The sequence below is a fragment of the Condylostylus longicornis genome, unplaced genomic scaffold (genome assembly GCF_029603195.1).
Source record: "Condylostylus longicornis isolate FDR11 unplaced genomic scaffold, ASM2960319v2 ptg000030l, whole genome shotgun sequence".
In the NCBI taxonomy this organism is placed as follows: Eukaryota; Metazoa; Arthropoda; class Insecta; order Diptera; family Dolichopodidae; genus Condylostylus; species Condylostylus longicornis.
In genome coordinates, this window is record NW_026577999.1 from 6,567,054 (window position 1) to 7,143,769 (window position 576,716).

Consider the following 576,716-nt stretch of genomic DNA (forward strand, 5'->3'; position numbering starts at 1 on the left):
AAACAGTACATGAATTTAATTTTCGATTAAAATTTAGCCACTGTCAATCGATTTTGTCGTAATTTTAATTGCTACAATCGAACTAGAAATTTGAATATCTCAAATGTTAAACAAACTGAATCCAAATATTTCGATAGAATAATCCTTTTTCCTTTATTATTTTAGTTTATTAATAATTATTTTTCATATATAATTAAATTTTTTATAATGTTTAAAGATTATTTTCTTTTTCATTTTTAATTTAAATTATCATTTAACCAATTTTAAGGTTATAGAAAACTTGTTTTTTTTTTTATTTACAATTTTTTTTTTCATTTATTCTTTCTTTATTTTTCCACTAAGATTAAATTTTTTTTTTAATGTGCATATTTAAAAATATACACGTTTAATAATTTTGTATTTATAATATTTCTAAAGTTAAATTCTAATTTAATTCATAATATTTAATAATAATGATAATAATAATAATTTTAATAATAATAATAATAAGAATAACATTGAAGAGTAATTAATTCTACTAACTTAATTGATAATATTCGGGAACGAAATCATTTGCTAAACTACTTAAAAAATTAAAATCAGTTGCCGGTTCAACAGTTTCTGATGGATTTGGATTTGATGTCGTTGAATGCTGTTGATGATGATGATGATTGGGCCCATTTATAATATTTGAATTAGCAAGATAATGTGAACGATGTGCTGCGGCTGCTGCTGCAGCAGCTGCAGCTGAATTATATTGATTATTTTGAATATGATGATGCATATTATTTTCTGGTTGTGGTAAATGTTGTTCATCATAATAATTGATATATTCATTTGCATTACCTAAAAATAAAGGATATTATTAAACAACAATTTTTATTGCAGATTTTAAAATTTAGATTTTAATTGTATTCTACAACACTCAACAAATAAGCACATATTCCACTTAAAAAATAATTTATTGTATACCAGTTGTTAGTGTATACTTATTAGGCCGGCACTTTGTGAAAAAGCTCAAGCTTTCATTTTGTGTTAAAAAATTGAGGTATTCTACTAAAATTACAATTTAAGGAACAAAACCTGAAATATTAGAGCATTTGAAAGTAAGACTCAAATTCAAATATTAATCATCAGGTTCTTCCCTTAGCTCACAGTACTTGTGAACTTCAAATAGATTTTGCTAAGGATTTGAGGTCATCCTTTAAAATTAAAATATTTAAAAACATTTAATTTTGAACTAGTCTATATTATTTCTATTTCTCTATCTTATTATTGTCATTAGATTGACAATAATAAGATTTTCAGCTATATATGTACAATTCTTAATGTATTTAAGTATGTTTTTGCCTTTATCGCCATAGAGCTATTTTTTTATTCTAAAATTCAAGTAATCTTATTTTGAATTTAACGATTGTCATTCAATTAAGTAGCATCATAGTTAATTTATATAACGTCTGAGGTCATTATTGTCAAAATATATTTATATTTTTAGCAAAAGCACAAACCATGACATTTCACAATAAATAGTTCCATATTCTACTACAAAAATTACCGATTTTTCGGTTTTAGTACATTTAGTACATTTGTTTTTGGCTCTTAGCATTTTTAGTGTTTAAATAAATGGTTTGTGTCATTAATATTTTTTTAATACGTATGAACAGTAAGTAAAATAATTCCAAAAAGAATATTGGTGAAAAATATTCTTTTTGCCGTCAAAGTAGAAATAAATTAACGTGGTTTTGAAGAATCAAAATGAACTTTCATGGTGATTTAAGAGAAATTGATTTTTTTTCTTACCTATATATTCATTATTCATATTCTCATAATAATTATTTTGATAACAATTTCCACTTGCATCAGCAGCTATACCATCATAATAATTATTTTGATAACAATTTCCACCAACACCACTTTTATTAACTCCAGTTGCTGCATGTATTTGATTTTCATGATTATGATATAATTGGTTGTTGTATTGAATATTATTATTACAATTTGGTTCATGTGAATTTGGATAATAATTATTATTTGAATTTGGGCCATGATAATTTATTTGATATGATCTGGAATTAATATCACCAACTGTTGTATTACCAGTTGTTGATTTTGAATTATTAAATGTATATGACATTCCTAATTCTGATTTTGGAACTGGAACTGGAAATTCACATTGACCTTGATTATTATTTATTAATTTATAATAATGTGTTGGAGAAAATTCTGGTTCACGTTTATAATATTCATGTTGATGACTATTAAAATTATGTTTTGAATTTGGATAATAACCACCAGATGATGTTGTAAAATTTCCTTCAGTTGTATTTTGATGTTGTATTAAATCATTATTATTGTTGTTGTTATTTTTTATAAAATTATTTGTTGAATTTGAATTATTGGTCCTTTTGATATGGCATGTTGGTGAATTTGCTGAATTTTTATTTATTGTTGATGTTCCGACGGTTATCGGTAAAGAATTTTGTAAATGTGGTGTAGGAATTTTATTTGGTGGCGTTTGTGGTGGCATATCAACAAAATCTTTACGAAATACTTCATATTTTGTAAATGATGTTTTTGATGATGTTGAAACTACTTCGTTTTTCATTATCTAAAATAATTAAAAATTAGAAATATTTTTATCAGTTTAATGTTATTTAATATAGAAAAAATTATCGAAGGTGCATTGTAGTTATGAAAAAAACTTAAATGAAGTTGAAATTTTGAAAATATTGTGTATGAGAACTAAAATCGTAAAATTCTCCATTAACTGCACAATATTTCTGAAATATTGAGAAATCTTAGTGATAGCAAGTAATATTAGCCACTTGTTTAGTTTTTATTTAAATATGATTTGCATTTTAATCAATTTTGTTTTATCATCAATAAAATATGAAAATGCATTAGAATTTCGATGCACACGTGCATTTTTTTTAAACATTAATTGAATATTATTCAGAATTTCATTTATGGTAAATCACAATTACATATTGCAATCGCTTTTCAGTTGAAATAATTATTCTTATATTATAGAGGAATTCAGAGTAAATATGACTTTGAAATTTTTAGAAATAAAATAAAAAAAAATCTATAAAGAATTTAATGAATAAATTATTAACTTAATAGTGACACTAAGTTGTCATGTGGTAAAATTCAGGTGCAAAAAGTGATTACTTCTGAAAAGCTTTTAATACAAAAGCATCTAATTATCAAACAATCAAAGATTTTAGAACGTAAAAACCTACATGCCTTTTTAAATTGAAGTATAAATAAGAATTAATATTATTTTTTCTTAATAAGATTTAAAGAACTTCCTACAATGCTAAGTAAAATTTAATAATGTAATCGATATAAGAATTCAAATTCAATGTCACAAATTTAATGTTGAGTGCTTTTTATTACATAATATTGAATAAAAAATATAAGGTGCAATATTTGTAAAAAAATTTGACGAGTACAACCCTATATATGCACATAACCGCAAAATTTGTAAATAGAATAATTTAATTTTGCCAATGTTAAAGAAATTACAAGATTTCATTTTTACAGCTTCTTATAAGCTCATAGAACCCTTTAGCATTAAAAATTCAATTTTTTGATTTTTGGATAATAGAACCTTATAATTCTAAGCGAACGAAGTGTAAACTGCAACTTTACCTAAGCTCTAACCCTGACAAATAATTTTTATGTAATATAAGATGTGAAATATATTCGCTTGGATATTGCCAATCATATGTGTATTTGTATTAAAAGAAATTGCAATAGAAAATGCAGTATATGCATGGCAAGATGCAGTGTAAGTGAAAGCTTTTGAAGTTCAATATCGTTTAATTCTAATAAAACAACCTGCAAAATATGAAATTATGAATTCTTAAAGCTGTTAATTAATAAACAATATTTTATTGACTGATCAAAATTTATAAGCTTAAGAAAATTAATTTTAAATAATATTTTTAATTCCATCATACTGCTATTTAACATCTCAATGTTATTAAAATTGGTATGATGAAGCATAATTTTCGAAAAGCACATATGTATGTACATAAATATGACTGGCTATTAAAAAATATTTTTAATAAATTTTTTCAATATAATTTTTTTATGCTTGATCTACAACACAATGTCACGGATTTATCAATTTTCTAATAATAAAATAAAGATGTTTAAAATTGTGTCGAGTCATTTTAACTAAGCAGAGTATACACAAACACATGGGTGTCATATGCATTTTAAATTGAATATTAAAATGACACAATATAAAAATATTTAAATAATTCTGAGATCCCGGATCATCATTTAAATGCAAATTTTCAATGATTTTGTTTTTTAACATTATTGTTAATTGAAACAAATTAAATAAAAAATTCTGCTACAAGAAATTGCAAAAATCCAGTAGAACTATAAATATTTTAAAGAACCAGAAATATAAAATGACATTTTCTTATCGTTCATATTTGTAAGTCACGTAAAATCTTAGCCACCTACATAAATTGGATGTTTAAATTTTGTAACTAAAACATAACCTAATCTTTGGTTTTGTTACAAACGAAACCAAAATTCTTGGTCCGAAAAACTATTCGTTGACATTTTAATTGAAATCTGCCTCATATTCTCAAATTCATTACAATTATTCCTAACGTATTCTGTTGGTTACGCTTTATTAATCAGTTCTAAAAACAAAAATTTATTAATTTTATCTTCTTATTATTTTTTCAATAAGCAATTTATAAATTTAAAATTTTCCACTTTATATTTTTTTTGACACATTTTCAAAACAAAAAAAGAAAACTTACATTATTTTCATCCAAATCTTTTTCTTTTTCAGAAAACTTTTCATCTTCATCATCTAAACTGACACTAGATACCACACTTGAATCGGCAGTTATAATATTTGTTCCTGTACGACTAGTAGTACTTCCCAATTCTAAAGATGATGTAGGTGTTGCTGTATAGAAAAACAAAACAAAAAACAAAAAAAATGAGCAAAAGAAATTAATTTTTCTTCTTTTTTTCTTTTTAGTCATTTCGCTTAAAAATGATTGCCTTAATTTAATATTGAAATTTTTTTTTTGTACAGGGTGTCTTGTATAAATGACCAGATTAGCTTGAATATAAAATTACAAATTTATTGTTCTACCAATTTTAGTGAAATCAATTTCAGAATGGAAGTATTTAAATTCAGTATGGAGTAAATTTCGGCGACTTATTTATTTATAAACAAGTGTAGAACAAGTTAATGCAATTTCAATTATGTTGCACCGAATTAATTTTCTTATTAATTATTGTTGTTTATTTAGAATTGTAACTTGCCGTTTTGAATGAATTTTGAATGCACATATTAAGAAAATTATAGATAGATTCATAGATTGGTGGGGGTCAACCTTAGACTAGGTCACTGCAGTCCTAAAAACTTATTGTGACACCTCTTAAAAAGCGCCAGCCAGGCCTATAATCCTCATGTATTTAAAGATTCGTCCAAGTGTCACCTCCCACAAGTTCGAAGGCGTCACCACATATCCCCCAAGTGAACCAATCGGCTTTTGGCCAGTGCCTCAAAGAAACAGAGAATATGCTTAGCCGCCTGATCTTTATTATGGTAAAATCTATACAAACGGTCCCCAGGTTGTCCCAATTTGTGCAAGTGATAACCCAGTCTGCACTGTCCAGTGTATAATAGAAAATTTATAGAATATTTCTAAGGTATTCCGTCGTGACAAAATTATTTTTTTTTTCGGGTAAATTTGAAATTTTTCATGTTTTCTTGCAAATTACAATAAAATTGCATAAAAACTTTTGCTAATCGTTTCATTTATATAAAACATGCCACCCTGTAAAAAATTTTATACTAAAATAACGGTATTATTGAAAAATAATTATAAAATTATGGAGCTATATATATTTATATATAGATTTTTATTTGTATATTATATATGTGTGAATGTATGTATATGTATTTGTAACAAATATAATATAAAAAATTTACAATTTCTTGTACGCGGATTATTGTTAGCAGCACTTGGTGTATTGTTATTATGCCCACGAGAATTCGATGTTGAATCTGGTATATCATCCGATGGTAGTTCACATCCTTGGCAAGATTTTTTTGAATTTGAATCTATAAAAAATATAGAAAAAAAAAATAAAATTAGATAGAATAGAGAAAAAAAAAATTATGTATTAAAATCTGAATATCACAAAAAAAAAAGCAAGAACATTTTTTTTTTTGCTTTTGATCATTCTAGGTACAACAGAATAAAATAAGAACAAAAAATCAACTCATAGGCAACACAGATTGCATAAAAGAATATCTAATATGGGTGAGGAATAGGGGGAAATGATACTTTCACTCAAATCTGACAGTGATTGATATATTTTCTGTCTTCTACATTCTTGGCATAATATTATACATATATACTAAAAAAAAATTTATGACGTATGTGTGTGTGTGTTGGAGTATGTCTTATACACATATTAAAACAATAATAAAGTATTTTAATAGCAACGGTATTGAAAAAATTTTCATGGTAAAATGGGTAAAACATGCACCAAAACTGAATTTTTTTCTTAACAAAATGAAAAGCAAAACAGCAAGGAAAAATTTTCATATTATTGGGAAAAATATTTTAATTTTTTTGGGAAAATTTTAGAATTTTCTTTTATTTTATTATTTTTGTTATTTTTTTGATATTTTAGACTTACTGCTATCAGACGGATTGTTATCATCACCTTTTAAACTATCCTTGTTATCTTCATCATCAGTTTTCGATAATGTTTGTCGTTTGTGTTTCATTCGTCTATTTTGAAACCAAACTTTTACCTAAAAAGAAAATTAAAAAAAAAAAAATAATAATAAAATATACACAAAGAAAATGAGAGAATAAAGAAAGGAAGAGAAAAGAAAAAATTTATTTTTATAAAGAAAATTTAAAAACAAATTAATTTTTTTTTTCTGTATTTTTATTTATTTCACTTAAATTGGGAAATGACCTACTAAATTTAGAACAAAATTAATTACTAAATCATTGAATTTCGTTTACATACATATATAGATTAAAAAACCGTAATAGTATATAGATATATGGAAGGGATATTAAAAGAATAAATGGAAAAATTCGGAAATAATATTGGAAATTCTCATTTTTAATTATTTTAGGACATTATTTTAGAAGGGTGAGTGGTTGATGAGTGGAGCCTGTGAATGTGTTTTGTCCTAAGGATATATTCTACCGTATAAATGAAATGTTATAATTCAATTCAAATATATAATAGTTATTAGAGTGGATACAGTGATATTTGTCCACAATGAACAAGTAAAACGCAATTTAGTTCCAAAATTAGTAGCTACTTGCATACTCTATTGAGAAATACAAATACTGGAGACACACATTAATAGTCTAATCGTTTACGAACACATTAATATTCGAAAACTCGGAACTTCCAATGGAGAATTCAAAAAAATGTGCCAGAATTCCGGGTAGTTAATTATATAGTTTTTTGGGGCAAGACATTAAGAAATTTTCAATAATGTGTTAAGTTTTTCACATTTTAGGAAATCCTTAAAAAGGTCCGTAATCTATACGAAAGTCTATTTCTTTTCTAATTAATATGTCAAAAAATTTTTCATTCATATTCAACTACATACTAAATTCGACGGTATTATGTTAAATATTCAAAAATATTTGAGCTTGTATTACAAATCAAATAATTAAAAAATAAATAAATAAAAGAACGAAATGGTAAAGCAACTACAGAAGCAGGTTTTTCGTAAGATCAAATAATTTCACTTAAACCGAGTTAAATTACAGTATTATAAATTTAAGTAAATTATAAATTAATTTAAGTTTGAATTTTTTTAGATTAAACAATATACAATATAGCTATATACTTACTTGTCTTTCGGTAAGATCCAGACTGGCAGCTATTTCAATTCTTCTTGGTCTACATAAATATTTATTAAAATGGAATTCTTTTTCTAATTCAAGCAATTGTGTATTTGTATAAGCGGTTCGCAGTCTTCTAGGTAAACCATTTTCTTGAACAAATTCAGCTGAAATATACAAAAAAAAAAAAAAAACAAAAATTATTAAAATTAATAAAAAAATTTTTTTTTTATTCTAAGGAGGCAGGTAAAGACATCAGAATGAATGGAGAACAGAAGAAATGTTTTTATAATCAAGTTTCTGGTAAAATTCTTAAAGTGGTGCTTAGATTTTTGAAATTTATATTCATAAAGGTTGCATAACCGGCGGCGCTTTTTTTTGTCTATAATATATTGAATGATTAATATAACAGATGATTATAAGTTTAATTGCCAAAAAGCCATTAGTTGAAGAATTAAATATTTACAGAATGTGAATGACATGTAGGGTGTAAAACATGGGTATGAAAACATACTTATCTCTAATAATATTATGATCTTAAATTTTCCTACGATGGTAAACACCGTCGGCACGAAAATTTACTTTAAGAAATTAATTTCTTATAGCAGAAAAAATTATCAGGATTAAAATTGTCAGGATATTATCCAAAAACCTCATTTTTATCTTATGAAATCAATGGACCGCATTACATGTTATACCGCTAAGGAATGAATTTGAATAATAATTTCACTTGTTGAATACGATTTTAGTTTTACATAATTCCAATTTCCTCCGTTAAACGACTTATATGTCTCTATACATACACTTACATACATAATTTATAAAAATTTTCCAATTGTAATAACAAAAAAAAAATCACAAAAAAATATAGTATAGCTATTCTGATTATTAAGAAATTCCTAAACAATATTAAAGCTTCTTCATTTCAAAAAAAAGACTTCACCTTTAAATGTTACCAAATACAAAAACAAGAAAAAAAACAAACTGAAACCAAAGAATAAATGATGGAATTTAATTTATCTTCACAAAATTACACGCACATACACAAATATATTTCACGTGAAACTTATTAAATTCATCGAACATCCTGTCTACATACACGATATATTGAAAGAAAAAAATGCAACAACATAATATTATACATCTAAATAAAATAAGAAGGATTCTAGAAATTGAATGAAATCTCATCTCAAATTTATTTCTCAAGAAATGAAAATATATAGGAATCAATGGATTGTTTTGAGTAAAGTACGCTCAAAAATAATCTTAAAATTTTGTTCTTTTATACTTCTATTCGCATATAGCCTACATGTTGAGTTACAACCCATTTACTATAGGGAGTATACACAATATATATATGTACATGTATATATATACAAAACGAAAAATATTTTTTAACTTGAGATTTATATATTCGAAAACCCTACTGGAATATTATTTGATTGACAGGAGGTGGATACATTAAAGCAGAACTAAAGGGAGGATTTATGTATTCGCATTATTTTAATAAATGCTTATATACATATATACATACACAAAATTTTCTAAAAATACATTGTATATATAGTATTGTTACATATATGTACGTACAATTGAGCAAACAATTCACCACATCTTTAATATTTATTATTAAAGAATTTTTCTATAGAATGTCATATGTTCTAAGTTAAGATTTTCCCTAAGGAAAAAAAAACAAAAGAATGTGAAATTCGTTTCACATACACGAGAATTCACCAGACGAACACCTCCTTTTTTTTCCTTATACCTACATACAGTATATTTTGATCCGGTATCTTCTTATCCATTTATAGATATTTTAAAAAAGGAAATAAGATTTGATTTGAATGAAATGTGGTAAAAAAAAATATACAATAAGAAAAAACAAGAAGTAAAAACGTTTCAGTCAGTATAAACCGATTGAATTATACCCTGCACTTTTCATTTTTGTATAGAAATTACTCGAGCCTGTGAAACAATTCTATAGAAACTTCAGAAATGTCTGACTTGTAATTGGACACACGACTGCCATGTTTCATGAATTCATTTATTATTTTTCCGAATATAAAAAATTTGCTTTTGGAGTTGTATGGCAGCCACACGAACCTGTGAAGCTATCCCATTAAAATTTTTAGAAAATTTGTAGAATATAATTGGACACTTGTATATAAAATTTTATATTGATACTTTTACGAGTATTAATTTTTGAAATATTTAAAATAAACTCTTTGAGTTGTATGGCAGCTACCCGAACCCGTTGTCCGAATTACAATAGGGTTCATCCTTGGCACAAAAAGAAAACTTGTGAAAGTATGGTGTCGATTGCATTATTCGTTTTTGAGTTATCATGCGATCGGACGGACGGACGGGCGGACATGTCTAAATCGACGTAGAATTTGACGCTGAGCAAGAATATATATATATATGTCCATACCGGAGACCACTAATTCATGTAGTTACAAACTCCATACCAAAGTTAATATACCCTTCACGAAGTGCAGGGTATAAAAAGGCTCAACATTAACGTTTTCATATTAAATGAACAATTTTTAAAGGCAAAGTAATCGCAATTCTCATTTCTCAAACAAATCGAAAGGAAAAATGCATTGCTATACGCTTTGATTTTAAGAAAAATTGTTCAATAATAAGTATAAATCGATATTCCTGCATGTACTCCTGAATATTCTTATAAGCATATGTTCGGGTTCATGTGTATGCATTGCAATTTCTGCCCTTGAAATAACAAAATTTTCTTTTGGTTTTTTATTCTTAAGGCAAAATATTTGAATAGTTTTTATTTTGTTTTAGAAAAAGCTAAAAGAAGTTTTAAGAATTAAGAAATCTTAGTCAATTTATGGTAAATTTATAGATTTTTACAACTGAGGCAACAATGTACACAATAAAACACGAACTTCTTGACGAAAAAGTTTAGATATCCTTTAGAATACCCGTACCGTGTGAACGTACAATTTCAAACAAGAATCAATCCACAAACCAAATAACTTAAATTCTGAAGAATTAATTATATAAATGTTTAACTCGGATTTCACTAAGCCATTAACCATATATTTAGTTTTACTTGCGTTAAAAATGAGCTTTTGAATTAATTTATTCAGAATTAATTTTATTTTGTAATTGTTCTAATTGCTTCGAAAACCATGCATGTCTTTACAGTGTACAAACAAATATCAACAATATCACTTATATTTTGAATACCATCCATACAAAAGCTAAAAAGTGAAGAACATAGTATACTACCTTGACGAGTTAAGACCTACATTTTTGCTGTCAATATTTGTGTAAATTGTGCTCTATTTTCTAAATATGATTGAACAAATTTATAATGCGTGCCTTTTGACTCCAAATGCATATAATTTCCTTATCAATATAGCTTTCCATATAGGTCTATGAATACTAGCCTTCAGGTATCCTTTAAACTTTGAACGTTATTTATAACGTCCATTATCGAAACTTCAATGCATGATTTCAATGCATGATTTCTAAATTGATTGTGTACTATTTTTCTCAAAATTTTGGATACAACTGCACTTATGAAAATCGGCCATTTCACATTTAAATATTGGTACAATTTTTCCTTAGCCTTAGTGTTGTTTAGGACTACACCTTCGATTAATGATTTAATAATTGCTAATGTTCTCTTAAACTCGTTATTTCTCTCTTTTGCTTCTCTTTTTTTTTGTTCGAAAAATGCAGTTTTTTGAGTGAAAGGTTGAGTTCAAGTTTGCAGATCTTATGAAGTTCTACAAATGCAGTGCGTTTTTGTATTTATACTGCAAAAAGTAGCGCGTTTTTGCTTGTAGAACTTGAAAAGAACTTCAGCAGCATTTGCAGCATTAAATTTGTGCTGTCATTAATAAGAAAAAAATATAACCTTCAATTTTAATAGTATGAAATAAGACCGCTTAAATTTTTAATTTCTTTAAAAAAATTTAACTTTGTTCAAAAATTTTCAATAAATTTCAATAGTTTCTTCTAAAACAAAATTCAATAGTTTCTTCTAAAACTTGCAAATTTTCAAAATTGTATAATGTTTAAAACACTCGCGACTAGTGAGGACATGTAAGTACATATCTACATTATCAAAATTAAATTTTTCAATAAATTTGAAATGGTTTTCTTATTATGTAGATTTGAGGATGAAGAAAATAGCATAAAAAGATGGTACAGGGCAGAAACCAAACTCCTCACAACTGAAAGACTGAAATTAGAAAACGACTTCTGCTCGGGGCGAAGAAAGAGAAGTGAGATGTGGGGAGTAGTTTTAAACAACATTCTTGAAGTACATCCAGAGTTTCCTTATTCCAGAGAGCAAATAGCCAAAAAATTTGCTAATTTTCTAGCAACATTTAATAGAATAAAAAATAAAATAAAAAAACTGGTCAAAGTGCAACAATCTGGATATTTTATGAATTATTTGATGAAGTATATGGCACTTCATTTACCATCGTTTTGTTTTAAACAAAAATAAATTAATAATGTTAACATACCAACACCAAGGTTTAAAACTAAAATGACAAAATAAAATTAACATGTCAAAAACAGATGGTTGCAGTGGGACGTTTTTATTTTCAGAACTTTTTTTTTCAGTTTTTGAATTTTCTTTTGCAGAATAGCGCTGAAAACATAAGAACTACTTTTTAAGATCTGCAAACTTGATCTCAACCAAAGGCTTGAGCTCGCTTTGAGTATTGAGTTAAGAAGACTTCAATTAGTTTTCGCACATACAATTCATCAATTCTATAATATTGTATTCAACTATTTTTTATTTTTAACTTAAAAGTATTTAAAAAAAATGTATGCACTAAATGCAGGTACGTTGCGGGTAAAGTCTAAACCACACAAGTTGCTGATACGAGTATAAAGAGAAAGAGTTGGCATTTTACTTTCATGTTTTAAAATGTTTAATAAAATAGAATGATTAAAGTTTTCTAATTTTTATATAAAATTTAAATTTCAAACTTTTTAAAGCTGAATTTAATGAAAATCAAAATTTTACATTTCACATTCGTATAGAAGACAAAACCCACAGGATAATTTTCCATTTGAAATCCTTATCAATATTTTTTGTTCTTGGTTTTTATTATTTTTGATTTCTCTATTGTTTTGTTTGTTTTTCTTCTACATTTTATTTGCCTTTTTTTTTTTTTTGCTTAGAAGAGAAAGTCTAAAATAATATTTTTACAGATTCATTCAAGAAGAAAAATTGCAAAGTCATTTTGTAATCATCAATAGTTGAATATTTCAATCGACAATATACGGAATGGTCTTGGTGGTGATGATTTTATTATTTTGTATAATTTTGTTTTTTTTTTTTTCTTTTTTGTTTTTTTCATCTATCAAAACATGTATAAGATTAACTAACATTGAAATCGCAATGCAACGGAACATCAAATAATTGCTAAGTCATTGCATCTTTATGGCATGTACAGTAAACAAATTCATCTTTTTATATAGTTTTTCCTTTTTTTTTGCAAATATTTTTTGAAAGCTCATCATAAAATTGAAAAATATAAAAATTATTCACATTTAATAATTTCTATTTTATCTATTATTTTAATATTTTTATAGTTATTTTTAAAGAAATACTTATACACTTACTGTTTAGGTAAACAGAGGCTTTTCACAAGATGTTATCGAGTTAGAATTTGAAGCTGTGTTATTGTAGGTTGCTGATGATTTCAAACAATGATTTTCATTTAAGTTATTCATTGGTGTTTTGGGATTAGAAAAGGAAGAGTTGCTCTACCAAAGTTATCATCCAGCAGAAAACAAATAACAAGTTTCCCAACATGATACATTCTTTCTCGCACTTAATCCATTCAGCCACCCGCAAATATGTTCGGACTCTGAGCTCTGCCAAACCATTAAATTAATAGGCAGTGCATTGTTGAAATGACAACCACAGTACTGAGATCTTTCTTGTTTTATTCCAGGAAATCAAATGAATTCAAATGACTTATTTAAATTATTTCTTAAGCACAGTAAAAATTCAAAAACTTAAACTACTATAAATGCCTGCCGTTTGTATTAAATTAAAGAACTATGAATTACCACTATGTATTTATTTGAGCATTTACAATTTGCCTTCGTTACTTCTTATTCCCGATACAAGATACCACAAGAAAATTATTTTAGTCAAATGATATATAAAATTACGAGTGTATCAAGCGGCTTCATACTTAAAAAGCTTTAAAATCATAAAGAATTTTTGGACTATAATTATAATTGTAAATAACACAAGAATTCTCTCTCGTTATGTTTGTTCTCCTGATTGAATTTTTACATAATATCGGTTAATAGAAGGGTAACAACCTGTAAAATTAATTGGAATATAATAAATCAGACAATAAACAATATCTCGTATTATATTATTTATAGATACGTATACATATATACATATATAACATAAAATTATAAGTTTGTATGTGTGCATATTCATTACAAAGTCTTTTTTTTACGATCGACAAAGAAATAATGAATCTTTGTAAAATATGAGGAACGGTATGGAACTATATAATATAAGCTATTAAAAGTTGTAGGTATATTATTGTAAATGCTTAGATTTTAACAATATTATATTAACGCTAGGCAATTAATAAACAAATTTTTTAATTTGAAACTTATAAATTATATAAAAAGGTTAGAAATAAAGAGGAAGGGGTAAAATTTCAATAAAATTCGATTACAATTATAATCATAAATTAAACTTTATATTACGAGATTGGGTAACCTGGCCGTTAATCCGAATATTCAGTAGTCAACAAAATCTTCAATTCAAAGAGCTCACAATGCCAGTGGAGTTGGAATTCGTACATAAATTTTTTAAAAAATTTCAGGACCTCAACTAATTTTATTTATCGTTGATTTGAGGTGGTAGGCTTTGATTCTTTGAATTTGGTCTTGTATAAGAAACCTATTTTATATGATTTAAAAAGAAACTTCATAATTTCAAGAATTCTTACCTTTATCTCATAAAAACTTAATGATCAGGCTGGTGGCCTTATATACGTGCCATTACCTGCCGCAAACTTCTGGTTTGAAACGGAACTTAGAGCCTTGCCTATTGTCGTCAAATTGAAAATATGTTATTCTCTTCCTAACAATATGTCACCGTGTTCGTATGAGGTTTTGAAATTTTTGAAAAAATTTGCAACCGAAAATTAAATTAGGGAGCGCTCATTTGGACCCATTCTTGAAGGTCTTTACTATATTCCATTCTTTTTTATATTTTTTTGACACAAAACAAAATTTAAAAATTTTATTAAATTTAATTTAGAACAAATTCACTAAGTATACTACCGAAACGATATTATTAGCACAAATCATACTTTGTAGTTAATTATTTTAGCTAAATCATCAAGATTAAAATTAATATTATCATAAATTTCTTTATAAGTACACTCCTAAGTGGATTCTTTATTAAAAAATATTAGTTTTATTTAAACAACCCTTGAACATATTATGCATATAGAACGCAACCAAAAAAAAAAAAAAGCTTGAAGAATATTAATAACTTTCACTTTATCTTGACAATTTAACATGAGCTGTGACATTTATACAAAGGTATCTTTTTGGTTAGATTGCAAAATTATAAAATTTATAACGTATATAATGTTTTCTATTTACACACCTTAAATTCAAATTGCCATGATATACTATATTTTATAAAGTACCTGTTATAAATAATGGTGTCAAATTAACAAATTTTTACATACTCATTCAATTCTAACAAAATATATTATACTCATCATATGTAACATTGTCTTACGAGTATTTAAAAAGGTTCTAAAAAATTTTTCATTAATTAAACTATTCGAATGATTTTTAAGGCCAGATTTGTTAAAAATTTTCACTCGAAAATAACTGTTAGGGGAGAACTGTTAAGAGAACTTTTGATATGATAAATTGAAAAATTAAAAAATTTCTTTTAAACGGGCTGCTGTCCATACCTTTTGCCGGGTTGTTCATAAAATTTGCAACACCATTCTCTGTTGAGCATCGTTTGAATGCATTTTCCTGGTTCATTGCATCTTGATTTGCTTCATAAATGCAATAAAAGTGAAGTTTTTTTACGATTTTTTTTTTGTTCAAAAGCTTAATAAAATCCAAGCGTAAAGACCTACTATATCTACTATCTACTATAGATTGAAATCTACTCATACACTATTCCTACTAGTGTTGATTCGTCAAATCAATGACAATTACAGCCGATAGAAAACTTATTATATTTGTGGCGGCAACTAATATTTAAAGATAGATATTTTTGGCAGAAACTGTAATTCCGAAAAATGCTTTCGAAAAAATTGAAGGCATATGGAATAAAGTTTTCGATCAAATAAATTTCGAAATTAAAATTAATTGCAGTGCCCCAATAACATGAAACAAAAAAACGTTCTTAAAAACAAAAACAAATTTTATTTAAATTTTAATAACCAACCCCCTTGTGAGATGCTTGTGACTTTTAATATTTTTGTTATTACAAACTACAATAACGTAAAATTAAAAGTGTTCTTTTTTTGTAACATTTTCATATTTCATTCATTTATTATAAAACTAGATAAAATCTCTCTTCTTTTTTTTGAAAGAAAACACAAATTTTTTTTTTTTCTCTCTATAAGTTAATGAGCAAGTTGAGAAACACTTAAATAAGTGTTATATTTTTTTGCTACTCGCATATCATACTGCTATAACACATTAAACACAGCCATATGTACGCATTACTTTAGAATTTAAATATTATAAATTAAGTGAAAATTTTTACATATCTGCCCTGCTGTAATTCACACATTACTTCTACACTTGCGAGTGTTCTACGTATATAAAGTAAAAAATTCCCATATATATGAGTTTCTCACACCATTCTATCTCTCGCCTGTTATTATTGTTTTTTTGCTCTCATTCTCACTTTCGGATATTTACAAAGGATCCAATAAGAGAATAAATGGCAAACTCAAAGTTTTTATAAGGCAAAAATAAAAACAATTAATTAAGTATTTTTAACATCTTTATACGCACACGATATTATTCTTATATTTGTATTATGTAAGAGATAGAGAGAGGTGTATAGGGATGTAAATATTTATTAAACTTTCTAGTTCATATAAAAGAGAATTACATTATAAAAAATTAGGCATTTTTTTTTATTTTAAGATCGGATTTTATTCCAATATTTTTAGTAGGCTATTTTAGTCTTGTTCTAATTTTGGGTGATGGTAGAATTAAAATAACAAGAAAATATTTTATTTGCTTTTTAGTAGATTGTAGATTTTAAGGGAACCGAGTGGAACAGGAGTAACCCCCCAAGCCACCGCAGCCATTCTTGACTTATTGTAGCCTCCCCACGCTCCCGCCTATAATATCCCCGTCCCAACCACAAAACCAGAGATATCCCTAAGGGAGTTGGATAACAGTTCCCGAACACTTAGGGACCCATGTCCAAGACAATTGCAGCGCCGAACAGCCAGTCATCGCCACCCCCACAAAATCTACACAGGAGGGAGCCCGACTTCCCCAGCCTATGCAGTAGTACTTCACTGGGCAGTGCCCCGTGAAGAAATTCGCAATAGTGCGAACCCGGCTCCTGCTCAATCAAAAAAAAAAAAAAATTGCTTTTTAGTAAAAATATTTAAAATGAAAATTTGGAGGGAATTTTTGGAATGGAACGAAGTTTTGAGCTTCAAATTCAAGTCAACATTATAAGAGGTCTTTCTAAAGCATGATAAGAGAACTTGAAAATTTTCAAACCACCATTTAAAGAAAACGAAAAGCTTACTCTTACGGCTCGTCCAATTAAGGGTAACTATAAAAGTTTACCACTTTATTTAAGCAAGTACGTATGGAATTTAATTAATTACAATTATAGTTAGTATGTGAGTCTCAATTAGTTATAACTAAGCTCAATAATTTTGAGTGAATATTTCATTGGCAATTATAGTCATTTGATACTTACATGGCCGAAAATAAACAACTTTTTATTAATAAATTTTCTAAACAAGATTACCCGAAATTCAAACCAAAAATAAACGCAAATATTTTCTTTTTATTGTCTAATGTTAATGTCTACAAATTATTTAACCTTTATTGTTTAAAAATGAAAAGGAAAAATATGTACATATATAAAAAATAAAAGAAATACCTTAATATTAACCACGAAATCTTGTAAGAAATTAGCAAAGGATCTAAATGTATAGACTTGAAGAAAAAAACAAAGAAAATAAAACCCTCAATTGTGGTGTAAGTATCATACTGTTTTTAATAGAGGTATGCAATATTTTGATCTCATATATAGAATTATCCATGAAAATTATCATTTCAGTCAAGGATTCAACAATCACCATCGTATTAGATACATGTATGATATATATGTATATATGTAATGTGTGCAAACATTGTAGAAGGAATGATAAATGATTAAAATTTTAGTTCAGAACAACGCATATAAGGGTGTGTAAATGAGGAAATTAAGTTATTCTGATATCTACGTTACATGTACGTATATATGTGTGCTATTATATATGAGACGCTTACGTGTATAGAGTGTCCGAGATTCGATGTTTTTTCTGAAGGAGGATTATAATATGGGCTCGAATAAACAAATTTTCTTCTTTGCGCCATTATTTTAGATTTATTGAGCTCCAGGCTCATGACCTTCCTGAGAAGCATTCTCTTTGTGTATTTTTTTTTTTTTTGTAACGCAGGAATTTCATGAGACATAAGTTTTAAAAAATGGTCTCACTTTTAATTTTTTATGAATAATAGTATTAAAAATGTAAAAAGATGTCATTGTACGGGAAGTCAAATTTTGAGATAGCTCAATAAATTGAACAGATACGGATATACTGGTAGTGATTTTTGTTCATCCGAGACTGTTATTATTCTCCTTCAGAAATGTTATCAAGCCTTAAACACTTTGTATATTATTTCACATGTACTTACACATGTATTTTTTAATATTATTGCTAATTGTGCACAAAATTCCACTTTTTAAAGTTAAATTTTATCTAGTATAGAAATTGTATAATATACATAGATATGTGCACACACATTGTGTTAGGTTTTCGAAGTAGTCTTGTATTATAACAACAAAAATATTAAAGATAATTTATAAAAATAATTTTGAGATATTCTGACCGGTCTTTTGAATGGTGCACGCAATAGTGAACAATAGTGAATCCGGAGGATGCCATATTATTGAACCAAGCAACAGAAGACAGAAGAAATACTGGATCTGCATAGATTAATTGAAAGCTACGTAATAATACCATGTATTAAAATATTTTCGTTTAACTTTATTATAACTACGAAGTGATTTTTGATAATTTCATAAAAAATTCTAAAACAGAAGGTTAAACAATTTGTTTTCGATAATCATTTACCTAATCCTCTACGAGTTTGGTATAAAACTAAACATAATGATTAGAATTCAATAGTGAACAAAACCTGAGCCTACGACCCCCTTTAAGCCAAAAATTACTAAAATGCATTTCGACTTTGTTTGCAAATACAAACGTTTCGACCGCTGCTACAAATCTAATAAATATGTTAGAGTACTATAGATCAAACATCTGCATTAAATTAAATTTGTACTTTGCGTATTAAATATGTAATTTATAATAAATGTAAAATACACATATATAAACAATTCTTGTCCATTTAAGGAATTTAAAATGATAAATGATTTTTGAGTATAAAATAAAAACATAAGAAAAAACGCAAATCCTATATCCGAAATATTCCAAGTGCTGTACGAATTTGTAAAAAATTATGATGTTGAAAAGGATGAGATTTTCCTTAATAGAAGCTAAGACGTATAAAAAAAAAACTCAAACGTAAATGATACGTGCATGTATGTGGAAAAGTTTTATGTGACGATAGCAAAGCAGCAACATGCTTCTCTATAGCCTTTAAAACCTTTAAGATAAAATTGTATTTGTATATTTTTCATTTAATCTTCATGTAAGTAGGTACACTCGTAAAATTAGTTCTTGTTTGAATAAAATTATAACAAATTTTTATTATGTTAAGAAAAATCAAAGAAGAGCAGATTTGTAATAGGAAAATATTCGAAAATAATAATAATTTTAATAATTCCTTGTATAAAAATTATTAAGGATTTGCAAAAGAGGTTAACAGTTTTTAAAATTTTTCTATAATCTTATAATTTTCCTAGAGTTTACTCCATAACTTTATGATTTATCTATGCGGATGTCTTAAAAAAATGGTGGTGAAAGAAAAATTTTATTTAATAAAGTTTTTTGTGTTGCATTGCGACGAGTCACATGTAAAATAGTTTAAGTACTAATTGTTCAGCTAAGGATATAAAGAATGAGAGTTGGGAAAAGAGAAAGCAAAATATGAAAATGGCGTCAAAAAATAAGACACCAAAAGAAAAAAACGTTCTATATCAATAAAAATAGACAAAAGGCATACTCAGTGAACGATCAAGTTTTCAAGAAAGAAGTAGATCAAATTCTGCCTGATACAAACAGAGAACAGAAAATTTTGGAGCTATAAATCAAATAACGTAATAAATTCGAATGAGCATTGTTTAAAATGTCGAAACAATGTCACAAACATTTTAAACTTGTACGTTATTATACTAAAAGCAAGGTAGTTGCTTGGTTTAAGTAATGGTTACGATGATCACATATGTATATCAAATAAAGGTTAAAATAGATACCTACTGCAGACGAAAATTTTATTCAGCAGATTCATTAGCCGTACTGGCAGCCTTCATGCGCAGCAGTGCTCAAGAAAGGCTCAAATTATCTGAAGGTGCATTGCAACCAATACAAAACAATCAAGAAAAAACTCATGGACTTACCCAGCTCCACTGGCGATTTACTTTTAGGGATGGTATCGAAAAACTGAACATATAGGAAAGGAATTTCTTGCAAACGATGGACAATAGTTTTGGTAAATTTTTAATTTATTTCTTAAATACGAATCTCAAAGAATCCTAATTTTTCTCAAAAATAACTATATATTTATAGGTTCACATTATGTTTATTTATTAATTTGTATTTTTCAATAAAAAATTCTTTAATGAAAGCTATTATTTTCTAAATAAATGAACACGCTAAAACAACATTTAAAACAAATTAATTAAATGATTTGATCCTTATATTTTGTTATTAAACTTTTAAGAAATTCAAAATTACTTTAAGAAAAAAAAAATAAGATTAAATTTTATTTTTAATATTAAATTATTTATAGAACATTATACGCTCGTTAATGTTTAGTTCATGTTGGGTATCAATGGATTAAATACCGATTATAAGGATTAAATTAAGACCATATTTATAAAATAAAATTAAAATAGTTTTAAATTTCTGAATAAGCTTTTACCTCAATTAATATTGTTATACAATGACTTAAATGATTTTAGGATTTTACGTAAATTATTTAAAAATTATTAAAGTATTATTGAATTAGTTTGACATTTTTGTATAATGAACAAATTACACATGACTTTATGTCAATCACAAAATTTGAAAGATTTGAAATGAACTTATATTGAATTTTTCTCATTATTCTGACCGCGTTTCTAAGTAAACAATCAGACTTAAAAAAAAAATTATGAAAACATTTAAAAACAATCTGATGCAGACAGGACTAATGAACCGCAATGTTATTTGTCAAGTTTAGCGAAAGTATTTCACAAGATTTTGAAAATATCTTTTAAATATTATCCCCCTCCTTTCCTGTTCTCAAGGACTGGCATGTCCCGAAAATTTATATGATATAGCCAAGCTGAACTTATACATATAGTTTCATCAAACGTCAAAATTTCAGATAAACGCGTACACAGACTAGCAAACAGATATCTCGCTAAAATAATTTAATTATGCTTCCCTAATATGAAGAAGTACGTCTCCACCGAAAACTCATAGCAAAAGATTTTCTAATTATTCAACTCTCTCTCTCTCTCTCTCTTACTTTAAATTAATCAAATCTCTCTTATTTAACTTTATTGAAATAATTAAGCTCTTTACGTAGTTTCTTAATTTTCTCTTGGTATTTTAATTAATTAACCTCGTTCTTTTATTTTCTTTTTATATTAAAGAAAGCCCAGGCAAGACTCTTTATTATTTTTGATGAGCTTTCAAAAATTTGTGTATTCAATGCAAACTCTAATTTATTTTAAATAATTAAGTATCCATTTGTCAACAATTAGTGTGTAAATTAGGATTGCCTATAATATTGGTAAATGTACTATATTACAAATTTATAAACAATAAGTGGTTTGAGCTAAAATTTAGAAAGGCATTAAATTACATGTAAGGGATGAACTCTGAAATTTATTACAATTCACTTTTTCTTCAGTTCGAAATTTGCCGTTTTTAAATTACACTATAAGAACGTTCTAGGAAAGACTAATTTAATTTATTTTTTAGAAATATTGATTGAGACTTGAAAAATAATTAGAATAAATAATTTATAAAATCAAAATAATTATGTCTTAACCTCAATTTTGGAATAATCAAAACTTGTGGTAACACACGCATATGCAAAATAGATTTTTCTGTTATACAAAAGAAATTTTTTTTTAAAACCAGAGAAGGTTCAGTCAACGCGCTGCCATGAATAAAGAAATTTTAAGAGTTCTTGCTTTAAGAGCCACAGTGTTTTATTTACCTAAAGAACCTACTTAAAGAACCCAAAGAACTCTTAATTTTAAATTGCAAGTTTATAATATTAAATAAAATTTTAGTTACAGAAAAACAAAGAAGGCCTTGTTTAACAAAAATTATTAAAATTAAAAGGATTATGCCTTGGTGGTTTATTAAGAAATTCACTCACCTTCAACACGTGAGGACATCGAATCGAATCCCACCATGGCTGAAAAGAAAAAAAAAATTGTGAAGTGGGATTTTTACAATTTTTGAAGAGAAATGTTTAAAAAACAAAAGACCGCAAGAAATTGAAATAAAATAATAAAATTAGTTTATAATTAATTTGCATTTTTCGTAATTAATTAAAATTTTTTTTTTTTTAATTTGAAGAGAATTTGAAATATTAGTTTTCTAATGACCTGAAATTTTAAACATCGAGCTCTGATGTGAATAAGAATAATTCTGACTATGAGTTCTAACTTTTTGATTGCAAAATGTTATGTCATATACAATTATTGCATTTTCTAATTAAATTCAAAACTAAGAAAATTTCTTTCATTAGATTGCAATTTTCTGATTAAAAACACACTCAAACATATACACGAATTCAATTAATTCTATGTAATTAATGTTATAAAAAATCTGAAGATATGCAACATTTTTTTGTGTTGTTCTCAATTTAAACTTTATTTTCTATTATTAAAAAAAGTTTTTGAATTAAAATTAATATTAAGTTTTTTAATTAAATATACAACTGAATAGCATCCTAAATATACATACATACATACATACCTACATTACAATTTATAATATTAAAAATAATTTAAGCTAGTTATGGATTCAACTACAAAATGATATCATTAAAATAACAAATAACAAAATTACAGTTATAAAATATAAAATTAAAACAAAAAGAAATCGAAAAGAAAAAAAATTGTCAGGTGCTTCGCTATAAAAATTTCATTGAAGCCCGACATGAATTCCATTAATTTTGAGAAAATTAATTTAATTAAATGGGAAAAAATTACAATAATTTAATTGAATTCTTTCAAAACACCTCCTTATAACATATATATGTATGTGTACATATGTACATAATTAATTAATAAAAACATGGTTAATGCAATTTTGTTGCCTGTAAACCGTGTCCAATATTAGAAGCATGTCCAAAGTCATTACAAAACTACATAAAATGTAATAAAGAAGAAAATTCTGCAATCATTGATTATTTTCCACAATTACGAATGTGACTGGTATACATACATTGTATAATGTGAATGCAATTTATATTAAATATGGCGTCACATATTCACATGCCATTCAGTATGTATATATACGTATAATATGTGCATATATACGCGAGTAAATATAGTATACATAAACATGCAATTATAATTTTTATTTTTAATTTTAATATTCTTTGGTAGAGGAAAATGAATGTAAAATGTATAAAATGTTAATAATATACTGTCATGATATGTCATTTATTTTTGAAAGAAAAGCAAAAAAAAAAAAAACAAAAAAATAATGCCATGTTATTAAAAAATTTTTTTTTTAGTTTTTTCCACAACCCTTTTATTTAGGCCTTCAAAATGTCGCCTATTCTCTTTTGTCATTTATACACACTTAAAGTTTTATACACTAATAATAATAAGTTTGCCGCCTTATCTTGTAAAAAGAGAAATTATGTATGAACGTAGAATAAACAATATTTTCTCTAATTAATTAATTTTATACTGCATTTGACATTAATTTTATACAATTTATTGTACAAATTCTTATAAAAAAGCAAATAAAAAATCTGTCAATTAAAATTTGCTTTCTTTGTCAAATATCTGCAAAAAATATGCTTTCACAGCATTATTTAATTTAAGAGAATGTGGTATATAAGTCAATTACATTATATGTAGTACAAAATGTGTTATTTTCATTATCATTAATAATTGTGTGAATGAAATTTTTCTTATATTTATTGGTTTTCATCAAGTATTGCATAGACAATAATAGATTATTTTGATTATGAGCAATAAATTTGAGAATCCAAAAAGATAATTCTAAAGACAGAACTGATTCTTTTGATTTTCTGGAGCCAGCATTTTCAAGACCCAGGATGCTAGGAGAATTCGATACGTTTCGACAAGACAGTGTTTCGACAAGACATTTTATTGAGCATACTGACCTAATTCAAGCTCAATCATTTCCAGTTCTTCTGTTCATACTTTCCTAACAGCACTTTGGTTCGTCGAAGTGCATGAATACTATTTTAATGCTGTTTTTTTTCTTTGTCCTTCACGAGCAATATGAGTCACAATTCCGTTCATAGAGGGATAACAGTAAATGGTAAAAGAGAAAGGAACACTTCAGTTCCTCATTATGTTTACGCAGGTGGTCCAGCATGGAGTAAGCCAATCCAATTCATTGAGTTTTTCAAGACATCCCAACAATTCAATTCGCAGGGATATTAAAAACTAATTCAGCGTTCCAATAGCAATCTGACTATCCGAAATAGTCTTGAATCTTTACTATTTTAAATTTATTATAATATTCGAGTATTTCCTTAGGATGGTAACCTTCAGAATCTTTGTTTTTATAATAATAGTAGAATTTTAAGTGTTGTGTTGTTATGCTTTTTTAATTTCTTTTCATTCTTAAATCGTTTAAATACACACAAAATTTTTCATTTTTGTTTTAAATATAAAATTATATTTAATTTTCATATTTAAGAACGAGAAAAAAAAAGTACGATAAACTAAAATTATTTACCATATTAAATTATTCAGTTTCGTTATTCGATTCCATGTCATTAAATTGAATTTATAATGCTAGTTTTTCTTTCAATGCCTGTTAATTTTAATTTTTTTTTTTTTAACTTTATTTCTATATATGCGTAAACTTATGAATATTAATAATATTAAAGAATCAAAAAAGCTGGTTTATCGTATTCGAGGAGTTAAGGGGGATTATTATTGGCTGGACTGTAAGAATTTCTTTTGAAGTACTCAAACTAAAAATAATTACAATAAAAAATTTATGAAAAATGAACAATCGTTTGGGATTTACATCTTGATTTCTAATAATACATTTGGGTCTTTAAACATAACTTCTGTAGCTAAATATGTCATGTATGTTCTATGTTAATATTGTGCTTATATTTAAATGGGTATGTATGTATATATTTATATAAATTACACCCTTATGTTGCATGTCAAAATAAAATAATCTTAACATGAATTTTTTTTTTTTTACTTACATTTTTTTCTTATTTTTTATTATATTTTTATTATTATAAATTCGAATTTCATTAAAATCCAGTTGGAAATATTCGTAATGGTAAGACAAACATACATTCATAATAATATATGTACTATTTATACCGTATATACAAATATACATTCATACATACTAATATCCATGTAGAAAAATGTATAACTAGACCTTATACTAAAGTAATTGTAGCCATCTTCGTTCAAAAACGAAAAAACGAAAAAAAAAGGAAAAAAAAAACTACAAACTTAAATATTAAAAATAAATGGGATGAAAAAAAATTAAAAGAACTGTTCAAAGATATAATTTTAGTTTTTAACATGGCCGTCGTCATTGTAAATGTTGTGTTTTTTTTTTTTTTATTTTTTTATGTGGTTTGCTTTATTCCTCATAGCAAATATAATTTTTTTATTTAGTCGTTCATTTTAATTATATACTCGTATAGTAGCATGATTTATTCATTTTAGGCCGCGGGTTCCCGAAAGATTTGTTACGTTTATGAGGTTTCAAAATTTTATAGTGTTTTGATCCACGTATATGTGCATATGTACGTATTTCTGATTTGTTGATGTTTGGATGAATACATTTCAAGAGCATTGATAATTCTGATACACGGGGAAAGAGGCATAGACCCCTCTCACATCACCAAAATATCCATCGTCTAGAATTTTAAGAACACTGAGCATTTACGATTTCCGACTTACATCCTAGCCCTTTAGTCTGAACCACTTCCTCGAGACCTATATCCTGAAATAATTTTAATTTTTTTTGTAATTAGAGCCCAACATTATTACACTACACCGTATAATATTCAAATTTTTCTGTTAATCAAAGTTCCACGAAACCTCAGGTGCTCTTATTCGTTATGCAAGACTCCTATGGATACTCTACCAACTGGCAATGTAATGTCTCTACAAGAAATCCGACAGGCTTCTTACTTTGCTCTTCCCTATTGCAATAAATATATTGAGCCAGTTTTGGTTGTCGGGGAACAAAAAACCGCTCCTCACCATACCTCACTTTAAAAATTTCTCACCGTTCCAGTTCCAGAAATAGTGTGTCAACTGCCAGTCTTTTTTTCTGCTAGCACGTACGCGATTTCATAAATCTCCATGCATACTCGTATGTTTTTCGGAATCGAGTTCAATATAATGTTAGTAGTTCTTATTTTGCAACTTTTCTGATATCAGGGGTAAAAGTTGAACTTACGCGTTCCTGACTATTTTTAACAGCACTGCTATATCTAATGAATAACCTATGGTTGATATTATCAAACATTTTAATTTTCCTTTCTTGTTCTTTTATTTTTTTATTAAAAAAATTATTCAGAAACAATGTTGGAAAAACAAGCAAAAGAACAAAAATATCTGGATAAATTTTACTTCATGTAATTCTCTTGTATACAAACATTTGTGCTTCAGATATACTCATACACACATATATACGACATACGTACAATGGCGGATACAATTTATACATGCCTTGTAATTTCTGTGTTTTTTTTTTGAACAATAATTACATGATTGGTGTTCTTTCTTTTAATACTTGCAATGAAAAAATAAAATTAAAGAAAAAAATAAAACATGAAATTTTGTCCAAACCAATACTTATAGATTACCTATGTACATATACATACATACAAATACGAACTTACGTTTTTTTACAGAAATGAGTTGGAAACTGGAATATGAATGTACATATTTACATATACATATAGGTATAGATCTGCGTTTATTTTTGTGCACGCATCAGTTGATATGCGATTGTAGCTCATATTCAATTCCCATTCCAAAATGAAACTCCATATGTGCAACGCAAAATTGCTGCAACAGACTATAATATTCACTTTTTTCTATATATTTCGGCCGACATATTTAAATTTTCTGTTTTTTTTTCATTTTATATTTTATATTTTACCTTGCGGAGTTAAGCCTCAAGTTGTTTAAAAAAAAAAAACGAAATGGACATTCAATTCAACATTTTTTTGTATCAAGTAATTATTACGTTTCTGGGAAATAACAACATCAACTCGTACATTAGTATTCATAAACATAAAATACGCATATGTCGGGTCCGGCCTTATATGTACCTGCCATATTTTTTTCTACATTCAATTTCCTCAGGGAATTAGTTGTCTATAAGACTTACATACATTCCTTTAACCATAGGACAATAAAATTACTTTTAAATGTATTTGAATCGTCCTTATTGCTTTTGGGTTTTAAACTTTGTGCCTAAAAAAAATACAAGTAGTTTACCCAATAATTTAGAATAAAAATTATTGTAAATGGTAAAAGATTGGTGGTAAAAAATGCATGTAATCATTTGCATAATTTTTCGTCAAGAATGTTAGTTATTCATATAGGTATAGATTATGCAAAGCAATATAGAAGAAGTGGTGTGTTCCGAATTGTAATACACGCTTTAAATGTTTACAATTTATAATATTGTGATATGTTATATGATAGTTATATAAATGATGCAATATGTGTGTATATAAGCAATACATGTGAAATAATGTATAAACTTGAATTAATCTTATTACTTTCGAGAGCTATTTCCAGATCCAACAAGCATACCTCATTCATTTAAGTTTATAAACAGTTTGAACTTTATTCAAGTTTTTCAAAAGAATAAATTTATTATGGGAAGACTCTGTTACAATTGAAACCGAAAAGACACGCGAGTTTTGTCAACCTAATTTCAATCCCAATTTTTGGACTAATATACAGTATAATATAAAAATGTAAGACAAATTCAAGTAACTGCGTATAAGGATATATTAAATGAATTATTCAAGATAGAAAGCTAAGTAAGTAAATTTTACACAATTAACAATAATTAAAAGTGTTAATAATAATTTAAAAGTTAATGACAATCCAAAAAAAAAAAAGAAATAAATACTGCCGCCTGAACAAATGCCGCTAGTGGCACTTAAAGCACACGCTTTAGAGAGCTATTTTTCTCACAAAACTCGAATACTCGTACACGTTTCACTTATAATTTCTTAAATTTTGTTTTAGAAGTCATTTTGTTCCAACTTTTATGTGGAGACTATTTAAAGATTCTGCTTTTTCGTGTATTTCAAAGTAGTTCACACTCGCCAAAATATGCATTGAAATCTTCTACATTTTTCTGTATAATTTATTTAAATATATGCTCTCGTCATTCAAACCCAACTTCTTCAAGTGTTCACTGAGTCGACTTGATTGATTCTTGCGCTTCTTATAATTTAATTTCTTTTATAAAGTTTTAGATCGCAGGAGTCTCTCCGTTTACCCAGCTTAGGGCTATTCCTCCACATATTTAAATCATATTATATAATTGGATTAGAATAGTTTGCATTTTCAATAATTTTTGTTAATGTCTTTTATACACAGCTTTTATTACAAATTTTAACTTACATTATTTTAAAATATTAATTTCCCAATACCAACAAATTCAGAAATTTATCAAAAATTTTAAACCCTTATCTTTATTTATAAACTTACGCATATCCCATAAATGAATTTTTTTAATATTGATGAAAAATTCCACTTCCTTTTAATTTTAATTTTACGTTTTTCTTTTTCTAAATTAAAGGGTTTATAATGAAAGGGTTGTAATTCCCATTGAATGTCACAAGCCTATGTAGTATTCCCATTATAGAAAAACAAGATTATCATCAGAGAGTATAACTATATAGCCGTCAAAAAGAAGACAGATTGATTTTGTTTCAGAACATAATACATCTTAATTATTGAAAAACTTTATTTATCTCTATTTTGAAGGAGAAAAACGCTACCTATATACAGATACGCAAAAAAATGGAAATATTCTTACGTATACTTCTTCTCTGTAACTTAAATTGAATTAAAACTAATCCATAAAGCTATACAGATAACGATGGAAGGTTATTGCAGCCACAAACAAAAGCAGAAAAAAACTTCCTACAAATATTTAAAACAATAAAAAAATAAAGGAAATTGACTCAAGGATTCACTTGAGAACGAAAATAAGAAGGGGAAAAAACTAAACTATGCTGCTATTTTTTTTTCTCTTACCTTTTCTTTTTTTTTGTTAAGTTTTCAACTCCATAAATGTGTTATCACATCAGAAATAAGGAGCAAAAACAAAAGTGTTGTTAATTCATCTACAGTTTCCATATACATAAAAAATACCAAAAGTATACAAGAATAACGGAAAAAAAAAATACTCATTCATTATTTTGTGGACCAAGAGAACAAGTAACCTTTTTGACATTTTCGAAAACCACTTAACACACCGAATGTCCTTTATGTGAAAGGATTGACCACATGTTTAAAGCCTTTTGAGACGTTTTTATGTGACCATTTTCTCTATATATACATATGTACATGGTTGGTATAAGAAGATCTACCTATGTCTTTCTACTCTTTACTAATTTTTTTAATTTTTTTTTGTCTTATAATCTGTTATTCTTGATATGAATCTTAGCATATAATTTAATATAGTAAACGATTTGTGTATTAATGTGGTAAACTCTAAATACGTGTAATAAAGAACAGTGAAATCTCGAAATTTATTTTCTAAGCCAAAATTTAGTCATATATTGGACATGTTGTACAATTAGAACTTCTATGGCTCTTATGTTATCGTTTGATTAATGCACCTGTACCTTAGACACTCCCATATAAATAATTGTAATAATTATGCCAGGATAGACCTATGGAAAGATGTTAAAATCTAATAGATCTATTTAAAAGAACTTATAATCGACAACTAATCACTATATGTATTAATGTTGAAATCGAGTTACGGATTGTTTCGGCATATTTCTTCTCCTTCTTTTTTCTATTTCATTCCCTTTAGGAACAGAGTTTCCACAAAACTTCTTCAACGAACTCGGTTAGAAGCCATATTTTAACTTCTGCCCCTGTCATTTTGGCCGGGTCGATTTCTTCTTTTAATGATTGCTATCGTATATTCTTGGGTTGTGCAACACTTTTTATTCCCTGCAAGTTCTACTCCTTCCAATTGTCTAAGATGGCTGTCGTAATGTATAGTCGCAATATCTATACACATTTCCTCTTCCTTAATACCCTTGCGATTGGCTCTTTCTCGTTTAAGGAAAGGCCTGTGTTTCTTATTTTACTGAATCAAAGCCATTCAACCGGTTTCAAACATATCTCATAATTAATGGTATATCTATTAATTGTTAGTAATTAAAAAAAAAAAAGAACCCTAGTTCAAATCTGTTCAATGATTTATTCTTTTTTTTTTTTTTAATTAAACTGACACCTTTAAATTGGTAGAACAAATTTATGATTTTATTACAGATTCAATTTCATATATTTTCCAACAGTAAAAAGGACGCCTATGATTCGTAGCGACTTAGCGTACCAATTCCAAAGAAAGCAGAAGAACACAGCATGAGTTCCAGAAAATTAACAGTTCGAAATTGACCGCTTGCTAGAGTGATCAAGTAAGTATTAACTTTAATTTTGTTTTTATAGTTCCTTACAATTGTAGTCTACTGTAATTATGTGTTTAGCAAATTTACAGGATATGGTTAATGTAAATAGTAAGCCATTCAAGAAAATGGTCATTTACCAAACATTTTAGGATTTAGTTTTTGCATTTTTTGCAAAATGTTTGTCCCTTTTTTTTATCTTTATATTTTACGCCATATAAATTATCTTTTTGTGTCGGAAAGGAAGTTAGGATAAAAAGTGTTTCCCTTTAATATACTTCTGGTAACTGGAATGTATGAACACTTACTATACACTAAAGTGCATATAGAAGAACTTTTAAGGAAAAAGAAATTACTTATAATGTGGTTGATGTTAATATTTATGTATCTTAAAATAATTTTATGCATTCCTTAAATGATACTAAAAAGTTTTGTAAACTTTTGAAAAAGTAAACATACTAGGAAGACAGATTTTATATTTATGTTTTTATTACATGAATTATATTTGCTGCTCAAATATGCAAATAAAAAATTATAAAGAAAATTTATGACCTTTATAATTTTTTTGAAAGTATTGTATAAAAACTCTTGACCCGTAAGTTAACCAAAAAATCATTTGAGGTTATATCCTGGTTACAAGTTTCTTCTATGGAATTTTTTTCTTACTTATTAAATTAATTAAAAATAATATTCCTTATTAAATTACGTGAATTTTTTCTTGAAAAAAATTTCAAATTTCTTTCGTGTACAACATCTATTTTCTGCAGTTGCTTTTTTGATCAAGGTGCCGTTTTCACAATTAAGTGAGCTTTAGCAAATTCCAGAGCTTATATAACGTTGGGTGTAATAAATGAAAACCGTCTACTGAACTAACTATCATAAAATCATATAATTTTGTATTAATTTCGGAAAAATACTACTGGAACAATTTAAAAAAAAAATTTACACTAACAAAAGATTTCAATTATGTTTCTAGCATAAAACTATTATTTTTAGTATACGAACGATTTTTTTAAGGGGGGACTAATAACTCGGGAATGCTAATGAATTGTCGATGATACATGACTGGAAATCTCACGAGCCTATTCTTTCCTTCGATTACGTTATTCATCTGTTCTGCAGTTGTATGAAGAAATTTCCAGTCATCACGTTATAAAAAATAGTAGACAACTATGCGTTGTATTAGTAATTATAGTAATATTGTTGGTGTAATAGGCATAATACCTATTCTTATGTTCCTAAGTTCTTGTGACTGTGTGTTTCAAGTAGAAGACTGCATGTAGAATATCATGTAAGCTATACTTGGTGATCATGTGGATTACAGTATAAAGTAATGTGAAGAAGAATTTGCCGGCAATTTCTTTATACCTATGTAGCTCAGTTGATAGAGCGTCTAGCTATATTGCGGTTTGTTACGGGTTTGAGTCCATTTCGAGGGGAAACATTTTTTAATTTTTCTGCCTTTACTCGTTCCTATTTCTTACATTTCTAAAAATCATTTTCAAAAAACAAAAATCGTGTTGCCAAATTGCATAAACCATAAATTTATTGACATTTCCATTCTATATTTGCATTACCATATACGCACATGACCATTATATTTATACATATGTACTAATATTAAAAAATATAATGTCAGAACACGTTTTACGTCATTTAATAATGAATATTATTAGAAAAATTATAACTTTGACAACTTATAACTTATTATTTGTTTTTTATATAAAAAATCACAAATTTGTTTTAGTTTTTATATGAAAAGTGTAACATATTGAATTTGAACAAAAAAAATATGACAAAAACTTTTTGAAAAAAATTTTACTTTTTTTTTATTATTTAATTTATTCCGTGATTTATTATAAATATTTTCAATAATAATTGTGATCATAATGAAAATAAATTTGTTTATCCTTCAAATCTGTCCTAATTTCATTTAATCTATGCACATAAATAATATTATACGTATAACTATAATATATTGCATATTTTGCGGATGAAATTATGTATTTTATATTGATAACCAATAAATCTAAATTAATTTGAAATGAATTTTTAGTTTTCAACATAAGGCGTAAAATTTTCATATGCAGTAGATAATATAGAAACAAAAAAAAAATAACAAATTTCGCATAAAAACTTATCCACACCTCCTTAATTTTCAGTTCGCATATATACATTTTTTCTCTAACTTTAATAAAATATTGCAACACTACTTTGTTTTCTTGTCCTCCTTAAGATTATTCAAACACACAGTACCTTGTATTATACATATGAGAGTATGTCTCATTTTTTGATATTTGTTATACGAATACTTTTGTATAATAATCCATGTATGAAGCGTAAAAATATGGACAAACTTTTACGCTGTTTATAATATAAGTATGATACGAGTATAAACCTAGTGATTTACCTACATACATGCTATAAAAACTTATTTGAATGAAAATTATACGATATAATATGTATACGCAAATATTTATATAATAATAAACAATATACTGTTATATTGAGTAAATATGTTTCACAAGTGCTTAAACTTTAGTCATTTCTTTTATACATATTATGTATACGCACATATGGTAAGTCATTTATGCATAATTTTTCAATTTCATGCTGTGTGAAAGATGTTATTATAACATTTTTATGCATACTTGTTTGTATATAAGAGGGGCGGCTTAGTTCAAATGTTATAATATGTACATGAGCAGCTAATATTTTATGTATACGTTTTACTGAACTTTATTCATAAAATTTATTTTTATTTTATATATTATTACTAATATATATTTTTTTGTTTTGAATATTCAATAAAACTGCAATTTAAAGTTATTCAACATATTTTAGGACTTCATATAGAATATTCTATTTATATGTACGATAAGTGTTGTCAAACTGTATAAGAAAAATAAGAGTAGCCGGGTTTGAAAATAATTTGAAATTGTAATACAATTTCTTTTTCTTAGAATATAAAGAAAATAATGTTCTCAATGATATAACACGATATATAATTTGACTACAAGTAGTCATTAAGAAATAAGAATGTTTATTTAATAGCAAAAACTTGTCAGTTTTTAGAATTCTATCTTTAAGCTTATTTTGTATTCATCAGCTGTTCTACTACATATTTCGTACTGAAGCCATTGAATTATTGTAAATTGACGTCATTCAAATGAGAATTCAAATATTCCAGTGAAGAAGTTATAGCGTTTAATATGATGACTTTCAAAATTTTGTTCCTAAAATTAACAACTGGCTGCCACAATATGATGCGTGTTCACCCTGCCACGAGGTAACATTATATAACAGAAATTTAATGATTTTAATTTTAGTTATTCATTATGAAAATTTTTGTGTAAAGAGCCTATTGCAATATCTACTACATACATATTTAATAGTAGCTGGCAATACTGTGTTAACTTTATCTTCCTCTATTTTTCCATGATTTCTTCACTTTTCTGTATGTGATTCGTATACCATGTACTTGGTATATAAGTTTTATGTATTTTTATCTTATAAAAATAAAATTTTTCTTAAAAAGTTTCAAAAACTTTTAAGTCCCTGAAACTTTGTTTACAAAACCAAATAAAATACATGGTAAGCTCACAATATTTATTTAATTTATAAATTTTTTTGCAATAAAAGTTGAATTTTAAAAATTACACTAAAACCTTTGAAAACTCTCTAATTGGAAATTTTATGTAAAATATTTTAAAGATACCTAAATTTTATTTACAGAAAACAGGAGAAGAAATTTAATTATTTTTAATAATTGGTCGAAGCTATCCTAATTGAAATAAATTTTGAAATATTAATTTAAGTTTAGAAAAACTTGATTCTTGCTTATTTCTATAATGATTCTGCAACGCAACCCAGTACAGTTCCTCCATATTCCTGACCTTCCCTTTTTGCCTCTTTCCTGATATTCTCCCAGACATTTTGAAAATATTAGCTATATTAATGTGCATTTACGTTTATTGAAAACCGAAAACTGCTTTAAATTTTATTAAATATTTTTATATTGTAGCCTGATAAATTTAAATTGCATTCAAAATTCAATTATAGAATTACCATCATAAAATATTTTTTGTTTGCACGCCGAAAATCACGGTTTTGAAAAATATTTTAAATAACGAATGAAAATAATGACTATGCGAAAATTTTTTTCCAAAATTTCACCAAAAAAAAGAGAATTACTAAACATTCGCGTTACACACAATTTCGTAAATTGAAAAAAAAAATTATAAAAAGAACAAAATTAAAAAAAAAATCTACGAACCGCACTCACAAAATTACAATTTAATGTGAATATATTAATTTTTGTTACATCCTTTTTTAGGTAATCCTTAAAAAGCAAAAACCAACACACTGTTGCCTCAATGTGCTTAAAATCTAATTGTACAACATATCGCAAATCAAACAAACGCTTAAAAATTACCTCAAATAATATTTTTACCCACATTATTTTCATATGAATTCATAGGTTACCCGACCGACATTATACAAACAAACACACACAATTTACCAAAATTATTTTGTCGCTGCATATTTTCAACATTTTTTAACTTATTTTACCAAAAAACAAGAAGCATAACAGCAAAACAACACAAAAAATTTAACATAGAATTAAGAGTTAAAATTATAATATAATCGGCATGACGAATGCGATTTGCCTACTGTGTGCTTCTTTCTCTCTGAACAGAATTTTAGAAAAGCGAAAACAAAAAAAATAAAATATTAAAAATTTAAATATAATAAAAAGAAAGAAAGGAGTTGTAGATTGTGGAAACAAAAAAAAAACATTTGGTAACCACATTTGTCGTCGACGTCCTCGATGTTGTCTCTTTCATCGGTTTATTATTAATTATTTTAAAATTATCTTGAAAGAAAATTTTACCTAAAATAAATAATTTTAATAAGCAAATTCAAATAACACATTCATACATACATGCCTACGTAAATTACCTTCATATAAATATAGTGTCATTTAGTAAAATGCCTGACTCGGTAAGTTTTATCACAAGGATATGAGCTAAGTACACACGTTATATAGGAATTTTTTTCAAAAGTAAAAAATAATTTTTTTTATGAATTATTGCATTATGGGTTTATTTTAAAAACAAATTAAGGACTGAAATTATGGAAAAATTTTATAAATTTTTAATATTAATTGTATTAAAATATAAAGGAAGAATAATGAAACTGGGAATAACAAGGTATTTACTATTGTAGGAAGAAAAACTATCATAAAATATTTATTAGGTGCAAATATAACATTTTTAATGTTGAATCAAGTAAAAATTTTATTTATTTTGAAACCACGCGTATATTTTAAGTTATTTTTTAATGTTTTAAAAAATAAAACAGTTATACAATTAATTGGTTAATACTTGTACTAGGGGAAATAATCCATTCCGAAATACAGAATAGCAAAAACCCAGTAAGTGAAGCCGCCATAAATTAGATGATGAAAGTGGTTAGATTAGATTAGAAATAGGGTAGCAATACACCGATAGTGAAGAGATATCACATTTAAACCATTTCTTTTAGACCTATCTTTCTGATGAATTCGAGTATCTTGAAAAGATCGACTTCTTTCAATTCTCTTACTAAGAGGACGTATCCATGCAGTAGACTCCGTTGTACTGTGTATCAACGTTCCACATTCATCGAGATGGAGCATCAAAGTGTCGTCCATTCCAGTCCGAACAAAACCAGAAGGTACGTCTTCGAGCTCCAATTTCCTCACGTTTCCCTTGATTCAGCAGTATTTCGTTAAGAGACCAATGAACATTCCTACTTGGTTCCCATCCATTCAAAATATTTTCCTATATCACTTCTGGTTAAAATTGCTCAGAAGCTTTTTGGCCTGTTTGAGCACTAGAGTAACTATCCATAACTCCGATCTCGCCCTTTTTACCTTCTTACGCAAACACATATCAATTGCATGCACTCCCGCCTAAAAAATGCTTGGATACCTTCTCATTGATAGCTCCTGCGCCAGCCCCCAACGAGATTCTTGACCCATCAGTCTACCGCTTTATGGTGTACTATCCCATCGGGTGGTTCGGGCACTTACTTCTTCAGTCCCCCTTATTGCCTCCCTGTTACAGTAACATAAAATTTTCTATTCTTATCACTTTGATTTTTAACTATTAAAAACTTATGCTTAGAATTTTGATAGTTTGTGTTACGGAGCCGCGTTATGAAAGCAATTTCTTGTGCAAACTAGAATAATCTGAAAATTTGAAGAAATGTAGCACAATACTATAATATATTTATGCGACAGAGATTACAATTAAAAAAAACCTTTATTGTCTAATTATATTTAATGTCAATACTGACAGTATTTACGAACTTGTGCTGCCACTACTACTTACAACACATTAATAACACTTCAAATTTCTTTATAATATTTTTATTATTAAAAACGCGAATTCTCTGTTTTTATTAACAAAAAATTTATCACTTTAATATTAATAAAAAATTCATACAGGAATTTTTGTTATATAAGGATACGAAATGAATTCCTTTAATTGAATTTAACTTTATCCTAATTTTTCTCATCTCTTCACAATTTTTCTTAAACATATATATTTTTTATCCTTCTGTTTTCCACCCTAATTTTTTCTACGAAAAACTGATCTCATTTTGATGGAAAATGAATAAACGACGATTTCACTATATACTGTCAAAATTATATTGAAGATGGTTTTTTAAACTGAAGCCTAACTATGTATATTACTCAATATACTTTGATTTCCAAGGAGAAAAGAGAGGATGGTATTTTTTATTTTGCATTCAAAATACATTAAACGCAGTTGGTATTAAACTGTCATGCATTAAAATTCGAAAAAAAAAAATTTTTCTGCGATTTTGCCATTCTATCGTATCATTTTTCGATGAACTAAACTTAAACAATAATAATAAAACAAAAAAGAAAAAAACAACAAAACTCTGTGAAAAAAAATAGCGTTTCACCTTTAAATTTCAATAAAAAAAACAAAAGATAAAGAGAAAAATTCAAAAAATTATTTCTTAATGCAAATTTTTAGCCCCACATTTTTGTTTTATATATATTATGGATTTAGCCTTCTGGAAAACTGTGAAGATAAATTGAAAAAATTCGCTGCCAACAAACAGGTTATGGCAAAAATCTTTTTCAGTATTATATTTTTCTACATACATACTATATACATACATATACTTTCAAAGACACGTACAAGTAAACTGCGAAATAGAAATTGCCAATTTTTTTTTTGTACTAAAGCTATAAATATATGGGAAAATGCTTAACAAGCATGAAAATATGAGTACTTTTAAGTGTAGAAAAACGAGAAACGTTATTGATTTAAGGTTAGATGTGTATTTATAAGGAAATTTTGAAATGTTAAGGAAAATTTTATATTCATTGAATTTTTTTAATATTACAAAAGTGTAAAAAAGAAAAACAAGATAGTTTTCTATGCTTCATCTGCTTCATCGGTTAATAAATGAGAATACGTATAGGAGTTCGTCTTTGAAAATTAATTTTCCTCGTAATACACCAACTTTGTATATTACGTAACATTTAAGTTTTCTTCTGACATAATGAATATAAAACAGGTTTCTTAAATTTTCTATAATTTCATGAATTCTATAATAGATCCAATAATAGTTTTGTATGTTAAATAAAGTATAAAAAGAAATGTTGAAATTTTTCTCTTTATCTGTCATCAACTGAAGAATATACCTGAAATATTATGAAAAAATCAAAATTGTGTCACAAAAAAAAAATACTTTAAATTTTTTTAAAAAATTATAAAAGCTAATTGGGAAACAAGGAAAAATTAAATAAACCAGATGTTTAGAATTTTAAGTTAAAATAATTAGGTAATTATAGAAACTTATATACTATACGGCCCTTGAGTTTTTACTGGAGAGATACAAAAGCTTTAGAAAAGTGATATAAAAATTATAAAAGCCTGCCTACTCCCGTGTATTACGTTAAATATGATTTGTCAAGGGTCATCTCACATTTTACACAAATATTTTTTTTTCTCCAACTATCAAAATGAGTCAATTTGGCCTTTTTTGAGAATTTAAATGATTAGGCTCCTCTTGTCGCAATCAATGGCTACACAACCCTTTCTTTGTCTCAAGTTCGTGACAAGTCTGTATTTAAAAACTACGTCGTAGTTAGTTTTTTGTGTCCGCCTGGATTGCTGTTATGTTGTCACTTCCGCCCCGATAGCCCTGTTATGTTTTAGTTTTCTTATGGATGTTTTTATTTCACTAATATTTTGGGGAATCTTCAGAAATTCTTAAGTTTGTTTGTCTTCTGATTGAGTTACTATCACGTATTACTTCCATGGACACATACGATATGTTACTAATTGCTTGAAAGTGTTTCTCCCATATTTCCAGCTGAACCTTGGAATTTGTCACTAAGTTGCCATTTCGATATATGACAGGCCGTATTGTGATTACTTTTTGCCGATGAGGTTAATTATTTGGTGTATGCCGCGCATATTATTCTGTTTAACGTGTTGGTCTGCCTGGGACTAACATTTTCAAAATCATAATATTTACACAAATATATCATATATTTGCCCAATTCAGCGAATTCAGATTTTTGTAAAAGAGAGCTGCAAATAAAATGCTATCCAGTGTTAACACAAATATAAGTTTGCAATTTGATTATTCTTTTGGTTAGTGGATTAGTGGACGTATCAAAATTGTATAAGCAGCAAAATTGGCATCGCAACATACAAATATAAAAAAAGACAAAGTGCGTTATATTCGATAATACACAACCTGACATTTTAAATGAGAGTAATGTTATAAGTATGACATTAAATACAAGAATATTAACTTACCTTATATTCGAAAGAAATTCATACCCACCTAACAATTAAATGAAGGTGAAAATTCAACATATTGAATTTTTGTTTAATTGTATTCATACAAATGCATGTACATATACACATGAAAACAATTCATAAAAGTAAAAATGTATAATAAATATAAAAATTTGAAAATAATAACAATTAATAATTTATTTAAAAAAGTCAAGTGATGAAAGACGTAAAATAAAAAAAAAAATTTTTTTATTTAAATTTCAAAATAAAAAAAAAACAAATTTTAATAAAAGAAAACAAACAAAAGATCATATGCACCACAGGAGCATTGACATAAGCCTATGAGAGAGAGCAAAAAAAAATAAAAATAAAACTGTACTTACATGGTAGCAACGCATCACTCAAAAAGAATACAATTTTGACAGAAAAGAAGACAAAGCAAAAAAAAAGTCCAATTCTCCAGTCTCCAACATATCGGCAATTTTTGTGTTTTACCTCCATACTTCTTTTGTATACGCATAATACATTCACACACAACAATAATAATATGTGAAATGTCGGAAAAATCATTAATCATTGAGAAGAAAGTCACAACCAAAAAGTCTTAAGCCGTTCAAGAAAATTTTTATAATTTTTTTTATATTTGGTATGTGTTTCTTTTTTTTTTTTATTTTTAAATAAATAAAAAATGATTTTATTTGAATGGAGATTTAAAAAACATTAAAAAAAAAGCACCAAATAAGGCGATCTGCTTTATATTTTTTTTTCTTTTCTTTATTTCAGACTTAAAACTACATTGAAAGACCCAAAGGCAGAGGTAAAATACTTTTGATACTCCTTTTGTATCTTTTGTTATTGTTAAATAATTTTTTTTTCTTCTATGCATAAAAAGTTTTGGAGTCTTTTCTTTTTTCACTAACTTCTTGTTTACTCTGGATTTTATAGAGGAAAAAAAAAATCATTTTTCCAGATTTTTTTTTTTTTTAATTTTTGTTATGATAAAAATTTGAATAATAGTTAAATAGTAGATTTTTCTTTCTTATTTTTTTACATTGAATTTTTGTATATTTTGTTGTGTAATACAGATAAGAGAGTGAAAGAGTGAGTGAATCGGAATATTTATATGGAAAAAAATAACTGCGAAATTTTAATGCAATTTTAAATGGTCTAAATTCTAAAATGACCATGAAGAATTAACCCTAAATGGTTTCTATAATTTTTTACGTTATGTCACTGGAATATTAAAATAAAATATTCAAAATCCGATATTCCATATACAAAAGTTATCTTACGTAATACGTTTGTATGGGTAAGGGTAAGACTCAGTCTACAGCAATATTTCAAATCAAACCATATGGAGATATAAAAATATTTTTCTAAGAGTTGAAAAAACTATTTTATCCTAAGTTTTCTTGAGTCTTATTACCTTATTTATATGAATATAAAGTACGTATGTATACATATATATAAAAACAAAGTAGAGAGATGGTAATACACAAAATATTTGTCAATTTTACGATACAAATTGCACTTCTCAAATACTAGGCGAATACGCAAACCCCAGTAGTAGAAAATTAATTTTTGTACGTATTTTAAGAAATGACGTTTGACATTTGACAGATAATGTCATTTTTCAATCATTTTTGTTTTAGTGTGATTTACATTTCATTTGATCCGAAATACGTATTCGAAATTTTTTCCAATAGAAAACATTTATGTTACCAAAAATGCCTACCGAAATGAAGAGTCATTCGTTTAAATACTTTTCACTCTCTCGTGTGAACAGCTACGTTAATAAATTATATGATTAAAATTATAATTACAAAAATTATTAAAATAATGAAAATAAATTCTATACTAAAGAACAAAATTTTTCTAGTAATATCCCGTCACCTCAATTGATACGACTAACATAACACGGGTATAAATTAAAAAAAAACCTTATTAATTTTAAAAAAATAATTTCAATGATCTAAAGCCAATTTCAATTTGGATTAAATATTCATTTCATATTTCATTTCTGTACACACAGACATCTATGACTTTAAAATGTATAAATTATTTTTTTAATAAATTCAAAGAACTAATTTAACAGGAGTAATTAAAGTATGTTGCATTTAATTACTCTGAAATTACACTTAGTTACTTATTTTTAATTGTAATATAATTTGAGCAGTATACTCATAATTTGCAAAGCATACACATGTACATATATGTATATAAGCGTGACTTTTTAATCAATTAGAGCTATAAAAGCTATACAAATTGAATTAAAATTTGCCGCTGCACGAACTTGCATTTTTGTGTTTAATTTCACGCGCTAATTCCTTTTAACTTGAATTTAATTTAAATTGCCATTTTTATTTCAAAAAGTTTCCTTGGTTTTTTATACAGTTGATATTCGTTTTTATATACGAACAGAATTTTTGATATTTTTTGCAAATATATGCATAAATTTTAGTGTAATTAACTTACTCATTTGAGCTAAATTGCTTAGAGTACTGATTTAAAATATTTTGTTATAGTTCCTTATGGGCTTTTTTGTTAGAATTTGAAAAATTCTAATTCAAATATGTTTATTTACATAATTAAATATGCTAATAAGCTCCCTTATATTTTACAAGTTTACAAGAAACAAGTTACTTTTTTCTTTACACACTTTCTGTTTTTGTGCTTATAACCATGTTTGATTCAAACAAACTGTTATTAAAACTTTAAAACTTATAAAACTTTTTGTTTTTTTAGAAGACACAAAAAACACATCGTATATACACACTCTTTAAAAGAGTAATCATTAATAAAGTAAATCATAAAGTTTAGAGTAAACTCTAAAATAAACTGGACACCAAAAATACTTGCTCAATATACACAACACTTATTTATTTTTCGATCAAAAATTCAGTGGACACAGGAAAAAGTTCCTTGTTTTTTATTATTATTATGTTATTTTTCAAGTCCTAAAGGCTCGCAACATTTCTAAAGTACAAGGAGAAATAAAAGTTTTGGATAATATCTAAGATGCTTTTTGTTTCGTTTTCTATAAAGTTTTTTTTTTATCAATGATTTTGATCTGAAAAATTGAGAATGCTTTCCTTCTCGGTTATCTTCTTATTTAAACAGTCTGCTTAATATTTTGTTAAGATGGTTATTATTATTACAAGTTAAAAAGTTTTCCCGAAACTGGAAAGATATAAAATTTTATTAATTGACCATTTTGAATTGGAAATCAGGAAATAGAACTTTTACAAGCGTGGAGAAAAAAAAATATTTAAAACTCCTTTAGGGATTTTATTTTTTAATTTTACCAATACAGTGTTGTGGTAACTTATACGTAATATGCAATTTGCACCTATGCCTATACAGTAGTAGAGGATATTTTAAAATTAAGAAGTGCGAAAGCGTTTTTCAAATTTAAAACTTTAATTCAGAAACACAAGAAATTCGGGAATGCTATTTTACATATAGCTTAATATTAGTATCTACGTTAAACTTCAACAACTAGAAAAATTTCTGTTATTTAGTCAATACTAAAGATTTCAAGAACCTGTATGATTAATGGCACAGTTCTATGAGAATTAAAAAATTAAATTGTAAAATTAATTTTAACATAAATTCGGGTCCGAAACCAATTTTTTCTTATTTTTTTAAAAAATAAGAAATATGAAACTGTCCTTAAGGTATGAATTATTCAAGGTAAAGAAGAAGAAAAAAAAATATAAATGGCTATCAAAATTAATCTTCGTAACTTAATTGTTCTTAACCCCTTCTTTGTCTTTTTTGAATAATCCTCGAAGAAGATAAATAAAATCTAATTTATTTTTTTTCATAAATAGGTAAAAAATAAGATAAAGAAAAATTTTCGATATTTTGAAAAAAAGTTGTATTTGAGTGAAATTTAATGAAATTAAATAATTTTTTTGAGGAATAGTCATAAAATCAATGATAAAATATAGACGTAATTATCTATATACTTACAGCTCCAGGACGGTAAATTTTATAGATGGTTACTAAAAAGGAATATTTTTTTTCTCTATTTGTAGCTTTAAATTTTTGTTAAAAATTCACTTTTCCATTAATAAACTTCCAGCTTATGCGAATATTTCATCTTAATTTTCATGAATCATGTAGAAGGCTCCATAATAGAAATTTGATAAAAAATTTCAAGTGATTTTTTAAAAACCGATCATCATTATGTATCAATACTAATTGTGTTAGTAAGTACAATCAATTATTTTATAAATTTTTAGTTAGGTTAACACTTGTTGTTGAATTTTGTATTTTTCCCCAAATTTTCTATGAAAAAATACGGAACACCTGCCACAAAAAGGGAAATATCGAAAGATTACATGATTCAATTGAAGACCTGGGGGTTTGCTTTGATAATAAACAATCATTCGCCTATCACCACAACAATGTGAACAAACTCTGGTCAAAGTAGTTTAATGGTCCCTATATTTTGAAGTCGTGGAAATAATCATGGCAAATATTCATCATTGTCACAAAGGCAACTTTCGAACTTGATGTAAATAGTGTTTTAAAAATTCTTAAAAATATCTATAAGTAATAGCTCCTGTAATAGAATAAGTACAGATGAAAATTTTATGTTTTCAGGGTGTATGCAGTAGGCAAATGATACAGTATTATTGAGAGATTTAAGAGAAATATCGCATTCACTTTTGAAGAGGCGTGTTTGTGATCTACTCAGAAATGTTGTCTTGGCAAAACCGTGAACAAATACTCTCAATAATTAATATTCCGAATGTATTATCAATTACCTCGGCAGTATAATAACGACAACCCTAGAGAAAATAGGTTAAACCTGGCATAAGACGACATTTGGCAGATTTTTTACCATCTGGAAATCTTCACACTTACCCAGAAACACAAAACTAAGAATATTCGATACATATTGTGTGAAAATAGTTCTATTGTATGGCTCCAAAATACGGCTAGTGAAAAATGAATACAGAAACAAAATACAGGCATTTATAAATAGAAGTCTGAGAATCATCTGCCAAGTACTCTGGTCTAGACGAATAAGTAACACTGACTTCTGCAGTTTATAGCACACCAAGATCCTATTGCAAGAGCAATAAGAAAATAAAAGTAAGCGTAGATTGTCTGTACATTGCGACGGTCACCCGAAACAATTACAAGGTAGGTATTGGAATGCAACTCGCAAAGGGGAAGAAGCACTTGGCGAGCCAAGAATATAAGGCAAATATCAATAAAGTGGGGAACCTTGGATGCAAGAGTCTTGCGTAAAGTAGAGTACACTCTCTTCTATATTAAGTGTAGTATAAGAAGAGCAGAACGGAGAGATTTTATGGAAGCGGCATAAAGATAGGCTCAACACAAGAGAGCAGTCTAGATATTATAGTCTAGAATCTAGATATTTAAAATAAAAACGCTCTTTAACACATTTTAATAAAATTTCACCTTTCATTATTATATGGATTACATTTCGAACAAATTTTAACAAATAATCCAGTCAGAAACGTGCAAATCACCAATAACTTCTGTATGATGAGATACCATCGTTATTAAACGTATATTGTATGTATGAAGATGCAAACAAAAATACATGTAAGCCCATCCAATAACAATCATGAAACTTTTTTATTGCTTTTTACAAAATTATTTAATTAAGAAGCGAATTTTATATGAAGAACCACAGGAAGCTAATTCAAATCAATAAAAAAGAATATTTATGTATATTTGTATAAACAGAAAAAAAATTGCAAAAAAAAAGTTAATTCATATTTTTCGTGCAGACAAACAAATCCGGCTGCCAAAAGGTTTCAATTTCAAATTTTTACTAATTTTTAAATGTAAACAGTAAAAAAAAATATTTTTGTCTGAAATGACAAATAAACGGACGACACATAATTCCACTGACTTCCTTATAAAAAACATTAATACAATTAGCAGTAATAATAACAATATTAACGTATGCACACATATGTGTGTGTGCAGATAATTTAAAAAAATTTCACATACAATTTATAAGTTAAAATTAACAAATTTCGTTCTTCACAATTTTTTCTTCTTATTTTTTAAGCAATTAATTATAAAATATTTCTATACACACACATACAACCTTTTGTATCCATATAGGATTATGGTTAATTTGCCTGCTAAAGGTTATTTATTTATTAATCAACAGTAAAATTTATGAATTGTTGAAACAAAAAAAAAAATTAATTTTTTTATTATTGTTAAAAAATTATGTTACTGTCAAAATAGTTTGACAGCTCGCTATTGTTTAATATTTATAAAGAGATTTTGAAATGAAGCGATTAAATTGTTGTATTATAGGTGTGTCTAACTATTGATGATGATATTTTTTATGTGGGAGATGCAAAAAATCTGGGTTTCAATTTATATTTTTGTAAAAAAAAAATAATTGCTTAATAGACAATTATTATTAAGAATGAATTGTCCAATTTAGCATGATATTTTGTTTTGAAAATCTATGAGCTTAAAATTTAATAAAAATTATTTTCTTAAAGATATCTAAATTCATATTAGGCTTACGTGGTCCTCCGAAAGGTACACTTAGGTTAGGGCATTTATTCTGGTTGTGGTACCGCTAGATCTCTTCTTTTTAGAAGCCGGGTATGGCCGCTAGCGTCTGCATTCAGATAGTTGCCGACTGAAAGAAGTAGAATCAAGAAAATATCTACCATAACGCCGAACATAAGCATAATTGGTTGCTCCACATTTCTCCCCCCTCCTATTCGTCGGCAGCCTCTGCACAGATCGTTTGTCTTTCAACCTCCTCGAATGTTGGCCAATCAGACAGTGTTCATTAAAACGCCTATTACCGCGTTAATATCCTCCCGTCGAAGATATATCAGATTGAACGACACAATTCTAACTTTGGTTACAACTTTTTTTATCACGTTATATCTTGTTCAATTTGCCCCTACTGAGATTTATTCGCTCTTCCACTGCGAAGAATCTGAAAGGTTGTTTCATGTCTCTCAGAGCTTCCCCAATGGTTAACCTCTCACCTCACGCTGAAAGACACTGCAATCTATGAGATACAAATACCTTAATTCATCTTGTAACTAGAAAATAAAATATCAATTTTGTCTACATTGTGTGTGCATTTACAGCCAGCGATTCAATGCTAAATCTATTTAAATCGAATTTTGCGCATTTTCTAAAACCCCCAAACTTGCGAAAATCAAAAAAATCTAAATTATTAATTACTATATCCATGCCATATATAAACCGGAAAACAAAGCCCATTCATTAATTTTATCATGGACTATTTTCTTTCGCCAAGCATAAAACTTTTAATTTTACAAAGAATTCAAAATCTTAGGAAATGAGTTTTCAAATAATCCTTAATTTTTTTTTTTAATAATAGCAAAATTTTATTTACAATGTTACCTCCGACTGCGAATTCAGTGTGACCCGAAAGAACTCTCAAGGTATACAACATCATCATACAGTGATAAAGATAAAAAAAAATTGTGTTTCCGCTATTTAAGTACAAACTGTAATAGATCCCAAGAGTAGATTTCTTTTTTCTTCGATTATTTTTTTTTATAATTTTTCTTTTACATTTTTTTTTAACTTCAGATTCATTCATTTTTTTAAAAATCAGTGTGTGAATAGTAAAAAAAAAGGGGGACGAAAAAATTAACAGTGCATATCGTTGTGTTTATATAAAATAGGCCATGCTGCTATAATTTTCTTTAAAAATCAAAATACATTTTTCATATGTATATTTGGTCGTGTTTACAAATACAAACATATCAAGTGTGTTACGTAAATACTTACTGTCAAAATAAACATTCAAATGTATTTTTTTCTTTATAGTACTCTAATCATTTTATATACGTATGTATACTTGTTTTTTTATTATATAAAAATTTCTCAACTGTTACCCATCTGTACCTATATTGTAAAAAGAAAAAAATATTACCGGAGAATATTTTGCTCAAAAGATAAGAATAAAATTTGCTGTAATTCTTATTTTTCTAAATTAATTCATATACTTTTCATCTTTTGCTGGCGTACCAAAATCAATATGTGTACAAAAGGATGCTTAGCTTTTATGGGATAAATGTTTGGCATAATAAATTGCATCCTTACGGCAGAATATTGTTGCCGTACAACGTAACTTCTGTATTGCGGAGAGTCAATACCGAATTATTTATAACCACATACTGAATACAGTAGGGATGGGTTCAAAAACTATTAATGTTTTTTAATTGTGTCTTATCAATATTATGAAATTGAATTGAATCTTTAGTACTTCTACAGTTCAATTAAATAGAATTTTGATATTCGTTAAAATTTTTCCAAAATGCAAATTCCACATCCTTTACGCCTTTCGATGTGTACATTCGCAAATAATCCATATATTCCTTTTAATGAAATCTATAGTTAAAGGCTGAAATGTTAGTAAAATATGGGCAGGGAATTTTTATTAAAATAAATTTAAACATAGAAATTCTCCACCACTGATATAGAATTTCACCCAAATAATATTTCTACACTTACATATTATTATTGTAACATATTTATACATTCACTCACATACACAATACATAATATTTTCATATCCTTGTTGAATAAAATTCAAAAGTCATGTATCATTTTCTGTTAACGGAAACAATATTTACAGGGGTGAATCGCGCGGTTGACACGTGATTTCGCGACTATAAATTATGTCTTTGTTAAATAATAGAAAATTTGCTTAAAAAATAAAAAAAAAAAATATTTTTTTTATATTTCGGATACTTTTTTATTTTCTACATCTTTTTCTCTAATGCTGGTGCTATTGCTGCTGTTGCTTTGTTCATCCATACATAAATACATTATAGTATATTATATTCATGTTTGTACATATATGAATTAAGATTTTAAAAATCATTGCAAGAACATTAAATTTTCATACAACATAAAATTAAGGAATATTTAATGGAAGATGAAAAATAAAATGTTTTTTAAAGGATTTCTATTTTTTTTTTGCTTTTTTGTTACATGAATTCTTGTAATCGTGTACATATACTGGTACAACAATTTTAATATATTTACATAAAATATATTATGTATGTGCTCATATAATTATTTATATTTTTATGTAATATGATTGTAGATCTTTATCCTTTTGTTATACTATACCAAAATCACTTCAACAATTCATTCATAATAATTTATAATTTTAAGAAATGCGTTTAAATAATATGACTACTTTATTTTCCAGAAGAAGAAAATACGATATTACACTTTGGATTTTAAATAATTTGAATTTCAGTTCCAATAGTAATTGTTATATAAGAAAAATTATTTGAAATAAAGATGAATGGAGTGTTCAATTTTTATTATTAAAAAAGTATATACATGTTAAATTTCTCCATAAATTCTGTATTAAATGTATAACTCTTATGTTTAAGGATTTTAAATTTTATAACACTAATGTTAATGTGTGTTTAATTCAATTATTGAGTACATAAAATTAATGTAATAATCTGGAAGTGATATGTAAGAATATAAATTATATTAATTGAATATAAATAGTAAAATATTTAATACATTTAATACTTGATGAAATGAAAATAAAAGATTTTATAAAATTTTGAATTTCACACAATTAATAAATGTATTGATTTTGAAAATCAGAATTACTTCAGAAATAAGAAAACAGATGCAACCTGTTCGAAGACATATCAAACATGTATGAAAGAAAATTTTAATTTCATACAAGTTTGATATAATGAACAGTTTTGGGAAAGTTTCAATATAATTAATTTTAACACAATTTTTGTTTTAGACATAAAAAAGATATAACTTGTTCGGTAGCATATCAAACATTTGTTTCCGAACAGGTATGAAATAAAATTTTGATGTCACAGTTTACACATAGTGAAGGATTTTGCAAAAATAATTTAAAATGTTTTATACAATGAGTAAGACCTACTCCCATAGACTAAATAATTTAGTGTCAATTAAACCTAGCAGATCTGTGATAGTACTTTAAGTTGTTAAAACGTTGTCATATATCTGCTTAGCCCTTTCGGTCTAGTGTTTCGTTTAATATTTGTTTTTTAAGTTTATTAAGAATAAATTATAAATTATGTTATGCGTATTTGAATTATTTAAAGATTGTCTTTTCAATTTTAAATAAAGTCACCAGTAAAATATACAAACATATTCCAAATTCAATATAGAATAAAATATATCTCATATATCTTAATAATTTTAATTTCAATATCTTTTAATTGAATCTGTCTACTAATAATAATTAACTGAGATGACCTTCCATAATTTAAATTAGGATTATTTTAACAAACCTGTATACAAAAATATTTTTGAAGTTCATCACTATAATAATTAAGCTTATCTAATTATTAATACTATAGGGACACTATCAAATTATAGGAAGCTAAATTTCGATAATATCGTTTCATTTAAAGTAATTTATGTACAGATTCTATATGCTCGAACTGTTGTATAATCTACGATCTATGAAATTAGAATACTGTGTACTCTAACAATCTTACTCTTAATTAATAATTACAATATTAGGAATTTATTTTTGCTGATCTGCGTACAGCGATTATGCACAATTTTTGGTGTAAATTTTCCAAATTTTTGCATAATTCGGAATTTTATTTTGTCTCTAATCTTCATTTTCATATTCGAATTATTTAAATTTAGAAAGGTAATGTTACGAGTACATACTTCAGAACTGAAAAAAAATCTTTTAAAAATACGAGCTAATTACATTATTTGAACTTTCAATTTCAAAATCGTTTTTGAAAACCGAAAACAGAAACAAAATCAAAATTACTATTAAACTCACACCGCTGAACGAAAGAGTTTAAAATTTTTCTACTTGGTTTAGCCATAAAATTATTCTCCACATTATATACACACATTTTTCAATAGAAGTTTGTTTGTTTAATGATACTCAATTACTCATTTTTAATATTATAATATAACCTGTAATCAAATTCAATTATACGTATACCCCAATCTATATAAATGAGTATTTTAAGCCTAAGTAGATTATAAAGTACATCTACACATGTCTAACATGTGCACTTCATGTAAATAAAGTCATTTTGTTAAATTAGAACAGTATGAAAATTAATTTCATTTCATCGGTGGCAAGAGAAAATTTTTGGTTTTAAGGGAGTTTAAAAATATTAAAAAAAAATAAACTTTAATATTATATCATTATTATTATTAAAAAATAAATATTGTTATATCAAAAATAGTTTAATAATTTAGTTATTTACAAACAATGTCATTATAAAAATTTTTCAAATCATTATTATTATTGTTATTATACCTATTAGAGTTTCTGTATAACAGTTTTTACGCCAAGTTAAACATTATCGCTTATTCGTAATTTTCAACATATTTAATGTTTTTTTTTTCACTTATAGTTCACAAAGTTAAAAAATCATTAAGGAGTCGCTAATGAATATACACATAAACATGAAATAAATTTATATATATGTTTAAGAGTATATCAAATTTTGAATTAGATTAAATGTAGGAGTAATGAGATAGTTAAACATTGTGGTGGAATTTTAACTATTATATGATCAAAATTAGAAATAATTATTAATATTGGTTTAAAATGGAGACCTTGAACTTCAATAATATACAGACACTAATTTTCCACTCATCTGTTATAATAACATCCTTAATTACTATATTAAATAAATAGCAATTTATATTTGTGTTGAAGAGTTTACTCAAAGAAGAGCAAAAATTTTACTCATTCCATTTTATTAATGATGCTCTCAAATATAATAGTTTAAAAATCCGCCCATATCATAATTCCTTTCTATTCTATTTTATTAAATAATATGCAATTATTAATAATTTATTACGTTTGACAAATTATTTTAGTGTTAGATTATTTCAAATATCTTGCTTCAAATTTCTTATTGCAATTGTTATTTTAATTACGAAAATATCTTAAATAATGTACATTTAAGCAATTTCCTACTAAATTCCCATTTTCCTCCACGTTCAAAGTTTAAATATTAGTATGAACAACAATATATGTGTAATTGTGTATAAGTTGTAAATTTATAATAATATTAAGGAAGTACTCCAAACTCCGAATAATTAATTATATAATTACCTACATATATACAGTAAAATAAAAGTAACTAATTAAGTAATTCACATATAAATTCTCTTCCCTTTCAATTTTGCTCTATTGTTATAAGAATTCGCAAAGAAAGTCTAGTATGAGTATATAAAGAATAATTCCGGAAATAATTTGTGGGAAAATTGTGATAATAATAGTGTTAATCCAATTTTGAAGATTTTCATTATAAATTAAACATTAGGAGAATATTTTATATATGTATGTTTGAAAGCACAGGAAGAGAACAGTAAAATGCCTGTGTGTGAAACAATATATTTATTTTGTAACAGTTGGAATACCGATTTAGTATTAAGAACCGTATGTTAAATATTTGCGGGATGTTACAAGAAACATGGTCGGAATGTTTTAGAAATTATAGTTGAAAAAAACTAAGGTTAACGAAATAAGGTATAAGTAAGAAAACCATGTTTGAAAGAAGCTCACACATGTTATAAGAATTACTGTGAAAATTATCACAGCAATTAAAAAAATTCTGAAAAATTTATAATATTTAACAAGACTTGAGATGTACACGACTTTGGATGGACAATGGACAAACACGACTTTGGATCAGAAGTAAACTTAATTTTGGACACGGCTGTGAAGAACGGTTATTCTACTGAACGCATTAAAAAACTCATTAGGAAGAAAAAACGAAAAATTGACCAGAAGAATATGAGCACATTTTTTAAACAGAACAGGATATTGGAAAAACAAAGAACAACATGGGCATCTTTAAGTTATTATCATCACTGTACAAACTTGATAAATAAACAACACCACAGCAAACACAATATTCGGACTTCGGAAACCAATAGTAAATATCAACTTAGGAACTTGTTAAATTCGGCTAAGGATAAATTGAAGATACATGAAAGATGCGGTGTGTACAAAATCAATTGCAATAATTGCGATAAATTTTACATAGGACAAACTAACAAGCCCGTTACAACAAGACTTAAGGAACATTTAAGTGAAATAAAACGTGCAACGAGAGAAGAATTTAACAGGATTTTCGATTGTATGGTTGCAAAACACATTTATGAAACGGATCACACAATTACGGAAGATAACTTAAAGGTATTAAAAGAAGTAAAAGGAAAACACAGGAGAGAAGTTCATGAAAGCATGCAGATATACAAATCAAACAAGGACTGCCTACTGAACACGGACGAAGGTAACGCGGCTACTTGGCTCTTTAAATTAATTATTTGACCAGTTTTAAGGTATAAGTCATGTAGATATTAAGTCAGGTATAATATTCCTAATTTTAATAGATTTTAATTTTGATTGCTTGTTGTCTTAATTAGAAGAAAATCAGCTTTGATAAAGTGCGTATGTAGCGCACGAAATATATTAGCAAAAATAAAAAAATGTATTTTATTCCGAATAAAAGGAAGTTTTCTTTTCATACCAATAAAAAAAAAAAGATTTATGTTTTATCATTATGTTTTATCAACCATTGAAGAATTTTTTGAAGAAATCAGGGTATAGATTCGTTCAGGGTAGTTCACTGGGGTCATTTCTACGCAATTCCAGTGCTACATAAATGAAATCGACAACCTGCCTTCAGGTGTAAAAAAATATATATGTATGCAAATGATTTAGCTGTGGTATAGACTGATGATAAATGATATGGTACACACGACAAACACAAAGTAAATATAATAATAATGATATCAATCATCAATTAAACTTCCTACAAATTAAAAAAATATTACAAAAACACATCTTAGCAAATAGTTACTTTACACAAGGTACCCAGATTCATAGCTATGCAACACGAACTGCAACAAATTAAAGAGGAAGCAAGGATAGATCCAGTAAAATTTATAATGCTGCTGAATCAGAATACAAGAAAATTTCTACATAGATGAAAACTATACAAAATAAATCATTTAAATTTCATCTAGAATCATATCACGAATAACTCGTTCTTCATTACCAAAAAACATTACCAAATGGTTCCAAGTAAATAAGAACAATCAACAATTTAATGAAAACGTTTTGGACTAAAAAATCTTTCCCGTTTTAATTCTGTTACGAGTATTCTTCTTTCTCACGCGTAACATTCTTTCCACTGTGTTAATCCTGTATATATTAAAATCTGAAATATAATGATTGTACGTAAGTTTTACATACATACATATTGTATAACACTATACATTCCAAATATTTATTTATTGTACTTTAATTCTTTATTTATATAGTGTCCTCTCAAATATTATTAGACATTAAATACTATGTGTATATTCATAAATATTATTGGAGCCCTATGGGATTATTTTATTGATTATTATGAGATTTTTATTAAGTGTATTATTTACTTACATATTAATACATTGTGTAAAGTAATCATACTGTAGGAAGGAAAAAGAAAAGTAATGTAAACAATAATGTATGGCGCTTTCTAATAAATCCTTAAGAGGTCAAAATCAGAACCTAAGGGTATATTTAAATAAAAGGACATGATAGTATCTCTAAGAAAAATTTCTATTTATAAATAAGATGTATATAATAATTTGTGTAATATCAAGATAATATTCTTATTATGTACACAAAATGGATTACCTTATAATGTACGAATCCTTGTAGTGTCCTGTATTCTTACATAAATTTATATATAGAGTAAAGGTTAAGAAATTCACTAAATTTTTTTTTTATAATATATGTTATTGCTATTGTTACACTTGACAATTTAGACAAAGCATCACTGACAAATTACTTATGTATAAGTGATCCTTCATTTTAAGAGTAAATTTTGATTTTTTTCTCTTTTATTCTTATTGTTATTGTTTTTATTATGTAATTCTGTTATTGTCAGGAATATACCACTATAAGGTTGATTATATTATTTTTTATGATATCCGTAATGAAATCAAGGACCCTTTGATAAAAGTTCATAAGTTTTATACACCTATATAGAGTGAAAGGTAGGACAATTTCATTTTATGGCCTTTTTATAGGTTGGTTTAGGTATAAGAAAATAAATTATAACTATAATAAAAAAATTTTAAAAACCAGTTTTTTTTTTATAATCAAATCCATAATCCATCCATCAGTCAAGAAAATGGAATTTTGCGAACAGTTAAAGCAGAAAGCTGAAAATTTAATCTTCCGGTTTTACTTATTATATATACGACTATAATTTTTACTTATACTTTCTTAACTTACAATGAATAATCATTTCATCAACTATAAATATTACATACAAGACTTAACAAACGACAACGATTTCGACTAATCGGCCTCCCTTCCAAACAAAATAATGTATGAAATTATTTGCAAAAAAAAATATACAAAAAATGAAAAAAGTGAACGTAAAAAATCTAAAAATTCACTACTTGATGATGTATGAGCCAAGAAAAATGTAAAGATCGTTAAATATTACAAAATGTGTGCCATATAGGTAGATAGATAGTTATGTAACTTTTGTACAAGCTTATATTTAACTCGTAAAAAAATAACTAAAGTAAACTGGGAACTGAAAACAATAAATATGCGTACATCTTCATTTCAGGGATAAACGATTCCACTTTATAACGTGTAATACTTCACAATAAAAAACAAAAAAACAAACCATAAAAAAAAAAAACAATGTGAAAAAAGGTCAAGTCAAGAGTGATGAATGACATTACAAAGGGGATAGACTCAAACTATAGTAAAAAAAAAAAATTGTAGAAAAATTGAAACATGAGTCATGGGATAAACAGGACTATAAAATAAAACATTGTTGTCCTTATAAATAATATGTAATGTAAACGGTAACTTTCTATGTATGCAAACGCACATATGTACATACAGATTGCGTACTTGATCCCGAAATTCTACCATAATTTTGTGTTTTTAAGTTTTTGACATTAAAATTTAAATGTTTATTTATGTCAAAATGATTGTTTTATAAACGAAAATATTTTCTTGTTGTTTTTTTTTAAGAATTTTTATCAAACTCATTCGTTCACTTTCTTTCGATTTTTAGCTCATCAATGCTCATGTAGGAAATAAATTTCAGTTTTTGTAAATTTTACAATTTTTTGGTAAAATATAGCAACCAAAGGTAACCAATTAGTTACTAAAGAGTGTAATTTTAAGAAATAATTGTATTAAATGTCATATAAATATGAGATCGCCTAAAAATTAGTTGAGCAAAATTCAGTAGAATCAAGCAGCATCTAGACAGTTAGTTCAGCAATCCGGACTGTGCAACAATTTCAGAACCGTCTCAAATTTGGAATTTCTTGTCTTTTATATCTCTCAAGATTGTACTTGTATTAAAAATGTTCAGGTTTAGACCGGTTTGTGTCTAAACCTAAACACTTTTAATACGAGTGGTTAGTGATGAGAACCCACCGACACCTGATATTGGCACTCGCCAAATCTGAAATCCGCAAAAACGCTCTAAGGAATATCTATATCCTCCTATAAATATTTGTGTCGCCCGTTCGACGCAAATTTAACTTTTTCCATAAATCTTTGGTTGCGTTGCATGTTATTCAATTCACCTACTAATGGATAGTTTGCTCTATTGCCACATTAAGTAGCAACAGTTTATAAGTACATATAGGTGCGTTCTTGTTCCTACAGCAATTCTAAGCTTCGCGTGCTCGTTTAGCCTACAATTCCCTCGGATTCCACCAAATCACAGCAGGTTTATGTAGATGGATTTGTTTAATTCCAAATTTATTTGTAAAAAACTTTTCAAGAACCGGTCCAACATAACACTTCTTTAAATAACATGATTTTCATTAGTTCTAATTTGCTTATCAGTTTTAGATTGACGGATGTGTTCAGTGCAGCCAACCATAAGTAACTTCTAGCTTGTACATTTGCTCGAAAAATCAGTATTTAAGCTTAATTTTAATAAATTAATAACCACATAAACAATTTGCATATACCAGATATTATTATGTATGTAAGTATGTGCAAAATTTTAAATTACGTTTTTAAAAAGTAATTAATAATTTTCTTTTATGCATAATGGTGAGAGTGTGATAAAATTGGTCAAATAAAGAGCTAAAAAATGAAAATTTGTACGAGGGTTATAAAAATAATATTAAAATTTTTTTTAGATGTCATATTGTATAGACAATTGCGACATTATGTAATCAATCACAAAATTGACATTGAATTGATAAGCAAAAAAAAAAATAAATAAATAAAATTTTTTTTATGTGTTCATTTTTTATGAATTTTTTCAAATATTATATAAAAATAATAGAAATTTAATATGGAATTTCTTTGATAAAGAAATTTGTGCCAAATAAAGTATTTTGCACATCTAGTTAATTCATCAATTTAAAGACTCACGCAAGGTATTAAATGTCTAATTGATTTTCCGATTGTTGTATTGATCGACATAATACAGCTACATTGTAATACAACTGCGTAGCAAAATAAATTTCAAACGATTTTAGCCGGAAATGTGTAAAATAATGGAAAATACACGGAAAGGTAACAGAAACTAACGGCACTTGATGAGCATTTTTTGCATCAAAGGATGTAAAAATTAAGGTCTTATAGAAAATTTATCCTATACTCGTAGATTTATAATGTTCGCGTTCCAACAACTCCGCAAGCTCTGAACGGTTTTAAGTAGTTTGTAAATTTAAGTTGCTTTGTATTGCTATATTGTTATATAGCACTAGTAATTAACAAATCTACAATTATTTCTATTCAAATACTAAGAATATGGGGTTTATTTTGCATTAAAGCAGGTAAAACCTTCTACCGTAACATATTCACAGAACTTCTCAACTATTCCTTCATACATGCTGGTTTAGTTATATAGAAACGTCATATATCAGAAATTATCTATTTTAAAGTTTTGCATACTATCAAATGGAACACAAACCACAAAATTACAGTTATTGCTTAATTCTTTTTTATGTAATTAACATGCAAACAAATCTTATATACTAAAAACAATAGTAAACGAGCAATACAATTTTAAAATAACCACAATCAATGGTTAATTATTTTTAAAATCCTTTATAGCACTTTGGATTTAGGTTGTTAAATCCTCTCCAAAATGTAGAATGAAGTAGAAAATCAAAAGAATTCAATTTTAATCTTACAAAAATTCAATTGAAACAAAGAGAATTTTCTTTTTTTTTTATGTGATAAAAATTCATTATATTTGAAGTAGGCATGTGTAAAATCAATTCAATTTATTTCAATTTTAAATTATAGTCCTCAATTCCGAATATAATCAATTATTAATATTATCAGCAATAACCAATATACTGTTGGAATGTGATATGCATACTTTCATATTAACACTTGCACTCTACCATTACCGATTACCTTAAAGTACAATTGCTCATTTATAATACAACATTTTCTTAATAAAAGATTTTAAGTGCGTTAATAAATTGTAATGAGTACAAAATGTAATTGTCCTATTCTATACAATGTTTTACAAATATTTTCTTCAATATATAAAAGATGTATAAGCAGCAATAATTCATTTCAAATACACCAAAACATTAAAACATATATTATACATGTATATATGTATGCATACACAGTAATTGTATAATTTCACATAAATTTCCAAATAATAAACCATAATCAACAGAAAGTTACATATTATGTGACATAAAACTCAAGACAAACCCATAGAAACCACAATAAACAAAAAAAAAAAAAGAAAAAGTAATAAAATTTGTAGAAGAAAAAAAAAACAGGATGTACTAGAGTAGAGAATCTGAATATCATAGAGAGAAAAGGATATACCAAAACAAAAAAAGAAAAGAAGAAAATGTTAACATTTTTACAGCGTTATTAACATTTACCGGTGGTTATAAAGGCGTCCTATCTACAAGCATCTTCTCTATTTTAATAATATAAATACCATCAACTTAACCATCCGCCACTCTCTTCATCTCTCCCCAGAATCATATTTTCTTTTTGGAGTATCTTTCTTTTTTTATTATTTTTCCTTTTTCGTTATATTGTTAATTTGAATCAAACCAAAATTTATGGCATTTTCACACCATTTGCGAGAAAATAAATATCTCTAGGTAGATTTTTAAAGGTTATATAAGAACTGTTATAACAATGTTATAACAAGAGAAGGTAAACTCATTGTTATTATTATATTTTAGTGAATCAATTCTGAATATTTCTTTTTCTATCTAGTTAGTCTAAATATATGAAATATACGTATATAGCGCAGCTCTATAAAGAAAGTTTATTATAGTATATAGAGGCGAGAAAAATGCTTTTATGAATTTTAACCGGTATATACTATAAATACACGTGCGTGTAAACATACTTTTAATAGTACGCAAGCATTCGAAGCTTTCATTTCCTCTCTAGAAGAACTTCTTCTATAATCAAATTCAACAAATAAAAATTTTGTTCGATTATTATTTTCAAGTTTGATTGAATTTCTGTTATTGACTGTTAAAGTTTCTGCAAAAAAATGGAAATTTTATTTTAAATAATTCTGGGACACTTGGAAGTAATTTTTTTATTTGACTTCACAATTATTTACTTTATTACAACACTTAATGTCAATATTTTTCAGAGTTGCCATTGTTTTCAAAAAATTACAATCTGAGTTTCCATTGCTTACAAAGAAAATCAAATGTAAATTTGACTCTTATTTCATCTTTGAAAATTTCTTTGGCACACTTTTCACAATAATGGTAAGTCGGAAATATTCAATTCAGAGTATAAAATTTAAAATTTTCATTTTTTGCAGTGCTGCCGTTTTTTTTTTTTTTCAAAAAATTTATTTGTATGACAACTAAATTCTCAGTATGTTTACGTAAAGAAAATCAAAAATTTTCTTTCTCATTTCATTTTTAACCAATATTTTGACACACTCTGTATGTAAGTAAGTACAAAATTGCCATTACTATATATACCTATATCTATTTTTATTTATATAATAAGAATTTTAAAATGAGCTAAGGGATCATGTATTTTTCTAAGAGTACTTCCTTTTTGATTATTTTATGGTTTTTGAGATATGAATGACTATAAATAAGTTGAAATCTAGAATTTAATACAGTTCTAAATATTTAAGGTGTATGTTTTATACAACAAATATATAACAATATCTTTATATACAAAAATATGTATGTATGTACCTGTAAGAATAAATATATAAATGTATATATAAAATTATATACAAACGAACAATTCAAATACCATAAATATTTCATATAGAAATTTAAATTTATAGATAAGAAAAGAAAATTTAAAAAGCACCGAACAAAATAAATAATTTTTGTTTTTTTTGGTTGTAACATCCTGTATTCGGGATTCAATCTAATGAAAATGTATACACCTACATAATATTTAAATACATAAACGTGCAAATAAATTCGTTTCATCTTATAAATTCCAATAGAGTGTTGAATCCGTACTTCTTTCTTATAATATTGATAGGTTGTGTATGTATTCATTGGCTAACAAAAAAATGGCTCTTATGTTATATCGAAAAAAGGAATTTTCCGACCTTTAAATTAATGGTTATCGAATAGATATGAGCAAAAAAACAGTTTAGTTTAGGACTTTTCTATAATAAATTTTTTTTTGTTTTTCATCTTATACTTTTGTTTTTTTTTTTTTTTTGGCGCTGAGGTGGTACTCTTTGATTAGGAAAAGAGTATTGGAGTGTTTTTCCTTTCGAAGGAAAACATTATTTAGTTGGTATTTAATGAATGAGATAAGAAAAATTTTTGTTCACTTTATTTTTTTCTTTTTCCTGAGAAAATTTTTACAAAATAAAAGCTATAAATAGAATAAAGTGTCGATATTTTACAATGGTTTTTCTTTTCTTTTTCTCATATTCTTCAAATTATTTTTACTGCAATATAATGACAATACTCAATTGGATTTGGAAATGCAAAAAAACCTATTTAAAATATTGAAATATGAGTTCGAGAAAAAAAAAGAACAATAAAATTGTGCACTGATAAAAGAAAAAGGAATGAGACACTTAATTTTGTTTTTTGTTTTTTGCTGCTGCGGTGTAATTTTGTACAACTTAAATTACATTATAGTTGATTTAGTGCCACTTGAATTTATTTAAAATAGCAAAGGAAATAAATTTTAAATTATATAGAATAATGGTATAGGTAATTGTGAAAATTTGTTATAAAAAAGTGATTCAATTCCATTTTGGACAAAAATTGTGGTAAGGGTGCACTTGAAATTTCTTCCACATTTTGCGATATTTAAAATGTATTCCAGAAAGTTCATATAAAATGTTTTAATTAAAATAAGAAGCGTTCTTTATATTAAACTCAAAGTCCTAAAAATCGAATTAAATTTGAAATTTTTTAATATATTGCCCCTAAAATTATGCAAAATAAAATTGTGTATTGTACATACCCGGCTATGCAATCCAAAAATTTTTGAGAAATTTTAATTTTCCCTAGTTTGTTGTAGAATTTTTGTGGACAGTTCTCATACCATTTTTTTAATGAAAACGGCGACTATTTTTACAGAAGGGAAACCAGAAACGAAATCAATAGAATAGAAATTATTTTACTATCACCACCACAACAATTAAATAATTTAAAATTAACAAATTAAAGGAATAAAATTATTGTAGTAAATTTTGAATTTATTTTCAGTCAAAATAAAAAAAGAAAAACAATTCAAGCCCCAAATATTTTCAATTAATTCAAAAAATATTTTTAATTTTACAAAATTTTATGGCTGCAAATTCTTGTATGAGGTAAAAATTTTTTTTATATACAATTATAAAAATATGCAAAAAACAAAAATCAATTATCAGATCCTGCCGTTAACAATATCTTTTAACAGACCATTAAGGTTTTCTTTTAAAATTTATATTATAATTTGTAACCTTATAGAACAAAAATTATTACCGCCTTTAAAAACAAATAAAAACCAAACAGCAAAAAATATTTCGGAAATGTTTTCAAAAATAAATTGCACAAAATTTATGTTTTAAAATAAAAAAAAAAACAAAAATTAGTAGAAACCCCAAGTTACAATTATTTTTTTTATAAATAAAAAATTTTTATTATTATACACAATTGTACATATTATAAACATTAGTTAATACATATGTATATGCATATGTTTTTAAGAAAATTTTTTTGTATATTCATTCGCAATTTAGCTGCTATATATACAGAAAGAATTAAGAAAATAAAAAATGCAAGTCACCCTCAGACACTATAAATATCAATGGTGAAAATTTTCTTATTTAAAAATTTTTATTTTTTTGTTTTTCTCATTTCTTGTCACATTGCACACAATATATTCCTGAATACGCACTTCTCTACATCTCTTTAAATACAAAATCATATCATTAAAAATTCTTGAAAAAAAATTTCCTTCATGTTATTTTCAAAATATTTTTGCACTCGCTGTACCCAATTTCGACTTCGGATTGAAAATCAAATAATTCGTAGTTAAAATTACCTAATTGTTAACTAAAGTTGTATACTTCTTTTATTCACAAATACTAAAACCTGCATTTGGTTTTCAGGCACATGAAGGTAGTCTAATTTACAATGATGATACTTACATCGGCTTTCATCAGAAGTGTGGGTTTGGAATGGGTGCTCTAGACGGGAGACTGGGCGTTCGTAATGGGAAGCACAATAGAACTTTTGTGTCGCAGTGCATCTAATTAACATCGGATTCAATTTAAAATTGCATCTTGATTCCTTATTTTAAAACTATAAAATTGAAACACCCAAACTCTACATAATTTTTCACTAATGACACAGAAAAACAAACTCATAAAATATTTGTTTAATTCAAAAATTTCTCAGCAGTAGGACGGACAATAACAGTATAAGAAAATCATTCTTGAACGTCTTAAGGAAAAGGTTAAAAATAATTTTTTTAATATTTTCATTTCAAAATCTCATTTTTTATTTTTTAAATGAAATTTAAATTTAAGTTGCTCAATTCTTTTATTTTTTGTTGTTATTTTGTAAATTTTTCTTTTTTTCTACTTTATAGCACAATATATGCGGCCTTAAGCAAAGATTTCATTAAAATTTATATCAAAAACCGCGAAAACCAAAAATGAAAAAAAAAACATAGCAAAAATAAGAAAGAAAACAAAAACAAATAAATTCTTCACAAATTAGAGATAAAGGAAAAAATAGAAAAGCGAAAAAATATCAACTCCAAAAAAAAAAATATTCACTACTTCCGAATTACGACCGACAATTTTTATTCAACCGCTTTATTTTCTTAATATTCTTAATACCCCATTTGATTCCATTTTCATCTTTTTCTGAGATATTCATGTATACTTTACTTTAACTTGCCTTATACTTTCTCTCTCTTCTCTCATCTCTCATCTCTCTACACATAACTTACAAAGTCCTTCACGGTTATGTTTTTATTTTTTTTTTCTGCTCCTTTGTTGTATTCCACTTTTAGTATAAAAATAAAAATCCTTAAAAATATAACGATAATATCGTGCCAGCCAAGGGAGGAAGAAATAGTACAAGTTTCCTCCTACATTTTCTTTATCTGTATAAATTTAAAAAAAAGTAAAATAAAAAATTTATAAAACTGAAGAATAAAAAAAAAATTAAAAATAACATAGAAAAAAAGAAAAGTGGGAAAATATTTGTGGTGCAATGTTTTTCCACTAGATTTACTCACTTTACACCGTTCAAGGGAATATAAGAAATGTTTAGACAAAACAAGAAAATGAAAAAATTAAGAAAAAAGAGTGGAAAAAAATGCCAAACCTAAAGTTTTAAAAAGGCGAGGCAAGACCACGTTCCTTTGTTTTTTTTCTAGAATCCTATTTCATTTTTTTTTCTTTTCAGTTTTTAACCCTTGACCACCATAACCATATGAAAGAAATGCACTTATAATTTCCAAAAATTAATTCCTATTGTCCAAAATGTTTCAATTTAAATTCAATGAGCGCATGTTGTTAATTTTGTTGACTTTCTAATTTTTAAGTCAATAACTTGCAACGCCCTGCCTAGTGGCTCAGTGAATAAAATTGAATTCGTTAATTAAACTGTGACAAATAAATAACTTGAGGTCACAAACAATGCTTATTATTATAAAGTTAATTGCAAATTTTCGGAATTGAGCAATTTGGAGAATATTTATGAAAAATTTTTGAAGATTTTAAATAAAAATAAGCTTTTACGAAAAAATTAAGCAAATATTCTTGCATTTAAATCAGTTTTTAATTAACTCAGATACGAGCGCACAGTCGAAGTCAAATTTTTATACACCTGTTTTAAATTCATTAAAAAGGGTTTAACTGACTAACGCTTTAACATTCTTCCATATTTCTTTATAGCACACGCAATGTTGCTCCTTAAAATTTTTCCTATATACCTTTAAGTGTTGCTGTTGCACTCAGAGGTTAATTTTGAATTTATAATTTTTAATTTCATTATAATCTCACTTAAAAAAAATTTAGAGAAGAAAAAAAAACACAAAAATTTAATCACAAAACGTCTTAAATGACTATAAAAATCGATTTTTTTTATCAAACGATTTTTTAGGTTAGAAAAAAAAAATTTTTTTTTTACTATTTTTGGTTATTTTTATTAATGCGTTTTTTTTTTGTCGTAACACAACAATTCAAAAGGGCAACAAATAAAAACGAGAGATAAAATTTTAGAAAAGGACACTCTGAATCAGGATTGCCTTAGACAAATAAGGTTCTTTTTTTTTTAATAAAAAAAAAATTTCTAAAGTTTGTAAAGTCATGCAACCACAAAAATATGTTTTCTATTTATATGAACAGTAGTCCGACAATTAGGAAGCTTAAATTGGAATGAGATTTAAATAAATTAGAATGAGGATTTGATAAATTTATTTAAATGGGTGATGGTAAATTTCAATAGTAATTCTTTAAATTGATTATTTGGCTTCTTGATATAGACATTTTTGCTTCGCGAGTGACTATAAGGAAGTTGAGCAAATGATCGCTGGTTTAAAACAATATCTTCCTGATGCAATAATACGGTTTTATGTAATATCGAAAGTTACCACCAAATCAATAATCGTCTCAATATTTGAAAGCGGAAACAGGCAGGCTGCAATAATCAGGTACTAGCAATAATCAGGTTTAGTGGGCTGGCATCATGCTATAATTATATACTATAATATTAATTGAATATTGAGCTGCTCAGTCACATTAATTATTAGGATGCGAGAGGCCAATGAATAAGGTATAGTTAAAATAATATTTCAATTTTGATTATTTTTATAATGCATAATTTTCATTCCTAGTGTCATTCACCATAGGTAACGGGAAAAGATGTATCAGAATTACTACCAAAAATGCAGAGTAACTGGGTTACCAATAAAGCCGAATCCAAAAACCTTATTAGTAGTTTGTTTTCCCAACCTTATTTTATCAGATTAGGACGATGTTGCACGGCGATCTGAAATATCTATTGTGCACCGACGCCAATTCTACCAACCCCCTATAATACTCCCTAATGAACATTTCTTATAAATCCGAGCAACTTTTTCCCAAAACGACAATTCCGCCACCTCTTCTCTTATGGGTCAACGCTCCATACTCAATGTGAAGATGCATCGGCGTCTTATTCCCTTCCCTTGAGACCCTACAAAACACGTCAGTTTCTAACCTCAATTTGCTTAGATGTTTCTTAAGCCTGCATTGTCCCGTTATGAAACCCGTGAGAAATCTCTAACGAACCTTCGACATCCTTATGATCAGATTAAAGCACCTCTAATCATAATTTCCCAAAATTGCTTTTGCTTGCCCAAGCCCCGGACGCACCATTCATCGTTTCAGCCTTTTCTCCTCCACTTCGCTTCTTAGAAGTTCATAAATTTTATTTGGTCCAATCTCGCAAATGCCCCGATAAAGAGCCGCACATTTGCTTTCTCATTCCCTCTTACGAAAGAAAGCAATATTAACATCATAAGCCTAAATCGTTAAAGCGACATAAACGGCAACACTTTTTTATTCTATGATTAAATTAATTAATTAATAAGATATCCAAACTAAACCAACAAGGTAGATGGACAGTTTTTAAAATTATATTTTTGAATCATAATTTCTTTCTAAAAACTTTCTAAAATTTTTAAAATAATTGAAAGAAGCTGTCCAACAATTTATTAAGTTGAATGGAAATAATTTGCTTAAATAGATTTAGACACTTAATTGAATGGTCTTTATTGTAATCCACTTTTTATGTTTTTATTTGTTTGCATATTTCTTTTATTCCTCCTTTTTTTTATTGCATAGTTAAATATTATTCATCCGCGCTCATGATACTTCAATAATATTATATAAACATTTTTCCCAACTCCCTGTTGTTACATTGTTTGCGATTTAAAAAACAAAATAACAAATAAAAAAACTCGCGGTTATGTTTTTGGTCTTCTCTTTTTTTTGTATAACTAATTTATAAAAAGCTATATAACCACTTAAACCCACTTAAAAAAGAATCGTTTTAGAGAGAAAAAATAAGTAAAAATTTCCATTTTCACTATTCTATAATAAATATAGGATAATATTGGGATAATCTCCCTTTCTCCAACTGTTTTCAATACACTATCATTGTGTCCCACTGTTACTTTAGAAAAAAAACAATGAAAAAAATCTTTTATTTTTATGAAGGCAATTGAATTTTCTCATAAATTCGTAGTTCATTGACTAAAAACGAAAAAAAAATTAATTTTAAGGACTAAAATAACTTAATTGATCTTTTCTATTTTGGAGGATTTTCAAGACTATTAGCGTAATATAAAACCTTTTAGATTTATTTAAGTTAAAGCAATGGTATTAAAATTAAATTTGCAGTTCATAACCTTAATTAAATTTGAAAAATAAGAAAAAAAAAATAAAAAAATTTTTTTAAAATTTAAATGACCTAAATTTTTTAATTGCAAATTTAATAGGATTTTCAAAATAAACGCGAATATAAATATTTCGTCTGAAATTTATAAAATATTTTTACAGTTATTTCAGTGTGCAAATCATGACTGCAGAACGGTTATGATAGAATCATTATAAACTAAATAAGTGAACAAATTCAAATTTTTCTTTTAAATTACTCACTAAGTCGCATTCAATTGTAAGGAAAATTAAAGTTGATAATTGCATTACTTTACCCACCATCGGTCTAGTCATGTCAGTAAATTTATTAAAACATTCATTTGAAATCGGTAACAATGGCAGCCTTTTAGTGTAAACAAAACGATAGCAGTGCAAATGTGCAAACATCAACTTGTTGGAACGACCACCTTCCAGACAAACGTTGCAAAAGATCTCGGTAATGGAACTTTAAAAAAATTCAGGGAATATGGTCGTTTTTTTTTAATTTTTTCCAAAAACAACGATTGTGCTGAATGTAACTTGTGGCCAATATTTGAGATTTTGCCTTTCCAGTTCGTGGAAAGTGAAAGTAAGGTTAGGATTCCGAAAACTCGATTTTCCGAAAAAAATCTGAAACTCCTTTGTTTGTCAACCTTTCAATTGTGAACCCTGACAGATCAACATGAATTAATTATTAATAGTTTTCAATTAATTGGAGCGGAAACTTATGAGTTAAATATAAATTTGACAAAATTTCATAGTAATAAGACCCGCTTTCTTAAGTAAATTAAAGGAGAACCTGAGGAATAAAATGAAATTCTTTAAGTGATAAAAATAAAACAATAAAAACTATTTTATAATAAATAAAATATAATTATAAATATTCATATAAAATATTCGTCCTTTACAAATGCTATAAAAAGGAAGAAGTAAACATGAAAAGATTAAAATAGAAAATTTTTTTTTCTGAATTTCACAATATGCAAACTTCTTTTGTATTTGTGTTAAATCTTACGCATGGATAGAACCCTTTCTATTGTTTGCTTTATTCGTACGTCAAATGGACTACTTGTATTTACTCTCTCTAAAATACTATAAGTACTGTAAAAGACTGTGTTAACTAAGAGTAGTCTTTCGTTATTACATAATTTAAGAATATAAAAACAAATACAAAAAAAAAAGAATGGAAAATTAAAAAATTGCCAAAACTTTTTAGATAAAAATGGGAAAAATAATAAAAACCAAAAACAAAAATGAAAAAGAAATGAAAATCTTTAAAGAGACAACAATTATTAGCAGCCTGCGTTAAGTCATCGCATTAGCATATTGCAAAGGAGCAGTCTATACACATATATTAAAATTGTCTGATGTTGTATGAGTGTAACTGCTACGAGTGCCATGGATAAAGAGTACATTTTTTTTTATATACTTCATAAAATTTAATAATTTTTATGCCTTAAAAATGTTGAATTGAATTTTTTTCTATTTTTCGTTTTTGTTCGAAATTTAAGCTAATTAAAGAAAGTTTTTTACTAAGATAATTAACTTTTACTTAAGTAGAATAGGTTTTTTTTTTATCATTCGTAACTATATTTGTATAAATGGTTGTAACATTTAAGATCTCTTCTATTTTAATAAAGTTCTTTGGGAACTAAGTCAAGCAAAAGAGTCCTTCGAATTTAATAAAAAAATCAGGATCTTAAACATATGGTTTTGTTAAAAAAGTTATTGGGTGGTATTCGTGATTTTTTTCTATTTTTTGGTGTAATAATAATTAGCGATTGTAATCGGTTTGTAACTTTTCTTTAAGAATATGAGAAGATTATATTACGATAAAAATCTTAAGTTAAATTTTTACTCTTTAAAATAATGAAATGACTTAGGATTATGGTTTGAAGCAGATAATTCTCAAAAAATGAATTTTTATTGATTTAATAAATTATTAATAAAAGGAAGAGTTCTATTTCTTTTCACAAGTAAAAGGCGTTTGCAGGGCTGTGAACAATTAAAAAAACAAAATGAAAAAAAAAATCGAAAATTCCTACTTTCACCACCGTTAATGCATACGTATTATTTTTTTCAAAGGACAAACCTAGGAAGTTCATAAGAAGGAGCCAATAAATAAGCAAACTAGTTTGACAGATGATGAGAGTTAACAATTTTACAATAAATTTGAATTTTTTTTTTTATGTTGATGTAAATGCTATCTCTTTCTAGGTAGAAATGTTCACTAAATAAAATTTGGGCATTGCAATAGTGAAGAAATGCTGGTCGTACAAAAACAATTGGTAAATCAAAAGAATGCCAATTGTAGACACGCATTTGATATTGGATTGTGGGTCGACATATTCAGGATCTGCATTCTAATAAGAAAAAAATATTAATTTTATTTTACTTTCAAAGTACATGACAAAGAATCTAACAATAGTAAATCCGAGTAAAAATAGTAAATCCGAGTAAACATTTAAGGCAGATGGATAGAGATCGTTGAAGTATAGGCATATCTCGCAGGAAACATGTCAGTCGCCCCGTCACTGGAAATACAAAAACTTATCAAGCACTGCAAGCCTTATGCCATAGTAGCCATTATGCGTCAAATGTGACGTACATGAAGAAAAACCTAAAAATATTTAATGTAGAGAAAATTCTATCCTTTTTTACTAAGACTAAAAATCAAAACTACAAAATAATTCAGTTTAGTTTAAAGAATTGGTGGAAGATTAGGCATCCTTCAGAAAAAAACAAAAAGACTACGTCTTTTTACGTTGTCTAGTATACGGATACGATTAATATCTACATGTTAATTTTACACATGCCTCCTTCGATTTCAAAGCTTAAACATCTTATGAGAAAAGATCACAACCTTTTAAACAAAACAATAAGAAAAGGAACTTGGGAAGCATATAGAGAAAATTTTACCACGTACAAGAAATAAATCACCATAAAATTGCGCGTAGAAGCTTCTTCCGAGCATTCAAAAATTTTTCGAATTTACCATACAGACTAATCGAGCAGTTGATCTATACGTAGGTCATAGTTGACTGTTATTCAAATCAACAATCTATGCAATCTAAGTATCATAGGTAGGGTTTTTGCATTTAATTGCTTAGCAAAATTTTTGAGTTAAAAGTAAAATTAAAATATTCGGAATTAAATTTCGTCACTTTTGAAAATGAAAATCATATTAAATATCCAAATATAAAGTTGGAAAACTTTGAATAAATTGAAGGGCATATAATTAAAAATTCAAATGGGAACTTTAATATTTTCTACTCTTAAATTAAGAACTCAGATTAAAAAAAATCTGCGATTTTGTTTCTTTTAATTCACCAAAATATGCTTTGGTGTTAATAAACAATTTTTTTTCTTTATTTGTTTTTTTATTATATTTTTAAGTAGAGAAAATCAGTAAAGTTAAATTTTACGTATAGCACACATCATTAACTCAAAATGTTTTATTTAATGTGCGGCAGGTCGTTTTAATATTATTACTGTTGTTGTTGTTGCTTGTCTGAAAAAAGGAGCAAATTCATTTTTTAAACAAAATAAAAGTAAGGAGGAAAAAAACTTAAAAAAATTTTTTTTTTTTAAATTTTCTTGTGTACATCCTTTTTTCGTGCTTTATGGCCATTTTTCTCATTTTATTATTTTGATTACGTGTTGTTTTTCTCTTTTAATTCAGCTTTTCACGCAAAAACATTTTATGATATAGAATAAAAAAAAAAATAATAAAAAAAATCAGCATATTACATGTGGTTTTTAACTTTCTGTTAAAAGAGAGACTACTGCGATTACTTACGATATAAAGAAGTGAAAGTTAAACTCTTCAATCAACCAAAAAACAACAATAAAGGAAAACAAAATAAAAAACAAATTTTATATGTGTTCGCGACTATAAACAAATAAACACAAAATAGGGGGGTAAAACTGGCCATACTTTGAATATATAACATCGGTTCGGTATAATATTGAAGGAATAGAAAAAAATAGAAAAAAAAATTCTATTAAAATTATAAAAGAACTGTTAAGTCACTTTTGAATGATTTTTCTACTTTATTATCGAAACCCCTGATTCCTTTTTTACTTTATGTTCTTTTTTTTCAAATATCCCACATTAAACTTCAGTATTTTAAAAATTTTTAAATTTTGTAGACGCATTTGGTTTTTTGTTTTTTTTGTTTCATATACACACTCAGAACAAAATTATCTTTTAACACGGTTAAAAAATCCCCATCTGATATGGAAAACTATAAAACGTGCTCATTAATATTATAAGTATAGATAAATTTAAAATAGAATAGCGGATTCAATCTCATTGTATATGATTTACACTCGTCCTTTTCTCAGATATCCAAGTCAGTGTTCTATATACCATGAAAATGTAGATGAATATGAAGAAGATGACTTGGGAACGAGACAAACGGGGCAATGGAACTACATTTTGTATAATATTAATACAAATAATTAGAAAATAGGCAATGAAACAAGCCCCACTCTTGACAATAATAGACACCTGTCCATTACAGACTTATTGCAATCTTCAATCTCTGCTACTTATATAGTGCAAATCCCAAATATGTTACCATTGATAATACATTCATCAATGTATTCGATGTCAGTTCATCACTAATAACGCCTTTTCGCGGTCAACGCTGGAAAGTCACAGAGAATGTAAGAATGCAGTCTTGTTCCTGCATTACAGAAGAATATTCGTAAAAAACACATGCCAAGCTTTTAGAAATACTTCACTGAAATCTGCACTATAGGGAAGGAGTCTTTTAGTACAACGAAACTAATTTCAATCCATTTTCAATAACTCTGAGAAAAAGTTTTTGAAGATTCACTCTTCACTCTTCAAATGTGAAGAAGGAAACGATTTTCAATGATGACGCATCCTTTCGTAACATTCCAACTACAAGTCGGTTTTCTCTAGACAAGCAAGTCGTTAAATCTACCTTTATTAGTGAACGTCTCAACAGAGCGAGTCAATATCGCAATCTTTATTCAGAAATTTGGACCAATATAATTAAAGCTAAACGGTTTCTATGATATGAACTAATTACAGTTTCTACGGCTAATCCTTTAATCCTTGTGACTTAAGTTGAGTTCACAAACTGTTTACTATAATGCATTAATACTCTAAAGATATAAAAAAACTATAAACTTCTTATACATAAAATTTGTTATACGAACTCATTTATGGAACAAAAATCCAGGGCTGTACAATATTTTGGAAATATAGACAGGCGATTATTCAAAAGTACAATAAACGCATACATACATGTACACATTACAGACATACATAATATGTCCTTTTAAAAGGTATTAAGATACAAAACTAAAAATGATTCATTATAAGAATAAAAGGCAAAAAAAAAAGATAAAAAAAAAATAAAGCGGAATATTTTTAATAAAAATGCAAACAGTTTGATTAATGATTTTTACTTTTTTTTTTTGTCTTTTGTTCTTTTCTGTTCTCCTTATTTTTTTTTTTGCTATTTGTATAATGTGGGTATATAAAAATATTAAAAACGGAACTAAAAAATTTTCTAAAGCGTCAGTGTCCTTTAAAAATTTTTGTACTATATTCATATGCTTATAAGGATGTTTGTATGTGCACTGAAAATGAATAAAGCATTTAAGCATGTTTGTAAACATCACTTGTTCTTCATTTTCTTTTATATTATAATTTCCATTCATTGTACATAAATGATGATATTCAGGAAAATTTTTTAATAATTCAATAAAAAAAAATTTGTTTAAAATTTTACAAAAAACCTAAAATCTCTTTTATTACAATCTAATAGAAAATATTTAACGCTTTTATCATAAAAATTATGTTTTATCATTGTAGCACAAACACACGCATAACGTATACACGCCACATACTATTTTTCAATGTTTTCCCTATATTTATGAAAGAATTTTCATTCATATTTTCAAATATAATTTTCATTTACAAATTAATATTGAATATTTTAAAACAATTAATGCCCATATACAAATTGTGATTTTATAAAATTTTTCAAATGATTTTGCAAAAAATTTTTTGATTTTAAAAAAAAATTATCTTATTCTAAAATTTTGTAAAACAAAAATATTAAAACCATGACATTTTTTAACATAAAGGCAGTTTTGTATGACGAGTACGCTTATAAGCAGTGTGGCTTATTAACTTAACCATATCTTAAAAGTTTACAGCCCCCACAACTGAATGAGGGTATTTGAAATATGGAAGGCATTATGAGGGCATCATGAGGGCACTTTGAAAAATAGAAAACGTCTCATTGTGCATCTCATCCATTTATAATCGCCATAGGACAGAAGACATCAAGTGAGTATATTTGTAGATTGTAGATTGCAAAAAAGGGGTTACAATGAATCGAGACCAGAAAGTATGTAAAACTACTGTGCTACCAACCAGGTGTGGGACAAAGCCTCACAACCCTCCCTCGAGATCCACATTCCCGATAAACTCGAGCAACTTTGAATAAATTCCCGGCAGCCCTTAACTCCGCCGCAGTGATTACGTAGTTTCCCAGTTCCTCTCTTTTCGTGCAGGCAAGGGTCCCTCATTCCCTCAGAAGGTATGCCGAGGACTCCTCGTCCAGCCAACAAAAGCTTCAAACACCTTTACTTTCCAAGGCTTCTAAGATGACTTCCAAGTCTACAATGCCCGTCAAGGTACCGATAAGAATTTTTTAACTGATTCCTGCCAAACACTATTAAGTTCCTAAAGCACCCCTGTTCGTAATTGCCCAAAATCTCCTTAGCCCGTCGAAGCTCCGGACGCTGCCTCTGCATGTCCTGTCTTAATTCTCCTTGAATCGTATGTAATCGTAAGAAGAGGTGTGAATATAAAGTAATTGTCAAGTGAAGAATTTTTTCGTACATTGCGAACAAACCATATGAAATTAAATAAAATATTGTGAATTTTACTATATTTTATGTAGGAATTTTTTTATATGCAACAATAAATATTAGAAATTTGTAAATTTGAATTTTAACCATATTAAGGTAGTCCATTAAAGCAAAGAGTGGAACAATAAAAGTTGACTTATGGTTTACCTATGGTTTATTTTAAAATTCATACATAAAAATTACTTATTTTTTAATAAACCTAATTTAAAATTATTTAACTTTCATTATTATATTAACAGTTATAAAGGATATTCCCAAGTTTAAACAAAAATCTTTATATTCCCATTTGTATTTTTCTTATGTATTCTTAAATAAATGTGTGTTATGTCATATACAAATGACATATGAACAAACGCAAAATAGTCAAAATAATTGTAAATATGCGCTTAAACACATTTATATGCTTATACACATAATGGATACACATGAGAAATATCATTAATAAAATTATTTGAATAATATCACACATAAGTGAAATGTCATAACAATAACTGTTATACTATTAGATCTGCATAAATATATACAAAATATTTTACTAACATAAATGTTTCATGGATATTATTTTTATTTCGTGCAAATAAAGAGGGTTCTGTTAGTATATAGTTTCTTCATATCCATTGTCGTCGCACTCATCCTTCGGAGTTTATACATTTTATTTCTCAATTTGAAATGAAATTTCTTAAATTCTACAATTTGCATTTTTTACTCGCATAATGTTCTACATTTACGGTATTTTTGTATAAGAAGAATAATTCCCCTTTACAACAAAAAATCTTATTGTATGTGTTTGGTGTTTTAATCCAAATTGTTTAATGTTTGTAGTGCAAACATACCTACAAATATGCTCTTCAATATTACAAACATCATTATTTATTATCATCTTCTCAATAATTGGATCTTTTGCGCTGATGTATTGCTATATATACCTATATTCATATATATTGATGGACTGACTGCTTGATTTTATCAATTGTATTTAAAAACAAAAAAAACACATTGGACTAATATGCCTTTTTACGGTGTAAAGCAATTTCAAGCTGTGATAAAGACAAATGATCTTTTATTTTTGGAAAAACAAAAGCGTTAAAACACAAGTTGTTGAGGTAATAAAATAATTCCTTTTATAATATTCTCCGTTACATTATATAGAATGTTAAGTGTTAAGGATAATGTTTAGAAAATAAATTTTGGTATTTACCTTTAAAAACAGATTTTGTTATCATAAAGGACAAATTTTACAAATTTTCTTATGAATCTTAACTAAATGTTTAAATAAGTATTCAAATGAAATAAAAGATGTGAATATGAATTTAAATATATACGTATATATTATATATACTTATAAATTTATATGTTTGAGGAAGTTTATATGAAAAGCTTGCCGACAGGCAAAATAATTTTCAGCCAAATACAATGGTTGTTATATGATAACCAAATTTTTAATTGAGATTTTTTCAAGTTTGATTTAAGCGCAGAAATATGCAATTACTTCCTTGTAGTTATCATTTTTTAAATGTTATTCTGCAACTTCCCCTTAAAGTAGATATAAATTTAATATTACAGTCTTTAAATTAATCAAATTTTCAGGTGTCAACAAAAATTATTGAAACCTTAATTATTTTGTCAACTTGGTGCCCTGAGGACCTCGCGAACGGTAGCGTTTGAGATGATGCTAGGATTTGTTTCCTTGCATTTGCATGTTGGTATCGCTGCGGCGGCCAGGGCTGCAAGACTGAGGCTCTCACAATATATAGGGCGTGGCTTGACGGGCCACAACTCCATCCTGGAGGAAGTTGGATTGGATGGGAGCTCCTGGAGGCGTCAGACTTCTTAATCAAAACAATTAAATGCGAGAGGAATTTTCAAGTAATAACGTCTGAAAGGAAATCCGTCGAGGCAACTATAGCCTCCTTGCCGTTTCAGGCGTCCGTGTGGTAAACGGATGGCTCTAAAAGCGATCGCGGCACGGGTGCTGGCATATACCGCCGCAACTATTGGTTCTATGCGCATTTGGGCGAAGCTCCCTCCGTTTTTCAAGCGGTGGTCTTTGCCATCGAGGCATGTGTTATGCGGTGCTTGCGCGGGAGCTCGCGGAAATGTTCCATCTTTATGGCTTTACCAGCCAGGCTGCTTTTGCTGCACTGAAATCATTAACTTTTAACTCGAAGCTAGTCCGGAGTTGCTTCAACAATCTGGAAAAACTGACTGTGAATATCAAAGTCACTCCTATGTTTATACCTGGAAATAAGAGGAGGCCGATTATCTAGCGAAGTTGGGGACAAATGTCTCCTTCATCGGGCCTGATTTGGTCGATGGATCACGGGCATTCCTGACATCGTAAGGCGGAGCTGCTCTTCACTGATTGTTCTATCGTGGTTTGTCATTTGGTATGGGGCCTTTAACTCATATTTACTAAAAAATTGGCAGATCAAATACGCATCGATATATAGTTTCTGCGATTAGGGCAGGGAGGACTCCACTCATGTCCTATTTATTAGTGTGATGGCTTGGCCTGCTCTAGATAAAGATTGCCCGAGGCCTTGGACTTTGATTCTCATGAATCGTTGTGCATGGCACAAAAGACCTGTATGGTCGAGGTGCTGATTAAATTCGGCCCATACATAACTTACATACGTACAACATTTTTCACATATATATTCACTCTTTTTATGATCAGACGAGCCAGCTATCCTAAATTAAAATGATAAAATAATAAAAATTTTGAAAGAAATATATTTTCTATTTTGCAGATGAAAATTTCCAAAAAAAAGTTTTTATCAGGTAGATTTTTTGGGGTTTTCTTGGCTTAATTATTGGGCATTATGCCAATTATAACAAAAAAAAATATTATATTTTTTGTAAAATAAAGAAATGGAAAAGAACATTTGTTGTATTTAAGTGAAAAACTTTTATGGTTAATTTATTAATTTTTTCTTTTTTTTTATATGAAAATCAAATTTAATTGAAATGGGGATTTTGAATAAATTTTTAATTGTTTTCACCTGTGGTTTGTCTCTCACTAAATGAAACATATTTTTCAATTTTCATGCGATACTTTAATAATTTTGTTAATTGTTTTGCTTCAAAATTCTTTTCTGAAATTATTTTCAATTTTTTTTTTTCGCATTCGTTCCATTTTTTTTATTTTATTTAATTTTATGAATAAATTATTTTAACACTTTTTGTTAGAGAAATTTATTTGACTGAATGCATAATTGTGGAACTTGAGAAGAACTTTGTAAAATTTCTATTCAAATTAGGCGAAAATTCTAATGCAATTCTCCCGTATTATGATGAAAATTGCAATTTATGCATTTTGCTGTTTATAAAATAATTTAGTGTAATAATTTTAATTTTTCAAATACATAGAATCTATATAATTCAAAAATACGATTAAGAAAATTAAATAAATTCGTTTCGTTTCATGTATGCACATTAAGAATCTATGTAAATTTTTCTGTAATACATTTCGAATTCGCATTTTATTTTCTAAATATGTAATCAAATATTTTTCAGAACCTTCTAGTGCAAAACAAGATTTACACATGCCATCATACTTCAATTAAATAAATTACATCTTGTATACCCACATTAACCGTCTTATCACACTATAATTGTCTGATTCTCATACGAGAGCATCAACTTTTGCAATTATTGTGAATTATTTTTAATTTAATTTACAAATAATTCATTTACATTTGAATTTGCAATAAAAAATTGCAATTACATATTTCATTTAAATATGCTGTAAAATAATTTATAAAATTATTTTTTTGATTTTATTATCAATTTATTAATCATATTATCTTTATATGTAAAGCTTCCCATACTATTCACAATATGTTGAATCTCTATATATGAATGTGTTGTACGACAATACAAACTATATGCAATTTTGATTCAACTTAAAAAAAAGAAAAGGAAAACAAAAAAAAAACAAAAGTCAATCTGTCAAAAAATTTAAAAAAATTAATAAAAATTGAGTCCGTCATTTTGACAAATGAATCTAAATAACAGGTTGTAGTAATAATAATAAAATATAAATGAATATTATAAACTATAGTATGTAGGTATATTATAATGTGGGTATAACAAATGTATAGGGTATATTATGTGCATGTACATGTATAATTTAACAATATTATATTGAAACAAAAATTATATAATAAATGAATAAAAAATGCAACAGAATAAAATCATTTGTTCAACTAAAAAATAACAAACAAAATAAAAAAAAAAAATTATCATTTCAAAATTTATTGTGGGATTTTGTGTGTGCGTCTATATGGAAAACAAATGAATTTTAAGACGTCTGTCTATCAACGCTCTCTCACTTTTTTTAACTTAGTTTTCGTTTTTTTTCTTCTTTTTTTTAATTCTTATAAACAATTTTTATACCCGACCTTTATTGTATCAATTTGTATTAAACCTTATACGTATGCTATGTACATACACATACATTTGGGCATTCATACAATATGTGTAGTATAGGTTTGATTATATTGGGCATATGAAATGTCGGACTCTGAAATTATTTTAGAATGAAAAATTATTACAAATGATCGCAAATAATATATTTTTTGTTTAAGTAAAAATTTTCAAAGGAAGCCCGCTTTTTTTAAATTTTTTTTTTTTCATTTTTATTCCCTGGTCTTTTTTTCTTTTAATGTTTTGGTTTAATATGGTTAAATTTTTTTATTTTGTTATACATTATATGAATTATTGTATAACATATATAGCATTTAATAAATTATTACAAATTTTTTTGTTTTTATATAGTGGGTCTTTTCACAAACCAAATATTATTCTTATATATATATATGTATATATAAATATTAATAAATAAGAATAATAAGAAAAAAAAATATTACAATTATTGTTTTAAAGATTTTAACTGCTTGTATAATACAAGTACCCTAAACTTGCCTTTTGTATATATTTTTTTATACAAGTATATACATTTTGCTTGTTTTATTCATCAAAATTCAAAACTGTTATATTGTAAACTACGGTGTATATATTTTGTTTTAATACAAAATTGGTTATAAGTATAAAAGTACATGGAATCGAATAGAATGGTTGGTTTTAAGGCGCCACAAATATTTTTTTTTTCTTTTATACATTTTATTGTTTTATATTTGATTAATTACAAAAATAAATAATTATTTGGTCGAAATTATATAAAAGAAAAAATAAAAAGTAAAAAGTTTTTCTAATAATTTTCTATTATGAATTTTTGTTTTAGAATTTTTCGGGTATATAGAATGGTTAGAGAAGTTTCTTTTAAAGGAAATAGAAAATTATACGCACACCTTTTTAATATATAAAAAGAACATTTTACATTAATACAAATTTTGTAATCAAATGTCGACATGTACGTATGGATGTGTGTCGGTATTTGAGAGGTACACAAACTAAAAAATCAATTGTTGTTATATTTTTTTTTTGATTTTTGATTTTTGACGGAATGTCAATTTTCTTTTTTGTTATATTATTTTAATTTTATATTGTATGTATGGTATGTGCATATGGAACAATCGAGGACTGGCGCTCAACTTCCAAAACCTTTATCCATTAATTTTATTATGTAATATAAAAATAATAATTTTTTTTGTATGTCTAACATACTTACAAACTTTCTTATACAAATTTATAATAAATGAAAAATAAAATAAATTATTTTTTTCATTTTTATAAAATTTCCAAAATAATCCATTAATTTTTTTTCGTTTTTTTTTGGCAAACTTAAAAGGATTTTGTTTTTTTTGGTTTGGTTCTCATAAAAAAATAAAAACCGAAAACTAAATGATCTCAGGATATGGGCTGTGTTACATGTACAATGTAGGTAGGTATACCCACTTATTTTAATTTATTTATACGGTATAAAAATATTGATTAGATGGTTTAACATTGATTAATCACGTATAGTGAACATAAAATTTTTATACATTTAAAAAAAAATCCTCTGAAAATTAATATTTAAAATAAGATTTATATTTAATAAATATAAAAAAAAATCCGGATATCCTTTAGCAAAATGTTAAAATAATAAATTTAATTTTGAGAAATATTAAAATATTTTCTTTGTTCAAGAATTAACCGAAGAATGTTTCATTAAATCGAATCCTGCCCAAAGGAAACCAAAATTTTATGCAAAAAAAATATTAGTGATCCCTTAGGAGAGAATAAAAAATAGAATTAAAATCTCCTATAAAATAAAAATACTTAAAATCCGAGAAAAAGTGTAAGTGACTAAAAATCTACATGAAATATACTTAAAAATGTGAGCTTGTGTTACTATATATGTACTTGTTTTGAATAGATACTAATTGTGAGGCAGAAAACAGACATCGATTTACCAACTATATTTGTAAAATAACTTAACTAAGTCTTAGTTCTTTTGATAGGTTTGTTTATTGGAATTTTAATATATGAAGTTCTCGGCCAATATCCGAATTCTGTGGCATTTTTAATTTTCTACAACAAATTATTAGGGAACACTTATTATATTTGCTTTCATTATGTTTCCATTTTGAATATAAAAAAGTAGCTTTTTCTAATCGAAGAAGAGGCGACTCTATATCCAAATAAAGTTTGTGTAAGCAACAACATTAAAAACGTCCATATTTAAAACCTATATATTTTAAAAAAGCAAAATTTATAACAACGCTTAAGTTATCAACGCTTTTCTATTCAATATTATAGTTCTGATTTCGCATATATACGAAACATTAGCCTTTGCCATTCAAATTTCACTTTTCGCAAAAAAATTAATATAAAAACAAAAAAAAAAACAAATTTTAAAATTTCACTTACCTTGACTATTATTTTTTTTTGAAGTTTTCTTTTCTTTCATCCATGGATATTCTGGCACTGAATCTATATTATCCGTTGATATTGTAGATTGATATGCACCAGAATCTGAAATTTTTGAGCTAGCTGGACTTAAATGATCTAAAAATTCAGCCATCGATGGTTGTGAATTTATAAAACCACTTTCTGGTGCCATCCAATATGATGAAGTATCACTGATCGGTTTTTTATCACAGATTTTTCCACTAATTTTATTATTTTGTGAATTAACATTATTTACTGTTAATGGTGTATTTGGTGTTTGTTGTGATACAGCTTGTTGTTGTTGTTGTTGTGCTGCATGTATTGATAAATATGCAGCTTCAGATTTAATCTGTGGCCCAACAGCAATTGATTCGATACTATTACAAACTTCTTGCATATTGTTAAAATATATATGAAATTTTTTTTTAAAAATTTTATACGAATTTATAACATTAATGTATGTTTTTCACATATACATATACATGTATTGTTATATATATATATATAAATATATGTTTTTATTTTACGTATTTACGGATATGAATTTAATTTTTAAACGAAAAAAATTTATATTACAGAAGGAGTGTTTTCTTTTATATGCTTGTGTCGATTTATTTCAATTATATTGAATTTAATTATTATTAGATATATGGCTGTTAAATTAATGCTAAGTTCACCAATTCACATCATTGCGATTTATAATAAAATCTGGAAAACATAAAAGGATAAAATTTTAAATTAAGTAATATTATCATTCATAAATTTTGTACGTGATTAAAATTAAAATAAATTTTTAATTGTTTATTTGTTAAACACGCATTGTTTTTAAATATTCAAGCTTAAAATATGCAAAATAATTTATTTAAAAATGTAATCAACAAGCACAGGATATCAAAACAATAATTTTATAGTTTTTTAATTCGTTTAACACTATCGAAATAGAATACTATTTTTAAACAGGTCCTTATTGTGGGTTTACCCCTTCTCAGCTTACAAACTACTTGTTTACAATTAAAAGTAGTGTGTGATTTTATCTACGTGATGAGAATCGCAAATCTTCAGTAATTATTTTCGGAATTGTAAAATATGTCTTTTAAATTAATTGTTTGCGTATATTAAATTTTTATTTTCACATAATTAGAAATAGATTTTTAAACAGAATTGAATACTTTTGTACTACACTGGGTTTAATATTATATGCTCTTTAAATTTCTAAACATACCTAATTTATATTAGACACAGATGCGTTTATACGTTTTTTATATGTTATGATCTTTTTTATTTTACACACTAATTTCTAAGTTAATTTAATTATAAAGCAATCTAAATTCAAAACCAAATAACAATAATTAACTATTAAATAATTTTCTAAATTATAAATAAATTATGTTGACATTAGTTTCATGAAAAATAAAATGCAAATCTGGAACTACAAGTACACTATAAAACTAGAAAAAATGAAAATAGATATAGTTGACAATGATGGCACATCAACACAATTTTAGCTTAGTAGCTTCGACAGTTTCTGAGTTATGATTAAACAACTGATGAAATTATATGGCAGCTAACGCAAGCGGTCGAGAAATTAAAACGACTTTTATCAAACAAAACAGCCGAAGCAATATATTTGCTCTTGCAAATTTTCAAAAGTATGCCCTTAATACTTTTGGAGATATAACTTTTGAGGTTGTTTGACAGTTATCACAAGCATTCATGATATCTCAACAATTTTAACGAATATAGCTGCCGTTTTACCATATTTGTTTTTGCAAAATTTCAGTACTGTATAGGTTAAACAAGTTTTAAGATATAGTCAAATACATTTTGAGGTTGTATGGCAATTACCCGAACCAATACCTCGGTCACGTCCAATTTAAATAGCGTTCTGGAATTGACTACTGTAAATCATTTATAAAAATTTGGAAAGTTTAGCTAAATTAGAGTATTAGTTATTACTGGGACGGGCTGACGGATGGACAGACATGATTAAATCGACTCAGAATTCGACGCTGATCTATACCCAGAGTCAACATACGTCCGTGTAGGTATAATCATTAAGAAACCAGACCACTTTATAAATAAACCATACAACGTTATAAAATTTTTGCATATATTAGGGGGCAAAATATTAATATTAATTAGATGTAATGTTCGTTGTCTTTCAAACGGCTTGAAATACTTTATGGAAATAGTCTTGTAGCACATTTTGTTAAATGTTAAGTACGAGTTTTCAAAATATTATGCAATATTTTTAACAATATTTTTTTTACTCTATATACGCTCCCAAATTATTGTAATAAGACATCTTCCAACTACATGCTTTGCATAGTCTAACAAGTAAGCTTTTAGTTTTAGTAATAAGCTGTAATAATTATATTCAAAATAATTACAATAAAATTAATCAGATTAATTATAATATCCTCATATCTTCCTTTGAACTCTTGACATATAATATTAGCAAAAATTAATGTAAATCTATACTTGCCATAACAAATGTCACCTATGATTGAAATGACGTGATATTTGTTTAACCTTTTAAATATATACACTACGACGCTTTGATTAATTAAGAAAATTTTAAATTATGCATTATAACACGTCCATTTAAATTTAACGATGTTAAGGAGTCAAGTTCATATAAATATAGCAAAAGGTCAAAAAAAACATTTAATTTTTAAAATTTTCATTAAGAAAAAGTATTTTAAACACTTGTTTTTTCTATATAAATTGATCTTGTATTACAGTTGCAACCTGGAAGAATTTTTAATTTTGATTGAATATTCAATTTTAATAAAATAATTATTTTTACGAACTTTTATTACCTTTTTGAATTTTAATTAACCTTGACTTTTACAAGCGCATATTGAAAAAAAAAAAAAGCAAACTTCAACTTAAATTAAATGTAGCAAGAAGCAAAACTAATTCAAATTAAAAAAAAAAATTATTTTATAATTTTCTTGTAAACAACACAAAAGAAAAATTAGATCATTAACTGCGCGTTCAGGAAAAACAAAGTTAAATTGTGGTCAATGTCAGAATTTATGGCGACAACAATATTTTACGATGTTCAAAGCTTGTCATTAAAATAAATGACGCTATAATAAAAATGAAAAATATTTTTGTTTTCTAAACATCATTAACTCATAATAAATGCAAATTTTAAAGGAAACTGTAAAAGATAGAAAAAATTATGAAATTTTATATTTTGAATAAAATTATGTAAGTTTTCATGTAAAGTTAAGAAATGCAAGAAAGTTCGAGATGCTTTCATAATGAAAATTTAAAGGATTGAAAATTTTGGAAAATTATTAGGGAAAAAACATTTTCCTAATATTTTTTGCTTTATTATTCAGTGAGCGAAATGAGGGCGCTGATCAGATTTTAGATTCTTAGAACCACAAATTTGAATTGAAAACATTATAAAAGCATTTTAATGAATTTAAACAACTTGAAATTGTTGGTAAATTGAATAATTTACCAGTTACAACAATTACTTTAATTATATTAATAAATTATTTACATTAATTGCTTACTCACAAAGTACATTGTAAAATAATCTGTCATTAATATGTAGTTCAAGCTCATAACCTTTTTAAATTACATCTGACTTATGATAAGCTTTGATAACTTTATAATTGCATTTCCGTAATTTTCAATTGATGCAAATTATTTTTTTAATTAAAGCAAATATTATATTTTATAACTAATTTAATCAAAGTTACACTCTCTTGCGTGACGTAAAGTGTAACTGTTATATGCGAATGTTTATAATAAAAATTAAGATCAAATAATTGGCAAATGAATTTGTTGTTTGTCAGTTTAAAAAAATCATTGTAAATTTAAAAAATTTTTTACATAAAGAAATTTACTCATAGATCTGTTTCATAGTCTAAATTGACTAGAAATTGATTTTGGCAATTCAACTTATATATATGTTATATAGACAAGATATTTCATTATCCTGTTTCAAAAACTATAATTTTATATTGAAATCCTTCCGAATTCTGATTAAGTAGAATTTAAAAAATCTAAATCTTGAGCCCTCGTTACTTTTTCTTGATGTTACGCCTACACTGGAGATTCCATTCTAACGCTTGTTTGGCTATGGACTGATCTGGGCTCCTAAGTATGTGACCTACCTGTCCATATTTTTTTTTTTCTTATATTTGATTTTCCATCGGTCCCATAGGTCTTATAGTTTCCATTTTTCATAGGTCTCATAGGTTGCTGTTTCTCATTTTGTTGGGCCAGAATTTTCGGCATATGATGCCGAGGCATTATTTGAGAAGACCTGCATTCTGTTAATGTCTTATTTGTTCATGAGCCAGGTTTCACTGCCGTGCAACATTATTGATTGGCGCGGGCATCGAAGACTCAGCTTGACATTTCTGGACAGTTATGTGGATTTGCAGAGCTTCCACAATCTAGTGAATGGCGCCCTAGTTTTTCTGAGCTTGTCTTCCGTATCGACATTTGCCCGGCCATCTGAACTTACGATGCTCCCGAAATACGTTATGGTATTGACATCTTCTATGCCTTTGTCATGAATTTCAAATGCTTGGTATATTACAGTATTCATTCTGATAGTCTTTGTTTTCCTTGTATTTACTTGTATGTCAAGTGCTGCTCCACAGTTCTTCAACTTCTCTAATTTTTGCTTCATATTTTCACATGTGTGTGAGGAGGCATACTCAAAATTGTCCAGGGTGCTGAAAGCCTTCCAGTTAATTCCATTTCTTATTTAATTTGTTTTTCTCATAATTTCATCTGTACCAATGTTGAAGAGAACTGGCGAAAGGGAATAGCCCTGCCTAACTCCCCGCGTTGTTGTTATGGGCTGACTCAGTCTTCCCATGTGAAGAATTTGAGTCTCTGCATTTTCATACATCGCCTTGATAACTCTAATTATCTTGCTTACGATTCTCCTTAACTCTAGAGCTCTCCATATTGCGTTTCTATCTACAGAGTTGAAAGCAGTTTTGAAGTCTACGAAGGTGATTTAGAGCGTCAAGTTGAATTCTCTGAAAAAGACTGTTCTGCAATTATTCTTATTGTATTAGTATTTTCAGTAAAGTTTCTTCCTACTGAACTTGCCTTTTAATGAGAAGTTTCGATGTCAGAATTTTGTGTTGCACGCTGTATTGAAGCTCTTTCCTTAGATCCACACAGATTTTTTAACGCCTTATTTTTAATATGTGTAGTAAATTTATGCCTTTTTTAAAAGCGTTGTCAGCTCATATTTGAATAGAGCGCGCAAAATTCTATTATGAAGTAAGCTGAAAAATAGGCCTCTTTTTTTAATGAAATGGAACTCTTTTCGTAGCTTTCCTTAGGTGCGTATTTATCAGGACTGTCCACTTTAATTTATTATAAATTACCGCCAAGATAACTATAATCTTTAGCTATAATTTTTGGATAAGGATGTTTGATATCAACTTGTTGTTACTGACGCATAGGTCATAAATGTATAGGCCGAACTTATTTTGTTGTTTCCTTCCACTAAAGAAGACTAGCAAAACCCGTAATGCGACTTACATTGACGTTCTGTTTAACTATCAATTTGGGTGATTATTCATTTTGTCACTTGTTATCTATCCATTAGATCTCCTAAGGAGGATTATGTTTTCTTTTGCTCCTTCGATAAATGCCTTTTGTTGAAATGAACTTTGCATCTGACGTTTTTTTAATGTCCATTGACCTTTCCCCAATTTCTTCTTCACTTCTTTGACATTTATGTTAAAGTTTTTAAGTTTTTCATATATTGCTGTGACATTACACAAATCTTTCTTGACAATTGGTTTATTACAGTTGTTAGTATCTCTGTTTTTCCACATCTGCTGCTTCTAATTTGCTTAGATTAGGCAACACTTTAATTTTCTTCAGTAGTTTTTAGATTTCAGATCTGCTTAAGTTTATTTTGCCGATTCTTTTCTCTGTCACTTTTGCTCCTTACCAATTTCTCTCTACTTTTTTAGGTTGTTTGCAAATTTCTCCTTACCCTTGGATTTTTTGAATAATATTTTCTCGGATCCATTACCAAAGTCGTCTAAATGTTTCAGAATACGATTTAATGTTGTCATTTTGACAAGTTAAATCATTCTCTGTTTGCTGTTTTGCCATTTTGCAGTAGACTTTTGCAGTAGACTTAACATGCCTCCAATAAGTCAGACCTTTGTCATCGGACGTGATTGACAAAATAATTTCGTTCTACACTTTAAAGAACTGTACACATACAAAATAAATATCTAAATTTTTATTTCTGTTTTGATTTTCCCTTTATAGCTTTTAGAAAGTTTACCTACACTAAAATATTTTACCTATACTTTGAGATTTTTTCTAAATTTATTAAGTATGTGTAAATCAAGAGATATGATCTATGGTAAAAAAAAAATTAAGCCTCCAAAATTATTTTTTACCTTTGGAGTATAATTTGTTTCTTTTAAAGAAAAATTAAATTTTATTTTACAATTTATTTAATTTACAAAAAAAAAGGTATTTCTGAGTTATTCATCAAAATAAATTGCATTTATTGAAAATTTGCGAAAAAAGCAACAAAAAAATACGTGTGTATAGTCACTTATATTGTGCAAGTAAGCATATAAAACCACAGCAGACAGTAAAAATGCCAATTTATAACTTAATTCAAAAGAAGCATTAATCATTGAAGAAGAAAACACGATAAAAGAACCACAAAACCTGACAATTCAATAATGGAAACTAATTTTTTAAGAATTTTTCTATTATATTACAAAACATATTTCACTTATTAATTCGTGTTTTTGGTCAGCTTCATTTATTGAAATTGTTTATTGAGGAAAAAAAGAAGAAAAGAAAAAATATATAAAGGTGAACAGTAGAAATACAAATGTTGCAGGTGTAAAACAAGTAGTTAAAAATCAAAGCTTACAACATTTAATTTTTGAATAGATCACAGAAAAAAATAAATAAAACACAAAACCACAATTTTAAGAATAACTTTTAATTAATTATTGATGAAAAATTGAACTCGCTTGTCTTTTATCGAAAAGATTTTATGGTAAACCTTACGAAAGTGTACAATTTTCGAATATTATTATACTTTCACATGCATATCTCGTTAATTACATTTCTATTACATAAATATCATATTTTCATGTTAGTAACCACAATAAAGGGTACAATGTTGGAGCTTTGTTAATTTTTAAACATTTTATACAATAATATCAGAATGTAAAATGGATATGGACGTTTAAACTAAGCAAAATAGAGCGATACGATTAGTGTACTACAACATGAGTTTGATATCCTTCAGCATCTATTTAAAATCTTAACTCGATATAGAAAACAGAGAACAGAGCAAAAAGAAAGGTTTAGCTGAAAGCTCTGAAAGAACAGAAATAGTACAACGATCTGTATTTAGACGCAACGTTTGATACTTGATGTATCTACTAGTTTAGTAATATCAATACCTGAAAAGTACAGGAAACAGAAAAAGTACAAGCAATTTGGATGAACTATTGATAATCAGAACTCGCGGCAACTAAAACATAAATAATCATATATACTGCAAGTTTTTAGAAATATATTTAAAAATACAATATGTTCGCTCAGCCAGCATATCCATGGTTATGATAACATTATTATGATAGTATTATATTCATCTTGTTACATCTTTTTCCTGAGCTGTGAACAACAATAATACCAACAGGGCTTTCCCATTGAAACTAATAATACAGATATGAATGTAACTGTAGACATGGATTTGCAGCAGTGGTTACTAGAACAGTAAGAAGCCAGTTAAAAAAGCTAATACCCGACCTTTAAATTTGAGTTGAACGAATACGTGTGGATTTATTAACTAGTATATCACTAAATTTAAAGGAATTAAATTTTTTGAGAAAAAAAATGATGAATGCAGCATGAAACATAAGTTATTTTCCTGTAATATTTGGATAGTAGCAGAAGTTATATGACAGAAAAACCAGACAAACAAAATAATAAATACCGATATCTCTGTTGCCAATGACATCAAAAGTTTTTGAATAACTGTTGTTAAGAAGGCTGATGTCAATAATAAGAAAATAAGAATTTGATTCCAAGGCATCATATTAGTTTCAGAAAGAAGCATGCAACAATTGGTGAAGAACATAGAACAGCAAACATTGTTTACAAAAATGGTTTAAGAAAAAATATATATTCCACAATATTTGTGGACATGGTCCAGGCGTTTGATAAGGTTTTTTATTTAAACTTAAGAAATTGATACTTTTACAGTTCGTGGAGTTACTTAAATCATATTTAACTGACAGGCGTTTTCGAATTCAACAAAACGATGAGTGTTCTACGCTTACAGAAACTAGAATACATGTGCCTCAAGGCAATATTCTGTTTCTTAAATTATACCCATTTTATGTAAGTCACTTATCAGAGTTAGTTAATGTAACTGTAGCTAAATTTTCCGACGATACAGCAATGTTATTGGTATGTCAAAAAAATTGTAGAAACTAAGTAAAAGAATAGGTTTGACTGTTTGAATAGGTTAAGACTTTGGATATCAAACTCAGACGGAAAGAATATGTTAAGAAAAAACAATTAGAATCAGAAAACAAATAAAGAAAAAACTATTGGTTCCTATGCCATATAGGTAGGTCTAAATACAAACTTTCTAGAACAAGGTCCTTCGTAATATGGTAGGTGCTTTCTGGTACGTACGTTATAATGACATTCATAACAATTTCATTCACGCAATGTAGGCCCATAAACATGATAGAACAAAACAATAATTTACCGTAGCAATCTGGTGGTAATTTTATAAGTTCTTACAACACAAATTCTAAAAGCCAACAACAGGATCTCACTCGTGAAGTAGTTTAGATGAGGATTTATTCTACTGTCATATTTGTAAGCTCGACTTACAGAAGACGCGTTTTTCTGTTTATCACAGAATGATTGCAACAAAGTTTCTGCAAAAACTCACAAATACACACAAGTTTTTATTGTATAATATTGCATTCCTTTAACATAGCCGCAATAAATATTCAACGAAAAATATTAATAAATAAAAATTGTGTATGCTGTGATCTCATGATCTCAGAAGAATTTTCACATCCTCACAAAAAAAAAAAATTTTTTTGAAATATTTATTATAACTATGTTATAATGGTTAACATAGCCTTAACCATTTTATTTATTTAAAGTTATTTATCATTATTCCCGTCAAATCAAAAAGGTAAGCGGCGCTAGAATAAATTATTCAATAGCTCATCTCAAATATTGATCGTACGATAATTTTTTATATAAAATTTTTATTTTTTCTTTCTTGTTTTTAAATAACTTTGATTTAAAAAAAAATATTCTGATCAAATTTAAAACATTTGTTAAAAACGTTGTTATTGTACCAAAAGAAAGAAACTAAAAGATTAGGTCATCGTTTAAAGAAAAATTTTCTTTTGATCGCCGAATTCCCGCTGAGCTGTTAAGCGTTTTCACTCATTTCATAAAGATGCATTGGAAAGATAAGAAATGTAATTGATAAATGATAGTGAATTTTATTAAGTGTTATATAATAAGGCCTCATATGTTTGAAAGTATATAAATATTTTCATAATTAATTTTTTCGCATATTAATGATAAAATAACTTTTAGTAATTAATTAAATTTACATTTCCTACATTGAGTTCTTGTAATTACTTCAAGATGTGTGAAGAAACATGAGTAAGACTGAACGAAATAACTGAAAATGTATAAGAATTAACAGTATATAATGTTTTCAATGATAACAGTATATTAATGTTTTCTAATAGAAATCATATTTAACAGTAAGACCTATTAAACTCCGGTCAGATAAGTAACATTTGACTTAAAGTTAAAACGTTCTTGAATTCTTAAACAAGAAATATGTATCTAGCATACATGACACTTCCATAAATAATCCTTTCGAGGCATATGTCATTTTTAAATTTCAAAACACAACCCCCATTATAAATTTAATAGGTCTTTGAGAATATTGAAATAAAGATCAAATAGAGCAGCTTATACATCGGTCATTATTATAACTAAAAAAATAGTTACGTTCATCATAAAATCATATATTGCCGTAGCATTCCTACGAATATCAATATCTATATGCTAAATTCTTGTTATAAGATCAATTCCTCCCTCTTATTATTAGTGCAACAGTGAAGTATAGTGTAGTGTAAAGTACCCCAAGTTATATTAATATACAATATAATATTAAATATGAACATTACAATTAATTTTATAATTTAAACAATTGTGATAGTAAAAGGATCAATCTTTATAATCACCACACTTACATCAGTTTCTATTTAAAACCCACTAGACTGAAATAGACTTTAAATTTGTGCTCAAATAGTGCAATTAGGAAGAAAAGAATGTTCATTTCGAATGCAATTCTAGAAACCTTTAGTTCTAACAAAACGAACATTTGTATATCAGTTGCCCTCCTCGCTGGCAAACGTAGGTTGAAGTATGTTGTATATAATAAATGTATAAATTGGAACTAGTAACACACTAGTAATAGAACTAGTAATAGCAGTAACAGATCATTCGTCCTGATTTTGTCACGAGGAAGAACCACTACCTGTGCAATTATGAATAGTTGTGCTATGGGAACGGCTGAAATAAGAGGAATATATTTCCAAATCCACAGTTTAACCACTTTGATTCTACTATAAATCTTGATAGTCAGTCCAGTTTTTAACTAAAAATTACAGTAATATATATGGCTTCTGGTGTGTTTTCAGTGGCGTAACCCCGTTCATTTAATGTAAGTACAAATTTGTCATAAGACAGATCAGTTGATCTTCCGTATTGAAGATCAATTTAGTAGTGGTTATTTTTTTGTACAGCATTATTGTTAACTAAAAGACACTTTTAATGTTACTTGCAAAATATATGTAAAAATCAACAACTCTTAAATGATTTTACGAAATAATCAAAAATACTAACCTTTTATTTTTCTATATCTTATAATGTGACGACAATAAATTTCTTTTCCCATTTATTCATGATCTTATCCGAAGTAATTAAATTTACAATAATTACACATTATATATGAAATTTTTTAAATAATCTTTTTATCCGAAAATTATTTTAGTAAAATATTCTTTTACAATTACATAGAATTTATTAATTATTGTTAAAATGTCCAAATAATTAAGGATTAATTAGCAATTTTTTTTGTATATATATAAAATTTTTAATCCAGAGAATTACGAACATCGTTAACTACACATAATTATCATATTTCATTATACGCATTAGTATGTGACAAATTATTAATCGTATATAAACCATTTAATTAATTAATTTAATTAATTTTTCTCTTTTTAATTTCATTTTAATCTCAAATTTTTTATACATATTATTTTTTCTTTTAAATTTGGAAAATAATTTTTTATTATATTGCACTTAAAATATATAATTATTTTTTAATTGAACAAAAAAAAATCAGAGAAAAAAAATTAACAGTATTTAAAAAATAATTAAAAACAGTAAATTAATTCAATTTTTTTCATAATTATTGATATTGCATACTTTTAGGGACTAACAAATTTTAATTATTTTTCTCTTATATAACAATTTACATGGGTAGAACTGTTATTAGAATGATTTTATTTTTTTTTTGTTTTATTAAATTTTTTCACTTATTTAATTATTTTGGTGACAAAAAATTAAGCACTATTTTACCGTTAGACACACATCCTGTGTTTGGAAAGAGCAAGATAAAAAAAAAACTTTTTTAGTTTATATTTTTTTTCTTTTTGTTTTCCTTTTGTTTTTAAAATTTTTTGATCACGTTTTTTATTCTCTTTTTGTTTTGTATTGAAAGAAAATACACTGTTATATTGTACAGCAAATCAAATCACTTTTAGTTTGAAAACAAAAAAAAAAATAGTTTTCTTATTTTCTTTTATAAAGTACAGACATGCATACATGTATAATAAAAACAAACAAAATATAAATGAAAAATAATAAAAAAGAAAAAAAAAGCAATTCATAAATTTTTTACACAAAACTTATTTGTCAACATAACAACAACAGTGGTATATACGTAAAGCAACAAAATAATTGTAGAGGTCTCCACTATTCCATTTGAATATATATATAGTATAAAAATTTTCATTCATTTAATATTGTACTCTTATGGACTGGTCTACAGATATACAAGTAGAAAAAAAATAAGAACAAAACTATTATTGAGCATAACCCAGTTTGTATAAAAGAGTAACTCCTTCTTTTTTTTTTAATATATTATTTTTATTTATTTTTTTGCTCTTTTTTATAATAATTATTATAATGTTAGTTGTCTCTTTTTGTTTTAAAGAAATTGTAGAATATGTTTATTTATGTTTTATTGTTACAAATGTTTGTAAGGAAATGAGAATTGGAAAATATTATATATACGGTTTTATTATAAAGAGTATACAACAATATCACAACACAATAACAAATTGTATAGTGTTGCAAGTCGTACTTTATTTTTCTTAACTTATATATTGTTCACTACGTGTATAACACTATTAAATGAGTTCACAAGCAAACACATATTTATTATATTTTCAAACTTTTTAAATGTGAGAAATTATTTTAAATATGCTGAGAAATTAATTAATTGCTGAGAAAAATTATAATTTTCATACAAAGCTTACATATTATGTTTTTATTTTAGCACAGTTTTTAAAAAAATTTCATTTCTTTAAACTGAATTGAAAAAAATGTCACGTATATAAAATAAAACTAGGAATTAAAAAATTAAGAGAAAATTGATATGAAAATTATAAAAGCCACAATTTGAAAACAAAAAGAAATAAATCACAAATTCTTTTTTTAGGTTATGTTCAAACAGTGTTTTTCTTTTGTGTACATGCACTATACTGATGTTTAGTAATTTTTAAATATAATCCCGCCTTCAGTTTCATACAAAAATGTTATAACCATATAGAAAATAATCACATTTTAAATTTGTTGTGCATTCATTTCTTTCCTACTTCTATTTTGCATATCTTACATATATATTGCAACACTTATTATACTACAATTATGAAAAAAAACTTTTATTTAAATCTGGCAATACTTTATGATATTTTAATTATTTTAAAACAAATAATATTTTATTTTAATTTTAATTCATTTATATTATTTATTTATTAAAAATTCTATAAATTCAATTTATTTAAATTTTTTTATATTTTTCAATTTTTATATCAAATTAATTCTGTATTTTATTAAATTTCAATCAAATAAATTAATTTCCACACAATTCCAAAAAAAAAAAATAAAATTTTTATTTGAAATTTCCATTTTGTTTTTTTATAATTTACAAGATAATTAAATTTTTCATAATATTTTTATTAAACAGAGAATAATATTAGAATAAGTGCAACGTGAATAGCAATAACACTTCTACCGTGCTCAACAGTTTTAATCATACTATTTACAACTTCAATAACAGTTGTTTTTTTTTTTTGTTTTTGCTGTTGCAGCTTTTCTGTATGTTTGTTTGTTTATTATTCTTATTTTTATTTTAAAAATGAAAAATGAAATGGAAATTCAGTTACGTCTTTCGTATGATAACAAAAGAGTAAGCGAATAAATTCATTGTTTTTATTATTATTTTTGATTCTGTCTACTTTACTCATGCAATAATTCTAATAAGTTAAAACGAAAAAAAGAAACAAAAACAATTTGTTCATACCTTTATCTCTATGATAAGAAATTTTACAATATGGATGGAATATGCGCAAAAAGGTGGAGTCATAGTAAAAATTATTACCATGAATATTGAAAACTGAACACACACATTTTTTTTTTATAAAGCAAAACCAAAAAAATAACTCTCCACATTTTTAATTGGCTGCAAATGTTTATTATTTTGTAGGTATTGAAATTTTGTTTGTTTTTTTTTCGGAATTTGTTGGGTTTTTCAGTGTGGTACCCGAATGGACAAACAATCAAAAAAAATTTTTTTTTTCTGGTAGAATTTTTCATTCTTATTTTATTTTTATATTTACACACATTTATACATATAATATGTAAAATTATTTTGTTTACACACTAGTATTATAATGTTATACATATAAGTAAGTTGTTATATGGATAAATTTGTATACGTACACACCTGAACAAAACAAACATAGCCACTTGGATTGGTTTATGAATGTGCATATTGCGATGGTGAATTCTACATAAATATTATATATAGTGTGAGTGTAGGTATACGTAGGTATATAAAATATGTACAGACTTTTATACAAATTTAATACAGAAGTTTTACTGATATAAAACAAACTAAGGTAAAAAAAAAGTTGGTTGTTTTTGTTTTTTTTTTTTGAATATATAATTTCAATAGAAAAAAAATCACACAAAAAAAAAGTTAAAAGAATTTGTCGCTGAAATATTTCTTTTATTTTTCTTATTATTATTATGATTTTTTATTTTTTTTAACATAAATTTACATATAAAAATTGTATATAAATAAAATATATACACACAGTGGTGGCCCAAAAGAGTACACTCATATCTATAGAAAAAGAGAGACCAACTTTTAAATTCATAAACAAATAAAAGCAGACAAAATAGCACACTCACTAGTATGCACTACCGTTTCAACAGTAAATCACACATATGATTTTGATACACGAAGAAAAGAAAGAGAAAAAAATCTGTACAACACGGATACTAATTTGAGCGAAACGGTACTTATAGAAACTAAAAGATAATAATATAAAATGAAAATTCCTAATTGAGGATTGTTTACCAATAGAACAAAACTTCATTTTAAAACTTAGTTTGATTACAATGTCTTAAATAACTATTTCTGTTATATAATCTCAATCATTTTAGCCCTGCCAGAAGAAGAGCTCAAATAAAATGAATGCATTATTGCAATATTAAAGAAACATTATACAATTTGACCTACACCAGAACCGTTCAAGTTTCTCAATGTCTAATTAAAATTTTTTGAAAACGTTCTGCAACAAATTCAGAAGGTTTCAAGGCATATTAGTCCGAACTTCAGGAAATCTTGAAATCAGCAATTCTGAATTGTAAATTAAATTGCAAAAATAACTAACGGCAATAATTAACATTAAATTTTTCAATTTTCTTTAAATTTGGAATTAAAATAAATTGTTTTACCTTACAAAATTAAAAATATCGTTAGAGCTTTTTTCCAATTCATTTTTATATCTTGTAAATAAATAAGATATACGATATACGTGTATATCGTACGATATAAAGAGTATGTTTAAGATTTTTAATGAATTTATTAAATATTTGTAATGCACCTTTAGATTTTTTGAATTTGTGAACTAAAAAATTTCAATTACTATTTTTGATTTAAATTATTGGGAAAATACTACGACATCCGTTTACCACGGTATTCCTTGGTGGTATCGATATAATTTTAAAAATTTTTTGCTGCATATAAATTTTCTGTAGTATCTAGGTATATACATATATAAAATTATAACTGTGCGCATATACGATGAATTTTTTTTTTACAAAACTAATTTTTTTTTTTCTATTTTATAAGCGAATCCTGTCTTTTTTTTTTCTCTCTGTCTCTTGCAATATTTTTGTTGCAAAATTGCGAATTACACATTTCTTTTTTAAGATTCCATATAATAGTTGTTATTACTTCTATATTTTCAGCTTACACATCTGCATTCTATATTCCTAAATTTATGCAATCTCATCTAGTGATAGAAATACATATATACAACTTGCATGTATATGTATGTTTGTGTATTAATAAATTTAAAACTTAAGTTACATGTTGACTTCTTTTTCAATTACTTTCATATTTTTTTTTAATTTAAATTTTTTTTTTATATTTTTGAAAAGTTTTTTTTTTTTGGTTATAGAAAGCAAAATACTTAAATTTTGTGACGGTATATATGTTTTTTTTATATATGTATATTGGATATATAAGATGATTTGTTTTTAAACTGAAAGAGTTTTAAAAGATTTCGCAATATAAAAAATGCATGAAGAAAAAATTATTCAAAAAACCAAAATATTCCCTGGATGAGAAGACAGATGCACACAGAATTCTAAAATTTAAATAATGATATATATGAGTGCATGTGAGTGTATGTACGTGTGATATACATAAAATTTTTCCGAAACAATTTTATTAAAATTTTTCATATAATAGGTATGTATTGTATACATTGTGTATTACAAATCTAAACTGCTGAATAATATTAAATTTTTACAGTTGGGGATGATAACATATTTTAAACACCCTGTCGTTTTATTATCAAATTACATAATTTGTACGCACTATCGGTAAAATACCAGTTATAGTCTTTAAGTAAACCAGAATAATCTTGTAATTTCCTTGAAAGTTGCGTCTATAAATTAATCGTGCATCCCCCGTGCGGTTAAGAGGGCTCATATTTGATAGATTTTTTATTATTTTAGGATATGTTAAGATTAGGTACATCAGGTCAAATTTTTATTTTTAATTGTTTATCCAAAATCACGTATAAATAAAAATATTATTTAAGAGAATCTTCTTCTTAAATTATTTAAAAAGAATTTTTAAAAATACAAATGGAATTAAAGCTATTTTAATTTTATAAATAAAATTTTATTTGAGAACATATATACCAGCATATATACAAACATATATCTGCCTATTTAAGTAAAGTATGAATATTCAATAATTAAGTATACATTATAAATTAATTTTTTTACAAATAAACCATATAACATATATTGGTTCGTATGTATACAACATGTGTATGTAATCCAATATATACCATAACTGTTTATAATTATTAAATGTAGCTATATATAATTTTTTTAATTTTTTAAGAAATATATTTTATTTTATATTTTATACTTCAGAAGATATCACAATTAAAATTTTCACGTCACTCACATTCAATTGCTCCTATGTTTTTTTACAATACACAACATATACATATTCACGCTTGTTTATGTTAAATGGTAATGAACTTAAAAGGTAATCAAAAAAAAAACTAATTGTGAAAATGGTAATTGTAAAATTACCTTAATTTTATATACCTTATAAATAAGATATAAGATAATAAAGGTATACTTTTACTTTTCCTTTACTTTCAACTAAAAACTTATTTATAAAAGTGTCTATAATTAAAAATGAAGAGTGAACATGATAGTCCTAATCACCTAGATGTCATATGGGAGAAGGTTCTTTTAATTTATCACTAACAGCAATGATTTGGCGCTCACATTCTATAAATTTATTGTATATCAATTCAAATCTGTACATTCAATTTTCTATCTGTTTGTTGTTGAAATACTTTTTTCAGAATGGAGAACATTAAATCTCAGTACTGCCACTGAATAAAATTAGTTTGAAGTGAGTATGTTTTGAACAAGCAGTTCTATCCACAAGGTCTTGTTTTACGGTAGATACGCAGTACCATTTTGAAGGCCTTAAGGAGCTCTGCAAGGTTTGTTGAGTTTCAGGGAAAATTAAAAAAAAAATTATGAAAAAATCGGTTAAGCCACGCATCGGTAAAAATTTTTAAATGAAGTGTTCAAAATATGTTCACGACATAACATAATACCGTTTTTAGTATTATATACAAGTATTATAGTAGTATTATTAGTAGTATATAAGTATTATATCTCCAATAATGTTTGATCACTCATTTTCGTATATTATAAATATGTATTCTATAATACAAAACTAATATCGTATAAACTTACAAAACTATGTATATATCTGGATTTACTTTATTAATCCATTTAAGTGTTAGGTAACAAGTATAATCTTAAACTTTAAAGTATGTGGAAATAAATATTATGGTATGAGACCCCTAATATAAAATATAAAAGTCCTTATAATCCTATATATAATATCACGGTCTTTATGATTCATCAAGGACATTTTGTCCACAATTTTCTTCTAAACGTTAGAACAAAAATCCTGTGTTATCTTCAAAAATATGACGTCACAAAGTATGAAACCATTATTTGAAATCACCTATATTCGCTACGACAGCCTTCCATAAATTTGTAATATTGTACACGCAATAAAACACTACACAATACAAATAATTTTATATTGATAAGATACGTAAATTTATGAATGTATGCTATATCTATAGCAATGTATGTATGTACATATATAATGATGTTACATATATAACGTAACTTTAAATAAAGGAATAAAATTTAATTCGAAAGGAATAAATAAATATTTGATTTTTATTTTTCAATTCAAAATTGATTTAAATGGCACTTAAATTAAATATATTATGTATTTTATTTTATGAAATTTGTTGCTTGCCTCTTTTTATTAATAAAAAATGTTTTTTTTTTTTAAATTATTTCAATGAAATATGTAGGTCGGTATGCACATATGATTTGATATGATTTAAGTAAGAGTAAAAGAAAAGCTGAACACTATAATTACTGATATTGCATACTGTTAGGAGACAAAAAATTCAAAGAAGCTCTGAAAACCTAATTATAATGTAATAATTATGAATTTTACAGATATTTTTGTTATTTGTATGTAAAATTTGGATCTTCTATCTAAGGGTATACATGTGAATTTTAATACATATTTAAACAGGTTGGCCTTAATATACATACATTACATAATGGGATTATAAAACATTTATAACAAACTTACGGTAAAGTAAAAGTATATAGCCTAAAAATTAACATTATTATAGAAATCAATTAACAAATAAATTCAATCAATTTGTTAATATTTAATTCTTGACCTAATCTTATATATAAATAATTTTTCAAATTCAATTGAAATTTTTGATATTTTGCACGAAACACACGTATGAAATTTTCCAGCATTTACATTTTATACCGATTTTTTTTCCTATTCAAATCACACAAGTAAAAAATTATCATTCCTTTGTATATTGTAAATTTTTAGAAAAAAAAAGTTAAACTTTTGAATATTACGTTTGGAATTTTTTTTTATTAAGGCTAGAGAGTCCTTTTAGTTCTAAAATATAGAAAGAAAAACTGTTTTAATGCAACACATATGTTTGCCACCTTTCATAGGTATTTTGTAATAGCATAGAATATAATATACACGGTAATGTTTAAAAAAAATTATTATTATTTTTTTTTTTGTCTTTTCTATCATTTACCTTTACACAATTTTATATATATTAACAGATGTTACGTTAAAAAAATGTAACATGTCATAACGTTAAAACGTGACCAAAATATATAGAAGTTTAATATTTTTAAAAAACATTTTCTAGCATTACGGATATAATAAAGTGTACATAAAAAATATTTATTTCAAAAAAATTAATGGCAAAATTTAAAAATTACTCATAGTCTTGAATATCGAATCGTAATACATGAAAAAATTTTAAAGGAAGCATGTTAAATATTTGCAAGGAAACTAAAGAAAGAATGTAAAGTTTCCATTATAATTAATTCGAGGTATGAAGACAAAATTCTATTATACTACTACCAACCATTTTTGATTGTGTTTACACTGTACTCAAGCTACTTTGCATACAAGAATTTTATTTTAGTAAAAAAATTTACGTATACGATGTTCTTATATCACCGACAGTAATAAAATAAAAAATATTCAAAATGAATTTGAAAATATCAAAATTTTCAAAGTAAAACCATACTTGTAAATAAAAAATATTGATTTAAATAGAAAGGATTAACAATATCAAGTATGGCCAAAGCAAAAGAACAAAATGCTGTGATGCGCGACTAGATTTTCCGAAAAATCCCCATTCCAATTAAACATTTCTTCACCGATTTGATGTACATAAAAATCTTATTAATATTTTGAGATCTTATAAACAATTTATACGGCTAACTTACAATTTAGGTTTTATAGATTTATTGAAAATAAATTTATGTAAATTTTTATTCTCTTTAATTCAATTCGTCCGAGATTTCTTATTTCTGCCGCTAGATATCGCAAAATCAATTTAAAGAGATAAGTTTTATGGGATGTTTATTGACAACTATTCTCAGTCAAATAAATTGACTTTGATAACTCTATTATATAAATGTCAAAAAGCACGTTGAAATTAAATATAAACAAATAGAAAATCAGAAAGCCAAAAAAACTAAGTTCAGTTTTAAGAGATTCAGTCATGGGAAAGAAGAAAAACAATAACAAATATCAAAATAAAAGACGAAATAATATTGAAAAATTTTCCGTAAAGAAAGCTGAGTTTAAACAAAAAAATGAACAAGCCAAAAATCTTAAAAAAAGAGTTTCTGATCAAATTAAGTCTGAAAATCAAATGGACATTGAAGATCAAAAAACAAGTCATTTTGATGAAATAAAACAGGTTTGAAGATTCTATATGTACACATAATATGCACATATTATAATATCCTTTTTAAATTTATTTCATTAATTAGGCGATCAAAGATAACACATGCAAAGTGTTTAACAAGGAATTTAGAAAAGTTGTATCTCAAGCAGATATTTTGCTTGAAATTTTAGATGCAAGGTAAAAAATTGCTAAATAAATTTGCAATAAATTACAGAAAATTTCATTTTAGAGATCCATTAGGAACTCGCTGTAATGAAATTGAAAAAATTATTAATGAGAGTCCCGAACAAAAGCCAATTATTGTTGTGTTAAATAAAGCTGATTTAGTTCCAATAGAAAATTTAAGAAAATGGCTTAAATATTTCAAGACAATTCATCCAGCTATACCCTTTAAATCATCAACTCAAAAGCAGGCTCTGAATTATGGATCAAAAAGTTTTAAATCAGTTAAAGATGAAAAATGTTTACAAAATTCCGTAAGTTTCGGTACCGATCTTTTAATGTCAATGTTAGGAAAATATTTTAGACATAAAGGTGCTGGAGTTAAAATTACAGTTGGGGTAGTTGGAATACCTAATGTTGGTAAAAGTTCTATCATAAATTCATTAGCGAGAGGTAGACGTTGTGCTGTCGGTTGTAAGCCAGGTGTCACTAGGTAAAACTGTTAATTTAGGCTACTAAAAATTATAATGCTATTTTTGTATTTTAGATCCCTTCAAAAAATCCAAATTGACAAAAAGGTAATGTTAATCGACTCACCCGGAATAATATTTCCAAGTGCTCAATCTTTATGTAGTGTTTATCAAAATGGTCAAAATGTTAGTGATATTAAAGACCCTGTACGATTTGCAGAGAATATTTTGAAAAGAGCAACCAAACAGTACTTTTGTAACTTATATGGCATTTCTGACTATAATTCTTTTGAAGAATTTCTATCTAGAAAAGCTTTAAAAATGGGTAAACCTTAATATTTTATTAATTAGGTTTTTTATACTAAATTATTTTTGATGCTCTCAACTTTAGGAAAATTTTCTAATGGATCGCCAGATATAGAAGCAGCCGCTAGAGGATTACTCAATGATTGGAATTCCGGAAAGATTCGCTACAATACCGAACCACCAGAAGAATCATCTTGTCATGTATCGTCAAAAATTATAACGAATAACGAAACGGTTGATGTGAACATGGATTGCTTTGATGATGACATAGAACAAATTTTGAAATCATTTGAAGAAAAGCCGGTGGAAGTGGAAACTACCTTTAAAGTTCCTGAAGAGAGTATCTACAATATTGCTAATAATGCAGCAACTAATAATAAAGTTAAAGCAACTAAAAATTTAAAAATTGATCCTGAAGCTCTTCTACAAGGTACGTTATTACGTTATTTGATTAACAATCTGTTCTACTAATACATTTTAATTTTTTTTTAATTTTTCTTTTTTTAGGAAACAAGTCAATAAACAAAGAAATTAAAAGACTTCAAAAAAAGAAAAAGAAAATGGTCGCCAAAACTGAGCGTAGGATAGATCAAATGTCTGATGTGCTGGAAGGATTTAGCATTAAAAGTGAGGATTGCATGACTGATGATAAAATTTAAGATCTCTTGAATTTTTTTTATTAGGCTTGCTTTTTTATTTATTGAAATATGTACGTACTTGTACGTTATATATTAAAAAAAAATTAGAAAATACACTTGGATAACTAGTTTTATTATTTAATTTAGAAAAACATACAATTGAAATTTAGTTAAAATTTACGCGATAAGTGTTGTGTCGTACTCTTCCTCTTTGCCAGTTGGTTGTGTCATTACTTTTCGCAAAACTTTTACGACAACTTCATTCAGTGACTCGCGAGCACCAGCATCCATAATTTGTAAACAATTTTGAAATAATTCATCCCCTGATCTTAATCTTAGTATAGCAACTAAAGCAATTTCTGAATTACATTTAACGTAAACATTTTTTTCTTTAGTACCATTTACAAGCATTGGGATAATCACTTTAAGAATATCAAGTGGGATGCTTTCTGTTGATTTTGCTAAGAAACTACAAGTTTTAGCTACCAATTGTTTGATTTCATTACTTTCATGGTTCATTGCTCGTACAAAAGTTGTTAAAATACTTTGCGGAATTTGTTCATTTTTACTTAAACAATGCCTTGTCAAATAGGCAAAAGAACGAACACCATTACTTGAAATTGGTACTCTGTCGGAAGTTATACAACTTGCTATAACTTGTGTTATTTTATGCTGGAATGCGGAAATATAAATAGCATCGGGACTCTCTTTTAGCGCAACATACAATGCTATCGTCCTACCATGCTTCAGGGCAAAATCATCAGACTCAGATAATATATGATTTTTCAATGTTTCATCTACATCGTCAGGGGGCAGATACTTGCACAAAGCACCTAAGCATCCTCCAATTGCATTTCTTGTAGTTTCTTCATTGTGATTTAACATCGATATTAGGGTTGCGTGAATTTGTTTCCTTAATGTTTCTGACATTTTGTCTCCTCCAAACGTTATAACACCACGCAGTGCTTGTAACATTGTGTCTCGAACAGCTGGATCGTCGTAGTTTTTGATTCCATTATGTATTTCGATAAACAAAGGATCCGGCCTTAGATGAATATTAATTAGTTCAGCAAGAGCTTGTCCCGCTTTTAGTCTTACAGATCTGCTGTTGTCATGCAACGCTTTTAAAAAAGTTGTTTGTAACTGAGGGAGAAATTGTTTTAGCATAATGCCAACTTTTCTCAACAAAATAGCTAATGTTTCTAAGACTGCTGCTTTAACATCAGAGTTAAATCTATCACCCTATAATAAAAATGAATAATTTCAGTTAAATAGTATAATATAAATCGCTTACCAAAATTCTTATAAGTGGGCCTGTGATATGCACTACAGAAGGCTGAAGAGATTGTGGACTAGTCAGTGAAATAATTTCGCCTAAGCCTTGAGCCGCGCTCTCTTTTTCTTCTGGTAACCCGTTGAGAATAGCTTCTCTGAACACTGGAAGTAATGGAGTAATACCTTTAGGCAGACAAAATCCGGGCAGTTCAGCTCCATTTAATTCACTTGCTGCAAATCGTACTGCTTGACGCACATCCATAACATGAGTAATTTGTTCTGCTGGCTCTAAGTTCTTTATAACAGCATTTAACGCCTCCCAAGCTTTTTGCAAAATGTCGCGATCAGAATCAGCTAGAAGTCTTAATAATGTCCTTAGCAGTTGAGATACATATTGGGAATAATCACTTTGGGTGTAAATGCAAAATACGGAAAGGAGAGTTGCGGCCGATTTTTTCGTTTCAAATTTCTCATATTTAGTAAAATTAATTAAAGTGTCAACAATAATTCGAACTCCCGCCTCATCATTTACTGATAATATAACAGTTTGACAGTACTCCAACTGCGTACTTTCTTCTGAAGTTCCTTGAGCGTTAGCCAATGCATCTAACAAAGCTGGCAAAATTTTTGGTAAATATTTGGTAACAGCATCTCCAGCTACAGAAACCAAAATAGAAAGCGCTTTGATGTTTACAGGGGGTGCGGTCAATTGCGGAACTAAATATGGAAGAACAACTTTAGATTTAATAGACATAACTTGTCGCAATCCATCTAAAGTGTTGCTTGCAATCATAGGATCGGGATTTGAAAGATTTTCCAACATAAAAGGTAATATATCATCAAGTGCTTTTGATCCGACGGTTGCATGTAATGAATCAAAAGTTTTAGCCGCAGCACTTCTCACTTCAGGTAACGGATCCGAGAGTGCTTTTCTTACTGTGGGGACTAAGCTATCGACGAATGTCAAAACCATTTCTTTTGATGTAGAAGTCATTATTTCCGACAAACCAATACATACACCTTGTCTCTGATCAGATTGATCTGAATTTAGTCCACGTTCCAAAATTGGAATTATTTCCGGTAAAACCCGTTCACCTAATTTGCGAACTAAATCCCCTAAGGTTCGAGCAGCTGGGAGGTTGAAAAGAAAATCAATTGTAAAAATTTTGTTTCTTAAGCATATTTCATATTTTTACTTACCAACTTGACGTTTATCATAACTTGTACTGGCCAAACAACCTAAGAGCAAATTAAACAACGTGGGTAGAATTTCTCTTAAAGTTCTCGGAGTATTGGTGACAACAAGCTTCCATATATGCAAACTGCTCTGTCTAATAATACATATTAAAAAAATGCATTATTAAAAATGTTTAATAAAATACAACCTCGATTACCTCACAAGTAAAGATACGTCACTTCTTCCCATGTATAAACCAGCTAGCACTCTATTTCTTCGTTCTGGTCCTAAGAAGTGTATAATAGCCGAGTGAGATTGCTCTGTTCCAAAATTATCATCTTCACTAGCAGTTTCCGTTGTCATTTTTCCAGAAACACCAGAAATGCGATATAATAAATCTCCTAAGAGCTGAACGGAACTATATCGAATTCTCCAATTTTCATCAAAAAGCCCTTTTTCCAGCTCTGGTAAAAGTAAAGTAACAGCAGTTTCAGCGTACATGTTAACTATTCTCTGACCCGCTTTCAAAGCTGTTTCTCGAACGTACTCATTCTCATCAGCTAAAGCCTTCAAAATCGGATTGATTATCTGACCAATGTAAGGGGTAAACTCATCTTGAAAAGCTCCTGGCATATAAATAAACATCATTATATACCCATCCTTAACATGGGGCGCAATATCAGATCTTTCAGCGGTTGAAATAATTTCAGGCATCAACTTATGCATTTTTTCTACTCCTAATCCCGCAACAACTTCTGATAAACCTTGAGCAGCCCCACTTCGATCAACACTACTGGTTTCGGAAGTTAAAGTTTGCATTAACCATGGCAACAAATCGTCAAACGAGGATTCTCCCATTCCGCGGACCATAGCACCTAAAGCGCGAGCAGAAACAGCTCGAACCTCTGGTACGGGATCTAATAATGATGCTTTTAATCCAGGAATTATGCTTGGCAAATAAGGAGCCAAGTCTTTCTGATCGGTTAAAGAATACATATTACCAATAATCTGTGAAGCCATTTTTCTAGTTTCTGTAGAACGATCCAAAAATGCTCTTTGCACAACTGGCATTATTAGAGCTAGAGATGGAGCATCAATAAAGTGAACAAATTTTGTTTGCAACAAATTACATAAACAAACTGAAGTATTTTTGGATGGATCTTCTAAGGCTTTAAGCAATACTGGTACAATAGCTTGGATCTCTGGATTTTTAATAACCGATCCAATTACTTTCAAGGCATCAGCACCTGCCTCCTGCACCTTCGTATGTGAATCCCCTAAAACTTCTATAAGTTTCGGTACAATGCTTGGTAAACATGATGATAGTTGCTTCGGGGCGCAATAAGCCATAGCACCTAATAATTCTACGGATGCAGTCTTTGTTCTCCAAGAATCTTCATCAAGGGCTTTTAACAATGACGGTAAAATCAATTTTACACCATGCGCTGATAGTTTACCCATAACTACTTTTGCTGTCTCATCTGCAGCTTCACGAACGTACTGCGAAGAATCGCCAAAGCACTGAAGAAGATATGGTATTACGTGTACAATGTATGGTTCAAAAAGTCGGCCTAATGTAATACATAACATTTCAAATGCAAATAAAGCTCCTTCTCGGTATTTATAGTGCTTTTTTTCCTGTATATATGTTGTTAATTTTGGCATTATGTCATATTGTTTTAAGGACAAAATTCCTAAACCTTTAACCATGCCAGCTAAACCATATGCAGCACCTCGTCTTTCTGCAAACTTGTCAGATTTAACTAACTGCTGCAATAATTTCTTGATAATTGCAGGAGCTTCATCTTTAATGGAATACATTAAATGGGGTAAACAATTTGAAACCGACTCTTGGACTTGCTCTGAAGGGGTTGACAAAGCAGCAAGAAGTCGTTTAACAATTGGTTGAATTCTTTCATCATCCTTTTCTAAATGTCTCGCTAAAGATCCCATTAATATTACAACCGCTTGTCTTACATTGTCATAATCTGATGAATTTGGAGCTTGATCCAATAGTTTTTCGAAGACGGGTAACAGCTTATTTATTGTTTCTTTCCCATGGAAATCAACGATGCACAGGGCAGCAGCTAGCATTTGTTTGTGCACAATATCTTCGCGATCACTTAACCCATACGAAACCATGAAATTCATGGTGCAATCAACATCTTCTAAGGTTAAAAATTGTGCTATTTGAGAAATTGATAATGCAATTCCCCGTCTAGCTTCCCATTGATCTAAAAAAGAATATTCAGAATATATAACTTAGTAAACTAAAATAAAAAAAAGATATTTCAAAGCCGTTTAAAGCAAAATTACCTTTTGCTGGTTCGATTTCTCTATCAAATTGGTCCAAAATCGCTGGCAAAAACTCCAGCTTTTCATGATAATTTTCAAGTAACTGATTTAAAATTAACTTTGTTAAGGATGGATCCTCTTTTAACAAAGAAACATAGGCAGATGCCGCAGCTTTCTGAATACATAATTCAGGATGTAAAACATCAAAAATAAATTCTTTATAAATGTCTAAAGGAACATTAAATCCGGTCTTCTCCCACAATTCATCCGCTAAAATTTTGTTATCCTCAGATATATCGTGCTTTGCAATCCAGAAACGACGTATCAATTCTAGTTTAAACTCATCGTTTAATTCAATTGTTTTTAAGTTGTCTGACATTATTATTAAAGCTCTAAGCGAAACGTCACGAACTGCTTGAGAACTTTGTTGCAAAGCTCGCAAAAATAATTCAAATTCTTTTACGGACGCTTTCGAACAATATTCATGTCCAGAACTAATGTTTGCTACTTCAAGCAAAGCTGATACTGCTTGAGTTTGTATTCTACCTCGATATTTACTTATCAATTCGAGTAGTAAGTTAAACATTTCAAATCGAGGCATAAAATTCGGATGTTTTAAATCTGTTATTTCACCTGTTAAGGTTTCACCTTTAACTTGAGCATGGACTTCAATAAATTTAATGCCTGCAATCAATAATTCATCGCTTTTCGTTATCATAGGAGAAATTAAAGCTCTTTTTAATAGTTCAAAAGTATAGCAAAAGCAAGGCGCAGTAAAATGACAGTCTGTTAAACTATTTTCATCATCAAGACTTTGAAAATAGGAGTTTAATTTTACTAAAACACTAGATACATAATCATTTAAGTCCATTTTTAGCCATTCATCATCTAAATTACAGAACGGATTGCATAGTCTTATAATAGCAATACTGATATCTGTTCCCAAATCCTCCAAGTCATTAGAAAAGCAAAACTTTCGCAATTCATAAAATAAATTTTTACATGGTTCAGCTGCTAAAGGAGAAGACATAAGCTTTAAAACTGTAGTAAGTATTTTGGAGAAATATGCTGAGATAAATTTTGAACCTTTGCACGCAGATCTTAATAATGCTATGGAATTATGAAGCTTTTCGTTTAATAGTTTCAATCTTTGTCTGATCTGACTTTCCTTTTCAGTTTGAGTTTTAATTGCTTCTATTTGTTTAGGTGTTAATTTCACTGGTTTTATTTTTCCTTCCTTTTTGCGTTTTTCATCTAACTCTTTCCTCAATTGAAGTTCTTCCAATTGCTCTTTGTAACTGTAAACTTTATTTTCTCTTTTTAATCCTACATGACTATAAATGTCGGTACTATTAGGAATAACAGATTTATCATAAAGCTCGCCTTCAGGCATCAAAAATGTAAGGTATTCATCTTGTGTAACTTTTATTAAATTGAAATCACTGAAGTCGGTTACTACCTTATCAACTATTTTATGTAATGTTAATTGTGGGCAAACCCGGCAAATAGTTTCAATAGCGTTACAATACATATCTTCTGGTTTAAATTCATCTATTAAAATTGTTTGAATATATTTATAGTTGACTGCTATAAAATGCTTTGGTTCCACTTCAAAATTTTGAACTATTGTTTCCCAGAAGTTAATATTAGTTTTTACAACACTTGGATGATGTGCGCAAAGAATTGCCTGCAATCCAATAGTATATGCGTCTGTTATAGAGATTTCTTCAAATGTACACAATGCTTTTATAGCTTCTGCAAATACTTCACTTTGTAATCCATTCTCTTCAATGTTTTCGTTCTCGGAATGTACTTTAATTGATTGAATATATGATGTCAACAACTTTAATATTTCTTTGGAAAAATCAACTTTGAAATTATTAGTATTTTTTTTTATGTTCGAAAGTGATTTTAAGCAATAAGTTCTAACTTTTTTCAGAGAAGAAACTATACCATGCATTATAGCTTTGAATAGAGGCTCTAAACTTCCTTTAATTTTTTCATAATGATGAGTTAATAGTATTTCAGCCATTAATGTGATATTACACAAGGCTTCAGCAGGCGCTGTAGTGATGAATTTTTCAGATAAAAAAATATTTTTGTCTGTATCTAACATCAAATTCCAGAATAAATTATGACTTGACTCATTTAAATCAATTTTAATACGCAGTATTATACATGAGCAGCAAACACCTTCATATAAATTCGCTATTTGAGCATTAGGTTGTGTTGCTTTCTCAATATATGTTATTAATAGAGGCGTTACATCCGTGTCCTTTTTTAAACGACCATTTTCCAAACAAGCAATTAGCCACTGAAGATATGCAATTCTAATAGATTGAGTTGAATTTTTTGACTCCATTCCCTTTTTGAAAATCTTCATAATCTGATCGGGAAGTTCACCTTCAAAGAGAAGTGCCCATAAGCTGAACATTTCTAATGCTAAAATAGCAACTTTTTCTTGAATTTCTGTTTCTAAAGCTTTTTCAAATAATTCAGTTACTTCTGGAATAATTTTCACAATTTCTAATACCGGTGCTGCATTTATGCTAAGATTTCCGATAGCCTAGAATAAAAAATCTCATTTAAAACTTTTCTTTGGAAAACGAAAAACTTACTTTAAAAATGTTAATGCGATATTCAGCCACCGTAATTTTGTCGGATGATCTGTTCAAGGCCTCGAAACAACATTTTAATATATCTAGAATAGTTTCAATCTTAGAACATTTTACTGTAATACTACTCAAAGCTTCAAGTGAATCTTTTCTTGCACTTTCCTCTTTTGAATATAAATACGGTACAAGAGCCTTTGCTAAACTTGAGCAATAATCACTAATATCGAATTGAATTTCGGATATTATTGTAGAAATATTTTCTAAAATCAATTCCGGATTTCTTAACATCGATCTCTGTATAGCTGGCAAAATTGAATCCTTAAACTCCGATTCATTTAAATTGTTTAAAAACGATTTACAAACTTTCATAAATTTTTGTGGAGTTTTTTTCTTTGATGATATAAATCCTTTTAAAAAATAATCCAATACCTTATTACGATTGTTGTTCAATAAGCTAATGCTGTCAAATTTAAGTTTTTCACATTTAATTGTTAGCATGATAAACAGAGCTATGTTACTACTTGCTTCTTTTTCTAAAAGCAAATTCATTTGTGAATGAAGAATATCCTGATTTGTCCAACAATCAAAAAGCAACTGTTCTGCTTTGTCTACTGCTATTGTCATATTTCCCATTAGTATTATTTCATATAAAATTGACTGAACTTCAATTATTTTATATAAATCGCATTTTTCTATATCACTTTTTGCGTTCTTTAATAATATTACCGTCCAACCTAATGCAATTACGCTTGGTTTCAATCCTTTTGGTGTATTTTTTAATTCTTTATTTATTAAAGTATTTAAAACTTTTGTAAAATGATTAACTGTCCATGTTGGATGAACTCTCATTAATTCTGTTATTAAATTAGTGACATACCGTTGTGAATCAGGGTCTTTATATTTTAATAGTGTTGTCCCAATCACTTTGCAGATACCATTTACAATTGTAGTATTCATGTCTAATAATAAAATTTTATAAGACTTAAAATTAATTTAATATAACACAACATTAAAAATATAACCTGGATTTTCTAAAACTCCGGAAACATTTTTGAAAATTGTACTCCTCTCCTCGGGATTTGAATTTAATACCCGATTTGGTAAATCTTTCAAAGCACTAGCAATCTAAGAAAAAAACAATTAATTATTTTAATAATTTTTTGTGAAAAATTAACAACTAACCACTTGATTTTCCATTCTTCACAAAAAAAAAATTCAACGTGAATGCGAGTACAGCGCAATGCAATGAATAATGATTACTGCAACGTCAAATCATACTTGAATGTCAAATTAATAAAAGTTTAGTGTCATTTTGACATTTTATGAATATGCATGAGAACCTCTTCCAAAACTCAAACTCAAATTATGAACTTCATAAAATTTTGCAAAATGAATTGATAAATTTCTGAATCTGTAATTTCCAAAAATATATGTACATCAAAATGAAGAAAAAATTTGAATTCATTTCAAAAAAATGTTTTTAATTTAATGTAAACAGAATTTTAAAATAAATTTTATGAATTTTATTGAACTAAAATTTATAATTGACAAAATATTTTAATAGAATATTTATTTTCAAAGTTAATAATGAAAAATAATGGATAATTTTGCAATATTGTTTTATAAAATTTCGCTATAAATGTCGTCTTTATTTCAAATTTGTTTATGAAAACAATCCAATTAAAAATAATTTAAAGTTCTTTGTATATTAATTATAAATAATAAATAGTTCTAAAAAATAATGATAATTTATAAATCATATATATGTAGATATCCATATACACATCGTGCGTCATTATCTTTAGTTTATTTCAAATGAGTGAAAATTTTGAGTACTTTAATTATTTTCATATAGAAAGATCAGTATAATACTGCCATGATACTTGAATATGTAACTATTTAACATCATATCACAAATACATTCATAACATTAGTACACTACACAGCTTTAATTTGTATTTTAAAATCACGATCTAGTTTGAGCTAAAATTGAAATCTTAATTTTTACCTGTATTTTTTTTTCTTCAGTTTCATTTTAACTTTGAACGAATTCTAATTAAACGATGTGAGCGCCTCTATAAAAGTTTTTTTTGTTAAGAAATAAAAAAAATTAAAAAAATATATTCAATATTTTTAGCTATTATAAAATTTTAAAAACTAATAAAATTCATTAATTTTTATTTTATCTGTGTTTCTTTGTTTTTCAATAAAAGTGAATTAAAAATTAAATTTTAGTTTAAAATCAAAATACGAAGTTAAATTTTTGTAAAAACAAACAAAAGATTTCAACGCAACAATCATTAGCATAAGAAAAGGGGGAAAAAATAATAAAAAATAATAAAACTTGAAAAATATTTTTTTATATGAGTCATGACGCAATATTCAATTTTAATATGTTTAATTTTTTATTTTTCAATAGAAAAGGTGAGATATATGAGTAATTAATAAAATTCTTTAGAAAAATATAATTTATATATATATATATATATAAATATTTTTAAATAAATCAAAACTATTGAATTTGTACAAATATCTTATTGTACAATAATCAAACATTATAAGAGTAGCTTTATTATTATATTTTCAAAGCATTCCTATAAACTACATTCAAATACTTATATGGTAGTAAATTTTTGTTTATAAATTGTATAGCAATGATAGTAAATTTACTTGCATATTAGATATTGTGGCATATATTAATGTTAGATGTGTCAATGTATATGCATTTTAAATTATATATATTTATGTATGTAAAAATCTATATAGAAGAACGTTTATTATAAATTTATATAGGTAATTTTTGAACTATATATGTATGTATATGTACAAAACTATTACCACATATAATCAAGTTTTATCAATGAAAAAATTTATTTAGAAAAAAAAAATATAAGTAATCAAAGCAAACTTGAATACCTACTATTATATATATATATATATAAATGTGAACGTGTTAAAGTATCAATTCTCTATATATATATTATATTGTATTTAAAAATTTAAAAAACAAAAAAAAATAATAATAAAAACTTGCTGTCCTATATTTTTTCTAACAAAACAGGAATCTATGCTTATAAATTGCAAAACTGTTTCATGTGCTAGAAAAATAGTAATTGTACATAGTAATTGATAAAAATTTATGTATATGTACATACATACGTATAATAAATATTAATGCAATCTATATAATTATTTTGAAAAGTAGAACTCATTCTTTATTTCAAAAAAAAAAAAAGAAATTATTCATGTTTTAATTCTTTTTTTTTTGCTGGTTTTATGGAGACAAAATAGATAAAAAATTGTTACATATATTTTTGCATACATACTTACATATACATAGAGTTCAATTTGATTTTCGTTTACCTTCCCATCAACCCACCTTCATATTGAATTTATAATATTCTTTTATTTGCTTAAATTCAATAAGACAAGAAAAATATTTAAATCAATGTCAGAATGAGAGGGCGGGCGTATTTCCATATTAAAAAATATTATTTCTTTGCTTTTTTTTTTGCAAATATTTTATTTAAATTTATAAATAAGAAATATAAGAAAAATCGATTTGTTAAGAAATTTTACCTACATACATAATATGTAAATAAAAATTATTTATTTAAAATAACAATTTTAACAATTCAAAAGCAGCATAAAAGAATATACATAGTTATTCTAGTACCATTTCTATAAATAAATTGGCAAGTATTCAAAATGTAAACTAGGCTACACACAATATAATTTTCAATTACATATTATTTATTATTTTAAATACCTATATGTACAAATATATGTTAAGATAAATAATTTCCAGTTATTTAATTATTATATAAAACTCAATATATATATGTATATACATATTTGTAATACATTTTAACTTCATAATAATTTCAATTCAATTCGTAAGATTAAATTATGAAAAATAGTCTTAATATTATAAATTGCGAGATACTAAAATGAAAAAATGTAATCTCGTTTTAGAAAATTATTATATTGGCAAATAAATTATATATTATTTTTTTTTACCAAGAATTAATAATATATAGATTTAGTAAATTGATTCTCCAACATGTTCTACATTACGATATTTTTCACTAAAAAATCAATTTCAAATCAAATGAAAATCATTAATATTATTCATATATAGGAGGAATACTTGTTATTCATAGCAATTAGATAGTTTGCAAGGAGCTAATAAAATATATACGTATACATATATTGATAATTATATAACAAATTATAATATGTATTTATAATATTAACAAACAAGAGCAAAGAGATAAAATTGAATATATTGCTCCAACAATTAACGTATAAAAAATTTTGTATTAATCTTTTGTCTATTTATTTTTGTGCGCCCGTGATAAGTTTAAGCAAAAACAAAAATTAATGAAATTTCACTGGTTTTAGATATCAAGGAATAGGAAACATAAAAAACACTTAAATGTGTGTTTATAGGTAACCAATAAAGGAGTTTAAGGATTGCCCTTTTTAATATAGAATAAGGGTTTAAAAAAGTTATTCCTTGCCTGAAATGTGAGCGGACTCTGAAATTAAAAGAATAATAATATTTTACATATACACTTGTAGTTGATCTAAAAAAGACAACATCAAATGCATCCCTGACATCACAAAAAGTAGTAGATATGTGACATACTTATTAAATGAATAAAAATAATATTATTATTTTAATCACATCATATGAAAAAATTTAAATTATTTAATATGTATAAGTATGTGTATATGTATGTATATCAATAAATGCATCAGATATGAATGTATATATATATAGAGATGATTGAAATGTTATCCGGAAATTAAAAGAAATTGACGTAATTTTTACCTCATATAGAGAGATAGAAAATTTGATTTCCTCACTTGTTTAAGAGTATTATATTTTTTTTTATTAATAATATTTTCATATAAATTATTATCTAATAGAACATTATTACTGTACTGTTCATAATTATGTACATAATATACATAATTATTTATTATATATACCTATACATATTTATACAGTTTAATAATGTTGCTTTATGGTAACCCATAAATATCAGGTTTTTTTTTTACATTTTTTAACATAAAACTTGTTAATTTTAAAAATATTTCTTATTTAATTTTAAAAAAAAATGTTAATTTCAATAATACATACTTATGTACATACATACACATATATATAAAAAAGTTTCATAGTTGTTCAAAGTTCGTCTTCATTCATCTATGTATATGTATATGTTTGTCTATTTGATTGATTGATTGATTGATTGATTAATAAAATTAAAAAAAATTTAATACACAAGGTGTCGATGAGGTTCAATGGTCCACTTGATCCTATTTATAATTAAGAGCCTAAATTATAAAAACAATAACAAAAAAGCACATTGGCTTCCAAAATTTTTGTTGTTGAAAAAATTCCGATTATTTTTTAAAGATTCATTCTCATTTATTTAGTAAACCGTAATAGCTCAGCCAAAAATTGTAATATGTGTTACAAAGATAAAGAGAGCAAATCAGATTTTCTGAATATTGGAAAGTTTTGGACAGCTTGGTCATATTTATGTCACTGAAAAAAATACTGTTATTATATAACTGTATGGTATCTGAACTAAAACTGCTACGTAATTCGTTGTGCGCTAGTTAAATAGGTTATCATACAACCTTTCAAGTACAAGTCCAAAAGTATGTATCTGTATAACAAATACAATCAAAGTTGCAGCTTATTTCCAGCAAAGTCCGCCAAAAAACAAAAATTTTCTTTAAGAGCCCCTACCTCCAAAATCAGTTGCAACAGAAAGTTATTGTGGAACAATTTTTTTTACTACTAACGGTGATTTACACAATGCACCACTATAGCAACACCCTGTATATTGATGATTTGACAAAATTAATAGATTCAACCAACACAATATATATTTGAAAATGAAAATAAATTTAAGATTTATTAGGAAGAAAACCCGAAAACAAATTAAAAACACCTTCTATATACAAGTTAACAAATTCTATCTTAAAAAAGCGATATAAGAAAAGAAAAAGTAAATTTAAATAAAAAAAAAAAATAGTAAACAAAATTTTACTTTCTTTTAAAAATTTTAACATCCAAAATCATTCGTATGTGTACGTCACTATTGTATATACATATAAGTCCGATTATAGAAGTTACGGGTCTACCTTTACATTTACACATATTACATATTACACCTTACATAAATATAAAGGCTATAATATAGTAAAACAATAAAAATTGGTTAAATAAAATAAAAAAACACATGTTGAAAATTTTGAATAAATTATTGCCTCTCTATTATGTAATATGTAAGCATATACCCACATACTCGTATATGCACACAATATGCTTATGTGTGTTGCGTTACTATTGTATATAACACGATTATACTATTATTGCGCTATATATTCTTTTTGGAATATGAATAAATAATTATGACAATAAAAATTATATTCAAATTAATGGTAATCTATTGTATGTATATAGTATGTCGGTATATACATATATATAGTGTTTGTATAGCGTATAACAAATGTTTTTTGTTTATTAATAAAAATGTGCACGATTTAATTTTTAATGTTTAATTTTTTCTTTACACGTAATTACGATCTCCCTTATAGGTATAGTTTAAATTAATTAAGTATACATACATATGTATAATATTTATACATGTTAGATATATGAGTATATTTACGAACAAATATGAAAATGTTAGAATTGCAATTAAAAATAAAAGTTAGTAAAACAAAAAATTGAACAAAACACAGAAGGTATTTTTTTATTTTTTATAATTTAAATAATAAAATTTGTATGATTATGTTAAATGGCTATATGCATTCATAAGTATATATATGTATATTATGCTATGTGTGCGAAAAGTAAAAGGTATTTTAATTACAATTACTTACCTTTGCCTTTTTTTTTTGTTAAATCAAGCAATATTAATTACCAATTACCGTTTCAAATCAGCGTAAAATTGTTTATAAATTTCGTATATAACAAATAATTTTGTCTATTTTTATTTCATGCAATTGCATAAATTTATTTATGTAATTAAATTTTTTTACATAAAATTATTTAAAAATCAATTTTTCTATTACAAAAAAAATTTCAACAAATTCTACAATTCAAATAGAATTTGAACAAAATTTTTATTTATAGTATGTAACGTATGTAGCGTAATGATGAAACAAAATATAATATATGACTTTTAGGGCCTGATCCTCTATCTCGCTATTTTACTCGGAGAGTGAGAAGATAGTGAGTATAACTATGAAATACTTGTGAAATGTAATTTTCCAGTGAGAATTATGCACACAAAATTTATTCATTTTTTTTTTTGAAAGTGACACGTGCAGTTGATAATTTGAGAAAAAATGCAAACTTCTAATTAAAAAAAAATGAGTAATCTTATTGAAAAAGTGAAAAATCCATTAGAAAATACTGAGAATTCTATGATTTGAAAGTGAATAAAAAGCGAGTAAAAAAACGAAATACACGATCAAGCTGTTAATTATTTATTTCTAATTCTATGTATGAAATTCTAATTGAGCAACAAATTATTAAGAGCTTTGATAAAGTGAATTCGAAATTTTTGTTCGATTTTTAAGAGTTTCATGAAACTTATTCATACTTTCGACGAAGAATGTTATTCGGATACTAAAATCTATATTATATGTCACATATTATTTCTCAATAAATTAAAACATCTAGATACACTTGTAAGAACTTCAAAAAACTTAAAAAGAAGGGCTCAAAAAAGATTTAATTCTTTTTTTTTTTGGTAAGAAACAGTGACCATAATTTTAGATTAAAAACACAAAATCGCGAACTCGTTTTAGTTCTTTTATTATCATATAATATTGCATACATTTAAGATTAATTTAAAATAATAATTTTCAAAAATATTGTATCTAATTAATTTAAGGTTAAGGTAAATGGTTATTTTTTAAGGATAATAATAGCTTTTGATAAGAGTGCGATCACTGCTACATTTTTGGCTTTTACCAAAGTTCCATGTAGTGTTCAATGAAATAAAGGACCTGAAAATTGAAATTTTGTAAACTTTGAGTAATAATAACTCGAGAAGTGGATGAGGTACAAAAAAATTTTTTGTGTTAGCAAAATTTATTGCCCTCTATAAACTATTGGAATTCGACATTAATCTGATTCACCGTTTTGAAGCAAAAAATTGTAGTTTGAGAAAAACTTGATGAAAAATGGAAAACAGAAAAAGATTATTCGCTTATTCTTATACACACTTTTTACTAACATATATTTGCATTTTATTTAGGTTCAACTATATTTAAAGTATATTAATTAATTCTGCCTAAGTATTATGAAAAGCAAAAAAAATAAAATTTTAAAAATCCATTCTGCAATAAACCATAATTTACATAAATAACTTTTGATCAAACAACCATATAGCTGTAATATTTTTTTAAACTTACAATAAATTGATTTTCTCTGGTACACCTTTTCAACTATATCAAATATTTTTAATTTTTTAATTACGTTTGTACAGCATAAAGAATACTAGCTCTAATTAATAACACGATTTATTAAAAAATTCGTAAAATGTTGGTTTGTAGATATATTTTTCCAAAAAAAAAGAAAAATTACGGAAATTTAAAATTAAATAAAATTTTTTTATGAATATTGCAGTAAGTTTACTATTAATTTATGATATAACAAGCAGTGAATGCAATCCAAACAAGTATCACTACTATAATACATAAATACGAGTATTCCAAAATCATACTGGTTTTATAAGAATATAAGAAATTAAATTGAATGAGAAGAGACTCTATCTCTTGGCTGCTCTGACTCTGTAGGATACTTGTATAGGAGTACGAGTTCTCTATATGAAAGTTATATGCCAGTTTACAAAAAGTTCTCATATACAGTTCCTGTTTGCATTTTAGTAGACTTTTAGACCTCATTATAGGATTTCTGCTTTACAAATGTTCTTAGATGTAAAATTATTTTGTTTTGATTACTTTAAATTTTGATTTTGATAACTAATCACTTCAAAAACAAAAATTCGAATCGAGTGAGCGATCTTACATCTTTTCGAAACAAAAGTTTCGGTTTAACATTAATATTCAAACAGCTTCAGTTTGCAAAAATTATAAATTTAATTGAGTATATTGAAATACGATTTTTTTGAAGTGGGATTAAAAATTTTGCCTCTGAAATTTATATATAGCGGATTAATACATACATACATTCATTTTCAATAAGTTGATTGATCATGAATTTTACTAAACAGATATTATACATATTTTATTAATTATATTGTTAAATAACTAAAGTTATAACAATTCAAGGTGTTGTTTGCATTTGAAAATTAATTATTACTTACTTATTTACAAAATCTTATTGTTTTCATTTTGTTATTATTTATATACAAATGTATATGCTTTTGATTATTATAACTCAAAATGTTACGCAAAATTTATATGAGACAATCAGAGAAAAATTTCTTCCAGACTGCGTTTTCTTATATGGTATCTTAATTACAGATCTTAATTTTTTTAAGAAGAATAAATCATTATATTGTAAAGAAACTCTTTATGGTATTTAATTATGTTTTATCATTTATAATTTCTGTTTAATTATATATGTATATTAATTTATGGATGAGAAAATTTCAATACTGTTGTTCTCTTCTTTCAACTAAATTTCAAATACATAATATTTTTAAATATTGTTATTATGTAAGTCAATTAAGATTTATCTCATAATCACATTGAACTTACCATTCTATAAATTGAAAAATTAATTTGTTTTAAAAAATTTCTGAATCCAATTTCAATTCAAATTATTTATATTAAAAAATTGATTCGGAGATTTGTGCATATGAATGTAGAAATATTTAATTGAGTAATGTCATCTCTCTAAATGAATATTCCAAATGGAGAAAAAAATTCATAATACTCTACAAAATTATGTTCTTATCTTATTACTTACATAAATTCATATGTATGAATGTATATACAAAAAAAAAAATAAGAAATACCAGTGCGCACTAATTATGGTTAAAAAAAAAAACCTACAGTCACTTTGCATGCACCGTGTAATCTAAATAAGATAAGAAGAACAATTAAATGTACGTGTACAAAGTATTATAAAAATAGAAATGCAAATTTTATGCTTCAGAAATTCTCTGCTATATTTAAAACCATTTAAAGAAATTCTGTACAAAAGAAGAAAAAAATTTTTGCGAATTAAAAAAAAAAATATGTTATAATTAATTCAAAAATACCTACTTTAAAAATTATAATTACATTATTTAATAAAATAAACTAAATTTTTCAAATATAAATTAAATTAAGAAAACAAGAAAATGTTAAATTAGATTTGGAAGTAGAAAACTGCAAGATTCATTAGGATTTAATAGCAACATTGTTGCCTCTATATTGATTTAATTTTGTTTGTTCTGTCTCAAAAACTCTTCGCAAATAAATACATTAAAAATAAAATATTTTCTAAACAATACTTAAGCAACTCAATACGTTCTTGCTCGAAATGAGCACTAATTCCATATTGAAATAATTATGAGCACCGCACTTATAAAAATAAATCCAATGATCACAATTTTTTTAAAAATACTGAAAATAGATAAAAACAAAACTTCAAACAAGTTTATAACATGTTTCTATTTCTTTCACACTAAACTCCATAATTAATTTCCCGAGTACAGCGACTTACGCCACTTTCAAAATAAACATGTTTGTTATACCGTTAATTACCAAAACTTTTCTCGAACAAATCTCAATAGTTTTCAACTTATTGAGTGCAAAATATTTTAAAATTAAAAGATACCGTTCAATTGTATTTAGTGTTGCCATTAACTTGATTTTTTTGAAAAAGTGACTTATGCCACTTTCAAAATAAACGGCTCATATTATTATTATAATAAATTAAATCTCAATAGCCGCAAATTCTAACTCATATATATATACTTTTAAACTCATTTTTTTTCCAAAATTTCTAACTCATATACATTTAAGCTAATTTTTTTTCCAAAATGGAAATTTTAATATACAATATAAATACAATATTTTAGATAATATAAAAATAATCGGATAAAATGTGAATATCTATATATTTTTAATAAAAATTTTAAAATTTCTTTTATCCTTTCTTATAGGTTCTTTGCCAGGAACCTGCAATCGAATTCAGTCCACATATATCAGCAACATGTAAAGGTAGTACAATGAATATTAAAGCTGAAATGAATATGCCATATACAGGTGTAATTCATGCTAGAGATTATAGAACACCAAAATGTATGGCATATGGTAATGGTTCAACATCTGTTAATTTAACAATAAATTTAACATCTAAACCATCATTACCGGATTTTTGTGGTGTACTTGTAAGCAATACAAATGAACAAGTAAGCTAGCATGTTTATACGTACATATATATATTATTAAGTTTCCTTTTTTCATATATAATTAACAATTTTTCAAACTTGTTTTCTTCTTTAAAATTTTCTTAAATATAATAGCAATCTCAAGAACGATCAATACAATTAGCGGTACGTGTACATAGAACGCTTGAATTAGCCGATGACAAATTTTATGTGATAACATGTGGTAAAGCAGCATATTCAAGGTAATTTATTTTGTTTTATTATAATATTATTAATTTCTTTAATTCATAATAGTACAGTAAACGTATAATTATAAAAATATATTAAGGGTCATTGCTTAAAAATTATCATTAAAATGTAAAATTTTTTTTTGCAGAAACAGCAATTCACAAGTAATTTTGAAATTAATTAAAAATGAACGGAGAATTAGAGAAGCAATCTACGGACATGATTACAATTTAAGAGCAGAAATTTTAGAACCTAAAAGTAAATATAATACAAGAAAAAAATACTTTCAAATTTTTTATTTAAAATTACAAATGTTTTTTTTTTTATAAATTTTATATTTTTTTTTTTAGAAACAAATGGAATCAGGGTAACAAATTGTTTTGCTTTTGATAAAAAAAATTTCAATTTAACATTGATTGATAGTGATGGGTAATTATACTAAAATATGGTCAATAAATTTAAAGCATTTCATAAATTAAATATTAATTTTTAGGTGTCCTGTTGATTCCATTATGTCATCATTCCGACCGAATAGTGATGGAAAAACAGCTGATGCTTATATTAAATCTATGTTTAAATTCCCAGACGGTGAGTAATTTGGTTTTGAAAAAATAATGATATTGAACATTGGGAATACGGTACTTATTTCTAACCAGAAATTTTCGAACTTGAACATGTAAATAATAAGGGGGACTTTAATGAAATGTTGAACTTAAAAAAAAGAGTAACAACTGAAAAGTAGGGTGCAATTTAACATTATGTAGAACTCTATAATATTGTGATGGGGAAAAAATAAATTTTTTGTTTTTCTAGAAACCACAAAAAATTTCCAAATTTTGATTTGAATTACAAAGATCGTCCCGAGAATAATTTACAACATACATATGCACATATTTAAGATATGCATTTCAGATTTACATAAGAATTTCTAATCAATCAATTGATTATGTGCATTTACTTTTTACTACTAATATTTATGCATTTACAATATTCGTACATTATTTATCTTGCAAATTTAAAAAAAAAATGTGTATTCGAATAATATAACTATGTATTTATATTTATTAATTGAATGCTTTAAAATTAAAAACAATATCAGAAAGAATCGCATGGCATTCTTACACTATTTAAATTTATGTTACACAGATTTTACAAAATGGGAGTGCCACGCGAGTTTATTTGATCTTTAATTACAGTTTTTGCATATAAATTAAAGAAAAAGAATTTTGACACCATTCCTATTCTTGTTAAAACAATGCGTGAGTTAAAAAACTTTTACACAAATTGATTTATTGGATTTTCATAACCTTAATATGAAAAACAATCTTTAATTTGAAATTTTTCAAATTAAAAAATATTCTTTTATTTAAATGTTCGTATTCTTCAAGCACTACATAAGTATTATACATTTAATTTTTAAGAAGAGACCCCAATAATAATTAAAACGTGTAAATAAAAGAATTTTGCAAAATCTGAACGATTTAATACAGATGGTTTTTAATTTTTAACTTAGATTCTGAAGTACATTTGCAATGTGATGTGTCATCATGTGAAGAAAGTTGTTTTCAAGAACCAAATTGCAATAATGTAGCTATTGCCGGTGTTGGTGGTGCAGTTGGTACAAAAACAACAACTGTAAAAGAGAATAGCGATGCAATGTTATTGGGAGCAACAACAGTTTTTGTTTTAGATCCAGCAGAAAACTTAGGTACTTATTCAACTTATTTAAAAAATCATTTTCCAAATACATGAATACATACTTATTATTATTTATTAAACAATTACAGTAAGTGCAGAAATTTGTGAAGAAGGTGGTATTCGTCCAAAATGGTTACTTTGGTTGACAATTGCAATATGTGTTCTATTTTTAATAATGTTACTAATGAACATTTTCTTGTGTACAGCAATGACTTGCAGTTGTGCACGTACTGAGGTAAATATCAATCATATTACACCAAAATAACAATTGATGAATTTTTTAATATTAATCTTAATTTCTTTTTTATTTGTAGATAATTGAAAAAGATCCATCAATAATTGAAGAATATGATCCATATAGAAGTTGGCATGGTAGCCAATATGGATCAAGATATTCTTTACAAGCAAGGGATATGGCTAATAAAGGATATACAAGCGGAGGTTCAACAATACATTCTAATCGATCAGATCGATTTTAGAGACTTGAAAAAAAAAAACTAATTTTTTTTTTTAAGTAAAGCATGTAAAACATAATAGTGATTCAAATTAAATTGTACTAACTAGATTAACTCTTTTACTATACTTTTTAATATGTAATGTAAAAATGTAAAATATATGAACAATATATTAAGCAAAAATTTTTAAAAATTAGGAGAATGAATACATAATATTGCCAAAAACATTTTTGAGTTTCTTTTTGATTAATTATTTTTTTTTAATAATAAATTTTTATATTTAGACTTACACTGTTGTACGAAGGCGATATTTATATTAAAAACCATAAGAACCAAAAAATGAATTGATTCCAAATACATATACCCTTATTCTATAAAATTTTTACATTAATTGTTATTCATAACGTTATTGCATTGAAATAAAAGTAAAATTCTTATATTTTTACATTATTCATTGCAAGCTTTTAAAATTTACGTACATATATGGTATATTCAATGAGTATTTAAAATTTCTAATTTGGATAGCACGCACTTTGTTATTTTCATCTATATGTATGCTTTTTTTGTATAATTATTCTAGATAATATTAAACACATTTAGTTATTCCATTCAAAATAAAAGATACTTTAGCAGTTAAATTTTTTTATTCTGGGGATTTTCAATAATTCAGATATGCAATTAAAGTTCTAATTTAAATCTTTAACATAATTTTTTTGCCATCATTACAGATCTGCAGGAACTAACTAATTTACGTCATAAGATTTTTATTATCTTACATTTTTCTATGTAATTTTTTTTTCAAACTTAAAATTATTTTGCCGCATTTAAGAGAATCTTTAAAAATGATGAAGAAATCTTTGAATTCAAGCATGTTACGATTTATTTAGTAAAGCTTTATCAAACATACTGCATTTGAAAATTTTGTAATTTTAATTTATCGAACACGCTTTATATTAAGATCTAAGTTGTAACTAAATTTTCGAAAATTCTCTATATATTACAAACTTTACTTTAAATATGACAAAGCATTAATGATTTTTTGATAATTCGCAATTTGAAAATTCATAAATTTTAAGTGTTTTTCAAAATGTTATCATAAATATTTACAAGATAGATATGAATTCTTGTAATATTAATTATTTTAAAATATAAAAGTAAAATTTGAAGTTCTCAATAAGCTAAAGCTAAAATAAAAATATCGTTATCAAAAAAGGAAAAAAACAGCAATGATTAAAATACAAGCAAAATAAAAAATTAAAAAACCATTTTAAATTATTCAATAATTTTATTTAATATCATCATAAGCATTTATAAATGAATATTATAATTGAGAAAGCTTTGTTGTTTTTTTTTTTTTAATTCCTCATCATAATCATTTTCTATATTCTTTATATTAAACAGTTATCCTTAACAAAGCATTTCCAGTATAAAAATTTGGTTAACACAAAAAAAAAATTATATTTTAATTACAAAAATAAAAAAAAAAAATAAAAAATATAGGGAAATGCATTCATTTATTTTAGAAATAAATTTAAATATTCTTGATTTTTTTTTTTTTTTTTTTTTTTTTTTGTTTTTTGAATTCGTGATGCAAACTTTTAAAATTTTTATTTTAAAATTACAATTTAATAACAACTTTTTCTTTTCATCAATTCGTAAAGACAAACAATTTATTGAATTGAGTTTCAATTCATAGTAGAAAAGCATTTAATGAGAAAAGATAAATAAAAATTTTAAAACTCTTATAAAATATCAGTGCAGCAGTTTCGTAAAGCGATTCTTATTAATCAATTTTATTACATCAATTTTCATGTTCCAAGTACTTAGTATGTATATTTTTATGAAAATCATTTACAAAAAAATTTTCTATTATATATGTTGGAGAACAGCGGTAGGATCTGTTAACTTGAATAGTACAATTATAGTTTTCTAATGGGATTTCAATTCAATAAAAACAAAAAAAACTATAGAAATGAAATTTTTTTTTCTACAATTATACAATTTGTCTATAAATTAAATTTATACGAATTGACCAATTCAATACAGTTTAATAACATTTTGAGATTAATATAGCAATAAATTTTTAATTAAAATTTATTAAAAAAATTTTAAGATTCATAACTAAATGATATTTAAATTCTTTTTTCTTCTTTTTGTTTTAATTTTTGTATTTTTTAAATATTTTTATGTATTATATACGCTGAAATTGAAAACAAAAATAAAAAGAAAAACAATTGACAATAGTTAATTAATTTTTTAAATGTTATGGTGGTCCCTTAGTAATGGAATTTTTGGAATATGTTTTTTTTTTTTTTTGTTTACTCTAATCACTTTGAAAAGTAGAACATTAAAGTTCATTACAATTTACGATTTTATCACTTCAAAGAGCTTTTTTTTTTATATACATACAATTTTTTTTTTATTAAATTTTTAATTTTTGTAATGTTTTACAAAAATTTTACAAAAACTGTTTATAGTAGCATTATATTTTTAATAATTTTGTTGATTTTTAATAAATATTGTAAAAAAATTCTTTTTAAATGAGATAAATTTAAGGTCAATAAGAATTGACGGTCGTCAGTTCATTTTAATTTTTCTATTATAAAAATTTATTTTAAAACATGAGATCATAATTCTAGTTCACGAAATATAATTCTTTCTGTAGTTGATTTCATTTTGTTACATATTTAAATTTTTTATGCAACATAAATTTGTAAGGGACGATAATTTACAAATTTTATAATAGTTTTTAAAAAAATATAAATTTTTAGTAATTTTTTTTTTTTTTTAATAAAATATGTAACGTTTTTTAGTTTTATTTGGATTTTTATATTCTTGAATTAAAATGTATTATGCGAACAACTTAAAGGAAGACTACGTACTAATTGAATAATAACTTAGTTCCGAGTTAAGCTAACAATTTTTTTTTTTTTTGTAAAAAACTTTTAGATTTTTACTTTGAATGCTTAAAGTCATATAAAAGTTGTTATATCATTTTTCATTTTTCTTTTCTTCTTTGATTTAGTGAATTTTTGACTAATTAGTCATCAAAAACAAAAAAAAAAATTAATTACAAATTTTGCAATTATACATAAATTTTTAATAATTTAATGAAATGAAATACATTCATACATGCACAGCTCCATTTTCAAGTTAAATGAAGAAAAGATTTGGATCAGAATCGTAGAAAATACGATTATTTTAGTTTGTTTTTCTTTTTTGTTGATATTTTCAAAGAGCTTTTAACTCTTTTTTATAATCTTATTGTAATTATTTTAAATTTTACAAATATCTTTTTTTTTTTTTCAAAAAGAGAAGCGCATCTAGATATTTTAATTTCATTACTACAATGTATGTACAACCGAATAGAACATTACAAAATTTAAAAACTGTTTCAATTTTATATTTAAGTTTCTACTCATCATTGCTCAGTAAAATAATATTATATAAATTTCGAGAAATTCTCTGCTTAGTGAAAATTTTAATTAATATTGTTATAATAATGATTTGAACATTATTAAAACTTTGAATTTGGAATTGTTATTTAAAAATTAAATTTTTCGATTATGCTCTACTTATTTACATTTTAAAAGAAATGAAGGGACACTGTTTTTCTTTAAAAAAAAAACAAAAATTCAATATGTAATAAAAATGGGTACGTTTAATATTAGAAATTTACACTTGCCAGTAGCTTTCATTTTTCTATTAAACACTTAATTTAAATATTTAAATCAAATGCAAAACCTACAAACTACATCAAGTTAGTTTAAAATAACTTTTGCAAAAGAAAACCTTCTACAAACTCCTTTAGTATATTTATTTTTTTATTTTATTTTTTGCATGAGAATTTACACTATTAGTTTACTCAATATTAATTTTTGAATATATTGATGCATAAATATCTGTTATAAATTTTTTAAATACATACATAATTTAAAATTTTTCAATTAAAGGAATATTAATTTAAAAAATACATGAATTTATGAAAAATATGAAAACTAAAATAGCACAAATTATGAAAAGTACCAAAAAAGAATATGGTACAATAAAAAAAAAAATCGTTGTTATAGTTCAGTAAAAGGGCAAAAAAAAAAACTTTTTTAACGATATAAAGTAAAAATTACTTTTTTAATTTATATTGAAATATATTGACTATTATTTATAGAAAATAAAGGACGTACAATAAAGCACTGACATTTACTTAATATGGGTTAGGATGTCTGTGAAGCTGAAAATTCTCGGTACGCTTCTTCAAGTGCTGCATTTTGATCAGGTCTTAGTACCGAAACGCAAGCTTGAAACACTTCGGGGTTTGATTCAATTTGCTTAACTATATTTATCATACGAACTCCCTCTTCACTCATAACTTTAATTACACCCACACTAAATGCTTCAGCAATAATTGATACGATTCGAGGTAAATTTGAATTGTTATTACCCAATATGATAACATTATTTGATTGAATAAGATCGCATAAATATCCATACACATGAACTGCTTCTTCATCATCTTCAACAACTGGTAACCATGAAAACCTGTCATATAAATCAAAATTCGATATGAAAATGAAATATGAGCTGCATTTCACTATATTAGGTGTATATATTTTTAACAGAATTTAATTTTCTTACCATAAATTAATTATTTCATTGACATTTTGTAATGCTGAACTATTATATTTCAATATTTTTGTTACTGCTGAAATAGCATTTTCTGTGGGATTAATATTTTCGGGTTCACGACTTTTTTCTGCGGAAATTACTTGAACTAGAAGTGGGATGGCTTGAGCGCAAGTTACAGCAAATTGTTCTCCTCCAAACTATTAAAATGAAAGAAAAAAAATCAATAAAGCTATATGTGTTGTATTTCAAAAAAAGTTATACTTGTCCTAAAACACCACATCCATAAGAGGCTGCCTGACGTACTTCTGGCGATTTATCTGTCACATATTGTAACATACTTGATATAAAAACTGGTTGATATTGTGCACACAAAGGACCGCTAAATTCTTTATAAAAATTTAACATTAAGATATTCAAATATTTTTATTCTTTTTGGAAAAATCATATTTACCTATTAAATCATCAAATATACACAAGCCCCATTGCTTATCGGAACAAGATCTTACGGGTTCTAATAATTTTACAAAATGCGGAACAATCTGATCGAAGTATGGAAGGAAACTTGTTTTATATGTCATAAACAGGGCGTGGACAATATCAGCAATTTTTGATAGCAAATAAGTATCTGTGTCATCTTCTTCTGCTAATGCTTCTTCAACACCATCGTCGTAATCCTCTTCATTTCGAACGAGAGCTCTTTTATCAGCTTTTTCAAAATGTTCAGTCATACATTTTGCAATTAATTTTAAAACTTCCTTCATTGAATCTTCAGATAAGCAGTTTGCTCCTAGTGTTTCAATGCATCTAGCTAATGATTGTAATAATTCTGACTGAACATCGGGTTCTGGCTCTGTGCTTATTGCTTTTAATAATTCTGGGCAAATGTAATTCCACATTCCTTCGACATATTGTGGTCCTTTAATTTTAGCACAATCTAGAAGATATGGTAAAGATTCTGCAGCCGCTGAACGAACTACATCATGGAAATAGAATCTTAACATCGGCACCATTAACTGAACAACTTCTTCGCAATAATCAGCAAATCCTTCCTTCAATTCTCTAGCATAACAAACTAACATTTCACAAGCTGATGCCTTATCCTCCATACCAGCTGTTCGTATAGCAAAATTTTGTTGTTCACCCAAATTGATAAACGACCAGTCAACTGTCCCTTCGATATCTTCAACTTCTTCATTGTCAAGCAGAGCTACTTCAGGTTTTATAGCAGCTGTTCTCATTACAGGTCCCATTACTAGAGGAAGGTATTGTTCAAATTGTTTTCCTAAAATTTTACACATTCTGGCCCATGCTGATATTAAATAAGAAGTTTGGGGATCATCGTCTGGTAAGTCACCTTCTGTGTGAGTTTTTAAAAGCATATTCATAACTTCGCTTGCATCGTTTATAAATTTCTCCCTACCCACAGCCAAACCTATTAAACTTACACATTCAATGGTTTTACCTCGTAACATTCTTAATTCTTCAGCGTTCGCATTTTGAATGATGTATTTCAAGCATGGAATAAAACGATCGTAATATATTGCAAATTCTTTTTCGCAGGTGTCAGCTACTGATGCTATTGTTGTCACAACTTGTTCAAGTACCAATTTATTACCAGTTTCAATTAATTCTTTGAATTTAGCATTCAAAATGCTTTCTAATTTCGCCATAATGCCCTCTAGATATCTCGTTAAAATATTTTTTGGGCAATCTTCACTGAAATTTACTAAAGCGGCACCAGCATGGGCTTGAACTCGTGGATTTTGAACGTCGTCAAACAAACTTAATAAGCCAGGAATAACTTGCTCATGAAACTTTTTTTCAAAATTGGGGGCAAAATCCGTTGACATTTGACCGATCGCATTACATGCAGCGTAGCGGACGCGTGGATGTGGATCTCTCAAAAAGTTCAACACGCCATTCATTATATCGTCAAGCATTTGTTCCATTTGCTTATGACAACCTTCTCCAATAGCAGAAATTGCCATCAATGCGGCATATCTTTGTTTCCAATCTTGACTTGCCAACATTGAAGGGATTGTATTTATAATATAAGGTAAAACTGTTTTCCCACCCAGCCCACATGCTAATCGATCCAATGAGGATTCGGCGATGGCATTATTATCGCTGTTATCTTCATTCACAATAATATCCGAAGTTGACCAGTTCTCATCTTCCTCCAAATCAGTCATCATTTGCAATATTAATGGTATCAGAGTAATAATATATTTTTCAGCTTTCTTCCGAACCATAGCAGATGCATTTTCAGATAAAGAAACCATTACTTCTAAAACTAAATGTCGCCACTGGTCTTCTACTTCACTATTACTAAATACTTTCATGCAAATCTCAAAGATTACTTCAAGTTGCGGTCTCAAAAATTTAGGACAACTTTCGGTCATATCAATTAAAAGTTTTACTAAGCTTTGATCATCCTGTTTTTCTATACTTTCAGCAGTAATCATTATCATAACGGGTAATAAATCTGAAAAATGTTTTAACACCATCGAATCTTTTTCATGCAAAAGAATAAATGCGCCAACAGCACGTACTGCTTGAAATCTAACCTCGGATTGCTGATTAATCAAACATTTTTGCAACATTTCTTTTATCGAATTCAAATAATTCGCTTCTTGGTTTCCAAATACACCTGGCACAGAGGCGAAAATCCTTAATGCAGATTCTTGTAAAGTTGGAGAGGTTGAATTTGCACATTGAAATAAAAATTGGAAGAAATTTGGCCATTGATTGTTACTATCTTCATCAATTAAATTTCTTACAGCCTCGGCCACAACTTCACAAACTTTTCGCCTTAAACTCGGTGTTATATCTTGTTGTACAGACAATAAAATTTGCTGTAAAAATTGAGCTTGAGCTTCGGGAGGCAACTACAAAAATAGTCGTAAAAAATTACTTAGAAAGATGTATCTATGTAAACTATTGTACGCATTATTTAAACGGAAAGTACCTCATGATAAAATTCTAAAAAGTCTGTTGTAAAAAGGCGACGTAAGAGAACTGCAGCCATAGTGCGACATTCCTCAGACATCTGTCCGTTTAGAATTGCTGCCAAAAGCTGAGTAATTTTCACATCTCTAGACAAATTATTATATGTTTCCTTAAAGTGAAAAATTTTTTTCAGAACATTGTTTTGTTTATCATAATAGAATATATGTACATGTGTTTTAACAAAAAGTAAGTTTTAGAAAAACAGAATTCCATACCAAATAAAAATTAAGAGGGCCCAATGTTTTTTTTAATTTTTAATTAAGTTTGTAATTAGGTAATATGCATAAGTATAATGTAGATGTATCCTTGTGCAATATAATCAAATTTGGACAACATAAAGGACAAAAATATCATTTCAAGAGCCTTGAATAAAAAAGTCCTTGAGATAATAGCACTTATATCATCACATATATCCATATGTCGAGATTGTAAAACTTTCTTCGTATACTTAGGAACTTGTAAAATAATTTTAAGTACCTTTCTACCTATTATATGAAATGCAATAATTTTTGTTTCATTTTTAAAAGATGGCTAAAAAGAAATTAGATTAAAGCTTTCGAAGTTTTTTGAAATTAATCGCAGTAACACTTAGGTAGGTACCCATACACCTACCTAATATCAATAATTTTTCATGTTCAAGGTGACAATTCTTCTAATTTGCTATAGAAATATTTAAACCTTTACTTAACTATTTTTAGAAAATATTTATTGACTATTTACAATATGAGTGTATTTTCTTACGACTTTATGTTTTATTGACTTCCAATAATTACAAAATTAGTAGGATATTTTTTATGCAACAAAAAATTCTGTTGTCCTTTGTATAAAAATTTCTTCTTTAATAATTCTACTCGTTTTTGCCCAATATATAAAATATTTACTCACATAACTTTCTCTCTTTTATAATGAATATATGGGCACAGTCATTTTCAGAAGGATGAATAATCGAAATATAATATGTACCCATGTAGGTAGGTATCTACATACATAAATCCGAAAAGTTTAGGTTACACGTTTTACTTACTGGTAACGAGGTTTCATTTTAATTATATTACAATTTTAAACTAATTAACCTATGTATGTATATATTTGAAGAAATAATTTGAATTTGGCTCACATGGAAATTATTTCAAGCGACACTAATCCAATAACTTAAATATGCTTTTATTCAACTTCCACATGACACATGTAATGTGTTACCCCGGTGCACATGAAACATGTTTTAACCACTTAATTTTATTAAATCTTCATGCTAAAACTATTTATTTATAACATCTAAATAGTTATATTTACCTCAGCCTGTGATCTAACATCATTATCCGTTGAAAGTAGTGAATTTAAAACTTGTTGAAATTGTGCGTGCTCGGCCGCCATTATTCTCACTTTTCAAAAGAACAACAAGGAACGTTTTTCTACCAAATGTCAAATTCATTTAAAAAATTTGCCAATTTTGCGATATTGCCATTTCTTCTAAAAAGTCAAAATCGTTGTTAGTTCATTTTCATTTTTACGACATTTATTTTTGACAGTAATTGTCCTTTGATAACATTCATACTCAAGGCTAACCTATGACTAAAATAAAAAGGGTAATAACAGTTCATTTTAAAAACGTTATGCTCTGGATGAAAAATTATAATTATTTAATAAATAAACTATGATTCAAAATATTAACTAAACACAAATAACGACAGAACTATGGATTTGAATGGAAACATTAAAGAGTGTTCGTATTTGAAAATCCAATTTAGATCCATAAATGACGTTATATCAAACTTCAAGCAGACTTCAAGCCGGTTTGAGCAATCTCACAATGGGTGTTTTCATATTTTAGCAAAGAGGATCAATCTGATGTTTCAGCATTTTATTACCAGAAGCACGGTCTGAAATGATGAAAAAAATTCTTATTCTGAGCATTAAAAACAAACGAACAGAACTTTGTCCGTAATTTAATAATTTTTTAAATGAAAAAAAAATTTATGAGCTTATGAGAAATTTGAAAAATTGCTTTAAGCTCGTAAAGCGAGATGAAAGCACGCTCGACCGTCAGATATATACGATTTTTCGCTCTGAACGCAATGAGGTAAAAAACGAAGACGAACGCAAATTTTGAGTGATCTGAAAAAACAAAAACGTACTTAGACTCTACTTAGCCACAAATTTTCTAATAAAGTTGATCTCATAACATCATTGATTTGGCTAGAATTTAAATAAAATTTGTTGAAACGGAATAGACATTAATAAAACATAAACCTGCAGTAGAAAATGATTACAATTTTTAAATAAGTGCACTTATTGACATTTTGACATTTACTGCTTGTAATTTAATTTTTTTGTTAAACAGGAGTAAATTTTTGGTTAAAAAGGAGTAACTAATGAGACAAAGTTTATTATTTTTACTAAGCTAACTGAGTTAAAGTTTAATTCGATCTCTTGAAAGAACCTGTTATTAAATTTTTTGACAAGTTGTATTAATTATTTTATTTATTTAACAAACGTTTAAGTATTGACAAATACCTAATAAATATATTTTAATACAATATTTTTATTAAGATAAATTATAAGTTAACTAAAATTTTACGCTAACAAGTTAGCTAAAATTTTTTTTTCAAAGCACAAATAATCGTCTGTGAAATAAATATAATTTAATTATTTTTTGATTCAGTTTTTTTCGAAGTCAGCCGCATTTTTTTTTGCGAATAAGATTTTCAGAATTTTATTTATGATATCAAAATGAATATATTTTAGCAATAAATTTGTGGCAACACTAAGAGTGTTAAATTGTCATAATTCAGTGAAGAAAATAAACTTCAAAATGAATTTTTAAGTTCACTTTGACGTTCATTAATAAAAGAACGTGAATTTGTGATTGATTTTCAGAATTTAATAAATGAGTTTAAAATAAATATATTTTAGCTTTAAATTTGTGGCAATGCTAAGATTGTCGAATTGTCATAATTCAATGAAGAAAACAAACTTCAAAATGAATTTTTAGGTTCACTTTGACGTTGGTTAATAAAAGAATGTGAATTGGTGATTTTCGTTTTTAAAAAGAAAGTAAAAATAATTCATAAAATAATAAATATTATAGATATTAAAATTATTTAATTAAATATAGTTTTATGATTAATTATTTTTTTTTCGTATATTAAATAAACAAATTAATAGAAATATTTTTAGTAGTTCAATAAAATATGTGCAACTTCGTTTATATATACATACCTATAAATTATATTTAGATACGAAAATAATTGTATATACATAATATACAATCATACAATTTGCACAATATACATCTACTTTTCATAATATATATGTATATTTTTTGTATTACATATATATCTAAATAAAATATATATTATTATCTTAAAATTTTTTATATGTATGTTTAAATTGAGTACGATAATAGAACTTAAAATTTTATAAATTTAAAACTGAATTTCTGATCGATACAATTATATTTATATATACATTTTATATTTTATTAGTTATATCTATTTAAAATATTTCAAATTTAATTATGTAATATATTTTAAAGCGCTGGTTGAACAAATATATAATATATAAATTATTTTTTACATACATATTTATTTTCAAATTTAAGTATTATTTTACTGGAAGAACATTCTTTTTGACATTATTTTTTTCTTTCCGATGAAGAAAAGAACAACCATATTTAAGTTATTTTTTAATCAGAATTTTATTTAGGATGTCTGCAAAATTAAAAATTAAGGAAAATCAAAAACAAAAAAAAATTTATATATAAATTGTATAAAAAAAAAAAATTTCATCAAATATACACCTATATTTTACTTTCATAAACAGAAAAGTGATCTAATTGTTAAACATAGTAGGGATAAATTCCTACGTATAACCAAACTATACGTACATGTAAATTGTGTTGGCGTTAAAAAATAAGATTTCACTGTTGCTTTCATGCTTAAAAGATTATTAAAATATGCAGTTGTGTTAATTTATTATAGAAAAAAAAAAGAGTTAAAATTTATATTGAAAAACTTAAATTTATAGCTGATTTAAAACCAATATACAATAAGCTAACATTTTTTTAGGTGAGTATCAATGTAAATTTAAATTTTCCATTTAATTTTGTTTTTAGATTTTTTTGATTTTTCTCTGTAACCGCATGGATTTGGAAGAACGTTAAATTTAATGTCTCTCTTTGTATTTAACAAATTTTATTCATACATGTGCATGGAATTTTGTAGGCGTTGCAAATGGTAGTTTATTTTTTGTTTTCTTTTATTGAATTTTTATTTGAATTTCGCGCATATTAGTAGTTTATATGTACTTTTGTTTTTTTAAAAGTTTTATTCTCTTTTTTTTCGAAAGTTTCCATTAAAATAATATTTCAAAATTATAATTTTTTTATTATACAATATTGTATAACTACCTACTTACCAATGTATTTCTGAAAGTTTTTTTTCAACAGAAAAAAAAAACAAGAATTCTGCAAAATAAATCCTTGACCTCTTTGTTGAATTTATAGTTAAAATAGGTAAATAGGTAAGAAACTATGTATACCCATATGCAGCCCGTAAATAGGATTTTTAGTAGGTAATTATAACACAAGTCTTGGTACCTATTATTTACGTATTTTTATGAAAATATAATGAAAATGTCTTAAAAAATTGATTATTTTAGTAAGTAGTATCAATAAATCAAAAATTTAAAAAAAATGTTTAATTTTCTGTTGTCCTATCAATCATCACACCCTTTCTTCTTTTACATGTTTTTGAACTCAATTTTTATTGATCAATTGATTCAACATTGTCAGGTGTGATATCCGGCTGAAAAAAATTCAAGCTGCAAAAAAAAATTTAAATCTAGTGTAAAAATTTTTATACATATCTTATCTGAATATTAAGAAATTTATTGATGTTTATATATGTATATTGTAAGTGTATAAATATGTATGCATTTAAATACTTATATACCATAATTCTATATTGAGCTTGAAAATTTAACTAAATATGTATAATACTTATACCTACCCATTTTTTACAGTTGATGAATAATTTAATTAATAAACACAAAATTATGGTTTAAATGTGACAAATACTTAAATACCTACATTGTTTCAGATAAGAATCTTTATTTGTTTTTCTTTGTAAAAATACTTACTCATGTAAATCTACACTTATGTAGGTAGGTAAATAGATAATATTTTCTTCTTACTAAAAATTTATTTGTAAATTTGCATGTTATACAAATCAATTTTATTTATAATGGAATTAAATACTGAAAAATCAAAATTCGGCTCTGAAATTGACTGGAATTTAAACATAAAGTGGAATTAAACTAATGTTTTTTAAGGAAACACTTTTCCCCTTGAACAATATATCTAGGTAAATAGTACATATTTCAAAATTTTTTAAAAAAACAACGATTGTCTACCATTATTTCAATAATATAACATAACAATACATACTTTATGTACATATTATAAAAAAATTGTTGTATATTTTTCGAAGAAATTAAAAATTACAAAAAACATTACTTAATGGTCAAATTTAACGCTAAATTGCTTAAGCTAAAATAACCATTATATTGCGCTTGTTAAGATATTTACCGTTAACTTTTGGCTTCAATTGAAAGCTGGAAAAGATTGCAGTTTCAGTAATAAAGGGTATCAAAAATTAAAGAAAGAAAATTGATTTAATTCATATAACGATTAGTTTCAGTGGCCATTTTATGATTGTAATACTTGTACGAACAGAAATTTTAAAAACTTTTTAGTTAATTAATAAAAAAACAATTCATTATAGTTCTATTATGACTCTTTATACTAATAATATTATTTTTTTAATAGGTAGGTAATAAGTATATATAACAACTTTTAAAAAATTTCTCAAAATTACATTAAGGATCTAATACTTAATATATAAAAGTTCAATAAATTGTATCTGCGATAGATACTAAGTAATTTGTTTGTATTTAGATAAGTAAATGAATTTTCGCAATAAGACATTTCAAAAGTTATTTATATAAAACTCACAAGCAAAAAAAAATCATAAAATACTACTTACCTATATCAAATTTGATATTTTAACTAATCACTGTATTTTGCTATTTCAGTTTTTAAGTCTATACTAATTCAAAAATAAAAGATGCTTAAAATTCATTCTTTAATTTATCGTAAACGTATGTGGCCGCACGCAAAAAACAAAAAATTCTTCTTTCGTTTTTTTCTTATTTCTTTTGGCACAATAATATTATATATAAATAATAAAACGAAAAATGAAACTATTTTTTCTATTTTGTTAACAAAAACAGATGTTTCCTTCATATTAAAACAAAAAGTATTAACCCGGAATTTTTAATAATAAAAATAACTTTTCGGAAGAATGATAATTAAGAGGAATATTAATAAAAAAAAAAAAACACAATGTTTGTTTCTTCTTCTTTTAAAAAAATACATTTGTGCAGATTTAATAAAAAATCAATTTACTTATTTTCAAAAATCTGAATATTACTATTGGTTTTAAGTAGCATATTTCAAAAATCTTGTTCATATTGCAATGACTCTGTTTAAATATTTCAATTTACTTAAGTGTACATTCATGTGTACTTCAATATACAAGAGTGTAACAAAATAAATTATGTATGCTTTCATTTAGTAATTATCCAAATTTGAATAAAATTCGAAAATATTTGAATGTCATTTTTTTTTAAACTTATAAACAGAATAATATCAAATATAGTTGATAATTTAATGCAAGCAATAAGTATAGACAATTCTTTTTTTAGATTTATTCAATATGTATATTAATGTTAGATTATGGTATTGAATATGATGATATACATATATATAATTATAAAAAAAAATATTGTTGATCACCCTTGAGAAATGAAAAATTATGTTTAGAATTTAGATTCATGCTTATAAGTATGGATAAGCATTAATGTACAATTTCTGTTTATTTTTTCTTTTAAAAATTTTCATTAAAATTTTATTGGGTTATTTCATGTTTATATTGCCTCAATAAAAAATACATGTTTATTATTTGTTTTCTTTTTTTCTTTTTGCTGTTTTTTTATAATTCTTCTTTATTTTTTATATTTGTAGCCCAAAAAAAAATGGTTGTTGACGAAGCAAATATGGCTAGTTCATTACATCCTTCTGGTGTTCCCCAAAATCAAATTGATAACATTATGAGTGGTGTTAGTAATACTGGAAATGTTAAGATGAACAATCATAGAAAAAAGTTACGACAAAGGTAAAGTTTTAGCTTAATATTATAATTTTTTGAATAGTACCATAAATCTATTAAAGTACATCATTTAAGAATATGTGCTAACATTTTTCCGAAGTAATTGTAACCAGAAAAATAAAATTAATATCTGTTGTTGGAATGAAAATGATTTGGTTTATTTAAGCCATTTAAAACAATTATAAATATTTTAATGATTAATTTAGAGATGAATTTTTTCAATATGCTTAACAAAAAAAGAACAATCCAAGACTCAAACTTGAATACTTATGATTTTTTTATATATTTATAATATATTTTTTTAGTTACATTTTAAAAAACCATGGAAATATCTTTTTTATTGCCAAATTAATAGCAAAATTTTTTATTCTTTCATTCTATTGCATAAAATAATAGGAAAATAAAAGTTTTCTTTACAAATAGCAATTATCTTATAGTACATAAGTGTTATGAAATAAGATATTATTCTTAATAATAAGTTATATATGAAATGATATAAATTTTCTTTTTTATTTTAGATTCGATATTATAAAAAAATTAGGTCAAGGAACTTATGGTAAAGTTCAGTTGGGTATAAACAAAGAAACTGGTCAAGAAGTTGCAATAAAAACGATCAAAAAATGTAAAATTGAACAAGAAGCTGATTTAATTAGAATTCGAAGAGAAGTTCAAATTATGAGTTCAGTTCAACATCCAAATATTATACATATATATGAGGTTTTTGAAAATAGAGAAAAAATGGTTTTAGTTATGGAGTTTGCTGCAGGCGGTGAGCTATACGATTATTTATCTGAAAGAAAAGTTCTAACTGAAGATGAAGCCAGACGAATTTTCAGACAAATAGCAACAGCTGTATATTACTGTCATAAACATAAAATATGTCACAGAGATTTAAAATTAGAAAATATATTACTTGATGAAAACGGAAATGCCAAGGTAAATAAAATAACTAAATATAATTATCATTAAAACCAGTAATTTTCAATTAAATTTAACTACATATATATAAGTATTTATTATAATAAAATTGGATGTTTTTGTTAAGGATTTAAAATATTTTTATTATACAGTATCTTTGATAATTTTTTTGTTTTGCATTTTATTTTTCTTTGCTTTTGACTAACAACAATTACAATTTTGTTAATAGACTAGATAACCCCATTATTTTTGTGAGAACTATTTAGTTTTTTTTTAACATTGTTATGATTTTACATTTGGCTCTTGTGTCACTGAAAAAAGTTTTTTCTTAATTGTAATAAACCTAATAAAGTTAAGATGGCACAAAAAATATACCTATAATATAAAATTTTAACTTTGATAACTTTCGGCTTTTTTTGTAACACTAATTTAAAAAAGTATTATGATTTTAATAAATTGTTTTAAAAAATAACCCAAAACCAAAAAAAGAAATCTTAATATATTTTGATAAGGATCTAAACTGTTACTAATTAATTTAACTTTGTTCTATTATTCATTTTTTATGAATTGGCAATTTCGTAGTTTTTTAGCACATTTTTATTACTTATACATTTATATTGTTTAAAAGCAAAAAAAAACTTTTGATCAACAATTTGACAATGTAACTCCGTATACATTTATCAAGTCTATGGTCTAAAGAGCCGTGGTAATTGTGCAAAAAAAAATTGAGAACGTGAATATAAAAATTTTAATGAACACTGTTAAAATTATATTTACAGATCGCAGACTTTGGTCTTTCAAATCTTTTTGATAATCAAAAATGTTTAACAACATTTTGTGGTTCACCACTTTATGCCTCTCCCGAAATTGTTAAGGGTACACCATATGAGGGTCCCGAAGTTGATTGTTGGTCATTAGGTGTTTTGTTATATACTTTAGTTTATGGTTCAATGCCATTTGATGGTTCAAATTTTAAGAGATTAGTAAAACAAATCAGTCAAGGAGATTATTATGAACCTAAAAATCCTTCTAAAGCATCCAGTTTAATTAGGGAAATGTTAACTGTTTCTCCGCAGCAACGAGCAAATATAGAACAAATTTGTAATCATTGGTAAATTTATTTTGATGTTATTAATTGAAATAATTAAACATGTTTTTATATACTTTAGGTGGGTTAATACTGGTTATGATGAATCATGTTTAGAATTAGCTGAAGCATTGGCAAATCAAACTCCTGTAAGATTGGATGTTTTACTATCATTATCTCCTACAAATATAACAGCAGAACAATTAGTCGTACCTAGTGCAGAATCTTCTAAATCTTCTGATAAAGTTAACAGAAGTCTTTCTGTTGGAAACGTTCCAGAAATTGTGAACTCTGAAGCAGAGAGAAAAATACTTGAAATGGTTGCAACATGTGGCGAAGAAGCTCTTATGCCGTCACCAACTCGTACTATACCTAACATGACAGAAGTATTGCAAACGAAACGTAAATTATCTTCAACAGTTTCAACAGATCAAGTTAATCAAAGTTTAACCAAGAAAGAAAAACCATCTAAAGCATCTAGTGTATCTCTTAATAAAGAATATTTAGAAACCGGAGAAGTATTGGCTGAGGAAGAGCCTTGTCAAATGGAAACCTCTGATGCAAATGTTGAAACATCACAGAAAGTTGAAAACCAACAGGAAAATGATAATTTGGAGAATTCTAATATTCGAAACGATTCATTGTCGAAAACAAATTCAGCCAAAATCATAAAGAAATTTGTTAACAAGCACAAAACAGCGGACTTGGTTTCTGAATTATATAAGATTTCACCAGAAAAATTGGAAAGCAGTAACAATAGTACATACGGCCCAATGAGAAAAACAAGCTTACCTGAATTAAATAATGATAGACGATTATCAAAAACTTTAGAAGCTGCCGCGAAATTTGAAAACAGTTTCAGAAATAGTCAGAACAAAATAGCGATTAGACCGGAATCAGACACACTGAGAAAGATTGTAGAAAATAAACAAAATATGAACGACTTTATAAATTCAATAGATAAATTGAAAATTGAAAGAACAGATTCTCCAAATGAAGTTAACAAAAATATAGAATATGAACCCGTATTGCCAAAATCAAACATTGAATCACCTCCACCTTTACCAAAAACTTCGTTCAGTCCTCAGAATTCATTATCAAGTTTATCATTGTTAGAAGCGAAAAAATCTATGCAAAATTCAATTGCCTTATTAAATCAAGCAAAACAGGAGTCTGTAAGTTTATCTAGCTCTACCGATTTTGAAAACGAACGAGAAAGAAAATTACGAAATGCACGAGAAGTTATCGGTAACGCTATTTCTTCTCCAAAAATGTCACCAGGTAAATTTTAGAATTATAAAATAGTTAAACATGCTTAAAACTTGCGTACAATATTTTCGTTTTTATATAATTAATTAATTTAATTTTAGAAGTTCTAATCCATCAAGTTCCCATATGTGATGATATAAAAACATCAAAAGCAGAAATAACACTCAAATCAGCAACTCTTCCAAGACGAAAAACCGCTAAGGCAGAAATACAATTGAAAATGCAAAATCCACCACAACCTCCACTTATGGAACAACCAATGATGTACGCAACTGAAATGCAACATCAGTTACCAGATTTACGAAGTGCTCCTATAATGCAATCCTTTAATAGAAGCAATTCAATCAATAAATATCTTGCAAGAGCTTCCAGTGTGGGGCCCGTATCACCATCAACTGAATCCAATCGCTATCCATTTTCCACGAAAATGCAAAATTCCAAGAAATTAATAACCACTCCAAGGCAAGTTTTTAAGTCAGAAAAAAAAAACTTTTGCAAACTTCTCTTTTTGAAATTATATTTAACCAAAAAAATTTTATTTTACTATCTATCTAGGTATGAGTCCCAATCATCAAATGATTCATCAGTAGGAATAACCTCAGCAACTTCATCATCACAAGCCATTAGAAAGAGTCCAAGGGAGTTCATAATTCCAATAGCAATGGAAGGCGGTGGTTACATAACACCGAAGAATCTTAGTATGAGTGCAGCAAATACATCAAAAAGTAGTATACATTCTAATACAAACAGCTTTAATTCAGCTATCAGTTCGCGACATTTAAGGTTTATTTTTAATTTTGAATATTTCTATATTTTTTTTCTTATGAAAAATTCTTGCTTGAATATTATATGAATTTAGAATCAAGCAAAAAATATCAGAGCTAATAAGTTTAATCTTTTGAATTTTCTTATAGGAATTTCGAATCACAATTTTCCAAACCACAACCCCAATATAGCGATTCACAAAGTTCAGGGGAAGAAGATGATGATGATGGCTTTGAAATTTTAACAGCTGAGAATCTATTCTCAACACTCTTACAAAGGGTAATAATCATACATATATTTTAATTAATTATAGATTTAAAAACTTTTCTTTTCCGTTTTTAAAATTTTAAGGTGCGAGCATTAACTAATCGACTGAACATAAATAATGAATTAACAAATTATCAAAACTCAAGAATTTTAAGCAATATTAAACCTAGTAATCAACTTAGTTGGACTAGAGATCCAACTTCAAGGTATATTATTTTTAATTTATTTCATTTTTTATTGTTAGATTTTTTAATACTATTAATTTTAAAATTTAGGCTTCATTCATCAATTGGATCATCACCTTGGAAATATAGTATTTCAAGAAATTTTGGGCCTGAATTTGGATCAAGCCTTATGCGTCCAAGTGCAACATCTTTATCAGGCAGTGAATATCATCAAAAATATAAAAATAAATTTGTTTAGGTGGTATTGAATATGATAAAAGAAATTTTTAAAAAGAAAAACTTTAAAATGGTTTGTTTGTTTGTGTTTTTTCTTAATTATTTTTATTTAATATGTTCATATTCTCAATAAATATTTATGTATTTCATACATAGAGTGAAACTCGAAAAACTTCAGATAATTTTAATTATTAGACAATATTTTTCACTGCTTTAACAAAAACTAATAAAAATTTATTTTAAAAGTATATTTAATACGTGTTGTATTTCTGTTTTTTTTTTTTTTTTAATTTTGTTTTTCATAATATAAATATTATAATATAACGTATAGGAAAAATTAAATTTATATTCTGCATAAAATTATTAAAAGCGAAATTAACTTTCTCAAAGAGAATTTAAAAAAGTATTAACTAAACCTTTTTTTCTTGTTGTGTATAGATTTAATTTTAGCTTATTGGTTTTATTTTCTTACATTACCTTATGCCTTACTTTATATGGATCACCGAGAAATTTGAAATAAAATTTTTAATTCTTGGAACAATGTAGTAGCTCCAGTTTGTCAAATCTTCAATGTATTAATTATTTTTAATATTATTTTGTTAAACACAACATAAATTTAACTGACATTTAACAACATAAAGTTAACTGACTTTGAAAGTAACGTAGTTTTTATATAACAAGTTTTTTTTTTTCTTATAAAATAATGTACTTTAAGATTACATATAAAGTTAATTTAATTGAATATATGTAGTTAAAAAAAAAAATAGAAATAAAGATTTTCGTTTGAAAAAATTGCATATTCCAATGATACCGAATCCCAAATACTATTGTGTTTAGACTATTTTGATTCAAGTATTGTCACTAATTACAATTTATTCTAAGTTTATTTTCATATTGTGATAATAACAACTAGATTTTTATTTTTTTTTATACATAAACTAGTATAACTAGTTATCAAAAACTAGCATAAAAAAAGGAGCTTCTTTTAAGCTTGAAATTTGTTATAAAAGAACACAATAGAAATTAGTAAACTTTTTAACATGTTTTTTTTTTAAATTATTCAACCTATATTTAAATTATTCTATTGAAAATTTTGTTTTCGTTTTATTTAATTTGAGTTGATTTAAATTATTTTAAATTTAAGGATTTCTGTTCTTATTTAAAAATTATTAATTTGTTATTTATAATTAATTCGGTGATTTATTCATTATATAAATTTTACTTGATAGTTTTATATTATATAGGTACACGAAAAATAAGTAATTTGCTATAATATTTTCTCCCACTAAAACATATTGCTTAAAATTAGAATTATTTAGGACACCACGAAGAAGAAGTACGTTTAGGGCTTTACTGAATATTGAAAAATAACCATAAATAATGAAAAAAAAAATTTAAATAAGTTTGTAATAACTTTGATGAGATTAAGCTTAATAAGTAAAAACAGTGAACTTCTAAGATTGCAAATTGTTAGAAATTCATCCTTCTTTCTTTTACATAAAAAAAAACTTGTTTACTTAGTATACTATTATGTAATTTATTAACCTGTTTGAAAAATGGTTTTTGATTGATTTACTCACACTTTTTAATTTCAATATATTTTTGTTTAAGATTTGATTTTATATTTAATATTATTAACAATACCTTTCATGGCCTTTCCCATAGAATAAATATCAAAACTTTACAAGCCAAAATTTCCATTTCGAAACTAACAAAAATAACTTTATCCGAATCTGATAATTTTTAAGAGATGTAAGTTTTTAAAAAACTGATATAAATAATTCAAAAAAAAATATTAAATTTATTAAAACACTTAAGTATTCTTCTGTTCTGGAATAAAAAATTAATTTTTATATGGTAAGATCACAATTCCGTAATCCAATTACAAAAAAAAAAAAATTGTCACGTCTTGCAAAAAACGCTTTTAATCATGAACTGAATTTCAATAATCTTTAAGATTAGAATAACTTTTCAAACCATTTGGAAATCAACTGGAAAAAAAAAATTTTTTGTTGTACTATTAAGTCCCATTGCACTATAGGATATCAAAATTGAAGAATGCATTAAAATAACTAAATGAGATTTACTCGAGATTTTCTCATGCTGCTAAAACTAACGAAAGTAGAAACAAATCTTAATAAATCAATGAACATGAATAAAACCATTAAAAATTAATTTGATGAATAAGTAAGAAGAATTAATAAGCGTAATTCAGTAAGTAAGTACACATATGTAATACAAAATCAAATTATTAGAGAAACTAAAAACAGTCATTTATGGACATGCTTTAGGCAAAGTAAGTATCTGGCTTTTCTATATCGAAACCAAATGCGCATCAAAAATTAAAAACAATTTCGCAGTTTTTATACACTAGAACTTTCATACTTTCTTAATCTTTATTAAGAAAAAAATCTAATTTCAATAATTCTAAATTAAAATAAAGAATTAGATTAATAAGAAATTAATTCTAAACGTTATCAGATAATAATTATACCTTAAGATTTACAGTTTATTGAATAAAACAAGCTTTTTCCGTGGCTTTTATATTATTTTGTGTTAAAATCTAGTTGACAAAATGAAATGAATAAAAGCGGTTATTAAAAATGCAAATTTAACACCATAAAATCCACAAACACACATTGTATCTCTATAGCTATATCATTATAAGCACGTATCTATGTATTTATAAATAAAATTTTGATATTTTGTAAAAACTATAAATAATTATGGGGATTTGCAGATACAAGAAGACATACAAATGCTAGACATATTGAAGAAAAGGTCGAAAGTGCATTGATTTTGAAATTTATTTAATATTTGCGATCATTTGTTCTTTTGTTTTTTTATTGTAAATGCAATTTTGTACGCATACATTTAGAGATTCGGATATTAATAATTATACAACATATTTTGCGCTTAATACAATTATTCGATTTCATATTACTAATCAATTATTTATAACCTTAGTTGATTACAAATTTTTAGAATGCACATTGGCTCAAGAATTTTAATTTAAACCCCATATAGTTTTAAACAAATTTTTTTACAAGAATTTTTAAATTTATTTTAGAGTGATACTCTAGAATTACTGAATGATTATTCTACTATGCTTAGATACCCTGTAGATTTCCATTTTATGTTGATTTCAAATGATTGATTTAAATTATAACACGAAATTCTTAAATATAAATAGGTAGGGTGTCTACCAAAATCCAATCTTTTTCGTGTCAAGTTTACATTCTAGTTTTTACTAAGTATTTCGATAAACAAAATTGTTTTCTATAAAATCAGAATCTTATGTCGAACAATTATAAAGAAATTATTATAACAATAGCGGCCTAGAAACCTTACCAGTTGCAAAAATTTAATAATTTTTGATAATATTTATTAAGGAATTTTTAAATGGCTTTGATAAAAATAATATGTGAATTTGACATCGATTCTGTTTAATATTAGCAAATATTATCGAAGGGCTTCTTAAATTAAAAAAAAATAAGATGACAATTTAAACAAGAATAAAATATTTATTTTCCAAAGAATAACTGAAAAGCCTAAAGTATATTAAAATTAAATCAAAAAATATTTATAATTAATTTCCTAGAAATAAGTTTTAAAATTGTTTTTATATTTTGCCTCCTTTATATCTATATTTGAGTGATGAAACTGACTCATGTTGGTTGCACATATCTTTTTAGTTTTTTTTTTCTTTTTTTTTTAATTTTTTTAATTAATAATGTATAATTTTGTGAAGAGTCCACTTTATTTATATTATTTGTTAATTTTATTTTAATTTTAAACATAAATTTCTATAAAATATATAATAATTATAATGACGATAAACACATATACATTATGTAAATGATTCAGGTGATATATTAAAGGTGAAATTTATCTGCATTTAAAAATGATAGCAATTACAGTTAATAGTAAGGCGTAGCTGTGTCCGATTGTGATACCTAAAATAAATTCAATTAATTTTTATTTTTAAACAATTTAATCTATAGGAAGGCAACAAATTATAATATTTTGAATTTTGTCACTCAATTAATTTAGAATATTGAATAATTTGAATTTTAACATGTATAACACATGTTAAAACTCAATGCTACACTATATTATTATACCTTTACTACATGTGTTATCCTCTTTATTCTCATAATGATCATTATCTTCATCACATCTGCATATTTTATATGTTGTTGCGTTATTACTGTTGAATGGAATCTTCACTTCTTCACATACCATAAACTCATCACAATCAAATACTTGTTTGCACATATGATAGAGTCCTTGAAAAATTGAATATAAATTTGAGATTAAATTCGGGTGGTATTTCAGATAATTTCAGTAATTTCAATTCATATGACATTAAAGACCTTAATGTTCATTAAATTTAAAAATTTCATCTGCATCGTTATATTATTTAATTTATGAATTTATTAAAAAAAATTAATAAATTCATAATCGTCTTATATTTTATACACATAATCGTCTTATATTTCTTTTAATACATATTTCACCTTTTTTATTAGCTGAACATTTTCCATTCACAGGGGCTAAATTATCACCGCAAACACATCTTAATTTTCCATCATTTAAATCTTTTACACAACTTGTTCCTTCCATTGTCAAGCAATCTGCATGTGTATTACATTCTCGTCCTTTAGCTAAAACAAAAAAAATATTAATTTTTTTTTATTAATTTCACTTTAAATTTGATATTTTATATAAAATATGTATGTATGTATACATAATTTAAAAATATTTAAGATTTTTAATTTGTTTGTTTATTGAAGAGATAATTGAAGCTGTCAATGTATTGTTATACGTAATTTAATTTCAATTATAGATGGCGATTGTGGTGTCTGGAAGGTAAGTGATAACCGATGACAAGCCACATAATGTAAATAATAAAGCAGACCACAGATATGACAGGCAATTTTTTTTTGTTTTCTAAAAACGCATGTATTTATTTCTGAACGGCAATTAAAGTCAAAATATTTAGATATCCAACACGATATTTCGAATAACCCCGTTGTTATCACAAAAATTTTAAGATATGACTTCTAAACCCCTGACTTCGGCCCTGATCGAAGCTGATATACAGATTTCAATTTGAATAAACAAGGCAGGTTTCCTTGAAATTGATTAAATTATATGACTATCCGGATAATATCGTTAATTGGAGATGGCTTTAATGAAATTTTAAAAGTCACAAATTTCTTTACGTATACATAATTTGTAACTAAAAAGGAGAAGCTTGTATTACGAGGCCGAATATTTGAACGAAATTCTTTTTAAAGGATTACATAATAAAATTTTGTATTATCTTTTAACCCTTAACTACCGAACTCTTTTTTGCTACATAAGATTTCGTAACTTTTGCCAGCTTTAAGATTTTGAAACGGGAAAGTTGAAAATTTTTTTTTTTTTGGAACGCATATTGCCACCATTAAAATATTTTTAACTGCCCAGAATTTCGTGCATAATAGTCAAATGAACTTAATATTTTCTAAAAAGACAATTTCACGGTAAATGCAAATTATCTTTTCGAATATTTTTATTGCTCCTTTTTCAAAATATAAATATATATTTTTGCAAGGATCCTTATATTATTTTATTAAATAAATAGTAGATGTAATTTTATTATATATATATACAGTATATAAATATGTATATATTGTACATGTTCTTGTATTGTATTCTTGCATGCAAATGATAGAGGGCAACACTATATTTTTATATTTCAAACAAAAAAAAAAATATTCCACTGTCCTTAATAGTGACATATCATATTATTTTAACTTGTATTTCATTTACATATTTCGTTCTTTATTTTTATTTTTTTAACAAAATATAAGTGAGAGTTATTTTTGTATATATGTATATACATACAATATTGAAGAAAACCTTAATTTCTTTATACAAGTTAAAAATTAAATTACAAGTATGTATGCTGTTTGTTTTCATTGTTGGTATTATTAACTTATAATATGTATGTGTACATTAAATACGTATATTGTACATAATTACCGATTGCATTGCATGCAATAAGGGTGGTGATGTGATGGCACCAAATTTTGGATATCGACTTTTCGGAGGGAATGCTCTTCCCCATAGTAGGGAAGCGCAAATAACTAATTTTAAAGGAATATTGATCTGTGTGTACAGGCGTTTATCTCAAGTTCTGCTGAACCGATTTTGATAAAATTTTATATATATGAGTTTATTTCTCATACTTCTTGAAATTTAATATTTTTGTTTTAAATTAATTGCCGAAACTAATTGCCGAACTTTACATAGAATTCGAATAGCATAAAGCGAAACTCTATTCTAAGAGCCAAATTTAAATTTTTTGAGAAATGTTAACTAAAAGCTTTCTTGTGTTCGTAAATTTGTAAAGAAGTGTTTAAACTAAACCATAAACATTGCGATCGGTTATATACTGACTATATCAGATTTTTATATGATGTAATCACTGTACTAGAAAAGAAAACTATAAAAACAAAATTTTAGCAGAAATATATAACCCTAATAATATACAAATATGTATATATGTACATATATAGTACCTATATTATGTGTATATGTAATTTAAAAAGTGAAAATAGATTTAATATATAGTTTAACCTTTGCAATTGTGTCCAAAATAGCACCTAAATACATATAGACATACATACATATATACACATAATATAAATGAAAATTTATAGAAAAGGTAACTAATAATTAATTCAAGGATCTTAGATATTTTCACTACAAGGCAACTCTTTTATACAACTACATAAATATATCATATGGAATAATGTGGTACTCACGATTCACCATACATGTAAGTTTACATACATTTGAACATATTTAAAATAAAAGTACCTAACATAATTAAGTGCTTGTACAAGTATTTTTGATTTTGAGGATTTTTTGTTTTGTTTTATTTCTATATATAAGTCTAGAGGTTATATACCTTGAAGAATATGTAAATTAGATTTTTCTTTATGGTATTTTATATTATATGGATGTACCTACATATTGTATCCAAGTATTTAAGCTATTATATAGCTAAATTAAAATATAATATACCGGCTTTATTAACATTTTAAGTAATTTACCTACACATATTTGTACACACATGTGTCCTTATATAAGTTAAAAATTAAAGTGCAATAGGTCATTATTTAAATAGGTTTAGTATACTCATTCACTTAAATGTATTTTATAGGCCAGTGTTTTTTTCTCATTTTTTTTTTTTTAAATTACTTAAAATATTGTCGTGAAGTTTTTCACATTAAAATATTTTTGAATAATTTTTTTGTGTTTTTTAATTTTTATAGGAAGGAAGTAAAAGTCATCAACAACGATTTTTGAATAAGCATTTTAAAGCACTTATATTTATAGACTTTCTAAGTTCTAATGTACACAATAATTCATTTATATTTGAATAAACTTAGGTACATATGTATATATGTAAGTATGTGGGTACACATAAATTTGAAATCCTTTAAATTTATTTCTTTGTTTATTAAATGTTTTGTTAATTTACTTAGTAAAATAGAAATGCAGATGCAAGCTAAAGAATTTTTTTTTTGTTTTTTAATAAATAAATTTGATTTTACTATATAGAATTTTTAAAATATTAGAATTTTTGTCTAGATTACATTAGTATATTAATGTGCAATATATAGAATTTCATATACATACAATATTTTTTATTATTTCATATAATAAAATGTGAATTTTTGTAAAATTACTGCTGGAATTACTGAATTGGAGGAATAGCAGTTAATATATATTATTCTACATTTTGGAAGCCACATTCGAAAATGTAAAATAGAGAAAAGAAGCCACCATTAATTTGCAGTTCAATTATTTTTTTTCATTTTAAATCGACGTGGCATTGCAAATTAAGAATTTCCATTTAGAGTTCAGAAAAATGAAAAAATTCCGTAATTTTTCTCTCATTCTTTTGATATAATTATTAAATCGAAAATCAAATTCTTTTGCTCCAATTTCCAACATAATATATGCATATTTTTTGACATTTTTATCAGCACAGTAAAAATTGTTGAGGGTTTATTGTATAGTATGTAGCATAATTTTTAATTAATTGGTTTTTGCACTCAAATATAATTTTAACTTAAATAATATAGGACCATTGTCTGATTGGCGAATATGCAAGGAGAATGGGCCGCCCCGAAAATGATCTTTGTAGGAGTTGCTGTGACGAGGGGGAGGAAGAAACGGTGACCCACCTTCTTTGCTCATGTCCGGCACTGGCGAACTCCAGGCAGAGATTCCTTGGGTCTTACTTCTTTGGGGATGCTCCTGACTTAGCGAATGTAAGCGGTAGGAATTTGAACTGATTTTTGAACTGGTTCGGGCTGGTTCAAATGAAGAGCGGGAGGGAAGGGATCCGGTGGTACCACAACGGACCTAGTTGACCTATGTATACCCTTCGGGGAGCCGCGACAACCTAACCTTACCTAACCTAAATAATATATACATTTATAGCTCATCAATAAATTATTAATATTAATTCGATTAAACAAAATATTTTTATATAATAATTTTAATGAGATTATTGATTATTTGAGCTTTGAGTCGCACATAGTGTGTGCAAAAGCTCAAAAATTTTCTATAATACAAACATGGAGCCACAAATTTATGAGGTCCGCTGAATATTATTTAATGAGCAGCAGGTATATTGCTATATGAATTACTTTTCTGCTTTAAAAGGATTTTAACTAATGTAATGTAATGTGTTCAACTACAAATTTACTACCTTTTTTTCTGAGTAAAACAAAAGCAAATTTTTTACTTTAAAATTTTAAAATATTTATTTACTTCGTGTTTTATTACTGCATTACAACAACATCATGGAATCATTATCATAGTAATTATTTTTAAAAAAATATTTTATAATCAAGATTTTTTTTTTTAAAATATCGTGAAAGAAAAAATTGCAATTGCGCCTGGAATGTTATTTACCAAATTATTTATATTAAAATATGAAAAAATGCAGTAACATTAAATATTGTAATAATGTATGTATGTATGCCTGAATATAAACAAAAGAGTTATGTTTCACCTTGCCAATTTTATTTATTTAATATTTATTTTTTGAAAAATGAAATTATTATAGTTATTAAACTTGTGTAATTAATATGAAATTGCAATTTTAAAAATAAATTAAATAATTATGGTCTGAAAGGAAATTGAGAACTATTTTTGGTTTTATAAAAATTTTTCTTTTATTCTTAGTAGTTTTCAAGTTAGTAAGTAATTAAGTAAATGTAAAATTTTGTAAAGAATTTTACATTATGCATATGCCTTAATGTGTGACTAATGAACAATTTTGATACAAATATTGGCGTCGTATTTTATGAATAAAATAATTATGTTTGTTTTCTTAAAAAACGTAGTATAAAAAAGTGTATCAAAATATACTTGCACAATTTATTTCGATCAACTGGATCCAAAGCTTCAAAATTAGAAAATTTCTTTTCGATTAACTAATAAATTACAAAAGTCATAGGACTCTTTTGTAGTTCCTCTTCTCTAAATAAAATTAAGACGATCTATGTACATATATTTGAATAATTTTGTCATTATTATCTAATATTGCATAAACTTGGGATAAATTTTTATAAATAAATAATGTTTTAATAAAATTTGGTAGATACAAACATTTAAACATTTTACGCTTTATTTAAAGGACCATTTAAAATAACACTTTATTTACATAGGATTAATTCAATAAGCTGACACGATACATAGAAGAATAATATTTCCCGACCTTTCCAATACAATTCCAATATATACCTATGATTTTTAATATAAATCTATGACGTGTAATACAAGTACATCCTGTAACAAAAATTGAATACAAAATTATATATTGTTTAAAAATTGTACTCGTTCGTCAGTCTTAAACATAATCTATATAATATTATACGCCTATAAATATGTAGACTGATATTTATAACCTCGACATTCACTACAAAAAAAAAAAAAAACAAAATCTAACCTTTAACAGAGTTAGATTACTTTGTTCTATAAATTATTACAATATTTTCTATATAAATGATGATTGTGCATAATTTTCTTAATTAGCTTTTATTTCCAATTTTTATTTTTTTCTTCAAATATGGTGTAATTTATATTTAAAAGTTAGGGTTTCATTACAGGTTTTATGTAATAAGTAAATTTTGATGCGCTATTGATAATGACAAAAATTATTAATTTTTGTCGCTAGGATACTTTTTAATATTAAATTTTTTCTTTTCCCTTTTGTTCCATGCATTTTGTTCTCAAGCCCCCTACTTGTACCTCTTCAATTGGGTTATGAGAAAGAAGATTTTTGAAAATTGGATTTTTTTTAAATTGTAAGGTACCCTGAGTGCAATTCATTATTAAAACTAAAATTTATTATAGAGAAATCTAAAAAAATTGCATTTCTTATCGAAATATTTTTAAAAATTTTCTACAATACGAGTAATGGAGGAATAATTTTTATATGGAAGCTAAATTGAATTGAGTGGATTTAAATTTCATAATTAAAAACATTTTAATTCCATTATTTTTCATTTTAAATTTAATTTTAATCTCATTTTTAAATTTTCTAATAATTATTGTTTATAAACATGAAATACATTTTTTATTGTTTTTAAAATCATTGTAAAATTAAGCTGAGAACAAATTATTTTATTTAATTTTTGTTCTACATCTGTACATACATCCATACAATACATTTAATTGGATATTTTTATTTCAATAAATTTTCACTCACTTTTTGATTTTATTTTCACTTCAATTTATATAAGGTCAGGATATATGTACTCGTATGTATAAGCTAACCTTCATAGTATTACAGTTGAATTTATCCTTAACATTTTTAAAATTTATTTCAATTTTAAAAATACTTATCTGTTGAAGAATTAATGTGTAATATATAATATGTTGTATATGCATATATGTACATAGGTGGAGCGGTTCATAAAGAGTGGAAGGAGGTGAATTTTATGTAAATGTTCTATAAAAGGTAAATATATGTATATAACAGTTAGGGCGAATTACATATAGCAAACAATATAGAACATTAAAATTTTATTATAAAAGCTTGTGTTAGCTTATTCAAGTTAGTTGGTTTTTATATGCTCATATTTTTAATATATAGATGCTACTAATTTTGTTAAATACCGTTAAAAAATAGTTAAATATCTGTTATACATGAAAAGCAACAGTATGTTTCTATTCAAATATCTTCCGTTACTTTATATTTTTCCTGTTCTATTTTAACAATGCTATATAACATTAACATATATTAGATATACGAGCATACTTCGGTAAACATACGGACAAACGAGCTCGCAATTATACAAATATATTATTATTATCTTTTTGTGTTATACATGTACCTGTACACACAGTATTACAAATACTTAGTACGCACTAAATAATTATTATTATGTCTTAAGGTGGTGCTAAAAATACATTTAAAATAGTAATTATTATATAAATTTTATTTTTAAAATAAAAAAATTTCAGTTTTTCTAAAAACAGTAGGGGTGAATATTAATTTATATTTATAAATCATTTATAAATATAGTGATAATTAATACTTATAACACTTTCTGATAATAAAGTACATAAAATAATATTATTGTTTGGAGGCGTAATAAGTTTTAATTAAAATTATACCCAAATTATATGTGGTAATTTTAAATAATATTGATTAATTCAAAAATAGTATAATTTGTTGATAATTAGTTGAATGGATAACCAATTGAATGGTTGCTAGACAGTTACAGTATTGTGTTCTACAGTGTTGTATTTTTTCTTTTAAATTTTTTTATTAATTTAAGACAATTTTTTATAAAACATATTTTTAGGTTTGTACATTCAATATACTAAATTAATCTCTGTATTAAGTGGTTCAATATTTTAATAATTACCCAAGACTATATTAAAATTAATTGAAGAGAGGAGGCGCAAAATTCAACAAAATTGAACTATGCCTTTATGTAAATATTGCAAAATTACTTTCGTTTTTCAACGATGCTGCTAAAGAGTATTATAACTGAGTTGCTTTGTATAATAAGTTGTTCTGTGAGCTAGTTTTTCTGTAAAGCGGCAGTCTAAAATCGCAAAAGAAATGCGATCTAAAGAACATTCGCATTCTCCGTGCCAAAGCTGGGCATGAGCACAGGAAATGAGCCATCGTTTTCTCCTCTTCCTCGTCACGGCGCCCCTTCCTCCTGGTGTGTTCGCCAATCAGACAGTGCATAGTTATAACTTCTATCACAGCTCCAATGTTACATCGACGGGCAGGTAATAGATTTGTATATAGTTTATTCTAGGCTTTTCATTGATTACAGGGTATTTGGAGTTTTAGTATAGCTTTTAGCTACTAGTATGAAGTAAGATATTGAAAATATATGCGATTTATTTCAAAATTTAATATTAATTACAATTAAATATCATAATAATGTTGGCCTCAATATTCGATATGAGGAATATTTTCATGTCTGCTTGAGTAACCTAAGGTTTATAGGTATCCAAAATCGAAATATAAAATTATATTTTTTATTTTAAATTAAAATGTCTTTTGAATTTTCACAGAGATTAACTCCATAAACCAGACACCGTAAATATTTTCAAATGAAAGAGTCTTTCTTCTTTATAATATAATGAAACATGGCAGAGCTAGATATTATTCTAGTTTTCTATCCAATACCTCTAATCCACCCCAAATAATACTACTCATTTATATTAGTTAACTCCAGTGATTATGTATACACGTGATTATGTATATTATGATATTTTGAACATACTTTCAAACTGTATGCGACTCCCGAATATAAATGAGTTCTATACTAGACGTTCATTTGAATTTAAGTCAATTTTTCTAATAAAAATAAAAACCCAATCTAATCTATTGGTGAGTACTTATATAGTATAATAGAATCTTAATTTTTTTTCAAAATTCAAATGCTAATTTGCTTTCATATCAGGAATATAATAATACAAATGTGAATTCAAGTGGCATATAATGGATCCAATTTTATGGAATTATTATTACCAATTATATTAATGTCAGCGGGAAATTATATGAAAAAATTTTCTTTTCTTATAAAGAATATTATGATAGTCATTAGTTTTAAGCGTATTATGTTTTTATATTTAATATTTATTTACTATTAATATATTATTGTATATTTTGAGAACACGAATATTGATTAAATATTATAAAGGATTTTTATATGGCCAGCAGTTTTTTTTATAGCTACTCTGATTATATACCCATAAAAAAGGTTTCTTAACAAAAAAAAACGCTAAATAAGTGTTAACCATTTGTAAAACCTAAATCTATACTTATTAATCTAAAATGTTAAAGTATGTACAGGTGTACTTTACTTTGCTTATAAATAAAATATACACACAATTATATTAAACCTGTTAAACCTATGTGTCAAGGACGCAATTAATAAAAGAAACCATTTATTATGGAGAGAGACTCAGTACGAAAAAAAAAAATATGAAAAGAAAAGATGACGTTGAATAAAATTGCGGATCATGAAGCCGATGGCAAATAGAAATTCTTTTACTTTTCTCTATATACAAAATTTTGGTTTCAAATATTTACCACAATCAATGAATATTTTAACCGCAATAGCAAAAAAAATTATATTAGAATTTTTATGTTGAGATTTTGCTTACATGCTGTTTACGATGGACTTTGAACTGAGACGTTTTGCAATATACGTTCCAATTTTTTTTTATTTAATTTTTGTTTGCAATTAAATTTAATTTCAGTTCGTAATCGAAAACTTTATTTCCAATCAACAGTCAAGTGCAATTGCAAAAAAATTATAATTCAATTTTAAAATTTATTTAACTATTAACCCTTAAGTAGACGGCTGCACTTTTCAATTTAATTTTTTTTCAAATTTATTCTAGAAAAATTTAAATTATTGTTGTGAAAAATAAAAAGTAATGTTAAACTTTTAATGTTGGATGCTTCTTTTTTCTACTCTAACTTGCTATACTTGAAAAACTGGTCTCTGTAGTTGCCATATTCTATAGCAAATCTGTAGTAACTATGCAGCACCATCTGTAGTAATTATGTAACAGAATTTAGAAACATTCTCTATGTTGTTGTTATTTATTTTGAAGTGATATGTATTGGGCGCTTTTGTTTATATTTATTCGGAGAGCTCCTTGTTATTTAATTTTTCTTGAATGCAAATTTATTTAACACTCGCTTCCAGCTGTATTGGTTCTCGTAAGCGTCCTTGGTGAAATACTGGAATGGAATATGCTGCATTTTCATAAAACACTTAGTTTTATTGTTTTTCGGAAATTTCTACATATATTTAGCAGCATCATTATATTTTCGCTTTAATCGCGCCGTTAATTCTCTCGTATTAAACGTGTAATACAGCGGCCAATTCCATTCGACGTCTTATAATCTGGGTAATTGCATCTTATTCTGATAATCTGGGTAAATGTAATTGCAAGATCATCTTATAATCTGGGTAATTGTATTGTTAAATAGTGATAATTAATTTAAAACCTCGATTATTTAAATCAAATTCCATGAACTCTTATAAATGGGGTAATAATATTATTGAATTTTTAAAAAATTATTAAGTTCGACATTGATATACTAAATGGTTAGTCTCTTAAAATGCAACTTAATAATTAAATTTTTATATGCTAAAAATATACCGGTTATGTAATATTTTAAATAACCAATATACACCATCTTGTGGTTTTGAAAGTAATTAAAATTTCAAATTAATTTTTTATTTCAGTTGCAAAGAAAGTAATTATTTTATAAGTATAAAAAATATCAATATAATTTTAATTTGAATAAATAAATAAATTATATATAAAATAACTTGTAACAAAATAGTTAATTTAAAAAAATATATTTAAAATAAGGTAAAAATAATGTTGTAACGGTTCATGAAATGTGTATTAATTATGCAATATTTGTTAAATGAATTTTACATCACTCAATTTACATCATTTGTTTATTTAATTTTGTTGCACAGGAAATTTATTCAGAATTAAATGCAAGCAGCATGACAACTTCTTTAAGTGATTATGTGAAATTATGGAAGACAAAAATAGAGAGAAAAAATATAGTATTTTACTCAAAATAAAAATTTTCCATGATGTCGTGAGAAAATATTTGAAATCGTGAGAAAAAATTAGAGAAATAAATTAAGAAATCTTATCAGGCAAAGTTGTTTATATTTAACACTAGACACAAAATATCTAATTTTTATTATTAATAAGTTATTGAACATATTAAATAGAGATTCAGTGCAGTTAATGTCATCGAGAGCTCCTATTGTTATAGGCTAAAAGTTAAATTATCAAGCATTTTCAGTGGTGCACGGTTCAATTATTGTGCTATTTATATAGTTCGAATATCCAAAAAAAAAAAATAGAGATTGAACTTCAGGAAAAACTTATTTATAAGTTTCACTCTTCTAATACTATGCTACGGATTTTATTATATAGTTTTACAACTGTCCGATTGCACAATAATTCAAAAATTAAAAATAGAACCACCATCAAACTTGTTTTTTTTTGAGCAATGTATAATTAAACCAATACTGACAAGGGGTTCGGATTGCTGCCATGCAACTAAAGTAGAGTATTTTAAATACATATTTAAAAACTAAAAATAAAAGAATTCATATAGGATATTGTAAAATTATATACCCGGTTATTTCTTATTACAAAAGTTTAAATGGAATGACTGTGTTGGTTTTTCGACAATGTGCCTTGATACCAATGTATATTTATGACAGTCACATATTATACTGAAATATAATCAAATCACACAATTTTTTGGTCGAATAATTAATACTACTTATGTTCTCCATATGTGTTAGCACGATGAGGTTAAAGGAAAAAAGAAAAAGCATGACTTAAATTTTTTTTTAATTATTTTTTAATTAAAATTAAAAACCGGTGTGGTAAGTTTGTTAAAACGTTAATCACCATTATGATTGATTTATATAATTGATATTATACGAATGGGGTACTCAAACCACAACAGAAGTTCTGCATAGCAGCTACTCAAACCCAATTTTAAAGAAATGAAAAAATAATAAAGCTATTCAAATATATTTAAGAAGTTTTTGCGAAATGGCTTGACAAATTCCCATAAAACTTTAAAAGCTTATTTTAAATATTTCAAAAACCAGTTTTTGATATTAAATTGTCAAGGTGTTCGGTAAAACTCAGTCGTTTAAAATCAATATAAATGTTTTTACTTGATTTTACTTCATTTTTCTTTTACACTGTAATATGCAAAAGGTTGAAACTTTTACTTATATTGATTAGAAGGAAATTTTCGGCATTTCTTTCATGTTTAAGCAGTGAAGTAATGGTAAATCGTTGTCAGCGTAAAAATTTTAAATTTTTAATTTTTGTCTTCATCCTAAAAGCATGCAATAGACAACAATATTATATCATGTAAATAAAAAATTCTCTTAAAAAAACGTTTAGTTACATAATGGAAAATTGGAGCGAAATGGGCTATTTTTCAAAAAATTAATTTAATCTCAATTTATTTATTTTATGAATCTGTTAATCTAAAAAGGAATTTACATATAATTATGAAAAATAACGTATTTTGAGAGGTTATTCTCTCTTCTTTCTAAGAAACTGTGAAATTTTTATTTTCTTGAACAATTTGATACTTAATTCTGTAATACTTAATTCTTATTGTACCAATTTTTAAATAAATCCTACCTAATTATCCCATTACATTAAAAATTTTATAAAATTCTCGAATTTTTTAAATTTTTATTTTCAAAAACACCATTATTTTTATATCATGTCTTAAGTCAAGACGCCATTTATAAGTGAAAAAAAAAATACTAGCAAAAATATCCAAAGATAAAACCAAAATGCTATTTGGACATTTCTTAAAAATTTGAAAGAAATAAAAAAAAAATGGTTACAAAATTTCATGATTTCCGTAGGATCTTGGAAAAAAGGAAAAAAGAGAACGGAAATGAAATTATATTTTCTATAAAACCATAAAAACGATAAAACAATATTTCATTATAAAACGGATAGTCATCATTTTTTAAATTTTTTAATTTTTTGTTTTTTTGGAAATTTATTCAAACGTTCTCAAATTCTTATAGTCTTATGGCAATATCAAATAATGTCGAATAAAATGTTTACAAATATTATGTAAGAACTTACCAGCTGGTGGTTGCGTCGGCTGTTGTAAATTTGGATTTGTTTTACCAAATGTTGTTAGAGCCGTAGAACTAACACCAAAAAGTACTATAAAAACCACAAATAACATTGTTAAACTTCCACATTGTGTAAATCTTTTTAGAGGTTGCATTTTTTCACTTTAATTTCTTTTACTGTTATTCTTCCTTATATTTTCTTAAATAATAATTTTCAAATAAATAAATTATTTTAATAAAGAATTTTTTATTTTGTGCTTTTAAATTAAAATTTAATATTATTATTTTTTTAATTTCTCGAATCTCTTATTATATTTCAAATGTTAAGTTTAAAAAAAACTCCAATATATCCCTGGATATCTTTACAAAAAAAAAACAACAAGACAAAACAAAATCAAATTGCAAATTAAAATTCCAAAGAGTCCGCCAAATTATTGTTATAGAAAAATTACGACTTGATTTGTTTAACAGCTAAACACCTTTTAAAAAAGAATTCTTTTAATTTGATTTACTACTTGTTTTTTTAAAAAAGAAAATACAACAATAAACAAAAAAAAAAAAAACAAATACAATCAGAAGAAAAAATCTTAACCCAATACTCAGATTTGTACACCTTTTAAATCAAAGTTAAATTTTAACAAGTTATAAGTAGGTAAGTTAAAAAACTAAAAAAAAAAAAGAAAAGTTAAAGAAGTTATGAAGAGCGCATGTTGAAAGTTTTGCATACTCTTATAATAAATAAAAATAATATTGGATAATCCATTGTATATTGTTTAAATAATAAAATATTCACATTTTTATATATTGCAGAGCTAGACACTATCGAAATACAGAGCCGGAAATCACAGTATAGAATCCTGTTCCCCGTAGATTTATTTTACGTTCTATATACTTGAAAGTTAATAAATTTTTAATTTATTTCTCAAAAATTGCATTTATCATATTATACATTCGTGTTTGCATAAAGTCCGGACGTAACTAAATAAAAATTAAAACTGCTTGTTGATAAAAAAGAAAATCTTAATTAAATTTTTTACATCTGGGTCTCAAATTTCAATGATAATTTCATTTATAAGAAAAAAAAAATTAATTAAATAATAATTTATTTAAAATAACGGAGCACCGGGTTGCCGTTTCTGATTTTTTTTTGCTTTTGTTTCATAATTAATTCTTATAATATATTCAAAACATATAAAAAATAAAACTTGTTTTTGCAAAAATTGAAGCTTTATTTAATTATTTGCTTAGCTTAACGCAGAATACAATATGTTTCAATTATAATTCACTTGTTTTTATATTAGTAGTCTTATAATTATTTTTAACGAGAATATACAAAAACATTTTCAACTTTCTACTGTCAAATATTGTTATGAATTTTCTCTTAGATGACAAGATTTAAATGACTGAAACTTTTACAGTTCGTGGGCGTTACTAGATATTATTCTTTGAAAATATTCACGTAAAATCAAATAAGCGAATATTATAACACAATAAAAACGGCTTCAACAATTTAAAATGTATTTCTTTAGTTTCAGCCATAACATACACGGAAAAAAAAAATTTACAAGAAGTTAACAATATAAACTATGTTATGGCTGAAACTACTTGGCATTGCTGATCGGTAGTAAACTTAAATATCAAAGAAAACTGTTTAAAAAAAAAAAACTCTTTACACAATATACTCATCATTCATGCTATTCCACACAGTTTATTTTAACCCTCAATAATATGAAGTTGAGCGAATAAAAAAATATTACAAAAATTGGATATCATGCACTATAAAACTAATTCAAACTATGTATATTCATTTTCTTCCAAGCTACAAATTCCGTTGTGTCCTATAAATTTTGAAATTATTCACAGACATAGCCATCTCAGTCTGGATAACATTTGCAGACGCGTGACCTATTTTTAACGGCTTTCAAAATAATTATACTATTCAAAATTAAGCATAACTTCATATTGAATAGAATGATTAATATTCACGTTTATAATACCAGAAACAAATTTAATTTTTATTTAATTTTGTTCAGAACAATTCAACAACAATATAATTTTTTATTTAAATGCTTAAAATTTTTTAATGATCTTCCAGCTAAAATCATTTCCAATTAGCCATTTCGATACGTTAGAGATCCTAATATAATTTGGAAAAATATAGTAGGCAAATATTATTGCTAGATAACGGCATTTTATTATTGAATTGTAAACGCGCCGCGCTTTGCATGGCCCATACAATTTTGTTTGTTAACATCTGCAATTATTGGTTTGATTTATTTTTATTTAATGTATATTGTGTGTTCTAAGGTCAAAAAATTTCACTATATAGCGAAAATTTACAAGTAGGTATATAAATAAAAATTAAAATAATAAATGTACACATAGAAATAAAATTAAGAAAAAACAACAAAAAAACTAAAATAATATTTTTTATAACAACTATTATTAACAAAGTCCGTTCAAATTACTGAACTAAATTTAAAATTTTAGCCTTTTTTTTATTACCTTACTGTTATTAATGCGTTAACTCACCTATAAATATATGAAAGAGTTTTTTTTTTAATTCTAATTAATTATGCATTCAATTTAACTAATAAATTATATGAGAATAAAAGTGAAATTCTAATCAAAAATAATTTTTTTGTTTTTTTTTATTAATAACAATAATTTCTAAATAAAAAAATTTTATTTTTAATTTTTTTTTTTTTGCTGAACAATAATCAAAAGATTGTGTTCAAAATAAATTTTTTTTTGCTTTCTTAGTAAATTTATCTCATAATTAATTTATTTGCTGAATATTACCAATATAATTTCGGATTGGTTGTTGTTCATATTTTAAGGATGAATATTATTCAAATATTAAAAAAAAATTAACATGCAACTCCAATTTTAATTCAAATCTAGAGCTATGTAGCTATTTTATATTATGTAAATGAGATTGAAATTAGAATAAAATTATTTTTTACATCATAACATAAAAAAAAAAATGAATATTAAATGAATGAAACTAAACCTGTAAATATAATTTTTAATATTAAATTTTTAATTATTTAAATTTTAAATAAAATTTTATAATAATAAAAATTTAATTAAGTTTTTATCCTTAAAAATTCTTAAAGATTTTATTTTATTTCCGCCGCAATATATGCAATATTTAATTAAGTTTTAATGAACATTTGTAGTTATTTTTAATTTTAACCAGCGCAAACATAAAAAAATAATAGTTAATAAATTTAAATATAAAATCTAAATTTGAAAATTTCTTTCAAGTGGAGGGCATACTATAGTCTATACTAGTACGTGGCTGACAAATTTTTAAATGCAAGAATTATTATTTTCTATTCATCTATAAAGTGCATTTTAAATAAAGAGATTTTTTTTTGTAAAAAATTACCATATAAGAAATACCATGCTGCTTCCTGAGGAGTTGGAGCTACTTCTAATGGATGGTAAAGAAAGATTTCCGGTGATACGACAACTGGTCTAAATGAACAAATTTTAACCTTCGGGAAGCCGCTTGAACCTAACCTTGTCTAAGGTTAAAAAACAAATAATTTATATAGTTATAAAATTACAACATTCCAAATTTGTTTCGAAATTAGAATTATCACTTCGGAATGCTTCGGAAAACAATTACAACTTGGTAACTTGAACTTGGTAATTGAACTTACCTGATTGTGGCCATTAGTTTTGAATTTTAAATGAAATTAGAATTTGCATATAAAAATTTCTTAAATTTAAAAAGAAATCTTAATCGTATATTTTAATATTTTCTTTCCTTTTTTCAAATTTATAAAATTTTCAGAATATAATCAAAATTTTTGTTCAATCTTATTATTTTATATATTAAATTAATTAAGATAAAATTATAATCCAATTTATCTGGAATAATAAAAATATAATTAATTTATTCTAGGAAAAATCCATTTAAAGTTTTAAAAATTTGACGTTGGAGTTTAATTTACTAGTATAAGATCTCAACTACTTTACTGAAAGTTGATTTAAGTAATAATTCTCAATTTAAAAAAAATAAATATCTACATATAAAATTGAGCTCAAATGGTCACCGATAAGAGAGTCAAAGAGACAAACAATGTCATATATTTTGATTAAACGTATACATACTTGCAAAAAATATGTTTTATACATACGAGTATAAGTATATTCACTACAAATATAGAGTAACATCGATTGTCAAAGTCAATTTTTTTTTTATTTATAATAATTATGATAAACAAAGATTCTTTTATAATTTTAATAAAAAATGAGAAGAATTTAAAAACAAAAATAATTTAAAAAGTATAATCAAAAAAATTTTTTTTATGAAGAATTCGATGTGCTTTGAATGTTCCGAAATGATTACGTTATAATTGTTTATGATTTTTTTACTGCAAATAAAAAGCTGAATAATTTTTGCTAGAAAATAAGAATTTTATTAATATATTGAAAGGCGTACTTGATAAGAGGCAAAAAAAAACCTGGAATTAAAATAAAAAAACGAGAACAAGTAAAGTTAACTTTGTCAATCTTGAATCTGTTCTGAACTCGAGAAAGCCGAGATATGACTAAATTATTTTTAAATTTTAAATCATCTCTATGGCAGCTATTGTATTTATAAAAACTTATACAACCATATCCAAAATTTTAATACACCCATCATCTTACTCGTTTATACAAAATTTAAATATTTGCCGCTTTATATAGTTTCCAAAATATCATAAAATTATTTTTGGAAACGCATGCCAGCTACTTGAACCCTTGCTTTATTTGAACCCAAATTAAAAGGAATTCTTGTATAACAACTTTAAGTAATTTATACGAAAATTTTGTAAGCCAATCATAATGGATTTTTGAAATATCACTGGAACGGACGGTCGGTCAAGGCAGACAAAGTTAATTCGATTGAAAATTTGACACCAGCCAAAAAAATTTACTTGTATTTAAATATCTCCGGCGTCTACTTATTAGCGTTATAAACGGAGTCGTAAATTTATAATAACTTTTACATATTCATTCGTACGGTGATAAAAATTAAATTGGACGTAATAACCAAATTTTTGTATTTATTAAACTTTTATTAATTATTATAATTTATTAATATATTTACATATACATGTATGCCTATCAATTATATCGATATTTCTGGTACACAAAAAAATTTTACGATCGAAAGCAAAGAATATCTAAACACTAGGTTGAAGAAAGTGAACCGAATGAGACCACTACTTCAAATTTTTGGCGAGTATCCAGTTGATTAAGAAAATTTATTAAAAATTTTTCCGAATATTTTAGGTAGAAGTGTAGAGGTGAAAGTAGAAAGTAAGCTTATGGGGGTAACTCAACAAAACAAAATTAAATTATAACTTACCCATTAGAATACACAATGCTCAAAGAAATTTTAAAATGATCCTTTGTTTAAATAAGCATCTTCAAGAAACGAAGGTACAGGGAACACTTTATACCTTTAATAAATTCGTGCAGGCTCTTATCAGTGTTATTGCATTAAACAACTTCTTAGCTTAAAAACTGTTCCATTTATTTTACTTCATTCTGTCACTTTAAAAAACAAAATATATTTTTGCAAAAACGAAAAAAAAAAAAACAATTCTTTTAGTCCTACTAAACACGAAAATAATTAATTTAAATATATATTCAAGTATGTAAGTACTTTTACTTCACTATATATAAGAAGTTAGTTGAGGTCCTTCCAATAATATTATAAGAAATATATGCAAGAATTATTAAAATATGTATGTATGTATGTATATGAAAAAAATAATGAGAAATCATGTTAAATCCTGATACAAGATTTTTTTTATTGTATGAGGTCTTAAGTGTGATATTTTCATAACAGCTTATATTTTCATATACATATGTACGTACGTACATAAAAAATAAATTAGTTTATAAATAAAAGTGTACATGTATAGAGTATATTGAAAAAAGATTCGATTGTGTTTCAACCTCGTATCTGTTTTGGGAAAAAACTAAATTCCACTGCCCGTGTAAACTGCCAGTTCACACTAAACTGCCCGTGTAATTAAGAAACATGGTAAGCCTTACAATTTTCACTTGGACGGAGCTTAACTGCTTAGAAATAGAAACAAGTATAATTTTTTCATAAAATTACATAGTATAGTTTATGAAAAAATCAGTGATAGTGTATAGCATCACAAGACATAGAACGAATTTCAAAATAGAAAAATTATTAAATTTGTCTATGCTAGAAAAAAATCGTTCTACTAGTCTATTATTTTCAAAACAATTATGCCTTTTGCCAAACAACTTGTAGAAGTATAACGTATGAAGAAATTTTCAAAAATTCTTCGCTTTGCGAAATTTCTACTGACGCAGTTTTTAAACATGCAATATTCTTTTATTGCTTTAAAAATCTTCAATGAATTCAAAATTTCTTTCATTTTTAAGTCAAAAATTAAGAGTATTGAGTTTTCTTTCATATTTTAGACTACATATTATAAAATATGTTTGGACTCAATAAACTCATTGTTTCCAAAAATATAATTGAATCGTGTTGAAAATTCCGAAAGTACAAGGTGTTATGACGATTTTATTGTATTTATATACGAGTATATAAAAATTTTCACATTATATATATACATACATATAAATATATTCAACACAATAGAACAATATAATGACGTAACACTTTTTATAAAAATCAAAAATCATAAAATGAAAACCAAAAACCATAAAAATAACTCATAAAATAAATATAGGAAAATTTGTGTGTAAAGGATCAATTACGTTTACAGTTATTTATTTATTCCCTTTTTTTATTTTTTTTTTCTCATTTTCATTATTTTCACCTTATATTTTCATTTTCATTTATATTTTAACAATAACATTCTATTAAGGTCTTTAAATACGTATATATATATATATATATATGTACACTCATTTGTATTAATGAAGGGAAGAAACTATATAGAAGCAATTATTTCACTAATTAATAATGGTTATAAGATTTTTCGTTTTTGATATTATTTGTATATATACATACAAAGGTAGTACGAGAAAAAAGAAACGGATTTTTCGAATTTTCACCATGATATATTTACAGTTTTAACTATAAATGTATTGTTTGTAGAAAACATGCGAATATAACAGATTTCTTTTTTTTTGTGTTATATAGGCACATGCATGAATATTTTATGAATGTTTGCATTATAATATTTTTTCTAGTGTTTTTCATTTGTATTTTGTTTTATGGGCATTTTGGTATTGTATATATGCGTGCATTTACTTAATTTGTTAAAAGAATTTTTATCGCATTGCAACACATATGTTTGCTTTGAAATTAAAATTAAGAAATATAGAAAAAAATAAATTCAAATTAAATCAATGGTTTGTAAAGTAGCACTTTTCTCCTGAACAATTAAAAATACTTATTTTAAAAGCAGTCTGAATCTATTTATATTACACTTTCATTAATATTCCATAATATAAGAAATTATTGCATACATTAAGGATGGGTAAACAAAAAAAAATGGAGGAAGGTTGGTAAAAAATGGTGATCGTAGGAATGCGGTGGATATGCTGCACAAGACATGTCAACCAATTAATGGCAATTATTTCATTTCAATGTTCAACCTATTTCACGGTAGATGAAATATATCGCTACCTTTCTGAGTTTCTGGAATTCTGGACAATAAATCAATAAATTGGCAAAAAATGTAATTTTTAGCAATTGTGACTTAAACTTTTCAAGGATGGGCTTATGAACGGCCAAACGAATGGACTCGCAAATGAAAGGACGGGCAGATTAAAATTAATTAGCACCCTTTTTCCATTTTTTTTTTCACCAAACTGCTAAAAACAAATTTTTAAAATTTTGTACAATTACTGTTATACATTCAATATACAACTTTAATATATTATTGTTTTGTATGTATTTTGTATATATGTATGTATTTTCTTCATTATGTATGTACATATGATGCACAAAATTGTAATCTTGTTTTTAATTTTAAAATCCACTTCACCTAATCAATTAACCTTCAATTGCACTTTTCAAAAATAGGACATTTTATTTTGTTTATTCAACAAAAACGTCATTTGTCAAACGTCAAATAATTTATAATTTATTTGAAAGAAATTATTTTTAAAAAAATTTTGATTGAATTCTTAAAAAGCTTAAATAATAAAAAACGGTCATTATAAAAAAAAATGTTTTTTGTATTATGCAATATTCTTGGAATTAAAAAAATTAATAATTAAATTAAGATTGATTTGCAATTAAGAATAAGATTGAATAATAATTTTCATATTTTTTTTGCAGTAAACAAAAAAATCAATATTCGACTATGAAACAAAAGCATTTAGAAATGTTATTTTCTCAAGGACGCAATTGATATTTTCACAAGATTGTTATATTTATAATTTTACAAATTACCATAATTAATTTTGTGAACCGGCAACTGACTTCTTATAAAATTTTTGATAAGTCAAGAAAATGTCGATTGTCCATATAAAACTATAAACATCTGATTATTTCTATTAGAATATTATGAACTTCATCTGCAAATCATTATAAAAAGGTTTAAAAAAGTAATAATATCTGAGTTTTATCAAAATTTTTACTTCACCTAAGTCGAAATAAAATACTCGTATATCTTGTAATTTTGCTGTGTAACTACCCAACTCTAATTTTCTTCAAAATGAAAGTAAGTAGATTGGATCGTATATTAACTCCGTGATACCCAAACAAATGAATGATTCTAAGAATTATCTAAGCATTAGAATAGACACGTATTAATATATATATTGTACTCAAATAATATTTGCATACTATATTTCGACCATTTTGCCCCAAGGGGTTAAAATTTTTATATTGAAAAAAAATCAAGACAAATTTTCATGCATATACAATTAGGAATAATCAAATATACAATGTAGTTAATTTAAAATTAAAATTAATTTCCTCTAAAAATTATAAACAAATTAAAAATCTATTAAATATTATAAATAATAAAGAAATTAATTTATATACTGGAGTGGATCTTTTACATTTTCTAAGGCTATTTGTTTTAAACTGACATATACATAGTATATTATGCTAATTGTTGTAAATTCAATTAATTTACAACTCTTTAAAGTGAAAACAAAGAAATAAAATGAAAATAATAATTTAAATAAAAAATCAAGTGATTTTAATTAGAATGAAAATTGTTAATAAACAATTTAATTGTAAATAACAATTATATTGTAATAACAAATATAAAGAAAAACGAAAAAAAACTTACCTACTATGTAACCATAGCTTCTGATTTATTTCTGAAAATTTCACATAAATTTTGGTCACGATTACATCTTAGGCGATAAATTTGAAGTGTCTAATGCTGAATAGTTTTTCTTCGCGCTCTTAAACCAAAATGTATTTGGTTAAATGTTAAATGCTATCGAAGTGTTGTGTTTAAATAATTTTTACAGAAGATTTAGCATATACATACCTTCGCTTAATAAATAATTTTAAGACGTCAAATCATATGATTTCGAAGGTCAATTGTCAAGTCTAATAACATTGGTCTGTTTTTTTCACAACTGGGAGCACTGTAATCCGGACGCCAAGTTATTTAATAATTCAAATATGTTAATGTTATCTATGTATTACATAGATAACATTTTATATTTGAATTATGTACATTTTATTATCTTATAAAAATCAAATACAAATCTTTTATACATATTTTATTAAAATTGAATCGTGTTAAGTATTATTAAATTAAAGATTAAAAATATGTGCATAAATTAACAAAAAAATTTTTTATTAAAGAAGTAGAACATAGTTTAACATTTTTTTTAATTCACAAAAATTAACATAATTATATATTAATATTGTACTATTATTCCTTTTCTTTTATTATTTTTAAAAGGAGTCCGGCTAGATATTTTTTTATATAAAGTTCATATAAAAATTTGTATTAAGATTTACTATTCACTAAAATGAAACCGGCAGCTTTTTAAAGAATTCAAAATTTGTTCACTATCGGCGCCCTACCATCTATTGCTACTTTTGCAAATTTACGTACGTATTTGGAAAAGCGACATCTTGCATTGCTCAAAGCGGAAATTTATACATGCGTAAAGAAGTACAGATGGCTGCTTGCGCACATTTTCTACAACATTTACTAAATATTTTGTTTGTATTGTAAATAGTATAGTATTTAAATAAAATTTTTTAAAAATTCAATTTTTTGGAGCTTAAATGCAAAAATGTAAGTACATACAAAAAAGTTTTTATATAATTTATTATGAGCATCTTATAAATTTATGTATGCTTTTTTCTAAAACAAACCACAAAACCATCACAATTCTAAATCTTGATTTTTTCAGTCAGCACATAAGGATTTCGCAAAAGGCTACGCACGTTTCGTCAACGGTTGCGTTAATGGTAATAAATTATGACAAATGTTGGCGGATGGTCTGAATGCTATTAAAATCGTTCAGTGACTGAATAAAAGAAGATAGTTGAAAATAATAACTGGAACAGTTATAATATATTCTTCGTTCTATTGCATAGTATCGATTGGAATCATCCCCGCTATAGCTTTAATATAATGTCATATGCACTCCATTTTATACTTTTTTTTAAATACTAAGTAAATAAAATCTGTCAATTTTATATGTATATTATTTTTGTAGATTTACCAAGTATCCTAACAAACGTTAGCTACGAAACATATTTGCGGTTGCAACTATATTTTCATGAGCATTTGTTATATGGTACCAATTTATTTATGGATCGCATCTTAAATTCGCATAAATTTGTAATGTGTTTTTTTTTTACATGGTAGGGACTCTGTTCAGTAACTTTGTTTTATAATAATCGGAATATGAAATTTCACAAATTTATAAAAGAATTATAAGACTTTAATTTAAATTTAAGTTTAAATTTTCTTTGATTTATAATTTTAATAACAATAATCTTATTATCCAATTATTTTTAAAAATTTTTCCATATAATTATTTTAACATGAAATCTTTTTTATATTATATTTATATACACAATTAGTTTATTTAGAATTAAATTTTTTATTTTCATTAATTAACCTATCACGAATTCAACAAAATTAAACCAAAAAAAAAAAAACGAAAAATTACACTCCTTATAGAAATTTTAATTAGGTAAAGTACCCTTGTTTACACAATGCAGATATATTAATTGTTTCATAAATTATTTTAATTTTGAAAAAAAATCTGATTAAAACTGCTGAAAAATAAGATATTTAAATATTAAGTTGTATAAATTATAGAAGAGGAAAATAAAAATAATCAAACAAAGTTATCGAATTCAAAAATCTTTAATTTTACACATTCATATACACACAATCACAAATACAACTTACTAAAATATTTTAATAAATATTTTTATATTTTAAATTTAAATATAAAACAAATGAATTTTGTGTGATTTTAACATGAAAATCTATATGCATTTAGTATGTATGCATGTATATAAGTATTTAATGCAGCTTTATTTTTAAATTTATGTTATTGATATTAAGTAAATTTTCTTACAAGCTATTATTAAAAAATATATAATTTTACACAATGCACCCAATGACAAACCTGTCATTAATCCGCAAATTCCTCCAATTGTACCTTTGAAACAAAAAAATAAATAAAAATATAAATTAAAACTAGAAAAAATAAAGTTAATCATGTCAACTCTGCGATACCCGTACGAACTTGTTATCCACGGTTAAAAATGAATTGGCGAATTTGTAATAGCTTTCGAGCATACATTCGCACGAAAATAATAGTTGCCGTATTATCATATTAATTTATGCATAATTTCAGCACTCTACCTTAAGTGGTATTTAAGATAGAAACAAATAACTGTTAATGTTGCGTAACAGCTGCTACAAGGAGTCAAGAAATTTCAACAATATTTATCACACATTAGCAGTCTTAATAATATATTTGCTTGTACAAAAATTTTATGTTATAGTTTCCATAATTTCTTAATTATAGCCAAATAACTTTTGAGGTTGTAGGGTAACTACCCGAACCATTCAAGCCTCGATAACATTCAATTTAAATAGGATTTTGGGATTTACTTTTAAAATCAATTTGTTGAGCTTAGCTCAATTAATTTTTAAGTTATGGTTGGGATGGGCGGACGGGCGAACTACATCTCAAATCATCATTTCTTAGCGTTACAAACGGAAGGTAAATTTTTAGTACCCCTTTGAACTTGTGTTCGTGCGGGTATTTTCTAGAATTTCTTAGAATATTAAAAATATAGCAAAATACTTTAAAATGTTAGTTAAAATTTCAAATAACGTTAATAATATTGCTCAATTAATTAAAAACAAAAAAAGAAAACTTCTTGTACTTTCACATTTGAATGACACTTAAAAGAGACGCCTGTGCTTATGCAATATAAATAAATAATTATCTTATTTAATGTTAAAGTGAAATTTGGAAAATTGTGCTGTTATAAGTATTAACAATTAACAAAAATTCAAGATTGAAATTCAATAAGTATAATACTATATCGTGTGAAATTCAAAATAATAAACATAGTTCGAGAAGTCGAGTTATGACGAAATTTCCCAAATTAAGTCTTTTCAAATTACATTCATACATTCTAACAAATTTCTTGTAATTGTCTCTAATAATCAAAAAAAAAGAAAAACTTCCTCACTCTTTAAACGATCCAAAATATTTTTATTTACATGTTATCATAAAATTATTTCTCATATTATATAGGAGATCAATTCACATAAATTTGTAGGAAGAGGGCTGTATATTTTAATAAGTGAAACAAAATAAAATCTATACCTTAATCCTACCTACTAAAATTGTTTCTTTTTAGTATTAATTTGGCATGATGAATTTTTTTTTTTAACTTTTTTGTCCTCTTTTTTTTCGCCAAATATTATTTAAATCACGCAAACCAAAAAGGTTACTTTATTTTGGGAATAATTGTATAATGGTATATACGAACATATATTTCGTAAATAAATAAATATAACTATATGTGTATGTAAATATACAAGTGTATACAATTTTAAATTTATTATAGGCACAACTACTATACATATATGAAATATCAACAAGCAAAGCAATTGTAGAAACGTCTATGATATTTAGGACTATAATTTTCAAATTCTTTTTATTAATTTCAAGAATTCTTGTATATTGTAGGAACAAAGGCAATGAGAAACATAATCTAGGAGAACATTACAGATAACACAGTAAAGTTGCGAAACCACCAAAAATAAAGCTTCCATCGAAGAATTTTCATTAAAAAATTGAGCCCTATTCTTGAGGAAGAAATTCTTCTCACGCCGGTGCAAAAAACAACGGCATCCAAAATACGTATGCGGTACTGCTAAGAAAAAGGTCTCTGGGAACATTTCGCAACAATGCAAAAAAAAAAACTTCTTACATGGATGCAGTGGTGCAAATCAAAGTAGCCATTTCTTATGGTTTGCACCCTAATGATAGGATATCCGACGTCCAAATGGGGAAAATAAAAGTAGCCATCATGTACGAAATGAACAAGGTTGCCGACTCTTATACTAATTAATGCATTGTCGCAAAAGCGCGTATGAGTATCAGTCACATGCAATCAGTTAACAACAGGAACACCAAGTATTGAATCACCAGTGTCTGCCGTAAAATTAATCCTTAAAACGGCTGTAACATAGTTGTACTACATAGTTGTACAAAAACGTTCCCAGACAGCACCTCCGTGTGACCTACATCTCGAAAGATGAGACAACCGTCGATTTTTGCCGGAAGAAGTTTATCCGCAAGATAGAGACACAAAATCCCAGCCTTAAGATGAGTTTTGTGAGGATGCTTCATCATAATCTTGGTTAAAGTCTATCCAAAGCGGAGTTCCGTTTTTTCTTTAGCTTAAAGAGGAGGAGGAGGGGGGGGGGGGGGGGAAGGAGAGGTAAATCCAGACGATCAATTGAAATATCAAGGGGACTTCTGCGTAAGGAGAAACTTCCAGTTAATAATAAGATGATGAATTTTTTATAAAATCAAATATGGGAAAAATCCTTGCTAGCTGAATTCTAATAGCGGACTTAGACGAATATTATATAAGATTACTGGCCTTATATTTGCCAACTTAATCTCTTTTTATTTTCAAAGATAATACTTTTAAATTTCAGGTTCTTTTCGCCTAAGGGGGAGAATTATGCATTTCTAAACTGTAATATGTACTCAAAATGAATTATTTTAATTATTTCAACGCTGTTAGAAACCTAAATTCAATTTCATACATAAGTCATTTAAAATTACTACTCATAATATATTATACAAAAAAAAAAACTTCAAATAGTTATTACAATTTTAGAAGTTTCAAAGACTAATGTCCTTGTAAAAAAAAAATAAAATAAAGAAAAAGCAAAAACAAAAAAGTATTCGAAAACTAAAGCCGTCCATAAGTATTGCTGTCGAATTTATATAACCAACATGCTAAAAATATTGTTAACTTGTTAACAATCAGCAATAATTCTTTCACCTTTAGGCAACAATTTATTTCTATTGTTTTTTTATGATTTTAATACTGATTTGAAACAATTTTATACCTTTTATTAAATTTTATATTTATTTATATATATGTATATGTATGTATGTGTAGAGTGAGGAAGGAATTGGACTTTCAATAATTTTCGTATTTTGTGACACGATTCCCTAAATCCTTTGTTTTGTTGTTCTCTTTTCATAAATTTTAGAGTTGTGTGATTAAAAGTAATAACTACCAAAAAAAAAATATATTAATTTTTGCATTATTTTTTTTTTTGATTTGTACATGTTTTTTTGTATTTGGAAAGGTTAAAATATAAAAGTGTGTTGGTGCGTATATGTTTAACAAAATAATTTTATAATGTTTTAAAGGATATTCGGTTTATTTAGTATAAAAATACTTAAGCAAACATTTAATAATTTTCTAATTTGAATGTGGAAAAATTTTGGAATTTATTTTCAAGGAAATAATTCAATTTTAACATTATACATATAGCTTATATATATACATATATGTATGTTTATATACAATATAATTAGCATCATGCAAATTCAAATATATTATAATTTTATTAATAAATTAATTTTAATAAATATACAATATGTATACAATATACTTACTAAAAACCTCAAACCAAAAATTTTTTAAAGTTTGCTTATAATATTTTGCAAAACCTTCTTTATAAAAAACTCTTACTATTGCCAAATCGTTAAAATTTGAAAAGTCACTAAAAATATGAAAAGTATATGCATTAATAATTTATTTTATAACTTATTTATATGTTGTAGATTATAATTCAGATAATATTATATAATTTGGTAAATTTGATTAACTCACTCACCTAAGTAATTCGCTTGTTGTCATACTTTGACGTATTGGTAAACTACTCACTGATGCTTTTATTTGTGAATTTGAACATAACACATAACATTGGGGACAATATAATGAATCTTCAATTTCTTTTTCTAGTTCCTTGCTTTTAATACGTTCTGTGACAACATTAATCCACTTAACTTTTATATATAAAAATAAAGATTAAATATTGAATAATTGAAATAATTGAAATAATTGAATAGCATAAACCTGATTTATGTTGTTTAATTTTGAAATTTCAAATAAATACGATCAAATTTCGTAACAAACAGGGGGAAGTAATATCTACTCGAGAAATAGCCGATAACGACCTTAAATAATTGAAATATATTAGCCGTCAGAAAAAAAGGGCACCTTTTATATACCTACTCGGTACTTGGCAGGAAAAAATAAAAAGAACTTTGACTAAGAATTTGGTAGTCGTCCTTGGCTTCGTTATTCGTCGTTATCATATTTAATATAATCTATTTTCCGCCAACTGTTGAATTATAATATACGTATATATAATATTTAATGATTTATAGGCTATAGCCTATGCCTATGCAATGCCTTGGTTAGTATAAGACCACCGCATTGAAAAATTTTTACGAACTATAGTTCAATCGGGCCAACTTCGGTATATACTTCGTATATACTAAATACGGCAGTGGTTTAAATATAAAAATTAAATAAAATTATTTTAATTATAAAGTAAACGTGTATCAGATATCTCGCAACATCTCATGGATTATGTATTGAGCATAAAAACATTTAATTATATATATACATATATTATAAAGGACTTACATCGGTATTTTTCCAAACAGGCAACATGTTGTAATGTACAAAATTGTATTGTATTGTCACTGTTACGTTCATATGAGAATATTGCTTCATCGTAATAATAAAATGGTATACATTTACATAATACTTTAATACTATTGATACGGCATTCTGTTAAACATTTATTTAAGCCATAATTTGGTGCAATATTTTTAGGCAATTCATTTGGAAATAAACATCTTCGCTGTAAAGAGATAATATTGTCCATTGATAATGTTTATAAAGGTGAGTTATTCAAATTAAAGGTAATTCAAAAATATTTATGTTATCATATATAATATTTATTAACATTAAAAACAAAATGGTATTTTGCAGAATTCTTCATGATACTTCCTTCTGCCTTCCCATGATTACTTAAAATCCGCAGATTTTCAAATTTAAAAAACAAAATGCAAGTGAATGTGCACATTATATTTGTAATGAAAACTATTTACAAACAAAACATTTAGTTAATTAAAAAGCTTTTATTAAAATTAAGACAAAGGCCCCCTTTAGTTTAAACTTACACTTTCTATTCCATATTTCTGAACTTCATCGTCACTATGTAAAAATCTCTTAATAATTCCAATAAAAGTTTCTTCGCCAGCCGTTATAAATTTTTCAATTATACCACCAGATGAACCGTCATCATATTTGTTTTTTGTATAGACATGTATCTGAAATTACAACATATATAATATGTACATACATATGCATGTATATGATAATATAACTTATGTATTTAAACTTTAAATTTTGACTTTGGTCAAAATGTGGCCATATAAATTTGTGTTGTTCAAGCTCCTCAAACTACAATGGAAGCTAATCTATGACTATTTATACAATATGACAATATGGGAAACGATTCTAAGTTTAAATGTAATGCCTCGTAGCTGCGAATGTTAAGAAATCAATGCCTCACAAATATATATGTTAAGAAATCAAATTCTCCACAAATATATATGTATGTAAGTTTTATATTTTCAATAAAATTTTTATATACGAATTACATTTGAATATTATATAACAGTTTTTTATGTAAAACATTTTTAATTTCTTTAAAAACAAAACTCAATTTAATTTATGTAATAGACGTTGCATGTATTACGCATAAAATTTGTTAAATGTACGTAAAAATACTTATGTACTCATACAATTAATTACGTATAAAAATATGATATGTGTTACTCTCTATATACTAAACAGACCTACATTACAATATTATATGCGTCATATGTCATTAAAATGGTTCCTGTTGCTTCCTAAAAAATGAAATTTTAATCTAAATCGTTTATTATCATACAATAATATTATTGTAACCTGCTTTATTATTATTAAAAAATAAACAAAAAGAAGAAGATTTCCTCAATGTTAATGTCAACTAAATTATATTTACATGTCATTGTCTCGTAATAATTAAACAAAATGGAATTATTTAATACCTACACAAACATTAACTTAATTTAACTACTGACTTAAAAATTTTTTAAAAAAACTAACATGAAAAATATAATTAATTATTACATGGAGATGACGTACCCCACCTAAAATTTTTCTGTTTTTATAATTTTGATGTTTTAGCAACTATGTTATATAATTATTATGGAAAATATATGAATATACATATGTACAATATATGTATGTACGTATAGGAAGTAGCACATTATGTACGTATAGAAGTAGCACTAAATTTTTAATTCTATGTTACTGATTCTGGTCAATAGTGATTTTGCTATTGCTCCTGTTACGGTGTATGAGCAGGTTATTGAGTATCGAATCTTCGGGTATTGTCGAATACCCAATTATAATCGTGAGATTAATACTATTCAACTAGATAACTCGGAAATCTTACAGGCGTCATAAAATCGAGTGCTCTTTCATCTCGGACAAATATTTCAAAATAATAATAGTAAAACTAAAATAGCACAACTTACAACATGGTCCTGTGTGTTAAATAAGGTGTAAAAATAATCTTCTGTCGACATATTAACAACTAATATCAATCCAGTATCAGAGCTTCTAAATAAATAATCTTCTCTAAAAACTTTTCTAAATTTAATTAAAAATTTAAAATTATTTAGTAAAAGAAACTAAAATTTTGTTCAATGCTCTTGTATATAATAAAATTTAGTTACCTAATATTATTTAAAGTTGATTTTTCACTTATATTAAAAGTACAGCAATCACCATACTCTGAATTTTGTTGTTTAATAATTTCATCACATTGTATTGTTTCACCACCTATTTCACAACTTACTATTAAATCCTCACATTTTGGAGTTAACTGTAATATGTGTTATATTTAAATACAAAAAGCTAGTTTTATAGAAAAATATAAAATTCTAAAATAACAAATCAATAAATTTAATCATTTAGTTTAAAGTAATTATAAGCCGTACTGCAAATTATACTCTTCTCAGGACTAAAATTTTCATAATTTTCTTACACAAAAATTTAATTTTAAATATAAAATTTACCCTTTTAAATATTTCATAAGAGTTGAAATATTTGATTTTACCATCATTCGAAAAATCTTCAATTAATTTACCAAAGGACAGCAATTCACTATCATCAATACCATCAACAGAGCTTATACTATATAGGTAACTAAGCATTTTTAATTTATCCACAATATTTGTTACATTTTTATTATCTGATTCCTCGCGTAATGATCTATACAAAGAACAAATTAATTTTAATTTTATTTAAATTATTTTATTATTTATACAATTCATTTGCATATTCCAGCACAGCCTTTTTCGATAATCGGTTACTTGAACATAGAGTGACAACTGGAAAATCTGTATCCTTAATAGGATACAAAGGGTCATTTAATACTGTTATTAATGGTTTCGTTGAGAAATCCTGCCAAGCTTTTTGTAAAACATATCCAAGAAGACATAAAACAACAATATTTAAGAAAAACCATATATATCTGAAATTAAATTGGATATTTTAAATAAAATAAAGACGACAGTCTTGGCTAATTCAAGTAGAATTTACTCGTATAAGAGCAACCTACGTTGTTTTCCAAAATCTTTTCTTCATTTTAGAAAATTATTTAATTTTTAATGTTATTCCAGATTAAGCCACAAAATTACTGAAAATCAAAATTGAAACTAATATTTTATATATACTTTATATTTGTATAAAGTTGGAAAATAATTTTACTTACTGCTCTTAATTAGATATATGTAATTATTTTGTATAATTCTAATTGGTTAATTTATTATGGAATTATAACCATTAAATTAAAAACATATTGTTATAAAAATATGCCTATGGAACATTAAACTTTATAAATAATTTTATAAAATTTTCATATAATAGTTATTCAATTAGTTTAACATGTTGTTAAATGTGATTATAATATTATTTTAAGAAATTTTTAATTAATTTATCAAGGAAAATCGAAAATTATTTTAAATTACTTCATAATTAAATTTAATTATTGAAGAATGACAATGCCGTTCAACTACTCCTTTGCAGTTACAGGCGGTAGAAATTAAAAGTGTTATACTTGAATACTTAAACGCAACGTTATAATTGTTGTTCGAGATATTTAAAAATTATAGGCCTTTCTATAAATTTAGTATAACGAAAATGTGTTATATTAGTGTTCAGCAACAAATTCTGCAAATCAAATTTATAGATAAACACAGAAAAATACAGTGTTATTAGCATAAGTTATACTTTATGAACAGACAGTAGCATAAATATTTTGAAGCTAACATAGAATATGATTTAAATGCTGCAACATAAAAAGTTGTCGTATTTTAATAATCTTCAGAGATGGCAATATGAAAAACAACATTTACTTGTCAAAGACACTCCGTGACTTTCTTTCTTTTAGCTTCACTTTTTTTCTATGAAAGCATACATATAACTATCCGTATTTTGTTCTACATCCATGGTTATAAGCAATTTTTATGAGTAGCACAGTTAAATCATATGAACTGTTTTGCTTTTATATAAAACTGTAAAAAAATATATTGCATACCCATCACCTTATGTGCAGTGTTACATTTTTTGTATCTTTTATAATTTTAAAACTGTGATATTAAAACCATTTTAAAAATTCAATTTAAATTTGAAAATTTTTATTTTGTAACTTATTAACTTTTTCACAACATTAATAATAATAAGTATATAATAATAATTTAATATAATTTTATAATAATTTTTTTTTGTTAATTTAAATTTTATTTGGTTGACTTTTTTTCTTTTGTAAGTTTTTTTTTTAATTTTGTTGGGATTTCTGATTTTAACAATAAAGACCATTTTATATTATTAAGATTTTATTTTTACCTCTTTTTCATTTTATATATTTATATATATATATATATTATGTAATGCTATTTTAATAGAATAATTTAGTGAAATATATATTTTTGTTATTGCATATAATATACAGATATATATATATTATTTATAAGTTTGTTTTTTATTTATATATAGTTTTTTATATACATACATATTCATGATTAATAATATTATATACAATTCATATTTTGGTGAATTAATAAGAGGTATGGTATATTCGATCTTATTAATAACAACTTCAACATATAAGTACATACAATATTACTGTGTTGACTAAATGACATTAAAAATTTTGGAACAGTTAGAGAGTGTTTTGGTATATAAGTAATTTTTTAGTGACACATACAAGAAAGGAGCAAAAGAAAAAATGATCTATATAGTGAGCTTTCAATCTCTATTTATTTTATAATTATAGTTTGTATGTATGTATGTATGTATATATATGTATAATTTGTTCGTGTGAATACATTTCAGTTTAATTAATTTTAATCAATTGAAATTTATATATACATTTATATATATATTGCATATATGTATGTATGTATATAATATTTAGTTTAGTTGGATTTATATTTCTATTTTTTGAATAATTAATAATTAATATTTTTTTAGTTATTTTGTGTCCGGGTACAAATTGTACAACAAAACTTTGTTTTTGTTTTAAATAATATTAAATTTTGTTTTTTTCTTTATTTTTTAAACCAAATCATTTACTTAATATATTTTTAATTTAATTTTATTTTTATTACAGTAGTTATATTATGTATAACACATTTATAATTTTGAACATAAAAAAAAGCCAAGAGAAAATTTGATTAAATTTTTTAATTTTTGCGATAATATTTTAAATACAGCGTTTTATTTATATGTAGTGTTTACTCATGTATGCTTATATGTATACTTACATGATATAAGTATAGGTTATATTTGTTTATATATATAAATATTTAATTATGAAAATTTTTATTTTTTTTTTAATGTGTTATATAAATATATGATTCTAATATATATATGGATAAAAATTATTACATTATAATGTTAAGAGTGATAAATTTTACTATTCAAGAATAATATGATGAAAATTGTAAATATATAATATTAAATATTATTGCATATAATTGTTTTTAGTATACATTTTTCTTGGAAATATGAATTTAATTTTGAATTAATAAGTACACAGAAAAATATTTAAATAAATTCATTGATATTTTAGATAAGTTAAAATGAATATAATTTTGAAGTTAGTCTAAAAAAATTTATACAAATATCTATCTTACATAAGAAAAATGAAAATGAATAAAACACGGCTTTTAGTTTAAGCCTATTGCTACATTCTTTAAGTTACAAATATTTGGGCGTATATATTAATATACAAAATATGTAATTAATGAGTATAAAAAAGTTAGGGAAATTTCTAAAAATATATAAAATTGCTTTTACATATTTCTCATACAATATCTCTAAGATATACAATTATTTTATAATTTTATATGAGTATATAATATAATATTAATATATTAATTTATTAAATTAATTAAAATTTTGAAAAGGAAACTTTAACAAAACCATTTCGAATTTGTAGTCTACTTAGGGTATATGCTCTTCATTTTCTGGGGTGTATGTTCGAATCGAGCTTAGCTGAGTCGTATCTCTTTTATCATATTTATAACATCTTCTATAATGCTTTATTTTAAAATCTATACATAATTTAAACTAAATAAACTAAAATTTAATTAAAATGAATGTGTAAAATAATAACAAACATTATTCTAATTCATTGAATATGGGTTTCCGAAAATAGGGTGTCAGTATCAGCATTTGACAATTGTGTTTTAATAAAATGTGTCTTACTTGTATTTAAAATCTTTATTTATTGAACACTATCTACGGAAATGAAAATATCACTTTAAAAAAAAACAGTACGAATATGTGCTATATATTATGTACTTTATTAAAATAACTCATGTATATTATAAGCTCAAATTGATATAAGAATTTTCTAAGAACTATTCAAATAGTATTTTAATTTTCGAAACACTTTCTAAAATATAAATGTTGCTACAAATTTTCAACAGAATTCATCATCATTGTAACGAAAATGTGCGTAACTTATTATGCTAACTAAATTTCAAATTAAAAAAATGCAACAATAAATGAATATTTTTGTGTTGCATAATTGTAACGCAATTTTAATTAATTTAATTTACATAAACTTTATACAAATTTTGAATTTTTAAATGTATTTATGTAAATATTTTATATTAATATCAATAAAATATTCTATGTATATTGTGTGTATTTAAATATATATATATATGTGTGTATGTATATGCCTGATTAAAAATTTAAATAATATTTTTATATTGATGTTTATTTATTAGTATGTATACTTTTATATATTTAAATGTTGTCTTAAATCAGTTTCATAAATCCATATATATATAAATTTATAATTATGTATGTATATGTAAATATTTATAGTACATAATTTTGTTTTCGATTTCTCTTTATTGTAATGTTTTTTGTTTTTATCTTTTATTTTTCAATTGGAGTAAAAAGCTAGCATTTTTTATTAATTTTTTGACATTTTTTTCTTTATAATGCATATTTTTAAATCCGAATAATAATTCAAATAGGAGCTAAAATAATTATTAATATTATATATATATATATATATATATATATATATAATAATAAATTATATCAACATAATTTTTCAACTTTATACCGTTGATAAATTTCTTCATTCATGTTTATTAATTTAACTCATTTTTTCCCAGTATACAAATATTGGAACAGATTTTAGATTTGCTTCTAAAATTCAATATTGCTTAAAAAAGCAATATAAAAGTAATTTTTCGATTTAATTGAAAAGTATATGCCAATATTGCTATATTGGGAAGAAACGGGTTAATTTTGAAAATTCAACTAAATTTTTGAAAATTCTTTTTTAATATTTTTGTGTCTAAATGTTTATTTATTTATTTATTTATTTTTTTTTGCTTTTTCAATATGTAATTTTTTTTTGTTTGTTTTTCTTAAGTGTTATATTTACGATAATTGCAATAATTATAATATATAATTAATAATTATAATAATTAATTTATAATAAAATTATAATTTAATATAATTTGTGCTCATATTTAGCTAATGTATATATATATATATATATATACATAATAATTAATATATAATAGCATGGTAAATAATTGATTCAATTATATAATAATACTTTTCTTATATTTTTTATAATATGCTTTGCCTTCCAATAATTTTTTTATAAATTTTAAAATTTACATAATATCATTTTTTTAATTTATTTTGTATGTATAATAAAGTATTTTTTTCTTTTTTTTTCTTTCTTTTTTTTTTTTTTTGAAATATATTTGAATAAGTTTTTTATAATTTTTTTGTTTTAAAGGAATTTCAAAGTATTTTATTTTTAAATCAAAAAATATTATTAAGTATTTTATATATCAATGTACGAATTATTGTCTTCTTATATTTTAAGTATTATTTTTTCATTTAATTTGAAATTAAATAAAATCAAAACACGAAAAAAAAAATATTTTAATTTTTAAAAAATTTCGTTAGGTATTCGTTCAGCTTTCCTATAATTTACTTATTGATTTCATTTTTTTTTTGTTCGAAATTTGGTGTATATGTATTTAATTTTCTTATTTAATTAATTGAAGGTGGTTAACATTCACCATCTTAATGCATATACGCGAGTATTATGCATAAAAAATACTTTAGTTCAAAAATATTGAAATTTTATCATATTTTTTTGTAATTTGAAATTGTAATTTTTGGAAATTTTAAATAATAAAATAAATAATTTACAAATTTATTTATTTAAATATCGAAAATTAATTATTAAATTTAAAATCCAAAATGAATAAATTCAGAATTTGTATTTTAAGCGAAAAATTTTATGTAATAAAACTTTTTCTCTTTTGTTTTATATTCAATGAATACAAAAATTTATTATTGGACAAGTTTTTCAATTCAATAAGAATGACAAATGATACAAGAACAAAAACAATATTGATTTACATACTTTTATTTTAACGATTAGTATTTTTTTCTCAGTATTTTTTTCTGTCGGTGGTTTTTCATTTAAATATGATTATTTGCTTTCCATATTACTTAAAATATCCAAAACATAAATTTATTTTCTTTCTTTTTTTATAATTTCTTAAATAAAATATAACATTTAAACGTTTTAACATTTATAACAACTTTTTGTTTTTTTTTTTTTTTTGTTTTTGGAACGATATGTAATTGAACAGCATTAATAATTAAAATATAATATTATTAATCATAATATAAACATTAAAATTAATTCTAAATTATAATTTATTTAATATTATAATTTATAAAATAAATATAATATTCTGATATTTAGTAACTTTTATTATTATAATTTAAAAATAAAAATAAAATTAGTATTAAAATTTATAAATAAAAGACACATTATCAGTTTTAATGTGCATGTATATATGTATGTGGAACACCCTTTTATAACAACCTAAACGGTACTTGTTTTTTACATAACGAATCACAAAATAATTGTATTTAATGTAATTTAATAAATTGTTGAAAAACAATTGTCAAAAATTAAAACTTAAATTAAAAATTATTTTGTATGTGTAATTAATTGAATAACTTATATAATATTTATGTATTGTTATCATTTTGTAATTAAAACCACTTAAATTTTATACTTATATAATTAAATGAAATATTTTCAATATGCCTTCTAATTTTATTTTGCTAAAATTAATTTTAAAATAATCCAAGATAAATTTTATTGAAATGTATTTTAAATGTTGAAGTTCTCAAATTGTAAATATACAATTGTATGCATGCTAATTCTCAATTAATCATAAAAAAAAAACTTAAATGAAATTTCAAAAATCAGATTACATGATAAAATTTATAGTATTAAAAATTAGAGCGCTTAAATATTTAAGACTAAAATCGTAAATTGAAAATATGAGAAACAAATTTAAATATGCATATTAATTGTTAATTAATTAATTTTCAATTAACTATTTAATTCATGAATGTTAGAAGAAAAAACATATTATATTAGAGGCTAAAACAAATTTGGGGCCTTATATAAAAAGATCAGTACTAAATATATCTCATATAAAATATGATTTAAAACTGTGTATTAAATTTTATGTACATAATATAAAATTTTAAGTACATAACATTTGTATAAAACTATAAATACTGTTTTTATAATTTACATAATTGATTTCTCATTCTTATTTTAATATTAAAAGTATAAAATTAAAAAAAAAAACTAATTTAAAATAATAAATACAATTATTTTGTGATTATTTTTATATTATATTCGTGGTACTTAAAACATATTTCTAAAAAATTTAAATAAAAATAAATAAAAAAATTAATTTAAATTGAAAACTCGTTTTTACAAATTAATTTCTGCTAAATTAATATTGTATAATTTAATTAAATTAATAATAGTGTAATTTTAATAGAGATTGTTTGTCGTTTGATTATTATAATAATTTAGTTATAAGGAATATTTGCATTAACATTACTATTTTTGTGAGATTGTAGTTGATAATTGTTATCATAATAACAATTATAGTAAATTTTAATTAATAAAAATAATTTATTCATGCAATTTTTTTTTTATTTTTTCTTACAATTTCTTTATATTTTTTTTCATATGGCACGTTATTTAAAGTTTTAATAAAGATAGCATTTTGTAATAAATAGACAATTTTTATTTTATTTTGTGCTATTGCTTAATTTTCGCGGTATATATTTTTCTTTGATAATTTGAAAATAAAATAAACAAATAGAATCAGATACAAGTTATTCGATTTCTGTGCCATTTCCTAAATATATTAATTGCTTAATATTGTTCATTTTATCAAATTATTTAATTTTTTTTTCTTTTCTAAATAATGCATGCTTTATTTGTATTAATTTTTATATAATAACTTATTTGATATATTTATACGTAATGCGACTGTTATCGTAATTATTGTGTATGCAATTTATATTTATGCTAAAATTGTTTAAAAGAAATTTGAATTTTTTATAATTTCATTGAAATTGCTGAGCAGACTTTTCGTATTAAATTTATGTATTCTTCATTTTGATGTAAATTAATTTTTCTTAAAGCCCAAATATAATATATACATATAAATCTACATAACTATTTTACATAGATTATATCTACACATAATATACAAATATTGTTCAAATTTGCGTTTTCATATATATGAGTAAATAATAAAAAATGGAAGGCCTTTTCTTTAAAAAGAAAAATTAATTACTTATTTGTTTTTTTTTTGACTGTTGAATTTTTTATGATTTTTAACTTTTCTCGAATAATATGTTTTGTTGTCCCCATATTTTATAATATTTTTAGATTTATAATTTTTAAAGTTTAAGGTAATATAATGGTTTTGGTAGCTCTAAGCGGAGGTATCTTTTTTACAAAGATATGTAGTACTACTACCAAATATACATAATATGTGCTTGTTTAACTTTTTTAATTTTATTCTTTGGTTTTTGTACTGCTGCAGTATATTATATGATATTTGTTTTATGTAACGAAAATATTTGAATATAAATATTAATTATTAATTAAATTATTTTTAAATATAAATGAATTATTTTTGAAAAATAATATCGATGTCATCACGTTTCTCTGAAACTCCAAATATAATATCTGCATCGGATAGTTTGCGCTCAAATTTGCCTAAAAAAATCGTGAAAATTAATAAGAGAGATTTAAGAAGAGAAAAATTTTTGAATTTAAATTACATAAATATTTTTTGTTATACTTAATATACCTTTTTCGGGTTTCTCAAAAGTTTTATTTATTGATGGTAAATAAGAATTTTCAGTACCGTAATCTTTGAATTTATAATCAGAGCTATACTTGTAATCGACGGAATTAGATCTGTCAATTGATGAAAATGATGTATTAACATTGCTTGTAGTATATTTTTTAGTATCTGTAAATGTATTGCTTGCTTTAGATGTAATTTTAAGATCTTCTGATGTTGGAAGGCTACTAGTACTACTAGTATTGGTGTTATTACTATTTTGTAAATTCTTATCAAATGGATTAATTCTTCTGGTTGAATCGAAACTGACTATTGGTGAAGCATATCCCAAATCCGATGTACTTGTTGTAGTTATTGTTGTTGTAGCTGCTATATTTTTAAAAGCGAGAGAACTTCCGATATCCGACGTAGTACTCTTATAAGATGTATTTGAGCTTACAGTTTCATTAGTTGATAAAGGAGTTTTAGTAAGCACAGAAGATGTTATACCTGTCGCTGGTAACGCTTTTTCTACATTTTTTGAAGTTGAAATTACAGACGTAGTTATATTAGTAGATGTAGCAGTTGTAGTAATATCATTTTTCTCCAAACTGACAATATCTGAAGTGGTTTTCCCTCGCTTTTTGTTTGCTAATTCCTACATATCACCGAATATCCCTGCAAATGTTTTTCTTAAATTTTTCATTGTATCCTCAGCGTCTTCAACAACAGATGACTGAGTTTGAGGACGAATAGATGTTTTAGAGCCTGATGACATTACAGATGCTTGAGAAGACTGTGAATCTCGTCTGTTTGCTGCGGTTGTATTTATTGGTGTATTTTTTTCTGATTCTTCAATAGCCGGCTCTGATACACTACTTCGACTACTTAATCGACCAATAGAACCTACTGCTGGTGAAGTTCTTTCTGGAATTGGTGGTGGTGCTCCAGTTGGAAGCGGTCTTGAAACAGTTGATGAAACGGATGAAGCTGTTTCTTCTGTTGGACTTGAACTTTGTGATGATGTTAAAGATTTACCAGGAACCTTTGTTGAGGGTCGACATACATTCTAAAAATAAATTTATTTTTTATATTTTTATATATTATTTTTTATATACTATATTTCTATACTATAAAAACACGGCTGAATTTTTTTAAATACCTGCATTCTAGATACAACTAAATCAGCAATTTGACGACGATCTTCTTCTTGAGTATCGCCCATAAGACAGAAAGTACTATCTGAGGCGCCTAAAATGTACTCTTTGCCAGTTTTACTAACAATTACAGAAATTTCGCAAATTTCCATTCCACCAAATAATTCAGAAACCTGTTTATTTATTTAAAAAAAAAAACATTATTATTTAATTCAATAGTTAATTAATTGCCAGTTTTACCTCGTCTATCCACATTTTATATTTTTCAGTCATTTGAAGTTGTTCCAACATAGCTGAACCTTGATTTGTTTTCCAATTTCCAGAAATAGACTTTCGCCTAACAAAGTTATTTAAATATTTTATTTTAATCCACTTAAGTGAAATACATATTAGAAAACTTCTTACATAAATGCCTTGTAGTTATTTCCAATTTTCTGAATATGAATATCATATTTTGCATCAACATATGGTTCCAGTGTGCAATAACATAAAGAATCTCCAGAAACAGTTCCAGTTATTAAACCAGTTGCATCTTGAAGAGATCCCTGACTTTCTAAACGGGCAGTAGCTAAACCACCATGGCAATGACCAGCTTTTAATACACAAGGAAATTTCGACCATGAATACTAAAATGAGATTATTGAATTTTGTAGATTTCTCAAATGTAATCATAGTAGCTATTACGAGCATTAATTTTACATTACTCACAAGGTCTTTTGTGTTCGGGAAAAATGTTTTTGGTATTAATGGAAAAGCATCTTTACCTAAACGTCTTTGAAGTTGTAATAAATGGGCAAATACCCATGGCTTATCCTGTAATTGAAAAAGAGAATTTCCTTTTAACTTGAAATCCGAGTTATTTACAAACACATTTGGATCAAAATATAAGTTTCACGAAACGTGCTTTTAATAATAAATTATACAATTTCATAATTATCATAAGGAAAAATCGAGAAAAAATTCTTTAGAAGCTTGGAAATGTACAAACAAAAATTAAAATTAATGACCTTTCCATTCAGGACACCAATTTTAACAAGTCATTTGGAAAAAAATTAACATAATTTATGTAAAAATCGTTAATATTTATGTAATTATTGGAAAGTTATAAAGGAAGAAAAGTTATATAATAATTTAAAATATGTACATACATAATATAAACAAATTGAATTAAAGAAAAGAAAATTGTTTAAATTGAGATGAAATGAGCATTTCTTTTCATGAAGCATCAATAAATCGAATATTTAGTACGCTGATAAGTTCATTTAATTTATTTTAATATTAATTAATCAAATATTGATTAGAATAATATTAATCAATTAATTAAATCATTTGCAGATTAGGTTATAGATGGTTTCCAGATACCCTAAATCTATGTCAAAACATATTACATAGTGCATATTGAGATATGTATGGGCCTTTTCATAAACGCAGTATATCACGATTTGTGTTCACACAGTATATCGCAATTTGCAATTGAATCGATCAGATTGACATTAGAATTTGACAGCTTGTTCTAATATCAATAATACTGCATGGTCATTATTTCATAATTCGTATTTAATTTGTTTGTTTTTTTAAATACAACAAAAAAGACACTTTTAAAAGAAGAGCAGATCATCATGCTTAATCAAAAAAAAATTCTTCATAATATCTTTATTTTCAAAAAACACAAAAATAATCAATTATATATTTGTATAGGGTCATTTAAGAAAGGACACTGATTTTATAGCATATGTATAAGAATTCCTTGACATCCAATATACATTAATACGGTGTTAATAAATAATTCAACAAATCACACTTATAAGCTGAATTATATATTAAAACCGTATTACTGCATTTTGGAACTCAAGGATTATATTCATAATATAGTCACTTAGATAGTATAAAACATAATTATTTTGTATATATTGTACGAGAAAAAATTTTAAAAATTTTACATGCATGTACATTTTTTTTTGTTTTGTGCACAAAATTCTGAATAAGTGAGAAATATAAAATATATTATATTTATTATTTATAAAATAATATTAGATAAATATGAAAATATTATATAAAATAAGTTTTTTCTTGAAATTTATCATGGTTTTATGTACAAAAAAAAATATTATTATGTATGTATATATATATATCACTCACTTAGGCAAATATTATATAACGGACAATCTTCTGTTTAGTTTTCTAGAATCATTTGCATAAATTTCAGGTATGTATGCCTATGATTCCTCACAATTGTCAACGTCAAATTTAATAACATTTGTTATTTAACTATGAAATTGCTGAAGTCCGCACAATGCTTTCACATTTTGGTATTTAATAAGAACTAGTAAGAATTAATGAAAAATGAATATAAATAAAAAATTAATGAATTTTTTGATATCGGAAATTTCTTGCATGTATTGATGCGAAATGTGCAACAAGTGTGCGGATTATTTGAGTGGATAACTTGAAATAAGAATAATAAATTTTTCTGAAATTTCAGTTGTTCTCTTAGAAAAACATTATTATGTTTGTATCTTAGTATTGATATAATTATATATGCATACATACATATTAATTCAATATTATTATGTACATAACATCTTTATTATATTTAAAAAAAAAATTAAATTTCGAATTAAAATTTACTTTTTTTGATAATAACTTGCTTATATTTATATCAGCCATTATAATGACATCTTCACCGATTTTTTTTTCAGAATTTTGAACGCAATCCATTTATGTAAAGTATACGAACCTAAAAATTTTTATTAACATTATTGTATTGTATCTGTTTATTACTATTTTTTTAATTGTGTCATGTTTTTTTAATCCAATTCAAGTTTTTTATTTTAGATATGTTAATAAATAAAAAATTTCTCATGTAAACCTGATAATCTCTGTACAAAAGTTTGTTCTAAAGGTACTTGATGCTAGATTTACCAAAAAATTTATTTTACCTCCCGCAAAAGTTTAAAATTTTATAAAGAGTAAAATTTTAGACCTTACATTACGTTATACGTTTATTAACAAAAAAAATCCAATATATAGTATTTTAAAACAAAATAAATAGTAACAAAACAAACTGTCCTTGTGTACACCCACGAAATTTTTACAATTTGAATAAATTCAATTCTAAATGCAGTCCATTAAACTCTTAGTTTATAAACTAGCAGTTTTAACTTACGTAAATTACTTTATGTCTAATATTGTGTTTTGCAACATAAAAAAATAAATTTTGAACTAGAGATAATTAATAATTTTGATATAATTATGATAATTGATAACTGATGAAATGATAGACTAAAAAAGTTAGAATTCGTATTGCTGTTGATAAGAATTTTTTGGTGTAAATAATATTTACTTATGCAATTTCAAATTTTATGATAAATTAACAAATACTATAAGCAAACAATTTTTGTTAAATGATAATATTTTAGCGGCTACAAGTAATTAAAGTTATAAACTCAAAAATAAATCGACAATTTCTAATAATTTTTTTCTAAAAAAGCTCACACCAAAATTTACCTGAAACTGGTATACGGAATGTAAAGAATTAATACTAGCTACACCCCCGAATTTTAGTGCTAATAAACATGCTCTAAAATCATTAGCTCCATTACGTGGTGGTTGTCTGATTAAAACAAAATCAGGACGAAACGATCTTGATACCTGTATAAATGATATAATAGTTATGTAAAAAATATTTGAAATAATTTTTTTAGTGCTAAACAAAACTTACTTTAGTTCCTCCACGTGTGACAGCAATCGAAACTTGCGGACCACTTTCACCGCTAGATGTAATCGATATTTCCTGTAATTAAATTTCATGATACTATGAGCCCGAATGTTATTTATTTTACAGATAAAATTTATTTTACCTTAAATTCAGCCTGTTCAACTCTAATATCATAGTCGCTATGCAAGCGTTTTCCTCTGAAATATTTTGACCAATCAGTATTTTGATCGTCTAAAACAAGTAACGTAAAGTATTTATCCTTGTTTATGGATGGTCTAGTTGCACTTTGAACAGCAGCGCCTACATAAATTAATAAAATCAAATTATTTTAGATTTTAATTACAATTAATAAAATTTATACCAATAATAGATGCTCCTTGATCTCTTGCAGCACCAGTAAGACTTTGAACACGTTGCAATAAACTTTCACGTGATTTAGCCGGGCTAGATGGTGCACTTGTACCCCTTATTGGACCTTTTCCAAATGTAAGAGATAATTCGGGTGCTGCAGTTGTAGGCTGTGGAGGCACATTTGTAATCGATGAAGGTGCTGGTGGTGGAGGCATATTTGGTGGTCCACCTGTTGGAACCGGTTGCGTTTGCAATGGCCTTGCGGCCGGTGGAAGTTCATTAGGATCAACATCATCACATTCAGAAGATAAATCTCCCGAACTGAACCTAATCAAAATTTTTAATAATTTAATCCGAAACGATTTAATTATGAAACAAAAAACCAAACACTCTATTAACCAACTATATAATATAATAAAAAATCTAATCTAATTCTAATTTTCTATACATAATTTTAGTGCTAAATTCTAAACTAGTTTCTATTACTAGTTAAAAAATTTTAGTACTAAAATGTATACTCACACTGACCTTCGTTTCAGGAAATTAACATTAGAGGTAAAGCTTGTTCGGAATGATGAGAAATTCAGGTTGCTCGTTTTGGTTTCCTTTTAATATATTCAAATGACAATGAATTATGAAATGAGATGAAAAAAAATGGAAAGTTTTTCGCTTTTAATATCAAATTACAATGAATCCTATATTATTAGTGATTTATAAATGTTCATACGATCCACGTGATGGATATTATTTCAATGTATATTTTTTTTTTATTATTGTTTCTTATAAGATATTTATTACCTGAGCAGGGGCGCAAATTCGCCCACACCCAGCTGTGGTTATAGCACTAATATTGAAAAAATCAAATTAAAATTCAACAGTATTTTGCTGCTGAATTAAGCGATTTTGTTATTTTTTTGTTTTCTAAATTTTGTTTTAAACCTTTTTAGCTATTCCACTTTACAATTCCTGTTGAGCCTTTTTATAACCTTCAGTAATGTTTTTGGTGCTGGAAATAAAAAAAATATGATGCTAAAAAAGGAACAGAATATCAATTTATTTATTAGTTGAAAACTCTTAAAAAAATATCCTTAAAGTATAAAAATTGTTAATCTTGTCAAATCAAAAGCAAAAATTTTCAACCTCATTGAACATTCATTGAACAAATTTCCTTTACTAAATGCGAAGATGTGCAAATCTCATTATAATATAAGCAAAAGTATAATTTTTATGATAATTATTTAAATTTTTATCTTAAATAAAATTTATTTTGAATTATTTCTGAGAGAGATTTGTTTCACCGCTTTTATATGTAAACAGTACATAAGTATGTGTGTATACTTAAAACAAGGTCGCCTTGTCTAATTTAAAATTACATATTAGACAGAAATACATGAATGACATTGCCATTCTGTACCTTAGTACATTTTTGTAATTGTAAGATTGTACTTGTTTTTCAAATTCAGTACAAAATTTTTACTCGAAAACATAAATTAAAATTTAATTAATAATTATGGTATGTACTTTGCAATAGGAAAATGTAGTTATGGAGAATATACTTAATTTTAAAATTAAATTAAGGAATTCAAATACATTAAATTTGTAAAACAGTTTCTAATTTAAAAAAGAAAAATAAAATTGTCCCTTTCGATTTTATCCGCTAGGGTGGACAACTTTTTAATACTCTTTTCGAATTAGTTTATGTAAATGTAATAAAATAAAAATACCTGATAACTGGTAACATTCTTATGTTCTTATCGAATTCGATAATTATCCGTGGTAATTGTTTTATTGTTATTATGCATTTTCATTGACAATTAAATATTTTAAAATTTGTCAATGCAAAGGTGAAATAATTAAGGTATTATTCGTATTATATGAGAAATATATACAAGCAAGAATGTGTATATATTATATATGTATATAGAAATTCAATAAACAAAATAACGCAATAACGTAATAAAAGTAAACGTAATTGGATTATAAGATAATCTAAGGTTAAGGAAGGAAAATTTTGAAAGATTTTATTTAATTAATGAATTAAATTCTTAAATTTGAATTTTATGCATGTCGAAATTCGGTGGAATCGTACTTTTCAAAAAAATTTAATATATGTGAGTAGTATTTTATTCTATATTACTTATATTCATTACATTATTTTAATTTTTAATATTTTTTATTGATGTTTCAGATCAATTCCGTCAAAATATTTTTTAATATACCTTTTCGTTGTAATTGCTAAAAAATTTAATCTGAAAGAGAATAGTTATATTAATTTAAACTTTACGTTACAGCAATATTTGTAACAGGAACAAGAACCATTAATTACATTTAAGAAAAACTAATAAACATTTTAACATTCAAGTTAACTGCAAATAAAATAAATCATTCTCGAATGTATGTGTACCTAAATGTATTAAGTGGACATGACAACATGAAGGAAATTTATCAAAGATTCAATTAAACTACATACGAAAAACCATTGGCAAAATGTAAATTTCAAATAAAAATAAGCAACTGCGGATCGTTTTTTAAAATAATTATTGTTTATGCTATTAACTAAATAACTGGGTGTAGAAACTAAAATCCTATACATTAAAAAATTGTGTTATATAATTTTGGAAAGAGCACGTTGTTCATGTTTTTAGTATATTTTTTCTTTCCAGATTAATATTTAAATTTTGTTTTGGGATACTTTAATACTAGATTAAAGTATATTAGACAGTAAGCCAACTAGTTTTACACATTAAAAATTTACATATATAATTTTCAAAAATATATTATTTTTGAAAATTACATAAGTAAATTTTTGTATACACACACATGTATGTAATAATTATGGAAATTACATAAATGTATGTAATAATTAATAAATAGTATACAAATTTTTTTATCATGTAGGTTATTTTACGTACAACATCTAATTTTGAACCATGAATAATGCGAGACCACATATATCATACTATAACCTCTATCATTTGTAGCTTACGCATTAATTATAATAATTAGGTTGAAAGTCATATAATATTAAACTTATTTTGTATATATACATATATGTAATTGTATAATTTTTTTTGGAAATTTTCCAAAAATTATTTAAACTACAATTTATGATGCGAATATGTAATGATATTCTTCAATTGCTTCCACAAAAAATAAATATACAAAAATAATAAAAATAAGGTATACATAAATATTAGAAGTTTAACAATAAATTAATGTAAAATAGAAAAAGAAGAAGTAAAAATTTATATATACATAAATATATTATTATAATTTCAATCATTATTAATTCTAAGAAATTTTTTTTAAAACACAAAAAAAAATTGAAAGGATATTTTATGTTTAAGTGAAAGGCAGAGACAAATGGACGACAATTTTCCGAAAAGGTTATATATATTTGTAAATACATAGTTATAAATGTGTAGGTACAAATAAATACGGTATATTTTTATAAAAAAGGATATTCTATGCTAAATAACCATTCCATGAATTATTGATCATTAATTTATTAGAAAAACGCTGTTCATTCTAAAAGTTATAAAACATATAGCATAGTAAATTAAGTATCTAACAATATGCATCAAATGTTATACATAATTAATAAAGATATTATGGTATATGGGTTTTTTATATACAAACGTGTTATGTGGTATAGTTAAAAGGATTAATTAATTTTATCAGATTATACAAAATATTTTAAAAATCTTACCAATAGTTTTGTTTATTTTACTATACAATTTTCATTTTGCTATATGAACTAGGGTTAAGTAATTACTATTGACATTTAATCAAATTATAATGTTAAACCATGATATGCAAATAATTGAAATATTTATATATAGAAATTCAAGAAATGGTAAATAAATTTTGCTTTGCTTTTAGATAATTATATATATGTATATAAAAAAAGAAAAATAAAAATTATAATTGTACATCAATATAAATTGAAAATAAAATATTTTCTGCTCCAATAATTACAATAAATATCAATAAATTATTCTAATTTTTATAAAGAAGAGCAAATATAAATTATAAATTTAGTACAAACATTTCCTCCAACGATTATAAACAGTGGAGGGCAAAAATTTAAATGGTTCATTAAAATTTAATCGAATTAAATGAACAAAAATATGAACTAGTCATAGTCGAATGTTTATGTATTAATATATTATGTATATAGTAGTAATTACTTTGTAGTATAATACAGTGTTAAAGCATACACATATTTTAAGCTTATGACTTGTAAATACTGAATTGTGTAGTGTTGTTAATTATATTTATGATTGAATACTTAAAGTTATAATTTTTATAACACGTTACATAAATAATATAATAATATAAATACAATTATTATGTAATATTCACAATGAATATGAATATGAATGAATAAAGTCTATTGTTTGAATAATTATAATATGTATTTGTATAAAAAAATGCAAAATTAAATTAAAATTATTAAAAATTAAATTTGGTTAATTTTATATAACAGAAATTTTATTACAATTACTACCATAATAATACCATTTATTAGACAATATACTATCTTATTGAATATGAAAATTTATAATATAATTATGGTTGTTTAATTTTATTTTCCGACTGTGCGTGCATTAGATTATACTATATAATAGTTATGTAATGAGCACATGTATACATGTATGCTTTAATAAAGTGTTGAAAAACTTTATTAAAACTTTAAAAAGCGTTTCTATTTTGCGTTTTAATTATTTATTTAATATAAAATATAATTAAAATAAGTACTTTAAGTTTCTTAATGCACTTGAGTACACAGAAGTAAGATTTTGAGTATATGTATACGTCATTCTCTATATTATACATATATAAGAATATGAAAATCAATTTTAGAAAATCTTACAATAAAAAATTTTCATTAAAAATAAATCTCTTAAATAAAATTCTTGATTTTTTATTTCGCTTCAGGTCATAAATTTTAATTTGGTGAAAAAAAATATATTGTCATCCAATTAAATAAGATGAACAAAATATGGAATAAGCTGTTCTTGTATGAAAACAGTGGATTTGTATAAAAATTTTCAAAATACTTAAGTATGTACATACAGTTTTGGTCTAGAAGACCGAAATATTTTATTTTTAAATAATAAAATAATAAGGTCATGTAATATTCAATTCTCATGCGTTATTAGTATTTTTTTTTTATAAAAAATCCTTCAAATTAAATTATTCAAAGTTTTTACAATTCAAATTACATAACAAATTTACGCTTCTATTTATGTGTATATTTTTGTACAGAATTTACAAAAAAATTGTAAACTTTTTTTTACTTTAAAATATTCAAAATAATAATGAATTTAATTATAAAATTTAAAATAAAATTATAATGTATATACTATATAAATTAAAAAGTTTATAATAAATAATATGGAAATATTCATATTAAATAATTTTGAATACTACAAAATAAAATAAATAACAATATTCTTAGAATCCTCCTCATATTATACGTACATATTAAGAAATTATACATTTACTTACTGTTATTCCCATATTATTTAAGTGCATATATACATAAGAACCCATTAAGACTGATAAAAATCAATTTTGTTTATTATACAATAATAATACACTATATATAAATGAAATCCTAATTAATATTTAATTAAAAACCCAAATAGGGATTTTGATAATCTTTGAAAATTTATATTAACCTATATGTCTGTATATACCTATATAGCAATGATTGTATATTTAACATAACAAATTTTATGAGATCATACCAATTTCATTATTTATTACCACAAAATTCGAAGAAAAAAAAAAATAACGCAACAAAATAAATAAAAGAAAAATTTGAGAGACTAAATGGCTTTATATACCATTATGATACCAACAAATATTATTATTTACCTAAAAAATGTTATTCCTTTTTAATGAGGTACGACATATCCATTTAGAAAATAATTTTTTAGTACGTAAGAAATAAAATTGTCATATTTGTATATATGTATATACATATATACAAGTATATTTATTATTAGAGATAAAAACTCATTAATTATTAATTTTTAATCTAAAAATACTCAAAATTTTGTTTTATATACTTACATATATATATACGGCAAATTGTAAAAAATTAAATATATGAGTGAAATTTTAAAAAAAATGTTAATAAAATTGGTGTGGAAATTCTTATTTATAAAATTGGTGTGAAAAATTCAAAGTACAACCACACTAACATAAAATAAAAATTATTTAACAGCTTTGTATTAGACTTTTGGGGATTCCTTTTTTGTTATTTTTCTTCTTTTCATAAAACAAAGTAAATTTTGCTTTTTTAATGGTGTGAAATAAAGAAATATACTTATATTTTCTTTAACTCATTTAAGATATACATAAAAAAAAAGAGTCATGACCCATATATGAAGAAAACTTTCTTAATATTATAACAGCAAAAAAGAAAAATGAAAAAAAAAAACTACCTAAATTTATTGAATTTTTAATGCTTATTTGAATTTTTTTATAAATAATTTTCTTTAACAATTGTACTTACATAATTTTAAATTTTTAAATATATTATTAATTGAAACTATATTAATAAAAGATTTTCCAAAAGAAAAATTTTCAAATCACCTCCTAACATTTATTATATTATACAAGTATGTATGTATATGTACTTAAAATCACTAAAATTTATGAATGGATAAATTTTCTCTAATGTTTTTTTCCTTTTTAATTTAAAATAAAATTTTAAAAAACTTTTAATTTACAAAACTCACCGACGATAAATTTTTTTTTTTTGATATTTTTATTCTTCTCTTTATAAAAATTTTTCTTTTAATTTTTAAAATGGATTTTTTTTTTAATAATTTTTTTTAAATATTATTTTTTAATTCTTTTTTTTGTTGCCTCTTTCCAAAAAAATTAAGATGAAAACTTCTTTAGCTTTATCAAAGATATTGACTGATTACTTGCTAGACATTATAGCAAAAGTCACTAACAATATAAATATAATAAAATAATGCAGTCTTGCGCACTTTATTTCTATTGATTTCAATTTAATAAATTTTGCTTGTGTAATATAACTTGAACAAACCTACATGTACGTATGTGTGTGTGCGTATTAATCGTATATATTACAATTTATCCAACAACAAAGAAAAAAGAGAAAAAAGCACACATATAAAAAAAATGTTAGCAATTTTAGCAGGATAGCAATAAAAAAAAATAAACATAAAAAAATTGTGTGTAGTTTTTTTTTGTTTTTGGATTTAAAATAATTGTAAAAAAAGGTACCGGTTTTTTGTTTTTGTTTCTAATAGTAGAAAAAACTTATTACCATTGATCCTAAACACGATCTGTTAGGCAAAAATCTTTACCTAATATCTTAAAGAATTTAAGATATTGGGCAATGACTTTGTAAGACTTTCTTCTCTTGTCAATAAGAAATTTTTTACCTTTATTACAATTTTTACATAATAGTGAATTACATATTTATGTATATGCTATTTTATCTAGCGTTATTCATTTTGAATTCAACCCTTAAATAATTTTATAATTTTCCAATCAAATAAAAATATCCTGTTTTCTATTCAAACTGATATTATTTAAGCTTACATTTTTCATTGAAAAATATTGCATATGATTTGGCGAAAATTTAATTTTTTCCAAGTAAGATTCTTTTGGATTTGTTTTACTTAATGGCAATACTGTCATTAAACGCGATTTACCCATACAAATTTCAATAATTTATTCAATTTCAATATCTTATTAAAATTTTAATGGACTTCTTACGTCTTATAAAAAATTGAAAATAGAAAAAATATAAAAGAAATTGTTTAATTTCTAATTATTTGCATCATCATTATATTATTTGCCGTAATACCGTAACATGAAAATTGTACTATATCGTAATAATTTATAAAAAAATACAAAAAATTTTGTAACGTTTCATGGTATCTCCATATAAATTTGACATTTGTGACAATTTATAAAGTAATTCAATATTTACACACATATAAGAAAAAAATAAAAAAAAAAATAATAAAGGGATTTGGGGGGGTAATTGACAATTATATTGTATTGCTTTCGCTTTTTTCACATTGAGAATATCAAATTCGTAAATAATTATAGAAGTTTAGTTAGTGTATAACACAATACCTTTGTTTTATCTAAGATAATCTCTTAGATAAGTTATCTTAACTTTTTTTTATAAACTAAATAAAATAAGATAAATCAGATGCCGATATTAATGATAATAATTTAGAAAAAAGATGTGGATTCCTGCAAATAATAAATATGCTGTTGGTAAGTGATGACTATGTATGGGGCGATGGCTAAACTTAAGTGCAACCCAAAAATTTTAATATTAAAAAAAATCATTAAGGAAGTAATGTTTACGTGTTTGGAATTTAAAATTTCAATTGAAAATATTTTAAATTTATGGTATTACAACAAAAAAAAAAATTAATATAAGTTAATAGTAATTTTTTATACAATATGTATTCATTTTTATTTTGAATATATGAGTAATACTAAATAAAATCGGAAGTAATTTGACAGAAGAAAATGTTTTATTATCGGTCGGTATAACATTAGGTATGTTGTATTATTATTGAAAATTTTCTTTTACATAGCGCACAAATATTTTTTAACAAGTGAACGCTTATATTTTAATAAAGATTTTTGCAATATGACATAATAAAAGTCTGCCAAAAAAAACAAGTAGTCTTACTTTAGTGACACTAATGTTTTCACGCCATTCTAATAATGTCTATGTATAAGCTTTGTAATGACACAAAAACTTAAGTATGTGACATACCTGATTTGTTTTTTTTGTTTTTAGAGATTTATTTTCAGAAAATTATTAAAATTTAAATATCGTTCCTGGACGATATTTAAATGAAATTTTTACAAAGCATTAATAAACTAATTGTATTATTTTAGCTGTTCATAACTGGCACACAGAAATTCGATATGGATTAGCACTTGACGTTGGAGATTTGGTTGAGATTTTAGAAGAATGTGGGCCTTGGTATCGTGGAAAATGCTTAAGGAAACCAACAGGGGTTGGGATATTCCCAAAATCATATGTTTGTGCTAAGGACATGTCAAAGATAGATCCTGTTGTTGCAGAATGTACAGAAGTTTTAAGAGAATGGTCTGAAATGTGGAAAAAACTATTTGTAGTAAGAAAATAATTTTTATCCATTGTAATATACAATTTAATAAAATGTTCATACATTTTTTAAGGATCGTGAAGATTACAAATTTTCTACATTAACAAAAGTAATGAATAATCTGTTAGAAGGTCGTAAGGAATTACTCAGTGCCACATTAACACAAGATCAAACTTTAGAGCTTCAAATGCAGGTTGTTGATAAAATTGATTGGGGTAATAGGTGAGTTTATTTTATTTTCAAATAATAACATATTCAACAAAATCATTTTTGGATGTTAAGATTATTCTTTATATAATTATTCATTTGTAAAATAAAAACAAAAGTGTGTGTGTAATTGTTTGCAAACGTCCCCAAATCCCTAAAGGCGTTTTAAAATTGGGGAATATGGTAATCACCCATTAACAAAATGTAGAAATGGGCTTGTCATGAAGAAAAATGAAAACATTAACATTAACGTAGTATATAGGTATTATAACATAATATATATGTACATATATTAAAAAATTATATACAAAATATACATTACATATGTATACGTTATTGTTCAATTTGTTAAAAATTTATTGCGTATAATATTTGTTAAAAATTTATATGAAGATTTTTAAACGCAAAATCGTTATTTATACACACACATAATCGTTATTTATACACATGCAGATATAAGGAGTTTTAATTGCTCCAAAATAGGGCAATCGCTTATTTATATTAAAACAAAACTTTCATCCTAAAGGCTCTCAAATGCCGAATTTTCAGTTATTCCTCTTGCAATGCGGTTTACAAATTTTTTAAAGTCTAGTGGTAAAATTTTCTTATATTTTATACAATGCCTAAATTATTGCGACAAATAAGCCACACAAAGAATATCATGCCATTGTACTTTTAGAAATAATTCGCAGAGGAAAATTTATTCTGTATGTATGTAAAAGAATATTACGTCTATTTTACCAATTTTAATATATCAATAACTTATTCAAAGTTACTTGTAAACCTTTTTTCAAATCATATAAATTTGAAGTAAATCTCAAAATGTTCGTATTTTGTCGGATAAGACTTATTCCAAATTTGGTTATTGATTTCTTTATCTTAAGGAATCTCAACTTGTCTTACTTATTATGAAGAATCTAATCAAAAATAAAACATACATATAAATGGTCATAATTTTGTTTTTGAGAACAGGTATACTTTATTTTGTTTTTGTATCAGGCACTAAATACGAATTACTTAAAAAAGTAAAGAATGATTTTTAATTATACATATATGTATATAAGTAAATTAAAATAAAATGACAATGTGAATTCTTTCTGATTTAGAATAAAAATTTTGATCTAATTATAAAATTATCGTTAATCTAAGTCTTTTTTACCTATTAATATAATTTTAATTTTATCGTTATTGTTTTTATTTAAACATAATTTTTGAAAAAAAAAAAAATTAAACATGTTCATGTTTTATTATATTTAACTTATTACTATTGTGTTTCTGAATTAAAATTTAACTTAAACTATATCCTTCGATATTACAGTAATCTAAGTTTCCGTTTCTTTGCCATACTTATCCATTTCTGGATAGATTGGATGCATTTCAAGTGTTGAAGGAGCTGACGGAGTACCACCTGTACTTGTTCCTAAATTATTGCATAATTCTTGAACCATTTCACTGTAAGAATTCATATTAACATTCTGTCCAATCAGATGTAAAAGTAAGAAGTCTCCAATCTAAAACACATTAAAACAAAAATTAAATAACAATTGAATTAAAAAAAAAATCCTAATCGAAAGTATTTAACTTACGTCTAAACGACGTATTAATCTTTCAATTTCTTTTGAGGAGCTATGTCGATAACGTCTTTTGATTATAGTTTCACGACTGGTTGGCATCATTATTATTATTGCTGAATATAAAATTGCTAATCCAGATAACACTGATAAAATTATGAACCAGAACCTAAAAAGACCAAGGCGGATTTACGATTTTATAAAAATATTCAATTTGAAAAAATTCACAAGTAAATACCATATGAAAATATATATCTTCTCGTTTAAAATGTTCAAGGCTAAAACACAAAGTGTATCATGTTTTTGCGGTGAACCTCCTGGGCCGAATTTGTGAAATGTACATTTAGTGAGCCTTGGAAAAATTTCAATCATAGGATCGTATCTATTCTCCTGATTCATATTTGAAAACTTTAAAACTTCTGTACCATAAGTCATGAATGCTCCACCAAGAAATTTATCAACGAAGAAAATATTTCCGACAACATTAATAAAATTTAAAATTTCACATATAAAATATCCAAAAGAATAACCATTATGTGTTTTTAAGCTAACAATTAGATATTCAACGATACGATTCTGCTTTATTCTACGCTCTTCATTTGAAGCAGTTAAAACACCTCTCATTCCTTCTGTAACCATTCGGATTTTACCTTCTTCCCAATTTTTCCAAATCCAATGGGGAAAATAAAAAAGTAAGCCCTAAAATAGAGAAAAATACACAGGATTACTTATCAAATACAAATATAAAATCAAATTATAGTTTACAATTATGAATTATTTTAAATTTTGTTTTTCATTCATTAAAATTGTTTTTCAATTAAAAATATTAATGCATATGTACATATGTATATATTTTTTCGTTTATATAAATTTCTTTATTATAAGAATTAAATTTTATTTTTTAAATACCTGGAAAAAAAGCATAAATGGCACCCATTGATAATAACTATGATATCGTTTTTCTTCATCAAATTCATTTCCCAGACCATGGCTTGCAACTTCAGTTCCAATTTTTTTATATTGTTGGCCAGGAATCGTAAATGTATATGTTATCCAACAGAATGTATTTATTACATGAATTGGAACAGCTCCATCATTTATACATGATATTGGATCCCCTTTAAATTATAAATGAATAAATTTTAGATTTTATATTATTTATATTAATATATGTATATTACATTTTATATATGCATGTACATATATAAAAGTATAACCAATCCGCATTAAATAATTTTTGATTTTTCGCTTTTAATTTAAATCAAAATATTGTCTATTGTGGTTATATTTAATATTTAATTAACCACAATATTTTCTTTAAATTATATTATTAAATACAAATAAAATATATACGAGTAAATAAAAATTAAGTAATTGCATATTACATATAATTTTTATAATTACCTATTAAATTATTTGCTGTTACAATAATACAACAAACAAATAATATTGCTGTGGTTAATCTGTAGTGACATCGAAAAACAATATTATCAATAATTGCTTTGTCAACAAGATATCTGACTTTGACAAAACCGGCAACAGCCGAAACCATACCAAACACAGCCATGATTATTTATTTATTTTTTTATTTTTATTGCTATTTCTTTTATTTTCCTTTCCTTTTATTTATTTATTTTTTTGCAGAATTTATTGATGATTAAAAAGCTTCTTAATTCTCTTTTCTTATTTTTTTAATAATCTACAAATATAAATATTAATAAAAAAAAAAATTAAAATAAATATTTATTTAACAAATTAATTAATTAAAAAAAAATTCTTTATTTATTAAAAACAAAAATCATATTTCTTAATAAGGATTGAAAAGGTTAAATTCATTCATAAAAAAAAAACGAAGAGTTGAAATTAATATTTATTTATGAATATTAAATAACATTAATTTTACTATTCAATTATTATATGTATGAAACATTTATTAAGCCTTTATTATAAAAAATAAAAAACTCATTTATCAAACAATTTTAAAATATGTAATTCATTAAAAAGAATGTTGAACAATTTGTTCATATGATCTATTAATGTTTAAAATTATTGTCTCAAAACGTGGGAGGGTCCAGACGGAATATTTAATTTAAAATTCAAATGCAAAATAATAATTGATAAAAATATTCTTATAAAACAAAATCAATTTACATAATAAAAAAAAAGAAACAAATTGTTTATAAATTAGTGGGTAGGTAGTAGATAAATACTTAAGTATTCTAGCTACATACATAGTCACATATATAACATAAATGGATCGCTGCTATAAGATTAGAAGATCACATTTGTAAAGTTAAAAAACTAGAACTTTCATTTTAATTATAAATTGTGGTTTTTATCGCAATTATTTTTTTTTTATTATTTTTTACACTTTTCGGTTGTTTTTAATTGAAAACGAGATAAAAAAAAATTTGTTAGAAATAGAATAATAATTTAAAATGCTACAATCAAAATTCTTTTCAAAATTTTTAATGAAATCAATTATTTGAATAATGTTACAAACATGAACTCGTACTTAATATTTAAATAATTTATTAATATTTTATTAATATTTACAAAAATAATTTACTAGAACAGAAAAAATATTCTGTTCTTTGACTTCTAAATAATCAAAGTCTTTCTTTATTTTTTAATGCCACGTTAAAAAAAAATTACTCATTTTAATTTTCTCCGTAAAGATAATTTCATCATTTAAGTGCACACCAAAAAAAAAAAAAAAACCAGAAGAAAAAGGAGAAATTGTTTTACACTTGAGGCAATTTCTTTACGGTAGAAGGATGAAATCCCAATAGAACTTAAAACTTACTTTATTTTAAACACGTTTTTTAATTAAATTTGTTCTTATAAATTTTATTTAATCATTTTGAATTAAAAAAATTTTTTTTTTTTATTTATTTTTAAATAAAATTTTTCTTAAATTCTTTAATCATTTTTAAATTAAAAGATAAAGGTAAATTTAGTGCTGCAATTCCGAAAAAAAAATTAAAACTAAAATTTAAATTCCAATTTAGGCTTTGATAGTGATATTCATCTTCTCTACAAAAAAAAAAATCAAAAAAAAAAAAAAAGAAATCTCTTTGTACTCAACGTTTATTTTGTTTTTTGTTTTTCTTAAAAGGTAGCCAGCATTACTCTAACACAAATACATTATTTTTCCATAAAAAATAATAAAAACAAAATAAAAATACCATTTTTATACCTTTATACAAAAGTCAATAAGTATAACATGTACTATATTTATATAACACATACTTATATATGTAGATATATTAATACATATTTAAAAGTATAAGAGTAACATTCATATATACATTAATTTCATATATGAATTAAAAAATTTATGCTGGGAATACTGTGAAAACGTTAAAACGATTTAAACGATTTGGCGTTAAATTTTTTTATTTTGTTTTTATATAAAATGCCAGACTAATAAAACGATTTGCCGTTTTGATTATTTTTTAATTACTTTACTTATATATATTTATTTTATTTATAAAAAATTTAATATGTATGTTATAAATAATAATTGTTATATCTGTTTGCATTATTTATTATTATTTTCCTAATTAATTGTTATTTAGATTTAGTTAGAACTCTGCTTTAGTTCACAAATTAACACAATAAACATGCATTTATTTTTTAATATTTAATTTAATAATAATAAATGGGACATTGATTTCTTTAATTAGAGAAATGTGTTTGGATAATGAATAAATATACATTATTGAATTTATTATAATGTTATTTATTTTCAAATATTAATTCTATTATTTAATATGTTTATTTTCAATATCTAATAAAAAATTTCCTATTTATAAATACAAATTTATATAACAAATAGAATTCGATTTATATATTAAATTAAAAAACCATTTTATAAGGAATAATTTAAAAACTATATTAAAATAAATCAATGAACTCTTTTATTTTATTTGAAAAAAAAAGCATAAATTTTTGTCAAATTTTATGAAATCAATATTTTTCTCTCTTTATATTAAATCAGAATAAATACCAGTTTTTAAATAATATTTTCAAAATTTAATTAAAATATGTAAATATTTTAAAATTGTAGAAATTAATATTTCGCCTAAACGTACTTTAAATATAATTTTCACATTATTTTGTATTTCCATTCCTACAAATATTTTTTTATCTTTTGAAAAAAAAAAAATAAAAATTAAATTAATAATTATTTTTAAATACAATTCAATTAAAAATATAAAAATATTTTATTTTTTTTTTTTACATATAAAATTCTTTTAATTGTTAATTTTTATAAATTATAAATGAAGACACACTAAACATAGTTTTTAAGTATTTTGTCGCATTCGCATCATACAAAATATTCGCATTGCTCTCTTATTAATTTATTATTCTGTATTTTATTTTTACATTTATATTCCACATATGTACATATCACACATTTTACATTTTATTCCAGAGAGTAAATTAAAATCATGTATAATACTCGTACTATAGCAAAAAATGCAATATAAATTTCTGATCGCGTTCATTGTATTCCAAAGTGTTGTATATTCAAAAAGTTTTCTTATATTATCTTTTATGTTTTTTTTTTATTTTTTATGTAGGAAAAGTTGTTAATCTGGTTTCAAACAAACATAAAATATATACAAATATTTATATTGTATTTACATATATAATTCGCATGTATATGTGTGCATTGTGAACAAACTAACACAAATATACCTCAAAAAAGATATAATGTAAGATTTAAAAAAAAAAACACACAAACAGATAAAAAACACAATGTATAACAAAAAAAAAAATTTAGGTTTTCAACGCATTTTAAGAATATTATAAAAGAAAATATCCAAATATTTGGAAATAAATAGTAAAAAAAAAACAATAAACAACAAAGTAAACATAACAATTCCATAGATACTTTTTTTTATCAATTTATATTTTTAAAGTATAAATAAAAAATTAAAACAAAATTCTTCATTATAATTTTGGATTTTATTTTTTTTATTTAAAAAAAAAAAATTGCATTTAACTTGAAATTTTTTTTTGGAAAAATTTATTAAAATTAAAACATACTTTTTTTTTTATAAAAAAAATGTTATTTTAACATGGTGGCTTACGAGGACCCCATATGCTTTATTACAAAAACAATTAATGTACAGTCAGTCCGTCTGTACTAAAGAAAGACAGATTTAAAACTAAAATTGTAAATGCAATAAAATTCAACATGAGGCATAAAAATCGAGTATCTCAAGATTTTTATGTATGAATTCGTTTTCTATAACATTATTATATACACATAAATATGTAATACACATATATGAATGTACATACATATAAATTTTTTTTTCTTTGCAGGGAACTTAAAAGTGTTACCAAGTATATTATAAATTTTGCACTAATACAATAATGAAAATATAATTATAAAAAAGCAAAATAATTTTGTTATCAATTTAGGAAGCTTTTTTTCTTCAAAATTCAAATATGAAAATTGTAAAACATAATATTTTCCTATTTTCATATTTTTTTTAAGATAAAATTGGTTTTGTTTACTTTATTTTCATAATTATAGTTCTTATAAGCACGTAGATGTTTTTTAAGAATAATTTGCATCAAAAATAGAAATTTATTTACTGACATAAATGGGTTTTCAGAATTAACTTCTTAATAACAGTAGGATATTATCAAAATTCAAAATATTTCGAAATTATAAGTATTTATGTATAATAATTTTCTTAATCTATTTAATTTATAAATGTAGTTCGAAAATTATGAATAAATGCATAAAAAAAATTATTTTTAAATCTAACCTTCGAACTTGGCAAGTCTAAATTATGAATGTCTCCTTGGACTTGAATTTTGTTGTCCTACAAAAAACAAAACCGTGTATTTATAAAAATATATTGAATGTAATGGAATTTAAAAAAAAATAAAATTGTTTGAATACATTTTTCAATTACATAATTTGTAAAATAAAATAATTTCGGAATTAATTTTGTAATGAAATTTAAATTTGATTCTTATTTCTGTTAGTCAAATTTTTTTTTGAACTGCATTCTTCTGCTAAAATATTAATTAAAAATTTTATTTTATTATTTATATTAATTATATTATTTAAATTTCATATTGTTTATAACATTAGCCTATTTTTTTGAATATGAGTTCTCGATTCAAAATCATTACCGATTTTTACAATTTTATATTATAAAGCTTAAAAAAAAATTTCTCGGGAATAAAATATGTAGAAAAATATTAATTATACAAATTGAAATTATAAATTGTAATATTTAAAGATTTTATTGATTTTATTTAAATATTTTTCATATTATTTATTCCAAGTAAATAAGAAATATACTATTTGCGAATATTTCAATTAATACAAACAAAAATAAGAATAAATAAGGTTTTTGAAATTTTATCCCTAATAAATATTGGGTTCTTATATTTATTAGGGATAAAATTTATTTATATGTATACGTATATACTTTGCAAATTATTCTAATAAGAAAATTATTTTATTGCTTTTAACAAAATTTGTAGCAATTATGTACAAAATTAATTGTAGATCACTAAAAAATAAACATTTTTAAAAGTTCGAATTCTTATGTTTCGTTCTATTTTCGAAACTAATGGAATAATTTCACATATTTTATTTAGAATTTTTTTACATAAATATAAATCATACATAGTAATTTTTTCTTAATTTTATTCACTTAAATTAAAAATAAAATTATTTTATACATGTATATAATAAACAAAACTTTGATATTTTTAAATTTAAATTATTCATTTTCCAAGCCTACATAATATTATAATTTAAAAAAATTTTGAGAAATTAATTAAAAAATTAAATAAAAAATGAAAATGATTATTCGATTCATTAATTATAATAAAGAAGCTTATTAATTGTGATCTTGGTTTTCCTTTTGTTGTTCTTGATGTTGAGTATTGCCCTTTTTCTGTTTCTGTTTTTTCATATTAAGTTTAATAAGAGATTTTCTAGCTTGTTTCTTTAATTTATTTCCAGCTGCAATTGTAGCATTATTAGTTTTAGATAATTTTACTTTAACATTAGAATCAATTTTAGTTTTCTTTTGAGTCACCTTAATTTGTAAATCATTATTGACTTTATTCATTTCAATTTTAGCTTTCTTTTTTAAAGGATCATCTTTATTTTCTTCAGTAGATTTTGTTTTTTTAGTTTTAACTTCTTTAGGAATTTCCATTTTTTTGATTTTAGCTTCTGTAGAAACTTTTGTTTTTTTGATTTTTGTTTCTTTTGGGCTAGAACTTTGTCCTTCTTTTGTTTTCTTAGGTTTTGGCTTTTTAGGTTCTCCCTCGATTTTACTATTCTTTTTTTTAACTGATTTTGGTTTTTGTATTTTAGTTTTTTCCGTATTACTTAAAGTTGATGATTTCCCTGCAACTGGTTCAATATTTTCTTTCTCATTTTCATTTTTAGATATTTTTTTAATTTTTTTTGGTTTGGTTATTTTTTTTTGTGCTTCTTTAATTGTGTTTGCGCTTAATTTATATCGATACTTCTTGTCGACCTTTAATAGAATTCCTTTTTCTGTACTTTTCTTCAAAAATTTTGCAACATATCTTCTTGAGATTTCTTCTGGAATCAAGAAAACTGAAGAAATATATTTTTTTATTGCTGGAATTGAGGTGCCATTTCTTTCCTTTAAAGTTGAAATAGCTTCAATTATCATTTTTTCATAGGATTGCCTTTTTGGATTCGTTGCTTTCGGATTATCTAAAAAAAAAATAAAAATATTTTGAATAAATTTTAAGTTAATAAGTAATTATAAAGTAAGTGATTCTATTAGATTTCATTATAAGCAAATAAACACTTCAAATAATAAATATACCTTGATTATCTGAAATTTTTAATGTTTTCGGTAATATCATGTTGCCATTGTTATCTTTTAAGGCAGCGTCCATGTTAGCTCTGGAAATTAAGAAAAAAATTTTATTTAAAAAAATTATTTATTACTTGTAAATTAGGAAAAGTTACCTAGATTTTTGATTATTTTGCTTTTAATATAATTTTGTTAATTTTTATCCTCATTTATTTTTTTTAATAAACAATGTAATTATAATATTTAATTTATTTATTAAAAATTAAATGATTTAGTCAGCATCTAACTTGATTCTCTGAAAACAAATTGCTTAGCCAAAATATTGTTTGCCTTATTAAATCCTCTCGAACTCAAATTTGTATATGCTTATACATATGTAATGTGAATGGATGAACGGTGAATTGTGTATGTATTAATTTTGTTTAAAACAGAAAAATGTTACCGTTGTGTACTGAAAATATTTAAAAGTAGAGATTTATCGTTTTCTACAAAAAATTAATTTTTATTATAATGTAATATTTAGCTTAGTCTTTATAAAATGTCAATGTTAAATTCAAAATTATTATAATCAGACTTCAAAATAAATATAATATAATACATACATATGTACATATTATAAAAATATTATATTGTAATAAATTTTTATTTTCTTAATATTATTACCTAATTAATTTGTAGCAGATTATACCCAAATAAAAGTGAATCTGTTAATTATAATAATAATTATTAAAATCGTAATTAAATTCATAATTAATTTTTATGTTCATATTTAGCTTACATTTATGTCAATTTCTAATGTATGTATATAAATAGACTATGCCCGAGTAAATATTTAACAATATATAAATTACATAATACATACAATTTTATTTCATGATAAAAAATTTTTTAATTTTCTAATCACGTAAAAAATGCTTGTACAACGTCGCAACGTCGTAACAAATTAAATCAATTGGTGTGTCAAAAATGGAAATGTCAATCTGTTTTGTTAATAATGCAAAGTTTTAAAATTTAAATATGGCAAAATATTGGCTCTTAAGTCTTAATATAGTTTATTTATATAATTTATGTTTCCAAACTTGAAAAGGAATAGATTATATATAATTTTTACATTACTGTAAATTTATAAAGCTTTGATTACTTGAATTTTAGTTGTGCAGAAAAAGCAATTAAGTAAAGAAAATATTAATTTGAAATATAAATTTTTAGCATAACGTTGATTGTAATTTTTCAGATTTCTTAGATTAGATGCCTTAGAGCAATTTTTTACAGAAATATTGTCTTATATAGAAATATGTATATATATATATCAGATTATAAAAACTTAGAAACTCTCTGCTTTCAGATTGTATTAAAACTGCAATACGGTTTAAATAAAAAAAAATCAGCTAATAAGTATAGCTATAAAATATCAAAAAAATTGTAATGCTAGATTTATGTAACAATGCTTATGCAAATTTTGTGAAATCATTTATTCCCATTTTAGCTATATTAGCACCAGGCCTTTCTGCGAAATCGGACTACATACTATTAGTTAAAGGAATCTCAGAGTAGACGGTCGGAGCGCAGGACAAGTCTTCCGGAACTGCGGTAGGCCAAGAAACTCCTCGAGATTATGACCAGAAGCGTTTTAAAAAAATTATAGGGAGGGGCAAGGATCAAGTGAGAATCCTCATCGGGGTCTTGTCGCTGGAACTGGAAAGTGTAGATACTCCGCAGGTTCTGTGAGGAAGATATGGAGACTTCAGTACATCTTCTGGGAGAGTGTGTTAAAACTGCTCGCGCGAGAGGGGAAATAATGGGGGATTTTACTCTAATGATGGTCGTCCGCGCTTGACAAATTGCTTGAGTACATGAGGGCGATATCTCGAGCCCTGTTACCTCGGGTTTACAATCTACAATATTAGCTCCAGACTTTTTAAATTGTATTGAACAAATACTTACAATTTACCAAATTTTTACAATTTACCTAGCCATAAAAAAAATGGCTTAAGAAAAAGAATTTTTGTTGATCGAAATCTGTGTCTGATGTCTTAATTTTATTTAATTTTTTATGTATTGTATAAGTATAAATATTAAAGAATATTTCAAAATTGTCGTTTTGGTGTTTATATGCGAGAATATAGATTTGTATATTAAACATATTCGATATAATATAAATTAAAATTTGATCCTTTACAACTAATATTTTTTTTTTAATAAAAATCTGGCAACAATTTTATTGCTATAGTCGAACATTGGATATTATGAAAAAATTTTTTCGTTAAAATTGTGATGGAAATTCTATATCTTCTATATATTGTTAATTCTTTCTTATTTACGGTTACTGCCTACATAGAATTTTTGCAAATTTTTTTTTTTTTGTTTTCATTAATTTAAAAAATAAAAAAATGTATGCATACATATATATATATTTTTTTTTTCTAAATACCTGCATATATATGTACATGCATACATCAAGTACTTATATATATAACCATATACATTCATATATAACGTATGTATATATATTGAACATACCTGTATGTATTTCTTAAAAATAACCTTTTTTTTAATTTTTTCAATTCCAAGCTTTGAGTTCAAGCAGATTTGCGTTTTACACCAAACACCCAATAATAAAAAACCAAAAGAAAAAAAAAGGGTATTTTACTAACTAGTAGCATACCAACTTTTTTAATGTTTAAATTTTTAAATTTTTATATACATACATACATACTTAGAGTTTTATTACTAATACTTAAAAAAAAAAAGTGATTCTTTTTTAACTACTGGTTTTCCCCAGTTTAAATTGTGTGTGGATGATTTTTAAAACAGAGAAGAGATGAAGTTCAAAAAAAAAGAGTTAAAAAATTATTTAATTTTAATCGAAATGCATTTATGGTATTTTTCTACTTTTCTTTTTTTTCTTCTTCTTCTTCTTCTTCTTTTTCTCATTTTTATATTTTAGCGCACGTTAATTTTTAATATAAATGTATATTTTATGCACATATACAGGTGTACACTAAATACTAACAAAATACATAATATTAATGTTTAAATATAGGTAGGCAAAATTTTACATATCGTCGGCAAAACTGTGATACCACGTAAGTACAAATATTTCCCAAAGTACTTTATCAATTTTCTGTTTATGAAATCTCAAACAGTTCATCTTTAAAATTTACGAAACAGTAAAAACTAATAAATAATTACATATTCTTTAAATAATTTTCATATTTTCATAAATTTAAAAGATGGATTGTTTGACATTTCCTAAACAGAAAATTGGTAAAGTACTTTTGGAAATATTTGCACTTACGTGGTATCACAGTTTTGCCGACGATATGTATATATATGTATGTATAGAAGTATAATGATGTGCTTAGCTGCAAAAAAATATTTAAGCCACTGATGTTACACAAAATGATGATAATGCTTAAAAATGTCTAATAATATTTCATCTTAATAATTTATATACTCATGTATGTATGTATATATACAAAATACCTGAATGTAATATAAAGGTATATTGAAGACTAAATAAAGAGAATGTATTTCAATGTATTTGTTAAATATAAAGGTATATAAATAAGAAAAATACCTACATTCATATGTTAAAATATTTATACTATTATTTTATTAAAAAAAAAGCCAGGTGAAATGTAAAAAATAAGCAAAAATTTTAATTTTTAATACTAATAAAAAAAATAATTTCTATGTAGCTTTTATTATAAAAATTTTATATGAAGAATGACAGATTGACGTACCATATAAGATCGCTTTGTTTGTAATGTAACTTCAGGCATATCAATCAGTGGATAGAATTTTTTTTAGAGAAATGAGAGATTTTTTCCTTAAAATAGGAATTTTAAAGCCGCTCTTAAAAACAAGTATATTCTCTGTATCTGCATTCTGCACTATGTTTTTTATCTACCTACTTTAAAAATTTATCTATGATACTATGATGATAGTATTATTTTATTTGTTATCTTGGATAACTTCTCAAATAGAATTGGAGAAAAAAATATTTGGAAAAATGAGAGTATATTAAATTAGTTGAGTTGAGAATTTTAAATTTGAGAACAGTTCTATTTTTTTTTTTTATTGTTGTTGTTTACCGGAATTTTTAATTTTTCTTAAATGAGTCTAATATTTTTCTTTTGTTTTTTCTTTTTTTTTTTGTAAAATCGTTAGTTACTCATTATGCTTGATTGTTGTTAATAAAATTAATTTTTACAGATGCAAAATTATCTATGCCACATATGTATGTGTGTATAAGAAATCTACTGAGTACTTATATCCATTCATATGTATGTATACACATAAATTACACATAGTATACTTTATGGTTTTTATGATTTTGTAATTGTTTTATATTTTAATATAATTTTTAAGATAGAAAATAAATTACTCACATTCATAATGTTTAATATACCTAACAATTTTTTTAAGATCATTGCTACACTCATTGCTACTTGCTTTCTATATACATGGACTTGAAAATATTTTTCGGCTGATATTTTTTCTTATTATGTTATCATTTTAATTTTCATTATTATAACAAAATATCATAATATACAGTTTGTATGTATAAATGTAGGAATATACATAAATATGATCATAAAATATCAGTACATGACTGGTGTAATTCTATTACCTAATTTAGGAATAATAATTTTTTTTTTTTTTATTCTCAACAATATTAAATATATTATGAATTTTAAATTTCTAAAATAGACGAAGAGTAGGTACCATGGATATGATGATCATGTTCATGTCTATTTTTATATTTATTTATAGAAAGTGGAGTGGGATGGGACGATAGGAAATATTCAATTAATTTTAATAGTTGCTATTATATCAGATATGATATTATTATGAATTTATTTAATTCATAAGATAAATTGTACAATTTATAGTATATGTACGTACATACTTGTATACAAGATTATGGATTTATTTAAATTTAAATATACATATGTGTATATACGTACGAATGCTCATCGTAGTACACTAATAATCGCATAATGTTTTATTTAATTTTATTATATTTTTAATTACTATTTATACATTATATATTTTGTTTGATTTACTTATACCTGCACGTTTGGATAAGAGAGTTTTTCCAATACAAGAACATGCTGTTAGTTTAGAACAACATTTTATTATGTCCTGTTGCCATTTAAAGAGCGAAAGTAAAAAAAAACAAATTTTTACAGTTTTTATACATAGAATCGAATAATTTTCATTAGTTTGGACAGACTAGGTAAAACTGCTATGCAGTATAGTAGATGATTTTATGATAGGAGCATGGACATAGCCTTTTTTTTTAAATTTGGTACACAACGAAGATCGATCAACAATTTTTGGCGATATTATCATAGCAAATGTCAGTAAATAATCAAAAACAGTAAAACAGATTTAAAACGCTTTTATTTTCAAATGTTTTGATTAACAGTATTTTGAACTATGCTTTTCTGACTATTTTATTATAATTTATTAATTCGAAAATCTATAAAATAATTCAATCATTTTGGCATTCATTGTAAAAAGTTAAATTTATTCATAGTTTTTCAAGTTTTTATTAAAGTACAACAAGTAAGCATTTCCATGTCATTATACAGAATTACACATAAGGCATTTTTACATTTAAACCCCTACAATGCACGTGCATATTTACTCTTTTTCGAAAAACAGAAATAAATTTGTTAGGCATATATTATTAAAACAATAACAACAAACAACAACCTGTTGATTGTTAATTTTAATTATGAATATTTAATTATTGAAACTCAGATATAAAATGAAATGCATAAAACGAATACATAATAATGTGTAACACTATATTTATATATAAAAAATATTGCTTAATACAGCAGTAATAAAAAACTATAAAAATGTATAACAAAAATTTCCATTAAGCATCAAAAAAATATCTTGAAGTTTTAAAAACCATTCTTTGGAACAAAAAAAAAAACAAAAAATCGAAAAAAACATGTTAATTATAATCAACAGTAATTGCTAAGCCAAAGAAAATTATAAAAAGTGAATGGACGTGTAGCATAAGAAAAAAAAAAATTATGAAAACTATGAAAAAATCGGCAAATATTTTCAAAGCATAAAATTCTATTTCACTTTGCTATTTTTCATAATTAGCATAATACCGTCCATCCGATTCAATGTGCTGAACTTTGCAGTAAGAATCATAAATTTTTTTTCAAAAGTGTTACCATTTGTGCTCACAATTAAAAGACATCCAGTGTAACATGAAACACTTAAATTGTAAAATATCCTAACCTCAAAAATGCAGTAATTTTGAATTACTACTGCATTACTGTCAACAATTGCTTAACATTTATAACCTGAATTGTATTGTAATACAGTATTACGGTAATTTGATTGAAAAGTCTTCTAACTAATATACACTATATCAAGGTTAATCAAAGATGAATTGTAAAACTGAAAGCAAACCAATTTTCTAAATTTTATTAAAATAAATTTTTTTCATGTTAATTTATAGAGCCTACCTCAAATTTTATATTATAAAAATTAATTCAAAATTGAAACCGGTTTTAAATATGCACACAAGCATTTTATGAAATTTTTGTAAATTTCATATGCAAATTTTTCATTTTACATAATTGCATTTGAATATTTTCTCATGCTCTAGGATCATTTTAAAGCGCACAAAATTGTAAATGAATTTTTATTTTTATAAAATTCCATTTAAAACAACAATTTGAAGAAAAATGTTCATAATAAATTGGAATTATGAAAGTTTATAATATTACAATATAAATAAAAATTAGGGTCCATTTTTACTAGTAATGTAAGATGAGATCAACTTAAGTACGTGCCATTAAAAGAAATTGATTTAAACTTACTTATACATGTGTGTATATATAATTTTATATTACAAACAAAGTAGCATAACAAACAATAAATGTATATGCAACATGCATGGCAGTATTTTTGATGCAATTTTCAATATTAAAATAGAAATTTTTCGTGATATGTGTTTAATACAAAGGAATCCATTATATTCCAAGAGTTTTAACCATTTTCTATATTATAAATTTTTTCTCTTATTTTTCATTTTTTGCTTTATATATGTATATACATATTTGCTTTTTACATTTTGATCTGGTTTTACAAAAAAATTCTGACTCATATTCGTTTTATAGATTTCACTTGAAAATTTAAACCAACATTCATTTATCACATGGATTTGCGTACGTAAACTTAGTATAATATTATATGCCACACAATAAATTTCGGTAGAAGAAGTTTATTGAAAAATGATTAAAGAGGAATGAATAAAAAAAAAATGAAAATTAGGAACGGTCCAACTTACTATTATAAATTTGAAAAAAAAAAAAAATATATCAAATGTATAACAGTTTTACCTATATAATATTACACAAGTTTGTATCAGGGTTGTTTATAAATACATGCAGAATGCAGTATAAGTTCATCAAAACTTTCGTATTACTGTTCTTATATATTCTTAAATTGAGCAACCTGTTGAATATAACAGACGTATCAATGATTAATCGGCGTTTGTATAACATAAAAATTTCATTATCTTTAATTACGAGGCAAACGACATTTACGGGCTAGTCTTAAATAAATAGTTGAGAGAAGTATAGGCATATGTTTTCTAATTTTTATATAAAAAATTAATTTAAAATTCGAAATATATTTAAATTTTTTATACTGTTATACTGTTGTATAGCAGAATCTCCATATCGAAAAAGAATTTTATTTAAAAACTATAACCTGATTCCGGAGTTGTTAATAGTGTTATAAACTCTTAAAAGAGCGAATTTATTCAGATTCTGTTTATACACATTGTTTATACACATAGGTGTAAGAGCAAATATTTTCCTATATTCAATTTGTATTTTAAACAGCACTGTACTTAAAAATCTTTTAAATATTATTGCAATTCTACCCAATTTCTAAATCTTAGGGATATTCAAATGTAGTACATAAGTGTGTATGTATGTATGTAGGTAAAAAAAAAATCTTCCAGCTTTATAGTAGAGTAGGCCTTTTTTAATAAGTTGCAACATTTTTTTTTTAAGTCATCTCCAATGCTCAGGAAAAAAAACCACAGATGTATGTATGTATATATTAGGATGAAACAAGATTCAACTAACAGGTTACTTTATATTTTAAGGTTTACCAATAAGATGTTGTTGACAATGATGAAAATAAAAGGAGAAAGAATGTTGGAATAATTTTTTAACTTAAAAGACTTGAATTGAATAATATAAAAGAGAAATAAATTCAAAGTTTAAACGCGGGTCATTTTATAGGTGAATTCCACTATAGAAAATGTGAGACATTATTTTATTCCTGTTTTCTCTGATTCTTCGCAATGAAATAAATTATTGTATAAGCACATACTTAACTATATGGAATATGTACATAGTATGTTCGTGTGTGTATATATTTATATATGTGAACAAAAAGTTCAAATACTTTTTGAATTTAAATTGAAATATTCATAACTTTTCTAAGAAAAAAAAAGCAAGAAAATTGCTACAGGAATTTTTTTTTTAAAAACCTTTGTTAATTTTAAATAAATTTTTCAATTCTCGAAAATAATTTGAATATCTTTTTTAAGAAATTTTAATAGTTTTCACATATTTTATAAAACTGTGATAATAAAAACAAAAAGGACTGCATATAGAAATCAGAGAAACCAGGATGTAAATGGACCACACACTTAGACGATTTACAGAAAGGCAATTTATGAAATTTTAAAAAAATATGGCTTGAAATTGCTAAAAGTATGTAGAGAGTAGCAATATGAATTCGGTCAGAATTAATAGCACCTATACTAATTTTTAAATTTAAATTAGGGAAACTAAATATTTTGTTATTTGCTCTTCAAATTAACCTTATTGAAAAAATTACAAATTTACTCAAGTGTTTCTGTTATAATAACAAAAAAAAATAAAATTTAGTGCACTTTTTTGTTTCAATTAACATACTGACATAAATATTAATTAGAATACACATGTCATTTTCAAATATTGAATAAAAAATAAACATGAAAATAAATATTAAAATATTTCACATAATAAAATTTAAACAAGTTTTCGCGAACTCTATATATAAAATTTTTCATAAAAAATATTATTGAAAATTTCACAAATGAATTAATATCCAAATAATTCAGAGTTATCTCTATATATCAACTTTGTATCACGTTTTGACTGATATCGTTTCAATGTAGATATCAGTCAAATATGTAGTCCTGCAATTAATTGAAACCGTAACAATATTTTAATATTATATACTCTATATAATTAAAATTAACTGATTAAATTCATCCCTTTCAGACGAATTATAAATGCCTCTACTGTAAACAGAATTTTGTCTGAAATAAGGAGAGAAAATACTAAATTTTCCATACAGTAAGTTTAGTTATTACTATCTGTTGTTGGGTATCAACAACAGAAAACAGACATAAAAAAATTTCCGCTAGTAGGAGCAATCAAGAATTAATTACTTTTGCTGTTAGTTTAGTAGTACCTCATACTCTATTTTGATTAAATGCAAATAATTACTGAATTTGTTGACTACCAAAAGCTGAAATTTTATATTACCGATATCTTCAATACTCTAATAAACGCTATACTGCACTAATACTCAATTAGTAAGTCGATTCATAAATAATACATATAGATATATAATTCATATTCTAATGAGTTTTAATTGCTTAACTGTTCAATGAAATATAAAATATTGGCAATGCAAAGTCATAGAATATAATTTATAACTCAAAATAATTTGAAATCACATAATTGAATTTCAAAACCTAAAATTTCACTGTTGTCAAAATTTGTTAACAAAAATAAATGACATCTATTATCGTAACATTGAATGTATTTTTTTTTTTTGGCAAAAATACTATTAACACTAACATCAAATAATTTACAATTATACTAATAAACATTTTAAATCCATTGTCTACAGTAATTACTGTTATTATTGTTTTATTTTTTTAAATAAAAATTTCTCACCTAATCTAATTTAAAGTGTAATTTCAATTCGTTATTATTATAGTTTTTTTTTTTGGTAGTTATTTCCTTTTGAAAAATTTTACATTTATACACATAAATACATACACAATATAAGAGTTTAATGAATAGTGAAGGTGTTAAATATCACCATGTTAGCATAAAATGTGAATTTTTTTTTATATTGAAATTATCCAATGATCAAAGTAAGCTTTAATGTATTTGCCGTATTATGCGACATGAAAGTGTAAGACTTCAATACATACATTCATACATTTATACTCAAATCCATACATTGTTACATTGTATTTTGTTTTATATTCAATTTATATTCAATATTGTTTATTTTTATTTAAAAAAAAAACAAATGTTTACATAATATGTAGCAATTTTAGCTAAATAATAAATAGACTATAAAAATTTCATTAAAAATTAATTTTATCCATGTCATTATTTAAGCTGTTGTTGTTTCTACAAATCTCCATACAATTTTGTAAGCTCATCTCTTTTTAACCTTTTACAATGATTACACCGTTTAAGATCATCAGCTGATTTTATTTAAATTTGAATTGTTTAGGTACAGAATTTCTGGTTGCGGATTATCATTAAACACACCTTTTCGAAACTTTTAAATTTAGAGCTTTAGATTTATTTTTGCAATAAATATTTGGATATGTAGGTATGTTATATGTACAGTAGGTAAATATATATAAGTATATTTTTTATAATTTTAAATATAAAATAAACAATAATTCGTATAGTTATAAGAAAAATTAAAACAACTGTGTAAAATTTTAATGAAAACAAAACAATCTACACTGTTATACATTTTTTTTTATTATTATTTAAAAAAAGCAAAATTCAAATATGTATGTCTGTACATATAATTGTGCCAAACAAGTCAAATAATAATAATTATTGAATATTTATAGACAATGATTTTTGCTTTATAGTGTACATAACCTACATACATATATAAAGTTTACGGCGAATTATTTTTGTTTTTATTTTTTGCTGACCTTAAATAAATTAATTACTTGTTCCACATAATTTATGGAAATGTTTTAAGAATGCTTACAATAATTATTTTAATTAAATATTTGTTTTTAAATTTTAATAGACCATACCCAAATATTCAGGATTTTGAAAAGTAACATAAGTGTCAAATTACTTACATAACAATATGTTGCCGCCAAAAATTATTTTAAAATTCGAGAATAAAGGCATTCAAATTTAATTTTTATTTCTTTTTTGGTATTAGCAAAATGCTAAATTTTGTTTTTAAGAGAATGATCATGTATCTCGTTTTTTTTACTCGCCAAGTGAGAAGAAATTTACACTTCACGTTTTTTCTAAAATGTGATAAAATTTAGTCATTATTCATTAATTTTACTTTTGAAGTTTATAGGTTCAATTGATGTTTTCGAAAAAGAATTCGAAAAGTGAGTAAAGTATTCAATGAAAAATTTGAAAATTCTGATTTGAAGGGGTATCGAAAGCGAAACGAGTGTCCAATAGTACACGAAACATTTCAACTAAAAATGAATTTCCTTTTACACATACATATTTTTCAATCAAGACTTGCTTGTATTACAATTCAAAAATACTTTTATATAGGCTTTAAAAAAGAAACATCAAATGTGACAAAATAATTGAACTCCCACAATAATCTCTTTAATTAGTGATTTGTAGATGGTCACTTAAATCACTTGTTATATGTATGTAGTAATTTTTTAACGAAAAATCAAAATGTGCTAATAAAATTGTAGGAGTAATTTCTTCCCATTCTCATAATTTTGTGTAATCAACCTACAATTTAATCTGTGTTAAAAAAAATTTATTTTACATTTTTGCTCTAATTTTTAAATTCATCTTATCTTAAAAGCCATAGACAAAGTATACATACAGACATACATATATTGTTCTAAAGAAAAAAAATATTTTGAAATTTAATAAAACTAAAAGACCTTCAAGTTATCCAACTAGATAGACTTAAAAATTTTATTTCAATTAAAATAAGACAACGAATTTATTACATCATGCATAAATATAAGTACATGAACCATATGTATATATACGTGTACATAATCGTACATATATGTATGTATTAATAATTTACAATATATTTTGGTATAAATTATATTTAATATTAGTCATTCAAAAGTAAAAGTTTACAACTATGTAGCTATATACATTTGTTATTTGAAAATTGTTATTTGCAAATTACAGGGTGGTTCTTATAAAAAATAATATTTTAATACAAAAATTATTCTTTTGAAAAATTGGAATAGACAAGAATCATAAAGGAAATTAGAATTATTAAGATTAAATCATAATGGATATAAGCCTAATAAACCTGTTAGCTTATTATTTTTTCCCACTTTTAGTTACATAAACCAGTTTATTATAGTTTACGCAAAATTTTAATAATACAAATTCCCTAATACGCTAAAAAGAAGAAAGAATAAATTGTTAATTGCAAATTTTTTAATTCTTTCATTATTTCGATTACGATAACTAATTTAGCCATAGCTGTTTTAATTATTTTACGATTAAAAATATTTGAGGATCACGCAATGATCTTTAAATTTATGATTTTACAAAACAATTCGCTCTTGCATTTACATAATTTTTTTTTTCATATATTAATATTAAAATTTTAATAATCATTCCCTCTTTTATATTTTACTACCCCAATTTAAAAAAAAATTATATGACCTTTGATTAAAATGTGATGTTACAATTTTTTTTTTCGTTAATAGAAAATATAAATATTATTGTTTACTTTGATATGACACTTTGACTGTTATGAACAGTGCTGGATTTGTACTTCTAAGTTGAACAAATTACAGCCCGGGGCTACACTTGTACGAACTTTAACATGCTTTAAACTTTATTTTTAATTGCAAAACTTTAAATATTATAAGTACAGTGTATTTATATAATTTACAAGCATTTTCATTCGCCCTTAATGATAAAAACTAAATGAGTGCAATTTTTTTTTTCATAAAATATTTGAAATTTCTGTTTGCATGATTGAAGTGATAAAATTAAATTTATGTAATTAAAAGAAATAATATAATTAGATAGAGAGGGTATTAACAATTAGCATACAAATAGTATGTTCTAGTCGTTTTATTTGAGAAAATATGAGTTTATCATTAATAAAAACAGGATAATTTGTTTGAATACTTATTATTATTCCAAAAATATATGCCTTTAATTAAGAATTTTATATATGTAAAATTCTCTTACTACATTGAAAATTTTATTGGAAATGCTTTTTAATTGTTTAATAGTTTTCAATATATGTATGTATCAGCGTTATTGATTTTTTACTAAGCTAATAAATTATCAATTGTGTCTTTGAGACACATTTTCGTTGATTTCAATAACATAATAAAACCGCGGCTTCTGATTCAGTTAATCCGACTCTGGTTATGAATTATAATTATGCAAAATATTACACAACAGTTGTAACGAAATCTTTATATTCACTTAACTCTTATAATACTTAAATTTTTATAAAGCAGAAGGAATTGCTGTCATAAATAGATTTGTGTATTGTTTAATCAGTTTCTCAACGTGTTTATGTGATTTTTTTTTCCCAGCTTGTTTTTTTCGCCAACTTTTTTATTATTTTTAAATACCTGAAAATGACTAATATTTCTAAAGAATTTCCGTTACTTACATTTTTTGTTTTCGATTAAATTTTGATAAATCTTAATTTGCCGATTATTAATTGCCGGAAAACTTCAATAGTTCTAAAAATAAAAAAAGCAATTATTTTAATTTTAATATCTTAAATAAATTTATGTGTCCTTTCTTTGATCTACAATTAATTTTCATCTTAATTACAATTGTGGCTTAAAATGAACTTTTAGCAAAAAAAAATTCAAAGACAATAATTCACAATTCACAATAATTTTTCTCTATTGTGTGTTTGATTTATTGTTCACAAAGCATTATTGTCGAACGCTTTTTTGTCTCACATTTATCAAAATTTAGATGACAGAACAGCAATAGTTTTTGTAGTTAAATAATGTTTTAGAAAAAAAATATGCATATGTGTGTACATAAATAGGTGCTTAATTTTCTATGTTTATATTTTTTTCACTTTATTACTGACAATTCAAATAAAGTGATAGTTAAAAAAGAAAACACACTGTTGTTGATTAAAAAAGCGTGCCTTGCAGAAAATTTTTTAATATTTTACATTTTTACTGTTTTTGTTTTTGTTGTACATAATTGTAATTTTATGATTTTAGAATTTACTTATATGTACATACATGTTATGTAATTTTCCCTTTACTTATTTGTTCAACACTATATATTAGTAAAAGTGTGTACAATATACAACATTATTAAGTAAAAATCAGGATGAACACATATTTTAAAGTGATTTAATTAAAAATGCTATTAATATCTGATTAAGAATTTCAGTAATTATTGTTCTGTTAACAATGGAAGAGGGTGTATGCGAAAATGAAAATTGTGAATGATTTCAAAATTGATATAGATCAAAAATTGTAAATTTTGAGTTATTAATGTTTGATTTTTCAGAATTCATGCTATAGGAAAAAAATTATAGTTTTTGAGCCCATAATTATGACCAGCTTGTGACCACAGCTTGTAGTAGTTACTCGTATTATTTTGAAGGCATTTTTATACTGAGCATTTATAAAAAATATTTTTTTAGGTGTCAAGACAATTATTCGGTTAAATTCATAAAATTTAATCGATTATAGAATTACTTTTAATTTTAAATTTTATTTGTGCAGAACAGATGATGTAGGTTATAAATTCTTATCTACCATTATTAACATTTATAAATCTAAAATACTCAAAAAAACTTCGTAAGTAATTACATGAGTTTGTGATTTCTAAGCATTCAATTGCAGTACCACTGTAATGGCCAGCCTTTGTTTTCAATAAATCATGGAAAATGCAAAACATGTTTTGAGGATCTTAAAGAGAAATAGCTGGATCAATGCTATGCAATGCTAAGTTTGGGATGAAATGAAAAAACCACAGAAGCAACATTGCTAAATGCTAAAAATTAAATTTAAAATAGAAGATTGTGTTCCATTTTTACGTAGAAATCTCTAAAGAAAAGCTTATAAAAACAAATGTAATTAAAATGAAGTATCATAGGTGCACGCAAGTCAAGAGAAAAGAAGAAGAGATACAATTTTTGAAGATTTTTGATAATTTTTTTTTTGATAAATTTCATTTTATCAATAGTTTTAACTTCGTCTACCTAACTTGATCGTTTTGATGATTTTTCGTAGAGAATTCATTTAAAAATCATTAAAATTTCTTATCTAAATTTTTCGTTCCAATAAAAAAATTTTGGATATTTAGGGTATCGTTGATGATATGATAAGAAAAAAAATTATTAATTAAAATTCTTTTTATTAAAAAGAATTTTAAAGAATTTTGTTTAGGACAATGTAATCAATGCGAGGACCTAGAAGACACTTCCAAATTAGAAAGTGCTAATTGCATTAAGTGCATCACACGCATATGCAGGCATTCTAGCAAGGTGCGTAAAATCAAATAGCACAATTGATCATATTACATTGGGAGTTGAATTGTACTGTTGCAATAATTAATAATTTGTTGATTAATCCTTTGTCTAAATCATCGAAAAATTGATTTCTTGTCGTATATAATTTTGAAATTTTACTAAAAATTTTAAATAAAGCTTAAATAACTTGTATTACATTAAAAATATTGTTTTTTTTCTTTTAATAGAAAACTCGGATTGGATATGGTACCAAGGAATGGTCCATTAGCTGTTGACCCTCATGAAATAGGAATTGTTAAATTATATGAAGTTCATGTAGCTTCTGACAATGCTAAAACTACTTCAGTAAATTTACAGTTTAAATAAATTTATTATTTAATAATTTTTATTTTTAATTTAAGCAACGTGGTACATTACGAGCTCCTGTTCGAAAGCATTTAAAAAAACCACCACATCATCTCTATATGTGTATGAGAGATTTTGGTCATAGAATTGGTGATGAAGCTGAAATATATTTTTCATTATTTCATGCTAATTCAAATCGAATGCGCCATTTATCAGAAAGATTCGTTGTGAAAATTTCCAAAGAAGGTTTTTCCAATTATGCTGAAAAATTAAACAACAATTGTACAGTTTTTAGAGATTTAGGTAAAAACTTATATTATAAAGGTTCAGTATTAATATATATATATATTTTTTTGGGGGGTTTCAATAGGAGCTGCAGATTTAGGTGAAGATTTATATTTAGTTGCGGTTGTGGTTAGAGTAGGAAAAATAATTCATTCCGAATCTATTAAAAAGATTGATAAAATATCAAGTACTGCTGCTTTTCGTAGACCCTATGGTATTGGAGTTTTAAATTTAAATGAAGTGTGCCAAATTGAAAGTACAATGGAATCGGAAGAGAAGGAGTTTAGTTTTAAGGTTAATATATACATATAAAATCCGTAACAATAAGCTTCACATCAATTTCATTTTTAGATATATCAAACAGAAGAAAAAGATTTTTATCAATTGCATGAGTTAATTATTAAGAAAATTAGCGGAAAATTTTCACCGCTTAATACTGGAACGGCAAATACAAGCGGAATTACGGTTTCGTTAAAATTATTGCATGGTGCTTTGACCCAAGCACGACAGGAACAGCCTCTTCTATTCCAAGATACACCCATCACACAAAAATTGGGATTTCCTGACATAATAATGCCAGGTGATGTACGCAACGATATGTTTATTACATTAGATAGAGCTGAATTTGAACGAGGTGGTAAAACTACAGCAAAAAATATTGAAATAACACTAAGCGTCTTGGATGTACATGGAAATATTATTCAAGGTTCTCTTTGGGGAGCAGCAGGAATGAATGTTCAAGAGAATTACAAATCAATGATATTGTATCATCAAAATCAGCCATGCTGGAATGAAACTATTCGACTTAGTGTTCCTATAGAAAAGTTCTCTAATGCACATATAAGATTTGAATTTAAACATGTATCTACACGAGATAAATCTGAACCGAAATTATATGGTTTTAGTTTTGCTAATTTAATGGAACCAAGTGGTGCAACTTTATCAGATGGTTCACATGATCTTTGTGTTTATAAATGTGAAGATATTAATAAACTAATACCAGAAAACTATTTGAAATTACCGAGTAAATCGACTGATACAAAACAGTCATTCGAAAGTAATGCATTATTTAATCGAAGTTCAAAGGAATTTTTTGCTATAAAATCGCTCTTATGCTCAACGAAATTGACCCAAAATAGTGATTTGTTATCTTTATTACAATGTGACAGGAGATCTCATCCAGAGAAAATACAAGAGTCACTAACTGGTGTATTACGTTTGCGTGATGAGGAATTGGTAAAATTTTTACAAGATGTTCTAGATGTGCTATTTGCAATGTTTTCTAATGAAGAGGGGAACAGTACTGAACATTCTGGTCTTGTATTTCATGTTCTTGTCAGTATTTTCAATATACTGCAAAGCAATAAATTTCAACATTTCAAACCGGTTATGAATGCTTATATTGATGATCATTTTTCTGCTGCTCTTGTTTATAAAGGTTTAATAACCTCGGTTGAACATCTTGCACACTTCATGACCAAAGCAGAACATCACGAACCATTTCAAAAATGTTTTAGTTCGTTAGAATATATCTTCAAATTGATAATTCAATCGCGCAAATTATTTGCTCGAGCTACAGGTGGACAATATGAAGATACTTTTAAAAGAGATCTGTATTCCCTTTTTCATTCATTAAATGATATGCTAAGAGTTCCGAGCACTGATGTTGTCGCGCCCACACAAATAGCGCTATTACACAGTACAGGTGTGGTATTAGAACAATTAAAAGATACTTTGCCAGCTTCAGAACTGGGTTTTTTAGCAAAAAATATGTTATCATCCGTGCCATTAGATTCCCCACAAAAATTAATTCAAGCTAAATTGCAAGCTGTTTTAGATTTAGTTTCTGGAAAATTATTTCTTGATGATGGTAAGTAATGACTAAAATAATTTTTTTCTAATTGAAAATCATCAAAATATTCTATTTTTGATCATGACAGCATCAAGATCAGATATTTTAGCTGTTGCCTGTGAGCATCTTAAAATTCATCTTGAAAAATTAGATGAACTTCAAATATGTTCTAAGATTTTGGCACAAATCTTATCACATTTACATCAAGTGCAAGGATTACAAAAGGATAAAATGACAAATACATTGCATCATGACCTAGATTTACTTTGTCAGAATTTATTAAATATTTTAATGCACGCAGTTTTTGAATTCGTTGGAGGAAACAATACCGTTTTACCTTCCCTCGTTTCCAATTTATTGGGACTTTTGCAATTGTTAGAAGAAGCACATTTTAAACATTTTTGGGATAAGTTAACTATGAATGGTAGCACATTAAACCTAAAGGATTTTATCCGTAGTGGATTATATGTATTCCAAGAAATCTTAACACCAAAATATGATATATTTCAAGAAGATTGGTTTGTTATTAAATTGGCTGCCAATGATGTTATAAGAAAATCTTTAGAAGAATTTGCAAAACCTCTAGTCTTTACATTTTTAGATGCTAATTCATTTGATTCTCAATTGTGGTGGGGATATTTTAGTTTAGCAGTCATTTTTTTGACACAATCTCTATTGCAATTGGAGCAATATAATGAATTGAAACGACGAAAAATATTACATTCCTATGGGGACATGAGAGTATTAATGGGTTTTCAAATTTTAAGTATGTGGTCACATTTAGATGAACATAAATTACATTTTATACCATCAATGGTTGGACCATTCTTAGAAGTTACACTTGTTCCCGAACAATCGTTAAGAAAAGCTACATTGACAGTATTTTATGATATGATGGAATATGATCAGGTATGGACTGCATAAAAAAGCTTGAAAATTTTTACATAAGTTTATTTAAAAGTTAATTTTTATTTGGCTTTCGAAAGCTTTAACAATTATTTTTGAACGTCATCTTAACAAGTTAAAAAAATGTTCTTGTTAGATTCTTCTGCCTCTACCAATAAGTTCTGGAATTTTTTTCTCGAATTCCAAAACAATCTATATTTTACATTAAAAGCTATCAATTATAGTTATGGTATAAGATAAACGAAAAAATTTCAATTTATTTCCAAAAAAAGTGATATAAAAACAAAAAAAGAAAGCATTAATTTTACAAAATATGTTTAAAATTTTAGGCTGCACGAGGATCGTTCCGTTTAGTTGAAAGTGAATTAATTGATAAACTTGATCAGCTTATAGGGGAAAACAAAGGTGATGACGATTACAAAGAGTTATTTAGCAAAATGTAAACTAATAAAGCCTTAATTAAAATTGGGTCAAAATTAATAATTTCTTTCTTTATAGTTTACTCGATAAAGTTTATTGTGAAAACCCATCATGGAAAGAAGCTGGAGTAGCTTTTATATCTTCTGTGTCTCGACTGTTAGAACGACTACTAGATTATCGAAATGTTATGCAAGGTGATGAGAACCGTGACAAACGAATGTTCTGTACTGTTAATTTATTGAAATTTTACAAAAATGAAATTAATCGTAAAGAGATGTATGTGAGGTAAGTATTTTAATATTCAAAATGAATTTGAATCCGATAAATTGAATTTTTAAACAAAAAAATTAAATTGATTTTTTTCGAAGGTATATATATAAATTGCACGACTTACATTTCCAAGCTGAAAATTATACTGAAGCTGGTTTCACTCTGAAATTGTATGCTGATATGTTAAGCTGGAATAAAGAGGAACTAATTTTTGCCCCAAATGAAAAGAATGCTCGTCCTGAATGGAAAGTAAAGGAGATTCTTTACTATCAGGTAATAACAAAAAAAATTTTGAAATAAGTCTGCAAGTCGTTTTTTTTTAAATTTACAAAAAGAAAGAGTATAAGATTACCATTATATATTATGAGCCGAATTTCCATTTATTGTTTAAGTTAGTTATTTATTACCCATCAACATATTCTTATAACTTTAAATATAACCTTATTATTTTCACTTAATCCACTTTAATCTTAAAAACTATCTATCCAGTTTAAAATACGTACTTCCACTTAAATCTCTTTCTATTTCAATAAATAAAAAACTGCAATTTATATTTTCTTTATTTACAGATTCTAAGATATTTCGATAAAGGTAAATGTTGGGAAAAAGGTATTCCACTATGCAAGGAACTAGCTTCTTTATACGAAAGTGTTCGATTCGATTACATCAAATTAAACGAAATACTAACAATGCAAGCAAAATTCTTTTTGAACATTATTAATCAACTAAGACCGGAACCAGAATATTTTCGTGTTGGATTTTATGGAATGAATTTTCCTTTATTTTTGAGGGTATTATATTTTAAGTACATATTTTGAATTTTTATTTATTGAATTATTACTTCAATTAGAACAAGCAATTTGTATATCGAGGTCTAGAGTATGAAAGAATCGGTGCTTTTACGCAACGTATTCAAATTGAATTCCCGCAGTCTCAAGTATTAACAAAAAATTCAACACCAGATAAATCAATCATGCTATCAAATAACCAATATATTCAAATAAGTAATGTACGTCCTGTAAGAGATGGACAACTTTTTAGAAATGCGATGGTACCGGTTCCTGAAAAAATTGCCAAGTTTTATCAGGTAATAATTTTGTATAAATTTTATGTAAAAATGCAATAATTTTGAAAGTAATTTTTATTACATAAAAAATATAGATTTGACAATTTTTTAATGAAATTTTTTAATTTTTAGGTGAACGATATTACAAAATTTATCCATGACAGACCCATCTACAAGGGAATCGTGGACAAAGAAAATGAATTTAAAAGTTTATGGATTGAAAGAACAACAATGGAAATTGAATATCCCCTACCTGGCATATTACGATGTTACGAGGTGGTTACGAAATCAATGCAAGAACTAACTCCTATAGAATTTGCTTGCGAAACAATGGATAATGTTAAAAAGGAATTATATGATTTAATAGTGCAATATCGAAATGATCCTAAACGAAACATAAATCCATTTTCAATGAGATTACAAGGCATTATAGATGCCAATGTGATGGGAGGAGTTTCTAAATATCAAGAAGCTTTCTTCAGTGAAGAATTTTTAAGCTCATGCGGCCAGAGTCAGTTACAACATGTACACAAATTAAAAAGTTCAATTTTGGAACAAATACAAGATTTGGAAACTGCTTTAGAATTGCATGGCGAACTTGCACCAACGGGTGTTCAGCCATTGCATTCTAGACTACTGGAACGATTCAGCCAATTGAAACAAAGTTTGTCTGGACTGGGAAAACCGAAAAGACAAAATTCTGAAAGTATTATAAATACACCATTACCCCCTTTACCAACTGAAAAGCTTAAAGCCGCTTTTAATAACTACGGCATTTATGAATCGGATGAAATTTACACAAGACCAGGAGAATTTCAAAAATATGAAGATAAATGCTTACAAGAAAATTCATCTAGAAAAAAATATTCTGACAGTGTTAACAATATTGGGCAAGGTCCTCCTCCAATTCCAGTTCGTCCAAAATCAGCTGGTTACATTCCATTTGAAAATTCACAAAATAATAATTCTTCGTCCATACAGTCAGCACCACCATTACCGCCAAGGGGAATAACACCAGATAAACGTTCTTCAAATCCTTATATATTTGGAGAAACTATAAACGATTTACAAGAAAACAATAGTATTAAAGTTAGTCATAAGTATTCAGTGGTAAATATTAGTTTGGAAGGGCCCGAATGTGACGCTGCCCTTTCATCATGTGCCGAATTCAAAACTAAACTCTTCCAAAGGGATAGAGATTCAAGCATATCATCTAGTCTAAATGAAGTGAATGATTTAAATGATTCAAATAAATTTGATAGCACAAATCATCAAACGCCATCATCACAAAATGATGAACAATTGAATATACAGCCAAATTTATGTAACAACCAAATAAAAAACGCACCGCCAATCCCTCCGAAATCTTTAAATATAAGTGTTTGTGATATATCAGTATCATGTGCAACTCAAGATAGCGGAGATTCAGGATATTCGTTTCCTAACGTACATCAAAATTCTGACGCCAAATAGTTTATAATGTCTTACAATATGAAAAATTTTAAGAATATATTATGTTATAAAATATATTTATACAAACACAAAAAAATATTGAAATAGTAATAATGTAATCATTTTTGTATTATTTCATTTAATAAAAGAAAAATTTCTTATAATCTTGTATTCTTGAAAATAGTTATTTTACTTCAATTCTTCTGTACATGAAATATGGATTATACGAAAACAAAAACATCTTTTAAAAAAAATTATATATTTTTATTTCTATAAATTACATTATTACTGGAACTGTGGCGAAAACTAAATTAAATTATAATTTTACATTATAACTAAATGATATTAAAGTACATTTACAATTCATCATGCTCTGAATTGTCATTTGTGTCATCCTCTGTTTCATCTTGTCCAGATTTATTTTCAGTATCATTATCAGCCTCATTACTCTCTTCTTCATCTGGTTCTTCAAAATCATAGTTATCATCCGCAGATATATCTAAGCTCTTCATCAACATTTTATCAATTGTATCTGCATATTCTGCAGTTTCTTTTAACATATAACCAGATCTTAAAGTAGCAGTCTTAACTAATGTTTTGGCGATTTCTAAAGCAGTGCTATCGTTTTCATCTGCTTCAACTCTACGCAACAATTCTTTAATAAGTGGATGTCTTGGATTAATTTCTAATGTTTTCTTTTGATTTAAGTAATATGATCTCTGTGGATCATCTGATTTTTGATGAGCATTTGACATTGCTAATCTTTCCATATTACCGGTCCAGCCAAACATACCAGCTACCAATGCACAAGGCGATTTGCTTAAACGTTCAGAAATTTCCGCCTTAGCGATATAGTCTTTCAAGTTATTATCAAACCATTTTGTAAGAGGGGCGTATTCTTTTGAAAGCTGTTGAACATTTTTGCTTGGTTCATTTAAACTAAAACCTTCCTTTGCTATATTCTGGAATTTTTTGCCATCGAATTCCGGTAAGGCAGATAAACAATATTCGTCAACAGCCTCAACTAAATAAATTATTTCATAACCTTTAGCAAGCAAACGTTCAACGAAAGGTGATGTTTCAACTTCGGTACGGGATGCACCAGCGATATAATAGATTCTTTCCTGTTTCTTCTTCATTCTTGCTGTATATTCTTCTAAACTAGTTAATTGTTTTGGGTCTTTTGATGATTGAAAACGTAAAAGTTTAGCTAATCTAGATCTATTGCTTGGATCTTCCATAATTCCAAGTTTTATGCTGAAATCATATAGAATTTTGTTAAATAATCTGAAATACTTATTAATCGATTTAAAGACTTACTTCGTGGAATATTCCTGCCAGAATTTTTGGTATTGTTCTTTATCTAATTTCTTTAACATATCCAATACTTTTCGAACTAATTTCTTTTTAATTACTTTAATTAATTTATGCTGTTGAAGAGTTTCACGAGAAACATTCAATGGTAAATCGTCCGAATCAACCACACCACGAACAAAATTTAAGTAATTAGGCATCATGTCATTGAACTCATCAGTAATAAAAACACGGCGTACAAATAATTTTATATTATCAGATTTCGTACCATATCTATTGAAGCTTTCTGATGGTTGAACTTTAGGTACAAATAATAAAGATTTGAATGTAACTTCACCTTCAGCTACAAAATGAGTATAAGCTAAGGGTTCTGTTTTATCTTTTGTTATGCTCTTGTAAAATTCCATGTATTCTTCTTGTGATACATCAGCTGGTTTTTTTGTCCATAAAGGTTTATTTTCATTGAGAATTTGCCAGTCCCAAACAGTCTTTGTTATTTTTTTAGTTTTTGGTTTCTCTTCTGCATCATCTTCGACCTTAGCATCATCATCAACATCTTCCTCAGATTTGTTTTCTTCTGGTGCACCAGCTTCTTCTGCATCGATTTCTTCCTCTACTTCTTTACTTCCCCACATATAAATTGGGAAATTGATAAATTGAGAATATTTTTGAATTAGTTTTTTAACTGTATCTTCTTCTAAGAAATCACGTGCTTCATCTTTTAAATAGAGTGATATAACAGTTCCACGTTTTAATGAGTCTCCACGTGGATCTTCAACGATACTGTAACTACCAGAGTCACTTTCCCAAATGTATTGTTTGTCATCGTTGTGTTTACTTGTTACAACAACTCTTTCAGCAACTAAGAAAGCCGAATAAAATCCAACACCAAATTGTCCAATCATATCATTTAAATCTTGAGCATCTTGACTATTTTGCATTTTTGATAAGAAATCAGCTGTTCCAGATTTGGCAATTGTTCCTAAATTATTAATTAAATCAGTTTTTGTCATACCAATTCCACTATCAATTATATGAAGAATTTTATTTTCCTTATCAGCTTTAACTTTTATTTCCAGTTCAGGATTTGTTGATAATTGGTCACGATCAGTCAATGACAATAATCTTATTTTATCCAAAGCATCTGATGCATTTGAAATGAGTTCACGAAGAAAAATTTCTTTGTTTCGGTATAAAGAATTGATGATAAGTTTCATCATACGATTTACTTCTGTTTGGAATGTAAACTTTTCAGACTGAAAAATAAAATGAAAATTATTTATTCTTATTAATATTATGCAAATATGTGAGATATAAAAACTATATATATATTTGTAGTTAATATCGTACAATTTTATGCAAGTTAGTACCTATATGTATATACGCATGTTATTAAATAAATTCAATTATAAAGTGTATATTTAAAGTGAATCACTCCAGTTTTTACTTGCTTTCTAATTTAATTCAAGATTCAAGACTGATTTTTATTGCATTATTGTTGGAAGGATCGATTATAATTAACAATTCCTTTTCTATCCAGTTTATAAAAATTAATAGCTTTCTTGTAATGTTAAACTCAAAGTTAGATTAAATTTATTTTAGAAAATTATTAGAAGTTCGAAATACGATTTTCCAAATTTGAATAGATTCATACTTACTTTACTTATCTGCCTATTAAAAATTAATATTTATTTAAAAAAAAATGCTAAAATATATTTAAACAAATGTTAATCGCAAAATCCTAAAAATTTTTCATATAATCTGAAAAATTTAAAAAAATTGCCTACATATCACTTATGTTTTTTTTTATCATATTGGAATAAATATTTGTGTATCCACCTCCCTACACAAAAAAAATGTAATCAAACTGTTATTCTATTAGTAAATTCGGCTGTATAAATAGATGAAATAAAAACACATTTTACTCAAGCATTTTAGTATTTAATGTGAAAAATTTTGAAAACGTCATAGAAATGAAAAACAGAATCGCAAAATTATAAATCTTGCTTGACTACAAGCTTTTCTCAAAAACCTACATACACATGTATTCCTTAGATTAACTTAGAATAAGCACGGCTTTTAAAATACATTACGTGGCCTAGAATACTAAACTTAAAATAACAAATAAATTATCAACACTAGTTTAAAAAATCATCTTCCACAAAAATATTCTTTGACTTAATGAATGTGTTGTCTCCTTATGTATACATATCTTACCAACATGTTATATATTATACATACATACATATATTATATTGTATTTATACTCAAATTTAATTTCGATAATTTTTACAACTGAAGTGCATATTAAACAATTAATAATACAAGTTATTTTTTTGCATAAATTTGCAAATCGTATAAAATGAGGTTATAAATGTTACTAATTGACCGGTTAAAAATTATAATTTTACCTGTTCCCTTAAGTTTTTAATTTCCTGTATACTCAATCCATCTATATTAATGGTGTCCGCCTCACGAGCTACTGTTTCAGGATCTAAGAGATAATTTTTCTTATAAGATGAATTCGCTACGAGAATTGACAAACTTACCAGTCATTGAACCTTTTTTACTAACTGTAATATCTGGGTCCGCCGTTCCTACATCTTCTAAATCTATTTCATCTGCCTTACATTCATACCCTATTTATAAAATCGCATAAATTATATATGTATTATAAATTTATTGAATTTTTTTTTATCTCACCTAATATGAGGAGTAAAGATAATACAATAAAAACCTTGTGTTTTTTCATTTTGTTGTATTTAAATAATTATTTTTAATCTAAACTTTAAAACTGAATTAAACTTTTACAATATTTTATTTTAAATGCTTATATTCTTATTTCTTGATAGAAATTACTAGATGAGATGAATCAAACTTGAAAGTTACTAAATGAAAGATACAATTAAAAACCAATGTACTGAATTTTATTTCAAGCCGAACAGGAGGGATCAAAATCTTATTGGTTGACGTGTTCTTTTGTCAGGTTGTGAAACTTGAAAATTGCTATAAAGTGATAGATAGTGCTTAAATTGCACAAGTAGCAAAATGTAGCCTAAATTTTTTGTGACTATTTGAAATAGCTGGCAGTTATCTGCCATCGAAAAATAAATAATAACAGTAACAAGCATTACCATATGTGTATATACATATATGAAAAAATTGATTTCAGTTTTCTGAAAACAAATTTCATTTCAAAATCCTTTGTAAATTTGTTAAGAAAAATTGTAGGTACGGGAATTAATTTTAATCAAAAAGATGGAATATATTTTAATTAGCTAATTAAAATATTCAAGTCAATTTTAAATATTTGATTTTAATATTAATTATTAATTATTTAAAATTAAGTTAATATTATTATTAACTATAATGTACATGTAAGCGGTGAAATATCAAAACTCATAATATAGAATACAGATGTCGTCGCCTGAATATAATTCTGATAAAAACGTCACTTTCGTAATTTTTGACTTAAGAACACTTTAACAGATTTCCGAGAATGTTTTAGACTATGCAATCTATTTTTCTCTACTTAATTTATTATTATTGTACCCCTACTATACTTAAAACTACAGGACAAAATTAAACAGTACTTTTTTTTGTATAGATGGTTTATTTTATTTTTAAAAAAGATTATATGTATGTAACAAAAAAAATTTTTTTCAATATTATCGACAAAAATTTTGCGGATAAATTAATTTTAGTAGGTTTAAAAAAAAATATATTACCGTTTATTTAATTTTTTAGTAATAATTTGACAGTTATGTAACAACTCGTAAAACATTAACGCTATTTTCGGCTCAAATTCTTTTACCTACAGCATAAACCTACCTAATGTCATAAAAGTTTAACGTCAACTGGAATATCATATTATGTTAAAAATGATATATTTATTATTTACAATTTTACAATCATAATTATAACTTTTAGGGTGCTACCTACCCAAGTATTATCAGATAACTGAGTTCAAATTTAATATGGTCTTTTAAAAGAATTTTTTATTTTGGCAATTATCAAATACACAATTAAACAAAAGAATTTCAAATACTCAGCAAAAATAGTTAATGCAAAAATCGCTATGGATTATGAAACATTAATTGTCAAAAATATACCAAAATCTTTAAAACTAGCTGAGTATTTTAAAAAAAATCATAATGCTATAGCAGCTCGGTATTATGGAAGAGCAAGAGCTGTGGTTCGCTTTAATAATAAAAATGATGCCAAAATTGCCTTAACAAACCTGCATCAATCTGAAATAAATAAACACATAATTTCAGCGGAATATTTAGGAAGGCGAAAACTGGTAAAGCCGCCTAATGAACACGTACAAGAGAATATGGACGAAGTTGAAAAAAACTTACCTGATTTTGCGAAAAAGTTATTATCAATGTCTTCAATTCACGGTTTCAATCATCCACCACCACCCCATTTAGTATATTGCTATCCAAAAATTAATCGCGACATTTTAGATGCAATATCAATTAGTTTATTGTCTAATTCTAAATTTTATGTTCAAGTTCTACATTTAATGAATCGTATGAACTTAGAGCCACCATTCCTTGAAAGTAAAAGGTCTTTTGTCCCGCCAGGTGAGCTCAAACACGTCCAGACACAGACCGATTTTGAACGAATGGAAAAGTTATTAGAAAGTGATGAATCTGAAATAGAATCTTCAGATGACGGTGAACCTATATCCAAACGTTTAAGAATCGATAAATCACAATTAAGTGATGAAAGAATAAAACTTAGATTGAAAAAAGTTTTGAAATCTCAAAATTTAATAAAGAAAACTGCAACAACTATTAAACACAATGAAAAAACTAATATATTTGAACCTCCTGAAAAAGACGTTTCTTCTAGAAAAATTTCATTAAATGTTGCTTCCGTTAAACTTCCTATCCAAATGGATACTTCAAGTGAAGATTCATCTATTAAAGACACAGGAGATAAGAGTGATTATTGCACTAAAGAAGCTAAGGCAGAAATATCTAATGAAAAAGAATTAACAATTCAGGATTTAAAAGAAAACAAAATACCTGAAATTCAGTTAAAAGAAATGACTGTTTATAAAAGTTATCAAATAGGTGAACAAAATAATAAACTTTATATAAAAAATTTAAATAAACACGTTACAATTGAAGATTTAAAAAGAGTTTTTAAACTTTTTGTTACTGATATTGAAACTGAACTAGAAATTAAATTGATGCAACAAGGTCGTATGAAAGGCCAAGCATTTGTATCCTTTTTAAAAGTAAATGAAGACAATATGGAAATAATGCACGAAGTAATTAATTTAACTAATGGATTTATATTAAAAAATAAACCTATGATTGTTTGTTTTGCTAAAAAATGAGAAAACAAAAATAAGAAAATAATAAAATTTGCTTTTTTTATTTAATTATTCATGTATATATATATATATATGTATATATTATATTATTAAAATAATAGTTGTTAATAAATTTTCAAAATTAGCTTATTTATTTCATTTTTTTTTCTGTTTTTGCTTTAAATCCTTATTATCTAACATTTTTGTGTACAATATACCTTAAAGTCAACGATATAAGCAAAATTCTACTACAATTTATATAAATGTATACTATATATGTATGTATATAGCAAAATTCTGTAAGTAAAATATCATTTCTTTAATTTTTTCTTTATTTTTTTTTTTTGTTTGTTTAATACTTTTTCTAAGCAATTTGACTACGTACTAAAAATATTCAATATCATTTTATACCTTGAGTTACATATTGGAAAAATAAAATTTTATATTGCCTGTACGTTGTCCATATTTCAAAGCATAATACATACACAATTTTTACAACAATCTGTAAAATAAAAGCAGACCAAAGCTAAATGTTTTAACTGCAAATGCTTGCGTTTTCATTGCGTATCAAATCTGTGTTTATACCTTTACAAAAATCCTACGATATACAATATAAAACTTGTAATTTTGTAGTTAAAATATGTTTTTCTTTACAATATAGAACTCAAGGATAATAGGAATAACCCTCAAATACACAATTACAAATATAGTAAATTTTTAACAAAACATAATGTGATGAACATTTATTATACAAAAGAGATTTGATGAGATTAATTTTATTTGATACATATTATAATAATTAAATAATTATAAAGATAACAACTGTCCTTTCTAATATTAACTAAAATGAGAGACTCTTTAATTCTTGTAAATTTTCAGAAATACACTTTTGTTTTATTTCCTATTTATGTATAAATTTTATAAAGAATCATATTTGAATTTTATTTTGCATCCTTTACTTATTACTTGTATTAGTAAAGTTTGATAATATTTAAACTAATTAAAAATGAATACACTTACATATTATGTATTCAAAAAATAATAAAATAAAATTTTCTTAATTTAAAATAATTAAAGATATTAATTAAAGATACATACCAAAATAAATAAAACTTTACAAATATCTTATTAAAATATTAAATTTATAACATTTTTCTGTTTTTATATTTTAAATCACACATTTAATTTTATGTATAAATATATCTATTTTTTTTTATTACAGTAATATTATTTCTGTAATTACATTATGTATAACTATAATTTACAATTAATTTCCTTTCCGTAAATATAAAGCTTAAACAATTCAAATAATAGTATCTTTTTTTAAATTAATATTTTTATGTATTATGCAACACAAAAAATTATATGTCAACTATTATGAATAATAAAAGTAATACAATAATTTTTAAAAATTATTTTAATGATTTATATTAAATAAAAATTATGTAATTTAAAGTTATTAAAATTTTATTTTGAATGAAATAATTTGTGACTCTTTATGAAATGGATTTTAATGAATTATTTATTTTCGATGATTATTAATTTAATGTTAAAATATACTCCTATTAAAATACTTTAATCACTTTTTTTCATTTTATCATCTTATTAATACACATATAAGAAATTGTTGAATAAATTTATTGGATAATTTATTACGAATTCTTAAGTTATTTTTTATTTTTAGAGTAGTTAAATTTTTCCTTTAGTAAAATCAAAATTAATTAACAAGATTAAATTATGAAATGTTTTCAAGTACAACTTTGTAAGAAAAACAACTTTCAAATGATTTGTTTTATGAAATCGAAATTTACAAAATGTTTATGATATTAGATGTAACGCTTAACATTTATAACATTGCTACATAAAACACTTCAATCATTTAAACTGATTTGAATTCAATTTTTATTTGTTTATGTGTATATGTAGATTTTTTTAAAAAAATATGTATGCATGCAATTAACCACAACCAAAAGGTTACTTCTTCATAAGGATATCTAATAAGGTATCTAAGATAGTTTTGTCGTAGCACATCGTTGTGGTAAACGTAACACAGTACTTAAAATAAAATTTATAACTAAGTAAACTAAATAATAGAGAAAAATAAATAATAGCAATATAAAAATTTAAAATTGCGTTTTCAATTAATATAATATTATAATAAAATAACTGAAACGCAAAAATTGTCCCCGACGCAGTGTTATTAAAACCCAAAATCTGGGTTGCAAATGAATTGATTGCTTTAACACTAAGAGTTCCAAAAAATCTAAACTTTTGCAAGTACTTGTAGAAAAACTTTGTTCTACATTAGAAATCAATTAGGCCGAGAATGTATTTAACAAGTTCGTAGATAAATTTAAGATAATAAATAAAAATAAGAATTTTATGAAATAATTCTAATAAAACTAATAAATAATTGAATAGTTTTATCAAAGAATGATCAAATCTCAAAAGACATCAAATATCAAGATTTCATGAACTTCAACTTCATTTATTAGGATAAGAAGCTCAGTATTAGACAGTAATACACAGTAATACACACGCAAGTTTAAACTTGTGCAACCTAAAAAGAAATATTAAATTAAATTATGTGAATTTTAAAACTTGTTTTTTAAATTTTCATTGAAATATTTGTTGAATCAACGATGTTTATTATTATTATTTAAATTTTGAAGAGTAAAAGTTGGCATGTTAACTTGCTTACATTTCAAATTTGCAACTAGTAAAGCATATTCTTTTATATGTAACGCATATAATTTTAGTCTTGGAAAAAAACACATATTTTATGAATAACATAAAAACAGGCGTAAACCGAAAAATAACTCTAAATAACTAAAACTATTTCAATAAAAATTCCAGGCAAATTCTTGTTTCCAAAATTGAACCCCATAAAAATTTCTAATCTTGCAAAAAGTATTTGTTGTTTGAAATGTTATAACAGTAGAACTTTTTAAATATGTATTTGAACCTCGATAAATTATCCAATAAATTTTCAGTTTATCCTAAAAATTTTATTATATAAATCTTTTGTTATTAGACGGCAATCAAACGTACACATTTATGTATATTTAGAGAAGTTAAATAATTTTTTTATTCTTGTTTTTTCTTTTTTTTTCTAATTTTTTGTTTTGTTCTAAGTTGGAATTTGTATTTTTAAATATTGAAGCTATTTATTTTTGCTATTTTTCAATAATTTAAATAATGTAATTTACCGCATTTAAGAATATATCCAATCTACTATTACTTGTATATCGAAAAAAAAATTTTAAGCGTCTTCTATATAAAGTAAATTTTTAATTATATCCTTAAAAATCAACGAAAATTTATTTAACTTTTTTGTTAACTTTGTTTTGTACCTATAACATTTGAGATCGTATCTGAAGTTGCCGGTTTTCTTGTGTAATGAACTGGTCGAATTGACTTTAACTGTGTTGTACCATTAAATCTAACATTAATATCACATGCACTTAATGGATGCACACTATTTTCAACAATAGTTTCTTGTGCTTTTACTGGCACCAGTTCTGTTGGTATTGTTATTATATCATTTGATTCGAATTTGCTTTTTAAATTAATATCAATTGGATCATTTGATGATCCAACAACTTCAAGAGATTTTATTGATGTTATCGAATTTCGTGCTGTCATATTTATGAAATCATTATTTAATATATCATTATTTTGTGATTGAATATTAATCTGTGTATTATCAGTTCCAACTGACGGTGGGCTCATCGGTGTACCCATACCACTATCAATTTCAAGCGGACTAATTATTTCACCTATATCAATAGATTTCATTTTCGGTTTATCGTTTAAACTCAATTCGGTTTTTAATTCAGAAACAAGTTTCAAATCTTCCGATTTTTCTTCTTCTGCCAAGGAATTTGTTGTTATTTCAATCGGACACATCCCTTTTACTGCTTCAGAAATTGGTGAAGCAATCGAAGAGGATGGCGATGTGTCGATCAAACGATTCGGTCGTTGATTTAGCTTCTGCTGCTGTCTTATATGTTCATAAGTGTTTCCGAAAAATGATGGCTTTTTTTTGATAGGTGAAGATTGTATAGTATCTGATTCATTTAACTCTTCTAAAACTTTTAATGGGTATCCAAGATTAGAATTCATTGAAACTGATTTTCCAATTTTACGTTCAATAAATATCGGTTTACGACGTTGTTTTTCTATGTCGTCTAATTGCTGTATAATACGGCGGATATCACTAGGTAAATCTAAATCACTATTTCGTTCAACTAATTGTGCTACATAGCGTCCTAAAGTTTGAATAGTTAATTCTAAGCTTTGTACTTGTGATTGTAAGGAAGTTATTTGTGATTGTTGCGAAGCGCGTGTTTTTTCTAATTGAGCAATACTTGATTGAGCGAACTGTAAATAACGGTAAAGCAAAAAATTTTCTAAATTAAAACGTATTCTATATAACTAACTGCTTAATTGAATGAAAGACACTTACTTGAAGCTGAGTTTCCAAATGGTGATTATTTTCTTTTTCCTTTTTAAGCATATCTAAGTGATGATTTGATGATTGTATTTCCTCTTGTAAAACATTATATTCGACTTGGTATTCAGTTAAACTTTTGCTGATTTCCATTGAAAACACCTTTAATCAAAAATAAATATTTCTAAAAGCTATATTTATTAAAATTTGTGTTTAACATACCACTTTCATTATTTGATTCATATAGTTTTCATCAATTTTTGGAACAACTGTTTTCAAATAATCCATAATTTCTTCAAAATTATCTCTAGCCAAAATTTCTTCTTTATGAACAGTTAATAAAGCAATAGCTGCTTTAAATATGACTTCAGGAGATTCTAAAAACAATAAATCAAATATTCTGGCAACAAAACCCAATGGAAATTGAGAACTAAAAACTGTAAGAAGCCATGGTGCTGCGTATAGAGTTGGTGAAACATCGTTGCGATCTAACCATTCATATAAATCTGGTAACTGATCTTTAACTAAGCGTGAGAGTTGATACAATTGCAATTGGAACTTTTTCATGTCTGGCAAGTATCTTTCACGCATTTTACGCCGAAACATCAAATGTTTTAGCAATTGAAAAGCCATTTCCTCATTACACTAAAATAGATTTACAAATCAATTTATATATATATATATACACATATTAACCAAAATTAAACTTACATGTAACAATAAAATGCCGCAAATGAATCCCAAACCCTGGCAATAGCCTAATTCTGGATCTAAAATAGAATAGGCTTTCAATAGATTAAATAAGGATAATTGACCGACTCCTAAAGGGTCCTTATAATACTTATGATTGGGAAATGTTCTACCCAAATCAATGAAAATTGCATGCTGATGCTCTGTAAGATTTTTTAATAACGTATAGTACGGAGTATTAAAGTTTGGAAACTTTTTGGTATCAACTGGGGCTGTATTCATAGAATGCTGCTCTGCTAAAAATGTCCATATATCTCCCCTCTTAGATCTAGGCACCCCATTTTTAATAGCACCGAGCAAAATTTTCGGATCTTTCTTATTAGCCTTTTTAGGAGAATCAGATCCTATTATAAGTTCCCATCGTTCAATTAATTGCTTGTCGCTCTGACAAATCTCATCATAGTCCAATTTAATTTTTTTTATTTCATTTTCATTCTGTCTAGCTTGCAGCATTGCATTTTCTTTCTCCATTCGAGAAAGTAATATTGTTTGTCTAATTGCAGTTTTCCAAAGTTCACGGAGCTCTTCCCGTGTTCTTTTTCCAGTTTTTTGTTCTAAAAGAGAATAAATATCATTTATTCAATATATAATTTTTATAATTTTTAAAATATATTTACGCTGAATGCGCAAAGGCGACATAAAGTCACCTTCATCCAGCTGTTCCAATCCTTTTGATGGCGTTACAACGCTGTTCAAAATAGCTTGTCTCCAAGAACCTTGTGCAGTAGGATCATCTTTTGGACTATTTCCAACTTTCATAAATCTTAAGTAAAAATATTTTTTGAATAAGTCTTCAGATGATTTTTTGAAATATTTTGCTTACATATCCATCATTGGCGATTTCAATTGCTCTGCAGCTGGCTTGGCAGTATTGTTTTGACTAGAATTCCAAGTATTACTTCTCGAACGAAAACCGCCACCATTTTCATTATCATTACTTTCGTTATTTTGAACTTCTTTGCTTGGTGCATCTTTCGCAGTGCTTGCATAGTCATCTCTGCTACTTTTTCTCTTCAATAAATGGTCAAACGAGTTCGTTAAGGATCTTTTTGCTTTCATAAATATTGTACTTCCACCTAAATATTGATTTAAAAATTCAGACCGATTTTCTGCTGTATCATGCACATGTCTTTGCTGTCTTGACTCGCAATGTGCTCTTAGGAGCATCATTAAAAATTGGTTTTGTTCTGCTAAACTATTACTATTTATTTTTTCTGCTCCATAGTACTTTGCCCATATAATATCTTGTTCATCATCACTCAAAGTTTCAATTCGCCGGAAAATCATAGCTTGCGTTTTTTTGTCAGATAAACCTTCGATATCTGTGCATAACTTGTGATACCAAAGCATAGGGCAATGTTCGCACGAGAATATTTGGCTTTTTTCTTTGTTTTTTTGTTCAGAACATGTGATGAAAGCTTGAGAAATTGCTGACACAATGTCATCACAAACATGTTCAGATTGACATTTAAAAACATAACCAATATAGCCCTCAGTATTGTGTCCTTCCCGACATATAATACCAAAATGATCAGAATTTTTATGCCCCTGCGCACAGCTTGCCACATCTTTAAAATCCTTATACAACAAAACTTGTTTTCGATCTGGTGATATCAAACGTAGATCTGATCGTCCAACAAGGAAAACCATGGTGCGATTTTGTTCAACGTATGGCGGTATACAACCATATGACGCAGAGCGATCTCTTTGCTTTGGTACACTAAATTAAAAACAAATATATAAAATATGAAAAACAAATTTAAATACTTGGATTCAACATAGAAAAGTTTCTTTCTTTAAGTGCAAAATAACCAAAACGATAATTATTATTAAACATTATTAAACAATCCATAATTTTAAAGGGTCACACATTAGGCATATTAGAAAAATATATGAAAGTGCGTATTTTATGATTTATTAAGCAGAGAAATTGCAATTATTTGAAATAAAAGATTTGGCTATGCACAGATTTGGGATCACTTATAAGCAGCTTTGTTATGGCCAATCTGTTATATATAATTTTCACTAGCCTTCTTCTAATTTTTTTATTTGTAGTCCCACACTGTCTCTATATCAATTATTTTTACTAAATTGTTTAGTTTAAAAAATACAACGAAAAATAATGTATGAAGAACTTAAAATTTTATGGTAGATCATGGTGGAAACAGCTTAAAAGAATATTCATTTAGAAAATTGTATAAGTAAATTATACTTTTAATAAGTCGTTAAAAATTTTAATTCACAGGTATAATTATGTATGTACGGTATATAAACGGCGCGATAGTTTGTGATGAAAACACGTAATTTGATAGGAACACATTTCACAAATATATTAATAAATAATTAAATTCTTTATATACTAAAACTGAAAATATATTAAAACATTAAATCAAAGTTAAAAAGGATGGTGACGTCCGTGTAATCAAAAATGATTTGGTGGTAGAGTCAGGCCAATTTGAGTTAAAAAATTTTTGTTTATTAAATAAATTTTTAATACTTAATAAATTTATGTATGTTTATAAAATTTGAAAGAAATAATTTTAGGACATTGCTAGCAGTTCCTAAAAGTTTCGAAGCAGTTTAATAATTAACTCCAGTGAATGCCACATATTACGCCAATTACAAGATTCAATTTTAAAAATGATTGGATTGTATTTGTTTTGTGTATTATTCTAATAATTTTACTGGCATAATTTATTATCTATAGTGATTTTCGGCATTCAATGTGTTAAAAAGGATCTATTAAGTCCCAATTGAGTGCTGAATTGTGTATATATGATAAAAATAAAATATAAAAAATGAAATACATATAAATAAATAAACCAACAAAAATCTCAACTATATGCTACATAGTGTGTGTCTAAATATCGTGCACATTTTAATATTTGTAAGCTTTACTCACAATTCAATATTTATTGAGGGCGTGAAAAACTGAGTTTGAGCCGATGACACCGTTTTATTATTATTATTATTATTATTATTGTTACTACTGTCATCGTCATTAATTTGATCGCTATTATTATTTTTTTCTTTAATAACACCCATACTTCTTCATTGTTATAATAAATGTTTCAATAAGAATATTAAAAATAAAATTAAATAAATTAATTCCTTTATAATCAAGCATTCATCATTGAAAATTAGTTTTTAATATAAATATTGGTCCGAAAAGGCACACATTTTTCATTCAATATTTTACTCGAAAATTTCACATACAATACAAAACATAGAAATAGAAAAAGGTAATGCTTAAATAATTCCAAATAATTCTTTACATCTATCTAACCACTTTTTAAGAGTAGTAAACTGCAGTATAACCTAAAATTATTCTGGTTTAAGTACATATGTATAAATATTTGTGCTAAAGTACAAATATATATAAAGAAACTCTCCTCCAAGTTCACTAACATTTCGTTGAGGGAAAAATAAACAGCGTTTTTCAACTTTTAATACCCGATAAACATTAGTACAATTTGGTAAAAAGGAAAATAATTAAAAGTAGCCGAACATTATTGTATAAAGTTCTAATATTATAATATTGGAAAACATTTAAATTTATTTATAAAAATTCCCCTCAACTTGTGTGTGTGCTTCTTCGCAATTTCCAGTATATTTCATCATGCTGAAAATAATTAAATTAATAAAAAAAATGTTTGAAACTTACTCTTTTTTAACTGGTAAAACTATTTGGCTTTGTCCTCTAACTAATTTCTTTGGTGATTTATTCTCTTTATTGTGTTCAACTGCTGACAATTTTCTTTCTTCATCAGAATCAATTTTTCCATTATCATTTGTTTTAGTGGTAAGATCGTTTTGATTTTCGCTTATATCTGAAATTTTTACATCGCTGTCTTTCTCTTTATTTATCTCACATTGTTCTTCATTTTTTTCATCACTCAATTTATTTTCTTCTTGTTCATCAGTATCGTCATTATTAATTTTATCATCCTTTGAACATGCTGCAATATTTTCGTAAGATTCCGATTCACTAGTCATAGATGTTGAACGAGTTTTTGTGGCTGCTGCATTTAATTGTAAGAGACGAGTTCTTTGAGCATCGTACGCTTTAAATTTGGGTATTGCATCGTCTATAAATGTATGTGGTACTCGTTTATGTGACACACGAATTTTTCCAACATATAGAACTTCAAAAAAATGTGTGTGATTTGGTGATATATCACTTAATAGAGATAAATTTGAAGTTACTGAACCTGCTTGTGGAATGTTCACCTAAAAATTACAAAATAGTATTAAAAATATATATTTTTATATATATTTATATTCTGAAATTTATATTTTAAATTTTAATTTGTAATGTTTACCGTTCCAGCTGAATTACTCAGTCCATGAGTATAACTTTTTGAAGCTGACATTTTTGATGATATTAAATTTGGACTAGCATCATGTTGTGCATTTCGGCATGCTTCTGATAATTTCAAATTAGAACCTGGTGTTGAATGCAAACTTCCACTTCCAGAATGTTTTAAAGTACGTTGTAATGATTGATCACTACCGGAAGTTGGAACAAATGACTGGGGAATGTTACCAACTGAACCACCTAAATTATGCACAGGATCGCGCATTTGATGCATCAACTCAGTCATCTGTAAAAAAGAAAAGGAAAACAAAATAAGTATTATAAAATTATTATAAAAAAATTGGTACATATAATTGTTATCAAAGAAGAATAAAAAGTTATTTTATTTTGAGGAATCAATTAACAAACACCCTTGGAATTTGCATGGGATGAGATTTTACATTTTATTATCAGTTTACAACCATAAATCAAAAAAAGACATTCTTAAGCATTACTACACTTATTTTCGATATTGGAAAGCCATAATTAAAAATTAACTCAAAATTCCGAAAGTGAAAAAACACGAAAATAAATATGGTTTTTTTTTCAAGCCTAACACATTTTTAGTTCTTAGGTTGTAAATCTATAATAATTATGTATCTCTTAAATAATTTAAATAGCTTAATTTTTCACAATGTTAAATTTCATTAATATTCTCGAATTTTATTAAAAAAAAATTCAAATGTACCGACTTATACCAGATTTAATTATAACATTTAATATTTTTAATAATAAAATTTTAGCGTCTAATATCTAAAACTTTTTTTTTTACATAATCTTTTGACAAATAATAATAATATAGCTATTTAAGTTCTAATAAGCAAAAAATCAATTAACAAGTTTATTCTAACTTGAACGTAAACGGGAAAATAATTATAATACATTTTGCATTCAAAATATGTGCGCTATATAAAAATATTTATAAACATAAATAAAAATTTTAACCCTTTAATTTTCTCCTCTTTCCAAAATATTTGGAGATGTCTACTCTTTCATGAATGACATTTAATTTTATTATTGTTTTAATTTCTTGCAAATAAATGCTCAAATAATTTTTATCTAAGACGGATGCTAATCATAATTACTTAATTAATTTATTTTCTGTATAGTTGTCTGATAGTGTACTTCATGTACCTAACGTACGCTTTAAAAATAAATTATTTATAATTGAAATATTAAATGACAGTAATTGATTAACAGTTATATTGCAAATGTATGTATGTAAATATGTAAATACAATTACTAATATCTAATACAAATTTATTTTTTTTGGTACATAGCCTAAGTGGAAAATAAATTCGCTAAATGCTTCTTTTTTTGTTTTATCAAATACAAAATATTATGACTTACGATATCACAATTTACATAAAAACATTATATAAAAGGTTTAATAAAAACATTTAACGTCATCATAAATTATTTATAATTGTATATATAAAAATTTCTTTGTAATAATTGTGATTAAAGACCGTAACTCATTAAATATAATTAATAATTAACCGACGAATAATAAACATGGCGAAATGATGATTTTCTAAAATTAAATTATTTTTACATTGTATGTATGTATAAATACAAGATAATGTTAACTTAAAAATTATTAGGACAAAAATTTAAATATTATTTTCATTTCTTATTAACATTTTATTCCAAGCTCAATTATTATTATATTTATATACTTGGTTTATGATTTAAATTAGAATAAATTAAATATTTGCTAATAGATTTGCTAATAAATTAAATATTTGCTAAACAAAATTTAGAAATTGTCGTATAGGAGTGGAAATAACTATAATTTTGGAAAATTTAATTGGAAATTCTTATAAATTGAGTGTGTAATTTAATATATAAGAGATACAGGTTTTACATTCAATTTAAAATGATATTTTGTTCCACAAACTAGAGGTGAAGAACTATATCGATGGCATTATAACGATGGTTTTCAAATATCGAAATTATTGAAGCTTTTAAAAGTCGATATTATACTACTTATCGTTAAATTTAACTATTTAGGACCTTGTTATTGATTTTTTTAAATATTCTATTAAATTTTATTAATCCCACAACAATATTTATGTATATACATACATGTATCAATAATGTACCTGCTACTTATTATTGTTTTCAGTTTTATGAGTGCGATAAACGGTTATGCCCATTCATTATGAATTATTCGTTAAGCTGTCATTTTCTAACTAGATTATCCATTTTATTCTCTCTTTGATATGAACAAACGAAAACAAATAATAATAGCCATGTTCAAACTCAAAATTGAAATTTAAAACTTTATGTCATATTCATGTACTGAGCTTAAGCTTAAATATTAATATAATTTGATTTTCGATTTAGTAATGGTAAAACGCTCAAAAATTTTAAAGTTAAAGAAAAGCAGTTTATGATTTAAAATTAATCTTCATGGTACTCATACTAGGGACTTTACATGTTACAAAATTATGGAGATATCGCGATAGTTTTGCGACAATATATCGAAAATATCGGCGGTACAACATTTTGAACGTTTTCCAACACTATCAAAAACTACTTATAAATGATAAAGTCCGTAATTTTTATTAGTCCCATAACAATTTTTAACTAATCAAAATTAATTATGTATATGGAATCTAAAACCAATTAGAATGTTATAAAATGTTCAGTTTGCATATAAATGTTTATTTTAATTTAAATACTGAATTTAGTATACTTATAAGATAAAATAATATTTTTTTTTTTTAAATAGCGAATTTTTTAATTTAAATATTTTTAAAATAAATGAAATAATTAAGTATATATAAATAGAAGATATTCCTGTTTTATGTTCAATTTAACATGTATAACATATAGATTGTATATAGTACATTGTATGATTAATTATTATATGTATATGTAATTGTATTATTTTGACCATGAAAATTATTTTGAAACAATTATACATATTATGTATTTATAAATATATGTGCACTAAAAAGGAAAAACAAAAAAACAAATTTCCAAAAATTTTTTTGTCTTTGTCATTCACATAATGTTTTTAATATACATACATATGTATATTAACAGTATGATGCTAACATAATTTAATGGAGCCTTGATGTCAGAGTTTGTTTTAGTTTTTGTTTTCTTTTCTCACAGAAAACTCACCATGACATCAGTACATATTAACTATAAAAATTTCATTTATATACCTATGTATGTACATATATACATACATACCAATTTGAATCCTATATATAGAAATAATATATTTATTGCTTACGTTATTGGTATCATTTCGCTATATTTTTTAAAATTATACACATCCATATAAAATAAAAACGAAAACACAAGAAAGGAAAATTAAAATAAAAAAACGGAAAAAGGAAAAAACCAATTTTCATTTTTCCCATTATTAAAATATTCTTTTTTTTTTTTTATAATTGATATTAGATAATCATAATTCTTATTTACTATATAGAATAAATTAAAATTCAAATTTTTTGGAAGGTTAATTTTGAGTAAAATTGAAAAAAAAAAATAAGAAATAAAAATTTTCTTCTTCAGGAAGTCATCATTCTATAAAAGATGCGTCCTTCTGAAGAGCATGTAACATACGTCTCCTTTGGGAGGATGTATAGTACTCTGTTACACATCAGAGTAAAAACTAATCTTACAATAATAAATTAAATAATAAGGGATTTTATATTTATTTTCACTATAAAAATATAAAATCATCTATCAAAAAAAATGTGCCTTACTACTACTCTGAAATATCAATTTATTCCGCTTTATATAGGTCAGTTTAATCGATAGTGTTATACACCTACTATATTATCCTAGTATACATAAATCCGCTCAAATGAAACATAAAACTTATAAATAACTCATTGACTCTTAACTCACTTGACTCTTTTTCATGGCTTATCGTATACAAATGTCAAATAAGAACTTACATATGTGCATGTATAAAAATACTATTGAGAGTACTACTGTCTTAAAAAGTTTTTTTAAAGAAAGTGCTGCTACAGTTACAATAATGAACATGATATGAAAATATGTTATTAATTTCTAACAATAGACCCAACAACAACTAAATATAATGTAAAACAAAATGGATAAAGGAAATATAAAAGACAGTCCTTTTATAGTTCAAATATTATTTTCTATATATGTATTTTAATCTCTAATATATAAATAGAAAATATTTAATATTAGTTTTAAGTATCATTTAATTATAAATATCTACAAATATTTAAAAAAAAAATTTAAATCATGAAGTATTTCATGATACTTAATTGTTAAATTACCCTTAAATTATATATTTATTCAAATACATACATACATACATATAAAAATAAAAATCGAATAACAGATATTTTTCATTGTTTACATACAAATTTAAATATGTACTTACACGTAAAAGCACAACAATAACCCATGTGTTAAATTATATTCAACTTGTATAAATAAAAAATAAGTCAGCGTAAAACTTGGCAAAATCCCAATATTTTCTTTTTTTTATATACATATATACGTTATACATGTATGTATTTTGAACGTTAAATATAAAATGTTATTGGTAATGAATATAATTATTATATATATGTAATTTTATTTAATCTTAATGCATATACATCTATATATACATACATATGTATTTTAAAATGTATATCACTTATATATTTATATAAATATGTATAATTAATTACAATTAGATTATAATGCAAATATAAATGATTTACAAATTTTAATAATAAAAGTTTAAAGAGATTAATATTGAGCCGATTTGGTGTTTTAATTAAGATAAATTGGTAGCCAGGAAGCGTTTAAGTTGATATGATCGAAAAGTGTGTTGACAAGCAAATAAAGAAATCTAACAAAACTGTGAAAACAAAGGCATATTCTGTTTGTTCCGAAATTTTTAAATTTTTCATCACATTTTTTTATTAAATAAATTAAAATTAATTCTAAAACTTTGGTCATCAGATTCTTAAAAATAAGCACCTACCTATGAAACCGTGTTATTTATATACATATGTCTATACACACATGCATATAACTAGTATTATATAAGAATATTTTCGTCCTGAAAAAAGTGTATACATACTGAGCAACCTACTTAATCGTTCAAAATCGTTCCACCATACATTTTTTTTTAATTTATCGCATGCCTTTTCTTTGTTCCCCTTTGCCAGCCATTGTAAAAATTAGGTATGCTACATATCATAGACTCCTATAATGAGAATAAAGATTTCTGTGTACATATACAATATTAAATATATTATAACAACACAACACTATATACTGTGAATATTGAAAAATCAGCACCACTCTGTCTAACTTAAAAAGTTGTTATTTTATTTTTTTCTTGTTCTTTTTCCATTATTTTTTTCTTGTTTAAAGAAAAAAAAAAGTTCGATGAACAAAAGTAAAATTTATGCCAAATATTTTATTTTCCACAAATACAACTTTAAGAACATCTGCTTGCAAGAAACAAAAAAAAAAAAATATTTTCTTTATGTTTTTAAGATTAAAAAAGAAAAATTTTACTTATTAAAATGAAAAATCGAAAAAAATTTGAAAATATCCGCAAATGATCACTTAAAAGAAGAATGATACTTACGTGAAAACCTAATTTAGGTGTAATGACAATATAACGGTCTAACAGTATAACAATAAAAAAAAATTGGTTTTGTCTATTTAAAAATGAAAAGTCAGTCATTTGACTTTTTGACGCTAATTCTTTTTTTTTTTTTTCACTTTTCTAAATTTTAATTGAAATGTTTTAAATAATAAAAATTGAAGGTGGGAAGATCTATTTTTGTGTTACATACATTGTTCTGTCTTCTTTTCGATAAATAGCATTTCATTTTAAATATCATTAAAAATTCTTAAAAATTTTAAGTTAAATTGCATACATACATATGTACATACATACATTGGTGAAAATTTATTGTTGATTATTGTTGTATAGTTTTCCTTATTTACTGAACAGAAGGAAAGGTAATCGGTATTTTTATTCGAAATTTTTATTCTAATATAATTTTTCTCTCTAATCTTGGACGGGAAATTATTTTATTTATTGTGAATTTCTTCAAAAACACAATTGCAGGTCGAATTTTTTCGTTTATATTTTTAATATTTGTGCATTATTAATTTATTGTAATACAAAATATGCAACAATGGTTTTATAAACAGAGTGACGACACTTTTAAGTATCACGACCTTTTCGAAAAGGTGCCCCCTTATGAAATGTGATGTTGTTCATTATATTTGAAATAAATTATGTAATTTTATTATATCTTCCTTAAGTTAAACTAAGTAAATATGTGATAAATATTTTTATTATAATAATTTAATTATAGTGATATATTGTGCTTCAGTATATTTATAATGTTCTAAAACAAACTAACCAGTGTAGAAAACTATTGATCTATATATACATTCACATATATTTGATCAAATATTTGATGTTATTTTTAATCTATTTATTATTCCTTTTTCCTGAATGAACATATGATTTTCGCGTACTGACCCGAAAAAACGATAAGTTTATTCCTATAGTTAAAAATCTATTTAAATTGCTTGTTATAGTTAAAACTCATGAAAATTTTTAAATTAAAATCAAATTACTTACTTTCCAGTTCTCGCTTAATAAATTATTAAAATTCCACTTTTTCAAAGAATTATCTGTTATTTTGTATTTTACTCTGATAAATTACAGTAATATAATTTGAAAAACATTATGGCAACACTATAATGCTGTTTTACAAAATCATGTCTACTAAGTTTTCGTTTTTTTTTTTATTTGTACACAAATTTTTCCACTATAACCGTTCCCATTTTATAAATGAATTGAAAAAGAAATTTATACTTATTTACGTTATAAATTAAACAATTAAAAATTTTTTTAAAAAAAATTTCATTATATTTTTCTCACGTTTTCGGTAATAATCAATATAAGCAAGAGGTAGACAAAACGGTAGGAGCTTATAAATAAATAACAAATGAAATTGAAATAAAAAAAAATAATTTTTAAGTAAGTAGGTATGTTGCAGACTTTAAAATGCGAAAATTACAATTTTATGTTTTCATTTAAAAGACAACAATTGGAAAAATAAAAAAAAATTGTTATTAATAAGAAAAGTTTAATAAAAAAAATCTAACATAATTAGGATTAAAAGTAAAGGCATGAACAAAACATAAACTACACGTCATGTCAACTCTCATTTTGCTACTTCATTCCGTTTGGCAAACAAAATATCGATTATTTCATTAATTTGATATCTTGAGTTCTTCTTATGTAACAAATAGAATTTTAATTAATCAAAAACAAATTGCATACACGTATAAGAAAAGTAAAAAGTAAAAAAAAAAAACAGATTTTATAGAAAAATCGTGCATTTGTCATTTTAGTCTGTTAGACTTTGAGTGAAAAATTTTTTTTTTTTTTTAATTTATTTATTTAGTCAATTTCAAGTTCCAATAATTTTTAATTTAATAAAATAAATGATATAGTGACTAAAATTGTTTTTACATTTTAAGTTTTACCACGTCTTGGTGTTTATTCAACTACTTTTTCTTAGGTTTTTAAACAAATTTTTTCCAATTCGAATTTAAGCAAAAATAACTGCACAGTGCACGACTGATGACTTCATTTTATATTTCTTATATTTTAATTATATTTTTTTATTTTTAACTTATTTTTTCCATCAACAAATGAAATTTTAATTTTTTTTTTTATTAAAACGTTGAAATTTATTGGTTTATTTTCATTTACATTATTGTTTATTAAATAAAAACTGCACTGCATACTGAAAATAGAGGTCGTGTTCCAATTTATCATACGCTCATGGTTGATATGACTGATATGCCTGATTTTTATTTGTATTTAAAATATCATATACCTTATAATTTAAATAATATACTCGTAAATTTTAATATTTTGCAAAAAAAAAAAATTAAGGAACATTCAAAAGTGAACTGAGATTGAAAGGACCGTAACTACTAATTCAAATCAACTCTAAATTATGAGTAGGGGACAAAGACTTTTGTTTTACATTTGGTTTTATTGCCTTCTACTTCAATCAAATTAATTATTCATTTTATTTATTTAATTTAACCTATAAAAGTTGATAAACCAGTATTTTAGAAATGATTACCGATTAATTATAGAATGTTCATTTCACACCGGAAATTACATGCGGGTGATTCAATAAATTCATAAAATCAATAGTTCAAAATTAAAATCGAAAAAATTATTCCAAATTCTATTCAATAAGAAAAATACAAAAAAAAATTCAATGTCAACAATTTTTTTTTTTCTGTTCAAGGTTACTTTTATATGAGAAATTGGTTTAGGTTTTTTAACCTTTTTAAAAATCGAAAACTTTACTTAAGTAAGTTTATTTTCATTGGTATTGTTTACCAAATTTTTTATACTGCAACGTAAACATTTCGAAATAAAAATTCGATTGAAAATTATCGAATTCTTGTTGACAATTTTTTTTTTAATTTTAATGTTTTTGTAATGTGTTGTATATTGAATTTCTTGAGAACATATGTATGTATGTACATAATATAAATATAAAGATATAAGGGTATTATATTTAAATGTAAACATAAAATTTACATATAGTTAATAGTTAACCATTTACAGAAAATGTTTACACTTATTTAATTCAACTTGAGATAGAGCTAATAATTCAGTCATTTTGATGATTTTCGATTATTACGTTAAAAAAAATATTTAAATTTTAAAACTAATTGATTGCAAAATATTTGAAAATGTTGTCCTGGTCCGTCTTACTCTCCCTGAAGGTTTTCTTTTAATTAAAAATATTAATATTTAATTACATACTCATGTACCAAATTTCTTGAATGACATCTTGTCAGGCTACTCACTTAAAAACATTTTTTATCGCTTCTACAGGGACGGCTACCGGAAAAGCATATTTGAGGTGACGAAATGTAGATAGACTTTCTTTATCACGTCACTAATGTGAATAACAGAATACGAATGATAATTATCATGCCATTTTCCAACATTTAATTATTAAATTCTCATTGTTTAGATTTTTCAGTTGCAATTTTATAATTTGCTGACATTCTTTATTTTTAAAAGTTTTTGTTTCATTATTAAATTTGCAATTTGTCAAATATTTTCATCCACCTACCAGTAATTATGAATATTAAAACAAATTACGTATATGAAATGAATATGACATCAAGTAAATTATCCAAGAATGACTTTACTTAATCACTAAATTGAATAACGTAAAATAAATATGTTTAGAGCTCTGTAAATAATTTACAAATAAATGCGCATTGTAATTATCAAAATCACAAAAATTAAAATATCAATCAAATGATTTTTTTTTTTATTTTTATTATGAAAAAATTAAATACTTTTTAATTATCAGCATATATACATTAATTTTTGTTGTTTTTAAAAACACAAGCCACCTGCCTAGAGCAGAACTATCCCAAGTTACAATTTGCAAATTGTTCAGGAGAAAAAACTACAGCGTTAGACGATAAAAAGTTAGTTAGAGAGAGCGGTGATGCATCCTAAACACTGCCACCCAGTACTAGGTCAGTAGAAGGTCCATTGATACGTTTCCACAATACACCTATCCTCCACTAAACATCCGATGAGGAAATGTCAAGCCTCCGCAAAACTGAAATCCGCCCTGTCTAATGCCAGAAAAAAACATTTAGATGGCAATCCTGCGTCTACATACACTTTTGCGTTCAGCGTGCGACTAACGTAGGATATTGATAAAAAAATTATTTTGCGAATTATGGATTTTGGATAGTTCTGCTCTAAACAGCCAAAATAACATATAAATAAATATGACTAAAATTTAGTTGTTCTACGATAAGGCAGTATATGTGATTTACTTTTGTATTATGATTAATCATGCATACATATTATATTTTATTATATTATTTAAGATACTTTAGAGGGACAAAACTCAATTCAACCTAAAATGAAAACTGAATTACAATAAATACAATAAATAAGTTCAAGTATTTATCTTAAATAAAAAAAAAAAAATTAATGCGAATTCCCATGATATTCAATTGATTTTTTTTTAAATTAGAAATCAATAATAATAAATTTTTCATTGTGATACCACTCAGTCTAACACTGTCACTTGAATATGAAAAAATTACGTAGTTAGAATATGTTTTCTTTTACGTTTTATAAATGAAAGCGAAATTTAAAACGTTAAAATTAAAATCTAAACTGCATTTACATATTCTTGTTATCAATTTTATTTCAATATTGGGAAAATTATTATTCGAACTGTCGCGTTGCCTCACAAAATTTTAGTTTCTTGTGACATTTTGAGATTTTATCATGTTCATGGCCAGCCTATTCTCAACGCCTACATTATTATCACAGGTCACAATTTTTGTTATTATTGTGCATGTGCGCGGTTTTCTTAGCTTTTTGGTAGTATATTTTAATCTTTGATGGGTTGTGTCTTTTTACACAGATACATAATATATTTTTACATATATTTTAATATTACATAGTATATTTTATATTGAGGTTCATGGTCAACTTCGTTTATGGAATATCACATGGGATATTTAGGATATACATAAATGGTAATTATTTTTACTTTAATTTTTTACTATTAAATTTTACAATGTTGAAAAAACTGTTGCACTGCCTAAACGCAGTTGGAGTTCAAGATTCTTAACTTGAAGGGAAAGTGCCAAAATCACTACACTAATAGTCAAATATTATTATCGATTATTAGGAAGAGAAAAATAACAAGTGTTTATATAATTTATCATTTCTTTGATAACAGTTCTTTAGCCAAAAATTTCTTCTATCTTTAAAACAGTACAATCTCATTCCTCAGATTATATAATTCAAAATATGTGTATGTATGTAATTGAAAATCGATTTACCATTCCAAAATTATAAATTTATATTGTTTTTCAAGATTTCAAAGGTTTGATTTTATATTTATTTTTTCTTTTTCAGTTTTCATTTAAACTTCATTTTATACCATATTAAATTTTATCACTCCACTAGATAGATGGAGTAAAACAAGAGAGACATGACAACGAAAAAAAAAAAAGATTCCTTTATATTATAAATATTCATTTCTATCTTTGTTTCTCAATTCTCTGGAGCATTTGTATCGTAGTTTCTACATTCTAATAATTTATCACTGAAATATGACACATTGTTGTTATACTTACTTACATATATTTTTTCTAAATAACTTTACAATGTACTATACAATACATACAAAGTATTATTATTTGTTTTAGCGGATTATATAAATAGAGAATGACGGAAATAGAGGGATGATAGGCAAAAATTTTTAATTTTAAAAATGAAAACAAAAAAAGTTATATTACAAATTTCCTATATTGTCATTTTAAATAGAAAAGGAAAACATTTCTGTTTTTTGTTAAATAAATAGATTTTTGGATTATTTGCATACATACTCGTATACATAAGCCTTCAAACGACAAAATTTTTTATTGTTTTCTTATTTAATTTTCAAAATGAGTGTACAATTTATTTGATTTCGAAATAATTGAGTAATCTTTAGATAATCTTCGGCAAATTTATACAATCAACTTAATAGCATCATGATTCTGTGCCAGAATTGTTTATACCTCTTAATATGAGGTACTGTAATATGTATATTAAATAAAATATGACAATACTAAATGAATTTATTCATTTAGTAATTTTGTCAAACATTTTTGTTATTAGTTTAAGATATTGAATAGTTCCAAATAAGGAATAATTTAATGGAAATTAAAATTTGTACAAGATTGCTTTAACCTTTTAATATTCTTAATAATGCCGTACGCAAATTATTAATTTCAATAGAATTTTCTAGTTTACATCTACAAATTATTGTTATAGAAAACAAATATAATTTTAAATCAATTTTGGTTTATACATACATAATTTTCCATTATTAAAAATAAAGCACGTGCATATATACATAAACACATATATAAATATTTTATATATCATAGAAAAATTATACTATTTTTTTTATGTGTATAACAAAATAAAATATGTATAATGCTTTTCAGCGAAAATCTTTCTAATTATTTAAGTACACGCCAATATTTAAAATTTAATATTAAGAAAATAGAAACAAAATGCGCACATAATATTTTAATTTTTTTCTCAGAAATGTTATGTAGAAAATTTTCACTTATTTTAAAATTTATTTTGCAAACGTATTAACTATAAAATTTTACTTATACATATATGTATATGCATGTGCGTATATAAATGAGAATATTGTATTTATAGAAATTTTCAATACATAATAACCTTGTTAGTTCTTATGTACTTAAATAATAATGTACATTAAAACTTTTAAATTTTAAAACTAATTCTTTAAAGTGGTATACAATATAATATTATAAATCAATTTCCTGCCCGCTTATTTAATTTTTTTGTACTACAAATTGAAAATAAAAAAATTTGATTTCAATTTCTTATAGAAAAAATAATAATTTTAGAATAGAGGAAAACGCTATTATTTTTGGAATTGATGTGATTTATATTCTTTGTATTAGGAGTTTGAAATTTTAATGTAACATAAATTAATTATATAATTTACTGCACCAAAACTGGCAGTATAATACTGAAATATAAATTAATAATGGAAAATTTTGAAATAACCTAATTGAATTTTCATTATTTCTGCTAACTCTTTATTGTAATTTTAATTAAAATCTTAATAAGGACAATTTAATGCTAAAATGTATTTAAATGCAATTATGTTGTGGTTTTTATAATAATAAAGAAAAAATTAAAATTTAAAAAAATTGCATATAATTAGGGACCAAGTGAACAATTACGTTATTATCATTCATATACCTTTCGAAAATTAGAAAATCCAATGACTAAGAGTAGAAATTTTGTTTTATATCACGTCAACGCGTAACAATATATCACAAAATGAAATTTATACATTATACATAATATAAAATCGTAGCGTACTAACAGAGAATCAAATGTACGGCAAAACTTTTATTATTCAAGCCTATCCAAAAAAGATGTTTTTGTTTTTAGACTAATTGCTAATTCTCATAACCTCATATTTGAAAAAGTTGACTCAACATGTTGACTAAATTTTTACATTAATATAAAAAAATTTAGTTTGCAAGATAACAAATATTAACCTTCCAAACTAAAATTTTTCTTATTCTTGAATATTTGATATGACATAAGAATTACAAAATTATCTCGTTAATATTTTAAAATTATGTACATACCTACAAAATAATAACATTTTTTAACATTTCGTTAACTCTTGTCACAAAACACCATGAATTGTTAATTAGTATTGCAATGCGATAATTTTTGTTGATTTACTGAATAAAATGAACAATGAAATTAATTTATTGCAAAATTTTGTTTAAAAATTCTTTGAAGTACAAGTGTTTTTATTTAAAATTAAATAGCAATACAATATTGTGTTTTAAGCTATGTACCTGGGTTTAACATAAAAACAAAAATTTCTTTCAAAATTGAGAACATTATTTCTCCATTAATTAACTTTGTGTACACATGGTATAGCCATAACTACTACGATCTTTTAATACATACATAAGTGTTCACCATAATTATTCAAAATTTGTTATATAATTAACGGTATAATGGAATAGGTTATTCTAAGGTTATTTAGTGTCACTGTCAAATTATTATTTTAAGATAAATCAGGCAACGTTGTATTTGATGTTCGTATTTATTTGTATCGTGTCAAATAAATGTTAGATAAATTTTTAAAAGGAAAGTTTTGAAAGCTTGTATTAATTGTTGAAATTGTTAATTTAAATTTTTATGAAATATCAGAGAAATGAACTACTCTGTTTATTATAAAATCTGTGAATTATTAAAAAAAATTTATGGAATTCTGGATGTTAATAATAAAATTATTATTTAATTCAAGTATGTATTTAATTTTTCCTCAAAATAATTAAATTTGAATTCACTCTATATTCAAATATAATCATGACGTTTTGCAATAAAAATATTACATGTATGCGTACATATGAATGTATGAATATTTTAAACTACACTTTTAATTTGCAAGCTTTGAATATGCAAAAAAACTGATCTCTTAAACGCACATTTTAGGACACGCATTCTTTATAAGTCATTATCTCTATCTTTAAATATTAATATCATTAATTTTGGTTTTAATTCAAATTTATGAAATGTAAAACAGAAAAATAAAAATTAAAGTTAACCTTTTTATGCATTAAAATAATTATGAATTCCACTATTGTAGAAATAGACATTCCTTATGTAAATAAATTATGTACATATTTTATCACCTTATACATGCATATATACATATGTACCAACTTTTCATGTATGAATGAATATTAAAGTTAATAAAGGTTATAGAGGTGAATGGTGTTAATCTATTCTACCATTAATTGATTTAAATGAACATAGGAAAATATATGGGCACGCAAAGATTCCATGTAGAATATTGATTATTACATTTTTTTTCTTTAAGTTTAATATTACGAGTATTCATTTTATTTTATTAATAAGGTAATAATAATATTGTATACAAAGAGATTTTACTTGTTGAATCAATGATAATATAACAGTATATATACAGTTTCAAAAATTATAAATTGATATGATATATATACATGTATGTATATGTATAAATATATATGTATACATATAGTTACTAATAATAACAACAAAAAGTATCAATGTCAAAGTTTTTATTTTGAAAAATTCTTTTAGTTTATTTTTTTTATAAATAAATACTTCAAAGAAATAATAATAAAAGTTAACAAAAAATATTTGAGCAATTTATAAAAAAAAATAATAACTTTATAATTTCCTTTTATTGTTTTAAAAATTTACATTGTAGTACAGAAAATATTATGTACTCGTATAAGGGAAAGAAAATTATTATAACTATTATTATTTTTATTACTATTATTTTATTATTATTTTTATTACTATTATGAAAAAATAAACAAATAATAATTATTTTTAGCTTTCATTCATTGCATCGAAAGAATTATAGATTTTTATTGCAGTTGGAAACAAAAACTACTGAAATCTCCTATAATTTAACCCCGATATACGTACAAGTATATTTCATTTTTTAATACGAAGGGGACTCGTTTTACAGCCCGTTGAAAAAATTTTGCATTACTCCGAATTTATTACAATTTATGAAACAGATTTTTTTCAGCAGGCTGTACCTCGAAAACGAGTGTATATTGTATATTTATTACTAAAATAAATACTTTAATCAAAAACAAAAACAACATAAGTACACGTTTCAAAAAACTTTATCAATACCATTTTCTGTTAAAATATCTGAGTAAAAACTAGATATATAGAATTTATTTAAATACATAATCAGATTCCACTAATTATAACTAAGTATAGTTGCTTTATAAGCTGCTTGCGGTATAGTCAAAATGATCGTTATTCGATGTGTCAAATCACGTTAATTGTCATTTGATGTTGGCGAACACAATGTAAAGAAATTTAACATTTAAAAACCAAAATGGCAACGACCTCGGAAAATTCATCAGTCTTTTTTGTTTGCCTACTAAAAACTTGATAGCTATCAAATTGCGTTCATTTTGATTACCCCTGCCGAAAGCAGGGATATTATGAACCTAATTCAAAATTTCAAATAATTATTATATTATTTCCTGTCAAAATTTAGTAAATGTAACTAAAATGATTTCAAATTAATGTATGCATATATACGTAAGTGTATAAAATTAATAAAAATTGCAATTTTTTTTCAAAATTAAATCTATAAATATTAAATTTAATATATTTGCAACACGTTTTTTTTTCAAACTTAATACCATCACAGGCACTTATGAAACACGTTTTTAATGATTTTGTAATAATATAAAATTAAAATTAATAACATATTTATAAATAATCTATTATACTTATTTAAATTAGTATATGACATTTATAACTTATTTATAAAAAAAAAAAATATTTCAATTAAAATAAAAAAAAAATTTAATATTTTTCTCTGTTAATAATTTTTTTTTGCTATGTATAGGAATTTGAAAGATTTTATTAAATTTAATTTGAAACTTTTTCAAATAACTTGCTATTCTTATGTAATTAAATTTATTAAAAAAATGAACTGTTAGGTAAAAAAGTTTATTTAAAATGTTAATTAAATTTTTTTTTTCTTCTATAATGTTTATTGGATAGTTACTCACATTAAATATTATTAGAGGGGTTAAATTTCACTATATAATTAAAAAAAAAAAAAAACAATTCAATCTGAACGACTTTAATTCTTGTTTATAATTTTTTTAATTTTTGTAGATTAACAAACCCATAATTTAATTATTAATTTAAGTAAAAAGTGTTTTATTAATTTTGTGTTTCCTCTAACATTTTATTTCATTTTATTTCATTTATTACACAACAGTTTAAATTGTGGCACGTTGTAAAACTTTTACTTTCGCAAAAAGAGGGAGAAAAAATTTGTCAACAATTTGCTGTCGCCTTGATTAAACAAATTGCCGTTCTTCAGACACATTGCGACAATTAAAACACAATTAACTTACAAAGTATTTTTGGAATACAAAAAATTTATTGGTGCTTTTACTTCAAAAACAAAAAATATTAAAAAATTCATTAAAATTTATAATTTACTTATTTTCCTTGTTTATGTACAGAAACTTTTCAAAAGAATATTTAAATTGCAAATTCAACTTTTACAAGATTTGAATGAAATCTAAAATTTTCTTCTTTTGAAATAAACTTAATGGTGTCCTATAGATCCTAAACATCACAGGTTAGCATTTAAATATAAATATACTATATTATTAAAACTATTTTATACTATTGTATACATTAAGAATATGAGTTTGAGCTGAAATCATAAAATATATACAAAAGTTAAAATTACACTATAAAACAAATGATTTAAATTTAACTATATTATATTAAATAATAAAAATGCAAAATATTTTTATTATTTTAAATATAAAAATTAAATCACATGTTATTAACCAAGTTTTATTATAAAATTTTTTAATTTCTCCGTGTAGAGAAGTGAGATAGGTCATTTATTTAATTATTCTTAATATGTTTTTAACGAGTTTACGATAAAAACTTTAAATAAAAAAAAAAAAGAAATTCAAACGACCTTTGATTTTGAAATTTCATTTTTGATTCTATTACTTTAGCTGTAGCTAAAAAATTTTTGGCATATAAATTATGTAAAATCAATAAAGTCAATGTTAAATCATGTAGGATAGTCGTACAACTTTCGTTCCTTGTATTTCTTGTATTTTTAAATTAAAACAAATTGACAGCGAAATCGATCGTTCACACTATAATTTACCGAACGCGTTCATACAAATTAAGTATTAACTGATTGATACAGAACTTAATTTCCCTAAATAATTTAATATACTTAAATAAATTTTATATCACAAATATATAAAATTACTTTAAGTCATTTTCATATGCATTCATTTAAATATGTTCGCTTATAAATCAATTTGAAAATGAAAAACAACTACAATGCACCTAAAAGTATGCAATGTAAAATAATGTTTTTCATTTTCCTAAATTATTAAAATGAAAAAGAAAGAAATTTTGCTATTAATAAAATATTCTTTTTTATATTTAAATAATATCTTTTATATTTAGTCTGGCACGATGTTTTTTATAATGTAAGAATTTATTACATTTCGTGTATGTTATATGCTTATTTTATATTTTTACATATGCGAATACATATTTATCTTTACATTTGCAGTTCTGTAAAATGTTTATATTTTTAAGAAAGTTTGGCGTGAATATACTTGGCAAATGATTTTCAATGTCAGTAAATTATTTGGTTATTTCACACTTGTATACACATGTATATATTTACATTAACATACATACATTTTTAGCCGAAAATTATATGTAGTTGTATATGCAAAATATTTGATTTCATATGTGTGTGTACGTGCACAGATATATTCGTGTAAATTCTTTCGTTAATCAAGAATTTGCGTATATGTAATTACAAAACATGATCACATGTTTTTTCGTTGTTAATCACAATATAAATTTTTCTTTTTTAATTTTTGTACATTTAGAACTTATTAGACGATTTATTTAAATAAATTTTTATTAATAAGTGGTTAAAAATAAAATTGAAAAAGGTTTTTACTATAAATCAGGGTATAAAATTTAAATTTAAATTTCTTTCTTCAATAGAATCACAATAAATTGGAAAGGGTCAGGTTAAAAAATTTACAACCTTCAATAATTCTGTCAAATTTCCTAATAATATAAATGTCAAACTTGTGAACTGTCAAATTTAATATTATTTAAATTTTTCACAAAATTTTTTAAATAGCAACAAGTATATTAATTATGATGCATTATGACTATAACATTCCTGGCAACAATATCTTTTTAATTTAACCAAATTATTTAAGCATATTTAAATTTATTGCAACACATGTAAATATACGTAAATAATCATATAAAATATGTATGTATGTATATTTCACTTATGACTATTTGAATTACTTTTTGCTAATTTAAATTATTGATGAAATTCAAAATTTCTTTAATAGCTTTTTATATTTACTTAATGCTATATATATACATGAAAATATTTTAAGTAAAAATGCACATCTCATCCTATATGTCTATATAAATAGTAAGGCACTTTCACTTACTAAATACAATCAATTTTATCATTAGTATATCACAATTTTATTTTGATTTATTTTTTTTATTAGAAACTCAGACACTAATTCCAACAGAAACAAATTATTATTTTTTATTATCTTATTTCTCTCCTTAGAGGATAATAGGGCTAGTGGTGCATGGTATTGTAGATAACTAGTTTCTTACGTCAGAGTTTACTAGATAGCCGTAAAATTTTTTATTTTTAGACGAGCCTACCGTAAAATTATTATTTTTAAAATTGTATTATTTTAAAGAATAATAAACAAAAATATTGAATGGTATAAAGAGAATATATAGCTTCATACTAATTTAAAACAAAAGGATATTAATTTTGATACAAAATCTAGATTTTATATTAAATTTAAAAAATATCTGTTAGGTTATTTTATTACACAAATACATACATACATTTTCAGCAACTATATTTTTTATTTATTTATATTTCATTTAAAATTACATACTTGTGGCGTTTGCTTCACAATATTATAGAAATTTTATTATATTATAACATTGAGTATATTAACTGTTATTATTTTACATATAATTTATAAATTACACTGTTAAATTAGATTATTATAAAAGCACACAATATTTTAGTTCAAAATTCAAAAGGTTAATAAGTGTATGCATATTTAAAAAATAAAAATAACTACAATAAAAATGTAAAAGCACATTGGAAAACAAGAGAAGAAGAAAAACAAGAAAAAAAAAACACAAAAACAATTCTTCATTTTATTTTTTGCTATGCTTTTTTTCTACATACTGCTCTGCTTTTATTCAAGGCTGAAGCATCACTCAACGATGATACTAAAATGTTGTCCCGATGAAAAGGTATTGTAAACATTATTGTGACGATGTTGAGAAAAAAAAAATTCACCAATAATAATAATAAAGGATATTTTTAAATTTCCTTTTAATAAAAATTTATAAATATTTGTTGAATATTGAATTTAAGTTTTTTTTTTTGTTATTGTTTTTTCTTTATTATTATTTTTTTTCACTCTTTTTTAAATTCTTATTTTTTCTTTTTTATAAAAAGTTTTTTATAAAATTACTTTTGTCTTTTATTATTCTTTTGTTATTATTTTATTCCTGTTAAAATGCTAATATTTAAAGTGTATATAAAATAATAATAATAATAAAAAAAATAAGAAAAAAGGAAGCGGAAAGATAACAACAAAGTTAAGAAAACAAAAACAAAAACAATTTTGTTGAAAAATAACACGGTTGGTGCCAACTTATATACGTTTTTTTTTTTGCATAATATTTTTTTAAATACGCGTAAATGTATGTATGGATATGCACACACACATCCATGCATATGTATATTTATAATAATATATTGGTGTTCTACATATAATGTCGCACTGTATATGAAGTTTTGCTATTATTAATATTTTTATATTACTTTTTATATTTTATATTGTGTATTTTTACATTTAATTTAAAAATAAATAATGCATTTGTATTTAAAAAATAAAATTAAATTTTTTATTAATTTTTATTTTTTATACCACAATATTTTATTATTTATATTTTCAATGAACTCGCATTCATACCTATACATACGTACGTATACTTGTTATAATTGTGTTGCATAAGGTATTTTTCAAAGAAAATATATTATACAAAAACTTGTAAAAAATTTAAATTAAGTATTTAATCTTAAAAAATTTTAAAAAATATAAAATTACGGAGAACTTTAAAAATATACTTGAAAATTAAATGTAATAAGTATAAGACTTTTATAAATATTATTAAATTTAATATTATTAATTAATTATTATTATGTTTGAATTAAATATTGTCAAACATGTTTGATATAAAAAAAAATACTATATAATTTTTTTGTTAATACTCGTACCAAATTGTAATTTATTTCTAAATATAATCTATACATTAAATATCAAAGGTTGGAATGTCAATGAGCACACCGGATCTTTTCAGTCTAAACGGCTTACTGTGACGTCTCACAAAAAATACAAAATCTTGTCCGGACTTACATATATATAGCGGAAAATTAATTATGAATTAAAGACTTAAAATGGCAATTTATTGAAATATTTACAAAAGCTATTAAAATTAATACAAAAGATAATAATACACTGGAAAAAAAAAATTTACCTAATTGTTTTTTTTTATAAATTAATGGCATTTAAGTAGAATATTTCATTTTAATTTCAGATTAAAGCAGAATTTTAATATCAAATAACTTCTTTTTTTTTTGACGAGAATTGAATTCAACTTAAACAGACAGACAGCTACATAGATAGATCAAATGTAAATCAATTTTTGATTAAATTAAACAAAACATATGAAAAATTTTCGATAGTCTTGACAAAAAAAAACCAACAATTGTATTTTTCTAATTCATACGAGTATAAATCTTATTATTCTTGATAATTTCTTTAATAACAATTCAAACAAATATAACAGAAAGGTAGGTCTCCAAAGTATAACATTAAAAAAATAATTACAGAGCTTAGGAAAAATATACTTCTGTCTTTTATGTATTGAAGGAAATTCACTGCAGTTTATGAATTTTTTTCTATATTAAAATATAAAAACTTAAAAGGAAATCATAACTTTTAAAATATCTTTTTAAATTATTTTCACAAATAAATTTTTTTTATATTTTTGAATTTCTCAAACATTTTAATTTATGCATAAACTTTGGACAACCGATTTCACAACTGAAGTGCTTTTTTTTTCCACATTTTTTCTTTATTGTTTTGTGTTTATAATTTTTTGTGGGATTTTATAAAATTAAACAAAAAAAAAACACAAAATCAAGAAAAACGTGTTTAATATACTTTAAGCAATTTGCATATATATTTAAATCTTTGTATGAAAAGATTATTGAACAATAAATAAGATTATTAATATAATAAATTAAGAAATTTTATATACAAATTATAAAAAAAATATAAGCATAATTAATTTTAATTAACAAGTTTTTGATAATTTTTGTGAAATTGTAAGCAACCCTTTAAGTATGTTATTCTTAAATCTGGTATAATCAAACTAAAAGTTCATATTGTACATTCATACATACATATATTAATATTTTTATGTCCCATATAAATGTAAAAAGTTAATATTGATTTAGTACCGAAATTGAACCTCACGCGGCTTATTTACAATGCTAAATTTCGTGCAATATTTTAAATTATACAATTTTATAGGTATATCTAACTCTCGATATCGAAACAAATGTTTCAAAAACAAACAGTCGAATGGGTAGAAAGAGGGACGGTTATTACTATAGGCTTAGAATTAAAAATCGCTAGTAAGCAAGACTATGATATACTTTTGGAATTATTTAATTCACGATGTTATATGTTGCGTTAAATGGAATATACACCAGTATGTACATATGACTTATTAGCGGGTGTAAAAATAAAAATTAAATTAAAAATTTAATTTGTGAAACAAAAACTATAAAAAATTTTAAATAAAATTTAAAACAAGCACATGAAATTTTTTTAAATAATTTATATATGAATAAGGCAAAGCAATATAAATGATAGTATTTTCTATACATACATATGTATATATGTAGGTATATATTATTATTTAAGTAAAAGTTAATTATGGTAAATAAATTACAAGAATTTTCTATATATAAGTAAGTAATATTAGGTTTTAATTTTTTTATAAATAAATTTTTATTTTTAATTTTCAAAAATTGGTGATTCATCAGACTTTTAAGTAATAAAATAAAATTAAATAATATTATTCAAATATTTTTCGGAATAAAATCTTAGTTCTCCCGGATTACAATACAATCATCAGTTTGTGATGTGGCAGACCAATTATTTAAACGAACATACATACATATGTAGGATTTGGTATTGAAACGATAACGAACTGATTTCTTATAATGCCATATAAGTAAATTACTTCGGAATACTTTGGACTATCAGCCTGGTGGGCTAATAGATAAATATATGGCATTTATCTTATAGTTAGAAGACTTTAAATTTTTTTAAGCCATTAATTATTAACCTAAAAGATAAAATTTTACTATACATATTTAAATTTTTGATTAAAAAATTCAAAAATTTATTTTAAAATATTTTAAATATTTTACTTTAAGTATATTTTTTTTGCCTTAATTAACTATAATATAAAAAAAAACTTTTACTAAAATTCCAAGTGCAAAGATACCAAAACAACAAAAATGACAAAATAAAATTTTGTTTATAAATAGAACCAGCTGATATTATAAAAAATAAAAAAAAAATAAAAATTCGAATAGTAGATATTGCATACAAACAAACAAACAAGAAAAAAATTTAAATTTTAATCATTGTTTCTCAAACTTGCATACATGAAAGGATTTCATTGCCGTCTTAAGAATAAAAATATTAAAAATATTTAAAATGTGAATGTACTTTTAAAAATTTATAATAAAAAATTAAATAGAACTATGATTGACCCTAAAAATTTAGATATCTATATATCACATTTTTCTTTTAATTAAATAAATTTAAAATAAGATTCGTATGTTTAATTCGCAAATATTGGCATGCGTCAAAATATTTCTTTTTCTAAAAAGCCTATACATTATTTTCACTTTTTATAACTTCCTATTAGTTGTATAGCATAGTATTAAGACCTGTTAAGACATAAAAGTGTGGGGAGTCATATGTAAGCTATTCATCTTTGAAAATTTTAAAACACTTCTGAGACGCCGTGTCATTATTAGTTGTTCGAAATTGAATATCACTGTACTTATAGTTTGATCATAAATTCACTAAACATTTCATAAAAAATAGTAAAATATATATATATATATATTTTAAATCACAATTATCCTGATTAAAATTAACATTTTTAAAATTTAAAATTCTAAAAAAATTGAGTGCGCTTTATTTTAAGAAAAGAAAATGCCGCGCCGCATACTGACATTAAATATAGATGAGAACGTGACAAGAACATGGCAAAAATTCGCAAAAATTTGAATTTCATTAAATATTTTGTAAATGTCTTACATATATATTTTTACATTATTACATACTATTATAATTTTAGAATTTTTTTATTATATAAAATAAAAATTATTTAAATAAAAATTATCATCATTTTGACTTGTGATCGATTATATCACAATTTGGTATTATTTCACAAAAATTATATATGAACACATGTAAATATATATACGTATGTATCATATGATCATTTAATATTTATTTTTTCTATTCCTTTCTCTTTATTTTGTTTCACTTTTATCTTATGTTTTCGATTATTACTTTTTACAATTCAATTAATTTTCTCTTCTTTTTTTTTAATAATTCTCAATTGATTTGTAATTTGATTTTTTTCTTTTTAATTTCTTTTTATAACAATTCATTTAAATTATAACAAAACAATTTTAAATTTTCAATATTATTTTTCGATTTCTTTGTTATCTCGACTTTTTTATTTTATTTTTAAAAGTAAGTGTAGTAGCAAAAGAAAAAATAAATAAACTGTGTGTAAAGGGCGGTAAATTACCCAATGTCAACCGTTAATTAGAAAAGTATAAACTGAACTAAATTTAATATAAAATTCACAATGAAATAAGAAAAAAAAAATAAAAATTTTGTTACATACTCAAATACATAAAAAAAAAAACGTCAACGTATACTATAAAATACTAAAATTAAAAAGAAAAAAAAAAAAATAAAAAAAAATTAAAATAGAAAATGAAATTTTGTGTTTTTGTAAAAACAAAGTCAATTGATTCTTATTGAAATTTTCAATAAACAAATTTATAATTTTTTTTTTTTTTTATAAAAAAAACATTCTTCGTTCCGTTCTTATTATTATTGTTCTTTTTAATTTTTCTTAGCCAATTTCTTATAAAATGAGCATCAATATAAAAAAAAATATATAAATATATACAGTGGTGAACTAATAAAATTTTACTAATAACTAATAACTTCAAATTTAGAAAATAATTAAATGACAGAATAAGCTCTATAGCTCATGTTGTTCTTAAGTGATTTTTAACGTCACGTCGTTCTTAAAATGAGGGCTTTTGAGTTACACAAATTTTCCATCACATCATAGTGCGCTCTGACAACTCGAAATCATATCAAATTTTAATCTCTCCCTGAAGTGTGAAAAAACCAATACTCTCAATGAGAGAATTAAGAATATCAATAATAATCCGGCATGAGTCTGAGATTTGTTGCAATTTTAATTTCAATATAAAAAGTCAATAATTGGAGTTCTCTATAAAAAAAACCATGACTGTCCCATAAACTAATATTAATTCTACGAAAAGTTGTTTGAAATTTTACGATACAATTTCTTAAAAATTAAATTAAATTAATTAATTTTTTGGTATACATACCATATTTTTTAAAATTTAATTAAAATTCAATGATTTTTTATTTTTATTCTGATTGAAATTGTTTGAAAATTGTAAACTCTCAAAAGAACACGGAAATAAACAGTTTGAAAATAGCAAACTCTCCAAGATTTACCACTGACCATTGAAACAAATGGTTTTAAAATTGCAAAATATCCGAAATTCACCACTGAATATAATTGCATTTCATACACTTGTATGTATATAAATTAAATGAACTACAAACAAATATGTACTCGTATATGTTATTTGAATATATATACAATTACTTATATTTTAGTACATAAGCGTGTGTGCATATAAAGCAGTTTTTATATTTATTGTGACAAAAGTTTATGCAGGGGTTTTTCTACAACTTTTACAGATTTTGTAAAAATAAAAATAACAAATTACAATATTAAAATATGTATAGTTGTACTCCATACAATTTAACAATATAGTTTAATGTAATCAACAAATTTTAAATAAAATAAAATAATATTTAAAGGAAGTGTATATTCCCCAATATATATAATATTGAATTCGCCGATCGAACATTCATTCATATATTTCAAAAAAACCATAATCAAACAAAAATGCATGAAACAATAATAAGAGCTTTGTGACTTAATTATACCTGAATACATCACTGGAATATCAAAAATATAAAAATTTACAATTTTAAAGTGTGACAATGAGATCTAAAATAAAAATTAGTAAAGTAAAATATGAAATATTATTATTTTATATAAATAAGAATAAGAGGAGAATTTTTTTTTTATTTCAGTATTTTTCAATTAAAATACATATAGAATTACCGTGATATTTTTCAAGTATTTTATAAGTAAGAGCATACAAACATCTACATGCAACAATATAATATTATGTACATTACATATTATATTCGATATACATTTGTATATTGATATTAAATTATTTAAAAATATTTAAAAGTTCCTGTAAAATAAAATTATAATTCTTTTTTTTTGTGTACAAAGCGTAAAATTATTCTCAAGGACATAAAATATAATATATACAAGTAAAATAAGAGTAGTGACGTACGTATGTATTTCTCTTTTTATGCACTCTATGAATTTTATATGGGAAATAATGCGAAAAATTAAAATTAAATAAATTTTAGCAAAACTCTTTTAAATTTCAATAAATAAAATAATCACAAACATTTTATAAATACAGACATGAATAGGCATTTTTTTTTGGTTTTAAAATTGCTTGCAAGTCCTGTGAACCTAAATTGCACTAAAAGTTTTTTGTATTTAATAAATTCGATCCCTTGCAAATAAAAATGCAAACGAATAGTCAATCATTTCTTGAAATCTTTGTTCAAAATCAAATCAAAATAAAAAATTATAAATGAGAATATTTTGTAGCTTTATTGTGTTCTAACTAAATTATTAAAATTAACATTAAAATTTTAAAAAATATTTTTATTAAAACAAAATTTTTTTTCCACTCTCAAAGACATTAAAGTAACATTTACACATCAGACATTATTTACAGTAATAACACATGGTGTTTACATAATTTATATATGTAAGATCTGTCATAAAACTATACGTTAAATCTCCAACAAACGCACAACTATATCATAAATAAAGGCTCACAATTGTCTATAAATTAAAATATTTCAAAAACGATTCTATTTTAAAGAATATTCTGATTTAATCAGAACATAAGCACATATGCTTCTTCTAAATTTTTTGACATAAAATAAATATGTGACCATTACCTATATCATACAGATTAATAAATATCTATGATAATGGGTATATAAATAATTTATTTTGTTTATTACATTAAATAAATTTTATTTTTTGTTTAATTCATGTTCAATAAGCTATGTACATACATATTTACTTACATACATAATTATATTATGTATAAAAATTTAAATAATACAAAAAAATAAAATTAAAAAAAAAAATACACAGAAAAGCATTCCGTATAATTTATTCATATAAAATTAATAAAAAATTAAAGCTCCATAAGTAATAAAAATTTCAATTGGAGGTTCACTACGTCGTTCACGACGTTTTCGAAGAAATAATATTAGAGAAATTCCAGTTTTAAGCAGTTATATCTTATTATAATCGGGTGTTTAATAAAATATATTTAAAAAATTAATTGTCCTAAAATTTTTTTGTGTTTTAAATTTAGTTAAAATAAAAACATCTCGGTTTTTTTTTTAATAATATTTTATAAATATAAAATTTAACTTGTTTTATAATTTTATTATTAGACATGTATTAGAGTTTTAATATTTAGGTGATGTATTTAAAAAATTTTTAATTATTTCAAACAGTTTGAATTTGAGAACATTAACACTAGAATATTGAGTTTAAAAACTAAATCAAGCTCAAATCAAATTTGGAAAATCTTAAAACTAGATGTATAACATTTTACACGATTATTCTAATAGTTTCATGATTGTTAAAACTCATTGAATACATTTTGAAAAAAAACTTTGACAGCTATTTTGCTTATATTTGACAGCTTTGGCAGCAAATTTTATAAATTTTGTATATGTACATACAAAACAACTTATAACAACTTATATCTGTCATTTGTGACAACTGAAAAATTTTGCATACTTTTCAAGTATGTGAAGATTATTGTAAAATTAATTAATGAGTTGAAATTTTACTTAAAAAAAATAATTTTCAATTCATTAAGTATTTAGTTTCAATTTATGAAAAAGTAGTTTCAGGGCATAAATGACACATACATATATACATATATACACATAATATAAACAGTTATAAACTAAATTTTTTTGATACCTGTATTCGGTTTTACTTTCATGAGCATTTTATGCATCACATGGGTTTGATTACAAAAATTTTAAATGCTATGAGCTAAAATGAAATTTGAACTTTCCAACTCATCGAATCCAATAATTATTAGTATTACAATAATTTAACAATATAAAAATTATGAATAATTTTATGAAAAAATAAATTATTGCTTAAAAAAAAAATAAAAGCATTAACCCTCGAGTGAACAATGTTTTTTTTTAATTTCCCATTATTTTCATTAAGTAAGTCTATACTTATATACATACTACCAGTTTAGAATCTGTTTTAACATAACTGTAAATTTTTTAAAACAGCAATTTACCTTAGAAAATATTCAATCCGCTTATAATTAGTCTTTTGCATTACAGGGTTAAATAAACATATCTTGTTGTAGGTACATGTTCGAAAATCTTGAAAATTACAAGAAAATTACTTTTAATTAAAATCATGTAAAACTGAAATAAATATACGTATGTATGTATAACAGATATTTATCAAATAAATATAAAAACACTTCATTACTGTTATTTTTAGACTGTTATTATGTTAGACGAACGCCGCTATGAAATTTTTTAAATACTTATTTATGTATAAATAAATATGTATGTATATAGTTGCAGCAAATGAGCGTTATGTATGTATGTATGTATATACAACTAATTTATATCAGTCGTCAATTGAATTTACGCAAATCTGAAAGGCATTACGCAATATTGTATAAGAATTTTTAGTTCATTAACAGAGCTCTTAAACAGAGAGACTTAAGCAGTATTTTTTTAAAAAGCACATATATTTTTTGTTAAAACGAAATTATTTTAACTTTTAATTCAATAAACAAAAAACCGGATTTTTCAAAAAAAAAAAAAAGTAAATATTTACAGCACTTGTTCTTAAAAAAGCAAAAAATAAGAAAAATTAACCTTTTAGATACGGCTATTTATTTTGTGTACCAATTCAAGCATTAAATTCCTGTCTTCTCTCATTTTAAGAATTGAAAAAAATTAAATTGATTTTAATTGATTAATTTTTAAATAGAAAGAAATTTTTTTTTTCTTTAAAAAGTTTTTCGAAACTTTCTTCTTAAACTTCTTTTATGAAAAATGTACATGGTTACTTTTGTTAGGTACTTAAGTGATAATAAATTAAAATATGTGAGTATTTTTTATAAATTTTTTATATTTACAATTTCGCAATTAAATTGCAACATTAATATTTTCAAAGCCTAGACTGTTTCAGAGAAATCAAGAAATAAACATATAGCAAGTTCTTTTCATTCATTGAGCCTCACAGGGTTACTCATCAAAAATGTTATTATAGTGGGATAACATTGGAAAAGGCATCTACAAATTTACTTAAGAATTTCGGAAATCAGACCTGCCGTTACATGAAAGTTGGTAAACAAACACAAAATGTTCGTTTCCGTAACTTGGTACTTAATTGGGCCTAATTTTTAGAAATGTTTCTATAGAATCTCACAGAGAATCTTTTTTTTTAGCGATAGAAATTTTGAATTTGAGAAAATATTTCTTTAGTGTAAAAAGTTTGCTGAGAATTTAATTTAATTCGTATATAACCGGTAATTCGTATAATTGGAATCAATGAACGCTTGCTTATTGATATTTAATAGTCTACATGGTCATATATCTGTACAGTCAAAATTATTTTTATTTTTTTGCGCTTCAAAAATTAACCAAAAACTTTCATGCTCAAAAGATTACGAAAATACCGCATTAAAAATTTAAAACATTTGAAATCGAAAGTTTTTTTTTTATATGTGGAAACACGATTTTTTTTTTTTTTGCTTTAAATACAACACGAAAATTTTGAAAAGAGTTAAAGTAAAAGTAAAATCAGAGAAAAGAAAGGTGAAAATTTAACAAAAAAAAAAAATGGCAACAATAGTAGCATTAAAAAGCAAAATACGTAGCTAATGAATCTTTAATTATTACTATACTATCATCATTATTATTCATCATTACTGTTAATTTGCTACTAGTTTGTGTTAAGTATAAAACCGCTATAGTCACGAATTCTTTTCAACTTATACAGATACGAGTACTAATATTTTAAAGTTAAGAAGTATTCATATTTTTTTAAATACAAAGAATAATAAATTGAAGAACTAATTTTGTGACTTCTTGATAATTTCTAAAACTATATGCAATAGTATACAAAATCTCATCATAAGTTCCCAGAAGTCCGGTATTAGATTTTAAAAATTTACAACGTCCAAGATAACCTTTAGGTTTTAGATTGTAAGAATATCAATTTTTAAACAGACTTTGAGTAGCCCTCAAACTTTATTATTGTTACTTAAATACTGCAGCTTAAAAAGTTTTGCAGAGTTAATTTGTGTTTACATTATGGAATATAATGTATAATCAATGTTATTACAATTGATACAGAAATAACAAATAAAAAGCAATTTATGACTGAAAAACATAAAATGAGTCAAATGGAATCACCACCATGCAATACGGCATTGTGCGAAAGCGTTCCCCGCTTCCTCCTGTCTAATTAAAACGGTATGGGTAACGCAGTGTAGATTCGTTTTGAATTCTTGGTTAACGCAGTTTTTACAATAAGGAAGTTATTTTAACTTGAAATTTATTCTGAAATGAAATGAATTTCAAGAAAGTTAAAGTTTTTTTAAGAAAGAAGCAAACATCAATTAAGAACTTTTTTTTAACATACTTAAAGACTGTGCCAGGAAATTGAAAAAATATAAATTTACTGCAAATTTATAATAAAATATTAAACTTTATAATTTATACTATGTTTAACGTACACAATACGAACAAAAATAAATTTATGCAAAAAAAAAGGAAAAATATAGTAGCATAATATTTCAAAAACTTATGAAACCTTCATTTGTAAATTTTTTTTTTGCTAAAATTTGAATAAAATTCAATGACCTTTTTTCAATAATAAAAAATTCATCAAGGTGTAAAAATTTAATTTTATAATACACAAAATGAATACAAAATAAGCTTCCACAATATCAAAAGTTAATAAATTTGGAATAAAATGCTTTATAAATTTTAAATTTAGTTTTCACAAATTTCTAATATTATAAGTTTGTCAGTTTTAGAAGAAATTCAATTACAATCGCAGATTTCTTCTAAAATTTTATGAGACGAATTCTATATAAAATGCAGTAGAATAAATTTTAATTCATCTATAAATTTCATAAGCTATTTATTTTTTTTTTTCACTTTGTAATAATAAAACGAATGACCCATATCAATTAACTTTAATTTAAAGAAATCAGTGAAAAATCGTGAATTTCTATTAAAGAATATTAAAAAGAAAGTAAATATAAACACGAGTACATATAATATTATAAAAAAAATATAATTGATAGAGTTTAGCTTCATATATACAAACATATAAATAAATTTAATTTATATAACAATAATTAATTAAAGAATTTTCAATATCAATTGAGACAAAAAGTTAACAATATATTTTTAAAATATAAAAATTAAATTGTTCATTAAAAAAAAAAAAAAAGAAAAAATCGAAATTATTAAAAGAAATCGAATACTATTAAAATCGAATGTTAATCATTGATTTTGTAAAAATTTTTCAAGTACTACATTACTTACTAGTACTACAATTCCTGATCAAATTTCACAGACTTCAATTATGAATAAAATGCAAAGTATAACAGTAAGACATATTGGTTACAAGTATATTACTGTTGAAATTCTTGATACTCCACCCAAAAAAATTATGAAATCTGAGTATTGAAATTTTGTAAGATTACACGAATATGGATATTCAAATATAGAAATTCGCTTACAAATTCTGCTATATACTTTTTGCTGTCTATATACAAGTTCATGCCTTTTGACTTGTTAAATAAGTATAATTTATAGTATACAAATATTACCGTAGTTGTGCCTATAAATCATCTTAATTACTTTTATATAATTACATATTATATTCATTTTAATTTTTCATATACGTACATTGTACTATGCCAATATATAATTTATTAGCAGTTTTACTTAAATAATAAAACTATTTATTACATATGCATGTACATATATAAATCGTTAATAAAACCGGAGAAATTAAAAATAAATTTTAATTATAATTTGTAATAAACGTAAATGATAAAATTAGAAAAAAAAAACAAGTTCTTGACCTATTATTCACTATTCTATATAATAAAATTTTCATTAAAATTAGTTATATAAAATTTTAATATTAACTTATTTATATTTGCTTTATAAATTAATAGATCAAATGAATGTGGAATATAATTGAATGATTTATTACGAGTACAATATTTAAAAAAAAAAAATAATTTTTCAAATTTAAAAAATAAGATATCAAAGAATTTTCTTTAAATGTTATATAGCAGTATAACAGTTGACTATACAGATTACTTGTGCACTTACGAATTTATTTCCCGGTAATTGTAACAAATTGATTTTAGATTTTCGGAGTTATTTTGACATTTAATTATGATATTTGAATTGAAAAAACAACTGGTTTGGAAATTCAAATTTGAAAATTTTTTTTTTCTAATATGAAAAAATTTTGGTATATCTTTTAATTTTATTTACGGTTTGAAAACTAAAGTTCCAAAGAATACAATTAATTTACATTCGACTCTAAAAAATGTAGGGTTATGTTTTATATACTTATATACCAAAACAGACGATACAATTAAAAACAGCGCATATATATACCCTCATATTTCTCAATGAAGAATATTAAGCAACTATAACAGATTCGATTAGAACTACACTTTGTAACCGCCACTTTGTCAATAAAAAAATAATTGAGGTATAAGTTTAAATTTGTAAAAATACAATATGTTCATATTGTATTTTTTGTGTAATTATATATTTGCAACTATAATTACACAATCAATAATTTTTCCATTATTCAATTAAACTTACATATACAAATAGTTCGCATAAAATTTCATAAAATGTTATACTTTTTGCTTGATTAAATCATTTAAATATAATGAAATAATAAATAATGAATAATTTAGAGTATATAAAAGAAAATATTATAAAAATAACATGAAAATTTCTATTGTTTAATTAATTACTAATTGTTAATAAAATCGAATCTATTGTATCAGAGATTTTCACACCATGTTTTATACACACATTTTGTACATGTGCGCAGAATTATGTAAATTATTTAAAAAGTAAAAATTAATTATTGTATAATTATAATACAAGATTTCTAAATTAGTATATATGTATATTATGTTTTATGTTAAATAATTTATAGAAATGTGTAATTAAAAGAAAACAATAAATATTTTAAATTAATTACATTTATTTTCTTATTTTTTGATGTTATATACAAATATTACCATTTTCTTTAAATCATTCAACTTTCTTCTTTAAAAAATTAAAGGTAATGAAAATTTTACATTTTTGTTTCATAACTATGTACGTCTATGAGTCCAATATTGTAGTAATGCCGTCATTAATTTCGATTCAGCTTAAATATGAATTGCTGAATTCATCTTGAACATATCGTCGGTTAAAAGGCAGAAAGCACTTAGTGCATTTTTTGAGAATTCGGATTTCATTGATGAAATTAATCAGAATAATATAATCTTTGTTGTAGCAAAAAATCATGCAAATCCAGAATATAGTTTATAAATCCAGAAATCAAAGAGATCAATCCCATTGCACAAATTGATTAGTTTTACAATTTTACAATTTTTTCAAATTGAATTTACTCAAAACACAGTTTCCTAACTTAATGCTTTCTGCTTCTTAACCAACGATATTTACAATATGGAACTCAAAGGCTAATTCATATAGCAATGTTCTAGTCAATACTGTATAATTATAAGTATAACAGAATTTAAAATTTCGCTGAGAACATTATGGCATTCGAGAAATACAAATTTTCCGTTATTTTTTCTTACAAGAAAATATGATTTCTTGATTATTTTCCAGAAGAGGAATCATATTATACGACAAGGGGTGGGTTCTTTTTTGTATTTTCAATAAAATAAACTGTAAATAAATTAACAGCTCTATCAATAATTTTTAAAATTATTTATATTCAAATATAGCCTGTATTAATATTTTTGTTTAAAATTTTAAGTAATAAAATATAAAGTATTTTATCACTGGCCTCACTAAAACAATAATAACAATAATAAATAAAATATTTTCATCAACAAGTTTCATTACATACATACATAACAATAATTTTTTATTTGCAATTTCGTTTACTAAACATTAAAGACGCCATAACATATTAAGAAATACCAACATTATTTTTGAGCTATTGAAAAGAAATTTGGGGCAGTTCTTGAAAACAAAATAAAATTCTTATTGTTTTATAAACAATAGCTATTAACATTGATTAAAATTTATTGTTTTTTTTTAGTGGTTTTTTGTCAAAGAATCGAAAATTATTTTTTGATTAAAACAAGTTGATTGCAGTTATTTGTAATAAATATTTTTTTTATATTTAAATTTTAATTTAAATTTAAAATAAATTCATACTTCGATTTACGATTCTAATTGCAAAATATGTCAATTAAAAATTTTATGACGAATAATATGAGTACATATTTCCTTATATACAATACAAGTGTAAACGTACATAATATTATAATTTTATATGTGTACTAGATTAATTTATATTTAAACCGCAAGGTGATTTTTATATAAATTCTAATAAAAATTAATTAATATTGCGAATTGAAAAAATAATATGTAAATTAAGTTTTTAATAAAATAAAGGCTTTTTATTCGTTTAAGTATTATAGGTACTTTAAATAATTTATAATTTTTGCTGCACCATTATTTGTAACATTTTGTTCTACGACTTTGACTTTTTAACATTAAAATTTTTATAAATATCGAGGGCTAAGATGCGAAAACCATCTATCCAAAGTTTTCAAAAATTTTAAAATAATTTAGAAATAAATCCAAACTTCACTTAATAGATAGAGGGTTTCATCAAAACCCATCGATATGTTCATGTATTTCTCCATGTTAAAATTGACAAGGTATTTAAAATCTTATTGAATTTACCAGACAACCAAAACCATCTGGTGGAAGAAACCACAACTATTAATATGAAACATTTTATTTTTAAGAAATATTTTTCACAAATTCTGATATTTTTCAAAGAAAATTTATTTTCATTTGACGAAGTTAATATCAAAATTTCTGTTTAATTTATTAATCATTTATGCATTTCTTATTCTAAATCTTTTATTAGTTTTCTTCAACATTTATCTTTGTGTTTCTTTTTAAAAATTTAATTTGAATTAAATTAATTTACATCATTTTTTTTTATAATATAAAAAAGACACGCGATTATGTTATTCTCTATTTCATTTACTAAACAAAAAAGATAAAAATGCATTGAAAATCAAAATAGTTTTCTTAACCAAAAATAAAAATATTTTAAATCTATTATGTAAATAAAATTATATATATACCTACATATATAAAAAAAAAATTGTGCTTTTGAAATAAAAAATAAAAATAAAAAATGCAACAACAAGTGGTGTAGAAATGACAAATAGTGGAATAAAAATAAAAAAAAAAAAACTTAAAAAGTAAATAACCTTGCCTTAAAATAAAAATTGAAAATATTTTATAAATGAATACACACATAGACAGTGTGGGTGAAAATTCTATAAAATTCATAAATAATCAAGCTAAGGAAGTGAATATTAAATATTATAAGAATGCAACAATATAAATGGTAAGTATTCGAAAAGAATAATTCTTAAGTCGATTCTAAATTTCTAAAGATAATAGTGTAGATTCGTTTTGAATACATTTGGCATACATCTGGCAACAATATTAGTTTTAAAGTTTGAACTAATAAACAAAAACATTTTGTGAAATTTCTAAGTTTAATTGAAGTCAATAAGCTTTTCTATGATATCTAGTATACCTATGGTATCTACGATATCTAAGTAGTTTTAAACTTCTAAAATTATGACTTGGAAATTTTAAAAAACCGTTTGGCTTTCTCTTTTTTTTTCCCTTTTCAATTTACTCTTCAATTAAATATTTTTTAATGTCCATGTTTTAAAAAAAAAAATAGTTCTGCCTGCAATTATCAAATAACAATTAATGTCAAATATAAGTTTTATGCATTTACTTGTTTTATGCATTTTTTAATACTTTTGCGTTTGATCTTGGTAATACTTAATACTTATCTGAAAGAACTTATATAATAATGTAGCTATACCACAAATTAATTACAATAATTACAATAGGATCACACGGAAAATATAATTCATCTATATACATACTTCAATTTTAATTTTATATAATGTTGAAAAAATATATATGTATATTTATTATTTATTGTATATAAGTAACAAAATATTAAATATAAAAAACAATAATACTAACTTTATAATTCACATTCAAAAATAAATAACTTTCGTTTTCGAAATTTCTCTCTCCCCTTTGTATTGTTTGTAATTTTAATTTAAGTATCTTGAATAGTAAAAAGAATTTTTAAAGAAAGATCACGCACTAAATTGTGAAAATTATCACTTTTTTTTTACGATATTCGTGTAATTTCTTTATATTTTTCTCTTATTATATGTAATATTTAAATTTAATATCAAATATTTATTTATTTATTTTAATTTATTTAAATTTGTTAATTTTTTAAATTGATTTTAAAATATTCAACTAGTATGAAATTACATAAACATTAAATTAATTTTTATTTCTACACTAAAAATTTAAAAAAAGAATATAAAAAAAAATGTTTTAAATTTAACTTTAAAAGTTCACAAAAAAAATTAATTTTCAAATAATTTTTTTATTTTTTTTATTTTTTATATATTATTATATATTTGCACAAATATACATACATATATAGATTACGACATTTGTAAAAATGGATGTTAAGTATAGGAATAATGCATCAAAAGTATATAATATTTACTTTATAGACAAAATTTCAATTATGTAAGTAAGTATGTATTTATAAAAACCATATTACATTTATGTACATATACATATATATTTTTTATTTAATATTTTAATTTAAAAAACTTCATAATTTTTTTTTTCCAAAAATAACTGAATTTCTTTCAAATTATCCACAAGAAATTTTTATACACTTATAAATAAAATCCGAAAATATTATTTTCTTTTTTTAAACGATCGCGTAACTTAAGTGTTAAATAAGCTTTTATCGCTTGCCGATATAAAACTAAACTGTCGTCTAATGATGAACTGATCGTGATTCGTGATACTAGATAAAAAAAAAAAACAAAAAGAAACAGAAAAAGAAAACAAAAAAAATTTGTATTTAATTAAAAGAAAATAAAAAGTAAATACCTACTACAATACTACAAAGTACAATATAACTGTGAAAGAGTATAAACCCCATATAATATTCTCATATATTCTCATATAATCATCATATGGACTGGCAGTGGCACACACAAAATTAAAACGAAACAAAATGAATTTAATAAAAAACAGAAAGCTCATTTTTTTTAAGAGAGTGAGTAAATTGAGATATTTTTTCAATAATAAAAAAAAAATATAATGATAATAATACAATGATGACGATTTTATATTTAATAAAGTTTATTTACTACAATATTAAGATTCGTCTTGATACCATGCCTATATAGTAATTCAGACAGTACCAAGAAAATTAAGTGCAAAAAAAAGAATCAAAGCGATATCTGTTCTTAACACAAAATAACAGCGGAACCACAAAATCACCTATTCAGTATTTTGTATAAAATGTTACACAAATCTTGATGGTCTTAAGGCTATTTTACCGACGTCAGTTTAATTTGCGACGGTAATTTCATATATGTTTGCATATTCTGTGTGAATTTTGACATTTCGCCGGATTATTAAACGTGGATTTTTGTATATTTCTCAGGGAAAACTACAAAACTAATCATTTTTACTAATACTAATCATTAATTATAATATTTGTATTACTACTATAATTGAATTATAATTGTCACATAAAATTATTATAATTAAATATCAATTATTAAAATTATTTTACATTACATAAAATATTTAAAAGAAAAAAATTTGATTGAAATTTCAAATATTCTTTAATTTTATAATAAAATGCAATCTGCTTAATCGAATTTTACAAAGAAAAATGTTATTTTTTATCCAATTAAATTTTAATAAAGCTCTAACACTATACTACATAATTTTTGATTTGGAGAGATATAAAATTAAGAGAAAATTTCAATTTTGTAAATGAAAACAATATTAATTAGGAAACCATAACAATGTTAATAAATAAATAAAAAACAATGAGAAAATAAATTAAAAGTATTGTACTTTGGTGCGTTTTATTAAGGAAACAAAATAAACATAATTTTAATTAAAAATAAGCCACCAAAGTGAAAATAATATAAAAATTGGCATGGCACTTAATAACTTTTGATTTGCTTGTTTACTATTTAATTTATTGTTTACTCTATATAAAATACAATTTTGTTATTTTAAATGAAATATTTGTAATTATTTATTTATTTGGTAAAATTTAAAGAATTTTGAAAAAAAAAAAGAAGAAAATAAGAAATCTTAATATTAGTGGTAAATTTAAATTTTACAATCATTTGTCCACATATTTCAATAGAAATTTCTTCCAGTATTTAAAAGAGTTTTTAGAGGTTATAAAATAACATGTACAGGTGCATAAGTTACATATTTTACAACACATTAGTATTAATATTTTTTTTTTCCAGTCCAATCTTATTCAGTTCAAAAATTTATAAACCATACCTTTATTTTACGCCTTTTTCGATTTCAAAAAAGAAAGTTATGCAAGTAGAACATATTGAATAAAAACTAAAAATCGATTGTACACATAAAAATAGTAGCCTTGCAGGTTATTTATAATTTTTATTTTAAAACAAAAGAATAATTCTTTAAAAGAAAATTTAAAAGAGTAAAGGTATTAGAAAAATTCATAAATAACAATAAGTTAAAAAAAAATATTTCCTTTATATGCTTTTATATTTATTTAATTGTGTATATAAATTGATGTTTTGTATCTAACATAATATACATATAAAAGATGAATAAAGCTTTTAATATTTTGATTTGTTTATCTATACGTCGACTGTAGATTGTACAGATAGAATAACAGAACACCGCAACCACCACAAAGGGCCTATTGAGCCGCTTCCCTTCCCTCCCCCCCCCCCCCCCCCCCCCCCCACCTTCTAATGTGTTACACGCTCATACAACACCCTTTCAAATCCCATATCCCTGATGAATTCGAGTAAATTAAAAGGTTCGGTGGACCGCAGCTATCTATTTGTATATTATTTATCTAATTAGCAAATTGAAAATATTTTAAAATTACTTCGCTTTACTTATTAATGAAATTGTAGTTTCTAGTTTAGGCTCGTAAAGAAATACATATATACAGTTATGGTATTTTTTATTGATATCCTATAAATTCAATTACATTTAATATATCTACTTATTTTTAATTTTCAAAATTTTCAAATCTGCAATAACTGAAATGACTTAATTATTTAATAATAAGCAACTATCAGTTTTACGGAAACAAAATAAAACAAAATATGTTAAAATAAAAAATTTATTTTTTACGTCACTTTTCACTCAATAATTTAATATACATACATATATGTATATGTATATGTACATAAAAACATACAGATTTAAGTACGTGTAAAAAATCACTAATTTTTAATCAGTATAATTTATTTATACATGCATACAATATGAAACCTAGAGTTTGAATTTGATTTTATGTAACACAATATATAATATACACATATGTATAATATTAAAACACAACTATGTATACTAATAATATATTATTATTCCTTGGAAAGCAATATTTTTTACATTGTACATATACGCATATTAAATATGTATATGTACATATGTAAATGTATAGAAAATAATTATGTAAACATATAAATTTCCTAGACATTAAAGGACATGTATCAAAATCTAAATTTACTGAATACTGATTCAAAAAATAAATTTAACCCAAAAAAAAAAAAAAAAACCAAATTTGATTAAGGTTAAATATTCGGTTGCGTGTTAAAATTGTTTGAAAAATAAAATGAAAATTAAATTAAAGAAACCTCCATTATACAATTTAATAGAAGAAAAAATCTACAGGTTACTTCTAAAATAAAAAAGGAAAAGTAGAGAGCAATAGTCATAATTTTGAATAATAATTGTCGCAATAATAAATATATATACAAAATATATAAGCAGTGTTTCATAAAAATTGTCATGAAGTTCAATATATGAAGATCAATATATTTTCCAAATCAATTACTTATCCATTCAAGAAATTTTAAGTTTATAATTAAATTTGGGGGCAAACTTATGCTAAGGATATTTTTTTTTCAAAATCGCAACTTCGTTGATACAAAAATATCACTATTATCAGGAATGCTATCTCTCTTTATGGTAAATATTTAAGGCCAATTTTAATTTTAAAACCCAATTTTCTGAAATATAAATTTCAGTAGTTACTTTGCATAAGTGTGAACACTATCCAAGTATTATGTTTATTTATGTAAAAGCAATTTCAAAAGTAAATTTAATCTCTTTGACAATTTTAACATTAAATAGTATTAAGAATTTAAAACCAACAATTTGACACGGGTAATTTAGTTCACATAAGGATAAACAGATGCCGGAAATTATTCATATATCAATATTAATTATTTTATTGATCTATAAAAAATATAAATTTAAGTATGCCTAAATTTAAATCACCCTGTGCTCATAAGAAAAATACAAAAACGTTTGGTTTTCTTTTTGTTTAAGTGCCATAAAGCAGTTATACTGAATATATTACGGTTCTTAATCCCCATATTGTATATAATACTGATTATATTACATTTTTTATAAGGATATAAATTATATAGGCTTGTTTATTTTTGTATATGATGTAATATTATGTATTACATGCCAAATAAGTATGTATACAAAAAAAGAAAACAAAAATTATTTATTGTTCTAAAATAAAAATAAAAAAGAATTTTTTTAATCAAAGAAAATGAAAACAAAATTCTGATTTAGTTCTCATTTTTTACAAAAAACGAGGGTAATAATAAAAAAAAAAAAACAAAAGCAAAAAAGAAATTTTTTCATTCAATATACTTAAATTTTCACTGCTTTTCTCTACCTTGATTAACTTATAAAAATAAAAATTATCTGTTGGCAAGCCAAATTTTTCTAAAAAAAATTAATATAATTATTTCCCCATTTTTTAATATTTCAGCGTTATTATGATTTTAAATAACAGTATTATTACCAATAATATTCTATTAAAAAGAAATCCTGTTATAAATTACAAAAATTATAGAATTCCTATTATAACATAACAAGCAATTAATAACAAACTTACCTCTTCAATAGAATCACTCTCATATAGATAAACATGTAATAAAGGATCTCTAGGATCTTTTATTAAATAAACCATTGCATTCATTGGTCCATTAAATTCCATAAAATTACTACCACAAATGTTATTATTATTACCAGCGCCACCACTATCACTTTTATTAGAATGTGATATTGTTTTTAGATGAATGTAATTACCAGTATTACGACAATTTTTATGAAAATTTATACGACATACTCCAACAACAAATTTTAAATGATGATTTAATTGTAATTCAAAATCAGCATTATATGCTTCTAATTGACCATTTTCAATTCCAACTGATAGCTGAAAATATTTATAAGAAAAAAGATATTTAAATTTAAATATATAAATTAAAAATAAAATATATAAATTTAAAATTATGTAAGTATGTAATTGTGTATGTACTCGCTCATGTACATATTACATAAACAACTGCATATATGTTTAAGAAAAAAAAAAGTTGATTGGAGTACAAGTAAATCAAATGCACTAGGCTGGGTCAATTTTTTTTTTTTTGTTCTAAGTATAAATTTAAATTTGTAATAATGGATAGGTAGCATTTTGAGCGTAGTTACATTAATCCGAATTCCTTTCAAATTTATTGTAAGCATATTCATATTCTCTTTTAATTTTTATCCTCTTATTGTTAAACGATCATTTTATAATATTAAAATATTTAAGGTATCTAGTTAGGGAATAGAAATTAGAAAATAGGAATTTTGAAAATAGGGAATGATCACTTATAAAACACATATTTTTGTAATGTAAGTTGTTTTTCAATAGACAAATTTAAATTTATTTGTAATTAAGAGGTCAAAAACATTAGTAGGTACACATGGTAACTAGAATTTTTTTGAATTCTCTAAAAAATAATCAAAAACTTAATAAGAATGCATTATTTTATTTGTCAGTTAAATAAAAATTGTTATACTGTTTGTAGTAATGACTCATATATATTTGGGATCTGGGACCAATACAGGTGTATTATTGGTAGTAAATATAAATATATTTAGGTAGGACTTATCTATTTAGGTTTTCGATTAATGGTATTTTTTATTACATTCACTAAATTTAAATAAAATTAATAAAATAAAATTAATTATGTGTCTAGTTGTTTTTGTATCCTTCTAAGCAAGCATCAATTTCAAGAAGAATCAATTTTATTCTTCAGTTTAAATTATCTGTTGTTCACTTAGTATTTTATCAGGAAAATATTGCATATTTTCAGGGTACTACTATTTAATGTTTTTTTTTCTACAAAGCAAAGCAATGCTCATATAAATGTAATATATGTATACATATGTGCATAATTTGTATAAAAAATCCTAACTTCTCGTCTTTTGAGGAACCAACAAAAATATTTTAACCAATAATAATGAAATTATTACAAATACGTTTATAAAACATTTTAAATGAATAAAATATTTTCATATTTTATTAAAAATTTTGAAAAAAACAAAAAAAAATTTTTGCAAATTACAGGTACATACATAGGTAATTAGTTAATTAATAAAATTTTGCTTGAAATTTAGGTTCCTGAACAATAATTAAAAGGATTTTTTTTGTCATATCTACCTTTTTGTGTACTTCCATTGAACGTATATCACTAATAGTCCAAGGTAACATAGCAGCTGAAAATCTTGGATCCACTGAGGCCTCACCTCTATAAGTTAATCCTATTAGTTTCGTCTTCATTGTTTTTTATTGTTATATTTAAACTTGTTTCTGAAAAATTATTAATTCTAACAAACAAAAATTGCCAAAGCAATGAACATTTTTAATTTTAATTGTTTTAAACACAAACTTCTTTTTTTTACATTAAATTTTTTAATACTTTTTTTTCATTAAAATTTTTCTTTTTAGAGAAAAATCGATTTCAATTTGTCACTATGCTTTATTTACATTAAACTAAACTAAAAGAATTATTTGGGACGTTTTACAATCATTATTATTGATTTTAAATAGATTAATTGTTATTTTAAATGAATAATTTATCGAAATTTTAAAATTTAAATAATTTTTAATACATAATTTGTTAATTTTTATTTTACAATTTCACCTATGTTTTACAATAGAACGAACTTTCCAACCAAGATACTAATTCAAATAATTTTTTCTGTACTTTTGAAGTACGTTACATACATATTTTTTAAATGTCAAACACAATGTTGCCTAAGCTAAAAAAAATCATAAATTTTACTTTAAATAAAATTCTCGTTCTTAAAAACCAAGTGTTTACATAAGCAAGTTTTAGACAAAAGGTTGCAATACGTAAAAATTTTTCCTAATCAACTAAAATAATTTAATGTGCCACTTTATTATCTTCAGCCAAGAAAAATTTGCTATGAGTAATTTGAGTTACGATGTATTGAATAAATTCAAGAGAAAAATCAAAACAAAATTAAATTCTACATTAAAAAAATATAAATGTCTACACATATTTTCTTTCCATAGATTGTAATCTGCCATTTTGACAAACTAAATGTCGATTATGTTTTTTTTATGTAGCCTTTCTCACGTTGACTCATAGAAGCTTCTACGACTAGTAAAACTCTGTAGTAATTGTCGTTAGTAAACATATTTAACTACTTTAAATAAGAAAATGGCTGTTTCCATAAAATTTTCAACCAAATTCTATTAGAATGTTATTATAATTCTACTAAATTCTTTTATAAAACATTATACAAACTCAAATTTTCAGGGCAAAATAAATATAATCCAAACACTGATTTTTCAACGAAGGTTCTTTCTGTCGGTCAAAGTTATTTTTGAAGTAGTTTCTATATACTTGTTTTTCTTTTTCATAGAAAAATTGTTATAGAACATACAATATTAAAATCAATCGTTTTTATATTGCAAATATTTAAATGAACATGCACAATGCCATATTCTGTTTTTATTATTTTGCCAGTGATTTGTATAAAATCTATCAAAATATTTTTACATTGTTTTTGATTACATTAATTGAAAATTTCAAGTCAAATAGCATTTATATGAGCCCGAAATCGGTTTCAAGATGCATATGAATCCAGTAATAGTATAAGTTTTTAAAATTTGTTGTCTTTGATTTTTTTCCTCCATATGTTCTTCCATATGTACCGTAACTTCTTGACTAATATACCCAATTTTTGTTAACCAAAATGACAAACGCTTACGAAAATTTTTATCGCTTTCGTGTATTGTGTGATGAGATCTTTTAGTCGTACCCTTATATGCATTGTAATTTCATGGTTGTCATGCTATGTCATTTATCAAATATAGACATATATGTAGATATAAACAAAAAAATTCTTAAAATTAAAATTGAAATGCATGCAATTGCATTGCTAAAAAAACTGGAGACACTTTTTCTGTACATTTCTGTGAGCTTCTAGACATCTAAATAATAAGAATTAAAAATGGTTGCTTTAAAAGAGAATATAGGATTCATTGGTGGCGGCAACATGGCATTTGCAATTGCTTTAGGTTTAATAAACCGAAATGTAATTCAGCCTAATCAGATATTAACATCAGGACCACATATAGAAAATTTAGAGCGTTGGACGAAAATGGGTACTTCAATTACTGTGGACAATTATGAAGTTGTCGAAAAATGTGATATAATTTTTTTGTGTGTAAAACCGAAAATATTGGAAAGTTGTTGCAAGGATTTATACAAATCATCATGTAATAAGTTATCAATTGCAGCCGTAGATAAAATATTTTTATCTGTTTTAGCCGGGGTTACATTAGAACAGTTAGAAAAAAGTTTAAAATTTTATTCTGACTTAAATGTTAAAATAATCAGAACAATGCCTAATACTTCTGTGCAAATTGGTGAAGGATGCATTATTTATACACCAAATTCAGCCGTAACTAAGAGCGATTTGGCAACGATTGAATTGATGTTATCTCCGTTAGGATTAGCCAAAGAAGTACCCGAACAATTAATAAATCCACTTACAGGGGTTGCTGGATGTGGGCCAGCCTTCGTATACACAATTATTGAAGGATTAGCTGATGGTGCTCTTAAGCAAGGTGTACCAAAAGAAATGGCAGTAAACTTCGCGGCTCAAACTTTGCTAGGAGCATCTAAAACCCTTTTATTAACGAAAAAACATCCAGCAGTTTTGCGTGATGAAGTTTGTTCCCCAGGTGGGTCTACAATCGTTGGAGTACATGAGCTTGAAAAAGGAAATATAAGATCCATCCTTATGAATGCAGTGGAAAAGTCAGTTGAAAAGTCAGCAGCTTTAGGAAAGAGCTCTAGTGAAAAGTCACAATAAATGTAAAACTACATGACGAAATCCTTCAAATTATAGTATGATTTTTATGTATATATTACTGTTATCAAAATATAGTTAACTGATCACATGTATGTACACAATCTTTTTTCGTTTTGAATGAATTTGCAGATGGCCTCTAAAGTATTGAACCAAACATAAAAAAGAAACTGCCATTTGTAAGTTTATATTCCATTATATTGGCTTTACAATCTACCATGTATGTTTTTGAGCATTAGAAAATCACATACAATCATCTAAGTATATGAGATACAATGAAAAATATACAGATGACGCTGTTTGTAAGTGCATTATGGTTGCCAAATATTTCGCTTTTGGTGAGGTTTTCCCGACTTTGAATTGTTTGCCACGATTTGTCTAATTTGTTTGAATTTTTGTAGAATTTTGTTTTAAACATTTATATAATGCCCTCCAGATCGAGATTTTCAACCCAAATCGATTCGTTAAAATTACTAGTTTGATTTGGAAATCGACTGAATATACGCCGATTGAAAGATTGAAAATGATAAACAAATAAATAATGCTTGTCAGTTAATATGAGTCAAGCTACAATATACACGATTGTAATTTCAAGTAAGTACTTGATGTACTACATAAGCAAAGGAGTAGTCATTGTAATGTGAAATATATAAATTCGTTTTAATATGCTCAAAAGACATATTGGTTCAAGTTAAAACCTAATATTATAATAATTTGGTTTTTGCATTTATTTGAATATTTTGTAATTTTAAAATATTTTTTGTATTTTGAATATAAAAATACTAAAACTAATTAAAACAATGGATTTTACTTTACTACAAATTATTGTAGATTTACTTTTTTTTTTTAATTTTTTAATTTTTTAAAAATTTCTTTTGATTTGAGGAAAAAATCCCAGAAATAAATTATTAATACCCTATTCCACTTCTCAAATAACATTTTATGCATATTATTTAACTTGGAATTTTATTTGGAAGAAATTTCTCAAAGTCAAAGATGTTTTCCAAGATAAATTGTTTTATTTTGAGATAACTTCAAGTCTTCTAGAATATTTTGAAAGAAACTTAAAATTTACAAAAATTTACAAAAAAAATTTAAATTCATAATAATTAATTATAAGTAAATTGATATTCAAAAATATTTCAAAATACAAAAGTGATATGGATACAAAATATTAAAATATTTTTGCAAAATTTTTAAATAAAATGTCAACCAAAACAAGTTTGGTCAACCAAAACTAACGAAAACAGCTGACGCAGTGTGAATCCAATTTTCTATAACATGTTATTCGAACAGTATAACATGTTATTCTTCCGTATTTCTCCGATTACAGCCCGGCTATCTGACATAATCATAATATCCGGTCCCCGATACCTCCTTTCCAGTTTGAACCGCATGCACAATTTAATTGTATGCGCTGCGGTCTGAAACAAGCTCGGAAAAGGTCCAATAGGTTCTTGGTCCAAACACTTTCACACCCGTTCTAGCACTTGTCTGCAACCTATGGTGTATGATGCCATTGGACAACCTGAAAAATTATGGTCCCAGTCCATTTTGTTGCGCAGCACCGAGGTAAAGTTTTTCTCAAAAAATTAACTCCTTACCATGTTGTCCCGAGGCACTGCTTGGAGCGAAGTTTCTCCGGGAAGACGGTCCCGAAGACAGACGAGCAACAATTCCACCAGTTGCCCGATATGTTCATATCGACAAGTAGAAAAATAAAATTTTCATAATTTTTTGAATGAGTTTGTAAATCTATATGCATTATAGAACAATAATTTGCTATTTTATTTATATTTTTATTTGAGTTCTTGTATCAAAATATGGCAAATAAATTAGAGTGAGAACTACTGACAGCTGTCAGTGCATTCAGTAGTTAAAGCAGAGTAAGCGAGGTAATTATTGTACTATTAACTTAATTATCTCTTTAGGACAAATCTATAATAAACCTATAATAATGATAACAAAAATGTTTTTTCCCTACCATCATCTAAATTTTTTTTATCAAATATTTTATTTCATTCTTATCTCTTTTTACGACTTTATTTAATTTTCTGCATCTCATTTTTTAAACGCTGCCCTTGCATGCAGCAATTGTCTATAAACTCATGGTTAAGTTGGTTGAACTGTATTTGGCGTTTTCAGCTTGTACATCCCTAGGGCTCAAAATACAATTGAAATTGAAAACGCAAAAGTAAAATTTTGAATTAGCAATAGTTAACAGACAATTCGCGGGAAAGTATACTAAACAGAGAATTTTTTCTATACTTATTTTTTTTTTTTGAATATTATTTTTGTTAATTCATGTATTTAAATTTCAATATCATAAGTATTTTCTGTTTTAAATTTAAAAGAGCTCAAAATGTCTTTAAAAGGTGCTAAATTGATTTGGACAAATAAGAAAGAAAAATCGGAAAAAGTTATCCACCTAAAAAATAAAAAAAATTTTAAATTTGGGTATTATATGACGAATGATTTTATATTAAATAATCCTCAGGCTAAGCCAGTACATTGTGAAATAATTGCGGATGCTTTCAATAGAGTAAGTTTAATGTTTTAATGTACTTAAGTACAACATATGTACATATATCCATTACATATAATATGCTGCACTCTAATTTATTTCGCTGTCCCTAACAATGTCAATTGCTAGCATCATTTTATACATATTTCCTTTATGAATTTGAATCATCAATTTATTAATTCTAATTTGCTAATTCCTATATTATCAGATTAGCATTATAAATAACAGTCGGCAAAACCCAATATCCTTAAATGGTTTTCGAGTAAAAACCCGACGTCCATTACTTCATGGAAGTAAAATAAAAATTTTCGATGATGAATTTGTATGGCAATTTCCAAGAAATGGAAAAGTTAAATCCAGAGAGCTGACGACTGAAAGTAAAAATAGGGTTGAAGAGGAGAAAAAAACACCAGAGAAGAATCAACAAGAAAATATCCCTGCTCCTATTTCAGAGCCATGGAAAAAGAAGGTTCGTCTGTGTTTAAATATAAAAATTATCTAAATAATATTTACAAAAAAAATTAAACTTTCAGCATAAACTAAGAATAAAAGAACGATTATCAGCGCACAGGTAATTAGTTAGCCTTTTTCTGATATTATTCAGTTATTGATACTTATTCAGGTTAATGATACTTGAACATTAACACTGTTTTATTACTGTTTTATTCTATATTTATTTTTTTTATAGTTTCATGCAAAAACAAGAACAAGAATCAGATGAAAGTGACTCTGAAAATAAGAATTATAAGAAAGTTACAGATCCAAAAAGACAATGTAGTTCAACTAAAAAAAAATGTATATCTGAGCAGTTGAGACGTAAAACCTTTGAGCCTGTAACACCAGTAAAGGAATGGAATGAAGATTCTTCTTTAATAAAGTTTGATTCGAATATGAATCAGAATAAAGAAAATCTCGCAATTAACCGTTCGCAGTTATCAAAATTGATTAAATCAGAAATTTTAGTTACATCATTTTCTCCATTAGTAAACAATGGTACTGCCATATTTGATTCATCATTTGCATATATTAAATCAAGCAAAAATTCACCTAAAAGTTTGTATGCTACACCAAAAAGTGCTTTGTCAGAAATAAATGCTGATAATATTAATGACACTAGTACTGAATTTATAAAATTTTCAACACCTATGGCAAAGTACAATACAAACAACACTTCTATGTACTTGATTGATTTGACCACCCCGGCTCAATTCAAAGAAAATATAAGTAGCCATGAAATAGACTTAAAAAAAACACCTACGAATGTTAATATATCTAAAACATCTAAATTAAAATCTGCATTAAAAAGTTTTTGTCCAAAAGAAAATCGTACAAAATCAACAAAGAAAGTTAAAATGACTTGTGGCGAAAGCCTTGTTCCGTCAGAGCGAAATTCCGGGCAAGGAAAACCATTTTCTTGTAAGAATAATATTTCTAAACATGAAACAAAATTCATGAATTATATTTCTGAAGATGAAGATAAATACTCAAACAAAATTTGCCCAGAATCGAGCAATATATCATTAACAAAATCAAAAGATGAAAATGAAGACTATTGTTCAATTGAAACAATTGATGACACAATATACTTTAATGATACCAACACTACACAAGAAAATGAAAATGTTGTAATTGAGGTGTCGGACGAGTCCACTGCAAGCATTCCTTCATCACCAAAAAAATTAACTTCAACTCCTAAATCAAAATTTAGAGCGTCAAATATTTCTCAATCATTGGTGAAAAAAGCTTTACTTTCTAGTACTAAAAAAATGTCCAAAACTGCTATTGCCAGGTCTTTAATTTCAGATAAAAGCCCAATTCATTTTCAGTCTAAAAGTGCTTCTCTTTTCTTATCTAAAAATGATAATTTAAATGAAACATTAAAGGATATGCGCTCTGTATCACTGAATAAAAAGAACGTGTCTTCTATTGCAACACCTACAAAGAAAAATTCGATATCTAATAATATTTCGAGCGTTAAGGCAAATTCTTTCAAGAATTCTGAAAGTTTAAAAAATAATAGAACATCTTTTTTGAGATCCAGTTTAAATAAAAGCGTTAATTCATATTCCAATTCTAAGCGTTCTTGTGAAAATTCAATTAAACAAAAATCTATTTTTCCTGTCAAGACCAGCTCCAAACATATTTTCGTGACCTCAACTTCAAAGCCTGCATCAAAAACAAAGTCAGTTGTGGAATCTAGCACTCTTAATGAAATGCAAAATTTAGAAAATCTAGAGTCTGAAACTTCTGACAAAAAAGGTTCTTGTGGTGAAGTCAACAAAAATTGTAATGAAATATACCAAAACAATGCGGAAAATTCAGCTTTAAATGAAACATTTACAGTAGAATCTGATGATGAAAATTTCAGTTTGCATATATCAGAAAAAAATTGTTCTGACTTGAATACGATTTTAGTACAACAACGCGAATCTGAAACCCTAACAAATTGTGAATCACCTAGGATAACTGAAACGCAAAAATTAATTAACTCTCAGAATAGAAACAATGTTTTGGTAGAAAAAATGATTAACAAAAGATCTATTGCAACCCCAATTTTTAAGGGAATCAAAGAAATGATTAGAACACCGAAAGTTCTTAAGACTCCTGAAATGGAAGATATTAAACATATGATCAAAACTCCTAACTTCGGAAAAACTCAAAACTTTAAAGGGACAAAAAATATGAAAACACCACAAAATGAAAAAAGTAATGTTGAACTTTTAGGTGTCAAAGAGCTTATAAAAACTCCAAAAATCCATGAAAGTAATTTTAATGCGGTAGGCGAAATGTTAAAAACTCCTCAACCTAGTTTAGAAAATAGTTCGTTTGATACAAGATTGATGCGAAATATAATAGAAAACGAATACGAAGGTAATTTTGCATGTTTTCAATTGATTTGGTATTTTAATATATGAAATCTCTTTAGGTGTTGACCAAATTTTTAAAACTCCATCAGCAAAAGCAATTATGGTATCTGATAAAGGGAACGAAAGTACAACAATAAAAAAATCTTTAATTTCAAATGCTGAAAATATTTCAAAACCTATTAAATTCAACTTGGAGGATGAAATTGAACCAATAGTTAAAACCATATTATTTGAGAATTCTTTAAAAGGTGTAACCGAGAATTACACTTCAACACCACATTCGACATGTAATCAGACCTTCGATGAATTAATTGGCTCTCAGAATGTCGTGAAAACTTATTCCAGAAGAAAAAAACAGTCGGTAACTGACCCAGTAATGCTCCTTGAATCAAGTGGCTTAAACGATATTGCGAAATCCGACATCCAGGAATGGATTGAAAATATTTCGCCAGAAATTACGGAATCTAAAGAGGAAATTGTAACAAACATTGCAGATATTTCAAATGTTTCCGGTGGTTTATTTGATATTAGCGGCATAGACATTTTGAATTTGACACACAAATCAGTCGACTCAGAAAATAAATGTAGTATTTTACACAATATTAACAAAATAGTAAAAGAAAAAGTTAAACAAATTAATAGTCCTGGCGACAAATACAACTTGAATATTCAAAAATCCTTTTCCCTAGATACAGACAAGTCTAAGTTTAAACCAAACCCAGATCCACTTCTGGAGGGCACATTTAACCTAGAAACGACGAACCAACAAAAAGAAATTGAGGAAGATTTCGAATATTTTGAAAATCAACCCATAGTAAATAAACAAAGGTCGTTTACTCCAGAAACACAAATATATAAAACAAAGTGGAATAGAAAAACAATTGGCAATAATCAAATCTTAGACGAGTGCTTTAATTTAAAAGTAGTTAAAAAACAAAGAGAAATGGAATTGGCATTTCAAAATTTTGAAGAAGAACCAAATTTAAATAACCTTAAATCGTTAACTCCAGAATACTATAAACCTAGAACAAAAGTAACGAGAAAAACAATGGGAAACAATCAAGTCTTACATGAGTCATTTGACTTAAAAGCAGCAAAAGAAAAAAGAGAATTGGAGTTGGCATTTACAAATTTTGAAGAAGAACCAAACTTAAATAGCCTTAAATCGGTTACTCCAGAAAAATGTAAACCTAGAACAAAAGTAACGAGAAAAACAATGGGAAACAATCAAGTCTTACATGAGTCATTTGATTTAAAAGCAGCAAAAGAAAAAAGAGAATTGGAGTTGGCATTTACAAATTTTGAAGAAGAACCAAACTTAAATAGCCTTAAATCGGTTACTCCAGAAAAATTTAAATCTAGAACAAAAGTAACGAGAAAAACAATGGGAAACAATCAAGTCTTACATGAGTCATTTGACTTAAAAGCAGCAAAAGAAAAAAGAGAAATGGAGTTGGCATTTACAAATTTTGAAGAAGAACCAAACTTAAATAGCCTTAAATCGGTTACTCCAGAAAAATGTAAACCTAGAACAAAAGTAACGAGAAAAACAATGGGAAACAATCAAGTCTTACATGAGTCATTTGACTTAAAAGCAGCAAAAGAAGAAAGAGAATTGGAGTTGGCATTTACAAATTTTGAGGAAGAACCAAACTTAAATAGCCTTAATTCGGTTACACCAGAAAAATGTAAACCTAGAACAAAGGTAACGAGAAAAACAATTGGAAACAATCAAGTCTTACATGAGTCATTTGACTTAAAAGCAGCAAAAGAAAAAAGAGAATTGGAGTTGGCATTTACAAATTTTGAGGAAGAACCAAACTTAAATAGCCTTAAATCGGTTACACCAGAAAAATGTAAACCTAGAACAAAACTAATGAGAAAAACAATGGGAAACAATCAAGTTTTACGTGAGTCATTTGACTTAAAAGCAGCAAAAGAAAAAAGAGAAATAGAGTTGGCATTTGAAAATTTTGAAAATCAACCCAATTTAAAAATCCAGAAGTCCTTTACTCCTGAAGACCGTAAATCTAGCATAAAACTTCCTAGAAAAACATTGGGAAACAATCAAGTACCACGTAAATCTTTCGACTTAAAAGCAGCAAAAGAAGAAAGAGAATTGGAGTTGGCATTTACAAATTTTGAAGAAGAACCAAACTTAAATAAACTTAAATCGTTTACTCCAGAAAAATGTAAACCTAGAACAAAAGTAACGAGAAAAACAATGGGAAACAATCAAGTTTTACGTGATTCATTTGACTTAAAAGCAGCAAAAGAAAAAAGAGAAATAGAGTTGGCATTTGAAAATTTTGAAAATCAACCCAATTTAAAAATCCAGAAGTCGTTTACTCCTGAAGACCGTAAATCTAGAATAAAACTTACTAGAAAAACAATGGGAAACAATCAAATCCCACGTAAATCATTCGATTTAAAAGCAGCAAAAGAAAAAAGAGAATTAGAGTTGGCATTTACAAATTTTGAAGAAGAACCAAACTTAAATAGCCTTAAATCGTTTACTCCAGAAAAATGTAAACCTAGAAAAAAAGTAACGAGAAAAACAATGGGAAACAATCAAGTCCTACATGAGTCATTTGACTTAAAAACAGCAAAAGAAAAAAGAGAATTAGAGTTGGCATTTACAAATTTTGAAGAAGAACCAAACTTAAATAAACTTAAATCGTTTACTCCAGAAAAATGTAAACCTAGAACAAAAGTAACGAGAAAAACAATGGGAAACAATCAAGTTTTACACGAATCATTTGACTTAAAAGCAGAAAAAGAAAAAAGAGAAATAGAGTTGGCACTTGAAACTTTGGAAGCCGAACCGAATTGTATACCTAAAAAGGCATATACTGCTAAAGAGAAAAAAACTATGGAGTTAGAAAAAAAATTAAAGAAAACAACACAAAGTTCTCGAAAACTTCGAACCCGAAAAATTGAGACTGATAATCATTTAGATAATAATGAAATTGGATATGAAGAAGGGAAATGCAAAACATATACTTTTGAGCCAGAATTTAAAACTCCTACTATTGTTGCACCTAAGACAAGAACAGCAAGGAGATTAAGATCGAATTCAACATCAACTCCAGTTAAACTGTCAGAAGAAATTTGTAATATTTCACAGATACAAATCAATGAAACTACAAAAATTTCCGCGTCATCAGAAAAATCTAAAATTAGTGGCACAGTTATAGAAAATGACGAATTGCGAAATGATATAAACGTTGATAAAAAGGGAAGAGCTAGAACAAGGCAAAGAAAGGTTGTAGAAAAAGATGAAATGGATTTTGCTGTAATTGACGAAACAGGTAAAGCTAAAGAAAGTGAAAGCGAAAGTATAATCAAGAGTGAAAACTTGGAATTAGAAAAACCTGTGAAAAAAAGAAGTCGCAGAAATTTGTTAAAAAAAAAGGACGAAGTTATTAATGTTGAAACACAAATGTTGGACGAACAGGTTTCTAATGAAAGGTTAAACAAAGCAACTCAAAGATCGGAAAGACTTCGAGCCCCAAAAATTGAAACTGATGAACATTTGCATAAGAATGATATTAATTCTGAAGTGTTAGATTGTCAAGAATTAACTAGCTTTGAAGCACAATATAAAAATATGAACATTGTTGTATCTAAGACAGAAACTGGAAGGGGATGGATATCGAATTCAACATCAACTCCAGTTAAATTGACGGAAGAAAATTGTAATATTTCACAGATACAAATCAATAATACCACGAAAAGTTCCGCGTCATCAGAAAAATCTAAAATTAGTGGTGCAGTTATGGAAAATGACAAATTGGGTAACGATATAAACCTCGATAAAAAGCTAAGAGCTAGAACAAGGCAAAGAAAGGTTGTAGGGAAAGATGAAGTGGATTTTGCTGCAAATGGTGAATTAGGTAGAGCTAAAGAAAGTGAAAGTGAAGCGAAAAGCGCAAGTATAATCAAGAGTGAAAACTTAGAATCAGAAGAACCTGTGAAAAAAAGAAGTCGCAGAAATTTGTTAAAAAAAAATAACGAGGTTATTAATATTGAAACACAAATATTAGACGAGCAGGTTTCTAACAAAAAGTTAAACAAAGCAACTCAAAGATCTGAAAGACTTCGAACCCCAAAAATTGAAACTGATAAACATTTGCATAAGAATGATATTAATTCTGAAGTGTTAGATTGTCAAGAATTAACTAGCTTTGAAGCACAATATAAAAATATGAACATTGTTGTATCTAAGACAGAAACTGGAAGGGGATTGATATCGAATTCAACATCAACTCCAGTTAAATTGACGGAAGAAAATTATAATATTTCACAGATACAAATTAATGATACCACGAAAAATTCCGTATCATCAGGAAAATCTAAAACTAGTGGTACAATTTTAGAAAATGACGAATTGCGAAATGATATAAACGTAGATAAAAAGGGAAGAACTAGAACAAGACAAAGAAAGGTTGATGAAAAAGATAAAATGGATTTTGTTGCAAATGGCGAATCAAATAGAGTTAAAGAAAAGGAAAGTGAAACGAAAGGCAGAAGTATAATCAAGAGTGATAACTTGGAATCAGAAGAACCTGTAAAAAAAAGAGGTCGCCGAAATTTAATTAAAAAAAATGACGAAGTCATTAATGTTGAAACACAAATGTTAGACGAACAGGTTTCTGATAAAAAGTCAAACAAAGCATCTCAAAGATCTGGAAGGCTTCGAACCCGAAAAATTGAAATTGATAACCATTCGGATGAGAATGATATTAATGCTAAAGGGATAGACAGCAAAGAATCAACTAACTTTGAGGAACAATATAAAATTATTAACATTGTTGTATCTAAGACAGGAACTGGAAGGGGATTAATATCGAATTCAACGTCAACTCCAGTAAAATTTGTTGAAGAAAATTGTAATATTTCACAAATACAAATCAATGATACCACAAAAAGTTCCGCGTCATCAGAAAAATCTAAAATTAACGGTACAATTATAGAAAGTGACACAAATGAAGACAAAAAGCTAACAACTAGAACAAGGCAAAAAAAGGTTTTAGAAAAAGACAAATTGGTTGAAAGTGGCATATTATTAAGCACAACTAAAGAAAATGAAAACAAAACCAAAACCGAAAGCATAAGCGAAAGTGAAAAAATAGAATTAGAAGAACCTGTAAAAAAAAGAGGTCGCCGAAATTTGTTAAAAATTAAAAACAACCAAAGCAATAATATTGAAACGCAAATGTTAAATGAACAGATTGCAACAAAATTAGGTGATCCCGTGAAATCAACGGAATTAGATGAAAACATAAATACATCATTCCGAAGATCCAAAAGACTTCGAAATCGAAAAGTCATATCTGATAGCCACTCCGATAGTATTGATACGGAAATTTCAGAAAAAGAAATCACTCATATAGAAAAAAGATCAACTAGACGAAGAAAATAAATTTTCGTTTAATAAACTTTTAAACTTTTACACCAATAAATGATTTTTGAAGGTCATTTAGGACAGGAAAAATTAGATTTTAAAAAATTGTTATTATAACTTTTGGTATGCGTCGGTTTCTTTTTATATATTTTTTTTTTTGTTTTGTATAAACCTTTTTAATTTTTATATTGAAACTTTGATCAGTTTTTAACCGATTTTGTATAAGTTTTGTATGTTTTAATTAAAGATTTTATTGATTTGAAAATAATTTGTAAAAAGTTTATTATTTTTATACAATTATGTCTCAGGTTTCTGTCTTATAGAATCCCATTTTAAAGCTTTAATTTGAGACTTATTTGATTTTTCTATTCGTTGCTTAAATGCTTGTGGGGTTATACCATTTACAAATGCAATGGTATTTATGTTGAAATTTGAATTGAAACAGAAAAAAAGTAATGCGTAAGCCAAGCTTTTGATTTGAAAATAGGTGCTTAAATTCAAATTTTATACATACATATGTACATAATTTGAAGTGATCAATAAGATAAACATATTTCAAAAACATACAGAATGTAATGTTTACGTGCTTTTTCTCATATTGCTATTTTGTAATAGGTAATGCTGTTTTTAGGTAAATGCTATCTTTACATCCTTTTGTTTAATATTTTACAAAAGCAATAATTAGTAACTTTTTTCCAGTTGCAAGTGTATCACTGTGCTCTGTTAAAAATAAAAGAAAAAATTTAACAAAAAAAAAAGCATAGAAAAATGTTCACTACTACAAAAAATTTTATTATAAAATAAAAATAATACATACAGGATTTGTAATTACTACGTACAAAATACAATCAATATTATATATAAAGGATTTCACTTTGTATAATAATTTAGATTTTAAATGCATCTTTGGTTTTATTTTATTTCGTTTTTACTAAATTAGTATAAAAGTATGTACTTAAAAGGTAGAGGAATTAAAAGTTTTTTATAATAGGTAAAATTTTATAATTTTGGAAAAAGTGTATAAAGGCTTATGCAAAAATCTCTTTAGTAGGCATTTCTATTTTCTAATAGCTACACACATTTATATTATACAATATAAATCATGCTAATTAAAAAACAATTATTACGATATAAGTAATATTTTGTTAATCAAAAAAAAAAAAAAAAATGTGTTGTTCGTTCTTACGTTTCAAAGCAATTTATGTCCTCTACACGCATTTATTCTAAAAAACTTATATAATAATATATACTTTGAGAATATAGATCAAAATAAATAATAAAACTATTTAAATAAATTAAAAAATAAATTATAAAATCACAAGTATTTTGAAATTTTAACAAAAAATAAAAGATGAAACTTTGAAAAAAAACATGAAACAAAAAAAAAAAAACTAAAATTTTACAAAAGTTTATTAGAGTAATAATAATAACACTGAAAATAGGGATTTATAAATAATTATGATTTATCTTTGAGAATAAATAAAAATTATTTAAGATGTCGTTAAGGATTATTTCTAACTAATTTTGTACAAAGCGGCTAATAAAATTCATAATATTATATAGATACTTTAGTGCTTTTGTTTTGTTGTCCTTTGAATATACGGGCCATGTAACAAATATTTTTGTTGTATTAAACACAAATTTTATAATATTTTGTACAATTTAATGCTTTTTAATCCTGTTTTTTTGTCAACTCAAATATATTTCTTGTCATAAATTTATAATTATTTTGCAACAATTTCTTAACAAAATAAGTATGTTTTTTATATTATAAATTCGATAGAAATATAATCTTTTTCAGCATGCATATACTCATAAATGAATTTTATTCACTGATCCTAATACAAAACCTAATTACTTATTAAAATTATTTTTTATTATTTTTTTTTTTAAATGTGTTAATTTTTTTATTTTTTATCAATTTACAATATAAAATTAATATATTGTAAAATCAAAAAACAATTAAAACTGACACATTTTTCCCTATAAATAATTATCGATGAGTATTGGCAAAAAATATTTAATTCATGGCTCTTTCAGGATATATTATCAAATATTCTATGAGCAGTAAAATTAATTTAAAAAATTCGTAAGTATGCCTTTTGATCGGATGTAAATTTATATAAAACCACCGATTATAATTTATACAAGAGAAATAAAAAACCAAAATAGGGTGGCCAGTGAAAAAAAAAGAATATGTATAAGACCCTTTGTGAAACTTTAATAAGCGTTAATATAATTTTTAAAATTGCATTCGTGAGTTCTTTATAATATAGTTTTACTATCTTCCTGCCATCAATAATTTATATTTTTTTTTTAAATTTTGTTTTAAATTCTTCGTATCTTAACTTAAACTAAAATGCACATATATAATAACCAAGCAAATCTTTGATCAGGAAATGGCAATGAAGTTCGCAAATTATAATCATTTATAATTTTAAACTTTATGATTTAATAATTAATTGTGGCTCTGATCTAAGTGAATCAGTTAAATATTGGGTTTTCATGGCTAACTGAAAATAACGTTTCTCATTTGGTGAATTCACTTTATATACTATAGGACGTACACCAACGTTACGCCACAATTCGGATATATGTCTAAAAAAAAAAAAAAAATATGTATATATTTAAACACAGTATTAATTAATTTTTATCTTACAAATTAAATTCCTCTTTACTAATGAATACCAGACTTATTCCAATCACTGGCGAAATTATATTTCGTATTATAGCACCATAAATTGATGTCAATAAACTGGATTGTTTCAATAAAAATTTGGTTGGATTTTTTTCAGTCCATAATCCACAAATTAGTTCCGGATTGTATTTCCGAAGCTAAACAAATAGTTAATGTTAGAATTATTAATGTGGGAAAATACATTTAAATATTAAAAGTATTAATAATTTTATTCAGCAATTACTTGATAAATGGCTAAAGGCGATTTGCTTATAATAATGATTCTTCTTTTAAAATTCTCGTTATGGTTTATAAATTGCTTTAGTTTTTCAATCATTCGAGCATTCGAGTCGGATATTAGCAAAAATATTGTCAAGTTAGAAGATTCTAAATATGATAAGAGATCGGTTAATGTTAAAACTTTTTCCGCGTCGAATTTTGATCTAAATTTTTAAGATAAAATTATTATAAATTTTAAAATTGATGTTGAAAAAGTAAGTTTATACCCTAAGGGATGAAGTTCCGAAATATTTTGAACAGAATTTTTAATATCAGTTAAAGAATGTTGAAACACATTTCCTTTAAGACCAGCTTTGTCAATTGTGTTCTTATGTAATATTAAAATTTCCCCACATGATGTTTGTGCAGCATCTAATAAAACATTGCGAAAACCCATATTTGAACACTAAAATTGGCACAATATAGTTGGGTACAATAAGCATGAGAAAAATATTTTTTAAAATCTATAAAGGACTAATTTGAAATACATACTCTTTTTAAAGCTACAAGTGAGTTTTCAGGCGCATCGTAACTACCGCCTTGATTTGCAACTGAAACAAATAAAATTATGGCTTCCTTCATTTAATCAAATCAAAAATTTACCTGGCCAATAAAAAAATGAATTATCATCTGCGTCACCTCCCAAAAGACTTATAAGGAATTTTTCATTCGGATTCTTTAGCTTGAAAAATTTTGACGCAATACATACTATTAATATAAGTACTGTTAACCATGGAATTACTGCTGAAGCTTATAATTAAAATTAAGGTAATTTTATAATCGATACCAAAAACTTTATAGACATGATGTTATCAATAGAAATATACATACCTATAGTGCATATCAGCCAAAAAGTATTTACGATTATTAAAATTAATTTTGCTGTAAACACTAAAATATTGTATAACATTTTTAAAGCACGAAAAATATTATTAAAGTTCATTCAGTACCAAAGTTATTTTACTAAAAATTTATATTAAAAAACGAAAAAAATTAAGCCCTAATGTTTATCTTACATATCGATTCCTTTGACATAACATATCAGATCTGCCATAAATGTGAAATTTCATTTTTCATATACATAATGATGTCATAAAACAGGGTGTTGTTAAATTTGTGTAACATGTTGTTTGCGTAGCATTTTGCAATTATTTATTTTTATTCAGGTAGGGAGCTGCAAATAAGTCTGTAAATATTTTTATTACACTCCTGTAAAATTAAAATTTTTAATAATAATTTCAAATAAATGCTCAATTAGGTTGAGCTCAGGTTACAGTTCCAAAAAATTATGTTTGTCAAAAAATTATGTTAGAAGATGACAAAAAGCTTGTCGAAATGCATGGTGCCCCATTTTGATTATTTTGATACTATTAATATTTTAGTGATCGCGTATATATATTTTGTACTAAGAATATGCAACTACATTACTGGTCATTCACTACCGATTTGTCAAAAGAAATATTTTGATTTCTACATATTCTCTAATTTCTCTAATTAATAAAGTATATATTTGAAAATGAATTAAGAATTTTTTTCTTAAATCTATCACACAACTTGTGAAAACAATACGTATGCTTTTTGGTACTAGGTTTTTGAACTGACATTTTCTAGAAAGAAGACATTTAGTTTTCTCGTAAATAAAATTATCCTTGTCCTGTAGTTTTTTACTCTCAACCATAGATAATAATATATAACTAATAATATATTTTTTATGTTCTCAACCTATATTTTGTTCATTTTCGATAAATCAGCATACTGTCAATTAAAATAGTGAGTAGTCAAGCGAATTCATTATAATCACTTGGAAACATAGTCGCGACTCGCAACGTTATTAATTGTATTTCGTACACTTCATTGTTTTAGCTGTTCAGTTTTTTTTAGATTTAAAGCATGTTGCGAAAAATAATGAAAAGAAATTAGATAATTATTGTAAAAATATATAAAATTATAAGTAAATAATTTAATAATGTTTTTAGAAAGTGATATTAAAGATAGTTTTAAGAATGATGAGGCATTGGAACTGAAAGTTAAAGAAATAACTAAAGGTAATAAGTTGAATACATATCTAATTAATTTTTATATAAAATTTTCTTTGTTTACATTTTTGTTCGAAATACTTACTTTTAACTAGACTTAAAAGATGGTAAATATGATATTTCCAACTTTGTGGAGAGTATAGGATTTGCTTTAACTTCAAGCGCTATTGAAGATCGAGTTAATGGTACACGTTTATTATCAGCAGTTTTGAATGGCATTCCTGAAGATGCTTTGTCTGATGGACAAGTAAAGTTTATTGTAGATTTTTATTGCGACCGAATCAAAGATCATCATAACGTTTATCCCCACATTATCAATGGACTACTATCTATTATTCAAATGAAAAACCTGCCCGAAGGAAGTGTCACTAAAATTTATGTAGCATTTTTCCAAAATCTTGCATGTCAAAGTCAAATTCGTTCCGATAGAGAGAAAATATTTAAAATTTTTAAAATAACATCCGAGAAAAACTCAAAGGAACTTATCAAAATGGGTGGCGATTTTTTATATGGGGTTATAAATGCAATAGATGGGGAAAGAGACCCAAGAAATTTGGAATTCATATTTAACTTTATGCCAGAATTCATAAATAAATACCCATTATTACATTTGGCAGAAGAAATGTTCGAAATCTTTGCGTGTTATTTTCCAATTGATTTCAATCCTTCAAAGACCGATCCAAGTTCTATAACAAGAGATAACTTAGCAAATTCTCTCTGTAACTGTTTAGTAGCTAGCTCGGAATTCATAAAATTTGCTGTTCCACTTGCACTTGAAAAATTGGAGAGTGATTTAATAACGGCAAAGTTAGATTCAATGGAGTTGTTGGTAAAATACTTTGTATTATATTGTCTATCATTTAGCGCTTACTTTTTGTATTTTCAGGAAAGAATTTCAAAAAAATTTCCCATAAAATTGATAGAGCCTCATTTTGAAGAAATATGGAACACATTAAAAGGAGAGATTTATCCTGGAAGTGATAATCAAGAAATAATTGCCAAGGGCCTTAAAACCTTAAAATCAATTTTAGAAAACGCATGCAACGATACCAATATAAGCAAAAGTTTCCAAACAACTGTGTTGGGAACTATTTTATGTCACCTCAGTGATGTAACCCATCGTATGTTTGCTCCTTCTAAATCAATAGCTCTTGTTTGCATAGTAGGAGATCCAATTTTTGCAACAGATAAAGTATTGAATTGTTTGATTTTAAAATTAAAATCCGACGATTGTGATGATGAACAAAAGTGCAAAATTCTTTCGACAATTTCTAATATTATGAATATTATTTCGTCAAAAAAATGTTTTAAGGAAGTTGGCCAAGATGTTTTATCATTATTAGAAACGGAATTAATGAAATTAGTTGTTTGTGGAACTCATAACAATGAACTTATTGTAATACTATTCAACTGTGTAACAGATGCTTTTGAAATATTCAGTTTAGAAAGTCGCACCTTAATATATAAATCTCTTTTAAATATAATGACTATTTGCAACTTGAATTTTGGGCAAAATTTAAAAAAGATAGGTAAACTTTGATTTAAATTGTTTTAAGTATAATTTAAATTTATATTTCGAAATTTATTGATTTGAATGTTTTTTAGCACAACTTTTTCCAATTGAAATTAAAGATTTGTTAATAAATCCATTAATGCAGCAGTTTAACTCTTTAACACCGGAAGTTAAAGAACACCTTTACCTTAATTTGAAGCCACTTGTTGAATTTGATGAACTTAGACTTATTATTTTACAACTGATTATTGATAACACCATAAATTCTGAACATATTAATGAAAAACAGGCTGCCTTAAATGCTTTAAAAGCAGTAATTGATGACCAAAGTGAGGAAAATACAATAATAAAGGAATTGTTGCACGATTTCAAAATACTGGAAACGTTATGTAACTACACGAAAAAGCATTCTGAATTATCAATTGAAATTTTAGAGGAAATTTCTTCAGTTTTGAATATTTTTGTACGGAAATTATCTTTAAATGATCAAAAACTTGTTCTTGATAATAATTTGCCTAAAATGAATCTTAATTTAACTACTGATTTGTTTATAACGAAAGGTATTTTAGGATTTATGCATGAAAGCGTTAGTACTGATGCTTACTTTGATAGTTTATTACAAGATCTTACGACATTAGCTTTAGAGAAAGATGATCCAATATTATGTAATGCGTGTCATCATTTGATATGCACTTTACTAAACAAAGCTGAGGAAAATGAAAATAACAGAAGCTCCTTGAAAAAAGTTCTTTATAAATTAAAAGAAGAAATTAAGAAGGAAAATGAGAAAGCTGTAAAAATTTTATCTTGGATAGCAAAAGGACTTACTGTAAGAGGACATCCTGATGCTGCCGAGATCGTAGAAACTTTATCTGAACTATTAAATCATCCAACATTGTACAAATCTGCTTGTTTAGCTTTTGAGATCATTTCAATCGAATATCCTCAACTTCATTTACCTGTTATTAAATTTTTGTACAAACAAAAACTATTCCATATCATTTTAAATAAAATAGGTAAATACTTATTAGACTACTCTGAAAATCATATGAATGCGTTTGTGTTTATACTGAAAATGACCCCACATAAAGTTTTAAAATTAAATATTGAAAAGGTAAATTAAATTAAGAGAAAAAATCATTTAAGTAACATAAACATTTTAAAATTTTATACATTTTTTTAAGGTTGGACCCATTTTATTTAAATGCTTAGAAATTAAAAAGGTTTCCACAGTTTTAATTGCGTTACAAATTAACAAAAAATTTCTCGATGAAAAGGATGAATATTTTAGAATACATTTTAACTATTTAATTCCGCAATATTTAAAATTATCTGAATATAAAGATTCCATGGTAAAAATTTGTTTTAATTATTTTTAAATATTAAAATGTTTTTTCATTGTTATAAAAAATATTTAAAAAACTTGTAGGAAGTACGTATATTTAGCTTAAAATGTATTGAAACTATTGGTCAATATCCACCATATACTTTACTGCCTTATAAAATGGATGTTATTTTGCATTTGGCTTCCGCTTTAGATGACAAAAAAAGATTGGTTCGGAGTGCTGCAGTAAGTGCTAGAAATTTGTGGTTTTTAATAGGATCTCCAACAGGAGGGGAATAAAGTTCCATAAAGTATAATTGATAAAACAAAATACATTCATATATGTACAACTAAAATTCAAAACCCAAAAAAAAGTTTGTTTTGTAACATTTGTAGTAAAAACTCTTAGAAATATCTTTGTATAATTAATAAGAAACTAAAAATAAAGAATTTAATCAATTTTTACATATGCGTTTCATATTGTTTTCACTATTGAATAAAATTTATGTTGTACATACTCGCCTGTTATACATTTTCAGTTAAATTTTTTTAAAAAATATTTTGAACTTTGTACTCAGTAAGGATGTTCACACTGAGCTCTTGCCATTAAAGCTATTTTTTGAGCTTTTTGTACTATCTCAGCACACTTTCTCTTTCTTATCAAACGGCAATCTTGAAAATAGCCTTCATTTCTAGGAAATCCATGGGAAAAATCTTAATAGAAAAAATAAATTTAGTGCGTTAACAGGGATTTTTAATTGAAAACAATACCAGCATATGTCACCAAACCTAAGCCCCATATTCGGCCCCCACGAAATTCCCCTAGGTATACAAAACAAGCGATAAAAATGAAAAAAAAATCTTATTTTCCAAAGCATATATAAATAATAAAATATAAATACCTTCAAATTTCATACCGTCAGCACGCCAGAATATTCCATGACCATGAAACCATCCTTGCATAAATTCGCCCTCATACCTAGAATCAAAATGCTGGTAAGAACTGCTTAAATATATTGAATATAATTTACTTTGCACCGTCTGGGAACCACATACAACCTAGGCCATTGCACATTCCATTCTGAAATTGACCGTCATATCGCATTCCTCCTGGCAGTAATAAATGTCCAAGACCATGTTTTTGCCCTCTCTGATTCCAGTCACCTATGTAATGAGTACCATCATTGTATTTATAGCCCCCGCATTTAACAGCTCCAATAATCATTCCTTGATTATCTAAAAATTAAGATATCTATATTTTCTGCCAGCAAATTAAATTTTTTTTATTACCGTCATCCATTTTCCCCAAAATTCTGTTATATACAGCGAAGTTGTAAGTACAGTTAAAGTAATAATATCTAAAGAAAATTTTCTATTTGGTTTTTTAAGGTTTCTTTCAATATGTTTAAAAAGGAAATAAAAATCAATATATTTTAATTAAATTAAAAAATATGTATGTGAAAATGAAAAAAGAAAATTTACACTTTTTTTAATTTACAAACAGAAGTTTACTCAAAACATTTTAAAAAAGTTGAATTTATTTATTTTTTTAATAAAGATGAAGGTGTACAATTGAGTCCAAGGCACAGTTGAGATATCATACATTTTTAGAAAAATTAAATAATAAAGAAAAGAACAACGGAAAAGTAGGAAATCTGGACAAATCTAAATTATAAGAAAAAGTATCGTTGTTAAATTGAATATTTTTTATTGTTATTCAACAAAACATAGTTTTATTCTTTGATGACATCATTCTGAATTTCTAATAATTCATTTTTGTTAACAGAATGCTCCATAGCATATTCAAATTTTTTTCTAAATATATCTGGATATTTGCTTTTGAGTAAAATTAAGGAATCTGTAAATTTCAGAAAAAAAAAAATATATTTTTATTTAATTTTCTTTTTGAATCAGATTTACCTTTGATAATAGCTTTTAATTTTAGTTCTGGTCCATCAAAATGTAAGAATAATAAATTCAAACCATAATCTAAAAGATCATTCATCATATTGTTATGCTCTTCATCTGCAACAGCTACCGTAAGTAGGGGAAATACTTTTGCAGCCCATTCCCTTATTTCAGAACAAGGATCATCAAGTCGACTAAGAATTGCTATAAATATTTTAATAGTATGAAGTACTTAAAAATCAAAATGGTTTATTTTATTACCAAACCCAATCGGTTTCAAATTTTCCTTATCTATTGTTGCAAAATTTTTGAAGCATTTTAAAGCATAACACCTAGTTGTTACTTTTTGGTCTTCTATTAAACCAGGAAATAAGGAAATATATTCAGAAAGAATTTCAGGTGCCTGGAATTTGTTTAATTGTATGTTAAATATGAAAAAGAATGGTTACCAATATAATTTACTTCCTCTTTGGCTCCCTGTGTCATAGAACATAAAGTGGCTACTGCAATTGAACGCATAGATTCAGCACTAGCACCCGCTTTCCATATTAATTGAGGTTTTACGACATCTTTTACAAAATTTCGAAGAATATCAACATTTACTGCTGTGTCAATTCTCATAGTATCATTCCACTTGAGCATAGAAATTGATATAGCAGTAAATATTTTTACTTTACCTTCGGGCAATGCATTAACCCAAACAATATTTATGCATTCTATTAACTTTGGAAGATACTCGTTTCGGAAACCACAAATCCGTATTATGCCATGTAAAAGTATAATTGGTTCACTGTTTTCATCAATATCAGAATCCAAGGTATCCAGCGTTTCCAATACTGAACATAAGTATGTTTTGTGAAGTTGGTCTAATTTAATTTCATTATTGCACGACAATTTCAATAGGATTTCTTCACCAAGTTTGAATACTTTTTGATCACATTCTTCAAAGCTTATAGACATGACTTTTATAATAATATGATAGAAGTACTTTTCGACTTCATTTTCTGTTGAAATTCTTAAGTTTTCCATTGCTTTATCTAGATTTTCTGGTAAAGTAGAAGGTTCAGTTTCTGTTTTATTGCGAATATTATTGTACTTTTCCATGAGAACTTCTACTAACTTCAATAAGTACTCTTGAAATTCGGGCTGAAATATAAGAACATAATAAATATTTTTCAAAATGTGTTCATTTAATTTTTAATTCTTTCAAACCACCTTGAAGCTGTGACAAAAAGCAGACATAGACAACAATTTAGAAATAGTTAAAATATCGTCATAAACTTCAAATTTATTTGATGAATACAAAGTATAAAAGCATTTTAAAAATCCTAAGTTTTGATGTTTTTCCAATCCCTTAATTGCAGTATTAATCCATGACTCATATGTCATGAGTCGTCCCATTAGGTTGCAAACTTTTAAAGCCTAAAAATAAAAAGCATTAAAATAAAATTTCCCAAGATATTTTGTATACACAAGCCTCATTTGCAATATGTTTTTCAGGATCAGCACAGGATCTCGATAAATCTCTGTAAATTTCGAAAAATTTAACGGTTACAGCGTCTTCAGCGTGTAAAGCAAATTGATATAATAGTTTAAGAGAATGTAATCTGACTTCATCTTTCCAATCCGACGTTTCCCGCATAATTAAGTGAACCATTCGTAACGCTCTTTGAACTAATGCTCTACATCCCAGAGTTGGCCTTTCTTCATTTTCGGGATAATCTTTCGGAACTTCATCAGCGACTTCTAGTTTTCGTAATTGTGTCTCATTTTCATCATAATAAAGTTTTCCACATTCGATCCATAAAGGTTTTATATAATCCCGAACTTCCGGAGATTCATCCTTTAAACTAAAATTTACAGAATAAAATATTTAATAAATAAATATCGTACAATTTTTATATGCTTGGAGATAGAATAACGTACCAGCAAAGTACTAAAGGAAGTATATTTTCAAAAAACGAATATCTATCTCGCAATTTCATTAAGAACAAAACGCCGGCTTTGCCACATTCAAGTCGTACTAACGGCATTAAATCCATTAAATTTGGTGAAATATCTTGAATTAATTCTCGTATAAGTTCGCCATTGGAAGTGATATTTATGCATATTAAAGCTAAGCATTCAATTGCTGCTATTCTATTCTGACAATGCTTATGAGTTAAAAGTGGTCGTAGTGGTTTTGCTAATGCTTCACATCGATAGTGGAACGATGGCGTAGAATTGGCTAACAACTTTATTGATAAACATGCTTCTTTTTGAACTGCAGAATACTCGTCAGTTAGCGTTTTCAATAATATATCAACAATTTCATTATATGATTTTAGTAACTTATCTTCTTTTTTTTCACAATCTAATGGAGATTTGAATATTTCTATTAGAAAATTTAATTGTTTCATTAAATGCAATCTCATTTCTTCACTAGTTTCAATTATTTCTTTCTTGCCCAAGCGACTAGCTAATGTGGTAATAATATATTGTAGATAATAGTCATTACGTGGTAATCTGGTTATTGCCTCAGTTATTAAATCACACGCAGATTCTCTACAACTTTCATACTTATCAGCATAGCATTTTAGAATATGCAAGTAGCACTCATCATAGATTGAAATCAAATCATTTTGTGGCAGATCTTTCGCCCCGAAAATTTTTATCAACATTTTTAAACTATTTTGACGACTACATCTATCTTCACTTTGTAGTTTTACGCAAATGTCTTGAGTATTTATTTCTAGCCCTTTCATTCTTCTTTTAATTTAATTTTTAATTTAATTTTATTGAAATATCGATCAAATTTTTTCAAAAACCAAGTAAAATCTCCTTAGAAACTTGTGCTTGTTTACTTTTTATTTTAGCTTACTAATTTTTTTTTATAAAATTAAGGTTGTGTTTTATGTTTTTGTTTATAAAATTATGCCCAATAAACAATAATTTAAAATACATACATATATATATATATATTCATACCATATATGTGTTTAATATTTATTAATCTAAAAATCAGGGAGGACATTAGTAGTCTACCACATATTTAATGAAAATCTAATATTTTAATTGCTATTTACTTGACATGTCATACTTACGAGTAATGTGCTCAGTACTTTAAGTATAAGCAATGGTGGCTTGAACTGATTAATTTTAATTCGGACAAATTTTCCGGTTAATAGTTCAATAGTTCATTAGATTTTATTTTTTAATTGACGGTATGGAAATTAATATTAAAATTGAGGTGTTAATAATATGGTTGCGAGAGAAAAAAGCTATATTAAGAATAAAGAACGATGTCAATATTTCAAATTTTCATACAAAATAAATTAAAAACAATATTTTTACACACATTTATTTATGAATCAATGATCGCAATGAGTTAGAATTTAATTTAATTTAATTTTGGCTCCGGTTCAATTCTGGGTAATTTTCCAGTAAACATTACTAATTAAATTTTCAATATTGTATTATCGAAAATTACCCTATTGATTGTTTCAAATCGATGCATTAGTAAAACTTGCATTCACTGTCATTTGTTTGCAATATTTTTGACGTTCAAAATGTCAAAATTACAAAAAATGTGACATACCATGTGCGCTGTAAATCAACAAATAATAAAATAAAGGTGTCATCAGTTTTTTAATTATAAAAAGTGAAAAATAAAATAAATAACAAAGATGAAAAATTGCGTTCTTTTATATAATTTAAAGTATGACATAGGGGTAAAAAATACGAAATTATTAACCGTTGACCCTGATAACTCAGGAAGAATATTTATTGCAACTAGAACTGCAATTTATAGGTAATTTAAAGTATAAATTTAAAAAAAAATATGTATATATGTACTTATTTTCAATTAACATTTCTTTAATTAAGCTTTAATCAAGGCCATCTTGACAAAATTTATGAACTTTCAAAAATTGAAGAAGAAATTGTGTCGTTCGAGTACTTAAGTCTCAGCAATGAAATAGTTTTTGCAACAAAATGCGGCGTAGTGAATTTGGTAAATATACATCACAAATTTAGTGAAGAGGTTACATTTTGCGAAGGAGGTATTGAAAAAATGAGTTGGAGTCCTGATCAAGAGATTGTAACTTTTGTAACAAAATCAAAGTCGCTTGTAGTAATGTCAAGTAGTTATGATCCAATATCAGAGACAGTTTTGGATGATATGAGTTCATTTGGTGATGGTGAATTTATTACAGTCGGATGGGGTAAAAAAGAAACACAATTTCATGGATCCGTAGGAAAACAAGCAGCAAAAGAAAAAAAGTTATTTATTGAACCAAGTAATATTGAACAATTGCCTCAAGATATAAATATTTCGTGGAGAGCCGATGGCGAACTATTTGCAGTATCTTTTGTAGGAGTGTATGGAAGGATGTTTAAAGTTTTTAATAGGGAAGGAATGTTACAATACACTTCTGAAAAAGCAAATGACTTAGGGGAATGCATATCATGGAGGCCTTCAGGAAATTGGATATGTGTACCACATAAGCTTCCAAATAAATATACTATAGGTCTTTTTGAAAAAAACGGACTTAGACATCGCGAATTAGTGCTTCCCTTCCAACAAATAGAAGAAAACGTCAAATATATAACATGGAGTACAGATTCTGAAATTTTAACAATCGAAACTGAACAAGATGATAAGTCAAACATTTACCTTTACACTATTTGCAATTATCACTGGTATTTAAAAAATTCTCTAAATTTTACAAAAAAAATATGTTTTATGTCGTGGGATTGTGGGATTCAGCAAAATAAAAAATTGCATATATTAATGGAAGACGGAGAATATATTATTTATAGGTAATACTTTTAATTTTTTTTTATCTAAAATGTATGAATATGCTTGCAAATTTTTTTGATTATAGATGGCATTTTTCTGTTCAATATTCTCATGGTGAAACGGAAAGAAATCAAGCCGTAGTAGCAGTAATTGATGGAAAAAATTTATTGCTGACAGATTTTCGAAATCGGATTGTACCACCACCAATGTCAAGTTACAAATATGAACATTCCTCAAATTTGAATGTGTGTGGTTTTCTTAATTTTTCAGTAGACTCCGAAAATGATTTAAATAAGCTTTATGTAGTTGATGCACAAAATAGTATTTTATTTTTCCACATAAAATTTGAGAAAACTTCACATACAACCGTTATAAAATCATTGGAGCTGATATCTTCACAAAAATTTGATAATAATTTATTAAAAAATGCTCACCAGTTTGCATGGCTTAATGAAAACCAAGTAATCTTTTGCACATCAGACAAAGGAAATAGTGTGGTAAATTTAATAAATTTAAATGATAACTTGCAAACAATACAAAAACATCAAACAAATGGAATTATTGGAAATCTTGCGGTTATCAATAAAAGCGAATTTTTGGTGAATTTTTTGGATGGCGAAACGCAAATCTACAACGTGAGCAATTGTAATCTAGAAAATTCTTTATTCATGAATGAAGGTACATACTGTGAAAAAATTGAATGTGCTGTTAAGCAAGAAGAAATTAAACTAATAGGTTTAAATGATAGCAATAATTTATATATTAATGGAATTAAAATATCAGAAAATGTAACTTCATTTATTCCTTCGGAAAATTATTTGGTGTTTACCCAACTAAATTGTATAAAATTTCTTCGTTATGATTTGAATAAGGTTGTTGAAGAACGGAAGATCGAAAGAGGTTTATATAAAAATTTGAATAAAAATTTATTTAAAGAGAAATATTAGTTAAAAAATAACTTTATATTTTAGGCGGAAAATTGATAACTATTGTCTCTTGTGACTCAAGAACAGTTCTTCAAATGCCTAGAGGAAATTTAGAAGTTATTAGCCCAAGAACGCTGTCTTTGGAGATAGTTAAAAAGTACTTGAATTCTCTTCAATATTTTAAAGCGTTCGACTTTTTGCGTAAACAAAGGATCAACTTAAATATAATATTTGACCATAATCCTCAAAAATTTACGGAAAATATTGACATATTTTTAAATGAAATTGTTAGTGAAAATTGGTTAAATTTGTTTATATCAGATTTACAAAATGAAGATTGCACAAAAACAATGTATTCTGGTAACTATATTGAGGCAGAAAAATGTTACCTAGAAAATTATAAGGTAGAAGAGAAAGTAAGATTTGTCTGTGAAAAATTGAATCAAAAGATGGAAACGCGAAATTCTTTAAATTATTTACTTCCGATTGTCACCACATATGTGAAAATTGGAAATTTAGAAAAGTGTTTGCAAATTATATGGAATGAAAAAAAACAAGAAGCTGAATTGAACGAACAAAATGTTTCCCCTGCAAAAAATTTGTCCGAAAAGGCGTTAAAATATCTATTATATTTGGTTGACGTAAATGAATTATATAATGTAGCTTTAGGTATGTACGATTTCAGTTTAGTTCTTTACATAGCGACAAAATCACAAAAGGATCCAAAAGAATATATTCCATTCTTGAATGAATTAAAAAAACACGAAGAAAATTATAGAAAGTTTAAAATCGATTTGCATTTAAAGAGATATGAAAGTGCTTTGGTTCACGTTGCACAATGCCAAGATTCAGAAAAATTTGAGGAAGCTATAGAATTCATTGTAGAAAAGAAGTTGTATCAGAAGGCATTGCAGGTTTATGAAAATAATTTAAATTATTATAAAAGAATTTGCAAAGCATTTGCTGACTATTTACGGACTCAAGGAAAATTAAATAATGCAAGTATTATGTATGAAAGGGCAGGTGATATGCAACAAGCAATATTAAGTGCAAAACATGTCAATGATTGGAAACGATGTATATTATTAACAAAAACTTTGCATAAAGGCGATGAAGATCAACTAAAATGTATTGCCCTGTAAATAAATGAACTGAATCTAATTTCAAAAATTTTAATATTTTTCTCTATTCTAGTTCGCTCGCAGTTTCTTTAGAAGAAGCAGGTGATTATAATGATGCTTTTTATATTTTGAAAAACTTCGTTAAGGATGATGAAAAAGCTATAAACTGCTTATTAAATGGAAAGTTATTCAACAAAGCATTATATGAAGCGAAAATTATTTCAAGCATACCATTAGGTAAGAGCTAATTTACAATAAAAAGTTGGCGGGAAAACTAAATATTGATTATATGTATGTGATTTTTAGAAAATCAAATTGTTTCTTCAATTTTACACTACTATGAAGCAATTACAAGTACTATTCAAACAGACCACGAAACATTCTTAAACTATAGAAATCGTTTAGTAGTTGTTCGTAAGTTAAAATCTGAAAAAGATAATTTAAATTATATTGAAAATGATATTGATGAATGTGATCTGCTGTCTGATACAACAAGCTTACATTCATCTTCACATACAAGGAGTTCAAAAGGCACAGGGTAATTATTATTTAAATGTAATCATTTTATTCGTATCAAGAAATTTCCAATTTTTTTTTTTAGTAAAACTTTTAGATCTAGTAAAAATAGAAGGAAACATGAAAGAAAGCTGTTGAGTCTAAAAGAAGGCAACCCTTTCGAAGATGTTGCTTTAATTGATGCCATTCATAACTTATTAACCAAAATAATAAATCAACAAGCTCATATACGTGATATTTGTCAATCCTTGATTGAAATCGGAAAGGATAACTTAGGAAGACATCTGCAAAAAATATTTAAAAATTTATTACAGTTAATAAAAGAATCGTTAGAAATAATTTGGATTCCTGAAATGGAAACAAATGCACCACTGTTGACTGGAATCAATATAGATTATGTTCAGTATCAAAATGCTCAACATTATGCATTGTTAAGTAAGTAAAACAACCAAATTTTTATTTAATATAATTTTCAAAAATTATTTTTTAGCTCCTTTAAAACGATTTAAACCTGAACTTAACATTATTGATTGGGAGCATGATATTTTACTTTAACGAGGTTAGATTGAAGAAAATATATGTAAATTAAATAAACAATTATTTTGTAATTGATTTTTATTAAAATTATTATATAATAAAAATTTTTATGAATTATTTATTTTGTTAATTACTTGTTAGTTTAATATTTATTATATAGATAAAAGGTGATTCTTTTCAGCTAATTTTAAATTTAATGAACGTATTACTAATATCATTAGGAAATTCAATATATCCAAATCAATTGGAATTAGTTAGAAAATCTGAAATTGTTGAAATTGAAAATAAAATTGCTTCAGGTCCAGAAAAATTTTCAAATATACCTATATAATGTACAGGTTTTCTGACCTGTGGTGTGGCAGCCGTATCAACCATTATATCAAAGAATATTTTGATTTTTTAATTTTTTTCATTGTTCCTGAAAGAATTTATCATTGGTTTCTGAATTCAAGAATGATAGGCTTTAGGAATAGGAATGATAGACAATATTTCTTATTTAAATATATCTCGAATTTAATCTGTTTTGTTATTTTTATATAATTTAGAAATTTCAAAAATAATTTATGAAACGCATCAATGAAATTTTTAAATTTACTTCAAAATAAATTTTATTATTGATGTTATTGACTCATCATTGATCATAAAGAAAATAATACAAAAAATTATAAAAAAATATTCGATAAATTGATTTTATTTACTTACGTGCTATCAAAAAAACTTTTTTTTTTATTTTTAAAATATTATTTTCCACATAAATGAATTCAAAACGCGATAATGTTTTGCATAATAAATGTAGAAAAAAATTAATTTGTGGGTGTTAGAAATTTTTGTTTTCTATTTTTCATTTTTTAATCAATTTGCAAGATAACTACATAAAAAATAAATTAAATTATCATATGATTTAATATATGTATATACGAATATTATTTCATAATTTAATTAAATTATAAATAAATAAAATTAGAGCCATTAAAAATATCAAAAGCACTCATTGATATTTAAAAATTTTTATCGAATTTTTTTTGGGTTTGCTTTTTAATGGTTAATTCCAATTATGTTAAATATAAAATGAAAATATTGTGGTAATTATTTCATATTATAAAGGTAAATAAAAAATATGTAATAGTAGAAGAAAAAATAGTAAAAAAATTTAAAATTATTCATGAAAATTCTTAGCATAAAAAATATTTTATAATAAAAATTATTTTATTCATAATTATTAATTGTACATAGTGAAGCATATGAAAAAACATGCAGAAAAAGAGAAGTAAATAATAATAATACGTGTGTTACGAGAATTTAAATTTTTCTATTTTTTTAGCTGTTATGTGATTCGATTGAGTTGTAATTAGCCAAATATTTTCATGAAACTTACCGTGGTTGTGGTTATTTACCTGCATTCTTCTTATCATTAAATTCGTACAAAAGAGAATTGCATTGAATAAATTGTTAAGGAAAAAATTTTATATTCGAGTCAAGAATAAAATATTATAAAATATGAATTAAAAGCAAAAAAATACAACGCTTCAATATTATTATTAATTAAATGTTTTTGCTTACAAGACATGCCTGCCAATTTATGTAAATTAACAAGAGTTTTGTGTAAGAATAGGTGCAATAACTTCGGTTTTTATTTTTTTTTGTATGCTTATTTGCTTACTAATTAATAGTTTCTAAATTGACTAATCATAATAATAATTACATTATCTTAATTTATGTGAAAATTCCTTGTTATAAAGAAAAAAATAAGCGTATCTATTCGTGATTGCAATTCAATCGTTGAATAATGAAATTTGATTTAGTGTGTACGAAAGTAAAAGTTTTTAATTTAAAACTAAAGCAAGAATTAATTTTCAAAATGCTTCCTCATGGCCAAATAAATATAATTGATTATTTTCGATATTTTAGTAATAAATTTCACTAATTCATGGAAATTTAACACTAATAAATTTTATGTTGAATCACTATTAGAATTCACTGAAATCCTGCTTTTCTAACTCTCTTTTAGTGATTGTTTAAAAATAAATTAGAACAATTTACACACATATATATCTAGTTTACTTTTAATTTTTTTTATATTTTGTTTACAAATATGCTTCTTGAGATATTGCCTCCTATTATCAGTAAATTGAAGCCTGATATTTATATATTATATTGGGTTTGTTACAGATATTTGACAAAATTTAGTTTTTAAGTAATTTATTTTACATTTAAAAATATTATTAATGAGATATCGTCGTCCAAAACAATAATTAAATAAAAATTATTTTTGATAAACGTGCCTTACGTATTTGCCTTACGAAAGCTACTATTCAAATTATGTAAGAATAAATATATTTTTAAAATAATTTTGTCAATTCTTCAATTAAAAAATTTTCATTCTTTCCTTTCCTTAATTTGATTGCCGTTTTTTTTTTATTTGTATTTAGTTTTCTTTAGAGAACTGAAAAAATCAAATTTAATTGTACAAAAAAATCTACTCACCGGTTAAATTTATTTAATTCATGGTTTAACAAAAATGGTATAAATTAAAGAACGCAGAAAATATTCATGCCGCCGGACCAGATGGGATTCCACAAAATATAATACAACGGTTAAAAAATTTACAATCAATCTGTTATGTTATTTCTTAATATTCTGTTATAAAAATTTATTGTTATACAAATAAGAATCCGAGGATATTATTCATGTAAAATGAAATCACCTGTTGGTCAATCTTAGTTCCTGAATTTCGTATGCATATAAATATAACATTACATTACAACTACAATTAAATATCCATGTTATGTTACATAAAATCATACATTCATACACCTATAATAAGATATAATTAGTAGAGCCATTTGATTTATATATTAGGGTCGTATTATGTTTTTTTTAAAAAAAAAAAAATAAAATTTAATAAATATCCATTCGAATTCACTATTGAAATGGAAATTACTTATTGTATATTATATATATATATATATATATATAATAATTATTTTATTATTACAATGTACTTAGACTATAATTGTTATGCTATATAAACTACAGTTTTGGTTTAAACTTCAACTATACCATAGCAACTTAAAATAAATATAGTAATAAACAAAATGAAAAACTTTTATACTCATTTCATATTAAATCAATTGAGAAAATCACTCAAAAGGAAAAAATAATAATAAGAAATAAAAAAAAAAAATATCAGAATTTCAGAGTACCATTCCCCAGAGTCAAACATAAACTAGTAAAAATTTATAATAACGTTATTTAGTCTTTTGAGATCGTTTATTGCTGTAAGGTCGAAGTTTCGTCGCAATATTAATAATAATTTTGTTTTTTTTTTTCTTAATCTAGCTCTTTTTTTTTTTGAATAAAATATGATTTAATAAAACAAAAAATATAATGTATATTAATTAATATAAAAAATATAATTAATTAAGTGATTTCTTATTTTGTAATAAAATATTGTTTGTAAATACTAAATGCCTAGTGTGACTAGGTATTATTTTAATAAATTTTTATTTATATAAATTTTCGGTGTTTAAAATATAATTATAACCTTCTTGAACTGAAAGCATGTAAATTTCAATATTGTTATTTACATTTTGTCAATTTCTCTCTATTAATCGTTTGCATCATACGTATAATAAATTGTTCAATTCTTATATATTATTAATTGAATCAAACTAAAAGTAAAAAAAAAAAAATTAAATATTTCCTATATTTTAATTTTATTAATATTTTTGTGCTCATAATTTTTCCTCATTATTATTATTTTTTTAAAAGAATTTTATAATTAATTATTCATACTTAAGTTTGCAAAAAATATTCTTTACTTTTAATGTTATACAAAATTAATTATATTATTTCTTTAATTTTATTAAAAAAAAAAAAGGAAGTGCAATATTACACATTTAACTCAAAATAGTATAAATAAAAAATATATATATATAAGAAGTAATTAAATAAAAAAAAAGCACAATAAATAAGTTCAATAATTCAAAGGTGAATTAAATTTTGAGTCCTGTATCTCTAAATATTTAATGGGAAAATTGTAAGAAGGGAATTTTTATAAAAAGAGAAGAGTATAAATTAAATGAGAAAGAATAAAAATATACCTATGAAAAAATTTATTACATAAAGGTATGTTAATTAAATTATTTTTTACACATATTTATCTACATAATATATTCATATATAAAAATATTAATATGAATTGGAAAATTTATAAAATATTTAATAATTATTATTCATTTAGCATATTAAGATTTTAAGATAAATTTAAAATTTTATAAAATATTTTCGGAATTCACTTATAAAAAAAAAAAATATTTTATTTTTACCTTTTTGTATAACATTATTTTTGTCTACCTATTTTTATTTATTACTATTGTATGCTTAGTTATTTATGAAAATATTATTGGAAAACAGAAGAAAAAAATGAAAAAAAAAATGCTATTAAAAATTATATGTGTGTGCATAATGTTTTTTTTAGTATTTATTTAAATAAAAAACTACTCGCTCTCTATATTGGTCTCGTATAATAGTTTTAAAGAGTGTAATACTTTACAACAATAACTTTATTTCTCAATTTAAATTTACCTTTTCTACCTTATTTTTTGTTTTCTATCTTTTCTGCTGGAATTTCGTCTCTGCGAAAGACAATAATTAACACTTGTAGAGTAAGTAGTAGGAGATTAGGAGAAGTATAACAACGTCGTATTAAAAGTTGATAAAAAATTCCATAATGAAATTTCACTCAATATGATTCATAGTTATTTTGAGTATTTTTTTTTCTTATTGTTGCTTTCTCGTATTACCTAATTTTCTACCTGTGGAGGTATTTTTTTTTTTTTGTTTAATCATTTTTTGTAATGCTTATGATTATACATATGTATGAAATATGTTGCTTAACTTAATTATTATAAATTATTTTGACAAGAATAAAAATATTTTACTGTTAGATTATTCTTTAAAGGTTATAATGTTTTTTTTATATTCCTAATATCGTAGGCCCCTATGTAAATAGAAAGGTGTATATTCAGGTAGGTAATCATAAATACATGTGTGTATTTTATGTGGTGAAGAGGGGGGGTGAGGAAGAAGTAAAGGAAAAATATTTTTAGTATTTTTGGATATTTTTAAAAAGTTTAGGTATAATTTGCTTTGTCTTTGAGCTTTAGAATTCATACTACTTACAATGTCCAGCTATAACATATTACTATAAGGTAGTCTAAGATTCTAAGCGTCTATACTCTATAGCAATGTAAATAATAATTTGTAAAGTTATCAGAATCAATGAAAATTTGAGGTGAAAATTCATAGTCGAGATTATGTTTGTTTGCATTATGAATATATTTGTAATTTAAATATTTAATTTTATGGATTTCAAAACTACACAGTTTTAGAAAGAGCATAAATAATTTTCGTAGTGGACATGAAGTCGTATAGGAAAAGAATCTATAATTATATAAAAATTTTTAATTGTAATTTCAAAAATCTTCATTTTATTAAAAAAGTTCTTTTGAGCAAAAACTTGAAAATCTCTAAATTAAAGAAGTATAAAAAATTGTGAATTTGTGTAGTGTAAAAAATAATAAAAAATTACCTTTGAAGTTTATTATTTCATATTTATTTAACTTAACAGAGAATGAAACAACAGATTTCAATACAAAAAAAAAAAAAACACAAAACAACAAAAAAAATTAACTTAAAAATGAGAATATAAAATTATTGTCGTGAACTCGTGAGTTGACTTTAAATTTTTGTACTCATACAAAATATTCAATACATTCATAAAGATTTATGAGTGATCTTTTAATTTATATTATTATTGTATGCCTACGTGTTTTTACCTGAAAATACATACATACCCATATTGTTTACCTAAAATTTTCATTCATCTCTCTCTAACTTTTTGAGATTTCATTCTTTTGTTTCTGTTTGGCAATTTTTATTAGTCGTGATCATTCATATATACATATGTATGTACTATATGCTCGCATTATAAGTAACATCCGTGTTTACAATAGTTGAAATTTTTTGTTATTTCTCCTCGTATTTTCCATTATAAACTAATCATATGATTTTAAATTAATTGGAGTAAACAAGTTTTATTTTGGTTGTATTTACTATTACTCAGATTTTTACATAAATGTACCTATGCATGTATTTTATTATTAAAAAAACAGCAATATATGTACATACTTGCATTATTATACCAGTATAACACTTTAATACAAATTTTGTTAATATAATTAAATATTTTTCATTGCAAAATATAAATAAGCTATTTTCAATATTTAATAGATTGATACAATATATTTGAATAATTAGAAAAAAATATTTTGTAAATTAGCTGAACAGCAATGCTAATTAATTGTTTCTGTTAGGCTTTCAGTCTTTCAGTCTCTCTTATCAAATGATAACTTGGATAAATTTGTATTGAATTTAATATTTACTTGTTGATCTTATGACATGTATAATTTGAATGATAGTAGATGCTACATAGTTGTAATAAAAGAAATTCGTAAGAATTTGGAATAAAATTTAATATCTACATAAAAGTGGAATTCAACATAAAGTAACTATTTTATATTGCAAATTGAATGTAATTTAAAAAAAAAAGGAGCAAAATGATTTACGATATTCTGCGTGCGAGTAATGATTTTAAGAAAACAAATGTTTCAAGTAAATTTAATTTCAAATTGTATTTTTAAATAAAATTCTGATTTTTTGCATTTAAGTAATTTTCAACAAACTTAAATTTTATTTTTAAAATATTAAGTTAATTTTTAAAATTAAAAAAATTTTTTAAAATAATAGCTACAATGTTTTCAGACATACATATGTATGTATGTTTGAATATCAAAGCGGAGAAAATTTATAATATTTAAAATAATTAGAAATTTTTTAAATATCAAATACTTATATAATAATATAATTAAATAAAGCATTAAATATCGGAAATAATAAGAGTAACATTATAACAATATTAAAGAGTCAGTAATCAGGAGCTCTTATTATTAAATTAATAATAAGGGCTAGTATAACAATATTAGTAAATTGAATTAAATAATAATTATAATAATTACTTAAAGAATATTTTAAATTAAAAAAGAACTTTGTATTGCATATTGTATAGATTATATGAGCAAAGGTATATTTCCCCAATGACTACCGGAATCATTCATGACTATTGGTATTAAGAACACTTTAGGTTCATTTGAATAAATAATTAAAGCTTCATAATTACTTTTAATTTCGACAAAAAATGAATTTAATTAAATTAAAAATTTAATTTTTGTATTATAAAAAAATTATTTGAATTGTAGACAGGTTTTAATGAATAACTATAAAATAATAATTAAAAAATTTATTATTTAATTTACATATTATTTCAAGCTTGTTTTTGTTTTTATTTTAATGAATAATTCAATGTCAAAGAATCTTAAATATTTAAAAAAAAAAAGAAACTTTTTTTTTACTATTATATTTTGTATATACCTATATAATGCTTATGCAATTAAAAATCCTCATTTTACTTTTATATGCATATATATATATATATATATATATATATATATATATGCGTATATACATGATTTGGTACATGCATTGTTTGAAATTTATTTATATAATATAAAATGCTGTAATTATATAAAACAATTTAGAAATTCCCAGGAGTAATTGTTTTTTATGTAGTAACTATATACAGTAGGTATTTTTTCAATTACATAAATGAATAGAAATCGAAAGAGATAAAAAACAAAGTTGAATAAATCAAAATAAACTTACAAGTAAAATAAAATTATTAAAACGAAAACAGGTGATTCGCAGGTGAATCAACCTCTTAACTAACTTTAATAAGTTTAAGTTTAATTAACTATCATATTATTATTAAGTATGTTGTGTATTATTGACTCAACATATTTCTGTCTGTTAAAAATAACAAAAGACTGAAAGTAAATTTACAATAAATTAAAAACAAAAAGTAATGAGAAAAAATACATATTCGTTATATTGTGTATATTTCTTACAATGTACACATTTATACAGACATACATATATATTATATTGCATTACTCAAATGAGTACATATAAATTTATTATTTCAATTGTTTTCTGAGTTAATCATGGGTGATATGTACAAGTGAATTATCTAAAGAAAAATGAAAATTAAAAAAAAAATGAAAAGCGAATGAGATTTAAGTGTTTCTTTTTAAAAAAGGAATGTGGAAAAAAATCAAGACAAAACAGAATTTTTTTTTTCAATCATAAGTTAAATGAAAATTTAATAGTAAAAATTTAAAAGTAAAAAATTGCATTTAACACAGTACATACAATTATTGTTATTGCAAAAATTCAAATTGTTATTCTTTTCAATTTAACAATTTTGCAAAATAATTTCACTTTCATTATTTAAAAATCAATTTTATTATGATTAGATTTTCGAGTGACCATATGTACATATAAGCATTGCATAATTGAGTTAAAAGAATTATAAAATTGTCACAAATGTTACTGTTATTTTGTATAATTGTAATCTAATAATAATATTTTGATTTATTACTGTATATTGTTATAAATTCTAATTTTGCATTTGCAAACCTATATAACTTAAAACAATTATTATAGAAAATTTGAAACATTATAAGGGATTTTAATATTTATAGAATGAAATTTGAAAAAGTGGGACTTTTCCAAATTTTTCTTAAGCTCATCTAATTAAAAGCTACCTATATGGCTTATTAAGCAATTACTTTTATATATTTGACTTATAAACATAAAATAAACAATATCCACGTGAATTTTAAATATTAAGAACACATGTTATTTATGTTTACCAAAGATATTGTATACTTAATGTTATTTACACAAAAATTGACATAAAAAAATATTTACAAATGATTACTAATTTTTAAGAAGTACAAAAGCACATGGACATAATTATAATATATTTTGTATTTATAAATTTAGTACAATAGTATAAACAATATAAACAATGTAAACAGTATGTATAAAGAATCATTATGTATAATATCATAGTCATTGATATGTTTTAAATACTTATTAAAAAAATTTCTGTTTTTTAAAATGTTCTCGCTATTTGTATAACTGTTGTGGGAATTTCTAAATATTCACTTCAAAAAAAAAATTCACTTTAAAGAAAAAATGCGTGTGTATTTAAAAATTATTAAATTATTATAGGTATAATACTAAGAAATCAGTATGTCTATGCAAGTGAATGTACTAAAAGATTTATTTATTTTAGAAAAATATGAAATTTCAAAATGAAATTGCAAGTCTAATACTAAAAATTGCATAATGTAATAAGGAGTATAAGTTAGAAAATTTTTGGAATTTTTAAGAATTACTATGACAAAGATATGTAATGGAAATTTATAATTGGTTTGTAATGGAAAGCAAAGTATTTTCTATAAAATATAGTTAGCTAAGTGTGTAATATAACAACTAAGTATGTATAATGTATAATAGAATTGTTGAAATTAAGTAAAAAAAGGTAAAATATATTTAAACTGCAGAAGTTGGACTTCAAAATGAAAATGAATATTACTTGAATTTAACACCAAACATTAATATTTATATGAATTTATATAACAGTTCACGAACAGAAAAAATAACACAATAATATTTACTTACAAGAAATCGATTGATTAATTTTTATAGAGAATTTCGGTGTTAAGTATTATATAATTACATATTTTAATATCAAATTGTAATTAAATTGTAATTTACAAAAAGGACTCAATTAAGTTTCATTATGGTTCAATGATATTTTTATGATTTTTCGTGTAATGAAATTCATTGAACTAATCAACAAAATGTAAAAGCATAAACAACTAAGTATATATATAGAAATATATTCGTTAAGTAGAATAACTATTTCTTACATTTAATATTTAATTTAGTTCGTTCGGTCATTAACATGACATTACCAAGTTCGTTCTCGGGTTTTTTTTTTCAGATTTTTAATGGCCATTTACCAAAAAAATTTTGTTTTTATTGTGAATTTGAAATTTCCATTAATAATTAATTAATTGCATTTTATTGTTTTTATTGTGCTTTTGAAATTTCCATTAATAATTAATTAATTGCAATTAAATATTCCATATGTAATTATTAAATAAATGAATCCTTAATGTTTTCTTTAATTATTATTATTAATATTACTAAGTATATGTTTTCTATATGCATAGATTTCTAAATGCATATAAATTTACATAAATGCATTTATAATTATTACTGGTTGGTGAAACAAAATTGTAAAAAAAAAATCAAATACTAATTAATAAGGCATATACTTTTAAGTAATGCAATTTGAAAGCGATTGCCTAGTTTTAAAAAGGAGTTTATTGCCTTTTCCTTAAATTATCATTTTAAGTTCAATCAGGTAAATTCTTTAATTATTGCATTTTTGTTACTAGCCTAAAGTAAATATGACTTGTAATCGCTTACAGTAACAGTTTGTCTACAAATTTTGTGTAATATACTCATAAAGAAAGTAAATTCTGCAGTCAATTATTGAAATAATAACTTGTTGCTTAATCCAAAACTTGTATAATAATTTCAAAATCGAAGTTATTCAATATGCAAATTATTTAATTTTTGCAGCATTTAAGTGTTGCTTAGGTTTGTCCTTACACTTCCATATATTAGTATTCTAAAAATAGAAAAATAAAAAAAAATTATTCGAATTGATTTTGAAAATATAAAAATAATTTTAAAAAATTTTCATGTTACTTGTATTTTTTAGTTTTTACAAAAAACCATTTTCAACAACTTAAAAATTATTAAAATTAAAGAATATTAAAAACCTTTTATCCTCTATTGAAAATTAATTTTATCGTGATGTTTTAATGAAATTCAGCAAATTGAAATCATAATATCTTTAGAAAGTTTGTTTTTTTCGATTTACATACCTTAAGTATGTTAAATATGTATCATGTGCACACATATATATTTTAATGTCAGGTCAGGGTCTTCCATTAATTTTATTTCAACCATCTTATTTTTAAAAATTTTTTAAATATTAAATTTAAATGTTAAAAATTAATATATTGACTAATAAAAAAGAAAACCACAATCAAAAGAGATTCAACAAAAAAAAAATTAACAAATCAAAGTAATTAATTAATATTATAGAATTTCAAATTAAATAAAAGGCCTGGACATACTTTAGTCTGAATTTCCTATTACACATATTAAATACACACACAAATAAATACATAGCTTGTATTTTAAAATTTTATAATAAATTAAATTTTAATAAATAAATTATGATTAATTTTTAATGATATGCAGTATTTTATTTTTTAATTAATTATTCCTATGCATATAAAAAATTTGAGGGTCCAGCAGCAGGTTATTTGAATTTTATAGCTATTTGAAGGTATAGGGAGGGCTAAAGTCATTTTGAATTTCGAAAATAAATGGCAAATTTATTCAAATGTAGGAAAGTGGTCAAATGTACATATGAAATTCAATTCCATTATGAACTTTCTCAAAGTATTACAGAAAAAATAAATGAAATTCTTATATATGAAATGCTAAAAAATTTAATGAATGAAAAATAAATATTCAAGCGTTTCAAGGTGTAAACAAAATTTTCGGTACAAGTTGTGCTGTGTTACTAAAATATTCAATAATAACCAGTTTGCACGATCTAATCAAAATTAATTCTATTTTATTTTAAATTCTAATTATTTTCAAAAACCTGTTTTTTTTTCATAAATAATTTTTTTTTTATATAAGTAGCAGCTATTTTTAATATATTTTGTTATTAGAGAATAATATTGTTCTTGAAAGAAGTTTATAAATTTTTCTTATAAATATACTTAAATGAATTTGAATTTTAAATTGAAATAATTTTAAATTAGAATTTAGATTAATATTATTACAATATAAATAAGTAAAATACATACATAATGTGTGATAACAAATTATAATTTTATAAATTAAATTGAATATTACAATAGTTTCAAATAAAATAATGATTTTAAATAAATATTTATTTTGAAAATATTAAGTACCAAACTATTTTGAAGAAGTACTTTTAAGTTGCGTTTGAAGAATTTCTGAGAAATACTAAATTAAATGTTGGAAAATTTTTAATAATTTTCCATCCAATCCATTAACATCGTGAAATTTATGTACATTATCGACTGTAGTAATTCTCGCTTAATTTCTAATTTATTTCTTAGTTGAATATAGAAAAGAAAATGCCCTTTATACTATAGTTTAAAATTACATAGAAAAGATTTGTAGTTTGTGATTGTATAATTCTTCTAAATAAATTTGCCAACATGTTAAATATAGTTGCTTGGATTACCGTATCTAGCATAAATTTAATGTATAGAATAAAAATAAAACCTGATATATATTATATTATTTAATATTCTATTAGTGATGATCAAGCTGTATCTTAACTTAAAATTATAGTGTATACTGTACAATATGCTTATACTGTCTTAAATGTAAATAACAACACATTATTATTATTTATTGTATACATAAAATACAATTACAATTCATTTTTCATTCTATTATCAAATTAAAGAAAAAACACAATATTATACTTATTCTTATTTAAATTCTTTTTAAAGTCAATTGATATAAATAACAGCAATATAATAATAATAATATGGTTTAATTTAATAATAATATAATAAAGTAAATTGTTCTTAAAGTAGGTTTATACTACATATTATATTAAACTCGTATGATGTACATATATGTATCACTTTAAAAACATAGTGAATATATTATGTATGTACTTATACTTGCAAATAAAATGATATAACTTTCGGTAACATATGATATAGAAATTGTCCCGAAAAAATTTTAACTCCATACAATATAAAAGTGTTCGAAGCAGTCAGGAAAATTCGTAACGAAAGTAATTTTTAAGCGTCCTCCTATATGCGCTTGCCACTACTATACACTTGCAACTAGAACAAAATATTAAAAATGTCAATGACACCCTGCTTTTAATTTTCGTCACCTGCTCCGCAAATTAACAGCTGAATCGAAATGTACATTAAATGCGCTGCTGACCTTCGGGGGTCCCATCATGTATTGCTATTTTTGCAAATTTGAGCGCCAAATTTAAAATCCAATTTTTTAAAGTTTAAAAGTAAATATACAAGAACGAAAATATTCATATCTTTTATACGATTTAGTATGTATACCTTATAAATTTATGTATCATTTTCCAAAACTTGTAGGTCTAAATACACCACAAAACCCTCACAATTTGAAGTCATGATTTTATGAGTGAACATAAGAATTTAGCAACTGGCTGTGCATGATTCTTCAATAGTCGTGCTAATGCATATAGATTATGGCAAATGTTATGATTATCGAAATGTAGAATGATTAGAAATTTTCAGATTCAATTTAATTTCCTCCAATACATAACCGAAATGTTCCTTGTTAAGGTTGAAGTTTTTTATAAATCTCTAATTAAATTCTTCAATTTTTATATTTGTTTACATATGTAAATCTGTAAACCAATGTAATCATACTTACTTTTTTTTCTGGCATAACAAAAATATTAGATTTCTTCCGAAATATTGTTCGTTCTATTGAATCCCTCTTCGATATCACCTTAATATAATCTTGTGCATTCAATTTTTCGCTGTTTTTTAAATACTTAGTAAACAGAATCTTTCTCTTACAGATTTTTCTTTTATAGCATTGTCAAAATTCCTAGCTGACGTTAGCTACGAAATGTACTAGCGGTAGCAACTATATTTGCACGTACAACTGTTACACGGTACCATTTCTTTATGTATTGCAACTCTAATGCCCACAAATTTACATCGAATTTTTTTGGACCTGATTTGGGGAATCAGATTTAAGAAACCTTAATAAAATTCATTTCGGTTTAAAAATTATTTCTTGTGCATTTTATGTAGAATTTTATGCATTTTAAGAATAAATATTTTCTTTTCTTAACTTTTTGTCGTAAAAAAACTATCTATGCAGTTAATTTAAAGAATAAAAGAAAAGAAAAAACCCAAAAATACAATTGAAAATAAGTAAGGTTTAAAAAAAATTTTAAGTGATTGCAAACAACAGCAAAAACATGAAAATATAAAATTCACAAAAGCAAAGCAAAACAAACCAGCAAATATTTCATAATCGCGACCTCAAAAGTCATGGTTCTATTTATGTGCCATACCATCAATATATTCATGGGTTTGAGTTTGTTTGCGTATACTTATGTGCAACAAATACAAATAATAACAATCATAAAATAAGAATTTATTTTCGTAATTTATTTTGTTTATCTTTTGAACTCAACTTATAAAGTAAATGTAATTTCTTGGAATGCATTATAAAACTTAATGATACCTTTCAAGACTTTTGAATAAAATTAGTTTAGCTATATAGATGAATAACTTTTGTATTGTAATTGAACCATTAAGATGTTTTCATTTTATTAGATAAAAAGATATGCAAGTGTAATTAGGTTAGCAAGTAAAAAATTAAAAACAGTATTGTCACACCTATTTTATTTTAAGCATCTGAAAGTAATTTAAAAAATTTCAATCTTAAAATGAAATCAAATGAATTGAGTTGGATTATTTCAAGAATAGTGAAAATTAAAAATGTAATTTTGTTTGAATAGTAGTATGCAAGTTCCTACATAGTATTTTTAATTTTTAAATAGTTTTGTGATTTGTCGGAAATGTTTGACTGAATACGATTTCAAACAATTTTTAAGAATCTGTTATAATTAAATGTGCAGTTACCAGCAGACATTTACAAGTCTAAAACGGAAAATTGGATTTTTCGGATAACAGCTAAGAAGAAACAACGGGAACTAACCATATGTATGTAAGTGTTATTTACAGCATTCTGGATTTCGTCTCGAAACTAACATGCGGTATTTTATTAAAAAAATCTTACATTAGTCAAATCAGAATATTTTGTAATTAAGTATTTTTTCAAATGTACATAATTGCTCTCAATGTTATGTAAAATTTCTATAAAACAAAAAATTGGTTTATGCGATTCTAATTTTAATTAGAGTTCAAAATTTTTTAGAAACCCAGAATTATACAATAAGTTACAATCATAAAAATATTGTTTGTAATGTTGAATATCATTATTTAATTTATAATTATAGCTATAAACGTATATATATACCTACATACATACAAATAATTTTTAAACACTTGATTTTATTACATGTCATAGTATGTTGAATTAGATTACCTATATAATTAAAATTTAGTTTTTTTTTGTTATTCATGCACTATGTACACATGCATACATGCATATACGTGCAAAGAAATAGTTTTGCATGGTTTTCTGCAAATGCATTTTCAAATACATAAAAGATATAAAATGATGATGATTTCTTAAATATACATACGTTTATAACGTTAATATTATTTTGCTGGTAATTAAACTCCGTGTGGTTCAATGCATTTATAGGTTTATAATATTATATGTACGGTGATGTACCTACATATATACATACATACATATACATATGTTTATATTATGTATAATTTGTTTGTTATTCTTTGTTTTTCTTATTCTCTGCACACACGATAATTATAAGTTTTTGGGCTGGTGACTTAAAGAATCATTACTCATTTAAATTAAGATTTTCTATTCTAGTCTTACAATTTTACAATTTGAACATCAAGAATGAGAACTATTTACAATGTTCCCTGAAAAATATTTTATGTAATTTAGTGTTGTGTAAATATGTAAGTACGATTTTTCAAATTGTGAATTCATCCATTCAATATGTACAATATAGGATGTTTCTGTTCTTAGAGCAGAGCAATAACACAAAACTGCAATACCGTCTGCAATACCTAGAATTTTATCAGCGAGTAAAAGTTTTCGAATATAGGATCAAATTTGATTCAACTCAATAATTCAAACGGTTTTAAAAAAGACTAAAGAATTTCTCATGAATACCTACACCAATTATAATCTTTCCAAATTTCGGAACCATAAAGCTTATGAAAAATCTAAAAAAATTTAAAGGTAATATAATTTATTTCAAGTGTCATACATGCCGTTATCTCTATAATTTTAGTAAATGCAATTTTGGAGTATTACGCAGTATGGATGTTGTGTTTTAATTTGAAATGGAAACACCCTGTTAATCAACTTTGTATATAGAAGATCATTAACTTTAAATAAAAATGCAACGTGCAAATAAATATAAAATGAAAAAAAAAATTAAGAACCAACACAACAGAAATATTTTACTGGTAACGTTTTTAAATGCGTCAAATTGCATAAAAAATTATAAATTTGAAAAAAAAGATAAACAATTTTTTTTTATTATTTTTTCAACATTTTTATTTTTTTAATGGGTTTCTCATATTATTATGTAGGTACATAAATCCATGGGTATTTGCATTGAAATGTGGTTGATATTAAGTGTAGTCTTTGTTTTTATACAAAAATTCTTTGTTAAAACCTTCTACAAATGTAGTATTTTTGTTTTATTGCTAATGAAATTTAATTCTTTTGAATTGTGTGATTTACTGAATTTTTTTTAAGAGGTGTGTATAAACCTCTTACCTATAAAATACATATTTTGTATTGTACACGTTGGGTTTGCCAGTTTAACTAATATTCTTTAATGATGTTATGAAATAAACTAAGAATACAATAAATCAGCATAAATATGAGAATTTGCGTGTATAAGAAGAACTACGTAAATATGAATTTATTAAATATGTATGTATATGTATGTATGTTAAATTTAATTATTTTTCAAGACTCTTATGCTAAATAAATTAAAAATAAATTAAAGTTTAAGTTTTAGAATCAAAGATGAATTCAAAGATGAATTCATACTTCAAACTAAAGTGTTATTAAAAATAGTAAGGTTTTTGATTTAAATTTTTGTAAGTTCTCAATTTACTAATAATAACGTACTAGAATATATTGGTGTGGTTAGAACACTCCTTTATGTATTTAATTATTTTGAAATTCATAAATTAAATTGAAAATTCTTAAAAAAGTTTACAACATTCTTGTTAATAATTTCATTTGATGTCCAAAAATTTGATCACAAATTATTAATTCAAATTAATACTGGGAAACAAAAGTTTGCATGCATATTTAAAGTTTTTATTGTGCCTGTAACATATAGTGTCTATATACATGTATCGTGTATAGTTTATAATAAAATACAAATTATTAAATTATGTGTAATGAATAAAGAATGTCGATTTTAGTTCCAATTTTTCTAAGAAATAAGGGGCGTTTATATAACGAAATATTGATGAAAAATTAAAACAAAAGAAAATCTGATTCATTGTAGAGGCAGTCATTTATTAGTAAATATTCCCATAAATGATTTTTAATTTCTACAAAAGGGTTACGATATCGTTTATGTATATATGCATTCTTTGAAGATATAATCATTCATTTTATCTTTTAACCTTCTCAAATTGTAGTTGTTATAAAATTTTGTTTTGCCTATATACATATATATATAGGCGATGTGAATGTAATCATCCTTTCGGCTCATGCAGAATTAGTGGTGCAAGCATCTAGCTATCATTAACAAAATTAACAGTGAAAACACGACAACTCCTTTAAATATATCGCACATATTATTTTTGGTAAATTGATGTCCATCTAAAATTAATTGCGGGTGTTCAATACCACACTACCAAATCTATCTAATCAAATTTGTTACAATGTTGAAATAATAACAGAGATCAATTTTGGAACTACAAACTACTTACATAATACGTTGAATTTCAATTAATTACAATTTGTCAATTTACTACAATGTAGAATTATAAAACTACAAACTCGCGAACTTCCCTTGTCCAATAAAATATTATAATTTAATTTTTCATTAATAATTTTGCATTATTGGTAATGTAATTGCGTTCAAAGATTAAAATTTATTGATACAAAAAAAAAAAAAATTGAAAACGTTTACACTGCAATAAATTAAGTATGTTTATTAAAATGTAATGACCTTCCTTTAAGCATTTTTTATTCTTTCAATAATAAATTTTTTTTTAATATAATCAAAATATGCTTAAGAAATAAGGTTTTTGGTATTATAACCACAACTTTTATAATTTGAAATTATTATACGTAGAGGCTTTGTAATCAAAATTGTTATAAGAATTGAAACCGTTTTAAAAAAAAATTCACTACCGATACGATCAAATAATAATTCTTTTCCTTAATTAGAGAATTTTGACATATTATATACATACATACATATATAGAATTAAATATTAAAATAGAATATTTTTTTCTATAATAAAGCACAATCATAGCTGTTATACGTATGAAAAATTAATTTTTATTAAACGTTAACAATAACCATTTTAGTTTTTTGATTTTATTTTTTTTGATACCGGAAATATTTTCAATAAATTTTCAACTCTCATATACATATATGTATGTAGATAAAATATTAAATAATGGTTTTGCTATGAATTCCAATAAAAATATTATTCAGCAACAAATATCGTTTAATATGGTTCAAATTGGTTTAGATTTACAGGATTTCTCTGTAAATTAAAGACAAAAAAAAATGTTATTTTTTACCTTTGATTTAAGAATATATACGGGTATGTATATGTTCGGGTAGGAATAAAAGAATATCCGTGATATAAATTTTGCCAAAGTAATTCCGAAGTTTGCACATATAAAGCACTTACAAGCAATGTCTATAAAACGATCTTGTTGTGTTTAGCAAAAATAATGCTTTGTTTACAATTTGCATTTTGGATTATAGTTTTGAACTTAGATGTCATCAATTATTATTGTCATTTAATTTGGTTTTGACAGTTTTATTCTTTACATTTTTAAATAAAATTTTTTAAATAAATTTTACTTAATTATGGAAGCATCTATTTTAGTAGCAATATGACACTTAAATACATTGCAAACCAAAAACAAACACAAAAAATTTATGCACTCTATGAAGATTTTGTTTTGCATTTATACAAAACGTAAACTTTACAATTTGCATCATAATGACATTATTAAAAATTTTTGGGTTTGCAACTTGGATCATGTGACATTACTAGTTTTATATTTTATATTCAAATTAGATGTCACGGTATAGGAGTGTGGACGGAGGAGTGTTAGAACGTTGAAGATAATGTAGACTCTAGAGTAACACAAATCTTAGACTCAAAATGAAAATTTCTGTGTCATTACGTTAAATTTTTAATAAAATTGCAAAAAATTATACTAAAAGCAAAAATTTATATCATAGGGGAAAATAAATTTTGATTTCGAATTTGTTACAATCATAATGGTATATTTTGTATTTCTCTGTGTTGTTTATTGCACACTTTATATTAAGTATTAAAAAAATTTTTTTAATAAAACGGGGTTTAAAAATAGAACGATAACTTTGGTTTAAAACTCTTTTGTTTTCTAATTTAATGGCATTTTTAAATTCTTTAGTTATAGAATTTAAAAAAAAAAAAAAATCTTTTCAATTTTTTCTTTTCATATAATAAAAATCTATTGTGAATTTACAATATACTTTTTAAATTGGATTTGTATTCTAAAAAAGTTTTCAAAGAGACATGCTTTTAGGGCATGATACAATCAATATATAGTCCAAATTCATATTATATTAAAATATATTTTATAATAAATTTTATTATTTAAAGCAAAAAAAGCAACCAAATTAGAAAAAAATAAATTTAAATGTCGTGATTATTTTTGCACGATTCTATACTTAATAAGTTGGAATTTTTTATTTTTTAATTTTACAAGTAATTTTTAAGCTTTTTGCCTTTACGGTTGAAAGATTATCATAATTGGAAGTAAATGATCAGTTTATATATAGATTTACGAGATTAAAATAAAATCAACTTTGAAATATTTTCAAAAGGGTAAGTTTTGTAATTAAAACTAATCTCAAATTTTGAATGTTTTTATTAAGTATGTAAATTGAAATAAATTTTATATGTAAATGGGTATGATAATCTAAATGGTAAGCTTTTGTTGTTTTAATTTTGCACTTATATATATTGTACAATTTGCTTGTATTGAGCTTACTTTCATTACATTTAACTATTTTAATAAATAAATTAATTCGTGAATTTGTAAAAGAGACTCAAAGGGAGTGAATTTGCATAAAATTCATAAATTTAAATAAACTTGACATAAAAGTCCCCCAGATTTCAAAATTGTAATAATATGTCTTTAATAAACAATTCAGCTTATAAATTGTAATTGCTGAGTTGTACAGGAATACATTATTACTGCAGTTTTGAAGTCAAGGGACAAAAAAATAGTTGAATATTTAACAATTTTAAAATTAAAAACAAAGTAAATAATTCGTTAGGGGTATCAGGATCAAAACTCTATTTTTGTGTTCTAAGACGGGATAAAAGTACAGATAGAAATACTATACGATAACATATAAATTTTAATTTTAATTTGAGTCTGTAGTCTAAAAATGACTTTTATTTTAAACAATAAAATACAGTCATTTTATTTTCAGATTAAATTTTTACGTTACTTCCATAATTAACAGCTAATCATCCATTTAAGATCTTTGATTTCTTACATAATTACGGTCATGCTAGTATTATATACTGTTAAATGGATTTACACGCAACAATTTGTGAAAAAAAGTTACAAGTATTAATTAGATAAGCGGTTATAACATTTGCTAAAATTGTGCAAAATTTTGAAAATCAAACCAAAACGCACGTACTTTTACGATTTACAGTTATTTATTTTAAGTTTACTTAAATTTTCAAATACTCAATCGTTCAAACACATAATATAACAAAAACTCTATATTTGTTATAAGTACTTAATCTGTAAATGTGATAAACGTGACAGTTTTATTGAATCGTTATGCAGGACTTATATTATAATATTTTCTTTGAATTTAGGAAATATTCAAATATTGTGAATTTGTACTATATACATACTTACGCCTACACTCTTATGATCAAAATTTGTGTACATTCGTTTTTTTTTTGAATAAAAATTGACCGAGTTTACAATTTACAGTAATTAGAAAAACAAAAAATGCCAATTTATTGGACACGATTGCACGAAAATTCATGAAAATTTTGAAGTTCATTTACATGAATCACCTAAATTTTTTCCAAAAAATAAATTTAAGGCGTAATCGTGTATCTCGTTATTTTACTCTTAAAGTGCAGAGAAAGTGAATAACTATCACACATTTTTTTACGTAATTTTCGAGTGAATTTTTCGTATTGCGTATCTTGTTCTAAAATGTGCACAAAATTCTAATCATTATTTATTCACTTTGTTTTTGAAGGTGTTAGGTTCAGTCAACAAATTGTTATTGAATCTTATTGGGGAAAAATGAAATATCCACTCGAAAACTTCTGATTTGAAAGTGAATAAAAAGTGAGATGAAAAAGTGAGATACACACTTAGGCTGTTAATAAATTATGTGCTATGTGAAATTGCTATTATTTATTAGAATTTTAATTGTCAAAGGGTTAAATAACTTGTCTAATAATTTAAATTTTTATATAATAAAGGAAAAAAAGTAAATAAAGAAAAAAACTGGGAAATTTATGGTAAAAAGATTAATTCTTGTTTCACTTTGTTATATAAGAAAAGTTTCTTTTGTTAACTATTATTTAATTTTTTTTTTAAAGAAAAATTTTCTATTATATTTAAGGAAATGTAAAATAGAAAAAATTGTGAGAAATTTTAACTTATTGTTAAAGTGATTTTTTAGTTTTGCGAAAGTTACATTACAAAAAATACAAAAAGTTGTATATATATAATTCCTATAAGCTTATGACTCTTGTGGTAACTGATGAACAATAGCGTAATCTCAAAATAAAAGTGTCTAATAAAAATATTTTGAAGAGATTTATGGCTTATCGTAAATATTGATATGAGCTTAGATCATTATTAAAAGATTTATGTTATGCTAAAAATATTTTAATTTTTGTTATTTTTATTGTTATATAAATAAGATAAATGGTGATAAAGTGCTGCTTAAGCAGTAACTATGTGTAATATTTAAGTTTTGCTTTGTTTCTTAAATTATTTTACATTTTTAGCTGTTTATGTTATACATAATGTTATGTTATATAAGTTAAAAATGGTTATCATAAATTTATTATTTTTAGCTTTATTTATTTTGCTGATTTAATAATTTTAAGTTTTATTTGGCGAATAATATTAGTTTTTACACTTATAAATGCTAGAACTTTTAAGTATACGTTAGCAATAAAATAATGTCATAACGACCTACTTCTTAGGATTTTACTTAGGGGTATATAACCCTTTTGGCTGTAAATCTCTCTATAGGCTTTCCTAATTACACTAGCCTATATAATGTAGTTAGTTAGGTTGGTATTCCTCTACAACACACTCGCCCCCCCGTTAAATCCATTCAAGTCCCTTGAAAAAGTTCAGCAGATCACCCACTGGTGCTCTCGGGAGCTCTCCTAATCCGCTCTAATCTATCATCAAACCGATATGCTTTCGATAAAAAGCGTCTTCTTCTTTGCATCAGGGCGGGCCAGTCGCAGAACACGCGTTGCACGTTCTTTACTACTGTGATGTCTCGGCATGCCCGGCAAATACACAATGAGAAAATGTCTACCCTCTGTGCCGTTTTTCCCAATAAAAAATGTAACGCCAAAAAGTCAACCGAAAATACTGAGACGCTCTATAGAGACTATATAATGTAACTAAGTACTTGAGAGCGTTCCGGTACATGGTTTTATATTTTTATTTCAAATTGTCAATAACTAATGTGAAGTCCTCAATGCATAATTAAATTTTTTATCAGATTAATTTTAAACTACTCTTTATTCTGAAGTAATTTAGATTTTTTACAAACTACTACTTTTTATTTTGGAGTAATTTAGATTTTTATATACCCTTAAATGGAACACAGATGCCTGCCATATCACAAATGTTAAATATTAAAAATGTATGTCATTCCGTTTTTTGCTCATCAATACAGTTTTTCGCATAGTTTTGATAACTCAATTTTTAGAAGATTAGGGGTAAAAAAGGTTTTTAATACTATTATATTTGGATATTTTCTAAATACCTACATAATTATTCAAAAATTTAAAGTATTCTGCATATATGGCAATTACGGAATATTTGAAAATTTTTATGTTGGAAAAAATTAAGCCACAATAAGTTTGTTGTGTGACAGAAATAAATTTAAGAAAAAATAAATTTTCTATACTTATAGAAAAATTACCATTTTCGGAAAATAAAATAAAAAAAAAGGCTTGACAGTCCAAGGCATATTAAAAACTTTGTTGTTTTTTCACTTTTATTTTTATGAGATCATCACAGATCTATGAACGTGTATATATAGAAATTTCATGTATTTAATTAATGTGTATAATATGTAAGTGGCTTTCTACACCTATAGCATTAATTTCACTTTTTTCATTTCCTAAAATAATATGTAGAAAATTTATATCAAGTATAAGATTTTTATGTCTGTTTTATGGTAATGCTATACTAAGAAAAATACATGTGTGAGATTGTATAATATGGTCTACTAAGTTTACTATCGTCTATTAAACATAGTAGTATATAGTGTGTGTTTACAATATTAAGACTTTTTATCAAAAATTCACATCTCATTCAATTAATTGCAATATGTATTTGTATTACTTGGACAGTATTAAGTATTTCAAACAATACAAAGAATTAAGAGCTCCGGTGAGAAAACTCAGTATTTATTTGCAAAACCGATGTGAGATCGTAGTTAAAACAAACATTGACGCCATACTCAATTCTACATTTACAGTTTTTAAGCGACAATTTAATCTTACACTGTCGTTTTCAAATTAAACGGAAACTCTTGCTTATTCCGTTTTCAAACAATGAATAATCGGATAGACATTAGATGGACGAAGAAACAAATACGCAGATATTTCATGACCATGATTTTGGAAATACAATTTCCAAAACGACATATTACTTTAAGTTGTACATTCACAACTCTGTATATCAAACAGAGACGGTTGGATAATAAAGTGTTGTACATCCTTTTCAAGTTTTTCTTGAAACAATAGCTTGTAATTAAGTAAGAATACAGGCTTGCTATGTATAATTACTAATAGTTGGAAGTTAAAATAATTTTTTTCAACATTTTTAATGATTTTACTTAATTAACATGTTACAAGTTTTTGTTCCTCCTGCGACTACTCTTATGATCACATTAATATTCAATATTTAAATTAAATTCATTGTGAGAAATTAAGAAGAAATAATATTTTTAATTTTTGAAAAGAATAAAAAAAAAACATTTGGGTGATTCTAAAGTAGCGATATTTTTCATTAATAATTAAGCACTTTTTGTTTTGCATTGGAAGTTTAACGAATTAAAATTCGATACGAGTTTTGTTCACTGTTTTATATTTACATAAATATTTATATTTGTTTGTTTGTTTATACCATGGGCAACAGCAGTTTTTTACTTTAACAAAAACCCAGAAATTTTTTTTTCTTGTCTGTTTTTTTTTCCGCTATAAGTTTTTTTGCGATCAGTTTTTGCTTGATTTGAATTTGTTTTCAATATTTTTTTTATATATACTTACTTAGCTTAAAGCTTAGACTGTTGTTTTTCGTTTTATCTAAAAATATAAAAAAAAAATTCAATGATATCATAAGTTTCAATAAAATAATTAAAAATAAAGAAAAAAAAAATTAAATGTATGCGACGCAACAAAAAAATGTGTTTGGAAGAACAATTATAGGGTGTAAATAAGTGATTTTTATCAATGAATTATTGAGGTCCATGAACATGTAAAACGTTAACATGCAAATTTTATTCTAAATCTATCGCGTATTTCGGTAACTCTCATCAAATAACATACAGGTTCAAGAAAATGTTTTTGCAAAAAGTGTACATTGTGGTCATTGTGGTTATAACCAGTATTCCCGTTTTGACACCTTTGTGCAAAAATTTGCACTTTTTAAGATCTTGTGCACCTTTTCTTTTTCTTACACTTTCTTTTTAAATTTTGCACTTATTTTTAATCTCAAAAAAAAATATATACTATACCTGATGCTGGCTAGCTGACTTTCCAAAACTAATGTTTGTTTCTCTAATAAATATGAAAAGACAAAGGAAATTGTAAGTTATTTTACGAAATAGAATGTTCTTCAAAGATTTTTACGTTTTCACAACAAAGTCAGATTTTTTTCTAAACAAGATAAAGTAAAATTTCGATAAAAATAAAGAAAATTTGATATTCTATACGGAAAACAATAAAACTTTTGAAGAATATCCTATCGCGTCTCGCATACGTCTTACAGGAAGTGGGTGATAATCTTTAAATAATTTTTTGAAAATAAAAATTTTTCTAAAAATAATTGCATTATTTTTTCTTGCAAATAATTAAAATAAAAAAAAATATTAGTATTTTATTTAGCTCGGCTTAATTTCACAAAGTTATTGCAAAAGTAAAATTTTGCACTTTTTTTTTGGAAATTGCACTTATTTTTGCACCTTTTGAAATTTCCCAACGGGAACACTGGTTCTAGCATAGTCAGAAACACGCTATGCGTATCTCAGTTATTCTTTCAGATGTATTGACTCGGTAAGCACCACATGCCTTTAAATCGAAATTTAAGTTATAATATTTTGACATCTATAGTTTGTCATTTGCATCAACGGACTAAAAGATGTCAAAGTACGTAAAAGTCGCCATTTATGATTCATCATTTTAATTGTGCATTGCATTGTGGTTTCTTAACATTTTTTTAAAAACGAATTTTCGAAACTATTATACCTTAAACATTAAATTTCCTGTTTTCAGTATTTAAAATAAAAATAAACAAATATTAAGAGAAAAACTGGTTTGAAATCACATACTGTCGTTTTTTTCTGCTTTTTTTTTTCTTTGCTTTTAAACGAATTTAACGATCATTTTCGTTCGACTTTAATAAAAAAAAAAAAAAATACGTAGCTCTATACATTTTTTCTCGATTCCATTAAAGTCATAAAAAACTGAACAACTTTGGGAATTACCAAGCACAAAAATAAACAATTTGTTTTTTCTATACACATATTATTTTTATTTAATAATAGTAGATAACCATGATTAATATGTAAAGTTGAAAGCTCATTTTAAAATTCAAAATAATGATTTTGCATAAACTATATATAATCATTTCTACGTACATATGTATAGACATACAGATTTAGTGAAAAATCTTCAAAATTTTGTGTTAACAAGAGTAAAAAAAAAATTGTTTATTTCACTTTTTAGAATAATTACTACTCGTATACGTTTATTTTCTTTCTTAAATCTGAAATCATTAAATTTAATTTCACATTCCCGAACTCGTTTCGGTGGACGGTCAAAATATTTTTAGTTAGCGAAAAAAAATCTTTGTAACTATGTATGTATGTAAGTATGTATGTGTGTAGTAGAAATTCATCTGAAATTTTTAATGTTAAATTTTATTTTATGTTTTTAATAATGTTTTTGCGTTTTTTCAAAATAATTTTGCGCGTAAAATATACATGTAGTGTTTATTTTTTTATTTTTGGTAAATTTATTAAGAGAAAATCTTGAATATTTTATTATACACACCTACATACGAGTGGCTATTACAAATTTTAAAATTACGGTATAATTTAGCAAACAAAGAATTAAATTTAAATATTTTAGTGCAATGGAACAACATTTCTTTAGGGAATCCCTAAAAGGAGTCTCGAGTTTCAACAGATTTCGATTTTTCTCCTCTATGAGTAGAATGAGCAATTAAATCAGGTATAAGAGACCGTTTATGTCAGTAAAATCTGGTAGAAAATATTTAATTAAGTATACGTTATTATTGTACAAATATTTTATTGTTTCTTATTGGACCTATTTAAACATTAAATTTCATTTACTTACTTCACTACTTCCTATAGTAATATCAAATGTAATTAATCGACTTCATTTAGGACGTGTTTATTACATTATTCTAAAATCGGATTCAGCAGGGAATGAAATAAATTTTATATATCGTATGTAATATCGTATATTATTGAAACATTTTTCCTTGCATAATGCTAATCAGTATAACTTTAGTGAATACGTTTTAAAATTTAAAAATTCACAAAATATACATACATAAAAAAATGTTATTTACAAAACATTTCGTGTTAAAATGGTTTGGTGTCATTAAATAAAATAAATTATTGCTAAAAGTTTTTAAAGATTAACATACATATGTACATATTATATTTTTTCAAATGATCATAATGGTTATTCCTTAAAATAGAAGCTTTTTTAATAATTTTTTATTTAATAGTGATCATAAATTAATTAATTTATGATTTTTTTATATACGTATATACATATATATGTAAATATTTATACACATATCTATGTACATATGCATTTAATATAATGACTGGCTTGTATTTACATAAATTATCGAAAATTAAAATTAAATATTAAAAAGATTTGTCGGAAGAATTGTGATTGTGTATTTTAACCGTAAGGGTCAAATTATTAATTATATTTCGACAACAAAATTATATACATAATAATTATGAATATTTTGGTATTGTCTTACATTGTTATACGTGCTAAATAATAGCAATTATTGTTGATTAAATAAAATGTAATGGAAGTACAGCATTCTTCTTGTTAATGATTTTTATGAAGTTCATAGAATCTACTGTTTTGATAACAAACTCTAGAATTTAAGAGCAATTATTTGAAAAGACTCGTATCTCATACGTCAGTATTAAAAAAAAATTGTACATATACGTATACATACATATGTATATGTTTTAGAGGGTTAATTTTCAGTTGCAGCTACCGTAATTATAGTTGAAAATGAAAAATTAAATGAAATAATTTATTGGTGTCCTTTCACGAGACAAAAATTATTTCAGTCTAGAGACTTGATTAAAAAAGGCTAGAATTATTTTCTGAGAATATTATGTTAAAATTTATACAAGTTGTCGAAAAATTAAATAATAATTTTTTTTTTTCAAAATAAAAAAACGCAGTCAGACAAAACTTATTTTGGACTTGGATAACCTAGTTAAAATTTACAATGGCCGCGTGAAGTGAACTTATTGTATTAAGATTAATAATATTTAAATTAAATAAATAATATTTAAATTAAAAGAGATTTAATTGGAATTCACTTTAAATTATCAAAATTACTTCAGAAAAGAATTTTGTCTTGAAATTTAGATTTAAATTTATAATTTGTTTTCATTGTGTTTATGAAGTTTTGAAGCATGTTGTTACTATTAGAACTTGATTTAATTTGAAAAAATTTTTACATACGTAATTATTGAGCAACAGACAAGACTGAAACAGAATTAAAATTTTAATTTCTTGCTAGACAACAAAAGTATATTTTCAGTATTGGAATGCAATTGTTATACACTCGAATAACAAAGATCATTTTCGATCTCATCAGTACTCGTATTTCTCATTCAAAAATTTCAGTATTTCTCGTATAAGAATTAATTTTAACAAATTTATTTTTTTGTTTCGAAGGTGCGGTTCACGTCATTACAATGGAATAAAATGCATCTTTTTATTGTATAACAACTACAAAAAAAAAATCAAAAATTTTTTTTATCTGTTATATTTGATGGTTAATGTGGTGCTATAGTATAATTTTCTATTAATAAAATTATTTTATTTTTTCATTCTCATTTCTATAGAATAAGAGGAAAAAATCGTGTTTCCGCACCTTTGGCTCCTTTTAAAATAAATTTTTTTTTTCAAGCCGTCTAATAAAAGCATTGTACCTATTTTCAATCAATTAACTTTTATATAAGCTTATAAGAGTAAAAAAAACAAAAAAAAAAGAAAAAAACAAATTTATAATTTTTAAAAATCTTTTCTACATAATTTTCAAAATACAGTTTTTATATAGGTGTAATTAGGTGAAGTGTACATGTACTTAATTATTTAGCACATTTTCAACAGAATTGGAAAAAAAAGTACTTATTTTAATATACGCCCATACATATAATTGGAGTTGAAACTAATTTAATAGAAAAATTGATTTTGAAAATTTGTGTAGAAAAGTAAATTTTAAAATTTTAGTCGGAATTGTTAAAATTACAATATTTATGCCTATTATTCCTCTTATGGATAGAAGTCAATGTGCATGTAGTACTATTGAAATGAAGAGTTTTGTTTCCAGTTATTGTAGGAAATCCAACGAGGAAAGTGCGGAGTTGGCATGCTATGTAAAACTTCCATTCTAATTTTAGGAAATCAACTTTGTGAAATCACAAACTCATAGTGGGCGACTTATTCATAATTAATTCATAAACTCAAGACAATTTAATAATTTTCTTAAAAGTTGATAACTAAGGAAAGAAATTGATAACTTTAGAATGTGAATTCATTTAGAGTTTTTTTTTCTTCGGAGCCCGTGCAACACAAATAATTTGTTATTAATTTTATTATAAAATCTTCAAAACACTCTTTTTTCCAATTAATTTTTAATTTACTGTTTTAACGAGTATAGCGCTTATACTAAATTATTCTGCAATTTTTAGCAATTTTTATAAATATTCAACTTTATTTACACCAGCTATTGTTGTTTATTTATTATGTATATAATTAAATGAGCTATAGTTTAAGCGTTATTTAATAATCCCCGAAAAGATAATTAAAAATATGTTAAGTGCAATCAATATTCATTAATAAAAAATTTTTGACTAACTTAAATTTCCATCTTCAACAAAATATCATACTAGATTTAACTAACTTTTTTCTAATGGGTATAATTTGCGTAAGTGCATAAACAAAAGGTGCTTATTTCATTGTGAATATTTTAAATAAATTACGAGTTTAAGGTTTTGAGGGCAAACAAATTTGATTTAAAATTAATTATTAATGATTAAAACCAAATAATAATTATTATACATGTGAAGTACAAAATAAAATTTATAGAACTTCGGTCATTTTTGTCACATATTATGTACAAAAACAATATCGTGTTATCAGTTTATTATCACCAATTAATCGTTAATGTTTTTTTGATAAGATAGATTCTCTACATAAATATGTACGTGTACGCATTCTAAATGACTGCATGTGTATTAAAAATTTAGAACATTGATTAATTTCGCATAAATTACTCTAATAACCGATATTTTAATTTTTAGAAAATTATTCCATCAATAACATGCTGGGAGAATTGTGAAGGAATTGTTATTCCATAATGTTCTAAAACAGTTTAATTCATCTTTACAATTCTTTGGTATTATTTAGAGCGGAAAATTAAAAATAATTACGTTATTCTGGGAACAAATTTTTGAGAAGAGTTATCACTGAAGAGTGGGATAAAATACCATTCACAGTTACATGTCAGTGCAATGCCAAAAATAATTATTGTGTGTATTTGATTTATTTGGTTAAGTTCTCCAATCTTCTAAGGCTGGTTCCTCAGCCAAAGAAGTGAGAAAAATTTAAAACTCAGCTTCTTAATGTGGCAAAATAATAAGAACTTTTAATTAATTCATTATACATATGTAAATGTCAAAATAAATTCAATATAAAAATTTTAAATTGACATTTAATTTTTTTAAACAATTTCTTAACAATTGAACGAGTTTTTAAAAAAATGTTTGATTTAAAAAGTTTTAATTTAAAGAGTATTTAAAATACAAAAAAAAACTAGTTTTGACAAATTGGAATGATTTTATTTTCTTTAATATGTACATAGGTGGTGGTGACCGCAACAAATGTCATTTTATCACAAATCTTGTAATATTTTTTCAACTAATTTCAAAGCATATAGCGCTGTAACCTATTTTAATTATGCTTTGTGCATGCGCAAATTACAATTATCCATGAATGGACACAAACATTTCAACAAAAGTATTTTACTATTTACCAATTTTATCAATCGATCTTTTTTTTTTTTAGAAATTCATTTTTCTTTACAGTCATAACTAAAATTGTTTTACGTGAGAGTAGATATGAGTTGAATATTTTTATGATTTTATTTTCACTTTATTCATTCATTTTCTAAAATTTTCTTCATTGAAAAGAAATGAAATGAAAATCTGGAAATTTTTTTCTTTTTATTGTTAAACATATTTTGTTCGTTCAATGATCGTTAATTTAAGAGAGCTAATGAAATAAAAACCAAAATATCAATTTTTCATTTTAATGAACACTTTACATTATATATACATATTACTATTCCAAAACACATTGAACCTTGTGAACAGGGTGCTTTATAATTATGATATTGTCATATAAAATTTTAGCGGCATTATATACATATGTATAGATGTGCATTTGTATAGGTGGATAGAATTCAATTTTTGAAAATAATATTTTACAACACATCATTATGCTTTTGTCACTCCCAATAAAAATCTCACTATCATTTCTATTACTAATAAAAAAGCTCAAAGAAATGTTGGAATATTTGCAGCAAGTTTTTAATTTAAAAATTACTCTGAAATTTGAGTTTTATTTACAATAAAAACAAATTCCCGTGAAATTATCGACACATATGAAATATTAATTTCGAAACAACCCTGTATGTTAAAAAAATTGTTTTCTATTTATGTTTTGTATATTTATTTATTTTTGTGGAAATGACGTTTTCAAAGAAAGCTTTAAAAGTGAATTTTTCACAATAAAATGTAAAAAACAACAATTTGTATTATGAAGATCGGAAAATAAAAAACCAAAGAAAAAAAAAACAAAATGGTTATTAAAAACTGATCTAAACTGCAATTTAATTGAAATATCAATTTACATTTTAATTTTTTTTCATCCACTTTTAGTTATATATAGCTTTCTACATTTTCACGCACATAGATCAAGAGGTTATTGCAATATTTTCTACATTCGCACAAAATTTGAATCAATAAACTTTGGTGAATAATCAAATATGAAACGTGTAGTTATATGGATACGAAAAAGGTGGACGTTTCAACTTTGTTTCAACTTTGGACAAATTTTATTTTTCAACTTAATTAACCTATGTACATAAATAGTAATTACTTTTTACGGTGCAAATTCAATTAAATTTTTCAATATCATATTTGATTTTAATATTGTTTTTAAAGTAAAAATTGTTTTTTTCGTTCCTTCTTCAGTTATTAAAAAATTTTGTTTTTAATATAACAGTTTTCAATGAAATGCATTAAAATTTTAAAAATTTCGGTATTTCATTTATTGATAAAGGTAGAAGTACGATAAATTTTTATATAAGTTTAAATAGTGAACTCTTCATACAAGGCCTCTGTATTGGTGAGCAATTTATTTTGCAACAGCATTTTGATTTTCTCGAAAATTCCTTATCTTTATTACAATCTCGGTCTCGGAAGCAAAACCTTTGGGATTTGGAATACTCCTTATATTAACGAGATTTTCGTGCACAATACATGGATTAAGAAATCGTTGTCAAATTTAAGTGTTTTCCATTTCGTCACTTAAATCACTTCATAAATGCCGTTCATATAAATAAAATATTAAAATTTCGAAAAAAGAAATTCAAAGAAATTGTCATTATACTCTTAGTCTATTTCATATTACGTGCAATACAATTTTAAAATTTCAGTAATTTAATAGCTAGTAGTTATATATTTAAGCCCTATGTATAACATAATCGTAGTTTTAAATTTTATAAATTATAGCTTGTATAAAAATAATGTGTAATTTGATAAAAATGAGGGCAAAAATAAATTAATATTATATAGGTATTCGTATTTATAGGGCAAAATAAAAATAAAAAAAAAATTGCATACTTAAAGATTCGTATCACATTTATTACAACTCTATATTGAACTATTGAATTATGAAATAAAATAGAGAAATAGAAACAAGGTCAATAATACTATAATCGAAATAAGTATTTCGATTTTTAAAATATGCAAATTTACATTGATTGTTAATATTAATTACATTTCCTTACATGATCTTAATATTAAATTTTAGATTACAATGAAATAATTGTATATGTGAGTAACGAACTTATTTTTGTGTCGTACTTAAGGAACTCCTAGTCGACAATGTTATTTTTGTGAAACAAAATTTAATTATTTACTTTTTGTACGAGAAAACTGTTGTTGTAACTTTGTAAATTTTTATCACAAAAATGCTAGAGTTTTATGTAATTTATAAATTTGCAAAATATTTGAATGCTATACACTGTACAATACTCATTGGTAGTGTACAGTGCAGATTAATCTCAATAAAAATAAGTGCACTATTAATAGTTCCTTACTAAAATTACTCTAACTGTAGCATATCTTGAAATATGTAAATCATTTTGAATATACGATGAAAATTTGCAGCACAGTACAATTAATATTATTTTCAATTTTTTTCTTTCAGGTTTCTTTTTAATATACGGATGGATAACTTTGTTGTAAGTAAAACTTTCTTATTTATAATTGTTTTTATTCTAAAATATTGAATTTAAATTATTAAGTTTCGAATTTAAAATTAAGGAAGTGATGAAATGAAAATTTATTGTTTTTAAATTTTTTTATAATCTTTGTATAAGAATAAAGTTTTTTAATAATTAAAATGCTATTGTTTAGTTTTAGGTCTATTGGAAAGTTTATTTTGCAATACAATTATTATTTTATTAAGTTATTTCTAAATTGTTGCAAATAATTGTAATACTTAAACATTAAAGTTTAAAAAAAGGAAAATCCTGTTATTATAGTCGTAAAAATTAGCTTGTAAACACTGATTTTGGTATAGTCAAATGACGGCAACAATCTATTTGATAGTTGCAATTGTCATTAGTTGTTGGTTGTCATTTTGTTTTTCGTAAAAGAAAAATTTACCATTTAAAAATCAAATAAGTGGTTTCGGGCCTATTTACTATTATAAAAACCAAAAACTGTATTACAAACCTCGGTATATTCATTCACAATCGTTGAATATCCAAAGCCTACTAAAAACTAACCTAAAATAACACAAAATTAAAAACTTATAAAAAAAATTGCCGGTTTTCATAATGTTGACGACAATTTTGATATAAATTACGATATCAAACGATTGACGTGTGTCAGTTGCAACACCGAATGCTTGGTAAATGTCAAATGAAAATCATTTTGACTATGCTGAAAGAAGGGAATGCCTACATTAAGAACTTTATATTTTCATTCATATCGGGAGTTTATTTTAAAAATTTGAAAATAATTTGGAATATATCCGAAAATATTATTACTACTATATTAATTCTCTTTTAATTTCATTAATAATTATAAAATATTTCAAAAATTTGTTTATGTTGGATAAATCATTTTCTTGTAGGCCAGCTACAAGAAAACAATATAAAGCCAGCTATTAAGTTACGTATTACAAATCTAAATTGTTGTGTTTCAGAATTAAAAGTGTTATAAACCTTTAGTTGGAACGCTAATATTAGTTTAAATGACATGTATTTGATGTATGTAAATACAATATTAGTATATTTATTAATTATTATACGCGTTTACATAAAATTATATAATGTTCAAATTTTTTTTTTTATATTTCAATAAAAAAAATCAATTGAATTAATAAAATTTTCGTTTATCTATGTTGAAATTGAAAATTATATACATACATACATACATATATTTCTATTTTTCCAAAATATTTCAATGTTATTTATGTTTGTTTGTACAAAATATAAATGACCTTGAAATGCCAATGATCTTATTCTTTTGTCAAAAAAAAAGGAAAATAAATAATGCTTATACATAAGTATGTGTGTACATTTGTATGTGTATACAGCTCATAGACTTATGTAATTATAAAAACACATATGTAAATAAATTGAATTAAAATTTTTGTTATCTATAAATAGTACATATACCGTTTTCAAGAAAAATAATATCGTAATATTGTAATTTACCTAATGCCTTAGATTTAGATTGTATTCTTATACTTTTAACTTTATGTATGTACATTGTACACATGTGTGTATAGAAGCAGCATAAATTTGAGTATTCGCTCTCTATTTCTTTGAAGGTAGTTACAAAAAAGAAATCTACTTTATTCTCTTACTCTCACTTTATAATAATTGATAGACTCTTTCGTTACCTACAATAAATCTCATAAAAAAGAAATATTGAATTTTTCATGGAAATATTTTTTTTTTAAATTATTGAAAAAAAAAACAAATAAATAAATAACAATTACCTTTAAATTTTATCAATTGACCTTGAACTTACAACGCGCCTAGTTTACAATTAAAACTCTAATTTTTTTTCCAATTACTTATTTTTTTCTTTTTTTTTTTTTTGTAAGAATTAAATTGAGTCAATGACTTTGTATAGTTGTTATATGAACTCTAATCACAACACTTTTTATTTCACTTTTTATGCATATATGTATTTATGTATGTACATAGGTACTTGCGATATGCTTAACAAATTTAATAAGCAGGCTTAGATATTCATTAAAAAAGTTTCCACAATTTTTTTCATTTGCTTTGTGTACAAATGTTTGCCATCTATATGTCAAAATTTTAAACAAGGTTGCAATCAACTTTTAAATTTTTTATTTATCAAAAATAATAAAAAGAAAAAAAAAATTATTTGATTGAAATATGAATAAGCCTTCTTGCGTTATTATCGCACACTTCATAAGATACGAGATAAGATATAAAAAAAAAAAATTAAAATCGCTTATAAAACTGACATGAAAAATGAATACCTGAATGATTGCATAATTCAATTTTTTTTATTGTTATTATTTAAATTTTCTTTGAAAAAAAAAATAACGATAGTGAAATTATTAACGATATCGTATTGTTTAGGAGTATGTTATTAAAGTAGCGATATTGCCGAAATTCCCATAGACAAATGGCCAAATAATTATTGTTCTTTGCGTACAACAATTATTTGGATAATTTTTAGAAAACTCAATTTGTATACACTTAAATACTTAAGTTTTTGGAGTTAAACAGCAGACCGACAGACCGACATGTTGCTAAAAATAGTTTACTTATACTTCCCTACTATGGAGAATTACGTTTCCACCGAAATCTCGATATGCAAAATTTGTTGCCATCACATAACCTATACCTATTGTATACACAATACGGTCGGTAAAAAGTTATCAACTTTAATTAAATAATAATTGTCGATATGATCATAAAAAAAATAATGATTGTAGGCCGAAGTGAAGACTGATAAAATGACGAAGATGGAATAATGAGGTGCTCGCATCCGGTATTCGCACAATTCAAGAAATTTAAAATTTAATACACCTCATGAAGCATATGCAATTGGTGATGTTGAATCGCTCAAGTAACTGCAAGATGACCTAATAAAACCTAAATTTATAAACTCAGCACTGTAAAATGGCATTTTTCCAGAATTTAAAAATTAACAAGAGAATAACAGTAAACGTATATAATACGAATTACATTTTATTGAAAGTAAATAAAAGTAACATCACATTAAAATACAATAAGAAAAAATTAAAGAGAAGGGCAGCTTGAAATACCTAGGTATTATAATCGAATATGATCTGAATTGGAACTCAATTATAAATAATTTATTAAAGACAATTAAAAGAACTGCAGGTATTTTAAGAAAAATCTCTAACAGAGAACAACATAGCTTCAATCGTAATATCTATAACAGTCTTCTACATAGTAAAATCAGTTATAGTATAGAAGTTTCGGTTAATACTTACAATACAATATGATTACTCTTAAAAACATGCGAAGTTAATCTATCACACACTTATACTATAACAAATCAGAGAACAACAAATTTAATATACAACAATAATGTCAAATTCTGATCTACGATTATAATACAAGAACTGTAAACCAGCTTAGAGTATACACCTCTCGAAACTTAAACGGCTTGGTATCTTAAACGTATCCCCGAAACGTTTACCCGTTTGGCTACGGAATGTTGCAGTGCAGGTTTTGTGCCAGTCCCAGTCCCTGAAATATTTTTTTATGGAGGATTTTTTTGCAAAAGCCTTCCAATTTACTTAAGGAAAAAGTGGCAAAACAATAAATTGTTAATAATGTTCAAAAATCCCGTATAAAATATGTACGTATGTAGACAAATTAAAAAAAAAAATAATAAAAAAAATTACAATTTTAATTATGATTAGATGGATGAAGAATTCATAATTTATTATTTTTTTTTTTCGGTTTTTTGAAGTACGCTATATAAAGATTCCATATCGTTAAGTTTATATAAAAATAATTTATAAATTTATGCTTAATTTGTTATTAACGACAAGAAACAGAGAATTCAATTAAAAAAAAAAAATTGAAGTTATAAAAATAACAATAATGAAAAACGTTTAATTTTCTTAACTTTCATAAGATTATCTTTTAATTATGCTGAAGCATGTACACGTTTTTATAATAATGAATAATAATTGTAGTTAGTAGCTTGCATTATTTGCGAATTTTATGAACTGTTGAAATATTAAATTAAATATTCAAAACTTTTTAACAACAATAGAAGAGCATAATATGCATATGAAATAAAATATACATAGAAGGTAAATAGTTGGTCACTTTAAAAAAAATATTGAATTAACATTTATTTAGAGTCAAACAGAAAAAAAGTAAATATGGATTTGAAAACAAGCGTGCGCTTAATATAATAAAATCACATAAAAGTGTTTGACCTACTTTTATTAACTCTTCTTTTTTTTTTCATTACAAAATTAATAATTAATTAACTAGTTTTTAAAGCAGGGAAAATTTGAAATATTAAAATGAAACCTGATAATTAATTTTTGTAATATCTTAAATTAATTTAGCGTCAATTATAAGAGCTATAAATCATATATTAAATTGACCTTACATTTTAATAATTACACGAGCATTAAAATGTGTACTTTAATCTAGATACTTTTAATTTGTCTTTAATTTAATAATCTTTATGGAAAAACTTTAGGTATTTTGGAGAAATACGATCAGGATGACGTTGTATATAATGGTTTTCAAAGTACATACATATACATATGTGTATTCGAAAACTCAACTTAAGTAGCCGGAACGGCCTACTGCGAAGAAAACAGTACTGCAATGTACTAGTATGAAAAAAGCACTGCAGTTATCGGTGATAAAATTTGGAAAATATTTCAAGATATTTTGTAATTAATTTTTTAATATTTTCTATTATAGTTAAAACGCTTGTTGATGTATTGAAGAATGGGCAAATTAAAAGAGAAAGATTTTTCTCTGTTCAATTATTTTGTCTGAGTATAGTCTGACAGAGAAGTTTCTGGTTTAAATACATTTTTTTTATTATTGTAGACCCTTTCATAAACGCAGTATATCGCGATGTATGCTTAGTGAAAAGTGTTAAAAGTAAGTTGTCAAAAATGTTATTCAATATACATTTCCATATACATACATAGTTTTTGCTTTGGCAGTATTTCATTTATGAAAACAAAGCTTTACTGTGCATAGGTAATCTAATTTTAGCCAAATTTTTCAATTATCGGTTTCAAAATCCATAATTATTAATAAGTTATTGTGTATGAAAGCATATATGCTTGTAGCCAACGATTATGATTTGATTGTTATTTTATTAAATGTCATAATGAATAAAGTTTTGTATTTTTAATAAGTATACGGTCAAGTTTTTTAAATCTTTTGCAATTTTTCCAAAAAGAATAAATCAATTTTTAAAATTTTTAATAAATTTAAAATTAACTTTGATTGTTTTTATTTGCGTGTAAAAAAGCAAGGTTAAAATTAAAAATATTAATAAAAAAATTTTTTTTTAGTAAAGCAATAAAATGTTGAACCCGTATACAATCAACCAGTAAAAACCAAAAAAATAATAATATGAATTCGATATGATTGACTAATGCAGTGACGAATTTATTAAAAAAAAACAAAAATCAAAAATATGAAATAAAATAAAAATTTTAAAAAATTGGTAATGCTTTCCGAAATTGAACGTGTATTAATGTTATGCGTGAATTTATGCTTACAGAGTGTTTCGTTAATGAAGATCTGCCGGAGCTTTTTTAGTATACATTGTACATATTTACGTACGTAAAGAAAGTATATGTGTATAACACTTTTCTTCGTGTATAATAGTTTTTTTTATATATAACACTTTGTTTTGATTCACAAAATATATTCACATTATTTAGAACCTCAAAACTATGTCTATATTGTTGCTTAATTCAAAAATAATTTAAACGAGAAAAAAAGTAGAGTTGACCTTGTCAACTCTGTGATACCCGTACGAATTTGTTATCCTATGTGCGAATAACTAATGTGCCATAACTAACTATGAGGCAGACTATGACTTTAAGTTGCCGTATTACCATATTAATTTATGCAAAATTTCAGTACTATGTGTTTTTCAAAATACTGGTTGTGCCAAACTACTATTGAAGTTGTATGGTAGCTACCAGAAAGAGCCAAGAAATTTTAGCGAATTTTATCAAGCACATCGGCCCTACTAATATATTCACTTGTGTGAAATCTCAATATCACAGCTTTTATAGTTTCTGAGATATAGCCAAATAACTTTTGAAGTTGTGTGGCAGGTACCAGAAGGAGCCAAGTAATTTCAACGACTTTTATGAGACACATTGGCCCTATTAATATATTCGTTTGTGTGAAATTTCAATACCATAGCTTTAATAGTTTCTGAAATATAGTCAAATAACTTTTGAAGTTGTATGGCAGGTACCAGAAGGAGCCAAGAAATTTTAACGAATTTTATCAAGCAAATCGGGCCTACGAATATATTCACTTGAGTGAAATCTCAATATCACAGCTTTTATAGTTTCTGAGATATAGCCAAATAACTTTTGAAGTTGTATGGCAGGTACCAGAAGGAGCCAAGTAATTTCAACGACTTTTATGAGACACATTGGCCCTACTAATATATTCGTTTGTGTGAAATTTCAATACCACAACTTTTATAGTTTCTGAGATGTAGCCAAATAAATTTTGAAGTTGTATGGCAGGTACCAGAAGGAGCCAAGTAATTTCAACGACTTTTATGAGACACATTCGCCCTATTAATATATTCGTTTGTGTGAAATTTCAATACCACAACTTTTATAATTTCTGAGATATAGCCAAATAAATTTTGAAGTTGTATGGCAGCTACCCGAACCGGTACCCCGATCACGTCCAATTTAAATAGAGTTCTGGCACTTACTACAATTAATCATTTGTGAAAATTTGGTGAACTTAGCTCAATTAGTTTTTGAGTTATCGTTGGACGGACGGACGGACAGACAAAGCTAAATCAACTCAGAATTTGACGCTGATCAAAAACATACACTTGAGTCTATATCTAACACCGTTATTTCTTAGCGTTACAAACGGTAAGGCAAATTTAGTATACCCTTCGAACATACGTTCGTACGGGTATAAAAAGATTAAAGAGGAAAAAATTCTTTTCAACTTACAAAACTTTAGCGGCCAAATTATGATTTGAAACTTAAATATTTCATGTGGCATACCTTGTAATTTTTACGTTTTGTGAGTTTTGTGAATATACCATTGATCACGTACAATAATTTTTGAAGGATGTGATCGGCTTTATTCCATGTTTTTTGTTAAAGTATTATAATATATAGCTTAAAAAAATAATAAATATAATAAAATAATGAAATGAACGTGATCCCACATAAAATATTTATATTACAATATTATTTATTTTTAAATAATTTATTTTGAAATAAAGGTACAAATACCTATAGCATTATTCAGGTAGAAAAAAAAATAATTTATTTTATAAATTATTTGGTTACAAGTTAAAGGTACAATTACAAATTATAGAGTTGAAAATTCAACTTTTATTTGATTAATTTCTGGGAAAAAAAGATTTCCTTTTTTGAATTACAATTTAATGATTAAAATAATGATATGAATAACTTTTAAAATTAAGTTTTAATTTTAAAAGAAACCTAAAATACTTGTATTTTATGTGGTTTATTAGGAATTCAAAATATTTAACGAAAATTAATTCATTTAAGAATTTGTGCAAAGTGAATTAAGAAACGTAGAATAAATAATGTATTCTTATTCGTATATTATAATTATAAGTCAAGAATTCTTATATCATAATTATAATTAAATTGGAAATAAATTAATATTTACAGGTTAGTTAGCTTTAAGGTCCTTCATAGAAGTTATTGTAACAATATGAAATTTAAATTGTTGTACACATAGAAAATAAGCATATCATTTTAAAACACGTAAAACTATAGAAAAAATGTTAATTTAATGTCATTTATTTTCAAATTTCACTTGTATTTCATTTTATTTTATAATATAGTAAAAGAAAATTAAAAATAATAATCTAGAATTTACGCCCCCAAAAAATTATTGAAATTTTCCAATATATTTTGCAATTGTGAACAATGAAAATATTCTATATAAGAACGTCATGTAAAACGCGTCATTCTAAACTAAAAATAAAAATTTTATTTCGAAGAAATCGAACGAAATTAGTTTCATAATTTTGAAGGATATTGCAGTTGTTAAAAATATTTAAATTTTTGTTTTTGTTGGAATATATTTTCAATTTCATGTCTAACTCTAATAACAAATTAACATATTTTCATATTGAATAAATTTTGGCGCGCCTTCTCTTTTTGAAAATATTAAATATATTTGTTCAATTTAAAACACAAATTAATTAGTTAATATAGAAAAAACGTCAAAAATATATCAGACGAATTGTTTAGGCCAAGCATCAGTTACCACGCAAACTAATATTGCATGAAAGAGTCATCATTTAGATACACAAAAGTGCGGCTATCAGATTGTCTAGCAAGCTCGTCATCATTTGATAAGGCATAAAAAGGATAGTGGAGAGTTAGTTAGGGTAGAGTTTTTTACTATGAGAGGCACAAACAGTAATTAGATTCATTTTTGAAAAAAAAAAAAAACAAAAATTAGCAAAAACGTAAAAAGAAGGAAGGTATAAGACCACCGCTATATAACCCGTAGTCAAACATAATTCAAATTCGTAAATAGTAGGGACCTCAGTGCATATATTATGTTTTTTTTGTTTAATAACATTATTCTATAAAAAAATGAATTAATTATTCTATTATTTTCCACTGTGTATGTTAGAACAGAACTGCAGTAAAGCATCATCAGTTGAAACTTCTTTCGCAAACCCAAACTGAATGGGAATAAAATTATTTACAGCGTTGAATTAAGTTGCAGTTCTTAATTTAATTGCTTTCTTGAAACCGATTCATTAACTGAAAAAATCCAATTGACGTTCCAGATAATTGTCATGTTTGTTGTGTTAATAAATTTTATTTTAAATTTTTAATAATACGGTAGGTGACACTTACTTAATTTGAATAGAGAATAGAATATGTCATAATTAAAATTCAAATTTAACACCGTTCAATTTTCTAAAACGATATGTTTCTATTAAATCAAATATTTATGCTTGTATGTGAATCAAAACTAATTAGCTGATAGGACAACAAAGTTTATTCTGAAAATTCAAATAATTTACCATAAATTTTACTATCAATAGGTGATTCGCTTTAGTCGCCAACAGCTACACTAATATGATGCACCAGCATACTATATTTGAGTATACACCAGTACGCCTATATTTCAGTAAAAACTTGTTTCGAGTATAGTAAGACATTGTGATTTCAAATTACATTTTATTTTATTGCATTTTTCAAGTAAAAATTCTATTAATTATATCAAAAAAGCACAATTTACTATGTTATAAAATAATTGCAAATATTATTCTTACATAATGATTATTATTTTTCAAAGAAGTTCGAATTGTTTAACTTTGTGATAATAAAAAAAAAATTAATAAAAAAGAAAACTGTTCCACCCTTTAATTATTGAAGAAACATGAATAATAAAACAAAAAAGACAACACAATTTGAAATAGTTTAAACAAAGAAAATATAAAAAAAAACGGCAACCCACCTCTAATATTTCGCAAATTACCGATAACAGTTGACGATAAAAAAAAATAGCGTTTTTTAAACTTGTAGTTCATTATTTAATAAAAAATTATTGATGACGGCAAATATTTTATTTTTTTTTTTTAACTTTTATTCATCTTGTTTTTGATTTTATATAGCAAAAATGTACTCGTAACAATTTTTTGAGGGCGTTTAGAAATTCCAATTTGGTATCATGTTTTTCGCTCAGTTTTTTTACTGTTTTTTTTTCTTAAATAGTGACGATACTAAATTTTTGTTTATTGTTTCATTTTCCGAAAAATGAATCATTATATTGAAATTATAATTGAAATAAACTTTAAGAGTGTAAGAAATATAGCCACCACTGTAATTGATGCTTTCCTTTGTGATACCGAAGTGTTGTGTTTCATTAAAGCGTATTTTTCATCACAAAGAGATGGCGCGTTTTTAAAATTAAAAAATTCCTGCTATGATAAGCAATTCAAATTTGTAATAAAAATTGAAGTTTTTTTTCGCGGTGAAATTTGCAATAGTCGCACTTTGATTTGATTTTAATAGTGGACTTTTAATTGCAATTAGAAATATTTATTTTGTTATTTAGAGATTGCAGCCTATATTGATTTTTATGAATATTTTATTTATAATTTTTTATAAATTAATTGAACAAATTTTTAGTTGCTCGTGAAAGCAATTCACAATAGTTTAATGAACGGGACCCTATATTAATATAGTGATTTTATTTAGAAAAACAATGTGTTTTAGAAAACGATTTTATACTCGATATATAAACTTTTATAGAGCACTGAATGATAATTTTTTAAGTTTGGTTTGATATTCAATTTTAATATAAATTTTTGTATAAAAATTTGTGTCTTGTCTTCTTTAAAATTAAAGACCATCTCTTTAACTTTAACGTTAAATTTTAATGGAACTTTTATTCTCTATAAAAATTAATAAATATTTGAATTTATAAAGCACAATTAAATAAAATGAATAAATAAAAAACAAAACACATAAACAAAATTTAAAGATACAATCTTTTAAAAACGTATTTTCCGTATAACAAAGTGGAATTTTAAACAACTTTTTAATTTATTGTATACTTTGCAAAAAATAAACGATTTTCAAAGACTAATAAATTTTTTAAAATTAAGGTTGGTTAATAAAAATTTTCTTTTATTAAAAGCTAATTTTAATTTTGAAAATAGTGATTGTTATCTATTACAAATATTAAAAATCGGTGGTTTGTCATGAGAATAAGAATCTATAGTATTTTTCCAGAACGTCACTTGCAAAAACTTTGTAAAAGGCAGGAATTCCACTGATGATGCTAGCGCTATGAATCCAGCTCTAATTGCTAGCGCAAGTGATTGTCATCATTCTTTTGGATTCTTTTATGTACTACTTTATTTTGTAACAATTTTTAAATATAAGAGTTTTATTGCATAATATACTATCATTTGCAAATGAACTTAACGTGATTGACTGAGCGTCAGATTGATAACGTTCTGTTATTTTTTACATAAACATTTTTTCGGATTCTAATGAATAAAATTTTCCCTAATCTCCCCTTTTCTTAAAAATCCTAAAAATGTAAATCCAAAACTTAAATTCGAATTTGTTTATTATCTTAACATTTTATGTTAGGTAAACGTAAAGTCTTTACATAAAATATTTTAGTATAACACATGATTTGGTAAAGGGTATATCAGAATATATTACAGAAACAAAATTCTATAGAAATTATAAAAATTATTTGGTTAGTTTTAATTTAATTTAAAGAAAATAATAAAACAAAATTTTTTGTATGTATATGTAAATGATTGCCATTCTACTTAACGATATTGTACAACATGAGAAATAAGAATAGAAAATTTACTTGTATGCATATAGATGCATGTATATTTTATTTACGATGTATGTCATATATATGTATATGCATGCCTATTTGGCTGTAATTTTAAAATGGCAAAAATATGTAGTCAATAACGTTTTTTTTTTTTGCTTCATTCAATTTTATTATGCGATTTGCAAAATTATAGAAAAGAAACATGAAACATTACAATTCTGTATACATATATAAAAAAAAAAACAAAATAATTAATATTTATTGCACAATACACTACATATGTAGTAACTTACATAAATAAGTTTAAATTATTTATGTTTAAACATTCAGTACATTTGCAGAATATTAAATTAAAACGAGATATCAATGAAAAATACATGTAACATTCAACTATACTATTTATAATTATGTAGAAAACTATTAAATTTACAATTCTTAAATTAATTTGACTGAAATTTTCTTACGATTCTAAGCAAACATTAAAATTACACTGCCCACAACAATTTTATATTAGAAAAATCTAATTTGATCAGAACATAATCGATCGAACATTAGCAATAATAGTATATTGCACCAGTTTATGAAAATGTTCTTTCATCACTTATTTCGAATTTTAAGATAGGCTCCTTAGCAAAAGTTAGATTTCCGAGTTCTAATATTATCGAAAAATTTGTTAGTTTATATTGCTTCAACTATCAGAGTATATACCAGATATGAGAAAAATGCAGTATAGCTATTAGATATAAATTTTCATCAAAATGGGTTCAGTGAACAATCGATAACAAGGCAGACATGAAAAATCTTGAAATTTTTAAGAATAGTTTGTTCACATTTCTTTATTACAGAAAAATTAATTTGCGTTAAGAATTTCGGTATGGTGCCCTTTTCCGAAAATATATCCAATGCTTCTATTGTACTTTAATTTTAGTAATAATAATCGATCTATATTCATTATTTCCAATTAAATTATTTACTGTACATTAAATAATAATAATAATGGGTAAACCAAAAAACAAACAAAATCAACAACTTATTTTGTTGTTCCCTTCCCTATTTAGGTATGTATCATAATAAATAAATTACTGATATTACGACGCATGAACGAAAAATCGATTTATATATACGTGTAAATCGATTTTTTTAATGTTTGACAACAAAACAAAATTCTGATACTTAATGATATTGAAAAGAAAAATTTAATTTAATTTATTAATTTATTATTTTTATTTAATAACTAATATGTTAATATTAATAAAATTAAATTAGAATTCAACACGATTTTTTTGTTTGTTTTTTATATAATAAATTATTCTTTGTTTTTACTGCATATACACAATATTTATTAAGATGTTTGTGTATGTATAAATTGACATAAATTGTTGAATATACATAACTATTAATTTGTTAAAATTGAAAGGTGCGATTTTATAGATTTCTATATATGTATGTACACATGTATGTATAGGAAATAGAAATAAAAAAAAATATCTATATTATGTCATTAGTATAATTTTAAGACAATGAACTTTTGCGTGACACCTTATTTGTAACAAAAAAAAAAAAAAGAAAAAAATCAAAGAAAAAATAAAAACCTATTTTGTTTTTCCTATTCAATAATTTTGTTAAGTAACAGTGATGAATAACATTTTTTCTTTTAAATGCTATTATAAATTGCTATAAGTAAATTTTAATTTGTTAAAAAAAAAAAATCTTTTAATGTTGTATAAAGCGACCATGACCTATGGGTTTCAATTAAAATTCAAAAGATATTGACTATACAGGCATATCCAGTATCAATAGGTTATTTGTCAAAAATTTTGGCAATGTGGCTTTCACATTTTATTTTATTTAATTTTTTATATGCAACTGTAATTAAATTAGTGACAATTTTTCAAAAAACAAAAAAAAAATCAATTTTGATTTCCTCTAGATTTTTTGGTGGATATCAAAGTATACGAATTATTTTATTATATAATTTTGTACTCCCAGTTCATCTAATGAAAAATTTGTGATAGCAAGCTATTATATTATAAAATAAAACGATTTTATTCCGAAATAGCTAGGCTAGCTATAGAGCCTGACCGTCTATCTCGCTATTTTACTCGGAAAGTGAGAAGAAAGTGAGTAACTATTAAATACTTGTGTAATCCAATTTTCGAATGAGATAAATAAATCCGATTGCGTATCTCGTTTTTTTTTTAAAATTACAATTTTAAAGAAGTTTGTTTACAAAAGTTTTTCACTTTGTTTTTGAAAGTGAAACATTTAGTCGATAATTTGAGAAAAATACAAAAATTCAATTGAAAAAATGGGTAAACTTATTGGAAAAGTGAAACATCCATTAGAAAATACTGAGAATTCTGATTTGAAAGTGAATAAAAACTGAATAAAAATGCGAGATACACGATCAGGGCTGACAGTTTCGAGAAATTTTAAAATGTTCGTACAATATAATTGTCAAAGACCCCAAGAAGTATGCAATTTTTTTTTTTTTGCAAATGATTTGAATTCGATTTTTTTTTGCTGCTTTACTAATTAAATCAAAAAAATCTATAGGTTTGTGCTATACTTTTGTAAAATTTTTACATATTCTTGCTTCTTTAATTAAGTAAAAACATAAAACTGCCGCAAAATATCGCGGGCCGCACATATTCTATATATTAATTCTTTCTTTATAATTTTTTTTTTTCAATTCTTAATTACAAAACACCATTTGCTTCTAATTGTATAATTACTATATTAGATAAATTGAGTAACAGTTATAATAAAGAAAGAGTACAAAAATCTTAATTTTAACCATTAAAAAAATTATATTTTTGGTGTTAATGAATTTATATATACATATACATACATGTAAGTATTTACAAAACATTTTATTTTATTAATAAAAAAGGTTTATTCCATTAAATATTTCAGTGTTTTCCTCTTGTTTTTGTGTTTATTGTTTTCAAAAATCGCCGGAACTTAAATCATTATTATAAGTATTACCGTGTACATTTTTTTTATTTATTTTTCCGCGTGAATTCAGTAGATTAAGGTCAAACAATTTAGAATTTGCTATGTTATTGTATAAAATAAAATGTTGTAAAAATATTTATTATATAAATGGAAAAATGACCGTATATAGGTACCTGCACTGTTGTTGAATAAAATTGTTGTTGAATTTAAAATGTAATTTGTCTTTAAAATTTTATAAAAATGCCTATGATTAGATTGATATTCTATTGATTAAAACATATTTTTTTTTATATATGTTTGTTTTACAATATATAGGGTATGAAGTTAAAAATTTAGTATACTTATATACATACAAATATTTTGATTATATTGCTCAATATTTGCAATTTTAATAACCGATAGCAAATTCTTCAAGCTCTAGAACTTGTGTAAAATTTCATAATTCTTGAGTTGACAACTTATGTACTCGTATTGTTTTCAATCAATAATCTAATTATATATGAAGCTATACAATTTAATGTTACCATGTATTAGAATATTTTTAACAAGTTCAGAATATATTTTTGGAAATACTATTGATTTACTTTCAATGAATCTGTTGAGGGAGAGAAAATCTTATCAATATTGAACTATTATAGGATCTTGGCAGTATTGCAGACTATTATTGGTGTTTTAATTTTCTTGGTTATTGCTGCTTTGTTTAATGTACAAGTTACTCGTTTTTTCATACTCGATTGTACTAATGATCAATATTTAAAATTAGAAAATGTTTAGAAGTCAATGAACTTAATATTTGTAATATGATTTTTTCAATTTCAATACGTTCCATTTTTAATTTTTCACTATATTCAGTAATATTCCAAGATTAGAATTAAAGATTGTCAGTATAATATCGTAATAATTTTTTAAAGCTGTTATTTTTTATCTAAAACAAAAAAAAAACTGTTGTACACTTTTTAAAATTATTGTCATGTCATGTACCTACTCATGTCATGTGTCATTTTACCTTTTAAAATTTAAAATAAAAGAAAAATGTTATACAAGTATGTATATACCAGAAACTATACTACTGTTAAATTTTGATTACATACACAAACACATATATACAAATCCAAATACATATTTTTGAATTTTCAAAATCCGGAATGTATCTACTTACATACATGAATAAATTAAAATTATTTCTATATTCTGAATAGAATTTACTAACAATCGAAAGCTTAAATGCTTATATAAATAAGTGTACATAATGTGCACGAAATCGAAATAGAAAAATAAATAAAATTGCAAAGTAATAAACTGATTTTTGTAAAAAAAATCATGTTTAAACGTTTCACACCTTTTCATATACATACCTATGTAGAATATACTCAACTGTATATTATATAGTACCTATAGTTATGTAAAAAAACAATGTATAATATTGCATTATAAATTTTTGTCATAAATATTTTTCCGCTTGATTTGGTATAAACATTACAAAATTCAAAAAATAAAATGCTTTTATATATAAAAGTATTGCCTTAAACTGTAAGGGAATGAAAAAGAAAAATAAAAGCAAAAAATGAAAATAAAATCGATTGTTCGATAACCTTTAGTACACCTTCAAATCATTTTTGTATAGGTATATACATTTAATTACGTACAAATATAATGTAAATTGTATAATTTACAATCACACTTATACACTAGTATCGTATAAGTATGAATTTTTTTTTTCTTTTCAACTAATTTTAATAATTTTCATATTATAATTTACATATAAACATACTACATAAGTATAGAATATTCATTTACCGTTATATGGACAACTTTACAAAAAAGAAAAGGAAATTGCTATTACAATTTAAATAAAACGTAATAATTGCATAAATTTACGATATAGTAAAATTTGTAATTTTATAATACAAAACAAGAGAAAAAAAAATTCGATATTCTTTATAAAAAGGCCGAATAACGTGAACATTCCAAAAGTAAAAAGAAAATGATTTTATAAAGTCATTGCAAATGTGCTGAATTTACAATTTTTTTATGCTTTGTTGTTATTGCGGACCTATATGGCAACATTAATGAAAAAATTTGTTGTTTTGGTTTTTTTTTTTATAATTTCTAATAGTAGAAATTGTTTAATCATTTTTTTTTCTTTCTTTCTTTCATTGCTATTTTATTTTGTTTTATTTTTGTTGTTCTTTTTTATTTTTAATAATTATTCATAATTAGGCTTGTTAACTTGCATGAATGAGATGTATGAAAATTTTTTGATTTCAAATTTAATGTAAAAATAGTTAAGCATTATGTAAATTTTAATTATAAAAGTTTTTATGTAATTCTTAGCAATAAAATACAGATTTTGTAAGAAATTTATGAAAGAAATTGAGATAAAAAAAATTGGTAAACGAAAAAAATTTTAATATTCATAATTTATTCTAAAATAAGTTTATTTTGTTTGTCGATGCCAATTCGACTAGTGCAGTGAGGCTGTTTCAAACCAGCTTGGATGTAACCTGAAACGGCAAGAGTACCAACAGCGCCGCCCTTCTGTGCTAGAATGCATAAATGCTACGATTCTGATGCCGCCTCTTTTCTAAGTTGACTCTCAGATAGATCTCTATTGCATGTGTTTCGGTCTGAAATACTGTAAAATACATGCATATATATGTATACACTTGCTCGGGAGAACGTCATATCCATGCGAGCTCCCACCCGATTCTGTCCACGAACTGCCCGCGTAATACACGCTTGAACCCAATTCGAGTATCGGGCCGCCCCGATCGCACTTCCAACGATCTGAAATTAGAATATAGTACCGGCAGTCGAAATTGTACGGTGGCAGACGGGAATGAATGATTCACTGAATTGGATCACCCTTAATCAAGTTTCTGTGAGTCTTGTGTGCCAACTTTCGTCCTACCTGGTCGTCGCCAGAGAGAAGTCGATAAGTCGTTGGTTGAGCTTCCTTCATTATATAGGAATGCAGTGGTAGTAACTCAATCATCATCGCAGTGGTAGAAACCGTGTGTACTGTCTCGGTTACTTCTAGACAGGGCAACCTCTGAAGTTTCTGCAGCTTGACCTGCACTCTCGTCTGCTAAAACCTACGGCACCACATTATCGACGCGTGAGTGACATTTGGACGTGAGATAGCTATTCATTGGAATGAAAACAATGAGCAATATGGCTACTTTGATTTGCATGACTGCATCGCGGTAAGAGATCTTTTTTAAAATCTGTTACCAAACGTTGCGAAACGGACTTTTTCTCAGTATTACCCTCCATCGATCTCTTCTCTGAAGGTTTTGCGTCTTTTACATGCAGGCTACTCGGTAAAAATAAAATTAATAAAACATTTTCCTTCCAAAGAAGGGACTTACTTAAGATAGGGTATCTTCACCAAACAGAACATCTAAAAGGCGGGAGAATTTTCTATTGATGGTGGGTTCGTTTTTTTTTTTTTGTCTTCGCTGTTCAAAAGCGAAGTGTGGTGAGTGCTGATATGAAGAAATTGTTTTTTTTATATATTTTATGCATGTTGAGTTTTACATCAATTTTGATTGACTTTTTGATTCAATTCAAAAATATTTTTTTTTTTTTTACAAAATCACGATTCATTGTTTGCATTAACGTTCCAATTGTTCTCTTTTTTATTTTCATTTTTTTTTGATATCATTTAAATGTTAGTTTTTAAAATTTTTTTTCGTACAGCGGCATGATGGCATGATTTTAAAATTGAATTAATAACTATGGTTAGATACAACAAAATTATTTTTAATGGAAAATTAAATTGCTAAATTAATTCAGTTTTAGAATCTCTTTTTGTCCAAACTTACAATAGCTGCGTATTTTCTAGTTACTCAAACTTTTAGTGGTGCTATTTAAGTTGTATAATAACTTCAATTTATAGAATTTTTATTGAATGTTGTTACTTTTATTGTTGCTCTTTATTTTTGTTTTTGAGAGGGACTTATCTTAAATCGGTAAAATTAATGATTTGTTTATTATTTAAATTATAAATATTGTTTTTTAGTTAAATTATTTTTAAATTTTCTCTTATTGCATACATGTAGGAGGAGAAAAAACTTAAAACAGCTGTCATGTATTTTACATAAGGAAGGAAATTAATAATTAGATCAACAAAAACATATGTTTGTAGGTACCCAAATGTACCTAAAATGACCACAGTACTTAAATGATAGGTTAGAATCTTAAAAGTTAGAAATCAAATATTTGGTAATGCTAGTAGTCTCAAATGAATAAGGAAATATGTTCTTACCTAAATAAAAAATTAATCTCAAATTTTTAAATTAATTAATTATGATAATTTATGTAAATTATAGTTTTGGCTTTAATAATGATAAGTAATATTTTTTCCAAAAACCTATAATATTTTAGCCTTTAGGTCACAACTATGCTTCAAAAATTAATCAAAGTTGATCTCAAATAAAAAATATTCTTTTAAATGTGATCACTTTCCAACTCATCATTATTATTTTAAGCAAACGAATTAACCTAAAAACAAAAATGTTATTTTTTATTTAAGGGACACTGAGATGAACGATTAAATCACTTTGCTTTCCTCTTTCATTTTGAAACCATCACAAAATTAATCTAGTTATGTGCATATAACATGAAAAATTCTGTATAACAATTAAATTATATTTTTTGAAAATTTCTACTTTTATACATTTATGTTTGCTTTCACCCAGGAAGTTAATTCTTTTCTATATAGTAAATTGATTTTTGTTAAACAAAGGGCAAAAATTTATTAGATTTTATAATTTTTTTTTTGTTATTTTTTCACTTCCGCTAATGATATGATTATAATTAGTTTTAGAGTTTTTTTTATATATTTTTTGTTTGCACATTTTAGTATGTAAAAGTTCCCAAAATAAAAATATTTTTAAATAATTTTTATCTACATATATTATAAAAGATCAAAAAATTTCTGTAATTTTTGGAAGTAGTATAGAAATTGGTAATTTTATAAATGGTATATGATGTTAATCTAATTATTTTCTTAAAATTAAATAATTATTTGTATTATATTACAATATAGGAGAAATATTTCAAGTCAATTATAATATAATAAAATAAAACAATTATACTATTATAATTGTTCAATCCATTCTTATAATAAATATTGTAACTTGATTTAACACAAAGTGTGATAATGGTAAACTTTCAAAACCAGTGACGAATCGCAATACGCAACACTTCTCAAAATCTCATTATTCTTTCTATACGATGTCTCTCACACAAATTATTATGAGAGAAGAAAACTTTTTAATAAGCTCTTAAATTTTTCTTTCTAAACATATTCATAACACTGACATAACTCAAAATTTGCCCATTTGAGAAAATCGAATTTTGAAGTCATAAATAATATTAGTTATTTATAATACAAGAAAGAAATGTTTTAGGTTCTTATTTCTACAAAAATAAATCAAATATCGTATATTTTATGAGTTATTTCACTGTTGCTAATGAGCGATATATTAATTTTAAAAAATATAATTTCAATTTCTTCCCGTTTGAGGTGAACTGCAATTTAAAATTTAAAAAACAAGCGTACACCGGATTGGAATATAACAGAAATCACTTTTAAAATTCTGTCACTGCGAAATTCGATTTCTAGATTTTGTACATAATTGTAGCTACATGTATCTATAAGACTAACTGGGTGGTAAAAACGATTATGACAAATTGGTGTTCCAAATTTTTATGGTACAATATTCATACATATACATCTATGGTATAATTTTTAATATCTTAAACTTTATGGCAAGAGCAACTATAAAAATAAAATTTTTATTATACTGTTAATATAAAGAAGAAATTTTTAATAAAACATTATCTTCTTTTTTTATGGGAGAAAAGTATTTAAGAGTATTTAAATTTCTAAGGTCATAAATCATGATATTCGACTTAGTAAGATTAAAATCCATTAATTTTTCTTTTTTAGTTTAGAATTAAATCTCCTTAATACGAGTATAATACCACTAGATTCGAATACTTATATATATAAAATAAATTATGTATATAACATATATGTATATCATTTTGTTTTTTTTTTTGTTATGGAGCAGTGTATAACAAATGTATAGGAGGAAAAGTCGGATAGAAAAGTTTTTTTCAAATTCTTATAAAAGATATAAGTGTGTTTATAAATTAAAAAAAAAATTAAGATTAGTTCTGCAACTCGAAAGAATATGAAATGGAAAATTGGAATACATAAATGAAAGTTTTGTAAGAAAATTTACAATATATGAATTTTTTAATAACATGCTTAATTATAAAACTATTATGTATAAAACTTGGATTTTACATAACAAAAAAGTATTAGTTAATTTTTCATATTTAGCGATTATAAGCAATATTCGTTAATTTAATAATCTATAAAACAAATGTAATTTAAATATATATATGTATGTATGATCGTATGTATGCACATAATTTTTTACCAATTTGCTTAAGAATATATCAGTAATTTTTAATTTACTTAGAATTTTAAAATCGAAAGCCTGCATTCTTTCATCAAAAATGTCCCAATTCTCAAAGGTAGAATAGAATCTATAAGATTGTGAACTCTGTATTTCAAATTTTATGCCTTGTGCTTCAAAATTTCGACTTGATTTCTGAAACAACATAAAACCACTTTATTTTGTTTGATAGAAAATTTCATTCGGATATACTCGATTTTACCATCATAAAAAAATTTTGAATTCACCTCAGTATACTTACGAGGTGAATATACGTAGTCTCATCTGTTATACCTACATTATATGTACATATATATATGTTTTACAGTTACAGTTTCCAACTTCCCCGATTTTATTTTGAAATGAAAAGTTTGCAGATTTTCTTATTTCAAAGATTAATCGAATGGTAATGTCAATATTATGTGTCACATAAATATGGTATACATACATAAAGATATATATATATATATATATATATATATATATATATATATATATATATATATATATATATATACATATAGATATATATATGTATATATAGATATATATATATATATATATATATATATATATATAGATAGATATATAGATATATAGATAGATATATGTATATATATATATATAGTAAAATTATAATGTTGACCCCTATAATGTATTATAATACGTACGATAGGGATTAGGGCTATCGCGACGTTTGAATAAAAATTTTTTAGTCATTTTTAAAATATTTGCAAGAAATTGAATTTATTTACCAATTTTATGAATTAACTAATTAATGTAAATAACATTATTAAATCTTATTCAAGGCACACTGTAATAATTAAAATATTAATTTATAATATCGGCATTAAAATCATTTACAACCATAAATTCAGAATATTTTTTAAAATGTAAAAAAAGAGCCAATTAAAGTAATTAAATAAAAAAAAATTATAAAATTTAATTGTGAAATTTTTATTATATTATAAATAATTAAATATGTATGTACGTATGTATATATATTAAAAATTAATTTTGTTACTTGCATTCATTTTATAATAAATACGTTATTACACAAGGTGATTGATTATAACGTGAGAATTAATTATTTGTAAATTTAATGATGTTGATTGAATTTTTTATATTGTTTTCGTGAATCTTCAAATTTTTCCGTTACAATATGCAATTAAATTTATTATAACATGCAAATTCATATAATAATATTTCGTAATGTCATAACACATATGCTTGGGTGAATGATCATCTTAATCAAAATGAATATATGTATATACTTACATCACTGTATATAATATTTATAATTTGATTGAATAATTAATGAAAACAAAAATGCAATGGAACTCATTCATGTATAAAAAGTTTTTTTACACCAAAAATAATTTGCATTTAACAATGATCATATAACTATTACGAATGTAAAATTAAGTTTATTCAACTATTGTGTACGATTGTGTGTTGCTTTAAGATCATGTGTACGTACATAACATAGTTCTTAAACTTTATCGATTTCAAATTTAAAACTGTGCGGCCACCGAAATTTATTCTCGATTTTATAAATTTTAAATTTTGTTTACATACATACAATGTAGTTCTAATATAATTAATATAAATGTGTGTTTATATTCCCATATTACCATGACTAAAATCTTATTACAAAATATTTAAATTGCATTCCATTCTAATATCGCATTAAATTATTTAAATATAAAATTTACGATATTACTTTTATAATAAAATCCTAAAATCATAAAATTTATCTTTGCTATTTCTCTTAGTACAAAAATGATATACATATGCACGTATTTGAATGCCATCTATATTATGGAATGCACATATAATATTTATGTATATCTACACAATTATACAACCAAATGATAATATTTAATATTATTAATGAAAATGTTATTAAAATTTTTATTGATATTATTAAAACAAGTTTCTAAATCAATATTTCGAACTTGTGTGATTTCTCTTGAAAAATAATTATTTGACTTAAGCACATATTTTATTCATATTAAGCACATTGCCATAACATTAGAAAGAAAATTGGTTTTACTCTGTCCGTCTATGCATCAAATGATAGAAAACTAAAATTATATACTCGAATGAATCTTGTTGAAAAATCTATTTCTCTATACAAGAAAGTGCTTCCTATCTTACCCATTTTAAAAATTATGACTCCTCAATGAAAAGTATTGACATGTTTTGAAAATTTTGTTTATTAATTTTCCCAAAAATTCCGGGCTTATTAAAATTAATCGTATTGCTTCTTCTACTAAAAATTATAATAAAACAATAGTTATTGAAATTAACAGTTACTTTATACCTGTTCTTTCCATTTTTTCCATATGTCTAGATAGTATGTTGACAATTAACCTTCAAATTTACCGTTTTCTTAACTCTTCGTTTAAGTTTTGTTTTTATCCGGAATTTATATAATAATTATGACACATATTTGTATATAATAGAGCTTATTTTAAGTATTGTACATACATTATACAATATTTTAATTGAATCATAGAAAATGCGCCTTTGAATAACACTGTATACCATAGTCTTGCACAATTACGTGCTCAATACAAAATCATATATGTAGGTAATAAATTTTATAATTGCTATAATAAAAATAAAAAATATAAAATTTAATTTAAAGAATTTTAATTAAAAACTTATGTTAGAAATTTTTTTTTATATTCAAATAAAATTTATAAGTGCATATAATTAAAAAAAAACCTGAAATGCATTTAAAAAGTTCAAAAGTTCGATTTGACCATGTCTAATTCATTGATACATGCTATAAAATAATTTAAAGAGTTTTATGAGAGCTACTTTAAACCCATATATATATATATATATATATATATATAAATAAATTATCCTATAGAAGAGCCGAAACTCGCCTTTCCGGCGGCAATAACTCTTATACACTTTTGAATTTTTGTCATGTACAAACATATATGAATATTAAATGCATTATAACAATATATACTTGTTTGCTGTACTGTTCATATGTGTTGCCGTGTTATACTATATTTTTGACATTAACCTTTTATATAAATAATTTTTTAATTTATATTATATTAATTTTCATACATTTTTATTTTTTTATTTCCAGATTTACCATTTGTGTCTAAATATATAAAGTACACAACGAGAATGAAAGGAGAAAAAAGTGTCAGATTTTAACAAACTTAATCTTAAATTTTCGATATTTCTTTTTTTTTACGGAAAAAAACAACCATTTTCAAAAGAATAAGAATTATACAATTCATTTTTTATTATACAACTTTATATTCATGAAAATGTTAAAAATTGCATTAAAACAAAAAATTTCAATATGCAGTTTTTATTTAATTTTATTTATCACAACGAATTTTGTCTTCGATAATATTGAATGTGGTATAATAAGAAGAGAAATTTCACTAAAAAATGAAACTTCAACTGATACAGAAAGTGAAATTTTAAAAGAACAAAATGAACAAGCTACAGCTACAACGATAAGAACTATAACACCAGAAGATAGTAAAATAATTATAAAAAATATTAATAATCATAAAGATGAAGTGGATTTAAGTAATTTTAGAACAGAAATTACAACTGTTAGTGAAACACGTTCCGAATCAATTTCAATTGGAACAAAACCTCCTTTAATATTATCAACGACAAAAAAATTAAATTTAATTAATAATAATAGTGATATTAGCAACAACAATAATAATAAAAGTGATAATAATAATAATAACAATGATAGTAATACAAAAATAATAACTACTACAACGACAAAAGTACCATTATTATCAAATATAACAGTAGAAAATTCTAATATTGTAAATAAAAATGTAAATATAAATAAAGAAACGACAACAATTGTAAATAAAATAAATGAAGATAGTATTGTTACCAAAGAAAATGTTGCAAAAAATAATTTTCAAACTACTGAACCATTTTTGAATATAGTACAAATGACAACGACAACACCAGCAACAACAACAGTGGCGACACACATAGTAAATGATCCGATTACAACAATAAAACAGGATTTGTTCAGGTATATAAATAAAATTTTTTATTGTTTTCCAATATTAGGAGAGTGTATAATTTTTGTTTTGTTTATCGTAATTTCGAATAATTTCAAATATAGTAGAACTATACATATATCTGAAGTATTCTCTAGGTAGTAGTTTCCTCGATAAATAGATGTTTTAAATGAGTTATGTACGAATTTCTTTCTATAATTTTTATTTTACTGAAAATCAATTATTTGCAATTCGTAAATGCATATTATGAGTAGCTCTTCGCAAAATTTACAATTAAGGGATAAAAATAGTCAAATAGTTATTTTTTCAATAATCACATGAGGTACAGATATCTGTGTTAAACAGAGAATCTCAATATTTTTGAGATATAAAGCTATATTGGGGAAGTAAAACCGCAATTAATATCAACTATAAAGTAAAACAGAAAAGAGTCCCAAATAAGTAAATTAACATCGTTTATAACAGTATTATATATTTAATACACGTATAAAAATTTGTGCTCTCCATCTAGAATATGAAAATTGAGTATATGTACATATGCATATAAAATTAAGTTTAGATATGTGGTATATCAAATTATTGCATTCATAATCTACATAATATTATAAATTTTCGTACAGTATATACTTGGGTATTATATTAATTAGGTTAAAGCAATATTAAATTACACAAATCTTGAATGATTCATATTTTATGTATGTATGTCTATATACCCTCATAGTAATACTAAAAAAAAATTTTAAAGTTTCCGTATGACTATAAAATTAAAATATGAATAATTTTGAAAATGGTATTATTGTCGGTTTAATTTCTTTATGGTAATGAAGTTTATTCTGAGATTCGAATCACTAAGTGATAATAATTATTGTAAAAAGTTCGATATTATTATTGTAAGCACAAACCAATGCATACGAATGATTCGTGTCCATAATTAATTTTTTAGAATTTTTACGATAAATTTCGCCATAACTTAAGGATTCGATACTTTCATTCCTACAGTATGCTATCACATCACGTTTATCGTAAGTATTTATCGTAAAAATTCCAAAAATTTGATAATAAACACGAATTAATTGGTTGGTGTTGACAGTAACAATATTCAAATATTTACGATAAATATCGCAATCACTTAGTGATTCGATACTCAGAATAAGCCGTAATATAATTTTTAACAATATTACTTAAGGGAACTGTGATATTAATATCCAAAAAGCTGGATTGATCCAAATCGCTATCAATTAGCTCTTACTTGATTTGTACCAACTCTTTATTGACAATGAAAATTAATATTGTGTAAAAAATTTCGAAAATTTTATTCTTGGGATTCTTATGATTAAAAAAAAATGAATTCTTCATTAAATATATAATATTCAGTTACACTACATACTTTCAAATATGGCAATAAATGTATTACAAAAAAAATCGTCACGATAGGCAACTCTACACAATATACTCTTTTTTGAAAAGTATTCGTTAAAAAAAGCAACAATTATTATTTATGTGCTATTGCTTGTTGTATAAATATTATTTTTCTTACACATATAAGTATATGTATATTATTCGTATGACAAATTTGATATGACATAGTGACGTAGACGTTAAATCGTAAAAATATGATCGTTTGTTGACTGTCTCAAGTGAAATTTTTTACAATAAACATTTGACTTTTTTTAAAGTTACGTAATAGAAAGCTTTTCAGTGCGTAAAAAGTAATAAATGCATTTAAAATGTGTTAAAGAATAACGAAAATTTAAAGTTATAAGTCGTGTATTATAACACATTTGCAGTGGAATACGGGCACCTATGTATGTATGCGCGAGTAAGGAAAAAACGATGTAAATACTATGTAGGTAGGGTATTCATTATAATATACGTATGTATGTAAGTGTGTACTTTAATCAAACAGAAGTGAATTAAAAAAATATTTATTATTGTACTACATACATACATATTATATGTACGTTTAATACAGAATGTATGTAGTTTAAGCTAGGTGAGCTAATATTTTGAAGATGAGATTTAATAAAGATTTATTTTTGTGCCATAGATAATTCATAATGAATTATGGCAAGGGAGCACATTTATAATTTATAGAATTAGTTTTTTAAATTTATGAACTTGTTGTAGTTGTTTTCCAAAATCTTGTAGATATTTGTTAATCTGAAAGAACGTGTTTTAGAAGTACATAAAATATAAGTATTTTCAAATTAATCAACCATGTAAGTTTATTAATACCATTTCTCTTGTTTATATAATTTTAGACATGATCCACATCAAGATATTGGATTAACAACTTTGGAGCCTCCAGAAGAAACTACAAAATCTTTTGAAGATATTGATTACGACGAACATAGAATCTCAACAACACCAGTAACAATAACATCTTCAACAGACAATAATCAACATATTTTAGAAACAACTATTCAAAAACATTCTATTTTAGAAAATGAATTGAATAATAAGACAATCAATCAAACACATTCCATGATCTCTGAAACAGTTATTAAAAATGAAAATGATGAACTCGAATCAAAACCAGACAATTCCAAACCGACTTTTATAAAGGCTACACTAGAAAAAATTGAAAATGAATTATTACCATCATCATCAGTATCTCCAATACCATCGCTGCCTCCGAAACTTGAAAAAAATAATATTAAAATTCAAGGTAGAAGTCATCATGACAATAAATATGATGAAATTTTTTCTGAAATAGGAAATAGTGGTGAAAATAAAAAACATGAAAAAAATTTACAATTAAAACCAACAAATAAAGAAATCACAACAATTTCAAATGATTTAGAAATACCAAATGCTGCTGAATTATGGGCTTTAGTTGGTATGAAATCAAATTTACCAAAAGAAAAACTTATTAAATTAGAAAATCCTACATCAAAACAAATATCCTCTTCGACACCAGAATATGTGAATATTGAACAAGATAATTCAACATTAAAACATTTAGCTGATTGGACAAAAATTATGGAAGAAAGTATTGATATGGAAAACTCAACATCAAATATTTTAAATAATGAATTAACAGCAACAACAATATTACCGGATTCTATTGAAGAAAAAAATAAAATTTTAATAGATTCAATATCAAATAATTTAAATGAAAATTTTGATAAAGAAAATGTGATAAATTCTACGCAAATAGAAATGATTCCAAAATTACAAAAAGAAGAGCAGGAAAAAGTGAAAATGAGTTCAAATTTAACACCTATATTAAATGAAAAAAATTTAGTAGAAGAATCAGTACAACAGAAAAAACTAAATAACTCAACCGAATCAGTTAAAGCAATTTTAAACGAAGAGAAATCTCTATTAAGTCAAACATCAAATAATAGTAGTGATGATCAAAATAATATCATTGAAACGATAGTTAAAAATCAAAATAAAAATAATGACAATAAAATACTCAGTTTTGTAAACGCATCCAATAGTGATAATATTGACAAAAAGACAGAAAATTTGAAAATAATAACAAATAAAGATGAAATTGAAAATAATAAGAATAAAAATATAAAAGATTCGTCATCATCATCATCATCATCATCCGTATTAGAATCAACGTCAATTTCCTCTAGCACAATAATTAATGATGAAACTACAATAGAAAACATAACACCGCCAACTACAACAGTAATAATGCCAACAATAATAACAACAACAACAACTGTAAGGGGTTTGCCATTAGAAATTTCATTTAAAGCTCATCCAAATAAGGAAGATATCACAGATAATTTAAACGCAGTTAGTTTAAATAATGCCTTCAAAAATAATTCAAGCGATAAATACCTTGAAAATGCTCAAAATTTTGATTCAATTGTACAACCAACAACAACAGCAACAACGAAAACAATAACAACAACGACAACAAAAACAACAACAACAACAGTAACACCAACAATTGAAACAAAAATTATAAATCGTAATTCTAATATTACAGACGATTTTAGTAAGCTTTTAACTGCCGTCGTGGAAAATAGTTTAAATGAAACAAATTCAATTTTAGTAAATGAAAATATAAATATAAAAAATAATAATAATAGGGAAAATGATAAAACAGCGGATATAAATGAAAATTTAAATAATATTATTGTAAAAAAAGCAAATGAAAGTGAAATTAAAAACGACATAATAATAACAACAGAAAAACCAAAAGAGAAAGAGGTGCATTTTGAAACAAAGGAAGAATCTAAGATGACATCACGTATGGATTATGATGATGAAAGTAATTTTACATCAACAACATTAGCTACAACCGGGATTTTATATGATAAAAATAAGAAAAATCAAAAATATTTAACAGGATTATTATCATCAACATCGGAAACAACTCCATCATCATCATCAACATCTTCTGCAACAATAATTGGTAATGAGATTATTAAGAAAAAAACAACAACTGAAAAACCAGAAAAATTTGAAATTGGTAAGCAAATTGATGCAGCAATTAAGATTTTTCATACATGTATGTATACATATGTGAACATATACAATATTGTTCAATTTTTTTTTTGTTAAAATAATTAGAACAGTTTGTGTGGCGACACAATTAATTAAGTTTAAGTAGTATAATTTCAATTTAATTTTAATTAATTGAAGTTGCTGTTTTTAAAAAGTTCTTGTTTAAATTATAACTATTAAGTATATTAAAATATAACATTCTAAAATAATTAAGAAAAAGTAGTGAATTAGACAATAATTTCAAATTTTCTGCAAAATTATCAAATGATATTTGTGAAATTTTATAAAGGTGAATTAAATAAGGTAAAAGTAAATGAACTAATTGCCTTGCTTCTTACTTTTATATTTTCGATTCAGTCTAATGAAAATAATATGAATATTTTGCTTAAAAATCTAAAAAAAATTTCAATTTTCAAAATTATTCAAATTTAATCACTTTTAATAATATACTGTCACATAATTATTGCATATAATCAGGCTCAAAAGAATTTTCTAATTCTTGTGTAAAATAACTTTGTAAAATTATTGGTAACTAACTAATTTTAAATATAAAAATAAATTCATACTTAATTATTTCTTTGTTCCATTAATCACACTAATAGAATTGGGTTTTACAAATATTTTCAAATAAACTCAATTAGAAATTGTCAACGCTTCAACAGCTATTAAATTTTTTTTTTATAATTAAAATTTTGAATTTTATTTTAAGCTATAAAAATTAATTGCTATTTTTTAACATTTTCCATTGTTTGAACATGTTTGTTCGTTTTCAAATAATATTGCAAGTAGCTTAAATGGATTAACTTATATTCTAAATGCCTTAGAATTTATTCAGTGCTTTTAAATTGAGTAAATTTAGCGTTCCGGATTTAAAATTATTAAATAGGAAAATTAAATAAATTTAAAAACTGAAAAACTTAATATCAAAATTGTTTGAATGTACGAGTAGAATATTATAATTTCTAGCGCTTACGATATTCTAGTAATTGCTTGTGCAATAATTTATGAACTTGTTAATAAAATTAATTACGCTTGTATCTTCAATACGAGCATACCTTGTATTATATTTAATATCGATATAATTGGATTATCCATTTTGCTTTGTTCAATTTTATTGGATTTTAAAATTACAATAAATCTCAAACGGGCGCTATATTTTTTTGGAAAATCGTATGATTTTACAAAACTTTTATGAAAATTGTGACTCAATATCAACTGAACAATAAACAATAATTCCCGATATTGCATTATTCTACGACATTCAGTTGTTAAAGTTGCGCATTCAAAATTCAAAACAGTCTAACTATTACCCATATCTTTTAATTTATTATAAGTCTATTAATATTAGTAAATTTGTTTTGAACGTACATAAATATAATGTTTTTTAATTTTATTTTATTATCTTATTTTACAGTCAAACCGACTTCAGAAAGCTCTATTGAAAATGATGTAATAGAAAAACATCAACCACCTACCATAAAATCATCATTATTTCCTAAATTAATTCAACCTACAACAACAATAAATCCATTAAAAATACCAAATAATAATGAAGAAATTTTAGTTGAAAATAGTTTAGATATACAATCAACATTACAAACAATCCCATTTGCTAAAGATCCTTCAGAAATATTAATTGGTTCTCCAACACCATCATTACCATCATCGGAAATAAATTCTGATTTTTATCCAAAATATGAGGTTGCAACAACAAGTGATACAAAATTAGATATTATTAATATTGATGATAATAATGATAATAAAACAAAAATGACTACAACAGAATCAACAATATTATCATCATCAAAAACATTAATAAATAATGATGATAAAAATGGTGGTAGTCCATCAAGTACAAAAATTCCATATAATACTGAAGGATTAGAAGGTGCATCAAATGATACAGATTATAATGTTATTGTTGCTGTATCGGTTAGTGTTGTTGGTATTATTGCTTTGATATTACTTGTTGGATTTTTAATAGTTATGAGAAAACGTCAAAAACAAACAACATATGGTCAGAGATGTCGTCCAGTTGGTTTAGATGCATACTCAATGTATAATATATCAATACGTGATAGTATACGTGGTAAAAGTTTTCGAAATAGTGTCTCAAAAAGAAGTTATGGTAATGTTGCATTCGATGATCCATCATTAATACATAATCCAATGGGAATACATGATTTAAATCGTTTTGTTGGAAAAAAAAGTGCAATATTTGATGAATTTAAAGATATTCCACAGATTACAGCTAAGGCTGATGAAGTTCCAGCTGGATGTGAAGATAAAAATAGGTAAATTTTTTTATAAATAAAAAAAAAATTTAATTAAGTTTTGTTTTAAAAATTTTATAACTACTTAACAATGTTCCTTAGGTATGCCAATGTTATACCATTACCAGAAACAAGAGTAATTTTACAACAACAAGATGGTGATGAAAAAACAGAATATATAAATGCAAATTATGTTAGGGTAAGTACTGAATCATTTTCTTTAACATCGTGATGTTATGATAATTTTAACTAAAATTATAAAAACAGAGAAGGTGTAAGTTTGCCATTTAATAGTCACATTCTTTTTTCCTTCATTTTTGATATTTTAGGGCCCAAAAGATTCACCAAACTATTACATTGCATGTCAGGCTCCATTAGAAAGCACAGTACCAGATTTTTGGCGAATGATATGGGAACAAAATTCTCGTGTAATAATAATGGCAACAGATTTAGAAGAAAATGGAATAGAAAAATGTGCAGCTTATATACCAGAATCAATGATTTTAGATAATCATGTTGTTTATGGTGATTATCAAATAACATTAAAAAATCGTGAAGTTAAAGAAAAATATGCTGTTTCAACTTTACATGTTAAAAATTTAAAAACTAATGCATGGCGTGAAATAACACATTTTTGGTATCAATGGCCAATTACTGGTGTACCAAGTGATGAAGCACCTATGATAGCAATGCTATTAGAAGCAAGAAGTTGTTTAAAAACTGCCGCCAATGAACAAGTAGATGATGAAGAAATTATTGATAATAATGATAAAAGAAATGATTCAAAAACAACAGTAACACCATCTACAACAAAAGAAGTATCATCTGAAGTAAATAAAATAAGTGATGATAATGAAAATAATATTAAGAATGAACCGGTAGATCAAAAAGAAAATAAAAATGATAACACTAATAAAACTAATACAACAACAACAAAAACATTGTCAAAGTCTCAGGGGTTGGTAAATTTTCTTCAAAACCAAAATGTTAAATCGAAGAATGTATAAAATTTAATTAAAATACATTTTTTTTTTTTTGTTATTTTTTAGCCCATTACTGGTCCATTGTTCCCCAGGAACTGGCAGAACTGGAACAATAATTGCATGTGATATTGCAATTAGGAGTTTAGAAACTCCAAAACGAACTGTAGATATACCACAAATTGTATATTATGTAAGGAGGGGCCGAGCTAGTGCGATTCAAACAAAAGAACAATATGAATTTATATATAGAGTGACACATATGTATGCTACAAAAATATCAGCACCTGTAAATGAAAATTAATTAAAAGTCAACATAGAAAGCAATTTATATTTTAATTTTTTTTTTTTTTAATAATTTAAATTAATTTAATTTAATGTATAAAAACAAATTAAATGCTAAATTTATCAACTTTTTTATTTTTGTTGTAAAAAAAGCATCAATTTATAGCTTTATCAAAAAAAAAAAAATCTTTTCAGAAAATCTTTTAAAATTCTTTAATACTGAATTGATTTCACTGATATTATTATAAAATTTCTTTTCTCTTAATCAAAATAAATATTGTAAGAAAAATATCACAAATTTTAAAAAAAATTAAACGATCTCAGCACAATAAAAATGTTAAATAAGTTGTCAAAAGAGATTTATAGCAAATTTTACCTTTAAAATATTTTAAGTTTAAAAAATGTTATGCGAGGTATATTTAAAATTGTATACAGTTAACATGCGAAGTGGATTACAAATATATATGTATATAATTTATTTTAAGTGTAACATCACTACCTCTTGAAAAATTAAATTTATTAAGTATAAAATCTTCTAAAACCTTGTAAAATTTTTTTCTTTAAAAATTTTTGACTTGTAACAAAAGTTAATAGTTAAGTATGTATCATGAAACCCTTTAATTTTATTGTGATGGATATTGATTTAAAATATATACATAATTAAAATTTTAAAGGAATATTTAAATTGAACTAAGAAAAATGTTGTGTTTAATATTTTTCATTGAAAAAAAAAAAAAACTATCATTAATAATGATAAAAGTTTTGATGCTTATTTTAAACGAAGGCAGCAATAAGATAAGAAAGCTATTCTTTTGAACCACAAATTTATTTCATAAATATTATAAATAAATTTTATATATTTATTTAAAATTTATGTAAATATATATTAAAAACTTTATTTTTATTTAAAAAAAAAAATAATGATAAAAAAGATTTGGTAAAAAAAATCGCTATTTTTATTGTGATAATAATTATTGTTACTATTTGTTAGGCAATATAGAAGCAATATTTAAATTTTAATAGGAAATAGACAAACAAAAAAAAAATTATTTCTATTAAAAGAAAATATATTTACGTATTTAAACTTATGTATATTATTTGTTTTTTTTTTTTTTATTTTAAACTCAATAAATTAGATACGAAATTAATTATATTATAGTAGTCACTCTAAAATAAATTATTATTATATAACTTTTTGTATATTATTTTGTTTTGTACTTTATATTTTATTAGTAAAATTTAATTAAAAAATTATTAAATATCTATTATAATACAAATATGTATATAAACAAAAAAAAAATCATATCATAAAGTATGAATAATTGTAAAATAATTTTATAAATAAAAACTACAATCTTATAGATATAGAGAAATTGCAACTTTTAAAAAATACACATTATATATCTTTATAAATTGATTTGTTTTTATTTATTCCATAAAAAAAAACCAAATTTTTTTCACAATTTTTAAGAAAATTTATCTGTTTAAAAATTGGAAAATATTATTTTTTGGGTAAGAGTCTGAAGGGTTATAATGTATGTGGTATATTTACCTAATTAACAATTAAAAAAATTAAATAAGTTTAAAAAGTTAAATTTTTTTATGATGCAAGTAGGTACATATAAGAATATACTTTTTTATCATCTATTATCTTGGAGGATTTAGCGTAAGCAAATCATTGTAATTAACCCAGAGGTAATTCATTAAATACTTCTTTCAAGTGACTTCAAAAATATTGAAAAAGAAAAAGTCATTACTTCTTATTTTACGTGATTTTTCTAAAAATAGGTCTTAATAAGAGAGACGACAATGGAAGTTCCTTCGATCTATAAAATTATTATATTCAAATTAACTGAATCCTCTAGATTTTTGATTAGGAAGATTTATTTATTCTTAAATAATCTAAAATTTAGTAGAATATAACTTATATAATGATTCATTGCAGATTAACTAATGATAGATATGCTCATTACAGATTTAGTGCTAATTATTCATTATAGATTAAAAAAAAAGTTAAGAAATAATTAAATTCTCGAAATTAACAAACGTGTCAGGATACTTAAATAGAGTTTTTAAATACATATTCCATTATTACAAAGATTTCAGTATTTTTATTTATTTTCAATTTCATATTGTATTTTTTTTTTTGCTACATACAAATCGTACATAATATAAAAATTTTAAATTTAACCCATTCGCAGTATGCAAATGCTTTAAGTGGCCTTAAATAAAAATAACCAATTTTAATTAATATTAAAGTAAACCTTACATTTATTTTCACAACTTTCTTATATATTTTTAAAATAATTTAATTATGAGTAAAAACTGATTTATAAATAAAAATACATATTAAAATAAAACCTACCAAAACGATAACTTTTTTTAATCCAACTTGATTAACTCCTTTAACTGTTCGAACAATTTTATTATTTAATTCGAATACTTTTCTGCTTTCTTCTAATAAATTTTCTTTCATGTTGTCATCGAGTGTTTTTGCTTTCTCATCAATTGTATTTCTTAGCAAATTTTTAAGGCTACTTATATTATGAAAATTCGTAACTGCAAATCCATTATCATTATCCATTTCTTTATAATTCATACATATATTTTTATGTAATAATCTTTTTTTTTGTAATATTTGACCACCTGATAATAAACCCATGTACAAATGATAAACATAAGCAATTAAATTTAATGGGTTTTCTCTATAAATCTTTTCTAAATGATCTAAATATTCTTGAACTTCCTTTCGAATACTATATGAATTTTTCCATTCCCTACCTAAATAATAATTTAGATCACTTTCAAATGCTTTTGTTCTATGAAATACAGGGGGAAGGATGTCTGGTGGTGCATTGATTTCAAGAAACTTAAAAATTTCATAAAAAATTAATAATCCTTCAGCCCAAACGGCATCGTCAGACAAAGCTGGAAAAAAAAACTTTTATTTAGTTTCTTCAATACAAAAAAAAATTTAAATATCTACCAAATGCTAATTTTGCATTGACCAAATGATCACTTATTTTGTGAATGTCTCGTGTTACCAATCTCATTTGCTTAGAAAACAATTCATTTCTTAAGTCTTGTTTCATTTTTAATATCTGTAAAACGTATAGTTGAATTTATATTTTATAAATATGTATGTAAAAAACTAGTGATGAAAACTAAATAAAAAATCTGGAATATTCTAAAAATTATCCATAGAATAATGAGCAGCTACGATTTGATTTATAAAACTAATTCATTAAATTTGTTATAATTGCGATGTACAAATTACATATATTTTTATGTTTCTTTGAAGTACCTGTATCAATGAACTTTATTTCTAGACCTATTCTATTACGACTATTCTTTGTTATTAAATTTTTTTGAAATTTCTCCAATTAACACAATATACAAACAAAAAACAAAATTCTTGTTTTGTTTCAAAATAAAAATACTCAACAAAGGCAAAAATTCCAAAAAAAAAATTAAAAAACAAACAAAAAAATTTTTATGTAGTTGTCAGTTGTCACTGTCATTTAAACGAGGACAAGAACCAGAATTCTATTTGCCACTTAAAAATTTGTTGCCATATGTTGTAAAAAAAACTTTATTTCAAAAGTTAATTATTTCATAGCTTGCTTTTGAAAAATGGTTTATTTACTTTCGAAATTCAATGGTAATGGTTAATTTTTCAGTTTTACGGCTCTCCTCAATTTATTTAGCTCTGAAGATAATCTTTCTGAAAAATGTTTTTTTAATTTTCGAAATATTTAAGTATTAAATCAAAATCTTTCAAAATTTTTCAAATAACTTTTACTTTAACCGCCATTTATTCAAAAATTTATATTTTTATATTTTACTAACCTATTATTTTTTATATTTTGTTACCATAATTTTTCTTATCTTAAAAAATTAGTCGCAACTGTATATCACATTTTTTTTACAATATTCATTACAAATACTTTGATGTTTTCACGATATTTATTTAATTTTTAATTTTTTGCAAGACATTGCATTGCATACGAACAGTGTTATCTTGTAATACGCTTTCATTTCTAAAAAATTAAAGTTTTTTGATGCGAAATTCAATTTAATACTGAAATAAATATGAATTAAAACTGTCAGTGCTAGAATACAACTCCATAACGTTAATATCGCGGTAATTTTTTTTTTTTCAATTTTATATTATTTGTAAATTTGATCGGAATGAAATTGGAGATTCAGTACTCTATTTGATAAAAAAATTATATATGCAAGTATGTTAATGGTTTTGATTTACATTTTTTGATATTGCAAGACGGTTGCCCATTAAAATTTTCAGAGATTTAGATATTTCACTACCACTTAATTTATATATTTTTCCATTTGACCAACTTTTAATACATTGTATCCAATTCGTAATGTTAGATATGTATATGCAAGCTATGTATATATAACAAAAGTAACATTATTAATAAACTATTAAATATAAGTATGTGATATGCGGGAACATTGCTAAAATTCTTGGTAGGTCAACTGATAAATAATTCTTGGATGAAAATCAATTCTTGGAATACGCTAAATTTTGCAAATAAATTTGTTTTGCATGTTTCTCGATGTTTACATATTTCATTATTTTAGCTACTTTCAAATTTATATCTGCGCCATTATGAATAACTAGCACCAACGAGCCCACACGATGCAAATTACAAACCCAGCTTAAAGCCATTAAAAGTAATGTAACTGCATGATGGACAAACATTTGCCAAAAATCTTTTCTTTTAACATCAGAAAATTGTGAAAAAGTTAAGGCCCAATAAAATGACATTGAGATCATATAATACCACCAAACATCATTTGAGATCGACTGATGTGGATATTCATACCAACAATATCTTATATCCCAAAACCATGGCTTATCCAATAGGATAATGATACCATATGTAAAGCTGATTAAATAATATAAACATCTCCAAGAATTCTCACAGAATTTTTCTAACATTGTTGGTTTATTTTGAGCTCTTCTTAATCTCCACCATCTTTCAATTTGTCGCTCCTTCATATCATTCTGTTTTGCTAAGCCAGCAACCATTTCATGCGTTAACCTGTTTTTTTTTTGGTAAACTTTTTCCAGTTTCTCATTCGGAGTTGGTTTCTTTGGACGCGTGGATTTAAGGTTTAAAGATTTACCTATTGGAGCTATCCAATTTTTTTCTATGACATGCTTTAAGAAAAGCATTATAATTGCTAATGGCAATGGCCATATCAAATCTCTATAGTCAGTATATCTTATATCGGTTCTTAATTCAGGTGCAATATCTACCCAAGTTGTATTTGGGGGCAACCATATTTTTGTTAACCAAAATTGGTTGCTTATACTTTTGAACAAATCCATTGTATTTTTCTACCCTAACACATTTTCCCTAGTAAAAATGTATTCAAGTTTTTTCCTGAAATATAATATGAAGAAATTTTTAATAAACTTAAGAACTAAAATAAAGATTTAATTTTTAAAATTATTAAATTTTAAGCACTAGTTAGTTAACTTGCGTATTATTGCATATAATAATGTTCAAAGGATTTTTCTAATTCATGTGTAATATAACTTGGTTTAAAAAATTATTGGTAACTAATTTTAAATATAAAAATAAATTCATACTTAATTATTTCTTTGTTCCATTAATCACACTAATAGAATTGGGTTTTACAAATATTTTCAAATAAACTCAATTAGTAATTTTCAACGCTTCAACAGCTATTAAATTTTTTTTTTATAATTAAAATTTTGAATTTTATTTTAAGCTATAAAAATTAATTGCTATTTTTTAACATTTTCCATTGTTTGAACATGTTTGTTCGTTTTCAAATAATATTGCAAGTAGCTTAAATGGAAAATTCTAAATGCATTAGAATTTATTCAGTGCTTTTAAATTAAGTAGCATTAGCGTTCCTTATTTAAAATTACTTAAATAAGAAAACTAAAGCTCTTTTTGCTATAGATCCTTCGGAAATATGAATTCGCTCTCCAACAGCATCATTACCATAATCAGAAATAAATTCGGACTTCGATTCAAAATATGAGGTTGCAACAAAAAGTGATACAAAATTAGATATTATTAATATTGATGATAATAATGATAATAAAACAAAAATGACTACAACAGAATCAACAATATTATCATCATCAAAAACATTAATAAATAATGATGATAAAAATGGTAATGGTCCATCGAGTACAAAAATTCCATATAATACTACAGGATTAGAAGACCATATGTATGTATAAATTTGTTACCAGTATTATTTTCCTTGCATTTTTCACGTGTTTACGATAGCTTAGCTTGAAAATTTGAATTATGCCAATTTGAAGATTTGATTAATAGTTTAGGCATATGTAATTATACGGAAATTCTAAATTACATTTCATTCTTAATGCAATTAAACAATAATGTACCAAAAACCCGCCTTTAACCAAAAACTACTCTTCGACACAGATATTTGAAAATTTTCACTGCGGTCATATTAGCGAGGTATTACTGTGTATACAATTTAGTTTTTATAGAGTGCCCTATTAATTACTTAGTTTATTAGAGTTCGTTTATTATTATATGTATACAAATGTACCAATAAAACTCTTTCAGAAAAAAAAAACGAATGAAGAATGTGCATGATCACACACATATGTGTATACGAGTATGTACATATATACATAATGATTCTGATGAGAGTAGTATAATGATATATCTATGCATAAAGAAAAGAATAAATTTATTAAATTAGCCTTTGAGTTTTTAAATTTTATCTAACACACTTACATACTTATGTACATTTTATATATACATACGCGTACATAATAAGTATAGTAAGTTCTTGAATTCGCTACTCGTTAATTTAAAATGTCCAAAATTTTTTTTTGTAAGATGAAGAAATCTTTTTGCATTCAGTCATCTTACAAAAATAGATAAAAATTTTTTCTTTTTGGAGTTAAATCTACATTATGTACGTAAACATTCATAACGTTTGTATACAAAATGTTTAAGACATTTGGTCTGCACATGTGTGTATTTATAACTTTAGATATAAGTAATGGAGTAAGTAATGGTAGGTACTGTAGATAGATACTTACTTATATTTAAATTTTAACTAAGATTATTCGTAAACTTAGTAGTAAACTTGTTTCAATTTGAAGATTTCAATAGAAGAAGAAATATTTATGTATATATTACGTGGTATTGTACAATGTTGGTTAAAAATATATTTTTTGTTGGGGAACAATAAAAATGGGTAATTAACTGATTCTTAATTTTTTAACTGGTTACAAATTTTTTTTTGGTTTAATAATAACCGTTTTTAACTTTTAAATGTTATGACTGACTACATGTGTACGTATTATATAATTTTAACAAAATTTAACATCATAATATTTTCGGGTCAAGGTTGATGATTGTAGAGTGATATGTACATATGTATGTACAGTGTCAAATATAAAAAAAAATTGATTTTTCTTTTTTTTTTATTAAAGCTACTAACCAAACCAATCTCAAAAGTTTCAAATTAGTTATTTAAAAAAAATACTAAGAAACTTTTATAATCATAATAGAATTTTTATATTTTGTATATTTTTGTGTATAATTGTATGATTAAACCTGATTATTAACCTTTTCATGTCTTGTATAAAATTTTAATAATTAAAATTTTTAATGATGTTAAACCATGGACTTTTGAATTTCTAGAAGCTTAAAATTTATTTAAGAAAATGATGAAGAAAATGACTGAATACCATTACATAGTAACTTATTTTTTATATTATAATTTTTGCATAATTACTTTAATTATTTAATCTATTAGCTTTTATCAGTATTGTTAGGGTGACCATTGTACAACGAATAAAAAAACAGAAGCAAAAAAAAATTTACATGCAAACGGTACGGTTTTGAAACATTTAATATACGTGTTGATTGTTGTAAAATAGAAAAAGCTGATTGGCAAAATAAAATTTGGAAATTATGGGAAGAATATTTTTGTCAGCTAAAAAGCAGATATCTTTGGTTAAATGAAGAAATATGGTCACTTTAAATATACTATGTATTTAACCGCACAGAAATTTATTAGAAAATATTTTATCTTATCTTTATAAATTTTTTTTCCGCATTTATTTATCAATAAATACTTCGCAATCAAATTAAGGTAGTTAGGTTGATAATTACATTGATATTATGTAAGTAAGAATGATATTAACAAATTATTATCATCGTATTATGCTTGGTTATGAGTCATGATGGGATAACCATCAGACCGGAATTTCCCGGCCCAAACCGTAAATAAATTTCTAAGTACCGAGTGAATAGTACCAGAAATTATAGTTTTCAAACAGAATGTTCTCAATTAAAACGAACACCTATTTACATATGACATGCTAAACAATGTATATCTCGGATTGTGTTGCGAAAAGAATGGTCACTTTAGAATCATTCATATACATAATTTTATTAAAAATTTAAAGATATTTAATAAATGATTCATCATTTTTGGCCAATTTTTGTATACAAATGTTTGCGTATTTTTTATGTATAGCATGTTTATTTGTTTAATGAAATGTGTACATAATCTAAGTGAACCAAAAATTCTGATTAGTTGGTTTTCTTCCTAAATTTTATAATTATTGAAAAAATAATCTTAATCACCCAATTAAAGTACTCATACTACCCATAAAAATTCTCTTATACAGAATAAAAAATTCATTGATAAAATTGTTCTGACTATGTACTTAATAAAATTTGTATGGAGGCTATAATTTTGTAGACATAGGTGCCTATTTCAATCTAATTTCGAATTTTTACTGCAAAATCTTGACCGAAGATAAAATAACAACACTTCTAACTTATTATTTTTAGTAAGTTTTTTTTAAAACACATTTTCATTTTTCATTTTTCTCACATATAGCAAAATTTATTAAAAGAAAATTATTTTTATAAAAAAAAAATTTATAAAAATTATATGAATTTACTGAAACACTTTATTTGACTCGCTTAACATGTAAATATTTTTTTTTCATTAAAAACAAAAAAAATAAATTATTTATTTTCAAATGTGAATTTTTTTTCAAAATGCATCATATATTGATATACAGCAAAATAACGAAACTTGGTATTAGAGTTAATAATGTTACATATATGCATCTTACGTATATATATTTATATTATATTATAAAATCTTAAAAGTTCAAACTAGTTAATCATACTTTTTTTATTTTGTTTTGATTTTGTATTATTTGTAAATTTGCTCGGAATGAAAGTGAAGATCCAGCACTCTATTTGAAAAAAAAATTATATAGAAATGTAATTAAAATAAATTGTGATGATTAAATTAATTAAATCTATTTCTCCTGTTTATGGTTTTGATTTATATTTTTTGATCTTGCAGGAGATTCTGGTTGCCCTTTAGAATTTTCAGAGCTTTCAGATATTTCACTACTACTTGATCTTATATCTTTTTCCATTTGACCAACTTTTAGTGCATTGTATGCAATTTGTAATATTAAATATGTCCAAGCTATATGCAACAAAAGTAACATTATTAATAAACTATTAAATATGTAATATGCTGGGAACATTGGTAAAATTCTTGGTGCCTCAACTGATGAACTATAAATAATTCTTGGATAAAATCCAAGTCTTGTTATTATCCAAATTACAGTAAATATTGCAAAAATTGTATCACATAATTTTTGATAGCTTGCATATTTAGTCATTTTAGCTGCTTCCAAAAATATATCTGCGCAATCATGAACAACTAGCACCAATGAGCCCACACGATGCAAATTACAAACCCAGCTTAAAGCCATTAAAAGTAATGTAACTGCATGATGGACAAACATTTGCCAAAAATCTTTTCTTTTAACATCAGAAAATTGTGAAAAAGTTAAGGCCCAATAAAATGACATTGAAATCATATAATACCACCAAATATCATTTGAGATTGACTGATGTGGGTATCCATACCAACAATGTTTTATATCCCAAAACCATGGTTTATCTGACAGGATAATGATACCATATACGAAGCTGAATAAATAATATAAACATCTCCAAGAATTCTCACAGAATTTTACTAATGTTGTTGGTTTATCTTGAGCTCTTCTTAATCTCCACCACCTTTCGATTTGTCGCTCCTTCATATCATTCTGTTTTGCTAAGCCAGCAACCATTTTATGCGTCAACCTGTTTCTTTTTTGGTAAGCTTTTTCTAATGTCTCATTTGGAGTTGCTTTCTTTGGACGTGTGGACTTAATGCCTAAGGATTTACCTATTGGAGCCACCCAATATTTTTCAACGACATACCTTAAGAAAAGCATTACAACTGCTAATGGCAATGGCCATATCAAATCTCTATAGTCAGCATGTCTAACATCGGGTCTTGATCCAGGTGCAATATCTGCCCAAGTTGTATTGGGGGGTAACCATATTTTTGTTGACCAAAATTGGTTGCTTATAATTTTGAACACATCCATTGTATTTTTCTAGCCTAACACATTTCCCCTAATAAAAATATATGCAGATTTTTTTTCTGAAATATATTATGAAGAATTTTTTAATAAATATACTTAAAAATAAAATTAATTACATTTTAATTTATTTTGAATAATATTTTTTATTAAATAATCCGTTACTTGTGAATCATTTACCTTTTATTTTAATTAATTTATTTTTCCACAGATAAAACTTAATGCAGCCTGGCCCTGCCCTCTTGAAGTCATAGAAAGTAAAAATGACGTTTGTTTGATAGAAAATGTGAATGAGTGAAATTAGATAAGTTTCAACTTGCGAGTTAATATTAATATCTTATTTGACATTTACTTGTGTTTACTTATGCCCTGTTTACACTATAGCCAATAGCATTTTATTCTCAAAGAATAATATATTATGAAAATTGCTTAACTCACATTTTATAAGAGTGTACATATTATCAAAATAAAATATTTTTTGAATATTTAACAACGTTTGAATATTTTAACTTTTTTTTTAAATATGTAACATGTTATGTATGTGAATGAATTTTCTTTCAAATTAAAAGATGTTTATCTACCGGTAAGCAATAGGTATATCAGATTTCGGTGTGATATCAAATATCTCTGTATATTTATTTAACCTTAGATTTTGTTGTGTATGTAAACGGTGTCTTAAATGTAATAACTAATCTATTTATGTAGAATGTCTAACCTATTTATGTGAAATTGCTTTAAATATGACCAAATAAAAAAAATTCCATTTAAGGGAATAGTAGAATAACAAACAGTTAAAATTATTTTATGTTAAATTGCTGGTAATAAAAGTTAGTACGTAATGCAAAAACCAGTGCTGAATTGCCGTGACTGCTCGAACTACTCAAAATTTGGGTAATTTTTGTAAATTTGGGAAATGTCAAATGTCATGTTGAAAACTTATATGGTGAATCAAATATGACAGTTTAAATTTGTCGGTTGGATTGTTGTCAATTTGTATATAACTGTTTGTAAAACAAATTTTTAAAATTACTGTGCCAATTTTCAATAAAACCACTTTTAAACTTAAATATCTAAATTAGAAGTATGTGTAAGTTATATTATATAATAGAAAATATATTTAAACTTGGTTTATTTCAGGAATTAATGAATTATACAAAAGATGAATTGGCTGCTGTTGCTCACTTTTACATGGATCATTTGAAAAATGCGCCACCAGAAGTTAGGAATATTTTATTATATTTAGCAAAGAATGCATATGATAATAATGATATAGAGAAAGCTGTATATTTCCATGCTAAGGCTTTGTGTAATACCTTCGATAGTAGAAATATTTTTGAAATTAATAGCTTGGATTCTTATGGAGATACTTTCCTCGAAGATGTAATTTTCCCAAAGCATTTTAAAGCTAAGAAATCAAAATCTAATCCTTTGCTTGATTTTGCAAATGAAAATTTTCCAATAGCCGAAGTGAAATATGCTAATAGAGATTTTACATCAGATTTTGATATTACAGAAAAAGTTTTAGAAATGAAATCTTCAATAAAAGATATGCCAGAAGAATGGATGGTGCTGCAAATAACCAAAGATTATAATGAGTATATGAGCCTTAAAACTAGAGAAGAAAATGTAACTTCAAAATTGCCGATTTATTTAAGTATTTTGAAACATTCAGCAGATAATATATTAGATAATTTTATATGCATTAAGATAGAGTTCAGTGATTGTGAATTGTTCAAAAACTTTTTTGAAATTCAAGAAAATTTTAAAGCATTATCTTCCGATAGTTTATCTCTTAATAATTGTGACGAAAAACTTAAATTAAAGTACCTGAAAAAAATTTTGCCTTTGGAAAATCAAATTATTGCAAGTATAGCAAAATTAGAAAAGGAACTTGGTCCTTGGGTGTGTTTATTCTCTGGAAATTTGGAAAATAAAGAAATTGAGAGAGAGATCCTACATAAAGTTGGAACATTTTGCAAAAAATGTAAGTTAGATAACAATACTTCGATCATTCTTGGTCTTCTATTAAAGGAGCCAAAAAAATTAATAGAAGAAAATTGTAGGATAGCTAGCGAATATCTCGCGGATGGAAGGAGTAAAAGAATTAAAAGCCTTTTGTACGAATTTCTAAAAGAAATGTCAGCAGAACTCTCGAATAAAGATATGAAAAGTAAAAAGCCATGTTTACTTATAATAGACGAACTTCTAGATAATTTTCCATGGGAATTTTTGAATAAATCGCAAGAGTTTTGTCGTATTTCCTCATTAAACATCTTAAATAAGATTTTTTGTAAACATAAATCGAAAATAAATAAAGGTTATTTAGAAATAAGTGTTAAGTATGGCCATTTTTTGGTGAACCCGCAAAACAATTTGAAAGATTCAGAGAATCGAATTCGAGAATTTGGAAGATATTGGTTACCAAATTATGATTTTACATTTGGAAAACAACCATCACAAGAAAAAATTAAGGAAATTTTTAACTCAAATGGTATATATGTTTATTGTGGGCATGGTCACGGTATGGATTACTTAAATCCACATAAACTACACATTGCTGAAATAAAAAATCCAGTTGTATTTCTTTTTGGTTGTGAATCTGTGAAATTGTCATCGAAAACAAGTTATGGGGAAATGACTGGTGAACATTTATATTTCCATAAAGGTTTGTGTCCCGCTGTTATTGGGTGTATTCATATAGCATTTGATTATAGTTTGGATATAATAGCAACAGAAATTTTAAGTACATGGATTTCATCTAAACAGAAACCTCATTGGAGTTGTATCGATTTCCAATTATGGAGAAAAGGCAAAATTGTCCCCTCTCAAAAAAATTCCAAAACTAAACAAATTCAATATGAGCCAAGATTAGCTGCAATTTTGAGTAAAATTCGTTCTAAAGGTTCACAGAAGTATTATCACTTAATACCGCTTGTGTATCGCGGAATTCCTGTATGGAACAGCGAACTTGGCAAATAACGTTCTCCGGATGCAATACAAAATAAGAAAGTTTCTAAAATTTTTGTATAGTTAGATTATTTATATTTATTATTATGATCTGAATTCCTTGTAATTTTTATGCCACTACAATATTAACGTTTATTTTGTATGATATATTAACGTATAATTATTTTCTAGTTTTTATGTATATTATTGAATGATACCTAAATTAAATTTATCGTACAATTTAATTATTTTGTTTTATCATTTTCAATGGAATTTTCAACCAGATATTTGTACATATACGTGTGTTGCCGTGTATCCATATATATTTATATCTAACGTTTGTTGATGCTAGAATGTGATGCTTAAAATATTGCCCAATGTTAGGACGGTGTAGAGGAAAATAATACAAAAATAACCCACAAGTGAACCATTGCAATATAAATCAATACCTGTTACAATTTAAGATTTATTGCATTTAGTTTTTAATTTAATAGTAAAATAAACCTACTGCAATTCGAATCAATGGATAACGTCTTAGAAAAACTCCAACTCTAATACCAGCTGAATCCAAAGAACTATAAGCTCTTTTTACTCGCCTCGTCACTCTGGTGTCAAAAGGGTTCTCCCTCATCAAAATTGGAAACTGAGCTTTTGCTAAAACCGATAAATAATTTAGTATTTAAAATAATACATAATTTTAAATCCAATTTACCATCGTCAGTATCATTTACGTGAATTAACTGTTGATTGGAAAGTCTTCCTTGATTTATTACATGCCTTAGCTGATCCTAAAAGATTGATCGTTAATATATTGTTTATATGACTTTAATAAAAATAAAATTACCTCCACTTTTTCTAATTGCAATTTTAATGCATTTTTTTCTGAAGTAATTGTTTCAAGAGTGGTTTGCTTTTGAAAAAGAGCTTGTGTAAGAGATTGAAGTCTGGCTTCTACGTTATTCGAATCACCTACCGCTTGATAATCAGCGTTCCCTTTTCTTAATTTAATAATCTGTTGTTCTTTTTCATGAAGTTGAGCAATATGCATTTGTCTTTGACGGTTAGTTTCTTGTCGAATTGCAGATATTTCGTGATTTAATAATTTCATTTCAGCTTCCAAATTTGATGATTTTTCTTGTTCAATTTTTAAATTATTCATTAAAACATTTCGCATATTTTCTATTTCAGTTTCCTTATTTTTCAATTCTTTTTGTAAATTTTCAATTAAGCTGTTAGACTCTTCTATTTCTTGCTGGAATTCTAAAATTTGATTGTTTTTTATAACAATATCATGTTTCATGTTTTCAATATCTATTTGTTGGATTTTATTTTCATCTGGCTCAAAATTTTCAATACGAGAAATATTTCCTTGCTTTAATTCCTCAATAATTTTATCTTTCATTTGTAATGTAGATTGTGCTTTTTTGCGATAGTTTTCTAGGTCTGCTGATTTTTGTTCAGCTTCTCTTGTTTGGTTTTTTAATTTTTCACTTACATCGTATAAATCTTGCCTTTTTTTTGCTAAACTACTTTCCAATTCGGATATATTTTTAATGTAAACGTCATTTGTTGACAAAGCTTCTTTCAGTTTTTCACTCAATTCGTTTTTTTCTGATGTTAATGATTCCAAAAATTCGTTCAATTCTTGAATTCTCGTTTCAGCTTTAGCAGTTTTGAGTTCTTTCTTTAGATCAGAAATTTCATTTTTCAGCTCATCGTTTTCTGCTGTTACTTCCGCTAATGCAATTTTAAAAGCTACTAACTCATTATTTGCTATATAATCACTGTTCATAGTAGGTTCATGGTTCAAATCAGGAATTTCGGAATCATTATAATTTAAAGTTGATTGAAATGCATTCGATTCGTCTTTTAAGTGATTTTTTGGAGAAAATGGATCTTTCTTGCTTGTAGAAGGTATTTGCTTAATGTCTTGCTTACTTGATGAAATAAAGTCATCATTTTCTGATTTTTTTGTAGGAGTGGAAGGATTGAGGACGGTAGCAGCATTTTGATCGATTCTAAAAATATGTAAGAAAATAACTTACAATAAATGTTAAGTTTTAAATTACAATCTTGATAAATTACTTATTTAAAATATTTTCTGCTCTGTCAGCTAAATCCGAAATCCACGACATCTCAACTCTCAAGGTTGCTTATTATTTGATTTGTTTTTCTATACATATTTGAACGCTAAATTCTTTTAGCGATGTCGTGTTTTTAAATTTATTTACAGTAAAATCTTTTTTCAATGAAAATTTTTATTTCATTTATTGCATTTTTGAAGTAACTTTTAAATTAATTGCTTTTTGAATTCTAATTTTCTGTACAAGCGTGGAAAGTAAGATATGTATGTACCCAAATGCAAAAAACTTGAAGCATATTTTCCTTGTATCAGAGTAAAGTAATATACAAATATAAATGTGCGATATTATTCTCAGCCAATTTATTCAGAATTACTCCTCTCTTAAAACTAATAACACAAATGTGAAATCAACTTTGTGCATGGATTTTTTTTATATACATATATTCATGTGCAATTAAAGATAGCTATCATTAGTATCATGTTCTTTTATCGTTTTTATATACCAATTAGGTTTAATATGAAAGAAATATTGCAGAATTAAATTTTGTTACACTTATTAGATTATTAATTTTTATTTGCTGAGCTCGTTGTTATGTCATTCAATTGTAACAGTAATTTATCTTTGTAGAACAGAAAATTTTGGTTTTGTTTTCACCATTCTTTAAAATTATAGTTGAAATTGGAATTAAAAAAAATTAGTACTTAGGCAACTATAGCCTACTAAAAAAATTAAGTTATCTTTGTCCAAAAACCTATTGTACCTGATATAATCAAATAATTCTCATTCAAAGTCAAGTTTCAAAGTCAGTTTTAACTATACTCCATTTTTACTAACTCCAGCAACTATTGAAAATATTACATTGTATCGAATTAAACATTTTACGGAGTGAAATTACTCCAATTTAATTAATTCAGCGCACTGACTTATTGGTAATTGGAAGTATGTGTGTGTTTGAAAACAAAGAACATCTGTTTTACACTTGACATAACAAAACTTTCAAACAAAGTGTATTTCTGTCAGCCGTGGTTTTATAACTTAAATTCTGTACTATACACAAATAATAAGTTTTTTGAGAGAAAACTGGGGATAAATTATGGATTTTGATAGTCCGGACGTTGAAAAAGATTTCCCGGGGCTGTACGCTTCGGAATCAGGTGCAAATAAAAAAAAGGAAGAAAGTGATTGTACGTATTTGCATATATGTATTTGCTCGGTCTGAACTTGGACTATATAAAAAAAATATTTGCTCTCTTTTAGTTAGTGAAGGTGATCATGAAAAGTTAAGCAAAAAGGAGTTGTTGATTGGCAGAAGAAAAGATAAAAAAGAAAAGAAAGATTTAAGATATGCAACTTTACAAGGAAGTGAAAGTTCCCCAGAAGAAGAGTTGGAAACTAAGTAAGAAAGTGATTTTTTTTTGTTTGTATTTGTGAAGCTTTTATTGCAAATTACAATTATAGAAGTCCATCTAAATCCACCAAAAAATCAAAAGCTTTTAAATTTACTTCATCTAAAAGTAAAGAAAAACGAGAGAAATCCCGCGAAAAAAGTGACAAAGATCTGAAAGAGAAGGATGTTTCTGAATCTAAAGAAAAAGAAAAAGATAAAAAAAAAGATAAAGAGAAAAGGGACAAAGAAAAAAAAGACAAAACTAAGGACAAAGACAAGGATAAAAAGGATAAAAAATCAAAACAAGCAAGTATTTGTGAAGAAGTACTTGAACTAGGTGATGTGCAGCCTGTTTTTGGCGTTTCCGTGTCTTTAGCTACTGAGCGTAGCCACTGTCATGATGGAATAGATTTACCATTAGTGGTTAGAGATTGCATAGATTTCTTACAGGAAAACGGCTTACAAAATGATCAAATTTATAAAGTAGAACCCATGAAAAGTCGTTTACAATCATTTAAAAGATTATATAATAACAGGGAAACCCAAAGCACAGAGGAATTCGAGGTATCCATTGCTTGTGGTTTGCTAAAACTATTTTTAAGGTAATTAGCTTTTTATGTTTTTTTAAATTAATTTAATTAACTATACTACATATTTACAGAGAATTACCTGAGCCGATTTTAACAACAGATTTAATAACAAGATTTGAAGAAGCAGCCTCTCACAATGAGGTTACTCAAACCGAAGCAGAGCTTAAGCACTTGCTGGATCAATTACCAAGTTGTAATAAAACTTTACTTTCTTGGATATTATTACATTTTGATTCAGTTATTCAAAATGAAAAATATAATAAATTAAACGCCCAAAGCTTGGCAATGTTACTCAGTCCACCATTACAAATGTCGCACAGGTTACTAGTTACACTTTTGTGTCATTGCCCTAATCTTTTTCCAGATGTTAAATTAGTTAAGTAAGTATTTCTAATTTACATGCTTTAACAAAGTTTTCAATAAACTACTTTAAAATATGAACCATTACTTATCAAAGACGGAAAAAATTTGACTAAATCAAAGTGAACACTAAATGTGATAAAAATTTAAAACTTTATTTAATTTTTATCTCGACTTTTCTCAAACAAACATTTTGAAATAAAATGTCATAAAATTAAATACACAAAGTAAATATGTACATAATGTTGAGACTTTTGTGCAAATTAGGTTTTTTAGATTGCGCTTTTCTTATACTTTTTGTAAAATTAAAAGCTAGATCACGAATTAAGCTTAATAACATTTTCTTGAAAATTTTTTTTTGTAAAATTATACGGAAATATTTTATAAATATTTTTGTGGGGTGCTTAATATTTGATTGTAAACGTTTTATACGAAAATATTTAAAGAGTAACTATGTTGAAAATAGCAAAGATAGCGAAAATCTTTACAAAGTACATACATAATATTATGTATGCTTGAAATTTTATTATCTTATTAATTTAATTACATTTTTAGATATGTTCCACCAATAACATCTACAAGTCCAAAACTACCGGAAGATCCACATCAAATACAAATCGAATTAAAGAAACAAGAGAGCTTATTAACACAAATTCATTCGGAAATGAATGCTGGTTTTTTTTCTAAAAAACGCGAAGAACAGTTATGGGAGGTACAACGTATAATAACCCAACTTAAAAGAAAATTAAGATCATTTGAAAAAAGGCAAGATACCTTAGAAAGTGGTAATTCGGCAGCTGGAAATAATACAACAGAAACTCCAATTACTACTGGACCAACAACTACATGGTCGGAAGATGATTATTCTCTCAAAAGTTTTAATATAGAAGGGGAAACAAAGTTATCTCCTCAAGACATTCCAGAAGTAATTCCTGAGCAACAAATAATTGAAAGTGTTGGTGATTTATTAGATGATCCCAATAATCCTGATAAATTATATGTGCATGAATCAGGTTTACTAATGGTTCCAGAATCTCATCCAAGTTATGCTGCTTTACTGAAACTACAACTAGAAAACCAGGAGTTATTGCAATGGAAGTCGCAATTGCAAAGTAGAATTAATTCGGAAAGAGCAGAATTATTAAAATTGAAAAAATTACTTTCCAATGTAGAGCAAAATCAACTGCAAACTTCTAGAAATACTTATTGGAATGAAGATGGGGATTATGAAAGGGTTATTGAAAGATATATAAAAGAAAATAATTTATTAGAGCAAAAAAAACAAATGTTAGCACAAGAAATTTTTGAAGAGCATAGGGCTCTGATTCAGTTGAAAGTTGATATAGGGGTACAGGCTTTTAAAGCTTAGCATAAAAATAACTAAATTATATAAAAACTAAGAGTTTTTAATACTAACTTTCGATATTTTGCTTTCATTGACAAATTTTAACATTTAAGTTTTAATATTTAAAATTTATTGCTTTATTATGTTTATTTTTAAATTAAAAATTCTAATTCTATTGCATAACTTAGTTAATGTTTCATTTTGTTTTGTAGTGTGCAAGTTCTTTTAAAAGGCGTTTAAAGCTTAAGAAGTTTTTTGTACTGGAATCATTTATACTTGGTACGTCATTGGAGATAAAACTTAGTTATTCAAATTTGTAAGGCCAAATGGAAAGAAGGAAAATTTCATTACTATTATAATAAAAATAAAATTACGGTTGATAGTGGTTTCTTTTTAATTTTCGTAATAAATTATCAATGTCCCGTGATAAATTGTTGCAAGTGATATTGTTTTCGAACAATTTAGGCAATTCCACTTTTAGATGAGATTCAATTTGGTTTGAAATTTCTTCATCTAATGTTTCTTTTTGTCTCAATTCATTTTCTAATTCAAATAAATGTGCATCGATAACGTCGGGAAACAACATTTTCATAGCTGCTGATAAATTATATACATATTCTCTATTACTACCTGAAGGTCCCCAAGCCCAATAAATTTGCTCCGCTATGTTTTTAATATCCGAAATATGTCCAGCATAAGATTCATTATCTGCGGTAGCAATATACATTATAACTTTAAAATTTGGTTGATTTTCATCAGGATAATGAAAAAAGTTTATAGAGCATCGTTCATATCCATTTTTCTCTCTATAATCTAAATGACTTAGCACTTCATCTTTTAAGTTGGATGGAATTTTGTACGCCATACCATAAACCCTAGCCTCTCTTACTGATGGGATACATGTTACAACTCGACCGGGTTGTTCCGGAGTGCCTCTGTGATCTAAGCTATTTTGATAAAAACGTCTTTCGTAATTGCATATATAACCTCGGTGACAAATTTCAAATGGGAAATCTACCTACAGTATATTAAAACCAAAGTTACGCAAAAAATTTAAAAGAAATGAAATTAGTTGAAACTAATTTAAAGTACATAGTTACCTTCCATATTAAGGAACCATACCCAAAAATCCAAATATCGTCTAAATTTGAAGAAATTTCAGAAGACTTAGCAATTTCAAAATGTTGTGGAGAGGAATTTTCTATTGATTTCAATAAGTGTTTTTTTGAAAAGCATTGAAAACAAGTATCAAATATTACTTTGATCAGCTTTTCATAATATTCTGATAAACTGATGTCATTTTGATTTTGTACATATTTTTCTAGAATAATTTTTATATAATCACTAATGCTACTGGAATTATTGACTAAAGACATCACAGTTCTATTTTGATTTTTGGATCTAGAAATCAAATCCAATTTTCAAGCAAAACAAACTACGTTTGCAAAAGAAAAATAATATTTCGGTCGTCAGCTGACTGAAGATGTTGTATTTTGACAGGATGATAAGTTTCCCTTTAAGCAAATTTGTGAGTTAAGTATTAAGATAATAATAAGAATATTAAAAAAAAATGACACAATTTTTTTGTCAATTGTTCCAATGCTGACACTTTTTGTGGCATAGTTTTACGCAATAAAATGTAACAGACGAATAAAACAATTTACATTCATAATTTATAATGGATGTACGTATGTATATACGTAATTTGCATTTTCACAAAATCTTCGTAATTTTTGTATTTGGAAATTCGGTATTTGGAATGCTTATTTCGGCTCTGTTGTTATTGCCAAAACTAAAAATAAGAATGTATTTATTAGTTGTATCTTTTATGAACACGTCTTAAAAGTATTCATGAGAAATAAAACTTATAAAACACGTTTAGAATATTAAGATATTTTTGATCAATGGAAGAAAAATTTAGTTTGAAAAGAGGATAATAAGAAATTCAGCATATATCGTATATGGATGTATGTAAATACATGTACATATATGTATGAGCTTTCAAAAAGGCTAAGTTAATAATAATTTTGATAGACACCTTTTCCTCAGCTCTATTTAGACATAAAATAAACAAATTATGTTATTATATCCAAAACTTTTAACCGCAAATCCGTAAATATCTGAATATATATATAAAAAAAATTGACTTATACCACTTGAATATTGACACCAAAAATTGACAAACGTCTTTTGGTACAAAATAAAACCTTTTGTACCTTTGCACAAAATTGCCATTTTTTACTTCAAATGTAGAATCTCGAAAGTGCGATACCGTATTCGAATTTTTTAACATCAAGTAGTGGAAAAATTTTCAAATGTCGAATATTTAAATGCATCTTTAGATACGGTAATATTAAAAGACAAAATATTTATGTAAAACATTATTCTTTATTAGAAACATTAATAGAATAATTAGAAAATTTCCAGCGGTCAAACAGCAACGTCAGACGATTTCTGTTTTTAACCAAAAGCAACAGCGGAAAGGCGAAACTCAAAAATCATAATTACTCAGTATTTTGCATACAGACACATGAAAACAGATGATTTCTGAAAAAATACCGTCGGTTAAAATCGCGGTGGTAATTTCGCTTCATTCTTACCAGTCGCACTTCATCATGTGTATTCTATATGAATTTTGACATTTCGTCGCGGCAAATCGCTTTTCTTTTGTTTTCAATTAAAATTTTAGAAAGACGCATATCGAACAAGGGATGGAACAAGTATGAAATGTTATGCACTTAGTAAATATATTTTTTATATAGATAAAGACAATAAAATAATTTTCACCTCAAATTCAACTTTTATTTTTAAAATTATAATTTTTAAGAATTAAAAATACATGATTAATTCTATTTTTAATGATACCATTTCCTTAACATTTTTAAATTTTTTGTTAAAATGTATTTTTTTTTTAATTTTTTTTTTTAACTTTTGATTTTTTTTTCCATAATTATTTCTTTTTTTAAATTCTTATGTTCGAAAACTTTATTTAATGTAACATAAATTTTGTTTTTATTTTTAGTTTTAAATGTAACATGTACATATTATATAATTTTTTGTTTTTTCTTTTTTGATAATTTTTGTTCTATGTTATTGTTTTCTTTTTAAAAATAGAATTAACTTAGAATTTATAATTAAAATGTACATTTATATAATTAATGCTTTTTCGATTGATTTAATTTAGTATTTACTATTTTATTTATTTTTATTTTTTTTTTTCATCTTTTATTTGTTTTTCTATCTAAGAGTTATTGGTGTCATGAAGAGTTTCTTGAATGTTCATTTTATTTTTATTTGTTTGAATGCTTTTATTAAATTTCCTTTTTTTTTATTTTTTGTATGTTTTAATTTTAATTTAATTTCAATGTTATGAATAAATTAATTTTTCAATAATAATATAATTCCTTTCCGGACATCTATATGAATAGCCTAAAATTATATTTTTTTTTAATTTGATGTATAATTGGTTTAATAGTTTTGATTAGTTTTCTACTAAAAGAATATGCATAGTGAACTACTTTCCTAATATAATAAAATTATATTTTATAATAAAATTTAAGAAAATTAAACAAGAAAATTATTTTTGTTATTAAACAATTTATTGAATAAATTTTATATCACCAATTTGTTTTATTAATTAAGTAAAATGTTTTAATATAAATAAATTGTAATTATTCGATGTTGAACTCACTATTTAAGACTCATTAAGTAACATTTTGAAGTTTTCGAGAAGATCACTTATTACCATTTTTAAGTTTATATGATCGAGAAATAAACATTTAATTATGCGAGTTTTAAACTAAAAACTTCTTTTTGGATATAAAAAGTAAAAATCATTCTAACCAACAAATTAAATAAATTTTAAAATATTTATAACTGTTATTTCGTAATAATTTTTGAGAGCACATTATGTATCCGTAAAGAAAAAGTCCACTAACAAAATTTTGTTTTTGGGACTAGCACTATAAGTATGTCTGCATTCGGTAAGAAAGTGATAAATAATAATTATGCTAAAAATGAATGTTCCAATATTTGTAGATAATAATAAATAATTATATCTAAAATCATGCTTGTTAAAATGTCAATTTTTCACGGAAAACTTTATATTTAAACATATTCTGGCCAGGCCCATAATAATACGTAATGGGTATTTCTATGTTAATAAATAAATTCAAAATTAATTTTTAATTCACTATGCATTAAACTTTTAATCCATTTTGTAAATACATATAGTACATTAGGGCAAAAAATATAAAAATTGAAAATTTTAAATAATATTATATAAAATAATAAATTTTAATATACTCATATATGCAGGAATGTTTATTTTTTTTTGGCAGGATTTATTGGTACAAGATATGTTTTAATTTTATTTCATAAAATTTTTATACCACACGATATTTTTGAATAATTTATGTCATTAAATTTCGTTGTTAAATTAAAAAAGTTGATTTCTAAGTATATAATATTGCATTTATTTATAAATTAAACCAAACTATCTATAAAATTTTTAAATGAAATTTAATTTCATTCATTTTTATGAAGAGACTATATGCAGTTACAAATTTTTCAAGTTTTTTAATAATATGTATAATAAATGAGTTGTTTTTTTTTACATCGTTAATTTTAGAAACCTCTTTTTTGCTATATTATATAAAAACTTGCTTTGAGCATAGCTGAAGCGCATCGATATAACGTCAATTTGTTGTATTAAGGAATTAAAAATTCGGTTGAAGTATAATTTGGATCGATATTAGAATTTCAGTTAAGTATGAAAGCCAGCGATGTCTACAAGCATATTCAAATAAAATATGATTCGCTTATTTAGGTGACAGTAAATTACTTTTTCATTCACAAAGTATTTTAATATTAAAATTTAAAAGTGTTTTTAAAATATTGTATTCGCTTGCTCGTTCAGAGGTATTTGCAGGTGTAGAGTATAATTTCTATGTAGAGCTTTTGTTAATATTTTTGTTTTTTATGTTAACTTTCTTATTAAATTGAGTTTCATTTTCTTGTACTTGTTATACGTCAATTTTAATGGTCGCAAACAGTTTGATGTTCTATGAATTTTTTTTTCATATTTAATAAATTACAATGAAAATAATTGCAAACAATAATATGAGTATATTAAAAACAAATTAAAATTATTTATAATTTTTATTCTTTCAATTTTTTTTTTTTGTAATTTTTACTAATGCTCATCTACACATTCATATACATATCATATGTATACCTATTCTACAAAAATTATTTTATTCAAGTTTTATGTGTTAATTTTAAGAAAATTTGCTTTGAATTTTAAAATTATTTTAATTATTATACTATGCCATATTTTATTTCTGATTACAAATTATGTCCAATTGAAAACATTTTTGTGTTTTATTAATTTTTAGAGACGATAAAAATGACAAATATTTTTTAATTAAGAAAAATAAATCGTTTTCAAAATTTTTTTTTTTGCTTTTTAAATTTACATTTTATTTTTTTAGGCCAATTCAGTATATATCGATTCTTCAATTCCAAATATTGATTTTCTTTTTTTATAATTAAAATTTTTCGTTTTTAATTATTCAATAAATTCTTTTATAGATTTTCCGTTTCTAATTATTTAATTGAGAATTTTTTTTTCTTTAATTATTTTTAATTGTTTCAAATTATTTTTTCTATTCAACTCGAATTATAATGTATTTTTTTAATATTTCAATTTCATTAATGGCAAAATAAAATTAATATAAAAACTTTGTATAATGTAAATTTGAATATATACGTATGTTAACGTACTTATATACGTTACGTAATGTAAGAATGAATATACGTATGTACGTAAACAGGTGATAGATGAAATTTGTTATTTGTTTACAAAAGTTTTTATCGCATATGATTACAACTGACGCTTTTAATATTTTATTACCAATGACTCGGTTGAACCAACGACTTGGTTGCAAACTAAAGTGACTTGGTACTTGGTTACTGGTTTATTGTAATGACTTCTTAAGAAATCGTATTGTACAGGAATTTATGACAAAATAAAAGCACATAAAAATCTAAATTACAAATTATATTTAAATATTGTATATTCTTTTTCACAAAATTACAGCACAATTAAATGAAGTAATACAATAATATTTTGGAAAACGCAAAAAACTACCACTAATGTTTCGTGTCATACAAATACAGCATGCCTAAGTGACACAATGTATGAAAAAGGTTGGTGTGACATATGTGGCAATGATTCTAAATTGTAGAAATCGAAATGTTTAATGCTTTCGGAAAAATCAAATTGAAAAACTGAGTTTGAAGAGTTTAGGCTGGTTTTTTCTTTAATCATATGTAAGTACTTTCCATAGATACATATTTTATATAAATTTTTTATAGAAGAATTTTCTAATATTAATTTTATTATTTTAGAATGGTGCGGATCTAACCGAACATTGCTAAGTTATAGATTTGAATGGATTGAGTATTCACATATTGAATTCAAATATTTCAAATACATATCTATATAAGATGTATTTTGTGTTTTATGTTAAGGTACTGAAGTTAATCAAGTAAGCATTAATTCACAAATGTCATTTTACTTGCCGAAGTAATGTAGCAATGAACGTTTTTTAGAAAAAAAGCTTCAGTGTCAAAATTATGTAAATAGAATCTTGTAAAAATTTTTGATGTTATTTTGTTTGTGTATATGGAATTAAAATTAATGGAATTTTTCTTTTGTTCTCTTGTATAAATTAACACATTAAAACACATTAAAAATCTTGTTGAACATCTCATAAGAATAGTTACTTTTTTTTTAATTAATTATTATGATTTTCATTTTTTTATTGTGATTTTTTATGTTTTAATAATTTTATGTAAATCTTATGATGATATTTATTTTTTTTGCTTTTTTCCAATTTTTTTTTTTATTGAATACATAGTTTAAATTATTTCGCTTTGGAACGTCATCTAAATTAATTATAATATTATTAATATATAATTCATATACCAAAAATACACTATTCTTATAAGCGTAATTGAAAGATCTCTATATCTTAATTTATAACTAAATAATTTCATTTTACATACATACATGTATATTTAATTATTATATTTGAAAAAATTATTAAAAAAAATTATAGAAAATAAAATAAAGAAGATATTGGTATATAGAAATGAAAAAAGGATTAAATTTCTATATACTTGTATTATTTATGCAGTCGAGATTTAAATAAAGAAATTAAAGTATATGAATGATTGATAGTATAAAATTAAAATTATTAATGTCATAAAGGATTTTATAAATAATAATAAATTTATTTAAATATTGCTTGCATTTATGTAACGTGGGAATCAAAGAAATTTAAAAATTGGTATTAATAGAATTAAATTTAATTTGAATTCGCAAAATGAATGGTTTTTCAAAGTAAAATTAAAAATTAAAGTATACAGAGGAGATTGTCATTGGCCTTATAAGATTTTATTTTATAATTAAAAATAGAACTGGAAATTAATTAAATAATTGTTCATTAAATATTTATTGTGTTTAATTATTAATGAATGATTTTCTTTTAAAATGTCAGGATTTGTAGGACGCGATTGGAATAAAAAAATTAATTACATGATAAAAATTTAAAAATTGGTATTAATAGAATTAAATTTAATTTGAATTCGCAAAATGAATGGTTTTTCAAAGTAAAATTAAAAATTAAAGTATACAGAGGAGATTGTCATTGGCCTTATAAGATTTTATTTTATAATTAAAAATAGAACTGGAAATTAATTAAATAATTGTTCATTAAATATTTATTGTGTTTAATTATTAATGAATGATTTTCTTTCAAAATGTCAGGATTTGTAGGACGCGATTGGAATAAAAAAATTAATTACATGATATTTGGACGGTAATATTTGAAATTCTATTTGTTACATTATGTTACATAACTTCCTGTAAACTTTAATAGTTTCTTGTTTTTATATATAAATATTTTGTAATAAAATTTCATTTTTACAAAATATATTTTAAATATTTTAAAGTAAGTATACATATACATATATAATTATTGCTAGATCATCATGACTTTAGATCAATTTTTGAAAAACGAAATGAAAGATACAAAATATTTTTAAATATAAAAATGCAAGCGTTAAAATTTATACATATATAATTAAAATATAGATGAGATTTGCTCTCCTATACATTGTATATTATTAATTCTCTAATATTAAATCTACATTTCCTTTAAAGTTTAACTACTCCTAAAAATTATTAAAAATTAATTAGAATTTAGCTTATCTGCCACTATATATTAAGGTGTTTCCACATATTCCCGCAATTAACAACAATGATTAAATTTTTGAAAAAAAAAAAAAAAATGTACAAAAATCTTTCTCTTTGCTATGAAGTTTTTGTTTCTTTAATCCTTGATTGGGATTTATTTTGCAATTATGTAATTTATAAGCAATTATTTTTAATAGTAATACAATCATTTAATTGTTCACCTTGTTAATTAATCAAAGTGTGAAAGAAAGATCTAAATTTATACTATTCTGGGTTAGAAAATTTAATAAAATTTTTCTTTATTTGATAAAGTACTTTTGAGTAGATTTACGAGTACTATTTAGGGAGATAAATTTTTAAAAAATAATATAAATAATGACTTCTTTCCTATATAATTTTCGGATGTAACAATAAAAAGTGGAAATAATTGCAAGTGTGTATTAAGTTTTTATAAATAGCAAAAACTTCATCATTCAAAAAAAAAGGGACTGACAGCTGTATCGATTCTGCATTTACTTTTGTTTTATGTCATGGCAGATAAATTTTTTTTTGGTTTCTTTGTTATTGTGTTTTTCACCAGGGATGATAAAGATGTTCAGCAGATTTGATTTTTAATTTTATCTCAGCAAGATTTTGTGGTTATTAGCATATACAATAATTTACACATTTACTAGAACTTATACATTTGAAATATTTTTTAAATTTTAAATTGTGGAATTAATTTGTTTATTATAAATTTATAAATGGAAAATTTTTTGTTTTGATTACAATTTTGAAAATATTTAATTTGTTCTTTAATTAAATTTCCTAATTCATTTCATTTTTATATAAATTCAAAGCTTAAAAAATTAATTTTTGTGCGTCAATTTAATAAATTCTTTTTCCGATTGCTTTCGATGAGAAATTATTTTCGTAGGATGTTTTTCCTTTTGTTAAAAAAATATCTCGACTGCAATTTTAATTGATTAAGGGGTCTTCACCATCAATGGGTGCGTAGTAGGCAGCATAATTCAATGCGGTTATCGAATGGAGCACACAGCGTAATCTGACATTTATTGTCAAAAATTCAAAACTATTTTCCAAAATAAGTTTATATTGTTAAATTTTAAGATTGAGTTTTACATGTGTGAATTGACAATAAACTGTTTAATTTTATATTAAAAACGAAAACATTAAAAAAAAACAGAAAAAAAATGTACCTTCATGTTGTGAAAATCAAAAACTCTAATACGTTGGATAACCGCGTAGCTCATTTACGTCGCTTGATTTAATATGTACGGGAATGCCAACATTTTGACACAAGCACTACGCGCCCATTTAGGTTTACCCCTAAGTATTAATTTGTGTGTTAAATTTAAAAATGTCCTTCCATGTAGGAGGATGTGTCTTAAGATTGTTTATAAAGGTTAAATTTTCTTAATTTTTTTTTTTCAATTTTTTTGTTTGGTTTTTTGTTTTGTTACATAGTTTAGGAAAACTTCAAATTTCTTGTGTTTATTTAGTAATGTATGGTATGTTTATATGTAAGTATGTAGATAGAATAGACAAATTTTACATAATATCCTGTTTCATTTTTTTTATTTTTTTTTATCGTTTTTTTTTTACTTTATTTTATTCGTTTTTTTTTTTAATTTTTTGTTGAATTTTTTTTTTACTATTATTAAGATGCATTTTGTTTTTTTTTTTGTTTTTTTGTTTTTTTTTTTTTAGAGATCAATTAATGAAATTGCGTGTTTATTTTTATTACTAATTTGTTTTTCCTCAGGGGGTCATCAAAGATCAAACATTTGTAAGGATCTTGTAACTAAGTCATCTTTCAGGCATGCTTCCAAAAATTCTTCAATTGTTATAACACCATCTTGATTTAAATCTAATTTTCGAAAAACTCGATCAACCTGGAAATAAATGGGAAAAGATAAAACAAGAAAAAGAATAAGTTTTTAATGGTTAGAATAAGTACATTTATGTAGATATTTATAGAAATAATAATAATATGCTCTGATTTCCAAATTTCAGTATAACACAGTGTAGCAGCTTAATTTTGTATAACGCAATATAAATTTGCTGATTTTTGACTCACGGATTTGAAGTTACATATTTGTGTTCACTGATTCTTTACAAGAAAAATTCACAAGAGCGATATAGTCATACTAATGAGTGATCTAACCATATTAGTGGGCTACACAAAATTATGTAAATATTCGGCATTAGAGTAGAAACAACATTGAAGAAAGACTGATAGAGCTTTGTAAGACTTCGAACTGCGGTGCTATCTTCTCTCACTAAAACATAAATATACGATGTGTTCACCAAACGGTATAAGATGGAAAATATGTTCGCCAAACATATGTATTAACAGAAAAAAAATACATATTCGATGTGTAAAATACAAGAGGAACAGACATAGAGAGCGATCACGGGTTTCTGACAGGTGATATCAAATCTGAAATAAGAAAGAGGCAGTATAACGACAGAAACAAACGCTACAAGTTGCAGAAAGTGTGGAACCCATAAACTGCAATCAGATATGCGAGAAAAACTGCGTTCCCATCAGGAACACATCTGAAGAGACTTGGGACCTTATCAATAGAAGAAGAAATGCTAAGCTTAATTAGCGATGAAAACAATTTTAGATCTCCACAATACCAGACCCAAACACAACAGTTAAGCAGGCCTCTAAAAAAGGCAAACGGGGATATCTTAAACAGATAGCGGCCAGACCGAACAACACTTCAAGCAGAACAAGCAACCTTAAGAATTTCTGAATATCCCCCAAGCATCAATTAAATAAAACAACCTTCTCTCCCACAAGACCAACGATATGCAGAACAAATTAAAATACCTTGATAACAAAACTAATTCGATGAAAATAAATTCCACCTGCACAGTCAATCTGGAACTCAATAGCCAACAAATAGAGTTCGTCAGCACCTTCTGCTACTTCGTTAGACACAAGACTAAAGAAAGAGCAAGTAGATGTAGACAACAGATTGGAGAAAAACCAGTGTTTGGCAGATATCCGGAGCGACTGAGCTTGGAATATTCCGGTATTGGGTAAAATCGATTCTGTTGTAGGGCAGAAAAACTTGGCTACCATCGAAATCCGTCAGTCAGAAATTGCAAGTATTTATAAAGAGATGGATAACATACTAAATATTGCGGTCAACAAATATAAGAAACGAAGACCTATGAATAACAACAGGCGAGGAAACTATCGATAAACAAATAAAAAAAAAGGAAGTGGAAATGGATTGGACACACTCTAAGAAATTTCGCGTGATAATAATGTCGCTAGATTGAGTTTTAAGAAAAGCCCACAAAGTTCAAGAAGAAGACCTGGACGCATGCATAACGGTAAGCGATGGTAAGTAATTAATATTTTTAAATTGCTATTAGAACTAAAAATTAGTTTCAGAATACATTCATTTAACGTTAGCGAAAAAATTAGTATTTTTGCAGAAAAATTTTATTTTTTTTTTGTTCAGAGAAAAAAGTTTATTAATCAAAACCAGAATGGTAAAATGTAAAATATTAAATTAAAATATTAATAACGTTATTACAGCTATGTAGGCAAGAAATTTGAACACATTATTTGCTTGAAATTATAATTAATTTTTTCACATTGTTTGTCTTTATAAGTAATCATTTGATTTTAATATAAAATTTATGTAAAAACAGATGGCATTTCCTATAATTTCAAAATATTTTTTATGATATTTTTTCTATATAAGATGAAATAAAGGTATGCTCAAATACACAATTTTATAATATACAAACAGATAAACACGCATGTATGCATATATAATAAGTTTACACGGTTATTTCCTACCCACATAGCAGCTCACTTATACTCATGTATAGCATATAGGAACGTTTATCATATTAAGATTTTTTTTTATATTAATCTGCAACCTAAATTTCTATAGTTTGAATTTTATATTATAAATTTTCTATCCTCTGGTTCTATAAATATACACTTTTTGTGCAGAACAAGGTCATACAAAATAAAATAATAATACATCATCGTACACCACCTGGAGGAATTATGTTGTAATCTATTAAATGTAATTTTCTTCTTCATATAAATAGGTACCTATATCTACATGCACACTTATATCTATAATATTTTTGTATACTTACAATATTCACATACATTAGATAAATATTTAATATATTTAGATGGAGATGCCAAATGAAATCTATTATTTTTTTTTTAACAATTTTCTTAATTTTTTACTATCGATATACAAAATAAGTATTACAAATGTTAAGATTAAGTCAATATTGATGTCGTAACTAAAAATGGGCATAAAGCTATTAACAAACCTTATATCTATTAATACTAACTAAAAAATCTAATAAAAGGTTGCAATACATTATATATCTGAATGATATATAATAACGTGTAAATCAAAATTTCTCGAGCTTGGTTTCGCAAGGACTGCGAAGAATATTGCCGTTTTAAAAGTCTATGTGTATTTAATGTGCTTTTAGATTGTTGATTGCAGAATCTACACAAAAGGGAGTCTGATTTTCCCAGTTTGTGCAGGTGATATTTTACCGAACAATGCAAATTGAAGAAGCCTGTTATAGAAACGAACCTGATTTCGATTCATCCCCAGTAGCTCTGAAAATAACTTTCTTGAGCAATTTGGAAGGAACAACTTCGCGTGATGACATCCCTCAATAGCATCCCAGCGAAGATTCGATTCGATTAAGCAAAACGCAAAGTCTGCTCTTAATGGCAGATATTCACGGTCCACAGAAGGTGACGGACTAAACGGAAGAGATTTCAGTTCCCCTCTGCACCAGTTTAGTAGTTAATCTCGTAGCCTCTATGTCGACTGTGGCGCCGGGAGCTTTACTCTGTTTGCTGATGCTGGCTCCACTAGTACTACTAGAGCACACAGCCCCAAACCAAGTTAGGTGTGATTTGAGTCGGTTGGAGGGACAATAACGCGGCCCTGCTGTCGGAGAGCATACATTATATGATGCGATTTTTTGATTTTGTTATTTCATTTAGATAACTTTTCAAAAATATTCATAAACTATATATTACTTGTACATTTACATACACATTTTAAATAAAAATGTCATAAACTTTGTTAAAAAAAAATTTTTCTCAAGCTTCGGTAACCCTAATATACCGCTATTTATATTATTCTAGATTTATTATATTCATGTGTAAAAATATAGATTTTTATTAATATTAACGATATACAATAAAATTCTCTCAGGATATTTATAAATTTTTTTTTTTAAAGAGTTTCTAAATATTATTACACACATACGTATAACATTAAACTTGCAATGGCCTAGTCTAAAAGAGCTACATTACTTTTTTGAAAGAATGTATGCTTATATAAGGTTTGAATTATTTGACAACAATAACTATGTTTGTATTTCCATATTAAGCTTATATTCAACAACTGACAGAGAGTAAAATCGATGGAACAGGAACCACAAGAATGACAATTTATGTTAACTTTTCAACTTTTTTCATTACTCTTACATAATTATTTTCTCAAAATATTTACGAAAACATTATAGATGAGTTAAAATTTTTTTAATAAAAGAGAAAATTTTGTTGTTAAATTTTGAAGTACGAATATTTCAAAATTTATTTTTGGATGAGGTTTTAGAAAATATTTTATAGCTCGAAGATTTTTATAAAAGAATTTATTTTAAACAAAATATTTTATGATTTTAACAGCTGTTATAAATTTGTGTGCTGTTATATAAAAGTTATATAATAGAATATATCAAAATATTTTCTATTTTATCAAAATATTTTCTATTTTATCTGTAAATATGAAATTGAAAACACAGTGCTTGAAGAAATTAAGTGATTGTTCAAACAAGAAGTTTGAAGAGTTTATAATGTTAGTTTGGCAATATTGTAAAAAGCCCATAAGCTATGATGATACATCACGATCCGTATCTTAAAAAAATTTGCAATATTTGCACTTTCAGTTTTCGAAGCACAGAGAAAAGCAAGTCCCTTCTAAAACTAATTCAAAGAATTCTAGATGCGTTTTGTAAAATTTTGACAATAAATTATCGAAAAATATAGAAAATTGTGTGGTAAATAAAGGATGGTAGTAATAAAGAACTTTATAAAAACCATCTAGAAATTTGAATATTATTCCTGACATAATAAGATTTAATTAAGAAATATGCAGTAGACAACATCTTTTTTTCCGTCATCGTTACAAAAATATTTTTGTTTTTAAAATTCCGTAATTTTTTAAAGCGATAGTTCGATTTATTTTCGCGCAATGGGTTACAAATTAATGTCCATTAAATTTATTTTTAGTACACTATAACTCTATATTTTTTATACATAAACACATTCATAATATATATAACACATTATATGGATCTACATTTATGTAGCTATATACATAAATTATTTAGTATTTAAAAAAGAAATTAATTATCATTAAAAATTTCGAATTATGTTACAGTAGATAAAATTTTATTTCATAAAAATAAAGGAACTAAAAATCCTGAGGAAATGGCAATGTGATATAATTGTGATAAAAATACAAATCAGTGTGGGATGAAGAAAATATTTCAAGTGTTAGTTATAGATAGGTACATAAAAGAAAAAATCTGTTTAATATAAAAAAGAAAAAGAAAATATAATTACATAATGTATATGATATACGTAAATTTCAATGTAATATAAAAGAAAATAATATGAAAGTAAACAACAAGCATAGAATTGATAATAAATTATTTCGTGTAATATACCAGTAATGTAATTACGGGAATAAAAAGATTTGATTTATTATACATCAAATATGCATACAATGATATAAAAAACAACACTTCAAATAAAGCATACTGTTATACTCTAATATTTTTTTTTCAATAGGTATGCCAAATAATATAACGATGGTATAATAAATTTCTGATTATCATTTCTGTAATCGATGAAATAATTCAATATATCGTTTTTAATATTAGGTAGTTATATTTATACCTATACCCTACCTATTCATTTTATTGTACCTCTTTATAATGAAACATCAATTATCGGAAATGATAATATCAACAATTTTTCTATTATAATATAGATAATTTAATGTGAATTATATATATAAATAAACATGTAAATTCAAATGAATGAATTTACAGTAAGGGCTCTGTTAAATTTTTAACCAAGCAGTTTTTCGTCTTAAATAATTTGAAGCGTATCTTGCGTTGCGGGGTTGAAGTAGTATAGGAAATAAGTTATTTTTTTTTTTGAAGCATGCATTTTTGATTTTCAGAAATTCTGAAGGCAAGAGACATAGCAGATGTTAACTCCAACCGAATTAGTTTTTTTCATAAAATTTTAAGAATAACAGTCTAATATCTGATCATGTTCTAATATAGTTCTAGTCTAAAAAATTGCGTATATTAATCACCAAAAATTTTAATGAAAAATCACATTCTTGCTTGTTATTGACTCAAAAATTTGACGTTGGAGCTTTCTGTAAGTCAAATAATGAATTTTTATGTAAAAAATTTATTTTTAAAATAAATTTTAATTGTTATTTTTAACACAGTGGCGCCCTTTCAATAGTTTTCTTAATTTTACGATTAAACTTGTATAAAGCAGAAATTTCTGCTGGAATTTCTTTAGGAGTTACTGTATACAATACACTATGAAAATAATTATAAATACATATTCATATTTTACTGTTATTTAAATATTAGAACATTTTTTATTGAATGTGTAAATTTACCTGTTAAAAGGTGATATATTATTAATAAAACTGTTGATATTATAAAGTGATTTTCTTTTTATAACTCAATAATTTATTCTAATAATTTATATTTACCATTGTAATAGCATAATATTGAATCTACATAATATAATATCCGATTATAAAAAAAATCAAAAGCTTGTATACATATATCAATAATATTTTTTTTCCTTTTCACTTGTTTTCTATTCAGTTTTTGATATATATGTTACTTATTATATATGTATATTAGGAATTTATTATTACAGCTCATGTAACTATTGTATAATTATTATGATATTGTGCTATGTTAAAAAGGATTTTATAATTTATAGTTGCATTGATATGGTTTGTACATACATATATGTATATATAGAGCACACTTATTTTTGTAACATATGAATCTTATTGTCAGCTACATTTATATATACATTTATGTATGATATGGTAAAATATTTAAGCATTTTTATTAACACAATATGGTTATTATATGTATATGTATATGTATAATATTATGATATTGTTATGATAATGGTTATGATAATAATTGATTGCTATATATGCCGCCTTATGGTGTCAGATTTACGATGAAATAAAAGGATATAAAAATAAAAGAGCTATGATATTTTTTTTGCGCTATATATATATAAAATGATATAAATTATATTTTAATTTACTATATTTCTTATTGTTAATAAACAGTTTTAATAAATATAAATGTCTTCAATGTTTTAGATATTATAAGTATAATTATATGTGAATGTGTATATATAATAGGAAGTTAAAGAAGTTAAATTGAAGTATGTGACTACTATATATAGATATATATATGATACGAGTAATAAACTTTATGATATTTTGACTATTAACTGGCATAAATTGCACAAGCATTATACATTATTAAACTCATACATTTAGAAAATTATTTGCATTTATGCCAGTATGTGGTATGGAACTGTTGTTTAATTTATTAATGAGCATGAATAAAATTTATATACTTTTTATACAATATGGTGGTTGATGATATTAAAAATCTATGATTTATGTTGTGTAATTTTCAATAATTTTTTTTTAATAAATTTTGGAAATTTATTTATATATTAAGCAATAACTATTTGCAATTCATTGTTAATAATTTTAATTGATTTTTAAATAGAAAATTTACTTTTAATTTCGTTATTGATGAATTGCATTTCGTTATTGATGATGAATAATGAATATTATGTAAGGGAACATCGCCCGGACAAGAAGGTTCATTGATAATTCTCAAATTAGCGCTCGACAACCCACTCTTATATGTAATGCAAAATATAAAAACAATCAAACCGGAGTGAATTATTCACAAGAGTCGCGCCAAACTTTCCCAACAGATCCCGCCGGCCATTGTATAAGAATGCCCCGACAGTATCTAGACGTCTCCAACAGATATCCGTTGCTGTGACTCCTAGTCTTTTGACTATTTTCCCTCAAACGTCAGCATTTCAATTAGTATATGCTGAATTCAGCCCTAACATATCTCAAGAGCCCCTTTGTCCTCTACTTGTATTATAAATTCTATTTAAACGCATAAATATTCTTTCGGTATTAGAATAGCTATTTATAAAATATAGTTTTATAAAATTTTTAATTAGAAAATAAACAATTAATGATAAGTTTTTTATAAGAATCTATATGAAAATATAATTATGTATGCATACCTGATCTCTGGCTTTCCTATCATCTTCTGGTTGATGTGCTCTTCGACCCATTAATTCATGTATTGCCAATACAACTTCACCTAATTCACCTCTACTAATACAACCATCACCATTAAGATCATACAATTTAAATGTCCATCGTAATCTTTCATATACTGAACCTCTTAATAGCGTTGATAAAGTAACTAATAAATCCTGAAATAAGAAAAATTGTGGAAAAAAAAAATTTTAGCGTAATTTACAATAATTTTCATTTACTTATGCATATTGTGTAAGAATATTTTAAAAGTGTTTGTTTTTCGTAAAAATTATTGGATTTTTAAAATATTTCATTCTAAAAATTTGTTTTTCTAACTTGTTTTTGAGTCTTGTGCAGTTCAAATAATTTTATTTTATTAACGATTGGTTTTGCTTTGTGTAAAGTATCCAATACTCGATAAGATGTGGATAAGATAAATAAATTTTTTAATTTTAGTTAATTTGTAAATAAATTTTGGGATACTCCGTAATTTGAAGATTATTTTGCATATATGTTGTGTAGCAATATATTCCATATATGAGAGAAAGAGTGAAGTATTTTTTCAAGAAAGACTTTCTTCCTGGGACAAATATGATTTTTGTATTTAGCACTTATTTATATTGTTTATTTTGCAAGCATAATTTGTATTGAACTATTTTAGAAACAATTAATTTTCTATATACATATTATTAAATATTTATAAGGTGTTTATCTTAATTTAATGTACCTTTTACGAATGCAAGTTTAAATAATAAAAATCTAGGCATAATTACTTATTCGAAGAATGTTAATTAATAATTAAAAAGATTTTTATTAGAAAAAATATTATTATTGAACGAAAACTAAAAATATTTTTCCTTGGAATAATAATATTTTTCCTTTGTGTTTTTTTGGAAATTATTACAGCGTAACCATTTCTAATATTTAAAATAAAAAGAATCACATGTATCTATAAAACTTTCTAGTTAAATTATAAATGAAATAGGCGTTTTTATGATGATTTTTAATAATTTCAATAGACCAACTTCAATTATACCCTTAATTTTAAAAAGAATTATGCATAAAGGAAGAATTTTTTTAAGAGAATTTTTCAAGAGAATTAAGAACCAAAGATGTGAGTGCTTAGAGGAAATGTGCAGGCCTTCCTTTTCAGGTAGAATCCCGAGAGTAGTTACATGTCCTAAAAGCTCGTCGGCCTTACAGTTCCGCTGAATCCTATTGTGTTCGGGGACCAAATCCAAATTTATTTCGAACTGTCCCGCCACTTCGTTAAGAGACGACCTGGATTTGGAAATCTCAGAATCGAATACTCTCATTGCGATCTGGCTGTTAGTGAAAATATTGGCGCTACCGGCCGATACCACATTGCAACGCAGAGTCTCCATAATCGCGACCACCTCGGTCTGCAAGACACTACAGTGATCCGGTAAAAAGAAGGAGAGCTCAATATCCAATTGCACGGAATAAACTCACCCGTCTATCCCGCTATCGAGTTTGGATCCGTCTTTGTAAAAATGGACGGATCCGCTCTCAATCACTCCCTCTTTCACCTAACGTATGTCTTATGTTATCATAATGTGAATTGCATGTATAAGTGAAGTGTAAAAACTTTTTGTGGTTCATTTAAAAGATATCATTTTTGTTTAACATAATGTTGATTTTCATACTACTTAATGTGTTTTTTTATCTCTATGTAAGAAATTTTGTAAATGGAACTCAGCATATTTATACAATTCTTATACTATATACTATCCTTGCATGTAAAATTGTTATATACATAAAAGTAAATCCAATGACCTAATTTTATTTTAATTATATTTTTTATGACTTTAAGTAAAAGTATATATTATATGTAAATATTTTAATAATTAAATTTAATAGAGGAAAAAAAAAATAGTAATAGAAAAACGAAAGCAGTAATGTTAAAAGGAATAAATAAAATTAAAGGATAATTTTGTATTTAGATGTAGAACAGAACAATATTTCGTTTTCTTGTGTTGTTTTTGCACGAAGAACTAAATTTTTGGAGAAGAAAAATCAAAGGAAGGAATTAAGGAAGGAAGGAAAGAATATGTGTAACAAAATGTTTAATATTAAATGAATTCTAATTTAAGGTATAAATTTCGTTTTGTTTTTTCTCAATAAAAAAATATTAAGTATTAATAGAAATTTCTTTAATAGTTCTCAAGGAGAAATTCTTAATTGAGCATAAATTGGCGTTGAATCCTTTAAATAATGAAACTAAAAACAACTTGTATATAGGTATATATATATATATGTATTTTCGAGTTGTTAGAGAGTTTTTATTAATTGCATTTACAAAAAGGTAATGGTAATAAATAAATCTATCTTGGTTTTCGAATTAACATTAAACCGGCCGCATTCCTCTAATCATTTTATTAATAAAGTTCTTAATAATGAATTCTTAAACCTCTTAAAATATTCTTCAACCTTAAAAAAATTGTTTATTTGGTCATTTGTCAAAAATAAATTTAGAGTTTCTGAAAATTGTTTGATTCAATAGAGTTCGATATTATGCTAGAATCAACTTAATTAATAGCAGTGTGGTTTTAAGTGAAAAGTAAAAAAACAAACCGAATTTCGAATCTTTCGTGTTGAAATGTTGAATGAAAAATGAAAATTATAAGCTTGCCACATGAAAATGGTTGGGTTTCAATGTTTAAATGAGTGAATTAATACGGGTAATATTTGAAATTTATCTTCAAATTAGCTAGGAGTTAGATTTGAAACTTTTATAGAATCTCTTTCGAGTACTATAAAAACTTTTTCTGAACCCAAAATTTTTTTGAATTCCAACGAGCAACAGTTTCATTTATTGTATTCTTATGGAAATTTAATTTCAAAAATTTTAGAAATTTGAGAATAAATTGTCGATATCTGTTTTTAATAGACTAGTTTGTTAAAATGGAACAACTACTTCTAGTTTAAGCTGCAGAAGAATAACTTTAAAAACTTAATCACCTAATCTTTGAGCCTTATTCTAGTTGTCGAAGTAGAGCGACAATTGTCGTCACGACTTGAATTTGATATTCTAAATGGCGATTACAGTGACACGTGTCGTGGAATAGCGGGAAAATGTGTTTCAGGTATATTCCAGTTGTCGTTGTAGAGCGACACATTTCGTAGTGAAACGACGTTTTTTGTCGAAGTGTATTTAACAAGTGACAAGCGAGATGGATACACCAAAAATGTAAGTTTAAACAAAACAATTTAATAAAAATATAATAAAAATATAAAAAATAATAAATTTTGTAATTTAATACATAAATTAAACTATATAATATATAATTTAATTTTTATTTTTAGCTTAAAAGTAACAACAAGGAAGCAATTTGAAGAATTGGGAAATTTTATGACGGAGAACGCCTTTATTGCGAAAGGCCTTAAATTTGCTGAGAATAGCTGCATAAGCAAATGCGAGTTTGATGCAAAATGGAACCAGCTAACAGAAAAGCTTATGGCAGAAGGTAATTTTAACATAAGTTTAATTTAAAATTTAATTAATTTATGTAAATTTCAGGTAATTTTCAATAAAGGAATCATGAGATGATCCCGGATTATTAGCATCCACATACCTGATGCGCATTTTATGATCGCAAACCTTTAAGTCACAAAATATTAAAATTGTTGTTTTTTTTTTTCAATTTCATTACTCTCGGAGTCTGATGAATCCATAAACCATAATGCAAATGACGACATTTTTTATTTCCCTCGGATTAAAAATATAAATATATACACCGAATTTTTTTTTTTTAGTTTGAACTTTACTCGCCAAAATTTCTTTTTAAAATGTATCAATTTCACTTGAAACGTTTCATTTTCGTTTATTTCTCGCAGTCACGTCACTCGACAACTAGAATACCACATTTCAAGTGATGTGACAGCGACAACGACCAATGTCACGTAAGTGACGCGACAACTAGAATAAGGCTCTTTGTTACTCTCTTTCTTTTTTTTAAAATCACTGCAAATAACATATAAACTGAGTTGTAAATTTTAAACTGCTTCCATATTTGTACTTGAGTATCTACTTTAAAAAGCAATAAACATGATTCATTATTGAAAAAAAATTTACTTCTATAACTTTTCCGGAAACAAATTTTTCAAATTTTTCGAAAAAAACTTTTTTATGCTTATGCGAAATTATTCTAATTAAATTAGTTATTTTTGTATAAATTTTTACTGCTCTATATCTACTTGTTTTTACAGTTATTTTGCTTGTTTTAAACTTTTAATTTAACATTTTTCCCAACTTCAAGAATTTTTTTGTTTTTATGTTTTGAATATGTTAAACAATAAAATTTACATCCTGAAAGTTATAAATATTCTTAAATAATTTTGCGGATATTAAATTTTTTGTTGTTGTTTTTTTTATATTTAAATTTAGTATACGTACGTATATACATATAAAGCATGAGGGAAAAAAAGGATAATGAAAGCAGACAACTGGTCAAAGGTTACCGTCTAATAAAATTTCAATAGAAAAACAATAAAAACCAATTCGTGGTATTTAAACATTTCCTGTAGCACTTAAAAATTTTACCCATAATGTCTAATAATAAAATAAATTTCTAATAAAAATTCTATATTGAAATTTTTTAATTATTTAAACTGTACAGGATGTTTCGGAAGTTAAAGTTCGTTTTTAAAATATTTTCAGCAAGATTGGTAAAAAATATGTTTGTTTGTGTTAACGTGTTCACTTCTCCGCCCGTTTGTCAACTTACGAAATTTCTTTAAAATGATAGTTTGCAATTTTATATGAAAATTAGTTTTTGTTAGACCTCTGAAAGTAGTTGTCATGGCATTGTATGCCATTTATTATGCCAACAAACGATTTTTAAACTCCGCAAACGAATAGTCAGTTGAAACTGTGTAATTCAAGTTATTCAGAAACCTTATATTTTAAAAACCGTATAATTTTATCAATAAAAGTTTAATTCTCATCCTTTAAGTATGCAATTTTTATGAAATAATAAAATGCTCTATTTTCACTTGTAAATGTTCTACTTAAACAATTTGTTTGAACCAAATTTAATTAAAATACTTTTGCTCTAAAATATTCGCAATAGGTAGATTTTTGTAATGATTTTTATATATTTACTGCTATTTGTCAAAAGAATAAAATACAGGGATTAAAGTTAGTTTAAACTAATTCGATCATATAAGCCAAAATTTTAATTTATACATTGATCTACTTAAATGAATGAATGTTCTGATTTTCAATTTTAAAGCATATTAAAAATATATTTAATTTTGAACTAAACTTAAATGCGCTATTCGTATTAGACCTGATATTCTAACAGGTCATCTGAAGCACAACATTAATAATAAAAAATTTTTTGCGAATAATTTATAAGAGGCTTGAAAATATGGACGAATTACAAAACCGTTCAATATTTTTCCTTGAGCGATTTGTTTTAAATGTTTTAGATACCCTGTATAGGAGTGAATTCGGTGTATGCTTTGAAATATTTAAAATTAGCAAAAAAATAAAATTTATTAAATAAAGTACTTTTACTTCACTAAATTGTAAATATTACGCCATGATTTTACTACCTTTAAATAGCCCGCATAATCCAATATAAAAAAAAACTATAAAGAAAAAAAAAACAGTATGGTGCTAGCAATAAAAAGTCATTCAGTCAACTAGATATTTTTTTTGTCAAATAAGTAATTGAATTTTAATATTATTGCGAAACGAAATTATTTTTTAATTTATTTAAAATTTGTGTTTAAACTTTAATCTATAAAAATTTAGAGTACACTTAATTAATGTGTGTGTATAGCCCAATAAAGTTATTTTTTAAGGATACAAAAAATTTTATGCAAAATAATTTTATTTGGAATATTTAAACTATTTTATAAGTTTAAATTAAAACAGTCAACTAGCTGTACACAATGTGCAAGTACGCGATTTTGCCTTTGTTTTTTGTTCCATTGAAGCAAAAAAATTAATAGTGAAATTTTGCAATGAAAATGAAAAAGAATTTTAACAATTTGTCAAGAGTAATTTACATATAGATAAAATCCTCTTAGTATATAAATTAAATTGTATTATTTAATAACAAAAAAGAAGCGCCTCTTGTTATGCAATATTTTTGTAGATTTTACCATGCGAATAAATTTTAAAATTTTTTCTTCATATAAAATTTACAAGTTTCGCAATTGCCTTTTTGAGCTGAAGAATTTTGCAATTTGTGCGTACTATATGTATGAGTAGGATAAAATAGAAAGTTTTTGCAGCAATTTATACTTTAATTTATTGCTGTATTGAATACAATGAGGAAGTGTCGTTTTTTATGTAATTGAAGTAATGAAAAGATCTTAACAGCCACGTCGAGATGTGGGAATGCTTATAGTTCTTGCATTAAAATAAAATAATAGAAAATTAAGATCTAGTATTAAATTGCTTGGTCAATAATATTGAAAACTTTGTCAACAAATTAGAGTTCATTTAACATAAATTAGCTCAGAAAGGAATTTGATTTTGAGAAAAACACAAAAATATGTTAATTTAGACCAGCCCCGTTTCTTATTTGTTCAGTGCCCTATACGATGTCTAAAAACTGTACGCTCCCGCTAATAATGCAATGAACAATATGCAATAAACTTTGTATATACTCCGCCGCTCATTACATATACTTACTTTGTATGTATGGCATTGTTACTAATTTCTTCCATTATTTTAAAATAAATTTTAACAGCCAATTAATTCTATATTGGGAAATTTTCAGAATTTATTTGGACACAACATTTATATAGCATAAATTTGTACAGGAAACTTTGGAATCAAGCATTCAAGTTTAAAGAATAAAAAATTTCTATTTTAAATGGTATAAGTAATTTGACATTTTTATCAAGAAACAACATTATTTTAATCTTAACTGTATTTTAATTCTTCATTTATTCTTATATTTATTTGTTATACTAAATGCGGTCCCATAAATTTATTCTTAATTACCTGTATGGTATGCATATACCTAGCATAGGCTAGATATACCGACGAAAATAGCAATTTAATTTAAATTTTTTTACTATATTTAAGGTAAATTTTTTTTGTTTACTATTTTAGCGTAAATTACCTTGAAGTCAAGTTTACAACAATAAAATTCATATATGTACATACGTGTTTTTTTTTCCTTCAGGTATACTTTTTACACCTAAACGAATGCATTTTCTAGAAACATTCATTAAAAAAATCTAGACCAATATAAAAAGGGGGCTGGTTAAATTTATCATAAATCCTTTTCAGAAATAACAAAAATTAGAACAGTTAAAATAAAAATTAAAAAAAAAAAATAAAAAAAAGAGAAAACACAAAAACCCTTTAAAAGGTCAAGATTATGAATAAGAAAAATAAAAAAAAAGGAAACCAAATAAAAGTGAAAAGGGAAAAAAAACAAATAAAAAAAAAAAGGAAAAACTGATAAAAAAATTATGGTATTGTTGTTGACTGGCTATTTTTAACTAAATTATTACGAGTATCTTATTGTTGCATGTTATTATTATAAATATCACTACCAATTTTTTTTTTTGTTTTTTCACTTATACCCTTTTATTATCATTTTGTTACTGTGTACAAAATATTCTAAAATATCCTTGACCGTTAAACCTTCATGAAGAATATTATATAAATTTAGAATGAGATTTAACTAAATTATATGTATATGTAAAATGTATAACATACATATATACATGTAGTTAGTATGTTGAAATGTAAAAGATATTCAAAGTTGAGTAAATAATTTGTAAAGTTAACACAAGAATCCAAAAAAAAAAGGTCTTAACCTCTAAAAAATAAAAAATATTAGTATATAGAATAAAATTCAAAATATTATGCTTTTATATTAAAATATTCAAATACATAAGAGTGTTGCCGTTTTCGAAATTTAATTTTATCGTAGGTGTATTCAGTGTAAAAATTAAATATGTGATAAACATTAAAAATTAATAAAAAATTTCTGGTTTATTAACATTTATTCAAAGATGTCTTTATTAATTATTGTTATATAATCGTGCACCCCTTTAGAATATTAATTAGAATTCCAAAAGAGAACGTTACATCCTAAATGTAATGATGCTAAATTGTTCTAAGGTTGGTCGAATTCAGTACTAAGTGCTGGGACAATAGGTTATTACTTTAGAATATTAATTAGAATTCCAAAAGAGAACGTTACATCCTAAATGTAATGATGCTAAATTGTTCTAAGGTTGGTCGAATTCAGTACTAAGTGCTGGGACAATAGGTTATTACTATATGTTTTCAAGTACTTCAATAACATTAAGTATTGCTTTTTGATGGGAAAAAGCACGGTGCAGACTGTAAACAATGGCTTGATAAGTATTATTCGGACTCCGCTCAATCGAGGCAAATGGTTGAAAAATGGTTTACTGACTTTAAACTTGGTTGTACAAACACCGATGATGCTGAAGCTGGGCGACCGGGGCCCAAATTTGGCAGTAACTGAAGAAAACATCAAGAGAATCCATAAAATCGTCTTATCCGACCGCGAATTGAAATTGATTGCTGAGGTCGTAAAGATATCAGAAGGCTATCAGATTAGATATGTGTTGATAGAATATCAGATATGTGTTTAATATGTTACACGAACATTTGGGTATGAGAAAGCTTTTTTGAAATGGGTGCCACGTTTGCTAACACCGGACCAAAAACAACAGCGAATTGTTGATTCTGAGGCATGTCTCGCCATATTTCACCGTGGTAAAAAGAATTTTTTGCGTCGCTACGTCACAATGTATGAAACATAGATCCACCATTTCACTCCTAAGTCAAATTGACAGGCGGCTGAGTGGACATAAAGGGCCCAAAGACTCAAATCTCTGCTGGCAAGGTTATGGCCATCGTATTTTGGGATAGCCATAGTATATTGTTCATTGATTATCTTGAGAAAGGTAAAACGATCAACAGCGAATATTACATGGTATTATTGGAGTGATTGAAGGGTGTAATCTACGAAAACCGAGCTCACATGAACAAGAAAAAAATGCTCTTTCATCAAGACAACGCACCGTGTCACAAGTCATTGCAAACGATGGTAAAAATGAATGAATTTAAATTGATTTAGCCCCCAGAAATTATTGGCTGTTCTCAGCTCTTAAAAGGATACCCCAGGGAAAGAGATTTGGATCGAATGAGGAGATCATCTCCGAAGCTGAAACATATTTTGATGCAAAAGATAAATCGTTCTACAAACATGGTATCGAAAAGTTAGAGAAGTGCTGGAATGACTGTATCGCCTTAAAAGGAGACTATGCTGATGAATAAAATCAAATTATGTCAAAATGTTGTTTTATTAGCCATCCTACGGACTTATTGAGCGATGCATTATTTCTTTACCTAATAATTAATGGTTGTGTTACGTACACATTTGTATGGTATTCAAAATGTAGTGAAAAAAGTTTTACTATACAGTTTAGTTGCATTATTAACACCGTAGTAAAATTTTAACAATAACTTCATTGCAGTTTCGATTTTTTCACCTCAGTGTTTGCTTTCTTACTGTGTAAATAAAACCCATTTTGAGCAGTTTGAATCTTACTATACATTGTATAAATTTTCATTATTTATTAATTACAATAAGGATTATAGGTACAATGCGATACAACATGAACGGTGTGGAAAGTATCAGGCAGGATACTGTAGCAGGCATGTTGAATAGTGCAAAAATGAGAAATTTTACTCTTAAATTTAACGAAAACAATTAACAAAACTCTATAATTTTTTCGATTAACACGATTACTCTAAATTTTTGTAATATTTTCACCACATATGTAAATATACGCCTCTAGATACACAACATGATATAACAAATATGTAAATATATATATACATTTTGTAATAAATATGATGGGTCCCATTTTTGTTTTTCATATAAAGAAACAAAAAAAAAAAAATAACCAGAAAAAAAAAACTTACCCGAAAACTAATTGCACCATTACAGTTGACATCAAACGCTTTGAATACGTAATGAGCGTATAAACTTGAATCTGAAATGAATATTAAAATAAATAAATGTTTGTATGTGTGTAGATGTTAAGTATTTGTCATCATTTTTGTTTGTTTATTAATAAAACAAGAAATATGGAAGGACATTTACAACAAAAAAAAAGGATATAAAAAAAATTATAAAAATAAAAATGAAAAATTATTTTTAAATATTTAAAAAAATTAAGTAAAAACAATAAAAATAAAAATGAAGAATTTGAAAAAAAAAAAAAATAAAAACAATAATGGGTTAAGAGCATTGAAAAACTTACTTCCATGTGGAAAAAATTTGGCATAAATATCCTTAAAGCAATCTTCATGAACGACTCCTTCGGGGCATTCCTGTAAATATGAGAAATGAGAGAGAGAGAAAGCGAATTTGTTTCTTTGTTTTTTGTTTTTTCTTATTATTTTAAAAGATTACTGTTATTCGTGTTTTGTTACTATTTTAGTTTTTAAATAATTTTTGTTTTTATTTTTTGTTTTAGTTATTCTTTTGTCGTTAATTATTATTTAGTTAAGAGGTAGAAGAGACAAAAAATTTTTTTTGAGAGGATTTAATAGCTTTAACACTAAGTTACTTTTGAGTGTTTCATGATGATGATGATGATGATGATAGTTTTGATGATGGTGATGGTGACAGGATGTTAGTTTATGTATATGGAAGATTATTATATGCGCTCTGTGCTTTTCTTGTTTTAATTTTTTCCATATTAATATAAAATATTCATGAAAAATATAAGTTAAAGCATTTTTACTAAGTGCTTCTCTGTCTTTCACGTGTAGTATAAGTAATGGGTTCACGGTATAAACGTATATATTAAAAGCTGGGGTGGGGAAGAGAAGAAAGTGCTGGTTGATAAAATGAGGGGTTGAATTTTAAATTGTTTTGGAACTTTTAGTTAATTTTTATTTTTTTTTTGTTTGATTTTTGTTTTTTTTTTTTTTTGGAATATTAAATTAAATTGAAAGTTAAATACTATTAAGAGGGTTAACCATATATTTCATAAATTTTATAACAAAGTCAACCGAATTTTTTTTTGTTTCTTTATTTTGTTTTTTTTTTGAAAATTTCATTATTTCTTATCCTTTGTTGTGCTATAAGTAATGAAAATATAAAATACAAAGAAGTGTGTTTGTTTGTAAAGGGTTAAATGTATTATGTATATATGCCATGTATGCAGTTGATTTTAAGAAAAGAAAAATTTATTCATTAACTTATAAAAAAAATAAAATATGGTACTCTTTTCGTTTTGAAAATTTTTGTTAAATGGTGTAGATTAAAGTGGTTAATAAAAAAAGCAATAAATAATTTTATTTAGTAAATAATATAATGAGAATAATATACGATTTTGATTAATTGATAATGACATAAGGAAAGCCAATATGAGATATGATTTTATAATTTAATCTACCATTTATAATTGGTAGATTAAAATTATAATTAGAAAAATTGAAATTTTATGTTAATGAATTATTAATGAAATTCGTAATTATGTGTAAAATATACTCGTTACGGTTAAAAAATTTTTGATTTTAAATTGCTTTTCAGTGATTCTTATAAGTAATTTTGGAATATACTGAATGCTACACCGGTAATGATTTTCAAAATTTTTGCAATTTACTAATTCATTAATTTTTTGTATTTTTCATTTTTTTTTATTTTCTGAGAGCACTTTAAGAGAGGCGGTTCATCTCTTTATCAGCGCTTCAACTGCTTCATTTTCTTCTATGTCCACATTGAAAGGTATCCAGCACAGAGTGACCCGGTTGTGTCTACCTCAACAACAAGTTTAGTCTTCGCTCAACAACAAGTTTCAAAGTGATTAACCTTAAAATAACTTCTATTGTCGCAATTAGGCACGTTCTGATGTCCCCCAGATGCGAGTCTCAGCAATCGTTCCATGTTCTTACTAGCCGTTTTAAGAACCACCCTTCTCTTCTATACAACTTTTATATTTTATTTTGTAATTGGTGATTAATTGTTAATTTTAACTATATTAAAACCCGGTTATTGCTTAACATATCCGTTAATTATACTCTTAACCGATGAGCACACATCTTGTTAGTTTGAGAAAGTAATTCTTACTTAGAAAATATTTTACATGATTTCAAGGAAAATGTCGCAGACTAGATATATGACACTAACCTCGTATACCTATAACGCAACCACCTTCGCTTAAAAATAGAATTTAAGATAAGAGAACATTTATTGTTTTGTTTTTGAAAGGATCGTATAAATAGAGCGTAATCATAAATTTTTTTATAATGAAACTCTCTGAAATAATATAACCCTCTCTTCTATTCAGTACGCGAAAGAATCTTCAATATAAACGACTTAGGCTGAACTGCGAACAAAATAATCTGCGTTATTGATCTAAATATCTTTTCAGACACATGGTCAGCCTTTTAAGCGAGCCTGCCATTATTTGTTTGGGAAAGAATAAATATCAACACTGGGATAACAAAGTAATTTAAAAACACCTTTTGTTGCATCCAAAGCATGAACTCCTTTCATGACTAAGAACTATAATAGCAGTTAGTTTAGTTCAAGATTATTTTGTGTGTAAGACAATTGGAATAAATTATTTGTGAAATTAAGTCTTTTATTTATTTTCTATGTAATATTTTCATTAATATGTATCATTCAATTTTATGTATATATATATGTAGAAACAGTTATTTTAAATATGTTATGTACTTACTGTTTTAAATCCTCGATACATTACACGTATTTCTTGACGTGAAAATTTTGTTTGCCTACATAAATCTTCCAGTGCAACTGGAATTGGTTTAGGTACACGTGTTGGTTCCAATTCATAGACAACCTCTTCAATTGGACTGTCTGGTGGTGAAGCCATTTTCTTTTTTGTTTTTTTTTTTTTTTTATATTCTTATACTAATAATTTCCTATATAATAAATTTTTCTAGTGTAATTTAAATATTGAAATTTTGAATGGAATTTTTCATTTTAAAATTAATTAAATAATTTTTTTTTTTATTTTTTGAATTTTTTTGAATTTTTTAATTATCTATTCTAGTATGGCTATGTAGTGTTTTTTTTTTATTAATTTTTTTTTGTGTTAATTATGATTTTGTTTTCCGAATTTGATGAGAGCGATTCTTCTTTTTTTTTTGTTTTTTTTTTTTCTTCTAAATTGTGAATCGTGTATAATTTTTTTCTTTTCTTTGTTTTTTGTTTTTTATAAATTCAGTTAGAGTATAGTTGTTTAACAAACTTATATAATATTCTATTCCTTTAATTTATATATGAAAATTTTTTCTTTTTCTTTTAATTTATTAAATAAAAAAATAAAAATTATAAAATGATAAGAACAAAAAAAATTGCTTCGAAAAAAGTAAACTTTTAAAAATGTTAAAGTTTCCTTTTTTTTTGTTTTGTTGTTTTGTTTTGTTTGCAGTTATATCCTTGGTGGGTCGTTAAGTTTCTGGAAGAAAAAGTAAAAGAAAATATATAAAGTAATGAATATTCAAGAGATTAGTATAGAAGAAAAAAAAATTATTTTGTTGTTATATAAATAAATTTTAATTATGAAATAACAAAAAAAAAAAGCAAAGAAAAAAAAGAGAAAAACTTTTCAAGGATTCTCTCAAGACAATGTTGTATAAGGACATCTTCTTTTCCGCCACAGTATATATATGATTGCTATGAAAGAGATTACTTTTTTTTTCTTGTTTAATTTTTATGTAGAAAAAAAAGATTCTAACGCAATTCCTTAAAAAAACTTTCAACGGAAGCAGAAATAATAAAGTATCCGAATCTTTCTATTCCAATTCTAGTATATAGCATAGTCACTTATAAGGAATTATAGAACGTTCAGTATACATACTTTCATTCATGTGAGGTAATTTTAATATTTAGAATATTGTGGTAGTAAGCAAGTATTTATTTGAATTTTTAAATGTAGTCCTCGTATTCTTCTTATTTAAATGAGTATTTGGTGATCTTTGAACAATAATTTTGTTTGGTTTTAATTTTTGGTTCCAATAATTTACAATTTATGAATTTATTTTTTGGTATTGAATTAGAATTTGATATTGAATTAGATATTTAATAATTGGAATAAAGAAAAAATTTGAAATTTACAAATTTTTTTAAAAATTCCATAAATTAAGTTTTTGTTCTATACTGACTTTCTTTTTTGGGAAATCAAGTTGGCATCATTTTATTTAATTTATATATAAATTCAGGATTCTACAAATAGGATCTTGTAATACCCATAATTGGCTATACAGAAAGGAGTTGTTAAAGCGATGTGGTAGAATGAGACTTTACATTCGGGTTTAGTAAAAATTTTATTTAAGATGCAAGGAGGAGATATGGTAATATTTGGACATATGAAATTTGATGATATATGCAACTGATTAATCTTTTTACAAAGCTGTCGCTGAGACTATATAGGGTTATAGCTCTAATAACATAAAAAATATTTAAAAAAAACTCTATCTAAAATTTTATTTCTTTCGTTTACTTTAAGTATTCGGAAAAATTCTAATTTAAAAAAATTTGAGTACTTTGAAGTGTTATGAGGAGAGTGGGAGGCAGAGATATAACCTTCATATTAAGATTATATGAATTTAATTTGTCAAACATAATAAAACACTACCCTTCAAATTTTTTTTTTTTATTATAATTTCTCATAAAATTTATTGTTTACGCCTTGAATTTTCACAATTTTTCAATGACCGTAACGAAATTATTTAAGTAAAATGACAGATTTAGTCATAAGTAAATAATAAAAATTTATTTCTTTTTCACCTCAAACCAAAAGATTTAGAATATTTTTTTTTTTATAACAAAATTTGGCTCTATGACTTATAAGTGTTTCCTTCCTTTTAAATATATACCACAAAAATTGAGATTTCAACAGGTTTTTTGGCATTTTAACTTAAACACAAAAGGTATGTGTTCTTTCTAACTAGTAAAAAATAACAAAAAAAAAATATTATGCATTCTGCATCGTCCTCAATTACCACAGCTTTTATTTTATATATAGGGAAAAAACATAATCACATACCAAAATACAAATAAATATTTGAAATATCGGAAAAAGAAGTAGGAGAAGATGATGACATTTTTAATAAATAGGTTTCATACGTTTTTATATACTTGTACAAATTGTTATTGATTTAATGTATAATATCAGAAGGATGACAGATTCGAATACAACATGTGTAGAAGAAAAATTGTTAAAATACTCCCTTTTTATGTAAAAAAATAAAGTAGTATCCATTCTTTTGTTTTATTTTTGTTTTGTGGCAGAAAAATGAAATAAAAAATAATATAGTTGGACTTATTGACTGTGAGGTCTGGTTGATAAATCATCCAAAAACGTGTTGTTAAATACTAAAATATTTTAACAGACTAGCGTTAAAAACTTTTGTGTATTCTATGCTAGTATTGTATAAAAATTATCAAGGAATATTGCAATTTTTCTATAATCTTAATTTTGAGATTCAGAAGTAAATAAAAAATATCGTCAAATTTCCCAAGAATTTTAGTCTTTTCCACTTCTTTAAACCACAAAGTTAGATTAGATAAGAGTGACGTGGCTCGTCGACGGGTACACTTAGGTCTGGTGTAGTACGGTAGGATTTCGCCTTTTTGCCTTCCTTACCCGAGTCGTCCTAAATTCCTTGAAAATTGGATAAGGTTCTTAGCATTTACATTACATTTAAAATCCGTACTCCATATACCAAAAAAATCTCTGTCTGGGATCCGGCAGCATCAAATGTGACCGTATGGAGTTGATAGCCGTTTTTTCCTCCTCAGCATCGCAGCCGCCGCTATAGAGATCGTTTATGGTACCGCTTTTATCTAGGCATTTGTCAGTTAGTAATAACCGTCCCACAATTACTCACTTTATTGATTTCCAATCCAATTGACAGATACTAGCGTTATAAGTTTAATTAAATATTTATAACACGTAATACCGAAAATCGTTTTTGTACAAAAAACCGACAATATTTTGTGTATAATCGTGTATGAGAGAGAACATGTGGCGTCACATTTTCACAAAGAAAATGATTTTTTTTTTGTTTAACAAAATTGAAATTCTCTTATACATATTTCTTTCAATTGTATATATTATTATCTTTATATAAAAAAAAAAAAAAAAGAAAATAAATTAAGGAAGACGAAAGTCAGCCATATGTCAACAAATAAAATTTTTACCACTTAACTGTATACCATGCAAACACATATATGATAACAGTTGTTCAATTTTTTTAATAATGCTCGTAATATTGGCAACGTAAAATTTGCAAATTACATTGATCTTTTAACAAACTTTATACATACTTATAGTAGAGCATTTACAATATATTGCCACAAAATATGCAATTTTTAAGAAGAGAATCTAAGAGAAACATAAAGGATGTATAAATAAGAAGAACTGATGGTGTGGCTGTATATTTAACAATGAATAATTAAAAATTGAACTGCATTATTTTACGTATAATGTAGATTTTGAATAAATTGGTGAATATAGTTGTTATCGAATTTAATTGTATTGAAATTATATTGTTAATCCTTTGCTTTTAAGTTGTATAAGCTCAATTAAAAACTCTTATAGGTTCTATTACATCCAAAGCGTACTGCTGAAGTTGAATACCTTTTGCAGGTTGGCAGTATTATTGTATATTATTTCTTTGAAAATGAAATCAGAGTTACCAGACAATGCTAACGCATGATTATTAATTATTTTCTTTTTGAAAACGTGTCGATTTGGGTTTCAACAGCTGACAATATCTATCGAGTACTGTCAGCGAATTATTCATATAGTTGTAGCGAAATGTCATTTTTTTTTGAAAATCCTTATAATTTCACACCTTTCGAGCATTTGCAGAGTGCATGTATATGTATATGAAGTCATTGATTTAATAAATCTGTAACGCTTAAACTTTTATGTCTTTACATTTAACATTGTTCGTGTTATTTACAGTATATCAACGTTTGAGAGCGTGGCCGAAAATTAAACAATCACAATACCTTTTTTTTTGAAACCAAATGCGGAGGCTATTCATGTATTCATGAAATAAATTCTGCAGAGTATGAAATATATGTTCCATAATTATTCTTACTTTGAGTATGTATTTTACAGTAAGTATAAAGTATAGAGATTATCGTCAGTGTATCAAATTGCACTTTATTCATAATTTCAATATAATTTTGCATGATATGATCCAAATGTAAAAATAAAATAAAATGAGCCTGACATTAATGTATTTGTCGAACTCCCATAAATAACACTTTCAATTCAATAAAATTTTTAAATTTGTGTATATATGTATGCATGTGCACATATAATTGAAATTTATTGGTTCCGATTTCTAATTTTTATATTGTAGAACGAAAAGTGTCAATTATTTTCGAATCACATTTTAAAAAAAAATTTTTTTTTTCAAATTTAAATTCAAATTTTTTTTGCTTATAAAGCATTTCGAATTTTTTTTTAAAAAAAAAGATCGATTTTATAGTTGAAAATTTATGGTATTGTAAATTCATATGTATATATGTATGAATGTGTGTCTATATACATAACATGTTTTTTGTCATTTCTGTGAACTTAAGTGAAACCACACACACACAAAAAAAAATAAACTTAATGTGCTATTGTTTTTCTTTTTCTCTTTGAAAATTTATTATTTTTCCAAATAAAAACGGATGTAAAAATATTTGTGTGTGTGTGGTATTTTTATTTTCTTTATATGCTGCGTATCTCGTTTTTTTTTTGTATAAGGATTTGTGACGAAAAATGAAAAAATTATTCACGATTTCGATGAATAAGCATCATTCTCATTATATGATATAAATCTCGCCTTTAAGGAGCCTTGAAGTCAACAAGTCTACATTGAATTTTATTTCTGTATAAAAGTTATAACGGTTAACACAATGTAGATGAATTTTGTTTTTTTTTTTGTTTTATATTATAAATTTTCTACAACATTTATTTTTGGAATTTACCAGGGACGTTTTTTGTTTTTAAAATTGTTAATATAGAAGTTTAAATATTTTCATGAATTAAATAAAGTTAAGATTATTTGAATTGTGTATAATATTGTAAAAATATAACATTTTCAAATTTTATTATGTAGATATATTATAAAGGAGTATATAGCATATAGAAGGAGACCATATCTTTTACTATCTCTGCGAGTATTCGGGTATGAGCGAGGCCAGACTGATCACATAAGGCAGAGCAAGTTTGACTGAATGAGATATCGAAGATTAGCTTCGGGTATTTGGATAAATCCTTCAAGAGAAGGTATGCTCAATGACGGCCTGGTGATCATGGAGTAGTGGTAGCAAAGCGGCACATTTGTGCTAATTGAAGAGCGGTAGATCTGCTGTACCGGCTACGTTAACGAACCATCCATAATATATAACGGCGTATTTTTATATGAAAAATAAATGTCAAACACTTAATATTTAAATTTTTATGCTAACTTTTACTATTATAATAAGGTTTGTATGCGAAAAAAAGAGTTTCGCTTATTTTCTAGTGCCAGCTTTTCTTCAGTAGTTTGAAATTCAAAACATCTTCGGTTTGCTTTTTGAAAAAATATTACTAATAAAATTCGTGGTAAAAAAGTTAGGTTATTCAGGGGTATTAATTATTATTTTGAGCGTGTACGGTGTACTTGTTAGAAGATTATTATTAGTTCCGAACTAGTTGCGTTAAATTGGAAGGTTGAATGCTTTTGATTTTAAAACAATTTATTTTATTAACCGAAGATGCGCAGTCCAAATTGAATCGCTTGCAGCTACCATTTCGAAATATTATACAAAACCAAAGCAATGTATATGACGTTCCAATCAAGCTAGACGGCCAAGCCATTGAATGAATTAACTTCTGTTATCTAGGAAGTATCATCACGCCAACAGTCGGTACTAAAGAAAATGTACAGAATAGGCTAGATAAAACTAGAATAGCCTTCGGTAGACTCCTTCCCATATGGAACAGAACGCAAATATCTAGACATGCCAATGTGAGTATATTCAAATCATGTGTAAAATCAAAATCAACATATGGCTGCGAATAATGGCTACTCACCAATTCCATCAAGAATAAATTGCAAGTGATAGCAAATAAACACCTAAGAATCATATACCGAATATTCTGGCCGAACAGAATTAAGAACAAAGATTTGTGGCAACTAACAAAAGAAGAGCCTATAGTGAAGCAAATCACCCGAAGAAAATGGAAGTGGGTGGGTCATGACATTAAGAAAAGAAAAATGCATAACAAGAATGGCACTGACTTGGAATCCTCTAGTGGGGTCCAGGCCAAGAGGTAGACCCAGAACAACATGGAGAAGAACAGTGCTGTAAGAACTAAAAAGATACGGAATCTCGTGGGATGAAATAGAAAAACTAGCGATGAACAGAGAAAAATGGAGACTTCAAGTTGAAATCCTAAGCTCCCAAGTTGCGGAGTAACAGGAATAAAAAAGAAACCTCATAATATCTAACCTCATATAAAATGTGAGGTAACCTCCCTGATCGCTAACATAGAGTGGGAATTTTTTTCTACTTTTATGTGAAACTATTGTTTTTTTTTTTCTATATGGTTATGATGTTGTTTTCAACTTTTTCTGAAATAGTTTTTTATATTGATAAATATTTTTTTTTATTATAAAATTTTCATGTCATTTATTTCAGTTGTCTTTTTTTTTGTTTATAAATTTACATAATGTGTGTACGCACAGACCTACGTACATATATGTAAATTTTTCTATTTAAAAAACACAACTTTTGGGCAAGTTTTTTTTCTGTGCAAATTTCTTTTCTTGTTTTATATTAGACTTCTTATCGTTATTCGATTATTATAAGTAATTTTTAATAGAATAAATGCTGCGTACACTTCACATCACACTTAAAAGAACATTTTGAAATGATGGCATTTCTAATAAGGGTGAAGGAGGGAGAAGTTCAATGATGATAATTAATGAGTTTAATAGTTGGGTGTAAAATTTTATGCATATAAGATTTTATACATGCATGTATGTAAAGTATGGTTGTGTAAAATCTGTTAAGCATCAAAGTATGCTGACATTTTTGTTGTTGGAGTGGATATTCTTCAAAAATCGACAAACTACTTTGATATTAAGGATTTCGAAAATGAAAACATTGAAGTAAATGGTCTGCAAATTATTCATGATGTGAGAATTAGATTGTACAGATTTATTGTATTGACAGCAATAATTTAAAATATACAAAATAATATTTATTCCATTAATAAATGTATAATTAATATTTATAAGATTCATCAAATTATTATACTGTTAAAACATGGCTTTCCCTCTCAATCTTCTCGTATATACAAGTGAATAAATTTTCTAATTTTATTTTGAACTTTAAAATTTTTGAAGGTATAACAAATTTTTTTCTACACCAATCGAAAAAGTAGAGCGTTTATTTTTCATTTTCATTCCCTTACAATAGAATAATTAAAAAAATATTCTGTTGCCTTGATTTTCAAAGAAAAATATTACATAATATTTGTTTTAGAGGAATAATCTTAGTATGGGTTGTACAATAATTTGTATGAAACTTGTAAAAATTAGAAGACATATGAAGAACCAATTGTTACTCGTTCAAATATATAGCAAACCATTTGCTTAGGTGAAAAATATTTAAACTCGAAATCAAAACTATTTTATATGTAATTTAGTATTTTGTTGAGTGTCGGCTAATTTATGTACCCATTATTTAAGGACAGTTTAAAATTCAACCGGATATTTCAGGGAAATAGTGAATAAAAATATAAATAGCAATAAAATGTAAAATCTTCCCATTTTAATGTAAATTTTTAGAGTAAAAATAAAAGAATATTATTTTCTATATTAAAGACTGAAAATATTTTGTTCAAATCATACGAAACCGAGTACAAAGAAAATTAAATGAAAAAATTTTAAATTAAGTTTGCGAATAAGAATTTTTTTTATACAAATAATCAAACATGCATTTTTATACTCTTATACAAACAAATAATAACTCCTTATAGATATATATGTATATTTATAGGAAATATTTTTATCAGTTAAATGAATCTTATATTTTTTTTCTATAGAAAATTTCAAATAAAAAAAATCATCTAATTTCCTTTAATATTAAATTTAAGGAAAAGTAATTTCTCTTTTCAATAACTCAATTTTTCTCTATTTATACATACATACATATATATCTATATATATATACCAATTGTATATATTTTTGTAATTTATACTTTTTCTTCTATTATAAAATTTAAAATACTGAGGAATTTCTGTGATAACAAAATCATTAATATAAATTTCTTAATTTAAAATGATAAAATATATATAACAATATGTATATTATAACGTATATAGAATGACACATAAACACACACACATTCATATAAAAATAATATATAAATTTCATTCAATAGAGAATTTTTCCTTATGACGTCACGTTTTCATTATTATTCTATTATACTTTTTTTTTCTATTTTCTCTTTTTTGTTTTTTGTTTTTTGTTTTGTATCAAAAATCCAGATCTCATTTGAATAATTTCATTATAAAATAAAATTTTAAAGCTTTATACAATAAAAAGCTTTAGACTAGAGATATAAAACATAAATCCCTATTTTGACATATACACATAAAGTACATATACAAACACACTTCTTCGTATGATAATTTATAAGTATGTACATACACCATGTACATATATATCAAAACACAAAACTTGTGTATATGAGTAAGGGAATGACAAATATGGGTGAGAAAATGCCAGCAAAAAGTAAAAAGCGAAGTAAAAAAAGAAAACAGAAAAAAAAAATATTCCAACAGGAAAAAGGAAAATGATATTAACAGTAATAATAACAGTAAAGAGCTAAAATAAAAAAAAAATCGAATGATATTGAAAAAAAAACAACAAAAAATAAGAAATAGAAAAACAAATAAGAAAAAAACAAAAACAAATCAAAGAAAAATTTGTGTTTCCCCTAAATTTTTTTTTCTTTGATTGTTTTTTTTTTTTTTTTTTGGTTTAATTTTTTTGCAAATTTTGTTTTCTCATATACATATGTACATACATATCTACAAAGAGAAAAAATTTTTTCATTCTTGTTTTAAGGATATCAAAAACGATTTGATAAGCTTTATAATTTTATAAGTCTAAATATGTTTTTGTATATTTGTTGTTTGTTACACACATATATAGTGGTAAATAGTATAGTATGTGAGTAAAATGAGGGAAAAACGCGAATATATATAGCATGCAAGGCAACAAAAATGGAATATAGTGTACATAAAGATTAAAAAGATTAAGAATATCTGGAATAGCCCCTGTAGCTAAGTAGCGATTTAATATTTTTCACAAAATAAAAAATGAATGGTGAATTTGACATTTTGACAAAACAAGTAAAATAAGAGAAAAAATCAAAGAGAATGAGAAAAAACACCTCTTATTGTTGTGCTTTGGTTCTATTTGTTTTTCTGTTTTTGTTTTTTGTTTTCTTCATTTCCTCTCTATTCTAATTTCCTTGTGCATATTTATAGGCTTAAAATATTCTAAAAATACGAAATAAAATAATTTTTTTTTTTTGATTTTGCTTTTTCTTTTCATTTATTTTAATTTTTTTTTCTCATTTTTGTTTATTTGTTTTATAATATTCTTATCTCTCATTTTATATATTTATTATTATAATTTGATTAAAATGAAGGAAAACAAAAAAAATGAGAAAGAAAACAAATAAAAAATTTTAGAAAGTGACAAATTCGATATTTATTTAAATATTTTTTTTTATTTTTGTTTTTTAATTTATAAAACTAACACGATAATATGAGTAGATACAATATTTTGTGAGTATGTACATTTAAATAACTTCTATTGGCAATTAAGTAAATGCGCATTTGTACAATAGGAAATTAAAGTGAAATTATAACGGTTATGGTATTTTTTATCAAATTACTTGAAGATTTTTAGATCTCTATTTTTCGTAAAATGCACGTGATCTATAAATAAATATTTTAAAATTGTATATAAAATTGTATACCCCGTGTTATTAGGATGCATTATAAGAAATTCAGTCAATATTAATTTTCAATAGAAAATTTAGAAATTTTTCACAATTACATTCGCCTGAATAGCCACTATTAGTATGGGGTGTACTATATGCGAAACGCTTTATTATGGTCTTGCATTTTTATAATAAATATTAAAGTAAAATAATTTTTCTAAGAAATGCATTCAGTCTTAATTCCATATTTATGTACTAAAAAACTCTAAATTTTTTATGTATAATACATAAAATTGAAGTCAGTTGAAGACAACAAGCAATGGACAATGTTTTTGTATTCTTGTTGTTAGGTTTTGTACAAATACAGTTTTTGACCAGACTTCTAGCTCATTTTTTTTCCTTCTTCACTCTTAGGAGGAGCATAGGGATAGGTGTATGATATCATTGATACTCATGCCCTAGTTTCATTGGGTCATAAAGTTTAAACTAGGTAGGTGACTAGCCTGCCGTAGTTTTTCTTACTTTTTATATTAATTACTCATGGTTATTAATATTTATTGTTTATTTTTCTTAAAATTTTGTTCTACAGTATTACAAAACTTGATTTATGAAAAAATAATTTTTAATAATCAGAAACCTTCAAAAATCAATTTTAAAATTTCAAGCATCCCAAGAATTTTCAAGTAAAACTTTTACATTATTCACTCACGCATACATACATGTGCTCACACATATTTATTTTTACATATATGAGCACCTGACGAAAAAAAAACATATCGGAGAGAAAAAAAAAAGATAAGAACATAAAAAAAATCAACAATAAAAAATTTTAATATTAAAAATTATGGGAGACAATAAAATTTAATAACAACTTTAACAGACTGAAAAAAAAAATAATAAAACATAAGGAGCCTACACTATTGGCCTATATCATAGGCTTTCATTTTTAAACACTTTTACTACATAAAACAAAAAAGAAGAAAACAAAATGAGAAAAACAAAAATTTTAATTCCCTTTTTTAACAAAAAAAATTTTAATTGTCCTTTTTATGTTTTTTTCTTACTTTTTTTTTGTTTTATTGTCAGCTACATAATATCTTTTGGTTTAAGTAAAATTTGATACTAAGAGAATATAAAAAAAGTAAAAACAATAAAAATTTTAAAATGAGCTGAGAAAATTTAAAATGTGCAGACAACGACATGTAGAGAAAAATTTAAAAGAGAAAGAATTACTCTTTTTATGTCAAAAGAAGAAACAAAACAAAAATTCTATTTATAAATACACCTTTTGAGTTTCGCTTATACTTATACTAAAAATATATAGTAAACACTCAACTATACTTTTGTACTTAAACTTAAAACACTTGGCTGAAATAAAAAAACAAAAACAAATTTAATTATAAGACAAAAAATATTAAGGATCTGCGCAAAGAGTAAAAATCATAGAGTACATACACATATTTTGTTATACCTTATTCTTAAGTTTATAAAATTTGAACATATATTCTCGAATTATCTGTATTTACATGTACGTATGCATGTATGTAGAAATTATGTAGTAAATATATTCACACCTGTGGAATGTATACTACTAATACAAGTTTACACTAAAAATATAACATTATAATATTTTCTTTTGAAATTTTCTGTTTGTCATTTTTACTGTGATAATCACAATTACACTTTATATATACATTCATATAAATGTACACGTTTATATGCAAGAATGTATTATCAAAAGATTTAAAAAGTCTTGCCTGAGGTTTTCTATATTGTAAAATACACTCATTTTAAAAGATAAAGACTATAGTATACAATATTTTGTTTCATGTTTTCATTTTTTGTTTTTTTTAGAGGTTAAAAGAATTCACGCAAATATAATTCAGTATATATATATATACAAATACAAATTATATAAATAAAGTTATATACACAATATATAAGTATATCATATATATTTTATATATATATATACAGTATATAATATATTTATTGCAAAATTATACAACAATATATACAGAGGAGCCTATTTAATGTTATATACGCGCGTAATATATGTAATTTTGTATACAATATATTTATGTATATGGGAATGTTATGCAAACATATTTATGTATAAAAGTTACAATATATTAGATTTGCAAAAAAAAGTAAAAGAAAAAAATCATTTGATTCATTATATATACTCATATATACTATATAATATTATATAATTGTAATATATTGTTTAGCTTTTAACTTTATCCCAGCTATTGATGTTTTTGTTATATCTTTCATCTTGATTTTCCAAAAATTTCTAAACATACAAAAAAAAAATTTGAAACCACTTGAGAATTATCAATACCTTTTCTGTAACAAAATAATAATAATGTAAGAATGTATCAACAATAATGTTTTTTGTTTTTGTTTGTTGGTCTGTAAAATATTTTAAGTATAAAACTATTGCATATATTTGGGGGAATTGTTTGCCTTTACATAATATATATAGATAAACATTTTATAAGAAGGTAATCAAATTGACTTCTACAGTAATAAATGATTATTGTAAAATATTTGTATAATAGATTTTTGGAGAATGTATATATATATATATATATATGTAATTTAAGGGAATTTGAGACAATTTTTTATTAGGATGATTTCATTCGATATATATGAGATATATAGGTTGTTTTTCAATAGTTACATTGGATTTATGATTATTGAAAATCTTGTAAAATTTTAAGGGCTTATGTAATCTCCAATAATATATTGTTGTACAAATATATGCTTATATAATTAATTGTTGATCCAATTATACATTTTATAATATTAGAATAAAAATTAATTGAACACGTTACTTCTGTTATAAACTTTGTTTATATAATATTTGAGATTCATAAATTTTTCAATGTGTTCGAGATCTGTTTAAAATAAATTGTTTAAAACAAAATAAATGCTTGTCAATTGTGTCAATAGTATTCGACACTAAATCTTGAATTGTATTTTATTAAATTTTATTTTTAAGAGCATAATTTGTGAATCAGGTTTGCTTATAAAAAATTTACTTATAACATTTATTGATATTGTTTCGATGACGTTTAATAATTATTGAACTGACATTTGTATAGCAATATTTTATTATTAAACTGACACTGACAGAATACAAGCCAAAATATTTAAGTCGATTACCCAATTGTCATTAACTGACATCTATATGTACTTAGCAATAGCATCAATAGCCGGCTACTCAATTGTTATATTTTTTGACTTAGTTAGTTTACCATTTTATTTACCATCCTTGTATATAAAATGAATAAAATTCTTATGTAATTCAATTTAAATTATATATTTTGGGATTTTGAGAATATTTTTCCTTTTATTGTTATTGGTTTTTTATTTGTGTCATTGTTTTTTTTTTCTTCTAGGAATTTTGTTTACAAATTTTGAGAGCTATTTACATATACATAATATATATATATACAATAAATATCTGGTAATGTTAAGTACCTTTGTAATAGAGATAATAAATATGTAAATATGTATTCTTTTTTGTATACGATACGAGTACGTATAGTTGTTCTTGTTATTGTTATTATTACTTTATTTGTTTTAGATATTTAAAAGTTATGGCCCCTTTTATTTACCCCACTTCTATTTTATACTTATATTTTTATTTTCTTTTTGTGGATTCTTATAGTACGAATGAGAAAATTTTTTACATAATTTTTTTTTTTTTTGGGTTTTCTTTTATTATAATTAATAAAGGCCCATAAAGTAAAGATAAAATAAAAATATTGAAAAGAAGATAAATTATTATGAAATGACAATTTTAAATTGATGCTTGAATAATTGAGGTAATCAATTAATTAATTTTCAGTGTTAAGGAATTTTTAGGTGACCAGTTTTGTAAAAATATTTGAAATGAAAATTATTTTTACAAGTTTAATTGAATCTGACTTGTGACAGGTTACTGAAGCATTAATTTAATTTTCAAATTAATTGAAGTGAGGTGACAATACAAATTTTGTGCTCTCATGTACGAGCCAGACTTTTAATCTAAAGTATTTCCTAGTGAGCTCTTCATCTAGTTCGAGTATCGTGCTGGGACGCGATCAGAGTTTCCCCACTACCAGTAACCATACGACTCCGCTGTATAATATTCGAGACATCCTTTTCCCATGCTGCAAAAACGTTGTGTTAAAGTTTCGTCCGCCTCACAATTCAACCTATAGGTACCCTAACAATGATCCAATATAGTACGTATTTTGTAATATATAATGTTTTAAAGGAATTATATGGACAAGTAGCTAGTCTCTTTAGAAAAAGTAATTATTTAAAAAATAAATGATTTTCTTTTAGTCTCACTGCAACAAAACGAAAAACACAATAGACATGGTTTTGATATTATAACAATAAATTTAAATTATTAATAAATAATTGTTGGTGAACTCATTCTGTCTTTCGAGCAAAACAATGGTTAAAAAAATATTATAAAAGAAGTAATGTTTATTTATTTTTCAAGGACATTTTGTATTTGAAGCTAGATTAATGATCCTAATATAACAATCAAACCAAGTGAAGAAATCAGCTTTTCATGGGCCTCAACTGCTTAAAATGGGCAGACAAATAAATAATCTCCATGAAATAATGCCATAAAATGTCATTTTATTGCATACTTTTAGAGGGAAAATATAATTATATTTCTCTTCTAAAAGTATGTAATAAAATTTATATATTATAATAAAATTATAATAAAATTTATAATAAATACGGTTGATTATTTTATTTAAAATAAGTATACGAATGCGTTTACCGGTACGTTTTTACTGTTACTGAAATTTTATTTGGTTAATCTTGTAGTTTCAAAATTTTCGATCATTTAAAATTTATTATTTCCATTATTATCCTACAATTTTGCATAAATTTAGGAGAAATCTTATAAAGTGAAAATATTGTAAAAATCTTGCTTTTATATAAGTTTGATGAAAATTTGCCAGCTTTGAAATTTACTAATTTTGGAGGAAGTTGGACGAGTTTACGTAATATTAAAATTTTTTAATATTTAAGGCAGTTGAGGTCCATTTCTCTCACCGGATTCGATTTTTAATTTGGACCAGGAATTAAAAAATTCACTAGTAAACTAAAATATTTTAGACTGTTTAAAATAAAATTTCAACTCTTCTTAAAATTTCGATAAAACGACAAAAATATTTACTCTATATAGGTGGCAGGTATCTTAAAATATCAAAATGAAATTCTTTGTAAATAAACTTTTTTAAATTATAAATTATGAAGAAAAAGTAGTAGGTATTAAGAAAAAAGTAAAATTATATGTAAAACATGAAAAATTGCAAAATAGATTTTTCGTTCATTTTTTTATAGACTTAGAAAATTTACGTATACACTAAAATAATATCTTGTAAATTACTAAGCTTATATACGGATAGACCTTCCACAAGCAACCAAAAATGTATTCAAATTTTTCATCATTCCAATTTTTTTGTGTATTTTTTTTTGTTTATAAAATTTCTGGCACGTCCACTAATCCCTTGAATACTATTAATTCAAGTTCCTTACGTTTTACTTATATACCCATATGTATACCTACCTATATATTATATATATTTTAAGAATATGTACAAAAATATAAAATTTATTTTCTTAAAAAAATAACAAATGAATACTAATTATGTGTACTAGATATGCTATTACATATATATATATATATAAATATATGGGTAATTATAGATATATCTAAAATCTATATACATATATATATAAAATTAAATTGTTATTGTTATTGAAATTCTCTTCTTTTACATACAAAAATAATATTAATATGTGGGTGTTGAAGTAGGCAAAATTTTCTTATTATGGAAGGTACATGAATAAAAACAAAAGCAAAAAGAGAAAAGAAAAACAAAATTCTAAAATAATGTAACAAAATATGGCAAAAAGTAAGTGTATATATATATACTTATATATTGAATATTTTAAAGGTGTGAATAATAATAAAAATTAATTGATTCTAACAGAGTAAATAAAATAAACAATAATATTGATTTTATTGTAATAAATCTCAGTCAAATTTCTTAATTCGTGATATACGTAAATAAATGTATATATATATATATATATATATGTGTTTGTGTATGAATATTATACATATATATGATAATGGGCTTGAATATAATTTTTAAAAATCTACCACTTAGTATACTCATTTAAGTACATCTCTTGTCATAAATTATTCTTTATATTTATTTCTTTCATATTAAGGCTGTCATAAGGAGGAAGTTGTTTAGCATATTTTCAAAAAAAAAAAAAAAAATTGTAAATAAATGTGCTTATTATTTTCATACCATGTGTGCTCGTCAGTTTCAACTTGAAATTGTGGGCTTTACCAAACCGACTGTCGGTTTTATATAGAAATTTACAATTTAATATAGATAAATTGTTCTCTATATGAGAAAAATGGTGTTCTACGCTGGCCATCCTTTCGAAAACCATTAATAATTTTTAGATGCCTTGAATGTGTAATACCGTGATTTTGTAAATAATTGTGTTAGAATTATCAAATTTATATTGAACAAAATTAAAATGTCTGCCTCTCACAAAATAAAGTTATAGATATTAGATATTGAGATCGTGTCAGTCTTGTCATGTTGTAACATATGGATATCTATAGAAAAATGAAAACAAAATATTCTTTAAAAGAAGAAAAATTATTTTTTCTAAAATCTTAAATTGTTTAAAAGAAATGTGCTACTTTACAAACTATTGGAATCATCTCGAATTCATTTATTTTGTTTTCTTTTTTACTTGTGACTTACATTTGTATATTGATTCATTTCCTACATATCTACTCTATATACATTATAACATCTTCCCAGTCATTCTCGCGGAGTTTAAAATTTGCTATTAACTCCTCATTCAAATAATGTTAATTTAGATACGTAAAAATTTCTGTCAATTTTTAAAACAGGAGAAAAACAATTTCTGTTATAACAATATGCTCAAAATTTTCTTATTTTAGGGTCTGCATTTTTAAATTAATTATTTTTTGAGGAATTTTATTCGTAAAATTTATAAATCTTTTAAATTTAATGCATTACTCTCTAAGTACAAAATTTACATATTATAAGTGTATAACATCCCACTTGTACTCTGTATTTAAAATAGAATTCAAGAAAATTAATTTAAAGAGCCACAGTTTTGTATAACATAATTGTAATAAGATTTGTACATAGTAGTAGGCTATAAGTATGTGATGCACATATATACAGATATATATAAGTATTCGAGTAGAAAAGTGTTTAAAAATTAATTTAATTTATTAATCTGAACTTTTCACTGCTTTGGTAATTCAGCATATTCAAAGCACAATCAACAAATATTGCTTTACACGATACATACATAATATGTACAAGTACATGTATGTTAATTAGAATCTACTATAAATTTGTATAATATGTGTTGTAAGGAGGTTCAACAAGGATAAATATTTAAACTTTATTTGAACGTTGTATAAAATTTTTTAAAATCTATGAAAATTTTTGGTTAGTGTTTTTTTTTGTTTTCTATGTCAATTATGTTTAATGTAACTCGTGTCAGTTTTTTCCGTATATCCTTAATTATATACATGATTTTCATTCAAAGTCAGATATACATAATATATAATATACACATATGTATGTATTGCACGTATATGAACTGGTTTTTTGAATTCAAAGTAAAAATTTTTATACATTGTAAGATTAAGAAAAATTTTGAGAAAAAAATTTTAATATTTAATTTAAATTTTCTTTTTCTCTCACAATAGCTATTAGAAAACTTTTTATATTACCCATTTGAATTTTAATAAAATATTTTATTGCAATTATGTGACTTTGCTAATTAAATAAATTTTAAGTTATGTACGAGAATTGGTATAATACAGGATGAGGTGGAAATGAATGTCGGATCCGAAAAATTCTGCAACGTTAAAATTTTATTTTGGAACGAGGCTAACAATCATTCATTCAAGAACAAGAGCTTTTTCATAATTACTGTAGATTAGTGAAATCAAGTGTATTTATTGTATTTGCTCCGTACTAACCGGTTCGTGTTGACTATAGTCATTTCTATGGAAAGAAACTATAAAATGATCAGGTTATCGAAATCTTACATAAAAAATTTTAAAAATTTTGCTAATGATATTGCGAGAGATTATAAGTCAGAGTTAATAAATCAAAAGGTAAAATTCGGACATCCGCAAAGTCTCCGTTTTTGCTTAATCTAGGTAAGTCAATTGATATGAGCCTGTTCTCGTATAAAGCAAGAATTATGGGGTTATCCAAAAGAAAGTGACATAACATGAAATTAAAACAAAAATTTTAATGAATTGATTCAATTCCTTTAATATGAACATTTTAACCTTACTTGTGAAGCGTATTGTATACGTGATAAGGACGAACAAGAGAAGAATACAACGATTTTAAAATTTACGGGATCGTCAAACTCCTAAGTTTAATAAATCAAAACAACAGTTGAAGTGATTAATAAATGCAAGCTTACCAAAAAATATCTCAGTAGCAATAAGAGTTTTATTGGATATTAGATGTTACGTTCCGCATTAAAAACTCTTGCTAGTTTTACCCTGTAAAATGGAGCTTAGAGATTTTTGCTTTTACGATTTCCCGGCATTCTAAGAATTTTTATTTATTTTAAAGAAATATTGGATTTAAACTAATAGCAAAAATGTATAGTAATTTGAGAATTAATAGACAAAATATTGCTTTTGTTCAAAAATATAGCAAAGGTCTCCTTTTTATTCTATAAATATTTTGTATTCATAGAAAAGGTTAAATAAACAATGAATTAATGTGAAGGCTAGACAATTTGAAAAAGAGAGGAACGAAATTATTTATATAAATATTATTTGTATATATATTTATAGTAAATGAAAGCTATAAGTGTGTGCATTTACTTTTTAAATTAAATTGTAAATAAAAGTTAATTTTATTGAAATTATTGGTTAGGAAAGGAAAACAAGTGATGAAAAAATAACAAATGAACCATTAACATTTAAGTGAAAGTTCAAGTAATAATCAAAGAAAAATTTCAAAAACAAATTTATTTTATTTAGATATTTAAATAAATTGTTTCGGTATTTATTTATTATTTGTATAGGTCATTCAGTGGTTAATTTTTCTAACAAAAAATTCAACATTTTACTTAAACTTTAACATTATTAAAGTTAGTAACTGTAAAGTTAGTAAATTATGAAAAATAAATTTTATTTATTCAATTCCTTTGATTATAAAAGATAAAAATTACGATCTATAGTTAACAATAACCATTATACATTCAGTAAATCAGGCATCCAGAACTATATGGGCAGAACTAAAAAATATTTCAGATATTTGACTATTGACTATTGACTATAGTACCCTACTGTATAGAAGTTCCAAGGAGAAAAGGTGGAATGTTGCAGAATGTTATAGATAATGTAAATTTTTTGAATTGAAATTTCACGATTTTTCAATTATTTTTAATAGTGTGCCATTAATAGTAAATGTTAGCATTATTTTGTAGGCTCACTATTAAAAAGAAATCTCCCAGAACTTGAAAAAGATCAATTAAAAATTTCATTCCTAATAGAATACAGTAGGGATTCAACATTAAAATTATGCTTTTAGGCTTAGGTTTAGGTTGACGCAGCTATCCGAGGATACACTTAAGTCAAGTAGGCCCGTTGTGTTATCGCTGAATTTCCATATCCCCACATTTACGTAAACCAACTCGAGTCCATCATTTATCTAAAATTATGCTGACTACCAATTATTTATAGTTAAAATGCTCACATTCATTTTCAATTATTGGAAAAGCTTTCACGAGGGCATAACGTAACAATACGCAATTAAAATTCAGCTTGTGGCTTGACGTTTTCTTGAATTTTTTTACCAAAAATTTTCTCTTCCTTTAGTAACCTAAAACACAAAAAAAATTAGATTCAATATTAATATGAAAAACACTTATAACCTAATACACAAATATTACTAAAATAGCAAAGTTCTTATATGATTGCTTAACAAATCAATATGAAATTGAATATTACGCCTACATACACAAATTTCTCATTGTTTCAATATAAACATGTCTTAATTTCAATTTTATTCAATGTATTAATTTCAATTTTAGCCTGAGACGATATCGAAAGCGCAATTTAAAAATTCTGACAATTAAATAACAATTATCCTTGGTGATTTTTTAAAAGAACAAAAAATAAAAGCAAAAAAAAAAAAGTCATAAAATTTTTTCATTCAAATCTTTTGATGTATAAAACGAGCCTAAATGGTTTCATTTTTCTACAAAGTTGAACATTAAAAACGAATAATAAAATATTCGGAGGGCATCGTTATATCTGATATGTAAATTAATTAATTGATTTTCAAAAAAAAAAAAAAGCAAAAAAAACAAAAACAACATCTTCGTTCGTTTCACCCTTTTCCCATTGCCGAATTTATTAAGTTTTTTTCGTTGTCCCATTTACTATAGAAGCGTTGTGATTGCATCATTCTTTTTTGGTTTTTTCTGTTTATTAAAATCTTACATCATCAGCGATTCTGTTTTTCGTCCTTTTATTATTTGTGTTATTCCGTTTTTTTTGTATTCTGTTTTCTCTTCTTCTTCTTCTTCTTTTTCTTCTTCTGTACACGCTTTTATAATTTTAAATTTTGTTTTCTCTTTTTTTGTTTTTAGCGAATCATCTATAATTTCTTTATACCGAAAAAAAAAACTTTTAATCCCAAATCGAAAATAAAAATATAAGCAAAAAACTATAACAAAAAAAAAAAATTGTCATTTAAAAATTAAACAATAAAATGGAATAAAACGGATAAAAAATAAATAAGAAGAAAAACAAAAATTGTTGGCGGTCAATTGTGGGATATTTGCCAGTGGCAACATTTAAAATGTTCTTGAAATTACTGACCATATAAATGAAAATCTGTACATGCACGTGAATGTATGTATGTGGATTATGTCAATGTATTGTACAGTTTAAGTATGTATTTCATCTCATATATAAGACTTCCATATGTAAATAATATTTTTTATTTTAATTAAATTTTTGCATTTATTTTATTATTTGTTTTTTGTTTCAATGAAAATCAAGGAGAAAATTAAAATGATGAAATAATCTTTGCCTAAAGATAAAGTAACGTCAGTTTTCAAAAACTTAAAATGACTACCGCATATGTAAATATAAGAGTGAAATATGATGTATGCCCAATATGTATGGTCTTATATTACATAATTGCATTCCCACTATGAAAATTAACAAAAAAAAAAAAAATCATTCAATATTGCATACTTTTAGGGGAATTTGAATAAAACATGGGATGAAATAAATGGCTATAGCTATTGTATTCCCTTTGGAATTCCGAGATTATTTTACAATAGTATTGGCATTAAATGTTTATTTAATCCTTTTTTTTCAAAATGTTATTACACTACTGCCCTCTGTTTGAAATACAATGAAAAAATATAAATAGATTTTGAGTTTAAACAAAAAATTTTATCAAGTTTAACCAAAGAATAAACATTTTTGTGTTTATTTTTTGTACACTATTGAAAATTTTTTATTTATTTTTATATGAATTGCTAGCTACTTTGTTTAGAAACAAAACAATGTGAGGAAAATCTAAAATTAAATTTTGTAGAAAAATTTTTTCGTTTATTTTTGAAAGTTTTTATGCTTTTTTAACGGTTCTGTTCTATTAACATTGCAAATCCTATGAAATTTTTAAATAAAAACCAAAACTAAGTTTTGCTGGAATACTTGCTTTTAGTCTATGTAATAAATTGTGTAGTTTTTTGAAACTTTTTATAACATTTAAATATTTTGCATTGGCTTTATTCTCAACTTAGTGTTTCTTCAGCAGTTTCTTGAATCTTAGTTACGATTTCCCCACAAGAACGCTCCCGGTGAAGTGGCAGCTTTTTTCGCAGTTTACTGGCTTATATATGCATGCAGTTTGGGAGTTCTGGATCTATTCTTCATTTCTCTTTCCATTTGTAATTTGTTTAGTATGATATGGCATGTCAACACTTCTTAGTTACTGTCTATGTCTGCTGGGTTTCCATTTTTCAGATCCAATTAGTAATTTTCTACATCTTGCTCTACTATCTATTAGTTCAGATCTTCTATTAGTATGACTATATCACTCTTGTGAACCGCAAACATTGTAGCTGTGAGTTTGTTGTAAAAATCGTTTTTCATCTCATCTTTGGCTTCTTCGGCGTTTAGCATTATATGACAGAATTTACTGTGGAAATGAGCTTGCATAATTCAACCAAAGATTCGATTCCAGCTTTCCAATGTCGTTCTAAGTTTATTTTACTAAGAACTATATCCACGCCGCTTCTGCCACCCGTATATTTTCCGCTATACTTTAAAATGTGTTGCGATTTGATTATTCGACCATATTTCACTTATTCTCAGAATGTAAATTTAGCAGAGATTCATTTATTTTTCTAAATTTGCAACCCTTGATGTTACGAAGGGTACGGATACGGACGCGCCTTTATGCTATTTTATAGTTATTCGTGCTGTGATGTTCGTTAACGTGAGATTATTCGTATTTCCGAGACTATTCCGGTTTTAGTTATTTATTTACGCTGTCTAAGCAGGTCATTGGACTATAGTTGAAGTTCTAATTTAATATTTATTTTTTCATATCTTTCGTCTAACGTGTCAAAAAAGAAAAAAACTCCGCCAGATATTGTTGCGGTTATACCCATTTCTGAAGTTTGAATGCTGACTTTTGTTATTTCATATTATGGTTTCTAAAGGTTATATTTTTGTATTATTTAATGCTCCTGCTATTGGACGTTATGTTAAGGTAATATTTTATATTACTTTTTATACTAATATTGTATATTTTTAGGGTACTGTATTCACGCTCCCGCGGTTGATTACAAACCTATATTTGAGTATTTTACCCGTGAAGGTTAAAACATAGTGTGATGTTTTGTAATTTCTTAAGGCAGCCGTTCATGGTATGAACATATACATATATTCTCGCTCAACTTATAATTTCGCATTGATGAGTTGCCCGTCCACTCGATCGCATGATAACTCAAAAATGTATAAAGCAAGCATCGCCAAAATTTCGAAAATTGTTTCTTTTCTGCCAAGGACAACTGCTATTGTAATGCAAAAAATTGAAACAACTGGTTCGGATAGCTGCTGGAAAAGGTTATTATAAATATTTCAAAGTATGTTAAAAATATAGCTAGCTGCATGAAATTTGCCAGTCATATGAATAAAGTTTCGGGCAGCTGCCATACAATTCTAAAAGGCTTACAGTGAATATTTCATAAACTGTTTTTTGCAGTCGCGGCGTAGGGAGTGATCCATTCGATCAAGTTCAACTGAATTATTTTTACTTGTTAATATTACTAAGAATGAATGAGTTAAATGAATAGGACACAACTTAATTGAATAAATTCGGGCTTGAATCGTTTTTAATTTGAAAATAACTTGATATTGTAAGAATACGCGAGAAAATCGAATGAAAGAATAAAAATTCTAATAATTTTTTTTACATTTTTCGATTTTTAATTTTTTTCTGCTAGAGTTCCCATTTTTACATTAATATTTTTGATCTGTAGATGTTATTCTGTCATTTGCCATAACATATTAAACTAGTGTATTTTATTTTCTCATTCATTTTAAAATGTAATAATCAAGTAAAAGCAACGAATTTTTATCTGGATTTTTTATAACCCGCCATTAAAATAAATTGCAGTTATATATGATTTTTATTATTCTCTATAACGGTAAAACTGTTAAAATTACATTTTCATTTTGGATTCTGGTGTTGATCGTTATATGCAGGACTATTTTTGTTTTCTCTTTTTCTATTATAAATGAACATTTTATAACATTTTAAATTTGAGTGAATGGATACCCTTTTGGGAAAACAATTCATTTATAGGTGTACGTTACGACTGTGTGTGTATATTGCATGTACATATATAAAACACTCAACCGCTTGTGTATGTTCAGCACATTTATGTTAATATGTTTGTTTTTCATATGTCTACATTATAGTAAAAAAGTTTTATGTATGTATAATATGTGCAAAGGTATTTTGTGATTTTAATAGGAAGCTCCCAGGAAATTATGCGTTCTTATTTTTTTTGCATTTATTTTGTAATAAATAATGTGAATAATAAATTGGTGAGAAAGAAAAAATTATTTTCCAGCTTATTTTTCATTTCTCAAACAAAAGAACGGGACTTAATAAATTTGATAGAAGTTGAGGAAAAAAGGATATGATTTATTAAAAAAGGTATAATTTGAATATAAGAAATAGTCAATAGTACAGTCTATAATCGATATTGTGTTATAAATTAAGAAAATATGCAAATTTTGTATAATAAAAAAATTATCAAGTTCATTTAATAATATTTTAGGGTTTTAATATTGAAACTGAATAGGAAAAATCATCACCTATTCCAAAGAAAATCATATGTGAAAATTGCGTTGTGTTATGTTAATAATACGGTAAGAGGTAAACTCTATATTACTCTAAATTACTCTGTTATACAATTAATAATTTAAAAAAGGCTGTTTGTGCCAGAGGAGTGAAGAGTGACGTACTTAAGGAATTATGATAGGGAGGCAAACAAATGAGCCAAAGTTTTTCAATTGAGCTAGCATAACATTATAATTCCAAAGGCTGATGGAAAGGTTATATAATTGAAATATCACATATTATTAAACTTGCACCCAAAATTATAATCGGCGTGTGTGTGAAACAGCCAAGTGAATTACTGACGCGTTTCGATATTTGTTAATAAAAATTAAGATATTTTTTGAAAAAATGTAAGTGACTATTGGTTGTTTTTGTGTTGTACAGGCTACTTTTTATAACACAGCATATCCATAGATCTTATGTGTGTAATTGAGGGTTATTTATGGCATCATTAATGTATTGTAACTATCAAACGATAAGTTGAAATCAAAACAAACGTTGGTTAAATGCAACAAGGCGACGATATTCTAAGGTGCTCCTGCCTTTGTTCTCAAAGTCATTTTCTTCAGAATTTTCTCAGAATAAACTTCGTATAACAACAGAATTTCTGACAGAAGAGCATAGATGGCCACTGTGGCCCGGCACCCAAATGAGCGTCACTCTGTTCTCCGATGCCAATTCCACAAGAGCAGCAAGGCAGCCCCAGACCAACTTGGATGTAACCTGAGCTGAACGAAGTGCTAGCAGTGCAGCCCTGCCCTCCGAGAACACATAGATGGTGCGGTATCTATACCCCCTTTCTAAATTGATTCTCAGACAGATCTCTATTGCATGTATTTCGGCTTGGAACACCGTCAAGGGTTGCATATATACGCGTGTCCGGGCGGATACCGTATGCACCCGAACCCACACCCGACTCCGTTTTGGACCCGTCCGCATACCAAGTTGGTCGGAGTTGTACCGCGGCAGACAGGTATCCCACATGGTTATTCTTAGAATCGGATCGCTCTCAATGAAGTCTCTGTGAGTCCTGTGGGCCAACTTTAGCCCTGCCCTGTCCTCGCCAGAGAGAAGTCGGTAAGTCACTAGCCGAGCTTTCTTCAATATATGGAGGTGCAGTGGCGGCAACCCGATCATCACTTCCAATGCAGTGGTAGGAGCCGTCCGCATTGCCCCGGTCACTCCTAGGCAGGCCCATTGAGTTCTTTGTACTAATATAATAATTAATAGAGGAATGAGATTAAACAGTTAGCTCATACCCCTAAATGAATTAACAAATTTTCTAAAAACCTCAAATTATTATAATAGACTCAGAGGAAATTTAACGTGACTTAAATAATCAATAAGTTTTTCACTAAATAAATCACCGATATTTTTCATTCTTTTTCCTATATAGGATCTTATTTTCAGAATATAAAGTTTTCGTTATATTGTTTTAAGAATGAACTCAATAAAAATAATGGACACGTGTACGTATGCATGTATATATTGGGCATGAATATCTTTATTCTATCAATTATATTATACTCGTAAATGAATACATTTTTCTTTAAATAGAAAAACTATATAGAATAGATGAAAATTTTTTTTAAAGTATAGAAAATGAAAGAGCGCGCTACTGAACAAATAAACGCATATGTATACAAACATGTACATTTTTTTTGTATACAGAGAATAAAAAGAACAAAATTTTTCTATTATACACCATATATGCAAAATTATAATAACAGTATTCACAATATATGTGTATGGGTTCGTGTATTTCTTCTGATATTTTATAGAATTCATGAAGAATCTGTTCGCGTCAGTTTTGTTGATTAATATGCGCTTTTCTTCCTTGGTAGGTTTTTTTTGGTTTTATTTTTATAAAAATTACATTTAAAAAGTATTATGCAATTATTGCTTCGAATGTAATTTTGAATTTAAAATTATTCAATGGAGGTGAAAGTATTCTTGTGTGCACTGAAGAATTTTTCTTAGTGTTATTTTAAATATAAAAAGCCAATTTGAGAAATATAGATTAAAAATATGAACAGAATTTAGAGTGAATTTAAGAAAAATTTGAGAAAAGCTTCTCCCTAAAAATTAATTAAAATCTAAAATAATTAGAATTCATAGAAATGTTTAAATTGTTTGATCCGGCTATGTACGTAATAATTGAATAGTCATTAAGTATTTTCAAGTTAGAACGAAGTTTAAGACACTATTCAGTGAAAATTTCGTTCTATCAGACTTTATAAAATTACAGTCCTCATATAAATTTTATTAACTCGAATTATATAGAAAAAACTATTAGCTCTTAGGTCGTAGATCTAAATTGGCAATATGCAACCAAAAATCGATATTTAACCAATTAATAAAGCCTGTATGGTATACAGCTATAGAGTTGTGCTAAGCAAAGAAAAATTAAATAAATACAAATTTTTCAGAAAAAGATCTTTCGTAATATGGTGAGTGCTCCCTGGTATATAACCAATAGTGACATTTATAGGGATTTGAGTGATAAAATAAGGAAATTTGTCATGGAACGTTTGCAGTAGCATATAAATATTGAAGTCCCCCAAATTATATATGAAAGAACTAGAACAAAAAGACTGAACAGAACAAGACCTCTCGATTTAGCCTAAATTGCCGAGACAGCGTTTCAGCGACTTTCTTTATAAAATGTAGACACACAAATATGACACACAAAATGGTTAGTTAGTTTGACTGGTTTTGGGAGTTTGTGATTTTTGTGATTCGATTTCGCATATTTTTGTATAACGATGATTTTTAACACTTCTAATAAAAAGATAACAAGTTAAGAAAACTAAAATAAGTATTTGAATTGTAGGTATCCCATAATAGGGTTATTTAACTTTATATTTCTTTATTCATTATTATTATTTTTATTTAAGTTTTTTCTTATTTTTTATATTTAAAATAGAAAACCTTAAAGCAAAGATAAATAAATAAAAAATAAAAATAATAAAAATAAGAAAGAATAAAAAATTTATCAAATTTTCATTCAAAATGAATACGAAAATTTTTCTTTAACTTTTTAAAAAAGAAGTTGGTATGATGAATCCTGTTCTCGTATAACAGTACATAATAATAACAAAATAATAATAAAGAAAAAATGATTTATCAGCAGTTTTTTTACTCTCTTTTTTTTCTTTACACTATTTTTCTTCTTTCTCTTGTTTCATTTTCAACTCATCCATTTTTATGATTTTATTTTTATTTTTTTTATTTTTTATTTTTTAGTCAATTTATTTACCACAGTATGTAATATTGGGTTTTTATTTTTATCCTTGGATTTTATTTCTATTTTATAATATGATATTTTTTTTCCTTTTTATATTTATATATATTTTTGAAATAGAAAAGAATAATAATAATAGTTGAAAAATATTTAATAATAGCTTATACGAGTATTTCGCATATATTGACAGGTTTATAATGTTCCTGCAAGTATGCAAGGAATTGGTATGTAAGTAATATGCCCCAGTAAGTATGCAAATGTTTTATTTCTGTTATATTTAAAATTTGTGCTGAAATTTATATATTAGTATTAACTTAATGGAAATCTCTTCATACAACTGCAGAACAGATGAATGACGTTATCAAAGGAACGAGTTAAAGGCAGAAAAATTAAAAAAATTTTCTCCTCGAACTGGACTCGAACTAGTGACCTACCGCTTTCTAGGCGGACGCTCTACCAACTGAGCTACAGAGGTATGAAAAAATTGCCGACGAAATGTTCTTCACATTGCTTTATACTGTAATCCACATGATTACTAAGTATTGTTTAACTTGAGTTGCTACATGCAATCAACTATTTGAAACACACAATCACAAGAAAATATATAAATACATTTTGTGCATATTAAGGCATATAGTATTATAGTTTGTTAAATTTATTATTATTTATTGGTGTTAATTTGTGTTTATTTATATATTAGTGTTAATATATAAATTTCGGTAACAACAAAACTTCAAATATCAAATTGCATGAAATTCCAGTAATTAGTTATTATGGTAAAAAATGTAAAATCGGTTACTAGTTCGGTTTCCGGTCCTTGATCTTTCCAAAAAATTTTTATGTTCATTGTTTTAACACTAAGAAGTTAAACACTAAAGTTCAGTGAAATTGTTTGATTAATTCTCTTTATATCCGAAAAAATATAAAATAAGCCCGCAAAAAGGTCCATTTCCTCAGGTTAAATATGCTAAAAGTTGATCAATACGTGACATATCCAAAATAAACTCACATATAAAGTTACATCAAAAAAACACACCAACGAACCGATATTTCTTAAAAAATAGTTTATTTACGCTTGACTACTACGGAGAAGTGCCGTCGACATCCGAAATTATGTGCCATTACATTACCTCCTTTATACTTGTATACAATTCGGTTGCTAAATAATTCACTGACCCGAAATAATATTCGAATATTGTAAATGGGCAATTAAAATTGAATTACAATTTTATGCGATATTTTGGAATTCACAATAGTTTTTAAAAGTGGGAACAATAAAGATAATAGTAAATGATGAGTTTATGATTGATTGATGCATATTTTTCATTCTTATTGTTGAAGATGCAAGAAACAAGTATTTCGGTTTTATGGTCAGAAAATTTTAAATCAAATATATGTATATACTTATCATATTTAAAATTTTAAAATATTTTTGCTCATTTTGAAAAGATTGAATTTAAAAATATTTTGCAAGATTATGCAAATAAGATTTTTGTAATATCTTGTCCAAAAAAAAATTTTATTTTTCTTTTAAAATTTTTTGTTTTATTGAGTTTTTTTTTTTCATTTAACAGTAAGTTGCTTACAAATCCGCATGTCAATTATTTTGAAAGAAAATATTGTGAATTTTTGCTCTTTTCGTTTTGTGTTTTTTTTGTATTATAAGAGCGAATAAGATTATGTGCTTTGTACAAAAGTAATTAGAAAAATCACTTTAATTACTATGGTTTATACTAAGTATAAATGTATTTATGTATATGTATATGTAAGTTGTTGTATGCATATAGCTGATTTCATTAAGTTTTTACATAATTTTAATTGCCCATCAAATTAATTTCTTTAATGGTTAAAATTTAATTTTTCTTTTTGTGTTGCTGTCGAAAATGTTTTACATTTTATATTGTGCCAGTATAAAGATTTTATAATGAAGACGACAGGTTAAGAATCATGGTTTCTATAAAGAGAATAAAAATTACTATATAACAATAAAATTATCGTTTAGTGAAATTTTGGTACTACTTCTGAATTTATCTCAGAAACAAATTGTAAAGTGGATCTATAAATAACACCTAAATATTTTTTTATTTAATTTTTTTGTATTTTTCAGGTTTATTATGAATTCTCAATATGAAATTTAACCTTTGATCACACGAACGGTCTGATTGGTATAGGACAAACTTCTCTTTTTGTAAATTTCATCTAGAGGAATTCGGATAAGAGGATGATATAAAATTTAATGCCGCTCAATATAATCTACAGCACATACATACATACTTTTAATGTTTTATAAAAATCCTGTTTCATGTTCAATCCTTAACGATTTTTTTTTATATAAAATTTTATGTTCCATTTTTGATTTCAATATTTTGTTCTTGATATTTTCAAAAGTAGTTTTAGTGTGGTTAAAATGTAAAATTACTTTTTTTTATATTAAATGTGGAGTGCAATTTCATTTTTTTATATTAAATGTTATAGGGTTTTAATATGAAACTTAAAGTTGATTTCAGTGAAATTTTATTCTGGAAAATGTTGACTTACATTGTAGGGTTGTTTGGAACAGAGAATCTTTCTTTTAATAAATGGTTAAGTTCAGCTAAGTTTATTAATTTTTGATAAAGATTTTAGGCTAAGATAGGTTTAGGTTGATTCAAGTAAACCCGCCCGAGTCCTTATAAACCGGTTCAAATTCCTGGCATTTACATCCGCCAGGTGCGCAACACGCAAAAAGAAACGCGACCTAAGAAATACCCACCTTTTATGTGCCAATCATGGCCACGAGCACGGAAGGTTAGTCACCGTTTCGTCCTCCTCCTCGTCACAGCAGCTCCTGCAGAGACCGTTAGCGGGACGTCACATTCTCCTGACATGAAAATGATTTTGGTTCGCAAATATTATTATTTGGAAGTTTTATTATAAATGATAATATATGATAATTTATGTTTTTCTTGGGACTGGAAAAACGGAATTGGCCATGCTTGGTCGTCCAGATTTGGGGTTATTGGTGGGTGTTCTCGCTGTAAATTGCCTCTCGATGGTCCATCTGAACGAGCAAGGCGGTGGACGATGTCCGCCGTTTATGTCTCGATGAAGACGATATGATAGAACATTTATTGTGTGAGTGCGAGGCAGTTCCTTGTCTACGACTGGGATGCTTTGGGTGCGGCTTTATGGCCCCATGGAGTATATCACGGCTTGATGTGGCTACTATACTGCTGTTTGTCAGGGGTCGAGATTAATTTTTTTTCCGAGAGGAAAAAAAATATGCTATTCAATGGGTCATCAATATTTGCAAATATTAAGCAGACCTAGTTTGTAGGTTGAAAATTTGAATGATAGAAAGATGTTGCTTCCAAATTATTTTGTGAAATATTATATTATGCAATTTTCGTCATTTTTAAAGATATGAAATGTAATTTGAATTTTATGATTTCTTTGCTCTATTCAATTATTAATAAAAATTTAAGAAAAAAAAATATATTCATAATGAGAAAAATTGGAATGATTCCAAAATTATATTAATCAAGTAATAAAAGAGAATCAACATAAATTTAAATCAATATTTAAAAGTTCATATTGAAATTTTCAAAGGAAATGACAGACGAAAATATTTTAACGTCAAATTGAAACACTAGAACCGGAAATAATGAATTTCAATCAAATCAACGGTTTATAAAAGAGTACTTTTTCTGTTAAGCAATATTTGAGGACACGTATAATTGAAAGGTAAGCATTTAGTTGAAAAATTGAAATTTTCATCCAAAATTCTTGTTCTTTTCATAAAAGACTGGATTAGAGACCTGTTTATTATATTGCATGCTGTGATTGTATGAGACACCTGAAAATTATATTGTGTGCTGTATAAGTGCATGATAATTATTTCTCCCGTTTTTCTGTGGAAGAAGGCAAAAATTTGAATTAGGCTCTCAAGTTGTGGTTTAGTTGTGATTCTGATATCAAAATAATTTAAAAAAAATTTTTTTTTTGTAGTTGAAGAGGGATAATCTTCCAAAATCTAACAAATATTTCTTGAAACAGAATGACAAACAGTTTGTAATTTATATACAAGAATATTTTTACACTTTTTAATTATATAATTTTATTCGAACCAAGCTGAAAACTCAATCTTAAAGTAAATAATGAAAAATGAAAATTTAATTTCTTTACTTTATGAAATAATCAACAAAAATGACATTGTAAATTAGTAGATGGAAATTAAATAATTTTTTAAAAATTTTTATGTACACATGTAGATTCAAATGCACTCATTTTACAAAATGAAATGGAAAAATTTTTTTCAACTTTTGCATCAAAAATCATTGATCATTTAACATTTCTCTTTTTTGCAGATAATAAAAAATTAAATTAAATAAAATAAAGTAAGGCAACATTGTTGGTAGAATTTATTATGAAAATTTTTTAATAGTTGATAATAAAATGGTGTACGTACAATATAACTTTCATATAGATGATAAACTGAAATGTTTTTTTTTGATATAATAAAATTCAATAATATATAAGTACTGATAATATTATGAAGGAAGCATATACAAAGTTGAATTTAACCAATAATTTGTACAATTATTTGTTTGTTATATAATCAAGAATAATAAATGCAACATTGTTTGAATATGTGGCAACTACGTTTATTAACAATACCGCACATTTTAAAGATCAAGAGTTATTTGAGCTAAAATTGCACTAATATAATAGCAATACTTGAGAACTACTATATTTCGAAGAAGGATAGTTTCTAATAATATAGATATTCATTTTCGATAAAATTAAAATACTAAAACAACTGACGGAGACTGGAGTAATCCATATGAAATTTATTCCATATGAAAATTAGAAAAAAATATATGAAAAAATCTATGACTACCTATTGTCGTTGAATAAACTCTTTCACAACCCATTTAATTTGTTTTTGCCTTTAAATTTTTAAGGTTCGTTATTACTAGTACGTTACTACTATTATTGCTAACACAAACAGGGACAACCGTGGACCGTTTGCGTAGATTTTGCTTATGATAAAAATACGACTGCTAAATATATTCTCCAGGAAGCAATTTGTTTTCCTGTGGGAAGCGATATATGTTGTAGTTCTCGAACTTATGGGTGGTGACGCTTTTAATTCTGATCTCGTGAGGTTTATAAACCTGCAAAGCGTTTTATAAACGGTGTGATGTTACTATAAGTCTTTATGACTGTAGTGACTTCGTCTTAAGTTAATCCCCGCCAATCTAAAAGAAATTGAGTAAAGAAATGCAATCTATTAACCAACTAGATACTATACTATACAACAAGAACAACTAGAACCAATTATACAATGTAGGTTTAGCTTTCAATACATGGTTTTTCAATTACATTTTTAGAAAGGTTGCTTATTTTGTTTACTGATTTTTTAAGCCCGTTAAAATTACATTTATTTTAAATATTTAATTATGTAAATGAGAAATTTTCGATTTTACGTTTTTATAGAATTATTTGCACGAAAGATTTAATTAAATATAATCAAAATCAAATGAAATTTTTATAAGATTTAACGATACATTGTTTTTAAAACTCATTTTCCTTCAAAAAATTTCATACAACTCGGAATACACCTTCTACACGCGAGCGAATTCACGGGAAAGCAATATGTCACTAAAAACAACAAAAATAAAATAGTCAAAATTTATATGATAGACTAGAAGAATGTACCTTAAATATTTCTGGAATGACATAACAAGCAGAATGTAAAAGACACTTCCAAATTATTTCTACCATTAATTATTTTGTATATGCAAAAGTACAAAACATTTTAATTAACTTTTTCATTATGAAGGATGAGGCATGTTATAGAGTAGACACATTTTTTGAATTTTAAAAAGAAAACGTAAAAAAAAAAAACAAATTAAGAGAAACCATTTTATTTAATCACACAAAACGAACATCGCGTGTGGAATGAGATTTAACTATGTGTTCTTTGTGCAAGTAAGCACATATGAGCACTGACGCGTATTATTATATACGTATGGACGTGTGGTCGAAGTGTATTATAAATTTATCGTTCCATAAGGTGTACTATAAATAAATGTGTCTTGCTCAGCTCTCACAAATGGTTACCAACTCTTCAAGCTAGAACTTTGGCTTTGACGGTTAGGGTGGATAGTATAGAATTCGTATATTTTTTTAGAAAAGGTTGTGTTTATTATGGTTCATTATGGTAGCTACCATGTTTCTGAATAACTGAAGCGGTAAGTTGACAAAAGGGTTAACTTGCATCTTAACACTTTTTTTTCATTAACAAATTGTAAAAATATTAATTTTTTGTTACTTAACTCCTATGTGCATTGTCAATCTCGTCGTCTAATAAGTTTATCCGATTCTAATATGTTCTATCCGAGCAGCTCGATTTTTGTCAAAATGCCAGTTAACCCCTATGTCCACAATAGGTAGCCATCGTTGTGGAAGATTTATTGCAACTCTCCGAATCATCTATTCGTACTAGCATCACAGAGTTGACACGGTCAACTATACTTATTTTTTTTTAAATATTTTTTAAAAGAAACGAAGTACAATTGTTTTTTAAATTATAGTACAATTTCTTCTATATTTCTGCTTTGCAACATTTTGTAACAAAAGTAATAAAAGTTTCTTAATGCTTGCATTATTTATGTTAGTTTAAAAAATGAAATTTAATTAAAGTAATGAAGAGAAAATTTTCTTCCTTTTTTTTTAGAATTCTCGTAATATATTCTTAAACAAATCCTCGAACTTTGAAGAATAAGAAAAAAATTTCTCACAAATAAAAAATTTTTTTTTTTGCAAAAATTTTTAAAATTTATTTTGGGTTTTTTTTTAAATTTATTTTTTATTCTTTTCCTTTTTTTATTCATTAAAAAAACATGTACGAAAGAAAATTTAAAAGTTCTTAAAAACTTTTAATATTTTATTTTTGAAATGGTACTATAAAAATATTTATTCTGTTAATTCAGTAGAAAACATTAAATATAAATGTAATTATTTCAGGGTATTATTTTGTATAAGTATTAAAAATTATTTTGGGTAATTTGATAAACGTTTCGGAAATATAAGAATGGGATAAGAATTAAATTAAGACGATCATAAAGCATGGAAAATTTTTAAAATTGTGTTGGAGTTGTGCTGATCTAAAAGAAATTATTATTATAGGTTTTTGATTTTTTTTTTGAAGATTGATTTGAATTCACCACCTACTTTGAATAGATTTAAAAATTCTTGTAATATGTGCAATGAAATGATTTTGGAAAAAAGAATTTTGCTTTTGAATTTAGAGAAATAATTCAATTAGAATCTGCTCGCAGTAGGAAATTAAAAAACTAATGAACTTTGATTATTAACTGGATACGCAGTAGATATTTAGAATAACAAATTATTTATTCTTTATATAGAATAACACTGATTAGATGCAGCTAAAAATAAAGAAATTTGTATTATTGTATTTAAAATTGGACCAGATAGACACATTTTTTTAGATACAGTCTGATATTAAGAAAATTTGTACTCTTTCCCAACTTTTTTAAATTCATTTTTGCTTTCATTGTAGCTATTATCATAAGAATGATGGCATGGTAGAAATGTGCTAAATACAAGAAATTTAAGGAAATATTGAATGATTAAACCGCTCTAATTTCAACTGAAATCTTTTGATTTTACTGAATTTAGAGTCGATAAATTCACTAACAATATTTACCTTTTTCTTCTTAAAAACCTTAAAATTTCAATGATCATGGTTCGAATTAAATGGCAGATTTTAAATACTCGGAACCTTTTGGATACGGAAAAAACTTTTACTTTATGATTTGTAATTTTTAAATTTTTGTTTTTTTTTTCGCATATCCATACCAAATTAATTTGTTTTTAGGATTCACCTAACAAAAATCCAATTAATAATGCAAAAAGAATAGGATCAACTGTAAGGATATTGTCTTAAACATATTAATATATTTAAAATATATAAGCGTATGATAAGAAAAATAAAAATTGCATACAAAATTATTATTCTTTCCATTTATTCAGTCAATTTATTAATGTTTGTTTTTCTATTATACGCACATAAATATTTATTATACAAAAGTATTTTTGGCCTCAGATGGTTTTTTTAAATTGAATCTTCGAAAAACTTTTATTAAGTTCGTATGTAATAATTTAAAAACTTTCATTTAATTTCAGTATTAAATATTTTGTATATTTCAGGATAATTTGGGAGGATATTTGGAAAATGTTTTAATATATTGAGTATTTTTTTTCAAAACTTAATTGAATATTAAAAATTATTAATAGTTTTATATGTGTGTTGAATACAAGAGGAGAAAAATTGTAATTTATGCATGACCAACAATAATTTTAACAATTGTTAAGAGTTTCTGTTGCAAATATTATTATTTTTTTTTTTTACAATATTTTAATTTTCTTTCATATTTCTATTAAAAAACTTCTATCTTACAATAAACCACAAAAATAACTCAGTGGTTTTGCCTTAAATTTTATAATGACGTTCACGAATTTTATTATACACTCTTTCATTAAAATGATCAGTTAATATGGCGTGACGCGTGCCATAATAAAATTGGAAGTAAAATTTTCATTTATGTATGTATATATATTAAAAATTTATAATAATGCTCTTGGCTAAATCTTAATAAATTTTCATTTTATTTAAATAACACATATACGAATATATTATGTAATACAAAAGTATATGTATGTGTAGATCCACTAAAAATCTTGTTTGTTTAATATTTCTTACATATACTTATTTGAGAAGCATTAAAATATATTAAGTATGTACATAGAACACAAAATGAATACTGATTTATTAACTCACAATTTTCTAATCAACTGAAAACAAAAAAAAAATATAATGGAAATTATCATTCAAATTGGCTGTTTGCCATTTTTTCCAAAAAAAAAAAAAGATTTAATAACAAAAAAATCATCCACTTTTTATTTCAATTACGTGAGATCATAATATTTTTTCTAGTAAAATTCACATAGATTATTAGACATAGATATGATATAACAAAAAAGGATTCAAATTCATTTTATGAATTTAAAAATATTTATAATTTTTAAAAAATAGCTAGATTATGAAAATTTTAATTTGATTTAAATATATTAAAATTAGAAAGCTCCGCTGTATACTTGGAAAGAAAATCAGAAGTTAAATTATACAACAAATTGCTAATTTACAAACAGATGATCAAACTAATCTGGACATACGGCATTCAGCTCTGGGACTGCACTAAGAAAAGCAACTAAATTATTCAAACCGTTTAAAATAAAATGCTTCGAACACGTAACGAAAGCACAATTATATGTGAAGAACAGCACATTACAGCACAGAAAAGCAGATTTAAACTCTTCTAGTTTAGCCAGAAAACGCGTTTAAAGTTTTGCAGAAGATTTTTTTAAATATCTCCAAAAATATTTTTGCTACAGCCTGTTATCATTTATTGACAGAATCTGAATTCCCAGCGATCTCAAAAAACACTTAAAATCGTTCTATCTCTTCTAGTTTAACCGGAAAACGCGTTTAAAGTTTTGCAGAAGATTTTTTTAAATATCTCCAAAAATATTTTTGGTACGGCCTATTATCATATACTGGCAGAATCTGTGAATTCCCAGTGATCACAAAAAAACTTAAAATCGCTCTATCTCTTCTAGTTTAGCTAGAAAACGCGTTTAAAGTTTTGCAAAAGATTTTTTAAATATCTCCAAAAGTATTTTTGCTACAGCCTATTATCATAATATTGGTAGAATCTGTGAATTCCCAGTGATCACAAAAAACACTTAAAATCGCTCTATCTCTTCTAGTTTAGCTAGAAAACGCGTTTAAAGTTTTGCAAAAAAATTTTGCTACAAAAATATTTTTGCTACAGTGATCACAAAAAACACTTAAAATCGCTCTATCTCTTCTAGTTTAGCTAGAAAACGCGTTTAAAGTTTTGCAAAAGATTTTTTTAAATATCTCCAAAAATATTTTTGCTACAACCTATTATCATATATTGGCAGAATCTGTGAATTCCTCTTCTAGTTTAGCCAGAAAACGCGTTTAAAGTTTTGCAAAAGATTTTTTTAAATGTCTCCAAAAATATTTTTGCTACAGCCTATTATCATATATTGGCAGAATCTGTGAATTCCCAGTGATCACAAAAAACACTTAAAATCGCTCTATCCCTTCCAGTTTAGCCAGAACACGCGTTTAAAGTTTTCAAAAAGGCCTTTTTAAATATCTCCGAAAACATTTTTGCTACGGCCTATTATCATATATTGGCAGAATCTGCGAATTCCCAGTGATCACAAAAAACACTTAAAATCGCTCTATCTCTTCTAGTTTAGCTAGAAAACGCGTTTAAAGTTTTGCAAAAGATTTTTTTAAATATCTCCAAAAATATTTTTGCTACAACCTATTATCATATATTGGCAGAATCTGTGAATTCCTCTTCTAGTTTAGTCAGAAAACGCGTTTAAAGTTTTGCAAAAGCTTTTTTTTAAATATCTCCAAAAATATTTTTGCTACAGCCTATTATCATATATTGGCAGAATCTGTGGATTCCCTGTGATCACAAAAAACACGTAAAATCGCTCTATCTCTTCTAGTTCAGCTAGAAAACGCGTTTAAAGTTTTGCAAAAGATTTTTTAAATATCTCCAAAAGTATTTTTGCTACAGCCTATTATCATAATATTGGTAGAATCTGTGAATTCCCAGTGATCACAAAAAACACTTAAAATCGCTCTATCTATTCTAGTTTAGCTAGAAAACGCGTTTAAAGTTTTGCAAAAAAATTTTGCTACAAAAATATTTTTGCTACAGCCTATTATCATATATTGGCAGAATCTGTGAATTCCCAGTGATCACAAAAAACACTTAAAATCGCTCTATCCCTTCCAGTTTAGCCAGAACACGCGTTTAAAGTTTTCAAAAAGGCCTATTTTTGCTACAGCCTATTATCATATATTGGCAGAATCTGTGAATTCCCAGTGATCACAAAAAACACTTAAAATCGCTCTATCCCTTCCAGTTTAGCCAGAACACGCGTTTAAAGTTTTCAAAAAGGCCTTTTTAAATATCTCCGAAAACATTTTTGCTACGGCCTATTATCATATATTGGCAGAATCTGCGAATTCCCAGTGATCACAAAAAACAATTAAAATCGCTCTATCTCTTCTAGTTTAGCTAGAAAACGTGTTTAAAACTTTGCAAAAGACTTTTTTAAATGTCTCCAAAAATATTTTTGCTACAGCCTATTATCATATATTGGCAGAATGTGTGGATTCCCAGTGATCACAAAAAACACTTAAAATCGCTCTATCTCTTCTAGGTTAGCTAGAAAATGCGTTTAAAGTTTTGCAAAAGATTTTTTTAAATATCTCCAAAAATATTTTTGCTACAGCCTATTATCATATATTGGCAGAATCTGTGAATTACCAGTGATCACAAAAAACACGTAAAATCGCTCTATCTCTTCTAGTTCAGCTAGAAAACGCGTTTAAAGTTTTGCAAAAGATTTTTTAAATATCTCCAAAAATATTTTTGCTACAGCCTATTATCATATATTGGCAGAATGTGTGGATTCCCAGTGATCACAAAAAACACTTAAAATCGCTCCACATCTTCTAGTTTAGCCAGAAAACGCGTTTAAAGTTTTTCAAAATAATTTTTTAAATATCTCCAAAAATATTTTTGCTACAGCCTATTATCATATATTGGCAGAATCTGTGAATTCCCAGTGATCACAAAAAACACTTAAAATTGCTCTATCCCTTCCAGTTTAGCCAAAAAACGCGTTTAAAGTTTTCAAAAAGACCTATTTTTGCTACAGCCTATTACCATATATTGGCAGAATCTGTGAATTCCCAGTGATCACAAAAAACACTTAAAATCGCTCTATCTCTTCTAGTTTAGCTAGAAAACGCGTTTAAAGTTTTGCAAAAGATTTTTTTAAATATCTCCAAAAATATTTTTGCTACAACCTATTATCATATATTGACAGAATCTGTGAATTCCTCTTCTAGTTTAGTCAGAAAACGCGTTTAAAATTTTGCAAAAGATTTTTTTAAATGTCTCCAAAAATATTTTTGCTACAGCCTATTATCATATATTTTCAGAATCTGTGAATTCCCAGTGATCACAAAAAACACTTAAAATCGCTCTATCTCTTCTAGTTTAGCTAGAAAACGTGTTTAAAGCTTTGCAAAAGATTTTTTTTAAATATTTCCAAAAATATTTTTGCTACAGCCTGTTATCGTATATTGGCAGAATCTGTGAATTCGCAGTGATCACAAAAAACACTTAAAATCGCTCTATCCCTTCCAGTTTAGCCAGAACACGCGTTTAAAGTTTTCAAAAAGGCCTTTTTAAATATCTCCGAAAACATTTTTGCTACGGCCTATTATCATATATTGGCAGAATCTGCGAATTCCCAGTGATCACAAAAAACACTTAAAATCGCTCTATCTCTTCTAGTTTAGCTAGAAAACGTGTTTAAAACTTTGCAAAAGACTTTTTTAAATGTCTCCAAAAATATTTTTGCTACAGCCTATTATCATATATTGGCAGAATCTGTGAATTCCCAGTGATCACAAAAAACACTTAAAATCGCTCTATCCCTTCCAGTTTAGCCAGAACACGCGTTTAAAGTTTTCAAAAAGGCCTATTTTTGCTACAGCCTATTATCATATATTGGCAGAATCTGTGAATTCCCAGTGATCACAAAAAACACTTAAAATCGCTCTATCTCTTCTAGTTTAGCTAGAAAACGCGTTTAAAGTTTTGCAAAAGATTTTTTTAAATATCTCCAAAAATATTTTTGCTACAACCTATTATCATATATTGGCAGAATCTGTGAATTCCTCTTCTAGTTTAGTCAGAAAACGCGTTTAAAGTTTTGCAAAAGATTTTTTTAAATGTCTCCAAAAATATTTTTGCTACAGCCTATTATCATATATTGGCAGAATCTGTGAATTCCCAGTGATCACAGCCTATTATCATATATTGGCAGAATCTATGAATTCCCAGTGTTCACAAAAAACACTTAAAATCGCTCTATCTCTTCTAGTTTAGCTAGAAAACGCGTTTAAAGTTTTGCAAAAGCTTTTTTTTAATTATCTCCAAAAATATTTTTGCTACAGCCTATTATCATATATTGGCAGAATGTGTGGATTCCCTGTGATCACAAAAAACACGTAAAATCGCTCTATCTCTTCTAGTTCAGCTAGAAAACGCGTTTAAAGTTTTGCAAAAGATTTTTTAAATATCTCCAAAAATATTTTTGCTACAGCCTATTATCATATATTGGCAGAATGTGTGGATTCCCAGTGATCACAAAAAACACTTAAAATCGCTCCACATTTTCTAGTTTAGCCAGAAAACGCGTTTAAAGTTTTTCAAAATAATTTTTTAAATATCTCCAAAAATATTTTTGCTACAGCCTATTATCATATATTGGCAGAATGTGTGGATTCCCAGTGATCACAAAAAACACTTAAAATCGCTCTATCTCTTCTAGTTTAGCCAGAAAACGCGTTTAAAGTTTTGCAAAAGATTTTTTTTTAAATATCTCCAAAAATATTTTTGCTACAGCCTATTATCATATTTTGGCAGAATGTGTGGATTCCCAGTGACCACAAAAAACACTTAAAATCGCTCCACATCTTCTAGTTTAGCCAGAAAACGCGTTTAAAGTTTTGCAAAAGATTTTTTTTTAAATATCTCCAAAAATATTTTTGCTACAGCCTAATATCCTATATTGGCAGAATGTGTGGATTCCCAGTGATCACAAAAAACACTTAAAATCGCTCTATCTCTTCTAGTTTAGCCAGAAAACGCGTTTAAAGTTTTGCAAAAGATTTTTTTTTAAATATCTCCAAAAATATTTTTGCTACAGCCTATTATCATATATTGGCAGAATGTGTGGATTCCCAGTGATCACAAAAAACACTTAAAATCGCTCTATCTCTTCTAGGTTAGCTAGAAAATGCGTTTAAAGTTTTGCAAAAGATTTTTTTAAATATCTCCAAAAATATTTTTGCTACAGCCTATTATCATATATTGGCAGAATCTGTGAATTACCAGTGATCACAAAAAACACTTAAAATCGCTCTATCTCTTCTAGTTTAGCCAGAAAACGCGTTTAAAGTTTTTCAAAATAATTTTTTAAATATCTCCAAAAATATTTTTGCTACAGCCTATTATCATATATTGGCAGAATCTGTGAATTCCCAGTGATCACAAAAAACACTTAAAATCGCTCTATCTCTTCTAGGTTATCTAGAAAACGCGTTTAAAGTTTTGCAAAAGATTTTTTTAAATATCTCCAAAAATATTTTTGCTACAGCCTGTTATCATATATTGGCAGAATCTGTGAATTCCCAATGATCACAAAAAACACTTAAAATCGCTCTATCTCTTCTAGTTTAGTCAGAAAACGCGTTTAAAGTTTTGCAAAAGATTTTTTTTTAAATATCTCCAAAAATATTTTTGCTACAGCCTATTATCATATATTGGCAGAATGTGTGGATTCCCAGTGATCACAAAAAACACTTAAAATCGCTGTATCTCTTCTAGTTTAGCTAGAAAACGCGTTTAAAGTTTTGCAAAAGATTTTTTTGAATATCTCCAAATATATTTTTGCTACAGCCTGTTATCATATATTGGCAGAATCTGTGAATTCCCAGTGATCACAAAAAACACTTAAAATCGCTCTATCTCTTCTAGTTTAGCTAGAAAACGCGTTTAAAGTTTTGCAAAAGATTTTTTTTTAAATATCTCCAAAAATATTTTTGCTACAGCCTATTATCATATATTGGCAGAATGTGTGGATTCCCAGTGATCACAAAAAACACTTAAAATCGCTCTATCTCTTCTAGTTTAGCTAGAAAACGCGTTTAAAATTTTGCAAAAGATCTATTTAAATATCTCCAAAAATATTTTTGCTAGAGCCTATTATCATATATTGGCAGAATCTGTGAATTCCCAGTGATCACAAAAAACACTTAAAATCGCTCTATCTCTTCTAGTTTAGCTAGAAAACGTGTTTAAAACTTTGCAAAAGATTTTTTTAAATGTCTCCAAAAATATTTTTGCTACAGCCTGTTATCATATATTGGCAGAATCTGTGAATTCCCAGTGATCACAAAAAACACTTAAAATCGCTCTATCTCTTCTAGTTTAGCTAGAAAACGCGTTTAAAGTTTTGCAAAAGATTTTTTTTTAAATATCTCCAAAAATATTTTTGCTACAGCCTATTATCATATATTGGCAGAATGTGTGGATTCCCAGTGATCACAAAAAACACTTAAAATCGCTCTATCTCTTCTAGTTTAGCTAGAAAACGCGTTTAAAGTTTTGCAAAAGATCTATTTAAATATCTCCAAAAATATTTTTGCTACAGCCTATTATCATATATTGGCAGAATCTGTGAATTCCCAGTGATCACAAAAAACACTTAAAATCGCTCTATCTCTTCTAGTTTAGTCAGAAAACGCGTTTAAAGTTTTGCAAAAGATTTTTTAAATATCTCCAAAAATATTTTTGCTACAGCCTCCGAAAATATCTCCGAAAACATTTTTGCTACAGCCTATTATCATATATTGGCAGAATCTGTGAATTCCTCTTCTAGTTTAGCTAGAAAACGCGTTTAAAGTTTTGCAAAAGATTTTTTTTAAATATCTCCAAAAATATTTTTGCTACAGCCTATTATCATATATTGGCAGAATGTGTGGATTCCCAGTGATCACAAAAAACACTTAAAATTGCTCTATCTCTTCTAGTTTAGCTAGAAAACGTGTTTAAAACTTTGCAAAAGATTTTTTTAAATGTCTCCAAAAATATTTTTGCTACAGCCTATTATCATATATTGGCAGAATCTGTGAATTCCCAGTGATCACAAAAAACACTTAAAATCGCTCTATCCCTTCCAGTTTAGCCAGAAAACGCGTTTAAAATTTTCAAAAAGGCCTATTTTTGCTACAGCCTATTATCATATATTGGCAGAATCTGTGAATTCCCAGTGATCACAAAAAACACTTAAAATCGCTTTATCTCTTCTAGTTTGGCTAGAAAACGCGTTTAAAGTTTTGCAAAAGATTTTTTTAAATATCTCCAAAAATATTTTTGCTACAACCTATTATCATATATTGGCAGAATCTGTGAATTCCTCTTCTAGTTTAGCTAGAAAACGCGTTTAAAGTTTTGCAAAAGATTTTTTTTAAATATCTCCAAAAATATTTTTGCTACAGTCTATTATCATATATTGGCAGAATCTGTGAATTCCCAGTGATCACAAAAAACACTTAAAATCGCTCTATCTCTTCTAGTTTAGCCAGAAAACGCGTTTGAAGTTTTTCAAAATAATTTTTTAAATATCTCCAAAAATATTTTTGCTACGGCCTATTATCATATATTGGCAGAATGTGTGGATTCCCAGTGATCACAAAAAACACGTAAAATCGCTCTATCTCTTCTAGTTTAGCTAGAAAACGTGTTTAAAGTTTTGCAAAAGATTTTTTAAATATCTCCAAAAATATTTTTGCCACAGCCTATTATCATATATTGGCAGAATGTGTGGATTCCCAGTGATCACAAAAAACATTTAAAATCGCTCTATCTCTTCTAGTTTAGCCAGAAAACGCGTTTAAAGTTTTGCAAAAAGGCCTATTTTTGCTACAGCCTATTATCATATATTGGCAGAATCTGTGAATTCCCAGTGATCACAAAAAACACTTAAAATCGCTCTATCTCTTCTAGTTTGGCTAGAAAACGCGTTTAAAGTTTTGCAAAAGATTTTTTAAATATCTCCAAAAATATTTTTGCTACAGCCTCCGAAAATATCTCCGAAAACATTTTTGCTACAGCCTATTATCATATATTGGCAGAATCTGTGAATTCCTCTTCTAGTTTAGCTAGAAAACGCGTTTAAAGTTTTGCAAAAGATTTTTTTTAAATATCTCCAAAAATATTTTTGCTACAGCCTATTATCATATATTGGCAGAATGTGTGGATTCCCAGTGATCACAAAAAACACTTAAAATTGCTCTATCTCTTCTAGTTTAGCTAGAAAACGTGTTTAAAACTTTGCAAAAGATTTTTTTAAATGTCTCCAAAAATATTTTTGCTACAGCCTATTATCATATATTGGCAGAATCTGTGAATTCCCAGTGATCACAAAAAACACTTAAAATCGCTCTATCCCTTCCAGTTTAGCCAGAAAACGCGTTTAAAATTTTCAAAAAGGCCTATTTTTGCTACAGCCTATTATCATATATTGGCAGAATCTGTGAATTCCCAGTGATCACAAAAAACACTTAAAATCGCTTTATCTCTTCTAGTTTGGCTAGAAAACGCGTTTAAAGTTTTGCAAAAGATTTTTTTAAATATCTCCAAAAATATTTTTGCTACAACCTATTATCATATATTGGCAGAATCTGTGAATTCCTCTTCTAGTTTAGCTAGAAAACGCGTTTAAAGTTTTGCAAAAGATTTTTTTTAAATATCTCCAAAAATATTTTTGCTACAGTCTATTATCATATATTGGCAGAATCTGTGAATTCCCAGTGATCACAAAAAACACTTAAAATCGCTCTATCTCTTCTAGTTTAGCCAGAAAACGCGTTTAAAGTTTTTCAAAATAATTTTTTAAATATCTCCAAAAATATTTTTGCTACGGCCTATTATCATATATTGGCAGAATGTGTGGATTCCCAGTGATCACAAAAAACACGTAAAATCGCTCTATCTCTTCTAGTTTAGCTAGAAAACGTGTTTAAAGTTTTGCAAAAGATTTTTTAAATATCTCCAAAAATATTTTTGCTACAGCCTATTATCATATATTGGCAGAATGTGTGGATTCCCAGTGATCACAAAAAACATTTAAAATCGCTCTATCTCTTCTAGTTTAGCCAGAAAACGCGTTTAAAGTTTTGCAAAAAGGCCTATTTTTGCTACAACCTATTATCATATATTGGCAGAATCTGTGAATTCCTCTTCTAGTTTAGCTAGAAAACGCGTTTAAAGTTTTGCAAAAGATTTTTTTTAAATATCTCCAAAAATATTTTTGCTACAGCCTATTATCATATATTGGCAGAATGTGTGGATTCCCAGTGATCACAAAAAACACTTAAAATTGCTCTATCTCTTCTAGTTTAGTTAGAAAACGCGTTTAAAGTTTTGCAAAAGATTTTTTAAATATCTCCAAAAATATTTTTGCTACAGCCTCCGAAAATATCTCCGAAAACATTTTTACTACGGCCTATTATCATATATTGGCAGAATCTGCGAATTCCCAGTAATCACAAAAAACACTTAAAATCACTCTATCCCTTCCAGTTTAGCCAGAAAACGCGTTTAAAGTTTTCAAAAAGGCCTATTTTTGCTACAGCCTATTATCATATATTGGCAGAATCTGTGAATTCCCAGTGATCACAAAAAACACTTAAAATCGCTCTATCTCTTCTAGTTTGGCTAGAAAACGCGTTTAAAGTTTTGCAAAAGATTTTTTTAAATATCTCCAAAAATATTTTTGCTACAACCTATTATCATATATTGGCAGAATCTGTGAATTCCTCTTCTAGTTTAGCTAGAAAACGCGTTTAAAGTTTTGCAAAAGATTTTTTTTAAATATCTCCAAAAATATTTTTGGTACGGCCTATTATCATATATTGGCAGAATCTGTGAATTCCCAGTGATCACAAAAAACACTTAAAATCGCTCTATCTCTTCTAGTTTAGCCAGAAAACGCGTTTAAAGTTTTTCAAAATAATTTTTTAAATATCTCCAAAAATATTTTTGCTACGGCCTATTATCATATATTGGCAGAATGTGTGGATTCCCAGTGATCACAAAAAACACGTAAAATCGCTCTATCTCTTCTAGTTTAGCTAGAAAATGCGTTTAAAGTTTTGCAAAAGATTTTTTAAATATCTCCAAAAATATTTTTGCTACAGCCTATTATCATATATTGGCAGAATGTGTGGATTCCCAGTGATCACAAAAAACACTTAAAATCGCTCTATCTCTTCTAGTTTAGCCAGAAAACGTGTTTAAAGTTTTGCAAAAAGGCCTATTTTTGCTACAGCCTATTATCATATATTGGCAGAATCTCTGAATTCCCAGTGATCACAAAAAACACTTAAAATTGCTCTATCTCTTCTAGTTTGGCTAGAAAACGCGTTTAAAGTTTTGCAAAAGATTTTTTTAAATATCTCCAAAAATATTTTTGCTACAACCTATTATCATAAACACTTAAAATCGCTCAATCTCTTCTAGTTTAGTCAGAAAACGCGTTTAAAGTTTTGCAAAAGATTTTTTTAAATGTCTCAAAAATATTTTTGCTACAGCCTATTATCCTATATTGGCAAAATCTGTGAATTCCCAGTGATCACAAAAAACACTTGAAATCGCTCTATCTCTTCTAGTTTAGCTAGAAAACGCGTTTAAAGTTTTGCAAAAGATTTTTTTAAATATCTCCAAAAATATTTTTGCTACAGCCTATTATCATATATTGGCAGAATGTGTGGATTCCCAGTGATCACAAAAAACACTTAAAATCGCTCTATCTCTTCTAGTTTAGCCAGAAAACGCGTTTAAAGTTTTGCAAAATAATTTTTTAAATATCTCCAAAAATATTTTTGCTACAGCCTATTATCATATATTGGCAGAATGTGTGGATTCCCAGTAATCACAAAAAACACTTAAAATCGCTCTATCTCTTCTAGTTTAGCTAGAAAACGCGTTTAAAGTTTTGCAAAAGATTTTTTTAAATGTCTCCAAAAATATTTTTGCTACAGCCTGTTATCATATATTGGCATGAATCTGTGAATTCCCAGTGATCACAAAAAACACTTAAAATCGCTCTACCTCTTCTAGTTTAGTCAGAAAACGCGTTTAAAGTTTTGCAAAAGATTTTTTTAAATGTCTCCAAAAATATTTTTGCTACAGCCTATTATCATATATTGGCAGAATGTGTGGATTCCCAGTGATCACAAAAAACACTTAAAATTGCTCTATCTCTTCTAGTTTAGTCAGAAAACGCGTTTAAAGTTTTGCAAAAGATTTTTTAAATATCTCCAAAAATATTTTTGCTACAGCCTCCGAAAATATCTCCGAAAACATTTTTACTACGGCCTATTATCATATATTGGCAGAATCTGCGAATTCCCAGTAATCACAAAAAACACTTAAAATCACTCTATCCCTTCCAGTTTAGCCAGAAAACGCGTTTAAAGTTTTCAAAAAGGCCTATTTTTGCTACAGCCTATTATCATATATTGGCAGAATCTGTGAATTCCCAGTGATCACAAAAAACACTTAAAATCGCTCTATCTCTTCTAGTTTGGCTAGAAAACGCGTTTAAAGTTTTGCAAAAGATTTTTTTAAATATCTCCAAAAATATTTTTGCTACAACCTATTATCATATATTGGCAGAATCTGTGAATTCCTCTTCTAGTTTAGCTAGAAAACGCGTTTAAAGTTTTGCAAAAGATTTTTTTTAAATATCTCCAAAAATATTTTTGGTACGGCCTATTATCATATATTGGCAGAATCTGTGAATTCCCAGTGATCACAAAAAACACTTAAAATCGCTCTATCTCTTCTAGTTTAGCCAGAAAACGTGTTTAAAACTTTGCAAAATAATTTTTTAAATATCTCCAAAAATATTTTTGCTACGGCCTATTATCATATATTGGCAGAATGTGTGGATTCCCAGTGATCACAAAAAACACGTAAAATCGCTCTATCTCTTCTAGTTTAGCTAGAAAATGCGTTTAAAGTTTTGCAAAAGATTTTTTAAATATCTCCAAAAATATTTTTGCTACAGCCTATTATCATATATTGGCAGAATGTGTGGATTCCCAGTGATCACAAAAAACACTTAAAATCGCTCTCTCTCTTCTAGTTTAGCCAGAAAACGTGTTTAAAGTTTTGCAAAAAGGCCTATTTTTGCTACAGCCTATTATCATATATTGGCAGAATCTGTGAATTCCCAGTGATCACAAAAAACACTTAAAATCGCTCTATCTCTTCTAGTTTGGCTAGAAAACGCGTTTAAAGTTTTGCAAAAGATTTTTGCTACAACCTATTATCATATATTGGCAGAATCTGTGAATTCCTCTTCTAGTTTAGCTAGAAAACGCGTTTAAAGTTTTGCAAAAGATTTTTTTTAAATATCTCCAAAAATATTTTTGCTACAGCCTATTATCATATATTGGCAGAATGTGTGGATTCCCAGTGATCACAAAAAACACTTAAAATTGCTCTATCTCTTCTAGTTTAGTCAGAAAACGCGTTTAAAGTTTTGCAAAAGATTTTTTAAATATCTCCAAAAATATTTTTGCTACAGCCTCCGAAAATATCTCCGAAAACATTTTTACTACGGCCTATTATCATATATTGGCAGAATCTGCGAATTCCCAGTGATCACAAAAAACACTTAAAATCACTCTATCTCTTCTAGTTTAGCTAGAAAACGTGTTTAAAACTTTGCAAAAGATTTTTTTAAATGTCTCCAAAAATATTTTTGCTACAGCCTATTATCATATATTGGCAGAATGTGTGGATTCCCAGTGATCACAAAAAACACGTAAAATCGCTCTATTTCTTCTAGTTTAGCTAGAAAACGCGTTTAAAGTTTTGCAAAAGATTTTTTAAATATCTCCAAAAATATTTTTGCTACAGCCTATTATCATATATTGGCAGAATGTGTGGATTCCCAGTGATCACAAAAAACACTTAAAATCGCTCTATCCCTTCCAGTTTAGCCAGAAAACGCGTTTAAAGTTTTTCAAAATAATTTTTTAAATATCTCCAAAAATATTTTTGCTACGGCCTATTATCATATATTGGCAGAATGTGTGGATTCCCAGTGATCACAAAAAACACGTAAAATCGCTCTATCTCTTCTAGTTTAGCTAGAAAACGCGTTTAAAGTTTTGCAAAAGATTTTTTTGAATATCTCCAAAAATATTTTTGCTACAGCCTGTTATCATATATTGGCAGAATCTGTGAATTCCCAGTGATCACAAAAAACACTTAAAATCGCTCTATCTCTTCTAGTTTAGCCAGAAAACGCGTTTAAAGTTTTGCAAAAGATTTTTTTTTAAATATCTCCAAAAATATTTTTGCTACAGTCTATTATCATATATTGGCAGAATCTGTGAATTCCCAGTGATCACAAAAAACACTTAAAATCGCTCAATCTCTTCTAGTTTAGTCAGAAAACGCGTTTCAAGTTTTGCAAAAGATTTTTTAAATGTCTCCAAAACTATTTTTGCTACAGCCTATTATCATATATTGGCAGAATCTGTGAATTCCCAGTGATCACTAAAAACACTTGAAATCGCTCTATCTCTTCTAGTTTAGCTAGAAAACGCGTTTAAAGTTTTGCAAAAGATTTTTTTAAATATCTCCAAAAATATTTTTGCTACAGCCTATTATCATATATTGGCAGAATGTGTGGATTCCCAGTGATCACAAAAAACACTTAAAATCGCTCTATCTCTTCTAGTTTAGCTAGAAAACGCGTTTAAAGTTTTGCAAAAGATTTTTTTAAATATCTCCAAAAATATTTTTGCTACAGCCTGTTATCATATATTGGCAGAATCTGTGAATTCCCAGTGATCACAAAAACACTTAAAATCGCTCTATCTCTTCTAGTTTAGCTAGAAAACGCGTTTAAAGTTTTGCAAAAGATTTTTTTTTAAATATCTCCAAAAATATTTTTGCTACAGCCTATTATCATATATTGGCGGAATCTGTGAACTTCCAGTGATCACAAAAAGCACTTAAAATCGCTCTATCCCTTCCAGTTTAGCCAGAAAACGCGTTTAAAGTTTTCAAAAAGGCCTTTTTAAATATCTCCGGAAACGTTTTTGCTACGGCCTATTATCATGTATTGGCAGAATGTGTGGATTCCCAGTGATCACAAAAAACACTTAAAATCGCTCTATCTCTTCTAGTTTAGCTAGAAAACGTGTTTAAAACTTTGCAAAAGATTTTTTTAAATGTCTCCAAAAATATTTTTGCTACAGCCTATTATCATATATTGGCACAATCTGTGAATTCCCAGTGATCACAAAAAACACTTAAAATCGCTCTATTTCTTCTAGTTTAGTCAGAAAACGCGTTTAAAGTTTTGCAAAAGACTTTTTTAAATGTCTCCAAAAATATTTTTGCTACAGCCTATTATCATATATTGGCGGAATCTGTGAACTCCCAGTGATCACAGAAAACACTTATAATAGCTCGATCCCTTCTAGTTTAGCCAGAAAACGCGTTTAAAGTTTTCAAAAAGGCCTTTTTAAATATCTCCGAAAACATTTTTGCTACGGCCTATTATCATGTATTGGCAGAATCTATGAATTCCCAGTGATCACAAAAAACACTTAAAATCGCTCTATCTCTTCTAGTTTAGCTAGAAAACGCGTTTAAAGTTTTGCAAAAGATTTTTTTTTAATAGCTCCAAAAATATTTTTGCTACAGTCTATTATCATATATTGGCGGAATCTGTGAATTCCCAGTGATCACAAAAAACACTTAAAATCGCTCTATCTCTTCTAGTTTAGCCAGAAAACGCGTTTAAAGTTTTTCAAAATAATTTTTTAAATATCTCCAAAAATATTTTTGCTACAGCCTATTATCATATATTGGCAGAATGTGTGGATTCCCAGTGATCACAAAAAACACTTAAAATCGCTCTATCTCTTCTAGTTTAGCTAGAAAACGCGTTTAAAGTTTTGCAAAAGATCTTTTTAAATATCTCCAAAAATATTTTTGCTACAGCCTATTATCATATATTGGCAGAATCTGTGAATTCCCAGTGATCACAAAAAACACTTAAAATCGCTCTATCTCTTCTAGTTTAGCTAGAAAACGCGTTTAAAGTTTTGCAAAAGATTTTTTTTTAAATATCTCCAAAAATATTTTTGCTACAGCCTATTATCATATATTGGCGGAATCTGTGAATTCCCAGTGATCACAAAAAACACTTAAAATCGCTCTATCTCTTCTAGTTTAGCTAGAAAACGCGTTTAAAGTTTTGCAAAAGATTTTTTTTTAAATATCTCCAAAAATATTTTTGCTACAGCCTATTATCATATATTGGCAGAATCTGTGAATTCCCAGTGATCACAAAAAACACTTAAAATCGCTCTATCTCTTCTAGTTTAGCCAGAAAACGCGTTTAAAGTTTTGCAAAAGATTTTTTTTTAAATATCTCCAAAAATATTTTTGCTACAGCCTATTATCATATATTGGCAGAATGTGTGGATTCCCAGTGATCACAAAAAACACTTAAAATCGCTCCATATCTTCTAGTTTAGCTAGAAAACGCGTTTAAAGTTTTGAAAAAGATCTTTTTAAATATCTCCAAAAATATTTTTGCTACAGCCTATTATCATATATTGGCAGAATCTGTGAATTTCCAGTGATCACAAAAAACACTTAAAATCGCTCTATCTCTTCTAGTTTAGCTAGAAAACGCGTTTAAAGTTTTGCAAAAGATTTTTTTAAATGTCTCCAAAAATATTTTTGCTACAGCCTGTTATCATATATTGGCAGAATTTGTGAATTCCCAGTGATCACAAAAAACACTTAAAATCGCTCTATCTCTTCTAATTTAGTCAGAAAACGCGTTTAAAGTTTTGCAAAAGATTTTTTTAAATGTCTCCAAAAATATTTTTGCTACAGCCTATTATCATATATTGGCAGAATGTGTGGATTCCCAGTGATCACAAAAAACACTTAAAATCGCTCTATCTAGAAAACGCGTTTAAAGTTTTGCAAAAGATTTTTTAAAAACTCCAAAAATATTTTTGCTACAGCCTATTATCATATATTGGCAGAATGTGTGGATTCCCAGTGATCACAAAAAACACTTAAAATCGCTCTATCTCTTCTAGTTTAGCTAGAAACGCGTTTAAAGTTTTGCAAAAGATTTTTTTAAATGTCTCCAAAAATATTTTTGCTACAGCCTGTTATCATATATTGGTAGAATGTGTGGATTCCCAGTGATCACAAAAAACACTTAAAATCGCTCTATCTCTTCTAGTTTAGCTAGAAAACGCGTTTAAAGTTTTGCAAAAGATCTTTTTAAATATCTCCAAAAATATTTTTGCTACAGCCTATTATCATATATTGGCGGAATCTGTGAATTCCCAGTGATCACAAAAAACACTTAAAATCGCTCTATCTCTTCTAGTTTAGCTAGAAAACGCGTTTAAAGTTTTGCAAAAGATTTTTTTTTAAATATCTCCAAAAATATTTTTGCTACAGCCTATTATCATATATTGGCAGAATCTGTGAATTCCCAGTGATCACAAAAAAACACTTAAAATCGCTCTATCTCTTCTAGTTTAGCCAGAAAACGCGTTTAAAGTTTTTCAAAATAATTTTTTAAATATCTCCAAAAATATTTTTGCTACAGCCTATTATCATATATTGGCAGAATGTGTGTTTTCCCAGTAATTACAAAAAACACTTAAAATCGCTCCACATCTTCTAGTTTAGCTAGAAAACGCGTTTTTGTAAAAGATTTTTTTAAATATCTTCAAAAATATTTTTGCTACAGCCTATTATCATATATTGGCAGAATCTGTGAATTCCCAGTGATCACAAAAAACACTTAAAATCGCTCTATCTCTTCTAGTTTAGCTAGAAAACGCGTTTAAAGTTTTGCAAAAGATTTTTTTAAATGTCTCCAAAAATATTTTTGCTACAGCTTGTTATCATATATTGGCAGAATCTGTGAATTCCCAGTGATCACAAAAAACACTTAAAATCGCTCTATCTCTTCTAGTTTAGCTAGAAACGCGTTTAAAGTTTTGCAAAAGATTTTTTTAAATGTCTCCAAAAATATTTTTGCTACAGCCTGTTATCATATATTGGTAGAATGTGTGGATTCCCAGTGATCACAAAAAACACTTAAAATCGCTCTATCTCTTCTAGTTTAGCTAGAAAACGCGTTTAAAGTTTTGCAAAAGATCTTTTTAAATATCTCCAAAAATATTTTTGCTACAGCCTATTATCATATATTGGCGGAATCTGTGAATTCCCAGTGATCACAAAAAACACTTAAAATCGCTCTATCTCTTCTAGTTTAGCTAGAAAACGCGTTTAAAGTTTTGCAAAAGATTTTTTTTTAAATATCTCCAAAAATATTTTTGCTACAGCCTATTATCATATATTGGCGGAATCTGTGAACTCCCAGTGATCACAAAAAACACTTAAAATCGCTCTATCTCTTCTAGTTTAGCCAGACAACGCGTTTAAAGTTTTGCAAAAGGGTTTTTTAAATGTCTCCAAAAATATTTTTGCTACAGCCTATTATCATATATTGACGGAATCTGTGCACTCCCAGTGATCAAAAAAAACACTTAAAATCGCTCTATCTCTTCTAGTTTAGCCAGAAAACGCGTTTAAAGTTTTGCAAAAGATTTTTTTAAATATCTCCAAAAATATTTTTGCTACAGCCTATTATCATATATTGGCGGAATCTGTAAACTCCCAGTGATGACAAAAAACAGTTAAAATCGCTCTATCTCTTCTAGTTTAGCCAGAAAACGCGTTTAAAGTTTTGCAAAAGATTTTTTTAAATATCTCCAAAAATATTTTTGCTACAGCCTATTATCATATATTGGCAGAATCTGTGAACTCCCAGTGATAAAAAAAAAACACTTAAAATCGCTCTATCTCTTCTAGTTTAGCCGGAAAACGCGTTTAAAATTTTGCAAAAGATTTTTTTAAATATCTCCAAAAATATTTTTTCTACAGCCTATTATCATATATTGGCAGAATCTGTGAATTCCCAGTGATCACAAAAAACACTTAAAATCGCTCTATCTCTTCTAGTTTAGCCAGACAACGCGTTTAAAGTTTTGCAAAAGATTTTTTTAAATATCTCCAAAAATACTTTTGCTACAGCCTATTATCATATAGTGGCGGAATCTGTGAATTCCCAGTGATCACAAAAAACACTTAAAATCGCTCTATCTCTTCTAGTTTAACTAGAAAACGCATTTAAAGTTTTGCAAAAGATTTTTTTAAATGTCTCCAAAAATATTTTTGCTACAGCTTGTTATCATATATTGGCAGAATCTGTGAATTCCCAGTGATCACAAAAAACACTTAAAATCGCTCTATCTCTTCTAGTTTAGTCAGAAAACGCGTTTAAAGTTTTGCAAAAGACTTTTTTAAATGTCTCCAAAAATATTTTTGCTACAGCATATTATCATATACTGGCGGAATCTGTGAATTCCCAGTGATCACAAAAAACACTTAAAATCGCTCTATATTTTCTAGTTTAGCCAGACAACGCGTTTAAAGTTTTGCAAAAGATTTTTTTAAATATCTCCAAAAATATTTTTGCTACAGCCTATTATCATATATTGGCGGAATCTGTAAACTCCCAGTGATCACAAAAAACAGTTAAAATCGCTCTCTTTTCTAGTTTAGCCAGAAAACGCGTTTAAAATTTTGCAAAAGATTTTTTTAAATATCTCCAAAAATATTTTTGCTACAGCCTATTATCATATATTGGCGGAATCTGTGAACTCCCAGTGATCACAAAAAACACTTAAAATCGCTCTATCTCTTCTAGTTTAGCCAGACAACGCGTTTAAAGTTTTGCAAAAGGGTTTTTTAAATGTCTCCAAAAATATTTTTTTTACAGCCTATTATCATATATTGACGGAATCTGTGCACTCCCAGTGATCAAAAAAAACACTTAAAATCGCTCTATCTCCTCTAGTTTAGCCAGAAAACGCGTTTAAAGTTTTGCAAAAGATTTTTTTAAATATCTCCAAAAATATTTTTGCTACAGCCTATTATCATATATTGGCGGAATCTGTAAACTCCCAGTGATCACAAAAAACAGTTAAAATCGCTCTATCTCTTCTAGTTTAGCCAGAAAACGCGTTTAAAGTTTTGCAAAAGATTTTTTTAAATATCTCCAAAAATATTTTTGCTACAGCCTATTATCATATATTGGCGGAATCTGTGAACTCCCAGTGATAAAAAAAAAACACTTAAAATCGCTCTATCTCTTCTAGTTTAGCCAGAAAACGCGTTTAAAATTTTGCAAAAGATTTTTTTAAATATCTCCAAAAATATTTTTTCTACAGCCTATTATCATATATTGGCAGAATCTGTGAATTCCCAGTGATCACAAAAAACACTTAAAATCGCTCTATCTCTTCTAGTTTAGTCAGAAAACGCGTTTAAAGTTTTGCAAAAGAATTTTTTAAATGTCTCCAAAAATATTTTTGTTACAGCATATTATCATATATTGGCGGAATCTGTGAATTCCCAGTGATCACAAAAAACACTTAAAATCGCTCTATATCTTCTAGTTTAGCCAGAAAACGCATTTAAAGTATTGCAAAACATTTTTTTAAATATCTCCAAAAATATTTTTGCTACAGCCTATTATCATATATTGGCGGAATCTGTAAACTCCCAGTGATCACAAAAAACAGTTAAAATCGCTTTATCTCTTCTAGTTTAGCCAGAAAACGCGTTTAAAGTTTTGCAAAAGATTTTTTTAAATATCTCCAAAAATATTTTTGCTACAGCCTATTATCATATATTGGCGGAATCTGTGAACTCCCAGTGATAAAAAAAAAACACTTAAAATCGCTCTATCTCTTCTAGTTTAGCCAGAAAACGCGTTTAAAAATTTTGCAAAAGATTTTTTTAAATATCTCCAAAAATATTTTTTCTACAGCCTATTATCATATATTGGCGGAATCTGTAAACTCCCAGTGATCACAAAAAACAGTTAAAATCGCTCTATCTCTTCTAGTTTAGCCAGAAAACGCGTTTAAAGTTTTGCAAAAGATTTTTTAAATATCTCCAAAAATATTTTTGCTACAGCCTATTATCATATATTGGCAGAATCTGTGAATTCCCAGTGATCACAAAAAACACTTAAAATCGCTCTATCTCTTCTAGTTTAGTCAGAAAACGCGTTTAAAGTTTTGCAAAAGACTTTTTTAAATGTCTCCAAAAATATTTTTGCTACAGCATATTATCATATATTGGCGGAATCTGTGAATTCCCAGTGATCACAAAAAAACACTTAAAATCGCTCTATATCTTCTAGTTTAGCCAGAAAACGCGTTTAAAGTTTTGCAAAAGACTTTTTTAAATGTCTCCAAAAATATTTTTGCTACAGCATATTATCATATATTGGCGGAATCTGTAAACTCCCAGTGATCACAAAAAACAGTTAAAATCGCTCTATCTCTTCTAGTTTAGTCAGAAAACGCGTTTAAAGTTTTGCAAAAGACTTTTTTAAATGTCTCCAAAAATATTTTTGCTACAGCATATTATCATATATTGGCGGAATCTGTGAACTCCCAGTGATCACAAAAAACAGTTAAAATCGCTCTATCTCTTCTAGTTTAGCCAGAAAACGCGTTTAAAGTTTTGCAAAAGATTTTTTTAAATATCTCCAAAAATATTTTTGCTACAGCCTATTATCATATATTGGCGGAATCTGTGAATTCCCAGTGATCACAAAAAACACTTAAAATCGCTCTATATCTTCTAGTTTAGCCAGAAAACGCGTTTAAAATTTTGCAAAAGATTTTTTTAAATATCTCCAAAAACATTTTTGCTACAGCCTATTATCATATATTGACGGAATCTGTGCACTCCCAGTGATAAAAAAAAACACTTAAAATCGCTCTATCTCTTCTAGTTTAGCCAGACAACGCGTTTAAAGTTTTGCAAAAGATTTTTTTAAAATCTCCAAAAATATTTTTGCTACAGCCTATTATCATATAGTGGCGGAATCTGTGAACTCCCAGTGATCAAAAAAAAAACACTTAAAATCGCTCTATCTCTTCTAGTTTAGCCAGAAAACGCGTTTAAAATTTTGCAAAAGATTTTTTTAAATATCTCCAAAAATATTTTTTTCTACAGCCTATTATCATATATTGGCAGAATCTGTGAATTCCCAGTGATCACAAAAAACACTTAAAATCGCTCTATCTCTTCTAGTTTAGTCAGAAAACGCGTTTAAAGTTTTGCAAAAGACTTTTTAAATGTCTCCAAAAATATTTTTGCTACAGCCTATTATCATATATTGGCGGAATCTGTGAACTCCCAGTGATAAAAAAAACACTTAAAATCGCTCTATCTCTTCTAGTTTAGCCATAAAACGCGTTTAAAATTTTGCAAAAGATTTTTTTAAATATCTCCAAAAATATTTTTTCTACAGCCTATTATCATATATTGGCGGAATCTGTAAACTCCCAGTGATCACAAAAAAAACAGTTAAAATCGCTCTATCTCTTCTAGTTTAGCCAGAAAACGCGTTTAAAGTTTTGCAAAAGATTTTTTTAAATATCTCCAAAAATATTTTTGCTACAGCCTATTATCATATATTGGCAGAATCTGTGAATTCCCAGTGATCACAAAAAACAGTTAAAATCGCTCTATATCTTCTAGTTTAGTCAGAAAACGCGTTTAAAGTTTTGCAAAAGACTTTTTTAAATGTCTCCAAAAATATTTTTGCTACAGCCTATTATCATATATTGGCGGAATCTGTGAATTCCCAGTGACCACAAAAAACACTTAAAATCGCTCTATATCTTCTAGTTTAGCCAGAAAACGCGTTTGAAATTTTGCAAAAGATTTTTTTAAATATCTCCAAAAACATTTTTTCTACAGGCTATTATCATATATTGACGGAATCTGTGCACTCCCAGTGATAAAAAAAAACACTTAAAATCGCTCTATCTCTTCTAGTTTAGCCAGACAACGCGTTTAAAGTTTTGCAAAAGATTTTTTTAAATATATCCAAAAATATTTTTGCTACAGCCTATTATCATATATTGGCGGAATCTGTGAACTCCCAGTGATCAAAAAAAACACTTAAAATCGCTCTATCTCTTCTAGTTTAGCCAGAAAACGCGTTTAAAGTTTTGCAAAAGACTTTTTTAAATGTCTCCAAAAATATTTTTGCTACAGCCTATTATCATATATTGGCGGAATCTGTGAATTCCCAGTGATCACAAAAAACACTTAAAATCGCTCTATATCTTCTAGTTTAGCCAGAAAACGCGTTTGAAATTTTGCAAAAGATTTTTTTAAATATCTCCAAAAACATTTTTTCTACAGGCTATTATCATATATTGACGGAATCTGTGCACTCCCAGTGATAAAAAAAAACACTTAAAATCGCTCTATCTCTTCTAGTTTAGCCAGACAACGCGTTTAAAGTTTTGCAAAAGATTTTTTTAAATATCTCCAAAAATATTTTTGCTACAGCCTATTATCATATATTGGCGGAATCTGTGAACTCCCAGTGATCACAAAAAACACTTAAAATCGCTCTATATCTTCTAGTTTAGCCAGAAAACGCGTTTGAAATTTTGCAAAAGATTTTTTTAAATATCTCCAAAAACATTTTTTCTACAGGCTATTATCATATATTGACGGAATCTGTAAACTCCCAGTGATCACAAAAAAACAGTTAAAATCGCTCTATCTCTTCTAGTTTAGCCAGAAAACGCGTTTAAAGTTTTGCAAAAGATTTTTTTAAATATCTCCAAAAATATTTTTGCTACAGCCTATTATCATATATTGGCGGAATCTGTGAACTCCCAGTGATAAAAAAAAACACTTAAAATCGCTCTATCTCTTCTAGTTTAGCCATAAAACGCGTTTAAAATTTTGCAAAAGATTTTTTTAAATATCTCCAAAAATATTTTTTTTACAGCCTATTATCATATATTGGCGGAATCTGTAAACTCCCAGTGATCACAAAAAACAGTTAAAATCGCTCTATCTCTTCTAGTTTAGCCAGAAAACGCGTTTAAAGTTTTGCAAAAGATTTTTTTAAATATCTCCAAAAATATTTTTGCTACAGCCTATTATCATATATTGGCAGAATCTGTGAATTCCCAGTGATCACAAAAAACACTTAAAATCGCTCTGTCTCTTCTAGTTTAGTCAGAAAACGCGTTTAAAGTTTTGCAAAAGACTTTTTTAAATGTCTCCAAAAATATTTTTGCTACAGCCTATTATCATATATTGGCAGAATCTGTGAATTCCCAGTGATCACAAAAAACACTTAAAATCGCTCTATCTCTTCAAGTTTAGCCAGAAAACGCGTTTAAAGTTTTGCAAAAGATTTTTTTAAATATCTCCAAAAATATTTTTGCTACAGCCTATTATCATATATTGGCAGAATCTGTGAATTCCCAGTGATCACAAAAAACACTTAAAATCGCTCTATATCTTCTAGTTTAGCCAGAAAACGCGTTTAAAGTTTTGCAAAAGATTTTTTTAAATATCTCCAAAAATATTTTTGCTACAGCCTATTATCATATATTGGCGGAATCTGTGAATTCCCAGTGATCACAAAAAACACTTAAAATCGCTCTATATCTTCTAGTTTAGCCAGAAAACGCATTTAAAGTATTGCAAAAGATTTTTTAAATATCTCCAAAAATATTTTTGCTACAGCCTATTATCATATAGTGGCGGAATCTGTAAACTCCCAGTGATCACAAAAAACAGTTAAAATCGCTCTATCTTTTCTAGTTTAGCCAGAAAACGCGTTTAAAATTTTGCAAAAGATTTTTTTAAATATCTCCAAAAATATTTTTTCTACAGCCTATTATCATATATTGACGGAATCTGTGCAGTCCCAGTGATCAAAAAAACACTTAAAATCCCTCTATCTCTTCTAGTTTAGCCAGTAAATGCGTTTAAAGTTTTGCAAAAGATTTTTTTAAATATCTCCAAAAATATTTTTGCTACAGCCTATTATCATATATTGGCGGAATCTGTGAACTCCCAGTGATCACAAAAAAACACTTAAAATCGCTCTATCTCTTCTAGTTTAGCCAGACAACGCGTTTAAAGTTTTGCAAAAGATTTTTTAAAATATCTCCAAAAATATTTTTGCTACAGCCTATTATCATATATTGGCGGAATCTGTAAACTCCCAGTGATCACAAAAAACAGTTAAAATCGCTCTATCTTTCTAGTTTAGCCATAAAACGCGTTTAAAATTTTGCAAAAGATTTTTTTAAATATCTCCAAAAATATTTTTTCTACAGCCTATTATCATATATTGGCGGAATCTGTAAACTCCCAGTGATCACAAAAAAACAGTTAAAATCGCTCTTTCTCTTCTAGTTTAGCCAGAAAACGCGTTTAAAGTTTTGCAAAAGATTTTTTTAAATATCTCCAAAAATATTTTTGCTACAGCCTATTATCATATATTGGCAGAATCTGTGAATTCCCAGTGATCACAAAAAACACTTAAAATCGCTCTATCTCTTCTAGTTTAGTCAGAAAACGCGTTTAAAGTTTTGCAAAAGACCTTTTTTAAATGTCTCCAAAAATATTTTTGCTACAGCCTATTATCATATATTGGCGGAATCGTGAACTCCCAGTGATCAAAAAAAAACACTTAAAATCGCTCTATCTCTTCTAGTTTAGCCAGAAAACGCGTTTAAAGTTTTGCAAAAGACTTTTTTAAATGTCTCCAAAAATATTTTTGCTACAGCCTATTATCATATATTGGCGGAATCTGTGAATTCCCAGTGATCACAAAAAACACTTAAAATCGCTCTATATCTTCTAGTTTAGCCAGAAAACGCGTTTGAAATTTTGCAAAAGATTTTTTTAAATATCTCCAAAAACATTTTTTCTACAGGCTATTATCATATATTGACGGAATCTGTGCACTCCCAGTGATAAGAAAAAACACTTAAAATCGCTCTATCTCTTCTAGTTTAGCCAGACAACGCGTTTAAAGTTTTGCAAAAGATTTTTTTAAATATCTCCAAAAATATTTTTGCTACAGCCTATTATCATATATTGGCGGAATCTGTGAACTCCCAGTGATCACAAAAAACACTTAAAATCGCTCTATATCTTCTAGTTTAGCCAGAAAACGCATTTAAAGTATTGCAAAACATTTTTTTAAATATCTCCAAAAATATTTTTGCTACAGCCTATTATCATATATTGGCGGAATCTGTAAACTCCCAGTGATCACAAAAAACAGTTAAAATCGCTCTATCTCTTCTAGTTTAGCCAGAAAACGCGTTTAAAGTTTTGCAAAAGATTTTTTTAAATATCTCCAAAAATATTTTTGCTACAGCCTATTATCATATATTGGCGGAATCTGTGAACTCCCAGTGATAAAAAAAAAACACTTAAAATCGCTCTATCTCTTCTAGTTTAGCCATAAAACGCGTTTAAAATTTTGCAAAAGATTTTTTTAAATATCTCCAAAAATATTTTTTTTACAGCCTATTATCATATATTGGCGGAATCTGTAAACTCCCAGTGATCACAAAAAACAGTTAAAATCGCTCTATCTCTTCTAGTTTAGCCAGAAAACGCGTTTAAAGTTTTGCAAAAGATTTTTTTAAATATCTCCAAAAATATTTTTGCTACAGCCTATTATCATATATTGGCAGAATCTGTGAATTCCCAGTGATCACAAAAAACACTTAAAATCGCTCTACCTCTTCTAGTTTAGTCAGAAAACGCGTTTAAAGTTTTGCAAAAGACGTTTTTAAATGTCTCCAAAAATATTTTTGCTACAGCCTATTATCATATATTGGCAGAATCTGTGAATTCCCAGTGATCACAAAAAACACTTAAAATCGCTCTATATCTTCTAGTTTAGCCAGAAAACGCGTTTAAAGTTTTGCAAAAGATTTTTTTAAATATCTCCAAAAATATTTTTGCTACAGCCTATTATCATATATTGGCGGAATCTGTGAATTCCCAGTGATCACAAAAAACACTTAAAATCACTCTATATCTTCTAGTTTAGCCAGAAAACGCATTTAAAGTATTGCAAAACATTTTTTTAAATATCTCCAAAAATATTTTTGCTACAGCCTATTATCATATATTGGCGGAATCTGTAAACTCCCAGTGATCACAAAAAACAGTTAAAATCGCTCTATCTCTTCTAGTTTAGCCAGAAAACGCGTTTAAAGTTTTGCAAAAGATTTTTTTAAATATCTCCAAAAATATTTTTGCTACAGCCTATTATCGTATATTGGCAGAAACTGTGAATTCCCGGTGATCACAAAAAACACTTAAAATCGCTCTATCTCTTCTAGTTTAATCAGAAAACGCGTTTAAAGTTTTGCAAAAGACTTTTTTAAATGTCTCCAAAAATATTTTTGCTACAGCATATTATCATATATTGGCGGAATCTGTGAATTCCCAGTGATCACAAAAAACACTTAAAATCGCTCTATATCTTCTAGTTTAGCCAGAAAACGCATTTAAAGTATTGCAAAACATTTTTTTAAATATCTCCAAAAATATTTTTGCTACAGCCTATTATCATATATTGGCGGAATCTGTAAACTCCCAGTGATCACAAAAAACAGTTAAAATCGCTCTATCTTTTCTAGTTTAGCCAGAAAACGCGTTTAAAATTTTGCAAAAGATTTTTTTAAATATCTCCAAAAATATTTTTTCTACAGCCTATTATCATATATTGACGGAATCTGTGCACTCCCAGTGATCAAAAAAACACTTAAAATCGCTCTATCTCTTCTAGTTTAGCCAGTAAATGCGTTTAAAGTTTTGCAAAAGATTTTTTTAAATATCTCCAAAAATATTTTTGCTACAGCCTATTATCATATATTGGCGGAATCTGTGAACTCCCAGTGATCACAAAAAACGCTTAAAATTGCTCTATCTCTTCTAGTTTAGCCAGACAACGCGTTTAAAGTTTTGCAAAAGATTTTTTTAAATATCTCCAAAAATATTTTTGCTACAGCCTATTATCATATATTGGCGGAATCTGTAAACTCCCAGTGATCACAAAAAACAGTTAAAATCGCTCTATCTTTTCTAGTTTAGCCAGAAAACGCGTTTAAAAATTTTGCAAAAGATTTTTTTAAATATCTCCAAAAATATTTTTGCTACAGCCTATTATCATATATTGGCGGAATCTGTGAACTCCCAGTGATAAAAAAAAAACAGTTAAAATCGCTCTATCTCTTCTAGTTTAGCCAGAAAACGCGTTTAAAGTTTTGCAAAAGAGTTTTTTAAATATCTCCAAAAATATTTTTGCTACAGCCTATTATCATATATTGGCGGAATCTGTAAACTCCCAGTGATCACAAAAAACAGTTAAAATCGCTCTATCTTTTCTAGTTTAGCCAGAAAACGCGTTTAAAGCTTTGCAAAAGATTTTTTTAAATATCTCCAAAAATATTTTTTCTGCAGCCTATTATCATATATTGGCGGAATCTGAGAACTCCCAGTGATCTCAAAAAACACTTAAAATCGCTCTATCTCTTCTAGTTTAGCCAGACAACGCGTTTAAAGTTTTGCAAAAGAGTTTTTTAAATATCTCCAAAAATATTTTTGCTACAGCCTATTATCATAGTTTAGCCAGACAACGCGTTTAAAGTTTTGCAAAAGATTTTTTTAAATATCTCCAAAAATATTTTTGCTACAGCCTATTATCATATATTGGCGGAATCTGTGAACTCCCAGTGATCACAAAAAACAGTTAAAATCGCTCTATCTTTTCTAGTTTAGCCAGAAAACGCGTTTAAAGTTTTGCAAAAGATTTTTTTAAATATCTCCAAAAATATTTTTGCTACAGCATATTGTCATATATTGGCGGAATCTGTGAACTCCCAGTGATCACAAAAAACACTTAAAATAGCTCTATCTCTTCTAGTTTAGCCAGAAAACGCGTTTAAAGTTTTGCAAAACATTTTTTTAAATATTTCCAAAAATATTTTTGCTACAGCCTATTGTCATATATTGGCGGAATCTGTGAACTCCCAGTGATCACAAAAACACTTAAAATTGCTCTATCTCTTCTAGTTTAGCCAGAAAACGCGTTTAAAGTTTTGCAAAAGATATTTTTAAATATTTCCCAAAAAAATTTTTGCTACAGCCTATTATCATATATCGGCGGCATCTGTTAGCTCTCAGTGATCACAAAAAACACTTAAAATCGCTCTATCTCTTCTAATTTAGGCAGAAAACGTGGTTAAAGTTTTGCAAAAGATTTTTTTAAATATCTCCAAAAATATTTTTGCTACAGCCTTTTATCATATATTGGCAGAATCTGTGAATTCCCAGTGATCTCAAAAAACACTTAAAATTGCTCTATCTCTTCTAGTTTAGCCAGAAAACGCGTTTAAAGTTTTGCAAAAGATATTTTTAAATATTTCCCAAAAAAATTTTTGCTACAGCCTATTATCATATATCGGCGGCATCTGTTAGATCTCAGTGATCACAAAAAACACTTAAAATCGCTCTATCTCTTCTAATTTAGCCAGAAAACGCGGTTAAAGTTTCGCAAAAGATTTTTTTAAATATCTCCAAAAATATTTTTGCTACAGCCTATTATCATATATTGGCAGAATCTGTGAATTCCCAGTGATCACAAAAAACACTTAAAATCGCTCTATATCTTCTAGTTTAGCCGGAAAATGCTTTTAAAGTTTTGCAGAAGATTTTTTTAAATATCTCCAAAAATATTTTTGCTACAGCCTATCATATATTGGCAGAATCTGTGAATTCCCAGTGATCACAAAAAACACTTAAAATTGCTCTATCTCTTCTAGTTTAGCCAGAAAACGCGTTTAAAGTTTTGCAAAAGATATTTTTAAATATTTCCCAAAAAAATTTTTGCTACAGCCTATTATCATATATCGGCGGCATCTGTTAGCTCTCAGTGATCACAAAAAACACTTAAAATCGCTCTATCTCTTCTAATTTAGCCAGAAAACGCGGTTAAAGTTTCGCAAAAGATTTTTTTAAATATCTCCAAAAATATTTTTGCTACAGCCTATTATCATATATTGGCAGAATCTGTGAATTCCCAGTGATCACAAAAAACACTTAAAATCGCTCTATATCTTCTAGTTTAGCCGGAAAATGCTTTTAAAGTTTTGCAGAAGATTTTTTTAAATATCTCCAAAAATATTTTTGCTACAGCCTATCATATATTGGCAGAATCTGTGAATTCCCAGTGATCACAAAAAACACTTAAAATCGCTCTATATCTTCTAGTTTAGCCAGAAAACGCGTTTAAAGTTTTGCAAAAGAGTTTTTTAAATATCTCCAAAAATATTTTTTCTACAGCCTATTATCATATATTGGCGGAGTCTGTAAACTCCCAGTGATCACAAAAAACAGTTAAAACCGCTCTATCTCTTCTAGTTTAGCCAGAAAACGCGTTTAAAGTTTCGCAAAAGATTTTTTTAAATATCTTCAAAAGTATTTTTGGTACAGCCTATTATCATATATTGGCGGAATCTGTGAACTCCCAGTGATCAAAAAAAACAGTTAGAATCGCTCTATCTCTTCTAGTTTAGCCAGAAAACGCGTTTATAGTTTTGTAAAACATTTTTTTAAATATCTCCAAAAATATTTTTTCTGCAGCCTATTATCATATATTGGCGGAATCTGAGAACTCCCAGTGATCTCAAAAAACACTTAAAATCGCTCTATCTCTTCTAGTTTAGCCAGACAACGCGTTTAAAGTTTTGCAAAAGAGTTTTTTAAATATCTCCAAAAATATTTTTGCTACAGCCTATTATCATAGTTTAGCCAGACAACGCGTTTAAAGTTTTGCAAAAGATTTTTTTAAATATCTCCAAAAATATTTTTGCTACAGCCTATTATCATATATTGGCGGAATCTGTGAACTCCCAGTGATCACAAAAAACAGTTAAAATCGCTCTATCTTTTCTAGTTTAGCCAGAAAACGCGTTTAAAGTTTTGCAAAAGATTTTTTTAAATATCTCCAAAAATATTTTTGCTACAGCATATTGTCATATATTGGCGGAATCTGTGAACTCCCAGTGATCACAAAAAACACTTAAAATAGCTCTATCTCTTCTAGTTTAGCCAGAAAACGCGTTTAAAGTTTTGCAAAACATTTTTTTAAATATTTCCAAAAATATTTTTGCTACAGCCTATTGTCATATATTGGCGGAATCTGTGAATTCCCAGTGATCACAAAAACACTTAAAATTGCTCTATCTCTTCTAGTTTAGCCAGAAAACGCGTTTAAAGTTTTGCAAAAGATATTTTTAAATATTTCCCAAAAAAATTTTTGCTACAGCCTATTATCATATATCGGCGGCATCTGTTAGCTCTCAGTGATCACAAAAAACACTTAAAATCGTTCTATCTCTTCTAATTTAGGCAGAAAACGTGGTTAAAGTTTTGCAAAAGATTTTTTTAAATATCTCCAAAAATATTTTTGCTACAGCCTTTTATCATATATTGGCAGAATCTGTGAATTCCCAGTGATCTCAAAAAACACTTAAAATTGCTCTATCTCTTCTAGTTTAGCCAGAAAACGCGTTTAAAGTTTTGCAAAAGATATTTTTAAATATTTCCCAAAAAAATTTTTGCTACAGCCTATTATCATATATCGGCGGCATCTGTTAGATCTCAGTGATCACAAAAAACACTTAAAATCGCTCTATCTCTTCTAATTTAGCCAGAAAACGCGTTTAAAGTTTTGCAAAAGAGTTTTTTAAATATCTCCAAAAATATTTTTTCTACAGCCTATTATCATATATTGGCAGAATCTGTGAATTCCCAGTGATCACAAAACACACTTAAAATCGCTCTATATCTTCTAGTTTAGCCAGAAAACGCGTTTAAAGTTTTGCAAAAGAGTTTTTTAAATATCTCCAAAAATATTTTTTCTACAGCCTATTATCATATATTGGCAGAATCTGTGAATTCCCAGTGATCACAAAAAACACTTAAAATCGCTCTATATCTTCTAGTTTAGCCGGAAAATGCTTTTAAAGTTTTGCAGAAGATTTTTTTAAATATCTCCAAAAATATTTTTGCTACAGCCTATTATCATATATTGGCAGAATCTGTGAATTCCCAGTGATCACAAAAAACACTTAAAATCGCTCTATATCTTCTAGTTTAGCCGGAAAATGCTTTTAAAGTTTTGCAAAAGATTTTTTTAAATATCTCCAAAAATATTTTTGCTACAGCCTATTATCATATATTGGCAGAATCTGTGAATTCCCAGTGATCACAAAAAACACTTAAAATCGCTCTATATCTTCTAGTTTAGCCGGAAAATGCTTTTAAAGTTTTGCAGAAGATTTTTTTAAATATCTCCAAAAATATTTTTGCTACAGCCTTTTATCATATATTGGCAGAATCTGTGAATTCCCAGTGATCACAAAAAACACTTAAAATCGCTCTATATCTTCTAGTTTAGCCAGAAAACGCGTTTAAAGTTTTGCAAAAGAGTTTTTTAAATATCTCCAAAAATATTTTTTCTACAGCCTATTATCATATATTGGCGGAGTCTGTAAACTCCCAGTGATCACAAAAAACAGTTAAAACCGCTCTATCTCTTCTAGTTTAGCCAGAAAACGCGTTTAAAGTTTCGCAAAAGATTTTTTTAAATATCTTCAAAAGTATTTTTGCTACAGCCTATTATCATATATTGGCGGAATCTGTGAACTCCCAGTGATCAAAAAAAACAGTTAGAATCGCTCTATCTCTTCTAGTTTAGCCAGAAAACGCGTTTAAAGTTTTGTAAAACATTTTTTTAAATATCTCCAAAAATATTTTTTCTGCAGCCTATTATCATATATTGACGGAATCTGTGAACTCCCAGTGATCACAAAAAGCAGTTAAAATCGCTCTATCTTTTCTAGTTTAGCCAGAAAACGCGTTTAAAGTTTTGCAGAAGATTTTTTTAAATATCTCCAAACATATTTTTGCTGCAGCCTTTTATCATATATTGGCAGAATCTGTGAACTCCGAGTGATCTCAAAAAATACATAAAATCGCTCTATCTCTTCTAGTTTAACCAGAAAACACGTTTAGAGTTTTGCAGAAGATTTTTTTAAATATCTCTAAAAATATTTTTGCTACAGCCAATTATCATATATTGGCAGAATCCGTGAATTCCCAGTGATCTCAAAAAACACTTAAAATCGCTCTATATCTTCTAGTTTAACCAGAAAACGCGTTTAGAGTTTTGCAGAAGATTTTTTTAAATATCTCTAAAAATATTTTTGCTACAGCCTATTATCATATATTGGTAGAATCTGTGAATTTCCAGTGATCTCAAAAAACACTTAAAATCGCTCTATCTCTTCTAGTTTAGTCAGAAAACGCGTTTAAAGTTTTGCAGAAATTTTTTTTAAATATCTCCAAACATATTTTTGCTGCAGCCTATTATCATATTTTGGCAGAATCTGTGAACTCCCAGTGATCTCAAAAAATACTTAAAATCGCTCTATCTCTTCTAGTTTAGCCGGAAAACGCGTTTAAAGTTTTGCAAAAGATTTTTTTAAATATCTCCAAAAATATTTTTGCTACGGCCTATTATCATATATTGGCAGAATCCGTGAATTCCCAGTGATCTCAAAAAACACTTAAAATCGCTCTATATCTTCTAGTTTAACCAGAAAACGCGTTTAGAGATTTGCAGAAATTTTTTTTAAATATCTCCAAAAATATTTTTGCTACGGCCTATTTTCATATATTGGTAGAATCCGTGAATTCACAGTGATCTCAAAAAACACTTAAAATCGCTCTATCTCTTCTAGTTTAGTCAGAAAACGCGTTTAAAGTTTTGCAGAAGATTTTTTTAAATATCTCCAAACATATTTTTGCTGCAGCCTATTATCATATATTGGCAGAATGTATGAACTCCCAGTGATCTCAAAAAATACATAAAATCGCTCTATCTCTTCTAGTTTAGCCAGAAAACGCGTTTAAAGTTTTGTAGAAGATTTTTTTAAATATCTCCAAAAATATTTTTGCTACGGCCTATTATCATATATTGGCAGAATCCGTGAATTCCCAGTGATCTCAAAAAACACTTAAAATCGCTCTATATCTTCTAATTTAACCAGAAAACGCGTTTAGAGTTTTGCAGAAAATTTTTTTAAATATCTCCAAAAATATTTTTGCTACGGCCTATTTTCATATATTGGTAGAATCCGTGAATTCACAGTGATCTCAAAAAACACTTAAAATCGCTCTATATTTTCTAGTTTAATTGGAAAACGCGTTTAGAGTTTTGCAGAAGATTTTTTTAAATATCTCTAAAAATATTTTTGCTACAGCCTATTATCATATATTGGAAGAATCTGTGAATTTCCAGTGATCTCAAAAAACACTTAAAATAGCTCTATATCTTTTATATTAACCAGAAAACGCGTTTAGAGATTTGCAGAAAATTTTTTTAAATATCTCCAAAAATATTTTTGCTACGGCCTATTTTCATATATTGGTAGAATCCGTGAATTCCCAGTGATCTCAAAAAACACTTAAAATCGCTCTATCTCTTCTAGTTTAGTCAGAAAACGCGTTTAAAGTTTTGCAGAAGATTTTTTTAAATATCTCCAAAAATATATTTGCTACAGCCTATTATCATATATTGGCAGAATCTGTGAATTCCCAGTGATCTCAAAAAACACTTAAAATCGCTCTATCTCTTCTAGTTTAGCCATAAAACGCGTTTAAAATTTTGCAAAAGATTTTTTTAAATATCTCCAAAAATATTTTTGCTGCAGCCTATTATCATATATTGGCAGATTCTGTGAATTCCCAGTGATCTCAAAAAACACTTAAAATCGCTCTATCTCTTCTAGTTTAGCTAGAAAACGCGTTTAAAGTTTTGCAAAAGATTTTTTTAAATATCTACAAAAATATTTTTGCTATACAGCATATTATCATATATTGGCAGAATCTGTGAATTCCCAGTGATCACAAAAAACACTTAAAATCGCTCTATCTCTTCTAGTTTAGTCGGAGAACGCGTTTAAAGTTTTGCAGAAGATTTTTTTAAATATCTCCAAAAATATTTTTGCTACAGCCTATTTTCATATATTGGCAGAATGTGTGGATTCCCAGTGATCACAAAAAACACTTAAAATAGCTCTATATCTTTTATATTAACCAGAAAACGCGTTTAAAGTTTTGCAGAAGATTTTTTTAAATATCTCCAAAAATATTTTTGCTACAGCCTATTTTCATATATTGGCAGAATGTGTGGATTCCCAGTGATCACAAAAAACACTTAAAATAGCTCTATATCTTTTATATTAACAAGAAAACGCGTTTAGAGATTTGCAGAAAATTTTTTTAAATATCTCCAAAAATATTTTTGCTACGGCCTATTTTCATATATTGGTAGAATCCGTGAATTCACAGTGATCTCAAAAAACACTTAAAATCGCTCTATCTCTTCTAGTTTAGTCAGAAAACGCGTTTAAAGTTTTGCAGAAGATTTTTTTAAATATCTCCAAACATATTTTTGCTGCAGCCTATTATCATATATTGGCAGAATCTATGAACTCCCAGTGATCTCAAAAAATACATAAAATCGCTCTATCTCTTCTAGTTTAGCCAGAAAACGCGTTTAAAGTTTTGTAGAAGATTTTTTTAAATATCTCCAAAAATATTTTTGCTACAGCCTATTATCATATATTGGCAGAATCCGTGAATTCCCAGTGATCTCAAAAAACACTTAAAATCGCTCCATATCTTCTAATTTAACCAGAAAACGCGTTTAGAGTTTTGCAGAAAATTTTTTTAAATATCTCCAAAAATATTTTTGCTACGGCCTATTTTCATATATTGGTAGAATCCGTGAATTCACAGTGATCTCAAAAAACACTTAAAATCGCTCTATATTTTCTAGTTTAATTGGAAAACGCGTTTAGAGTTTTGCAGAAGATTTTTTTAAATATCTCTAAAAATATTTTTGCTACAGCCTATTATCATATATTGGAAGAATCTGTGAATTTCCAGTGATCTCAAAAAACACTTAAAATCGCTCTATCTCTTCTAGTTTAGCCGGAAAACGCGTTTAAAGTTTTGCAGAATTTTTTTTTAAATATCTTCAAAAATATATTTGCTACAGCCTATTATCATATATTGGCAGAATCTGTGAATTCCCAGTGATCTCAAAAAACACTTAAAATCGCTCTATCTCTTCTAGTTTAGCCGGAAAACGCGTTTAAAGTTTTGCAGAAGATTTTTTTAAATATCTCCAAAAATATTTTTGCTGCAGCCTATTATCATATATTGGCAGAATCTGTGAATTCCCAGTGATCTCAAAAAACACTTAAAATCGCTCTATCTCTTCTAGTTTAGCCGGAAAACGCGTTTAAAGTTTTGCAGAATTTTTTTTTAAATATCTCCAAAAATATATTTGCTACAGCCTATTATCATATATTGGCAGATTCTGTGAATTCCCAGTGATCTCAAAAAACACTTAAAATCGCTCTATCTCTTCTAGTTTAGCTAGAAAACGCGTTTAAAGTTTTGCAAAAGATTTTTTTAAATATCTACAAAAATATTTTTGCTACAGCCTATTATCATATATTGGCAGAATCTGTGAATTCCCAGTGATCGCAAAAAACACTTAAAATCGCTCTATCTCTTCTAGTTTAGTCGGAGAACGCGTTTAAAGTTTTGCAGAAGATTTTTTTAAATATCTCCAAAAATATTTTTGCTACAGCCTATTTTCATATATTGGCAGAATGTGTGGATTCCCAGTGATCACAAAAAACACTTAAAATAGCTCTATATCTTTTATATTAACCAGAAAACGCGTTTAAAGTTTTGCAAAATATTTTTTTAAATATCTCCAAAAATATTTTTGCTACAGCCTATTATCATATATTGGCAGAATGTGTGGATTCCCAGTGATCACAAAAAACACTTAAAATCGCTCTATCTCTTCTAGTTTAGCTAGAAAACGCGTTTAAAGTTTTGCAAAAGATTTTTTTAAATATCTCCAAAAATATTTTTGCTACAGCCTATTATCAAAGATCTTCGATCAAAATAATGATAAAAGAATTCACCACTATGAGAATATTCAATTTGGAAATATTTTAGAAAATAATGTAGGACCTTTTCTCAAAGGGCCTACGGATTTATTTTCTTTTAAAATGTCGAATTTGAAAATTTAAAATTATCGCATGGAATTCATTCATTTTCACTGTTTTCAAGTCATAAAAGGACGCACTACAGTATATTGTTTATTCTGATTTAACAAAACATTTGTGATTTCAACGAAAAATTCTCTTGAAATTGATTTTGAATTGCGTAAATTTTTGAAAATTTAAGATTTTTGGAATATTTTTTTTTTGTATATTCAATATTTTTCTAGATAGCAACAGTAAGCATACGAGTAGAAACACATACGCGTCATTCAATAATTTTCGTTTTATCCTTAGTACAGGTTTATTGTAGCATATGCTTGACATATAACAATTTTTATTGAATTCCAATTGAAATTATTAAAATGAATTCTGAAAATTGAATTGATATGGAAAAGTTTTCATATTTCTCGCTTTTTATAGATAAATTTGGAAATTGAAAAAATATTTTTCGTTTTAAGATTTCTTAGAGAGGATCAAAAATTGTAGACTACTTTTTATAATTTAATTATTGTATGCATTAATTTAGTGGTTGGAAATTTTTTAATTGGTGTAAAATTAAAATATTGAATTTTGTTGGATTAAAAGGTTTACATCAGTAGCATGGCAGAAATTAAAATTTGAATTAGACTTAGTTCTCTCACACTTATTAAAGTCTTTTATATGAATCAAATTAAAATAAAAGTACCCCTAAAATTGAGTAGGGAAATAATCAGAAATGAAATTAAAATCATTCTTTTTCACGCGGGCAATTTGTACATTATGATTGTAATTAGCAATAAATTTTCCATTAATTTTTAATCTACTAAAATTTGGCTTTCTGGTTTCACATATTTTGGGGCAGCTAAATTGCACTAAAAATAAAGTTGAAAATACAAAAATATTTAACAAGAAATACAAGATTAATTTAGGAGTAAATCCTTAAAACAGACCTTAAATGCATAAAATTTTTTTCATTGCAATGCCAAATTATTTTAATAAGAAAATAATATTCATAATGTTTTCTATAATTTGAATAATAATAGCATGCTGAGCTATCATTATTATTTTATTTAAATTTATTTTAAATAAATATGAAAAAAAAAAAACAAAAATTATTTTACCTTTAATTTGATTCAAAACTCACTTAATCTTTACCATTTAATCTTTTGTTGCTCATTTTCTTTAAAATAGAAAAAAAAAATTGGAAAATAGAAACACAATGGAAACACAATCAAAAGCAAAATGTCTAAAATGTTTTTTTTTTTTCTGTGATTTTCTCTAATGTCTCAAAATAGATTTTTCATTATATCCAAAATTTTAGCATCTAAACTGTGCACTTAAATTGGCATTTATCCAATTATTCCAAATACAAAGAAAAGAAAAAATAGAATGGAACAGAAAATCAAATGGGTTTTTTTTTGAAATTTCTAACTAAGTACCCAGTGGAGTTCTACTACTTTCTAACCCTTCAATTTTAAATGAATTCCTTGGCTCAACAGATTATGTATTTTCTATTCTTTTCTATTTTTTTTTGTTTTTGTTTTATTCCATATTATTTGCTTGTTTGCGCTATCCTTATTATTTTAGATTTAATGTTTTATTTGCATTGTTTAACTATAGGTAAAAAGAACAAAAAATTTTGTTTTTTTTTTATTTTTTTGGCAATTATTTGCACCCTATAAAACAACATTACATTATTTATGTATACCGGAATGTTGACATACCATAGGAGTAGAGATATATAGCTAAATGTAATATATTTAACTATATATTTGCTTACCAGTTTCCGTTTTATGGTCTATATTATTTTGTAGGCATGACACAATATTAATAGTGTTAGTCGCAAAGTGAAAATTGTAGTAAAATTTATTGACGTCACATACATTTATTACAATTATTGCATATTAAATGCAGTTTGAAGAATTAAAACTCAACTAAACCTTGAAAATCACGACACATCGGTCCGAACCTGTTTATACGTGGGGTTCACAACTTGTCGGCGAGCAGATGTGTAATTATTGTATGATATAAACTTTTAACTATTAAATAGAAACTTCAATTTTTACTAGAACAGGGTTCCATATATATTTTTTGAACAAAAGATTAATTTTTATAACATGAATTTCATTTTAATAATAATGACAATTATTAAGCTAATTTATCAGCTATAATTTATTTTAATTGAGATTATTTACAAATTTTTTTGTCATTAGTGTCATTTTTTTGCAGTTAGCATTTAAATACAACAAATGTCCAACATCTTGAGATATGTCAAATTAAATTACAATATTAATTTTGAGTAATAATGACAACAATTTTATCCACGTTAATTAAGCCTATACATTGTATAGATATTAACGTTTAACTTTAATATTAATGATTTTAAATCATATACTTTTAGAAAACTTATGTAGTTGCAGTGAGAAAAAATTCGATTCAATTCAATTTTCTTTCTGTTGTACCATCCCTATTATATGCCTATATTCTATGCTTAAATATAATGTTAGAGTATAGTGTATATTGTATAATATAATATAAAATGATTACGTTGACGTGTTTACATGCATAACATTTTCAACAGGATAATTTGGCAATTTGCATGTTCAATTATCAATGAATAAATTAATGATGAAAATCATAAGACTATATTGTGTAAAAACAAAAATTTTCATTAACATTATAGCGACCAGTGTTTAAAAATATTGATTGAATAATTTTCACAAATTTTCTTGAAATATTTAAAGCAGTTTAAACAGAGTCGGAGCGGGGGGGCGGTTATTGATTTTTATTATTAAATTTTAAAGTTTTGCTTATTGAAAACGTTGTCTATAATTTTGAAATTTTTGGTATTTGCAAGGGTAGATATGAAATGATAAGCTCAGTATTGTATTTGTCCTATAATTGAATAATATATATTGGATATATTAGAGTTTTTGTTGCACTTAATTGATTCTCATTGTCTTTAACGCTTAATTTCGGAGGCGAGGATTTTATTTACAGTGAAAGTCGAAAATTCTGGTGCGACTGTTTTTGATCATTAAATTTGAAATTATAGAAATAGAATCTAATACTAATTATAGACTAATATAATTTAATGGTTGAATATTACTATTGTAACCTTAAAGTAGTTGTTTTCTTTTATAAAATCGATATAGCGATTTGTTTGACTATGTATTCCATTTAACAGAAACCCATTTAGTACACAAAAAAAAATATAAATTACAGAACTAGAATCTTAAATTATTTCAAGTGTTTATTTTTATATAGTCCATATGTGAATGTGGGAGCATATATGTGCAATTTTATAATATGTATTTTTTGTGAAAATATTTATGAATATAACCTTGTGTGTATAACATTTTTCCTTATATTACATTTTTATTCTTCATTCAACATTTTCAATTTATTTCTATTTGCTTTTACTTTGCTATTCACAAGAGTTATTTTATTGTTTTTTTTTTATTGCAACTTTAACGATTTTTTTTTTTAACACTTTACATAATTTAACATTTAATAAATTTTCAAATAACCTATACTTATACACACATACGTACATACACACCGTAACCTATTCTTAGTATAAATAAAAAATTCAATTGAGATGATAATTTTTTTTGGTTTGTTTTTTTTTTTGTCACATTTAGGTGAATTTTCAGTTCCCCTTAATGATTGCCAATAGAATTTTTTTTTTTTTTTGAATAAATGAGAATAGTGACGAAATATATTATTTTTTTCTTATTGCGAAAAGGAGGCAAGGGGGGCAAAAACAAACCATACTGAATTAAAGGTTTTCCGGAAAATTAAAATAAATAGTAAAAAAAAACAAGAAAAAAAAATTTAAAATTGAAATAAAACTTCTCGTATGAAATCGGAAAAGAGAGGAAGTGTACGTTTTAGTTATTTAAAGGTACCAGTCTATGCAAAAATGTGTTCACGTAATTAAAATTAAATGGTTACGGTTGCCATGAACTTTCTTTATTTATAATTTTGAAATCCTTAAAAAAAATTAAAATTTTTAATAAATTTTTAAGAGGTCAACTATTAAGGCTAGTTGAGTTCAATTGGTTTGGATTTTAAAATGAAATTGTATCTGTCTGTAATGTTTCACGTGTAAACACTATAATTGTATCATTCCGAAACGCTGCATAAACGTCAAAGCACGATCTTTTTTAACAAATGTTTAAAATATTTGTTTCATCTGCTTAACACTTTTGAAAACATTCGAAAAATATTTCCATTGTATCAGAAAAGAATGTCCATTTTATCAGTCATTGTGCCTCATACGGTTAATTTAGGATAGTGTAACCGTTTCGGTATCAAAAAAAAAACCTTAAAAATTTTTCAATGCACGGCAGTCCTTACGCAGAGACCTGCCTTATTAACATTATCTTTAATATTGTGAACAAAAAATTTTGACAGCATCGATTGCACACTATAATTTTTGGTGCTGACATTAGCTTAAAAATTTTCAAAATTTTTTTTTGGCTTTGATGGCTGTTTTTAAAGAAATAGTGTATAGTTTTAATGTTCTTAATTGCATTTTTTGTAAATGTTCTGCACATGCTAGATTTTTCTTAATTTGCAATGAATTATGCGTATAATTATTTAGTAATAATGCTTTGTTGTCTATAAACATTATTATTCTATAGGTTTTATTTATAATTAACTTTTAATTAAAATTACCATTTTAAAAGAAAAATATTTTTCTTGTTTTTTTTTTGTATGTTTTTGTTGAAATTTCCATTTTTCTAAATTACGTTCTTAAACTTTTGAATAAATTATTTTATAGCAGAGAAAACAGAAAAAGAAAAATTAAAGAAAACCTTAAAGAATGAAACGTGCAGTAGATAATTAAATGTTATGCCCTTAATACTTTTATTTTGCATATATTTTGTAAATGTATGTTTCTAGATAAAATAGCATAAGTTTAAGCAGCAAGGTTCTTTGAGTTAAACATGATATATTTAATATATTTTATTGTCTTGTTGTTTTCTGATTATAGCAATGTTCTAGTGCTATACACATTTAATTGCATGCCATCTTAATACATTTTTTTTTTTGCAACAAATTCTTTTTTTTTGTATTGGTCATACATTATTGTACATATATATATATTATATATTTGTTTGTGAAGAAATGAATTCAATATAAGAAAAATACGAAGAGAAATAAAAATGACACTAGCAACTTTAATATGCAGAGTTGTTATGACCTGTAGAATTTAAGATATACGGTATCTTTAACAACAGCACCAAACTTCAGGTTTTTCTATAAAAGGCTAAAATTTCAATAGATTCCTAAAGATTCTATAAAAGCGGTATGTAAACCTTTATATAGAATGTGGTAATAATATTTGTTAAAATACAAGCATTTTATAGGTTATGTGAAAGTGATATTGTGTTTATGAGCGTATATGTATACATACAATGTATGTGAGTGTAAAGTCGTTAAATAAAATTTATGTTGCGTGATTTTTTAGCATTATATTAGCTTCTATGATGGTCGTTTTTTGCAAAAATTTCACTTTCATTTTTCTTTCTTTTTCTACACATGCACATACGTGTGTGTGTGTAGATATTTTGTGTATTTTTTTTACCTAATTTTCATTTACTGTTTGGCCTATATATGGGGGCCTATACATAACCTACAGTTTTATTTGTTATTTTCTTTTAGATGTTTTTTTTTTGGCGTCCTTAAGGTGGACTAAATTATAGAATGAAAAAAAAGAGAAAAAAAAACAAAGCATAAATAGAAAAAATTTATTTTCTTTTTCACTCCGTAAAATTTTTTTTCTTTTTCTTGTTATGCCAAAACATTTCAGATACTCCAAATGGATATTTCCTTTTTTTTTATTTTCTTTTTTTTTTTATTGTTTTTTAGGCATTGCTTTTATTTACACTTTACGGAAAATGGAAGCCTAAAAATATTTTGTAAATAAGTTTTTGAGTGAAAATAAAGAAAAAAAAAATTAAGGAAGGGAAAAGTTAAAGTAAAGATAAAAATGGGGTAGTAGAAATGCGAAAAATAGAATCGTAATTTGAGTTGACAAAAATAACAGCTTTTGAAAGGAAATTAACAGACCGGCTTTCAAAAACCCTTTCTTACTTACATTTTTACGTATTATTTTCTAATCAAAATTTTCTAACTTTAAAATTGCCTTAGCAGTTTATTAATACGCAATTCAGCTTATTATTTTTAATTGCTGAAATGTGCATTAATGCCGTATAATTGAAATTTTTAAAGATTAAAGAGGGATAGCCTAACAATATGAATAATGTTAATCAGCCGAACAATCTATAAAGGAAGCTATAAACAAGTTGCTGAATTAAACTTAAACATAAATTTCTAAATTGAACTCGAAACCATAATATTAGTGCAGGATGAAACTCAAGAATATTTTGTTGTTTCATATAAATTTTTAAAATTTTTTCATATTTATTTAATAACAGCAACCTCCTGGTGATAATAACAACCAACTATGAACCAGATTGTTCTACTCTACAACTATTACAAATCTTGGTCAAATATTGTAAAATAACCTTGTGAAAATCTAGTGTGCTCTTCATCTAACTTAATAAAAAAATAGGCTCAATTTTAGAAACTTAAGTAAATTCTATGTAAAATAAATCCTATATAAATTGGTAAGAATAAATGCAAAGAAATTTACATAATAAGGTAAAAAACAAACTGTCGAAAATAAAATACGTAAAAAAAGTGTGTGTAGAAATTGAATAATTTGTTTTCCAAAAAAAAAACCAAGTTTTTGTACGTATATTTTTGGTTTTTTTTCAAAGGACTTTCAAATGGCATTTTCATTGTGAAAACGAAAAACCGCAAAAAAAAAAAGACTGAAGAACAGAAAAACTTCATAAAAATCTTATTTTATTTGAATTCCAAGTTAAAAAACCACGCACTTTTAAAAGCAATGTTGTTGCCATAAATTCGAAATATTCGAAAAATTTAAAAAAATTTTTCACTTTTAGTTTGAAATCCAATATTTTTGTTTTCAATAATAAAATGGTTATTAGCTTTACAAAATATTTTGCCAATTTTTGTAAGTCTGGAATTTTAATTGTAATTTTCGGAAGTTGGATTTTCGCTTACATTATTTTTTGCACTAGAATTTAATCGTTTTAAATTATCTTGCGACAATATTAATGGTGTTTTGGAATTGAATACCGTGCGTAACAAGTTCCAAGTTGGAATTTCTTTGAATACATACACTTTAATTTGATTTTGGTTTGAATTACAAATTTTAGATACAGATTTGTATACATATATATATCACAAATATTTAAATGTTGTACAAACTGTTATACAAACTGTTATACAAACTGTTATACAAACTGTTATACTTCATCAAATAATATACATTTAAAAGTATTTTGTATAAAGTGAACATTTTATGATTATGTCTAATTAAATAAATGACAAAAAAAAAGAAAAAAGCAGAACAAAATTATAAAAAAAATGAAAATGTTAAACTAAATATAATATTTTTTAATATTATAATTATATTTCTCTAAAATATTAACATTAACAAAAAAAAACAACAACATAGTAACAAAATATATGTAATAATAAAAAAATAGTAATAAAAAGGACGAAAAAAAAATCAAATTTACACGCAATATCCTTTTGTATAAAGCGAGTCGAAAAATAATTAAGATAAAAAATATTTAAATAACTTTTAACATTCAAACAAACCACTTGTTTTGTTCTGTATATACTCGTACATATGTATATATGTAATTTATAAGTGTATACAAATGGCTTTTATATTATTACCTCTTAAAACTTATTAAAACTATGATTAAACAAATTAGTTTCAACTTTAAGTTTAACCTTTTTAATTTTAATTTATTATTTTATATATATATATATTTGTCGTATTATGATATCATCGCATATTCTAATAATTTTGAAAAGCAAAATTTAATATGGAATTATTCAAATTGTAAGAGATTCTAATAATTTATAAGTATGTTCGCTCTAAATTATAAGCACGTATATAAGAATTAATCAAAAGCTTAAAAAAAAATAATAGTACAGGAGCGGTATTATTTAAGGTGATCAACTTAATTTGTAGCGGGTCATTAATGCTTATACCAAGTTAGTATATAATTTTAGATATTTAATATAATTTTTAGTTCCATAAAATGCTATTAAATTTATATAAGATTAATGAATACATGCGAATTAAAATTATTATTATTATAACGTCACATTTACCTTATTTTTTTTTATATTTTTGGCAATATTAATGAAAAGTATTTTTATATTTATTTTACTTTGATTTTACATATTAAGAAGGGGATTTTTATAAGACGTTTTCCACAAGGTTAATAATATAATTTAAATTTTGTTTAATTGTAACTAGGAAATTGTTACCACATAGTTATTTAAGGTTTAAAATAGGGTGAGTAAGTGTGCCTGGACTGGACGAAATATCAAACATAAGTAGCTGGGATTCAGATAAGTTCCTCATAAAAATTAAGAGGCTCAGATAGGCCACCTGTAATCGTACGTTCCTTGATGCCCTGGTGATCATGGGATAATTGTAAAACGGCTCATGCTAATTGGCCACGTTAGCCAAATTTAAATGATTAAACTTTTAAAGTGCAAATTCTAGCTTGCGCCAAACTTATTGTAATTGAGTTTTTTGTTCAAAAGAAATTAAAATTGGTTTATACTCGTAATAATTGCAATCCTAAATTTAAAATAATATGCGACAGCTTTGTACTCTAAATGATAATTCCAAAATTTATTCAACAAATTATGTCGTAATATAAGAAAAGAATATTATGTGAGGCGATTATTTTAGGTATGAGACTATTTTAATCAAAATTTAAGATTACTATTTATGCAAATTGCCTCTAATAAGACTTGAAATATTAAAAATAAATAAAGAAGAATTTAATAGCTATACTTATTTATTTATTAGACAAAATCATAATAAATCGTAATAAGAGTTGGCGTTTTATTTTATTTAATTTAATTTTTAATTATTGAAAATAATAATTATAATAATTATAGTTACCTAACAAATTATTATTAAATTAATGAAATTTAAGAATTTCAAACTTACATTTCCATAATTATAACAAAATTTCTAAAAAATTTATAAAATGTAAAATGAAACCAATTTTTTTAATAACTTAACCAAACAAAATATTTGCATACCCATTTAAATTCCATTTAATACTCAATACCCATTTAAATTAGAAATGGTAAATTACAGATTTGGTTATATGTAATTAATTATTAAAATTATTACTTGAATATGGTATAAAAAAAAAGTTATTGCATATTTTATAAAACATTAAAAAATTTAGATAATTGTTAATGAAATTACTCATAATTTCTCGAAAAAAAAAATAATAAACTTTTTAAAAAAAGGGTTGACTTTGCCACGGAAAAAAAGAAGATAACGCTGTTAACGCGAAAAAAAAGTTTAAATTTACAAGGTTGTTTTTGACAAATTTTTAAATTTCTGTCTAAAATTTTGTTACACAAACGAGCAAGATAAAATATTCTATAATTTAATTGAATACCACAGAAAAATAACCCCAAATTTACATAAACTTCTTTTAAAAATGTAATTGGAATTGTGTTGCTCTGATGTAGGGAAAAATGTTTGTATAATACAATAAAGTTGGGTCAAACCAATGGTTTGTGTTGTAGCACTTTTCCCTTCAAAAAGTGAAAATTCTGTTTTTAAAAACAGTATATGTATACCTATCACACTATTAAAAATATTTTCATTCATAAACGGAACTATTTCTAGGATTGCATACATTTAGGATGAACGACTTATGCAGTCTTTAAAATAAAGCAAAAATTAATAAAAAGTGGGTTTAACATAATGCTTGATTTTAAGGGTTAATTGTGTGAGTTAAGAAAAATAATTATATTTTTAAATGTCATGGAATTTACCGTTAGCTTCTTGCGTTTATAGAAATTTGAAAAAGCTTCCGGTTTCGAAAATATAAGGCGTCAAAAATTCAAATTTTACAAATTTCAAGAGGCGATAACTTGAGAGGGGGTGGAGATGGAAAACAATTTTCTTCTAACGAAATGAACTATTTTCTAAAAGCCCCTAAAAGTTCAAGCTTCTACAGGCTGGTAAATAGATAACGGTAAATATGAACGTCCATTTTGATTTTCTAAAGTTTAACTATAGTATACCGCTCTAGGGGAAGCAAGCCACTGCCTTCCTGCAATTGCAAAATTTTAAAAATGCTTATGGTTTCATCGCAACAAATTGTTAAAAAAGGGCATTTGTAGGGTTTTAGGGGGGGGGGGTATAACTTCTAGAGGGGGGAGATAGGTAAAAATTATGTTCTACGGAAATAAGTTTCTAGTAAAGATCTATGTACGTATTAAAATTCAGCTTTCTATCTTTAAGGGTGTAGAAGTTTTGTAAACAAAAAAGTGTCTACGGACGGACGGACAGAGTGAAACTAATAAGCACTTTTTTTCAAAAAATTTTTGGAAAAGTGCTAAAAAAGTAAAAAAAATTTTTTTTGTTAATAAAGTTTGGAAATGATAAACAATGACTTTAATTATAAATTTATCAATTATCTTTAATTCTACTAAGCAGACATATTTTTTGATTTTCATGACTTTTTAATATTAAATATAACAGTATTATGGGTACTAATTACATTACGGTTACATTTATTACCTATTTTATTCGCATGTACCTTGCGTATATCGTATATAGTAAAAAAGTGTTGTCCTAAAGACAATATAATTAACTAATTATTATTAAATGAAATAATGGCGAAAAAATGGTTGTATTAATGTATAACAGTTTTTTTTATTATTGTATAGACCCGAATTTGTTTTTAACCTTTACGGGTTTTTAAAAATATATTTAAATTAATTATTTCATTATTATTATAATATGTGAAAATAATGATGTGATGTCATAAATTTACACAAAATGGAGAAAATTCAATTTTTTTAAGAGCTTTTCTGGTTCCAGTTAATATAAATTTATTTTAGTTAATTTATGTAGTTAAGTTTATTAAATTATAATTTAATTTTAATAGTATTGGTGAGTTTTGCGTCAAAATGTTTAAATATAATTTTTACAGAAAATTTTGAAAATTATTAAAATTTTATTATTAAAATTACAGAATATTAATTGAATTTGATTATTTAATTAACATATTTTATTTTCAAGTAAAAATTGTAATAAATTTATGAAATTTTCATAGATCCTAGAAGGAAAATCAATTATGATTCGAATAGTTTCTTAAATTGCCTCAGGAAACTTATTGCACATTAATATAACAGTTCAAATCTGATTCTTATGTTCCTTTTTTCCTTTCTGTGAAGTAAAACATAGTGTTAAAGATTAAAAAGTAACACTTTGTTGAGTTGTTGGGATCTAATGAATATTTTCGTGGAAAATGTAAAAACAAAATCTGGATAAATAAATAGGAGTAAACATTTTCAACTTTTTCTAGCATACCTCATTTAAATACGAATAATATTTCTTGTGCGGAAAAGTGCCACACATACAACGATTTATAAAATAAAATACACATTTTCCAGGAAGTTATTCTAAATTTTAATTTAAAAAATCACAAACTCTATTAAATTAAATTTTTTATATATACAAAATATTTCCTAGAAGTACGGTTAATACAACTTCATCTCATGGGATGGCATATCCTTTAACGGGCAATCGATTTTTTTAATACGTATTATGTAAATCATTGTAGTTTTGATGATACTTTGATGAATAAAGTTCAATGTAAACTAATTGTTGTAAAATGTAGGAGTACAATAATGTTCATTTAATGGTTTAGGATTTAAGTACTACTCAGTATTCCAATAATAAGAGAAAAGAAAATTTTCTTTGTCATAGCAGTGTGCTACTAAATCAAAAATGCCCAGAAAATTTTAACATTAGGAAATTGATATTTAGATTTCGTACAAATGCATATACATCTATACTAATGACATATCTAGGTGCTTACTTTTTCCTAAAAAAATGCAAATTAAAATTATAAAAAAACGAGAAAAAAAATAGAGTTGACCTTGTCAACTCTGTGATACCCGTACGAATTTGTTATTCTATGTGCGAATAACTAATGTACCATAACTAACTATGGGGCAGACTATGGCTTTAAGTTGCCGTATTACCATATTAATTTATGCAAAATTTCAGTACTTTGTGTTATTCAAAATACTGGTTGTGCCAAACTACTATTGATGTGGTATGGCACCCACCAGAAAGAGCCAAGAAATTTTAGCGAATTTTATCAAGCACATCGGCCCTACTAATATATTCACTTGTGTGAAATCTCAATATCACAGCTTTTATAGTTTCTGAGATATAGTCAAATAACTTTTGAAGTTGTATGGCAGGTACAAGAAGGAGCTAAGTAATTTCAACGACTTTTATGAGACACATTGGCCCTACCAATATATTCGTTTGTGTGAAATTTCAATACCATAGCTTTAATAGTTTCTGAGATATAGCCAAATAACTTTTGAAGTTGTATGGCAGGTACCAGAAGGAGCCAAGTAATTTCAACAACTTTTATGTGGCATATTGGCCCTACTAATATATTCGTTTGTGTGAAATTTTAATACCATAAGTTTTATAGTTTCTGAGATATAGCCAAATAACTTTTGAAGTTGTATGGCAGGTACCAGAAAGAGCCAAGTAATTTCAACGACTTTTACGAGACACATCGGCCCTACTAATATATTCGTTTGTGTGAAATTTCAATACCATAGCTTTAATAGTTTCTGAAATATAGCCAAATAATTTTTGAAGTTGTATGGCAGGTACCAGAAGGAGCCAAGTAATTTCAACAACTTTTATGTGGCATATTGGCCCTACTAATATATTCGTTTGTGTGAAATTTTAATACCATAACTTTTATAGTTTCTGAGATATAGCCAAATAAATTTTGAAGTTGTATGGCAGCTACCCGAACCGGTACCTCGATCATGTCCAATTTAAATAGGGTTCTGGCACTTACTACAATAAATCATTTGTGAAAATTTGGTGAACTTAGCTCAATTAGTTTTTGAGTTATCGTTCGGACGGACGGACGGACGGACGGACGGACGGACAGACAAAGCTAAATCAACTCAGAATTTGACGCTGATCAAAAACATACACTTGAGTCTATATCTAACACCGTTATTTCTTAGCGTTACAAACGGTAAGGCAAATTTAGTATACCCTTCGAACATACGTTCGTACGGGTATAAAAATAATTCTATGAAACTATTTCTCTTTTTTTTCCCCTTGAGGGCTCTCAAATACAATTTTTTTTTCATTTAAAATACATGGATATTTCATGAACAATTATATAATTTAATAGTGTTGGAACTTTGCTATACACGGTCAGTCTGATAAATTATCAAGATTTGACCGGTCGTAAGAAACAATTTAATAAGTGTCAGTGTTAATTTATAAAAAAAAGTCAATAATGTCAATTAGTTCGCATTTATTTTTGAAATGCAGGCCTGACTTACTCCTATATAAACTAATTCCATACGTCAAATTTCAGGATTTGATTATAGTTTTGGCTGGGATCCGATTTAGGGTTGCTTAATATCGCTACTTACGAGTATATTTAAGTTCTTCAGTTCAAAACTGCAATTTCAGTTGAAAATTATTATAATTATTATAGCTGTCAAATACAATCTGTCAGATATTCGCACTAGTGTCAGATTTGACAATTCGGAAAAGTTTAAATTAATTTTTAATATAAAAATGCAATATTCTTTGATTTCGAAATGATTTTAGAACAAATTCTGTTTTAATTTTGTACCCAACTGTGCGGTTTTAAATTTATAGGACAAACTTTGTATGTATGTATGTATGGTGATACTTGCATAGAGCAAAAATTATATACAAGATTTATTCATATTTTCTTTTCATTTTTGATTTATGTTTTTTTTGTATTCCTTTTTAATTTTAGATTGAAAAATAACCCCATTAGGATACGCGAAATTATTATTAAGCGCTATTTATACAATACAGAGGAGGAAAAGAGTACAAAAAAGTGAAGTGTTTCACATTTCTCTATGTTGTTTGTTTGTTTTTTTTTGCAGTACTTTAAGATTATGGATTATAATCTTTGTAAAAGATTATAATTCTTGTTAGGAAATTTTAAATTAAGTAATTTAAAAATTGAAAAGAAAATATTTCAGTTTTTCTTATTTTTCTTTTTTATTCTTGTTATTATTCTTTTGTTTCAAAAGGTCTCCTGTAACCATTTACGAAAATTTACAAAGTATAAGAAGAGAAAAAATCTCTATTAATTTTAAAATAAGGTAAAGAATACCAAGTTTTTTACACCTCTCTATATAATATTATGACATCAATATGAAAAGGATTCAGTTGAGGAAAAAAAAAAATTGTTTTTCTTAAAACAGGATAAAAGGATATTATGAGAAAGGTTCAAAATAAAAACAATAAAAATTTTCTTCAAAAGTCTTTAAATTTTAAATAGATTTTTGCTTTAAATTTAAAAACAAAACTCATAATGCTTAATAAGCAACAATAACTCAAAAATAATGCTTTACAGCAACTAAAAAAAAAAGAAAATTGCATAATTTTAGGCGTAATTCTACAATTTTTTGATATGTCAAATATGACATTTTTGTGTGAATAAAATTTAAATTGCATGAATATTAGCAGTGCTTGTACGTTTCCAGTAAATTAATATGATTTTTGCGGAACATAAGAATAAGCTTTTTTAGGCCGCAGTGTTTCGATCTGTTTGCTGACCCCCATCTCTTGAAATATGATCTAATCTACTGGAATTTTTTATGAATTGTTTAAAATAAAATTTATCTATTATTTTGGTACACCGTTTCGTTTCTCTCATATCTAGTATTTTCGGCTCAAAAATGGGAAAATGTCAAACAGTGGAAACAATCTAAGAAAATTCTCAGATTTACTGTTATCTTACATAAACCAAGAACCTGATGTTTAAACATTTTTAGTTTTGAAATAGCCGTAACCAATTAATCAAAAATTTTAATATAAATCTCAACTTTAATTTGTGTTTAAAATGTAATTAAAATTTTTTCTTTTTCTTGACAGAAAAGGTAAACATATTAAAATTTAATTTAAGGAACAAAAAAAAAATCAATAAAAACTTAATGATTTTGTAATAACGCTTAATGATTTTATAATTTAGAAAATAAAAAAAGTTTTGAACTTGGATAGCTAGGATAAGAATTAAATTTCCATTTTTTTTTTAAATGGCAGAATAAAAGCAAGCCCATGGAAATTTTTTAATTTATTAAAATTTTTAATTACGTATAAATATTTTATAAAAGTATTGTATAAGACCTTGAATTAAAATAAATTTCCTGTCGTTCCGCTGACAAAACCTCATATATCCAAAATTTCAAACAAGTAAAATATGAATTTGTAATCAGCGGAAATCTTTTAAAATTTTTATTACACTTAGTATTAGAAACGTTGTTCATTATACGTCTTTGAATTTCAAACTTAGAACTAAAATTTAGAAAACCTAATTTGACTAAAATTTGTTCGGTGTTAAAATTATTCTGGAATGGTTTGCGAATAGAGAGAAAATCCGCTTCAAAATTTTATTTTATAGCATACTTTACTACTTTTAAGGAAACTCAACATTGCAATAAGTATCCTTTTTAATTTAAATTGTTCCTTATATATAAACGTTCTAACAAAAAGAAAATGATGAAAACATAAGAAAATCTTACCTTACATTCTTTGTTATTATACAAAAATGAAAATATTCTTAGGTAGTATAACAAGTGTATAACAAGAAATGTGAAGTACTTAAAAATTTTTTTTATTTTTTTTTTCCAAAAGAGTTTCTATAACTTTGTTTTATCCCTCCTTAAACTTTTTTTTATTTTTTTATAAATAATTTTATTTTAAATCTTAAGGATTACTAATATGAATTCATTTGAAGCATAAGATGTTTTGTTTTTTTTTGAGATTATCCCATGGAAAACTTCCAAAGTTTCATCATCAAAAATATAAGAAAAAGGGAGAGATTTTTAGGCATTATGTGCTTTCGTTGTGACATAAGTAAAGAAAAGAAAGAGAAAGAAAATATGGTTTTGTATTTCATTTAATGTGATTTAACTTAATAAATGACACTGAATCCAAGATGGTATTCCTGTATATTTTGAATGTACTAAAAAAAAAGGTATCACGATTGTAACCTAAAATAATTTCCCAGTTTTAAAATTTACATTTTTTAAACATAAATTTCTTAAAATTATAATTGTGTTGATTTTAGATTTTCAGCTTCATCTTTATACTAATTTGCATACATAGAGTGAGGTCAGCTGCAATAATTTTAAATAAAATTTTTAAAAATATTAACAACTGTAATAACTACTCTGTACCTCATAAACCCTACTCTGTATATTATTATAATTATTAATATAAGTATAAATATAAAATACAGAAGGATAATAAATGGGTAATTCAATAGATTTCAAGCATATTTGAGTTTACATGAAAAAACTAAATAAAAATTAGTATTCCAATAAACATTAGTGGATTATAGAAAACGGGAATGTTACCAAAAGACGCGTACTAAAGGTGCATCAAAACCAGCTTCGATTACTTTCATTTTCTATTAAACTGTGTTGTCTAGAATTCAAATGGCGAAAAGTCTACAAGGAAAGAATTTGCTAATATTCTCGATGATCAGTTTTTGAAATTTATGAAAATTTTATTCAAAATATTGTGAGTCTTGATTTAGCCTGCAAGTCATTCTTTCTCAAAAAAATTTGTTTATTAAGATTCCAATGGTTTGTTGTCGATTTTCAAAGTCCAATTTGTGAGCTTAAATTTATTGCAGGTCCCATACTACGTAACAGTCTCATGAGATTTCTATAATTTATTTTTCTAGAATTCTTTAATTTTTCAATTTAATTTTAAAATTTTATTACAATTTCCCATTCCTATCATTATTTAAGATCATAAGAGTTGAGAAAAGTGTTGAATACACTCTTGAATTACATTTTGTTTCTTTACGCTCACAGTGCTATTAATAAAATATTTTCTTTCCATGAATGCGCTTTTTTTTTTGCTCAACATCTCTTATTTTGAACCTCTAAAGGCATGAACGTTTCTCATGTTTTTTAATTGTTTTAATGGTATTTTTTTTTTGTTGTGTAAAAAAAAAATTAAATGAAAACCTTTTGTCTTTGCTTTTGCTATATAAGCATTTCATTTTTCTTTTGTTAATTTTATTTTAATTGCTATACTTAAGTCTCATGTACAAGTATACTTTTAAAACTCTTCCTATATAAGAGTCTTTTAATTTTGTTTTGTTGTGTGAAAAAATATTGACAAACAATACAATTATTGTTTAGCTGGATCTTTAGTGTAGGTTAGGTTTAAATAAAAATACAGTAGCCACTTTAATACAACAGTTCGACATAAACAGTAGCACCCTGTTATAATAATAAGTCACATGCCCGAAATTAGTTTGTATTAGGCCTCCGGTTATAAATTTGAAGTATTAGAGGGATGATTTTCAAATAGCTTCTATGAGGAAAGATGAAGGCCTCTTTAAAATCTAGGCGGCAGTATCCCGAATGTTCGTAACAGGCAAAATTTTAGAAATTATTATTCTTGTTTGAAATAATGTCCGGAATCATAAACGTAGAATTCAATTCATTATACCTAATTTATTTTTGTAATTTTTTAGTAAAAATTAAAGTTAACAACATCTACTTACGTACATGTATGCGCATATGTATGTGTTTACAACAAAATATACCCAAGTAAAACGTTATTACAATTTATATGATTTATAGAGGTCTAGTTTTTATACACCAAACGGTACGGTTAGATTCTGGTGATTAGAACTTTTAAAAATTATTTTTTCTTAAATCCCAAATCATCCTGATTAACATCTTACATATTTTATACCCATAATATATTTGTATACAAAAATTTGGATATGAGTTTGTGTGTATAACATTATTTTATTTTGCAAAAATTTTCATCATATGTTACCATAGTGTCATGCCATTTTCCTTAAATAAAATTCAACTATAATTTTTCATAATTGTCACTTATATTGTTGCATTAATTACAGGTAATCTATGATAATATCCTTTTTGTGTTTTTGTCTTTTTTTTTTTGAAGAAAAATAAAAATTTGTTTTTCCATTTTTTATGGTATTTTGTGGGAAATTTTAATATTAAATTGTTGTATTTTATTTTGCTTTGAAAATTTTCCATATGACAAGGTACAAAAAATTTTTCTTTTATTGTGTGATTTTATTTTTGAAAAACAATATGGGAAATTTTATGATAAACGTGAATTGTATTTAACATTTTTTTTTTATTTTCTTATTTTTTTGTTGTTTTCATTATTTTTTGAAAATTACCCTTGAGGATAATTAATTTATTGTATATAGAAATATTAGAAATTTTCCAATTAATGAAATTTATATTATGTGTTTGTATTAGTATAACAGTTATAGTATAAGTTTTATACCATCTGTCATTTGGGTCTTTTCCCTTCAAGGAAAAATATAAAATTTAAATTCATTGTATTCATAAATAGTTTTATATTTTTTTCAAATTTTAATTGTTTGGGAGAATTCGGAAGGAATGGGGGAATAAAAAATAAAAAATTTATAAATTAAGGTTGTGAAGGCTATGAATTAGTTTTGATTAATTATAAATGTACATATGTACGTACGTATACGACAAAATTAATGTATATTAAACGTCATATATGACTGTTGGTTAACTATGCTTTGCTAGTAGGCTTTTGAAAACATACTCAAATAATTAGAATATTCGAAAATTGAACAAAAAATAAAAAAAGAAGCAAATCAATCGGAATACTTCGTAATAATTCGGAAAACTATTTCTTCATACAACTACGGAACAGATGGATGACGTAATCAAAGGAACGAGTTAAAGGCTGAAAAATTAAAAAAAAAAATTCTCCTCGAACTGGACTCGAATCAGTGACCTACCGCTTTCTAGGCTGAGGCTTTACCAACTGAGCTGCAGAGGTATGAAGAAATTTCCATTAAGTTAATATTGTTAGTATAATAGGCATATAACTTATTAATTAAACAACTACATGTTGTATTAATAATTCAGTGGCTTAGTGGCTTGGGAGATATACATATATATTATGACATTAGCATTACCCATTTGAATTTGAAATCTGAAATTGCTGAAAATGCTGAAATGTGTCCAAAAGGGATTAGAAATGGAGAATTACTTTCAAACACTTGATGATTCGTATTTACATTAGACGTTGTACAAAATTCATGTGAATATCCACCACTAGTATAACAAAGGTTTCATTATGCCCTTATAAAGATTTGTGGTTTTATTTTAATATGATCAACTATAACGCAGTTAAAAGTGATAATTGTTATGTATGTCTCGGTTCATAATTTCGCGAATTTATAAAATTACCTTGTCAAATTTGAAAAATGTTATTTAAAAACTCATTAATTTTTTTGTCTATAATAATTTTTCAATTTAATTATAATAATCGATTTTTACCATACATACTCTTACACTACTAGACTTGAAATAAAAGTTGAACACGTAAAAAAAAAAAAACAGTTTTTTTTTATATAAAAAACTCATTAATTGTTAATAGGTGAAAATGGTTTTATAATTTTTCAGTTTATTAAAAAGCAATGATTTATTGGGGGCAAATTAGAGAATTTGGTCTGAAAAATCTTTGATTAATTTTCGTTCAAATTTATTTTGAATTCCCCAATATGATCAACTCAAATCATAAATTGGTTTTCAAGTACATACACCTACCTGAATGTACAATACGCCTGTATATATATATATATGCGAGTGTAATGTAAAATGTGTACACTTTTTATGTTTGAGAGATTTTTTATGATGAAAATAATTTGGTTCTGATAAAATAATTTATTAGTTTTAATAAATCTTCTTCAGCACTTTCACTTCACCAGAGAATAAATTATTTTATTGGAATGGGAGATGAAGTGAATAAAGAGGTTTAATATAAAAAAATTTTTAGTGTATTGGATTTTTTTTCTCTTGGTAATAAATTAAGAGTTCGGCTATAATATTTGATAATTAATTTGAATTTCAGGTGCCCAATTTATAATAGAAACCTTTCGAATAAGGTATCAGCAATAATATCAAAAGTTTTGCAAATTTTTATAATATTTAAGTACAAAAGTAGAGTAATGGTTGTGCGAGTGCAAGGCGGTGGCTCGTCTATGAGTGTGAGGCTTCGGAAAAGGCGTTGTGACCCCGATGGAAGCCCCGCGGCTTGAGGTGGTTGCTCAATTTATGTTGTTTGTTTTTGCTCAAATTTCCTTTTTGAGCTCATTTTATTAGATTTCACGGTCACGGTAAAAAAATGCACTGTGACAAAATTTAACAATTTCAAAAAGTTCTTGATTATTAATCGGCTACATATGATGTTTTAAGTTCACGTATCAATTTTCGCATGAAATGTAATTAAGCTAAGTTTAGAGAGATGTCTGCTTGTTGGTTAGTTTTCATTGTGTCAGTCTGTCTGTCTGTTTGTTCGTACCGATGTATCATTAAAAGAGGTAAATTTTAAATTTGTGTTAGCAACTTGATTTTTACTACAGGCCAAATTTAAATTTTTGCCCATATTTGGAGAGGAATACCCATTTGTTTTCTTTGCAATTTAATTTTTCATTAAGTTTCGGAAAGTATACTTTCACTATGAGCATATTAAGGAATTAATTAACGAATTTTTTTGAAATTTAATGCTTAAGTTCTGTTCATCAACGAAACTAATCGAAAAACTTATTAGGAAGAACAGATCTCGGAAAGTGAACCTTTTCAAAGAACCAAATTTACATTTTCTTGGGTTCATTACCTGGAAGGTGATTATAGCAAAATTTGAAATTGAAGTTTGGATAAAAAATCAGACGGCAGAGTACCGGACATTCAGTTGTGTTTTTGTTTTTTATTTTAAATGGCGATTTAATGTACGTATACCTTAAATATAAAAAAATTTTCGAATGCAAGCACATGTATTGCCTTTTTTTAGTACACAACTGTTAAAAAAATTTACATCTACATATACATACAATATGCACATTCACATATATTTTATATATGAAAATATAATTTCGAAATGTGTTACACTTGGGAGATCAGCATTTAATGTACATTAGAATAAAATTTTCCACATATTCCCTTACACATTTCCAAAATGTACCTACACAAATATACCTCAATATATATAACTGAACACTTTCGTACATATAAACGTATCTGGTTGCATATTTATGTTTTTGCGATTTTATGACTATTACATAAGATTTTTATATATTTTTGGAAAAAGATTAAATCCCAAGGATGGAAAGTAGTTAAAGCGCTTAGGTTTTTTTGCTCCTTTTTTTTTATATATATATTATAATATATTATAAATTTTGAAAATCTGTTATGTAAGATTGAAATTTAGTAGCGTAATGAAAAGATGACGAAACGACGACGAAATGGTATTATTTATTAGTGTAAAAGAAATTTTGTGTTTTTCTTTTTTTTTCAAATTTTATGAATCAAATTAAATGGACCTGCTTTAATGCGGGTACGGCCAATATTTATACAACTGTTGATGTATAGCTATAATAAAAGAATTATATAAAAAAAAAAGGTTTACATTAAAAGGATTCTAAGGAAAAATTTTTTGAGAAAATTTTTGAATTTTTTTTTAAACAAATAAAATGTATTTTATAAGAAGGTTTTAGTTTTATAATACTCGTTCCACTTACTCGCATAGTCCATTAAAAACGGTCCTATATAATCGGTCTGAGTTGTTATTTTGAAAATTCACACAATGTTCCATCGTTCCAATGTAAATCGTTTTCATTCATGAAGCTTAATTTGACAAAGAATTTTTCAGCGGATTTGTAAATTTATGGGATTTTTGTTATAATTATAGTGTATAAAGTATTTCAAATGGAAAAATGTCATAAAAAATATTTGATAGAGAAGAATAGATTTTTTTTTAATGTTTGAATTAGCACATAGGTCAAATTATAAGAAATTTGCTGAATTTTATTTGTTTTTATGTAAATATTTCGTTTATTCGTTAATTTTATTATTGAAAACCAAAAAAACAACGCTAAATATTAAAAAAATATTTTCATATTTTTGGTCCTTAAATTAATATTTGCTTTCATAAATTCATTCCATTTCTCGGAACTCATTTCAATTTTCAAAATTTTAATGATAATTTTTAAGAATTTTTTATTTTTGGAATTTTAAATCCTAGTTTGAAAATGTTTATATATTCGCCATTAATGAAGTGTTGAATAAAATAAATAAATTGAATGGGAAATTATAATAATTTATCCTCATAAAATTTTCGACAAACAAAACAAAAACATTAAAAAATTTTTTTTTTCCATTTGATTCAATGTTTTTGTTTTTTATTTTACGGTTCAATGAACCAGAAATAGAAAAAAAATAAAAAAATTTTAATTTAAAAAAATTTATTTAAATTTTGAATATTTTCTAAATTTATCAATGTCCTAAAAACATAATATTTAACAGTTAAATTAAGTGACTTCGTAATTTTCTCGAAAATTCTAATACTGTGACTGACATACGCATGTACGAACTTTAATACGAAGTAAGTACGTTGATATTTAGATTAATAATAAGGATGGAATTAAAAAATTATGTGTGTAGTCGTCATTGTCAATATTTGACTAACCAAATCCCATTTTTTGGTTGAATTTGTTTGTTTATTAAAAACAATTTTTATTTACCATTCCTATTTTATTGCAGAGTTCAGAGAGAAAAAATTCAGATTATATAGGTTCTTCTAAAATTAATTAAGAGTTTTTTTTTCTGTATTACACTTCCAATTTATTTAAAAATTAAAATTTTTAAAATATTTCAAACATTGAGGCTGAAGAAATAAAATTATAAGAAATTTTTTTAGTTTTAAAGAAATTGTACAAAATTGCATATTTTTAGGGGTGGGGAAATACAAAGAAAATCTGTCAACAGGACATTAATCAAATGTATTACGTGTTTTGATTGCACAAAAAATTATATTTTTTTAATTATGTTGATTTTTGCAATCACCAATGTTAAAATGAGGATAGGGAGACGATTAAAGGGCTTATTCAATTATTTGCAAAACATTTAAGTAACGCTTAAAGGAGGAGTCATTACCGAATGTTTTAGAATATTTAAAAAATTTCAGCAAATGTGGTTGATGTGGAACATCGTTGAAAAGATTTTGAAAAGTGTTAAAATTTTCTATTAAAAAGCTTTTTTGAACAAATGCGTTTGTAAAATGAATGATTCATTAAAAATTTTCAGTTTTCTAATATAAAATTTCAAATTTTAGCAGTTATTGCTCGAAAACGTTAAGTCTGACATCAACCATTTATAATACGGTTTGTAAGTCTATTAACTGAGAAAAATAATTGTGAGTAACACATTGCTATATTCTCAATAGTTTTGAAACTATAATAAATTTTTTTTATTAGAATTTTTTTAATTAAATTTTCTTTAATTTTACTCCTGGACCCCCGATTTCCTTAACCCTCTTACACATGAATAATTGTGTTTCTCCAAGAAATCACCTTCTAAGAGCTTTAACACGAGTTCTCACTCTATATATCTTTTAAAAACAAAATATTATTTTGAATTTACTTTCATATTAAACGAAATCTAACCAAATCTGGCTACAGATTTTGATTAACGAAAAGTATATTGTACATATTATGTGTTTGAATCAATGTGATTTGCTTCTTTGTCTAAATAACATTAAAAATTTTCTATTTTTATTCAAATTATAACAAAAATATTTTTCTTAATAACACAAAATGTAAAATATTTTAAATAGCATTCTGTTGATATCTTATTTTCGTTCATATTGCTTATATTCTTAATATCGTACATGCACATGTGTACATACATTCGTTAACATATACAGAAACATTAAAATATTTTATGTTTCAAAATTTAAGTAGTTTAAATCTGTGACCTCTTGAAGGGGTACAAGAGAAGAATATATAAAATACATAGTTCATATATACAAATAAATTTATAAAATTCTCATTGTTTCCATATGTGTACATTTGCCTCATATGTAAATACTATAGAATTATGGTAACAAACTCTATCTTAGCATTTATTTCATATTGGAACGAATCAACATGTGTAATTTTCATATAAATAATATTACATACATATTATATACTATTAATATTTGTATGTAATCGCATAATGTATACTTATTATTGTCATTATTATGTACGTGCGTGTTGGTTGTATACTTAAGTTAAAAAGATATTGTTATTTTTATGAATTGTCATAATGAATTATATTAGTATTACAAGAGTAGTACATAGAGATTTTTTTTTTCAAAATTAATACAATTGAGGAAAATGAAAATTATAGTTGAACTGGCCAACTCTACAATACCACAAAATATGGTTTAAAATATTTGTGTAATACCATTGTTAACAATTTATTTATTAATCTTATTACAATTTCTTTTTAATAGTATGTTGTACAAGTATTAAAAGTGATTATAGTAATTGGAGTAAAATATTCATATTGAGTAAATTTGTAAACAATTTGCCATATTAGATTTTTAAAATTTAAATTATATCGCAAATATTTATCGAGTTAAAATCAATTATTCTGGTTGACGATAAGATTTTATTGCTTTGGAAGGTGTTTTGACGTTTTTATAATTGAGTGGTTCTATATTACTCATATAATTTCACACGAAGTATACAGAAATATTCTGTAATTACTGAAAGACGTTCAGAAAATTTATGATATCTTTAATTTAAAATTTATGCTGAATTATTTGTGCATGCTGCTATTTTCTCATCTAATTTTAAATGACTAATTTTCCATAAATTTGAAAAATTTCCATTTTTATAATATTTATATTTCATGCAATTATGCAAACTGTTATACTAACTATAATACGGCTCAAAAACCACAAATCGTACTAATTAACTCAATTTAAATAATGGTGTCTAAATTTACATAATGATTGTGTGTACTTTTATATTTGCATATTTAGTGTGCATTCAAATTAGAATTGTTTTTTGAGTGCAAATGATAATATCACCCACAAATGCAATAATTACTTTGTATATTTCAAAAATAAATTAAATATAACAAAATGGAAAAATAAAATTACAATTTGAAATTTTTCATGTTATTTGCAGTTTAAGCATTGTAATATTTTTTGTGCAAACCGCGAAAAATTTAAAATACATATACAAGTTACGGTAGGCAGTATTTACTTTAAGCTTCTGTTCACTAAACTTTTGAGGTTAAATTAATACTGATATATAAGCATATATGAAAAAAAAAACATAAACTTGAAATTTTTATTTTTTAAAAAATATTTTAAAATTTTTCAATATTTTCTGCAATTAATAAAGAAATTTTTCAATCATTCGGCCAAAAATTCTTCCAGGTTGAATATTTACTACATTGCTTTTCTTTTAAAACGGCCATATTAATTATTTGAAATATTAAAGCGTCAGACACAATCAAGATACTAAGCAGCAAACATACAAATTAACAGCATAGATTTAAGTGGTTGTTTTACAATAAAAATTTTGAAACTGTCAAATTTTGAAGTTCATCTTATCGTCTTAATTACGTTTAATTACAGATCAGTGCCTTTGTTTACACTGGGGCCGCAAAATTTCAAAGTGGAAAATTTAACAACTGCAAAATGGGGTCACACATAATCAAATTGCAACCGCAAATTACATAAAAATTTCATACTTCATAAAATGACAGAATATAACTAATGACAGATGTGTCAAATAGTTTATTATATACATAAGCTGTCATTGAATATTGATTTAAAGATAAATTTTGATTTTTCCAACAGACTCCAATAAATATTTCTTTTTGACAGAAAAGTTATTTTATTAAATTATATTTTTTCTTATTAGTAAAGGACTATTAAAATAATTTTAGAACTTGTGTTTTCTTAGTATACAATTTTTCTTTTAGATTGACTACATTTTGTAATTGAGCCGCATTGGACAGTCACAAAAATCAAGTTAAACTTTTTCTTATATTGTGAACAAAAAAAGTGTGGATATTAAAAATGGAATTGTCTTGCGATATTCAACTCCTTAATAATTTCATTTCTATTTTATTTTGTTAAGAAAAGAAAGCTTGTTTTAAAAGAACAAAAAAAAAATATAGGAAAAAATAAGAAATAAAGTGAAAATCATACCGAAAAGCATATTTAATTAAAATAAAATGTCACTGTATATAATGCCTTTGTGTGTATATTCGTCTTTTGCTCATTTTTTTTTTATATTTAAGCAGAATATAATATAAATACTTACACATGCATACATATATGAAAAATAAATATATAAAAGGATATCAAATCACATTATTGTGGGAGACTTTTATATATGATTCCATATAATACAAAAAAAAAAAATATCGTAATGCTTCAAATTCCCATCTTAAGTTTCTCAGTTTTATTCATTTGGGAATTAAATGAAAATTTATTTCTCTCTTTTTTTTTTCTTGTGTTTTTTTCTTATAGAGAAAAATGATATCTGCTATATTGTATATAGAAGAGGAATGGAAGAGATGAGAAATTAAAATAGAAATTGTAAATTATTATGAACACATAGAAAAGATTTATGAATAGAAATAAATATTAGAAATAAAAAAAAATAAAAAATAATAATAATAATAGGGCATCTTCTTTATGATTTTGGAAATTTTGTATAACTTTCCTATGAAAATTGGATTAATTTTAAGGCAACAAGGATATTAAGAAAGGCAGAAAAAATTTTAAAGGGAAAAACTAAAAAAAAAACAAAAAAAAAAATATGTTCACACCCTATGAATTTAATGACTTTCCTTTTCTGCAACAAAACATTTTTGAATTTTTAGGTTACAAAATGCCTTTAGTAAAATATGCTTTTTTTTTGTTGTGTTTCAAAAACTTGAAAATATTTTTATAATTTTATTTATATAAAAGTACATAAGGCTATTGTTGGGTATTCAAACTCTTTTTTTTCTTATTAAATAAAAATTGAAGCCAAAAATTTTGTAAATGTTAAAGATGAAATTCGGTACATATTCGGATGTAATGTTGTTAGTACTCGATAGGTAATTCACAACGTTATGTTATAAAATGCATGCTAATTGATTGAGAAGCTCACATGAGACTGAGGCGGGAGTACCTTCATACATTTGTGATAATATGGCGTATAATTAAATTTCGAAAAAAAAAACAGTGCCCATTTGTATAATTAACAAAATTAAGATCAAATTTACAATAATACAACATAGATTTCTTAAGGTATTGTTGTAATTTGTAAGGAAAAGCTTAAGTTTACCAAGAAGTTCCAAGATATAATTTTCTTAAGTTGATCTCATTTGCTTTTTAAATAAAAGAAAGTTAATTAAGTTTTTATTTTTACAAAACCAAAAAACGAGAAATTTTTGATTTGTCCAAATGGTTTGAGATATTGTCCAAATGGGTAATGCTATCAAACTGAGAAATTCAAAAATTTTATTTGAATTCTTCAGTTTGTTACCATTACATATATTAATTTTTCTATACGAGTATAGGTATACTAGTTTCTTCTTATTACCTAATACTAAATCCAAAACCAATTAGGTACTTACATACGATTACAATTGATTAATTGTGCTTTTCGTGTATAGGGAAGTCTCGAAATGCGACAAATTAAAAATTTTAATTATTTTTAACATTTAATTTTTAGAATAAATTTTCTTGACATGGTAATCATTACATATAAACCAACAGTGACTAATAAATATAATAAATTTTTAAATATTTTGTTTTTAATGATAAAAATTAATTATAAATTTAATTGTTTTTCAATATTTTGAATAATAAAGTATAAAAATGAATTGTGCCGTATCACGTATAATATTAAAATTGACTTATAAATTAGTAAGATTAGAAATTGAAATGAAAACTAATTTCGTAGACAATTTTCCACACAATATTAACAATTGTCGACTCTAGATTAATTGGAAATACTCTTAATAGATTTGAGTTATTGTTCAGTAATAAATTTGTTTTTTTTTTATGACGCACACACGGAATTATATAAAATTAAATTTTACTACTACATATTACAAAATTTCAAATCCAATATGGCTTCAATTACATAAATTGAAAAATATCCGGAATGTTTAAGAATTTATAAAGGTCAAAATTTAATTATGATTTTTATAAAATTTTTCATTATATGATTTTACAACAAAATTTTTATAAAACAAAATAATTCATATTATATATACATATATTAAATATTTATACAAATAATTAAATTTTAAAAATTTTAGAATTTATGAACTTAAGAATAATTGCCTTTTGATCTTTTAGAAATTGAATCAAAAGTAAAAATGTCAGTTAGTCATTTATTAAAATTCTCTTTTCTTTGCATTCTACGTATACAACGGAATCCTATATAGTAAGAAAAATTACGGTATATTATGCTTGTACATACATATTGTTTACATGATATATAAATAAATTATTATACATATATATATTATATATTAAATATTAATAGCTATTATATGCACAAACATAAATTTTTACATGTAGTTGACAGAAAAATTGAAAAATTTAAAATTTAATTTATTGTTCCAATATTTTATCACATTTTCTATATATACATAAATATTTGATTATTTTATTATTTTATTATTTACATTTTATTTATATTCTTTAGGGAGAATCTATTCAAATTTAAAATATTAGTGTTCGTATATAGATATGGAGACTGTTTACTTTCATTTATATGAAATTATTATAAAATCGAATTTGACAGTAATATGATTGATTACCTGCAAATGTCATTTACATTTTCGCATATGCTATATTCTTGTCATTATATTTTATGACAATAACATGGTGGTGAGAATAAGAGAATTTAATTTTTTTTTTTTTAAATTTTTACCAATGATATTTCTGTTGTTGGCAACATAAAATATTTCAATTTAATTAAATTCTTTATCGATATTGATATCATACAATATACGTAATATTGTATGTATGTATGTATATGCTCTTGAAAATTTAATATTATGTTAATGTCAAAATTTTAACATGTTTCAATGAAATTGTATAAATAAAAAATTAAAATTAATTTATTGATTCATCTGAAATGCTATATTAAATTACATAATATGCTCAAGAGAGCATAATATGTATATACTTGGAATAATTATACCTATTGTTTTGTTTGGTACTCGTATTATATAAAAATTTTCAAATTAGTTATCTATTGTGAATTGTTTTTGTATATATGAGATCAATTATAATGTAGGAATTTATGACATTATGTAAGTATAACAAAACTAATTATGTGGTAAATTATAATTAAAAATTATAATAAATAAATAAAATAATTTATATTTATGTATGTATGTATGTAAAACATTTTTTATAATTACTATTGAAAATATTTTTAATTTAATCGAAATTAAAATTTATAATTGAAGTTAAATTGAAAAAAAAATAGTGTTTTCGAGAACTAAATGAAGTAATAAATGAATTTGGTGTAAAGTTTTCAATAATAAACTGTTATAATCATTCTTGAATCATTAAGCAAAACCAAAAATTCTTATAAAATTATATTCCTCAATATGGTGGTAAGGGTGCTATCTATTATTTTCAAAAAACTAGGAAGTAATATCATTCGAAATTACTTTATTCGAATTCGGTATAAAATGAGCACAAATAGCGTTCGAGCTTTATGTTCATTTTTACATTAGTATTTGGAATTTTTATCATAGAGTAGGTATAATGTAAAACTTTAATTTTGTATACATTTCAAAAAAATTAATTATAAAATTTAGTTAAAAAAAATTTTTATTACTTACTATCTTATTCGAGTAATTAATTGAAATTCCTTATTTACCTGTAAAAAAAGGAGAAAATTATTAATTTTTTAGTTGTTTGTATTAATTTTTAATAGCTCATTTATAATTTTCAAATATTAGACACTTTAAATTAGAAATTTCAGGATATTTTCAAGATTCCAGTTAAATTGTTAAATCCTTCCATATTTTTATTTTGCTTAATAAATTTTGTATAAAATATTTTATGCAAATATAACAAAATTCTTCAAAATTATTACTTAATTATTTTCAACTATGAATTGTTTTATAAATTAAATGAAGATAGTGTGTTGTTAATGGTGTTTTGTGGCTGTGTCATAAATGTGGAAAAAATATTTATTTCCTTTACTTCCCTCAAATAGAAAAAGTTCAGTTCTATTAAGCAACAAGTTTTGTTAAGAAATAATTCATGAGACTTTGTTTAATATTTTATTAAGTTTAAAAGTATATTATAAAAATTTATCATTTTTACACTTATTTAACACGCTATTCAAATAATTGGTTAACCCAATATTTTCATACTTTCGTAAAGAAATTTATCAATTTAATACAAATTTTTATACATATATATGAAAGAATTACAATATTTCAACTTTTTCACTTTCTTTCCTTATTTACAATAAAATATTGTTGACTAAAAAATTCATTTATAGAAAAATTGTATAAAAAGATTTCAGAAGTATAAAAGTTAAAATCAATTAGTTAATATTAAAAATAAAATATTGGTCTTTTAATAAAACTTAATTATGCGAAAATAATCTATATATACGTATAACAGTATTTTGAATTTATTTTATAAACGACGGATATCAGCTATCAATTTAAATCTTGACATCAAATTATATTGGAATTCGTTTTTAATGATGTCTTTTTCTTAATAGTTCCTTTTATTATACAAAATAGTATAATAAAGATTGCCCTCTATATATAAGTTATATTGTATGTATATAAAAGTTAACAATTCTGATTTAGTAAAATTTTTGTAATATAACTTTGTTGTTTCAATTTTATTTTATCAATTTTTTCCTTTTGGTATTAGCTGTTGTAGGGAAAATTTATATAAAAGGTAACAGAAAACGAAATTATATGTGTATTAAAAGATTACATTTTTAGTAAGAAATTTTTTTTTCTCGTTATTTCTATACTCTTCTTAACATTTGATTAGTTCTTTTCTGTTATAAAGATGACTATAATATATGTATAAAAGAGATAGACAAAACTAAAATATAAAATAAATTTACAAAGTGTTTCATATAAAAAATCGAATTGGAAAACTAAAATTTTATGTTTGATTTAAAAATAATTTCACATTATGGTGAGAATATTCACTAAATTGAAAATTATTGAAACTGTTACATATTATACATATGTCAAAAAATAAACATGGCCCTCTAGTGATACTTAAACGTTGATAAGCATGCTTATTGTTAAAGTGAAATCTAGCGCTGGGTCGAATTGTTATACATTGTACATGAATGAAAAAATTGAAAAGAAATGTAATTCTATGTTCAACAATAATTTTGAGACGATTTCAATTCTTGTCACAGCAATTAGAACGGAACTTGAAATATTTTAAAGTAGAAAACTATTTCGGTAACGATAATTTGCCCTGTTGAAAGCGTGGGGCGAATAACGTTGGAATTGCAAATTTTCAAATATATGATTTATTTTCATAAAATTTGAAAATGTTGTATACACAGGCGAGCGTTTATACCAAAATACAAATCGGACTTCAACTTGCCTTATTCAGTAAAGTAATTGTAATTGACGTTTATGCATAATTTATTAATTTCTTTAAACGAATATTGAAAAATATCCGACGAATTAGAACCAGAATTCAGAATTTACGAGTATTCGAAATTCATGAGTATTGAATTCGGAATTATGGAACTTGTTATGGAAACATTTTTTAAGTTTGTCAATTTCAATGTCAAATTTTTAATTATAAAAACATTTAAGAAAAATTTATATAAAATATATAAGAGCCAATGTATACGTATTTGAAAATTTTTTACAATTTAATTTCATAAGAATACAAAAAATTTATTTAATTTTGAAATTTACAAAGTCAAACATTTTTATTTTCCAGATTTACGCTATTACAATACATTTTCTTAAAATGACCATGAACTTTAGATTTGAGATGCTTTGTACATTCTATACACTCAATCTATTGGATTAATACACTTATATTCTATATGTATACAAAATAAAGGTATACAAAATGAAATTTTTTCTTAAATTGTAAGAAAAATGGCACAATGTTAAGAAATTCGCATATAAAAGAGAAATTTTCTTTATTTTTTTAAAATGATGTGAAAGCAAATAAGAAAAAAAAATTGTCAGATAAAATATAAAAAAAGAAAGAGAGAAAAAAACGAAATATCCTTGCAAAAAAAGAAAAAAATTAAATGAGAAAAGGAAAAATTCAATGATAAAATTCGTTTTTTTTTTTCGCTAGATGAAAACAGGAAATAAAAACAAAATGGCAAAACATTTACAACGACTTTGACTTAAAATCATGGACATTTACAAACGCTATTACACACAAATATAATTTTTGTGCCATTTATATATAACATTTACATTGGTATGTTTGTATATATGTAAAGTAGTAGAAAAGTTATAAAATAAATAATCCACCTGAACCACATTACGATAATAATGAACTTTTATTTAATAAAATATATTTTTAAAATATAAAATATAAAAAAAAAAAATCAACTTTAACATTTTCATTTTCAAGGCGTTTTTCTTGACGCAGACGAAATTTTTGTTCGTTGACTTTGTTTATTGTGTTTGATTGCAAAATTTCAATTTAATAAAATGTCAAAAATTATTAAGTTATTCGTTGTGATAAAATAAAAATGTATTGAATTGTTTGTTTGATGGTTTTTTTGACTTAAAAACTCTTGAATACTCAAATTATATTTGACACATGAGTACCTGTCAAGCTGTATCCGTTGAAAATGGCTTCAATAATATGTTAAATATTTGACAAAACAACGCAATCGTTTTTTTTGTCATAATTAGCCGCAGTTGAGTTTAGTTTGTTAATTGAACGCTAATTTTATATTTCAGAGGTAAAGACTAACGTATTAACTTAAATACTGAGGAATTGAATGTCCAGGCATCTACCGGAAAAAAATCTTCGTAAGTACTCGTGTTATCTGTACTTCTACATGAACTGATATATCTCTGTTGTACTTGTGTTACAATATGTCATCTACAATTATACAAAGGCTTCCAGGGATACATTTAAAGAGATGACAATTAATATCACTATCGATGAGGCGACGATAATTGTTAAAATAAGAGAAATAAGGGAATTTGCTTCTTAATTTCAGAGAAAAAGCTATTTTTTTTTTAATTTCTGTTCATTTCGAAAATATGTTTCGGTAATTCTTTATACGATTAAAAAAATGTCTTCTTCTTTCAATTCCATTTATTTAGATTTGTCTTTAACACTACACTGATAACAGCACGTATTAAAGGCCTTTTCATAGAATTTTAAATGTAAAATTCAAATCTGTTCGCCTTTAATGGCAATAGAATAAGATTTTTTTTTTGGTTTTATTTTAAATTTGTTTTATCTGTGTGTAATTTGTTTTTTTTTTTTACATTTTCAAATTTTTGTTTATTTTTAAGCGCCTACAATGATTTGTTCTTATCAAATATCAAAAGATTTTGAAACTCTGACCTTTGATATAAAAACCAGAGAATGCTATTTAGAGGTAAAATAAAAAATCCATTAAAAAATCCTAAGAATAAAATTAAAGAATATGAAAAATGAATATTTTTATTTTAAATTTTAATAAAAAAAAATTTTTTCACTAAAAATATTCGAAAATGAAAATATTTTATTAAAAAGAAATAAAAATTTTTATATTCGAATACGGGTGTGTGTACGTAATGTCTAAGTGTTAAAAATTGTAAAACAGGATTTAAGATTTTTTATATTCCATATAATATTTATTGAGATTTCTTATGGTTTTCAATATATTTACTTAATGTCCTTTCATATTGTAGTGATCAAATATGGGACTTAATTCATAAAATTGAAAATTTTGAAGCTACAAGTACTGAAAAAAATTCTGACAAACATCATCATTATCATTTGACACAATAGCCCGGGGTAGACTTTGGCCTTCTGCACAATTTAGGACTCCTAGCTTTCTGGCATCATTTTCTACATCGTCGACCCACATTGTTTTTGGTCTACCTCTCGCACAATTCGGACAAGGACAGCTATTAAGAATTTTAAATTATGATCTTTCATCGCCCATTACGGACACATTCCCTGCCCATCTTAATCTCGGTGGTTTTAGAAATCTAACAATATATTCTCCTTCTATCAACTGCTCCAGTTCACTATTGCTTCGTCTCTCATATTCGCCATTCTCTAATCTTCTTGCCTTGAAAATTTTTCTTAATATTTTTTTCTTTCAAATATTCGTAAGGCTAGCGTATCAGAATTTGTCATTGTCCATTTCTAACTGCTATACGTCACAACTGGAGTTGTTTGTTGGCGTGATAGCTCCGGTTACCTGCTTGAATTCTATCATTTATTGTTTTGACAAATATAAGAACTAAATATTCTTAAGGATGCAATGTTTTCCGTTTTAATTTTGCAAAATATTTCAAAAAATCTATAAGGCTTTCTTTACTAAATACGTTTAAGACTTTAATTTTTCTTCCTTTAAATATAAAAACACCACATAATTCGTATAACAATTTCCCTATTAAAGAAGAGAAAATTTTTAATAGATTAAGTTTTACAAAAATGTTTAATGCAAAATTTCTGGTCATATAGCCCAATAAAATTTATTATTATGCTTGTTGCTCTATATACTTGAATATTTGACAATGATGAATGCTATAGCTAATTCAGTTTTTAAGACATATTATTTTATATGTTTGTTGCATTAGATTAATATAGCCTATATAGTTTATTTTAAATCAGTTGAAATAGTACCACAATTATTCATTCTTTAAAATTCAACTAAATTTAATATTGGGGCTTAACAATTGGGAATTTTTTATAGGCTAATAATTTTTTTTATGTCTCTTTTTTTTCTGGAATAAATGTGTTTATTTTATTAGAAGGGGGGGTTAAAGAAGCCATATATTCTAATCTACAATATTTGCTCAACAAGTGGTGTATATACTATCGAAATTTTTATTAGATTCAAGCGGAGATCTATATAGATACGAGTATAATTTATATTTTACATAAATTACTTTCTCAGTAATTCTTTAATATTTTTCAAATTGTTGCTGCCATTTTAATAGAAACGCTTTATTCATTTTTAAGCCTTTAAAATATTATTAAGGAATTTATTTGCAAGATTATATTGAGAACAAGTGGGTATTTTATTGGTGTTATATTACAAAGTATTCCAGTTACAGTATATTATTAATATTTATCAAAATCTTTATAATATGTATGATCTTCCCAAATAATTGGATTCATAGCAGTTTAAAACATTTATGGGAGTTCATCATGTGATCATTGTCACAAAAATTTCGACATTTTATTAAAATTGTTCGCGTATGTTTTAATCAAATTTTGTTGAATGAATAAAAATAACTTGGAATAAAATTATTAATTTATAACAGTTAACCTCAAAGTGTTATAATTTTTAAATGAAAATATTATTAAAATTTATACGTAATTGAAAATTCAAAAAAGGAATTTAAAAAAAAAAAATAATTTGACACTAGCTGTATTCAAATTTACAAGTCCTTTTTTTTATTATAATTTTGTTGTTCACCACATCCTTTAATTCGTATACGAGTGTAACATTAAAATTATGCAACAGATGAATTTTATTTTTTAATTTCAGTTCAAAAAATGCGTGTGAAAATAAATATTTTCCTTTGAAATTTTTTTTAGTTTCAATCCAATATTCAATAATCTATATAATTAAAAAAAAATAATTATTATTCACATTCATCACTTCTGGGTGATTTTATATTAAATATTCAAATGGCCATCTGTAAATATTATGTAAATATACTTTATGTATTCATAAATAAGTTCATTTCATTTTCAATGGTTGTATACAAAATTTCATTACTCGTATTTTTTTTTTTTTTGTCAAATCAAATTAGTGTTTAAAATTATTCCACCGAATTGTGTATATTAATTTCATGCAAATACAAAAGTCATTGATTATTATTCTTAAAAAAAAAATATTTTGTATATAGTTATGGCAATTAAAATGTTATAATCATGTATAATATTAAAAAAAATCTGATGTGGTCAGCACATAACCGACCGCATTGTGTATTGTCTAGTTAAATGAAAGTGTTACAGAATATTATAAAAATGTCTGTTAAATACTTCTTTCCAATTTTTAGGACATTAGTAAGCTTATAGTTAACATACCCAGAAAAATGTAAATTTGGCTCTTAGTAGAGTTTCGCTTTGTGCTACCCGAGTTCACTGAAATGCTCGCCAGTTAGTTTCGGTAACAACCAGAACTCAAATATCAAATTTCAAGAAATTACATCAATTTGTTCTGTGGATATGGTGAAAAATGTAAAATCGGCCCGCAAATCAGTTCTCAAGCCCTGATCTTTCCAAAAAAGTAATATGTTCATTGCTTTAATATGAGGAATTCATATATTAAATTTCAATGAAATCGGTTGATTATTTCTCTTTATATACACAAAAATGTATATTTGCCCCATAGTAAACGCCTATAGTTGCTGATGCCTGATTTCTTCCAAAAGTTAGGAATTTTTGCGTATGATCGAGCAAAGCTTATATATGAAATTTCAAGTAAATCGGTTGAATACTTTCTTCAAAATGGTGAAAAATGTAAAATCGGCCCGCAAATCCGTTTTCGAGCCCTGATCTTTCCAAAAAATTAACATGTTCATTGTTTTAATACGAGGAGTTCATATATTAAATTTCAATGAAATCGGTTGATTATTTCTCTTTATATACACAAAAATGTATATTTGGCCCATAGTAAACGCCTAGTTGCTGATGCCTGATTTCTTCCAAAAGTTAGGAATTTTTGCGTATGATCGGGCAAAGCTTATATATGAAAGTTCAAGTAAATCGGTTGAATACTTTCTTCAAAATGGTGAAAAATGTAAAATCGGCCCGCAAATCCGTTTTCGAGCCCTGATCTTTCCAAAAAATTTACATGTTCATTGTTTTAATACGAGGAGTTCATATATTAAATTTCAATGAAATCGGTTGATTATTTCTCTTTATATACACAAAAATGTATATTTGGCCCATAGTAAACGCATATTTTTGCGGACGGTCGAGCTGAGTTTATATATAAAATTTCAAGTAAATCGGTTGAATATTTTCTTCAAAATGTTCAAAAATGTAAAACAGGCCCGCTAAAAAGTGCAGTTCCCGAGGCCTGATATATACCAAAAGTTGATCGATCCGTGCCATGGTGGAAACAAACTTACATATAAAATTTCATCAAAATCGGTTCAGCCGAACTTGAGATACACGCGTGCACACACAGACCGACAGACGGACAGACCGACAGACCGACAGGTTGCTAAAAATAGTTTATTTACACTTCCCTACTATGGAGAAGTACGTTCCCACCGAAAACTCGATATGCAAAATTTGTTGCCATCACATAACCTACCTATTGTTTACACAATACGGTCGGTAAAAATGTTATATAGGCGTATATACTCGTAATATTGTTATGTTACATTGTATGTAATTTAGTGTTATAAATAACATATGTGCATATTATGGGAATTAAAGAATTATGAATGTGTAGGTAATTTTTTGCTTCACTACTTTATATTATTCCCTGGAAATTTAAAATTATTATTAGCATAAAAAAAAAAGTCTATTTGAATGTTTTTTTTTTTTTTTATTTTCAAACCTATAAGATTTAAAATGACATTTAAAATGACATTTTCAAACGAAAAACTATAAAAGTTAGTAAGAGAGAAAGGTGGAAGAAAGAGAGAGAGAGAGAGAGAGAGAGAGAGAAAAAATGTATTTTTTTAGAATATTTTTTTTTTGTTTATGAAAAGTCTGTAAAGAATATGTCAAAAAATTTGATTTTTCAAATGCCAAAATATTAAGTGTTATACTGTTATATGAGCTCTTGAAATGTTATTTAATATGAAATTTGACACTTTAATAAAAAAAGGTACATAGGTACATAGCTAGTGCTAAAATTTTATATTTGTGTAAAAAATTTTATATTTTTTAAAAAATTGTAATACGCATAACGTATAATATAAAATTGAGGAAAAAAATAAATTGTATAGGCAATTTGAATTTAATATAAGCGTGTAGGAAAAGTTTTCTTAGAAGTATTATATGGAAAAATTTTTATTTCCAACAAATTTAAATTACAATTTATAATGTAAAACGTAACTTTCTTTTTCTATATTTATCTTATTGTAAATTTTGAAATATCGTTTAATGCTGAGTGATAGATGAGTGGAGGTGTTCTATTATTCATGTATTAAATTTCATCTCAGATTCATATTACAGTACATTTTTTTAAATAGGTAATTCTTTCATAAATTTCCTCTTTCTTTACTTGGGCACAAACTGGCGACGTCACTCTACTAGGACAGCAAATGGCGTATCATCAATGTAGATAATCACCATACTCAGTGAAATAAAAAAGAAATTCTAGAAACGAATAGAGAGCCACATACATATAAATAATAGTGAAATATTGAAATTCAATTGTAACACACTTTTGTGTTACAATTGAATGGGCATAATTATATATAAAACGTTCAGAAAAAGCTTATTAACATGGAAGCGCGTCTAAAATAGAATAATATGTGCAAGATTTTCGGCAAAAATCGTCTTCTCGATAGAAACGGTTCTCGATAGAAACCGCAACGGTTAACGTTAAAAACGTGTTATACGAGCAGCTAACATCAGTACCAAGTTACATCCCCAAAATATCAATTTAACATAGAGTCTTCTTTGCAAAGGTTACCCAACGATAGAGCCGCACGATACTGGCACACGAAATAATAATGGAGAAAGATTAAAAGAACCGGTGCAATATTCCCACACAAAAAAATACATAATGTGTCCGATAAATAAAAACAAAAAAAGATCATGTATGCATATAGACGTTCAGGGTGATCATATGCTCTTAATTGCGGAAATAAAAATCAAATTACCTGTTAGTTGTGGTCTGGGCTTCATTCAGGAAAAACAGCGTTCCTGCTAAACTAATACAAATTATAAAGGCGCTTTATACCAGTGCCGAAGCAGTAGTTTTACATATAATGATTCTCCCATCAAGAAAGCAGTATGAGTTAGATGAGGATACCTTCTTTCCCCTTAACTGTTTATCGTTGTATTAAACAAATGTGTAAGGGTAGTAGCATCACTAACCAAAGTAATCAGTTGACATGCCGATAACGTCGTTCTACTGACTTACTCAGTATCGTAATCACAAATAAGTTAGCAGAGAAAGCAGAGACAATAGGTCTGAAAATAAACTTAACCAAAACCAAGCTGATGAGAATTAATAATACAAGCAAATTTGCGTACATATTACCCCCTTGGGAAGATATCAGAATTCGAATATCTGAATAATTTCTAGTTTCTGAATTATTTTCCTATTCTGAAAAGTCAATCTTGTTCAAAAGCTTATTAAAAAAAATCTGAAAATTATATAATCAAAATGAATAGGCATATAATTGATAATAAATGGTTACTGCTTTCTTTTTCATAGAAATTTCGATGTAGTCATGTATAAAGGAATGTGTCGGTAAATCATTGACAGCATTCAAATAAACTCCTTTAATTCTGTTTAAAATATTTTGTTTATTGAAACGCCTAACTATATGCAATGCTTTTATGGTAATTTAAAAATATAATTTTTTCATTTTTTAAAAAGTTTTAATTGGTTTTAATTTTAAATTTGTTGTTCATACAATTTAATAATAATAAATTTTTCTGGAATGATTCAATGTTTTATGAAAGCGGATATTCATTCAACATGCATACTCCTAGCTATATGCAAGTATATAAAAATATTATATAATATACAAAAATGTATAAAAGAAAAGCATTAAAAACGGATTGAAATGTATTTAAAAATTTTATTATGCGAAAATATTAATAAAGTTTTTCTATTTAAATACTTCATTTATTTTATATTCATAATAAATTTAATGGTATAAATTTTAATATTTTCTTTATTAAACAAGTAAATTTATAATAATTTGGTGTTAAATTTAATCGCCTGCTTATAATGTTCTATATAAAAACGTATTGAAGATGAAGAAGTGAAAATTTTTGTGAAATTTAATTAAAATATTTAAATTTTATTAAATTTTTTGAATGTAAAGGTATACTTTCCTCAAATTTCCTCTTAGTAAAATATTTAATTTAAAATAATATTAAAATTTATTATAAAATAAATATATTTCTTAAGATCCGGGAATTCAATGTACTTATACAGAGTTAAGATGATGGATAAGATACCCCCAGAGCTAAAATGATAGAACTGAGACCGGACCATTTTGTATAGCATAAATGTATGTATAAGAATAACAGAGTACGAGTTACGTGACTTAACTTTATTTTTTATATCATACGTTACTATTTATTTAGTATATTAAGAACAAGTAGGATGAGGAAGCAAATTGATCTGCAAATTTTTGTTAAACTTTAATTTTTAATTGCAAAGTCAGAGAGAACTTGGTAAATTGCCCTTAAATTATACATGGAAAAAATTTTAATACATACATAAAAATTATATAAAAATATATTTCTTATGTATTAATTTTATAATTAAAATTTCGACATGAAATTTAAACAAAATATTTATAATCAAAATTTTTGTATTATATATCAACCATCACATGTCTAATTTCAGACACTTATGTTATATGTACATCAAAATTGTTTAGGAAATTTCATATCATTGTCATAACGCATAAATTTTCTATAAGTGCATGTTTGTATGAAAATTTTCAATAATTTTTAAGTATTTTGTAAACATGATGGTTAAAATCCATTAAACAGCAAAAATTTTGTTACCCCCAAAAAATAATTTTGTTTAATTTTGTTATATATAACTATTTTTTGTATAATATAAATATGGAGGTGCAAAAACAAATGTCCTTATACGTACATACGTAAATATTAGTTGTGTGTTTAAAACGTACAATAGAGAAATTTTTTCATGAAGAAAAAAAAAATAAATAATTTTTTAAAATAGATAACGAATATAATATGCAATCTCATTAAAATTTTCCATCTACATAATATTTACATAATAAATATGCAAAAAATAAATGTATGTACCATAAATAGACAATATATAAATAGTTACATTACGTAAATATGTATAAATGTGAACTCATGAAATAGTTGATAAATTCGATTGTTCAGTAAATTTTAATTTTGCATAAATACCAATTGAATGTTTATTTTTTCTATCCACATGTTGCTTGTTTTTCATTTTGATTGAAATATAACCTCAAAAATTTAAAAATAGTTATGTTAATTCTTAAATGTATATGTATATGAATAGCACAAATACATATGCACATATATGTAGTTAATTGAAAATTTAGGAATTTTTAATTTACATTTTTGGAATATTGCAATGCAAATTAAATGAAAAACTCTTCTTATTTATTTTGTTTAATGGAAGGCTCTTGTATAATTTTTGCATTATGCAATTGTTATCCAAAATATAATTGAATGCCATATTATTATCTTTTTCGTATAGGATGAATTTTTGCATTTATTAATTCTTCCATCAGTGAAAATTTTCAAAATTAAAAATTCTCAAATTTTAATGCTTATTAAGAATGGGATCTAGTGCAAAGGTCACAGGAAAATATTGAGCTTTTGGTTTTGCTTGATTGTAGATTGGGCAGATAGGATAATAGTGCACTGCGACGTACGAATAAAGATCTATCGCATTCCCGCTCACCCCACCAATTGTGGCAAGGCCTCGAGACCGCAACTCTGCTGAACTAAGTATGTAGTTTTTCTTTATTTCCCTCCTCCCCCGCAATAATTTAGAAGGTGCGCTGAGGTCTCTTCATGCTCTTTAAAAAATCTGTAGGTATCATCACTTTCTACCGGTATCAGACTACCGGGGTGCCCCTAAATTTGTAATGCCTCGTCAAGACACTGATGAAAATTTTTATCTGGTCGTAGTCTCTCAAAGCCTCCTTCGCCTGTCGTAACACTGAAAATCTCTTCACCATTCTGAACGTCTCCTTTTCAATTACTTTTTTAATTCTCCACGAAGGGTTGGAGGTTGAACACTTTGGTCGCTTCATTTCCTTCTACTCTCACATGTCTATATTATTATTGCTTATTATACAAATATTAGTTTATGAACATTTCTTCTGTTTTACAGATTGAATCGCTGATAGACACTTTACTGTTCTATCGGTAAATTTTGACTTGTTGTTTAATTCTTCTATTACAAAATATAATTTTACAAATACCCTAGATTTTAATCTAAGACTTTAAATCTATTTTATTTGGGAGAGGTCTATTCAAGTAATTGAGTTTATCAAGACGCTTCACACCATCTCGGAACTCAGGTATATAGCTTATCTCAAACGCATTTAATGTTGAATCATAAACATTCATCAATACTGTTGGTTTGAAAGATGCTCAGCTACGTCTTTATCAGCTACAAATATTTAATTCAAAGGTTTACATATTGTTCGTTTAAGATCAATCCTTGAAATCGATTTTGTTCCACATCAGGTGTATGTAAAAATCTATAGTATAAATTCTCAAATATGTCTGTCTACACCTTTGGCATCTACATACATTTCCTAATTGGAGATAATTTATTTACGAAATTTTAGAATCTCATTTTTTTGATTTGTTAACATGACAAGTATATCGGAATATATTAAAATATTGCAATAAAACTCAAATATTCTCTTTCCCTTAAATTTTTTCATTGTTCTATTTCAATTACATACAATTACACCATCTTAAAGTAAATATATATTGTGTGTAATAAGATATTATTACGGTTCTTACTTTTATAACAATTTAATATCATTCCTTTCCCTCCCAATTTTCATTTCGTTTCTTCTCAATTGTTATATGTATGTATGTGGCATGTACATATAGTATGTAATTAATTTTAATATCGCATAAATTAAGTTTTACTATTTATAATATGCGTGTATAAATTTTGCAAGTACATATAAAATTGCGTTCAATTATCTTATTAAAATTCATTAGATTGGCAAAGAGCACTGGGTTAATTAAAATTTCTTTTATAAATTACAAATTTTATTGTATCGCATTTATTTATAAATTTTCTTTCATTAAATATTCCTGTATAATTTTCAAATAAATAATTAAAATGTTTATGTATAGCATTATTTAATTCATTATTTAATTAATCGTATATATATATAGAAAAAATGAAAAAAAAAAATTATTTATTGAAAGGAGGGAGGAGATATTGCGTGTTAAGTTAAACGCCCTCCCGTAAGATTCGATTACATTTAATTTGGTATAATCTATAAAGGAACGTGTCTATATATAAGATGAGATATGTGTAGGAAATACTTTGAATGTATAATCTATATTAAAGTAATAAAAATTATTCTTATTATTTTGAAGTGTCGGGAATAAAATTGAAAAGTAAATTTTAAAAAATTTCAAACAATTCGGTCTCAAACGTCAAATACTATAGAATAAAGTGAATATTTACGTCAAATGAATGTCACTTTAAATTATGCGCTGCAAAAAATTTTCTTACAAATCGAAAGTAATTTTAAGCACCATTTATTTACCCAATTAATTACTAACACTATGTGGAATAAATTTGCAAACTGTTATATTTCATTTAGTGTTTATATTTATTATAGTGAAATTAGTTTCTCTAATAAATTTTTAATAAATTGTTGCGTTTTTAATTATTGCATATCTATGTATACTAAAAACGCATTATGCAAATATATAAATTAAATGTAAACTTTTGTTGACACCTAGTGTGTCAACACAGACTTTTATTAGATTTTATAAAAAACTTTTTATATGTGCAAACAATTCTCGGGAAATATTTTAAATTTACCATTCCAGTTATAACACTAAAAAATAATAGTCTTTAATATAAACATTCGTACGTAAATTAACTTAGTATGCCGATTTAGGTATATCTGCACCAGAAATATATCAAAAATTAATAGAGGTAAATTATCCACCTTTTCATGAATGGTTTGTATTAGTTATTTCAACAATATATTTATTTTGGAAGCAGTCAATACAGTAGCTTTATTATCAAGGCCCATTTATCAAAACGTGGGTTATTGATGAATTTTTTTAATTGGTACAAGAAATTGAAATCATGTTGCTGATTTGTTAAAATTGATTTGAGTTGCCGTTGCAATACAATTTCAATAATAATTCAATCAAATCTCAGAACACGTTAAAACTGTTGAGGTAAAAGTGATAACTTGGACTATGTTATAAACAATGGAACTTTTTAGGAATCACTTTGATTGAGAATTTACACAATCTGGGAAGTCGCATGAATTCATGTGAGTATCACCAAAGACTTTATAATTACTTTGTATTTGTAATGTTTTTGGTATCATAGAGGTGACAAGGTGAACTCTAACCAACTCCCTATTTTATTTTTAATTTTATATTCTAGCTAGTGCAGAGGAGCAATTTCCGTTGCATAAATCTCGTGACATTTTTTGTCATGAAAATTTAAAATTGATTTTATAAAAATTACATATTTTAAAAACTCATTTAATTAAATCAACTTGTACGTGTATATTATAATTATTATAATGTCAAACTGTAAAACTTCTATTCATACATATAATTCTGAATAGCACGGAAATTTTATTAATAATTTTATAGAATGAAAATTTTACATTGTATACATATGTGTGTATGTTGTATATATTGTAGGCATAAAACGTGTAAAATGTTTTTAAATGATTGTTTTTTTTTTCTGGTTGTTATCATAACATTTTTTAAGGAAATGTAGAAGGAAAATAAAAAAATTTAATCCTTTTTATTTACATATTAATTAATTATATGTTCATATACATATGTACATATAGGAATATTTGCTATTTAGATTATATTAAAAGTAATTATATACTTTTCCGTATAGTTACGCCTTCATATTATTTAACATGCAAGTTTAATTATTTCAAGGTAAAAAGAAAGTTCGCCCCCTCCCCGGATTACGTGTTATAGTATATGTTTTTACCATTTACTAGCTTTCCTTATATATGTGATCTTTTTTCTTATATAAATAAATTACAATGATTCTAAAATTTTGATTTTTAATATAAGTAATTGAGGCATTTCATAATTGGAAAGTTTATAATAATTTTATATTTGAAAAACCTGAAAAAATACTTTGTAATTTCCATTTTGTAATCGGAATAAATTCAATTACAATTGTTATAGGCAAAATTACCTTATTTAAATTTGACTGCATAGTCGCGTGGAGTTTCTGATTTCCGGGCAAGGAATTGGAAGGATGGGAACCCCGCCTGGCCATCTACGTGAAGCCCATACCCATTGGCAATAAGAACCCATACTTATACTAATATAATTCATAAAATTTCACAGTAAAATATATAGGAACCGTGACACAAAATAAATGTTTTGGTTTTAAAAAAATTTTTTACCGCATTTTACCAGTAAAAGTACATGTATTGTACATGTTAAAGAGAAACAAAATTACGCCAAAACCTCAAAGGATTTTCTTTTTCAAAGATTCATTATTTATTTACAAAATATACAATACATTTACATTATATGCATATATAAGCAATAATACTTTCTCTATATTCTAATAATTAGAGAAATAAATGTATCGTAACGCAATAAAAATAGAATTTCATATAATAATTAAGTATTATTGTGTATATCACTTATAAAATATTTGTGGGCATGTGGTCATTTGTCCAAGGATTATAGCTTCCATGAAAAGTTTATTGGTATACGCATATATGTCAAGTAGGAATTTCTATTTTGTTCTCTATGCTTAATTTTATTTACCTAAAAAATAACACTTAAACAAAGTAATTGAATAATACTATATTAAGACTATATTATTTTAACACAATCTACATTTTAGTAAGATCTAATGTAAATTATTTAAATCGTCCATAAACCTGCGGCACATTTTGATATCGACTACAGTCCCTGTGCACTTTATTAGGGAATTGATGGACATGCGATAGGTTGAAGGTATGGTGGGGTTAATATTTGCAGAGTAATGATAATTTCCTTTCGAAAAGCAAAAACGGCCTTTTGATATACCTCAACAAAGCGTACTGCACTGGTCGGGAGGATAAGTAATAAATTACTTTTATATTTGCAAACATATGGTAAGGACAGGCATTTCCGGAGATCTAAATTTAATGTAGTTATTTTGTATCAAATAGAAGATTTCAAGTGAAGTTTAGAACCCCATCTGTTCATATTTACTCTTCTTAACATTTCGAAAATTATTGTAAAATTCACAACATTTGAAATTCGTATGTGTATGAATATGAACATGACCGAGTAAAATAATTTATATGTGTGCGTAAATATAATGATTTTTTCATTTAAAATACATGCTTACTAATAAATTTGTGTATATGTATATACAATGAAAGTATATATGGTATATGGGAACTGTTTTCCGTTTAAATAACATATTATAATGAGAAATTATAGTGAAATATAATAATTGTATATTTGCGTTTTAATTACTTAATCCAAAAATAATAGGGAATAAATTGATTTAGAACAGGGCAATTTATATTTTAGTTTCCTTTTGTTTTGCTGTTTAGCAAAATTTTTCTTTATATTATGGTGAGTACTGTTTTACGTATATATTATATCATTTGAGTCATCTATTAAAAGCAATAATAAAAACAATGGAAAATGTTTAGAATTTTGACTGTAATTAAGAAGACTATAGTGACGGATTATTAGTAATAGAAATAATTAAACCATTTCGACCTCCCATAGGAATATATTACGCAATGGCCTTATGAAAACTAACCGTTTTCTATATTGAAGACTCGGAAAACAACAATAACAGGTAAATTATTTGCAAAATTTATGATACAGAAAGGAAGGCTAGGGAGTCGGCATTAAAATCAACACCAACAAAACTAAATGCTTGAGATAGAACACAATGAATAGTACGCTTCTTTAGGTAGGCGACAGCTTTAGAAAACATGCCTTAATTTACCTACCTGGGCAGCACCGTGGCATGCAATGGAGGAATAAAACAAGAAATAGGGACAAAAGCTGTGTAGAACAAGGATTGTTTTTGGCTGATAATGGTCCAACAACTATGGCAAAGAACAACAGGATCAGAATATTCAATGCCTGTGCAAGATCGGTGCTACTGTAGAGCACAGGCAATATTCCGTATACTGTTTCTACGGAATATTCTGGCCCAGAACAATAACAGACAATGAACTATGGGTGTTTACTTATCAGAAACCTATAAATGTAGCTATATAAAAGAAAGAAAGTAAAAATGGCTGGGACACATATTACGGAGGCTGAATATAATACGATAAGGTTGGAATTTGTAGTGAAAAGGGAAGAAGGGTAGACCCCGTAGCACGAGGCGAAGAACTGTACTTATTGGGGACGAACCATATTGAAAATGCTAATCAGAAATAAAGTGCCTAACCCAAAACAGAGTGCGATTTAGAGAACTATACAATATGCGTTTCTTTTTTGAATTGGCAAGTCATACATCCATTTATTAAAATAAAAATGATAAAATAAAATTTTCCAATTCAGCTCATTTAAAATTTTCAAATCCTGGTTTCTTAAAGATTTAGAGGAGAAATTTATGAAAAAAATTAACAATTAATTTTACAACTAAATTACATTTCCCGAAGTCATTTATAATTATTATACAAACAATGCATTCCCCTACACATAAATTAGTTTTAAACATGTTAAAAAATTCTTCTGCACTTTATTTTTGTTAAACGACCGTAAAATAAGATGGTCCTCTTTGACGCGTACCGTAAGAGAAAACAAAATATGATTTTTCTTTTGTTTCATTTCAAAAAAAAAAAAAGAAATTATAATTATAATAAAAAAAACCAAACGCATAACAGTGAAAACACAAGTTTTCCATTTGATTCCCTTCCCGCTCTTCCTTCCTCCCTTCCTCTACACACATCTTCCTCACATTTTAGAATGTTATTAAAAATATAAATAAAAGTAAAATAAAAACACAAAAACAAAAAGGAAAATACTCATACACGTACTTGTTCATTAAAAATTTACACACATCAACATATTTATTAAAACAAAAAAAAAAAGAGAGATAACGGTAAAAAGGAGGTAAATATAAAATGTTAAAAAAAAAGAGAGAAAACAGGAAATAACTGTTGCATGTTTTTAAAACATATTCAATAACAGAGCGGATAAAAGTGGTTTAAAATCATCGATGGCAAAATATAGGCTTTCTCTCTTCTTGTTATGCATATACGTACATACGTGTGTGGCATAAGGTATACTCTGATTAAAAAGTTTATTTCGCATGTTAATTTCTCATTCGATAATTTAACGCAAAATAGAAGAAATAATAACAAATATTCATTTTCCTGTCTATTTATAGTGTTGTAAAAGGCGATTTATGTTGTTTTTTATTGAATAGGAAATAATCTTATATTGGGAAATTTTTTTTTTTTGCTCATAATTTTACACACAATAATTTAGAAGCAGGGAATGTATACATAATATTTGAACATACTATATTCGAGATATACGAATTATAGAGTTGAAATCAAGTTAAGAAATTGTATCCGAATTTACGTACCCGGAACGCTTGAATATTTCAAAAATGCTGACTCTTACTTTTAAACTATTTAAATAATTTATTAACTTACTCATGTTACGAAGTGCTAAGCTAACTTAGTTTAGATTTCGTCTAAAACGAATACAATTAGTTCTGCATCAGGCCACATTAATTATTTTTCACTCATACGCTGCTGTCGCATAATATGAAATTTCTTTAAAAGAAAAAATGCCTTAAAATATTTGTTTTCTATAACAAATTAAATATTTTGTATCAAAGTAGTATTTTCAATTTTCAATTTTAAAAAGGGTTTTAATTTATAAGACATTGGCTGTCATTAAAAATCCCTCCTAGATTAATTGAAATATTGAAATTGATTATTAAAATGGCAATTATTTTCTTGTCAACTAAATATTTTAATTATTTGAAATTAAAAATCATTAAAATATTATGCAGAGGGATTAATTCGGTAAAATATAATTAAATTTTTGATTTTATTTTTAATTTATTTCATTATTTTTGTTTTAGGGATTAGAAAACAAAAATTGAATTTTCAATTTTATTTCCCGGAAAAGAAGAACAAATCGAATGCTCTGAAACAATAATTGAATATCATTGAACATTCAGAAGAAACTCTTGCAATTGGCATGTAGTAAGATATTTAATTTAATTTAAAAAGAAATCAATTTTAAAGATATTTTTTCAATGTACAACCTAAATTTGTGGTAATTTGAGTACGAAATTTAAAATTCTTTATTAAAAAGAAAATTGAAATTATTGTTTGACAGTTTTGCAGTGTGTGTTCTCTTGAAAGAAAATTTTCTATCATCTAGATGTAGCAATTTATTCTTTGACCTGCGTGGATTATTCGTACTAAGTCAGTACAATTAATAACTGGACCTGATTAAGTACATATAATATAGATGATCTTGGTAACTTAATAATTGCAATCGCAACCAAGTTTACCAGTTTATTAACATGAAAAATAAATTGTAGCTGTTGAAAGATGAAAGTTTTCATAAATATTATATAGACTGAGTAAGAAATTTTTAACATAGACCGTGAAAATTCGAATAGAATAATTTTAAGCCACTCTATCGGCGAGGTTGACTCACATTTAACATTCCATTCAATTCATTTACAAACTTTTTTGCTTCCATTTCACTAACATCTAACCAAATACAATATGCTTTCTAATTCATAACATTTAACATATATAATTGTATACAGATTGCCATCATATTGGACAAAAAAAAATGCATGCATAAGCAATTAAAAAGCACGACTATATAGCGAATATTTAGTGATTAATTAACAATTTATTAACTTTTATTTCCTGGGACTATAAGACTGCAATTTTCTTTAAAATTGAAATATACAACAAGGATAAATGACAAGGTCTTCTCGTGCATGCAAAAACATTACATGTACAAGTGATAAAAACTTTTTTATTAATGTTATGTACGAATTCATCCATTAATTACTTTTTTTTTATGATTTTAGCACTAAATTGAAAATCGATTAAATTGTTTTTATTAGCGTTTGTCGTATATGACGCAAAAAATAAATTATTATAGCCTCTATATAGGTATGTAGGTATATGTGTCGAATATTTTGACATGCACATTGTCATTATAAAGTTATTTGGTTGGAAAATAGTTATTTGGATTGAAAGTATTTAAAAATGAGAAAAAGGATAAATTTTTTTTTATGATATTTTTATGGGCCACTTTAGATATAAAATGAAATGATGTTCTAGTTAGAAAAAATTATGTTCTAGTATGGTATGTAATAGAAATACATAACGATTTCAATCAATATTGATAAAATAATGCAAGTCTATGTGGGAGAAAAAGAATACTAATGAAGTAGATTCGCATCAATAATTCAATTTCGTAGAAAAAATTCTAACATTAGAAAGAACAGACGAAAAATTAACAATGAATATTTTTATTACTAATTCAATTTAAATATTATTGAATTTTGAATTAAGTTTTTTATTCAAAAATATTTGAATGAAATTGTGAATATGAGAATTATAAGAGAATATAGTTGTGGGTTTCATTCAAATTCAAATTGAATTTATTTGAAGCAAAAGTACATTGATGATTTTCATTATGTTGTGATTTAGCTTTAGGTTAAGATTGTGGCTTTATATAATTTTGCTATATTGTTATCCCCTAATTAAATACCAAGCAGCCTAAAAGTATTCACTTAGAATTCTTAACGAAAATTGTGTTGCATCTAATGGTTAATCAAACCCGATACCGATGCTTATTTCATCCATTTTCTAGTCTTGGTTTCAATTAATTTCCTAGTGTTATGGTTTTTACTGTTCTTTTTCATGTTAGTTTGTTTTTATATAGTTTTGTGGCACTCGAGAAAAGTATGACAGCGTCATAATTCTTCAATGCGGTATTTGATTTTACGGTTCGGGATACAATCACCGCAAAGTCTTTGAGAATTATCAATCACTTAGACTTCCACACACATGTTGGGAGTTCAAAATTCAAGGCAATTCTTCTATAGCCCCAACATTAGTTTTATTTCCTAAACTCGTCTCGGAGTTTTTTCGGTGTGTTTCCGCATAAATGATGTTTTGTCTAACCATCCATTCACAATTGGACGTTCGCTCACTCGCTACCTATAAATAACCGAGCTATAAGTGAGCACTTTCATAGCAGTATCGCCGTTCGTTTTAATCGGCAAATCTTGTATCTGTTAGCCGCTTTTAATATTAAAGCGCATGTTTTTAAGGCAGACCATAAACTTTCATCTTAAAGACACTTGGATACACAATCGGCCATAAAAAGGAATAGATAGTTGAACAAAACTTATCACATTTTCTTTGTATTTCAAATTGATAACAGTAATTTACGGTATTACTTCCTTTAAGAGCATGACGTAATAATAATAATGTGAAAAATTTTAAATAACCTTCCATTTACTTAGTAAACTGCTGAGGTCATAAATATTACCCGGGTTAATATTAATAAATAAAGCAAATTTTTTTTTTTTTATAGAACTTTTAATTTCCGAAAAGTAAATGAGTTGACACACAGGTCAGCAAAATTATTTTATGGTCCCCATTCTTTGTGAATTCAATAGAGCAAAAATCAAGGAATATTCCTTGATTTTTAAATATTTAAGAATGATTACCGTGATGTAATGCTGACGGTGATGACAATGATGACGTTGATGATGATAAAAAAATATTGATAGTAGAATAGAAATAATAGTAGATAAATTGATTTTTAGTTAAAAAAGAAAAAGAAATTTTTTGTCTTCTCCTTTTTAAACCATTCGCTTTTGAACTTTAAACTTAACTGCAATAAATTGAATGCTATAGTAAAAATAACACTTATTTTTTCTCGTTTTTTTTTATTATTTTATTACTTCCCTCTTTTTTAAATAGATGTTTAATTTTATCCATTTTTCATACTGACTGACATTTTTATATAATATTTCCTGTTAAAGGAGAGTAGCTTACATTCCGATGGATTGCAGTTGCAGTGAATTGAAAATATTTCTGATTTTCAGTTTTCCTTGTTTTGATTTGCTTTTTTTTTTGTGTTTTTTGTGTTTTAGCATATTAAATGAATTTTCTATAAAGTTGCATAACAAAATAAGTGTTATAGATTTGAGAATTGAAATCTGTAGAAAACGGGATTAAAAATTTTCGAAATATAAGGAGAAAATGATGGACGATTGATAAGTCGAATTTTATCGTAAAAATAAATAGAATATTTGAGGTTGACGAATTTTTTCTTGGTAGTGTGCTCAACAAAACAAAAACCCCGAATATTAGTTCCGTTATAATTTTCCCTGAATACGTTGATGTACAAAACAGCATATTACAGCGCAAATAAATTAATATTTCCAAATATTTTTGCTCTTCCGTTGGGTTCAGTCACCTTTGCCTAAACACTAAAGGCATTAGTGCCAAGAACATTTCAAATATGGTCCGGCACAGTGAACTTAATCAACTTCTTCCGTGAACAAATACTGGAGTTGAACTCAATTTCAGGACTCAGCAATACGGATACCTAGTAAGCTGAAATCTATGTTCATTTACACAATTATTTAATTTACAATTCCGATAAAGCTTCAATAATATTTGCAAATTTTTGCCGGATAGAAAAGACTTCCAAACATCATCACCAGGAAAAAGGGGGTAGACTACCTGAAGTTGAAGAATAGAATGCGAAATTTCATTTCTATATAGATTTGAATTAGTCATTGAAATTTCATTGAAAATTTTGAAATGAAGACGAGAATTTTTTTTGCTTTGATCTAATAAAACAAATTGCTGTGCTGTGTTAAATTTTAATGATATTTTTAAACTTTTTCTTTTTTCATAAATAAAATTGAGAAATACAAGTTTCTTTTTTTTTTTTAAATATTTTAAACAAATAGAAATTTATTATTTGCATATAAGCAAAATGAAAATAATCGAATTGGCAATTTATTATAAATTTATTGCAAATTGAAATTTATTTACTACATAAAGTTTTAACAAAATTACGAATTTAAAGGATTAATTTTTCACTGTCGTAAAATTAAAGAAGAAATATTTTATAGATAGAAAAAGATAGTGGTAATTGTGTCAACTTGGTGTATCCAAAACACAAATGTTTTCCATAAGTTATATGGCCGTTCATAAAAGCTAACATTTTTTGATTGATTTTTTGAAAAATGTAACCTATATATAGTTTACTAAATATTGAAATCCATGTTAAATAGGTTTCTTCAAAATTACTCCAAGCAATTTGTTAAAATTTTGTTAACTAAGCGCTTTTGAATATTATTGCTCGCATACATGAAATATCGAACGTACGGATAAATAGAGTATTGAGCCGAGTAATCTGAATTCAACATTAATCGAAAATATACAGCATAAACATTGTTTGTAGACCTGTATTTGTTAATTATACAATAAAGTAGATGAGTGTTGAGTTTATAAAAGTACTTCTGTACACTCGATTTTCTTCTAATAATTTTCAAATGCTTTCATTTTAAAACATATTTTTGAGATTTATGTATATCTAAATTCTTAGATTTTATCACGTTGTATTTAAATTCAACACAAATATTTTTGATATTATTTATAAACTAAATGACATTTTGATATTTTAACAGATTATTAGACAGTATTGTCAAAATGTTGACAATATTATCGATCACTGGAGCATTATTTTTTGACAATTGTTTTAAATTCAAAATGCATTAGTAAAATATTTTTTTGCAAGTAGTTCATATAGTGCAGAAATGCATAAGCACTGAGGTAGGTCCCTGAGATTTTAAATTGTATTCAAATAATTTTTAATTTACAATTGTTATTTTTATACCCTGCACTTCGTGAAGGGTATATTAACTTTGGTATGGAGTTTGTAACTACTTGAAGGAGTCATCTGCGGTATGGACATATATATATATTCTTGCTCAGCGTAAAATTCTGCGTCGATTTAGACATGTCCGTCTGTCCGTCCGTCCGTCCGTCCGTCCGTCCGTCCGTCCGTCCGTCCGTCCGTCCGTCCGTCCGTCCGTCCGTCCGTCCGTCCGTCCGATCGCACGATAACTCAAAAACGAATAATGCAATCGACACTAAACTTTCACAAGTTTTTTCTTTTGTGCCAAGGACGAGCCCTATTGTTATTGGACTAATTCGGACAAAGGGTTCGGGTAGCTGCCATACAACTCAAAGAGTTTATTTTAAATATTTCAAAAATTAATAAAGCTATAAATATAAAATTTTGTATACGTATGTCCAATTATATTCTACACATGCTCTAAAAATTATAATGGGATAGCTGCACCGGTTCGGGTAGCTTCCATACAACTCCAACAGCAAATTTTTTATATTCGGAATAATAATAAAGTCAGATTCATGAAACTTGGCAGTCATGTGTCCAATTATAGGTTAAATATATTTCTGAAGTTTTAGAGGAATTGCTTGACAGGTTCGGGTACCTGCCATACAACTCCAGAAGCTAATTTTATATATTTGGAAAAATAATATAGTCAGATACATGAAACTTGACAGTTGTGTGTCGAGTTATAGGCCAGATATATTTCTGAGGTTTTAGTGGAATTGCTTGACAGGTTCGAGTAGCTCCCATACAAGTCTAAAAGCTTATTTTAAATATTTGGAAAAATAATAAAGTCAGATTCATGAGCTTTGGCAGTCGTGTGTCCAATTATAGGTCAGACATATTTCTGAAGTTTTGATGGAATTGCTTGACAGGTTCGGGTACTTGCCATACAACTCCAAAAGCTTATTTTAAATATTTGGAAAAATAATAAAGTCAGATCCATGAGCTTTGGCAGTGGTGTGTCCAATTATAGGTCAGACATATTTCTGAAGTTTTGATGGAATTGCTTGACAGGTTCGGGTACTTGCCATACAACTCTAAAAGCTTATTTTAAATATTTGGAAAAATAATAAAGTCAGATTCATGAAACTTGGCAGTTGTGTGTCGAGTTATAGGTCAGATATATTTCTGAAGTTTTGGTTGAATTGCTCTACAGCTACGAGTAGCTCCCATACAAGTCCAAAAGTTTAAATATTTGGAAAAATAAAGTCAGATTCATGAAACTTAGCAGTCGGATGTCCAATTATAGGCCAGACATGTCCGTGAAGTTTCTATAGAATGATTTCACAGGTTTGAGTAATTTCTATACAACAACGAAAGGTGCAGGGTATAATTCAATCGGTTTATACCGACTGAAACGTTTTTACTTGTTTATATTACACTTAACAATAATCATGAAATTCGATTTAAATTTTTTTTATATCCATTAGTAGTGGTTACACAAATTATTTACAATCGATTATCAACTTTTTGTCTGTCAAAAAAATTTCTTTTTTAAATTGACATTTTGTACATTTCAGTCAAAAAAAATTTTTTTTTGTTATGGTAAAAAAAATTTTAAAAATTCAATTTAGTGTCAAATTAAATAAGTAAAGAAATAAATAAAAACAAAAACCTTGTTTTTGTCAGGCCATAAAAACTTTTAAAATATTTTTACGTATAAGTACAAAAAATTTCGAAATTTTTCAATTTCTCTTAAAACTCATTTATATTAGGAGACAAAAAAAGAAAACTTTTTAAAGAATGATTTATTTTGTATTTTCCATTTATTTTATAAATTATCCTTTTGGACATACTCCTGTGTTTGTATGCATTGATTGTGGTCATCTATGACGACAAAATATAAACTGAAAATAGCTTTGATTTCTAACAAATTTCTTTTTTTTGCTTGCCAAGAACAATTAAAAATCCACTTTTGTAATTTAATTTCATAGTTGAATAAATAAAGAATTCTTTTCGATAAAAAATTTTTTTTTTTGATAGAAATTTCTTTTTTGTGTGTAGTTACAGAAATTTTTCCAAAAAAATTTTTTTAAATATTTAGCTTGTGGATTTTTTAAGTTCTGTAATATTATAGAATTTAAGGATCAATATTCTTAGAAAAAATTAAATTTGAATTTTTAACATGAAATTTTTTAAGTGATTTTGTGTAGAAGTTTGCATATAAGTTGGGTTAAATTAGTTACAATGTATACTGTAGTACAATATAGTACAATATTAGTTACAATAGAGAAAAATATATTTGTACTGCAGCATAATATGACATTTCAAATACGTACTCTATATATATATATAGGGATGGCATATTGCATACATCAACTTTTAAAATTAATTGAAATTTTCCAACCGAATGATATTATATGACATTGATAGTAATTAAGATTTTTTTATTAATGGTCCAGTTGTTGAAAAATTCAATATGAAATTTGTTATTGAGACGTGGTACTGCTGTCATTCTTAAATATTTAAAGCAAGAAACATACTACAGAATGAAAAAAAATATTTACATACTTCATGTGGGCATAAGTTGTTTCCCATTTTGTATAGTAATTATAAAATTTAAAAGATTTTCAAATTCTAAATGTGGCAGTTACTGTAGTTTTAAACTAATAAAAACTTATTTTTCAGCATTACGTTCTAACAATAATAATACAAAAGTGATTGAAGAGCTTTTAAGGAAGTCTACTAGGAAACTCTTGGTACCAGATTAGAGGTTTGCTTCTATATACACGATAATTACCTTTAATATTTTAATTAGACTTATATTTTCTGTTAGGGCGAACCACAATAGGAAATCAAGCTAATGTTCAACAACAAAGGTTAACTACTAAAAACCTACTTACACAAAATTCCTCTCTTAAATCAATTACGTACATTTAATAAATTGTAAGTAAACTATTATACAGGGTGGCGCAAAAAGAACGATATGTTTTGAATTCTTGATAACTTTTTTATTTATTAATTTTTTTTTTTTTATTTCAAAATCTTGTAAACAAAGCAAATTTATAATGGAGCAGTACACAACGCAGCAGTGAACCAAAATCATAGAATTTTACTATCAAAATCACGGGTCAGTTACTTTAACTCGGCGAGCATATCGGCGATATTTCAATGTGCGGAATCTGCCCTCTGCAGCAACAATAAACCGCCTGGTAAGACATTTTGAAGAAAATGGATCAGTAAGAAACGTACAAATTTATCCTAAATAAATAAGAAATACAATATCCTAAAATTGTACATTTTAGGTATAGTGACTATGTAAACATATAGTTCTAAATCATAGGGAGGGGATTAATTTTATATGTGATCATTAAATAATTTCGAATTCGGACAAAAAAAAATTGTTTTGCAAAGTTGACATTCAATATGTTTATAAAAAATAAAATTTAGGAATAAAATTTTCCGTTTACACTTTTCTAACAATAATTGTTATTTAAGCAAAAACAATAATTTGTAAATTTCCTGGTTCGCTAGTACTACATTCTTAATACATTTTACGGGTATTTTGATAATCAATAATATTTAGGTGGATTGTATATTAAACAACGTAAAATAGTAAGGAAATTATCGCACGTTTGAGCCTATATAATATGAAGAGTCACAGTTTGTAAGTTATCATTTATTTTGAATGATTCTTGTTTTAACTTCTTGCTGTAGACGCCGTCAGATTTAAAATAAAATATTTTATTTACAAGACATTGGAATTATTATGAAATGGTGTCTCATTTCAATGAAATTCAAATGGCCGTTTTCATACAATTCCTGCTTCATAAATTCAACTATCACAGAATTCATTAGAGAAATTGTCATACTCTACTCACTGTATCAATTTTTGTTTTAATATAAAATTTTCATTCATTTTACCATTACCAGCTATACTTTCCACAATGAATTTTTCATTTACAATCGGGAAAATAAAAATCTTTAAGATTTTATAATAAAAAATAATTTGAGCATAAGTCAAAAATAAAACAGGAAAAGCAAAACGCAAAACAAACTAAAAAAAAATAAAAAACTTTCAATCAATTATTGCATGAGATAAGAATTTTTTTTTTGTTTATTTTCGTATTGCGACGGTGGACAAATGTTACCGATATAAATCAGGATAATCAATCGTACTGTAATATTTCGTACACTATAGTACTATATAACAAAAATATATAACAGCTACACTGTTATAAAAAAATATCGTAAAATATAAAATTTTCGTGTGATTTCTTTAAGACATTCTACTTAGTGTACAATACACTAAGAGTATAACTGGTATATATATTAAAAAAGAAAAACTTTATATTTTTATTGCATGTAAAAATTTATTAACCCTTATAATACGGTGAAAACTAAATATGTTAGAATTTTCATTATATTTGTTACCTTTATACAAAAATATAAACGCAAAATACATAAAAATAATATTGTATATAGGTAGATTAGGGTATAAGATTGAACACAGTATGTACATATTTGCTTTTTTGTTATACGAGTTTAAATTACAAAGTGTAAATAAATTTGGATTTAAGTAATGGCGTGTAAAATAGCACAGTTCTCTTCAAAAACAAAATTTGCTACTCACTTAATATACTAAAATTATTTTATACAATTAAAATATATTGCATACTTTTCGGAGACCGTAGAAAAAGAAAGTGAAATAAGATGATTAATTATGTTTTGTGATGTTAAGGCCATGTACATACATTTTGTGTTTTAACAAAAATTTGAGAAGAGCTTGAATTTTTGGAAATATAAGTCGCCGAAAATTCAAATTTTACTAATGTTTTTTGGTTTAATTAATAACTAAAAAAGGGGCTTAACGATATAAGAAATAATTCGCTACTTTTTTGTTTTTACGGTATTTACAATTTACGGTATTGCTTTTACGGTATTATTTGTGAACTTTATAATTTTAGAAATTTTCTAGGGCTTTAAATTTTATATACAGATCTGCTATTTTTATGAATATAAAATTTAAATTTTTTATCTTAGAAGGGCAAACAGGCGAGACGGACTAGCGAACCAATTTACTAATAACCATTTTTTGAAAAATTTTATGAAAAGTGCTAAAAAAGTTAAAATTTAGTTAAAAATTATAAAGAGTGGAATAGTTTTTCACATATTTTTTCATTTACCATAAATTTATATTTATGTATACACACATACATATGTATGTAATAAACCGGTCAAATTTTTCTAAATTTTTCTTGATATGCAAATGATATGGGTGCGCTTATGTATACATACAATATATTAAAATTTATTCGTAATAGGTCACGTAACAAAAATATTATTAACTTATTAAAAATTAACAAATCACAATAATTTTCAAAACAAAACGAAATAATATAATAAAATTTAAAATACACGTATACATAAATATATATATATATATATATATGTATGTAAAACGTACACAAATGTACTAAATTCTAGTACGTACATACATTGAAAATAAAAATTCTCAGAAGCAGTCCTTTTCCAAGGTCATAAAATCAAAAGCATAATAAATGAAGAAAAAAAATTATTTTGTACCGTGTTGAATAGAAAAAAAAATAACGGGAAAAACGAAAAAGAGAACAAGATAAAAAGTACACATACATACGTAGATCAACATTTGCGGGCAACGAAAAAAAAAGCAAATGGAAAAAGAAAAAAAGAGAAAGAAATTAAAAGCATTAGGGAAAAATTAGAGCGAAATTTAGGTAAATCGTATTTCTGTAAAACTTTAAGGATATTTTAGGGATATTTCTTAAAATAAATGAGAGAAAAAAATTTAAACACACTTTAAAATTCAGGAACGACTAACAACTTAATAATATTATTTAATTTAAAATATTGAAATTAATCGATATTACAATTCCGAATGAGTAGTTTAGAACTAGAATTTTGAGCAATTTTGAGCTGGAAATTTGAGCTGCAAAAACTAACCTGTAAATTTAAATATTAAGTAATATACATTTATTCTCAATATTAAAATTTAAAGCTATTTAACGGAATAAGTGATGTCTTTAATTTAATTCTAACTATTCCTGCATGCTCTTTCTAAACTACTCCTCTATAAAGGCTGGCATGTAGTTGACTGAGTTCAATATACCTAAGATATTTAGTGTGCCTATATGCCATGTATATTTAGAGTGTCTATATAACACAAATATAACGTAAAATTATAATACCTGAATAATATTTATGTGTGAAAATTAAAATTAATTAGACATTCGTATACGTCTATACACTATTTATGTATAATGACATGCGAACAGAACCGTTATAATTATGTTGTACCCATACTTTTAATGAAAATTGAAGACAATGTTAAAGTACTCCTATACATTGGTATACATGTATGTAGTATCTACACCTATTATACGGGGATTATACACAGTGTGTACATAAGTTATACGTCATTTCTAGAAGAAAAAAATATGTGAAATTTTTTTTTCCTACTCATTGTTATTGTGCCTTATTTTGTTATATTATTTGTTTTTTTTTGTTGTGGGAACATTTCCTTCCACTGAATCTTAACCGAATGGAGTTTTTTTTTCTTATTTTGTGTTTGGGGTTTTTTTTTGTTTTTAATTTCTTCCTCTGTTATTTCGTTTATTTGTTTTTAGAACGTGAGCCTTAATAAATTTTATTCTTACCTATTCTAGCTATATATTAGAATAGCTTAAATATTTATATGTATAAATAGAATATAGTAAAAATTAATTTAGATCTGTTTTTTTTTCTCCAAAAATATATGTATGTACATACATGCGAACATATATAGAATTTCATAAACAAATTATTTGTGAATTGCTGATTGGACAGTATATATAAAAGGAAAACATATAGAAATTATTAAAATTATTTAATAGAAAATAACGTGATGAATACAAAAAGATTTTGCAATAGTTTCACGTAAATTTATACTAGTATTACGATATGTTTGCAATAAGAATAACAGATACATTCGTACATAAATAAATAAATAAAGTATAAAATTATATTACTATTTGATATTATTAAAAGTTATATAGGAGCTGTACAGGTCTGGAATGTGTTTGGAAGCTAAGAAAAAAGATACATCTTTCATAAAACAACATGTATACATAAATGTGTATATGTATATAAGAATTGCTCTAATACTATTGAAAATGAGTTAAGAAAAAAAAATTATTTAGTATTGTTCATTCCATTTCTTATTGATTCTTATATTTTTATGACATATCGCACGTGTTAGATATACCAAAAAAAAAATTACAGTTGACATTTAAAGTGTAATAATAAAATGTCATATTCTAAACTTGCCATTTTCGACATTAATCAGTTTACTAATATAATTTGAAAGTTGGAACATAAAATAAATGAAAATTTAATTCAAAAATTTGGCAATAATTCTTAAAATACCGTTAATTAGTTAATTTTTCGGTTTTGCTAATAATTTCGAAAATTTCAAAAATTTTTTGTAAAATAAATTGAAATTTACATATATACATGCATACACAATTTTGAAAATATATAGTAATACTGCAATTATTGCTAATTGAAAATATTTCAACTGTTCTGATGAAAATTTTTACAAAAAGAATTTGTTATACAATATAAGCTAATATTTTTTCAAGGAAAACTTTTGTTTTAATAAAAATTTAAAAATTCAAATTTAAATTTTGACAACAACTTGAGATATTGGGGCACGATATTGTGTTTACACGTTTGACATATTGATAACTATTCGCAATAATAGAAAACATAATTTTCAAAGTTACCTCAATTCTGAAATAATTTTCTCACAAAGAGATTCTTATGATATGTTCTCAATTTTATTGATTGTCATATTTTATTTATTTTCTTATTATTATAATTTTTAAAATTTTGACAGTAAAACAATTTCAAAGAAAAATATTCAAGTTGATTTTGGTCTATGTATTTATAAAAAATAAATTTCGCAAGAAATTATAATTCTTGTATTTTTAGAGTTCTAATAAATAAAAACAGCCTAATATACTTTATGTTTTGGACATCATACTTATTTTGACAAAAAATTTGAGATATCTTTAAATTTTGACGTTATTATTAAACAATAATGTGTCAAAAAAATTTTATTTTGCCTCTAAGCTTTCAAAGTTTTATGTAAGCATGTAATATTAATGCTTTTTTTTTTAAATAAAATAAATTCTAACTTATTGTAAAGTTTGAAGGATTTTTATATAAACGCCATTAAAAAATTTTTATTTACATAATTTGTGAATTGTTTTGAAATTATTATTGACAGCTCAGTACTTAAAAATTTCAGAAAAAATGTTTTTTTTTTAATAATAGCAATATTTTCTGAAGGCAAATTATTTCAAAGCGAAAATTATATATTTTTTATTCTGTTATATGCCATTACACGTATTAAAAATACAAATTGACCTAATTTTTTTTTCAAATTTAAACTCAATTCAGCATCGTTTTACTTTAATCTTTAAGCAACAGAACTAATGTCCCTTTTCAAGCAAATTAAATATGGATATAAAATATAACTGTTAAAAGTGTTATACAGATTAAAATTATTTTGCGAATCAAAATTAAATTTGCTTTGAGTGGATTATATAAAATTAAGTATATTTTTGGCAAAGATATAAAATGGTTAGATTTAATGTTAGACTTTTTCTCGATAGAGGGATAAAGCGAAATCAATACAATTGAACTTATTATAATAAAAAGTGCCACAATTATCATTTCTTTTAAGAAATAATAAATTCTCAGATCAATAACAAATCTATACATTCCAACTTCTAGCTACGGTAAATTTTTTATACTAGCTCTTACCGTTTATATATACAATGGTATTACATAATAGATTAGAACAATGCCTCAAAAACCCTCAAAACTAGCACCCCTCAAAAATGCAGTTTGTTTTATAATTACAAAAATTGTGTTCTGTATATCATTATAAGCTACACTTAACAATGACCATCATACAAAAATTTAATACTGAGAATCATACGCCATAATGTATGCAATTTTTCTTTTTTTAACAAACTGTTATAAATCGAAAATATTTAAGACTTAAAATAATTTTAAGACAAAATTATACAAAATATTTAATTTTTAAAGAAGAAAAAGTTTAAAAAAAAATTTCTTGTTTTTGTTTAATATTTTGTTTTTGATGTGGTTGTGGCATAAGGTAGCAAGTCTATACACACATAATATGTATATAATTCATATAAATACAAAATTGATATAAAAGATTAAAAAAAGAAATTTTATTAAAATTATCCTTAAATTGCAGCTGGTTCTTTTCAGTTTTTTCTTTTTTTTTTTTTTGTTTAAGTGATTAATAGTATGTTAAGGGTAATATTGAATCAGAATAAATATTCAAAGAGTGTTTTTTCACAACTGAAATTTTCAAATTTGCGATAATAAATTTTTAAGTACACATATAAATATGTGTGTTCAGTAATATATTCTACATATATATATATACATATTTTAACAAATAAAATAAAAGTATAACACAAATGTATAAGAGTTTATAAGCACTGCATGAATCTTAATTTTTATGTTTTTTTTCTCATATACTCTTATATTATAATGTTTAACTTTTCATGTAATAACAGTAAATGGGATGAGATCGAATTGTTATCGTTGTTGCTGCTATTCTTGTTCATGTTACTTTGACATGAAAAAAGAAAAATTTGTAATATGAGAAAAAATAAAGGACATTGAATATTGTCATAAATGTTACAATTTTCTTTTATTTTTTACTCTTTTTTT

At 25.4% G+C, this 576,716-nt stretch overlaps 32 protein-coding genes across 47 annotated transcripts; 13 read left to right on the forward strand and 19 right to left on the reverse strand.

Annotated features, from left to right (window-relative positions):
- Positions 1 to 334: 334 nt before the first annotated feature.
- LOC129607909 (homeotic protein proboscipedia) lies at positions 335 to 81,159 on the reverse strand. Of its 4 annotated transcripts, none has more exons than XM_055519159.1 (8): positions 80,677 to 81,159; positions 22,677 to 22,715; positions 7,866 to 8,023; positions 6,703 to 6,793; positions 5,960 to 6,091; positions 4,770 to 4,921; positions 1,780 to 2,587; positions 335 to 825 (listed from the first exon to the last, which is right to left on the reverse strand). In XM_055519159.1, exons 1-8 carry the CDS (start codon positions 81,092 to 81,094, stop codon positions 518 to 520), a joined length of 2,106 nt encoding a protein of 701 aa, XP_055375134.1. In that variant the 5' UTR covers positions 81,095 to 81,159; the 3' UTR covers positions 335 to 517. The 4 variants fall into 4 exon arrangements, with proteins under 4 accessions (XP_055375134.1, XP_055375133.1, XP_055375136.1 ...); XM_055519158.1 differs by having other exon boundaries at positions 6,676 to 6,793; XM_055519161.1 differs by lacking the exon at positions 22,677 to 22,715.
- Positions 81,160 to 100,735: 19,576 nt separating this feature from the next.
- LOC129607818 (guanine nucleotide-binding protein-like 3 homolog) lies at positions 100,736 to 102,696 on the forward strand. Its single transcript, XM_055519003.1, has 6 exons — positions 100,736 to 101,003; positions 101,077 to 101,168; positions 101,221 to 101,646; positions 101,701 to 101,948; positions 102,015 to 102,359; positions 102,437 to 102,696. The coding sequence occupies exons 1-6, from the start codon at positions 100,803 to 100,805 to the stop codon at positions 102,586 to 102,588; spliced, it is 1,464 nt and encodes a 487-aa protein (XP_055374978.1). The 5' UTR covers positions 100,736 to 100,802; the 3' UTR covers positions 102,589 to 102,696.
- On the reverse strand, positions 102,680 to 111,176 carry LOC129607817 (eIF-2-alpha kinase activator GCN1). The gene is made up of 8 exons (XM_055519002.1): positions 111,112 to 111,176; positions 110,952 to 111,054; positions 109,933 to 110,888; positions 107,336 to 109,880; positions 105,237 to 107,253; positions 105,043 to 105,173; positions 103,862 to 104,973; positions 102,680 to 103,809 (listed from the first exon to the last, which is right to left on the reverse strand). Exons 1-8 carry the CDS (start codon positions 111,124 to 111,126, stop codon positions 102,745 to 102,747), a joined length of 7,944 nt encoding a protein of 2,647 aa, XP_055374977.1. The 5' UTR covers positions 111,127 to 111,176; the 3' UTR covers positions 102,680 to 102,744.
- Positions 111,177 to 111,981: 805 nt separating this feature from the next.
- LOC129607838 (uncharacterized) lies at positions 111,982 to 123,921 on the forward strand. Its single transcript, XM_055519036.1, has 9 exons — positions 111,982 to 112,353; positions 121,086 to 121,334; positions 121,449 to 121,555; positions 121,690 to 121,799; positions 121,892 to 121,970; positions 122,035 to 122,129; positions 123,055 to 123,249; positions 123,329 to 123,474; positions 123,554 to 123,921. Exons 1-9 carry the CDS (start codon positions 112,300 to 112,302, stop codon positions 123,716 to 123,718), a joined length of 1,200 nt encoding a protein of 399 aa, XP_055375011.1. The 5' UTR covers positions 111,982 to 112,299; the 3' UTR covers positions 123,719 to 123,921.
- Positions 123,922 to 126,370: 2,449 nt separating this feature from the next.
- LOC129607837 (importin-5) lies at positions 126,371 to 132,747 on the reverse strand. Its single transcript, XM_055519034.1, has 6 exons — positions 132,620 to 132,747; positions 131,286 to 131,435; positions 128,769 to 131,205; positions 128,579 to 128,703; positions 128,327 to 128,514; positions 126,371 to 128,230 (listed from the first exon to the last, which is right to left on the reverse strand). Exons 1-6 carry the CDS (start codon positions 132,698 to 132,700, stop codon positions 127,906 to 127,908), a joined length of 3,306 nt encoding a protein of 1,101 aa, XP_055375009.1. The 5' UTR covers positions 132,701 to 132,747; the 3' UTR covers positions 126,371 to 127,905.
- Positions 132,748 to 134,293: 1,546 nt separating this feature from the next.
- On the forward strand, positions 134,294 to 143,434 carry LOC129607832 (5'-AMP-activated serine/threonine-protein kinase catalytic subunit alpha). 4 transcript variants are annotated; one of them, XM_055519028.1, is made up of 11 exons: positions 134,294 to 134,380; positions 135,020 to 135,393; positions 138,411 to 138,561; positions 139,074 to 139,491; positions 140,253 to 140,584; positions 140,643 to 141,841; positions 141,931 to 142,291; positions 142,385 to 142,612; positions 142,744 to 142,873; positions 142,946 to 143,067; positions 143,137 to 143,434. In XM_055519028.1, the coding sequence occupies exons 3-11, from the start codon at positions 138,422 to 138,424 to the stop codon at positions 143,282 to 143,284; spliced, it is 3,078 nt and encodes a 1,025-aa protein (XP_055375003.1). In that variant the 5' UTR covers positions 134,294 to 134,380; positions 135,020 to 135,393; positions 138,411 to 138,421; the 3' UTR covers positions 143,285 to 143,434. The 4 variants fall into 4 exon arrangements, with proteins under 4 accessions (XP_055375003.1, XP_055375000.1, XP_055375004.1 ...); XM_055519025.1 differs by having other exon boundaries at positions 134,324 to 134,380; positions 135,032 to 135,393; XM_055519029.1 differs by having other exon boundaries at positions 134,334 to 134,380; positions 135,149 to 135,393.
- A 3,586-nt stretch (positions 143,435 to 147,020) lies between these two features.
- On the reverse strand, positions 147,021 to 161,595 carry LOC129608058 (uncharacterized). The gene is made up of 5 exons (XM_055519369.1): positions 161,284 to 161,595; positions 160,498 to 160,689; positions 147,783 to 147,929; positions 147,387 to 147,551; positions 147,021 to 147,218 (listed from the first exon to the last, which is right to left on the reverse strand). The coding sequence occupies exons 2-5, from the start codon at positions 160,643 to 160,645 to the stop codon at positions 147,151 to 147,153; spliced, it is 528 nt and encodes a 175-aa protein (XP_055375344.1). The 5' UTR covers positions 160,646 to 160,689; positions 161,284 to 161,595; the 3' UTR covers positions 147,021 to 147,150.
- Positions 161,596 to 163,828: 2,233 nt separating this feature from the next.
- On the reverse strand, positions 163,829 to 188,288 carry LOC129608127 (sodium channel protein Nach). The gene is made up of 14 exons (XM_055519453.1): positions 188,281 to 188,288; positions 187,845 to 188,182; positions 179,405 to 179,549; positions 179,195 to 179,349; positions 179,088 to 179,098; positions 178,812 to 178,960; positions 178,611 to 178,713; positions 177,204 to 177,353; positions 176,662 to 176,881; positions 175,844 to 176,015; positions 175,623 to 175,729; positions 172,042 to 172,112; positions 163,885 to 164,023; positions 163,829 to 163,836 (listed from the first exon to the last, which is right to left on the reverse strand). Exons 1-14 carry the CDS (start codon positions 188,286 to 188,288, stop codon positions 163,829 to 163,831), a joined length of 1,776 nt encoding a protein of 591 aa, XP_055375428.1.
- On the reverse strand, positions 186,389 to 199,981 carry LOC129607839 (synapsin). The gene is made up of 12 exons (XM_055519037.1): positions 199,802 to 199,981; positions 193,569 to 194,052; positions 193,057 to 193,367; positions 192,838 to 192,995; positions 192,699 to 192,770; positions 192,485 to 192,628; positions 189,686 to 189,790; positions 189,383 to 189,603; positions 189,218 to 189,314; positions 188,983 to 189,150; positions 187,845 to 188,889; positions 186,389 to 187,750 (listed from the first exon to the last, which is right to left on the reverse strand). The coding sequence occupies exons 3-11, from the start codon at positions 193,259 to 193,261 to the stop codon at positions 188,479 to 188,481; spliced, it is 1,581 nt and encodes a 526-aa protein (XP_055375012.1). The 5' UTR covers positions 193,262 to 193,367; positions 193,569 to 194,052; positions 199,802 to 199,981; the 3' UTR covers positions 186,389 to 187,750; positions 187,845 to 188,478.
- A 1,172-nt stretch (positions 199,982 to 201,153) lies between these two features.
- On the forward strand, positions 201,154 to 234,146 carry LOC129608072 (dedicator of cytokinesis protein 3). The gene is made up of 14 exons (XM_055519390.1): positions 201,154 to 201,329; positions 201,969 to 202,210; positions 202,275 to 202,423; positions 227,597 to 227,714; positions 227,771 to 228,017; positions 228,085 to 228,293; positions 228,351 to 229,869; positions 229,940 to 230,760; positions 231,087 to 231,196; positions 231,256 to 231,462; positions 231,546 to 231,720; positions 232,017 to 232,238; positions 232,298 to 232,534; positions 232,646 to 234,146. Exons 1-14 carry the CDS (start codon positions 201,296 to 201,298, stop codon positions 233,984 to 233,986), a joined length of 5,631 nt encoding a protein of 1,876 aa, XP_055375365.1. The 5' UTR covers positions 201,154 to 201,295; the 3' UTR covers positions 233,987 to 234,146.
- LOC129608074 (innexin inx3) lies at positions 203,386 to 209,164 on the reverse strand. The gene is made up of 6 exons (XM_055519392.1): positions 209,038 to 209,164; positions 205,384 to 205,678; positions 204,889 to 205,097; positions 204,218 to 204,678; positions 203,995 to 204,148; positions 203,386 to 203,919 (listed from the first exon to the last, which is right to left on the reverse strand). The coding sequence occupies exons 2-6, from the start codon at positions 205,544 to 205,546 to the stop codon at positions 203,731 to 203,733; spliced, it is 1,176 nt and encodes a 391-aa protein (XP_055375367.1). The 5' UTR covers positions 205,547 to 205,678; positions 209,038 to 209,164; the 3' UTR covers positions 203,386 to 203,730.
- LOC129608075 (histone H1-like) lies at positions 210,647 to 214,439 on the reverse strand. Of its 2 annotated transcripts, XM_055519394.1 has the most exons (6): positions 214,347 to 214,438; positions 212,490 to 212,530; positions 211,982 to 212,277; positions 211,836 to 211,915; positions 211,065 to 211,720; positions 210,647 to 210,988 (listed from the first exon to the last, which is right to left on the reverse strand). In XM_055519394.1, exons 4-6 carry the CDS (start codon positions 211,906 to 211,908, stop codon positions 210,974 to 210,976), a joined length of 744 nt encoding a protein of 247 aa, XP_055375369.1. In that variant the 5' UTR covers positions 211,909 to 211,915; positions 211,982 to 212,277; positions 212,490 to 212,530; positions 214,347 to 214,438; the 3' UTR covers positions 210,647 to 210,973. The 2 variants fall into 2 exon arrangements, with proteins under 2 accessions (XP_055375369.1, XP_055375368.1); XM_055519393.1 differs by having other exon boundaries at positions 210,649 to 211,720; positions 214,347 to 214,439.
- A 59-nt stretch (positions 234,147 to 234,205) lies between the features above and the next one.
- LOC129608073 (endoplasmin homolog) lies at positions 234,206 to 238,198 on the reverse strand. The gene is made up of 5 exons (XM_055519391.1): positions 237,983 to 238,198; positions 237,829 to 237,918; positions 237,691 to 237,773; positions 235,286 to 236,535; positions 234,206 to 235,222 (listed from the first exon to the last, which is right to left on the reverse strand). The coding sequence occupies exons 1-5, from the start codon at positions 238,029 to 238,031 to the stop codon at positions 234,322 to 234,324; spliced, it is 2,373 nt and encodes a 790-aa protein (XP_055375366.1). The 5' UTR covers positions 238,032 to 238,198; the 3' UTR covers positions 234,206 to 234,321.
- A 1,124-nt stretch (positions 238,199 to 239,322) lies between these two features.
- On the forward strand, positions 239,323 to 240,632 carry LOC129608064 (RNA-binding region-containing protein 3). The gene has a single exon (XM_055519374.1). The coding sequence runs from the start codon at positions 239,358 to 239,360 to the stop codon at positions 240,630 to 240,632; it is 1,275 nt and encodes a 424-aa protein (XP_055375349.1). The 5' UTR covers positions 239,323 to 239,357.
- Positions 240,633 to 243,017: 2,385 nt separating this feature from the next.
- On the reverse strand, positions 243,018 to 293,380 carry LOC129607846 (TBC1 domain family member 4). Of its 5 annotated transcripts, none has more exons than XM_055519055.1 (11): positions 293,004 to 293,380; positions 291,408 to 291,731; positions 250,134 to 250,415; positions 249,476 to 250,041; positions 248,714 to 248,860; positions 246,635 to 247,531; positions 246,429 to 246,574; positions 245,773 to 246,365; positions 245,284 to 245,706; positions 245,077 to 245,223; positions 243,018 to 244,991 (listed from the first exon to the last, which is right to left on the reverse strand). In XM_055519055.1, exons 1-11 carry the CDS (start codon positions 293,121 to 293,123, stop codon positions 243,945 to 243,947), a joined length of 4,692 nt encoding a protein of 1,563 aa, XP_055375030.1. In that variant the 5' UTR covers positions 293,124 to 293,380; the 3' UTR covers positions 243,018 to 243,944. The 5 variants fall into 5 exon arrangements, with proteins under 5 accessions (XP_055375030.1, XP_055375032.1, XP_055375031.1 ...); XM_055519057.1 differs by lacking the exons at positions 291,408 to 291,731; positions 293,004 to 293,380 and adding exons at positions 269,635 to 269,974; positions 274,127 to 274,357; XM_055519056.1 differs by lacking the exon at positions 248,714 to 248,860 and having other exon boundaries at positions 293,004 to 293,379.
- A 1,304-nt stretch (positions 293,381 to 294,684) lies between these two features.
- LOC129607991 (pyrroline-5-carboxylate reductase 3) lies at positions 294,685 to 295,794 on the forward strand. Its single transcript, XM_055519285.1, has one exon. It carries the CDS (start codon positions 294,827 to 294,829, stop codon positions 295,691 to 295,693), a length of 867 nt encoding a protein of 288 aa, XP_055375260.1. The 5' UTR covers positions 294,685 to 294,826; the 3' UTR covers positions 295,694 to 295,794.
- A 2,138-nt stretch (positions 295,795 to 297,932) lies between these two features.
- LOC129608081 (uncharacterized) lies at positions 297,933 to 298,797 on the forward strand. Its single transcript, XM_055519402.1, has 3 exons — positions 297,933 to 298,232; positions 298,423 to 298,683; positions 298,748 to 298,797. The coding sequence occupies exons 1-3, from the start codon at positions 298,053 to 298,055 to the stop codon at positions 298,787 to 298,789; spliced, it is 483 nt and encodes a 160-aa protein (XP_055375377.1). The 5' UTR covers positions 297,933 to 298,052; the 3' UTR covers positions 298,790 to 298,797.
- A 109-nt stretch (positions 298,798 to 298,906) lies between these two features.
- On the forward strand, positions 298,907 to 306,747 carry LOC129608128 (uncharacterized). The gene is made up of 2 exons (XM_055519454.1): positions 298,907 to 301,085; positions 301,141 to 306,747. Exons 1-2 carry the CDS (start codon positions 298,907 to 298,909, stop codon positions 306,504 to 306,506), a joined length of 7,545 nt encoding a protein of 2,514 aa, XP_055375429.1. The 3' UTR covers positions 306,507 to 306,747.
- A 605-nt stretch (positions 306,748 to 307,352) lies between these two features.
- Positions 307,353 to 310,602, reverse strand: LOC129608079 (glycerophosphodiester phosphodiesterase 1). Of its 2 annotated transcripts, none has more exons than XM_055519399.1 (8): positions 310,461 to 310,602; positions 310,276 to 310,335; positions 310,048 to 310,194; positions 309,937 to 309,995; positions 309,672 to 309,850; positions 309,410 to 309,608; positions 309,148 to 309,323; positions 307,353 to 309,086 (listed from the first exon to the last, which is right to left on the reverse strand). In XM_055519399.1, the coding sequence occupies exons 1-8, from the start codon at positions 310,477 to 310,479 to the stop codon at positions 308,933 to 308,935; spliced, it is 993 nt and encodes a 330-aa protein (XP_055375374.1). In that variant the 5' UTR covers positions 310,480 to 310,602; the 3' UTR covers positions 307,353 to 308,932. The 2 variants fall into 2 exon arrangements, with proteins under 2 accessions (XP_055375374.1, XP_055375373.1); XM_055519398.1 differs by having other exon boundaries at positions 307,355 to 309,086; positions 310,276 to 310,407; positions 310,461 to 310,592.
- A 57-nt stretch (positions 310,603 to 310,659) lies between these two features.
- LOC129608077 (MMS19 nucleotide excision repair protein) lies at positions 310,660 to 314,791 on the forward strand. Of its 2 annotated transcripts, XM_055519397.1 has the most exons (6): positions 310,660 to 311,489; positions 311,576 to 312,309; positions 312,367 to 313,009; positions 313,086 to 314,107; positions 314,178 to 314,345; positions 314,423 to 314,791. In XM_055519397.1, exons 1-6 carry the CDS (start codon positions 311,411 to 311,413, stop codon positions 314,615 to 314,617), a joined length of 2,841 nt encoding a protein of 946 aa, XP_055375372.1. In that variant the 5' UTR covers positions 310,660 to 311,410; the 3' UTR covers positions 314,618 to 314,791. The 2 variants fall into 2 exon arrangements, with proteins under 2 accessions (XP_055375372.1, XP_055375371.1); XM_055519396.1 differs by having other exon boundaries at positions 311,576 to 313,009.
- On the reverse strand, positions 314,730 to 315,746 carry LOC129608080 (MORN repeat-containing protein 4 homolog). The gene is made up of 5 exons (XM_055519400.1): positions 315,608 to 315,746; positions 315,349 to 315,553; positions 315,220 to 315,296; positions 315,089 to 315,139; positions 314,730 to 315,031 (listed from the first exon to the last, which is right to left on the reverse strand). The coding sequence occupies exons 1-5, from the start codon at positions 315,615 to 315,617 to the stop codon at positions 314,892 to 314,894; spliced, it is 483 nt and encodes a 160-aa protein (XP_055375375.1). The 5' UTR covers positions 315,618 to 315,746; the 3' UTR covers positions 314,730 to 314,891.
- A 298-nt stretch (positions 315,747 to 316,044) lies between these two features.
- LOC129607973 (dynein axonemal assembly factor 5) lies at positions 316,045 to 319,074 on the reverse strand. The gene is made up of 7 exons (XM_055519254.1): positions 318,152 to 319,074; positions 317,703 to 318,075; positions 317,441 to 317,647; positions 316,688 to 317,371; positions 316,487 to 316,628; positions 316,238 to 316,429; positions 316,045 to 316,175 (listed from the first exon to the last, which is right to left on the reverse strand). The coding sequence occupies exons 1-7, from the start codon at positions 318,967 to 318,969 to the stop codon at positions 316,051 to 316,053; spliced, it is 2,541 nt and encodes an 846-aa protein (XP_055375229.1). The 5' UTR covers positions 318,970 to 319,074; the 3' UTR covers positions 316,045 to 316,050.
- A 712-nt stretch (positions 319,075 to 319,786) lies between these two features.
- On the forward strand, positions 319,787 to 324,203 carry LOC129607873 (elongator complex protein 1). The gene is made up of 8 exons (XM_055519104.1): positions 319,787 to 320,015; positions 320,090 to 321,025; positions 321,091 to 321,905; positions 321,977 to 323,069; positions 323,126 to 323,289; positions 323,359 to 323,590; positions 323,654 to 324,003; positions 324,059 to 324,203. Exons 1-8 carry the CDS (start codon positions 319,891 to 319,893, stop codon positions 324,121 to 324,123), a joined length of 3,780 nt encoding a protein of 1,259 aa, XP_055375079.1. The 5' UTR covers positions 319,787 to 319,890; the 3' UTR covers positions 324,124 to 324,203.
- Positions 324,204 to 327,988: 3,785 nt separating this feature from the next.
- LOC129607969 (MATH and LRR domain-containing protein PFE0570w) lies at positions 327,989 to 391,260 on the forward strand. Its single transcript, XM_055519250.1, has 8 exons — positions 327,989 to 328,233; positions 357,420 to 357,453; positions 381,364 to 382,296; positions 384,547 to 386,723; positions 388,173 to 389,052; positions 389,134 to 389,230; positions 389,361 to 389,989; positions 390,081 to 391,260. Exons 3-8 carry the CDS (start codon positions 381,545 to 381,547, stop codon positions 390,313 to 390,315), a joined length of 4,770 nt encoding a protein of 1,589 aa, XP_055375225.1. The 5' UTR covers positions 327,989 to 328,233; positions 357,420 to 357,453; positions 381,364 to 381,544; the 3' UTR covers positions 390,316 to 391,260.
- Positions 391,261 to 392,555: 1,295 nt separating this feature from the next.
- LOC129608040 (heme oxygenase 1) lies at positions 392,556 to 393,745 on the reverse strand. The gene is made up of 3 exons (XM_055519345.1): positions 393,601 to 393,745; positions 393,283 to 393,397; positions 392,556 to 393,224 (listed from the first exon to the last, which is right to left on the reverse strand). The coding sequence occupies exons 2-3, from the start codon at positions 393,386 to 393,388 to the stop codon at positions 392,605 to 392,607; spliced, it is 726 nt and encodes a 241-aa protein (XP_055375320.1). The 5' UTR covers positions 393,389 to 393,397; positions 393,601 to 393,745; the 3' UTR covers positions 392,556 to 392,604.
- An 880-nt stretch (positions 393,746 to 394,625) lies between these two features.
- LOC129608129 (ceramide synthase 6-like) lies at positions 394,626 to 395,655 on the reverse strand. Its single transcript, XM_055519456.1, is given in 3 exon segments — positions 394,626 to 394,700; positions 394,703 to 394,764; positions 394,767 to 395,655. Coding segments are annotated over 3 exon segments (1,026 nt in total).
- Positions 395,656 to 399,247: 3,592 nt separating this feature from the next.
- LOC129607822 (ceramide synthase 6-like) lies at positions 399,248 to 401,048 on the reverse strand. The gene is made up of 2 exons (XM_055519009.1): positions 400,945 to 401,048; positions 399,248 to 400,826 (listed from the first exon to the last, which is right to left on the reverse strand). The coding sequence occupies exon 2, from the start codon at positions 400,768 to 400,770 to the stop codon at positions 399,637 to 399,639; it is 1,134 nt and encodes a 377-aa protein (XP_055374984.1). The 5' UTR covers positions 400,771 to 400,826; positions 400,945 to 401,048; the 3' UTR covers positions 399,248 to 399,636.
- Positions 401,049 to 401,749: 701 nt separating this feature from the next.
- Positions 401,750 to 403,762, forward strand: LOC129607820 (uncharacterized). 2 transcript variants are annotated; one of them, XM_055519006.1, is made up of 2 exons: positions 401,750 to 401,845; positions 401,902 to 403,762. In XM_055519006.1, the coding sequence occupies exon 2, from the start codon at positions 401,908 to 401,910 to the stop codon at positions 403,741 to 403,743; it is 1,836 nt and encodes a 611-aa protein (XP_055374981.1). In that variant the 5' UTR covers positions 401,750 to 401,845; positions 401,902 to 401,907; the 3' UTR covers positions 403,744 to 403,762. The 2 variants fall into 2 exon arrangements, with proteins under 2 accessions (XP_055374981.1, XP_055374982.1); XM_055519007.1 differs by having other exon boundaries at positions 401,771 to 401,851.
- Positions 403,763 to 403,838: 76 nt separating this feature from the next.
- On the reverse strand, positions 403,839 to 406,251 carry LOC129607821 (golgin-84). The gene is made up of 5 exons (XM_055519008.1): positions 405,796 to 406,251; positions 404,555 to 405,728; positions 404,423 to 404,498; positions 404,219 to 404,364; positions 403,839 to 404,159 (listed from the first exon to the last, which is right to left on the reverse strand). The coding sequence occupies exons 1-5, from the start codon at positions 405,843 to 405,845 to the stop codon at positions 404,091 to 404,093; spliced, it is 1,515 nt and encodes a 504-aa protein (XP_055374983.1). The 5' UTR covers positions 405,846 to 406,251; the 3' UTR covers positions 403,839 to 404,090.
- Positions 406,252 to 406,655: 404 nt separating this feature from the next.
- Positions 406,656 to 409,659, forward strand: LOC129607819 (ralA-binding protein 1). The gene is made up of 5 exons (XM_055519004.1): positions 406,656 to 406,978; positions 407,052 to 407,190; positions 407,253 to 407,783; positions 407,843 to 408,151; positions 408,687 to 409,659. The coding sequence occupies exons 1-5, from the start codon at positions 406,888 to 406,890 to the stop codon at positions 409,498 to 409,500; spliced, it is 1,884 nt and encodes a 627-aa protein (XP_055374979.1). The 5' UTR covers positions 406,656 to 406,887; the 3' UTR covers positions 409,501 to 409,659.
- Positions 409,660 to 409,841: 182 nt separating this feature from the next.
- On the reverse strand, positions 409,842 to 410,936 carry LOC129607823 (putative glutathione-specific gamma-glutamylcyclotransferase 2). Of its 2 annotated transcripts, none has more exons than XM_055519010.1 (2): positions 410,577 to 410,936; positions 409,842 to 410,494 (listed from the first exon to the last, which is right to left on the reverse strand). In XM_055519010.1, the coding sequence occupies exons 1-2, from the start codon at positions 410,850 to 410,852 to the stop codon at positions 409,847 to 409,849; spliced, it is 924 nt and encodes a 307-aa protein (XP_055374985.1). In that variant the 5' UTR covers positions 410,853 to 410,936; the 3' UTR covers positions 409,842 to 409,846. The 2 variants fall into 2 exon arrangements, with proteins under 2 accessions (XP_055374985.1, XP_055374986.1); XM_055519011.1 differs by having other exon boundaries at positions 409,842 to 410,490; positions 410,577 to 410,711.
- Positions 410,937 to 417,481: 6,545 nt separating this feature from the next.
- LOC129607897 (Kv channel-interacting protein 1) lies at positions 417,482 to 440,653 on the reverse strand. Its single transcript, XM_055519142.1, has 5 exons — positions 439,927 to 440,653; positions 437,494 to 437,563; positions 437,153 to 437,223; positions 427,173 to 427,367; positions 417,482 to 419,634 (listed from the first exon to the last, which is right to left on the reverse strand). Exons 1-5 carry the CDS (start codon positions 440,080 to 440,082, stop codon positions 419,512 to 419,514), a joined length of 615 nt encoding a protein of 204 aa, XP_055375117.1. The 5' UTR covers positions 440,083 to 440,653; the 3' UTR covers positions 417,482 to 419,511.
- Positions 440,654 to 576,716: the final 136,063 nt, after the last annotated feature.

Coding starts and splice junctions, on each gene's coding strand:
- LOC129608127 (XM_055519453.1), bottom strand. Junction 177,354..178,610: donor TTAACACACAGGACCATGTT/GTAAGTTGTGCT, acceptor TTGTAATTTCAG/ATACATGTCTATACAAAAAA. Junction 164,024..172,041: donor TGTGTAAAATTATATATTTT/TTAATAATAGCT, acceptor TTTTAACCTTAG/ACAAGGTTAGGTTCAAGCGG.
- LOC129608074 (XM_055519392.1), bottom strand. CDS start 205,546: ATGGCTGTGTTTGGTATGGTTTCGGCTGTTGCCGGTTTTGTCAAAGTC. Junction 204,679..204,888: donor CATTTATGCTTTTTTTCCAG/GTATTTAAAAAA, acceptor TCTCTATTTTAG/GGCTTACTTTTTTATTTTCC. Junction 204,149..204,217: donor AAGATATATATTTTCATATG/GTATTTACTTGT, acceptor TGGTCTTTTTAG/GTTCTGGTTCATAATTTTAT.
- LOC129608075 (XM_055519393.1), bottom strand. CDS start 211,908: ATGGACGCTGCCTTAAAAGATAACAATGGCAACATGATATTACCGAAA. Junction 211,721..211,835: donor AAAAATTTCAGATAATCAAG/GTATATTTATTA, acceptor TTTTTTTTTTAG/ATAATCCGAAAGCAACGAAT.
- LOC129608079 (XM_055519398.1), bottom strand. CDS start 310,387: ATGAACTTTAATAATATTTTTCGTGCTTTAAAAATGTTATACAATATT. Junction 309,851..309,936: donor CACTTGTAGCTTTAAAAAGA/GTATGTATTTCA, acceptor TGCCAATTTTAG/TGTTCAAATATGGGTTTTCG. Junction 309,609..309,671: donor TCGGAACTTCATCCCTTAGG/GTATAAACTTAC, acceptor TTAAAAATTTAG/ATCAAAATTCGACGCGGAAA.
- LOC129607817 (XM_055519002.1), bottom strand. Junction 110,889..110,951: donor CGGAGTTTTAGAAAATCCAG/GTTATATTTTTA, acceptor TTTTATTATTAG/ACATGAATACTACAATTGTA. Junction 104,974..105,042: donor TTATGATAAACGTCAAGTTG/GTAAGTAAAAAT, acceptor TCAACCTCCCAG/CTGCTCGAACCTTAGGGGAT.
- LOC129608040 (XM_055519345.1), bottom strand. CDS start 393,388: ATGAAACAAGACTTAAGAAATGAATTGTTTTCTAAGCAAATGAGATTG. Junction 393,225..393,282: donor CAATGCAAAATTAGCATTTG/GTAGATATTTAA, acceptor TTTTTTTTCCAG/CTTTGTCTGACGATGCCGTT.
- LOC129607818 (XM_055519003.1), top strand. CDS start 100,803: ATGGGAAAGAAGAAAAACAATAACAAATATCAAAATAAAAGACGAAAT. Junction 101,647..101,700: donor TGTAAGCCAGGTGTCACTAG/GTAAAACTGTTA, acceptor TTTGTATTTTAG/ATCCCTTCAAAAAATCCAAA. Junction 101,949..102,014: donor TAGAAAAGCTTTAAAAATGG/GTAAACCTTAAT, acceptor TCTCAACTTTAG/GAAAATTTTCTAATGGATCG.
- LOC129607823 (XM_055519010.1), bottom strand. CDS start 410,852: ATGTCTTTAGTCAATAATTCCAGTAGCATTAGTGATTATATAAAAATT. Junction 410,495..410,576: donor ATGGTTCCTTAATATGGAAG/GTAACTATGTAC, acceptor AATATACTGTAG/GTAGATTTCCCATTTGAAAT.
- LOC129607838 (XM_055519036.1), top strand. CDS start 112,300: ATGACGCAATATTCAATTTTAATATGTTTAATTTTTTATTTTTCAATA. Junction 121,971..122,034: donor ACATTGATTGATAGTGATGG/GTAATTATACTA, acceptor ATTAATTTTTAG/GTGTCCTGTTGATTCCATTA. Junction 123,250..123,328: donor AGATCCAGCAGAAAACTTAG/GTACTTATTCAA, acceptor AAACAATTACAG/TAAGTGCAGAAATTTGTGAA.
- LOC129607832 (XM_055519028.1), top strand. CDS start 138,422: ATGGTTGTTGACGAAGCAAATATGGCTAGTTCATTACATCCTTCTGGT. Junction 139,492..140,252: donor ATGAAAACGGAAATGCCAAG/GTAAATAAAATA, acceptor TTATATTTACAG/ATCGCAGACTTTGGTCTTTC. Junction 142,292..142,384: donor AAATTAATAACCACTCCAAG/GCAAGTTTTTAA, acceptor CTATCTATCTAG/GTATGAGTCCCAATCATCAA.
- LOC129607969 (XM_055519250.1), top strand. CDS start 381,545: ATGAAAATGTTAAAAATTGCATTAAAACAAAAAATTTCAATATGCAGT. Junction 382,297..384,546: donor ATAAAACAGGATTTGTTCAG/GTATATAAATAA, acceptor ATATAATTTTAG/ACATGATCCACATCAAGATA. Junction 389,990..390,080: donor ACATTGTCAAAGTCTCAGGG/GTTGGTAAATTT, acceptor GTTATTTTTTAG/CCCATTACTGGTCCATTGTT.
- LOC129607909 (XM_055519158.1), bottom strand. CDS start 81,094: ATGCAAGAAGTTTGTAATAGTATCGAATCAATTGCTGTTGGGCCACAG. Junction 8,024..22,676: donor GATGTCCTCACGTGTTGAAG/GTGAGTGAATTT, acceptor TGTATATTTCAG/CTGAATTTGTTCAAGAAAAT. Junction 6,092..6,675: donor TAACAATCCGTCTGATAGCA/GTAAGTCTAAAA, acceptor TATTTTTTATAG/ATTCAAATTCAAAAAAATCT.
- LOC129608072 (XM_055519390.1), top strand. CDS start 201,296: ATGTGGATTCCTGCAAATAATAAATATGCTGTTG. Junction 227,715..227,770: donor ACAATGCTAAAACTACTTCA/GTAAATTTACAG, acceptor TTTTAATTTAAG/CAACGTGGTACATTACGAGC. Junction 231,721..232,016: donor AGGAGATTCTTTACTATCAG/GTAATAACAAAA, acceptor CTTTATTTACAG/ATTCTAAGATATTTCGATAA.
- LOC129608073 (XM_055519391.1), bottom strand. CDS start 238,031: ATGAAAAAACACAAGGTTTTTATTGTATTATCTTTACTCCTCATATTA. Junction 237,774..237,828: donor TAAAAAAGGTTCAATGACTG/GTAAGTTTGTCA, acceptor ATTATCTCTTAG/ATCCTGAAACAGTAGCTCGT. Junction 236,536..237,690: donor TTAAAAACTTAAGGGAACAG/GTAAAATTATAA, acceptor TTTATTTTTCAG/TCTGAAAAGTTTACATTCCA.
- LOC129607873 (XM_055519104.1), top strand. CDS start 319,891: ATGAAAAATTGCGTTCTTTTATATAATTTAAAGTATGACATAGGGGTA. Junction 321,026..321,090: donor GGAGAATATATTATTTATAG/GTAATACTTTTA, acceptor TTTTGATTATAG/ATGGCATTTTTCTGTTCAAT. Junction 323,290..323,358: donor TATTTCAAGCATACCATTAG/GTAAGAGCTAAT, acceptor TGTGATTTTTAG/AAAATCAAATTGTTTCTTCA.
- LOC129608081 (XM_055519402.1), top strand. CDS start 298,053: ATGTCTTTAAAAGGTGCTAAATTGATTTGGACAAATAAGAAAGAAAAA. Junction 298,233..298,422: donor TTGCGGATGCTTTCAATAGA/GTAAGTTTAATG, acceptor CTATATTATCAG/ATTAGCATTATAAATAACAG. Junction 298,684..298,747: donor CAGAGCCATGGAAAAAGAAG/GTTCGTCTGTGT, acceptor TTAAACTTTCAG/CATAAACTAAGAATAAAAGA.
- LOC129607822 (XM_055519009.1), bottom strand. CDS start 400,770: ATGGATGTGTTCAAAATTATAAGCAACCAATTTTGGTCAACAAAAATA.
- LOC129608080 (XM_055519400.1), bottom strand. Junction 315,297..315,348: donor TGGTTCCCAGACGGTGCAAA/GTAAATTATATT, acceptor TTTTGATTCTAG/GTATGAGGGCGAATTTATGC. Junction 315,140..315,219: donor TGACGGTATGAAATTTGAAG/GTATTTATATTT, acceptor TTGTATACCTAG/GGGAATTTCGTGGGGGCCGA.
- LOC129607820 (XM_055519006.1), top strand. CDS start 401,908: ATGAATTATACAAAAGATGAATTGGCTGCTGTTGCTCACTTTTACATG.
- LOC129607973 (XM_055519254.1), bottom strand. CDS start 318,969: ATGAAAGGGCTAGAAATAAATACTCAAGACATTTGCGTAAAACTACAA. Junction 317,648..317,702: donor AAAAACATATTGCAAATGAG/GCTTGTGTATAC, acceptor TTTTATTTTTAG/GCTTTAAAAGTTTGCAACCT. Junction 316,629..316,687: donor CACAGGGAGCCAAAGAGGAA/GTAAATTATATT, acceptor AACAAATTCCAG/GCACCTGAAATTCTTTCTGA.
- LOC129608128 (XM_055519454.1), top strand. CDS start 298,907: ATGCAAAAACAAGAACAAGAATCAGATGAAAGTGACTCTGAAAATAAG. Junction 301,086..301,140: donor AATAGAAAACGAATACGAAG/GTAATTTTGCAT, acceptor AAATCTCTTTAG/GTGTTGACCAAATTTTTAAA.
- LOC129608058 (XM_055519369.1), bottom strand. CDS start 160,645: ATGCAACCTCTAAAAAGATTTACACAATGTGGAAGTTTAACAATGTTA. Junction 147,930..160,497: donor GCCGACGCAACCACCAGCTG/GTAAGTTCTTAC, acceptor TTTTTGTTTTAG/CTAAAGGACGAGAATGTAAT. Junction 147,219..147,386: donor GGATAACACATGTAGTAAAG/GTATAATAATAT, acceptor AATTTATTTTAG/GTATCACAATCGGACACAGC.
- LOC129607846 (XM_055519055.1), bottom strand. CDS start 293,123: ATGAAGACGAAACTAATAGGATTAACTTATAGAGGTGAGGCCTCAGTG. Junction 250,042..250,133: donor TGAGTAATTCAGCTGGAACG/GTAAACATTACA, acceptor TGTAATTTTTAG/GTGAACATTCCACAAGCAGG. Junction 245,707..245,772: donor GCGGCATTTTATTGTTACAT/GTAAGTTTAATT, acceptor AATCTATTTTAG/TGTAATGAGGAAATGGCTTT.
- LOC129608077 (XM_055519396.1), top strand. CDS start 311,411: ATGTTTTTAGAAAGTGATATTAAAGATAGTTTTAAGAATGATGAGGCA. Junction 311,490..311,575: donor AGTTAAAGAAATAACTAAAG/GTAATAAGTTGA, acceptor ACTTTTAACTAG/ACTTAAAAGATGGTAAATAT. Junction 313,010..313,085: donor GCAAAATTTAAAAAAGATAG/GTAAACTTTGAT, acceptor AATGTTTTTTAG/CACAACTTTTTCCAATTGAA.
- LOC129607839 (XM_055519037.1), bottom strand. CDS start 193,261: ATGCCTCCACCACCAGCACCTTCATCGATTACAAATGTGCCTCCACAG. Junction 192,771..192,837: donor TTGAACAGGCTGAATTTAAG/GTAAAATAAATT, acceptor ATTTAATTACAG/GAAATATCGATTACATCTAG. Junction 189,315..189,382: donor AATAACTACAAGGCATTTAT/GTAAGAAGTTTT, acceptor TAACTTTGTTAG/GCGAAAGTCTATTTCTGGAA.
- LOC129607819 (XM_055519004.1), top strand. CDS start 406,888: ATGGATTTTGATAGTCCGGACGTTGAAAAAGATTTCCCGGGGCTGTAC. Junction 406,979..407,051: donor AAAAAAGGAAGAAAGTGATT/GTACGTATTTGC, acceptor GCTCTCTTTTAG/TTAGTGAAGGTGATCATGAA. Junction 407,191..407,252: donor GAAGAAGAGTTGGAAACTAA/GTAAGAAAGTGA, acceptor TTACAATTATAG/AAGTCCATCTAAATCCACCA.
- LOC129608064 (XM_055519374.1), top strand. CDS start 239,358: ATGGATTATGAAACATTAATTGTCAAAAATATACCAAAATCTTTAAAA.
- LOC129607821 (XM_055519008.1), bottom strand. CDS start 405,845: ATGTCGTGGATTTCGGATTTAGCTGACAGAGCAGAAAATATTTTAAAT. Junction 404,365..404,422: donor CGTAAATGATACTGACGATG/GTAAATTGGATT, acceptor TATCGGTTTTAG/CAAAAGCTCAGTTTCCAATT. Junction 404,160..404,218: donor ATCCATTGATTCGAATTGCA/GTAGGTTTATTT, acceptor AAATTGTAACAG/GTATTGATTTATATTGCAAT.
- LOC129607897 (XM_055519142.1), bottom strand. CDS start 440,082: ATGGCTTCACCACCAGACAGTCCAATTGAAGAGGTTGTCTATGAATTG. Junction 427,368..437,152: donor ATGGTGCAATTAGTTTTCGG/GTAAGTTTTTTT, acceptor TTCTTATTTCAG/GATTTATTAGTTACTTTATC. Junction 419,635..427,172: donor ATAGGAAAGCCAGAGATCAG/GTATGCATACAT, acceptor ATTTATTTCCAG/GTTGATCGAGTTTTTCGAAA.
- LOC129607991 (XM_055519285.1), top strand. CDS start 294,827: ATGGTTGCTTTAAAAGAGAATATAGGATTCATTGGTGGCGGCAACATG.
- LOC129607837 (XM_055519034.1), bottom strand. CDS start 132,700: ATGGCGGCCGAGCACGCACAATTTCAACAAGTTTTAAATTCACTACTT. Junction 128,704..128,768: donor TATATTTGATGATTTAATAG/GTAAATATGATT, acceptor ATTTTTATAAAG/AATTTAGCGGTCCTTTGTGT. Junction 128,231..128,326: donor AATGAAATAATTAATTTATG/GTAAGAAAATTA, acceptor TTTATATGACAG/GTTTTCATGGTTACCAGTTG.